Source organism: Delphinapterus leucas, chromosome 3 (genome assembly GCF_059928025.1).
Source record: "Delphinapterus leucas isolate spDelLeu-1000000601 "Yukka" chromosome 3, BTC_Dleu_Yukka2, whole genome shotgun sequence".
NCBI lineage: Eukaryota > Metazoa > Chordata > Mammalia > Artiodactyla > Monodontidae > Delphinapterus > Delphinapterus leucas.
The window spans coordinates 99,385,937-99,914,701 of NC_143131.1; the positions used below are offsets into that span (position 1 = coordinate 99,385,937).

The window sequence follows — 528,765 nt, forward strand, 5'->3', positions numbered from 1 at the left end:
CCCATGCTCCTAGAGCCCATGCTCTGCAACGGGAGAAGCCACCGCAACGAGAAGCCCATGCACTGCAACGAAGAGTAGCCCCCGCTCACTGCAACTAGAGAAAGCCCATGTGCAGCAATGAAGACCCAACACAGCCATAAATAAATAAATAATACATACATATATATATATATATATACTTTTATTTATATATACTTATTTATATATATGTTATATATATATAAGTTATATATATATGTATAATTTATAGAGAGAGTGTTACTTAATTAGATATTGGTGGACAGAGTGTTTGACTCAACTTCACTCCCCCATCTTCATGCAGAATTAGCCTCAGCTTATATTGCATAATTAAAGGAGCCACTCAAGTGACTCTCACCTAGACATAGATTGCTTCAAGTGTACTTGCTATGTTGTCCTAGGCAGAAAAGAGGCTGGCAGTTTCTTTTATTGGAAAATTTTGTGTCCTGCCTCATCAGTTATTCTATAATACATACATGAGTGAGTGCAAGCATAGCTCTGATAAGCTTTTTTTATAATCTAATTGGGTAAAAAACCTTTTCCCCCCGTGCACACATCTTCTGTTTTCTTTGCTTTCAGAATATATGTCTTTTGTAATTATTCCTTCCCATGTTTGAGAAACATTCCCCAAATTTCTGTTCATTCATTTACCTCCCTATCTTGTCTTACTGTTTCAGCTAGGAGGAAGTGGAAGGCTCTGATCATTTACCGAATCATAGTCCCCCTTCTTTTTTTTTTTTAAGACAATTTTTTAAGAGAAGTTTTAGGTTCGCAACAAAATTAAGAGGCAGAAGCAGAGATTTCCCAAATACCCCTGCCCTCACACATGCATAGCCTCCTCATTATCAACATCCCTAACCAGAGCGGTACATTTGTTACAACTGATGAACCAACACTGACACAGCATAATCACCAAAATTCTTGGTTTGGACAAACGTAGAATGACATGTACCCATTTTGACAGCACAGAGTATTTTCAACACGGTTTTAAAAAGACTCCGTGTTCTATCTAGTCATCCCTTACCGCCAACCCCTGGCAATGACTGATCTCTTCACTGTCTCCATAGTTTTGCTTCTTTCAGAACGTCGTATAGTTGGAAATCATACAGTATGTAGTCTTTTCAGGTTGCCTTCTTTCACTTAATAATATGCATTTAAGGTTCCTCCATGACTCATCATGGTTTAACAGCTCATTTCTTTTCAGCACTGAATGATATTCCATAGTCTTGATGTACCACAGTTTATTTACCTGTTAACCTACTGAAAGACAGAGTGTTTACTTCTAAGTTTTGGCAAGTGTAAATAAAGCTGTTATAAACATCAGTGTGCAGGTTTTTGTATGGAAATAGTTTTTAACTACTTTGGGTAAATTCTGAGGGGCATGATTGCTGGATTGTATGGTAAGAGTACATTTAGTTTTGTAAGAAACTGCCAAACTATCTTCCAATGTGACCGTACAATTTTGTGTTCTCAGCAGCAATGCATGAGAGTTCCTGTTGCTCCACATCCTCTACAGCATTTGGTGTTGCCAGTGTTCCAGATTTTGGCCATTCTAATACATATGTAGTAGTATCTCATTGCTGTTTTATTCTGCATTCCCTCATGACATATGATGTGGAGCATTTTTCATATGCTTATTTGACATCTATATATCTTCTTTGGTGAGGTGTCTTTTAAGGTCTTTGGCCCATTTTTCAATCAGGCTGTTTGTTTTCTTATTGTTGAGTTTTAAGAGTTCTTTGTGTATTTGTGATAACAATTGTTTATTAGAAGTATCTTTTGCAAATATTTTTTTCCCAGTGTGTGATTTGTCTTCTCATTCTTCTGACATTGTCTTTCACAGACCAGAAGTTTTTTATTTTACTGAAATTTCGCTTATCCATCGTTTCTTTCATGGATCATGCCTTTGGTATTGTATCTAAGAAGTCGTCATCAATCCAAAGGTCATCTAGGTTTCTCCTATGTCATCTGCTAGGAGTTTTATAGTTTTGTGTTTCAATTTTGGGTCTGTGATCCACTTTGAGTTAGATTTTGTGAAGGGTGTAAGGTCTGTGTCTAGACTAATTTTTTTGCACATAATTGTCCAGTTTTTCCAGAATCACCTTTTTTTTTTTTTTCGGTAAGTGGGCCTCTCACTGTTGTGGCCTCTCCTGTTGCAGAGCACAGGCTCCGGACGCGCAGGCTCAGCGGCCATGGCTCACGGACACAGCTGCTCCGCGGCATGTGGGATCTTCCCGGATCGGGGCACGAACCCTGCATCGGCAGGCGGACTCTCAACCACTGCGCCACCAAGGAAGCCCTCCAGCACCATCTTTGCTCCATTGTATTGCCTTTGCTCCTTTGTCAAAGATCAGTTGACTATAGATCACAGTCTATTTCTGCATTCTCTGTTCTGTCCCAGTGATCTATTTGTCTATTCTTTCCCCAAAATCACACTGTCTTGATTACTGTAGCTGTACAGTAAGTCTTGAAATCAGATAGCATCAGTCCTTCAGATTTGTTTTTCTCCTTCAATATTGTTTTGGCTATTCTGGGTATTTGCCTCCCATAAAAATTTAGAGTCAATTTGTCAACATCCACAGAATAACTTGCCGGGATTTTGATTAGAATAATCCCTCCACTTCATTACTCTCCCAAAGCCCAATGCTCTCAAGTTGCTACCGGCTAAACAAAACTGCCTGCTGCTGTCTTCCACATGGCCTCTCCTTTGCCTTTCAAAATTACATCTCTTGACTTCTGCTTCCCCCTTAATGAAAACTCCAGTAGGTGTTAGAAGACCCACAATCTGATGCATGTGACTTATTGGTAATTCCAAAACATTCCAAGAAGTACTTGCCTTTAACCAAGTGAATACCTGTAATTGTCTGTGTATCAGGGAGTTTTCTGGTTGGAGATGTTTATTTTACCATTTAATAAAAGCTGCCCTTTATAGTCTGGGTGTGGGTCAAGGTAAGGAGGTGAGCTTTCCCTCCATCTTGTGGAAGGAGGAGAAAACTGTTTTGGGAAGATGGTTCTTTTTACCAGCTGATCACTGAAGACTCAACTTAAAGAAGTCCTGTCTCTTCTCATCTTGCCAGCTAGGGAGTAAATAGTAGGCCCTGACTGAATCCACTTTGGGATTCAAGGGGCTTTGGAGAGCACTTAAAGGGCCTTTGCAGCCCAAGAGATCTGAGTTCAAATCTTTGGGTGGCAATATGACCTTGGCCAAGTTATTTAATTTCTTTGAGTTTAGGTTTCTTCATTTGTAAAACAGAGATATTACCCTTAGAGTGTTGTTGAGATTTAAATGAGATAAATAAAATACCTATTACAGTGCAGATCGGGTGTTTAATAAACACTAGCTTTTATAAATAATTGCCCTTTAATTGTTTATGGGTGGAAAACCCTCCAGTTGAGCAAGTGAGGGTGAGCCAATAGTATTTAATGGCCAATAGTATTTAATCTTCAAATATTAGAGGTATTGGAATTAATTTTTCTATAGTAACGGTATTATAAATAATGGCTAGGGTCCTATACCATTGCTCAAATATCTATTTAACCTATAATATTGCTGATGGAGTTTTCTATAGTAAGGTTGCTGTTGGCAATACAGGCAGGTTTCTGGGGCAGTCAATATCTTAGATGCTCAGAGATCCTCATTATTTTTGTGAGATAATGAGTTCAGAATGCTTACATGCAATTTCAGCAACATAGTCCTCCTGATTCAGCCTTTGTTATAGGATTAGGAACTCTTTTCTTCTGACCTCCCTCATCTGTTGGGTGTTGGCTGTGGGGATGGAAGCCCCTCTTGGTGGGTCCCTTGGCACAGGCCCTAGGAGGAAAGGGATTTATATTAATGAGTTTAGGATGGCAGGGAGGAGGGTAATGACAGGGATGTCAGTAAATAAGCTAGTGAGAAAGAGGCTTGATTACTTCTCCATCTGAGCTGACTTCCTATATGCTCCTCCCCCCACCAAAAAAAAAAAAAATCTCAGAGTTTAGCCTGTTTGCTTTTCCTTACACTGTAACCACCCCTCAAGTCTGATAAAAGTCCCCTTTCCCTTTAAGACCAGCACTGAAGAGAGCATATCTTTGTCCTACCAGTCCCCAAAACCACAGTACTTTGGTTTTCTAAGAGATTTTGCTGCTAGCAATAAGGCAAAATAAGGCAAAATTTTATTTTAAAAAAATTATTTAAAAAAAGACTTCCTTTTTCAGACCCATCCTTCCTCTTTTATTTCTTAGAAATAAAGCTGAAGAATAAAACTAAAGAAACTACAGGGAAAAAAAGAATGAAAGAAACTAAAGGGAAAAACCACAAAGGCACATAGCCTTTGAGCATTCAAAGGACAGAATAACAAAATTCAATTACAGATCAGGTAATAGTTAGATTCAAGAATTCCCCTGGACTTTTTGTGTTAGGAGGTGGACTTGTGGCCTTTGGGCAGAGGGGACAGGGAAGGGAGGATGAAAGGCATAATTTACCTCCATCTCTTCCATTTCCTTATCTTACTAATTTTGCTACAAGGTCAGAGTTATGCTCAAGTTGCATAAGAAGTCAGGACTGGATTTAGGATTGAATAGAACCTTGTTAAGGGGGAGGTGAGTGACATTACAGGGTGATCTATGAAGAGCAGCAGTTTGAAAGTAAAGGGATTGTCTATGGCCACTTCTCCAAGGTAGTTCTTCAGGGACTCTTTTTATATATATGTAAGTCAGGTCCTGTCTATATTCAGGGTTCAACTATTAGTGAGGATCTACTCTGTGCTATGATAAATATTGGGGAATCAGGGATACAATAGATGTATTTAAAGATGCTTGTGTAATCATCAACATGAAATGTTTTACTAATTAAGCTGAGTGGTCATGCAGTACAACAACCAGTCTGCACAGCAAAAGCTATTTCATAGATCATAGAGCAGTAGAGGATTCTTCCTATAAATTAGGGGTCGGCAAACTTTTTCTCTAATGGGTCAAACAGTAAATATTTTGCTTTGCAGGATATATAGTCTTTGTTGAAACTACTCAGCTCTGCAGTTGTAGTGTGAAAGTAGCCATAGACAATATCTAAATGTCTATGCATTGCTGTGTTCCAATAAACTTTACTAATGGACATGGGAATTTCATATAATTTTCATATATCATGAGATATTTTTCTTCTATTGATTTTTTCCAACCATTTAAAAATGTAAAAAACATTCTCAGCTCAAGGACTATATAAAACCAGACAGCAGGCCGTAGTTGTAGTGGAATAAATAGATATAGTAAAAGGATTTAGTTGTTTCATTGAAACAGTTCATCTGCTAAACTTCAAAGATAGGTTGTTGAATGGGCATTTTTTTCTGAATAAGAGTAAAAGGAATGTCCTCACTTTTCATTAGTTGTTGTACTGTAGTCCCATAGTTTTGGATACAGACTGGGATGGCCTCAGAACATTTGTGGCGTCTCAAACATCACTGGAAAATTTGATTTGGACTGAGGTTTGACACTATATGGAAAACTTTAGAAAGAATAAGTATATGTCAAAAGGTTAGATTTAATTTAATAATAATAATGAGTAGCTAACATCTATTGAATTCTGACTATGTGCTAAACACTGTGCTCATTTAATCTTCATGATAATTGTATGAAGAAAGTCTATTACTATCCCCACTTTACAGATAAGGAAAGTAAAGCACGGAGAGATTAAGCAACTTGTCTAAATGGCTGATTAGGCCAGGAGTCAAACTCTTGTTTATTTCAAGGATGAAGGAATTTAATAAAAACTAACAGATGTTTGTATGGAAATATGTTAATATAAATGTTTCAGACATTACATGAAATTTCTAAAAATCTTATATGTTCTGGTATAAGTCATAATTCTAGTTGTTACTTTAAAATATATATCTCAGAAATAACTAAATTTCCTTGCCAGTTGCATTATTATGAACTTTCATCCAATCTTTAACCGTGGTCATTTTTAAGTCTTTTGTCATTTACAGACAGTCTGGGTGTACTCTGATGCTTTTGCAAAAATGTTCCCATAAAAGGGTTTCATCTTCAAGGAATTCATGGAAAAGACTCTGACAAGTACAGGTTTCTGGTAATTGACTATACTGCTGAACTGAATGAATAAGCATTTTCAGAACTCTAATGGAAAACTGATGAATTCATAAAAGTGCTAACAAAAGATCAAGATGAAAAAAAAACTTAATTACATGGGACTGAGTGAACTGATAAGGATGATTATAAGTTTTGTGACTTTCTGTTTGAATAATAAAAAAAAAAAACTAACAGATGTTTATCAGGAATAAAAATGCCAAGTAAAATGTGTTGATAATCAGGTTAAACTTGTTAATTTTACAGATGACGAAAACAAAGTTTACAAGACATTTTCCATGGTCACACAGCAAATGACAGATCAGGAGTAGATCTCAGATTTTCTAACTACTAGGTCCCTTAGTTTCTTTTATTCTGCTAAACAGTATGCCCTTCAAAACCAAAAGATAGGCAGAACAGAATGAGTAAACATGTTAAACTTTGGGCTATACACAGAATTTATGTGGAATATAGAAAAACCTTGATTTAAGATGTAAAATATAAAACTAACTTAAAGTCATTTAAAATAAAATCTGAATTAATAATTAAAACACAAACTAAACTGTATGTTAGACCTCAATAAAATAGGTTTTTTTTTTTTAAGACAAGTTATGTTTTAAATCCCTTATTTTTATGAGGAGACTGGGATAAATAATGGAATTCATTTACATCTTTCAAATTAAAAAAAGGGAGATGGCTCTTAAATTTATTTTTTTTTAAGTTTTTATTATAGTTGATTTACAATGTTGCATTAGTTTCTGCTGTACAGCAAGGTATATCTGTTATACATATATCCACTAATTTTGAGATTCTTTTCTTAACCTTATTTTTTAAGTAACTTTTTTTTATTGCTAAACGAAGTATATGTACAGTGCAAAAAACTTAGGGAAAGCAAAAGGAAATAAAATTACCAGTACTCCTCCTACCCAAGTAATAGTGTGAACTTTTTGGGGGGTTGTTTGTTTTGCTTTCTGTTTTTTGTTTTTTTACCACAAGAAAAGGATATAAAATCAAAATCAGTTCACCAATTTTTTAAAAAAAACTACTTTTTCTTTTTTTTTGGTGGGGAGTTCCTATTTACATTCACTCATTTAACATTTTCTGAACACCTAGGTTGGAAAGCGCACTGCGCTAGACACTTGGGATACAGGACAGTTTGTCCCTAAGAGGTTACCTGGGAGGAGACATAAAGAGATGTTGATCAATAATAATACAAAACTTGTCTTAAAATACAATTAGAGTTGAATCTCACAGTTGAGACTGTGACACTAAACATTCTGGAATTCTTAGGTTTTTCCAAAACAGCTCAACGCAGGGCTGGTGCAGTACTGTTATCAGCACTACTTCAAAACGAATGTTAAGTTAAACATTGGCGAAAACCCTTCATTTTAGTACTTGTCAAATGTTTAAACCTTTCAAAATTTTCCTTTTTAGCGAACTGGAAACGCGCGTCCTGCCGAGGTAACCATTGCGCGGGGACAGAGACACTGCAGGGTTCACATTCACTTGGAGTATTCGCGGGACGCCTAGGGGAGCGGTGCTTCTTGGGACTTGTAGTCTCTACCGGGACCGAAGACTCCGCAACTGCATTTATAATGCACTTCTCCCTTTTAAGCTTTCTGGCCCAACAGTCAGATTAAGCCCCAAACTAAAGCATAATTTGACAACCCTTACCTCTTCCAAGGCTCTTTATATTTTTACTAGGTTCCTTACGTTCAACATTCAAACGCTTATCGTCCCTCACAAGCCTCAAAGAGATTGGTCTGTCCTCAGCAGTGGGCGGAGCCTTAGGTGGACTGGATCTCTGGATTGGCCAACATCTCACTCGAAGAGGCGTTTTCCACTTGCCGTTCTGCACACTGTGGTAAAAAAGTAAATCGTTTACCGCAGTGTTCCTTTTCGCCGCGAGAATCTCGCGATATTTCCGCCAAAGGGACCTAGCGACGCGTAGAGAGCCGCCGAGGCCAGTGGGGGTGGCCGGCACCGGAGCAGGGAAAAGCCAGGCTAGGGGGCCGAGGACTAGCGGGTGCTGCTTGCGCCATTCGGGTTCGGTCCGGGCCAGCCACCCAGAACCCAGAGGAGGTGTTGTGGACGGCGTGTCCTTCCTGGCCGGTGAGTCGGCCCGGGGTCGCGGCCGCTGGGTCAACCCCGAGTTTCACCTGGGCCCGCGCGGGTTGTGACAGGTGCGCGGAAGAGCGCGGCGCTCCGCCCGCTCGCCGGTCCGCCCCCTCCGGGCCTCGCCCGCGCGGGCTCGGGATGAGCTGCGGGCCGCAGCTGAGCGGCCCCCGCTCCTGGCGCCTGGCGCTGCCGCCGTCTCCTCTCAAGAGCAGCCGCCGCCCGTGAGGGAAAGAGGGAGGGAAGCGGCCGCTGACCCCGGGCATGAGCCGGACGCGACATCCGTTGCTGGATTAAGGCGCCGACATGAACCTGCACCAGGTGCTGACCGGGGCTGTGAACCCCGGCGACCACTGCTTCTCCGTGGGCAGCGTCGGCGACCAGCGCTTCACGGTGAGTGAGGGAGGCTCCCGCGTCGCCCGTGGCGAGTCCGCGCCCCTGAGTCAGCCGGGCTTGGCCCAGAGTGACGGGCAGAGGCCGAGAAAGCCTCGTTGCCCTCGCGGGGCGTCCCCTACGGAGGTCCCAGCTCCTTAGGGCCGGCGTACCTGGCCTTTGAGAACGAAGGAGGCAGTAACGCTTCGGTCATTGAGTTACTTAATGTCCAGAGGCTAAACTCGGAAGTTAGAATGTGTTGTAGGATTTTTAAAGTTTTTAATCTGACGTCCTTGGGCTGGGGAGGTTTACTAAAATCGTTTATCCGAGAATCGTTGGTGTGTAATGTGTATGTGGGCTTTTTATTGCCCCACTCCATAGGCTCTAATTGTCAAGTTGAGGAATAGTTGGGATTGGTTTCATTTCTTCCTCTAAGTTTAGGTCAAGTGTCTTTGTAGTTGAAAAGAATGGGTGTCTTAAAAACAGGTAGCTGTCAACAACTAGCGCTGAGTGAAAACAGTGCTTTTCACTTATTTTTCTTTAAATTCACTGGGAATAACTTTGGAAAGAAAAAACTATTTTTCGTAAATGGTTCACTCCTGCTATCCTTTGAATTCCATATGTAACAGTTTAGTAGTCCTGGGAGGCTTATATTTATTTTAGATTGTTCACATTAATTACTAAAAGTTGCATTACTGTTTCTCAGTAAAATTCCTCTTTGGTGTGTAGTGGTAATTCCAGGTTAAAGTTTAAATGAAAGTGTCTTGTTTTTCATTTGTTTTCCCCAGATAGTGAAAGGAAGAGGGCCCCAAACTTTTGCTGTTTATCAGTATATTGACATTTTCTGCCTTAACTATAGCGGTTTTTTTTTAAAGAATTAAGTATGGTTTTTATAATAATTTCAAGCTATAAGTCAGTATTGCACATGATAGCCTATATCTGAATATATGTATAGTGCTCATGATTTTTGCTACAACTTGAATAGCTATCTCTTAGTTGTGATTAAAACTTAATTTTGCATAAAAAAGTGAAACAAAATAAACATCTTAGTAGATGCCCTAGGTTTTCTTCTCAAACGATTTTGACTTTTGTTTATCAGTCGGAATAAATAATAGGAAAAAAAAGTAGTCATTATTTAACATGGTGTGGGCATTTAATACCTGAATTGTGCTTTTAGATCTGTGCCAACCAAGTACTTTGCTTTCGAATAGAGTCTGTACCTCCCCTGTAGAGTGACTCATACACACCTTAACTTGCACTTGACCCTAGCAGTTTTAGAGATTCTAATTCTAAATGTTGACCTCGCTTCAATGCCCAAGAGGAGGGTGAACTCTGAGGGTCTCAGTGGGCAACCATAGTCTCCCTGCAGTTGAACATTGCTCACTGCTCTTGCTATTTAGAAAATAAAGATCATCCTAAGAAGATTTTGCTAGTGGGAGATTATAGGATGGTAACATTACATTCTCTGTCATCTCCTAAAATTATATGAGTGCTTCCTCCAATGTAAATTCTAACAACTTTTTCTAAGAAGGCATTCAGAATCTATGTAAGCAGTGATATGAACTTCAAAGCATATACAATATGATGGCCTATTTATACACCTAGATGATCCTTCTAAGTGTATATAAAATCTTGGTGAATGCTTCTGTTATGTTAAAGGAGAAATGAGTTAATGTACCAAAGATGAGACTATCCTACGCCATCATGTAGCTTGTTGCACAGTTCTACTGAATTTTAAAGTCTGTTTCCATAGACCAGGCTTTAATCATCTCCCACCAAGCCTACTGCAGATTTCTTCCAGATCTCAGGAATCAGTCCAGTAAATAAGGTAAAAATAAACATTTTGTTGTTATTTAGTATAAAGAGATCCCAGGTCTCTATAATTTTGGTGATAGTTTATTAACAATCATCTTTTTTCCTTTGCAGCTAATCCATCCCTGACTCTCTAACATTAAATTGATATTCCGTTATAAACCAAGTTTCTTGCCCTCAGTCTACTGGACACTATATACATCTTAAATTTATCTCTCTTGAAATTACTGTCTTTGCTAAAATGTAGAATCTGTTGTTTACTCCTTGAATTTTGTTTTTAACCTCTTTTGATTTTGGCTTCTTTTTCTTTTCACAGAAAGAGAGCAAACATTATTGGTAGATGGTATGTGCAGACTAAAAAACTCTCTCCAAATTCCAGTTTTACTTGAGCTAGGGCCATGAAATCTTCCTCTTGCAGGCCCACTTGAAGAATTACTTTGTTTGTCCTGTTACATTATGCCTTCTCTAAAGACAGACTTTACATTCGTAGTTCATCTCTTTGCATGTTTGCAGATAACTTATTTGTTCTTGTTTTGAAAGATTACAAGAGATGAGATCTCGTTTTTTGAATACAGTCTGACAGGTTTTAAATTGAAATGAAATTGAGTGCCATTTCTCATGGATTCTTGATTTTAAAATATGAAATTACTAATATAGTTAGTATATGTAAGTATTAGATACTTTTTTACTACTAAAACTGGCATCAAACAATTTTGACTTTTCTCTTAATAAGAAAGCTTCTAGTAGGCAGTGACCTTTTCTCTTATACTTTCAAAGCACTTTATTTGCACTTTCATTATATTAGTGACCTGTCTTGCCTTGTGTATGTCTTCCACAGTTTCATTGTGGGTGCCTGGAACAGTGATTGAAGTACTGGTGTTACCTAATAGTAGAGTCATCATCTGAATTTGATTTCCAACCTAGTCCTTATAGTTAGTTATGTATCCGTGGGCAAGTTCTTTTACATTCTTTGAATTTCTTTTTTTCTTATCTGTAAAGTGGGGCTAAAGAAGAACTTATTCATAGGGCTGTTACATGAAAAAGTGCTAAGTTCATTGCTTAGTACCTGTAAAACCCTTAAAAATGTCAGTTATTATAAAGGCTAAACTCATTATAATGCATAGCACATAAAAAGTGCTTAATAAATATTGGTTGAATTGATGACTAATAGATAAAGAAGCCTTATCTATGTAATTAAAAATTGTTTTTTTAAAAAAATATTTTTAATAATTTAGATTTGAGTCCAAATAAAATACTTCAATTAAAGTTTCAAAATTTTTTTCCAAAGTCATTTATTACGCATTTTGCCATAAATATCAGGTGAGTAACCAGGAGAGATTTCAGATATCCGAAGCAAAAATTCTTTAATTTTTCTTTATTTACATGAATTTTTCTCTCACTCCTTTTCCCTTGTTAATTTCATACTGTCTTTAGAGTGAAAGTATATGAGCAACCTGGTCCTAATCTGTTGACAACTTTTGTTTTTAGAATAAAAATTTTATTTGTAAAAGACAAATAATAAGTTAAAAACAGGCATAGTTAGTTAGAATCTGGATTTTCTAATGTTTCTGTGCATGCAATAGATTATCCATACTTAGTGTTGAAATTGTGTTTTTACTGAAATGGAAAGGGAGATAATTTCCAAGAGAGAGATTGTGTTAATATTTAGGACTTGCAGTCTCTAGTTTGGAATTTAAATGCCTTTGTTATACGAGGGATAACAAACATGTAATAACTCCAGACTCCCTTTTGTATTAGAAAACTCTGTGTTCCCAGCCAAGGGGACCCAGATTAGAAGTCAAAAGACTGACTGCAGCTATCTGGGTGTTGGGAGAGAAATGGAGGCTGAATTAGCATTCTCCTTCTTTCTGTAATAGTAGTTTAACTTTTTGTTTTGTTCACTGTAGGGAAACCTTTATAGGAGGTTCTTATTTTGGAGAAGCATGTTAATGTTTGTGGATAGAGAGATACAGGAGGGGAAAGTTTGATACTGTTTGTATCTGGAGAAAGAATGATTTTTGTGGTACTCATATGCTATTACGAGTACAAATTGGACTTCTTTTTACATATTTAGCCTATTTAAAAATTTTATGTTTTAAATAGTATTAAGGTTCCTTTAAAATTATTGAAGTAATACGAATTCTTAATGTTGTGTTTAAAAAAATGAGAATAATGTTAATTACAACATGCCAAACATAACTCATTTAACCAGGAAGTATACCAGGAAGAAATTCTTTGGGATATTTACCTGGTGTGGTTGGTTAAAACAAAACAGAGAAAACAGGAAATCTAAGTACAGAAATCACAGGATTTCCAAATTAGAATGCTGACTGTTGCAGCCTTGGGTAATTTTTGAATATTGGAGAAGGTTGTCTGCCAAATTTAAAGTTAAAAATCATGTTTCAATTGTATGCTTGAAAGCACACATATGAACTCAGTTCTTTCTTTGCACCTTGTTTAGTCTCAAAGTTAGTAAACCCAATATTATGTATGCCTAATAAAAGGATTTTCGTTTCTCAATTTAATTTTCATTGCTTAGTAATAAGTTATTCTGATTACAGATCTTTTGACAGAAGCAGCTAGTGTACCAATTACAATATATACATATTAATTTTGAAGCTTAGGTAGTGTGGCAATTTATTTGATGAACCAGTGCTGTTCTTTTTGTTTTGATAGTAATAGGGCACCTTGAAATGAATTTTTCAGAACAATTTATTTTGGAAAAAATCTATAAAACTAGTTTTAGATTTTGGTTTAGAATGTTATGTGTAGTATTACATCTTAGGTTTTTATTTAAAACCAGGGAGATGGGTTATTTTTATTTAAGAATTTAGTAAAAATGGATTATTTTAAAATCACACACAGCCCATTTTATTTATTTTTTCTTCTTTATTTTGTTTATGTGTGAATTACATTGATTGACTTTTAAAATTGAAGTACAGTTGATTCATAAATACTGTGTTGGTTTCAGGTGTCCAGAAAAGTGATTTGGAGATTGTGTGTGTGTGTGTGTGTGTGTGTGTGTGTGTGTATATACACACACATATATATGATTATGTTCTATTATAGGTTATTACAAGAATATTGTCCCCTGTATTATACAGTAAATCCTGTTGCTTATCTGTTTTATGTATAGTAGTTTGTATCTGTTAATTCCATACTCCTAATTTATCACTTGCCCCCCTCCCTTTTCCCTTTGGTAACCATAAGCTTGTTTTCTATGTCTGTGAGTCTGTTTCTGTTTTATATATGGATTCATTTGTATTATTTTTTAGATTACACATATAAGTAATATCATACAATATTTGTCTTTCTCTCTATGACTTCACTTAGTATGATATTCTCTAGGTCCATTCATGTCACTGCAAATGGCAATATTTCATTCTTTTTTATGTCTGAGTAATAGTCCTTTGTATATATGCACCACATCATTATCCATTCATCTGTTGATGGACACTTAGGTTGCTTCCATGTCTTGGCTGTTGTAAATAGTGCTGCTATGAACTTTGGGTGCAGAGACCATTTTGAATTAAAGTTTGTTTTCGTGTATTTCCATGCTTATTAACTCATCATGTTGTATAAACTCTAGAGATTGAATTAACTTTAATAATATATTAAAAATATCCATAAGAAGATATGTTTATTTCAAGTGATTTTTGCATGATATCCAGTTTGGATTTTCTGTACAGATTCGTCTCTCTATTTTTCCCCCCAAGCTCTATTGACATACAGTTTACATGAAAATTGTGTAAGTTTAAGGTGTGCAGTGTGATGATTTGATACACATATATAGTGTGAAATCTTTACCACAGTAAGGTTAGTTAACATATCTTTTAACTCACATAATTACCATTTTGTTGTTGTTATGATGAGAACATTAAAGCTTTATTCTAATAGCAACTTGCACCTGTACAATACAATATTGTTAACTGTAGTCACCATGCAGTACATTAGATCCCTGGAACTTATTCATCTTATAACTGGAAGTTTGTATCCTTTGACCAACATCTCCCATTTCCCCCATCCATAGCCCCTGACAACCACCGTTCTATTCTGTTAGTACAATGTTCCTATTAGTACAATGTTTTTAGATTCCACATATAAGTGGAATACATTATTTGTCTTTCTCTGTCTGACTTAGCATAATGCCTGCAAGGTTGTCACAAGTGGCAGAATTTTCTTCTTTTTTATGACTGAATAATATTCTTTTGTGTTTGTGTGTAAAACATATTTTCTTTATCCATTCATTCACTGATGGACACTTAGGTTGTTTCCATATCTTGGCTATTGTGAACAATGCTGAAATGAATATGGGAGTGCAGATATCTCTTACAGAGATTTCATCATCTTTGGATATAATCCTAGAAGTTGGATTGGTGGAATATATGGTAGTTCTGCTTTTAATTTTTTCAGGACTCTTCCATACTGTTTTTTACAGTGGCTGTGCCAATCTACATTCACCAAGAGTGCACAAAGATTCCCTTTCTTCACATCTTCACCAACACTTTTATCTTTTTGTTGATAGCATCCTAATGGATATGAAGTGATATCTCATCCAGTTTTGATTGGCATTTCCCTGATGAGTAGTGATGTTGAACATCTCTTCATGTACCTGTTGGCCATTTGTACATCTTCTTTGGAAAAATGTCTGAGCCTTCTACCCATTTTTAATTGGATTGTTCATTTCTGGTAATGAGTTATATGAGTTCCTTATGTATTTTAGGTATTAACTTTTTTTTTTTTTTTTTTGCGGTATGCAGGCCTCTCACTGTTGTGGCCTCTCCCGTTGCAGAGCACAGGCTCCGAATGCGCAGGCTCAGTAGCCATGGCTCACGGGCCTAGCGGCTCCACGGCATGTGGGATCTTCCCGGACCGGGGCACGAACCCGTGTCCCCTGCATCGGCAGGCAGACTCTCAACCACTGCACCACCAGGGAAGCCCTAGATATTAACTTTTTATCAGATAAGGTTTGCAAATATTTTCTCCCATTTTTAGGTGGCCTTTTCATTTTGTTGGTGGTTTCTTTTGCTGTGCAGAAGCTTTTCAGTTTAATGTAGTCTTATTTATTACTGCTTTTGTTGCTTGTGCTTTTGGTGTCCAAAAAATCATCACTAATTGTCAAGGGCCTTTTCGCCTATGTTTTGTTCTAGGAGTTTTGTGGTTTCAGGTTTTAGGTTTAAGTTTTTAATCCATTTTTGAGTTGATTTCTGCGTGTAATATAAGACAAGGGTCCGATTTTATTCTTTTGTATGTGGATGTACAGTTTTCCCAGCATCAATTTATGGAAGAAACTGTCTTTTCTCTGTTGTATATTCTTGGCACCTTTGTCAAAGATTAGTTGACCATATATGTGTGGGTTATGTCTGGGCTCATGATTCTGTTCCTTTGGCCTATGTGTCTGTTTTTATGCCAATACCATACTGTTTTGATTTTTATAGCTTTGCAACATAGTTTGAAATAAGGAAATGTGATGGTTCCAGCTTAGTTTTTCTTTAAGATTGCTTTGGCTATTTGGGGTCTTCTGTGGTTCCATGTGAATTTTAGGATTTTTTTTTTTTCCCTATGTGAAAAATGCCACTGGAATTTTGATAGTGAGATTACATTGAATCTATAGATGGTTTTGTGTCGTATGGACATTTCAACAATATTAATTCTTCCAGTCCAAGAACAGAAGATGTCTTTTCATTTATTTGTGTTGTCAGCTTCTTTAATCAATGTCTTACAGTTTTCTGTGTACAAGACTTTTCACCTTGGTTACATTTACTCTTAAGTATTTTATTCTTTTTGATACTATTGTAAATTGGATTTTCTTAATTTCTTTTTTGAATAGTTTATTGTTAGCATATAGAAATGCAGTTGATTTTTGTATGTTGATTTTGTATTCTGCAGTTTTGCTGAGTTCATTTCTTAGTTCTAACAGTTTTTTGGTGGAATCTTTAGGGTTTCTATATGTAATATCTTGTCTTCTGCAAACAGACAATTTTACATCTTCCTTTCTGATTCGAATGCCTTTTATTTCTTTTTCTTGCCTAATTGCTCTGGCTAGGACTTCCAATATTATGTTGAATAGAATTGGTGGGAGTGTGTGCATCCTTGTCTTTTTCCTGATCTTAGAGGAAAGCTTTTAGCTTTTTATCACTGAGTATATTAGCTATAAGCTTGTCATATATGGCCTTTATGGAACCTTCCTTGCATCCCAGGGGTAAATCCCACTTGATTATGGTATAAGATCTTTTTAATGTGCTCTTGAAATCAGTTTGCTAGTATTTTGTTCAAGATTTTTGCATCTATATTCATCAGGGAAATTGGCCTGTAATTTTCTTTTCTTATAGTGCCTTGTGTAGCTTTGGTATAACGGTAATGTTGACCTTGTTAAATGGCCTCTTCAGTTTTTTGGAAGGGTTTGAGAAGGATTGGTGTTAATTGTTCTTTAAATGTTTGGTAGAATTCACTGGTAAAGCCAACTGGTCCTGGGCTTTTATTTGTTGGGACGTTTTGATTACCTTATCAATTAGTGTATTATATTTTCTCAGTTTTCTAAAAGAATAAATATTGATAGTGATAACCCACACAAACTAAAGCTCTTGGGGAGGGAGAAGCTAGGGTGGTTATCCTCAGTATTTTCTTAAGTGTACAAAGGATTACTGAAACCAGAGAGTTTGAGAACCATTGCTTTATGGTATTCCATTGTATGATTATACTGCAGTTTTTTTTTTAATTTTTTTTTTTACATTGGGGTACAGTTGATTAACAATGTTGTGTTAGTTTCAGGTGTACAACAAAGTGATTCAGTTATAAGTATCTATTCTTTTTCAAATTGTTCTCCCAATTAGGTTGTTACAGAATATTGAGCAGAGTTCCCTGTGTTATACAGTAGGTCCTTGGTGGCTATCCATTTAAAATATATATACTACAGTTTATTTATGCATTCTATTATATGTTTGAGTTGGTTCTACTTTGGAGCTTTTATGAATAGCTATGAATGTTCTTGTACATGTCTCTTAGTGTACATATAGACACATTTCTGTTGGGTATAAACTTAGAGGTAGAATTGCTGGATCATTGAGTGTGCCTGTGTTTAGCTTTCCAAAGTAGTGGGACCATTTTATTTTACATTCGTATCAGCAGTTATGGGAATTCTGGTTGCTTTACATCCAAAGAAGTCATTTTTAATTATAGGAAGAAATTAGGGGACATCATGTTTATTTATAAGGCATTTTATGGCAGCATAGCAGAAGGAGTAAGAGCATGTTCTTTCCCATTAGCTATAACTTGCTTTCAGTCTCATTTGTGTCTGATACTAGCTCTGAGACTTGAGCCAATTACTCAATCTAAGTTCGAGCTTCCTTATCAGTAAAATGGATTGATTATAGTAAATATCTCACAGGATTTGTTGTGAGGATTAAATGGGATACCAGTGAAAAGCACTTAGCATTTGGCCCTGTCAAGAAGAAAAAATAGGCTCAGATGACTACAGTGAATGAAAGATAGAGGAAAGCACAAAAAAGTGCCCCCCTCCCCGCCCCCATCTCTTTTTCTGGCTGTTTATTTGTATCCTTTATCACACTGGTAAGCATAAGTGTTTCCCGAGTTCTTCGCACTGTTTTAGCAAATAAATCCAAGGGGGAAGAGGTCATGGGAACCTTTGTCTGGGACAGAAGTTGTGGGTAATCTGAGGACCTCCTACTTGTGATTAGCATCTGAAGTGGAGGGCAGTCTCAGTTAAGGCTGAGCCCTTAACTTGTGGGATCTGATGCTATCTCCAGGCAGATAGTGTCAGGACTGAGTTAAATTGTAGGATACTCAGTTGGTGTCACATAATTGCTTGCTTGGTGTGGTTAAAACCCCCCCCACATCTGTTGTCAGAAGTGTTGTGAATGTGGTAATAATGTGAGAGCAAAGGAGAAACACGGGAGGAAGACTAGTTTTTTCCTTCTCACTCTCCAAGGCTGCAGACATATAGTCAAATTCTGTGTTCATAAGTTACTTAGTTCCTTCCTGCCTTCTTTCTTTCAGTGTAGATATAGTATTTGTTTGAAATGTACTTAGTTCCTTTGTTTCACCTCCCCCCCATTCTGACTGATTTAAATCAATTTTTTGAATATGTATGATGTTAACGTGTTTCAAAAGTCATAACTAGTGTCCACTGGTAGATGAATGGATAAAGGTGTGTGTGTGTGTGTGTATACATGTGTACACACACAGTAGAATATTACTCAGCCATAAAAAAAGAATGGAATCTTGCCATTTGTGACAATATGTGTGGACCTGGAGGGTATTATGCTAAGTGAAGTAAGTCAGACAAAGACAAATACCGTATGATTTCACTTATATGTGGAATCTAAAAAACAAAACAAATGAACAAACAGCAGAACAGTAACAGACTCATAGATACAGAGGACAAATGTGGTTGCCAGAGCAGAGGGAAGGGGGAGGTGGGAGTGATAAGTGAAATAGGTAAGGGAGATTAAGAAATAGAAACTTCCAGTTACAAAATAAATGAGTCATGGGCATTAAATGTACAGCATGGGGAATATAGTCAACACTGTAATACCTTTGTATGGTGACACATAATAACTAGACTTAATGATGATCACTTTATAATGTATGGAAATGTAGAATCACGGTGTTGTGCACCTGGAACTAACAGAGTGCTGTAGGTCAGTTATACTTCAATTTTAAAAAGAAGTTGTAAGTATATAAAAAGTTATACTCAGAAGTGTTATTCTTTGCTTCCACTTCATCTTCTCCCCTTTTGTAGGTATCCAACTTCATTTTTCCCTAGTTTTGTTCTCCCTTTGTTCCTTTTTGTAGCAAGCCAGGTACATGTGTTTTATTTTCCTTGTTCCTTACACACAAAAAATTGCCATATATGCTCTTTTCTACTTTTTTTTTTCACTTTGTAAAATCCCCTAGAAATCACTCTAAGTCAGTTCATAGATTTGTTCCTCATTCTTTTTATAGCTGTTTAATACTCCATCGTGGCTATGTACCACACTTTATTCAACCAGTATTCTGTGCACAGCAGGATTTTTAAGGAGATGTTTACACATTCTTGAAAATGATTAAGAAATAGAACAAAGCACAAATAGAGTTTGAGTCTTTAATGCATTTTATATTTAATTAATTATACAGTCAAATAAACTATAAAAATTAAAATTCTGTAGTCAAGAAAACCAGGAGGTTTTTTTATTATAAGCCCCAAGGATAATAGTCAACTGATGAAGTGTGAACTGCAGTTCGTTATATTTGTTTTTTGTTTTTTCCCCATTTACCAGTTTATTGCCATCCATTAGTTATAACTCTGAAAGAAGAAAGTGAGGACTAAATGACAGAGATATTCCAGATGAAGATCAATAATTTTTATTCAATTTAAAGTTTACCAAAACTAGGGATAGATAGCTTTGCACCTTCTAGTGCCGTCACTAAGGAAAAATTAACTGACAGGCAGTGATAGTATAATAGCAGCAGCAAAAGAACAAGGGTAATCCAGAACTGGATAAGTCTTTGAATGATCAAGGTTCATTTGTATTATAAGTTGGCATCTTTCTATAGGGATAGATGTTTATTTCTGAGGTAACTTTGCATTTATCAAGTTTATAAATGTTTAATACTTGTTGAATTAAACAGTAATTTTGTGAGGTACTTCAGGATTCATGTAGACTTAATTCAGGAAAACTTAGAGTCCTGATTGACAAAAATAGGTGCAACACAATATCTGTAAGTAGATATATAATTGCAGGTAAACAAAAAGAAGGCAAAGTTATGAACACATTTTAAAATATATATATATATATTCTAGTTAATGGAAACTGAAAAAATTTTGTTTAGTGAGGAGGAAATCTACATTGTAAACATTCCAAATTTAATACAGTATTTTGGTAAACAGTGACAATCAGTATTTTATCAAAATTTAATATTCAGGAGAAAATCAGTTTCTAAAATATTAAGGTATTTTAGAGTATTGTTAATGACATTTTTCATAAATTAGTTTTTGGAATTTATTCTGGCTGTTAGTCTTGTGACAAGCCTTATGATCCTATTGTGGATATTTACACCTAGGTGAGCAGACCATCATGAGGTTTTTTGTTTGTTTACTGAGCCAGTTTTTTCCACTGTGTGGCACTAGTAGAAACAGACTTGATTTCCCCTAATTCCTTTTAGGAAAATTCCAGACAAGCATGCTTAACTAGGGAAGTTCCTGTTCTGACATCAAAATAGCACTAGATCAAAAATCAAGAGATCAGAGTTCTCAAGCCCACTCTGCCACTAAGAAGTTGTCGGCCAATTTAGGCCTCATTTTCTTGTTGGTAATGTGAGCAAATTTATTTGTATGTTCTTTCAAGTCCCTTTTCTAATATTTTTTGGTAGCTTGTACAGAACCATTTTGGCTTTGGTAGGAATTACGGTCATGAAGTATATATTAAGTATAATATTTTTTACATTAAGTAAGGTGTATGTATATGTGCAAAAGTGATGAGAAAGTAAAGAATTACTAAAATTTTAAGAACTTAGGATGGAAAGCAGTTTGTGGTAGATATTTTATTTTCAGAATTATGCTGCATGTAAATTCTAGGACGACAGCCACGTACTCTTAAATGGAAGAAACTCCTGTGATCTAAGAGCAGAGAACAAGATAAACTTGAACCCTACCTTTTCGTCTTGGACCTTAACTTGTAGTAATGGAAATGGATAACAAGCAAGATATTTACAAATCGTGGTATATGCTATGAAGAAGAAAAAGAGTAGTGTGATGGAAAGTAATTAGGGGAGGGGGGAAGAATATTGATCAATATGAGTATATTCAGGAACTGAGACATGAATGTTGGAAAGAAGCTAGTTAGACAAAGACCAGGCAGTTAGAAGGAAGGTAAACCACCTTGAGGTGAAAAAAGATTGTTACGCCCAAGAAACAGAAAGAAGGGCAATGTAAGGGCAGGAGCCAATTGAGGGAATGAAAGAGTAGCTTGAGATGGATTTGGGGAATTAGGACAATCATTTAGGGCATTGACATTGGTAAGAAGTTGAGATTTTATTCCAAGTGCAATGAGGAAACTATTGAAGGGAAAATTACTTGGTGTAATAAACATTTTTAAAAGATCACTCTTGTCTGTGTGTGGAAAGGAATTAGAGGGAAGCAAGAATGGAAGCAGTCAGTATAAACAATAATGTAGGAGAGAGATTATGGTAGTTTAGATAAGGGCAGTAGCATTCAGTGGAGATGGAAAAAGTGAAAGGAATTGGTATATATTTTGCAGAAAGGACTGACTGATGGGACTATGTATGGGAGGTAAGGGGAATATTCTCAAATAATAAAGATTTTTAAAAATATTTAAAATTAGTCTGTTAAAACAATATTTAACGCCAGTGTTCTACATGATAAATATTTTCTTGACAAGTTTATCATTTTTATTTTACTTTGTTCATTTTTTTGTTTGTTTTTAGGCTTATGCCTCTGGATGTGACATTGTTATACTGGGAAGTGATTTTGAAAGACTGCAAATAATCCCAGGAGCTAAACATGGAAATATTCAAGTAGGATGTGTAGATTGTTCAATGCAACAAGGCAAGGTTTGTAATCTTGTGGTGATATGAGATTTGTTTTGAATATGATTTTTGTAAGTATAGTCTCTGAAGTATCTATTTCCTATTGAATTAGAGACTTGCTGTGTTTCCAAGACAATGTAGCTACAGATTTCTTTGGCTCTCTAAGATGCACTCTAGAGAACAAAATTCCTGACTCAGATGTATCTTAGAGATTGTCAGGAATTCTGTTCTCATATAATCTTGAAATATAGCATAGTTTTCTCCATGAATTGACAAACAAATGTAATATTACCTGTAGAATAGGTGTAAAGCTTACTTATTTAAAAATTGATTGGATTGAGGGAAAGGAATGACAATAAACTTCAGGCTATTTAGAAATAAACCCTGAAAAGAAATTGTTGTTAGAGTCCTTTTTTGTCTGTAAACAGGTAGTTATCTCCTTGTAACTTCTAGATAAACTTTGTACAAAAATGAACATAAATTGATAATTTTTTAAATAATTTATTCCAAGTCTATAAGAAAAATGAAAAATTTAATTTGAACTTCTGTTTACACATGGAAAGTATAAAGTTACCTTGAAAGTAAAAAAGCAACAAAAACAAAAGAAACAGGGCATGAGCTTCCCTGGTGGCGCAGTGGTTGAGAGTCCGCCTGCCAATGCAGGGGACGCTGGTTCGTGCCCCAGTCCGGGAAGATCCCACATGCAGCGCGGAGCGGCTGAGCCTGTGAGCCATGGCCGCTGAGCCTGCGCATCTGGAGCCTGTGCTCCGCAACGGGAGAGGCCACAACAGTGAAAGGCCCGCGTACCGCAAAAAAAAAAAAAAAAAGAAACAGGGCATATGATTTAACATCAGGTTAAATACAGTTCTGTATAGTATCAGAGTTGGGAGAGTTATAACTTATAGGCAGTATAGTGTATAGCTTAATATAGCACCATATAGGCATAGATGACCAGGCCTAGGTACAGTTGCAGCTAGACTAGGCTGAACTTTGCAAATTTAATTTTTTTGGTAGATACTTAATTCATGTATATTGTTTGTGATTCTACCAGAACATTTTGTGTGAGAAATCAAAATGGGCCCAACCTTATTTTTTTTAATGTAATCATTCCTAATAAGGCTGCCATTCTGAAAAGTTACTTCTTGGGACCTAGTTTAAAGATACTCGTAAGAAAGGAGTTTCAACTCTTGTAGTCTTTGCCTACTTTTTGGACTACTGTTCTTTTTGTTATTCCTGTTTTCCTTCCTTTTAGTAGAGTTACAGGTATCTCATCTGTCTTTCTTTTGTTCATGCCTTTCATTCTCACTATACTACGAAAGTGATTTTTATTATGGAATGCTAAAAATCCTTGAGACTTTTTTCCCTTTCTCTTCATGTTTGTTTGATCTCGTAGCTCTGTAGTTCTGTAATCTTGATTGTATATAAAAACTTACTTAAACCATTTAGATTCACATAGGGCTTGTTAATGTTGGAAATCTAATTTTAGAAATTTTCAATATGAGTTATCTTTTAATCTATATTACATGAAATCCAGGTTAGAATGAAGAGGTCATTTGGTTTTATAATTATTCTAATAAAGGGTAAATTTCCTTTGTTTCACAGATAACAGTATACTCAAACGATTCCTTAAGGTATCAAGATGAAAATTTGTAGATTTTGGTACTTGGGATTTCTGTTTACCTTTTAGAAGGAAATGCTTCTTGATACCATAGGCATCAATATTTTATCATTACTGTTTTTTTATTTGTAGTACTACCAGATTAATTTTCCTAAGAAAATTCATCTGCATTTGACTTGTTATTCATTTGCTTAAAACCATTCTTAGTTTCCCATGAACTTAGAAAAGTTCAAATTGTTCACCTTGGTTTGAGACCTTATTTAACCCACTCACACTTGCCTTTTTGGCCTCATGTCCATTATTTCTCTCTTCTACCTGGGCTGGTGCTCAGTCACCTCCCAACATACTTTACCTCTTTTAATATTTACACTCGTGGGGACTTCCTTGGTAGTCCAGTGGTTAAGACTCCACACACCCAATGCAGGGGCCCCAGGTGCAATCCCTGGTCAGGGAACTAGATCCTGCATGCGGCAACGAAGATTTCACGTGCCGCAACTGCGACCCGGAGCAGCCAAATAAATAAATATTTAAAAAAAAGATGTACACTTGTGTTCATACTATGCCCTATTTCTAAAATTGAACACTCACTGCAGTTTGAAATTCTATCCACATTTAAAGGCGCAAACTAAATACTCCCAGGTGAAGTCAGTGCAGATGATTTCTACCTTCTAAGATCTCCTCAGAACACTTTAAAATATCCATTGAAAGTTTTTTTTCCATATGTATGTTACATCCTCATTTCTTACTGTCTTCACTAGATTATATGTTCTTATTTTTATCCCTGATCATTCATTCTATCTATATATCTGTCTGATTTTTGATGTTTTAATATTCTTCATTTGTGACTCACTCAAGCTATAGTAGTAGCTACCTTATAAAACAGAGCCAGCAAGGGTTATGCTTCATTGATCTAAGAGTAAATATTTGAAAGGTACTCAAATAAAATAGAATATTGAAAAAATATACTCCTTAGAGAGTTTACAAAGGAATAGATCTAAGTTTTACTTCTAAAAAGTTAAATATACACTGACAGAATTCTGAACTTTGAAGACAGATAACCTAAAAACTTGATTTTTAAGTCACGTCAAATTCCATACTTGACAAGGAATACATCAATACATTTTCTTCTGTGAGGAAGGGAATTAACATTTACTATGCATCTTATATAGATAATTCTTTACCAGATGCTTTACAAATGTTATTTCAACCCTCAAAATAATCCTATTAGGAAGATAGTATTATATATACTGTAAATATAGATAGAAACTAAGGTTCAGAGAGCTTAACTTGCCGGTACACAGTGACAGCACTGGAATTCTGATCCAGATATGGTAGTCCCCAAAATTGACATTCTCAGGTATTGGTGAAAGAAATTTTGTGTTGGGTATTTTTTAAGTTATACTGTAAATTTCTTTTGTCCTTTTGATTCATAAGTAAGTTAACATATCCATAAGTTTTCTTTCTTTTTTCTTTTTAAAAGATTGCAGCATCCTATGGAAATGTTGTATCTGTTTTTGAACCAGTTAACCTACCGAAGCAAAAGAAAAATTTGGTCAGTAATTCATCTTTTTCTCTTAGAAATGAAAATGTGTTGTGTATTAAAAGATACCATTTTTAAGAGTACAAAATTAGAGTGATCGCATAAATCAGTATAAATTATACACTGTAATTAAAGACAACATGTTAAATGCCACTTCCTTATTAAAGATGTATGTTTCATTGAAGTAGAATTAAACTAAATTGTGCATATGAATTATCTTGAAATGCTTTTCGTTTTTTCCATCTATCATTTTTTTCTTTTATTAAGTATTTGAAGAGTCAACAACTTGAAACTTGTCAGTTACTTTATTGCTAGTGGCAAACATCATTGTCCAGTCATATGTGGCACTTGTTCTTTGTTTCTGTGATCTACTTTTAGGTAGTTTTTCTGCTTTATATATTTTGTTCTTAAAGTGACATGTTTTAATTGCAAAGTCTTAACCTACCCCTTGAACTTACTTTCTTGCACTTATTATATCATGTAATAATTGTTAGCAGGTCAGTGAATTTTTTTTTAATAAATAAACTATATTCAGAAATAGTTCCTGAGAGTTGGTTAAAACTTTATAATTTATAAATATTGAGGTTATGTAGTAGATTTCTTGGGTGTTTAGATGCTCTTAAAGATAACAGTCAGAACAGGCTGTTTTATCCATTTCTACTGAAGGTTAAGCTAGTGATTTGAACCATGTGGAAGAAGATCAGCATGGTGTGGTCTAAAGAGCATTGTAGTAGGAGTCATAGGACTGGTTTATTTCTCTGCTGCTCTGTAGCTATTGAAACTAAGCAGGTCAACCTTAAGAGGCTCTTTGCTCAATTCCGAAATTGGTTAATGTTTGTTTATTTTTGATGTCAAAGACTGTGGAAATGTGTTAAATGTAAAGAATTAAACAGTGTGTCAACAATAGATTTATCTTATATATCTTTTAATAGCTTTCATTTCATTTTCACTTAGCTCATTAGTATTTTACAAATTCCTTCTGACTTAGTTGGGCAGCTGTTATTTCTTTTTTATAAATAAGGCAACAGAGACCCCAAAATAAGTGACTTGAGCAATGAAACAGCTATTGAGCCCCAGAATTAAGAGAGAAACTAGTTGTCTTGATTCCTGGGTGTGAGCATTCTTTTTCCTTACCTTGTGTTAATGAAAAATATTTTCTCTGGGTTAATTGATATCCATTTTAAAATTTCATGGAAGGAGAGTCCACAATTCTCTCCTCATTTCTATTTGTGTTTATATATTACCTAATGAATCCAGTGTTAGAGGCTCTCACACCCTTATGAGTTAGTAACTGATAGCACTAAAAACAAATTTTAAAGGTGGTTGCTCCATCCAAAACACTGTATTTCAAATAATACTCAATAAGTATTTGTTGAATGAAATAGCTGACTTTAAAAAAAAAATCAGTTTGTTATGTTAAAATGCCTTTATTGATAAGGGTAGAATTGAGAATTTCAGGTTTTGCCCATTTTCTCTTGTACTAATTATAATTGTTTAATATAATAGTGTAAAAAATTCAATAAGAAGAGGCTTGTTTATTGGTAGGCAGCACTGACTTTGCAGAGAGGGTGAAAAAAAAGCCTGATGAATAAAGGGAAAACTGGATCAAATGGAAAAATCATAAACTTGGAAGATGCACAAAATCTTGAATTCCAGGATATAGTCTCAGAGAATCCTTAGAGCCTCATAAAAAATATTATATTCTTTTATTTGTACATTCTGGAATATTCTTTTAAGATGGTGGTTCTTCACAAGAGGTACACTTCAGAATCACTAGTTGATATGTGTGTCCATATCCTGCCCTGAGGAATTCTAAATGTGTAGGTGTGGGATTGTGCCTGTGTGCTTGTACATCTAGATCTAGAGGGAGTTCTGATGTGTGCTGTGATTGAGAGCCATTCCTGCAGGATAGTGTTTCATAAAAGCATATTCTGCAGGCCACCTGTATCAGAATCACCTAGAGATGTTGGTTTAAAGTACAGATTTCCTGTGCCCAGTTCTGGACCTTTTGAATCTGAACCTTTGGGCATGGGTCTTGAGCATTTGAATTTTTAATAAACATCTTAGGGTGTTTTCATACTAAAGTATGGGAACGACTACATTAAGATAGTGTTTATGGATCTCAATGTATTAGAGGTTAGAGAAGTCAACTTAGTAGGCCACAACCTGAATTTAAAAGAAAATGGAATATAATACAAAATGTTAAGAGTGCATCACATGTATTAAGGGTGAACTTAGATTGCATTTATGTGTGTGTATGTGTGTTTGTTCTGGGTTATAGTGCAACATGTATTTCTTACTGGTTTGCAGGTTAAAAAAGTTTGAAAAATATTGCTTTAAGGAATGAAAAGCCCTTAAATTATGTAATGTAAGGGAAGTGTTAACATCTCTTATTCTGAATTTTCACACATAACCGTACGCCCTCAGGTGAAGATGAAACTTTATAGAGGAGGAATCCTCAAATAGCAGACACAGACATATTTAAAATTAAACCTTTGTAACTGTAATAATAATAAAGTAATAATTATAACTTTAAAAGGCTGAGGTTAATATATATGTTGTCCTAGTTGGCAGATACTTATTGGTTGTTTAAATATACTAAAGACAGGCTTTTGGACTTCTAGGAATGGATGTTCTCTCACTGATCTCCTCCATCACATATTCCTTATTTTTCTTGACAAGCTGAACATTTTATTCTCTTTAAGTATGACTACATGGTCAATTATACCTAAAAAAAATGAGTACATGTATTGTTAAAAATAATTAGTGTCAGTATATACATTTGACAGAAAAGATGCCAATAATTATTGACTAAATGACTTTTTAATTTTAGGAATTATATAGTCAGTGGCAGAAAAGTGGCCAATTTTTTCTGGACTCAATAGCACACAATATAACTTGGGATCCTGCAGGTAAGAATACAAGAAGAATTAACTGAAGTGAAATAACACTTGTCTAGGCTATTGCTTTTTTTTCTTACTTTCATGTATTTCAGTTCTGCTTTGTGTGAAATGGTGGGGAACACAAAAGTAAGTAAAACAGGCTGTGCTATTTTAGAGCTTATACTGAAATGAGGAAAATATGCACCATAATAGTGTCCAGCTATTGTAGGAATACCTGTTGTTTTGGGAAGGAGACACTGATTCTTTGTGGGGAATCAAAGTTCCATTGCAGAGGAGCCTTTTGCCATGAGAGTAGATAGATTTTGACAATGAAGGTGGGGATAGGTTGAGGAAGGAAAAAAGAAGTGAATTCTAAGAAGAGATAATGTGTATATGTATCAGTTATCTATTTCTGCATTAAAAAATCATCCTAAAGTCATTTTTGCCAATTTACCAGAGTGAGTGAGCAAAGAGGAACAAAGAAAGAAAGCATAAGATATATTCTAGTAATGGTTAGTACTTCATTGAGGCTGGAGTGAGTCTGGTGATAAGATAAGAATACAGCATATATGGAAAGCCTTTACAGTCATGTGAAGAATTAAAGAATTTTAATTTAATTCCTTTTAATTGTATAAAATGTATAGGTTTTTGAAAATGGCTAGTGACAGGCTAAGATTTATGGTTTTGCCAGATTTTTCTAGTAGCAGTAACTTAGAATGATCAGACACAAGAGGAACAGGAAGATAAATACTGTATTATCTATAATTACCTTTGGAAGGTATGCATTCACAGTAGTCTGAAAGAGAAATAAGAACTTGTTTCAGTGCCTTTATCATAGTAGGTGCTCAATTAATATGGCGTGACTAATGAAAGGAATACATGGATATGAAATGCATTTAGGTAGTCGAATTGACATTACTTGACAACTGGATTTCACATTATTCTGAGGGTATCTTTGATTACAAGAAGAGTGATATGTAGGAGTTAGAGATAGTGGAACATAAGTTTTATTTGGATGTATGGAATTTGAGATGCTTGCATATCCTATAGCAGTATTCATTAGATCGTTAGAAATTTGAATCTAAATTTATGAAAGAAGTTATCTTTGGAGCATAGAACTAGAAGTCATCAGTTAAGATAAGATAAATTTTAATATAGTAGATAAAATGGCTGAGAAAAAATGTTAATTTAGAATATGAAGTTCAGAACCTTGGGAAATTATTTTAGAAGGTAAAAGAGATTATCTTAGATTAAATAAAAATCACATAATGCTTTAAGATGTTTTTTCTCATGAGATTGATGCTTAATAGCTGGTAGCCTACAGGTATATTTTATGCATACAGTGAAAAGAGTAAAAATTTGTCCTGGGTTCAAATTTGGCATTTAATACAGCACTTTGAATATAACTCTACTCTGGATAGGGTCGCTGATGTCCAGTTTATGCCTGTTTCCTCATAAGATTATTAGCAGTGTCACCTTTACTTTCACAAGTGTTCCTATTTGGATGATAAATTATATGGTTACTCTATGATAGCACTACAATTTATTGTAATTATTTGTTTACCTTTTTTTTATTATGCAAGGGCTTAAATTCTATTTTATTCAGTATTTTATTTATCTTTAGGGGTCCATCATATATTAAGCTCTCAATAAATGTTTACATATATGACTACAAGTTTTGTGATCATGAGCAGATTACTTAACATATCAAGAATGGTTAACTCACTTTAAATTAAGGTAATATCTATTTCACAAGATAGTTTTTTAATGATTAGATATGGTAGTATATATGAAAGTACTTGGTACTTTCTGTAAAAAGGTATTTATGTAGGTACTTACCTATAAAAATATTGTTAGCAAGTGAACTGGCTACTTGAAGTCTCATGAATAACTGTAATAAAAACATTTATTATTTGAATTGAGTGATATTTCTTTAGTAATGACATAGTAGTTGCCTGGAATTTTTGTACCTGCAGTCTGTAAGTACTAATTCTTTAGAAGGTAGTATTGATATTGTTATTGATATTGACAGTATTTTAGTTCTTCTAAAATCATCATTACAGAGTAGTATTAGAAGATAACTACTTATTTTCTTAACATATCTAGCAGTGACTTGCCAGCATTTCATGACCATTATCTTTTAAATCATGATTTATTTAAAATTCACATAAAAGTTTATCATTTTTCTTTTTATAATCAAAAAGTTTAAAATTTAAGTGGTTTGGTTGAGAAATGGGTTATTACTGTAATATATATTGGGGAGCTATTATTACTTTTGTAAATGAACTTTGTAATTATTTATATAAACAGATTTAGAATATATTAAGTGAAATACTAGTATTTTGGTTTTGATGAATATTTACTTATTAGTATATGCCAGGTATTGGGATATAAAGAATATTTTTCAGATGGTGCTAGTAAACTGACTATAGTGCCTTTGTGTTGTCTCCAAACGCACTATTGCATCTTGCTTAAATCATAAGACTTACTATTTTAGACTTAATGCTTTTTTTTCCTACTTTGATATCTATACTTCTGCCTTTCTGTTCAAATCAATGTATTATGCCATACCTTACCTACTTTTGTTTCATTCCATAACTGGGATGAATTATTTTGTATTCTATATTAATTTCTTAATCCTTCATGGGTTACCTTAGTTTCACCTTTAGTTTATGTTAAAGAAAACTTGTCAAAACTGAATTTATAGATACAGAGAACAGATTGGTAGTTGTCAGAGGCAGTGGGCTGGAGTAGGGTGGGGTGGGATTGGGGAGAGTAGATGAAATAGGTGAAGGTACAAACTTTCAGTTCTGAAATAAATAAATCCTGGGATGTGATGTATGACATAGTGACTATGCTTAATAATTCTGTATTGTGTATTTGAAAGTTGCTAAGAGAAAGTAGATCTTAAAGTTCTCATCATGAAAAACATTGTAACCATGTGTGGTGATGAATGTTAAGGACTTATTGTGGTGGTCATTTCACACTGTATACAAATATTGAATCATTATGTTGTAACCTGAAACTAATACAATGATACATGTCAGTTACATCTCAGTAAAAAAAAAGAAAACGTATGTATGTTGCTAAGCTAAACAGTGGAATGATAACCATATTTAAATGGAATGTCTCATTAGTATCAATACTTTTTGGGCTGTTTTTATCTGTCTATAGGACTTTCCACCTAGTTGCTATTATTTATTGAGCTTCTGCTAAGTGCCTAGCCTGTGCTAGATATGTAGTACATATTATAGCTAATTCTTACAACAGCTCTACACAAACTTCTAATTTTATAGGTGAGAAAATTGAGACTCAGAGGTTGCCCAACTCGATCAAATTCACATAGCTAATTGAGTAACTTATTTGGGATTTAGACACAAGGATTTCTGATCTAAAGTCAGTGTTTTGCCACAGACTCACTTTTTAAATAAAGTGATCTTTCCAGAGAGATAGAATGCCTTATTTATTGTCAGCTTTTTGGCCAAAATTGTACTGCCTTTATTTTCTTTGATAGCACAATCTTCCACTCAGTTCCCCAAGTCATAAAGTTGGAATCTGTCCTTGAAACCTCTTGTATCTCTCTGTTTTTTACTTGGTGTCATGCCATGAAAATTCTGTTCTTTTTTTTGAAATGGCTTTTAAATCCATGCTTATTACTTTAATATTTGATTCAGATCCTCATGATTTCCCATCTGTATTTATTATAGTCATTTAACCAGATTTCCCGGCATCTTAAATTTTTCCTAATCTTGCCTATCTCTAGAGTTATAAAGAATCATAATTTACCCTTCTTTGTTTACTGGAGTTTTTGAAAGTACGGTGAAAATTATGGAATATCTCTCTAGAAAAATGCGCAAAGTATACCTATAACTTTTGCATGTATGTCATTGGAAGGAGGTTTATGGGCATCTTACGTCCATCTGTTGACAGCCCCTCCCAGTTGAGACCCCTTGTTCTAAAATACAGATACACTTATGTAAACTACACACCCCCTAAATAAAACTTTTAACTTCCAGCTACCTATAACAAACTCTGAACTCTTTATGAACCTCAAAAATGCTTCACAATATGATCCCTTTTTTCCAAACTTATTTCTTTTTCTAGGTCTACTACGTACCTTATCCCTTAACTATAATGAGATTATGAGGCATTCTCTGGAATATATTTGAACTTGCATGTTTTCATGCTTCTGTTCATAATATTTCTCTACTGGAATGTGAACCCATCATGAAAAAGGACAGTCTTTCATTTCTTATTGTATTGCCAGTGCCTAGCACAGTGCCTGTTACAAAGAAGATGCTCATTAAATGTTTGTTGGATGAGAGATAAGATCTGTTCCCTTTTTTGCCTTAAGTTTCTTCAACAAAGTTAAAATATAGCCTTACTCCCCCATACCCCAAATCTTTTTGTTATTTGACTTTTTAAAAAAGTTGTATTATCTTTATAGTATTATATAAAACTCTTGAGCATGTACTTAACTCACTAATTAAATACCTAAATAGTAATTGGTGAATGATATATATATATATATATATATGTTATTATTTTTTTTGATATATATATATTTTAGGCAATCGTCTTTTAACTGGTTCTAGCTGTTTGCAACTGTGGTCCAGTGCTAACTTGGAGAAATCAGCTGAAGATGAAAATCCAGATAAAACAGATCTTAACTTTGGGGATTGGAGATGCATTTGGCATTGCAAGTAAGCAATTAATTAGGGGATTAAACCAATAAACCTGTTCCATGTGGTCTTATATTATAAATGCATTTTAGTTGGTGTAAAACCATACTAACATAAAAAGTATTGATTTTGACATGCCTTTTATATACAGAGGATTCACCATTTCCCATGTTCTGCAGACCCTTTTTTACTTTTTTTAAATTGTTGAATAAAACAACTAGGAAGAAACGTAGAAATGTGTTAGGCCTATATGAAGATAGTTAAATAAGAACTTGCTAAATTATACAAAAGGAGACAGAGACACCTGTCATGATTTTGAATGGAAGTTTTCCTATTGTGAAGTATATTTTTCCCAGACTAATCTGTATGTTGAACATTATCCTTATCAAAATCTCATTGGAATTTCTACTTTTGAGCATAGTTCAAATTTTATTTAAAAGGACAAATATGGGAAAATCAGGAAAATCCTGAAAGAAGAAAAGAATGAAGATAAACAGTATAGTAAAATGAATTCTAAAGCTACAACTGGTCAAGCAGTTTGTTGTTGATACAGGAACAGATAGATTAGGGTCCAGGGTTAGACCCAATTATACTTGGAGATTCAGTATATAAGGTGGCATTTTACATCAGTGGGGCAACTTGCTAGCTCTGTGGAGGAGAAAATGACGTTAGAATCTCTTTCATACTTGGCACCAAAATAAATTTCAAAGGAAGAAGAAGCAATATCTATACAATGAAAAAATTTTAGAAGAAAATATCGGTGAATTGTCATAGTTTAATACTACCATGTCCAGTATGATAGCCTCATTTCACTTGAGCCCTTGAAATATGGCTAGACTTAACTGAGATGTCCTAAAAGTATAAAATGAACACTAGATTTCAAAAACTTTGCACAAAGAAAAAAATGTAAAACTCTTATTAAATTTTAATTGATTACACATTAAAATGATAATATTTTTGATATATTGGATTAAATAAAATATACTTAATTTCACCTGTTTCCTTTTACTTTTTTAAATGTCACTACTAGGAAATTAAAAATTACATATTGGGCTAACATTTATCATTTGTGTTCTATCACTGTTGGATGAGAAGTGCTATTTTAGAGTTATGGAAAAAATTTCTAAGTATGACACCAAAATTAGAAACTGAAAGGAAAGAAAAGGAAAAAATTAATAGTTTTGTGTATCAATAAAAAATTTCTGTAAAGCAAAAAGACCATAAGGAAAAGAACCAAAAACTTGTTGGGAAATATGTGCAATTTTGGGTTAATGCCTTTTTTAAAAGGAGGTCTTAAAAATTAACTAGAAAATAACATATCTCAAAAGTAAACAAAAATGGACAATGAAGAGAAAATTTTTTTTGAGAAAAATTTTAAACAGTAGTACATATGAATAATGAGCATATTAAGAGTTGATTGACTTCACTCAAAACCATAAAGAAGAGAATGAATAATACCTATTACGAGTGAGTGGAGAAAAGGTATTCTTATATACTCTTAATAAGGGCATACAATTGGTATCATCTTTCTAGAGATCAATTTGGAAATATGAATCAACAGGCTTAATTTTTCTTATGCCCTTTAGATAGCAAGTCCAAGTTTCTTTCATTCATTCAACAAATATTTGTTGAGTGCTTATCATGTTCCAGACAGTGGTAAAAGCGCTTAGAATATAGCTGTGAACACATAGGGGGAGATAGACAATACACCAGTAAATCAGTATGACAGGACGTTAGGAATGGCATTCTTCCTGAGTCAATTTTACATATTTTTAAAAAATTTATTTTATTTTTTAAAATTTTGGCTGTGTTGGGTCTTCGTTGCTGCGTGCGGGCTTTCTCTAATTACGGCGAGCGGGGGCTACTCTTCATTGCGGTGCGCTGGCTTCTCATTGTGGTGGCTTCTCTTGTTGCGGAGCACGGGCTCTAGGCGTGGCTTGCAGGCTCAGCAGTTGTGGTGCACGGGCTTAGTTGCATGTGGGATCCTCCCAGACCAGGGCTCGAACCCGTGTCCCCTGCACTGGCAGGCGGATTCTTAACTACTGCGCCACCCAGGAAGTCCCCTGAGTCAGTTTCATATGAAGCAGTAATAGGGTATAAATCAGATACCAAAGTCAGAGTAAGGCAGACCTCCTATATGTATAGAATATACAAAGGAGATTTCAAAGGAGCTGGTTCTGTGTTTTTTTGCACCCCCTCAGCCAGATCATGGGTGTTAAAAAGGGTTTACATGTAGAGAGGAAATAAGATTTTGCAAAGAGTTCTTTAGAAAGAGCTAATGGGGGAGAGAAGAACAAAGAAGTGCTATAGTGCCTTCACTGCAGATCTAGTAAGGGGATTCCTTGGGTTGAACTGAGAATTTGAAATGTATTTCTTGCATTTGGGAGAGGGGAAGGATATTAAGTTAAATCATAATCAGAGTTATACAGTGGGAACTTGGACTAGACATACTAATTGTTTATTTGAGGTGGTTTGTTATTTAAGTAAGCAATAAAGCCTTGGACTAGAAACTATGCCAGTTTTATTTTAGAATCAACTGAAGATTACACTAACTGGAATACATTTCAAAGTTGGGTTTGATCATACATTTGTGGTGCATTTAGAACACTGCTTATACCTGTTAGATGAGGACCAGTAGGTACGATAGAGAATAATTAAGTAGGGTAGGGGGAAGAAGAGTAGAGGTGACATTTGAGTATAGACCTGAAGGAAGTGAGTGAGTAAGCTATGTGTGTGTATCTTCTGGTGAAGAACGTTGTAGGAGGAGGGAACTAGTGCAAGGCTCTGAGGTAAGTGTATGTTACCTTGTGGCTGGAGTAAAGTGAACAAAGTAAGGAGTAATAGGGGAGTCAGGAGTCAGCTTATAGGTTATTGTGAGGCTTTTGCCTTTTATTTTGAGTGAGTTGGGAAGGCCTTGGGGGTTTTAAGCAGAGGGTATGTTGAGATCTAGTGGATTGGCCAAAAAGTTCGTTCGGTTAGTGAATACGTTCAATAAAGTTCTTCGTGAAAATGAAAAATGTCTCTTATTTTTACTTAAAACCAAACAAACTTTCTGGCCAACCCAGTAATTCTCTTTTAAAAGAACTGCTTTAGCTACTGTTTTAAGAAAAGACTGTAGGGGCAAAAGGTCACAATCATGGAGACCAGACTTTTAATTATTTGTTTTAAAGATGTCCTTAGGATTAACCAGATGCATAAAAATGTTCATTGTACTACTTAATGTTCATGACATATTTTAAAATAAATATTACAAAGCAGATTGTAAATATGGCATCAGTTTCCATCTCCTTCCCCACACCCTTCCACAGAAAGTAGATGGAGAGGGAATATGGAAGAGGTCTGGAAGTCAGTGTATTAAAATGTTAACAGTGATTTTGCATGGGAATGAGTGTTGTGGTATTGGTGAAGCTATGGATGATTTTATTTTCTTCCTTTCACCCATTTGTATCAATATTTTCTGTTATGTATTTGTAACATTTAAAATCAGGGAAGGGACTTCCCTGGTGGTCCAGTTGTTAAGACTCTGCGCTCCCAATGCAGGGCAGCTGGGTTCGATCCCTGGTCGGGGAACTAGATCCCGCATGCCGCTATTAGGAGCCCGCATGCCGCAACTAAAAGATTCCGAGTGCCACAACTAAAGATCCTGCACGCAGCAACGAAGATCCTGCGTGCCGCAGTAAGACCCGGCACAGCCAAACAAACAAATAAGCAAACAAATATTTTTTAGAAATCAGGGGGAAAAAGTTACTTTTATTTGGAATGAAATGTGACAAAATATCTCTTTGGCCTGCTTTACAAATAAATTTAGGATGAATCTATCTAAGCATGAACTTGGGTAAAGAAAAGGAAAGCAATCATAGTGAGAAGTGTCTTGAGATTAGTATATACAGGTAGCCAGAAGGGAAGGTGATGAAGGGAAATGAGCCGAAGCTCCTTGGAGAAGAAAAGACAACTATGTACCAAGTATGTTGGTGAACTTGGAAGGCCGAATCCATGATAGTTGCAAGTCTCCCATTAACCCATACATAATCTTTAATTATGCAAATGCTGCCTTAAGGCAGAATTCGTTTTAAAATACTGATTTACTGTCCTTGTAAATGTATGTTGGAATATAAGTATCTATGGCTCCGGAAATTAGGTTTCCAGATTAAAAAATGAAACCTTTCTTTCTCACATCCTAAGGGAATGAGACCTATGGCTCTTTTGTCTTAAGCTTTGAAGACTGACAAGTCAGGGCTTCCCTGGTGGCGCAGTGGTTGAGAGTCTGCCTGCCGATGCAGGGGACACGGGTTCGTGCCCCGGTCCGGGAAGATCCCACGTGCCGTGGAGCGGCTGGGCCCGTGAGCTATGGTCGCTGAGCCTGCTCGTCCAGAGCCTGTGCTCCGCAACGGGAGAGGCCACAACAGTGAGAGGCCCGCGTACCGCAAAAAAAAAAAAGACTGACAAGTCATTCCTTACATGATTCTTATGCATGGATATTTTTACATAAAAAATAATTTTTATATTTAATATTAAGTTTTCTATTTTTTAATTTATTTTATATTAGATATACTTAAAAGTGAGTGTAAAACTTGTTTTATCACAAAATTTTCTATTTGAAGCAAATTGCTGAATATAGTTTAGAGAAGTAATGTTGCATTCTCTTATTTAATTTTCCTTGAAAATTATTTCTTGTCTGTTTAATTTACAGAACTGCTTCCCAAGTTCATTTAATGAAGTTTTCACCAGATGGAGAATTTTTTGCCACTGCTGGGAAGGTAATTTGTAAAAATACTATTGTCAAGTTGTGTTTATGGTATAGTTTGAAATGTCAAAAAAAATTAGCTGGCTTCATTAAGTTGAAAACATTTTCTGTTAAAAATGTTAAGTAGCAAAAATTGGCTAAATATTGTGTTAAAGGCAGTATGGTATAATTGAAACAACATAGATCAAAGGTAGATCTGGGTATAAATTTGCCATTTACCAACTGTTTGATCTTGGGCAAGTAGTTACTCTCTTTGAGCCTTGGTTTTCTCATGTATAAACTGAGAATGATAGTACCCACCTCATAGGTCGTTGATCATCAGATTAGTTTAGACAGTGTATGTAAAGTGACTGGCACAGAGTCATGGATGAAGTATACTGTCAATAATCAACTATAACTACTATTTATGTTATCTTTTAGCTGACAGCTATATTAGGCTGTATTTACAGTAAAAGAATTTACAGACTTTCTAGAAGGACATTTGTAACTTTTCTTTGTTCTTACCTGTTTATTTCAGAATAATGCATTCCCTTGAAATTATTTTATTTTTAATCATTGGTTCACAGAGCACTTTACATACAACTAATAGTCTGAAGTTATTGTTCCCATGGCTCAAAACCTGCAGACTAAGAATATGAGATATACCTTAAACCCTCAGTGAGGTTTTTTTAGGATAAAAGTAGAGCTGTTTAATCTAATTGACTTTACAGTCAGCTTTGGGAATGCAATTAATAGCTTAAGAACAGAACCTGGTACATGCTAGTCTCTCTTGTTCTTGCTTTCCTTCTCAAATTAGGAGATGCAATTTTGATTGTGCTTAGAATATTTTACATAGTAGTAGTTGCTAACTAGTTATCATCAACATTTTCTTTGAACATTCACATGGTAATTTATAAAAACTGTGTTTTCAAAAATCACCAGTCTTTTGAAGTCTGCTAATGGTAATGCTTTTCTTATTTGGTATTTGGCTAAGTGGGCACGTGAAGCCCTAACTTCATCTTTAGGTCTTTCCTAAATGACTTTATTTTCCGTACCAAATGGTAACTAGCATTTTCCTTGAACCAACCCTTGCAAAATACACACATCCACACACATTAATTCTTAAAGAACAGTTAAGGAATGCTAGTAGAAAAGTATCAGAATCAGAGATTTTCTTCCTAATTTCTCCATGCCCAACTCCTCTTCACATCCCTAAGTTCCTTTAATTGGGGAGAAAAATCTTACTTTTGGTATTTGACTTAACCTTTAATTTAATTCTGATCTGGATGTTTTTTGTTTTTTTTTTTCCCCTTAGGATGACTGCCTTTTAAAGGTATGGTATAATGTAGAAAACTGGCGGACATCTGTTACCTCTCCAGATAAAAGTTCAGAAAAACAATCCCAAGGAGAAATTGAGTTTTCTTTTGTATATCTGGCCCATCCTCGAGCTGTAAATGGATTTTCCTGGCGTAAAACAAGCAAATATATGCCTAGGTCAGTGGATTAGTCATTTTTCCCATGTATTAAGAGAACATCATCTTTGTGACTTTGACTGCTTTTCTCACTTTGAGAATCATTCCTTTAGGATTTTTGCCTATGAAGATTCAAGTAATACTAGATTGTTATTGGACTGCAAACCTCTGGCCACCGGTCAACTATGGTTGACGCTTAAGAGGAGAGCCATATGAAAGGATAATTTACCTCTAGATCAGATATCTTTAAGTGACAGAGTTGTGCATCGTTTTCTTCTCTATGTTATGTATCCAATTCTTTCATCTCTTAATCATTCTTCAAATTGCCATTTGCATCAACTTTTTCACATTTCACTCCCTTATCTTGTCCCTTCTATATCTCCTCTGGTTTCCCTTTTTTTTTTTTTAATTAAAAAAAAAAAGGCTTTATTGAGAACATATACCATAAGGCCTCAAATATTTCTTTAACTGCACCCAGCATCTTTGAGGAGAAGTGCATGGGTTAATACATTATGATGCCGTAAACTAGGTATTAGTTTAACCTACACATGCATGCACAAACACACCTGTTAGTACTTTTTTTCTTTCCTGTAGTCCTTGCAAGACTTGATAATCCTGTTGAATTTTTGCCTATATTTAGTAAGTTACAGAGCTATTGTATTACTTAAGTATAGATATCCTTTTTGTTCCACATGGCCATTCTCAATTTGGCCACACTATGGATCAGTACAGGTTTTCCCTTATCTTTTTGTCATCTGAGATGTCTTAAGCTGATCCATGGTAGCATACCTAGATCATTTGTTGACTTTAGTTTTGCTCTTCTGAGCCAGCAGCGTATACCTAGATATTTAAAAAATTATTTTAGACATTTTTTAGAGCAGTTTCAGATTCACAGCAAAGCTGAAGGGAAGGTACAGAGATTTCTCACATAATCCTGTCCCCCACATATGCACAGCCTCCCCCATTATCAACATCCTCCACCAGAGTGGTACATTTGTTACAGTTGATGCTTATTTCAACACATTATTTTCACTTAAAGTTCATAGTTTACTTTGTGGTTCACTCTTGGTGTTGTACATTCGATGGGTTTGGATAAGTATATAATGGCATATATCCATCATTGTTATACCTAGACTTTTTTGAGCTATTTTGGAGTGCAGTAGTTACCATTCTTCCTACCTCAGTCCTACAGTGTAACAAAGCATAGGAGTAGGACACTGTAGGTACAGTGATGGTTCTTTTGTTAGAAGTATGTTTCACAGTTTTGGGGCTAAGGGAGAGTGGTGTGGGCAATCTGTATTGTTAGCGAAAGCACCTTTACTCCAGCTTCACTTTAAGAACTGTTGCTCTAGTACCCCTGAGATCATTGCCCACACGTATAAAAACGTGTTTAGAATAGAATGAGCTATGACAAATGTAAAGTAAAAATAGCTGTCATCACAAACTGTTAACCTTTTAGAACTATCAGAAGATTACATTATTTCGGAGGCTGATTTCTTCTTCTATTCCAGGTATTTTCATATGCAGCCAGTTAGACCACCAGAATACTAAAAACGAGGCTTGTGAAATATTTTATCTTTTGAGAGAGGACAGTCACATCTACTCCTGACCTAGTTCACTTAGTGTTGGCAAAAGTGATCACAGTGGATACAGAGGCAGTACCTTAAACTGGGGCATTATGAATGCCCAATGACAGCAAAAAGGCATATTAAGGGTTTTTTTTTGCCCTGCTTATTTTATCTCTTATCAACTAAATTCTGCAACATAGGGAGCTGATACAGAGCTAGACTTTTCTGTTAGTTACGGCATCTTTTCAAGGTTTCCAGAATTTCATTTTTGGATCCATTTCATTAAAGAACCAGCTAATCTCCCTTAGTTCTTTTAGTTTTCATTTTTGTTTCACCAGCTGCCTGCAGATATATAGTGGGAAGGCTGACCCTTTCTCATGAGGATGAAAGAGATCCCATCAAAGACCATTATCCTTTCTGATATGGAATCTTAAAATTAAGATGCTTAACCAGATGGTAATACTTTATACAAAGGGCCTGCTGGCTTGAGAGAGAAGAATGGGGAAGTGTTTGTAATGAGCATGTACTTCTTTACAAGTTAAAAATTGGTGTATGTAGGACAGGTTAGGAGGTCTGGTTATATCCCCCTAAAACGTCCAAAAGTTGGTTCTACATAACTAGTTTCAAAAGCATCTTAGCCTTTTGTTGTATTAACATAGGGCAGCTAAATAAAATAAAATTAAAAAAAAAAAAGATAGGACAGCTGTTGCAGACACTTACCCATCACATGGTTGCCCATATAAGGTCATTCATTTATATATCTGTATCTCTATCTATCTCTATATATATATATATATTTTTTTTTTTTTGGTTGGGAGGGAGAGTGCTATACCTGAATATGATACGCTTATTGGAGAGAGAATAAGATAACTTGATGAAGTGAGGAAGGGGGAGGTATTGCCTGAGCAATGTCTCAAATACATCTGGATATTTCTTCTATGCCATGCTTATATTACCTGCCAGCTGTTTGTAAGGCGTGGCATTATTTGTAAGGCGTGGTATCCTGAAGAGAGTCATCTGGGATCGAAGCCCTGTCCATGCTTCTGAGTTTTGCAACTTTTTAGCTTGCTTTGTTGATCTTGCCTAAGTTCTGTACCTCTCCTGATTGCTGTCTGTTCAGGCCTTTAGTCTCCTATCTTCTGCTCTTTCATTATAAGCCTTCCCATTCTGCCATTTACTGATTGGCACTATGAACCTTGAACTTCCATATTGCCTTTTTGTATTTTCTTCTGTTTCTGTTTATTTTTAATCTCATTGCTACTGCTTGTGTGTATTTAAATGTACTAGAGAGAAACTAAGGGAAGGAGGGGAGGAAAAGGTCAGAGGGAGAGGGAAAAAGAGGGAGAAAAATGAAGGAGGAAGAGGAGGGAGAGGCATAAGGCTGGGGAAAGGAAGGAGAAACAGAGGGTTTGGAAAGGTAAGAAGAAGGAGGGGCCTTAGGAAGGGGGTAGCGGTGAGAGGTAGGAGAGGTGGAAAGGGAGGGTGGGTTGGAGAACGTGAGAAGCAGAGAATTATAGGAGAAAGCAGAGGGAGAGAAGCCCAGAGAGTAGATGGAAAGGGGAGAAAAGTACGGGAGTATACACAGAGGGGGGGAGGGGAAGGGAGGGAGGTGTTAAAACAGAGGAGGGAATCTGAAGGAGAGAGCTACCAAGACAAAGCAAGCTGTTCTCCCTTTTCTTCGCCTTTGCTATTGTTCTTAAATCAAGTAGATACGTTTGTTTTAAAAAGTGACTACTACGGAATATTTTAATTTTTTTCTTTAACTTATTGGGTTACTTGATAGAAACCTTCTACTGATTGTTCTCTTTTAATCAGATATGTTTGAATAAGTGTCTGTTATAGGATATTGCAACTTTTTTTTTTTTTAATTTCCTGGGTTATCCAGTAGAAAGGTAGTCTTTGTTAATAGGGTTTCAGCCTTTGAGCTCTTGATGCTTGTGGGATTTATTAACATATATGTAATTGTTTTGTTATTTTGTGGGGTGGCAAGACAGTAAATTCACTGAAAGTCAAAAATGACTAATGAAGGAGGTGGCTAAAAAATCATGAATTTTTCTATTGCACTTGACTGCTTTTGTCATATGTTAGGCAAGGAAAGAGTAAGTGTACTGGTTACTTTAGCTTATTAGTGACAAGCGCATGTACCTTTACAGGAAGTAAAAATGAAGCATTGTGAAATAATTCAAATAAACATCCACTGAATAAATCAGAAAATTTTAATAGAAGAAGTCAGGTTTTTTCCTTGTTTATTAACTGAGCAAGTATGGTATGATTTCAGTTTTTGTTATTTAGATGTAAGAAGAACCTTAGACTACTGAAACAGGAACTACTGAGTTCCAGGCAGAAAAGAATAGGTTAGCAAGCATTTGATGTGATGAAATCAAATACCCAACTCAGTTGTAATGGCTTTGACTAAATACACTACATAAATGTATATTGACATTTTCTTCATTGATACCTTAGTTGTGTGCATTTAAATAATTATAGAAACATTGTAGAATGTGATACTGTGGGAAATTTATACTTTTGCCTCTAAAATCTTTTTATTCCTTAGGGCTTCTGTATGTAATGTACTGTTGACTTGCTGCAAAGATAACATATGTCGTCTTTGGGTAGAGACATTTTTACCAAATGATTGTTTGCTCTATGGAGGTGACTGCAGCCATTGGACTGAACCAATTAATTTAACAAATAACTTCAAGAGAAATGCTTCCAGTAAAGAACGAGTTCAAAATGCTTTAGATGTGAGTGTTTTTGTTAGATGTTATTTCCTACAAGTTTTAAAATCTTTCGTACATGGCCTTTTTTGTAACATTCATCTTAATTAATATTCAAAGTCATGGATAGTTATGAAAAAACATATATGTCTTAGGAAAACAGTTCTGAGAAGATTTTCGGGTGTTTTTGGGTTCAACAAGTTTTCTTAAGGATTTTGTCTAGCATAAAACTGCCTATAATTACAAAATTAACCTTAGGCTAACTGATGATAACAAAAGGATGATTATACTTGACTTAGCTAAAATAACGTAAATTAAGTTCTGAGAATGCAAAGATTTGACTGTAAAAATAATTTTTTTTCTTTCTTTAGAGCTTGGGGTGTTCGTCCTGTTATAATTACAGGAATGATTAGAGTAGTTTATCAGATTCTGTTCTACATTTGTTATCTTCCAAATCTCCAAGAACTTGAATTATTTACCTTACTAATTACTATAGTATGGAAAGTAAAAGCCAGTTTTTGGTGTTGGGGGTAATTCAACATAGACTAGTTAACACAGATTCTTATTATTATTTTCTTAATATTGAAAACAAGAAAGTGACCTAAAAATGATTTATCTTTGAATGTTTTGTATGAATATGGAACCACTATTTCTCAAATTTAGATAGTATTCTAGTGACACAGAATATAATTAAGTATATATTGTGTAGAGACTCAACCACTGATAGAATGGTTATGTGTAATAATAGTTGAAAGAAGTCCTTGACTAGGAATCTGAAGACCTTTGTTTCACTTTTAGATGACCTTGTGTTCTCTATAAACTATTTTATCATATGAAAGATGAGAATAACAATATTTGCATTGTCTGCTTTATGGGTCAAATGAGATGATCTCTGTGAAAGTGCTTTGCAAACTATGAAATATCATCCTAATGTATCATGGTAGTTTTATTCAGTGCTTTGTGGTCATAGGAAGTAAACTGAGGATACAAAGAGAACAGTATACATAGGGACATCATTTTCCACACACACATTGTAAACTTTTTTAAGTTTAGGTAGTTAATTCTCAGAAAATATTAAATAAAAATTTAAAGTATTGTGTGATGGTTAAAAGAAGAGTCAAGCAGTTTAAGTTCCAGGCTTATTCCAGGTTTCAATTTTGCTGTACAAAAATACTGCAAGATATTTGTACATATAAACTTATCTGAAATAGGATATATGTACTATCTAACAGTCATTATGTAACCTATACATATATGCTTATGACAATACAGGCATTAGTTTTACTTTGTTTTGCATTGTTTGACTTTGTTTTTATTCTCACAGGTAAATCTGAAACATTTTCGTAGAGGTCGGAGGAGATCACTTGCACTTGTAGCACATACTGGATACCTGCCACATCAGCAAGATCCTCATCACGTTCACAGGAACACTCCACTGCATGCCAATGCACTTTGCCACTTTCATATTGCAGCCAGCATCAACCCAGCCACGGGTAATAAAGCACTGTTCAGAAAATGTTTTTCAAATTGAGTAGATTGATTTTTATAACCAATAAGTTATACTTTTCCTTTTTTATAAGTAAAAAATTGTAGGTGACTTTCTTAGCTAACTTTTCATTATAGCCAGCTCACTGATTATAGAAAAAGAAGTTTTTATTTACTTGTTTGCTTCTTAAGTCTGTGATTTGGTCTGTAATTTTAGATCTTGATAAGTCATTGAGATTCTGTACTAGTTTATTCAAACGTTGAGATTTGAGCTAATACATAACAAAGAGGTTAACACCTCAGAGTAGTATTTTATAATTATTGTATAGTTGTTCAAACGAAACCAGTGGGTTTTGTACTTGATCTTTGGAAGCCATTTCAGAAATAGGGCAGAAATATGTAGAAATTATAACTGGAAGAATTAAGAAACTTATCACTGTAGTCAAATAGGTACTATGAAACAGACTGAAAGATCTAGAATACCTGGGTTTATCTATGAATTTGAAGACTGAAGTGTTTATCATTTTAGTAAATATTTTCTGTGAGTTTAAAAACCAAGTGGTCACAGTTGGGGGCATTTAAAGTGGAACCTTAGGGCTTCCCTGGTGGCGCAGTGGTTGAGAGTCCGCCTGCCGATGCAGGGGACACGGGTTCGTGCCCCGGTCCGGGAAGATCCCACATGCCGCGGAGCGGCTGGGCCCGTGAGCCATGGCTGCTGAGCCTGCGCGTCCGGAGCCTGTGCTCCGCAACGGGAGAGGCCACAACAGTGAGAGGCCCGCGTACCGCAAAAAAAAAAAAAAAAAGTGGAACCTTAGAATATTACTGGGAAAAAAGTTAAAAATAATATTTTCACATGATAAACGCCATCTGTACAGGAAGTGTAAAGTAAAATCCTCCTTTTACCTCTATTCCACCCTAGTCTTCCTTCCCAGAAGATAACCACTGTTGATGAGTTTTTATGTATTTTGAGATATTCTTAAACATAAATTAAGCATAACCTATTTCCATATAACACACTAGATTGCATTCTTCAAGAAACATAGCAATAAATACAGTCCATTAGTTACTTGAATCAAAGTGAGAAGTACTTTGATAAGTTAAAAAGTGCTGAGATACCTGTGGTAGGAATAAAGAGTATTTGCTAATTTTTAAAATTTTATATGGTTAACAACAGTCCCAGCTCTAAAAGAATCCAAAATCCATGAGCCATGAAAATGTAAATGGGAGAATATTGAATTATTTTTATTAAAAAATTGTTTTATTACCTTATCAAAAAATGTACATTGTCAGCACTTATAGTATCCAGAGGCAACTCTAGGTCAGTGGAATAATTTTGAAAGTCTTTGCTGAGTAAAGGACAATATTTTGAGAATAAAGAAAGCTTGAATTCTCACTTTAATGGAAAAGGCTGAGGTATTATGAAAAAAATAAACCCTAAGTTCCTGTGTAACATCTCCCTGACTACCTTCCAATAAGGAAAACTCTAAAACCTTTCTTTAGATTGTAGGTCCCTAAGAAAAATTCATACATGTAGGGCAAATCAAAGCAAAATAATAATATTAGGAGCTATATTAGATCTTGTGAAAACTCCTTTCCCTAAATTAGGTCTGTTAGAATGACTTTCCTGCAAGGCCCAACTCAGATATTGCTTCACTTATTTGTCCATCAATGGAAAATGATACAGGAGAGGAGTTCATAATAGCGTGTTCTCTTAGTTCTAGTTCTTACACGCTTTCCATGAAGATTTCTCATAAAAAATGACTTCATCAGATTCTTTGGGTGAGGTCAGGAGGCAAAGGAAATGTGAGTATCTTTTCAGCCGGAATGCTTCTGCTAAAAGTCAGCATAAGCCCCTAATTTTGTGTACTTTACAGCTAGGCCTGTGATCTACTTTAGGCATTGCTTATCTCTTCTGAGTTGATTGTAAGTTGAAAATCAGAAAATCCTACCCATTTAGTTTTCTTGGGGACACTCTTTCAAACCCTAACACTATTGTGTATCTACCTAGGAACAGTGGGATTGGCAGTTCAGCCCCTCAAGGGTTTTATTGGGTGTTTAGTCTGTGCCAGTATAGGAACTGGAGATAGTGGTAGGAACTGGAGATACAGTAGTGATCAAAACAGTGTGGTCCTTGCTCTTAGGAAGCATATAACTAGGTAGGAGATAGATAAATATTAATCAAATAATTATACTAATGAATATATAATAATAAACAGAGCGCTTGGATTAGATAATATCCATCAACTCTTAGAACCCAACGCCAATAAGAAGGGACAGAAAAAAGATTCTTTTTTTTAACATCTTTATTGGAGTATAATTGCTTTACAATGGTATGTTAGTTTCTGCTTTATAACAAAGTGAATCAGCTATACATATACATATGTCCCCGTATCTCCTCTCTCTTGCGTCTCCCTCCCTCCCACCAGGAAAAAGATTCTTCTATCCTTCTTTTACCATTCATCCCCTATAATACTGTTCCTATGGGTGTCCATCAATAGACGGTATTTGAACAAATACTTAAAATTGTTTATATTTCCTTTTAAAAAAAATCAGTAGATTTGCTCTGGAGAAAATTATTTACCTTCCCTGAATCCATTCCAGCCTATAATGTTCAGCAGACACCAGCATGATCTAGATTTGGATTTTATTTAATAATGATAGACAAATTTTTCTTTACCTCTATTAAGTTAGGATTGTCATTTTTCACAATTTACTCTGAATTTGTACTTCAGTATACTTAGCAATGATTTCAAAAGTAGTACCAAGGAACAATTTTTTGTAGCTGAGTTGGCTTGTCTTGAATGCTTTTCTTGAATATAAGGGAACCTCAGTTTCATACTTTCTAACTTCAATCTTGATGCTAATAAATAAGCAGTATCTATCTTAGAATTAGATAGGTATGTCATGAAAAAAGTTAATATGAGGGTCTGTTAAGTAAAAGAAAGTTGTTGCTGTTGAGATAAACATATCACTGGTTCCTTTGACAACTTAATGATGGCATTTTTAATGGTAGATCAGGTTAAAATATATTTCTAACCAAAGTTTCTATACAAATTAAGAAGACTACCCTATTAACATGTCTGCAAATTATAGACATATTTCTTAATGAGAATATTTTTTAAAATTATAGAAAAAAATGTATATGTATGTATATATAAATAAGTTACAGTATATAATGTAGAATTTTATTTCCTTTACAGTAAGTGTATTAAATTTACCATGTAAGTCTGTTTTCATTAATAATAATTGTGTGAACCATTATACTGTGAGTCTTATTTATAGGTTAAATAAAATGTATGGCAGAGGTTTAAAGATAAATGTAACAGTAAATAATAAAAATAAGAGACATGGATGTTTTATATGCTAGCATAATAGAAATTTTAATTTTTTTTGTTGTTGTTCTTTATAGACATTCCACTTCTTCCTTCTATTACGTCTCTGAGTCTAAGTGAAAATGAAGAGAAGAGTGGACCTTTTGTGGTACACTGGCTAAACAATAAAGAATTGCATTTTTCTTTGTCCATGGAAGTCTTTTTACAACAACTTAGAAAAAGTTTTGAGCAACCATCTTCTGAGATGAGTGTAGAAGACTCTAATCAGGCAGATGTAAAATCTGATGAAGGTAAAGCTTTAAGAAGGATAAAAATTATAAAGTTTTATTTAAAATAGCAAAGATTTTTATATTATGGTAACACCAGCTACTGTTAGAAATAACCTTCAAATTGCAGTGGCTTAATACAAATTTGGACTAGCTCATTTAATAATCCAATATAGATGTTCCTGTTCCAGGTGGCTTCTTTCCTGATGATGATATAGGGACTTAGACTTCTCCATACTTATGCTTCTGTCAGCCACTAGGGTCTTGCTACTTAGAGGACTATCTGCAGACTAGCAGCATTGTCATTATTAGGAATGTACAATCTCAGGCTCCACCTGGAGCTACAAGAATCTGTAATTTAATGAAATTCCCAGATGAGTTATATGTGTATTAAAGTTTGAGAAGCAGTACACTAGGGCCTTAAGGTTTGCATTCAGCCTCAGTCAAGTAGAGAGAGAAATCAAAAATGTTTTTGTTCTTTGTTTTAATTACAAGATTGCACGTTCCCCTTTAAAAAAAATTTAAATTAAACAATACAGGCGTGTATAAAGTTTCCATATTGTTAAGTTTGATGAGTGTCCTTCCAGATTTATTCTTTTCTATGCTCACACAAATATATGCATAAAGGTAGTTTTTTTAAAGAGTTGTACTTTGGGAGTTCATTTTTCAATGAAAATAGTGTGCTGCAGCTTGCTTTTTAAATTCAGTAACGGGCACTTTTCTTTCTCATTTTTAACAGCTCCTGAGTCAAGAGACTCAAGAGAAAACTTAAGCATTTTTTCTGATGATAGCCATTTAAATTGATTTAAATTGTTTTTCACTATATACTGATAATGGTAGAGTAACACATCTCTTCATCTTTGTGTCAATTTTTCTGTAAGGTAGATTCCTAGATGGGGAATTAGCATAGTGTATAAGCATTTTTAAATTTCAATAAGTTCTGTCAGAGTACCCTCTAGTAATGTTTTACCAGTATATGTTCCCTCTAAGTATATGCAGATATCCTTTTTTCACATCCTTGCCAACACTGGATCTTTTTATTATTTTTTGGCCGTTGATATGGACAAAATGGTGTCTTGTTTTACTTTGAATTTTCTTGAGTTAAATTGAGCAGAATTATGTTAACCCTTCTGTGGTTTGCCTCTTCGTGCCTTTTGCCTAATTTTCTGTTGAGTTACTTTTCTTTTTCTTAATGATTTTATGTCTTGACTAATTTTTAAAAACTGGTAAACAAGCTAACATTTTTTGATAGTCTCTTAAGAAAGGCTTTGTATTCCTAACCAGGAATAGGGGCTTGGATGTAGAGGTCAGAATATACATATTTATTTGTATTAATAAGTTGGCATGTGTTGAAGGAAATCTGGAAATTAGGCACTATAAAATGTATTTCTTTAAAATAGTTTCTTTAAGGTGTCATATCAGTTATAAATGCTTACACCTAGAGGATGGCTAGTGTGGTTGACTTAGGTTTTATGAATCTGACATTATGAAGAAAGTACAAATTACATTCCAATAATATATTTAAAAAATTCAGCCTAATTTCAACTCCCTCATGTTAACATGAGCAAAACTAGGGTCCAGAGAAGTAGTGTGTCTTACTTCTAAGTAGTTACTTGTGGTACATCTGGGTTTGGAAACCAGTTTACCTACTTTCCAGTCTAGTATTAGTCCTTCTACTAATAATCCACTGAATCAGCCTTATAGGCCTTCTGAGTACTGAGTTAACTCCGTGGCCTTATATTCCTGGAGCAAAGTTATTTTTTAAAGGGAACCCCATTTCTTGTTTATATGAAAACTTACGTTTTTCATTTTGAATGCATTTGTAAAGATATTTCTTAATTTTTAGTAGTAGCTTGATTGTATTTACTTGGTTCATGAACCCTTTTGCTTATAGAGATCGATGATGGTATTGATGATCTGAAAATAAATCTTGAAAAGAAGGAATTGGGCAGTGATAAATTGGTACCAAATTCAAGTTCTGTACCATTACCATCAGCTGCCATTGATCATCAGATTGAAGTACTTCTGTCTGAATGGAGTAAAAATGCAGACATGCTATTCAGTATTCATCCCATGGATGGTTCTTTGCTGGTTTGGCATGTGGATTGGCTGGATGAATACCAGCCTGGTATGTTTCGTCAAGTACAGGTATTATTTTTATGATCTCTGGAGAGCTACTTGTTAAATGTGGGTACTGTTTTGTAAAACCTCTTTATATAATTTCATGAATTCTAATGCTACTTTCTTACTTCTAGGTGTCCTTTGTTTCCAGAATTCCTGTAGCTTTCCCCACAGGTGATGCAAACTCTCTCTGTAAAAGCATAGTGATGTATGCCTGTACCAAGAATGTTGACTTGGCTATTCAGCAAGGGAAACAAAAAACTTCCAGCCTGACACGTTCCACATCAATGCTTATATCTTCTGGTCACAGTAAATCAACTAATAGTTTAAAATTAAGCATTTTTACCCCTAATGTTATGATGATTTCAAAGCATGCTGATGGCTCCCTGAATCAATGGCTTGTCAGTTTTGCCGAGGAATCTGCCTTTTCTACAGTTCTCAGTATTTCCCACAAATCCAGATATTGTGGTCATCGCTTTCATCTTAATGATTTAGCTTGTCACTCAGTATTACCATTATTGCTGACAACGTCACACCATAACGCATTAAGGACACCAGATGTTGATAACCAAAAGGAACCTTATGGTGCTGTGAATATTGAAGAATGTTCTTTGGCACAACAGAATAAAAGCACTATTGACATGGCCTTTCAGGATCCCAATGCAGTTTACAGTGAGCTTATTCTTTGGAGAGTTGATCCAGTTGGGCCATTGTCTTTTTCTGGAGGTGTTTCTGAGCTTGCCCGGATTAATTCTCTTCATGTTTCTGCATTTTCCAATGTGGCATGGCTGCCCACTCTTATACCCAGTTATTGTCTAGGTAAGGATTCTGATTTTTATTTAAGAACTTGAGATTTTCTGACATTATTGCTTAAGGGTTAAATTTCAAATGTTTTTAAAATACATCTAGGTGCATACTGCAACTCTCCTAGTGCATGCTTTGTAGCAAGTGATGGACAATATCTGAGATTATATGAAGCAGTTATTGATGCCAAGAAACTTCTATATGAGCTTTCCAATCCTGACATTTCTGTAAGTAAATGGCTTTTGAAGCTAAGAATATAATGTTTTTAGATACTTTATACTTATTGGGCATGTTCTAGAATTGTGACATATAATTTGTAATAAAATGTATATTTTTTAGTAATTTGTTTCACATTTTACTCTTACAGTGATTCTAACCTCCTTTAAAAAGAAACCATATCTTTCATTCATTCCAAAAGTAGAGTCTAGTGTCCTACAATACGTGTTTCTGTTGTACTTTTTTTTTTTTTTTTTTTTTTTGCGGTATGCGAACCTCTCACTGCTGTGGCCTCCCCCGCTGCGGAGCACAGGCTCCAGACACGCAGGACCAGCGGCCATGGCTCACGGGTCCAGCCGCTCCGCAGCATGCGGGATCCTCCCAGACCGGGGCATGAACCCGCGTCCCCTGCATCGGCAGGTGGACTCCCAACCACGCGCCACCAGGGAAGCCCACTGTTGTACTTCTTTGCTCAGCGATAAATGGGGACTACTGACAGTATATGGAATTATGTTGGTTCATCTGCAGGTTTTTTTCTAGGCAAGGGAAGCTGAAATACCAGGAGTGGAATTTTAATCTTAACCAAGAGGAAGGAGCTTTCAGCTTGGTTGCACTACAGGCAGGAGTTTTTTCAACACCATTGCAAAGCTTTTGTCTTATGACAGAGGGCACTTGTTCCTGTGCCCAACTAATAGCAACCCACCATCTGCATTGTCTCAGCACCTCCAAAAGCCAGTATTTCCATTCTTTTGGTTTTTGTGTTTTTAAATATGCCCTGAGGTAACTTTCAGCCATACGGAGCTTCCTGTTTAAGAGAGCCAAACTGTCCTCTCAACCATCAATTAATGTCTTTGTTAATGCTCTGGTTACAGAATTGCATAGGTCAGTGGTCTGCTCCCATCTTGATTTTTCCCTGTTATTTTTATTGCATGGTTTTACAGATCACAAAGTTTTTCAAAACATATATAGTGTCAAATTAGAAACGTATATTTCTCGAGGGCCTTCTATTTTTCAGGAATTGTTTTAAGTGCTGGAAATTTAGATGTGAGCAAAACAGACAAAAATCTAAGCTTACATTCTAGTGAAAGAATATAGAAAAAAGGTAAAAATATATTAATAAATACTTTGGAGAGAAACAATGTTGCAAAAGTAGTATGGAGTGCCAAGTAAAGTGCTGGTCAGGGAAAACCTCAGAGAAGTGGTGCCATTTGAGTAAAGACCTGAAGGAGATAAAAGCTACCTATATCGATATGTAGAGGGAAGAGTATTTCAGGAAGAGCCAGTGTAAAGATCCTGAGGCCAGAGCATGTTTGGTATGTAAGGAACATCAAGGAGACCATTGTGGCTGGTGCAGAATAAGTGAGGTGGAGAGTAGTCAAAAATAAAATCAGAAAGTGAGCCTGGCCAGATTGTATTGAGAGTAACTTTGACTTTTACTCTGAATGACATAAAAACTAGTGAAGAGAATGACAGTGATATGATCTGACTTAGGCTTTAAAAGGATCACTCTGGTTGTTATATAGATTAGACATGGGAAGCAGAAGTGTTATCAGAGAGAACAATTCAGGAAGCTATTACAGTAGTCTAGGAAAGAATCAAAGGGGTTTAGAGTGGTAGGAAATGGTGGTGATAAAGATGCTAAGAATTGGTCAAATCTGGATGTGTTTTGAACATTGAATAGTAAGGATTGGACTGGATGTGGGGTTTGTGTGACAAAAAGAAGGTGACTCCCAAGGTTTGCCTTGAGATGAGAAGTATAAATAGCAGTTTTTGGGGTTTTTTTTTTTTTTGGCCACGCTGCCTGCCATGTGAGATCTTAGTTCCCTGACCAGGGATTGAAGCTGTGTTCCCTGCATTGGAAGTGTGGAGTCTTAACCAGTGGACTGCCAGGGAAGTCCCTAAACAGCAGATTTTGAGGAGCAGGGAGATTCAAGAGCCGGGCTTTAGACATGTTAATTTTGAAATGCCTGTTTGATATCCAAGAGATCTAGTAAGCTAGTCTCTGGAGTTTTGAGGGAGGCCTGGTCTGAAGATAGAAAATAAGTAGTTGTCAGAATATAAAGTTGTGGAGCTGAGTGAGATCACTGAGGGAGAGACTATAGCTGGAAAGTAGAAATGATAGGAGGATTGAACCCTGGGGCATTCCATTGCTAAAAGTGAGGTGAGCGTGGTGTATAATGGAAGCCAAAACGAAGAAAATTATTTCCAGGAGGAAGGAGTAATCAACAGAATCAAATGCTGCTGATGGATCCAGTATGATGAACATTGAATTTAACAATGTGTGCTTGACTAGAGCAGTCAGGAGATAAGTGGCTCAATAAATCAGCATATGTAAATAGTATGTTAACTTGTTTCTTTAGCTTTCTTTGTCAAAATTAATGCTTAAAAAACCTTGATTCTTAGAACATTTCCATGAGATTGAAGTCAGTCTTTCACACTTATAAATATAAAATACTTTTTTTCCCCTTAACAATTACCAAGCATTGCTTTTGGTTTTCTCTGCACCAGCTGAGCTGTAACTCTCTTCATTCCTGTGTAATTGCTTTGTAAAATCGTAAAATGTTTATAATGAAAAGGACTTGTGAATTTATTTAGTCTCACCTGAACTTATTTATTATTTGTCTGTTATGCCTGAAATTTTATGTCATTTGTTAGTATTTTTTTTAATTGTTTAATAAAGGAGATATCCATTTTTTCAAAAACAGAAATATGTTGGTGAAGTGTTTAACATCGTAAGTCAACAGTCAACAGCCAGGCCAGGATGCATTATTGCATTAGATCCCATTACCAAACTTGTAAGTATTATTTTTCTGGCCACTTAGCATTAGGTAAATAATATGTATGTCAACTTACATTGGTATTTATTTACATTCAGCAAGGCAGAAAAACCCAGCTGCTTCATGTTTTTCAAGAAGACTTCATTTTGAATAACCTTGAGAAGAAAAGACTAGGAAAAGACAGAATATTATCTGATGCAGGTAAAGAAGAATTTTTCATGAAATGAGAAATAAAATGTAGAGTATGTTAGGCAAAGATAAATTGATATATTTATATAATATATAAAGTTATCTCAGCTTTCCATGTTAGTAGTGAAATACACCATTTATACCAACAGGCAGCTCACCTAATGAATTTTCAGAAAAATTCTACCTAATTGTAATAGAGTGCACCCAAGACAACCGTTCATTGTTACACATGTGGAATTTGCATTTGAAGTCCATTCCTGTCTCATTGGGTGAGTTTTTTTTTTTTTTAAACTTTAAGTAGGCTTAGGTTAACATTATATATGGTTAGATAGTTCAGTGGATATTTTTTAAAGCTGTTTTTATTGAGAGAGGATCATTATAGTTTATTCTGTTAATTAAGAAAAAACAATTTTCTGATTTTCTTGCCGTAAAGAATCATATTAATATGTTAACTTTTTTGTCTTTTATAAGGTAGTTTTGGATTATAAAATGTAGCAATTGTAATGTTTACAGGGTTTCTCTCCCAGTTTTTGGTTCTTTTTTTATGTTTTATAGATGAAAAAGTAGATACAAAAATATCTGAAGCAGTTTGGCAGCCAGAAGAACATTATTCTTCTTCTCCAGAGAAGATCTTATCCCCTTTTTCACAGAAGTATCAGGCTTGCAGAGCAAATCTCCAGAGTACCAGCAAGTTGACTCTGTCTTCAGAAATGGTTTATAGCCAAGAGTTGCATTTGCCAGAAGGAGTTGAGATAATAAGTGTTAAGCCATCAGCAGGTTTGTAAATTTTGTAAAAGGAGACTAATCAAACTTCATAATGCATGAGTACTTACTGTGTATTTAAAAATAGGTGCAACTCCCACTTTTAAAATCTACACAGAAACAGAAATAGAAAGAATATCTTTAAGTACCCTAAATTAAAAATTTAAATTTCTCATTACGTTTTCAGATGACTCTGGCATTTGTCAGCCAGTTGTGGTCTTAAATATTGATTTCCAAAACAAATTTTTATTATCCTTTTGTGAAGACAAAGCGAAAGTTTCCAGGGCAGAGATAATAATGGGGTGGCACCTTATTTGCCAACTTTGATAATGCTGGTATTGGCTGCCTGGAGCTCTGTGCTGTGAAGGATTCTAAGTGTGTAGTTCCTGATATATATATTTGTCATCCTTATCCTTAGGGCAGTGGTTCTCAAAATGTGGTCCCCAGACCAAAAGCATCAGCATTGTTTGGGAAGTTGTTAGAAATAATAATTCTTGGGCCACACCCTAGACTTACTAAATCACCAGCTGTGAGGTGGGACCCAGCAGTCTTGTTTTGACAAGCCTTCCAGGTGATTCCAGTGTACAAAAAAGATCAAAGTATCAACGGTATCATGAAAACCAAGACAAAAATCCATCTTTTTATCACCTAGTTCTTTCATTTTCATAGTCACAGTGTGGGTTTTTGGTCTTCTTTACTTGTCTATCACTTTCGACTAATTGCTTTGAATGCTTTTCAGTTTGCCACATTATCAGGTACTTAATCTTTTCTAATTGGTGAAGTTAGCAGGAGTATTAACAGTGTCCTGATAACTTTTACATTCTGGGTTTTTTTTGTATATTTTAATAAAAGAGGCATCAATGCAAGGCAAGTTAAAGTTTGAAATAGAATGACTTTTGTATTGACACAGTTTTAAGAGCTGTTATCCTTAGCCAGAACAGTATAATCTTCACTACTGAATTCTATTAAAAAAACTATATGGCAGATCTAAGAGAAACTGAAGATGTTTCTAAAAATAATCCTTGGCGCAAGTTGAGTTTGAAAGAAAAGAGAAGTCCTAGGGCAAAGGAAAAAATTTGTTTTGTTTGGCAAAAACAGTAGCATGTGATAACAGCTTTTTTTCCTAGTCTTGAGAATTTTTATTTTAACCGAGACTTTTGGGAAGGGTAAGCTCTTTATTCTCTGTTCAGTTCAGAGAAACTAATAGACAGTGTTAATTGTGTCCTTATGCAGTACTGCTAAGTCCTTGAGGACTTAAAGAAAAACTTATGTTGAAATATGCTTTTAAAATATAATAAATGTTCTGTATAACATTTCTGTATTACGATTAGCAGTTTATGTTTAATAGTCTAGGATAGGGATTGGCAAACTATGGGTCACCTACCTTTTTGTAAGTAAGTTTGATTGGAACGTAGCCACACCTATTTGTTTACTTTTGTGTATGGCTGCTTTGTTCTACACTGGTGGAGTTGAGTAGCTGCAACCGGGACTCTGTGGCTAGCAAAGCCTAGTTGTTACTCTTTGGCCCTTTAAGAAAAAGTTTGTCAACCCCTGATTTAGGAAATTAAGAGTATGTAATTACATTAAGCCCAAGCAAACATATGTCCCACTTAGGAATCTTCTCAGCGTCATTTATATGAAATACACTTCAATCATGGAGGACTCTTTTAGTACTTAGGTAAGCATGAGCCATTCACAAAATTGTATTAAAAAATATTATAGAGAAGTAGCCAGTGAATATTGACAAATTTTTAAAAATGTATTGATATCTTTAAAGTAAGATTTATAATAATATATAATGCTAACAAAGAGTTGTGAAAAGAATGCTGGATTGAAAACCAGGACTAGAATTTAGGTTTTCTAATTCTGCCTTAGTCTAGCTATTTGATTTAGGCATAAGATACTTACACATTTAGTCAAGAGTCCTTACTTATAAATTATTACGGAGTTCTCTTTCAGCTCTAGGTTTTGGTAATAATGTCCTTCTTATGTACCTTTTTGACGTCATTAAAAGCATCTTACTGATCCTTAAGCTAAATATTGATTGTCATGTTGTTAACACTAGTTCATGCAAAAGACTAAAACCTTTAGTACAAGAAAACAGATTTATTTAACCAAATTTCACATTTTGTTACTGGATTATTTTTGTTTTAGGACATCTGAGTTCTTCTTCCATATATCCCATATGCAGTGCTCCTTATTTATTGGCAACTTCATGCTCAGATGAGAAAGTAAGATTCTGGAGATGTAGAGTAACAGCTGAAGAATCTGCCACTTCAAAGAATGGAGAAATGGATCTTATATACATTTGGGAAGAATGGCCGTTACTTATTGAAGATGGACTGCAGAGCAATAGTAGTATAACTGTACCTGGTAGGCCTATAGAAGTCAGCTGTGCACACACAAATCGTTTAGCAGTAGCATATAAGCAGCCTACGTCTAATAGTAGATGTTCTCAGGACTTTGTGATGCATGTAAGTATTTTTGAATGTGAGTCTACAGGAGGTTCATGCTGGGTCCTTGAACAGACAGTTCATTTAGATGAGTTAAATACAGTGTTGGATTCTGGCATTAGTATTGATAGCAATTTAGTGGCCTATAATAAACAAGAGGTATATTTATCCAGTAAAGAGAGTGTCACATCAAACACAAAGCATTTAGTTCACTTAGATTGGATGTCTAGAGAAGATGGTTCTCATATTCTTACTGTAGGAATTGGATCAAAACTTTTTATGTATGGACCCCTGGCTGGCAAGGTACAAGAACAGACGGGTAAGGAAAGCCTGGCATTTCCTCTCTGGGAAGGTACTAAAGTTGTGCCTCTTTCTAAATTTGTACTGTTACGAAGTATGGACTTGGTTTCTTCTGTAGAAGGCTCTCCACCTTTTCCTGTTTCTTTATCATGGGTCCGGGATGGCATCCTGGTGGTAGGAATGGATTGTGAAATGCATGTATATTCCCAATGGCAGCCATCTTCTAAACAAGAACCTGTTACAACAGATTCATACAATGGGAGCACTCCATCTATAATAAGTTTAATAAAACAGAGTAACTCATCAAGTTCTGGATTACATCCTCCAAAGAAAACCCTGACTCGATCCATGACCAGTCTTGCACAGAAAATCTGTGGAAAGAAAACTGCGCTTGATCCTTCTGTGGGTATGGAAGATTCAGGTCTTTTTGAAGCAGCTCATGTTCTTTCCCCAACTTTACCTCAGTACCATCCTTTGCAGCTTTTGGAACTCATGGATCTTGGCAAAGTTCGGAGAGCAAAGGCCATCTTGTCACATCTTGTCAAGTGCATTGCTGGGGAAGTTGTGGCTCTGAATGAAGCTGAATCTAATCATGAGCGCCGCTTTAGGTCTCTCACCATCAGTGCTAGTGGAAGTACTACTCGAGACCCCCAGGCATTCAACAAGAGTGAAAATACAGATTACACAGAAATCGATTCTGTCCCTCCACTTCCTTTATATGCCTTACTCGCCGCAGATGATGATAGCTGTTACTCATCCTTGGAGAAATCTAGTAATCAGAGTACCTTAAGTAACTCAAACCAGTTGTCAAAAGAAAGTTATGATGAGCTTTTTCAGATGTCAGCTTTAATGACTGATAGTCATGTGTTAAAGACAGATGAAGAAAATACAAAGCCCAGGGTTATTGACCTTTCACAATACAGTCCAACTTACTTTGGTCCTGAGCACGCTCAGGTTCTTTCTGGCCACTTACTTCATTCTAGTTTACCAGGACTCAGCCGGATGGAGCAGATGTCTTTGATGGCTTTAGCAGATACAATTGCAACTACCAGCACTGATATTGGAGAAAGCAGAGACAGAAGCCAAGGTAAAATTAAATTGGGTATAGGATTAGAGGAAAAACTGATGGTAATATTTTTACTTATTTTTTTCACAGAAAATAATCTTAAATAATTTCTGTAAAAATGACAGCCATGAAGGTTTTTAAAATCATCATTGTTGCCTTCACAGTAGTTTTAACTTGAATATATATTATTTATCCCATAAATCATAGTACTCTGAGAAAGTACACAAAGATTCATTATGCCAAGTCATTTTTACCTGTCTACTTAATAAAGAATCCAACTAATTGCTTTTGAGTTTAGCAAAAGTTAACATTCTTAATAAATAATTACTTTAGAAACCCCAAAATAAAAGGTGCTTTCTCCTTTATTTGTTTTTCACATTGTAATAATTCACTGTTAATTTGGGTTTTTTAATATTGAGGTTTTAAAAAAATTAACATTAAGGTATACTCCTTCCTAGAATAGCAGCAAGCAAGCCTAATAAAATTAGGTCTTTTCCTCACCCAAAGAGCATTTTTTGTTTTTAATCTCCTGAGTTATGAATAGATTTGTAGAATTCCCATCAGATTTCAAATAAGATCTGATTAACAGTCTAGCCTTGTGCACCAGATATGTCAGTAGGATGCGCCCCTTGAAAGGAAAATGTGGGGTAAATTTAAGAAAAAAGAATAACAATAATAAAAATTAAAACTTTAAGAAAAAATAAGTTGGTCATGAATTGCGACATGAAATATTATTAGTAGATATTATGTTTTGATGTGACTATATTACAAGTGTTTTATGTTTTTATTCATTTAAAGTAAAAATCAGGCCCCCATACCATATAGCCATTTCTTCCAGTGTTAGCAGTTATTGGAATGGGTATGTGACTTGAATCAGTATGGATAATATTACAGGGAAGGTTAAACTATTTTAAAATTGAGTCACATTTAAATTAAAATATTCGTGTCAGAGGAGATTATTATTAAAAATATGTCAGAGACTCTGAGTCAATTCATTCTCCTTTATTATTTTTTCAATTATTTAACTGTACAACTTTTTTCTGTAATGTATAATTATATAGGAAAAAGAAATATTAGATAATATTTAGACTGATAACTTTTGTCAGTTTCACACAATGTTTTGTCCCTGTATTTGGTGCTGTGACATACCCTGCTTGCCAGAATTATTAGCATTTACTTGTCTTTTGCTAATGAAATGGGTTTTTACAAGTAAAAATACCTTTTTTTTTTCTTTTTTATAGGTGGAGAAACTCTTGATGAATGTGGCTTAAAATTTCTTTTGGCTGTTCGACTTCATACTTTTCTTACAACTTCTCTTCCAGCTTATCGAGCTCAACTCCTTCACCAAGGTGATTTTGGCAATAATCTAGTAAAAGGAAGTAAGACGAGTAGAAGAGAGGCTTAAGAACATTTAAGTTTGTTTTTGCCCAGATATGATAATGCCAACAAGTTTGACACATTCTGAATTTCCTTAATTTATGTTAAAAATGTTTGTTTTCATCTCATCCTCTTTGCATAAAAATACTGGAGTGGGCTTCCCTGGTGGCGCAGTGGTTGAGAGTCTGCCTGCTGATGCAGGGGACACAGGTTCATGCCCCGGTCCGGGAAGATCCCACATGCCGTGGAGCGGCTGGGCCCGTGAGCCATGGCTGCTGAGCCTGCGCGTCCAGAGCCTGTGCTCCGCAACGGGAGAGGCCACAGCAGTGAGAAGCCTGCATACCACAAAAAAAAAAAAAAAAAAAGCTGAACGATAAACCCCACATGTGTGGGCCAGTAGGTTGAGAGACTTGCTAATGTAAATGATGCTTTATAAATATAAAAGTATCTTATTAATATAGTGATTATGGGGTAATAAAAGTTATTATGTGCTAGGTACTATCCCAGATGCTTTAACTATATTATTTCTTTTAATCCTCACAACAATGTAATGAGGTAGGTGCCATGATTATTCACATTTTGTAAATAAGAAAATTGAGGAATCAAGAGGTTAAGTAGCTTGCCCAAAGTTATATAGTTAGTTAGGGTGGAGCTAGAATTTAATTTATGCATTCTGATTCCAGAGTTTTTGCAGTCTTAAGTTCTGTTCACCAGCTGTACTGTCTCCTTGGTGCTTTTTTGATTCCATGGAATTAAATCCACACAACAAATGTTGACCAAAGGATGTCAGACATACTATAGAATAGAAAGACTCAGCACAGTGGCATTTGCCCATAAGCGTTTTTCCTTATCTTTTTAAAAAAATATATTTTAATTATAGAAAATATATGCTCATTGTAGAAAATATTGATGTGATGATTGGGTTACTTGGAGAAGCAAGAAAAAACCCCATATTCCCTCCAACCCCAAACAGTTATAACTCTGTGAGTCTTATATAAACTTTTAGGCATTTTTATTGCAACTATGGAACACACATTTCTGATCATCATTATATAATCATTTATTTTCTTATAAACATTATTTTTGATATTTCTTCAGGCCTGTCTAGTAGTCATTTTGCCTGGGCCTTTCATTCAGTAGCAGAAGAAGAACTGCTGAACATGTTGCCAGCAATGCAGAAAGATGATCCCACATGGTCTGAACTTAGAGCTATGGGTGTGGGGTGGTGGGTCCGGAATACCCGCATCTTACGCAAATGCATAGAAAAGGTGAGTGTTTTATTTTGGTGTAAAAATGAATTAATATATATTGCATGTTTATTTACATGATGTTGCGTATTTCCTCTCCTGTTACTCTTTTTTTTTTTAGCAGTAAAATGCTTTTAAATAGTCTTTATATTTCAAAATAGCATAATTTTTAACAATTTATATTCTAATTCTTAAATTGCTAGTTGATATATTAGCATTTTTTATTGATATATACAAAATAATATATATACACATTTAGGAAAATAAAACAGTACAGAAGAGCTTGCAATGAAAAGTGTAGTCCTGTTTCCATCTCTGTAATCTTGGAGGCCACCACCATGATTACTTTTGTAATTATAAAATAAATTAATAAATTAATAAATTTACATATACATGTGTGTGTTCATACACATTTTTTAGTTTATTGAACATTTAAGTAGAGAATGTATGACAGTCTCGTATATGAAGGAAAGTATTTGTTTATTTAATTAAAAACTGTTACCGTGAAATTTTGACCAATATTTTCTAATTATAGGTAGCCAAAGCAGCCTTTTATAAAAAGAATGATCCTTTAGATGCTGCCATTTTTTACCTTGCAATGAAAAAGAAAGCTGTGATTTGGGGATTATATAGGTAGGTGAAAAAACTGCTTCAAAATGAAAAACTTTCCACAGAGTATGAAGTAAAGATTTGTTGTTCTTGTTAGTGTGATTCATGTGGATTCTTAGTTATTTTTGTATTTAAGAGATTTCATGTGAAAGAAGCCCAGGTTACAGAGCAGAAGAATCTTGATGAGGTCACATTAGCATTTTTTAGGTTTATCAGTCCAGAAAAACATTTTTTTTTGCTTATTTTAATAACTTCTTATGATGCTCTTGTAGAACAAAAACTAAACCAGAAACTTTATCTGGAGTGGGGAAGAAGATGAATTGGTGGAGCTTTGAAGATACATCTACCCTCTGCCCTATCAAGGAGCTCTTGGACCAGGCTATTCTTCCAAACCACCCTCTTCCCAAGGGCCCTGACCCCATTCTTGCTAGAGTCATTTAGAATTTTTCTCTTTCACTTGTTCTCAGCTAGACTTGGTGAGCGTGATCACCATAAATAGTTCACTATTCGTTTGGGGTTCAGTTCTAGATATATCCATATGATCAGCAACCTTTGGGGGAAAATCATGGTATCAGTTGTAAGAGACTAGATCTTTTAGGATTGTTTTGCTTCGGGACAAATTCCTTGGATTTTTATCATCAAAGTCATCTTCAGGTGGGCAGTTGGGCTAAAGGCAGTTGATTAAGTTTAAATGGTAAAATAGCACAGAAGTTAATGTAAATTATATATTTTGTATAGATTTAAAAATAATTTTTCACAGTGCTGTTAATGTAGTTTCTTCATAGTTTGAAAGAATGTTTTCAATAATCTCTGAAATTTATATGGAAAAGTAAATGTTTACCATAAATGTTATTTTTGCTCAGAAAAGCAGCAGATGTATAGTAATTTATGAACTGGTAAATGTTTCTTCTGAGTCTTAACTTTTAAGTGGCTAACTTCATAACAATTGGTTTTGATGTAGAAGCATTATGTTCCAAAATTTTCAAACTTTTTTCTTTATAGATCCCAAAAAGATTCCAAGATGACACAGTTTTTTGGGCACAATTTTGAGGATGAGAGATGGCGTAAAGCAGCTTTAAAGAATGCTTTTTCTTTGTTAGGAAAACAAAGATTTGAACATTCAGCAGCATTTTTTCTTTTAGCTGGTTGCCTCAGAGATGCAATTGAGGTAATGAATGAATTTTTTTAAAAATAGCATTGTCATCCTTTTAAGCTCTTCATGGTTTCAATTTTGTTTTTTAATTTCAACTCAAGTATAGTGGAACTAACACAAGGCTTAATGCCTGAAGTACCTGGTAATAGTTAATGGTGACTTTAAAATTTTGTCATTTAGCTTGAATGATATTTATACAGAATTAAAATTAACCAGGTTGTGTTGGTTGGTAGAGATAGGTAGTTGATCTGACTCTTAAGAATATTTATGAACAGGTTAAAAAAATAAAATATTTGTCCTGTCACTTTAAACACATTCGGACGTATATTTGGCTCTGTGTTAGTTGACAAACCTTAGGAAATTTTTAGCTAATTATTTCTAAGTAAACCTTACAAAAAGTTATAAATATTTAAAATATAACATTTCTGTTTCAAATTGCCCTTTTGCTCAGAGTTTCATACAAGTGATTCAAAACATCTTTTTGATTTGGAAACATTATAGTCTGCTGAGGTGGATGGGGAAGGGTAAAAGCTCAAGAATAAAACAAAGTGTGTCATTTTAGCAATTATTCAGTGGTTTTTCATTAGGCTAATTCTTTTTGCAAATATGTATTTAGTACTACCAGATAAATTAACATAAATGTTGTCAAGTAGATTTGCTGAAGCAAGCAGCATATGTTTTGTTTATTGTCCTTGTTCACTATTTTCAGATATTAATAAAGCTTTGTGTTCATCTAGTTATTAGTGAGTTGAGTTTACCTTAAAATGAAAGATACCCTTATTTATAAACAATATTTCTTGTTTTTGAAGGTATGTCTTGAGAAACTGAATGACATTCAGTTAGCTCTTGTAATAGCAAGACTCTGTGAGTCTGAATTTGATACATCTGCAACATACAAATCTATTTTACGTAAAAAAGTTTTGGGAATTGATTCTCCTGTCAATGAACTCAATTTGTTGAATATAAATATGCATTATGATCCTTTTCTTCGGAGTATGGCATATTGGATTTTAGAAGATTATAGTAGTGCTCTGGAAACATTAATAAAGCAACCTATCAGAGAGGATGATGGTAAGCTATACTTCTAAGATGTTAATGCTTAAAAGTTTTATTAGTGTTTGTCAGGTTCAGAGCACACTGTTGGGTGCTAAGGATAATGCAGAGCAAATTGAAGACGTACATGGTCTAAGACTTTATGGTTTAGTTGGGGAGACAGAGTTATGTATACAGTTTTTTATTTTTTATTTCCCCCCCCCACCAGGAAGCTAAATCCTTTGAAAACCAAGGACTTTGGATTTTCTTATTGAACATAGATGTTTTCAACGTTTGAATATAAATGTTTTGAAGAAAATAGTGATAAACAGGGAAATAGAAGTGGTTGGATTTCAACTATAATTTTAAGGTTGACTAGATAGGACTGAATTGGATATGGAATATGAAGGGAATGAGAGTCAAGTTTAACTCCTGGGTTTTTAGTTTGAGCAATAGATAAGTGATAGGGGGAAGGCTAGGAGCAGAGTTTGGAGAGTGTTGCTTTAGATAGAAAAGACTTCTCAGATAAGGTGACCTTTGAGATGAGACCTAATTGAAATGAGTGAGTAATCAGTCAGTGCAGATATCTGGTTTTTAGGCCAAGGGCACAGTAAATAAAAAGGCCTTGAGGCAAGAATATGTACATGTAAATGGAAACGTAATGTAGGCCTTTGGATATAGCATTCTAGATTTACAGGGTGAAATTGCTATTAGAAATAGAGATGTGCACGTTATCACATATAGATGGTATTTAAAGCTGTGGGACTGTAGGATTTAACTCAAGGAGTGTAGATAGAAAGGAGGTCAAGCACTGAACTCTAGGACACTCAGCATTTAAAAGTAGAGAAGATGAGGAGGATCTAGCAAAGCAGACTGACTGAGATGAAGTGTCCAGGAAAGTAGGAGAAAAAGAACTAAGAGTGTGTAACTGGATGTTTTAAAATGTCTTAGATTGTTACCTGAAGAGATGTGAAATCAGCATAATCTTTGTTTTCCTACTATGTTAGAACGCTTTCATTACAACTGTGTTCTTGTCTATTCAGTGCTATGTATTAGTTTGGTCTCTTAAATTTTTCTTAGAAGACCAGGTAGATAAAGGTGCCATGGTAGAGAAAAAGGGCTACAGTACAACCCTTGAAGAATTTTTCTTGGCTCATAAAATGAATTTACTTTCAGATCAAGTCATGATGTCAGCCTGCAATCCTGCTGTTTTTAATTTCTACAATTATCTAAGAACACATCCTCTTTTGCTGAGACGTCATTTTGGATCATCTGATGCGTTTTCCACACACATGAGTTTAACAGGAAAAAGTGGACTGGCAGGAACAATTAATTTAAGTGAAAGAAGATTATTTTTTACTACTGCCAGTGCTCATTTAAAAGCTGGCTGCCCTATGTTGGCTTTGGAAGTATTATCAAAGATGCCAAAAGTCATCAAAAAAACGAAACCTTTTTGTAGAACATCTAGTTTTCTGGATACTAGTAAAGTCTGTTCTCCTTCTTCTCCATTCAAATTGGATGCAAGGGAAGATAAGTCTTCTGCTATTGATTGGTCACAGTCACTGATGAATGGTTTTGGATCTTCTTCAGAGGGTTCCTCAGAGAAGCAGTCAAATTCCACTCTTTCTTTTGACTGGAGCCAACCAAGTATTGTATTTCAGGATGACTCTTTAGAATTAAAATGGGACAGTGATAACGATGAAGAAAATGAGGATCTCCCTGTTTCAATGAAAGAACTAAAACCTTTACAGAGAAAAGTAGGGAAAAAAATAGATGAAACAAGTTCTAAGTACACAGACTCTCTCAGCACACTAGATGAACATGACATTTTAAATCCATCAGAAGATATCATTGCAGTTCAGTTAAAATTTAGAGCATGTTTAAAGATTCTCACGGTAGAACTTCGTACTTTATCTACCGGATATGAAATAGATGGTGGAAAATTGCGATACCAGCTGTACCACTGGCTTGAAAAAGAGGTGATAGCCCTTCAGAGAACTTGTGACTATTGTTCAGATCCTGAAGAATTACAGTCTGCATTTGGTGAAAATGGAGATGCATTTGGATTAAATGAAGATGCTGAAGATTTGCTTCATCAAACAAAAGTGAAACAACTGAGAGAAAATTTTGAGGAAAAAAGACAGTGGCTTTTGAAATATCAGTCACTCTTGAGGATGTTTCTTAGTTACTGCATACTGCATGGATCCCATGGTGGGGGTCTTGCATCTGTGAGAATGGAATTGATTTTGCTTTTACAAGAATCTCAGCAGGTATGTAACTTACATGATAACCAGTCAAAATACTACTTGTATGAAAAACAGTTTTTGAGATTGCTTTTTTAGTTTTAAAATGTTAAAATTGTTGATTTTCTTAATTATGGTTGCTTTAAGGAATTCTGCTTTTTGTGTGGTGCTTCATATTATGGATTTCTAGAGTTGTGAATGCATTGTGGTTTAAGGACAGTTTGATATCAGACCCTGTGATCTGCTTAATTCATATTAAACATTCTTATACGAATGCCTTGTGAGATGATGATACGAGCGTATTGTCCCATCAGTTTTCATTATAATTGGTGGAAGGTTGATCGTCCCTTCTAACTCTGTAAAAGTTTGTTATGCTTTTAATTTTTAATTGTTCTGAAGTTTTTCAAAGAGACCCTGAATTACTTAATGGATTATAACTATAAATAGTTGATTAACCTTTTTCCCCTTTGTTTTTTAAGGAAACAGCAGAACCAATATTTCCTAGCCCTCTTTCAGAACAAACCTCAGTACCTCTCCTCTTTGCTTGTACAGCCAGTGCCAAAACAGTAGTTGCCAATCCGTTATTGCACCTTAGTAATCTAACACATGATATTCTGCATGCCATAATAAACTTTGATTCACCACCCCATCCTGATATCCAAAGCAATAAAGTAAGTATGCTTGGTTTCAGACATTTAATTTACCTATATACTATGATAAAACTAAAAGATAAGTGTTAAGGCTTTTTATAAACAATTTTAAACATCATCCTATGCATAGTGATTGTTTCATTGCCAAGTTTATATTGGTTTTGATCAAAGAAAACTTTTGGTTGTAGGCCAAGTTCATCTTACTTGTATTACTTATACCCAATAGGGTACTTCAGTTTTTAAGTTTTACTTCGTCTTATTTAACTGCATCATTTTGGTAAGCGTAATAGTGTGTATGCACACTTATGAGTAAATCTTCAGCAGTACACTTAGCCAAAAAGCTGGGGTTTTTTTAGAGACAGAAACTTAATATTATGTAAAAGTACTAGTATCTCTTTGTTTTTCCTCATAGTCTGCATTTGATTCTCTCCCCCACCTCACAGGCTGTGATATCATGCCATCCATTTTCTTTTTGTCTAGTGGTAGCCTCTCCTACAGTTCTACCTTCCTGGATAACCTTAACCCTTATAAATTAATTTTGTCACTTTGTTTCCTATACTGCTCAGTAGAATAAATACCCACATTGCATATTATACAATTAGGAATTTAATTTTGTTTAGATTGTGCTGATTTTAACCAAACTTTATTCCATATTCAACTTTAATAATAAGCAAATAATAAGCATAACCCTGGTGTATCAGCTTTTGCTGCTTAAGAGCCACCCTGAAACATTAATAGCTTAAAATAGCCATGATTTATTTTGCTCATGATTCTGTGGGCCAACTGGACTGATAGCTAGATACCTTCATTTGTCTTTGGTCAGCAGGCAGGTTGACTGGATTCTGGATGACCTAGGATGGCCTTGTTTACATTTCTGGTGGTTGGCAGACTGTTTGCAAGGCTGACAGGAAACTTTGGGATGACCAAAGACTTTGGGATGTGTCTCATTCTCCAGTAGGCAAGCCTAGAGTATTAGCCTGGTTTCTCTAAAGAAATAGAACCAGTAGGGTGTGCGTGTGTTTTTATAGAAGGAGCCTTGTTGTAAGCAGTTGGCTAACTTAATTATGGAGGCCGAGAAGTCTCAGGATCTTCAGTTGGCAAGTTGGAGACCCAGGAAAACAGATTGTGTAGGTCCAGTCTAAGTACAAAGGCCTGAGAACCAGGATAGGTAATAGTGTAAGTTCCAGTCCAGATTCCAGCAGGCCTGAGACCCAAGAAGAGCCAGTGTTTCAGTTCTAGTCCCAAGGTAGGAAAAGACCAGTGTCCCAGCTCAGTGCAGCCAGGCAGAAGTTCCCTCATACTCAGCTTTTTTGTTCTATTCAGGTCTTCGATTGATTGGATAAGGCCCGCTCACAATCGGGAGGGCAATTGTCTTTACTCAGTCTACCAATTCAAATATTAACCTCATCCAAATTTACCCTAACAGACACATCCATAATAACGTTTGACCAAACGTCTGGGCACCCCTTGGCCCAGTTAAATGTACACATAAAATTAACCATTTCACCTGGATTATTTCATATAGTGGTTCCAGGGGTTTAAAGAGCAAAAGTAGAATTTGCAAGGCCTTTAGAGAACTCGGTTCAGAAATAACACATCACTTCTGCCGTGTCCTCTTGCACAAAGCAAGTCTCAGCCCAAATTCAGTAAGTGGCGAAATAGACTCCACCTTTTGATTGGAGAAGCTAGAAAATATTATCGTTTTTGTAGTCTGTTGTATGTGGTCTTCGCTGTCTTCATTCATATGATGTTGTCCTTGATTTTAATTCATATCACATGTCTATTGATCATTGAAGGAAAAATAGCAATTAGATTTTAATATGCACAAAGAGTATCATACCTTATAATTAGATCAAGAACCTGGTCTTTTAATAGTCTAGCCTCCTTTCTTACCTAGATAAAGCTTCTCCCTCATCCTCAGATCTACTTCTGTTACTTCTCTTGTCATGCCATGTTTGGAGCCCTGTCTTCCTCAGTACACGTATTTGCCTTTCAGTTGCTGTCTTTCATACCTTCTTTCTCTAAAATTTCACTCTCTTCAAATTGTTTTCTGTAGTTACTCGACTGTGTGATAGCATATTCTTCAGTGATCTGTTCATAAGTGAACTGTCATTTACCAGGCTGGACTTCATATTTTGGTTGAAGAAGGAGCAGTTTAAGTCTTGGAGGGCTTGCTTTTAATGCATGGCTCATTGCACTACTGAATAAGCTAACATCTGTTCTCGTTTGCCCTTAAAACAAATTAGGTAGTAGGTGTCTGTTTTATAATTTCTGCCAAAGTCCTCAGGTTTTGTGTGTTTGTTTGTGTGTGTGTTTTTAATTTGTTTGTCACAAGACCTTTCAGACAGAAATGAGTATTAGGGAGAAAAAGGAAATAGTTTATAAGGGCAAAATCGTTTTTTCATCTTTTTTAAAATGTTGATTATATTAGGTCTTGAAAAAAAGCTACATTTTTCAAAGTTATAACTCTGTTGTTTTTTTTTTTTCCAGGTATATGTAATGCATACTTTAGCAGCTTCACTTTCTGCTTGTATTTATCAGTGCCTTTGTGGTAGTCATAACTACAGGTAAATATCTTGTGAAATTTAAGAATGTTTGCAGTAACTGATGAGGTTTGAGAATTTGTATGCTCTTGCTCTAGAAATCCTGTGTACTGCAGCCCACCTTAAATAATGCAAAAAGCATATGGCTGAAGTGTTGAGTCCTTTTTTTTCATCTTTGAAATTTTAGCATATGTCTTTATGGCAAATGCATCTCAAGTAAACTCTTCACAATATAACTTATTTAGCAGCCTTTTATTGATCACTGTCTAATGCTGGACATTGTGATATACGCTGGAATAAGATCTCCTTCCTTAAGGTCAATCTAGTTAGAGACAAACATGTGAAATGATAAATGATATGTAACATCATACTTAAATGATATGTCCTATAAGATGATAGGTAGTAAAATCTCAGGGAGCACAGAGGAGGGAGTGACTGACTTGGAACTGAGAAAAATTTTACAGAGTAGTTGATGTTTATGATTTTTCTCTTTATGTCCTAACGGTTTCACTTAGGACATAAAGATAATAAAGCCTAAATAATTTAAAGCCTAGATAATTTATCTAGGCTTTGAAAACATGTTGTTTGACAGTGTGGGGGTCTATATCTTTCTTTAGTTCTTTGAAATTCCCTTACTCTATTTCTTCAAATATTTTATCTTCTCTCTTCTCTTTCCTTATATGAGACAGATATTGGAACTTGTGGGTCCCTCTTATTTTTCTTTTAGCTTTCCTCTGAAATGATCCCTTTCATTATTTCTTTATTTATTTTTTGCTTCATTTCAGGAGAAATCCTAGCTTCATTGTCCAGACAGTAATTCATTCTTCAGCAATGTCCTGTCTTTTATTTAGCCTATTTGAGTTTGTTTTAGAAATTCTATTTTCAATTTTAATATCTCTTTATTTATTTTAATAGCCACTTAAAAAAAATAACTTACTGTCTTTTTTTTTAGTTTTATTTTTTTTTAACATCTCTGAGTATAAACCACTTTCCTTAATGTTCTGGTAGGTCTTTGCTTCCTCAGGTGTAGGTATGTCGCTGAGTTTGTTTTCTCTTACATGATGTCAACATTCCTTTGTGTTGATTTTTGATTATCTGTTTATCTTATGTGTTTGAATTCTCCCAGGGGTCACCTCAACTTACTACTCTGGTTATGTATTCCCATAGTAGCTTCAACTTGATTTCTTTGACCTTGGTCCTCCAAAAGTTCACTTTCTTATTACTGAGTATGGCTTTGTTTTCATCAACATATTTTTATCTTTCTTATCATTTCCATAGGCTTACTTTAGCAGGGGAGATTTTTGGTTTTTGTTACTCTTCCATCTTGAAAATGGAAAGTAAAGCAAGAGAAGCTATTTCCATATGTATCAAACTGTTAGAACTAAGACAACTTGCCAGTTAGAACAGATCTAAACAAATAAGTGTGCTATTTTTAAATATTATATTCATTTACTTAACATATGATATAGGAACTACTGACAGGGTTTAACAAATTTTTCGTACCATTTTTCTATCGTATTTATTTCATAGTTTGTGTCAAGCTGTAATTTATTTTGTCCATTGATCAGTTTATTTAGTTTTAGCTTAAAGTGCCATTTAATTAGAGAAGCTTACCCTGAATTCCCAAACTGTGTGAAAACATTCCTCCCTTTTGCTTTCATATCACTGTATGCATAGGTTTTGTCTTTAAAAACAGTATGATAAAATTATTTGTGTCTGATTCCCCCACCAGACTATAAATCGCATGAGGACGGAAACCATGTGTTTCATTAAACACCTGTTATCTGGTGCATATACCTGATATAACCTACCCTAGTGTAGGGTAGAATAGCCATTAAATATCAAATTGAACCTAAACTGACTTTTTCAACTCAGTAACCTTGTTTTAAATTTTGATATATAAGCTTGCTACTTGTGGTCAATAATGATATAGTTTTTTCATTTGTACATATTTTATGTCTTACAGTAAATATATTTAAAAGCTATCATATCTGTTTTAATTTAGAAAATATAAAGGGCACTTTGTTTTATTATAATACTAGACTATAAAGCACAGTACTTAGGTGTAAAGCAGTATAACTAATACACAAAATTTTGTATTTAAGGTACCCTAGATGATAGATCTAAAACATGGAAGTATTACGTGTGAAATTCATTTTAGATCATTGTATGTTATTATTGTTTTATTATATCGTTGTTATTGTAGGTCATTATAGATTGTTATTATTTAAATTTTTTTTTTCTTAGTTCATTTCAAACAAATCAGTTTACTGGAATGGTGTATCAGACAGTACTGCTTCCCCATCGACATTCTTTGAAAACAGGAAGCTTAGATGAAGCCATAACTCCCAATACATCACCAGCTCAGTGGCCAGGTATAAATAATTTATATATGTGTGAGTGTTTTTCTTAGCCTTATTGAATTTAATCAGATGAGGAAAAAGTAGGTTTGGCTTGGGTTTGCTGTATGATAATCATTGTTGTTAACTATTGTTAGAATTGATACCAGTTTATTATTCACCACTTATTACAAATTATCCAGTTATGTAATGTTAGTTTTTCCTTTATCATCATACTAAAATAACTCAAATATTTTGTTATATCACTTTTTATAATTTTGCTTTTGTCGTAATAGAAAAACATTTGTTATGGCAATGAAATTTTATCTATCAGATTTGAATCAGATAACAGATTTCCAGCGTTTGTCTAAATTGAACAAGTAGCTCAACATTTATGCATTAACTGCAATAACCTCTCCTAGTCTATGAATCTGTGGCAGAAAATATTTTAATCCTGATGCTGTAACTTTTTTCAAAAATTAGGAAATGTTGATTATTTATTAATTTATTGTCAATGATAGCTAATGGTAGCTATGTTTGTTGTTTCTCCTAGGAATAACTTCTCTAATTCGACTTTTGAATTCTTCTGGGGAGGAAGCCCAGTCAGGGCTTACAGTCTTGCTCTGTGAGATTCTCACAGCAGTGTATCTTAGTCTCTTCATCCATGGCTTGGCAACACATTCTAGTAACGAACTATTTCGGATTGTGGCCCACCCTCTAAATGAAAAAATGTGGTCTGCTGTATTTGGTGGAGGTGCACATGTTCCCAGCAAAGAACAGACACGCTCAAAAGCTTTACCTGGTTAGTTTTTAAACTATTTTATTTTATTTTTTAAGGCTACAGCTTTATTTTTTCATCTGAATGATAACTTTGTTAAATGTAATTACATTTTAATTCATTCACAGAAATTTCTGTTACAGACCATTTTCTTAAAGCATGAACAAATAGTTTTGTGGTAAATATGCAGTATAAAGTTTCTGGTGTAATTATCAAACTTTAAGATACTCATGCACCAGTGATTAGAACTATCTAATGTAATTTAAAATCTTTTACTATTGAAATTTTCATTTGTTTTGAAATATACTGTAACATTGGTTTTTGTTCTATCCCAAATCAGATCTCTCTTCTTTCTTTGGCAGGAAGGTACTTTGCTATGCCTAGCCCCCACCAGGTAGTGGTATTCTCCATGGAATGTGTGGGCTTTTCCAAAGCTCTTTCAACCATCAGTTCTCATAGCCCTCCCAGTCTTGCAGGCAAGATATTAGCTTTAGAAATAGGCTTTTACAGTTCAGCTTGCTTTGTGTTGTTTTGGAGGGGTTGGGGTACAGTGGGCCAGTTTTATTTTGTTTGGCACTTAGCAAACTGAAAATTTTCCATTAATCAAGTCATATTTTTGATTTAAAACAATGATTAGCATTTTAGAAAACCATCCCTGCTTTTTTATTATGCTTTAAGTTCTTCATTTTGATGTTTTCTATTCCTTAGACTTTAACATATTTTTAAATGTGTAGAAATAAAGAAACGTCAGTGCTAATCATGATAAATCAGACTATGGCTTGAAATGACTGGAAAAACATTTCAAATAAGGCTGCTTTATGTTCTGCATATTATGATTCCAGCCATTAGGGTTTTGGATTTCTAAGTGTTCATAATATCATGCAAAGTAAGTATTTTAAACAATTGTATTACCTTTTCTTAACTTTCTAATGTTGTAACTATAGGTACTGTATTTATTTAAAGATTGAAACAAGCTTTTGACCTGAAAAGAATCTTCATGATGCTTTCTGCCTTTAAGTTTTTTTTATTAGCCCATATGTGATAATCTTGGCTTTAAAATTTTTAACAATATTTTAAATTTTGTAACATCTCCTTTCTAATTTTTAAAGAGTAATTTCCTGTGCTTTATTTTTTATATGGATAAAAATAGAAAAGACTAACTTACGAAACTCATGTTGGAATATATACTTAACTTCAGGTATTTGAATTCATTTTAGGAAAAATTTCAAAGTCTGAGAGGGAGTACGATTTATAGGTCTACTGAGATTAAAGACTGTGATCTTGTTATTACAACATGTTATAAAGGGATAAATTCTTGAAATAGAATGTCCACATACTTGTAAAAAATTAAAAATATATTTTTACTAACCAGTCAGCAAGCCTCAACTTCAACAATTCCTGGAGCATTTCTGAGCACAGATACATAAACAACCTTACTCAAAGTCCAGGTTGTTCTTTGTTTAACCACTCAGATATAGCTGTTTGTAGTTACAAATATCATATAATCAACTCTATCTCACCACTTACTGAATCCGAAATAATCAAAGTGAAAAAAATTGTCTGCATCTGTATGTTTAACCTCTTGCGTTGGGACATGGTAGCCAAATAATACAGGATACTTAAAAAATGAGGTTTTCTTAGTGATGGGGCTGGATATAGCCACATATAGATTATGTGATGCTCATCTGTCTATAAGAACCCAGAAACAATTCTGAATGCAGTCAATCATGGATGTAACTGAAGGAGCATGTACAGAAAACATAAATGATATGATTCATCAATTTGCTAACCAGAAAAAAGAGTACACTCATTTAATGATGAAACCAAAGGTCTGCTATTTCTAAAGCTGATTTAGTTTGTGAAGGAACAAGTAGAAAAAGAAAAAAATAGAAAAACAGAATAAAGGGAAGAAGTGAAGATACTAGGTAGTAAAGGCAGTAATAGCAATTAGAAGTAGCAGTCCTGTGAGGCAGATAAACTGACAGTTGGAGAGACAAAATCTGAGAACAGAAAATCAACCAAGACAAAGGGACAAGCAGGGGTGGCTTTCAGTATAAGGCAGAGTTCTGAAATTTCAGGTTTTGAAGGCATTATTATGTTGTCCTGAAAGCACACCAACTAAAGCAGCACAGCAGCTTGATAAATTTTAGGTTGTAAGTAAGCAGCCCTGTATGTTCAAATTACTGTTGAATGTAATCATGATGTCTTAAGAGTGTAATTAAATTAGATAATATTCAGTATACATTGTTGACCAAGAGAATAAAATGATGTGTTTTAGAAAAGTTGATCTGAATTCAGCCAAAATTGTTATATATATTGATATATTTTTAGTTTCTAGTGTTTAAATATGGCCAAATGAAAACTGACAGGTCTAGAATATTTCATTTTCCTGACAACCTATTCATCTATTCAGTGTCAATGTATTGTATATTGAAGATGAAATACATGCTTAGAACCCTTAAAAATCTGTTTTTAAAAAGTGTTTTCATAAACTTAGTACTATGAGAAGATTTTAAAAGTTACCATTTGTTTTCCTTGTTCTGGTATAAATTCTGATTTTAATTTTCTTTGCAATAATGGTCTTACGAACTAAATTATTTTTCTTTCTACATGTCTATTATATACTTAATGTACTTTTAGTGACATAAAATTTAAATATGACTTAAGCTTTGTAATATAAGAAAATGGTAGATGATTTTTATTCGACTTTAACTCAGCAGGTCAGAGTTCTTAACAAAAATGTTAAGGTACATAAATCAGTATTTTATTTTTTAATCAAATTTACTTTGTGATTCCTACATATGTTAATGAGGGATTTATTTTTTCTAATTAATTAAAACTATAGCGTGGGTGAATGTTCATGGAGTTCTGAATTATTCTATTATGGTTAAGTTTTAAAGTAGACAATCATATAAGCAATAGCAGTTTTTGAAAAACTACTTTTTTTTCTGCTAACAGTGAGAAATCCATACTTTTGCTTTTTATTGCATATTGTAAAGCAAAACAAAATATTTTAAGAATTTTTGTTGTGTTTCATAATAATGTTTGCAGGTATAAGAATTGTCGTTATTCCTGTGCATACCTTAGTTTTTCTTTACCTACATTCTAACTTCTTAATGCCCCTTATAATTCATAAGCTCTATCTATATCCAAGTTCCTTTTCATTTCTCCCTAATGCTGATTTTTTTCTTTTATTACTAGTAAAGTAGCCATTTACTACCTTAATAATGGAACAGTAGAATCAGTTTGTATCCAAGGAGTGACACAGTTCTTGATATTTTATTATTAGCTTTTTTCAGAAACAAATGGTTAAGCACCCAGCAGCTACACAGTTTCTCTTGGTGCCCCTCAGCTTCATGACCACTCGAACCCAACGTGATATAAGCATAAAGTTGTCTTAGGCCTTGCTGCAATTTGAGGGAAAAGAGGAGGGAGCATCTACCCTAATGATAAGCTTCAAATCATTTCTTGTTTGCTAGGAGGTATCACTAAGGTCTTTTAATTTGTAGCATTTCAGGTAATATAACATTCGGTACTGTGAACCTGTTTGCCGTTTTTCCCCTGTTGTCCTTGTGCATCAGAAATGTTTCAATAAGAAGTTTTATACTTCTGGAATTGAGTCTGTAATTTTAAATGTTTCCCCTCAGTGTGGTTAATTTCTTGTTTTCATGTCAATTATCTGGGTTCACACACTGTACTTGCAAATGTTTTTCTCTCTTAAAAAATTTTTTTTATGTTTTGCTTTAAAAACTGTGCTTTTTTATGACATAGCAAGCTTGGTAAAATCTGTGAATTTAGCATTGTAAGTTTTATTTTTCCCTAAACGTCTGTGTTCACATCACATGCCTTCTAATAATCTAAAAACAAAACAAGGAGAATAGTAATATTTGTCAAGTGATAAATTTATTTTAAAGCATAGCATTAATTTTTTTGACAGATTAAAAAAATACCCTTATATTCTAAACTTTTTACTCAAATGAGAATTTGGTAAAACCACTGTTTAAGTTTTAGAATGTATATAAATGTATGCAATATATTAGAAACATGATTGTTGATTATCAATTGCTTATAAGATCAGAGAGAAAAAATTACACATTGAATATGATGGTTCTTTTTAAAGTCATTTGAATGATTACATACCATTTTTAGCAATCCCTTTGTATACTGATTTTATTCATCTTTATTTCATTTTTTCTGAAGTAACTAAATTATTCTGTTAGACTCAGCTTGGCTGTAGCTTGATATAATGCATGAGCATGCTGTTTATGCAAGCTAAGTAGCTTCAAGCAATAAAACAAAATTGTATTAAAACACAAATACTTGTATTCCTTTGGAAGGTAAGTGACTTCTTGCTGTAACCATTAAAGAAGAATATTGGTGTGCCTTAGTATGGGGTTGTTTACCTATCTATTAGACCATGACTATGTCCAGGAGATCCTTGATTTTCTATTGGTGATTTGCATCTAGTGACTTAGTATTGATTAAAGATTTGTATAACTTGTTTTTCTTTGCTAATGCCCTTAATACTCTAAGGTAAAATACTTAGAGAATATTGACTGTTAAATGTTTAGAAGTTAAAACAATAAAGATTGCATTTTCTCCCTCTTCTTTGTTGTTCCACTGAGTAGAAAATTCTACCTCCAAGCCATTTCTAAAAGTCTGAATCAGTTTAGTAGGTAGTTTTGGTGTTTGAATTTTTTAATATTTTCAGTGAAAAATTAGTAGTAGTTTTTTAGTAGATAAAAGGCCATGTGATTACTGAAGAATCTCATAACTGAGTTGTTGCCTTTAATTACCACTGACATCCCATGGTATTCTTCCCCCCCGCCCCATGATATTCTTAAGAAACAAAATAGAAAGATGTAGATAATTTAGATAACTCAACATTCAGAGAGTAAGGGACAAGATGAGATAAAAACAAAGATCACTATACAAGATGATTTTTGTCTCACTTCCTCCACTATTTTCTTACCTTACTATCATAATAATCTCAGTTTTGTGTATGTACTTACTTGTAGTTAACCTTAGGTCTTACGTAAAAATAGGTGAAATCAGAACAATGAAAATTGTACTTATTTTATAATACTTTATTTTGTTCTTGTTAGTTTCTTCACTAGTGGAAGAAGGAGAGAAACAGAACAAACGTTTTAGGCCATCAAAAATGTCTTACAGAGAATCTGCTTCAGTGACCTCTTCCTCACCACCAGTAAGCCAGGAATCACTGATAGTTAAAGAGAAGTTCATTCCACCTGAGCTCAGTATCTGGGACTATTTCATTGCCAAGGTAATACAAGTGTTATCCAGATGATTATTTGTGTAGTTAAACAGAAATGAAACTGTTTAAAATAAGTGTAATTGTTGGTGTTTCCAAATATTTTTCCACACTGGTTTAGAAAATTTTCATTTTATCAGGGTACATTATCACAAAATATACCCTAAAATATTTTGGACATATTTCAACCAGGTTTTAAGGCAGTTCTTGTATAAATTATGATCTTTGCATTTTAAACAAAGCAACGTTCTTAGTAAGATGAAAAGATAAATTGGTTATTAGCACCTTAATGCTTGATAGTAATTAAGGAATCAAGACTGCCAGAAGTCAAAGTGCCATCCATATTCTAATTCCTTTTCTATACTCCAGGCAGTCCTGCATTGTCCTGATATACACAGATTTCAGTTTTTAGTTAAATAACATCAGTCCCTCAACAACACTGTTCAATTTTAAAGTTACCACAATTTATTAAATATGAGTAATCACATAAAGTACAAACTTTCCTGCTAGCTATTCAGTCCACAAATCATGATCAGTGACCAATCACAACAGTTCTTTCAAAGTCTGTCAGTGATTGGTCATTTAGTACCTGTTATTCAGTATTCAGTTCATACACAGACAGAAAGGCATGTGGTTGTCTTGCCTCCTTATCTCCCATAATAAACTCAAGTGACATTTTACAAAACTGGCTAATCAGAAGAGGGAATTGGCTAACACAGATAAAAGTGCAACTGAAAAATGAAAAGTGATAGTACTGGAAGTGAAATTCAAATCAAATATAAGTAAAGTTATAGAAGAAATAGCTAACTTTGGGAATACTGACATTGCTGTCATTTGATACATTTTATATGTACAGCCAGAGGCAATTAGTAAAGGCCAGCTTATCAACATAAATGAGGAAAGTGTGGCAAAAGGATGAAGATGTCCCAGAGATAGTGAAATTGGCAAAAAACTTCACATTAAAAGAACTGGGTAATATTTCACAACATTGAAAGTGCAAAGAGTAAAAAGTTGGACGCTGATACAAACTTAGAAAGGAGTATGGCGATTTGCTAACGATTAGAAAAGAAGCTTGCTTTGATTCCTGAGTTAGAAGAAGGCCAGCACTGTTCAAAGTACTCTTGATAACTTCCTTACAAAGAAATAAAACACTTTAATTCTCACTGTTTCTAATTACAGTATACTAAATAAGTATTGTTTTTACTATTTTTTTTCATTTTCCTATACATTTATAGCTGACTGTAAAAGTTTTTAATGTTCTGACAAATTTTTAAATGGTCACAGAACATTTGTAATTTTTGCATGCTTCAGGGTAAAGAAGGGCATTTATATCACCTTGTTTCACATTGCCTTTTGCAGTCATTGATTCATTCAACAGATGTTTATTATGTACTCTGTTTATATTGGAATATCTTTATTTCATCTTCATTTTTAAAGCATACTTTTACTTTTGCTGGGTATATGATTCTTGATTAGCAAGGCCTTCTTTAGTTGTCTTGTTCCTGGATCTGGTTAAATTTCTGGCTGGTCTGCCCTTGTTCCAATCTGTATCTCAGCCTCAGGCTAGTTGAAATGTTAACCTTCCTTAATTGTTTGCTGCTGAGAACTCTTGTTTTTGACAATGCTGCTGGGCATGGAATTCGTTGTTGTTGTTGTTGTTTTTTTAATTGAAGTATAGTTGATTTACAATGTTGTGTTAATTTCTACTGTACAGCAAAGTGATTCAAGTATTCATTTATATACATTATTTTTCATATTTTTCATATGGTTTATCACATGATATTGAATATAGATTGAGGACCTTGTTGTTTATCCATTCTCTGTATAATAGTTTGCATCCCCTAATCCCAAAGTCCCAATCCCTACCTCACCTCCCTCTTGGCAACCACAAGTCTGTTCTCTACGTCTGTGAGTCTGTTTCTGTTTCGTAGATAAGTTCATTTATGCCATATTTTAGATTCCACATTTAAGTGATATTATATGGTATTTATCTTTCTGTTTCTGACTTACTTCACTTCTTTTTTTTTTTTTTTTTTTTTTTTTTTTTTGCGGTATGCGGGCCTCTCACTGCTGTGGCCTCTCCCGTGGCGGAGCACAGGCTCCGGACGCGCAGGCTCAGCGGCCATGGCTCACGGGCCCAGCCGCTCCGCGGCATATGGGATCTTCCCGGACCGGGGCACGAACCCGTGTCCCCTGCATTGGCAGGTGGACTCTCAACCACTGCGCCACCAGGGAAGCCCCAGTTCACTTCTTATAATCTCTAGGTCCATCCATGTTGCTGCAAATGTCATTATTTCATTCTTTTTAATGGCTGAGTAGTATTCCATTATATATATGTGCCACATCTTCTTTATCCATTCATCTGTCAATGGATATTTAGGTTGTTTCCATGTCTTGGCTGTTGTAAATGGTGCTGCAGTGAACAGTGGGGTGCATGTATCTTTTCGAATTATAGTTTTCTCTGGATTTATGGGCATGGAGTTCTTATTAAAGTCAGCCCCCTCTGGCCAGGCCACAGAGTTCTTTGTCCTCACAGACTGCTGTCCCTGATAGAACAAATGGGCCACAGAGGGCAGAGGTTGGGTTAGGAGTACCGCCTGGCCAAAATGCCAGATGCTCACTTTTTACCAGAGATTCAGTAGTTTTTCTTGAATAAATACTTCTCTATGTGTTGTATGTATTTGATCAGTTTCCAGTATCTTTAAATGGTTGTTTTTGACAACTTTTTCCAGTTTCATTACTGCTTTTTGGGAAGAGGACTTACCAAACTCCTCGCTCAGCTTTTCCAGAATTTCTGCCCTCCCTGCTATGTTTCTTTATTGGGCTTCTTTGGACCCAAGATTTTATAAGTTTTCTTTTCAAATTTCCCACATCTCTTCTTTCATCCTCACTCTTAATTGATGACATCATCTTATGTCATTAAAAAAAAAATAGAACCAGACAAAAGTCTTTCATCATTCTCTTGTTCTCTCTTGTTATTATCAAGGAAGCATCCTTCCTATCAAAGATTCATTGCTATTCTGAATCCTATCCTTGCTTTTCTTCTCTACCCTTCTCTCTTCACTACTGGCTCTTCCCTTCAGAGCAGAAATGTGCTCTGCTGTCTCCCATTCCAAATCCTGCTTTGATCCCAAAACTTTTTCGAACTATTATCCCATTTCTCTGCTTCCCATTCTCCTTCAACTTTTCAAAACTATAAACACATTATCTTTCTATTACCATAGGTCCCGTTCATATTTACCCATTGTATGACTTGTGACACTACCACCCCACTAAACCTGCTGTTGTTGAGATTCAGGTGGTATCCATGTTTTCAAGTATAGGAAACTTCTTTGTCATCATCTTATTTGACTTCTTAGCAGTATTCAACCCATGTGACTATTTCCTCCTTTTTGAATTACTTTTCTCTCTTGTTGTATTGATACCAGTCTCTTCTAGTTTATTTCCTAACCTTACTATTTATTCCTTCATAGTCTTCTTTCTTCTTCCTTTTCTGTCTGACCTGTGAATCTTGATCTTCTTCAAGATTTAGGTTTCTGATATTTATTTTCTTTAGTACTTCCCATGTCACAACCAAAGTCCTCCCATTTTAGTAAACGGCATCTTCATCCTTATAGTTGCTCAAGCCAGAAACCCAGAAATCGTCTTTTCCTTCTCTTTCCCTTGCTCTCCAAATTGATCAGTAAATCTGTGTTTTCCCCCAAATATACCATGAATGTGTTATTTATCTCCATCTCCATCACACACCTGTATCCAGACTGCCAACTCTTGCCTTAGTTACTGATGTCTCCATTTCTTCTCTTGACATTTGACTTTTCTCTCATAAGGCTATGGTCATAGTAACATTCCTAAAGTATAAATCTCAATACCTATCCTCTACTTAAAACTCATCAGTGGCATTCCATTACACTCTTTACTGTGTTGTACAAAAACCCTACCTGATCTGTCATCTGCTGTTCTCTTCAACTTTTCTCCCAACACAACCCTCTTGCTTTAGTAGGCTTCAGCCAAACTTCTTTTCTTTTTTTCCATACCAAACTCTTTTACCTTATTAAAGCCTTTTTACATACTATATCTACTACCTAAAATGCTTTTCTTCCCTCTTGTTAAATGGCTTATTCCTTCTTGTCTCACTTAAATGACACTTTTCAAAGAGGCCTTTCATGATCAGTTTATCTCAACTCTTGTTAATATTCTTGATCCCAATGCTATTTTCTTCTTTATAACACAGCTAAATACAATTTATATTTAGTTTTCTATTATTTGCCTGTTTTTTTCCCCCACTAAAATATAAGAGCTGTGAGGACAGTGACTATATATATGTCTTAAAATTTCTTACATTGAGTATACGTTTCACACATAGTGGATACTTAATAAATTTTTGTTGATTGGATGAATAAATAAGGGAATTGTGTAAAGTGATGTTGAAGGCATAGAATGTCAAAAAAGAAGCAACCAAGTACTGGTTACTTTGCTTTCTTACAACAAAGTACCCCAAAATGGGATAAATTGCTAATATTAGACTGTATAATTGAATGTGTTAAATCAGATAGTTGGATGATAAATTCTGTAACTTTTTTATTTTAGCCTTTTCTACCTGCTTCTCAAAGTAGAGCAGAATATGATTCAGAGGAGAGTCTGGAAAGTGATGACGAAGATGAAGATGTTTTAGCTTCAGATTTCCATCTCCAAGAGCATTCTAATTCAAATTCATATAGGTATGGAATATTTAATTTTAAGCTTCTTTAAAAAAATTCATTATGTAATTTTGAAAATAATACATGAAATTAATAGCTTGGTGAATTATATTATAACCCAGATCTCTTTAGCTGAAATTGTTAAATTCCCTTCCTTAACAATAATTCCACAGTTAATTTTTGATTACCCTTGAATGGACAATCTGTACTTTTTTTCAGCTCTCATAAATCTTGCTGTCATATCATTCCTTGCCCTTTGCTCCCTACAATAAACAAACTGCACTGTTTTAGCCTAAAAGATCTAATGTCTTTTCAGTACACTAGTACTCAAAGATGTCAGTGATTTCTGTCTTAAAAATGGCATATGTGGAACACATATAAAAATCATAAATATTCAAATACCCTCAAAGCTCCAATGCTACATTATTATCCTTACATGTATAAGTGATAGTATGATATGTTGTTTATATCTGAAAGGTGTATATATTTTATTATGACATGGTATGTTAATTGTGTGATAGAAAAATATAACTTTTCCAAAAGAAACAAGTAAGTATATTAGGGAAAATGAAGTACTTCTTTATCGAAAAGAAAAGTTTTTATGAGATTTTTAAAAAATTAATTTTTATTGGAGTATAGTGGATTTACAGTGTTATGTTAGTTCCTGCTGTACAGCAAAGGGAATCAGTTATACATATACATATATCCACTCTTTTAGATTCTTTCCCATATAGGTCATTACAGAGTATTGAGTAGAGTTCCCTGTGCTATACAGTAGGTTCTTATTAGTTATCTGTTTTATATATAGTAGTGTATATATGTCAATCTCAGTCTCCCAATTTATCCCTCCCCCGCTTTATCCTTTTTCACCTTGGTAACCAGTTTGTTTTCTACATCTGTGACTTTATTTCTGTTTTGTAAATAAGTCCATTTGTACTATTGTTTTAGATTCCACATATAAGCGATATCATATAATATTTGTCTTTCTCTGTCTGACTTACTTCACTCAGTATGACAATCTCTAGGTCCATCCATGTCGGTGCAAATGGCATTATTTCATTCTTTTTTGTGGCTGAGTAATATTCCATTGTATATATGTACCACATCTTCTTTATCCATTCCTCTGTCAGTGAACATTTAGGTTGCTTCCATGTCCTGGCTATTGTAAATAGTGCTGCAATGAACGTTGGGGTGCATGTATCTTTTCAAATGATAGTTTTCTCCATATATATGCCCAGGAGTGGGATTGCTGGATCATGGTATAGTAGCTCTATTTTTAGTTTTTTAAAGAACCTTCATACTGTTCGCCATAGTGACTGTACCAATTTACCAATCTACATTCCCACCAACAGTGTACGAGGGTTCCCTTTTCTCCCCAGCCTCTCCAGCATTTATTGTTTGTAGATTTTTTGATGATGGCTCTTCTGACCAGTGTGAAGTGATTCCTCCTTGTAGTTTTGATTTGCATTTCTCTAATAATTAGCAGTGTCGAGCATCTTTTCATGTGCTTTTTCGCCATCTGTATGTCTTCTTTGGAGAAATGTCAATTTAGATTTTCCACCCAGTTTTTGATTGGGTTGTTTGTTTTTTTGATATTGAGCTGCATGAGCTGTTTGATATTTTAGAGATTAATCCCTTGTTGGCCACTTAGTTTGCAAGTATTTTCTTCCATTCTGAGGGTTGTCTTTTTGTTTTGTTTATGGTTTCCTTTGCTGTGCAAAAGCTTTTAAGTTTAATGAGGTCCCATTTGTTTATTTTTGGTTTTATTTTCACTACTCTTGGCAATCAGTCAAAAAAGATCTTGCTGCAATTTATATCAGAGAGTGTTCTGCCTTTGTTTTCCTCTAAGAGTTTTATAGTATCCTGTCTTACATTTAGGTCTTTAATCCATTTTGAGTTTATTTTTGTGTATGATGTTTGAGAATGTTCTAATTTCATTCTTTTACATATAGCTGTCCAGTTTTCTTAGCACCATTTATTGAAGAGACTGTCTTTTCTCCATTGTATATTCTTGCCTCCTTGATTGTAGATTAGGTGACCATAGATGGGTGGGTTTATCTCTGGGCTTTCTATCCTGTTCCATTGATCTGTATGTCTGTCTTTGTGCCAGTACCATACTGTTTTGATTACGGTAGCTTTGTAGTATAGTCTGAACTCAGGGAGTGTGATTCCTCCAGCTCCATCTTTCTCTCTCAGGATTGCTTTGGCTATTCGAGGTCTTTTGTGTTTCCATACAAATTGTAAAATTTCTGTTCTAATTCTGTGAAAAGTGCTATTGGTAATTTGATAGGGATTGCACTGATTCTGTAGATTACTTTGGGTAGTATAGTCATTTTGACAATATTGATTCTTCCAATCCAAAAACATGGTATATCTCTCCATCTGTTTGTGTCATCTTTGATTTCTTTCATCAGTATCTTATAGTTTTCTGAGTACAGGCCTTTTGCCTCCTTAGGTAGGTTTATTCCTAGGTATTCTATTCTTTTGATGAGATGGTAAATGAGATTGTTTCCTTAATTTCTCTTTCTGATCTCTCATTGTTAGTGTATAGGAATGCAAGAGCTTTCTGTGTATTAATTTTGTATCCTGCAACTTTACCAAATTCATTGACAAGCTCTAGTAGTTTTCTGTTAGCATCTTTAGGATTCTCTGTGTGTAGTATCATGTCATGTGCAAATAGTGACAGTTTTACTTCTTCTTTTCCAATTTGGATTCCTTTTATTTCTTTTTCTTCTCTGATTGCTGTAGCTAGGACTTCCAAAACTATGTTGAATAAAAGTGACAAGAGTGGACATCCTTGTCTTATTCCTGATGTTAGAGGAAATGCTTTCAGCATTTCACCTTTGAGTATGGTGTTAGCTGTAGGTTTGTCATATATGGCCTTTATTATGTTGAGGTATGTTATCTATGCCCACTTTTCTGGAGAGTTTTTATCATAAGTGGGTGTTGAATTTTGTCAAAAGCTTTTTCTGCGTCTATTGAGATGATCATATGGTTTTTATTTTTTAGTTTGTTAATGTGGTGTATTACATTGATTGATTTGCGTATATTGAAGTATCCTTGCGTATACTGAAGTATCCTTGCATCCCTGGGATAAATCCCACTTGTTCATGGTGTATGATCCTTTTAATGTGTTGTTGGATTTGATTTGCTAGTATTTTGTTGAGGATTTTTGTGTCTATGTTCATCACTGATATTGGCCTGTAATTTTCCTTTTTTGTGATGTCTTTGTCTGGTGTTGGTATCAATATGAGATTTTTATTTGCTGGTTTCCTGTGTTAACCTGATTTTGTTTTTTTGAATATATGGAACATTTACATGGCTCAAAAGTCAATCTGTGTAACTCAACAACAAAATAACTCAATTAAAAAATGGGCAAATAAGTTGAACAGACATTTTTCAAAATAAGCACATGAAAAGATTCTCACTATCACAGATTATTGAGGAAATGCAAATAAGAACCACAATGAGAGATCCCCTCACACCCATTAGATTGGCTATTATCAAAAAAAACCCAGAAAATTACAATGTTGGCAAGGGTGTGGAGAGATTGAAACCCTTGTGCACTGTTGGTAGGAATGTGAACTGGTGCAACCACTGTGGAAAACAGTATGACAGTTCCTCAAAAATTAAAAGTAGAATTACCATATGACCCAGCAGTTTCCCTTCTGGATATATACCACAAGGAATTGAAAGCAGGTGTTGAACTGGTAGTAGTACACTCATGCTCATAATAGTACTATTCATAATAGCCAAGGGATAATTGCAACTCAGGTGTCTGTCAGCAAATTGAATGCAATAAAGAATGTGGTAGATACATAGAGTAGAATAATATTCAGCCTTTAAAAGGATGGAAATTCTGACACATGCTACAATATGGATGAATCTTGAGGACATTTTGCTAGGTAAGATAAACCAGGCACAAAAAGACAAATGCTTGTATAATTCCACTTATGTAAGATACCTAGAATAGTCAAATTCATAGAGACAGAAAGTAGAATGCTGGTTGCCAGGGCCTAGGAGACAGGGAAAATGGGGAGTTATTGTTAAATGGTTATAGAGTTTCAGTTTTTCAAGATGAAAAGAATTCTGGAAATGGATGGTGGTAGTGGCTGCACAATATGAATGTACTTAATGTCACTGAACTGTACACTTAAAGGTAGTTAAGATGTCATATGTATTTTACCACAATTTAGAGTAGTAAAAAATCAGTACTCTAAGAAATAAATTTTTTGCTTGAAAAAAAAATGCCAAAGTATCTTTTTTTAATTAAAAAAAGGAAATCTGTATAAAAATATAAAATCTGAAGTCTCGTATCCCTTCCACTTGAGTCCTCCTCTATACCCTCTACAGATACTTATTTTTATTAGTTTCTGGTTTATCCTTCTGTTTTCAAAAATACGGGTGTGTGTGTGTCTCTGTGTGTGTGTAAAATTTATTTCCGCTGCTTTCTTACACAGAAGGTAGCAGGTAGCATACTATAGATAATGTTTATAACTTGCTTTTTATTTATTAATACATGCTGGGGTTCACTCCATATTAACATTTAAACATCCTTTTGGCTACCCTAAAACATTCGATGATTCAGAGCTAGTTATTCAACCATTACAATTACTCTGATGGGTAATTTCTACTCTTTTGCTGTTGTAGATAATGCTGACGTGAGTAACTACATGCATGTATTGTTTTGTTTTTGTGGAGGTATATCTTCAGGGTAGATTCCTGGTAGTGAATTGTTGGATAAAGAGTGTGTAGTCTTCTCAATCCCTAAGTAAATTTTTAACAGATCTACTGTTGCTTTATTTTTAGTTGGTCATTGATGCGTTTGGCAATGGTGCAGTTGGTGCTCAGCAATTTGAAGACTTTCTATCCCTTTGCAGGTCATGATCTTGCAGGTAATAAATAGCTTAACATAAACTTATATTGCCATTGCTTTTGATGCACTTATTTTGTATTTTTTTCAAGTAGTGGAGAAAACGTTTAGTAAGTTCCTATGGGTCTATCATATTGTTAGGTGCTTTTAGGAGGACAGGGTCCAAGAAAGCAGGGAATCTGAAGCTGATGTGATTGACTGTATTGAGACTGTGTTTATAGCTCTAGCCAAGGTGTTGAAGATTTAATAGTTGTAGACATGTAGGAAACTAAACAAAAGCAAAAATTTAGTAATTATTAACTCTTGAGGGAGAAAAAGGTTGTACAGGAAAGAAAGGGGCATGATAGTATACCAAGTAGTTCAGCTGTGATCTCTATTAACATATATATAAAACAAAGTAGACACTAAATTATCAATCTAACCAAAAATTATTATGGACTGTATTGGAATGATGGAGAGAGGGGAAGTTTATTCTCATATTTCATAGTAGTAAATCAGTAGATCATTTCTAAAATAGAAAAAAATCATAAGCATATTATTTAGATTTTTGAAGGTAAACAGCAGAAATAGCTAAAAGTTGAAAGGGGGATCAGGATTCAGCAGTTATGGAAGTGTAGAACTGGAAAGTGCTGACTTTTGTAATAAGTATTATTTCACTTTTTTTACCTTGTATATTATTTTACTTTTCAAAAGAAGTCTAGCTATGTGCTGTACATAAATTGGGCTGATACAAAGGCTTAAAGCAATTAATTTTCCTCCCAAACATATTTTTATAATATTCAGGTACATTTTTTGTGCGAAGTTAAAGTCAAAAGCAGTGATTGCTGTAGCAGTTATTTATTTATTTAATTTATTTTTGGCTGTGTTGGGTCCTTGCTGCTGTGCCCGCCTTTCTCTAGTTGCGGTAAGCGGGGGCTACTCTTCGTTGCAGTGAGCGGGCCTCTCACTGTGGTGGCTTCTCCTGTTGCAGAGCATGGGCTCCAGGCGCACGGGCCTCAGCAGTTGGGGCTCACAGGCTCTAGAGCGCAGGCTCAGTAGTTGTGGCACACGGGCTTAGTTGCTCCACAGCATGTGGGATCTTCCTGGACCGAGGCTCAAACCCATGTCCCCTGCATTGGTAGGCGGATTCTTAACCACTATGGCAGTTACTTAAATCACGAGTCACAAATGTTATTCCAAGTTCTAGTAGTAAAGGTATGATGTAATTTTGACCTAGATTGCCCTTTTATTCTGTTGTCCTAGGCCACTAATTATGTTGAAATGCTATACAGATTTATGACATTCTTTTCAATCCTCTGGATTTCTGTGCCCACCTCTCTTTCACATCGCCTCTGCCAAAATGTGTGTTTATATCTTATTCTCTACATTGAGTGTAGCATTTTACTGCAGAAGATAAATGTGGGTCAATTTTATTTTCTCTTTATAGAGCTTCCAGTTAGTTCACCACTTTGTCATGCCGTTCTAAAAACTCTTCAATGTTGGGAACAAGTTCTTCTCCGACGACTTGAAATCCATGGGGGGCCACCTCAAAACTATATTGCAAGTCATACCTCTGAAGAGAGTGTGTCTGCAGGTCCTGCAATTCTCCGCCACAAAGCTTTGCTGGAACCTACAAACACTCCTTTCAAGTAGGGTTTCATATGAATACTGTTCTAATATGAGTTTTATTAAATCAGAATGTCATCAGGTGGTATTTAAAGAAAAAATATTTTAGTACTTCAATATTTAATTTGCTGTTCTAGGCTCATATCTGTGTCTTTGTGTGATGCATATTGTAGTCCGGATGTTAGCAAACATTTCTTGCAAAGGTTCATATAGTAAATATTTTAGCCTTTACTGGCCCTACAATCCTTTTTGCAGCTATTCAACTCTGCTATTGTAGAGTAAAAGCAACCATAGACAGTAAATGAATGGGCATGGCTATGATCCAATAAACTTTTTTTTAAATATTTATTTTATATTGGAGTGTAGTTGATTAACAGTGATGTGTTAGTTACAGGTGTACAGGAAAGTGATTCAGTTATACCCATGTAAGTATCCATTCTTTTTTGAATTCTTTTCCCATTTAGGCTATTACATTGTATTGAGACAAGTTCCCTGTGCTATACAGTAGGTCCTTGTTGCTTATCTATTCTAAATATAGTAATGTCAATAAACTTTATTTTTGAATATGAAAGGTAGGCTGGATTTGAGCCATGGGCCAGTGTTTTCTGACACCTACGTTGGAGCAGAGCTATTTGGAATAGCTAGTTAGCAAACTGTTTTACTGTACATGAGGAGATAAAGCACTTGCACCAAGAGGTAAATCAATTCATTGCTTGCTTCGTTAAGAAAGTCTTACTACAAAAAATGTTAACTGAACTAAACAGTGTACTTAGTGGCTTAGTGACATAGTTGATTTACATTCTTTCATGGGCTCTTACCTCACTGCACATCAGTAACAGAGTTCATGGTCCAGTATGTGTTCACAAACAACACTTTGAGTAGTTTTGCTTCTAGATCTTTTGTAGGAAGCATACCTCTTTTGTTAGATCTTATGTTCTTAGGTTAAAGGTCATCAAACTGCAGCCTGTGGGGCCAAATCCACTCTCCTTCTGCATTGTAAATAAAGTTTTGTGGATTACAGCCACACCCTTTCATTTTAGTATTACCTATGGTTGCTTTCCCACTTCAGCGGTGAAGTTAAGTAGTTGGGGGAGAGACCATATAGCCCACAAAGCCTGAAATATTTACTATCTCTTAAGAAAAAGTTTGCTGATTGCTACCCTAGACGATGTGGTCTGATTCTAGTTAATTTATTATTATAAACATTCATATAGCACCAAGGAAATATAGTCAGATTAACCAGAAATCTCTGAAGTGTATGATGAAACATATTGTCTCTCTGTAGATCTAAACACCATCTGTCACTGTCTGTGAAGAGGCTTTGGCAGTACTTGGTGAAGCAGGAAGAAATTCAAGAAACCTTTATCAGAAATATATTCACAAAGAAAAGGTGTCTAAATGAGGTCTGTATAAATTAAAACTTGTTTGCTATTTTATTATTAAAGTCTTTTGTATTTTTAACTATAAAGAATAAGTTGCATTTTACAGACTTTTAAAAAACTCATTGTTTATGTCATAAACATGTATTATGTAGTTAATACATAGAAAAAGAGAGGGTCAGTATTTTCCTAACCAATTTAATTTAAAGTAACTAATTCAGATGTATTTGGGACTTTTATTTCCCAAAAAGATACTGTTTGACTTAAGAATTTTTGTCTTGTTTCCTGGTTTTGAGTTGTCATGATTACCATTTTAAGAGGCAAAGTGGAAATTTCCCATCATTTTCATGTGATAAAGTTTATCTTATAAGTTTCATTGAAACTAGGTTTGTATACTGCAAACATTTCAAATATGTACATTTTCCTTTTTTTGTATTGATTATACTTCTTAGTAAAATTTTGCAGACTGAAATTAATTTATAATTGTACTGTAATTGGTTGATTATACCTTGATGTTATTATCATAAAGATTATTTTTCTCATTTAGTTCAGTGCTACTAGTAAGTCCAGTTTGATGATATGGGGAACCTGTACTGGAATATAAATTAACATATTGCCTCTTTCTTTGAAATAGTTTTGCTATTAAAAAGTTTTGGATAAATTAAACAGTGGACTTAGTGATGCAGTTAATTCCTTATCTTCTCATGGATCAGTAACAAAGAGTTCAAGACTGGAGGCTGGTTTGTGGATCACACTTTGAGAAGCACTGAACTAATCTAAAAGCAAGCTTTGCAGTTGTTGAAGTGGGAGGAGAAAAGGAAGATATTTCAGTTGGAAAAATAAGGAAATAGAACGGCTTCTTAATAGACAAGTTAGCAAAAAGCAAGATGGCATCTAACCTTATTGAAAAAGGAAAATTACATATATCTCATTGTCTCTCAGTTTAAGAACTAATTTGTAAAAGGCAACTGCATGTGTTGTTATTTACTATTTGCCTGATTGTGTAAATATATTTGAATAGCCAAGTCAGGAAACAAAATATATAGTGTTCTTGCTAATAACTGAGAAGACTTCTGACATGTGTACCTTAGTATATCACATTGAAATCTAGGCAAACAATAGATACAATTAGATATAATACAAATTAATGTATTTCTTTTTAACCTTATGTCAGATATATCTTAAATATTTAGTATATGAATTCCCTTTAAAACAGTTTAAGAAATTTTTTTGATAAATAAAATTAAAAATGAACGTGCTAAAAAAAATGAATATGCTAGATAAGAGTGTCAGAGTAACTATAATATGTTTACTGCTGAGGTAATGTTTCTTATTTTAAATATACCCTTGCCTAAAATAATTTATTACAAGTTAAAGCATCCTGATAATGGTATATGAAGCACTGCTGCATTCTGTGTAAATAGCATGTTTACTCTGCTTGTTATTACTTCTTTGATTTCTTTGATGTACCGTGTAATATGAACATGCAAATATGGCATAGTAATTTCAAGTACAAAATCATTTTTTAAAAACCGTTGCCATATTTGATTAATATAGTTGTGAAGATAAAAACATTTCTCCACTGCTGATATATTTAGTGCATTTGGGAAATGAAATCATTCTCAAAACAAACAAAACAGAAAACTAGTTTACCACTGGATTGTCTAGTTGAATCAGGAAATAGAGTCATTAAGGAAATAGAGGAGCATAACCAAGCCAGAATGCATATGGAGGGATAATGGATAAATGAGTACAACTATTCCTGTTAAATTCCTCTGCTGTTTTATTCTTAGTTTTCTTAGGAGTTTCATGATATCTTAAGAAAATTTTAGTTATTTTTGTATTCTAATTATTTTAATCAGAAGCATGAATATGAATGTTGCACTGAATGTTTTATAGCTATCATTAAGCTAAATATTTTCTCCGATTTTAGTTTTTTTTAATCTCCAAAATGAATATGATATACCTTACAGTACTTTGATTAGCAGAATTTAACTTATTTAAAACCTGGCGTGATTAATGGTAGTTATTAGAAATTGATTGTTACTACTTTGTTGTTTTATTCTTGATGATGATAGTGACATTTTGATAAAGGAAATATGAAAAGAAAAATTTTATGTAGTAAAACATAGATTAGATGGAATTAAATAAAATATTAACTTTATAGAGTTGGTACAAAGTTATTTAATCTTTACTGGAAAGTTGACTAGCCTTTTTGTGGTATTAACAAAATTACCTTCCATCTCTCTGCTTTATAAAATGATGATTATACTTAAATAGTCGAGCCCAAGTCACTGACTTTTCAGATGGTTAGGAAATATTAATAGATGTGTGACAGGCCTTGAATTTTCAGTGGGAGATGTTGGAGAGTATTTTGAGAGTGCTGTTTCATTTATTCCTTTACATGTTTGGAAATGAAATTTTCTTCATCTGACATTAAAATCCTGGTGTATCCTCAGTTCTTTTCTTTTCGTATATAATGTAGTTTGCTGGTACATGCATTTTTAAAATAGAAGTTCTTTCCTGTTTGTGCTTATTTGGAAGTAAAGTATAGATAGCTGCAGATAGACTATATCTGAATCATAACCAACAACAAAAAAAATGCTTGGCAGCTGTCATTTTTATCCCCAATTCCTTTTTCTGTTTTTTTTTTTCCATTTTCTGAGAACTAAAGATCTTGAACCATCTCTTTCTTTAACAAGTGCTAATATCCCCTTTTAAAAATGATATGTGTCTCCAAGCATTTTATTGACTGTTTCTGGCTAAATCAAGAGAAGGAGAGAATTAGAAACCTAGGAATCAAAAATTTTCTAATCAGGAGGTCTTCCTTGAGGAATGAGGTATCATAATGGAGACAAGACTTAATAGTGTGTAAGAGAACAATCTGACTTTAATTTTCAGTTGATAGTACTCTGGCACTAGTAGCTCTGAAATTTGTAGTATAAAGTACTTTGGGCTCAATCTTGCTTTAATATCAACGTTACAAATGAGTTAAGTGGGTAAAAATTTCTTAAGAAATAGAATAAAATTTATAGTGATAGTTAAGGAGTTCCGACAGATTAAGTTTTCCCCAAACCCCAATCATGCATCCCCACACATGCTTCTTTTAAAATATATGAAATTAAAAAAATAATAACTCAGTCCAGTGTTGTTTTTTAGTAAATTTAGTTAAAAATAAAATTTAAAAAAATATCCCCAGTATTTTGCATGTTACATCTCATCCTTAATCTTTGTCATGTGGTTATTCTTTCTTGATGAAGTCATTAGAGGACAGCTGTGAAACCATCAAAAATTCTATGATGGAGGAGCCAAACATCAATAAGGTACAAAATATCATTCAACTGAAATTAGAAGTTGCATTCTTTAACAAGAAAAACAAAGTGTTTGCATTTTAGTTTTGGACTGGACTTTGTTTCTAATGGAATTAAATTACCATTCCCTCAAATTATTCTTTTTTTAACAAGTTAAATATTGCAATCATAAAAATCGTTTCTGTTTTGTTATTAAGACAATGCAGTTTTAAAGGGAGTTGAATGTATCCTGTTTTGGCTGCAGATTTTTCTGAGTAAATAAAACTAAGGTTCTTAATAAAATGTAATTACAGTAGGTATTATAGAAGTATAGTAGTATTGTTCTGTTTCTGCAAGTATCACTTTTGAAGATAAAATTCTCTCCTATGATGTAAATTACTTGAAATATATCAAATACTATTATGTAGCCTTTGTTTTACTGGTATCAGTAGCATATAGCACATTGCCTTATGCGTAGTAAGTACTCAGTACTTGAGAATAAGAGCAGAAAGGATGAGAATTTGTACAATCATAAAATAACTCCCAGATGTTCTGTGATCAAACATTCAAATACAACTTTTAGTAGGTTGGTATTTATATGTTTCATATTCTTATTTTAAGACAATCTCAACAGAGTAATTTTTAGGGGAATGATTTCTCAAAATATTTTTTTTAAGGCTACTAATTTCCACTTCTTTTTCTTTTCCAAAGGATTCTATGCAATTAATTTTAAAAGACTGATTTGATATAAAGTGTATATTGTAACTAAAACTTTGGCAAAGTAAATATATGCCATCCATACTTAACTTTGGAAATTTCTAATGGCCTTCAGAAGTTTTGAGGAAATGTAATTCAGACTTTTAATCAGTTAACAATATTCTTTGCCTGGGTACTCATTAATTATTTTAGTGTATACATTAGCATGAATTCTTATCCTAAGACTTTTCTTGTGACAGATTTTATAAAATGTTAATAATCAGAATGTTGTATTTCTGTAGTCATCACACTACATCAAAAGGCAGTCATTCTGTTTGGTTAACATCATAACAGTTTTTGGCCAGAATTTTCCAAGCCATCTGCTACAGTTTTATTTTAAACAGGTTTGTTAGGTATACCTGACTTAAAGTAACTGCACATATTTATTAAAGTGTAGAGTTTGGTCAACTTTGACATATGTATACATTGGTGAAGCCATCATCACAATCAAGATAATGAATATATCCATCAACCTCAGAACTTTAATTCCTTCCTTGCTTCTCCCTTCCTAACTTTGCCCTCTTTCTCTCAGACAACTACCAATTTGCTTCCTGACATTACTGATTAGTTTGCATTTTCTTGAATTTTATGTAAATAGAATCATACAATGTCTTTTTTTCTCTGTCCTTTCTCTTAGCATAATTATTTTGAGATTCTTCCATATTGTATGTTTCAGTAGTTCATTCATTTTTATCACTGAATTATATTCATTTTATGGCTATACCACAGTTTGTTTGTCCATTTACCTGTTGATGAACACTAGAGCTGTTACCATTTTGGGGCTATTTCAAATAAGACTACTTATCATATTCATGCACAAGTTTCTTTGTATGGGCATATGCTTTCATTTCTCTTGTGTAGATGCCTGGGAATGGAACGACTGAATCATAGGGTAGGTGTATGGTTAACTTTTTAAGGAACTGCTTAAGTATTTTCTATTGTACCATTTTACATTCTCAGCGACAGTATATGAAATCAGTTGCTTAACATTCTCACCAACACTTAGTATGGTCAGCCTTTTTATTTTAGCCATTCTAGTAGATGTGTACTGGTAGTTTGTTATGGATTTAATTTGCATTAAGCATCTTAATCATGTGCTTATTTGCCATTTGTGTAACTTTTTGGTTGAAGTGTCTTTTCAGATGTTGTGTCTGTTTTTATAGGGTTGTATGTTTTCTTAGTTGAGTTTCAACAGTTCCTTATGTATTTTAAATACAAATCAGATATGTGATTTTAAAATATTTCCTCTTAGATGATTTCTTGTCTTTTCATTCTCTTTACAAGTTCTTTTAAACTGCAGAAGTTCTTTTTCTTTTTTTTTTTTTTTGCGGTACGCGGGCCTCTCGCTGTTGTGGCCTCTCCCGTTGCGGAGCTCAGGCTCCGGACGCGCAGGCTCAGCGTCCATGGCTCACGGGCCCAGCCGCTCCGCGGCATGTGGGAATCCTCCCAGACTAGGACACGAATCCGTGTCCCCTGCATCGGCAGGCGGACTCTCAACCACTGTGCCACCAGGGAAGCCCCAGAAGTTCTTAATTGATACATTGGAGCTCATCAAAATTTGTTCTGTGTATGGATTTTCTTTCTATAAGAATTTTGCCTAACCTAACGTCACAAAGATTTTCTCCTGCTTTGTTGATGTTTTATAGTCATAGTTAGACCTATGACCCAGTTTCAGTTAATTTTTTAACATGGTGTGAAGTATGTATTGTAGTTACTTTTTTTTTTAAATCTGTGTATCAGTTGTCCCACCACTTTGATTATCCTTTCCTCCACTGCATTGCTTTTCTCTCTTAAAAAGTCAATTGACATATATCTGGAAGTTTATTTCTGGACTCTATTTTGGACCATTGATCTATTTGTTTATCTTTATGCTAATACCCTACTATCTTACTGCACTAACTAGAACTTCCAGTCTAGTATTGAATAGAAATGGTGAAAACAGACATTTTTATCTTTTTCCTGATCTTGGCAGGGGAGCATGCAGTCTTTTGTCATCAAGTATGATGTTATCTGTAAGGTTTTTTTAGAGGCCCTTCATAAGACTGAAGAAGTTTCTTTCTTTCTTCAGGTTGTTGGGAGTTTTTAATCAGGCATGGATGTTGGAATTTGTCAAATGCTTTTTTTTTTTCTCCTGTTGAGATGATCATATGGTTTTTCTGCTTTGAGTCTGTTAATATGGCTAAGTAGATTGATGGCTTTGTTTGATGTTAAATCAAGTTTGCATTCCCAGGGTAAGAACCATATGGTCATGATGTGGTATATTTTTTATATATTATTAGATTTGATCTGTTAAAATTTTTGTTAAGAATTTTTGTACCTATGTTTATGAAAGATACTGGTTTTTAGTTTCTTTTAATGTTTTTGGGTTTTTTGTTTTATCTTTGTTTTTTTTCGTGTGTGTGTGTGTGTGTGTGTGTGTTTTAACAAATGCTGGCCTCACAGAGTGAGTTGGAAAATGTTCTCTCCTTTTTAATTGTTTGGAAGAATTTGTGTAGAATCAGTATTATTTCTTCTTTAAGTGTTTGGTAGAATTCACCAGAGAAATTATCTGGGCCTGGAGTTTTTAAATCTACAACTTCAGTTTCTTTCTTTAACAGATATAGAGCAGTTCAGGTTTTCAGTTTCTTCTTGAGTGAGCTTTTGGTAGTCCATACCTTTCAAGAAATTTGTCTGCTTCATTTCCGTTGTCATATTTATTGATGTGAAGTTATGCATAATATTCCCTTATCCTTTTAATACACAGTAGAATCTGTGGTGTTATTACCTCTCATTTCTCTGCTATAATCTTGAAAACAAAATTATTTCTTAATATTTATATTCCCTAATATTTTGGGTATTGGTGTCATTATTCATCTGACTGCTTCCCATTTCTTTCTAGTATGCCTTTGATAGTCTTTAGATCTCATCTTCATGTTTGTTTTATTATATCATTAGAGTAGTGCTGAAGTACTCCAGGCATACAGCTTTATATTGTAGAAAGTCTTAGTAACTGAAAACAACTAATGAGACCTGGAGTACAGCTTTTCTATAGACCTGTTCTGTGACACTGAGCTCATTCCACCCTTGAAGTCTTATTTACTAAATGAGAGTTGATAGTTTTAAACATGCTGTTGCTTTAATTGAAATAGTAGTAGAATCCTGGAGTTAGTCTGTTAGTACTATTCCCTTCTTCACTCCTAAGGGAAGCTTTGTGGAACCCAGACACTATTCAGATCAGTTTCCACATAAGATTTCCTTTTTTAAAAATTTTGGTAAAATATATGTATAAAATTTATCAGTTTAATCATTTTGAGTATACAGTTCAGTGACATTAAGTACATTCACATGGCTTTGCAACCATCACTACCATCTGTCCCCAGAACTTCTTCATCTCCCTAAACTGAAACTCTTTACCCATTAAACAGTAGTTCTCCATTTCTGCCACTCCTCCCCCCAGCCCCTGCCAATTACCATTTTACGTTCTGTCTATGAATTTTACTTCCCTAGATACCTATATAAGGGGAATCGTACAATATTTGTACTTTTGTGACTGGCTTATTTCATTTAGTGTAACACCTTCAAGGTTCATCCATTTTGTGGCATGTTTCAGAATTTCCTTTCTTTTCAAGGTTAAATAATATTCCATTATGTATATATAGCATTTCGTTTATCCATTCAGCTATTAATGGACATTTGGGTTGTATCAATCTTTTGACTATTGTGGGTAGTACTGCTGTGAACATTGGTATACAAATATCTGTTCCAGTCTCTGCTTTCAGTTCTTTGTGTATTTACCTTGAAGTGGAATTGCTGGATCGTATGGTAATTCTTTACTTTTTTTTTTTTCTGAATTTTATTTTATTTTTTTTTACAGCAGGTTCTTATTAGTCATCAGTTTTATACACATCAGTGTATACGTGTCAACCACAATTGTCCTGTTTACTTTTTTTATCTGTTTAATCTCATAAAAACTCTTATAGCATTCATATTTGGATTTTTTCCCTCATTTATCCAGCCCAATCACATTTTATAAGCATGACTTGAAACCTTATATTAAGATGACCTTTAAGACCATATTCATTGTGATTTTTTTTTAACATCTTTATTGAAGTATAATTGCTCTACAATGGTGTGTTAGTTTCTGCCTTACAACAAAGTGAATCAGCTATACACACACACATATCCCGACATCTCCCCCCTCCTGTGTCTCCCTCCATCCCACCCTCCCCATCACACCCCCCAGGCGGCCACAGAGCACTGAGCTGATCTCCCTGTGCTATGCGGCTGCTTCCCACTAGCTATCTCTTTTACATTTGGTAGTGTATAGATGTCCATGCCACTCTCTCACTTTGTGCCAGCTTACCCTTACTCCCCCCACCCCCCCGTATCCTCAAGGTCATTCTCTAGTAGGTCTGTGTCTTTATTCCCATCTTGCCCCTAGGTTCTTCATGACGATTTTCTGTTTGTTTGTTTTAGATTCCATATATATGTGTTAGCATACGGTATTTGTTTTTCTCTTTCTGACTTCACTCTGTAGGACAGACTCGAGGTCCATCCACCTCACTACAAATAACTCAATTTCGTTTCCTTTTATGGCTGAGTAATATTCCATTGTATATATGTGCCACACCTTTATCCATTCATCTGTTGATGAACACTTAGCTTGCTTCCATGTCCTGGCTATTGTAAATAGAGCTGCAGTGAACATGGTGGTACAAGAATCTTTTTGAATTATAGTTTTCTCAGGGTATATGCCCAGTAGTGGGATTGCTGGGTCATATGGTAGTTCTATTTGTAGTTTTTTAAGGAACCTCCATACTGTTCTCCATAGTGGCTGCGTCAGTTTACATTCCCACCAAGAGTGCAAGAGGGTTCCCTTTTCTCCACACCCTCTCCAACATTTATTGTTTCTAGATTTCTTGATGATGGCCATTCTGACCGGTGTGAGATGATATCTCATTGTAGTTTTGATTTGCATTTCTCTAATGATTAATGATGTTGAGCGTCCTTTCATGTGTTTGTTGGCAATCTGTATGTTCTTTGGAGAAATGTCTATTTAGGTCTTCTGCCCATTTTTGGATTGGGTTGTTTGTTTTTTTAATATTGAGCTGCATGAGCTGCTTGTAAATTTTGGAGATTAATCCTTTATCAGCTGCTTCATTTGCAAATATTTTCTCCCATTCAGATGGTTGTCTTTTCATCATGTTTATGGTTTCCTTTGCTGTGCAAAAGCTTTGAAGTTTCATTAGGTCCCATTTATTTATTTTTGTTTTTATTTTCATTTCTCTAGGAGGTGGGTCTAAAAGGATCTTGCTGTGATTTATGTCATAGAGTGTTCTGCCTATGTTTTCCTCTAAGAGTTTGATAGTGTCTGGCCTTACGTTTTGGTCTTTAATCCATTTGGAGTTGATTTTTGTGTATGGTTTTAGGGAGTGTTCTAATTTCATTCTTTTACATGTAGCTGTCCAGTTTTCCCAGCACCACTTATTGAAGAGGCTGTCTTTTCCCCACTGTATATTCTTGCCTCCTTTATCAAAGATAAGGTGAACATATGTGTGTGGGTTTATCTCTGGGCTTTCTATCCTGTTCCATTGATCTATATTTCTGCTTTTGTGCCAGTACCATAGTGTCTTGATTACTGTAGCTTTGTAGTATAGTCTGAAGTCCAGGAGCCTGATTCCTTCAGCTCTGTTGTTCTTTCTCAATATTGCTTTGCCTATTTGGGGTCTTTTGTGTTTCCATACAAATTGTGAAATTTTTTGTTCTAGTTATGTGAAAAATGCTAGTGGCAGTTTGATAGGGATTGCACTGAATCTTCAGATTGCTTTGCGTAGTATAGTCATTTTCACAATGTTGATTCTTCCAATCTGAGAACATGGTATATCTCTCCACCTGTTTCTCTCATCTTTAATTTCTTTCATCAGTGTCTTATAATTTTCTGCATACAGGTCTTTTGTCTCCTTAGGTAGGTTTATTCCTAGATATTTTATTCTTTCTGTTGCAATGGTAAATGGAGTGTTTTCTTAGTTTAACTTTCAGAGTTTTCATCATTAGTGTATAGGAATGCAAGAGATTTCTGTGCATAAAGTTTGTGTCCTGCTACTTTACCAAATTCATGAATTAGCTCTAGTAGTTTTCTGGTAGCATCTTTAGGATTCTCTATAGTATCATGTCAACTGCAAACAGTGACAGCTTTACTTCTCCATTTCTGATTTGGATTCCTTTTATTTCTTTTTCTTCTGTGATTGCTGTGGCTAACACTTCCAAAACTATGTTGAATAAGAGTGGTGAGATTGGGCAACCTTGTCTTCTTCCTGATCTTAGTGGAAGTGGTTTCAGTTTTTCACCATTGAGGATGATATTGGCTGTGGGTTTGTCATATATGGCCTTCATTATGTTGAGGTAAGTTCCCTCTATGCCTACTTTCTGAAGCGTTCTTATCATAAATGGGTGTTGAATTTTGTCAGAAGCTTTCTCTGCATCTATTGAGATGATCATATGGTTTTTCTCCTTCAGTTTGTTAATATGGTGTATCACATTGATTGATTTGCGTATATTGAAGAATCCTTGCATTACTGGGATAAACCCCACTTGATCATGGTGTATGATCCTTTTAATGTGCTGTTGGATTCTGTTTGGTAGTATTTTGTTGAGGATTTTTGCATCTATGTTCATCAGTGATACTGGCCTGTAGTTTTGTTTCTTTGTGACATCTTTGTCTGGTTTTGGTATCAGGGTGATGGTGGCCTCGTAGAATCAGTTTGGCAGTGTTCCTCCCTCTGCTATATTTTGGAAGAGTTTGAGAAGGATAGGTGTTAGCTCTTTTCTAAATGTTTGATAGAATTCGCCTGTGAAGCCATGTGTTCCTGGGCTTCTGTTTGTTGGAAGATTTTTAATCACATTTTCACTTTCAGTGCTTGTGATTGGTCTGTTCATATTTTGTATTTCTTCCTGTTTCAGTCCCGGAGCGTTGAGCATTTCTAAGAACTTGTCCATTTCTTCTGAGTTGTATATTTTCTTGGCATATAGTTGCTTGTATTAGTCTCTTATGATCCTTTGTATTTCTGCAGTGTCAGTTGTTACTTCTGCTTTTTCATTTCTAATTCTATTGATTTGAGTCTTCTCCCTTTTTTTCTTGATGAGTCTGGCTAACTGGTTATCAATTTTGTTTATGTTCTCAAAGAACCAGATTTTAGTTTTATTGATCTTTGCTATCGTTTCCTTCATTTCTTTTTCATTTATTTCTGATCTGATCTTTATGATTTCTTTCCTTCTGCTAACTTTGGGGTTTTTCTGTTCTTCTTTCTCTAATTCCTTTAGGTGTAAGGTTAGGTTGTTTATTTGAGATGTTTCTTGTTTCTTAATGTAGGATTGTATTGCTATAAACTTCCCTCTTAGAACTGCTTTTGCTGCATCCCATAGGTTTTGGGTCATCGTGTTTTCATTGTCCTTTGTTTCTAGGTATTTTTTCATTTTCTCTTTGATTTCTTCAGTGATCTCTTGGTTATTAAGTAGTATACTGTTTAGCCTCCATATGTTTGTATTTTTTACAGATTTTTTCCTGTAATTGATATCTAGTCTCATAGCGTTGTGGTCGGAAAAGATACTTGATACGATTTCAGTTTTCTTAAATTTACCAAGGCTTGATTTGTGACCCAAGATATGATCTAGCCTCTAGAATGTTCCATGAGCACTTGAGAAGAAAGTGTATTCTGTTGTTTTTGGATGGAATGTCCTATAAATATCAATTAAGTCCATCTTGTTTAATGTAGCATTTAAAGCTTGTGTTTCGTTATTTATTTTCATTTTGGATGATCTGTCCATCGGTGAAAGTGGGGTGTTAAAGTCCCCTACTATGATTGTGTTACTGTCGATTTCTCCTTTTATGGCTGTTAGTATTTGCCTTATGTATTGAGGTGCTCCTTTGTTGGGTGCATAAATATTTACAGTTGTTATATCTTCTTCTTGGATTGATCCCTTGATCATTATGTAGTGTCCTTCTTTGTCTCTTGTGATAAGTCTTTGTTTTAAAGTCTATTTTGTCTGGTATGAGAATTGCTACTCCAGCTTTCTTTTGATTTCCATTTGCATGGAATATATTTTTCTGTCCCCTCACTTTCAGTCTGTATGTGTCCCTAGGTCTGAAGTGGGTCTCTTGTTGACAGCATATATACGGGCCTTGTCTTTGTATCCATTCAGCCAGTCTATGTCTTTTGGTTGGAGCATTTAATCCATTTACATTTAAGGTAATTATCGATATGTATGTTCCTATTCCCATTTTCTTAATTGTTTTGGGTTTGTTATTGTAGGTCTTTTCCTTCTCTTTTGTTTCCTGCCTAGAGAAGTTCCTTTAGCATTTGTTGTACAGCTGGTTTGGTAGTGCTGAATTCTCTCAGCTTTTGCTTGTCTGTAAAGGTTTTAATTTCTCTATCAAATCTGAATGAGATCCTTGCTGGGTAGAGTAATCATGGTTGTAGGTTTTTCCCCTTCATCACTTTAAATATGTCCTGCCACTCCCTTCTGGCTTGCAGAGTTTCTTCTTAAAGATCAGCTGTTAACATTATGGGGATTCCCTTGTGTGTTATTTGTTGTTTTTCCCTTGCTGCTTTTAATATTTTTCCTTTGTATTTAATTTTTTATAGGTTGATTAATATGTGTCTTGTGTTTCTCCTTGGACTTTTCCTGTATGGGATTCTCTGTGCTTCCTGGACTTGATTAACTATTGCCTTTCCCATATTAGGGAAGTTTTCAATTATAATCTCTTCAAATATTTTCTCAGTCCCTTTCTTTTTCTCTTCTTCTTCTGGGACCCCTATAATTTGAATGTTGGTGCGTTTAATGTTGTCCCAGAGGTCTCTGAGACTCTCCTCAATTCTTTTCATTCTTTTTTCTTTATTCTGCTCTGCAGTAAGTAGTTATTTCCACTCTTTTATCTTCCAGGTCATTTATCCATTCTTCTGTCTCAGTTATTCTGCTATTGATCCCTTCCTGAGAATTTTTAATATCATTTATTGTGTTGTTCATCACTGTTTGTTTGCTCTTTAGTTCTTCTAGGTCATTGTTAAACGTTTCTTGTATTTTCTCCATTCTATTTCCAAGATTTTGTATCATCTTTACTATCATTCTGAATTCTTTTTGTGGTATAATGTCTATTTCCTCTTCATTTGTTAGGTCTGGTGGGTTTTTACCTTCCTCCTTCATCTGCTGTGTGTTTCTCTGTCTTCTCATTTTGCTTAGCTTACTGTGTTTGGCGTCTCCTTTTCGCAGGCTGCAGGTTCGTAGTTCCCATTGTTTTTGGTGTCTGCCCCCAGTGGCTAAGGTTGGTTCAGTGGGTTGTGTAGGCTTCCTGGTGGAGGGGGGTAATGCCTGTGTTCTGGTGGATGAGGCTGGATCTTGTCTTTCTAGTGAGGCAGGTCCACATCTGTTGGTGTGTTTTGGGGTGTCTGTCACCACATTATGATTTTAAGCAGCCTCTCTGGTAATGGGTTGTGTTGTGTTCCTGTCTTGCTAGTTGTTTGGCATAGCGTGTCCAGCACTGTAGCTTACTGGTCGTTGAGTGGAGCTGGGTCTTGGCGTTGAGATGGAGATCTCTGGGAGATTTTTGCCGTTTGATAATACATGGAGCTGGGAGGTCTCTTGAGGACCAGTGTCCTGAACTTGGCTCTCCCACCTCAGAGGCACAGCCCTGACGCCTGGCTGGAGCACCTAGAGCCTGTCATCCACACGGCTCAGAATTAAAGTGAGAAAAAAAAAGAAAAAAAGAAAGAAGAAGCTAAAATAATGTGTGTAAAATACAAAATAATTATTAAAAATATTTTTTAAGGAATTAAAAAGAGGGAAAGAGAGCAACGAAACCAAAAAAACAAATCCACTAATGATAAAAAGCGCTAAGAACTATACTAAAAAAAAAAAAAACCAATCGAACCCGAGGACAAATGGTAAAAGCAAAGCTATACAGACAAAATCACATACAGAAGCATGCACATACACTCTCACCAAAAGAGAAAAAGGGGAAAAAAAAAAAAATCCTTGCTTCCAAAGTCCATCTCCTCAATTTGGGATGATTCGTTGTCTTTTCAGGTGTTCCACAGATGCAGGGCACATCACGTTGATTGTGGAGATTTAATGCACTGCTCCTGAGGCTGCTGGGAGAAATTTCCCTTTCTCTTCTTTGTTCACACAGCTCCTGGGGTTCAGCTTTGGATTTGGCCCCACCTCTGTGTGTAGGTCGCCTAAGGGCGTCTGTTCTTCGCTCAGACAGGACGGTGTTAAAAGAGCAGCTGAGGGCTTCCCTGGTGGCTCAGTGGTTGAGAGTCCGCCTGCCGATGCAGGGGACACGGGTTCGTGCCCCGGTCCGGGAGGATCCCACATGCCGCAGAGTGGCTGGGCCTGTGAGCCATGGCCGCTGAGCCTGCACATCCGGAGCCTGTGCTCCGCGACGGGAGAGGCCACAACAGTGAGAGGCGCACGTACCACAAAAAAACAACAACAACAAAAAAAGAAGAGCAGCTTATTCGGGGGCTCTGCTTCACTCAGGCCGGGGCAGGGGGTGGAAATGGTACGGAGTGCGGGGAGAGCCTCCAGCGGCAGAGGCCGGCATGACGTTGCAGCAGCCTGAGGCACACCGTGTGTTCTCCTGGGGAAGTTGTCCTTGGATCACGGGACCCTGGCAGTGGCAGGCTGCACAGGCTCCCAGGAGGGGAGGTGTGGATAGTGAACTGTGCTTGCACACCGGCTTCTTGATGGCTGCAGCATCAGCCTTAGTGTCCCATGCCCGTCTCTGGGGTCCGCGCTGATAGCCACGGCTCGCGCCCATCTCTGCAGCTTCTTTAAGCGGAGCTCTTAATCCCGTCTCCTCGCACACCAGGCAACAAAGAAGCAAGAAAAAGCCTCTTGTCTCTTCGGCATCTCCAGACTTTTTCCCGGACTCCCTCTCTGCTAGCTGTGGCACACTAGCCCCTCCAGGCTGTGTTCACGCAGTCAACCCCAGTCCTCTCCCTGGAATCTGACCTCCGAAGCCCGAGCCTCAGGTCCCATCCCCCATTGGTTCTGGCGGGTGAGCAGACAAGCCTGTCGGGCTGGTGAGTGCTGATCGGCACCGATCCTCTGTGCGGGAAACCCTCCGCACCCATGTTGCTGCGCGCTCCTCCATGGCTCTGAAGCTTATCCCCTCCGCAGCCCGCAGTCTCTGCCCACGAAGGGGCTTCCTAGTGTGTGGAAATCTTTGCTCCTTCACAGCTCCCTCCCACTGGTGCAGGTCCCGTCCCTATCCTTTTGTCTCTGTTTATTCTTTTTTCTTTTGCCCTACCCAGGTACGTGGGGGGGTTTCTTCCCTTTTGGGAGGTCTGAGGTCTTCTGCCAGCGTTCAGTAGGTGTTCTGTAGGAGTTGTTCCACGTGTAGATGTATTTCTGGTGTATCTGTGGGGAGGAAGGTGATCTCCGCATCTTACTCCTCTGCCATCTTGAAGTTCCTCTCCCCATTGTGATGTTTTTTACTCTTAATTTTATGTCATATGACTTCCAATGTTTGTAGCACATGTGAGTTATGTATTTTTATTTGCCTGTATCATGTCCCCAGTTCCTTTCTTTCCCAGCTTAGATTCCATGATCCATCATTGTGATCAGTCCCTTGCAAACCTCAACCTTTTTGCCCTGTTCTCTCTACACTGTACTTGCCTTGAAAATTCCCAAACCTGTTTAAAGCTAGCTCTCTGTCCACTCTGTGTCTGCACCCAAATAGCTGAACATGGATGAAGAAAAAGCACAAACCATGGGGGCTTGCCTTATTTAAAATTTATAGCCACAATCCCAAATTAAAGTATTCCACCATCATAATTCTTTCTTCATTCTCTTTTCCATTCTCCCCACTTTTTCCCTCTTACCTCAAACTTCCAATATTTCTTTACTACTTTCTATGAATGACCTTGTTTTGCTGTCAAAATAAGTACAGTTATCAGTGATTTAGCCCACCATATTGTCCCACCACCAAATCTAACTTCTGCTCTATGTACAGATGTTTTGTTTTGCCTTCTCTCACAGTAGATGTCACTGTCACTCTTTTATCCAAAGCCAGATCTTCCACCTGTGCACTGATCCTGTCTGCTCTTACCTCCCCAAGGACTTTACTTCAGTATTTATTCCTCATCTCACCTCCATGATAAATTTTTACCTCTCTTAAATTCTCCTCAACATAAGCAAATATATTTTATTCTCTTACTTTAAAATGAAAACCAAAAGATCTACCTTTGAGAATCTATTGCCTGATTTCTCTAAACCTTTACCTAGTAAAATTCAATTACAGAGTTTCCTGTAAAGTCATTCAAGAAGACTTAAAGAGTAGTATTGCAAATACCAAGTAGGAACTACCCAGCTTCAGAAATAAAACATTATCAACTCAGTTGAATGCCCCTGTGAACCTTCCCCAGTGGACTTCCTTTCCTGTTCACAAGATGTCACATGTTTCTCTAACCAGTTAAGTATTATCTCCAGCCCTCTCCACTGAGATTGTCCTAGTGTATGACTACACTAGTTTCAGTAGTCAATTCTCTGTGTTTTTAAATTCAACTTTTCAGTATTCTTTGGTAGTGTTGATCCCTGCTACTTTTATGAAACTCTTATTTCACTTGGTTCCTATAACATCATCTTTGATTATTAAGTTCATAGTTGGAGAATGTTTCTTGTTCTTTCAGTTTATTCAGTGTCAGTATTTATCTTTCCCAGTGCTGTTTCCCACTCCTGAAATGACCAGTCTTTTTTTTCCTATCTTTGGAATGTTGGATGTTGCAGAACTTAGTTCTCTAACCTTTTCTCTTTCCATCTTTACTTTCTCTTTGGGTTATCTGATGACTTAAATATCATCCATTGGCTGATAATTTTTTTCTTTTTTTACATCTTTATTGGAGTACAATTGCCCTACCATGGTGTGCTAGTTTCTGCGTTATAACAAAGTGAATCAGTTATACATACACACATGTTCCCATATCTCTTCCCTCTTGCGTCTCCCTCCCTCCCACCTTCCCTATCCCACCCCTCTAGGTGGTCACCAAGCACTGAGCTGATCTCCCTGTGCTATGCGGCTGCTTCCCACTAGCTATCTATTTTATGTTTCGTAGTGTATATATGTCCATGCCACTCTCTCGCTTTATCACAGCTTACCCTTCCCCCTCCCCATATCCTCAAGTCCATTCTCTAGTAGGTCTGTGTCTTTATTCCTGTCTTACCCCTAGGTTCCTCATGACATTTTTTTTTCTTAAATTCCATATATATGTGTTAGCATACGGTATTTGTCTTTCTCTTTCTGACTTACTTCACTCTGTATGACAGACTCTAGGTCCATCCACCTCATTACAAATAGCTCAATTTCATTTCTTTTAATGGCTGAGTAATATTCCATTGCATATATGTGCCACATCTTCTTTATCCATTCATCTGTTGATGGACACTTAGGTTGTTTCCATCTCCTGGCTATTGTAAGTAGAGCTGCAATGAACATTTTGGTACATGACTCTTTTTGAATTATGGTTTTCTCAGGGTATATGCCCAGTAGTGGGATTGCTGGGTCATATGGTAATTCTATTTGTAGTTTTTTAAGGAACCTCCATACTGTTCTCCATAATGGCTACACCAATTTACATTCCCACCAGCAGTGCAAGAGTGTTCCCTTTTCTCCACACCCTCTCCAGCATTTATTGTTTCGAGATTTTTTGATGATGGCCATTCTGACTGGTGTGAGATGATATCTCATTGTAGTTTTGATTTGTATTTCTCTAATGATTAATGATGTTGAGCATCCTTTCATGTGTTTGTTGGCAGTCTGTATATCTTCTTTGGAGAAATGTCTATTTAGGCCTTCTGCCCATTTTTGGATTGGGTTGTTTGTTTTTTTGGTATTGAGCTGCATGAGCTGCTTGTAAATTTTGGAGATTAATCCTTTATCAGTTGCTTCATTTGCAAATATTTTCTCCCATTCTGAGGGTTGTCTTTTGGTCTTGTTTGTGGTTTCCTTTGCTGTGCAAAAGCTTTGAAGTTTCATTAGGTCCCATTTGTTTATTTTTTTTTTATTTCCATTTCTCTGGGAGGTGGGTCGAAAAGGATCTTGCTGTGATTTATGTCATAGAGTTTTCTGCCTATGTTTTCTCTGCCTATGTTTTCCTCTAAGAGTTTGATAGATTCTGGCCTTACATTTAGGTCTTTAATCCATTTTGAGCTTATTTTTGTGTTTGGTGTTAGGGAGTGATCTAATCTCATACTTTTACAGGTACCTGTCCAGTTTTCCCAGCACCACTTATTGAAGAGGCTGTCCTTTCTCCACTGTACATTCCTGCCTCCTTTATCAAAGATAAGGTGACCATATGTGTGTGGGTTTATCTCTGGGCTTTCTATCCTGTTCCATTGATCTATATTTCTGTTTTTGTGCCAGTACCATAGTGTCTTGATTACTGTAGCTTTGTAGTATAGTCTGAAGTCAGGGAGCCTGATTCCTCCAGCTCCGTTTTTCGTTCTCAAGATTGCTTTGGCTATTCAGTGTCTTTTGTGTTTCCATACAAATTATAATTCTTAATTCTCTCCAGCCCCGCTCATTTCATGAAGTCCAGACTTGCATATATAATCTATTAGTTACCTCCCCCTCAATGTCAAAACATAGAATTTTCTATCTTCCCCTAATCCCAACCTAAACCTATTCTTTCCTTCACTTTTGTCTCAGTATCATTTTTTGAGAACGGTCTGAAAACTGGGAGTCACCCTTACTTCCTCTCTTTTACTCACTACTGTAGTCTCAGCCCACTGGCAAAATTTATCCTAATGCTAACCACTTAATCATTCCTTCTCCTCTAATCAAATACACCGCTGCCTCTTACTTCAGCTACTGTAGTTGCCTCTTAACTAGTTTCCTGGCAGCCAGTCTCACACCCCTTATGTTTTGTCCCACAACATCCAGAATTATCAAAACCCTCCAATGGTTTTCTAACCTTAAAATAAAATCTGAATTCTTTATTATGGCTTTTAAGGCCCCGTGCAAGCTAAACTCTGCCTACTTCTCCAAATTCATCTCCTACAACTTATGACTGTTCTCAGAATTGAATATGCATAAACTCTTGATGCCAAACACCATTCCTTCTACCCCACCCCACCCCGTTTAATTGATTCTCATGCAGGTCTTCTTGGAGAAACAATTGAGAAACAATGTTTTAGTAAATCTAGATAATGAAAGGACAGGAATGTATTCCCACAGTGAAGAAGCGTTTATGAAGTTCATGCTTTCCTCTCTGTGAGTGTAAAGTTTGAAGAAGTGCTGCCGGTGAAACTGAAATTTTCCACCCACCTATTCATTACCAGCAAATAACATATCCCTCTATTCCATGGAAATATCATTTGTCTTTATTTCCAATTTCTTCAAAACCCAGTAGTGGACACTTAGTGTACTTTAGATACCAGGCAGATAGGTGGTTAAGTTGGGATTTTGGTCATGAAATTACAGAATTTGACTTAGACATTCTTACTGGATGATGGACCTCAACCAGAACTAAGACTATTTAGAAAAGAAGTTGACTCTCAAATCAACCAAAATGCTGGTACGAGCAGTGAAATTCTTTCATGTTTGTTATCCAGTTGCATTTAAGATTAGAGTATATTTGACATCTTTACATCCAGTGACTATGAGTTTTGATTGCATATGGTTATTTTGGTTTGATTATGTCTCTTTCAACTTTGCAAATGAACTGTCATCTTAGTTGCCATTTTAAAAATATTGCTCACCCTACTCAGTTCTGTGGTCAAACAATGGATGGGGATTGGTGATATTTTATCTAAATTTTCCAGGAAGTAAATTTGTTTTCTGATTTCAAATTAATAACTTCTGCACTGCACAATGAGTTGTGAAACAATTTATAATAATTCATTTTAAAGGTTGAAGGTTAGAGAGGATAAAATGAAACAAAATAGTACATTAAGTAACATCTCCAACTCTTAGCAATTGCCTCTTCATTTTACTTCTGTTTATTTTAGTAAATGTTGATTTTATATGATACTCTCTTCTGAGTTGAAAGGTGTATATGCCTTCTGTGGGGTAAGCAAAAGGTCAAATAATATTTCCCTTATCCAAAGTATATTGAATTATGGTTTATTCAGCTATTAAAATGATTACTGACTTGGGCAAATTACTATGCCTTTCCGGATTTCAGGGTCCTTTAATAAATTAAAAGTTATTTTAGACAAAGAGTAAAATATATTCAGCTGGCTGTGTCCTACTTGTTCTTCTGTAGGCCATGAGCTAAGAATGGTTTTTATATTTTTGAAAGGTTGTTTTAAAAAAGAATATGCAACATAATTCTTTACTGGTCTGCAAAACCTGAGATATTTACCTTCTGGCCTTTTAATATTAAAATATTTAAAATATCAAAGGATTATAATACTACGAAACGCGGTAAACTTATCTTAACGTTAATAATTAGAATGTCTTAAAGTTAACTTATTGCAGCTTAAGAACATAAGCAGTTAATGAAGTTGTATATCAATGATCTTTTTATATGTGAAAAAGCAAATTTGAAAAGATGTAAATTCCTCTTGCCAAATTTTGTTTTAGAAATAAGTAACATGTAAAATAGTACCTTTGGATTTGAAATATCTGAAAAGTTTCTTAATTTATGCAAGTATTAAATGAAAGACTGACATATATTATGTTTTTTTCATTTACTAAAATCACTGTAGTTTTGTATTTTCTTTCCCTCCATTTAGGTAGAAGCAGATTCGGGATATCCTGGAGGTAAAGCAAGAATTATTCATAAGGAATCTGATATAATTACTGCCTTTGCTGTTAATAAAGTAAGTACATAGACATTTTTCTTTTCTTTGATTAAGTATTCATAGTTGGAGAATGTCTCCTGTTCTGTCAGTTTATTCAGTAGCAGTGTTTCCCTTTCCCAGAGCTACTTTCTACTCCTTAAATTGCAATGTGAGTACATTTTTTATTTTATAAAATGATTATATTGTTTGATAATTTATTTGATCTTGGATATATAGCAGATAAAATGTTTTATTACTACACAGAGAGAGGTCTCAAGTATTTATATATGCAGTTGCCTTTAGAATTTATTTATTTTATTTTATTTTTATTTTTTGGCATGCGGGATCTTAGTTCCCCGAGCAGGGATCGAACCCATGCCCCTTGCAGTGGAAGCACAGAATATTAACCACTCGACCGTCAGGGAAGTCCCCTGCCTTTAGAATTTATACAACACATGCAGCTAATCCAAAGAAAATGTTTCCTGTTTTCTTTATATGAATATGTTGAATGTGATTCTTCGTATAGATCAAAATTAAGCTTATATGTGACTCACAGAAATTCTCCCTGTTTGACTTTCAGCTATAATAGCTGCCCAACTAGTGTTTTCTTTGTATTCCTTAGCTTTCTTACTCAATATCCTCCTTAGAGGTGTCTATAAGCTACTTACAGAAGAGGTAGCCTTCGGTACAGTGGTCCAAGGTTGAAATTTATCTTAGTCATTTTCCCCTCCTATCTTCCCTAATTGCCTTACTGCAAAATGTATAGGGACTTCTAGTTGATTCTTCATCTTCCTATGCTATGTCTGTCTTATTTTTGCCCTCACCGTGCGGCTTGTGGGATCTTAGTTCCCTGACCAGGGATTGAACCCACACCCTCAGCAGTGAAAGCGCAGAGTCTTACCCACTGGACCACTGGGGAATTCCCTATGCCTGTCTTTTCTTTGATTTCACCTAGATAGATCCTTTGTCATTCTGTCCTCATCTTTCCCTGTGTTCTTCGTCTCATATTCCTCATAGACTTTCCATAACAGTGACTAGTTCTGTTCATAGCAGGCAAGTTAGGGATTAGCCCCTTAGCCAGGCAGTTCTCATGATGTTATATCTATATAATATGATATATACATATTACACAATACAAATATAAAATTATTATCTACACTCAACAAGTCACTTCCTTCCCCTGAAGAAAATAAGATTTTAATATTTTGTGCTATAAAACAGACTAGCTTTTTTCTCTTACTTGGATATATTATATAAGTAAATAGTAATGAACAGTCATATACAAAGTCTCCTGTTGACTCTGTAAGAGTGTACTTGTTTAATTTTTATTTCTTCAAATATATTGTTTTTACATCTTTGCTAAATTTGTAGCTAAGAAATATCCTTTGCTTTAAATTGCAGTAATTTAAAATGCTGATGAGATTGAACTTTTCCCCATTTGTTTAGTTGTGAATTATCTGTGTCAAGAAGGATCTGAGATTTTCCCCTGCATTCAATGGAACAAGTTAACTTTCACAGTTTAATGGATACTGTTAGAAGACAAAAGACCAGAGACAAAGGACAATTTATTACTAATAGCAAAAACTAGAATGTTAGCATTTTTGCTCTGGTTCCCTGAGGTACAGTTCCCACAAAGTGACAGCAAGAAGGCCAATGATACCCAAATCTTTTCTAATGTACATTAAGCTTATCTGCCTTTTGATCTGGAGGGAGAGACTATAGCTATATAGACATCCTGGCAATAATACTGTGAAACAAAGGCAGTCATTGACTAACTCACAAGACATGCAAAAGTGGAGAGTCCCATGGAGAATTACCTTCCAACAGTCTAGTTAATATCCTTTTCCCACATATCTCTGGGGTCTCAGTTTTTTCTTATTAGTTTGTATTTAGCATTTTACATAATGGAAATACTAATCCTGTTTTCTTTTTGCTGTTAATATCTTTTCATTTTCTGTTTTAGAGATACATGTTTTAAATTTGTAGATGTTTAAAATTTTCTATCATTTAGTCTGACCAACTTTTCATTTATGATTTTTTCTGACATACTTCCCTCACTCTTCTTCACCTCTTCTTTGTGACCCTTTCCCAAATTCTGTTTGTCTTGCCTAAGATTGAAAGGCTTTAGGTGAAAGTGATACCATCTTATTTGAATAATTCACCATTATTTCTTTAGTTTGGAGTTCCTTATCTCCCTTACCTTTCCTTACCTCCCAGGGCCCCTATATTGTTCAACATCTCACTCCACATTTCTGAACTGTGCAAACCTTAAGGAGATTGTACCATTCTAGTAGACTAGAGAGACAGTGCTGGGAGAAGAAATGAAGTGGCATGTGCATTTCCATTTATAGCTGACTTTCTGTTGAATGCTCTGGAATTCTTAGAATATAAACATATCTCCAAGCTCAAGCTGATGATATTTCACTCAAAGTTATTTATTAAAATTAATTTAAAATATTTATTTGTGAAAATACTATTTATTCTATACCTTAAAGTTATCATTTCTAGAGGCTGTTTTGTAGTCTCCATTTTCAAAAGTAGCGCATATACATGTTACGCATTTTTATTTAAAAAGTACTGTATGATTTATTTTTCAGGCGAATAGAAACTGCATAGCAATTGCTTCAAGCCATGATGTTCAAGAACTAGATGTTTCTGGAATTCTGGCTACACAGATCTATACTTGGGTAGATGATGATATAGAAATGGAAACCAAAGGGTACCCTTATACTTTGTTTTTATTCGGTGACATTGCAGTACGAATAATGAAATCCACAGAACTATACCTTTCAAATGATTTTTTAAAGGAATAGTCCTAGATTGTAAGCAAAGTGGAAATTGATATGCTAAAGAGTAAAGAAGGGGTGGCTGGAGCTTTAAAGAAGGGAATCGAGGGATAGAAGAGAATAGGTGAAGGGATCTGAAATTGTTCACATACGAAATTATTATCTGTAAGTTGAGAGTTAAGAGCTGAAGAAAATTAATTTTAAAGGGAAATACAAAGTCATATGTTAGAGCTTTCAGGTATAACAGAAGAAATGAAGAACTGATGGGTTGCTTTCATTCTGGCTGATATTCCTTTGTAGGTCAGAAGATTTCTTGGTTATACATGCTCGTGATGATTTAACAGCTGTGCAGGGTACAACCCCATACACGCATAGCAATCCTGGTACTCCAATTAACATGCCATGGCTTGGTAGTACACAGACTGGCAGAGGAGCATCAGTGGTATGTAAAGTTAAAAATATTTGTGTATAAATGTCCTGTTTTTCTCTCTAACTTAATAGATAAAAGATGATGTAAATTTTTTTTTTTTTTTTTTTTTTGTGGTATGGGGGCCTCTCACTGTTGTGGCCTCTCCCATTGCGGAGCACAGGCTCCGGATGCACAGGCTCAGTGGCCATGGCTCACGGGCCTAGCCACTCCGCAGCATGTGGGATCTTCCCGGACCGGGGCACGAACCTGTGTCCCCTGCATCGGCAGGTGGACTCAACCACTGCGCCACCAGGGAAGCCCTAAATATTTTTTTTTAATTCTTAATTTTTTTAATAAGTCATACTTGTTGGAAATTATAAATTTTGATTCGAAGAATAATATGTTTTCATTTGAAAAGGATAACAAAAATTATTTTAAATAAATAATTGAAAATACAAAGAGCTATATTTTAAGTAATAATTATTTGGAACCAAATTAGGCCTCAGCAAACTACGGCCTATGGGTCAAATCCTGCCTACTACCTGTTGTATCGACAACATGCTAAGAATGGTGTTTGCATTTTTCAGCTGTTGAAAAAAAATCAAAAGAAGAATGGTATTCTGTGACACATGAAAATTATATGAAATTCAGATTTTATTGTCTATAAATAAAGTTTTATTGGAACATAGCCACACTCATTTTTTAAATATTTTGTTTATGGATGCTTTCACATTACAGTGGTAGGATTGAGTATCTGAGCAGAGACTATATGCCCATAGAGTCCAAAACACTTATTATCTAATTCTTTACGAAAAAGGTTTGCCAACCCCTAGTCTAGATAATATTTTTAAATGGTTATCAACTAATAACTGTTAGTTGATGCTGAGACAAATAAATTTTTCTTTTTTTGAACAAATAAAAATGATATAAATTTTTTTTAATTTAAGCAAAATATAATATGCAGATGAACTGAAACAGAATTTTTCTGTAGTAATGGAGGATCTTCTTGAGCCCTGATTACCTAAGATGTGATCCATGTTTATACCCACATGAGATTCCTTTGTTGACACTTAGGGTATAGGAATTGATACACAGAACCAAAGAAACCCAGCACCAGCAGTTCTTTCCATGGCTTTCTAGGTGGTAGGTGGTTTTTGTAAGGGTAATTATTTAAATAAAGGCTCAGTCATCTTTAATAATACCTGATAATATTTTATACTTAATGCAGTTCTTTTATCACTCATATAATCTTATTATCGTTTGAGATATCTGTTGTAGCTGTTGTAATTACTCCTACTTACCATTCTTTAGATTAAGCTTGAGATCCAGAAAGGTCAAGGAATTTAACTCAGGTCACTATCTCAAATTTGTGGTAGAGCTTGTGTTAAAGCCCTCCATTCCCCTTCACTCATTGATTTCAGGTAGGACTGTTTTAAGTATTAAGAATTTGAAAAGCAATCCAGTGATTATTCAAAAGAAAAGAGTTGGTCATTAATAGTTAAATTTTTTCCAATGGACAGATACATTAAAATTCATTTGTAAAACCTACTGATATTATTATCTTTTAAAGAACTTAAAGAGAATATACAAAATATACAAAAAGAAATAATAAGCACTTTTTCCAACTCCATTTTCAGAGAATATGATACAATTCTTCCTGTAACAGCTTTCTTTCTGGCCTCTCTGCTTCTATACTGCTCCCTCTGTTTTATACACAGCAGGCAGAGTTGCTTTTTTCTAAAAGATCATTCAGGTTATCACTCCCATGCTTAAGACTTTAAGATTACCCAGTACAGCTTTAAATCAAGTCCTTAACATGGCCTCTAAGGCCCTATGTGATTTAAACTCTGCCAGCCTCTGCAGCAGCATCTCCCTTGTTTCCACACCTGATTCTCTTTGCTCTGGTCACACTGGCCTTCTTTCTGTCACTTGAGCACATCAAGCTCAGAGCCTTTACCTTGTTTTCTGCTTGAAATACTCTTCTTTTGTTTACCATTCAGATCTCAACTCAAATTCCCAGAGATTTCCCTTGCTTCCTTAGCAAAGGTATCTGCTCCTTCCTACACTACTGCCAGTCACACTGTTATCTCATTTGATCATCATATTATCCCATTTTATCATCTCATCATCAGTTTGGAAATTATCTATTCATTATTTGGTTGTCTTTTTTTATACCCTCTGTAATGCAAGCTCTTTGAGAGATTATGTTATGCCTGCCTTATATATTGATGATCTCTAAGTAGAATAGATCTCTAAGTAGACCATTTAGTAGGTGCTCAGAAAATATTTGTTTATTCTCCAGAGTATTATAATATGGAAATTTACCTTTGTTATTCCTCTTAGGACTGAATTTTCTTCCTATTTAAATGTTAGAAGGACATCTTTTTTAGTTGGGGTCATTGTGGTTTGTAAACATAAGTATTGGGATTATCCCACTCCATCCTCAGGAAAAAGACACCAATATAATAAGGTGGTTCCTTTTTATATGGATCTTCTAAAATAATTAATGATTTCTTTCCCTTATAATATTCTACATATGCTTTCAGAAACTTATTTAACTTTCTTTTATTTTTTTACTCATGATTTTCCTTTGATGCTCTTACCAGAAAAAAAATAATTAAAAGAAAGAACAGGAATCTTTAGACTTTTTCTAAATTAAGAGGGGCAAGGGATTTAAACATGAAGTTTACTAAACAGAAGTAACATTCAGAAGGTTGTTTTTTGTGTGTAGAGAATTTGATCAAATATTTTATTAATCCTATTATTTTATTAAATTATGAATGCTAATGAAAATGAATACTAGTTATGACCAATTTCTGCTGTTTTGGAGTATAACTGCAGCCATATATATCTTTCAGTGTTTCTATCCCTCACTGATTCTGCTGGCCTAGTTCCTTCCCTCCCTCCCAAATCCCCACTTTACTTACAGCTTTAGGCTAATTGAACAATTTAAAATCCAAAAGAACAGTAACAACAAAATATACATGAACTGGTGCTACAAACTTAGGATAACCTATAACTATAGTTACAGTTATAAGTAGGAAATAGTCTATAAATTAAAATTATCCCTTTAATTTCACATATTTAGTTTACTCTTATTTGACAGGCTATGTAAATCATTCAAAGCATAATTTTAAAATGGGTAAATAAATAGTTCCAAACTATCAGTTAAAAATTTATACAGTTTTCTGTTTACCTCTTTTTTTTTTTTCACATGCTTCTGCCTGTCTTTTTAACCTTATACTATTCAGGATTGTTCCAATAAATTTAATGGGATAAGAAAAGAATTGGCAAGAAAGGAGGTAAGACTAAATTCTTGAGGTGAATTTGTTCTTAGATACTAGGTAATGATGCAGAAAATGTATGTACACTTAAATGTTAGAGAGCTGAGCTATTAAATTTCATTTCTGTTACCATGTTTAGTATTTTTAGCACCCATTACGATAGTTATGGAATCATGTAAAAATAAATAAATGTTATTTGAATCTCCTGTCACAATTTAAATTTTTAATACTACTTTTTATTGTAACTGTAAAAGAATGATTTTTCTTTGTTAACAGATGATTAAGAAAGCCATTAATAATGTCAGAAGAATGACTTCTCATCCATCTCTTCCTTACTGTAAGTTGATAATAATTAGCCATTATTTTAAGGAATTTAAAGGAAACTTTTAGTTTCAGTTGAAAGATAGTCAGCACTTTATTTTTTTTGTAGGGAATGTTTGCTAGCAAGTAAAATCACTTCAAAATTGGGTACAAATAGAAAAAGTGATTTTCCTGAATTAATAGAGAAGGCTAACTTAACATGTAAATTTTTAGCATTTTGACTGAATATTTCTGTTATCACATTTTATTTTTGAACATTTCTGGACTCTGCACAATGTTAAATTGTAGTTGATAATTATTGTTTTAATAATTGGATCACTCCCTTTTTTATTACATAGAACAGAACCATATCTGGGTCACTTGTAGCCTCCTCATAATCAGTTTGTATTTTATTAATATTTTGTCAGTTTGTCTTTTATCAGATACACTAATAGTAAGTATAGGAAATGGTTATTACTACATTCTTACATTCTAAGGCAGGATATATTTATTTTTAGTTAATCTTCCTAGGAATCTCAAAAGTTTTTCTTCCTTTAACAAAGATTTAATGGGGAATTTATTGGAAGTATTGAAGCAGAGAAAAAATAATAGAGACAACTTTAACTGGTGGGTTGGAATCAGTATTCATATTGGCATGTGTGTATTCCAGGTTTTTTTAAATATAATTTTTAAGTAGTGCCCTTCATCAAATTGTCCTACTACACAGTAACAAAAATAGTGAAAATAGTGCATGTTAATTAAAAGGTACTCATGTCCTTCCAATTTAATAACCTATAAAAAAATTGTACCACCTTTTTTATGAGAGATGTTTTGATAAAATAGGAGTGGCAAAACCAGTGTTCTTTTCTACCTAATTATAATAAGTGCTGTAAGCATCTGTTATCAAAGTTATATACCAATGTTTAATAAAAGGGTTGAAGAGAACCATATATTTAAGATGAAGAGGGTAACTTCTGTTACTTATGCTAGAGGTATAAAATAATATTGAAAATTAGCCTGTTTCCACTACATCAAATTTATTCAACACTAGAAGTATATGTTTTCTATCCACAAGTCTAATGTAAAGTAAGAACTAAAAACAATCATGAAGCATATAGAGGAAGGAGTCAAAGGTGTTTTATTTACAAAGCTTAAATAATATTAATCCTGCAGCAAGAAAATTTGGCATTGTTTAAAATCTATTCTTACTCTATACAATAGGGTTTAGAAGTTTCCTGAAATATTGAAGGGATTTCATTATTTCTGTCCCAAAGCATGTATCATGACAGGTGACTAGTTTATAAATAGGCTCTACCTCAAGCCCATAAATTTAAATAAAATAATCCCTAGCTTCAAAGGCAATTAATGGACTTATTTTCAGAGTTATTAGGTAACATCATGTAACTTCTGTCTTGCAGTAAGTACTTTCTCTGTTCAGAGAAGAACTACTGTAACTGGCAGATAAGAGACTTGAAAAATTAAATGCTAATTAAATTAATCACTGAAATTTTTTTACAGTATATTTTTTCATGTCATGAACAAGTCTCACAGATAGTAATTTAGTTCAACAATAGGCTCCTTTCATGTACTGGAAATGTTTTGAAACAAGTTTTTTAAAAATTTTACTCTGAATTACAGATACCTCAAAATAGTTCCTTCCTTCCTTTGGAATAGATTTTTAAAAAATCTTAGTCATTGTAAACCAAAACTTTTGGACTTCTACTCCAGGGAAGTTTTTTAGAAGTTAATCTAATAGGTTGAACTGAAATAGAAATGTAAGTCTTAAAAGGAAAACCTTATTTCAAAAACAAAAAATGAATATATTAAGATTTTTAAGGTTGCATTTAACTCTTTCCTTACATGTATATGATGTAACAAACTTTACTTACTAATAAGGAATATTTGCTTAGACAACCTGGTTATAGGAACGTTTGTGGGTTTTTTTGTTTGTTTGTTTTTGTTTTTTAAAGAATTAATTTTTGGCCACATTGGGTCTTCGTTGCTGCGCACGGGCTTTCTCTAGTTGTGACGAGCAGGGGCTACTCTTCGTTGCGGTGCACAGGTTTCTCATTGCAGTGGCTTCTCTTGTTGCAGAGCACAGGCTCTAGGCACACGGGCTTCAGTAGTGTTGCACGGGCTCAGTAGTTGTGGCACGCGGTCTCTAGGGTGCAGGCTCAGTAGCTGTGGTGCATGGGCTTAGTTGCTCTGCGGCATGTGGGATCTTCCCAGACCAGGGATCAAACCTGTGTCCCCTGCATTGGCAGGCAGATTCTTATCCACTGTGCCACCAGTGAAGTCATGGAACCTTCGTTTTTTTAAGTTTTAGTTTATAAGGTTTTAAGAGTGTTTCATTTTACATGTGAGCTACTAATAATTAGGGATTTTTTTCAAATAAATTAAATAAAACCATAAATAATAGAAAAATTTGAGTGGTTTTTAAATGCATCTAGTCCAATTTATTTTTTTTGATTAAGCTAGGCAAGACTATAGAGGAGAGGGAGGATAGAATTAACATCCCTAGTCTCAAGAAATTCTACCCACCCTTCCATCCCAGCCCAGTGTTAAAACATGTCAAAACAGTTGAAGCTCCTTTTTTTTAAATACTTGGATATGAATGAGGGAAAATTGACTAATGTATGACCAGCAATGTGCTAGGTACTTTACTTTTACATACATTAATATAATTTCTCACTACCTCTGTACCACATTAATACTGATAACTATTCTTAATGTAGATTTGGCCCTATATGTTAGGCATATTTCTGAATGATTTATATGAATTATCTCATTTACTTCTCAGAACTGTCCAGTGACTTATATATCATTAATGATATATATCACTATTATAGTGACTTATATACCTTTTACTAGAAGGAAGTAGGCTCAGGGAGATTAAGTAAGTTTCCTAGTAACACACAATTAGTAAATGGTAAAGTAAAGAATTTAATAATTACTTAGTTTGTTCATCTTCCTTAATGAAACAGATAACATATACTTGAGATATCAGATCAGTCACAATAACTATTAGAAATGATTTTTTTTAGCATGACTTTCAAGACCTTGTACAATCTTTTTTTCAGAGAAAAATGCATAAATTTAAACATCAGTAGTATGACTGATAAGAATTGGCTGTTAAAAATCCCAAGATTTTATACTGCTGAACTGAATGAATAAGCATTTTCGGAACTCTAATGGAAAACTGACGAATTCATAAAAGTGCTAACAAAAGATCAAGATGAAAAAAAAATTAATTACATGGGACTGAGTGAACTGATGAGGATGATTATAATTTTTGTGACTTTCTGTTTGAATAAAAAAAAAACCCACAAGGACTCAGAAGCAAAAAATATACAAATCAATTTTCAGAATCAAAAAATATACAAATCAATATACAAAGTAAAGGAGCTGTTACCGTGGAGGATTACTGGACTGAATGTCAATATTATATGACATAGTATGAGTGTGTTTCGTGTTTGGTAATTGCAGTCGTTGTTGCTTTTGTTGTGGTCATCCATTTACAATGCTTGGTGTCAGTTTATTTATCTTTTGTAAAAATAAAATACAGTGTGTGTGTGTGTGTGAAAAAAAAAACCCAAGTTTTTTTTTTTTTTAAATACAGTTGACTTATTAAAGTGTTGTGTTCGTCTCAGGTGTACAACATACTGATTCAGTATTTTTATACATTACAAAATGATCACCATGATAAGTCTAGTTACCATCTGTCACCATACAAAGTTAAGTAACTCCAAGAATTTGATTCTTTATCATAAACGTTATCTACTAAAGGCTGTTAAAACGTAACTGAGATAATTTCAAAAGGAAATAAAGTTTATAGAGGTCTGATTTAATTGCTTCTGTTGTTTTGTGTGAGGATATGTTCTGTCAGATGAAAGAACACCATGTAATCATCTGTTTTTAAGATTGAGAGTATTCAAGTGAAATTTCATACAAAGGTAAATTCATGTGAATTGACTATTATTCATTTCTTAGGTATTTCTTCCGTAAAGATTTTCACATTGGATTAAAAGATAAATTTGCCAAAGATTCCTGAAATAAATTTGCAATTTTTTCCCTCTTATAATGCAGATCTGACAGGAGCTCAAGATGGAAGTGTGAGAATGTTCGAATGGGGCCATTCTCAACAAATAACCTGTTTCCGATCTGGTGGCAATTCAAGAGTTACAAGAATGAGATTTAACTATCAAGGAAATAAGGTAGTATATAAAAATGTAAATAGGGAAAATGGTTTGATTTCATTAAAGGTTTATGAATATTACTCATTTGGGTTTCTGAAGAGAACAGCTCAATGAGCTAATGGTGAAGTATTAATCCATCTTATATGAATTCTTTTTAAAGAAATTCCTCTCAAAACTTAAATTCACTTGGTTCTTCCTGGAAAGACATTATATACATTTCCATTAAAATTCTCTTATATGATGCTTAAGGACCAAATGATTATAGGACCATCTTATATTACACATTTTTTTATTAAATACATCTGCTTACTTTACCCTCTGGGACCTACTCAAAGTATGGTCAAGTACCAAGTAGTAAGTAACATCTGGGAGTTGATTAGAAATGCAGGTTATTGACTCTAGTCCAGACCTATCAAATCACCATCTGCATTTTAGCCAGATACTCTTGTGATTTGTACACAACATTAAAGTTTTGAGAAGCACTGCTCTAGAACAGGGTGTTAACAGACTACGGCCTAGCCACCTGTTTTGTAAATAAAGTTATATTGGAAAACAGCTAACCCATTCATCATTTGTTTTCTATGATTGTTTTCCCAGTACTGCAACAGAGTTCAGGAGAACAAAGACTGTAGCTGGCAAGCCTAAAATATTTACTATATGGGCCTTTTAATAAAAGTTTGCCAACCTGGCTCTTACCAGCTTCACCTCCCGTAATCCTCCTTTCCTCAAACTGCCTCTCTCTGCTCCTCCTATCTTACTAGCACTTTAAACAACTACTGAAGGGGAAATTGGCCTGCTCTTTGTCTTCAGGGCCATGCTTCACTAAAAACATTCACACAGGCCCTAGCTGATGGTTCATCTTGCCTTTCGTTTTCCCTCAACCCCCAAACCTTCCACCCTCCTTACGTGTTACTTGTGTCATGGTGTGCTGCAACCTTTTTGCCTACCACATTTATCAGATGGCTCTTATCATTTCACAGAAGTCAGTGATAATTTTTCATGTAGTTATGAAACAAAATTGAGAGCTTATAATTTCTTAATACCAATTAGCAACATTCTTTGCTCCTTAATGGGAAATTAAGGGGATTTAATCTAAAAGCCTTTAGAATTCTACTGTACTTTCAGCTGTATAACCTATCCATACCACTTACGTGCTCACATTTTTCCGCTTTGGTTTGTCAATGTTACATTGTTCCTAACTAATCTCTGTACTTCGACCCTGTCTCTCTAATGCATTCTTCATGTTGTCAACAAAGTTATATAACAAATAGCATAGGGAATTCCCTGGTGGTTCAGTGGTTAGGATTCACGTGCTTTCAGTGCCGAGGGCGCGGGTTTGATCCCTGGTTCGGGAACTAAGATTCCACAAGCTGTGCGGTGTAGCCATAAAAGAAAAAAGAACAAATAACATAATTATATAACTACACTATAGGTGAGATCATATTGTCCTTTTCAAGAACCTGCAGCCTCCTCATTTTATCCAAAAGCCCATATTCTTTAGTGTGGCATTCAAGTCCTTCTACACTCGGAGTTATTTTATAGATTTTACACTCACTACAACCTTCTATATAGGCTATTTTAAGTCACAACAAACTTCCTTATTGTCTTCCCAAGTCTCTTTGACAGGCAGTCAGCTTACTGTTGATTCACCTTAGCCATGATGGTGCCCAAGAGCACGACACCTAAGCGTGCTATCTCCCTTAGTAGGGAAGCCTACTGGAGTAATTGGAACAGATAACTCATACTACAGTATATCACAGTAATGCTGATCATTTTGTTAAAAGTCATTGGACATTGCAGAAAAACCAAGAGGCTAAAAGGGAGCATTTAGCAGAAAAAAATGACCTGTGAGGAATAATTCCTTGGATTTAGGAAGATCCTACATTGTAAAACAAGAACGGGATTTTATGAACCAAAGGCAGTAGAACAGTAAAGAATTTTTAGAAGTTAAAAACATATGATTCCCCAAAATTAGGAGTAGAGGAACTACTGATTACAAGGGCTGAATAGCAGAATGGAAGTATTTGAAAATCAAGTTTGTGACTGGGAGGTACAAATTTGGAATTTATTCCATGGTGAAAATAATCCAAGAAGTACATTGAGACTAGACCCAGGAAAATTTATAAAAGAAATTTAAAAGATATATCAGAAGAAGAAAAAAGGTGATGGAAGAGAAACATTATATTAAAAGGAATAATAAAATAAAAATTTCCCCAAAGCAAAACATGGAATTTTAGAAAAAGAAGCGCCTACCAAGTACTAAGCAGAAGTATTGAGAAACAGCACATGCCTAGACACAGCCTGATTATTTGACTTTTGTTTTTTTTAACTGAAGGATAAAGAGAGCTTCTAGAAAGGAGTAGGGGTAAAAATGATTGCTTACAACCTCTCCACCCCCCTATCTAAAATTAATGGCATTGGCCTCCTCAAAAATAGAGGTTACAAATAGACAATAGAACAGTATTCACAGAATTCTGATGGATAAGGAATGGGGTTGATGTCTATCCAAACTGTCATTTATATTTGGTGGCAAAATAAACACATTTTTAAGTATGCAGAGAATTAGCACATTCCATATACCCTTTCTGAAGAACGTACCTAAACCTACTCTAGAAAACATAGGATAAACCACAGAAAGGATAAACATCAGACAAATATCTGTAACAAAAATAGTAAACAATGGATTAATATTCCTACTATTAGTCCTATCAGTCAGTTTTGTAAGAAGACAATGAAAAAGAAGACAAAGAATGAACAATTTACCAAAAAAACAAAACAAACAAAACCCTATGCATGGCCAATAACCCTCACTAATAACTGAAGAAATGCACATTAAAATGAGACTTTATTTCTGATAATCAACAAATATTATAATTTTGTAGTACGCAGTGTTGACTAATGTGTAAGAAAAATGGGTGTGTAAATTGATATTACCACTTAGGATTTAATTTTGGCTTCACCTACCAATTTTAAATGATGCCCTTTGACAGAGCTTTTTCTTTTCTAGATGTCTGTCCTATATAAATACTCAGAGGTGTATATGCAAGAATGTTCAAAACAGTACTTTTTATTATAGGAAAAATTGGAAATTCTATAAGGAAAAGCTTTAAAAAGTTACAATGCAACTATATAGTGTAACTGCACAGCACAAGAATGAGGTAGATTTATAGATACCAATGTGAAAAAAATGGCTATAATAAGTAAAAAATGTAACTGTAGAACTGTATATTATCATCATAATTTTAAAAAAACCTTGTATCCTTGTATGTATGAATGTTTGAATATTCATAGAACAAGTCTGAAAGGGAACGCTATCAAATTGTTAATAGTTGTTATATCTGTAGATGGGAGAGGGCAGGAGTCCGAATTAGACATTTATTTTAAGATCTGTATCATATACTCCCTTACTGGATTATTTTGTCATCTTTCCAGTCAAAATGCTCTGAGTTTCCATAGTGGAATTATTTTACTGTGATAAACTTTGTTTCATTTTCTGCTGTTGTTTACATGTTTTTCTTGTTGTATATCTCTGGAAGTCCTTACTTTGTCTTTTTTAAGATGAACAGTTTTTTTATCTTATATATGCTAAAACTTTGTCACATGGCTTAATGTGTAAATCCAGTATTCTATTTTTGGAGTATTTACAGAGAATATACAGACTGTGCTGTTGGTTAGTATAATAAATTGAGTGTCTGATGTTAGTTTCCTTTATATCCACCCTGGAATTTTTTAAAGCAATAGCTAAATGTTTTTCTGGACTAGATCCATGCATAGGTGAAGTGAAAAGTCAAGCAACTTATCAGTCAAATGTTTAAGAGTTAAAATATGAGATTCACAGTGAGGGTAAGGGTAAATAACGTGCTTTTTTATTTGTATTAAATACTTTTAAATATTTTTTTTCTCTAAGTTTGGAATAGTTGATGCTGATGGATATTTAAGTTTGTATCAAACAAACTGGAAATGTTGTCCAGTTACTGGAAGTATGCCTAAGCCATACCTGGTAAGCCAAGAATTCCTACCTTTAAAATTTTTTGAATTTTTATTTTAAAGAAACCAAGAATATATACTTGCAAGAAATATCAAAGCCAAAATATAAAATCTGTCTAGTCCTGTGTATTCAATCACTTTACTATAAGTTTCTGTCCTTGTATTGTGTTGAAAATTACACTGTGAGTTATAAAAATCCTTAGTCTCTGGTAACTTGGAGAATAAACCTGTATGAAAGTACCTGTTTCTGATGGCAAGGGGAGATCAGATATGTGGTTACTCAGAGGCAGGGGTGGAGAGGGGAAATTGGATGGAGGCAGTCAGAAGGTACAAACTTCCAGGTAAAAGGTAAGTAAGTACTGGGTATGTAATGTACAACATGATTAACATAATTAACACGGCTACATGTTATATATGAAAGTTGTTAAGAGAGTAAATTCTAAGCATTTTCAGAATAAGGAAAAATATTTTTTCTTTCATTTTATATCTGTGCGAGGTGATGGATGTTACTAAACTTATTTCATGATGTATGTAAGCCAGAACATTATGCTGTACTCCTTATTTAAACGTATGCAGTGCTGCATGTTAATCATTTCTCAAAACTGAAAGGAAAAAAATAAAAAGAAAACATAAGAAAAGTAAAAAAATCTTTTTAATTAGTAAAATTAATTAAAAATGCAATGATTAGTCAAGGGATAAATAAAATAAAAAGATGTTAAAAAAAAAAGAAACCTGTATAGAACCAACATGGTAACTCTGGAGACCCATGAGTTACTCAAGCCCTTTTCTAGCCTCACTAAATGGCAGTGGCTATGATACCTAAAAAGAATGATCAACAGACCAGTGCATTTGGTTGTTTTTCTGCAGTTATTATCCCTTATGAACAAAGTAGAAAGGGTATCCTATAGCTGGTGCTATTTTCTTGCCCATCTCTTAAAAAAAAAAAAAAAAGATGCATCTCTATTCAGGACCACACAGGTTCAGTGAACCTTCCGCAGCTTCATAGAACACTGAATTTATATTTGATGGATTCTTTAGTGAAGCCCTTTATAAGACTAAGTAATATCTATCAAGAAAAAAATTAAGAATATGGGTTAAAATTCCAGTAATTCATCCAAGGTTAAATGCTAGAATAAAGTACTGGTCTAAGTGAAAGCAAGCAAGGGAGTGTTGGTGAGGGTACCTTGAAAGAATATTTATTTTTCCTCATATTTTCATTCAGGCAACAGATTAAATGTACAGGTGGGCCTTGAACAACACAGGGGTTAGGGACACTGGACACCTCACCCCCCCAAGTTGAAAATCTGCATATAACTTTGCAGTCACTCCTCCATATCCATGGTCCTGCATCCACAGATTCAACTAACCTTGGATCATGTAGTACTGTAGTATGTATTTATTGAAAAAAATCTGTGTATCAGTGGACCCATGCAGTTCAAACCTGTGTCGTTCAAGGGTCAACTGTACAGGTTTATGTTTCTTAGGGGACTGCCTTTGTTTTAAAACTTCTAAAAAGACAAATTGGATTAAAAATGAACATTATTTGCTCTTGGGGATTAAAGTAGATTTTGTTTTAAAGACATATCATCTAGCCCAGCTGCAGTGGTGGTTGGGGGCAATGGGGAAGTGACTCACAGGAAAACTTTTTCATATGATGATTTTGACATATTTTAAAATTTTATTTTTTATTGAAGAGAAACATCTGAACAGACATAACTTGGAAGCCTTTATAACTGACTAAACCTCTTATAGTAGTTTGTTATTGTTTGATGGAATATTGAGAAACATTGTAAAATTTCTAATTTGTTGACTATTAGTAATATGTTTTTATTCACATATTTGAAAAAGTATTTGAAAGCTTAAATATTTCTGAAAATAAATAATTCAGTCTGAGATCATCTAAAATGCTAGTTTTTGTTTTCTAAGACAAAAATTTTCACAAGTATTCTAAGAAAAATGTTTGAACTTAACTTTCTTTTGTTTCCCTTTGAACTTTTGGTTGAACAAAAGCGGAGGCCATAAAAGGTCATAACGTATGCATCTTATTTAAATGGTTCAGGGAAAGTTGTGTGTGTGTGTGTGTGTGTGTGAAAGAGAAGAAGAGGCAAAACAAATGTGCCAAAATGGTAAACATTGGTGAATCAGGGTAAAGGGTATATGAGAGTTCTCTATTACTCTTGCAACTTTTCTAAAATCTGTGGGGGAAAGAACACAAGGATTTAAGTAAGCCACAAATTACATGATCGTTTTTTGATTAATACATCTACCTGCTTATAAAATTGTTTGTGACAGCAATAAACATGTGTTGTTTATAACCATTCCAGACTTGGCAGTGTCATAACAAAACAGCCAATGATTTTGTCTTCGTTAGTTCCTCCTCTCTGATAGCTACAGCTGGTCTTTCAACTGACAATAGGTAAGAGATTATAACTGAAATTGAAGTCTGTGTATGTATAGCTAAGCTTTATTTTTTAATTGCTTAATGTCCTTATATCTCAATAATGTCATAATTACACCTTTAAATATTTTTATTTAAAGAGACTTGTTTCTTAGAGCTTTTTTAGTGTTTTAATTGTAAAGCTAAGGAAATTCTGGTGACATTAAAGACAATCCATTCCTTCTGGATTTTTAGTATTCTAACGTTAAGACTTCAGTGTACGATAAAAGAATTTGATTGTTGGTAGAGTTTTTCTCCATATTATTTGCTATGTGTTAAGAAAGCTTGAGGCCAAAAAAAAAAAAGAGTATTATTTATTGGCCATGCTACTTAGTTAAACCCTTGCCACAGCTTTATTATATCGCATTATCAATGTTTCACAGTAAGAACACAAGAAGCTGAGTTGTATAATAACTAGTAAGTGACAGCCCATCCCCATCTCCCCAAATAGCTTAAATATGCAAAAAAAAGTCTCCTCCCTCCATGTCCAGGCACACTTTTTACTTCCCTCCTACAGCTGAGTTCTGTGATTAAGGCCTTCTGAGGTTGCTGAGCTTTTGTGTTTGTCCTGAGGCCTCACTTTACACTCAAAGTGGGAATTTTAGGAATATGGAGTTTTCAGCCCATTTTTCATACAAATTCTTATACACATTTGTGCCTCCTTTGTAACTCACAGAATGGAGTAGAAGCTGCTCCCTTTTGTAGTAGGAATAAGTTTTCTTTGTACTCAAGAAAATTCGGTGTGTCCTGCTACTTATGTATGTGAGTCGAACTATTAGATTAGAAAATCAGTGAATACAGGAAGTGGTTTCCATATTCAGACTTCATATAGTACTCCTTGTAATTATATGTTAATCTAAAGTTATTCAGTTTGGGAAGCTATTAGTTTTTTAAATTTTTGTCTAAAAATTAATCATACATAAATATATTGGTTACTTGTATTCGATGCTTTATAAATTAAGAACTTTCTGTGTGAGCAAGGTTCAAGTGAGCTATAATGAGACATATTGCTTTTTTTCATTGAAGTATACTTGATTTACAACATTATATTAGTTACAGGTATACAGCATGGTGATTCAGTATTTTTGCAGATTATACTTCATTATAGGTTATTACAAGATAATTGTTACAATTCCCTATGCTATACAGTATATCCTTGTTGCTTATCTATTTTATATATAGTAGTTTTTATCTATTAATTCCATATTCCTAATATGTCACTCACCCGTCTTCCCCTCTTTGGTAACCACAAGTTTGTTTCTATATCTGTGAGTCTATTTCTGTTTTGTATATACAGTCATTTGTCTTTGTTTTTAGATTCCACATGTAAGTTATATCATATAGTATTTGTCTTTTTCTGTCTGATTTATTTCACTTAGCATGATATTCTCTAGGTCCATCTACATTGCTGCAAATGGCAGTATTTCATTCTTTTTTATGGCTGAGTAGTATTTTATTGTGTGTGTGTGTGTGTGTGTGTGTGTGTCACATCTTAATCCAGTCATCTGTTGATGGGCACTTGGGTTGCTTCCATGTCTTGGCTATTGTAAATAGTGCTGCTGTGAACATTTGGATGCATGTATCTTTTTAAATTAGTATTTTCATTTTTTCCAGATATGTACCCAAGGAGTAGAATTGCTGGATCATATGGTAGTTCTATTTTTAGTTTTTTGAGGAACCTCCATACTGTTTTCCACAGTGGTTGCACCAATCTACATTTCCACCAACAGTGTACAAGGGTTCCATTTTCTCTACACTGTCTCCAGCATTTATTGTTTGTAGATTTTTTTGATGATGGCCATTCTGACTGGTGTGAGGTGATAACTCATTGTTGTTTTGATTTGCATTTCCCTAATAATGAGTGATGTTGAGAATCTTTTCATGTGCCTGTTGGGCATCTGTATGTCTTCCTTGGGAAATTGTCTATTCAGATCTTCTGCCCATTTTTTAACTTTTTTTTTTATATTGAGTTGTGTGAACTGTATGTATATTTTAGGTTTTAACCGCTTGTCAATCATCATTTGCAAATATTTTCTCCCATTCAGTAGGTTGTCTTTTCGTTTTGTTGATGATTTCCTTTGCTGTGCAAAAGCTTTATGTTTAATTAGGTCCCATTTGTTTATTTCTGCTTTTATTTCTTTTGCCTTAGGAGACTGATCTAAGAAAATATTGCTACAATTTTTGTCAAAGAGTGTATTGCCTATGTTCTCTTCTAGGAGGTTTATGGTTTTCCATTCTTACATTTAGGTCTTTAAACCATTTTGAGTTTATTTTTGTATATGATGAACAGAAATGTTCTAATCTCATTATTTTATATGTGGCTGTCCAGTTTTTCCACCACCACTTGTTGAAGAGTCTGTCTTTTCTCCATTGTATATTCTTGCCATCTTTGTCATAGATTAACTGACCATAAATGCTTGGGTTTATTTCTGGGGTCTCTGTTCTCTTCCATTGATCTATGTGTCTGTTCTTGTGGCAGTACCACACTGTTTTGATTACTGTAGCTATGTAGTATAGTCTGAAGTCAGGGAGTGTGATTCTTCCAGCTCTATTATTTTTTCTCAACATTGCTTTGGCAATTCAGGGTCTTTTGTGATTCCGTGCGAGTTTTAGGATTATTTTGTTCTAGTTCTGTGAAAAATGCCATGGGTATTTTGATGGCGATTGCATTAAATCTGTAGATTGCTTTGAGTAGTGTGGCCAATTTAACAATATTAATCTTCCAGTCTGAGAGCACAAGATACCTTTCCATTTCTTTGTATTATCTTCAGTTTCCTTCATCAGTGTTTTATATTTCAGAGTATAGGTCTTTCACCTCCTTGGTTAAGTTTATTCCTAGGTATTTATTCTTGTTGATGTGATCTTAAACAGGTTGTGTTTTACTTTCTTTTTCTCATATTTCATTATTAGTGTATAAAAATGCAGATTTTTAAAATATTGATCTTGTATCCCGCACCCTTGCTGAATTCGTTTATTAGTTCTAAATTTGGGGGGTGAAGACTTCAGGGTTTTCTATCTAAAGTATCATGTCATCTGCAAATAGTGACAGTTTTACTTCTTCCCTTCCAATTTGTTTTTTTTTTAATTAAAAAAAAAATTATTTACTTTGGCTTCACTGAGTCTTAGCTGCAGCATGGGGGATCTTTAGTTGCGGCATGTGGACTTCTTAGTTGCGTCATGCAGACTTCTCAGTTGTGGCATGCGGGATCTTTATTTGCGGCACGTGGACTTCTTAGTTGCGGCATGTGGACTCTTAGTTGCGGCATGTGTGCACTATCTAGTTCCCTGACCAGAGATCAAACCCAGGCCCCCTGCATTGAGAACATGGAGTGTTACCCACTGGACCAACAGGGAAGTCCCCTTCTCTTCCAATTTGGATACCTTTTATTTCTTTTTCTTGTCTGATTGCTGTGGCTAGGACTTCCAGTACCATGTTGAATAAAGTGGAGAGAGTGGACATCCTTGTCTTGTTTCTGAATTTAGTGGGCAGGCTTTCAGCTTTTCACTGTTGAGTATGATGTTGGCTCTGGATTTGTCTTAAATGGCCTTTATTATGTTGAGGAATGTTCTCTCTATACACACTTTGATGAAAGTTTTTATCATGAATGGACATCTCAGTAGACAGTTTTTTTGTGTATTTTGAGATGATCATGTGATTTTTATCTTTCCTTTTGTTAATGTGATGTATTACATTTATTGATTTGCAAATGTTGAACTATCCTTGTGACCCCAGAATAAATCCAACTTGATCATGGTGTATGATGCTTTTTATGTATTGTTGGATTCAGTTTGCTAATATATTTTGTTGAGGATTTTTGTATTTGTAGTTATCAAAGATATTGGCCTGTAATTTTCTTTTTTTGTAGTGTCTTTGTTTGGTTTTAGTATCAGGGTAATGGTGGCCTTGTAGAATGAATTTGGGAGTGTTCCCTCCTCTTCAGTTTTTTTGGAATGGTTTAAGAAGGATAAGTGTTTGTTCTTCATATGTTTCGTAGAATTCCCCTGTCTGGTCCTGGACTTTTGTTTCCTGACAGTTGGGTTTTGGTGGGGTTTTTTTCCCCTTACAGATTCATTTTCGTTTCTAGTGATCACTCTGTTCAAACTTTCTGTTTCTTCTTGACTCATTCTTGGCAGGCTGTATGTTTCTAGAAAATTGTCCATTTCTTCTAGGTTGTCCAATTTGTTGGCATATAACTGTTAATAGTATTATAGTTCTTTGTATCTCTTTCGTATCGGTTGTTATTTCTCCTCTTTCATTTTTTATTTTGTTTATTTGGGTCTTCTCTCTTCTTCTTGATGCGCTGGATAAAGGTTTGTCAATTTTGTTTTCTTTTCAAAAAATCAGCTCTTGCTTTCATTGATTGTTTTTGTTGTTTTTTTTTAATCTCTATTTTGTTTATTTCCTCTCTGATCTTAATTATTTTCTTCCTTCTGCTGACTTTGGGCTTTGTTCTTTTTCTAATTCTTTTAGGTGGTAAGTGGTAGGCTGTGTTGTTTATTTGAGAAGACCTGTATTGCTATGAACTTCTCTCTTAGAATTGCTTTTGCTTCATCCCATAGATTTTGGGTTGTTGTGTTTCCATTTACAATTGTCTCAAGATCTTTTTTGACTTCCTCTTTGATTTTGTCATTGACCCATTGGTTTTTTAGTAGCATGTTGTTTAGTCTCCATGTGTTTGGGGTTTTTTTCCATTTTTCTTTCTGGAGTTAATTTTTAGCTTCATACTATTGTGGTCAGAAAAAAATGCTTGATACAATTTCTACGCTCTTAAATTTGTTGAGGCTTGTTTTGTGACCTAGTATGTAATATGTTCTGGAGAACATTCCATGTGTGCTTGAAAAGAATGTGCATTCTGCTGTTTTGGGGTGTAATATTCTGTACATATCATTTAAGTTCAGCTGGTCTATTGTGTCACTTAACACCACTATTACCTTACTTTCTCTCTGGATGATCTGTTCATTGATGTTGGGGGGGTGTTAAAATCCCCTGCTATTACTGTATTATTGTCTATTTCTCCCTTTATGTCTATTAGTATTTGCTTTATATATTTAGGTGCTCCTGTATTGGGTGCATATATGTTAACAAGTATAATATTCTTTCTGTGTTGATACCTTTATCATTGTATAATGTGAGACATATTTATTTTTATTCTGTTGTTAACTTCTTGTGTCATTCAATAATCTTTTTTTTTTTTCCAGAAACATATGTTTGTGGGACACTCTTGTAGCACCTGCCAATAGTTTAGTCCATGGTAAGTTTTGAAAGCATTTTATGAATCACAAACTCATAAAGTAAAAGTGATTTTTAAATGGATTTTTTTTTTAATCACACTTAGTAGCCTGTGAGGTTTATTTTTGACCATGGTGGCAAAGTTTCAAAGAAGAAAAAATGCTGTATGTGTAATTAACTCTTCACTGTACTTTAATGAACATAGATAATATAAAAATCATTTGTTTTTGCTTTGAATCTGATAGCACAGGTCCAAACATCAGTTACAGTATTATATCCCCTCACACCACTCTTACTCAACTTTGTACTTGAAGTTCTAAATAAAGCAATAAGACAAGAAAAGGAAGTAAAAGTTATCCATATTGGAAGGGAAGAAATAAAACTGTTTATGCACAGATTACATGATGGTGTAGAAAATCCCAAAGAATACAGAAAAAAAACTGCTGGAACTGATGTGCAAGCACAGCAATGTCACAGGATACCAGGTCATTATACTAAAATTAGTTGCATTCCTTTATCAACAATGAACAATTGGAATTTGAAATTTAAAAAAAAATTACTATTTAAAATAGCACCCAAAATAATGAAATACTGAAGCATAAATCGAAATATTTATAGCATCTGTTGGGAAAAGCTACAAAAAAAGTAAAAGAAAAAAATATCTAAATAAATGTTCATCATGTTACAGATTGTAAAACTTGATATTGTTAGGATGTTACTTCCTCACAACTTTATAGATTCAGTGGAATTCTAATTAAACCCCCAGCAATCTGTTTTGTATATATCAACAAACTGGTTCTAAAGTTTATGTAGAGAGGCAAGAGACCTAGAATAATGCATACTGAATAAAAACAAACTTGGAAAACTCACATTACCTGATTTCAGGACTCACTATAAAGCTACAGTAATCAAGCCGTTGTGGTACTGGCTGAAGAATAGACACAGATTAGAGAGCCCAGAAATAGACCCACACATAAATAGTAGACTCATTGCTAATAATGGCACAAAGATAATTCAGTGGAAACAGATAGTCTTTCAACAAAAAGTGCTAATAACAATTGGGTGCTTATATGTGGAATAATGAACATAGGTACAAACCTTACCCCTTTCACAAAAATTTACTCAAAATGACTCATGTAAAACATGTAAAAAGAAAACTGTAATACTTCTAGAAGGAAATATAGGAGAAAATCTTGGTGACCTCGGGTTTGGTAATGAGATTTAGATACAACACCAAAAGCACAATCTATTAAAGAAATGATATATTCAAGATTTTTTTAAATTACCATTTTTCTCAATACCTGAATAGGAAATAAGCATATAAAAGATGCTCAACATCAGTAGTCATCAGGGAAATGCAAACTAAATTCACCATAATTTATCATACTACTCTGTATACTGAAATGGCAAAAATTAAAGGTTCTAGACTACCAAGTGTTGGTGAGGATATGGAGAAACTGGAACCCTCATGATTTGCTGATAAAAGTATAAAACAGTACAACTGCTTTGGAAAACTGTTTAGCAATTTCTTAGTGAAGTTAAACATGCATGTAGCGTGACCCAGCAGTATATAGTTTTACATATGTACCCAAGAAAAATGAAAACACATGTCCACAAATAGACTGGTATTAGGAACGTTCTTAGCAGCTTTATTTATAGTAGCCAAAAACTGGAAACAACACAAATGTCCAACAGGATAACGTGGTATATTTATGTAATAGAATACTCTTCAGAATTAAAAAGCATGACCTACTGATACGTGAGACACATCTAAAATGTTATGTTAAAGAAAAAGAAGCAGGCACAAAAGAATATATACTATAAAATTCCATTTATGTGAAGTTCAAGAATTGGCGAAACCAATTGGATAGAAATCAGGATAGCGATTGCCTTTGAGGGAGAGGCATGAGGGAACTTTCTGGGATGATGAAAACGGCTGTGTTAAAAGCCGTATTTGGTACAGGGCTAATTTTGCCCCTCTATTGAGGCAGTACCCTTCTCAGTACTCTATACGATGCCTTGTGAATTATGAGGGTTTTTTCCCAGTATGGCTGGTGGAAATAGGAACCCAGATCAACTTGGGTTCCCCTTTCTTATGCCACGGCCAGAAAATACTCTATAGGCAATAAGCTGGGGCAGTTATGTTGATCACCCAGTTTGTTTCCCATTTTGCAAAGACCATTCTTCATTACTTAGAGACCGGTGTCTCAAACCATTGTTTCCTGTATATCATTTGATATTTTAATTGTTTTAGGCAGGATGGCAAATCTAATCTTTCTACCTTGGCCAAAAGCCAGAAGTCTGTTTCTTATACTATTAAATAGTTTTTACTTTTTTTTTTTCCAGCTTTTACTTGTCATGATAGCGGAGCCACTGTTTTAGCATATGCTCCAAAACATCAGCTACTAATATCAGGTGGCAGAAAAGGCTATACATGTGTTTTTGACCTTCGGCAACGACAGCAGAGGCAGCTTTTCCAGAGCCATGATTCTCCTGTTAAAGCCATTGCTATTGATCCAACTGAAGAGTACTTTGTTACAGGATCTGCTGAGGGCAACATAAAGGTAAATACAGTAATGCCACAATATCTATTACAATATGAAAAGAAATCTTTAGAAACCTTAGATCTTTAATCATATTGATGACACCAGTCTCTTTAAATAATAGAAATATTAATTCCTTTGTAGTCAACAAGGTTAATTGCTATTTAATAAATCTTTTAATGAATGAAATAAAATAATATTTAACTTGAAAAATGCCTGTTTTTCAGTTGTTTTCAAATATGCTTAACTAATGCACGCGAAAGAACTGGAGTTTCCATGGATATGAACATATTTCAGACATTAGAATTAGCCTTGACTCCATATTCAGAGTTACTGAATTCAGTTTCAGGGGCTGTGAGATATACTGACATTTTCCCTTATCCCAAATTTCTCCCCATTTTGTCATTCATAGTATCAGCATCCAACAACTCAGTGCCTGATTCAAGAATTCTGATGTACCTGGATAAGCTCTGCCTGTAACAGTCCTTCTCAAACTCCACTGTGTTTCAAACTTAGAAGTTTGAATGTTAAGCAGCTTGTTAAAAATGTTAAGCACCTTGTTAAAAATGCATCCCACTCCAGAAATACTGTTATTAGGTCCTATCCCAAAAATACCCATTTGGTAAGTCCAAGGCTCAGGAATGTGCATTTTTGGAACACAGAAATAGTGGTTTTGATGGCAGGTTCTCTGGCTACACTCAGAAGGGTCTGCAGGGATAAGACTAGTCCCTAAGTTACTCTAGTGGTCAGCAACCCACTGGAGGAGTCTAGTTTCTTAGAATCCATTAATTTAAGTGCTACTGAGTACTTAGTACAGGTAAGTTGAACTGCTTTGTTAGAACTTCCATATTGTTTTCATAATTCTCAGCCAGAAGAAATTGAAGAATTTCAAAAAGGTTTTTCTTAAATACATACACCAGCTTCCATACAGAATTCTTTTTTTTTTTCCAGTTTGAAGCTAGTTTCTTATTTGAACTGCCCTCAGTTTAGAATAAGTCATACTATGTTTTAGATTAGTTATTTAGATTAGCTTGTACTTTCATTCTGAGGTTTATTATTTAATTAAGTTATAAGATTTCATAGTATACCAGGTAGTGTTCAGGACTTACAATTTAACAATCATGTCTAGAGTAATATGAATTAATGAATTTCTTAGGGAAAAGAAAGAAATATTTTTTTTAAATGTGATGTCAAAACATCAGAAAGTTGTAATAATTCATCTTGCAGCTGGAATATAGTTTTGACTGGTCTGAAGGCCTCTAGGTGTTTGGTATTTTTCTCTTTCCAGCGGTTCTGATCCCCTGGTGGGTACTGTATATTATGGGGAAAGAATTACCCCACTATACAACTACACAACAGAAACTTCGCTGAGAGATAGGAAATCTTGATTGTAGTTCCTATAACATTACAAGTTTCTGTTGCATTGTACACCTAACCTCCTTGTACTACCTAAGTTTTCTCGTCTCCAACGAAAGGTTTAAAGTACCTCCTCTCTTACTGGATTGATTTTTGAAGAATGTGATAATATCACAGAGCTTTGGAAAATTGTAACACCATATACAGAATCAAAATGTTATGACTGTAAGCCTACACAGATTTTTCTCCATTTTTGTTTTAGAAATTCCTTATTTGTGCAGGAAAACAGACGTGAATCTTTTGTTTGGATTTTTAAGGTAATCGTCAACCCCAATTTTTATTTTGTTCTTATATATTTCAGATTTGGAGTCTCTCTACCTTTAGTCTTCTCCACACTTTTATCAATGAACATGCTCGGCAATCCATTTTCAGAAATATTGGAACTGGAGTGATGCAAATTGAGACAGGGCCTGCAAATCACATTTTTTCATGTGGAGCTGATGGAACAATGAAAATGAGAATACTGCCAGATCAGTTTAGCCCATTAAATGAAGTGTTGAAAAATGATGTGAAATTTATGCTGTAACATTTTAACAATAAGATGTATAGTTTATTACCTATTCCATGAAGTGGCCAACACATATGATGTACAGTGATCAGTCTCTATGCCACAGATAAGCTAATGCTTTCTTGTTTTCATATTTATTTTATGGAGCTTTGCCCTTGATGCACTGATGCCTTAAAAATTAATAAGGTCATTCAAAATTAGACTACATTGCCTAAAGTAGAATGTATAAGTAATGCTGTAATAATACATATTTATAGTATAGTGAGTATATCATAGTGTTAAAGGAGTTTTGTTTTCTTGATAAATTCTTCTGCAGATATCTCTGCATGAATTTGTTTCACAGTAAAAATACCCTTTATGTAAAGGCAGTTGCACATCAGTCATCACTTAATTCACCACACTCTCACTGCCTTTTTCAAACTTACATATCTCACACTCCTCTCTTAATTAATGATAGATTGATATTTGGGTAAGAATCAAAAAATAGTGAACATCTCCATTAACACTGTCTTTGGGACTTTAGTGACAGGTGAGCCAAATGCCTCGTTATGTAAAGTTTTCATCAGTTTCCCCTCTGGACCCCAAGTTGTGTGTGTGTGTGGTCATGTATATATATGTAATGTATCTTATACATCTTATTTGAACTTTGGGTGTGTGTGTGTATATGTATATATATATATATGTGTGTGTGTGTGTATATATATATATATATATATATATATATGAAAACTACAAGTCTTTTCATTTGTTTTTGTGCCATAACAACTACTGCCACCAGAATAACAACTTTTTCTGCAACTGTTTTTTTCACCTTTTTTTTTTTTTAAATTTTTGAATTCCCATCCTAATTTTCAAATAAATTTCAGGAAAACTTCCAAGATTATTATTTTAAAGATTACATTGAGTCAGATAAGACTTAGCAGGCAATAATGATTCTGTGTTGGCATATATGAGATACTTAAGCTTATAAATTTGTCAAAGGATTTCTAGGCACCATACATTTTACTTAAATTTTATTTTATTTCTTATTTTTTAGGTGCTTTTAGTCTCAACGTTCTGAAAACCTTATAGCAGTGTTTTTAGAAACAAATGTGAAAACAGTCAAATTAAATAGATAGTATTTACAAATGTAAAATACCTGCCAGATCTACCATTAAAAGATAATAAACTAAGCCTTATATTTTATTATTTTTTGCCAAAATATATTATTTTATTATAAAATATGACCAAAATATTAAAAATGCACAATGCTTTTAACTTAAATGTGCTAACCCTATTTCTGTCTGTTTTGTGCTATACCTTTTCTGATTCAGAATTATAGAAAACTTGATAATACTTGATTTTAACCAAGAAGACTGGAGGCAGATGGGACTAAGAGTTTAAGGGACAATTATATACTATTTAGCTTAAATATATTTTAATAGGAATATTAAGAGAACATTTTTATGTAACAAAATATGGAAAGCTATTATCTTGGAAACTAAAGAGTCAAATGAAGCAAAGAAATGAAGGGCTGGTAAAATGAATTTTGTAATATCCTCAGGATACTTTTAAAAGTATATTGTTAAAAGATTTTGTAAATTGTATTCATAATTTTAAATGTGTTGAGCAAGTTGCAGTGAAGACACTGTTATTATGTAGAGAGTTGATGTGCACATCATAACCTGTACCCATAAATTGTGCAATAACGATATGTGACTATTTTGCCATGGAGAAATCTGTGACAACATTGCAAACAATACTGTTGTTTGATGTAGTTAATATTAAGTTAATCCTCAGTCATTTCTTCATGAATCAAGATTCAAAAGGCTTTAAACACTTTCAGTGAGATAGAAAATGTATTATTATGCTTACTAGGAAAAAGTCATTGTGGATGAAGAATTAAGCATTTTAATTGAGGGTTTATATGAATAATAAATTATGTAAGCCCATATGTATTTACATCCAGAGTCATAATATTTTAAATAAACAATCATGCAGTAACTATTTTTAGCATGCTATTGTTTTAAGTAGTATTTATGCCACTTTAGTTGACTTGAGTGTATGTGACATTTTAAATTGGAGAACTTCTGTATTGTATTTGGTTAATGTAGGAAGAATTGCATAATTTTCCCAGATACCCTGTTCTTCCTTCTCTATAGTCTTTAACTTAATGAATAAGCATTATTCAAAAAAGGTGAGAATAAAAGTAGTTGGAATGTATGTTTAAGTATAAAATGATATACATATATGTAAAATTTCATCCATACTAATGAAGTGGATACATCAAAATACATTTTTTAAATTGTGTGCTTTCTGAGAATGAGGCTTTGTAATGATGGAAGAATTCACAACATTGTGAGTCTCATTTTCTAAAATGTAGGATTTTTCTTATGTAGAATCATGGGACAGTCAATTCCATCCTCCTTTCTTGCTCTCTCTGTCTTGCCCCAATTCATTTCTTCTCTTTAAAAAATTTTTCCAAAACCGTGGAGGAATTTCTCAAAATGGTCTCAACAATTGGAACAAAATACAGAGATATACCTACTTAAAGAAAATCCTTATACAACCTTAGAGTGGTGATGATCTTTTTATAACAGTGTTGGAAACCCAGAGAGACATATTTACTAAACAAAGAGTTTAAATGTCATATTGCAAAAGACCACAGTCCAAAGAACAGGTAGACGAGAAGAAATATGTGTATAGGAATAGGAAAAATGTTAACGACCCTAATACAAAGAGAATTTTAAAATGATAAGTAATGGAGAAATCACACAATTCACAGAACAGGACATGGAAAAGTCAGCAAGCACAAAGTATGTTCATCCTCACTAATAGTTAAAGGAATGCTTTAAAAAAAAGAAATGTGTTACCACTGTTCATCCATCAAGTTAGTATAAAGTCAAAACACAGTGACATCAGTTTGGTGAAGATGCAAGGAAGTGGGCACAGTGAAACATTGCTGGCAGGACTAAACTGCTACAAAGTTACCTAGATACATATTAAAATTGAAAAACATACTTTCACTGAGCAATCTTTTGAGAGATTATCCTTTAAGATAAAAACACCTATGCATAAAAATATATGTATACGGATGTTTATTGAGACATCTGGTGGAGCAAGAAAACTGGAAATCTAAATGTTAATTAGTGGGTAAATTTTGGCATAAATTTTGGTACATCCATACAATGGAGTATTCTCAATGGTAAAAGAATGTTAGATTTGTATCTGTTCATCTGAAAAGAGGTTGGTGAGATAAAATTTCGAACTAAAAGGTGTTATATCCCTTATTGTTTCAGGTTTTTTCAATCTTTAGTTTTAGTATATATGTAGGAACATAGAAATATGTATGGAGGAATACATACAAAGCAAAATTTTAACATGGGAGAAGGGAAGAAGGAGGTAATACTTTTCTAAACTCCTTTAAACCCCACTTGGTAACATGATACCCGAGATGGTTGTGTATGTGTTGGTGAAGAAAAGCTGTATTTTCATACCAAGAAGGACAACGACTTTGGCAACTGCTCTGTTGAGTGAAGTGGTCTTGTGTCAGGAATATTCCTCTTTGAATTGTTGAGATATTTTTGATGCTTGATATTACTTAAGTAGAAAGGTTAAGATGTTACCCTTCAGGGTACTTGGAAAAAGTTGAACATAGATTAGTTAAATGTACCTATCAGCGTTAGATATGTGTATGGCTTTTGCTACAGTTATTTTCAAAGCTAAATCTGTTTTGAGTTTTTTAGGACTTTTCTTCCCCTTCTGCTTACTTGGTTGTCTCCTGTATGTCTGTGGCCTATAAGTCAGGGAGCTAACACAGAGTTGCAGTGTGACATTATTTCACAAGTCTCCTTGGAACAAGAAAAATTTCTTAATGTTCTCCCACTGCAAATACAGATAGGTAATAGAAACAATTTGGTGGTACAACCCATTTCTTTCCACAGTGAAAATGCCTTACTCCTGTATGCCCTTTGTAACAGAATCTAAGCAGTGCAGTGTATCAGCCCAGGATATGTGTTTTAAAAGTTTTAAAATCTATTCCTCCCACATGTAAAACACTCCCCCAGAAAAACTCCAATGTTTTCATCCTATTACTGCATCAGGGTTAGGCTTTTGAACCCCAGGGTCCTGATGTCTAAATCAGGTTCAGGTGTATATGTGGCTCCTTAAATGAGGTTCCTTAAGTACAGTACTCAGTTTAAAGATCCATGAACTAATGAGGCAAGTTATGTGCCTCCCACATGTGAAATGTAACAGTGGTGAGACAGAGAGGCGATAGCTATCTCCCATTCTAAAAGAGGAAAAGTAAGTCACGTGGTAGGTCCTGGTCCAGAGGGATTCTGGAATTTAGCTGGGTACATGTCACCAGTTCCTTGAGTACTCCTGTTCCCTGCAAGTAATTCTCTACAGCTCTTGGCTCCACCTTCTGGGCTGCTTTTTTCTATCCTTAAGATACTCTTTTTCCATAAAAGTGGCCCAGTGTTTTTAACGGAAGTTTTCTCAGCCTGTTTTCCTGGATAGAGAAGTTTGAGCATTCAAAGACCTCTTTACATTTTATACTGTCCTGTCCCCTATGCTTCAGTCTAGTAAAATTGCTTTTTAAAACGTTGTGGGGGGCTTCCCTGGTGGCGCAGTGGTTGAGAGTCTGCCTGCCGATGCAGGGGACATGAGTTCATGCCCCGGTCCGGGAAGATCCCACATGCCGCGGAGCAGCTAGGCCTGTGAGCCATGGCTGCTGAGCCTGCGCGTCCAGAGCCTGTGCTCCGCAACGGGAGAGACCACAACAGTGAGAGGCCCACGTACCGCAAAAAAACACAAAAAAAAACCGTTGTGGGTTTCTTGTATATTAAATTATAATCCACTCATTAGACAAAAGCCACACCCGTATTTTATTTCTCTACCTTGGGCCCCCTGTGAGGTTGCTGTGGTATATACCACCTTAAGATTCTTAGAAATCTTAGTGTCTCACAAAAACGGTATATACATGGTGCACCCAAAAATCTTTCTGAGATCTTAACAAAAGGACTTAACCATAACCTTGGCTGTGTCTTTATCCTGAGACCATTTGCAATCCGCCACAATATTGAATACACTTTTTTAAAATCCATGTGGCCATTTTTATGTAGAGAGAGAGAGATGAACAGACCCATGTACACACACAGAGAGAGGAAGCACAGGTACATGGAAATAACTAGCACACCAACTCTTTACTCTGAAGACTGATAATGAGAGGGAAAGAAGTGAGGCTATTGAAAGAGGACAGTGTGGAAGTCAGAACCCACTAGGGGAGGGTGCTGTGCTTCGAGTATTCCAGGACTAAGGTGGGAGCCTTTTTTGTTTAAAATCATGTAATGCCTTGCCAACGTGGGCTAGCATTTCATGGCTGTAAGCACAGAAGAGAACTCTTGATAGAGCCAGGAATTTAGACCCATATGTATAGAAAAAGCCTTTCAGAGTAGAATTATGCAGCTAAGGACAAAAAAATAGACTGTAGTATTGGGGATAGGCTCAAGTAAGATTTGAGATGGTCAAAAAGGAGAAAACAGTTCAGGTGAGGAAGAACCCACATAGATGAAGAATCCAGTGGTGCAATCACAGAAAAATAAGGGTTCTGGGTAGGGGCATCACTATATTTTCTATAGAGGAATGGCTTAAGGGGTGAAAACCTGGAAATATGCAGAGAGCTTGGTTTCATGTAGAGGGTGGCTGCTCGAATTGGCTAAGAATGTGGATGAAGTTACCTTTAATGCAGGCAACAGTTCTAGCAAACTTTCTTAGGAAGAGGTGTATTTTAGTAACATCATAGGTAAGTAATTCTGAATAAAAAAGTGAAAAATGCTCTATGATGAAGGTATAATCACTAGTGGTGTATAATAGTTAGGAGTAGGGGTTGAGGTATATGGAAGTAATAGGAAAAGATCACTGACCCCCAAATCTTGATTTTTGTTCTATCCCCAAGTTTCTAGTTTGCATGTGACATTGAACAATTCTCCTACCCTACCCAGTATGCACCTTGACTTCTGTTAGGAAAAATGTACTCTTTACCATACCCATATTGTTACTCTAAGAACAAGATTACATGTAAAGCTCTGAAAAGAAATGGGACTGGGAATAGAGTTGAAGCAGTAGACAATCAGATAGTGACCTTAGAGAATGGTGAAGTTATAGCCATGTTTTGAATCAGGCATGTTCATTGATATAGTCCCATTAAAATGTAGTTAAAGCACAAAGGCCACATAGATATTTCTGTGGGCTGTGTTCAAGGTGCACATCCTTGTTTCAGTGATTTTAGTGCCAGAAAATGTTAGACTATCTTTCTTCTCTCTCCATGATGCCTGGAGTGCCCTTCTGCTGGGCAAGCTTGAGTTCATCCTTTTCGACTTGGTTGGATGGAACCTCCTTTATGAAATCCTCTCCATTCCCCCAAGGAGTGTGAGTCACTTCCATTCTCCTCCCAGAGTATTTATGCATAGATTTTTATTGTACGTTTCACAGTGCCATGTAGTTATTTCCTTACACTCAAAAAGAGGAGGCTGACACTGAGTAAGCAGAGAAGAGGCTTGAAGCAAAAGAAGAGTACAAGAGGAAGCTGGGTCAGAAGATTTTTTCAACTTTAAGCTGTCTGATGTTAGTTCCTATACCTTCGACTGGGCAGAAGTAAAAATAGAAGGTATGCACAGAGGTATTTTTGGCATGCAGCTCTCATTACAGCTCTCTCCACTTCATGTGATTTATAGGGTTTGGGGTTTTTTTGGGGGTGAGGTTTGGTCTGAAAGGATTCAATTAATCCAGAGACAGCTGCAATTATTTTAAAATATAATTAGCCGTTGAATAATGGATTAGTTATTAGGAGCTTCCTAGATTCTATGTATTTTACAACTCCGAACTGGAAGTATGCAAGTGCTAGTTTGAAAATGAAATGATCCAAGTATCTTTTGGCCCAAGTAAGATAGGAAAGGTAATTATCTTACTAATTTCTAAATATTATCACTCTGTGTAGTAAGGTGGAATCCAATATCTTTATTAGAAGAAAGACTGGTTGTTCTTTGATGACAATGATGCAAGTTGCCTGGGATTGTAGAGGCCCCTTACCAGGCCTCCTAAAATAAGCGCTGAGGCAATGCCCACTCTGAATCATTTCAGCTATCAGCTCCTATAGTCACTCAGGTCTAGATGGCCCTAGTAAAGAGGGTTGCAGTGAGAGAAGGTGGTAGGATTCATGGAGATTTTTTATCATTTTAACATTTTAGCATTTTAAAATATTTTATGGAGGAAGCATAGAAATTGAGAGGTCCAAGATAGAAAAGAAGGGATATTCAACAGAATGTGGCCCCTGTAGATAGAAGGGAGGGCTCCTTGGGGACCCAGAGAACTGGTGGATGGGTTTGCTCTGATCCACTGGGGTGAGAGAAAGGAAGTCAATGTGACTGTTGATATAGATGGCATTTTTGGTAGCTGGGGTAGGAAGTAGAGAAAATTCTCTATTGATGATCTATATATTTCCTTTGGGGCTTCCCTGGTGGCACAGTGGTTAAGAATCCGCCTGCCAATGCAAGGGACGTGGGTTCGAGTGCTGGTCCCGGAAGATCCCACATGCCGCGGAGCAAGTAAGCCAGTGTGCCACAACTACTGAAGCCCACGTGCCACAACTACTGAAGCCTGTGCGCCTAGAGTCCGTGCTCCGCAACAAGAGAAGCCACCGCAATAAGAAGCCCACGCACCACAACAAAGAGTAGCCCCCGCGCACCGTAACTAGAGAAAGCCTGTGCACAGCAATGAAGACCCAACACAGCCATAAATAAATTAATAAAATTTTTTAAAAAGTTCACTCTATATTTTATTTGCAATAGGAGGTGAGATTATATATCAAGAGCAGGAGGGGTTAGGGGTGCAAAAGATGTCTTGAGGAAAGGGATAAAGATGGAACACACTTCTCCTTTCCATCCATGATGCAGGAGAAAATCCTCATGAATCTGCAGAGCATCAGGTTTTACACTTTTTGGTGCTTCTTAAGTAGAGCTTATGAATAATGTGGAGGGCTAAAAATATTTGCCAGGTAGTAGAAGGAAAGGACAATGTAGTAAAGCAATAGGAGGCACTAGCAGTGAGTGACTGAGGTATTGGCTCTTAGGGTTAGGCTGTGTAGGAAAGGAAGCCAACTGGGAGAAATGCAAGTCTGCATGAGGTAAAAAAGGAGTGTGAGGACCAAGGATGAAAGGCTGCAGTAGGGGTGTAGAATGATGGAGATAAAGATGAAAGAATCTTTTTCTATAAAGGTAGAAATATCTCTGGAGATTGCTGCTCCAGGGTGCAGCTTGAGACAAGGGAGACTGAAATGAAGCAATGGTGAAAGTTACTGGGGTTGAGGTTACAGACACCATGACATCCTGGCTGACTCTCCCAGCAGTCACACAGATGGGGCTCCTATCTCACACAGTAGAAGAAGCCATGTTTCATTAAGGCTTTGTGCTTTGTCCAAAGTATCCAGCTTACACAGAGCAGACCCATTATTAGGACTCTCAGTTCGTGGTGACAAATATCACTGCCCATGGGCTTTCAGGGATCGTTTCTAATGATTTTGAGGAGTAGGGGAGGCCTGGGAGTGTACAAACCTTTTTAATCCTAAAAGGACCTGCCTTTATTACTCCCTGCACTGCGTGGCACTACCAAAGGCTGAGCCTGGCAATCCAGAAACCCCATAAAGTGACCTAGATTATTCTCTTTCCCTTAACCCTCACATCCCATTAGTCTCCAGGACCTGTGTTAAGCCTTGAATCCATCTTCTTTCCATCCACTTAGTTTAAGCATTCAGCGTCTGTAATTATTTCCTATTACTGCCACAACAAATTAACAGCAATTTAGGGGGTTAAAACAACATACATTTATTATTTTACAGTTCTACAGGTCAGAAGTCCAGTATGGGTCTCACCAGGATAAACTCAAAGTGTCAGTAGAGCTGAGTTCCTTTCTGGAGGCTCCAAGGGAGGATCCATTTCCTTATGGTGGTAGAACTGAGATTCCCATTTTGTTGTTGTTGTTGTTGACTGAGGTCCATTCCCAGCTTCTAGAGACCACCCACCCTCCTTGGCTCCTGACCCAGGTCAAGCCCTTCTCATGCTTTGAATCTCTGACTCATTCTTCCACTTTAGGGGAACCATATGATTACATTAGATCCACCCAAATAATCCAGGATAATCTCCCCATCTCATTATCTTTAACCTTAATCACACCTGCCAAGTCCCTTTTGCCATGTAAGGTAACATATTCACAGGTTCTGGGGATTCTGGTGTGAACATCTTTCCCTGGAGTTCTTATTCTGCCTACCACTGTATCGCAACCTGACTTATTTCAATAACTCCATAAGTCAAGTTTCCTGGCTCTGGTATTCTCTATGCTGTTTTCAGATTAACCTTTCTAGAACATTTGACATGTCTCCCATGCTTAAAATCCTTCTGACTTTCTCCAAAACAAGGGTCAAATTAATGTTCTTCAGCTCCTATTGGAAGAACGCGCTTAGATTTGGTCCTTTTCTATTGTTTTAGCTTCATTCCAATCTCCACTTCTTCCCTAACCCTTCTGAATGCTTGAAAAATGTTTACTGTGTCCTTTCTCCACCTATAGGTGCTGTGAAGCTCCCATTTCTTCTTCCAAATTGAGCTTAGACATCACCTCCTTCAGAAAAATCTTCCTGACACTCCCCTCCCCATAGCTATAACCACAGGACAGTGTCTTAAACATCTCTGTTTAAGAGATGTTTACGTCTTCTGTATACATCTTCTGTATATTCCTATTTTGGGCATTAAACCCAAATGTGTTGTGATTTTAGTCTATTTCACCTAACAAGTGTTTACTTTCCTGTGTCCCAACCATGCTCTGCCACTTCCTAAATGTGTAACTTTGGGTAGGGTATTTTACTTCACTATGCCTCCCTTTCCCTTTGTAAAACTTAAAGTAGCTACAGGATCTACATTTATAAGTTGTTGTGAGGATTATAAGTGACCTGCATATATTAAGTTTTGCTAGTATTATTCATATTCCCAGCCCTCTGCACAGAACTACCATATAGTAGGTGCTTAATGGAGGACGGATTCATCACACTCCTACGAAGGTCCAGCACCTTCGCCCTTGAGAATGGCTACCCCGGGTCAGGGCTCTTCACCAGAAGGAAGGCCCAGATTCGGTCCCATTCCAATGAATAGCCAGCCTTCGGCTCCGTGGGCAGGGGCAGTCACTGAAGTCCACGGGGGTGCCTCAGACCAGTCTGGCTTCCCAGGAGCCAATGAGCCTTTTAACTTTGAGAGGGAGCCCTGCACCCCCCGCGAATGGAAACTAGGAATCGCTAGCGCGTCAGGTATCGCCAGGTAGACTTGAGGCCAGTAGAGGCTGAAACACACACACACACAACGTTAAGAGCAGGCGGGATTTAGGGGCTTATACGGAAAATGATGATGAGGATGATAATGGCAACAGATAACAGATGATAAAATTCATGCGTACTTGTTAGGTGCCAGGCATGAGCTCACTTAACCGACTCAACTCACTACGAGGTTGGTGTCTCATTTTCACAGTTGAAGAAACTGAGAGACCCGAAAGGTAACGTCTTCCTTGCATATCTCCCAAGCCTGTCCTGGCTCCTCGCGCCCAAAAATCTTGCCTTGCAGCTCAAGTCCAGCTCCCAGGTAGCTGTCCAGCTCTCCTCCGCGGTCTCCGGAGTTCTGGCCACTCCTGACCCCCAACGCCAGGCCCAGTCTGCCCAGTCACGGCCGCTGGGGTTCTCCTCCCCTCCCCTCCCTGGACCGCTAGATCCTCCTCTACCTTGCCTCCCCGGCTGCTCCGCTCCTCCTCCTCCGCACGCTCCGCCCCCGACCTCCCGGCTCCTCCTCCTTGGCCGGCTCCTCCTCCTTGGCCGGCTCCGCCCACAGCCTCCTAACTCCACCTTTCGCCCCGCCCCCGTCTCCTTAGTTCCTCCTCCTATCCCCGCCCCTCGTTTCTTTTGCCTTGGCCCTGGCTCCCTTTCTCCCGCCGACTCTGGCCCGCGCTCTGCTCGTGCGTCCGCGGGGCCCCGCGAGCGTTCAAGAGTCTAGGCAGCTCCGCGCCGTCAGATCGCCCAGCTCGCCTCTTGGCGTCCCGGCGCCACCGGGTCCCGTCTTCCGAGTAAGTGCCTCCTGGGCGCGCCGGTTCCGCACACACCCTCGCAGAGCTTCCCCGGCTGCTGGGCTGTGGGCTGCTCCTGAGGGCGCGCTTTCAGCTCGCCGAGAGTCTCTGGAGTGGGTGGGAGTGCGTGTGAGCGAGTGTGTGTGTTTGTGCGTGTGTGTGCAGACGCGCACAGCTCCGAAAACTCCGCAGAGTTTTACTCAGTTCCTGCAGCGCAGAGACAACCTGAGACCTCCAGCTCGGGGCCCTTACCGATTTGGGCTGACCCCTTAACTTCCACCTCCTGCACTGAGCCCCATCCCTATTCCTTGCTTCCTTCTGCAGACGCGGCCCCCACTAAGTGTCACGCCCTCCTGGTAACAGCTCCTGCTGTCGAAAGGACTGGCCCGGTTATCAGGATGCCCCAGATTGCAGACCGAGATGCTAGCCTGAGATTGTAATCCAACCCTGCATTGTAAAATGGGCAGGGACTAGAGTTTTGCCTTGAGATCGTTCGGTGGAGACTTCCTTTGAGGAAGAAAGTTTGTGTGTGTGTTTGTGTGTCCGTCCGTGTCTTTGCGCGCCCTCTCGACTCCCAGCCTTCAAAACCTGATGCAAGAACACTTGATGAGCGCCCTCGGACCCAGGGCGGCTGATAGGCATGTTCAAGACCACTCTGACCAACCGGGCTTGGGCGCCTAATAGATGTTTATTGATTCAGTGACACCCTATTGCTAAAGCCAACTGATAAAACACAGCCCTAGGTAGGAAGAGCAGTACCCTGAGAGAATCATGGGAGGAGGGAGACAGTAGTTGAGTGCTCAGTGTTGAAACAAAGAAATCCTGGAGTTACTTAAGACTGATAATTCCATCCTTGCATAAATTAGTTTTATTGGTGGTCAATACTATCTCAATGTAGGGTGTATTTCTGCCCTAAAAAGCAGATTTAATTGATAGCAGTACAGTACTTTAATCCATCAATAAAATGATTCCCTGGTTGCTGAGGTCCCTGAATTCTTCTGTATCTCAGTTTATTCTTGCTATCTTCTTGCTGTGAAAGTAGAGATACCCATAAAATTTCCCCACCTTCTTGATAAGAATTCATTTAGGAGATGCTGGTAGGGAAATGACCTGTTGAGTAGAAATTATTCATTGAGGCATAAGGGAAACAAAACTATGTGGTTAAAGGAAATAACCAGAATAGAGCAAGCTTTAAGTTGCCATTGTGAAAGTTAGAGCTGATATGAAAGTTAGAGCTGATAAATCACTTTAAGTGCCACTTATCACAGCAGATATTTTTATCCTGGTTTGAATCTTGTGTTACACAAAATTGTTTCCACAGTGTTTTAACTAAGGAAACATTATGCTTTGAAATGTAAACATATGACTCCATCTGTCTTTAAGGAAAGAAATAATTATCACACTTAATTAAACACCTGGAAACATTTATTGCCACCTTCTAATTAGATCTGTCATGGGGAGTTGTCAGCAAGTTATTGTTAATATTCTAGCTGGTAACACAATTGGCTTTTTCGTAGATTTTTGGGGCGGGGGATGCCAGTTCCCCTTCATATACATTACTTGTCTCTGCCACTTCTTGCTCAGCTTTTGAGTTTTTAACCTGTAATTTGAGTAAATAAAGTTTAGGGAAGTGGACTACCATTTACCTCCCTGTAAAATAAGAATACCTTAGGTATTGAATGTTTGGTATTAAGGTCTTTGCATTAACAGATATAGGTCTTCTAAGCCATTATATCCATCTAGATTATCTGCTAATTTAAGAATCATTAATAAATTATTGAATATAAGAAAGTTCCTGCCAAATTGTAGTGATCCTGCACAGATGCTCCTTTAAATTTTTCTTCTTTAAGAGAGACTTGAATCTGTAGTGCCTTTTGTTCTAATGTGTTTAAATTCAATGAGGAAAGGGGTGGCATGAGCTGGAAAATCTGCTTATCTTTGTTGCCTCTTAATTTTCTGTTTCTGACTATAGTGCTGGATATAGTCTTCATCTGTGTTGTGAGTGTTGCAGACAGGCTGTTCTGGGAGTCCAACAGAATGGCAGAAACTGAGGGTGAGCATGCACACTGCAAGTGCCAGGAACAGAGTATTTTATGAGGACTGTTCTCTGCAATTTTTTATTCTGTTGAAATTGGAGGAAAGGGTGTGTGGAGAGAAATGATTGCATCCAAACAGTACTCATTAGGAAATGCAGTTTGGGGGAGGAGGGGATTTCTAGGTGGTTTACGACTTGGGGAACTTCAGGTAGCTGATCCTTGAAGCTGAGGCTGCCACAGTGCCGGGCACTCGCGAGACCTCATAGTTAATTGATTCAATTAATCCTTGTCTGCTTGGATCAGCCCCTTGGAATGAACACATTTCCTTCTTGGAGATTTCTTTCATCCTCAATCAGAACTGAGCTTTGCTTCCACACCATGCAGAAGAGTCCATTCTCCACCCCCTCCATTCTTGCCTGGTACAAATTGAGGGCTTGACCATGGGATGACCTCCAGGAGACAGAGGAGGGTGGGTGATAACAAATAAAGGCCACCTGTTTTCTCACGGAGGGAGAAGGGAGCGTTAGCGCAACCCCAGTACCATGGGCACTGACTCGGGCACTGGGGACATGCACAGGGGCCCACCTGGACAAAAATGGGACAGTTTTCCTCAGTTTGGCATTCACAGAGATAATCAGCTCTGCTGCAGAGTTTAAGAGAAGGCACCGTGTGGTGCCAGATAAACTTTTATCACCTCAACTCTCCTCACGCTGCCCACATCCTGCATTTAATATCAAATGCACAGAGTAAGCATTCAACAAACACCGAAAAGGAGCTTTTAACACCCCAACCTTCATGTTTCCCTGTGAGAAGCAGTTTACTTCCTGCTCCCCCATCTCTGGTTTTGATGACTTTGGCCCTGGGGTCTGAGCCAACTGCAGTTTCTAGACTTTTGTACCTCAGTGGGGCTTCCCAGTAGCTAAAAACAGATGGTTCATTGAGGGTAAAAAAAAAAAAAAAAAAAAAAAAAAAATCAGTGAACCTTGTTGCAAAATGTAAACGAGGTCAAGTAGTAACCAGTGAACGTCAGTTCGCATTCTATATTTTGGCCTTAAGAAAAGGAAGTGAGCTACAGTAGGAGGTAGATAATTCTAGAATGTGAGAGGCACCATTTGGCCCATGAGTCTTAGACTACAACGGTGGCCGTTATACAAGTTGGGAGGCGCATCCCCTCTGTCCAGCTTGCAGGGGCACCATTCATTCACGCAGTGGGCATTTATTGAGCTCCTACCTTGTACGTGGTACTGTGCAGCCCTCTCATGTTCGCACCAAGGCCTGGGATCCAAGAGGACCGGTGACTTGCACGAAAATGTTTGCTGGTAAGAACGAGTCCCTGAAGATAAATTGATAATGGCAAAGATGGGTTCAGAATTCTTCTGAGTTTCACAAAGGAAAGTAAAGGCAATGCCTTAGAACAGTAGATGAATCATTTTCAAAATATTTATTTCTCAATAATAAGAAGTTGGAATAAGCGTCTTTCATCTGATGTCTGTTTCAAATCACCAGTGGTATAACTGCAATAAACGTGATTCCATAAGATTTGGTTTTCTTGGCCTTGCATGTCAAGCATGGAAGTTACCTGAGAAATTTGTTTTAAAATGTCACATGCTCCAAAATAATCAAATAACATCCACCCATCCTTTTAGGGATAGGTTGCTTTTTCTCTAGAAGAAAGTGTTTATGGTTCAGAACCAAGGTAGCAAAGATGCAGAGCCAGCTGCAAAGCTGGATGGACGTCAGCAAGTTTGTTTTCCCAGGATTGTGGAGGTTTTTTTGGCCGCCCATGCGGCTTGTGGGATCTTAGTTCCCCAACCAGGGATGGAACCCGGGCCCTCCGCCGTGAAAGCTCAGAGTCCTAACCACTGGACTGCCAGGGAATTCCCGGATTGTGCTTTTTCATATAGAACAAGAGGGGTGATTGACCAACATGATGATATTTCACTCAGGGTGACCAGGGGCTAGGCATGCAGCCACCTTCCCCACCAAAAAGAAACAAAAAATGCCTGGGAGGTCACAGGAATGGGCCTCCCCTGGAACAACCCAAGCTGACTTATAAGCACATTGGGGTTTGTTTCTTTAATAACAGAGAATGGAATTAAGTCCAAAATTCCACTTGTCGTCATTTCCTTAAACATTGGGAATGAAGATGACTTTTAGTTTAGTCAAAAAGTGGTTGGGTCACGTGACACTGTTGGAATCAGCTGTTCATATCTCAGCCACCACTAGCTGTGTGACTTGGGATAAGCTACTTCAGCTCTCTGAGCCTATTGCTTTACCTAAAAAGTGGGGATGGTATTTCTATCATAGGATTGTTGTGTGGATTAAGGCAGGATGTTCCTCTCCTGGTGTCCAATGTGCAGAAGCAAGTGGTCTACTTTGTTGGATTGGCCAAATTGCTCTCATTTCAAGACGATGGTGTTTGTACTGGGCCACAGTGGAGCAGAGAGGGAGAGTGGTGACTGTTACCACATGTGCTTTTAGCATGAACTTTCCTTTTTTTGCCTCTGACGATGCCAGAGAAGCCCAGAGAAGGGGGTGCATGTAGCGCAATTTCAGTTATTCCCAGCTGCAGGGTCACGTGATTATATAGGGAAATCTTGCTGCTGCCGCCGCTGCTGCAGCTGCTAAAGAGAATGAGCCAGAGCAGGGCATCCGGGTTTTATGTGTCTGAGCAGAAGAGCCATGGCATCCAGTAAACCCTCCCTATGCATGAGAGACACTTTTAAAAGGCCCGTTACAGTTCATTTGTGAGCAGTGGGTTGGCCTTTAGCCTATGGAGGCCCTTATTTAAAACAGGTAATGGATATGAAACCAGGTTTTCCAAGCCAGACAGGAAGCTATGTCTCAGCTGCCCTTGGTGTTGCAAAGGGACTCGGGCTGGCATGTCTTCAAGAGAAGTTGTGAGAGTTCCGAGGGGCAGAGGGCAGGGGCATTATCTTCAAGGTTGTCCACTGGGGCAAGCTCTTCTGGGAACACAGCACTCTGCAGGGCACACAGGACACTCATGAATATTTGAAAGGAGCCAAAAAGGAAGAACCAGCCCACCTGGCCAATACCCTCTCTAAGCCTGGCTCTTATTCCTTCAAGCCAAATTCATTTAGTTCAAGCCTTCTCCACTCACAGCTGTTATTTTATTTATTTCAAAAAATGAGTTCCTTATGACTGTCAACCAAAGTGAGGGAGACAGAGGTTGTGGTGTGTCCTGGTGGAGTCCCACTGTCCTCATCCTTTCCCATCTCGGCCTCTTGAGTTGTGCTCAGGCTCTCACATACATGTAGATGCAACATGTTCTACGGAACATGTTGGAGTAGGGAGTTCTACGGAAATGCCACCGTCTTCTGAGAAAAACTGCAGGTACAATGTTGGCCAGAGGTTGCAAAGTTCAAAACAATCTTTGATGACTCAGACCTTTAAGAAAGAAGTCCAATACCTGATTCCACCCCTCTGTGATTGGGAAACAACTCCCTTTTTCTCCCTTTCTTCTCTCTTTAAAAAGATGAGGTAGTTTTCTGGGAAGTGGCTGGTGTTTGATTCAATACTATCACCGCCCTGGAAGGGCAGAGCAGTCTAGACTTAATGATGGAATTCTTTCTGCCTTGGTGCAGAGATAGGCCCCCCGGTGACTCACAGAGTGTACCTGGGAGAGGTGATGAGCTCAGCCCTCCCTCCCCGAGCATCCGGTGATGGCCTCTGTGTTGCACATACTTAGCCATTTTGCTCCTTTGCTTTTATGGCCTGGAACACCTGAAGGTTCTTGAAAGAACGGCCGCTCTTTTTGCCAAGGAGAGAGACTCTGTGTCGATAAGGAGGCTCCCGGGTTCCTGCCCTGTGGTTTGAGAATGCAATTATCTGGGCAGCCACAGAGGTGATCTCCCAAATGAAATTTTGAACTTGTCCAGCGTGCTATATTTTAGGGCTCATCTGGGGCCATAGTTCACCTACTGTGGCATCACCAAGGCCGGGCCAGGGAATCTGCCTTTCTAACAATTCTCTCCCCGCCCCCCCATGCCCACCCCTGGTGACTGATGCACAGCGAACTGAAAACCCCTAGCCTGGGAGATCGGTTGTAATGTCTCGTTCTGTAAAGATTATTCAGGCAGTATCTGTAGGTGTCTCCCCACCTCCTTTTTTTTTTTGGCAGTGGAAAAGTGCAAATCTCTTGAAAGTACAGAGTGACTTTAAAGTTTAAAGAAGATTAACATGAACGTGCACAAAATGAACACCTGTGTACCCATCCTAGGAAATAACAAAGTGGTTTTTCAAGTAGGTCCTCACTGGGTTAAAAAATGTTGACCAACAACCAGGTCAAGAACAAAAAATAACAACCAAAACCAGTAGTGACATCCCACAAATAGATCAGGAATTGAAAGCCACGAAGCAGAGACACCAGGGAGTCTGCTCAGTGTTCATTTGTTCACAATCTAGATTTCGAATCACTGGCAATGCTGACCTCATCCTTTAGTGTGCTGCTGACTTGAGGACACCTCACGTCGCTTTGTAGATCACTGACATGGGATGGGCGCCCTTTTTCTAGGAGTGGCACCTGTTGGGAGGAGCCCCAGGCCCAAGACTCTTGAGTTGCCAAGTAGCCTGTTTTCCCTTCCCTGGGTCTACTCCCCTGTCCTGAGGTCCTGGCACCTCCAGGAAGCTATCCTGTTCTGAGAGTGCCGTGCCCCTCTCATGTTGAAATGGTGGGTGATGGGAAAATGGACAATAGACTGCTTTCTTTGAAGCTGTCTTGCTGTAACTTCCTCCCCCTCCCCCTCCTCCCCCTTTGTCCTCTACTTCCTCTTCCTTCTCTTCTTCCTCCTCCTTCTTTTGCTATTTTTTTTTTTTTTTGCATTTTGAGTTGTGTAAGTACTTGAGACTTTCTTCCCTACTTCTGAATTCTGGTCAGTTTTCAATTTCTCATTCTAATAGGGGCCTTGAAAATTATTGAATAATAATGGTCTGCTACTGATGATACATAGTCCTAATTTTAGTAGAACCACTATTTTTTCCCTCTAGGTTGAAATATTTGACTAGGGACCCACAAGTATAAAAATGGACTGATTTGAGTCTTGCCTCAGCCTTCCTCTCTAGCCAGCAATCCTCCAGGTTTGCTACTCCTGAGTCCAGCGCACGAGGGGCCTTGTAGCCTCACAATTTGGGAAAAGGGGCAGGTGGAGGAGGTTGCGAAGTGACTTGCAGAGACAAACCACAGGCCAGAGAATGAATCAACACAGTCTTCCTGGTGCATACCTGGTCTCTGAGTTCCCTACAAGCATGTCCACCCCAAATTTTACCCTTCAGTCAGTCTTTTCTGTTTCCTTTCATGGTTGCCCTAGTATTTGTATATTCGTGATAACAGATAGTATACCAGATCACTGTAACAGTTTGCTAGGGCTGCCATAACAACATTCTACAGACTGGGTGGCTTAAACAATAGAAATTTATTTCTCACAGTTCTGGAGGCTGGAAGGCCAAGATCAAGGTGTTGACAGGTGTGGTTTCTCCTGAGGCTTCTCTCCTAGGTTTGCAGATGTTCACCTTCTCATTGTTTCCTCACATAGTCTTTTCTCTGTGTGCATGCATCTGTGGTATCTCTCTCTCTTTCTTTTTATGAGGACAGCAGTCATATTAGATTAGGGCCCCACCCTTTTGACCTCATTTAACTTTAATTATCTTTCAAAAGGCCCTATCTCTAGTCACACTGGGGATTAGGGCTTCAGCCTAAGAATTTGAGGGGGAGGGGGCAGAATTCTATCTATAACAATCTCTTTTGTAAAGGTATTACGGGGAATTCCCTGACAGTCCAGTAGTAGGACTGGGCACTTTCACTGTGGTGGCCTGATTCAGGAACTAAGATTCCAAAAGCCGAGCAGCGCAGCCATAAAGAAGGGCAGGAGTATTACAAATAATACCCTTTGTGTTATTATCATATGGTTTACGTCTACATATATAATCTTCAGAAATCATGATTATTATTTTTTACTTTAAACAATGATCTTTTGAAGAAATTAGAACATGAGAAAAAGTTTTTTATATTTATCCACTTACTTGAGGCTCTTCATTCTTTAGTGTAGATCCGTTTCCATCAGGCATTTTTTAATCCTTCAGCCTGAAGAACTTCCTTTAATATTACTTGTAGCCCAGAGCTGCTGGCAACAAATTCTCTCAGCCTCCTTTGTACATGTGCCCCTCATGTCTGTGTGTCCAAATCTCTTCTTATAAGGGTACCAGTCAGATTGCATTAGGGCACACCAGAAGAACCTCACTGTAGTTGAATCACCTTTTTAAAGACCCTATCTCCAAATACAGTCCCATTTTGAGTTACTGGAGGTGAGGACTCCAACATATGAATTCTCTTAGTGGGGGGGACACAATTCAGCCCATAACAGTTAGGATGCTTTAGGCTGCAGGTAAGAGAATGCCCAGCTACCAGTGGTTTGAACAGTAAAGACATTAAATTATCTTACGTGAAGGGAGTCTGGGGTTGATCCAATCCAGAGTTGAATCAGTGCCTCAAACAGTATCATCAGGGACCAGGTTCTTTCCATCCTTCTCTTCTCCCATCCTTAATATGTTACCTTATTTTTTCTGCAGACTTGCCACCTCATAGACAGAAAATAGTTTCTTCTGCGGTGGGTATCACAGGCTTCTCCAAACTCATTCAAAGACAGGAGGAGCTTGTGGATGTGGGGAGAGGGGTGGGCAGAGAGAGCAGCAATAAATCTGTTCTCTTTTAATGTCCATCTCTTTTCTTTTCTTTTTTTTTTAACATCTTTATTGGAGTATAAATGCTTTACAATGATGTGTTAGTTTCTGCTTTATAACAAAGTGAATCAGCTATACATATACATATATCCCCATATCTCCTCCCTCTTGCATCTCCCTCCCACCCTCCCTATCCCACCCCTCTAGGTGGTCACAAAGCACCAAGCTGATCTCCCTGTGCTATGCAGCTGCTTCCCACTAGCTATCTGTTTTACATTAGGTAGTGTATATATTTCCATGCCACTCTCTCACTTTGTCACAGCTTACCCTTCCCCCTCCCTGTCCGTCTCTTTTCATCAGAGGATAAATCTTTCCTGAAGCCTCCTCAGGCCTCACTGACCACAACTGAGTCACAGCTGCAAGGGAAGCTGTGAAAATAAGTAATGGACATTAAGGGAAAACTTCTACTTTGGGATGTTGGCTGTACCAATGGGAACAAGGGAAAGAGGCATGATTATTGGACAGATAAATAATATCTGCACCAGCCCCAGGCTCCCATGCTCTAGAAGCTGTCTAGCTGAGCCATCACTATTACTGATAATAATAATCTCAGGTTTTATTGGAATTAAAATTATCTACCCATGATGAGTAGCTGGGAGAAAAACAAAGATGTGGAAGGTGTTAATCACATATATGAACTTAATTACTACTAGTAGTGACTTTTTAATGTTGTGGGTTTCTAAAAATAGCAGTATTTACTTTGGAGACAGCATGCTGCATTGAAACCCAGAAGATGTTCATCAAATAGAGAGTTCTTTATCTTTATGGAAATGTTTACACCCCCAATAACAGTAATCATGACAAACACTTTTTGAGTACTTATGATGGGCCGGGCACTGTGCTAAGTGCTTTATACACATTATTAAATTCATCTTCCTAACAGATCTGTGAGAAAGGTATTGTTGTTAATCTGCATTTGCAGGTGAGGAGCTGAGGCTTGGGGAGGTTAAATAACCTGCCATAGATGCCTGGCTGAGCTGGGAGTGACACCCTGGCAGCTCAGCTTCATCCCATACCTGTGCTTTGAACTGCTACAGGATATTACCCCTCAACAAAACTGCTAAAAACTCCCTCATTTTCTGTAAGCTCTCAAAAGCTGTTATCTTTCCAACCAGTCAGAGTCTACCTCATAGTTTATGTCTCATTTTATTGTTCATATTTTAAGATTGAGATATAATTGACATTCTGGTGTTTTTAGTAGTAGAAAGAAGAACCTTGAGAGTGTGCCCAGCTGACACTGACTCACCTGGTGACCTTCAACAAGCCACCACAGTCTCCTCTGAGAGGTTCAGATTAAGACTGAGTCTGCGGGGCCACATCCAGGCACTTAGGGTCTGTTGTTCACAGACCGTTGCCCTCTGCAGATTGTACTAAAAGTCCTGTTTATTTCAGATGTGATTCACAAATGTATTTCAAAGTAAGGATGTAGAAGTTCAAGATGAATGGAGCTGTACTTCCCAAATTGAGAAGATAACATTTATATCCTTTTTCATGCTGGGAAGAAGTTGGACAATTTTAATGACCCAGAGGAATGTGTCTTTCATTATTGGCTTGTACAGAAGAGTGCCAATCTGAGTGATGGCAAATTTGTCCTCAGGTTATAGAATCTTGTGTGAGGCAAATTTAGTAAAAGCTGGGAAAACTTCCTGATGGTCATTGTGCAGAGACTGCACCCTGCAGAATGCTTGGGCAGCTGGGAATTGGCTTTAGCAGAAGCAGGGCTAGGTGTGCTTCTCATCTGGTGACTCTAATAACAGGGACGCAGTGGAGATGCTGTTCCAAAATGCAGTGCAGACATTGGGAGCCTGTGTTTCTTCTCTTAGTCCTGAATTCATGTTGCTAAAGCTGTAATAACATCTTGCGTGTGGTAGTTTTTTGCGGTACGCAGGCCTTTCACTGCTGTGGCCTGTCCCGTTGCGGAGCACAGGCTCCGGATGTGCAGGCTCAGTGGCCATGGCTCACAGGCCCAGCCACTCCGTGGCATGTGGGATCCTCCCGGACCGGGGCACGAACCCGTGTCCCCTGCATCGGCAGGCGGACTCTCAACCACTGGGCCACCAGGGAAGCTCCTGTTCATTTGTTTTTTAATCGACTATTGCTAATAACGAGTCTGGAGCTGAGTATGGGAGTAAGGGGTATAAGTTTCTTGTCTAATTCTGGGAACTCAAAGCTGCCCTAGGTTGGTATGCTGAATGCTACAACTCTGAGTCAAGTGATTAATCTTATGTCTGTGAGAAATCAACACCCAACAGCTCTTTGCAATTCCAGTTAGGCATCCTAGAGGTCATTTTGAATTAAGAACACCTTTGAGATATTTTGGAGTACATGATTTGCTATAAGCTTTAAAAAATGATTTGAAGTGTTATAAGGCAAATTTTCATTAAAACAGTATAGATGAAATCATTTCCTGTCACCATGAGCAGTTCATTGAAACAGAAGTCCTTCATAAGATACTGGCTCCCAGCTGATTGGCTGCTTGGCCCCTTCCCCTCCTCTGTTGCCTTGCTGGGTTTTCCATCAGTTGGCTCTTATTGTGCTGACTTGCCTAGATTCCTTTTTTTTTTTAACTTAGTGACATTTTTAAAATTTAATAATTGAAAATCCATTCAATGTTTCTGGTCAGAAAAGTCCACATTGTAAAGACTGCAATTAAAATTGTGGTTCCATGCAATTTAGATGAAGACTCCAATTGGATTTTTAATTTGAAAACTAGCAGATACTATTTTAAAGCACATCTGGAAACACATATTCTTTTTTTTTTTTTAACATCTTTATTGGAGTATAATTGCTTTACAATGGTGTGTTAGTTTCTGCTTTATAACAAAGTGAATCAGTTATACATACACATATGTTCCCATATCTCTTCCCTCTTGCGTCTCCCTCCCTCCCACCCTCCCTATCCCACCCCTCTAGGTGGTCACAAAGCACCAAGCTGATCTCCCTGTGCTATGCGGCTGCTTCCCACTAGCTATCTATTTTACATTGGGTAGTGTATATATGTCCATGCCACTCTCTCACTTTGTCCCAGCTTACCCTTCCCCCTCCCCATATCCTCAAGTCAATTCTCTAGTAGGTCTGTGTCTTTATTCCCGATTCTTTTTTTTATAACTTAAAAAAAAAAAGAAAATGTTACTTTATTGCTTTTTCTTAATTGAAGTATAGTTGATTTATAATATTATATTAGTTTCAGATGTACAACATAGTGATTCAATATTTTTATAGATATTTCATTTAAAGTTATTATAAAATATTAGCTATATTCCCTGTGCTGTATGATATATCCTTGTAGCTTATTTATTTTGTACATAGTAGTTTGTACCTCTTAACACCCTCCCTTTGTCTTGCCCCTCCCCCTTCCCTCTCCCCAGTGGTAACCACTAGTTTGTTCTCTATATCTGTGAGTCTATGTTTTGTTATATTCATTTGTGTTATTAGATTTCACATGTAAGTGATAACGTACAATATTTGTCTTTCTCTGTCTGACTTATTTCACTAAGCATAATACCCTCCAGTTCATCCATGTTGTTGCAAATGGTAAAATTTCTTTTTTTATGGCTAATATACCACTTCTTTATCAATTGGTCTGTCCATGAGCCCTTAGGTTGCTTCCATGTCTTGGCTACTGTAAATGATGCTGCTATTAACATTGGGGCGCTTGTATCTTTTTGAATTAATGTTTTCAATTTCTCTGGATATATGCCCAGGAGTGGAATTGCTGCATCATATGGTAGTTCTATTTTTAGTTTTTTGAGGAACCTCCATAACTGTTTTCCATAGTGGCTGCACCAACTTACATTCCCATAACAGTGCACGAGGGTTTCCTTTTCGCTGCATTCTTGCCAACATTTGGTATTTGTGGTCTCTTTGAGGATGGCCATTCTGACAGGTGTGAGGTGATATCTCATTGTGGTTTTGATTTGCATTTCTCTGATGATTAGCGATATCGAGCATCTTTTCATGTGCCTATTGGCCATCCATGTGTCTCCTTTGGACAAATGTCTATTCAGGTCTTCTGCCCATTTTTTTATTGGGTTGTTTGGTTTTTTGATATTGAGTTATATGAGCAGTTTGCATATTTGGATATTAACCCTTTATAGGTCACAACATTTGCAAATATTTTCTCCCATTCAGTAGGTTGTCTTTTCGTTTTGCAGATGGTTTCCTTTGCTGTGTAAAAGCTTTTAAGTTTAATTAGACCCCATTTGTTTATTTTTTTGCTTTTGTTTCATTTGCCTTAGGAGACAGATCCAAAAAAATATTGCTTCGATTTATGTCAAAGAGTACCTATGTTTTCTTCTAGGAGTTTTATGGTTTCCACTCTTACGTCCTTTACAAATTTGAGTTTATTTTTTTATATGATGTGAGAAAATGTTAGATTTTCTTGACACTTTTCTTCAAACTTTTTTATTGTAAAATAAAACACAAATAACAACAACAAAAAAACACACATATAACAAATGCACACCTTAGTGAATTATTATAAGGCAAACACTCTTATAACCATCACTCAGGTCAAGAAATAGAACTTTGCTAGCTACCCCAAAAGTGCCTTCACATACCCTCCCTAATCACATTACCCTTCCTTCCTCCAAAAGTAAATGCCATCCTGACCTTTATAGTAATCACTTCCTTGCATCCCTTTATGGTTTTATCACACAGGTGAGCAGCCTGATACACTGTAGTTTAGTCTTACCCATTTTTTAAAAAACTTGTATCTTTTAAGTCTCTTTTAATCTATGGATTTCCTTAACATCCTCCCTCATTTTAATTATTTAAAAGAATAGTTTTTTTGGGGGGGGGCTGTTTGATCTGTAGAGTTTCCACAGTCTTATTAACAAGAAAGATGCACGCCCCCCCCCCGCCCCAGGTACATTTCAAGTTGTTCCTTTGCCCCCTATTTCCTGCATCTGGGTCCAGAGGATTGATCAGACTCAGGTTTGATCCCTTTGGCCAGATTACAGGTGCTGTTGTATCCTTTCACTGGAAGGCACACAACGTCTGTTTTTTCTACTCTTTTTTTTGCCTTTAGAAGCTGTTGATCCTCAATGTCTAGACCTATTAATTCATTGGAGATTGCAGAATAGTGATATTCTAATTCTACCATTTTGCTTTACTTTATTAGCTGGAATAATTTTATAAAGGTAGACTTCCCTTCAATCTGTTATTTGATTACACAGTGGTACAGGTCACATAGAAAAAACAAGGTAAACGCTCAGTTCTTTCCTTTGATTTACCCAGTTTTCGAGAATTGGTTTCCTGTCATTCTCAGAAGGTGACCAATGGTTTTTTTAAATTGGTATGATCATGGAATTAAATATACTTAATAAGACTCAGATCGTCCCATCTTTGACCAGTGGGAGCTTCTTCATGTTGGCTCCTAGGTCCTTCTGACATGACCTTAGCTTCTGTGTTATCTGGTGTGTTAAGGTGATCCAGGCCTGTCTTGTACATTTTCTGCCTAGACCTGGATTCAACCATTTCTTCAAGAATCCCTGGTTTATTTTAATGAGAATGGTGTCTCAGGACCATAACCCAGGCACTAGAGATGTGCATTCACTGCAGTAGTCGTTGTTTCTAGGCTGTTTCATTGGTCAGAGCTGAGAAAATACACACTCACTCACACACACACACACACACACACATTTACATACAAACATATGTACACATATAAAGATAAAATACTTTGTGAGTTCATGTTGATATTTCCAAGTCAAATTCGAGACTACGGGGTTTTGTTTAACTTCTTCTATGTTACGTTTATGTTTCCTTTCTTTCGTACTTAGAATCTTTGCTTTTTAGTCCCAAGGGAGATAGAATATCTTTTAATTACCCATTGATTACCCTGTATTACACATACACCAGTCTCCAAGTAATCAGCTATGATTAATGAAAACAATAAAAATAATTTATTTGGCATATGCCCTACTCATTCTTCCCCAATTTTTTTTATGGTTGTACTATATCTGCATTGTCAGATCATATAGCCATTATATACTAAAATATCTCCCATTCAATGCACATTTAGTCTTATTTCTACAGGTAACTATATATGTCATGCTTATCATCAGTCCTCATATCACTGTCTCTACAAATTTTGATTGAAGCCGTTTCTCTAGTGGATTACTTAGGTAGGGCTTATGGGAATAGTATTCCCTAATTCCTTTTTTCCCCCTTATTTATTTATTTATTTTTGGCTGCTTTGGGTCTTCGTTGCTGCGCGCGGGCTTTCTCTAGTTGTGGCGAGCAGGGGCTACACTTCGTTGCGGTGCATGGGCTTCTCATTACCGTGACTTCTCTTGTTGCGGAGCACAGGCTCTAGGCGCGCAGGCTCAGTAGTTGTGGCACAAGGGCTTCAGTAGTTGTGGCTCGTGGGCTCTAGAGTGCAGGCTCTAGTAGTTGTGGTGCACGGGCTTAGTTGCTCCGCGGCATGTGGGATCTTCCTGGACCAGGGCTCGAACCTGTGTCCCATGCATTGGCAGGTGGATTCTTAACCACTGCGCCACCAGGGAAGCCCTCCCCCTAATTTCTTGATAAAACTTTGTGACCTTTATACTAAAGGTCAGTTTTGCTGGATAGAACATACTTGGCTCACATTTTCTTTCCTTGAGAATCTTAAATATGTTACTTCATTTTCTTCAAAGTATTGTTGTCAAAAGTCTGATAATGATGATAATCTAATTTTCTTAGCCTCTATAGTTCGCTTTTGAGAGCATCCACTATACATCTTTTTCCTTCAATCTACTATCTATCTAGCATTTCTGCACAGTGAGTAGTGAGCTTGTATGTAACCAAATCCAAGTTTATGACTTGGTCAACCCTGGTGCCAAATAATTTCTCTCTCCTGTTAACCTAGAATGAGCCACTTGCTCTTAGTAACTGTAGTTTTTTATCTTTGTAACCTCAGCTGTACCTTGTAAGGTGTACAGAGCACTAAATATATACTTGTTTATGACATAAATGAAGTGGAAGGATGTGGGTTTTTTTCCTTTCCTTTAGCCTGTTAGGAACTGCCCCGCCCCTTTGACTCTTTTCCTCCAATCAGGCGCGGCCTTGCCTCAGACACAGCTGTGCTCACAGAGGCAGGCTCTTCCCTGAGCAGGTGTGTGGGCGCTGCACCCGTGGGACCTTGTCTCCATATTCACCGTGTCAAGTTGTTAGACCATGTTCTCGTGATACTGCTTTTTCAAGACGAGCAAACTAGGAAGCCCTGTCTCAGAGTGTTGGCTCCACACTAGATGCCAACCTGGTCTCCACACCTGCTTGCCCTCTGCGTGGTCAGTACTTTGACTTCTCCTTGTGGGTGTTACGGCCCAGGCCCCTGGCATATGGGGCCCAGACCCCCTCCTCTCTGAGGATGCTGGGGCTGCTGCCTGCCCTTTTCTTTCTTGGCTGACCTTTTTCCCCTTCACTTCTTGGTCACCAGAACCCATGGCAGGACATCATATTGGGAACCCTCACCCAGACGTGATCCCTGATACACTTTCTTCAACATACACACTGTTTAGGTTTTGAAATGTAAATTCCAGTTGACTGGCACGCATGCCACTTTGGCCAAAGCCTCTTCTGCTTGTTGCTTTACTACCTGGATCAGTCACGCACTTGGTTTATCTGTTGCATTTGTGACCTTTGACCTCTGGTATCCCACACTTCTCGGAGCACTATCATATGGGCATGACCTCGCCCAATTTTAGGCCTGGCCTGCACTACAATCCTGTGTTTTCCCTGCCGTGGCTGTCCTTTTTAGGTCTTGGCCTGTGGCCGTGCTTTTTTTTTTTTTTTCCTTTTTTTCTTGAGTACCTCAGGGCCAAGAACATTGTGATAGATGGCTTTTTCTTCTTTTTCTACTTCCAGCTGCCTGTGTTTTTGCCTTTTGCCTCTCGTTGGCTCCTGGTGAGCCAGCTGTGGTGGTAGACGCTCAGTATTCATTGAGCACTTACTATGTGCCAGGCATTATACTAAGCTCAATAAATGTTCAGCCTCTACCAAATCCTAGGTTCTATCATTATTATTCCCATCTTAAAGATGAGGAAACTGAGACCATGAGAGTTTAAGTCCTTACCCAAGGCCAAAAGCAAAACTGATAGTCATATCCTTTGGTTCTTAACCACATTACTGTACTTCCTCATGAAGAAACATAGGCTCAACAAGGACCTACTGTATAGCACAGGGAAATATATTATTCGATATCTTGTAATAGCCTATAATGGAAAAGAATCTGAAAAAGAATAGATAAATATGTATGTATAGCTGAATCACTTTGCTGTACACCTGAAACATTGTAAATTACCTATACTTCAATAAAAAGATAAAAATTATATATATAAAAAAAAACCCACAGGGTTTACCGAGGAAGCTTGTGGGTCTTGCCCAAGCTCAGTAACCTTGCTGGCCTCTGGAGGTTGGATGGTGGCGCTGACAACTCTATAATGTTTAGATCTTGAACAGAGTTTTCTCAGAGCTATTCAAGATTGCTGATGTAGACTGTGCAGCATGAATGGGAGGGGGAGTGGGGAGTGATAGAAATATGGCTCCAGAGTCTCACAGCCTGGAATAGTCCCAGATCTGAAAATCTATTGTCAGGACTGCAGACAACTTGAGAGCTGCATGTCTTGCTGATAATAAGTCAGCAGTGTTAGCAGCACTTGCTTGTTAATGCCTCCACAAGGGGCAGGAGAAGGCAGGTGAAGCTTAAATATGTCAATATTGACACTTGTTAGACATTCTAGTCGTGAATTTGGTGGACGAAGGAGTTAAAACTATCTAAAATAAGGTTTTTAAGAATTTCTTCCTATCCGTGCTATCTCTACATATGTTCTCAGAATTTTTTTTTAAGCATTATTATTTCTACCCAGGGAAATATTATAGACCCATTTTGCTTACATGATGTTTTTGAAATAACTGAGCAGGAGATGCAGATGTTATTTGGTACCACGTAATGGAAAAAGCTCTGGATAGGTGAGTGGGTGCTTTGCGGCAACTGGCTGGGTGATTTTGCTGAGGCAGTCACCCCTCTGGGTCTTAATTGCCACATCTAAGGAATGTAAGGTGTAGACTACATAATCTCTAATCCCTTACAGCTCTAAAATTCTGCACTTCTTTTCGTTGCCATTTTAAGCGTGGAAACCAAGCCACTGGTAGAGCAGGAGGGGTAGAGCTCTGGATTCGTCTGGAAGGAGGAATGCCACCCTGCCCCGGTGTGGAATGAGGAATTCTATACCAGGGGCTCAGGGTGGGGAGCTAGAGCTCTGACCCTGAGTCTTTCCAGGAGGCTTTAGGACTACAAAGTGAGATACTCCTGTGAGTAGATTTATTTTTAGGTTATCTTTGTGTTCCCCTTCATAAGACAAGTGACTGCTAACTATACTAACATCCTAGGAAATTTGCTAAATGATGTCTTACACCAGAGATCCCACCTGTGACTATCCAAGAAGCTGATACGTGTAATCATGAGTGAATTCGGTCTGAGACAAAGAGTTCATTGCAGTGTTGTTTTTAGGAATAAACAAAATGAAAACTTTAAACAACTTAAATATGCATCGACAGCTTATATACGTTACGGTACTTCCGTGAGATGAAACATTATGCAGCTTTAGAATAAGGTTGGTCTTTGTGCATGGATATGGAAAGATCTCCAGGACAGATTAAATCAAAAAGCAAAATAATGATCTCATTATGTTTTAAAAAAATGTATATTCTATGTTTATGAGTGCATAAGCTTTTTTTTTTTTTTAAAGAATGGACAATACACTATTAATAGTGGAACTTTGGATTTGAAGAAGGGAAAGGAGGTTAACTTTTCATTTTATACCTTCTATCATTCTTAAATTTCATAATAAAGATACATTTGGAAAAGGAGAGAATTTAGATTTCAGTTGAGTTTTTGAGGCAGTCTAATACTTCCTTAGAAAAATCCATATAAACAAAGCATACTGAGCAAAGCAAGGTGTTGTCTATAAACACTAGTCTCCCAGCTTTAGGTAACCCCCCCCCACCTCCTCTTCTTAACACACAGTCTCAGATTACGTGTCCTCTAACCTCAAATTGTCAATGGTACCCAAGGTCTATCAGAAACAAGTCTGGAAGAGCAATATGGCAGAGCAGCAGCGCATGGGCCTGCTGACTTGTCATCCATGCATTCGGCAGTATTTGTCGAGGACCCGCTGGGCACCGGGCATAATGCTAGCTCTGGGATATGTAGGGGATGGGCGTGCTTTTCGGAAACTGTACGTGACTTCTTGGAGCCTCAGTCTTCTTACTTGTAAAACAAGTTGTTGGGACTAAATAGAACAGCAAATGCAAGACTCCTTGCCCAGGCCCCAAAGAACAATATTTGCTCATTTGCCTCACCCTTCTCTCCATGTTCAAGGCTAGGTCTGATCCCCACTGCTCTTCTGCACGTTTCATTTGGTTCCCGTTCCTAAATTGTGCATTGTTCTAGAACACACACCAATCTTCCCTGCTTTTGTCTTTGCTGGTTATATCCCCCTTTCCTGCATGCCCATTGCTTCTCTTTCCTGGACAAACTTAAATTTTCCTTCAGGATCCAGTTCAAATGTTGCCTCCTCGATGCAACTTTTCCTGGTTCTGTTCTTTACCAGGAAAAAAAGTCCAAAACTAATCTCTTCCTCTTAAGAATGTGAATAGCTCATTCTGGTCTTCCTATCTTTATGTTGATTATAAGTTATGACATTGCAGCTTAATTTGCAGCTGTCTTCGCCCTACTAGATATCTTTCCTGAGAGCAGTAACTAAGTTTTGTTCATCACTAGAAGTTATCTCTGTCCCCATGTTCTCAGGAAATATGAATGACTTCATTTTTATGATTACCCAAATATCATTTTTACATTCATTTAAAAGATTATTTTAGTTTCATGTTCTTGAAATCCACTACTAACAGCAGGTTAGACAGAGTTTCTTTCCCCCTGCAGGGATTAAACTTGGAAATTGTGGAGCTGCTATCCCTGAAGAATGTTCAAGAAGAGACAGGCAGGCATCTTTCTAGGGTGGTTCAGGCAGTTACCACCCTTCACATGAGTAACTGGCTCATAAGATCTTGTCTGATGAGGTGAGATCTTATCCTGATAATTTAAAAAAGCAAACAAACTATACCCACTATTAAGACAACTCCAAGCAGAAGTAAAGGAAATGAGAAAGAAAAAAAAATAGTAAGATTTTTAGATATGTGTGAGCCAACAACTTGTTTCATTTCTATTTCTTTCCATCCTTATCCATAGTTAAATATTATAGCTGTGACCATAGCATAGACACAGTTTAATATTCTACTTTTAACATTATTTCCTACACAATTTCCTATGTTTTTATGGACATTTTGATTCTGTTTTTCTCAGTGAAATGATTGGAATTCAGTTGATGCCTTTCTTGAGCAAGAAATGGAGATTATAGAGCAAAGATGTAGCCTGAGGGAATGTCAGCATTGTGTATTTTTAAAAGGCATGATCTTATTCTGATATTGCTGAGATATACTGGAGCAAAAATATTAACAAATGATTTGATTGAAGTTTACAGCACAATAAATGAGATTAAGATCGTGAGCCACTTTAAAATGTTTTCTTAAATGAAATACACATCTTTAAGAGATTAGACAGAGTTTTGCCCAAGCAATGGCTCTTTATTTACAAAAGCCTGTTGGGAACAGCTGGAAGACAGCCTTTCTTTATCAGTAGGTTTGTGTAACTAGCCTCAAGTTGTTTGCTAATGAAGTTCAGGTCTCCTACACTAATAGAATGGAATAATTTTACATGGAAGAATCAGACCCTAGCCTCCTTTTTCAGAAGAAACTAATCTGACTGGTGCCTATAAGCAATGAGGTGTGTTTAACATGTGGAAATCATTAGGCTAAATACCAGAATCTCTTTGAGGTCTGTGGATATAGTCTCTAAAGAGAGAGAGAGGCATTTAAAATTAAGCTGCGCAGAATTCTAACAAGCACTGTATACTCATTCTTGGAACCAATCTTCTTTCTCTGGCCCTAGGCTAAATTGACTAGATTTGTACTCCCTTTGTTGATTTAAAGCCAAATTCACTCTTTTTTTTTTTTTTTTTTTTTTTGCGGTACGCGGGCCTCTCACTGTTGTGGCCTCTCCCATTGCAGAGCGCAGGCTCAGCGGCCATGGCTCACGGGCCCAGCCGCTCCGCAGCATGTGGAATCCTCCCGGACCGGGGCACGAACCCGTGTCCCCTGAATCGGCAGGCGGACTCTCAACCACTGCGCCACCAGGGAAGCCCCATTCACTCATTTTTAAAAAGAGAACCAACTGTCTTCTAATGTGATTTGTAGCTTTCCTATCTGGAGGTTCTTAATTATTTTGCTATTTCTATCATCTGTCAGAATCATTCATACACATGTCAATTCAAGGTAAGTTTACCTTCTGGGCCAGCTTGCCTGTTAGGACCTAATATATTTTATAATTACAGACGGTCCCTGATTTACGATGGCTCGACTTACAATTTTTTTGACTACAATGGTGGGAAAGCCTTGTGCATTCTGTAGAAACTGTAGTTCGCATTTTGAATTGTGATCTTTTTCTGGGTTAGTGATAGATGGTGCGTACTCTCTTGTGATGCTGGGCAGTGAGCCTCAGCCACGTGATCACGAGGGTAAACTACCCATACACTTACAACCACACGACCATTCTGTTTTTCACTTTAAGTACAGTATTCCATAAATTACATGAGATATTCAACACTTAATTATATGAAAGCCTTTATGTTCGATGATTTTGCCCAGCTATAGGCTAATGTAAGAGTTCTGAGCACATTTAAGGCAGGCTAGGCTAAGCTATGATATTCCATACATTGGTGTATTAAATGCAATTACAACTTATGTTATTTTCAACTTATGATGGGCTTATCCATCATATGGTTTATTTCAACATACAATGGGACCCCCATTGTAAATTAAGGAAAATCTGTATCCTTGCTTTACTCTAGTTATTGTGTATAACCGCCTATAATTTAGCATAGGAATGATCATTGGATTTCTTTGTGTTTTCTAGAGGGGTGACTGCATCCTTGTGTGATTATTTATGGTTTGGTCTATAAAAGGACCCCCAAAAATTGGTCCTGTTTTTTTTTTTCTTCTGCTTTCATTTATGTCTTAAAGAGAGGTATTCAGTCTTACTAGTCACCCAGACCAGCTACAGTAAGTCCCAAGAAGACCTACGAGGACTCTGTTAGACCCTAACTTAGTCTGAATTCCAAAGAGGACCTGCACTGTGCTGGAGCCTCTCTAAAATATGAGAGGATTCACAAAAAATCTTCTCAATGAGAAGCCTATGAAATATCTTCGGCTCTGGGGATTCTACCAGATTTAGGCTGTTTAGACACGGCTGACCAACAGCAAATCCTTTAAGTGGTTACTATTTGTTGTTGCCAGTCTCCTCCCCCCATCCCATGCCTGACTCCTGCCCTGCCCCACCGCCTATGTATCGCCTGTGACACTGTGAAGCTGCTCTTGCCTCTGGATAATGTCAGGGTGGGAGGCAAGACGTGAGGTAGAGATGACACAAGGTTTCTCTGTATTCCTGGCAGTGTTTCCTAAAAGCCAGGGCTGAGATCAGAATCCAGACTACCAGCTGTTACAACTTTCATGATGCCAAGTCTATAAAGTTAAAAAAAAAAAATTACAGAATCATCCAAACTGATATGAAGTCAGCCCAAGGCACAATTTCATCAATGGTTTCATTTGTTTTTCTGTTCTTTTATCATTTAGTCAACTAATGATTACTAAGTGTCCTACTAAAGCATGGAGAGAATTGAAAAATGACAAAGAAGGTCCCTCCCCTCTGGGAAATGTTAATCTAGTTCTAGGGAAAAGGTTAGGATTCAAATAATTGGAATACTGACTGCTACTGAGAGGTGTATTAGTTATCTATTGCTGTGTAACAAATTGCCCTAAAACTTAGCCGCTAAAAATAACAATAAGCACCTAATATAACATACAGTTTCAGTGTGTCAGGAATTTGGGAGCAGCTTAGCTGGGTGATTCTGACTTGGATTCTCTCATGAGGTTAGAGTCAAGAAGTTGCAAACATCTGAAGGTTTTTCTGGGGCTTCTTCTGGATTTTTTTTCTGAGGATCCTATTCCAAGATGATTCACTTACATATCTGGCAAGTGGGTGCTGGGTCTGAGCAGGAGGCCTCAGATCTTCACTATGTAGCCCTCTCCATAGGTCTACAGGAGTGTCCTCATGACATGGGGTGGATGGCTTTCCCCAGAGTGAATGATACGAGAGAGCACAAAGTGGAAGCCTCACATGTCTTTTATGATCAAGCCTTGGAAGTAACACACCATCACTTCCACAGTATTCTATTGGTTACACAGGTCATTGTGTTCAGTGTGGGAGGAGACTGTATCAGGGAGTGAATATCAGGAAGTGAGAATCATTGGGCGGTCAAGAGGAGACTGGCTATCTTAAGAGGTCAAGATCTTGTGCACTAATGAAAAAAAACAGTGTTGGGAGTGCCCCCGGGAAGGAGATAGAATGTAAAACTGATGGATTTTCAGTAGCTGAGGTGGTGGGAAAGGGTGTTGAAGGACAGGGCGTCAGGAGATAAGAGGGGATTGAACAGCATTAGGTATTGGTGTGCTCAAGGAACATTCGGCTGGAGCAAAACCTGGCAAGGCGAAAGACGCAGGGCCTGTGAGGTCTTGAAGGCCAAGCTGGGGAGTTTGGACTTTCTTTGATTCTTAGTGATGAGCCCATTGAGGGTTTTTGAGCAGGCGAGTGACATAATCATTGACATTGTTCAGCTTTAATCTATGTATGAGCTTTAGGGTTTTGGTGCCCTTACTTCCTTTTTCTTCCTTGGTATTATCCAAGTTGTCAACTCTGTAATTTCTAAAATTCTGTAACACTTCTAACCATGCCCCCTAATCACATACTTCCTTGCACTGTTTAACTTTTCATGTTTTTCTCTTATCGCAAGTAGATTACAAGGGTCATAAGGGCCATATCTTTATCCATTTCTATTTCCCCTGCTGTGCCTAGTGCACTGGGTACCCAATAAATATTTGCTAACTGATTGGATAATAGCAGCCAATTACTATATTTAAGTATAGCCACCGCTTCCTTCCTGTGGTGCATAATTTGGAGCTAAACATTTTTCAAAAGAGAGAGCAATTGTAGTAGATTTGATTTATATAGGTTAAAAAAAAAAAGTGTTCAGAATCACTACTGTGTCCTTGGTATTGCCCAACATATTTATAGGAAACTTGGGATAATAATTTTATTTTTAAAATCCCATGGATTATTTTAATCAGCCTCAAACAGAGTTCTAATATTGCCTAAATTAGGCAAATGGAGTAATAACCAGCCACAGAGTGAAGTTAGGGCTGCTTGCCTCTTTGAATAGTAAAGAGCAGCCGTTTTTCGTGCACATGCAAAGACACTGATGAAATAAAACTCTTGTTTAGAATTTGGGGCAGGGTTTTATCTCCTTCCCCTTAGCTTGAATGAAATTTTCATCATCCCTGTAATTTCATTTACCAAGTATTTCACCACAGTCTCATGATTGTTGGAGACTCCTGGTTTCAAGCTAACAAAGACAATTTTGCTTTCTTCTCTTGCAAATCCCTCCAAACAACTAAAAAAGGCAAAAGATTAGGAATATTCTCTACACACTATATTCTTATAAACTTAGGAGATGTCTATAACCCTAAACCACACAGGACTTGAAGAAGGAAAGCAGATGAACTGATGACAAATGAGTTTGCAGAGAGAAATGGTCAAGAATAAAATACCTGCAGGAGGGTCAGGGGAGAGGACCAGAAGCAACTGATGTGCTCATGGAATCCCAGGAGGGCTCAGAAATGAGTTTCCAGATTCCCCAGAGGTGAGCAGTGGGCCTTAAGATGGGAGGGAGGCTGTGAGAGTCGACAAGAGGTGAAAGGGAGTCCGACATTGACTAAGGAGAGAAATTCTTCAGTAGCAGCTCTGGAACAGAGAGAACAGCCAGTCTGGAATGGAGCAGAGTGAAGAGGGTCTCCAGGAGAGATGTTTCTGGGGAGGGAGGAGAACAATGAAACTGACTAAAAAAGAAAAAATGGGAAGTTCTGGGTCTAAATCCTGTCTCTGTTACCAGTGAACTGTGAATCTAAGCAAATCAGTTAATGCCTCTGGACTTCAGTTTCCTCTTTTGTTAAATAAAAGGTTGCAACATGTGATGTTTAAGGTCCATTCAAACTCTGATGTTTTGCGATGCTATTGGGTAGAAGGCAATAAAACCCCAGCAATTCCACTTCTAGGTATCTGCAAAGAGAAATAAAGACATATGTTCACACAAATACTTCTATGAAAATATTCATAGAAGCATTATACATAAGAGCCAAAAACTGGAAACAGCCTAAATATCCATCAATTGGTGAATGGATAACAAAATGTGAAATATTTATATTTAGCAGTAAAAAAGAAGGTACTATATCTGCTACGACATGGATGAATCTTAAAAATATTATGCTAAGTGCAAGAAACCAGATGCAAAAGACTACATATTATATGATTCCCTTTATATGCAATGTCCAGAAAAGGCAAGTGTGTAAAGACAGAAAGTACATTAGTGGTTGTCTGAAGCTGAAGTGAGAATGGGGATTAAGGGCAAACAGGCCCTTGTGGGATGATGAAATGTTCTAAAACTGGCTTGTGATGATGCTTGTAGAACTTTCTAAATTTACCCAAAACCATTGCATTGTACCTGGGTTGTAAATTATATCCCAATAAAGGTGTAAAAAAGAAAAGGTAACCAACAAGGGGTAAGGGATGGAAAGGTGTAAGTGAAACAACATTGGCAATTTGTTGATTTTTTTTTTAATTTGTTGATTATTGTTGAAGGTGGGTGATTGATAGTAAGGGCTCATTATACTCTTCTTTCTACTTTTGTGTATGTTTGAAATTTTACGTAATGAAAAAAGTTTAAAAATATAAGGATAAAGAGAAAAAGGCAATCACAAGCCTATTACTGTGTGGATGTCAGATAACACTTGCAATATGTATTTTACATGTTATAGTGGGGAATGTTCTAGACATTCTTGGGATATAATTTAACCCCCATTGACAGCAAATCCATAGTATATCAGGTCACCTTTTTTTTCTTTTTTAACTTTAAAAGAAAATTGAGATATAGTTGTAGAATATTATATAAGTTACCGGTGTACAACATAGTGAGTCACAATTTTTAAAGGTTATAGTTCATTTATAGTTATTATAAAATATTGGGGCTATATTCCTATCAAGTCACTTTTATTATTTATTTATTTTTAATAAATTTATTTATTTATTTTTAGCTGTGTTGGATCTTCATTGCTGTGTGCGGGCTTCTCATTGTCGTGGCTTCTCCTGTTGCGGAGCACGGGCTCTAGGTGCACACGCTTCAGTAGTTGTGGCATGTGGGCTCAGTACTTGTGGCTTGTGGGCTCTAGAGCTCAGGCTCAGTAGTTGTGGCACACGGGCTTAGCGGCTCCGCGGCATGCGGGACCTTCCCGGGCCAGGGCTCGAACCCATGTCCCTTGCATTGGCAGGCAGATTCTTAACCACTGCGCCACCAGGGAAACCCCAAGTCACTTTTAATGTATTAGCCCTTCCCTATACCTCATAAGGCACTTGAGAAAATCATGGTGATCACATCGTCAGAAAAAAGGTTCAATTTTGATCAGCATATTCCATTTAAGTAAGTGTCACATATTTTAGAGAGGATAAAGTTAAAATAAGCTTGACGGCTTTACAGGGAACCCTCAATCTTAGAAAAGTAGACCATCCAAAACCACGTCATTTGTAATAGTTGTCAGTAGCTGGATTTTTTTTTAATGCTTGAAACTTAGAATCAGTATCCCATTGTAGTTGCTTTTTATTGTCAAAAGTGGGTAAAAGGGGCTTCTCTGGTGGCGCAGTGGTTGAGAGTCCGCCTGCCGATGCAGGGGACGCAGGTTCGTGCCCCGGTCTGGGAAGATCCCACATGCCGCTGAGCGGCTGGGCCTGTGAGCCATGGCCGCTGAGCCTGCGCGTCCGGAGCCTGTGTCGGAGCCTGTGCTCTGCAATGGGAGAGGCCACAACAGTGAGAGGCCTGTGTACCGCAAAAAAAAAAAAAAAGTGGGTAAAAGAATGAGTATTATTTTCCATGCTTACTGTATACTTGTACAAAGATCTGTTTTTAAACCTCATATCAACATTCTGAAAAAGATCATTTTTTTGTTCCTATTTTATGATGAGGAAAGTTAAGGCCAGAGAGGCTGGATAAAGTACCTGAGATCAGGCAGCTGGTACATGTTAGTGCTGGGACTGCCTGTGACCTGACAGGCTGTGCTCTTATCAATTTTACTCTCCTGGTTGTATTGGAACATATTTTCTGTCAGAGGCCTTTCTTCCACAAACCTCAGGCTAACTGATGTGAGGTACTCCCTTTGTGGAATGCACTTGAGGTAGATGAGAAAGAGGAAGAGGCATTCTTCTGGGGTGAGGGACCGTAGGTGTGGATGTTAATTACAGCAGTGACCATCTTTGAGGCAGGTTTTAGGCTGCCTCACGCTAAAAATGTTACACATGAGCCCCAAGCTTTGATTTGAAAGTGATGGAGACAATTGTCTGGAAGTCAGATCGCTAATTATAAGCATGATTATTATGTCTTCTCACCTGTCTCTTGGCTTCCAGTCCATTCTTGCACTTGTCACCCAGTTGTGTTACTTCCATGTGTAAAAACCATCAATTAATCAACCACATTGCCTGCAGATTAAAGTCTGAACTCCTTAGTGTTCAGAGCTCCTCATATCTTGCTTCACCCTGTCTTCCTTTTTTTGTTTGTTTTTTTTTGCGGTACGCGGGCCCCTCACTGTTGTGGCCTCTCCCGTTGCGGAGCACAGGCTCCGGACGCGCAGGCTCAGCGGCCATGGCTCACGGGCCCAGCCGCTCCGCGGCATACGGGATCTTCCCGGACCGGGGCACGAACCCGTGTCCCCTGCATCGGCAGGCGGACTCTCAACCACTGCGCCACCAGGGAAGCCCTTCACAGTGTCTTTCTATCCTTCCTCCCACCATTCCCCATTGGGCACCCTATTCCCGGACCATCTGGAACACTCCACAGTTTGTATCCTGTGAATTGTTTTGTTCCTACTGATTATCTTTCCCTGGTCCCCCTTCTCTACTGGGCCAGCTCCTAATCAGCCTCCAAAGGCCCAGTGAAACATCATCTCCTACGGGAAGCCTTCTCTGATCCTCCCTCAGCAGCCCTAGGCACTTCCTTCTCTGGATCTTCATGTTACTTTCTACATAACTCAGTTATATGTGATTTTTGTCTGTTATTTATGTGCCCCAGCTCCTTCAGGCTGAAGACCTGGTAGCCCCATCTTTGTGTCTTATCACCCACTTCTATGTCTGACATTTACTAGGCCTTCAGGGAATATTGGTGGAACTAATTTTTCCATAGAACTCTGATTTACAACTTTTAAAGACTTTTAACAAATTGTCTTTATGTGGAAAAGAAATGGGAACTGGCCTGGAAGTATCAAGACAGAAAGGCAGGGTTGGTTAATCATTCATTAGATATTTTGAATCATAGGACCAAATGTGGTGACCTATTTGGGGTCAGACTGGCCAGTGCATTGAACTTGACCTTCAAACCAAGTCAAGTATGTTCAGGTCATTTTGTTCTAAGCTCTAGTTTCCTGTAACTGCTTACTGGTATTTTATGGACAGGAAGATCCCTGTGCTTTCCTGGTGATAACCTCAAAAGGCTTATATTCCAAGGGAGATAATCCAGAAATATGGGCATCTGTTTATGAGAGAAAATAATTTCTAGAACCTTGAATGGTTATTTTTTTTCCTCTGCTTCTAGTATGTTTCCTGCTAGTCACTGGGTAAGTGTTAAAAATAAAAATTCACCTTTCTTTGGGAAGGATGGGCTGAAAATGACTTCTGTTTCTCTTGAGAATTGGTTCTGCAGAACTGTCAAATTATTCACCCATATTGAGCAGGGGGGCATCTGATTTTCCACTGTGTGCCCCCTCCTCTTTAATGGATGTTTTATGAGCTCATATGGAGGGTGTTTCTCATCTGACCATCATCTTTTCATCAGGGTTAGCTGGCTCAGTGCATTAATTTCCATTCTTTTTTTTTTTTTTTTTTGCGGTACGCGGGCCTCTCACTGCTGTGGCCTCTCCCGTTGCGGAGCACAGGCTCCGGACGCACAGGCTCAGCGACCATGGCTCACGGGCCCAGCCGCTCCGTGGCATGTGGGATCTTCCCGGAACGGGACACGAACCCGTGTCCCCTGCATCGGCAGGCGGACTCTCAACCACTGCGCCACCAGGGAAGCCCTAATTTCCATTCTTAATTAACACTTGAAGCATATGAGTTAAGACGGTTCACCTACAAAAACAAACGGAAACCCCAAACTGCAAAACAAAGCAAGTTTCCTGTCACTTGCCGAGGAGAAAAGGAGAAAACTGAAAATAACCCTGGACTTTCTCCCTGTCCTCATTTTGCATCACCATTGAAGGAGAGATACTTCCTAACTTGGATTTTCCACTTCTCGTTAGATATTTGATATCGTAAATTGTTATACTTTGAGCCATTAAAACTATAATTTCTGCCTTCATTCATTTGATTTTATTATGTTTTAGAACTTTGTTTGGGAAGACCCACCTGTCATGCCTGCCATATCCTACTCTGCTTCTCTTCCCTGAGAAAGACTCTCCCTATGCCCTAGAGCCCTATAGAGCAGAAACCACAAAAATTGGAGTAACTGGGGAACTGGGGCCTGGTTTCCGGGTGGATTCCTTTAGACGAACAGCCCTGCAGCCAGAATAAACATTCCAATTTGGTTAGAGATAACTACTTGGTTTTCCATTACTCACACCAGCGAGGTCATAAAGAGTATGCTTACTGTAATGAGCATTGTGTTTTGCTTAAAGTATTTGTTCCTTGGTGGAAAATGCTCAGAGTTCGGAAGCCAGAGGATTTGGTCCCAGTTAATGTTTTGCTACTGACAACATGTTATGCAACTTTGCCTCCTTCCTTTTCCCTCTGCTGTCTCCTGCTGTGTACAGTGTGAGGAAGGCTGTGTGCTCCGGGATGGGCTCAGGTAGATGGACATGAGCCTCTGGAGGGTCAGCACCACTATGCATCTTGACTTGAATCTCAGAGCCTTCAAAGATAGGAGACAGGGCTTTCTCTCCCACCATCCTGTGGGTACAAGTGGGTGAAGTGAACCCAAGGAGATATATAGTGGCATAGAAACAAGAAGTGTTGAATGCTTGCTTCAGACAAATAAAACTGAAAGGAAAAACAAGTTGAATTCAGCAGACGTTCCACGCAGGACCGAGAATAACCAAGGGTAGAACAGGAAGCGATGGGAGGAAAGGGCGAGCCTCTCCCTAGCACTGGCATATGCATTCATGAGATGGTCACCCTTCCTGTAAGTTCTCGCCTGTCGCATTGTGTAAGTGAACCCAATAACAAGAAGTAAATATAAAACAATAGTTAGTTTCTATCACCTTGTGCAATAGTTTCCCACCATTGTTCGGGGGTGACATATTTCACCTAAGTAAATTTACCAGGTAAGTGGTTTCCAACTGTCAACATTTCAACCAGTTTGAATAGAAATATTCTCAACCTTTCTGCCCTCTGTCTTCTGAGTATAAATGGAGAGACTGCCCTCCACGGGTCTTCCTGCTGAGGGCTCTTTTCTAGGACAAGAATCCCATCCTGCCCCGCCCAAGCTTCAAATTCTCAAAATTGCTCCCCCTGCTTTCAGGATCAGTTCCAGTCCAACTTTCCAGCCTCACTTCTCCTTTTCCAGAGGCATTCTGTACTTCAGCCCTTCTGAAGTATTTCTTACAGTTAGTTGACTCTATAAACTTTCACACATATTGTCCCTTCTGCACTGATTGCCCACCTGCCACATTGCTCTGGACTCCTGATTTGAGGTGCTCCCAAGTGTGCCCTCCTTCTCTAAACCCCCGATACCCCCATATACATTAGATGCTCCCCTTCTGGATTCCCCCAGGGCCTTGGCTCTACTGTAGTTGTGGGTCTACTGGCCTACCTCCCCCACACCAATAATTAGAATAGCATTTATTGAGCAGTTACTAAACACTACGCACTTTTCTAAGGCTTTAATTTGTATTAACTCATTTAATCCTCATAGCGACATTTTGCAATAGATGCTATTATTTTCTCTATTTTAAGGATGACTACACTGAGTCACAGGACATTGTACAACTCACCCAAGGTCTTGCTGCTACTGTTGATAGAAGTAGGATTTGATACCAGACACACTGGCTCCACAGCCTGGATCACTACACCCTCTGCCTGTCTGAAGGGGCTGGATCCCTCATTAAGGAACCCAGCGGGCACGCTGTGTTTAAGGGAATGAATGAGTGAGTGAATGCAATGATGCACTGTGAGCTTACAGAGACCAGTTGGTCTGAAACAAGGGCTATACCAGCGTGGCATTTAAACGTCTTCTGTATAACTTAACTTCTTCCTCATCGTTGGTTGTCGGTTTTTGATGTGCTCCATACGAATCTTACCTTGACTAGTCAGAAAAATCCTTAAGGTCTTCTTGTTTAAACACAGATGGAGTTGCCCAGGGAGGGGGTAGAATGGCGACTGCTGCAGAAGATACTGTTGGCCTTTTGGGAGCTTGTGGCCCTCCATGGTCCACAGGGAAACCCGAACCCTTTCCCTACTTCGATGATTCATGGTGCAGCCAAAGTCCTCAAAGCCTGCACTTTGGAATCCTTATCTGAATATAATGCATAGTCATCACCATTACGGGCTTATTGGCGATGTTGTGAAATCAAAGGCCGTTATTACATGAACTCACTTCTCTCAGATGAAAGTAGCATAACTACCCCTGTCTTCTTTTCAGGGAATAATTTCCTTTCAATAAACTGATAGTATCCTGTTAGAAATTATTTTAAGTGATCTTCTATATAAATCTTGTAGCACAGGTTCTGTTTTGGATGCATCAGGAAGCAAGTCAGTACATCTCTGTTTAATACCAACTGATTTAAATGATATATTTCCCTAAATTCTAACCCTGTGTTTGAAGCTGCACTGCACCAGAACAGAAAAATCCTGAAGGAATGGTAAGGTGAAAATTATTGTTGAAAGAGGACATATAATTAAATCATCTACAAGTAAGTCAATGTAATATGCCTTCTATCATGATATAAAGAGGAAAAAAATACCACATTGCTTAGAGGGAGGAAGGAGGCAAACTTAAATCTTTAAACTCCAAACTGAAACAACAGAAGAAGAGGCATTTGAAATGTAAGTTTTGGTGCTGTGAGTGCTCGGGTACAGGCTCACCCTATGAGCAGAACTTAAGTAAGCTGATTTGCAAAAGAAAATGGAAGGTCTGAGAAAATATTGGGTATTTAAAACATCCTGATAGTCATTTTAGGAGTTGTTCCCCTCAGAAATGAACTTATTTTTCAAGCGGCCATTTTCTTATTTTAATAAATGGGGGAGGGGTATACTTTCTCATCAAGGAGGAGATGAAATTTCCAAGTGTTTGCTTCAGTTTATAACAACAGTTAGAATATAAAGGTCTTAATCCCAGAAGATTTAGGTCCTCCCTCTTTGAATGGTAGTATCAATTCTAATTTTTATTTTTTTGCTTTTATTTGTTTTTTTTTCCATTTTCTTTTCTTTTTTCAATTCTAGTTTTGAAAATCATTTAGAACAAAATTTGTTAAACTCTGTTACCTCTAATCTCTTTTCTTTATGTATTATAAAAGTTACCCACCTTATGTGACAGAGGCAAATATTCAGATCATGGTAACTCAGGCCTCTGGTGGAATGCTACTGGAAATTTCTTCGCCTTAGACCTGGGTAGGCCAAAGGATTACCATCCCTGCCTCCTCCGCCCCCTCACTAGTAATTCCAAGGATGGAGGACCACAAGGTGAGAAACACTGCCCTAAAGTTTCACCTTCTGAGGGTTCTCCAGGGCCTGAGCTTACCTGTGCTCAGGACCTGGCCCTTGTCCTTCTGGCTGTCATCCTCTGCTGGTGTGGTGGACCTTGGCCAGACTCTGTCTCTGCCCCTGCCCCCCTTCTCCCTCAGAGAAGGACACTTGCTTGCTTTGCTTCTCCATCTTCCCAGAGGGCAAGACTTACTCTGAATTCCCAATCCTCTCCACCCCCAGCATGAAAACCGAGCTATAGCTTTTGGCAAGACTTGCCTCAATGATCAGAAAGGTGCTGCGAGGTGCTCAGGATTCCTAGTGAACTTCCCCCTTCTTGGTCCTTGCTTTTCATTTTTTGTAAAATAAAAAATATCATGGGGGTGGTTTTCCCAAAAGGGATAGTCTGCTCCAATGGCTGTCCAAGACACTTCTTTTTAGGAACCTAAGAAGTTCCTAAACTACTTACATGTGGTTTGTTTTGTTTTTATTTGGAAGTGATATGTGTTCAAGGAAACACTTCAAACGTTAAGAAAGAATATAGGAAAAGTAAAATAAAACAAATAAGCATCTTTTTCTTCTCCTCTGTTATGATTAGAAGTAATTTTCCAGAAAATTTTTATGCATGTATATTCAAGCATGTATATTATATATGTACACAAATAGGATCATACCACTGTATTTCATGAGCTCTAAGATGCCATTGCTTGGACACTAATTTCCCAGATGTTAACATATGAAGAAATGTGCATTTTACAGTCAAGAGGATATGGAATGTTACTTTTAAAACTTAGACCTTTCTTTTTTCACACATATTCAGTATCTCGAGCATCAGTCCATATTAGCAGAGATCTACTTCATTCTTTTTACTTCATGGTATTTTCCGCATTCCAAATCTATGTTCAAATACATATGCCATATTCCAAATCCATGACTGTGTCATGATTTGTTTAAGAATTCTCTTATTGTTGAGCATTCATGGTTTTTTTCTTTTCTTTCTTTTCTTTTTTTTTTTTGCGGTACGTGGGCCTCTCACTGTTGTGGCCTCTCCCGTTGCGGAGCACAGGCTCCGGACGCGCAGGCTCAGTGGCCATGGCTCACGGGCCCAGCCGCTCCGCGGCATGTGGGATCTTCCCAGACCGGGGCACGAACCCTTGTCCCCTGCATCAGCAGGCGGACTCTCAACCACTGCACCACCAGGGAAGCTCCCAACATTCATGGCTTTATAGGAATATAGATTCTTTATCTTTTTAAAATTGAATGAAACATTCTTTAAATTCTATAGCACTTTATAATTTTCAAAAGTTTCACACACATGATTTCATATAATCCCATAATAACCCTTTTCCCCTGCTACCTTTATATTGCCCCTCCCCCCTTCCCTCTCCCCACTGGTAACCACTACTTTATTCTCTGTATCTGTGGGTTTGCTTCTTTTTTGTTTTGTTCACTAGTTTGTTGTATTTTTTTTAGTTTCCACATATAAATGGTATCATACAGTGGAATATAGGTTTTTATATTCCAAGTAATGCTACAGTAAACATCCTTGTTTATATGTCACTGTATTCAAGCAGTTATATTTATGTTTCTAAGAGGTAGCATTGTTGGGTCAAAAGGTGTGCACATTCATTGTACTTTTTTTTAGTGCAACTTTTTGGGGTTTTTTTGCAGTACGCGGGCCTCTCACTGCTGTGGTCTCTCCCGTTGAGGAGCACAGGCTCCAGACGCGCAGGCTCAGCGGCCATGGCTCACGGGCCCAGCCGCTCCGCGGCATACGGGATCTTCCCGGACCGGGGCACGAACCCGTGTCCCCTGCATCGGCAGGCGGACTCTCAACCACTGCGCCACCAGGGAAGCCCTATTTTTCATTTTTTTAAACGATTCTAATTGGAGATGCATTGTAATGTTGTAGTCCTTCCCCTAAAACTCCTGCTATTAAATTGTGTATCCTGCAATCAACTGAATCAAAATACGATGTATTTTAGTAAGTGTGTGTGTATATGTATGTAGCTGCCCTTCAAGACTTACTTGGAAATGATTCTTATTTTAATTTAATGATGAAAATATAGTTGTTATTTTCGCATTGAAGCAGTCTTGAAACAAGCCAGAGTTTTACAGCTACACTGTGTTTATCATCATCTACTACTCTCCTTTAGAGTCTGCACATGTAATTTAAAAACACACATTCATTTACTGAAGAGCCCCTTTTCAAGGAGAAATCAAATCACAAACAGCACCTTGAGAAATACTAATGCCAGTTCACTTAGAATTACAGAATTTAGAAGCTGATTCCAACCTCCTTAACTTACAGAGGAGGACTGTAACTCATGACTCAACATGTGGTATTTTGTGCATCATGCCCAACTGATAATTGATAGTAAAAGAATATTATTAAGTGAATATTGCAGGGCACACTTGAGTCATGAAATAACACTGTCAGTGCAAACGACAGCTTTCCCTCCTGTCCTGCTGATGTTCTCACAACCTTCTACCTGCAAATTCTTTTACGGTAACCTGCGTCATTTCCCAGGGGTTTGGCATTGGCAAGTCTAGCCCCTCACACCTGTTTCTCGCTTTCTGTTTAATTCATACAAATCTCCTGTATTTTTCTCTCCACCACTCTTCCGCCACCTTTAATTTTTAGTTTCTCAGCTGGTGTGCAGTACATCATGCGGGCTGCCCTCTCCTGCCTCTTGCCACCAAAAGGCTTCCATTACATCAGGGGTGGCCTTGTGAGTAGATCTTAAACAGTTGGCACTTAATAAATGTTCTTGGCTGTCTTAGCTTTTTTGTTTTCTCTTAAGACTGTTCCAATAGTGCACTGGCAGGCGTTCTGAGCCAGTGTGCCCCTCTGTGCCCCATAGAAGCTGACTTATTTTCTTTCCAGCTATCATTTACCTAGCTGAAAAACAAAAGTAGTTGTGCATGTGTGTAATAAAATGGTTAAAACTGCTTCTTGTTAGCTGTCAACCAGTATTGAAGGAGACAGTTATTTACATTTTCAGTTGCTTTTTGTGAAATGCAAAGATCAAAGACCTCTGCTGCAGTTTCCTCCTCAACTAAAACCACAGCTTCCTTCCTCTGGATTAAAAGCCTCTGTAACATGCCTAAGTATTCGGTTTTTCTCACCCTGAGTGGCAAATAATAGTTTTATTGGACCAGGATGACATGTGGGCACTTCATCTGTGGGTGCCCCTGTATCTCTGAACGGAAGCCCTTGCAACACACTTAGAGGTCTATTTAGAAGCATATTTTGTCTTTCTTTCTTACAGGAAAAAAAGACTTTGTGGGCGTGCTCCTCACTAGTTTTTAACTTTTTTTGGTTATGGACCCTTCTGAGCATCTGATGAAAGTTTGAGGGGGGTGAGGCGTGGTGACCCAGGATAGCCGTGGTTCATTCCAGCACATTCTCCGAAAGTGATACCCTTTCAAGAGTTGTTTAAATAATATGTTAACAAGATGGCTCCTCAGACTAATGAAAAGATAACAGTAGAGGAATTAGGGTAAGAGCAAGGGTGGGCAGTTCTACACCTGATTGAAGCATCAGTGCTCAGACTGTGGGAGGGGCAAAGGAGACCAAGTGGGGTCATTTGGTGACAACCCCTCAACAAAAGGCACAGCACCCCAGTCTCAGGACATTCTGATGCCCCCAGAGCCCACTTGGGGGCTGCTAGGGATCTGCAGGCCTCAGGTTGGAAAGTTCTGCTCTCGGGCTTGATGGGAGTTATGTGTGGACCCAAGAAACCTAGGGTGGGCCATTACCTGAATTTCAGCTCTAATGCTTCACAGGTGTGAGGCCTTGCCTGTCAAGTTACTTCACTTCTTTTAAGTCATTGTTTTCCCACAGAAAGTGGAAAGACAGAAAACCAGGCACACAGGATGGTGGGAGGCCTGACTAGGATGACATGAATAAAACACCTGGCATGTTCAGCAAATGGCTCTTCTTTTCCCTTTCTTTGTCCATCTTTGGCTTCTTTTGTGGGGAGACATTTTCTTCCCCAAGGAGATGGATTTCACAGAGTAACAGAAATCCCTAGCTGCGCTGGGGCTAATTGTATCTCAGAACTCAGATGCCTTTGTAGAGGTTGGGAAATAGATGTCACTCCTCCACACTCCTCTCCCCCAAGATGTCCCCGGGGGCACTGGAGCTGGCTCTGTCTCTGGTAGGCACTGCATGAAGACTGGAAAGGCAGGGGGCCCATCCTTGGAGGGCCCCGAGGGGAGGGAGCCTGGTGCTCACTCATGGAAATGGAACCTCTCCCTAGGACAGTAACCCCAGCAGAAGACACTCCACTGGGGAAGGCAAAGCAGGGCAGCGCCCCCTAGAGGATTCCAGCTCTCCACAGTACAGAGAAGGAAGGTCTCAAAGCTTGGAGAACACAGAGAACCAAACCTGGCTGGGCTAAAGCCTAGTCTCAGAGCTGATGAAAATGCTCTGAGAGCAGGGGTTCACCCTTTCTTTCCTTCTCCTTTTCCTTCCCCTTCTCTTTTCTCCAAGATCCAAAAACACTATACTCCAAAGGCTTAAATATAACCAGCTTTGGTTGGTGTTTGTTTTAAAGGAAACAAAAGGAGAAAATGGCAACATGAATTTTGAAAGGTAAAATGAGTATGAACCTAATGCACGAACCCTTTTATATCAATAGAAGGGGAAAATAAGGTGATTAGCGAAAGTGGAGTAAAATTAGTAAGAAGTGCTGATGCAGGGACCTTGTGGGTGTTGATTCAGGAAGGAGGAACAAAGCTCAGGTTTGTGGAGTTTGGGTATTAAGCAGAAGAATACAAGTATGTACAGACCTGTGGTCCTTTTGAGGTTTGGCAGAACGTTACAACTGTTGCTTCTCCAGGATGATTGCAAAGTACAGAACTGGCTTCCTCCTTGCAAAGTATTTCTTCATCCAGTTTCCATCATATCCTTGAAGTACCTCTCCTTCCCTCCAAAAGAATTCTCCTTCTTTTGCATCCTTTGTATTTCTTTCTTTTTTTTTTTTCCCCTGAGCTCTTTTTGTTGTGCTGTTACAAAATAGATGTAGCATCATAATATGGACTATTGAAAATAGCACTAGCTGATAACCCTGTAATTATAACTCAGAATCAGTGTAAATGAAATTCTTATCTAGAACATTTTCAGTGGGAACCCAGGCATTACGTTTATCAAGGGCAAAATGTTGGCTAATGCAGAGCTGTACTAGATCTTTGTGCTTTGGGGTGTTACTTCCACTTTTCTGATAGAGTTTGATAAGGCCCAGGGTTGGGGGGAAAGTGGACAAACAGGGGCATTCTCAATCTCGAACACTATTGATAAGATTGCAAATTGGTGACTTTCTGGGGAGCAGTCTGGCAATATGTATCAAAATTTGAAACACATATATCTTTTGACCCTGCCATTCCACTTCTAGGAATTCATCCTCAGGTAATAATTGGACACATGCACGAATGTGTTATGCTCAAATGTATTCTTAGTATATCCACTGCAATGTTACATGTAACAGAAAAGGATTGGAAACAGCCTAAATGATCATCAAGTTTAACCAAACCTAGATTAACTAAATTTAAATTAGTTATGACACTGCCCCATGGTGGACTAGTGTTGAGCCATGACAGGAAGAGAAAGACCTGTATATTCACTTTGAAAGTTGCTCATAATATATTATTGAATTCCAGACTAATGTGTATAATATGATATTTTTTAGGTAAGAGTGAAGGCATTGAGACAAGGAGTAAGCATGCTTGTTTGACATTTAAAATTTTGGAAGAGGGAGGTGGGGGAAACTAGTGAAGGTGGTCAAAGGATACAAACTTCCAGTTATAAGATGAATAAATTCTGGGGATGTAAAGTACAGCATGCTTACTGTAGTCCTCAATACGATATAGTATATCTGAAAGTTGCTAAGAGAGTAGATTTAAGAAGTTCCCACCATAAAAAAGAAAAAATTTGTAACTGTGAGGTGATGGAAGTGTTAAGTAACCTTATTGTGGTAATCATCTCGCAATCTACACATTTATAAAATCACTGTGTTGTACATCTTAACCTAATACAATGTATATATCAATTATATATCAATAAATCTGGGGAAAAACTTTGGAAGGAAAAAACCAATGTTATCAGTGATTCTAACTGGGGAAAGATTGGGAAGGATACTATAGTTTGACACAGCAGCTTGAGCTAGAGTTTGTATTTGTTGTTTGTTTTGTTTTGTTTTTTAAATTATTTTTTGTTTGAGCCAGGGTTTGGAAACAGAGATCTGGATTCAAATCCTGGCTCTGCTCCTTCCTAGTGTCATGACCTTGACATTTTGCTTAACCTCTCTTTCTCTGTGCAGTGGAACTCATCATGGCACTGACCTCATATTGTGAGGATTAAAATCAGAGTAAAAAAAATAAGGTACTGGGCTTCCCTGGTGGCGCAGTGGTTGAGAGTCTGCCTGCCGATGCAGGGGACACGGGTTCGTGCCCCGGTCCGGGAAGATCCCGTATGCCGCGGAGCGGCTGGGCCCGTGAGCCATGGCCGCTGAGCCTGCGCGTCCGGAGCCTGTGCTCCGCAACGGGAGAGGCCGCAACAGTGAGAGCCCGCGTACCACACACACACACACACAAAATATATATATACATATATATATATAGTACTTAGTTCACTTGGCACACAGTAACTAGTAAGTGTTCAGCATACTGTAAGTTTATAAAGAAAATGTCTTACTTTTATCATTACAGAAAAAGGAAAGCTATGTCAGTGGGAAGTGGTGGTTTGGGTTAAGAAGCTTAAGTAACATTCTCAAGAGCTAAAATGTAATCGCCATAGGGGACAGATTTGTTAACAGGGAAGAGTAAGAACTTGTCAAGTTTGGGAAATAAGAATGTGAAAGAATATCAAAGGGCAGAGGGAAACTAAAGGCAAATGGGGTAAGTTAAAGTTCTGTAGACACTAAGCAGGATACAAATCTTTAAAGAGAAAATAAAGTTAATTGGGACAATCTGTACTTGGAAAAAAGGCTATTCAATAAAAACCAGGACAAATACTTGTTTTGATTGTAATTATAATCTTTATTTTGGCTTCAATATTAAAAGGGGTTAAATATATTGAAAGGATATTATATAAAGTAAAAATGGTTGACAATACTCCAGGAACTTTCCAGAACAATTGGATAAGAGTGGAGAGCTTTGTATTTGTCATTTTTTGTCATAGTTAGTTCAAGGTCAATAATTTATGTTTGATTTCAAAGCTACTTAAAATTTCCAAAGAAAATTATTTTCTACTTATTTTAAAAGTCCACTTTTTGAAATCAGCCAGTCTCAAAGGATTTTTCCGGAAACCTTAAAGACAATTGGAAGTCTGGCTGGGAGCGCTCAGTTTATAAAAGGCACAAGGCTTGGAGCAGCTTCTGTCGGGGCCAGGGTGCGGGTGGAAAGAGAGAGGAGAGTGGGGAGACCACTATTGCCAGACCTGCCAGGGTGCTGAGGCTTCCTGAAGGATCCCATAGTAGGCACAGGTTTTACCATTTTGTTTTATTCTACAGGTGCCCTACAACAGGGGAGGGTGCAGCATTTGCTGAAGTTTAATACACTCTAGAATATGGGAGCTGCCTTATTAACCTGTGATTGATTTAATAGAATTCTCAGCACCTTTAATAACTTCATTAAAATTCAGACAATGTATGCTTCTTTTCTTTTTTTCCTAGTTTTATTGAGGTATATATGGTATCTAACATTGTGTGAGCTTAAGGTATTCAGTGTAGTGATTTTATATATGTATATATTGCAAAACGTTTGCCACAATAAGCTTGGTTAATGCATCTATCACTTCATATAGTTATAATTTTTTTCCTGTGGTGAGAACTTTTAAGATCCGCTGTCTCGAATATACAATACAGTATTGTTAAATTTAGTCACCATGCTGTATATCTCCATGATTTATTCATCTTATAATTGGAGGTTTATACCCTTTGATTACCTTCACCTATTCCGTCCTCCACCCCCTCCCCTCTGGCAACCACTCTCTGTTTCTGAGTTTGGGGTTTTTTGGATTCTATGCATAAGTGACATCATACAGTATTTGTCTTTCCCTGCCTGACTTATTTCATTAGCTTAAGGCCCTTGAGTTCCATTCCAATTGTTGCAAATGGCAGGATTTTCTTTTTTATGGCTGAATCATTTTCTTTACCATCATGCATTGATGGACGCTTAGATTGTTTCCATGTCTTGACTATTGTAGATAATGCTGCAGTGAACATGGGGGTGCAGATATCTCTCTGAGATAATTTCATTTCTTTTGATATAACCCAGAAGTGGAATTGCTTGATCATATAGTAGTTCTGATTTTCATTTTTTGAGGAACCTTCATACCGTTTTCTACAGTGGCTGCACCAATTTACATTCCCACCAGCAGTGCACAAGCCTTCCCTTTTCTCCATATCCTGTCAGCAGTATCTTGTCTTTCTGATGATTGCCATTCTGACAGGTGCGAGGTGATCTCTCATTGTGGTTTTGATTTGCAATTTCCTGATGATTAGTGATATTGAGTACTTTTTTCATGTACCTGTTGGCTATTTAAATATCTTCTTTGGAAAAATGTTTATTCAATTCCTTTTCCCATTTAAAAATCAGATTATTGGGACTTCCCTTGTGGTCCAGTGGTTAAGACTCTGCGCTTCCACTTCAGGGGGTATGGGTTCAATCCCTGGTCGGGGAACTAAAATCCCATGTGCCATGCAGTATGCCCCCCACTAAAAAAGTCAGATTATTGTTTTTATTAAGTTATATGAGTTCCATATATATATATATGGATATCAACAAAACTTATCAGATATGTGGTTTGCAAATATTTTCTTCCATTCCATAGATTGCCTTTTCATTTTTGTTGATCGTTTCTGTTGCCTTGCAGAAGCTTTTTAGTTTGATGTAGTCCCACTTGTTTATCTTTGCTTTCCTTGCTTGCGCTTTTGGTGTCATACTCATGAGATCATTGCTACGGCCAATGTTAAGGAGTTTTACTCTGTGTTTAGTTTTAAATCTTACATTTAATCCATTCTGTGAGTGGTGCCAGATAGGGGTCCAGTTTCATTCTTTTGCATGTGACTATCCAGTTTCCAGCACCATTTATTGAAGAGACTGTCTTTTCCCCGTTGAATATTCTTGGCTGTCTTGTCAAATATTAGTTGACTATATATGCATGGGTTTATTTCTGGGCTGTCTATTCTGTTCCATTGATCTATGTGTCTGTTTTTATGCCACTATCATACTGTTTTGATTACTACAGCTTTGTAATATATTTTGAAACCAGGAAGTGTGATGCCTCCAGCTTTGTCTTCTTTCTCAGGACTGCTTTGGCAATTTGGGTTTTTTTGTGGTTGCATATGAATTTTAGGACTGTTTTTTTCCTATTTCTGTAAAAAATGCCCCTGCAATCTTTATAGGGATTGCATTGACTCTATAGATGGCTTTGGGTAATATGGAAATTTTAACAGTTTTAATTCTTCCATTCTATGAGTGCAGGATATCTTGCCATTTATTTGCATCTTCTTCAGTTTCTTTCATCAGTGACTTATAGTTTTTAGTGTAAAGTTCTCTCACCTCTTTTGTTAAGTTTATTCCTAAGTATTTTAATTTTTGATGATACTATAAACATTTTCTTAATTTCTATTTTGTATGGTTCACGGTTAGTGTTTAGAAATGCAACTGATTTTTGCGTATTGACTATGTATCCTGCAACCTTACTGAGTTTATTAGTTCTAACAGTCTTTAGGTGGAATCTTTAGGATCTTCTGTATATAAGATCATGTCATCTACAGAGACATGTATGCTTCTTTTAAATTCTGAGATTGTATATTACGAAGCAGCCCTACGATGGGGTGGTTTTAGTTGGTACAAATAAACAGAACGTGATCCTTGTGCTTAAGAAGTTCATACTCTGGGGAGACAAAGCTAAAGCACATGAAACATTTTCATGCATCTAGCTTGGCTGATTCATTTATTCAACAAATACTTGAGTGCTTACTATGTGCCAGGTATTTGTGTATTAGGTTGGAGTTAAGGGCAAAATCAAGTTAAATTTTCTACACTGTAGAATAATAATTACTCCACACTGTTGAATAATTTGTTCAAATGCAATTAGCCTACAATACAGTAGTGGCAATTGTAGCATAGTGGTTATGAATGGCCTGTGTTTGTTTTGTTCACCCATGGATCTCCAGCAAGTGGGACAGGATCTGTCTCATAGTAACCATTTAGTAACAGCTGTGGACTGAATTAATACTCATAGCAATAGTCCATGCCCTTTGGGAACTTACAAACTAGTGGTAAAGCAGTTTTTCTCAGGAGATATGTCCTCTACAATTTTTTTTTCCTTTTTCTCTCTCATGAACACAAACAGGTTTCTTTGACAAATAAGTGGTGCTCTATTATGTGGGACTTCTCATTTTCATTCCTCAAGAGGGGTGCTAGATACAGCACATAGCATTTACTAAACTCATTTGAACATTAATGTGTATGGTCCTGGCATCTTTGGGAGAGGTGGATTTGGCCATAAAAGTCCCAGGAAATCTGGAGAAGGAACATGCCAGGAGCACAGGGAACTTTATCTCTTAGACTCACTGATCTATCTCTAGCGCCAAAAACAATGCTTGGCACTGCTTAATAAATTTGGGGGGAGGAAGGGGAGCACCCCAGATTCAAAGATGAGAGGTCTCAGTAGGGTAGTTTTGCCTTAGACAATTTTTAACATCTATCTATCTATCTATCTAGCTATCTATCTATCTAACTATCTATGAATAAATAAATGCAATAAAGGACTCAAAGTGAGCGACATGGGTCTTGATTCAGACATGGAGAATGGGACTCTCAGATCCAGGTCACAGAGGTTAGTGTGAGCAGAGAGTGTTTGGGGCAGGTAGTGGAAGTTGGTCTGACTAGAGTTTTGAGGTTGTGTAGTGGGAAATAGTGAGGAGAATTCTGGATGGCAGGAGCCTTCAGAGGTGTGCAGAAGAGTTGGGAGCGTCACAAAGAGGGAACTCTTGCAGATTTTTTAGCAGAAGAGGGACAACTTGAAAGCAGAACTGAAAGAAGATTTGACATCTGTGTGCAAGATGGGTTGCAGTTATGTGAGCTGTTTTGAGCCAGAGGCACTTGCAAATCCAAGAGTGAGAAATGAGAGAATCTGAGCAAGGACAATAGAGCATTAGGGAGAGACTTCAAAGAAGAATCAGTAAAGCATGGTGATTGTGAGGAGTCAAAGCTGAACTCCAGGATTGATTTTGGGCAAGTTCAAAGACATACACAGTGTCCTGTGGTCCTGTTGATGGAGTCTGGGATGAAACTAGATATCACACCTCCTCTCTATATCTGGGAAACTTTCTCCTAACCTAGCATTTCCAACCCAAATCATTGAGAACTTCAAACACTTTTAATGGGTGGTGTTCAAGTCATTGATTTTGGTTCTTTTTGGAGAACCAGGGGAGGCAGCATTTTGTGGTGGTTAAGACCATGGGCTTTGGTGCCAGAGAGAAATGGGTCCAAGTCCTGGCTTTACCTTGGATAAGTTTCTTAAAGTGCATAAGCCTCAATAACCTTATGTACCAAATGGGGATAGTACTGACATCTCCTTTACGACTGTACACATTGTTAACACTCAGTATACAAATTGCTGGTTAGTGTCCTTCCTGAACTGGGAGAAGAATCACTATAATGTTTGTATGCATATGTCTACTTGCGTTTTTCCAAATTAAAGAACAGCAGTCAATCTGTTAGCACAGCCAGTAGGTTGGCACATGGTTGATGGGAAAGCCACAGCCAGAGACCAGGCAGTTAGGGGAATAGTGCCCTCCGGGGCAGTGCCATGCCATTCTCTGCAAAAATTGGAACTAAGCCCAGTGTTGTGGAACATACTGAGGCTGGCAGAGGACACAGAGGTGTAAGGGGAGGAGGGAAGAATTTGGGCTGTTCATGGCCTTGGAGTTTCTGCACAGGACTCAAACTTTGCTGTCAGCTCCAGGTAGGTCCCTGGTAATGTCATCTACTGCAAAGATGAGCCCCCCCGAGGAAGGGCTTGATTTCAGTTCCCCTGTGGGTTCTCTGAGTGTCTTTCCAGCCCACAGATGGTTTGTTTGCTTGTTTATTATTTTTAATGAACTCAGCATTTCTCCAAAGCTGGTTTACTGGTGCTCATTAAAGAGATGGCAGCTCCAAAGTTTCTTCATTGTACAGCTGGCGTTGTTATCCTGTGAGGACATAGTCCTGTTTTTCCTATCTGTGAAGCTTTGTTTCTAAATCACCCCAACTGCGGAGTATTGGCAGATACAGTGTTAAGATTCAAGTAAATGTTTATGCTCTAGTTCCTGTCCAATCAAAAGGAAAAAGAAGTTCGCAGATCAGAGTTACAGTTAACCTTTTTCCATTTCCTCTACCTTTTTTTGGTTTACTGTAATTATGTAGATTCTAATACCAAGATAAGAATACTCTAATTTGGAGGAACATAATGCATTTTTCTGTTGCCTTAAATTGATTCAGGGACTTCCTTGATATCATTGATACACTCTAGGGCAGAGATTCTCACACTAGGCTGCATATTTTAGAATCTCCTGGCTTTCAAAAATTCAGATACCCAGCACCTAGCCCAAATGAATTAAATCAAAATCTTGGGAGGTAGGGGAGGGTAGGATAGGGTGAGACTTGGAATCAGTATTTTTCAAAAGTCCTCAAGTCCTTCCAGTGTGTAGCCAAGAACCAGTGCTTTAGAACAGTGGTTCTCAACCAGGAGCAATTTTGCCCTCAACCTCCAGGGGACATTTAGCAATGTCTGGAGACTCTTTTGGTTGTCACAACTAGGGGAGGGGTGTCCTACTGGCATCTACTGGGTAGAAATCGGAGATGCAGCTAAACAACCTGTGGTGGAGCAATTCACAGGACAGCTCCACCATAACAAATAATCCCTGGGCTCTAAATGTCAATAGTACCGAGGTTGGGAGACAGTGCTCTAGAATAAACAGGCCTAAGAAATGAGATGTGCCAGAGCAATGTATATACCCATTGTGAGGAAAGCATAGCACGTAGAAATTTACATTTTTGGCCTCCCAGCAAGATGAGGGGAGGGAAGTGCCTTAGTAAATGCCTCTACCTCTTCAGTCTTCTGTGTCTGCCATCACAGGGGTCTGATAATGTGGTCCTGGCCTGTCCTTGTAGCTGGTGCATCTCCTGGTTCTGATTTTTTAGACAGACTGTCTTCCTGTGGTTCCATAAGTTTATTGCACTGGAATGACCTGGAATTTAACCTATGTAAATTACCCAAAATAAATAATTTTTAAATAAGCTTTTTTTTAAAAAAATAAATTTATTTATTTATTTTTGGCTGCTTTGGGCCTTCGTTGATGAGCGCGGGCTTTCTCTAGTTGCGATGAGTAGGGGCTACTCTTCGTTGCGGTGCGTGGGCTTCTCACTGCGGTGGCTTCTCTTGTTGTGGAGCACAGGCTCTAGGCACGCGGGCTTTAGTAGTTGTGGCATCTGGGCTCAGTGGTTGTGGCTCGCAGACTCTACAGCGCAGGTTCTGTAGCTGTGGCACACGGGCTTAGTTGCTCCGCAGCATGTGGGATCTTCTTGGACCAGGGCTCAAACCCGTGTCCCCTGCATTGGCAGGTGGATTCTTAACCACTGTGTCACCAGGGGAGTCCCTAAATAAGCTTTTGAGTTGCTTGTTTTTTTAAACAAAGTTTTCTAAAATTAAGGAGTGAACCATTTGAAAGTGATTATATATGGGCTATAAGAAATATGATTTTATGTGCTGTAGAGCGTTCTTTCTCTTCTTTTGATTGGGCAAGAGGAGGCTAGGAAAGCCATTTTTAATTTAACTGCAGTATAGTTTTCTTTAATTTTGAGACATTCAGGAGTACTTTTATAGCAGGTTCTTTAACCTACATTTATTATATTGTGTAATTAATTTAATGAACTTTATCTCCCTCTGCACACACCCAGTTTTCCAGAGTGTAACACACATAAAAGATATTTGCCATAAACAAGTTGTCTTTTCCTGGGTACACTTGTCAAATTTCATTGATGTGGTGAAATTTAATGTTAGCTATAAACATAACCTATTGAATATACTCAAAACTGTTTGTGTTTCCAAAAACCTATGAAAGTAGATAGCTAAAGCTCTTGAAGTTGCTCTGAATTCATTGATCGTTATGCAAGTGGTTGATTACCAATTTTTCAAAAAAAGTTTTTCCTTTAAAGAGATTTTAAGCAGTACTTTTAATCCTCTACATCAACCTTTTGTACTAGAATTAAATTCATGTATATGAACCTGGGGTTATATCTATAATAGTTTTTCAGTTTTTTCCTTTTTGGGTGGGGTGTACCCTTTGACTCCAATGTAATGCAGTTTATTCATTCAGTAAATATTTCAGGGCCTACTATGAGCATTTTGCATTAATTAAAATAATGGCTTTAAAATTGTTTTACTCTAGTTTAGTGTGATTTGAGGCACTTTACCAATACTCTTTTGTGCTGGGTCCCTTTTACACCTAGGGGTTGGAATGTTTTAAATTAAGACTAGAAGAATAACAGCTCATGTAATATTTGTCATGAATACTCCAAACTTCTCTGTTGGGATAACGTATCCAGTTTTCACTGAGTTTTAGCAATGACTCCATAATCCAAGGGTTACTTTAATTTTAATCTAAGCCTGTTGTTTTGTAGCTGTGCTTTTAAATTAATTTATAATTGCATTTTAAAAATTTCTCTTTGGGTATATAAACATTTGGTTTTCTCTTTTGACTTTGGAGTTTTGTTGAATGAAGTTTGCAGAAAATTAATCCAAATTTATGATGTAGAACTTACTGAAAACTTGACTGCCATGAGAACCATCACAAGGTGTGCTTAATAACAGGTGTGCTTAATAGTAAATGGTCAGTATTCTGCTGAGACTCTCAGTGTGCATATGTAGGGTGTGTGTATGTGTGTTGGGGGAGGGTGGGAGCTCTTCTCTACTGGGATTGGGGGACAGGATGGAGAGGAGAAGAATTAAATTAATGCTTAAGAATTAAATGGATCAAGCCCAAACCTAGAAGTAGAAATCACCCAGAGACATTCTGGTTTCTTGGAAATGAGGGTTATTGTGGGTAATCTGTATATCTATGGGTGTAACTTTTACTGCAGTATGCTTGTCTATACCTTTATCATATTAAAGAACAGCTGGGTTGATTGGTAGCCCCTGTCTAGATAGTTTCTAGAATGGGGACCTATTTTTCAGCACATGTAAAAAGAACAGATTTGGTTTGGGGCATATGGGATTACTAAGAGTGGAGAAAGAGTTAATTGTTTCCCAATGTTTGAAAGACATAGAAGAGGGATTAGACATGTTCTTTGTATCCGGAAGGTATGGAACCAGAGCCAGTGGATTGAAATACAGGAAAATAGATTCTGTCTCAGCTCAAGGAGTATCCAAAGAGATCATAAACTGTAGAGTTGTGAGGAGTTGTGAGGAGTAGGGTGGATGGAGTGAAGAGGTGTAGAAATTACCTTTCAGTGGAGGTTGTCTGGAAGACCATGAATGGGAAAGGACACAGGGGATTTGGCAGTGGACTAATAGTGGACACTGGACAAGATGATCTTTATGTTCCATTCCTGTCTAGCCATTCTGTGATTTTTAGGGCATATTACCTCCCCTGAGCAATGAAAAATGAAGACACCTGGCATTTGAAAGAGAATTACAGTTTCATTAGTTTAGAGTCCTTAATGGCTTTTCCTCTCCAACTTCTGCAAGTCCTCCTGCAACTATACCCCCTCTTCTATAACATCCTTTTCTTTCTCCATGTGGGAACATCCTCATCAACATCAGAATATGTCTTTTTGTCACTCATCTTAAAAAGCAAATGATGCAGAGAAGAATGCACTTGTGCAAAAAATGTCAGCACATTGAGACTCAGAGAGAAAAAATAAAACAAAAACAAATGAAAAAGAAACTTCCTAAATCCAAAGTAGCCTTCCAGCTCTCACCTTGCTTCTCTGCTCTTAGGTCCGGTGGAACTTTCCCAAGGACATATCTCTGCATGTGATCTCCCCTTCTCACTGCCCTCCTCACCCCTCCCCTCCTCCAAAGCCATTCCTGTCAAGGTCACCAGAGACCTCTATTTTAATGAACCCCGTGGCCACTTCTCCATCCTCATTGCCCTGAGCCTCAGCAAGATTCAGCATCGTTCATCCCTCCCTCCTCTTGAAACACTTTCTTGACTTGGCTTCCAGGGCGTCACACCCACCTTTTCTTCTATCTCCTTAATTCCTCTTTCCGAGGGCCTCTGCCATCTCCGTACACTCTGGACAGTGTTTCTTTACCTGACTTGGGTAAAAAATTGAGAGAGAGGCCAGGTCTCACTCAAGTCTAATTAATTCAGAATCTCTGGGGAAGACTCGTGGGCATCAGTTTTTAAATTTTTAAATTTTTTTTTTATTGAAATGTAGTTGATTTACAGTGCTGTGTTGGTTTCTGGTGTACAGCAAAGTGATTATAGGTTATTACAATATATTGAATATAGCTCCCTGTGCTATACAATAGGCCCTTGTTGGTTATCTATTTTATAGATGATAGTAGTATGTATATTTTAATCCAAAACTCCTAATTTATCCCTCTCCCCTTTCCCCTTTGGTAACCATGCATTTATTTTCTATATCTGTGTGTCTATTTCTGCTTTGTAAATAAGTTCTTTACATCTTTTTTTTTAGATTCCACACATAAGCAATATCATATGATATCTGTCTTTGACTGACTTCACTTAGTATGATAATCTCTAGGTCCATCCGTGTTGCTACAAATGGAATTATTTCATTCTTTCATTATTTTTCATGGCCGAGTAATATTCTATTGTGTATCTGTACCATATTTTCTTTATCCATTCATCTGTCGATGGACCCTTAAGTTGCTTCCATGTCTTGGCTGTTGTAAATAGAGCTGCTGTGAACATTGGGGTGCATGCATCTTTTCGAATTACAATTTTCTCCAGATATATGCTCAGGAGTGGGATTGCTGGATCATATGGTAGCTCTCTTTTTAGTTTTTTAAGAAAACTCCATACTGTTCTCCATAGTGGCTGTACCAATTTACATTCCCACCAAGAGTGTAGGAGGGTTCCTTTTTCTCCACATTTTGTTTTGCTTGTTTGTTTTGGTTTCTGTTACCTGGCTATACTAACGTGCAGCCAGGATTGAGAATCCAGGTGATTTCATCTAGTACCACGGAATAAATACCAAATTCTAGCTAATGACTCCCTAGTTAACGTATGTCACACATCTTCTCCGAACTCCAGACGTGGTGATTCTGTTGTCTCTTTTAAATTTCCTCTAGGAATAGACTTCTTGATTCCACCGCCACCCTTCTCCCCTCACCCAAACCTGCTCCTCTCCTGGGTTTGTCCTTCTCTGTCAACACATTTGTATACAGAGCTCTCAGGCGAAAACCTTTGGCGGCATCTTGATCCCTCATCATTTCACAGCTAGTCCAACAGCCAGTCCTGTTCGTTTCTCTTCCAAAGAATATCCCACATCTCACCACTTCTCCTGCTACCACCTTTTCTCATCTCAATGGCCTCAGTAGCCTCCTAACGCCCCCTGTGCTCTTGCCTCCCCCTTCAGCCACTTTTCATGTAGTCAGAGTGCTCTTAGCCATCAGACCGTGTCACTCCTTTGCTCTAACCCCCCCGTGCCTTCCCATCACAATCAATAAAGTCCACCCTCCTTACCCTGAGCTAGAGGGCTCCCTTGACCTGGCCTTGGCCTAACTCTCCAACCTCATCTCTTACCACCCCTGCTTCCTTCACTCCTCTTGGACCACATTGCCTTGCTGGCTCCTCAAGCTCTTCCAAGCTTGTTCCTACCTCAGAACCTTTGCACCTACCCTTCCCTCTGCCTGGAAGGCCCTTCCTCTTAGCTCGTTCCTTGGCTCTCTCCCTCACTCTTCAGATACCACGCCATACAAAATGCTCCTCTCTCCCCATCACCCTCTCCCTTTCTTCTAGTTTATTTTTTCCTTCCACGGCATTTATCTCTGCTTGACATCCTGTTTTTCTGGCTGTTTCACTAGAACTTTTGTCACTGCTCTGTCCCCAGCACTGTAAGCAGTGCCCATACACAGTAGATGACCAGGAAATACTTTTGACTGAACAACAGAATGCCACTTGTGTAACCTTGTGTTTTGTCACTTCTGTGGCCCTTGGCCCCTCTTCCAGCCGCTGAGCAGACCGCGCTGGCTTATGGCCAGGATCTCCTGCCAGGTTTATCTCAGAACCTTCTCTCTTCTGCTGCCTCCCATTTGGGCCCTGCCTGCTCACAGACAACTCCAGAAATATCAAGGGGTGGGGAAGAAGTCAAGCAGCATCTGGCATTTAAATGGTGGGTGCATGGCCACCGTTCAGTTCCTTCTTGATGGCTCAGCACAAATCCCTACTGCTCCTGGTTTCTATATGCAGTCTTTTCCTTGACAATCCACCTTCCTGATTTCTTTCTTTTCTCTCTCTGTCCCTTCTCAGTCTCCTCTGTAGGCTCCTTCCTCTTCTTTGTCCATCCCTTAAATGTCAGTATTTCTTAGGGCTTTGTCTGGGTTCTCTGCCCTTCTTATTCCACTCTGTCCCTTCATGATCCCTTCCATTCCTAGGTCTTCAGAGTCTCTACATGGTAATGACTTCCAAAGTTATATTTCAAGCCTAAGCTAGCCTTGTCTGTCCAGTTGTAAAGTGTTTATCAATACTTGGCTATCTCATAGGCAACTCAAATTTGATGGGAAGTAAGCTGAACTTACTTTCTCTTTGAGTTTTCCCCTCAGTAGATGATCCAATTGACTATCCAGAAGCCTGGAAGGCATCTTCCTGTGTATCAATCAATTGCCAATATTATAAGTTCTCCCATTAAATAGCGGTAGAATCTGTACACTTCGTGTCACAGCCTACTGCCACTAACTAAGACCAGATCACCACCATCATCTCTTACCTAGATTCCCTTAAGGACAGTTGACATGCCACATGCCCCCCTACTCCCACCTCCATGCCAGTCTGGCTCCCTGTGCTGCTCTTGGTCTTTATAAAATATCCATTTGATTGTGTCATCCCCCGCTTAAGATACCTTATTAGAGTTTTGATAAAGTCTAACATTTTAAATAGGGCTTATAAGATCCTTAATAACCTGTTCTCAAACTGACTGTAGCTGTTAGAGTATCTTGGAAGTATCTGGTTCCTTCCCTTCCCCCTTCATACCCCATCCTACCTCCCCAGGGGCTACCATTGAGTAAGGCCTCAATAAATAGTGTTGAATGAATGTGGGAAGGCAGAGGCCCTGGACTGTAATTGTGAGTGTCCTCAAATTCTGATTTAATTTGTCTTAAAATTTCTAAGGTTTCCAGAATAAAAAAATTCGGTTTTTGTGTACAGTCCCCTGTATACGTTTCCCTCAGCTCCGTGGCTTCCAGGGTTGTTAAAAACAGAACTAAAAGCAGTATGTGGGATTCTGCTGGCAAATCATTTCCAATCTGTGCTCTTTGAGTGGCCGTTAAGTGCTGAGCTTAGGAGGCTGCCAAACAGGACATGGGAACCAAACCGCATTTGTGAGCCAGTGGCCAGCAGGGAGGCACACTGGCTGAATGGGCCTCTGCGGTGAACGTTTTCAACTTGGGCCTGCATAAGCCGGCATCAGAATACCTGAGACTTGTTGTGACTTGTCTGAATAGTTTATTACATTTTCAAACCTGTTTGGGAAGAAGGCTTACGCACAACAGATTGTTTGGGGCTTGCAGAGTAAATCTTATTTAAAAGAAATAGACAAAAATGTAATCATGTTTAACCTGTAATAATATAAGTGAGACTGTTGATCTCAGTTGTAATGAATCTAAAGAAGAACGGTAAAAGGCTTTTTCCTTAGAAGATCCAGTTTGGCATTTCAGACTTCAGCCCCAGGGCTGGGAGCTCCTGGGTGAGGTTTCCAAGTCTTCATCCTCTTCTATCTTCTAACTTCTTTAAAACGAGGATCCGAGGGGCCTAACAGTCAGTGCTGAGTCAGAGGGATCAGCGAGCAGCAAGAAAGGAATGACACACTTCCTGCCTCAAGTTCTAGGGAGGTTTTTTTTTGTTTGTTTTTCTGTTTTGCTCTGAAGATTCCCTAAAAAGACAGAAGATTGCCCTGGCCATCTCTTGATCAGCAGCCTTTATTATTTGGAGGAAATCTACCCTGCTATACCTTCTTGTTACTAACAGGTTTTTGAAAACCTTTTTCCCTTATTGCAAAAGCATCACATGGTAGTGTAGTGTATTTTATCTACTATAATTTGACAAGAAAGTGAAAAATGAAAAAAAAAGGTTACTCCTTAATTCAGCACTGGGAAACAAACATTTCGTGAATATTACTCCAGGCTGTTTTGTGTATGCCTGTAGTTTTTCTCTACAAAAATTGTATAGTACTTAATATGATTTCTTTTATATATTGCTTTGTAGCCTTTGTGTAGAGTTCTCATGTTATTAATTACTCTACAAAATCATTTTTCAACGCTCTATTACATGCCATTGTATAGATATGCCATAATTCACTTAACCAGTCCCCTATTTGGACAGGTGAGCTGTTTTTAACCTTCACCATTGTCATAACACCACACAACACCCTTGCTCCTAGCGGCTGTCCGTACCTGTCTCTGTTTCATTGGATGTGTTCTTGGAAGTAGCTCAAAGGACACGTGGAGTTTGAAGGTTTTGATCTTTATTGCCACTTTGCCTTCCAGACATTTGTCCTGTTTTACATTCCCACCATATAATATAAACTTCTTACCATGCCCTGTGTGGCCCTACCTATTCTGGCCTTTGCCCGACTCCCAGCTGCTTCTTCCCTGTGCTTTTCCAACACTACAGCCACACTGGCCCCCTTTCCACTCCTCTCCCTGGAGTGGGCCAAGCTTGTCTTGTCTCAGGCTGGAGCACCTGTTCCTCTTGCTGCTTTTCCTGCTCTTCTTCTAGCTCTTGACATATACCCCCGGTGCCACCTCTGCCAGAGTGGTCTCCATCGGAACCCCCTGTTCATGTCCATCCTCGCCCCTCTTGAAATCTGTCCTTTAGTTATTTATGTGTTTACTTGGCTGCCAGATCTCGCTCCCATTGAATGTCAGTTCATGTGTTTTATTTCCCACCATGTGCCCAGCGCCTAAGTCAGTGCCTGGCATGCAGGAAGTACCAGGTAAATGCAGGTTAATTTTGTTGAATGAATGAAGAAATCTCCCTGTTGCCTAGGGAAGTACAGTGTAATGGGATGATGAGATGTATATAGCAATGGCTCTCCCTTGGGGCCAAACGGGCTAAATGTGGTAAAGGAGCTTTGAAGTTGCCTAGGAGACAGAGGAGTAGGAGGTAGCTGAAGGCATCATGACAGGCCTGCTGTGAGCGGAACCTTGGGAGGCTGGCAGTGTTTTGTAGCTCATGATGGTGGGAAGGACCCCAGAGGCCAAGGAAAGCGGGTGAGCAGGGGCCCGGAAGTAGAACAGTGCTGAGCCTGATGGGGGCAGGACTGGGGACCGCCTTAAATCCTGTACTGCCAGAGTGGACTGTGGTCCATGAGCAGCTGGGAAGCTGCACATTCCTCATCGGAGAGTGATGTCTTAAAGTGAGGATGGGGAAGCCCTTTTTCAACTCAGTTCTAGGCATAGATAGTGACGTCTTGGTGCTAGAGCTGTGCTTTGAGAAGATGTGCCATGAGGGCAAGTGAGTGAAAGGAAGCAGGAAGTTGAGGCCAACGGATGAGGCCTGAGGTAGGATAGGGCACTGGGGCTGGAGCAAGGGGGAGGCAGAGGGGCACTGCAAGGGTGGGGAAATGTGAGAACTTGGTGGCTGGCAGGGGGAGAGTGAGGTCCACGATGACACTGAGGTTTCAGGTCTGAGCGGCTGATGGGAAGATGGGATACGGAGCCCAGAAGAGAAGCTCTTTTGGGGTAAGGAGGCATACGAATTGAGTTTCAGCCCATCCTTTTGCTGTATTTTTTCTTACATATAAATTTATTTATTTATTTATTGGCTGCGTTGGGTCTTTGTTGATGCGTGCGGGCTTTCTCTAGTTGCGGTGAGCGGGGGCTACTCTTGGTTGTGGTACACGGGCTTCTCGTTGTGGTGGCTTCTCTTGTTGTGGAACACAGGCTCTAGGTGCGCGGGCTTCAGTAGTTGGGACATGCGGGCTCAGTAGGTGTGGCTCGCGAGCTCTAGAGCTCAGGCTCAGCAGTTGTGGCGCACGGGCTTAGTTGCTCCACGGCATGTGGGATCTCCCCAGACCAGGGCTTGAACCCGTGTCCCCTGCATTGGCAGGCGGATTCTTAACCCCTGCGCCATCAGGGAAACCCTCCCTTTGCTGTATTAGTGAGCATTTTCCAGATTAAACTAGCCCATGTGCTCTCCATTGTCCTGAAGGACTTTGGGTGACGAGAGGATAGAGGAGGGGAGACAGAAATGTATGACAGGATAGGAAACTCTGGGCTCCAGGGGCCCCCCCTCATCTGTAAGAGAGGACTGCTTAGTGGGAAGGGAAAATGGGGCTCCGACATCTCTCCAGGAGGTGAGAGGGGTTTGCTGGCAGTGTCTGCTCCTCAGTCACCACATGGAAGAAGCTTGTTTGATGTCAGCTAGTCGTTGGGTAAATTTGTTCAGTTGTAAATGGAGGAGGATGGGGTGGAAGACAAGTGCTGATGGTGGGCGCCTGAGCAGGGCGGCTCTGAGTACAAATGGGATGAGGCCCAGAACTGGGTGACACAATCATCCTTCCCCTGCAAATGGTCAAAACTGGTGTGTGTGGGCTTCCCTGGTGGCGCAGTGGTTGAGAATCCACCTGCCGATGCAGGGGACACGGGTTCGTGCCCAGGTCTGGGAGGATCCCACATGCCGCGGAGCGGCTGGGCCCGTGAGCCATGGCCGCTGAGCCTGCGCGTCCGGAGCCTGCGCTCCGCAATGGGAGAGGCCACAGCAGTGAGAGGCCCGCGTACCGCAAAACAAACAAACAAACAAATCTGGTGTGTGTGTTTCCTGGGGCAAAAATCACGGAGAAACTTTACTCAAGACATGCTGTAATTTCTAATGGCTCTCTAAATTGAAACATTTCTCAAAGTTGTTGTTGTTGTTTTAAATTTAGCTTTCCATATAGCCACATGGGTAAAACTACAACATGAAAAAGCTCTCTGTCCTCTAAAGGAGCATGGAGAGTAGAACTGCTTTGATGGCCTTCTCTGGAAAGTTGTCTTTTCAAGAAAGTAACCTTCTGCCACCTTGAAAGCAAAGGGTTTAACAGAATGCAAATGAGAACGGTGGAAGCACAGATGGAAAGACAGCAGAACTTGGTGAATGAGAGACCATCCAAACCAAGAGAGGAATCAGTGATGACTGGCTGACAGGGTGATGATGGGATCCACAGAGGTTAAAAGAGGGAGGGAAATGATCAGGTTTGGCCATGGAAGGAGGATGAGGAGTTCAGCTTGGGAAGTATACGTTGTGTATTAACTAGAAATTCTAGAAATTTATAGAGAAATTAACTCTACCATTGGAGAGTTTTTCTTGGTAAATTTAGAGTTTAATTAGTTTAGTATTTTATTACAAGGGATCGTGTTCAGTTTCACATGAAGGTTTGCAATGGAAGAATGCTATAAAATGTCAGGACTCTGTTTATATTCAGCTCAGCAGAAGATAAACCACATTCAAGTGCAACAGGTGCTCGGTGTTTCTGTGCTCTGTAAAGGCTGATTTAGTGTTTTCATTGGTGGTGCGAGCGTGAAGAGAGATTGGAGCCTGCATCATAGGAAGACAGACATAAATGCTCCTTCTAGAGTCCTAAGATCTGGCTCTGGCCACCACTGCACTGCTAACCAGCCAAGCGGTTATTTATTTATTTATTTATTTACTCATTTGTCTGTTTGCTTGCTTCTAAGTAACATTTTATAAAATTTATCCTTAAAACCTACAAACACGTGATAGAAAAGCCTGCCATCCCACACTTACATTTTATGCAGCCCATCTAGGAGGAGGCTGCAAAATGCAGTCAATGTGAGGATGGACTTGAGAAATCTCCACCCCCGCCCTGTCTCTGAAGCCAGGGCTGGCCCCCAGCAGCTCCCGTTCCCACTGTTGAACTCACTGCTCTGCCCAACCTTGAAAGGTGGGTGGCCAGCTGTTCTCTTTATTTTCCAGACAGTCCCCTATTTGTGTTTTCTGTCTGGTGAACCAAGGACAATTTCGTGATATGATATGAAGAGAAAAAAGCCAACAGATTTGGAATGAGATCCTTATGTCCCTATCTTGGCATTGCACTGAGCGGGTATGTTAAATTTATGGAGCTTAGTTTCCTCGCCTGTAACCCGGGGATAATGGTGCCCACCTCCCAGGGTTTCGGTGAGGGCTGAGCGAATGTAGGGAAATCATGCACGCTGCTTGGCATCTAGTGGGATTTCCCGACCCTGGTCCAGGCAGGAACTGTGTGCTTCTATGCTGGCACAAGCCCTTTTGGATGAGAGAGGGTGAGTCTGACCATCCGCTGCCTCTGTGATAACATCCAGAAAACACTTCTGGAGCACCTTACCAGTCTCAGGCACTGAGTCCCCTGGAGTAATTCCCCTTTAGAGTGCCTTCCTCCCTTGCCAATGACTCCTTCCTCCTTGAAGAAGAGCAGATGGGCAAAGGAAGCAAGTTGAATCAAGGAGGAGACCCTGCTCAGTTCTCTGGTTTTAGGGGGGCCATTGAGAGGGTTGAAGTGGCTGGGAGAAGGCCAGAAAGGAGGGTCCATATAGGACTGATGGGGAAAGGGTAGGGTCGAAAGGAAAGAAAACAGCACTGCTCTTGGCAGTCACTAGATCATGCACTAGGGGCTGGAGAGCACATGGGAATGCCAAAGCATAAAGATCAAGGTGTTTTGCAGACATTTCCAGTTCTGACCCAGAGACTATAGAATCTGTTGAAATAAGTGAAATGCAAATGTTCATGCAGCCATGAGGATGTGGGTGGCCATAGAGGAAATGTTTTTCCTGGGGTGTGTAATAAGCAGTCAGAGAAAATAAGCCAGAGAGAGCGCATGTGTTCTGGAGGTCACCCTGGGTCTCATGGCTTAGATCTCATGGCTTCTCTTCTCAGCCCTGCCCCAACTTGCAGGGCCCTGTTGAATATGCTGCTTCACCTCTTTGAAATTGCGCTTGCCACCGGGGTGTGGAGACAGTGGATTGAAGTGATAGTGCCTTGCTCTGAGATGCCTAGATAATGTGGAGGGCACGCACACTCAGAAGCAGAATCTGGTTTTCTAAAAGCCACCGTCAACGTGCTTGCTTGCAGATAGCTGGAGAAGAAATACCACGTAAGACGCACTCAGACTTCCCTAACGATGGCTTATTTAGTGTCGCTGCCAAGCTCTGGAGTGCCTCTATCACCAGCAATGCCAGTTGCACTCCCGGGGGTGTTGGGGTGCTGAGCGGTACCTTGCTTCAGCTGCAGAGCTGAGCTCACCGGAAAGAGAGAGAGCCATGCGTTCTCCTGAGCACCAATCACCTTTGTAAGGCTGGATCCGGACAGAGACCTCGGCCACTAGGCCATCACGCAGGGTTTCTAGGGATGGAAGTTCCAGTTGCCTCCCGTCTCCCTGTCTCAGGGCACGGATGATGCTTCTGCACTGGGCAACTGTCACAACTGTTGATCCTTAGATCTGTCAGGAACGTCCTAATTGCAAGTCCTAGGGAAGCATAGGAGAGCTGTGTTTGTATCTCCAAAGGCAACTGAAGCGAGTTAGATACCTTGTTAGAGAAGGCTATTCTGTGAGTTTTGGGTGCTCCACAATCTCCCTGATCTTTAGCCTCTGTCTATGATTCTTCTTTCTTTCCAAATGGAGGATGAGCAGAATTTAAAATTACAACTGCTGGGACCGCTTTAAACGGCAAGCTTTGAATAGCTCTGAATACGTAAGACCTCGGCATTCTGATCTCAAGTAAGAGAGGAAGGAGGGATGTCTTAAGGACATGACCTCCTGCCTGATCTGTAGCCCAACCAGATGTGTTGCTTTTCTTTGGCCGCACCGCGTGGCTTGCAGAATCTTAGTTCCCCGGCCAGGGATCGAACCCGGGCCCCAGCAGTGAAAGTGCCAAGTCCTAACCACTGAACTGCCAGGGGATTCCCTAGATTTGTTGCTTTTTATTCTCCCGTTGTTGGAGTGCTCTCTCCAAAATCAAGAATTGGTTCTCCTGGGTACGGAGGTGCCCAACTGATACATGAGACTCTAATGCTTGCAGCCTTCTCTGCCCTTGTCTCTCCCAGGCAGGACTTCCATGACTGTGTCTGGAGCATGTGTGAGGGCTGTGCTGCCATGCTGGCAGTTGTTTTCTGTGATGCTGTGCACCTCTCCCTCCTGCCTTCCCTTCCTGCAGCTTCACTGTGCTGCTCTATTCACAGCAGTGGACGGAGTGGCTCCTGGTAGCCACCTAGCCATGCAGCTACCCCCGAGACCACATTTTAAGGAAATGTGAGACCCTGCTTCCTCTGTTTAGAGAAAGCATTTCTGCTCTTTACATTTTGTAACTTACCCTTGGAATTGCCAGTGTACCGGGGTTTGAGAGGTCTTTCTGATTTGGAGTCCTTCGCTTCCAGGTGGAGTTTTCTCTTGGAATCTTCTTTGACCCTTAGTCCCTGATGAAGTTGTCATAGCATCAAGGGGCCAGTCAGAATTTGGGGAGGTAACACAAAGGAACACAAAAGGGAGGTTTCTAAGGTATAAACTTCAAACCTCTGTGAGTTAGTCACATGATAAAGCTGGCTGAAGGAAATGAGAAAAGCGTAATATGTTTGTCAGTTGGTGTTGATTTGGTCTTTCTTTCAGCCTCCTCCCTGATTTAGTGGTAGGCATTTGATTTTTATTTATTTGTTTATTTTTTTGCTGGGCAGCTTGCGGGATCTTAGTTCCCTGACCAGGGGCCATGACAGTGAAAGTGCTCAGTCCTAACCACTAGACCGCCAGGGAATTCCCTATAGGCATTTCATTTTATTTCAGGTCAACAATAATGCTTATTGCTATTTGAACATTTGCTGTGAATCGGGCAATATGTTATTTGCTTCACATGGTTCTCTTCACATCTTGATAGCAGTTCTACGAGGTAGATGATGTTATTCTCATTTGACAGAGAACAAAATTGTTCAGAGAAGTGAAGTAACTTGCAAGTCTACAAAACCAGGAAGTGGCGCGGCAGGTATTTGAACCTGACCTAGCAGACTCCAGAGCATTTGTCCATTGCATTCCACTTGGGATCTTTTTTGCTGAGTACCTAGCAGACTCAAGGCAGAGTGTTACTGCTGCAGAAGATAAAAGTAAAATCAACACACTTGGGCTTCCCTGGTGGCACAGTGGTTAAGAACCCGCCTGCCAATGCAGGGGACACAGGTTCAAGCCCTGGTCTGGGAAGATCTCACATGTCGCGGAGAAACTAAGCCCGTGTGCCACAACTACTGAGCCCGCGCTCTAGAGCCCGTGAGCCACAACTACTGAAGCCCGTGTGCCACAACTACTGAAGCCCACGCACCTAGAGCCCGTAGCAATGTCGTCCAAACTCTATTCTCTAGTTTTCCTGAGAACCAGAACACCTTTAAGCAATACGTACTATTAATAGACATTCATGTTTATGCTGGCCAGGTAGGAATGAGGGTTTTTTTTAAATTTTCTTTTTTCTAGGCGTCTATGACTAGGGCTACTCCCTTTTTTTTTTTTTTTTTAAAGTATCTGCTCCTCTTTCCTAACATGTTGAAACGTTAGACTTCCTGTTTCTGCTTGATTTTGAAACTATCCCCCGTTCACCTATCACAGGTAATCCCTGTGTCTCTGTGTAGTCGTAGTTTACGGGTAGCAAGTGCAGGCAGCAACCAGTCCGTCCCACTGTGGATGCGGAGACCTCTCTGGAGTCACAACTAAAGGCTGCATAATGTATTCCACTAGGTGACGAAACCCAGGTCCCAGAATAACAAGCAAAACAACTTTTAAAGTGACTGTTGTTGACCACTGTCTTCTGTGCATTGGTTTGATAAACTTACGGTTGATTTTTCAAAAGGACGGTATAAATTCTGTTGAATTATTCTCGGGGAGGACTGACTTTCCCTGAAGGCGATACGGATGCCAGAGAATACACATCAACAGTGTGGCTGTGTATGTTCCTCTGGTCTGTGTGACTCTACCAAGACTCTGTGAAGCTCTCCTTCTGATTGATACGGGGGAATATGCTGAAACTACGTGAGTTAACCGTACCCTCAGACTAACTTCGATGTAACATCTTTGTCAGAATCTGGCAGAATATTCAGATGACTAAATACCGTGGTGTTGCTGTCTACAGGGAAATAATCTTTGGTCACGGCTTTAAAGTGGTTGTGTTCACTGTTTTGTTTTGGTTTTTTTTTGCTATGACTCTGGGTGTGGAGAACCGGTATTAAGCTGAGGGACGTTTGAGTACTGTGGGTGGAAAAAATGGCATCTGAAGTTTGCATGTAGACAGTTTCATTTGTACACAAATGAAGGATTGAAATGTTTCAGAAATGGGGCTCTGAACCCATCGAGAACTTTTTCACATAAAGTTTCTCCTTTTGACAATTTATATGTGTTTACTAGCTCTCAGACATCTCCGGATCCCAGTGGTCTGGTAGTGGCGGTAACACCTTGAGGAGAACTGCAAACACAAGGGTGTTTATTTCTGTTCTCGCATTATGTAGGAGTTTGTCAGAATATCGCTGCTACCATTTCCTCTAACAGCCAATAAGGGATTTAACCCCACACATGAGGCCTTTTGTACTTTAAAAATAGACCTTAGGCTTGTTTTCAGCCTTACTTAATGCTTCTGTAAGTAAACTTAATTTTAAGATAAATTGGAAACGTTTTCAAGGATTGAAATAAAGAGAGCCTTTTAAAATAGCCCTTAAGTTATATTGGTATTTACACACTCTTGTTCAAGTCTATACATAATATTTGTTGAAGTTTATCTAAAATTTTTCTGCTCAAAAGTCTTTCTGGACCTTAAATTGAATACTAGGAAGGAACTAGAAATTGGAAGACATAGATGAGTGTTAATATATCTAGTTTCTTGGCCCATGAACTTTTTTTTTTTACATCTTTATTGGAGTATAATTGCTTTACAATGGTGTGTTAGTTTCTGCTTTACAACAAAGAGAATCAGTCATACATACACATATGTTCCCATATCTCTTCCCTCTTGCGTCTGCCTCCCTCCCACCCTCCCTATCCCACCCCTCTAGGTGGTCACAAAGCACCGAGCTGATCTCCCCGTGCCATGTGGCTGCTTCCCACTAGCTATCGATTTTACTTTTGGTAGTATATATATGTCCATGCCAATTGAACCTCTCGCAGCCAATGCTATTTCGTAGAGCCGGGACTACTTCTGTTATGTGGAATGTGGTCACCTGCACATTATTTATATGAAATGTACATTTGCCTACCAGATGCCCAGAGCTGTGTGTGTGATTGTCTGTCAGCTTTCTTTATATATGTATATAGGCACATTCTATCCAATATATAAAATTGGTTATGTGTCTGTGACTGTATATCATGGCATATATACAGTTGGAATCAGAGCCAGGTTTGCTTGGGCAGGTTTTGTGGGAGAAGTGAATTTTGGGTAGAGTTCTACAGCGGGTGTTAGGGTAAGTAATGTACTTTGGCAGAAAGAAGCGGACATAAAACTTCCAAGGCTGGAGCGATTATATTAAATGCATTCATGAGTAAGCACGAACCATTTAGGAGCAAACGTAAATTATTGGTTGAAAATAGCCAGGCTAAAAGTGAAGAGAAGGCAAGGAGATAAGTGTATCAGAGAACAGGAGGGGTGTGTGGGAGCTTCTCTCTTCTGTGTGGCTGGTAAATGTCAGCGGTGGATACCAGCACACCCAGACCATGTTGCCATCTAGTGGAACTGGCTGAACTGCACGGGGAGCATCACCACCTCTTCTCATTGCAGGTTAAATTAATAGCGTGGTCATCTTGGCAATAGAGAAGCTTACTTCTCTTTCCCCTGGGGATTTTAGATGCAGTGTTTGAGAAAGGAGTTGGATGTAACTGTGCTCCCCCCAAAAGTATTAATTTTGACTCTAGAAAATGGAGCTGAGCACCAATATAAAGAATCTCCTGTAGACAACGTTTGGAAGCCGTGGTCTTGCTGAGACTGTAGGGTGTATGTGGCCCTTCAGCAGCTCAGAGCATGGAACGTGCCGGAAGCAGCACTTGAGAGGGTCTGCAGCAGAGTGAAAGCCCACCGCGTACGTCTCTGGGTTGGCTTGTTTTTTCATGTGGTTATGGAGACCAACCTGTACAGTGGTGGCAGAGGACAGCCCTTCCTTCGGCCATGGACACCGCAGCCCACAGACCTCAGAGCTGGAAGTCATGGTAGAGAGCTGTACTCTTCCTGCCCTCCCTTCCACCCACCCGTGCATGCATCCATTCAGCAAAACTTAATGAGTTCCTTTTCTGTATCAGGGACTCTTCCAGGTACCAGGGATACACCAGTGAACAAAACAGAGAGAAATCCCTGCCCTTAGAGAGTAGCCATTCTACTAGGGGATATAGACAATAAAATAAATAAGTAAAATATATAGTAGGTGGGATACTATTAAGTGCTAAGGAGGAAAAAAAATTTTTCTAAGCTGAATAGGAGGATAAAGATGGGTGTGTGTGGGGGGGGGATTTGTAATTGTGTGTCATCACAGAGAATGTGATATTAGACTCACCTGAAATATGTGAGGAAGCCACACCTGTGAATAGCCTGGGGAAGAACATTACAGGCAGAAGGAAAGCAGATGCAAAGGTCCTGAGGTGGGAGTGGACATGGTATTCCAGAAACAGCCCTAGTACTGATAAGAAAGAGGACAGGGAATGAACCAGAGAGGTGGTGAGGGGCCAGATAAGGTGGCACGTTGTGGACAATTATGATGAATTTAACTTTCACTAGGCATGAGATGAGAAGCTGTTTGATTTAGTCTAATATTCTCATTTTACAGATGAAATTTAGGACAGAGAAATCAAATCAGGCGTCCATGGTTATTCAGCATGATAGTGCCAGAGCCGGGATGGGAACCTGCCTCCTAACGGCCCACTGTCTGCCCAGGTGGGGTGCACAACCACACACAGGCCCAGACTTCCACGTGCAGTGGTTTAAGAGGAAGCCAAGTGCTGGGGGCTCCTCCAGCAGCTGTTTGGTTGTTCCCCCAGCGTGAACTACCTACCTATAGAGGCCCCACAGCAAACACAAGAAAGGATCAGACCTCTGAACTCAGAGGAGTCCTCTGCCCAAAATGCCTTCCTTTGTTTGAGTATAGAGATAAATCCTTGGATTTTCCCAGCAGTTACACGCAAGAATCTACAATCTTGTAAAGCCTCCCTACGTTCATTTCTAAGTTAATTGGGTATAGTTAACATCCAATTCCTATAGTCCCAAATGTTTGATCACAGTTTTCAGTATCACACATCTCCATAAAATTTAATAAGATGGCTTATTACATGTTACTTAAAATGAACTTGAAACAGAATTACCAGCTGAGGAGAGAGCAAATGGTTACCATAAAATACAGTTTGACTTGGACAAATTTTGCCCAACATTCTTGCTTTACTGTGAGCCAATTCAAGCTTTTTTTTTTTTTTCTGTCTATCTCCTTTAGATCTCATGACAGATGTCCTCTGGACACAGGCCAAACCCTCTAATCTCACTTTCTGATGAAGGTCAGACTAGTGCTAATTCTAGAGGAGAATGGCTTTGTGCTGTGGGGTCCGCATCACCTCATGTCCTTTAATCACCTCACGGTGGCCTGTATCTTGTGCACAAAGCAACATGAGGTCTTTGCATAAGGTTGTCCCATCTTGTGGAGAGAACTAACTCATCCCTACCTCTTGCCCCTTCTTTTCTTTCCTTTCCCCCCTAAAGCAAAGCTCCCACTATAGGTAATGTGAGATTTATATCATCATCTTATTTTGCATTTATATTTGTTTGCATAGTACTTTCTCTCTCACTTTCTCTCCCCCTCTGTCTCTCTCTCTCTGGGTTTTTTTGTTTGTTTGTGTGTTTTTTGCCAAACAAGGTAATTTCATGTGTTCATTTGTGTACATTGTCTTTAAATGGGCTCTGAAACCCCACTGCCATTAGCGTTGCATTCTTTGGAATCCTTTCGGTGGTTAAAGTCTTTGTCTCCCCCTGGAGCCAGAGGGCACGGACCCCTGTGGTCCTTTGATTCCTGGTCTTGAGGAGAGTAATGCTCCTGGTGGAGCTGGTTTTGGTGAGAACCTGAGAAGGAGTGCTTGCTGGAGGAGATTCCATTATCAGAACTCAGGACAACAAAGCAAATGCAGAAATGCAGGTGTTTTTGTGGAGGTTGCTAGGAGCAGTAAGGGGGCCTTAAGAAAACTTGACAAGAACCATTTCTACATTTCTGGCTTATGAACAAGTATTTGCTGCACGTGGGTGACAGAGAATGAGAGCGCTGCGTCAAAGGTGCCTCGAAAGACAACCTAATTAAAAACTTAGCTGATTTCTCCAGCTTCCAGAAAGTCCTCCTGTTGGAATTTAGTGTTTCAGCTGTAAGGCTGCAGTGGAAAGCTAAGTGTTTTAGCTGTGTGCTGTGTGTGTTTGTAACAAGCAGCCCCAAATGGACTTTGAGCACATCCGAAGGCAAAAATCTGGCCTGACCTTATTAGGCCAGTGTTTTCCATTGTTGATCTGCCCCTTCTCTGCTATTTAACAACTTCTTAGCCTTCAAGGAATGTGTCCCTGAGCTTCTCACCATACCCTTAGCTCCTGGGAGAAATTCCAAAGTAGGCCTGACCTGACTCTAGATTGGGATCTGGAGCTTTTATACACACACCTTCCCAGTTCCTTGTCCTGCCTGCCTTCCAAGTCTCGCTCTTTCAGCCCCTGTGAGGAAGGCAGCCACCCCACCGGGGCAGGGATGTCCTCACACAAGGCCCATCAAGATGTCCCATCAGGGATGGTGGGGCAGGGCCATGCTGGGAGTGGAGGAGGATGCCCAGGGACCCAGGTCCTACCTCTCATGCTCCCCTCCCTCTGTGTGCCACTAAGGTATCTCAGCATCTCCTCCCCGCCGCCCCCCACCCCCCAGGTTTCTGCTCTCAGCTACCACTGCCATCAGGTAGACTGGACTTAGCCCTGCAGGAGGCGGGGGCATCCAGGCTGCACTCTGGCCTTTGTTAGGCAGCAAGCTTGAGGAAATGGGAGAGAACGGTTTGGTCAGCTGTGCATCCCCAGCCTCCATTACCCACTGTCCTTTAGGGACCGGGCACACGGTAAGACTGGCAGCAAGGTTCGAAGTCCTCAAGCACGCTCCTCATTTGCGGCCCACGATGTTGTATCAGTTATGGCTCTTCTTGTGCAAGAAAGGAACCCAAGTTTAGACTGGCTTATACAAAAGTGGATTTTTTATTAGTTGCATAAGCAGAATGAGATTTGATTTAGCAGTGCAGTGATGTCAAGGGCCCACTTTTTTTCCAGTCTGCCTTCTGTGGTTAACTTTCTTCCTCAGTTGGCTTCTTTCGTGCTGGTTAAATGTCTGCAGCAATTCTAACTTCACACCCACAATACAGTGTCCAGAGGAGAGAGAACTGGCTTTTGGTAATTCTATCAGAGGAGTGAGTGACCTTTTCCAGAAGCCCCCAGCACATTTCTGATGTCTCACTGACCCAGATTGGGCCACGTGCCCAATCTTAAGCCAGTTTGTTGAGTAAAGAATGTGCTGTGTTGATTGGCTTAGGCTTGGGTTGCCTAAACCAGTCACTCTAGGGCGAGGGGGACGGGATTACTATGACTGTGCGGAAATGGTCAGGGCTGAACCTGAGAGCTGGGGGCTGGGGTCAGTTTCTCCCTCAAACAGCAGGCTGCTCCACAAGGAGCAGGCAGGCGGGCGGAAGGAAGTGATGGGAAGTCGGCCACGGTGTCTCCTACACAGGCTTCCTTTCACCGTGTTTTTTCTCTTTCCCTGTTGCTTCTTATTTGGTATCTGGCTATGGTCTAATACAGCAAATGGAGCCCGGCATATTGGATTACCAATCCCTCTCCCCGCCCAGTGACAAATGACACAGATGCTATCAGGGAGAACAAGGATACAGAGTCCATGAACCACAACAGTACTGCAGATCAGAGAGGGAAATTCTCAAACACAGACCTGGTCTGGTAAGCATTGAGCGATGAGAATAAGAACTAGAGAAGATTAATTACAGGCAGGCACTTCAACCTATGGTAATTATACACCCCCATAGAACACTGGAGTCCAATATAAAATTGTTTTAAAAATCTGTGTAAGAAGTCCATACGTCCCTGTAAAGAATACCCTTACACTTTCTATATATGCGCTTAATTGCCATGTTTGATTATTTTATCTATTTTAATGGATATTACTGAACTCTGGATAATGTAAAGACCTTGAAGCTGCACACAAATAAACAAAACAGGGCAATTAGTCATAAGGAGTTTCAGGTAGTTGATGCTAGATGAGACCTCCAGGAGGATGGCTGTCTAGGACAGGGGATGGGGCTGGAGCAACATTCAGAGAGCTCTTGAGGGAGTGAAAGGCACAGTGATATAAAGAAAACACTGCTTTTGTGATGAGTAAATTGGGATAGAAGAGGTGCCCGTTTATCTTTGTAGATGAAATCCATGGCTAGGGTATAGGATTCCAAACTCCCAAACCTTGTCCCCAGCCAGCCGGTATTCCCTGCCACATCCCCAAGGGAATACATGCACAGAAGGCCAACCAAAGCAGAGGAACCCCTTTATTATCAGTGGGCTTTGACCCAAACCCCAGTGACGACCTCGAACCTGGATGCCCATGTGGGTCACAGAAATCAAGTCCAGGAGCACTGGGCCAGGCTGCAGAAGGACACGGAGGCTGGGGCTGGTCACAGAGAGGACAACCTCCACTGTGGAGGTCTCAGAGATCTATGTTCTAGTCCGCCTCAAGACGCTTGTGTGATGAGCCTTTGGACTGGTCATATCAGCTTACTGGACCTAATTTCTCATCTGTGAACAAGTCTGAGGAATGAGGAGATTGAGAGGACCTCAAAGGCTTCTTTAAGCACTAGCTTTCTGTTTCTTGGATTCTATGCATAGTGTGATAGGAAGTGTCACTTGGAACTGAGATGAGTTTCGGTGTGAGGACCTAAATCCTCTTTGCCAGCACTTAACGGACAGACACGTGATGGCCCAGTTTCTGTATTACGTGCCATAAATGTCTCAAATAGCCATCAAGTGGCTTGACTGTCTGAGCGCCGGGTGTGAATTGCTCCAAATTGAGTGCTGTTAGTTGGATCCTACAGATGCTGTGGTATAGCCACAGCTCACTGAATAGAGGGATTGTTTCCTTTGCCAAGACAGGCTTGGAGTTTGGCTGCCCGCCTTCTGTTCTGGGACATCCAGATGTCAGGGATCCTGTGGGAGCAGTGAGATCAGTCGGTGACTCGTGGCAGATGCTTCTGTTCAAAAGTGGTTTCAAAGCCATGGTCACGTGGCTTATCCTGGGACAAGTGAGTCCCACTGATGTTTTCAGTCTCCTGTTTTGTTAAGAGTCTGATTGCAAGTGGTGCTGCACACTGTTGTGGTTTATTGGTTTTTTGTTTTTTTTTTTTTTTGCGGAGCACAGGCTCCAGACGCGCAGGCCCAGCGGCCATGGCCCACGGGCCCAGCTGCTCCGCGGCATGTGGGATCCTCCCAGACCGGGGCACGAACCCGCGTCCCCCACATCGGCAGGTGGACTCTCAACCACTGCGCCACCAGGGAAGCCCGGTTTATTGTTTTTTAGTGATCCTATTACTCAACAACCCACACATGCTCCGCTCCAAAACGTTAGCCCTACCTTAGTAGGAGAGGTTGTTTGTTTTTAACATCAGTCTGTTAAAACGGTGGTCCCAAACTCAAATGTCTACAAGAACCAGGCAAGAAATATCAGTGCATAAGTAGTGCTTTATATGAACAGTTGCAAGTCTTGAGACCTGTGGCAAACTTGCAGAGAGCAGTTCTCATCTAAAGGCATTGAAGTTCAGATGAAAAATAAAACTTATGTGGCCCAAGAAAACTCTGAGCTGGATTCAGTCCTAAGGCTATCAGTTTGTGATTCTTGGGCTATAAGCCTGCTAACTTCAGCTATCATTGATATGTTTGCTCAGCGTCAGAGATGCCAGATTTTATCGATGTGAGCTCTTTGTATTTTTGTTTTTATAGTAGATTTTAGCTTTTTACCTTCGGTTAGAAAACTGGCTATCACTGGGGTAAGTGGGCCACCATAATTTTTACCCACAAATTGCAAATACTTGAAAAGAAATCATGTCCTCAATGAAAATCATTTCTTTGGTTCAGTGGCCTTTGGAGGCAGAATCAATTTAGAGAAGCAGAGATGGAAATCTCGTCAAAACAACTCTGAGTATTTTACATCATTAGAAAAATTTACATCACTAAAGATAAGGAACCCCAAGCATTTGAAACTCACCCACCTGCCTGGCAAGTCGTCCTCTGGGTTTGTTTACTCCTCTTTGCCTTTTCTTGGTGTGAGGCAGGCAGGAGATTAGTGAGCAGGGTGGAGTTGGGGATGGAATAAACTTGCATTTACTCTTTTCCCAGCCCTCCCCTCCCCCACCCTCCCCTCCCCCTCCCCTCCCCCCACCCCTTCCCCCGCTCCCCACACTCTTAATTTCTGCATTCCTGCTACCACCTGGGATGCCCAGTGAAGGAACAAAGAAACCAGTGAGTTCATTTACTCTTAGATGTTAGTCATTCACAGGCCTCTCCTCCAAGATACGCTTGTATTTTTAAAAGAACCTGATGGTAGTACAGAAAATAGGGCAAAGTTTAGCCCAGAGTACCGCCTCTCTAATGAGAGTATTTCCTGTAGTGCTAAGAGGGTAATTTGGAGCTTGGGAACCTCCCAGGTGCCTTAGAGATAACACCTTGTGTTGCCCTGTTTCAGGTAAGACCTGCTGGCCTAGCACCAGCCACTGAGCTTGGAGAAGGGGGTTCGACTTCATTTTTTTTTTTTAATATAATTTAAACTTGTGTGAGAGTCCATGCAAATTATTGCACATGTGTTTTTGTAAGAGATTGATGGCACCAGCTTCCCTGTGTCTGGTATTGGCCAGTGGGAGAGCTTTGTGAATTTAAATATTCCTTCGGCAAAGTCACTCAATTCAAGCTGTGCTAAAGTTGTGCTCTCTTGACACTGCTTTCTCCTCAGAGTACTCTTCCAACTTACTCTTCTCAGCGAGATTCCATAAGTGAATAGTCCACCGGTCCTTTTTCTACTACCTTAATACCAGTTTATTCCGCAACCCCTTGCAATTTGGCTTTTATCTCTAGTTCTGTTACTCTATCGTCTTTCTCAAAGATCCCCAGTGGCCAGTTGATTTTCCTATCCATTGGCTTTTTCTTTAATCTTCCTTTCAGTTATTCTTTCACCTGTGGACTGTTAAACATGCTGTTAACTCTACCTGAAACCATTCTTCCTTCTTTTCTCTCCTATCTCCCCTTCCTTGGCTAATTCCTTGACTCTCAAGTTTTAGCTTAGGCATCACTTTTTTCAGGAAGCCTTCCTTGATGACTCCCTCCCCCAGGTCCGATTTAGGTACTTGTCCTTTGAGTCTTCATAACACCCCCTACTTTTGTGCTATTGCACTTATCATACTGTATTTTAATTAGTGTTCTTCACCCTCCCCCACTGTACTGCGGGCTTTGTGAGAGCAGGTACCATGGTTGTTTTATCTACACCATTTGCCTTATACCTGTACACGGTGGATGCTCAATAAATATTTGTAGAATGAAGAACTACATAAATGAAGATGACATCTTCAGCTTTGTCTAGAACAGATGGTGAACCCCTGACTTCTTCCATCAACCTTTGGTTCTCCCTAAGTCCCTTGGACCTCCAATTAGAAGATGTAGAGCAGTTGTTAGATACTGTGAATAAGAAGTGACATCTGACTCTGAAGAAGAAGACAGGTGTCAGGAAATCCTGACCGTTCCCATTCAGCCACTCATGACCAAGCAGAAGCCCTCTGCATTGCTTATGTTGAACAAGTCAGGGTCACCTATGGATGAAACCAATGGAACATATGAACAATGAAAAATTGAAAAAGGACACATTTGGGCTTCCCTGACGGCGCAGTGGTTGAGAGTCCACCTGCCGATGCAGGGGACACGGGTTCGTGCCCCGGTCCGGGAAGATCCCACATGCCGCGGAGCGGCTGGGCCCTGTGAGCCATGGCCGCTGAGCCTGCATGTCGGGAGCCTGTGCTCCGCAAGGCTTAGTGAAAAATGTAGGTCCATATATATATTAGAGAATAGTGTAATTAACAACAGTAGTCTATTTTGTAGGAAAAAAATAAAGTATGTTCCACAGCCTTTGTTTAGTGAAGAGGAGATATCCTATGCAATGTGTTGTAGAAATATTTTCATCAAAGGCTGTGAGGCCTGTAGAAACAGCAGCACTCCCTGAAGGGCCCTGGCTGTCTGGGAAATTGGTCTGGTAGAAGAACACATCCCCACACTGGTTGTCCTGCTCTGACCCAGGCTCAGATATGTGAGTGGAACCACATTCCCCTTGCCACATCTGTTCCTCCTCTGGACTTGCCCTTTTCTATTCATGTCTGGCTCCCTCTTCCTCCAAGTCAGCCAGGCTCAGAGCCTCTGGGTTGGCTTTGCTGTCTGACCTCTCTTACTGCACTATATTCCTCTTCTTTTGGAGCGTATGGCGCATTTGCCTTGAATTAAAATGATCTGTGCTCTGCTTATTCAGACACATCCTAAGGTATAGGAAAGTAGCATGGAATGAGGTCAGAGGGACCCGCATTCCAGTCTCAGTTCACATTCAGTCCTAGCTAAGTGACCTTGGGCCAGCCACTTATTTCTCTGAGGATCCGTATCCTCTTCAGAAGCAGATGGAGCCAGTAATACCCAAGATTCCTTCCTTACAGGATTATCGTGAGGATCAGTGGTGATGTATACAGAAGCACTGCAAGAGCTAGAAAATACCACCTTGCTGAGATATCGTAAGAGTGGAGATACGTTCTGTAATGTGTGTGGCATAATACCTAGCACATAGTAGGTGTTTGATAAATTATACTTATTATTGCTGATGATATTAAGACATAGCTTAATTGAAACACATAAGTTGTTTGGTACTAAACTGGGTTGCTGGTTCAGAATTTGGGGCTATGGCCAAGTGGGATACTTTTTCCTTCCTCTGGTCCAGATAACAGGATGTTTGGGACAACCAAAGTGCTGCCTTTCTACATTCACAGGTTAATTCCATCCGTTAAGAAAACAGATGGCAAAATTAATTACATGTTGTGCAACAGTGGATCCCAAATTGGCCTCAGAAAACAGAGCATGTTGTAAGTGCAAACAGCCTCTGAGGGAAAACTTGCTCCTAAGAGACTTGCTTAATAGAATGTTTATCACCTCAGAGGAGGTCATGCCTTGAGTAAAAGAGGTGTCTGGAATTCTCCTTTGGGATTTATTAGTATATATTATTCAGGTGGCCCAGTGCTGGATGTTAGTTCTTAATTGAAAGGAAACAGCATTCCCACTCTGAGGAAGGTGAGGCCGCTGCTCTTTTAAAGTGGGCAGCTTCTGTTGGTACCTTGCTGGCCCTGGAAATTCCATCAACTGAAGTGAAATTTTGTTCAATCCATCTTATTCATGGCTCCTAGGACAACTGTGGTGGGTTTGCTAGGGGGCTGGCGAGGTTGCCTCTATAAAGATAAGCACAATCCATTAGTTGAAGCCTAGACTCCAGTGTCTTCTACTGGGGCTGTTTGCATTTGCTCAGCACTCTGTTTATGAGGATGTTAAGAGGAAGTGCCTCCATTCTGTGCATGTTGTAAAACAGAAGGTTTGCAGCTGTCAGAATTATTTTCTTCTTGGCTTTTTATCCGATAGAGTTTTGGATTGTTGTAGATTACCAGCCTCAGTTCTCCAGATGCAATGCAAATTTTCTTGTTTTCTGTCTTTGAAGATAACAGATATTTATGTACACAGTTCCTTGTAACGTACTTTTGGGGTAAGGAGAAATTAGGCTTATTCTTACATGTTGTCATAATTCAATATTATGAAATGATTGAATGATTATTTTATTAGTTATATAGTACCTTCACAGTATCCAGTATGTTCTACTCTCTAGAAAGGAGAAAAAAAAACCCACAAGATATAATCTTATGTTCCAAATAGCTTACAAATCTGCCTCAGAAGACAACTAACATCCAGAGTATCAGCTTTAAGTGTGTTAGAATTTCACAGTGGAAGTTAAGTTCACTGTGGGCTTCAGTAGGCTTTATGGAGGAGTTGAGACCTGAGCTAGGCTTTGGGGTTAAAAAAAAAAAAAAAAAAAGAGCATAACAGCAGAAAAAATAGACTGCAGCCTGTTCCAACAGTGTGGCTGCACAAGATGTGTCATAAGGTTTGTTTCCAGTAATTTCCAGTTAATGGAAACAATTGTCAAAGTTTCTGAATGATTACTTGCTTTTCAAATCATTCATGTGTACTTGTGTATGGAGTGGGGAGCAGTCATGATTTTGCCACTAGTAGCGTCATTTACACTCACTTGCATTGCCAGCGCTTTCTTTGGGAGAGAGAGGTTGTTGTTCCAGCTGGCATCCTGGGCACCTGGCCCATAGCCTGCTTAGCTCAGCGGCTTTCGTGTGTGCAGGGACTGTGGCAGGTACGAATCATTGTATTTCTAGCCTCAGTGGGCGTTTGAATTTTCAACCCGTGGTCTCATTTAAGGGAAATCAGTTTGAATCTGTTAGATAATACCAGCTAGCGATGATAGACTAATAGCTGTGGGAACGGAGGGGGAAAAGGCCTATTCGGGAAACATTTTGACTGTGGGACTTAGATTAGAAATAAGGGGACACAAAGCAGCCTAAGTCAATGATAATCATAAGTATCTAGCCATCATTGCCCGAGTAAGAACGAATTTAATATTATGAAGAAAACCAAGATGCTGGGGGTGGGGAAGGGATCTATCTGTGCCTTCAAGTATAAGGATACTCCCTAGGTGAGTGTCCCTCCAAGGTGAGCCTAATGAACCTTCCAAGCAGACTTGTCCTAAGGGCAGCTGGAAACATATAGGCCGGAGCAAAGGTTCCCAACATCTTTACTCATGGAACCCTTAGTGTCTCAGTAATTTTTTCATATTATTTCTAGGATACAAGAAGTATCTAGCAGTTTCACTTATGAAGTGCTTAGGTCGCAATAACTTAATAAGTAGTTATGTACTATTAACTTTGTAGCCATGTGAAAAAATAATACACATAAATTGAAAGGTTAAAAAATAATGTTTTTATTTCATTCTTCACCAGTTACTTACTAATGGAATGGGTGCATCTGTTGGGCCTTGCATGTTTCAGTCAGGATCCAATCAGGAGATAAAGCACATGATAATTTGAACAGGAAAGTTTAATATAAAGAAATATTCACTAGCAAACAGTATGGCGGCTCCTAAAAACTTAAAAGTAGAATTGCCATATGCAATTCCACTTCTGGGTATATACCCAAAAGAGTTGAAAACAGGGACTTGAACATGTATTTGTATACCTATGTTTATAGCAGCATTATTCATGATAGCCAAAACGTAGAGGCAACCCAAATGTCCATTGATGGAGGAAGGGAAGAAACAAAATGTAGTATATACACACAGTGGAATATCATTCAGCTTTAAAAAGGAAGGAAATTCTGATACATGCTCCAACATGGATGAACCTTGAGGTCGTTAACTAAGTGAAATAAACCAGTCACAAAAAAGACAAATACTGAGTAATTCCACGTACATGAAGTACTTAGAGTAGTCAAATTCAGAGAGAGAGTGTAGGATGGTGGTTGCCAGGGGCTGAGGGGAGGGAAGAATGGAGAGTTAGTGTTAATGAGTATAGAGTTTCAGTTTTGCGAGATGAAAAGAGTTCTGGAGATGGATGGTGGTGAGGCTTACACAACAATGTATGTGTGCTTAATACTACTGAGCTGTACACTTAAAAACGTCTAAGATGGTGCATTTTATGTGATGTGCATCTCACCACAATTGAAAACAGTAATAAGAAAGAAAAAAATTTTTTAAAGAAATATTCATTTTGATGAGGGTTGGCTGTTAGGAAGTAAAGAGAATTCTGAAGAACAGAGGAATAACAAATATAAAGAGCAGCCTCTTCCCCTGGGTTTGAAACAAGGCACCAAACCCAAACTTGCTCTCTCTTCTACTGTGGACCTTGTTGGGGAGAGGATGGCTAGCCTTGGCACCTTGGATGGCAGAGAAGTCACAGTAGCGCTGTGCTGGTAGAACTTGCTGGAAATCCATCCTCTAGGATGCCGAGGAAATCTGTTCATGGGGAGGTTTCCCACTGGAGGGGCTCTGCTACAAAACCACCTAAGGGGGACGCCAGCAGAAGCTGCTGGAGGCTGGTTGGTGCTGACCACCATGTACAGCAGGGGCCAGTCGCTGAAGAAGGTGCCTGCATTGCAGGAACTGGGGGCTGGAGAAGCCATGTATGCTTGAGGCAGCTTGCAGCAAGAGCACACCAGAACCAGGAAACAAAAGTTCCTCTTCCTGTAATGTCTCTCCATGGCACTCCACTGACAAAGCTTAGGGTAGAACCAGCTGGCAAGACAAAAAATATGTAAAGTTCCATCTTTATTTTTGCAGAGGGTGAATTGGAGCTGTGAGGCAATAAATTGATCACTGGCCACCTCACAACTTCTTAAACCTTGAAATCAGATTGTATTCCACTATCCTAATTTCCTGTTTCACGTTACTTTTCACATAATATTTGCTTTTTAGTACAGCAACTGCCTACAACCCAGCTTTGCAAAGTAATGCTCTCATCCAAAGAAATATAACAGTCTAATGTTACACTGTGAACTGGCTTGAACTACTAGTTCACGCAGTGTCTGAGAGATGTTGAATAACGCTATGTCTTCCTCAAAAATTTAAACACCCCCTCGAGTTTGCTGTAGTGCTCTCAGGCACCATGGCACACAATTTGAGGATATCAGAGCTCAAATTGTAAGTCTCTTTCACCAACTCTGACCACATCATTCTAACATACGAGAATCTAAGGTACCGATTTGGTTAAGAGTACAGAAGAGTCAGGTGTAATGTAAAAATTGTATAGGGTCAATATTGTTTCTGAAAATCTTTTAGGAAGTTACCAGATTGGAGGATAACATACCATCTTCCAGTAAGTATAGGACTTATTGTAAGTGTTTCCTCCAGCATTGGAACAAGTTCCTGTTTCTTTTGGACTAGATTGGATAGTTGCCTTGTCTTTAGAGGTACTTTGACATTAAAAAAAAACATGCATAGCCTTAACCACGACATTCAACATCAGTGTATGAGATGCCCCCAGTGTGAGAGGCAATGCAGAAACAAGGGTCAGAGAGGGACCAGCAAAGCCCCAGCTCCATCTCATGCTTACTCTTCAGCATAAAATCATTTCATGGTGGCTAATGCACCATTTAGGTTATTATTTCTCTCTCTCTTTCTGTCTGTTTTGGGCTGATGGTACATAACTGAATTTGAGAAAGTTGAATGGCATGCGATGGGACTTTGCTGAATTCAGTAGTAAAAATTCTATTGAAATAGTTTTCAAATTTAAAAAGTTAGTGATTTGTAGCTTTCTTGTTTCTACGAGGAAACGAATGGACTTAATAAGACCTTTTTTAGGTAGGTAGGCAGGTATACTGTTCATGTCACCACTTTCCCAGAAAATACATTCATTTTGGTAATGTTTACAATTTTGTGAATCGTAACTGTTACATATTTCTATAGCTCTTTAAGGAGAAACTGAATAACTTAAGTTTTGTAACCTGACCTATTCAAAAGGAAAAACTTCTGATCCATGCCTTTCAGTGCTACCTGCAAAACAGCCTCCCTTTTCCTCCTGAAACCCTGTTTGGATAAGTTCTGCTTTGGTTCACATTTTCATCACCTGCTGAGTTTGTCTGCTGAGTTTCAGCCTTGGCTACTTTCACCTGGCAAGCCTGTCTAGCCCTGTAGCTTCACCTCCCAGCGTTTTCTGTCTCTTAAACAGTGACGAGTTGGCACGAATATTAACTTAATAGAGAATCTACCCATGTCAGAAACTCAATGTTAAAATCCAAATATGACAACTTGGAATGGATTAGACTTTCAAACGGATCTCAGACCAGGAGTCTATGGTCCAAATTCCACATATGAGCACTACTTCCGTTTTCTTATGGATTTCAAAAGTTTGGTCAGAAACCCCGATAAAGATCTTAACTGCTCAGATGTGATCAGGTAGGGACACTACCCAACCTGTCTTGGCATCCTTTTCTACCCCCTTAGAATGAACACACGGAAGAGAAAGAGATTGTCACTGCTGCCGCCTCAAGCAAAGCTGCTTGCTTCTGAATACTTCATGATAATCAATAGCAGATGTGTGGCCAGCCCTGGAAAGTTGCATAACTGTCTCACATTGCATTCTACTGCAATTACTAGCCAATACGAGGGGGTCTCCAGTAGGCTGTTGAAAAAGAAAATTCAGTTAAAAAAATCTTTGTTTATCTCCTCATAAAATTATTTCCTTGCAGTAAGCAGTATAGGTAGTGGTTAGAGTGGAAGTAGTTTGAATATTACTGCCCTTAAACTTGAATTTCAGTTCATTATAAGGAGGAACTTTCTAATGATTAGAGAGGAAGTGGGACCCTGTTAAAGGAGTGAGCCTCTGTTAATAGAAGTAATCAAGGAGATTCTGGATGAATGCTTGCTGCCTGTGACGTGTCTAGGAGAGTGCTTCATAGCCAGGTAGAGGATTAGAGTAAATGACCTCTAAGGTCAATTCCAAGCCTGAGTTTCTGTGACTATGATCACTGATCATGTTTTCCTCCTGCTCCTTTTCTGAAGATACGCCAGGGATGCATAGGTCAGGTGTGGCACGGCCTTCTGGGTCCAGTCTCAGCCCTGCCTCTTTTCTTCCTGGCGAATCCCTTCTGTAGCCCCTCTCAGGTTATCCCGTGTTGACCCCATTAACCTGGGCACAGTGAGGTTCAGCCCTTTTATTTTCACTTTCCATCGCTGGACCACACACATTAAATTGCCACACCTATCTGGAACTTCTGTAGGGCCAGCATCTAGGGCTTCCAAATAGATGCTCCACAACCTAAAATAATCTGGCCTTATTCATGAAAGTATTTGCAACAGTGATGAGGGGAACTTCATAATTTTCAGTGCTTCGTCACATTCTTGACTCATATTTTTATTGTTGCTACCTTGTGAAATAAGTGGCATTATCCCCATTTTACAGATGTGCAAACAGACGCTCAGAGAGCTTAAATGGCTTGCTGATTTTTAGAAGAAAAGTGATAGAAGAATGAATAGAAAAATAAAGTCCTAATGTAAATGAGGCAGTGCTTACTGAGTTTGTGGTAATTAGGCCCAGTTCTCCCACATTGAGTCTGGTGTTCTCTTCTCTGCTCCTGGCAGCCTCACATCCAAGGAGGTTTAGTCAGGGTCCTGAGCGAACTTTTACTTTAAAAAAGAAAAAAAAGAGCTTCCCTGGTGGCGCAGTGGTTGAGAGTCCGCCCGCCGATGCAGGGGACACGTGTTCATGCCCCGGTCCGGGAGGATCCCACATGCCGCGGAGCGGCTGGGCCCTGTGAGCCATGGCCGCTGAGCCTGTGCGTCCGGAGCCTGTGCTCCGCAACGGGAGAGGCCACAACAGTGAGAGGCCCGCGTACCACAAAAACAAAACAAAACAAAAAGACCTGTAGTTTCATGTGGCTGAATAAATAGGCGCTATGAAACTTATGGTTTATTTAAAGCATTGAATATCAGGAATGGAATAGCTTTGATTTGAGGCTGTGATCTAAGCATTTGAACAGAGTGATTTGAGCATTCCATCCTAGAATCATGACCAGCTCAAACTTTCTGAGAATCTTCCAGTATAGCAATCTTTGAATTATTCTTCTGCAAAATAAAGGACTTGAATTTTACGTGAGTAGTTTAATAGAGTGAGAAAGTCTGGATATAGGAAACAGGAGGTCTGGTTTGCATTTACTGTAGTCTCAAAAACATTATTACTTAGTTTTGTGACCTTGAGCAAATTTTATAACCTCCCTTTCTTTATTTACATATCTGTAAAATGAGTATAGTGACCCAAGGGAACTAACTGAGAAGTCTGAATAAAACATATATAAATGCAAGGCATCATAAGCTAAGTATTACAAAAGAAAGACCCAAAGACATAAATTCTTCAGATAGTATTTTCGGACCTGATTTTGAGTGTGTGTGTGTGCATGTGTGTGTGTGTGTGTGTGTGTGTGTGTGTGTTTCATCATCTGCTAAAAGTTTTTAGCAAAAGGAAGATTTCTTAGGAGAGAAATAAAAGCGAACACTGATATAGTCTAGGAAACAAGTGTCTCCCAGATGTATTGTTGTCTCCCTGTGTGCGCTCACTTCAGATGTCAGCACTTCTTCCCATTCCCTCAGAATTAACCACTCACACCCAGAGCATTAGTGAGCCTGGAGGATACACTGAAAATGCCATAGGGAAGAATGAGGAGAGGGTTTACCCAGAACAAACTTCAGACTCCCAGGCAGGGCCCTGGGAGGCAGCTTTCCCCATCCTCCGTCTCCACACTTATCCTCAGCCTTCTTCCTTGATTCACAGCAGTTCTGTCCCTGCCTCCCAATCTCCTCCACCTCATCCCAGTACCAGCAGTGCATAAGCAGGAGACCACTTGAGGCTCAGGGCTTGGCCTCCTGAGAAGGTGTGTAAGGAACCTCCACTGTCATTTGCAGGGCCCTTTCTCCACTATTGGTAAATAAAACTTTCTTAAGGAAGAAGAGTGAGATCACCTGGGCCAGGCAGGGGCTCTGGTGAGACACCCGTTTAGCCCCACCCCTCTTTTGGAAGGTTAAATACAAGAGAATGTCTGAGGAGGAGAAGAAGGATGCAAAGCCTGCAGCCCTAACCAGGTGAGACCAAGAACACAGATCCTTCTGTGAGGAGAGGGATTGAAAGCCAACTTCATACATAGATCATGAAAGCCTTTAAAGACTCTCAAGGGTGTAGACATAAATAACAGAAGAAAAGGCGAGGAAAGCCTCAAAGTCAAATAGAAGAAAAACACTTTTTTTTTTTTTTTTTGCGGTACGCGGGCCTCTCACCGCTGTGGCCCCTCCCATCGCGGAGCACAGGCTCCAGAAGCGCAGGCCCAGCGGTCATGGCCTACGGGCCCAGCCGCTCCGCAGCATGCGGGATCCTCCCGGACCAGGGCACGAACCCGCATCCCCTGCATGGGCAGGCGGACTCTCAACCACTGCGCCACCAGGGAAGCCCAGAAAGCCACTTTTTATACCAAGTAAACAACTCTTTTTTTTCCCCCGACCTAAAATGTTGTTTATACAGATTCAACCTCTTGTCAGCAGGGTAGAAATAAAAATATTGATGGAATGACCATTTCTGTAGCATGGTATTCTTATGACCTAGAAGCCGTTAAGTCTATAACAAATTGACAGAGATGCTTAGTCTTTTTCACTGCAGAGAACTTACAACATTCTTGAATGGGAGCAGAGTATGTGGTACCTCCTGAATGAACTGTACCTTCTCTTCCCAATTCTGCTGGCTTCTCTTCTGTGTAAATCTGAACACTTGCTGCCCTCCCCTGTTCTTAGCAGACATCTGGGCCACTGTAAGCAAAAGGTCCAAAGCCCAGGCATTTTCCCAACAGCTTTATTGAGGTATAATTTAAGAGGAGATGTTTCTGCTGTTCTGTATAAAGTTCAGTTGAGAGGTGGTGCTAATAAACCTTCCTTAGAGCCAAGATCACTTGGAAGGTTGAACTCTTTAAGTCTCTGGTCAAAATTACCAAAATTATGCCAGTAAGCTCCATGTGAGCAGAGCCCTTTTACATGTGACACATGTAAATATTCGATAATGACTGACTGAATGAAAAAAAAACCAAACAAACAAAAAACAGAATCTTAGCCAGCACTGTAACTCTCCCGTCTTGATACAGAAGGTGGGAGAGCCACTGTTGGACATGGGTAGAAGTTCAACATAGTATTTCAAAGCAGTTTGGTATTAAATGAGAAGTGCTGCTAACTAAGTTGCTATTTTGTATCAGGTGGTCTGTAAGAGATTGTTGTTGTGACTTCAGAGCATATTCCAAGCCACACTAAGAGGTGGTGGAGTGTTTCTTAAACATACAGAAGTGAACAGGTTGTACTTACACCAGACAACAAATCATTATGATGTACTGGAGCATATTTACTAGGGCTAAAAAGTAATCTCCTTTTGAAAACAGAGCAAAATCAAGACGAAGTGACTGACTTAGTATCTGTCTGTTACCGTAGACAACCAGGGAAACCCCAGAGAATCAGCTGCCCTTTGTCACCATTCTTTGGTGGGAGGGAGGCAGTGTAGCTTCAAGTTGTACAGGTGACTGAGGCGCATCCTTATCCACACAATATCTCTTTTTTCTTATTCAGTGAATATTTATTGAATAGATACTATTTTTAGGCTAGTATACAGAGAGTGTTGTGGAAAAAATAAACATAGAAACCCTTGGGTAGTTTTTTTGATGATTTCATAGAACACATACAAAATATATACACCATTTAAACCGACGTCCTCGTGTCATATATTATACAGTTGTAGTTCAGAGGAGTGAAATAAGAAGTTGGAAAGAGCTAATTAGAGGCAGACACTGAACTAATACCTTATTTTACTAACACAGTCAGCTGGTTTCTTCTTTTAGGCGGTTAAGGAGATTTAGATAAATTTACAGTTAACCACAAAACAGAGAAAAATGCTTACAAACAGTGAAACACACTTCTGTAGAACTTCTGAGAAGGACATGGACACTTTCATATGGAGAGGTCCTAGAATATCTGGAATTTTGGATCCTAAAGAAAAGTGGTTTTTTGGGGAGTGGGGTCGGGGGGGAGGGTAGGACAAGATGGAGAGAGGCTGTGATACAATCTTTTAAAATAGACTGAGCATGCCTTGCACTTGAGCTATATCAGGACATTGTTCCCCAAGGTGACTTCTGGACTGCATTTAAATACAAAAGTTTTTTGCCAGGTTTCCTGAGGATCCCAGCGAAAGTTCAAAGATCAACCTAGCTGCTAAAACGGCTCTAAATTGAATTAGGAGGCTGACACAGCAGCGCGTGAACTGCTCATTCAGCAGTTGTTCTCGGCTAAACTGAGTGGAGCTGAAGGCCTTTTTGTGAACCCAGTGTAAAACAAGTCTGACATTAGGATGTGTACTTTAACACACCTTATGTGGTTTGTACATAATTGGACTTGCAGGAGGACATTTCGTAAATCATTCTTATGGGGGCACTTTCTGAAGGAAGAAGGTAAAAGTGAGTCCTTCCTGTGGCTGATGGGGCCTGGACTTTGGGTTGCGTGAATCTGCGTCATCATCACCTTGAAAAGGTGTTGCATCTTACTCCAATTATAGATGAATGGGAACTATCTTTATGTAGTTCACAGCCCTGGTGAGATCCTGCAGGGCTCCTGGCTGACATCTGTGGAAGTCTGGGCTGCCATGGGGGAGGGCAAGGACAGATGGCTCGTGTGGGGTGAGGTGGGGAGGCTTACAGAATGATTCCTTGGATGAGACAGGAAAGGTCGCTTCTGACCGGTAAGGGAGCTTTTCTTTGGGTTCAGAATGACCTTCATATCTCCTCCGTAAGTCTGAAGTTACAGAGTGAAGGTATGCATCCTAGCAGCTCAGGATGTGTGGCAGGGGGGACCTCGCACTTAACCGCGATTTTTGGAAGGGTGCAGCCTGTTACCCTTTTGGTGGTGAGGTCAGTTTCCGGGAGGCTCCACAATACTGATATTTTCCAGATGTTTCTCCTCTTTTCTCCTTTCTGACTGGCTATGTCTTCCTCTCATCATCCTGCCCTTTTAGTAGAATTGAGATAAAATTCTTCTTGGTGTCTTAAGCATGTTAGAATCACTCAGCAGTAGGAACTGATTTAATATCTAGGTCTTATATTAATATTTATAATAGCCTTCGCTGCTTGTGAACAGCATAAACACTTCTTTTCTGTTCAAACCCAATACTGAAATAAAACCCAAGAATATCTTTTACAAAAATTTACTTTTAATAGTGGTGGTAGTTTTTAATAATCTGTGTAGGATTTTATGGTTTTCATATCACTTTTTGCTTATATTACCTTCTTCAATACCAAACATAAATTTGTGAAGTAAATAAAATTGATTAATCCTCATTTTCCAGATGAGGAAGGGGAAGCCCAGAGAAGTTAAATAATTTGCTCAAGGTCATACAAATAATAAATGGCAGAACTAAATCTTAATTCAGATTCTTTATATCTGTTGTATATTCTTTTCATTAAATTTACTATAGGGCCTCTCTTCTTGTTTTTTGCCCATATTAAAAAAAAAAGGGAAATGAAGAAAAAGAAAGCAGCTGGAAAATATATTTATTAAAAGAATGTAACTTTTCTCACAGTTTCCTATTGGATCTTTCAGGTATGTTATTTGAGGACCTGTTGCCTTAGATTGGTAATAAAACTAATGCTCTGCAAAATACCTCATTAAGACAGGTATGTCGGTGGCAGCTCTGGTCTCCCATTCTCCGAAGGAAAAATTAAGGTTTCACAAAGCTAAGACGTCTTCCTCTCAGCCGGTTGTAGGAGCTTGTGGACCCGACCAGGGGGCAGAATTGAGATCTGTCCTCCAGGCTCTCCAGCCTCTTTATTCTATCAGCATTTCAAAAGCCTGACTACCTCCCCACCCACGCCTCCTCTTTCGGCTTTTTGGAAGGAATTTATCCCTGGTAGTTGCTATTAGCGCGGGGAGGGAATCGCCCCCTCTGTCTGGAGGATGGCCCTTGCGTAACTGCAGAGGAGTTAGTTCTCCCGGGTTGGGGGTTTGAGTAGGAGTGCTCGCCCGGGTTATACGGAATGAGAAAGCCGCCCTGTCTACTTTTCCTGCGCAAAGGTAAGGGGTGGAGGCTACACCCCACTTTCTGATAAAGGCCCCCCTCTTGGGCTTGTGAAGCAGGTACCTTCCAGGCACAAGGATCAATATCCACGTTACTTTCCTACAAAAATAACGTGTAAAACCGAGCAGCTTTAAAATCCTTCATTTTGGGCATATAAACCCCAAGACACAGAAAGTTAAATGGGCGTCGAAAAATGTAACCTAAAGATGGAGAAGCATTCTTTGGACTGCGTATGCGTTTATGCCTTATGTAAAACAGCAGCGCGCGCCGAGATGGGTCTTTTTTCTTCCCTTCACATTGATTTACCAGGCATGGCCCGTCCGGGGTCCTGGCGGCCGGCATCCCTCTGCCCGGCCCCTCCACAAAGTCAGCCCCACCTGCGTGCGCCCGGCCACCAGCCGCCAGGTCGCCGGCGACGGGCTGGGGCGCGCGCCCCGGGGGCGGACTCCCGCCGCCCAGCTGAGACGCGATTCGTCACTCTTGCAGAACTTTCCCCCTGAAAATCCCTGCACCAGAACCAGCCCTCCCGCCCCGCGGAGGTTTTGATTTTAGTGGCTTTCCTTCCTTTTATTTTCCGTCGTGTGCGGGTTTGGGCTGCCAAGCAAATTTGCAGCTCGTCCATGTCAGCGGCAGTCGCTTCTGCCACCGCTTATCCTGACACCATGCACTCCGAAGCAGAAGAATCGAAGGAAGGTACGAGTTTGATTTTGCTGGGGGGCCCCGCCAGATTCTGCGGAGGAATGTGGAAGTAGGGCGGAGTAGGGGAGCAGATGGGAATTTAAAAGTGCGCGATGGGTACTTTGTCCGCTCTCCTTGCGCCTTCGCTGCTCAGTTAGAGCCGAATGTGCCGAATCCTGGACCCTTCTTACCCCGCGGCCGTTCAAAGGGGAGGGGAGGAAGAGTCGGACCTAGCTCAGCCAGCCCACTAAAAGCTGCTTTCTAGATTTCTCTGGAAACGGAACAGCCCCAGTATCGACTCCAAGAACGCAAAATGTACTTGGAAGAGCGCTGCTTGCCTGCATCAGGACAGCCGAAAGCCAGATCCCCTGGAAGAGCCTTAAGAGTCAAGGGTCTCTTGAAAAAGGGGTTCAGAAATTGGAAACGTGGTGTGTTTCCGGCTAAAAGGGGAAGCTGCGGGGGGAGGGGGAGAAGTGAAAGATCTTTATTTGGGGAATAGGTTGGTTTTTTGTTTTAATTTTCTTGTTGGCTGTTCAGCAGTGAATTTATTTTGTTGGAGGCTTTAAGGGGGCTGAGAGATGAGGGAGGCCTTGTGCAGCTTGAAACTGAGGAGAGTTTGTCTGTTTCCAACTTTGCCAAAGCAGAGGGTTTCATTTACTCCTAACAGAGAGCGGGTGACAGGGCTGGAAAAGCTCCAACCAAAACACAATTATACGCTGCTTTTAGTTCGGGGAGTTTATTTGTGTGTGAGTGTTTGTATGCTTTGTTTCCTGAAACTTTATGTATACAAAAGTCCTCTTGTAAGTTGAGGTAGGAGTAGGGATAGTTGGGGGACTGTTCAAGATTGTGAAATTTCTTTTCTTTTCAAGTAGCCTCTTGGGAAACTGGTAAATTTCAAGTCAATCACAGCAGCTCTGGGAGCGTGAGGAACAGAAAGGAGCCCCATCGTTTCCCCATTTGGTAGATACCAGTCAGGGAGAGCCTTTGAAACTTGTCCTCTTCTTTTACAGAGTCCCATCCCCAAAGTAAAGCCCTGAGTTTCAAGATGTAGTCTGTGTGGGCTGACGTCTACTTTATTATGCTGTGTGAAGGAAGCAGTCAATAAAAACAAGCTTGTTTAATAGAACTATGGGGCTGATGTGAATGAAAAATGACAGCCAGGAGCATTGTTTTTCAGCTTGATGTGGAGTTTGGGGGGTTAATGTTTCCTTGCTGCCGCGGAGTCTGTCCTGATGGAGCTTTGTGCTGATGGAGGCTTTTCTGTTCTTTTAGACAGCAATTTACATAAGTCACAAGTAGTCGGAGGCAAATAGGAAACTGGCTGAGCGAATCCAGTGGTGAACTTTTCTATGAATTACGAGTAGCACTTACATTGGTATGTTTCTCCCAGGCATGTTTTTTTCTTTTGAAAAAAAGGGAGTGGGGAGAAAGTGGAAAACAGTATCCCAAAGCATATGATACATTCTTCTAACAGCACCCACATTCTTCTCTCCTTCCCAGCTCACCCATTGCAAGCCTGAAAACTGGAGTGTGAAGAGGTCTTTTAATGTGCACCCCACCTTGTTCCTTACCTTATCCCTCCATTTGCCATCATTTACATTCTACAGATCTGTAGCAAATTATCCTGCCTCTGCTTTTTACAGAAAGCTCAGAATGTTTCTTTTAAAATAATATGAAGTGCTAGAGTTTTAAATTGATGGCAGTTAGGGTAGGATATGGAATAACTGTTGAGGGAGATTGAATAAATACTTCATTAACAAATGGAATCATGGTAGCTTCTGCCTGGAAATAAAGGATGAGTGTCTGTGTATATATGTGTGTTTTGTGTGTGTGTGTGTGTGTCCCTGGCAGTTCTGGCAAGACTGGTTGTTGGCTGTGATCTAGAACCCTCCATTTAGCTACCACCACTCAGAAAGGAACAATGCTGTTTAAATAGCTCCAGTTATCTTTATTCTCTATCCTTACTAATCCTGTCCCCTCTCTGTAGCTTTTTTTTTTCTCCTTGTGGACTTAATGTGTCCCGTTTGGTATGAGATCACCACAAACTCTTCACAATGTCTGCATTACAAGAAAACTGCCATTGGATGCTTCATGCCTGATTTGCTGTAATGAGAGATACTTTTAAGTCATTATTCTGAACCACAGTTTGAGACTAGTATACTTTGTTTGGAGTTGAATCTGAAAAAAATATCAAGTCGGATTCAGAAATCCTTGGAGGCCAACATATTTGTGTATGTGAGTGAATGTAGAAGCAAATGACTGGGGATATTGTTAAGCCATCATAGCTTAGGACGTACTTGACTCTGTGCCGGGAGTGCTGAACCTCCATCCTCGGTCAATAGCCACCTCCTAAAGAATTGATTTAATTTTGCCTTACAAATGAATAGGTGATTGTGCTTGAGTATTAAACAGAGAAAAAAAACCCAGACCTCACTTTATTGAAAGCTGAATGAGTTTAAGATATCCAGACATAATATGAATAGGAAAGCAAGAGAAAGGAAGGAAGAAGCCTACTTTATTAAATTAGGGAAGGCCATTGAAAGAAGGATATCAACAGTTTCCAGTGGACGGAGGCTTCCTGAGGAGATGGGTTGATGGCCATATTTTTGGCATTTAATTGATTCCTGTTGAGTAAATTACTTAATTATGAAGTAGGGAAAATGAATGGCAGTTAAGATCTCAGAAGCTCTTTCTAGTGTCAGGCATCAAGGAATCTGGGGCTCCTCTGTCCTGGTTATTGAAGCTTTGGTACCAGAAAGCAAGGAAGACCTTATTAAGGAGGGGTTGCTTTGGGAGGGTTGAGCTGTGAGTGAGCCCAGGTCCTCCTCTCTTGCCCATAATAGCACTTCCTGCCACCACCTCTCTCATGCCTCACCAGGCCTGCGATTTCACAAAGAAAACAGTAGCCATTAGACAACCCCCCCCCCCCCCGCCCTGCAACTTCCTGCTTCCAAACTGACAGACTCACCTTCACACACACCCACCCTCCCGGTGTCTGTGGAACAGGCGTGGTTCCTGCTGCGGAGGCCACTCCTTCCACCATGGGCTCCTAACTGCATCAGTTGGCCCCATGTCTTTCCTGGCTCCTTCCCTTCTGTGTATAGATGGGCTCAAGCTCCCTACTTTGGGGTGTTGGCACTTGATGGTCTTTCTTCCCGAAATCCTTCTCCCCACCTGACCCTCTTTTCCTGGTCAGGTCTTTGGAGAGGCTCTTTCTGAACCTCCATCTTAAATTAAGATCCCCAGACTTCCCTGGTGGCGCAGTGGTTGAGAGTCCGCCTGCTGATGCAGGGGACACGGGTTCGTGCCCCGGTCCGGGAAGACCCCACGTGCCGCGGAGCGGCTGGGCCCGTGAGCCATGGCCGCTGAGCCTGCGCGTCCGGAGCCTGTGCTCCGCAATGGGAGAGGCCACAACAGTGGGAGGCCCGCGTACCACAAAAAAAAAAAAAAAATTAAGATCCCCTTACTGCCGACTCTCAGGACACCTAATCTTTTCCTCACTGGTACTCACCACGTTGTTTAGCATCTTTCTGTAGGCCACAAGCTCTTGAGGGCAAGACCCTGTCTGTTTTATTCCCCCCACTATGTCTCCAAGACCTATACAGTGAGAGGTGATCATTCAGTATTTATAAAATGAATGAATGATCTTCATTTTTTAAAGGTAATCCTCAGTACTTTGTTAATTTTAGGCACTTATTTCTCCTTTAAAATGAACCTGCTTTTCTTTTTCTTTTTTTTTTTTAACCTTTTGCATGGTTCCTACTTTCTCACTCTTTGTCATCCCTCATCCACTGAAATCTGTCTTTTTCTCCACTACTCCACTGAAGTTGCCCAAATCACCAGTGATTTCCGAGGTGCTGGGTGACCAGTGACCCAGCATTCATATTTTCGTCCTGATCTTGACCTTTTTTTTGCAGCATTTGACACTAGAAGACCAGTGTCCCTGCAGTCCTAAACTCCTTCCTTAGTTCCTATGCCTCTACACTCTCCTGATTTCCCTTCCTTTTTCTAGCTGTTTCTTTCTAATCTCCTAGACCTCCAGCCTGGGCTTTTCTAAGAGCCATCTGTACAGCCAGCTGCCTGGTAAACACCATGCTTTTTTTTTTTTTAATTGAAGTATAGTTGGTTTACAATGTTGTGTTAGTCTCTGGTGTACAGCAAAGTGATTCAGTATGCATATATATTTCACATTCTTTCCCATTATAGTTTATTATAAGGTATTGAATATAGCTCCCTGTGCTATACAATAGGACCTTGTTGGTTATCAATTTTATATATAGTAGTTCATCCCAAGCTTCTAATTTATCCCTCCCACCCACTTTCCCCTTTGGTAACCATAAGTTTGTTTTCTATGTCTGTGAGTCCAGGTAAACACCATGCTTTAGTGAATGTCAAATAGGTATCCCATTCAACAGGTCTACACTGAGCCCATCATTTCCTACTCTTCACAAATCTGATCCTCCTTTTGTATCATCTCTGAATATCACTGCACTCTTTTTGGCTTCCAAACTACAAATCTGCACGTTGTCCTTGACCCTACGCTCTCCTTTATCTTCAGCTTCCACCTGGCACTTCATCCTCCTCATTATCTGTTGAACGCATCTCCTTCTCTTCATCTTCCTGGCCCCTGCCTTGGTTCAAGCCCTCAGCGTTTGTACCCTCCTGATTACAATAACTACTTCTGTCTTCAGGGTTCTTGGTTGAAAGGGATGGAAATTGATTCCTGCTATTATGAGCTGAGGAAGGTATTGAAAGTATATCGGATAGCTCACAGATCCACAAAAAGAATTAGCCTCTGAAAAATGCATCAGGAAATGCAACTAAGCATCTCCTGATTAGGACCTCACGGTGGCCTTGGCCTCCTGTATATTTTTCAGTTCTGTCACTGATGGGACTCCAGATGTGATTGAATATTTGGTCATCCTCGACATTTAAAAAAATCTCAGAAATAAGCCAGCTGATTTGTCAGTGCTAGATTGTGTCCTTGCCCCTTGCTGCCTGTGGGAGAGGGGAGTTCTGGTTCCAGCTTTGGGAGTGAGAGGTAGGGGTGTGACTCCTCCAACCACTTGCAAAATGAGCATTTCTTCAGAAATAGAAAGGGACTTCTGACATGGATCACCAAAACAGCAACAGACATCTACAACACCACTGGACTGGTTCATCCAACCCTGGTGTTGCCCTGTTTATTTACTTCCTTGTTCCCTCAACAAATGTCGTTTCTTTTTTGGGGATCATTCTCTTGCCCCTCCTCAAGTGGGTAATGTCTCACTTACCTAGTGGACCCAGTTTGGAGTAGGTGATCTTTCATGGCATTCCCATAATACCCTGTATTTCCCTCAGTAGTACCATGTTTTCATGTATTATGGCTATTAATTTTCTTTTCCTTTGCCTCCACTTCGTTATAAGTTTTTTCGGAAAGCAACATGTGTGCATGTTTTGTTTTGTTTTTGCTTGACCTAGGGCCTCTCTTATATAGTAGGGCCTAATAAAGCATTGTCAAATTAATCAATTTAAAATGAGATTACGTGATATGATGAAACTTTTTAGAGCAATGCTGAGAAGCTGTCTAGCCTCACTTTTACAGGAATAGTGCCTTCCAAAACTAGGGGACAAATCTATTTAGTATTTCTTAGATTCTCCACTAGAGTACTTTTTTTTTTTTTTTTTTTGCTGTACACGGGCCTCTCACTGTTGTGACCTCTCCCGTTGCGGAGCACAGGCTCCGGACGCGCAGGCTCAGCGGCCGTGGCTCACGGGCCCAGCCGCTCCGTGGCATGTGGGATCTTCCCGGACCGGGGCATGAACCCGTGTCCCCTGCATCGGCAGGCGGACTCTCAACCACTGCACCACCAGGGAAGCCCTCCACTGAAGCACTTTTAATGGCAGAGGCAAAACAAGCATGTGTCTTTGATCACTGGAGTTGGGACCTAAGGTGGCTTATGAACATCTCAAATTGCCTTGAAGACTGAAGAAACCATTTTGAAACTAAAATGTACTGAGTGCTTCCATGTGCCAGGCACAGTGCTAAGCATCTGTTTATGTATATTATCTCATTTAACACTTGTTTAATAACCCTTTGTTTGAGTTCCACATAGCAATTAAGAAAACTAAGGTTCAAAGAGGTTAAAAACCATGCCTGAAACCACAAAACTAGAAAAGGTAGAATCAAGATTTGAATGGAAGTCGACTATCCATAGACCCTGGGCTTTCAACTGTGATGTGGTACTTCTAGGAATGTCCAAAAGCTGCTCTCCCCCATCCTCAAGTAATCTTGGCACTCAGGAGGATGCTCTCTGTGGTCCTGTGTCCACTTGTACCCCATTTTTGAGAAGACAGGAGTGGAGAGACCAGATGTCTTAGAGGAGAAAGAGAAGAGCCCAGGCTTGAGTACATCCTTCTACCCCTGATGCAGGAGATCTAGGAACCCAGCAGGACTGGGTGGGAGGTACCTGGAGCCTACTGCAGCAAGAGGGACTAGAGTACCTGTGGGACAAGAGAGGGACCTCACTTTCTGAGCCAGTGGCCAGCTTGAGAACGGAGAGCTTGGATTCCCCAGGTCACTGATGTGAAGCAAGGTTCAATTACGTGTGTGTTAAGCTATTACAACGGGGTGACTTTGTAGCATCCACTGAGTTTCAAGTTTCTTTAAAATCTGCAAGGACTATATACACATGTGAGTGATTCTCAGCATAGTTGTGTTCTACTCACTTAACTCGTCATGCCTCCTAATAATATGTTAATTTGTTGGGCATGTGCACAGGCATTTGCACTCTCAACTGTAGCCCTCCTCAGCTTTAGTATCATTTAACAGGTGCCTAACCTATTCCTCAGTGCTTCTGCAGTGGTTTCTCTGAGCTCCAGGTTGCTTTGAGTCCATCTCGCTAGAGACTGCCAGAGCTGGGGTCCCAATTCCTGGTGGGATTTCAGGAATGGATCAATCAGAGCACCAGTCAAGTGACTGAGATCAGTCAAGTGCCAGGACAAGGTATGCCTGAGCTTCCCCCCCCCCGCCGCAGCCCATGTGCCTTGCAGAACCTTGCCGGGATCTCATGGTCAGCATTACCCCACCTCCCAGGAATTTTAAATCTTCAAGGAGACAAAAAGTAGAGACTTCCACTACAAAGAAGGGGACCAATACCTGTCAAAGTATTGATCACAGAAAAGTTCAGTTCCATGGTGGTGATTTATTAATATCCTCTTCTATAATCAGAAAGCTCAGTGGTATCGTTTAAGCTGCCCACACCAGGTGGTGTCCTCCCTGTTTCAGATAATCATGTTCATTGCTAAGCATTACCATACCGGTGTTCTCCCCTTTCCCCTCCCTTCCCTAGCCCTTGCTTTGCACAGGGAATGATGAGTTCAGAGGTGAAGCAGTAGTTTGGCTCTGACGAAATGCACAGCACTTGGTGCAGCTGACCTTGATGTCATTTATAATGTAGAAGGTGCAGCCTGTGCTCTAAAACACTGGACTTTGATGTGATTGTTTCCTTTTATATAGTCATTAGCCTTGGAGCGCAATGTGCTGACAAGGACTAAAAATGGAAAATCCATTTAGAGATCTGTGCCATACTGTCTCCTCTGTGGTGGACATCACTGATAACCTGGTATTGCCTGACACCCCCAGCTCTGTAAGCCGAATTATACCGGGGCCTTTTTCTTCCTCACTTCTGAAATTTTCATCAGACTGAATTTGCTTCACACCTTTCTTGTCCTCACATGAGGATGCCTTGGAACAACCAGGATAACATGGATGATTAAATTCCCTGCTCCTGGGACTTCCCTGGAGGTCCAGTGGTTACGACTCCATGCTAGGGTGGGATAGGGAGGGTGGGAGGGAGGGAGACGCAAGAGGGAAGAGATATGGGAACATATGTATATGTATAACTGATTCACTTTGTTATAAAGCAGAAACTAACACACCATTGTAAAGCAATTATACCCCAATAAAGATGTTAAAAAAAAAAGAAAAAAGAAAAAAAAAAAGACTCCATGCTTCCACTTCAGGGGGCGTGGGTTTGATCCCTGGTCCGGGAACTAAGATCCCGCATGGTGCTCGGTGCAGCCAAAGGAGAACAATAACAAAAACAAAAACCAAATTCCCTGCTCCTGGTTGTCGATAATCCAGGAAGTAACCAAAAAATGGGTGGGTAAAAGACAATGCAGTAGGGTGAGAGAAAGTCTCGGGGCCCACTGATTTCATTTCAGCATAATGCAGTGGCTAGATTTGCCACAAACTGTTTGTCAGCATTTCCATATGTATGAGAAAGATGCTAACAACTTGAGAAACATTGAGATGAACATGGTCGTATACTTCATTCAGTAGATTGTGCCTAAAAAGATAGTATAAGCTGAATTTTAAAAAAAGTCAAATCAGTATATATATCTGAAATATTTAAGGAAGATCTACAGTGAGAAGCCTTTTATAATTAAAATGATTCCCCCAACAAATACAAGTAGAATCACCATGAATTTTTTTTTTTTTTTTTCCGGCCACACTGCACAGCTTGTGGGATTTTAGTTCCCTGACCAGGGATTGAATCCAGACCGTCAGGAGTGAGAGGGTGGAGCCCTAACCACTGGACTGCCAGGGGATTCCCCAATCACCATGCTTTAGAGTTAAAAGCAACTTTGCAGGTCCTTTCATCTAACCTTTTCATTTAGAAATGAGGAACTGAGGCCCAGAGAGGTGATGTTTAGGCCCTTTCTACCCACCTTGTGCCTGTTTGGCAAACAAGAAATTTTGCAAGCCTAGGTTTCAGCATCCCGGATTTTTGCATGAGATCTCCTGGAAGCAGGACAATCTAATCTGTTTGTGTGGGTGTCATTCATTACCTTTTGGGGGAATTTATTTCACCTTCTCTTATGTGTACCTCAGGAAAGTAAAAGATGAGGAGGCATTGTGAAGTAAAATTTAGCTCTGCAATAGATCCTTTTAGATCCCTGGTTTTGAAGGTGATAGACTGAGTGAGAAGCAATTTAACAGTGAGCTCACTTGTTTTCATTCCTTTGAGAACATCACTTAGGAAAATTAGCTCAGTAGTTGGTTGGGCAGGGGTGCTCTTCCTTGGGGAGAAGGTGTGCATGTATGTGGGTGGGAAGGGAGTGGGCATTAGACACTGGACATGCAGTTGCAGGAGCAGATGGGCGGCCCACAGCCTGGTTTTCCCCGGAGCACTGTGGCCCGGTGCATGCTGGGAGTTAGAACATGTTCTTTTTTGAGAAGCAGCCCACTGCTCCCCCCGCCGCTGATCGAGATACCTGAAAGAGCAATTGCTTAGATCTTTTTTCTTCCAGTTTTGTTAAGATATAATTGACATGCAGCACTGTGTAAGTTTAAGGTGTACAGCATAATGATTTGACTTAACATCATGAAATGATTATCACAATAAGTTTAGTGAATATCTGTCATCTCATATAGATACAAATTTAAGGAAACAGGAAAAAAAATTTTTTTCCTTGTGATGAGAGCTCTTAGGATTTACTCTCTTAAAAATTTTCGTATATAAGATATGGCAATGTCAATTATATTTATCATGTGTCTTAAATCTTGTTCTAAACCTTGAAGGAGAGTTAGGCGTAGACCTGTAGTGTGTCCTGAGTGACTGACCGCAGAGTGGGCAGTAAATGGCTGAGGGAATGCTGCTCCGGGAATCTGTAAGACTGTAAATCCTGTGTTGTTAGGTTGGTACCTACAGTATTTACGGTTTTAAAGATGTATGGGGGTTTGTGTTTGTATACATAGCATCGTCTGTGGACTTACATTGGAATTCAGTCTTCAGCTTCATCGTGACAAACAACATTTAATTTTATAGATAATTGAGAGTAAAGTTTCTTCCAAGGAAATGCTGAAGCAAAGAGGCCACTAAGCAGAATGCCCTAAGTGACCATGATAGCTTGAGGCCTGAAGCCTTAAGTCCTCATGTCCCCAAGTCAGGGTTGACTGTCAGGAAGAAAGTAAGGAATTTATGAACTTTCCTACCAGTGTGACCTGCCATGTATCCTTGATGCCAGCTCACCTGGCTCAGGTATGTGTCTTCATGTGGCCCCCTCCGCTAGGCTGAGGAGCCGGGGACCAGAAATGTCCCCAGAAGTACAGGCTGTTCTGCTCACCATGGACAGTCCTGTTTCCCAGGTGCAGCCTCTCTCCCTCAATCACTGCTGGCTTCCCTGGGATACTCATAGCAGCAAATGTTGGCTGAGTTAGTACTTCCTCTGCGGGGCCTGGAGAAGCAGATTGTGTGTATAGAGGGCCCTGCCCTGACAGAACTCCTGGTTCAGGCCATCACACACAGGACGTGTGCATTCATAGGACAAAATACATGATGGGGAGCTTAGGTTGGGCACAGGTCAGAAGATGAGGCAGCAGACTCTTTGAGAATCTAGAGGAGAGAGTGTTCACCAGACATTGTCGTGGGCAGCAGTGCCTTCCCAGAGGGGTTAGCTGGGACTTCAGCAAGGCCCTTTAGGGAAGAGCAGAGGGGAGTGGAGGAAGGAGGTTTACAGCAGCATGGAGTGGAGGGTTCATGGGCAGCGTTGGTGGGCTGTTTTGCAGTGGTACATGGCGCCAGCCTAGAAGCCAAGCTGCCCAGAGGGACATTATGGGTAGCAGACAAGGCACTGGGAATCAGGAGACCAGTTGTACTCCTGACTTTGCCCTTGGGTGTCTGTGCAACCTTCAGTTGCTGATTAGCCTCTCAGAACTTCGGTTTCCTCGTTAGAAAAATGAAGGCATTGACATTAGACTAAAGCATGCCTGAGATACCATTTAGGAGGCAAACACAATTATTGTAAAGAACCGGGGGGGTTTGAGCTGGAATAGGGTAGGTGCAAAGTAGTGTTGTAGGGATACTAAGCTGACAAGAACCCTGGGTTGGTCTGGAGGATCAGCTGAGCCCTGGTAAAGGACCCTGGGCAGAAAAGTATGTGACTCTCCACTCAGAAGAGGAGAATTGATTTCCCTTACGTGATCTCTGAGGGTAAGATTGAAGAGAGAGGTGGGGTCTGGTCTGTGGAGTTAGTCTCTGAGAATACCCACTTTTACAAGGGAAAGAGCTAGATGCATCCAGTAAAGGAAACAGAAATGGAGACACTCAAGAGGTAGGAGGAAACCAAGGAGAGAACAGGGCTTTAGAAGCCAGGAGGACGAGAGCCCCATGGAGGCAGTGGTCAGCCATGTCTAAGGAGAGGTGCTGTAGAAAAGTGCTTTGCTGTCTTCTCCTTGGGCCTCAGCAAAAGCTTTGAGCCTGTGTTTGAAGAGCTCATCTGCTAAGAATACGTCATGAGTGTTCCATCAATATTTAGTGGACACCCTAGGAAATGAGGGAACGCGTGCGGGGCCCAGGGTATGACTGCCCCAGCTGTGAGCAAGCACCCAGGCTCCTGAGGAAGGGAGACTTTGATCACCCTAGGACCTTCCAAGTCCTAGTTGCCAGTAGCTTCCTTCCTGATCTCCACCGCCATCACCTCTGACCTCTCCCTGTGGCATTGCACAAAATCAGCACTGGTGCTTAAGGGTAAGAAGCGAATATAGGTAGGAAATTTAATCCAGCTCTTCATACTGGGAAAAAGTTTTGGCCAGTCTGAGAATTAGGGAATTTTTCTCTCTTCCCTTTCACCTTTACTTCCTCTCTGCCCCATTTTTTTTTTCCCCCATATGACAGGAATGCATGTTTTGGAAAACCACTGGTGGTTCTGCCAGGGGTACCCTAGATTTGACATATACTCTGAAGCTCTGAGGGTTTTAGTCTTTTACATGCTAAATAGGATTTGAGCCACACTAGTAAGTTGAGCCTTTCGGAGGAATTTTTAATCTCTCCTGAGGTGAGCACCAATGAGATAATGCTATATCAGTGATTAGACAGCTTCACCCAGGAGGTGCTGGATAAATAAGGAGACTTATAATCACAAAGACAGAACCCACCGTGGCCTACCTACAACATTTACCTGGTTAAGAAGTACTCATTTCCCATTCTGTAAAAAGCAAGCAAGGATGGGCTTGCTCCAAGGAATGTTTTTCTTCTGTAAAGTTATCTGATAACAGTAAAGTATTAGTGCACTGACTGTTCTCCTTATTGTAAAGCACTTACAAAACCATTTTCACCTTTGAGGGTTAAAATTAGAATTAAGTCAGTTATGAAACAGCTAGAATGAAAATGCACCCCTCTGCAATATCACAAGTCTAAATGCTGGACTCAGGTTCTTCAGACAAAGGAGATAATTAAAGGAGTCTCTCCAGAGTTTCCAAGGAGGTAGAATTCAGGGGCCAGCAGCACCAACAAAAGGGAAGGAGAAGAACTACTGGGAAACAAGAATAGTGAAGGAAGTCGAGGGAGTGGCCATTTGGCAGGTTTTGACATTTCAAGGGAACAATGAGGAAGAAATAGTGAGTGAGAGGGACGGGGAGTGGCAGGCAGTGGCAGGCACAGGGTGGGACCCAGACTTGATGTGGAGCCTCCTAGGAGAGAGAGGGGAAGGGAGGTGTAAGGAAATAACTTGGAAATGGAAAAAAAAAAAAAAAAAAGATAATTTATGCAACACTAGAGAGGCAAGAGACCACCGTGACTGAGGTGAGAAGTTTTGGCAGTTTATTTTGTTTGCTTGTGCAGTTAACAGGAGGTATGAAGGAGTGCTGGTCTCCAAAGTTAAGATGCAGCTTGGAGCCCGTGAACATAGTGGCGTTTGGAGGACACACAAGCACTCCAGTTCTTCTCAGGCAGGATTAATGCAGGGGCCCATAAACAAGGACGTGACACTGAGGAATGCTGCTGCTTTTCCAACGGCTAAATCGGGCTGGTCTGAAGCAAGGTCTGTGTTGTGTTGGCTTGGATTCCTAGTGACTTTCTACTGGGTTATAAAAATGATTTCCTCAAAAAGCTTGCCAATGGCAGATGGTGAATTAGAAAAGCAGTAATACCAGCCCGGCGGAGTCCTCTCAAATCAGTCAGCTGTACCGTACCATCCTTTGGATGGAAGGCCAGTGGGACTTTTAGTGCATGGCTGTTGGAGGAGGAGAGAACCAGCGTCACCCTCCCCCAATGAAGCTGCGCCTAATTTCTGTGGCTTCACTCACTAGCAAGTCTCACTTGCTAAGTGAGCAAGCTCCCTGAAGAATCTCAGGCGGAGGGTTTTTATGGGCAGAGCTGGTGTCCATTATTTGGCTCACACGATCATTTGCTCAGACTTGATCATCAAGGGGATAACCCTGGAAGTGCAGGAGCTGTTACTTGACGTTCTTGTTGTTGCCGTCCATCCCAGCATGCTTTGGGGCTGCTCCTCTGCCAGCGCTTGGGGCGAGGGCGGGGGGAGGGGAGGTGCTCCTTGTGCTTCTCAGCAGTGGAACTTCAGCTGGCTTGTCTCAGCATGTATAAGGGTTAATCAGGTAAATTATAACTGAAGCCTGACGTAGCCCTCAGGGCTGCTAGGGAAAGGGTCATTCTTACAATCCTTAATTGTATTCCTCTCTTTCTCAAAGATGGGTTTTTAATGTAACATTATGGTGTTTGACCAGTGGATAAAGACCTTCCTGATCTGTATTTCAGTCCTTCGTAGTCTTGTTTCTTTAAAATTCTCAGGTGACCCTTCCTTTGAAATATAATTAGATTAAAATTAAACACGAAAAGGAATAAATTGATTCTGTTGTTGTTGCTTAGTTCCTTGAGATCTTCTGCATCTTGGGGCATTTTTGTAAATGAAGATGTGGAATGTCAATTGGACTATTTAACCCAGAGGGGGAGTGAGAGAACTGTTATATTTGGTAGTAATACTGGAATATCACAGAAACTACCAGAAAATAGTCTCTTAGAGTAACATTGTGTGTTATTTTCTTTCTGTTTTGTTTTCCTGGCACCATCTATCCTCATTCTGTGAAATAGTCAAACCTGTTTTCCTTGTATATCTTTTAAAGCTTCAGTTAGCCAGATGTTTTTTAATGTTTGATGCTGTTTTTTATTCCATGAATGACTCAATTGACAGAAAGTAAGCAGCTACTAAACTTGGCAGTTTGTCGCCATCATCATGCCCCTGGACAGGAAGTGTTCAGTATAGATATGACTAACCAGTTTCCAGGCTTAAAAATAAAGTGGGGGATTTCTGGACAGAATAGATCTTTGTCACTCAGTTCAACATGGCTGATAAGTGTGAAGCTCTCAGCAGCCACTTGGCTTTCTCACTTTTACCAGGCCGTCACTTCACCTGACATTTTCTGTTATACAGATTGAAACTTTATGGTGTTGGTGGGTTTTGTGTTTTTTTTAATGAAATAAGAGGATATTTGAATAGACCTGAGAATCAGCTCGAGTCAGTATTCTCTCCTTGTTGCCTCCTTTATTTTTAGCTCCTTTTAAATCATCACCCCTCCTGAGGTAGGTAATGGGGAAATAAGCTTCACCTGCGTATGTAGCAGCTTAAACTGAAAGCATCAAGGACGTGCCCAGACAACTGTATACTCAAGACTTGTCTTCTTGAATCTAAGGTATACTTGAAGCAGGATTTTTTTCCCCCAAAGTTACTTCCAGTCATTCTAGTGATTCTTCGATTTCTTTTGTCAGATAGCAACTTAGGAAGAATCTATACTATTTTGACAGATACCAAAAGGTTTTTTAGCACCTCTCTGCATACAGCTATTGTTTCAGGGCTTCAAAGATAACTTCCTATTTTATTTTGTCTTGCTGTCTCCCTAAATAACATAACTTTCCCTCTCTTAATACAGTTTTTTCTCTCCTTTCTTTCTTATTCTAAACAGCATTGTTTTTTTCTTTTTGGTCTTAGGGATTTAAGAAGTCTTAATACCATGTTCTTTGGAAATGCTGAATTAGAGACCACATTTATTAGATGAGAGTCTCTAACAACAACAACAACAAAAAAGTGTTTCTCTTAACTCTGTGCAGGTGTTTGAGCTTCTATTTGTTTTTCAAATAAGAAACTTGCCAGGGAATGATGATTTAAAATACAAAATGCATGCAAAATATTTTTAGTTTGGGTTAGGGTGAGGTCAGTAATGGTTCTTTGGGACAACTCAGCTTTATTTGCCAAATTTAGAAATAAATCATAAATTTATAAAGAGCGGGGTTCTAGTTACCATACTTGAGCAGAATGTGGCTGTGACTCTGAAATGATGTTTCTTCTCCTGTGCTCCTCTTTACCGTCTTCTCTGTTTTCGAGCTCCAGGCGGGACAGAGTAGAATAGTCCCTGCTATGCCTTGGATTAGAACTTGATAAAAATCAAGTCTTTTAAAAATATAGGACTCCTGTGCTCCAAATAACCTACACCTGTTCTAGTCAGATGTTTTCAGGGGGAAAAGGGGAACTGTGTATACAAGCCAAACTTTCACTGAATAAAATGATTCCCTGATCTGAAATGTTAATCTTCTCTACCTCTGTCGTGAAGACTACTTCTCTATCTTTGTCGCCTTGTTGTGGCAAGACTCTTCTAGTTTTTATGATGTTGGGCACAGTGTAGGGAAACGGAAAATACTTGGTAACCAATGAAGTGTGAGGGTAGACATATGGTCCAGAGGGTAAAATATTTTGCAGAATTTAAACCTCTGCTATTTTCGTGAGATTGATGGATTATCCAAACAATGATGATGAGTCATCATCTGGCCTTGCTGTCTGGGTTTTAGGTACAGGAGGGGACTGTGCTCGGTAGGTGGTTATACCGTCCATGGTGCCAGCTGTCAGCTGAAACCAAGATGGCCATTCAGAATATACTGTGCATATGAGGGGCATTTAAGAGAAGGCCTGTTAGGACTTTCTTTGTGCTGGTTCCTTTGAAGCCTTCGGGGTGATAATCAGTCTCTTACCTAGTGTTTTGAATCACAGTGGTCATGCCTAGGCTCAGCACAGACCCATGGGTGGGCTTTAACCAGACCAGATCTGTCTAGGCTGCTGGAGTCTGTAACAGGCTAACTTATTACTCTGTTGAAAAGTTGATGGGAACTGGAGAGTTGTCTTTCAAATGTGGGTCAGGTGGGCTTCATTATCAGTGCGCTTCTGGCACATCTTGTGGGGCAATAGAAAAGGGAGTGTTTTAGGCAACTCTTGTGTTTGAAATGCCTCTTTTTTTTTCTCACTAGTTTTTTGTAGCTGTTGTTGCCACAGAAGCATCTCTCTGTTTCAGCTCATTGGAATTGTACATCTGTGGAGTTCTTGCGTTCCAGCCATTGTAGCTTATCACTAGTTAAATCTAGTTTAAAATAAAAAGCAATTTTAGGAGAAAGATTAGAGAAGAAAAAGATGTTAGTTGATTGAGGGACAGAGAAACAGTGGGCAGATCCAGATGTAAAACGCTTTGGGGCTGGGTAAAGCCTTCTAACAACTAAAATCTCAGCTTTCACTTATTAATATCTAGAAGATAAGAAATGGACTTAATCAGAATTTGACAGCAAATGGAAGGCCTCAGCCCTCTTTAACCATGCACATACATGCTCAGAAGTTCTATAAAATAATGGATGATAGAGGCACACTGCTGATCAAAATAATATGAATTGTGCCTGAAAAGAAAATCTTGCCTCTAAGACCAGGAGGGCTCCCAAAGTGGCCACCGCTTTGCCTTGAGCCCAAAGACAAAGGAATAACTGTTACTAAGACCTCTACTGACCCAACGCTAGCCTCCAACTAGTGTTCCGGTCATTTTTCAGCTATCCCTCATGATGAAAAAAAATACTGTATTAAAATATTTCAGATTCTTTTTCCTCCATCAGAATGAAGTGGGCTGTAAGTCAGCTCAAGAAAAGATGACCCAACCTCTGACCCCTTGATACTTTATTAGGAGCCATTAGAACTTTGGAGACCTGGGAGATTATTGAGGCCTACATTTGGAACCTAGAATCTTAATCCAAGAATTCTAAAACATTCTCTTTTTTTTTTTTTTTGGCCTGTATCTAAGGTTGCTCTATTTTGTGAAAATACCAATTTAATGGAAGAAAAATACTCATAGATGCTAGACACTTGCTATTCAAGAATTAAATTTCTTTTGAGGTTAGCTAGAGTCTCTAAACATTCATTTAAACATGGTTTCTAAGTTTCAGTGGGGGTAGTATGGCATATGGTTTTATTCTGTAGTATGTAGTGGAAAAAGATTTCATTTTGATTTGTCAACAGGGAAAATATGGCAGAATTCATTTTGGATATTTCCTATAGATCGTGCCCTGCATTGGAAAGTGGGTGGAGTTCTGGCATTTGTGTATTTGTATGTTTCAGGGAAATAAAGGTACAGAGAAGCACTTGTCCATTGCCTAAATAAAGACTAACTGTACAGCTGACAGCTTAAAAATACTGTATGAGATGACATTTCATGTCCAACAGTAGCATCTGTTTCCTTCATTCTAAGATCAACAAATGGCATTAAAAATGGATGCTGAAAGGGGCTCCCCTGGTGGCGCAGTGGTTAAGAATCCACCTGCCAATGCAGGGGACACGGGTTTGAACCCTGGTCTGGGAAGATCCCACATGCCGCGGAGCAACTAAGCTCGTGCACCACAACTACTGAGCCTGTGCTCTAGAGCCCGCAAGCCACAACTACTGAGCCCGCGTGCCATAACTACTGAAGCCCATGTGCCTAGGGCCCACACACTGCAACAAAGAGTAGTCCCCACTCACCGCAACACAGCGAAAAAAAGAAAAAAAAGGATGCTGAAAATGTAAGAGGAAAAGCCATTGTTTCTGGCAAATTTGTTAACTCCCCTCACCATCCTTTTCAAAGCAGGAGTAGACTGAATGACATGAATTGAAAATTAACAGGAGATTAGTTCAAGGGGGAAACTTTTCGGTTAGGATAGATTTAATTTTCAGATTTAGAAACTGACTCAAATCATACATTCTAAAGACTTGATTCATCTTTTTCCTAAGCATGTAATCTTTACAATTTACATTGTCTCACCTTAGAGATAAATTCAACATTATTCTTCTAAGATATCTTCTATTTTTGCAGGACTGAGGGTATTAGAAATCATATGAAAAAGAAAATTTCAAAAAAAGTAGATTGTCTTTCTCCATAGAAACAATGCTTTAATTGGAGGTTCTATTATTTATCAATATAAAATAACCACTAGATATGATCAGGAATATTTCCCAAGAACAAAGATATGCTCATAAAACTTGCTAATCATTTGACTCAGAAAATTTTATTTCTAGCCTTATAAATGAGCATCATGTGCACCATGTGTACTGATCTTATAAGGCCTCCAATCTTTTAGAAGATTAATCTGGATACCATAAAAGTACAAATTGAGCATCACAAATTGTCTCCTTATATATATATATATATATATATATATATATATTTATTTATTTATTTAATGTTAGGTTAGTTTACACTGCTTTTATTTGCCTGTGGAAATCTTTGTCCTGTGTCTCTTTATCAAGTTGAGCCAGGTAGTGTGAACCGATTCTTTCTGGGCATGTGTGACACCCGGAGTCATCACAGAAGGTGCTCAACCCCTCTGTCCACCCCAGAAACAAAGCCTAGACACCTACCCCCCTTCCCAGCCTGCTAGGCACACTTCCTTACCTTTAAAACAAAACCTGACCTAAATAGGATAGCTCTTACTTAGCACACCAATAGTAATTGTGTTCAGTGCTTTATAAAATCCTTAAATTTAAGAAAGCAAAGGTATGCAGTTATTTATCCCTGTGTCTTTCACCATATTGGGCACTTTATCTATTAGGACATGTTTTAGTTCATTTAGAAACTGGTTTGCAATTTTTTAAAGTCACTTCAAAACTCTCCTCACTGGGGATGTCAAGACAGGCATATGCCACGAATCTGACCAGGTGTAAGTTAATGCCAGTAGCTTTCACCAGAGAAGATTATGTAGTATGGAAGACCTGTCTCTGTCTTTGAGGGCCTTTCAGTCCGGAGAAGATGTCAGACATGTACACGAGGAAGTACATACAAGGGGGATGCCACATCCGGGTTAGAGACGTTCAGGAAGGGCTATCCGTGGCCGAGACATCTGAGGCACAGCTGTTGAGATGAATGCATTGGCAGGAAGCTTTGGACAGGATTTCTCAAAATGTGGTGCCTGTACCGTTGGTGGCGGTATGGTAAATGATTTTAGGAGGCCCCAGGCACAGAGTAAGATCATCTTCAGTAACTTTACAAGACGATTAGTCCCTTTCAGCTCCCTTGGAATCCTTTGCATCATTCCCAGGGAATGCCTTTTTGGGGCTGTGTGACCTTTGCCACCTTATTCACACTGACTCACCCCTTTTGTGCCACGCAGTTAGACATGGGGCTCATGGCCTTTGGCAGACAGCGATATCTGGCTAGAAATGAACAGTAATGGGTTTCTTTTTCCTCATTGAAATAATTTTTATGATTTAACAAATTTTTTTTAACAAATTTTTAATGATTTTTATGATTATGGTATATTTAGGGGAGGGGTAGCAGTTTCCATTCACATTGTGTATATGGTTCCTTTGATAAATAAATTTTTTTTCAATAACAAGTAACCAGAGGGAAATAAAATACAGATAGTAAGTAGAAAACAAAGGCAAGTATTTGCAGCAACACAGATGGACTTTATGCTAAGTGAAATAAGTCAGGCAGAGAAAGACAAATACTGTATGTTATCAGTTACATGTGGAATCTAAAAAATACAATAAACTGGGCTTCCCTGGTGGCGCAGTGGTTGAGAGTCTGCCTGCCGATGCAGGGGACACGGGTTCGTGTCCCGGTCCGGGAAGATCCCACATGCTGCGGAGCGTCTAGGCCCGTGAGCCATGGCCGCTGAGCCTGCGCGTCCGGAGCCTGTGCTCCGCAACGGGAGAGGCCACAACAGTGAGAGGCCCGCGTAACACAAAAAAAAAAAAAAAAAAAAAAAGCAAAGGCAAGTCGTGACAGTGGTGCTCAAAGGATGAGGGTTTAGAGTGCTGCTCAGGTACATACAGGATGGCTTTTTCAGTGAAGAGAGAGATTTCAGCAAATATGCTGGGGTGGAAAATGCAAGGCATTTGGAGGAGAAGGTGGTGGAAGCCTAGAGTTGTGTTGACAAGTCAGAACTAGGAAATCTTCTTGCTCAGCTTGATTGCCAGCTAGGGGAACAGAGGGCTGCGAGCGCTTTGGAATCACTGCCAGAGTCACACCCAGGTCTGAAAAGTGATTCAGAAGGATTTGAGTCCCTGAGCCTTTAAAGCAGGGGTGGCTAACTCACAGGTCTTGGCTCATTTCCTGGCCTCTGTGGGCGTGTGGCCAGGTGGTTAACTGGACAGGATCTGTTTCTTACTCCCTTGTACCCCCTGCCCCCAAATGTTACCAGAAGGTCAGATTTTTCTTGAGAAATGGGAAATGTGAATTTTTAGGTCAATGCTCCCAACTTTTACATGGTTTTTACTAATTAGAAAAACAAAATTAAAACATTATGAGGGCCCATTTTGGGGTTGATGAAGTGTTCTGGAATTAGATAGTGATGATTGTTGCCCATTGTGAATATAATAAAAATCACTGAGTTTTACCCTTTTCAGATGGTTACAATGGTGATTTTTTTTTTTTTTTTTTTGCGTTACGCGGACCTCTCACTGTTGTGGCCTCTCCCATTGCGGAGCACAGGCTCCGGACGCGCAGTCTCAGTGGCCATGGCTCACGGGCCCAGCCGCTCCATGGCATGTGGGATCTTCCCGGACCGGGGCACGAACCTGTGTCCCCTGCATCGGCAGGCGGACTCTGAACCACTGTGCCACCAGGGCCCTACAATGGTGATTTTCATGTGATATGAATTTTATCTCGGTTTTAAAAAGAAAAAAAAAATTATGGGGGCCCAACCAAAATGTGTTGCCAGCCCAAAGTTTGTAAGCTCTGTTTTAAATGGAGGAATTACTCTTTGCTACTTTTGATAATCCCAAACCACCTTTCCCCAGGGAAGCCAGCGACCAGGAGTTAATGGGGGTCATATTGTAACCCTGCATTAACCTCTGGGCCTCTGTTTTCCGCCTGTGGTCTCCATGGCTTCTTCCATCTGTAAAAGTAGGACTGGTGACAGAAATGGGGAGAGGTGGGATGGTGGCCTTAATTCTGGAGCACTGAGTGAGTGGGTGGAAAGACAAAACTACAGAAAGGTGGGCGCTGCCAAAGTGTTTCAGAGAAGTGATTTATTTTGTTGTTATTTGGCAGCTGGTGGTAAAATTGATTGGTTATGTTATTTGCCAAAGTTTATTTTACCCAAATATCTACCATTAGGGAAGTAATCCATCTGTAAGACAGCAGGTTAATGTACTTAGGGAAACGATTTTTAGTTCTTAAGAGATTGACTATAATGACCTTTTTTAGTTATTTTCTTTAATGGAAAAATGAGTTTAATATACCAAGTATGACTCAACATGAAAGAATTATGATTATTTTAACAAAACTGTTTGGCTTTATTATTTTTAATTCTAAATATAATTTGAAGTTAGCCAATTTCAATAAGGACAAAATAGAAAACTTAAGATTTTTATATTATAATCCTAACTTAATTTTCAACTTTTTATTTAACAAACTAGCAAAGAAAGGTAGAGTTTATGCCTTTTTAAATTTCCAGTTTCTTATGAATATATCCTTAAAAAATGACTTTTTTAATCTTAAAAAAGCAATGTCTCTCTGAAAAACAGAATTATCTTATCTCTGCAGAGTGTGGGTTATTCAGTAATTTTTACCAGTTTCAAGTGTTATCAAAAGGTGACTTTTTTTTTTTTTGGATGCCTATCTTAAGTTACGAATGGACTCATTTAGAATAAACTTTTTCCAAAGGATTATATTGCAATATTCGTTTCTTAGGTAAATTTGAGATACGATATTTGAGGTATGCTACCTAATTAAGTATTTGAGATATGCTACTTAATTAAAGTATTTGAGATATGATACCTAATTAAAATAATTCATTTATAGTTTCTTATGTCTTATAAAAAGCCAGTACTCTTTTCTCACTCCTCCCCTGGCTTCCTGTTCCCCCAGAACAACCTGGGAATTTTTTTGACCCAGCAGATACATTTTAAAGATTAATTGAGCATTTATTGTGGCAAGGAATAAATAATAAATTATAACCAATCACAAAGATTTTACTTTCAGGGAAAATGGAAGCAAATAATTATGATGTAAAGCAGTTTGCAAAAAGAGTGAGAGAGAGGATAGAACGTTTCTGACAGGGTTAGTCAATAAAGCCTTCAAGGAAGATATATTTGGGAAGGATCATTGAGGAATGGATAGGATTTCACCCAAGCTGGCTCCCCCTTGCTTCCTTCAAGTTTCTGCTCGAATGTCACCTTTCCAGAAAGGCCTTCCCTGACTAAAATAGCAGGGATAAAATAGCATAGTCTCCCCCTCACCCCCAGTCTCCTCACTACCCCGCCCCCCAGCAAAAACACACACACTCCCTTTACTTTTTTCTAGCCCCCTGCCACTATTTGACCTGTTTATACACATCTGTTTAATGTGTCTTAGGTTTTGTGTCTTAGGTTTCCCTCTGCTAGAATCTGTGCTTCTTGAGAGCAGGCATTTTGGTGCTGAGTAAAAAATGTGTTAAGTGAATGAATGAGTGACTGACTGGGAGAAGGCTTTTCTGCTAAAAGTCTGTTTACTGTGTAGCGCTCCAAACTGGTATGGAAAATCCAAGTTCAACTTCTCCCAGGATATTTAGAAATTTGGCAAATTCACCACCTCTCTGAGACTCAGCGAACACATTCTGTAGAAATTAGGGGGAGATTTTGATGCCTGTAACTAAATAACAAGTGTTATGAAAACAAATTATTATTACTCTTAACCTTCCTACCTTTTTACCCAGCAGACCTTCCGTAGACACTCACTGACCATACATAATTTAGGTTTAAATTATTTCTAAAATCCATGGGACTTGCACATGCCCTTCTGTTTCTGACATACAGGTACACTGCGGGGCAGAATTCTAATTCCAAAGAGCCCATAGGAGTTCCGTAGGTTGGCTCTGAAAATGTAGTCCCATTTATTTCTTTAAGGAGAAGTCATCCACACAAATGGTTGCCGAGCCCGGGAGCTGAATGTAACTGGGTGGTGATGGCCAGGGAGGACCTGTGGTAAACCAGGCAGGGTGTTCTCCTTCTAAAGGCGGCAGCCACAACTTACCTCAAGACCACGGTTGCCGTGTGGGAATGTGGGCCCGTTTTGGTCAGGTCTTATGATTATTTAAAAAAAAAAAAAAAAAAATCAAAAACACAGATTTTGAGGTTAAATTTTTCAATTTTTTAAAACGTGGACCACTAACTCTAAGATGAATACAACACTGTACAGGCCAAACAACGGGGTGTCCAGGTTACAACCTCTACAAGGATCCTGATCTAAATAAAACAATGGAGGATACCTGAGCATTAAGAGCAGGGAGAAAAGGTTAGAAAGAGGGGTAGAAACCACTTTACAGAGAACCTGAGTGCCACACTGGAGGTAGCCAGCGGTAAGCACACTGGGTTTTCTTTTTTCAAGGTTATCTCCTGGAGTTTTAGAGCTTCAGTGTATCTTGATACTTGGAATGAGATAGTTCACTTTAAGGCCCAGCAGATCGCATCTTACCATTTGCTTACCTTTAATGGGATCTGGCCTCTTAGGGCTTGACATGGCTGTAAAATGCTGGACCAGCTTAACCTTTTCATACAGTTATTGCGGAAAGGTTTTGTCAAGAATGTGGGGAGGCTATGCCAGGATGCATATTTGACAGATGCCCAAGCTGAGGCCAAGAAGTCACTACTCCTAAAATACTCAAACAGATGGCTTTGGGATATTTTCATGAAAGATTCCAGAACATTTGCTGTAGGGATTGAGTTAGCTAAATATGGTCACTTCGCCAAACAAAAGTGGCTGGTCATTCTGTATGTTCTGGCAAAGGACAGGGGAGAAAAGCAGTAGACAAAAAAAGGAAAGAAAATGCATACTGTCCATGGAGTGTAAGTAAATTTGTTTGTTAATCTCTAGATATATGAAATTGAATTGATTTCCTGACACATCTTCATGAATTGCCGGAGAAGACAGTGATAGGTTCCATGGAAGTAGATTAGAGCAGTGGGGTTTGTTTCACTCCATGATAGCTGGAGGGCAGGTGTTATGCACTTTGAAGAATAGAGAGATGAATAGAGTGGTACCTTAGTTGTCAAGGATTATAATCAAGTAAGATAAGATAGGAATTTAATTCTCCCACGAGGCAGAAAATACATTAGAAGAGGGAACACTTTATTCTTTTCTTTGGATTTGGGAGATTCCTTCCCCGCTGGATTTGGAAAACCTTCTTGGAAGTGGTGGTGTTTAAACTGAGCCTTAAAGGACGAGCAGGACTTTTTCAGGAGTGGAGCAGGATGGACCCATAATTTTTATTTTCTTTATTTTTTTTTCTCTTCTCTGATGTGTAAGACCCATCCTCCTTATTTTTTTGTTCAAGGAGTTGCTTTATCTTGGGGAGCAGGTAAGCTCTAAAAAGTGGGATTATGCAGCTGGCTCAGGAACATCACAGCATTTGATAGAAAATTCACTTTTCTTACAGAGCAGCCATGCACCATAGTTGGCTGCCATGTACCTCGGCTCTGCCCCTCATTCAGTGCCCTTGGACAAGTCCCTTGACCGCTAAGCGTCAGTTCTCTCATCTGCTTCCTCAGGGTTAAATAATAATAAGAGGATGAAACCAGAACAAACCCTTTCATAAACACATGGAAGTGTTATAGTGCAAATATTTTGCATACTGTGGAGTGCCATGCAAATGTCAGCTCTAATTTGACTGTCTGCTTGTCTTTGTTATAGGGCCAGGAGACCAGACAGGATGTGTTGACCATCGATGCCAGTTTTAGGGGCTGGTTCGATAATTAAACTGCACTCCAGTGTGTTGGCTTTTAAAGTCTGTTACTGGTTTTCGAAGCCCGGCGTGAATATAAATATTCATCCGGAGCCAGGGCCTCTGGCAGGATGCGAGAACTTAGGGAGTGGAAAAGTGTAGAAAATCGTGGAGCTTGTTTAGAGGATTTTCCTCCACAATCTGGTGGAAGCTTGAATTATATCAACAATGGAAAGGCTTCATGTCCTCAAGAAAATATGTAAATAAACCCAGCTTAATTGAAAAGTCTTCAAGAAAAATATATGGTATCCTAATCCAATGTAATAAATAAGGAAGGGTTCATTTAATTTAAAAAGAAAAAGAATAGTTCACTAAAGTCAGTTTGGTATAAACACATGTAGGATATTTTTATTTAATTTCAAACCCATATGAAGCTTAGTGATAGAATTATTAGGCCCTGTTCAAATTTTGGTTAAAGTATCATTTAAAGAGACTAACTTTTCTATTCTCTTTGAGGCTTTAATATAATAAGCTGTATTCTGAGAACATTTTCTCTGCATTCTGTGCACAAGCTCACGTCTAGTTTTGGGTGAAAAAAAAATTGAGTGGGGAGTTACATCTGTTCATAGGCTACTTAGAGCATGTCTTCATGGCCAAAGTATGTCTATTGGAAAATTGTAAAGTACAGCGTTGTAGGAGTATACCTCAGAGTAGGGGTCCTCCAACTTTACTCTCCCTCCGAACCATCCATCAGGGTGCTTCTTCCAAATGCAGCTTCTTAGACTGCAGTCCTGAGGATTCTGATTCAGTGGGTCTGACAATCTGCATTTCGAAGAAAGCTCCAGGCCCTTCTGATGCACGTGGGCCTTGCCACGGAGAATGCTGCCCAAGTACATGCTTCATCTGTCCTCTCCCTGCCAGTGCTTTCTCGCAAACTGAGTACCTTTGTAGTAAGTTTTCCTGGGCCTCAACAACAAGCTATACATAGTTTGTGTTTAAAGTTTCTCTAAAATCCATAGGACCCACATGCATCCTTGGGTTTCTAACATATAGATAGGTACGCTGCTGGGCAGAATTTTTAATCCCTAACTCACCTGTAGGAATTCTGTAGGTCAGCTCTGGAATGCAGTCACATTTATTTCTGTAAAGCAGAGTCTTCTTTTTCTTTTAAGGCAACCTCCTGGGTCAGTCTCCACTTGTGAAACCTTCTGCAAACCTAGTTTCCCTCCATCACCCCTTTGAGCAAAATTATCATTCCCTCTCTTTGCTACCGTCACTTTTAGGATTCTGCCAAGCTGTGTGCTCATCTGCCCCGCACCCCAATGCCACATTAAACTGAGTGTCCGGAGAGAACTGGAGAGAAAGGGTCGGTCATTTATCTCTGAAACCACAACATTATAAACACTCAGAAGTTTTGTTGAATGATTCGTGTCTTCAGGTTAATGTCCTCACTCCTGTTTCACAAGTCATGATCACAAGACTCGATCATCCCATACCAGCCGATCTTCTACAATATCTACCTTAAGAATCAGGATGACAACATTAACGACAACAGTAATAATAGTTCATGTTAACTGACGCAATTTTTAAATATCTGGCACTATCCTAAGCACTTTATATGGATTATTCTCATTTAATCTTCATAACAACCTCAGGTATCCTCATTTGCATATGGGGATACTGAGGCACAGAGAGGTTAGGTAATTAGCCCCCGGGACACGGGCACTCAGTGGCAGAACCAGGCTTCTGACCCAGACGGTGTGCCTCTGGAGCCCACGTTCACAGTCACCACATTACCTGGCTTTGCCTGACTCTCTCTGCACGAGACAATTGTGAATCCGTTCCAGAGGGTTAGCAAGAACTCAAGTCAGTTTGTTAGCCAATAATTTTCACTGACCTTATCCTACAAATTTGTTAATGGGTCGTCTGAGAAGTTAGGTTGGAAAACTTGGGTAGGTAAAGTTAAAATGTTACTTTGCTGCATTAATCCTCAAGACCTCTAATATTATTAGTACATTTTTTGCAACTCAAATGGGACCTTTGTATATACCGTTTCCCAAATGTATTTAGCTCGAGGGAATCACCCCTGCCACCCCCTACTTAAGACTCTTAACTTCTTGAAGAATTAGGTTTTTGTTGTTTTTAACATAATTCGGAATAAAAGCTGGCTAGTGCTCTTGTGGGGTTCCCAAGAAATTTCTCAGGTCCTAAATATTTGGGTGACCCTTACTTTTGACCCTTTCTTATTTAGTCTTGAGTGTCTTTAGTGCCTGAGTAGTTAAGTAGTCTTTAGTGACCACTTACATTTACCTGCTGGAACAATCACAGATTTGTTGTCATAGTGTAATTACTAATAGTGCCCTTTTCGAAGGGATCCCATTTGGATGATAAACTCTGCACAATTGCTCTAATCATAACTTCACCCTCCCCCAATTAAATAAAGACCTCTGTTTCATACTTACTACCTTCTCATCACTCGCTGAAGGACTCTTATTGCTACCACATGTATGGGAACAAAGGTAATAGCCATGTGCCTCTGGCATCTCACCATTTTATGTCAGAGTCATGCAAGGAATTATAGAATTCCATAAACTGGAATTACCCAGTTTATAGTCTCTCATCACTCAAAAGTAGCATTTCTTAAGAATTGCAAGCCTTTAAGACTTCTTCGCCTTGCTCAGAATCTATCTATTCATATATATGCTTATCTATGCGGAAGAGACAGCAAATCTGAAAGGATACCAAAAGTCTAAAAATAGTTGTTACCTCTGGGCAGCAGTGGTTGACATCAGTACTGTGTAGTGGTGGCAAAGCTGAGAGAGACTTCTCACTTTAAATATTTACACTCCGGCTTTTGACTAACATAAGCATATTATTCTTTTTAATTATATTTTTCAATGTTTTAAAACTGTTCTGAGTTTTCCCTGGAAATACAGGCTATTTCAAGCCCAGCTGTGTTGATCTACCTTATGGAATCCATGTCTTTCCTCCAAGGGAGACCTGCTCTCTTTTTTTTTCTTTTATTTCACTTCACTTAGTCAAATATTATTAGGTCTTCTCATACTTCAAGAGAGAGCTTTTTTTATGCTTGTGTGTTGTAACATAATGCTTAAGAGAATAGCTTGGAATTGGACATATCTGGGATCAAGTTCCTCTCTTCCACTTACTGACTGTATGGCCTTGAGAGAGCAACTTAATTTCTCTGGGCCTCCGTTACTGTATCTGTAAATGGGGATAATGACAACCTCCCTCTTGGGATTGTTGTGAAATTTCAATAAGATAATGCATATTCTAGGCAGTTCTGGGGATAATGTAGTATAAGTTCAAAATATGGTGGCTAGCCAGTGGGTTCTTATGACTGTAAACCTCTCACTCTGAGTAGCCACAAAGTTCATTTCTATTCCTGTAACCTCTTTTCTAATATTTACAAGACTGACATTCCGTGGGATCCAACCATACCACTTCATATAAATATCATCAAACTTTCTTCCAATCCTGGTATTAGTGCACCTAGAGGGAGCAGGGATATCTTGTCAGAGTTTATGCCTTTCAGAAAGCAGTCAAGGAGTCAACATGATTCCTGGAGCAAATTAACCAAAAAAAAAAAAAAGCAGAGATGGAGTCTAATATGACGTTAAAGGTGTTGAAACTTAGGAAATGACATTTTCAATTTCAGAATCATCACAAAAGTAAGCCACAGGAATGAAAGACACACAGTTGAACCCAAAATCATGATGAAAAGATTCTAGAATTCAAGCAACAAAAACAGCCCAAGGTCACACGGGGAAAAGCCTTCATAGTGTTTTCTTTAGGACATAATTCCTCTTGTCCACAAATTTGGAAAATAGAAGATATAAAGAGAGACGAGTAGAAAGAATACAGTGTGTGTAAATATTGGGCTTGAATTCCTGCTTCTCTATCTCAAGTGTATTCAATAAGGGAGCAAAACTCAGTGTGCATTTGTGGTCTGTCGTCATGAGCCCAGCATGCTGCTGGGGGTTTTCTGATTTGTAACTCAGTAACTCTCACTTAAGCCATACCACCTTGAAATGATGCCCTACTTAGCAGATGAGAAAACAGATTCAAAGAAATTAAATTGCACCCAAGTCTACAACCCAGGACTCTCGACCTTGATCTTTTGTTTCCATCCATGCTGTTCTTACTTGGCAGGAAGCCCTGCCTTTGGGTCTCTGGTTCTCTGGGAAGCTTTGGGAAGTCTGGGAGAGAAGCTAGGACTTTATGGAGTAATCTTGTTGGCCTCCGTGGACTTTCACTTTGGCTTTGTATGTGGCCCACTTCCTTTACATTGTTTCCTCTCTTGCACAGCTTTGTATGGATGCTGATACTGTTTGTCTTTTTGTGGGGTGCTTCAATTCTGTTCTCCTGGGGCCAGTTTTCTCTAGACAAAATACACTTGTGTTACCTATCACAGTCCTTGTGGTACTGAATCTATTGCTAACAACATATTCAACACCTAAGAAAAAGAGAAATTCTCCGATAAAGGAAATTTTAATATATTTTAGTTTTTTTAATGTCATCACAGAAAGGATCTATAACTCGTTATTCACTAAACCGTGTGAGGTCTTTGTTTTCACACAACCGTCTGACATTTTGCATTTCTAAGCTCCATGTTACTTCCGGAAGGAGTTGATTAATTTTCACCAAATGTCATTCAGTACCAGAGAACCTCAGAAGGTATTTGAAGTTTAATTTGTTGACTTCTTTAAACAAACCTGTGGAGAAAGCTGTTCAGTGACGGGTATTCTGTGAGATCCTCCTCTGTGCTCCATGTCCATTTATCTTTGCAACCACTCCAAGAGGTGGGGATTAGTCCCATCTTGTAGATGGGGAAACTGAGTCTCAGTAATATGCCTGAGCAGTATGGCAGTTCATGGAACCATCAGCTACGGAATATTGGACTTTTATAAGTACACTCTTCTTTTCCAGGACCCTGGGGAAATTAGTTGCGCAGGAAACGTGTACTAGTTCTCACTAAAGGGCTATATGGACTGCAGTTTTGGTTTGGTTTGTTTTGTTTTACTTTATATGGTTTTGACGAAAAAATCGTAATATGTGTTAAAGGGTATGTTTTTAAGAAGATCAAGTCATGACTCTCATAAAAATACAAAAGGGACATGCCGAAGATTTTACTTAACTCGTTAACTAATGAGGAACAGTAAGCTCTTATAATCGTTTCAAAGGAGAATGCCAAGTGTAACACAGGCAGACAAGAAAATGAGGGAGCAATTGCACCTTCACTAGTCAGAATTTATTTGTATCTCTGTGGAAAAGAGCCATTTGCACTACCAGATTTACTTACAGAGTTGTGAAATAGCTACGTAAAGAACAAGGAAAGGAGGCTGCAAGGGGGTGCTTTATAATTCCCAGTACTCCATTGAAAACCATCCAGTGATTTTTTTTTTTTCTTTTTCAGCCCTTTTTAAAGTCACCACCTTCCCTGACATTTGTCTTCTTTAATATGTTGACTTTTTAAATGAGCATGTACTTTTCTGAAGGTGGTAGGAGACACAGAGTGAATGACTTAGCTTGTCCCTGTGATGAGGCATACCATTGGTTTTCAACCACTTGGGGTCAGGAAAATGCATGCACACCCAAATTTGCATTCGCCATCAGGTTAAGGGCCTTAGATGTATTGATTTTTCTCAAGACTATGTTCTTTTGTGTTAGAGTCTCCGTCTGTGACCTGAGGGCGATTGGGGGTTAAGGGTCCCGGCACTTGTCTTTTTCTCTCTGGATAAGATTGCCTCCAGCTTGCTGCCATGGTCATTTCTTCTGGTCCTTCCAGGGTCAGCCCCTCTCATAGTTTGAATCTCTGCTGCTTCTGCTGATATGGCCCTCTCCCCACCCCTCACTCTCTTTTTCTTTCTTTTTTCTTTTTGGTTTTTTGTTTCTTCTCTATCCTGTTGAATTTCCCACTTTGGAATTTCTGAGTGTGGAGGCTAGTGTCACACATATATCAGCAGTGTCCCAACAACTCCTTGCTTTTCTCCTGGAGCACCACCAAATCCCAATGTAGGGGGGTCAACTCTTAGCTGTTTAACTTCTTGTGACAGTGTTTACTGTTGGTTATGGCTCCATTCTTATCCCCAAAGCTGTCTTTTTACTAAGCCCCATTTAGATTTGGAGTAATTCAAATGCAAGAGAGCTAAGGTTTTATATATTTGTTTAAAGAACTTTTACTAACAGACCAAAACAGCCAGTCGTGCTCTTCAAATTGTTTTCTTTTCCATCCTTCCTACTACTGGGCCCACTGGATCAAATTTTAACTAGGCAAGAATTAGCAGTGACATATATGTGCATCTGTAGTCACCGTTTAAAAGTTCCAAGTATAACAAATTTGATGGGTGAAAAATTATGTATTTGATGGTGAGGTTGTAAAGAAAGTAACTTGAGTACTTCACTATATTAGCATTTTCTTAACTGGGGTAATATTATGGGTAATTCTTGTTAATTTCAGAGAACTATAGTTTTTCATTAATTAATGTCATGAAAAGGTTTTGGGGTTTTTCCCCCTATTCTAAGCACTTTTTTTCTTTTATACAGGGTCATTATAACTTTGACATCAGTGTTTATCTCCAGATTTATAATTGTTGATGCTAAAAGCAGGATTCCCTAAATATCAGTTTGCCTCACAGCAAACGTTGCTGAAATGGACTGTTTGATTAAGCCAAGAAAGGCGATGTAAAGACGTAGAGGAGGGGCAGTGAGATAAGTAGATGTCAAATAACATTCACACATATTTCTGAAAACAGTCTTAAATGGTTTTGATGTAGTGGTAATCCTTTGTATGTTTTTGATATAAGGTATCATTTTTCATTAGTCAACAGCATACATGTATATTTTTAAACACAAGTGAATCAGTACTTCCAGCACTTTCTTCTTTGAGAACATCTCCTATTCATCTTAGTTGCTTCCTGGGCATACCTTTGGTTATGTGTTTTTCATCATAGATCCAGACAGAGGGAGAGGTGGGCCTGTGTTTAATCTTCCATTGTAGCTCAAGTCAGAACCACTGTACCCTGCTTTTATGCTAAATATTTGTATTACTGTCCTTTGATGTTTTCTCGTTGTACATAATAAATCTTTCCTCTTTATTTTTTTTACATTTGCATTTTTTAAATTATAGTTAATTTACAGTGTTGTGTTAGCTTCAAGTGTACAGTACAATGATTCAGTTATATATATATATATATATGTCAGATTATTTTCCATTATAGGTTGTTATAAGACATTGAATATAGTTCCCTGTGCTATACAGTAGGTCCTTGTTGTTTATCTCTTTTATACATAGTAGTGTGTATATGTTAATCCCAAACTCCTAATTTATCTCCCCACCCCATCCCCTCTGGTAACCATAAGTTTATTTTCTATGTCTGTGAGTCTATTTCTGTTTTATAAATAAATTCATTTATATCATTTTTTTTTAGATTCCACATATAAGTGATATCTTATGATATTCATCTTTCTATGTCTGACTTCACTTAGTATGATAATCTCTAGGTCCATCCATGTTGCTGCAAATGGCAGTGTTTCATTATTTTTATGGTTGAGTAATATTCCATTGTGTACATATACCACATCTTCTCTATCAATTCATCTGTCGATGGACACTTGGATTGCTAAATCTTTCCTCTTTAAAAGAACTGATTTATGACAGTAAGAGAAACCACACTCTGAGGTACACTTCAAAGGAAGAAAACCACATATTTAACCAGGTAAAGCAAATATCTGTTTCTCTAGCTTTTAAAACAAACAAACAAACACCCACATATGTATTTAGAACTCTCATTTTGCAGGTCAGCATGTTTTCACAGAGAAGTATTTAAGTATAGTGAAGAGAGGGGGGCAGTTGACTCCTGCTTCTGTCAGAAGTGCCGTGTACCAGGCACCCTTGTAGGTCCAGGGGACGACACAGTGAGTAAGATTTACAACTTCTGCTCTCAAAGTGCTTACATTCTATTAAAGGAAGGCAGACAATGAAAATGTAAGCAAATGATGAGAATTTCAGGAACAAGGAAGTGCAATGGTTAGCAAAGAATTTAAGTGAAGCATCATTTTCTAATTTCCATTTTTAAAAGCCCTGGCTACTACATTGGAAGCGATTGGAAAGGGGCTTGGACTGGGCTGTTGTCCATGGAGATGGAGGGAATTGGATAGAATTTAGAGAATTGGAGGAAGGTAGGATGGAAAGAACTTGGTAATGGACTGGGTAAGGGAGGGGATGGTATAGTGGACGACTCCCAGGTCTCTGACTTGAGCACAAGGATGGAAGGGATGCTATTAATTAAGATAGTAAAGAATGGAGGAGGAGCCCTTTGGGGGCAGGAGGGAATCGAGGATTCCGTTTTGGACATGGTATATTTGCGATGCCTGCAAAATAGCCAAGGAAAAGAAAAACCTTGAGTGCATTTGCAAAATGAGTCCGGAAAGGAGGTCAAGGCTGAGTTATAACTGTGGGAGTCATTGGCACATGGGTGATATCTGAAGCCATGGAAGTGGTTGAGATCACACAGGGGTGAGGACTGTGAAGGAGAAAAACTTGGTCCAGGACTAGCTGTGAGATACACCAGACATTTAATCGATCTAGTGGAGGATGTGGGACTGACAAACAAGCCTGAGCAGGAATGGCCAAAGGCAGTTAATTTGCAAGAAAAAAATAATCATATTTCATGATCACAGACCACACAGTCCTGGCCAGCAGCTCTCAGCCACAGCTCCCAGTTGGCTCTGAAAAAGCCTTCACTAATGCTAGGAAAGAAATCTACTGCATGCATGTCTTCCCTGAGGAGGGGGAGAAAGAGTTTCATCCTCATTTTCAAAGATGACTGTACTGGATATAATCCAAAGGATAAAATGAAAGTATGAAGCTGTTGCTGTGTTTCTAGAACAGGGTTTGAAGTTCCTTTGAAACAAATGTGAAAGCCTCAGAGGTCAACTTCTCTGTCCTGGTTTAGTTTGGGTTCCTAGTAAATGGAGAATGATCTTGCTTAGTTGGCAGCAGCCTTTCTTTTGCGAGAAGTTAAAGCGCTACACCATAGAGTTATTTTGTCTTTATGCTTGCAATTACATGGGAAATTTAGATTTAATAAGAAAACTAGTTTAAAAGACATACGAACTTGCAAGTCCAGCCTTGGAAAAAGGAGCACAGGGGAATCTTTCGAACCCATCTCCCTCTGATTTTGATTATTTCACAATGTACGGTATCGCCATTTATTAGGCATTGCAGTAAATCCCAGATGGGCTGTTTGTAGACTGTGTCACACTCTAATCAATTAAAAACAATAAACTTTCAACTTTATATAAAATAAATTCCTGAAATCCTAGTTACTGTGTATCTGAAAATTTGGGGGTATCCCTTCCTATATAAATAAGGTTTATTATTTGTAGAGGTCTGTGTCTTAAGCTGAGTCATGGAAGATGGTCCCTGGTCTTAATATGGTAATATTAATATTAAATAACTACACGTGTGCCGTTCATTTTGACATAAATTCTTTAGTGTAAAGCCATACACTCTTGCAAACTATTGAAGAGTAGGAATAGAAATGGATTGCTGCTTAAATGATGGAAGTATTAAAAAGCTTGGAAACTTTCTTTGTCAAGTTGGCTATTTCTCGTGCTCTTTCACTTTCCTTTTCTTTCTCAAAATCAATTTCAGTTCTTCTGCAGTTTCAGTTCATGTTTCACAAGTTTAAATATCAACGTTTGTGAGGGCACCATTTCTAGTTCGATCAATATTTTCTTGCAGGGTGTATGGCCGTGTACAGTTCTGAATGACATCCTGGTCATTAGGAATCACTTGGCGGCTACCTGTACTATATACCATGAGCTACTTTGGCCCAAATTTCAAATCTGACATGGCAGTTCCACATTGAGGGAGTTAATCTCTTATGTACCTTCCCAGCCTGGATTTGGGAGCAGCTACCTTTTTGTTTTCTAATGTTGCTAACCTGTCCAAACTAGAAATAATTTCATAATTATTTCTAATAATATCAATGATGCCCTGACTCATTCCTACATATCTGTATTTTTAAGCCTTTCATCTTTCATTACTGAATGACTGCTTTCCAACGCCCAGGCACCTAGGAGAAGAGGGAGAAAGCACAGTTGTAGCGAAGCAGTATACGCAGAGTGGGAGAGGATTTTGGAGAAAAACTAAACTTGGTTTAGGGAATGAACATTTATTGAGCATCTTCACTGACTGGCTGTAAGTTAAGAGCATCACGTAGGGTCTCATTAATATTTAATATATACGGCTCTTATTTTTTGTGTCTTAAATCTCTGTCTAATTAAATTATGATAATTTAATCAGTGGGTTCAAAAGTGAACTCTAAGCACCTGCTTTTCCCAAGTATGTTGTTCATGTGGCACGTTTCATTAGTTCATACAGTAGGGTTTTTTCCTCAAATCGTAGAAAAATTTAAAGGTCACAATGGCCATTCATTAGAAATAGCAAGTGACAATAAGCTCTCCAAGGAATATTTCTTTCCAACACTCAGCTTTGGGGAGTTGAAATTCAGGGTGGTTAGGTTGATCAAACTGGTAAGTGCTGACCAATGTCTTGGGAAATTTGACTTTTTGCAAATTTTGGACTATAAAGCAGGGCTTTCCTTTTGATTAGCTTCCATGAATTTGTCAATTTACTCAATATCACTCCTTTGTCATTTATTCCTCTTACATTTAAATGGGTTTCTATAAATCATTCTTGGTTACTGTTGCTCAGAGAACTATTGTAGAGTTGATTTTATATTCCTTATGTAATTCTTATAAAATTAAAACTAGGGAAAAATAACAAAAACTTACTGCCTCTTGAGACATACTATCTTTATAATCAGAGCCCTTTAACTCGTTTTTTGTTTTTGTTTTTTTTTAATTTTAGCATTTTATTGGAGTATAGTTAATTTACAGTGTTGTATTAGTTCCAGGTGTGCAGCAAAGTGACTCAGTTATACATAGACATATATTAATTCTTTTTCAGATTTTTTTCCCATATTATTATGGAATACTGAGTAGAGTTCCCTGTGCTATACAGTAGGTCCTTGTTGGTTATCTATTTTATATATAGTGGGGTGTATATGTTAATCCCAAGCTCCTGATTTATCCCTCCCCCACCCCCACCCCCACCCCCACCCCCACCCCCAGAGCCCTTAAACTTCTAAACAATGTATTGGCTGCAAAGCAGAAGGTGTAAAACACTTGAATTGCCAAAAAACCTTAAAGATTATGCACAACCACCCATAATTTCACCAATGAGAACCTAATTCCCCCAAATGTAGGAAAATTATTTTAGTTCTTTTCTGAACAGAAACTAATGTCAGTAGATGGGAGGCAAGCCGTAGAGTGGGAAAATGGGAAGGAAAATACTCCTTCCAATGAGATTTTTAATTTGCTTATCTTGCTGATATTTACTGAATTTTTATCCTCCTCCTCCCCTTTGTTTTTAGTGGCCACAGATGTCTTTAATTCCAAAAACCTGGCCGTTCAGGCACAAAAGAAGATCTTGGGTAAAATGGTGTCCAAATCCGTCGCTACCACCTTAATCGATGACACGAGCAGCGAAGTGCTGGATGAGCTCTACAGGGTGACCAAGGAGTACACCCAGAACAAGAAGGAGGCAGAGAAGATCATCAAAAACCTCATCAAAACAGTCATCAAGCTGGCCATTCTTTACAGGAATAATCAGTTTAACCAAGATGAGCTAGCGCTGATGGAGAAATTCAAGAAGAAAGTTCATCAACTTGCTATGACCGTGGTCAGTTTCCATCAGGTGGATTTCACCTTTGACCGGAATGTGTTATCCAGGCTGTTAAATGAGTGTAGAGAGATGCTCCACCAGATCATCCAGCGTCACCTCACCGCCAAGTCACATGGACGGGTTAATAATGTCTTTGATCATTTTTCAGATTGTGATTTCTTGGCTGCCTTGTATAATCCCTTCGGAAGTTTTAAACCCCACTTACAAAAACTGTGTGATGGCATCAACAAAATGTTAGATGAAGAGAACATATGAGCATGTGAGTTGAGATTGTGACTGCTCATGATTTATTTGAAGATGGAGCACTGCTGATTTATGAAGAAAAAAAAATAATGTTTTAAAGATTACACATATTTCAGAAAGACTTTGCCCAATTCAGTTGTCAGACATTAATGATAATGTTTTATGAGGCTTGTTTTATTTGAAGCAAAGCATATTGCCAAATATTCTGGTAAAAAGCTTCCCAGCGGTTAGCAGATCACGGGAAGATGTATGGTTGCGTGATGCAAATATAGAGTTATATAAAGAAAGATACGTGTGGCTCCAAACCTCAAGACATCTTTTTTAGGGCAGTTGTTATGTTGGTGGCACATGGGATATTTCTGTCATGTACAGAATTGTGTATTTTGATTCACCTTTATTCCTTACTATGTATGTGTACCTCTTTTAAAAAGCCAAGAGCTCTCTCTTACTGTCATTTCTCCTTTTGAAACAATTCCATTTTCACGTTTACCTTTTGTTAAAAAATCTTTCGTTAAAGACTTTGTCACTGACATTCAAGAATTCCGCCTTAATTAAGAATTAAGATTCAAGAATTAAGGCAGTCAAATTGAACCTTCAGAAAAATAGAAAACTGCTTCTCTGAAATCAATATTGTAGAAACCAATTGTATTTGACATTATGAATAATGTCTAACATAAGACTATGCTTCTGGAATCGAGTCCTCTTCTTCAGTACCAACAGTAATACTTCCCAAAACATGAAAATTCCCCAAAATGGCATACCATTGCCTTGAAATGCTTGCTGAGGGCTTAACTTACGTCATCTTGAAAATGTGCTGATGGAATCTCTATTTTTCATACCTGTTTTAAATGTAAGAGACAAAGAGGAAATCTAGATCATTCCTGATATTGGGACAATAAAAAGTAAGTGGTTTTAAGAATGATAAAACAATCTTTACCTTAGAGATGAGCCCATCAGAATAATTTAATTTAGGGGGATGAAAGGCAAAAGGGAAGACAGGATATTGCCAGAAGAACATGGGAATGAAAATGAATGCATTTCAATGTTTAGTAAGGTTTGATAGGTAAATAAAGAATGTCACTTTCTTATTTAACTGATAAGGTTTTTGCTATTTTGTTATTTGCTATTTTGATGAGTAAACCAAAGAATATTTGCATTCCAAGCAGTTTGTGTGTTGTTTCTATATAATTTTATGTGTGAATGATAAAGTAAGCATTTGCTTATTTTGTAAAAAAAAAAAAAAAAAAAGAAAAAAGAAACCTGCTGGCCAACTATATCACCTAGGAAGTAACAGACTCAGTCACCAGTGCTAAATATTTGCAATGTCACTCTGTCTGTGATTTAGTGTACTCTTTTGCCTTGAATTTGCCTGCCTCCCAGAATACTGATGTTAAAATAATAGCTCACCAGGAAAGGCCCTACAACTAAATATTCCAGAGGTTGAGATCTTCTTTAACCCACTACAGCCTAAAGGAGGTGGTAACTTTCTCTGGGACCCTCATGTGCTTATCTGAGTCAAGCAGCAGAGGCAAAGAGTATCTCCCTGTTTGATATTAAATCCTGACACCAGGACTTGAACTGAAATTACTATCCTCACTTCCCAGGCAGTGACCACTATAAGTTAGCAATAGCATAGTGATTGCAGAATTGATCTGTCTAGCTTCAGAGCCTGCTAAATAGCTTCTAAATTTAGTTTAGCAGCCTTTCTTGACCAGCTCTGCTTTCCTCACTTGGGAAAACCTAACCTGTGTTCTGTGGAAGCTACTGATCTGGTGCATTCTACTCTACCAGATTCCCTCAGCAGAGGGAGTGCGGAAAACAGCGCTCGGGCAGTTGGTGGGTGCTTCTTGCTCATCTCTAGCTATAGACAGGACCAACCAGAGAGAGAGGACCTAGGGATAAACTTAGATCAGTCTGGGCCCTTTTGGATCATAGAGTTGTGCCTTCAGACTAGCAGTCAGATATGCATGGGGGAGGGGAAGAGCAGTCCTTAATTTCACACAGAAGGAAGGCAGTGAGGAATATCCTGAAGGAGGAAAGCCTATTTGCTTCCCTCTCTCAGCATCATCTTCTGGAGGGAACCCATCTCCTCCCCAATCCTGTACCTGGAAGGCATGCCTCAGAAGGATCAGTGACAGTCTTGATCAGCAAGTTCATTTCTGATGCAACAGGACTCCCCTTGTGCATGAATTTATTTGGGGTGAAAGGCTGGAAAGAATGCACATGTGCTTAGGATAGATGATTTTGAGCCAAGTTCACAGTCATTTTAGGGTCTTATGAAAAAATGAGTCTTTTTACATTTTGGAAAAAAATCATGAATTGTATTATAATTGGTTTTTAAAATTTTTTGATGATGGCTTCTCTGCAAACATATGAGTTAATATAATAGGCGAGTGATAATACTAGTGTTAACAACTGACATTACAGAGTAGATGTTATGTGCCAGGCACAGTAACTCATTTAATCCCCGCCACAACCTTCACCGTTTTACAGATGAGGAAACTAAGGCAAGGGAAATTAGGGAATTTGCTTGAGGTCACATAGCACTTGTGTCAAAACAAGGATATTAAGAAAAGCTTATTTTCATTTAATGATGGTATATATAAAAGCAATTCTAGAAACATCGTTAGTTCAGAGAAGAGTGGGCAGTGTGCTTCTGAAATGGATTTTCACATAGTGGCATTTTAGAAGGTATTTAAATCACACAGGTCTGAGCTATTCTCTAAAGATCTGGGTATGGTTTTATACAAAGACATCTTATGAAGTTTTCAACATGGCTCCTAATTTGGGGGCATCTCATGGCTCAAATTTCTGTCCCTTCTGGAACTTCAATTCAAGGTGTTCCCAATTAACGATGACTTTGAACACTGACCCCTGCAGTACAGTGTGCCTCTCCCCCCGGGTGGTCTTTCTGTGGATGCACAAGGCGCTCTGTGTGCACGCAACCAAGACAAGCAGAAGTTCACCACTTCTCCAGTTCCCCAGAAAAGGTATGGCATCGATTTAAAACTTCAACATTATTTTCCAGGTTTAGAGGCTGGAAATATCTGAGTAAGTAAGTTTAAAAATAGTCTTGTGTTTTTCTGCTTATTAGACCTTTCATATAGAACTCAAAATTAGTTTAAAAGAAGAACAAGTGTTAGGAACTTTAATGGTACAGAAATAATGCATTTTTTTTTGGTGTTGTATATCAGTATCACTTATTCATAATTACCTGGAAAGTTCTTTTTCTCCCACGATCTTAATACTTAAAAAACAGAAAAATTAAACTTTCTGGGGCTCCTCCCCACTAAAGGATTAAAATAACACTTTTTGTGCTCTGTACATATCAATTGGATTTTTACTGAGAATTTTAATTTATCCTTGGGATACTTGATGAAAGCACCTAAGTTATAATTTAGCATACTGACCTTGACAAATAATAAATGAAAGATGAGTGTGCCTATCCATATGATGAAATATTTGTAATAAAAAGTTAAGTGCTATTTAATTGCTAGGAAATGAAAATATCCTCATAAAACAAAATTAGCATGTTAATAGTATGGATAATATTTTTACATTTTTAGCCAATCTTGCATTTCCAAACTGGCATTATCTAAATTAGTTGAACTCTGCAGTGTTTGAAAAATCACCATTTTACTTGGTCTATTGCATTCATGGATGTAAAGCTTCTATGTAATTTGTTAAACTCAAAGCAGGTTTTAGTACTCAGTGCTGTTTATGACAGATAAAATTTTATCCTAGCTCTGAAATAGTTTTCCTTACTGTGATTCAATTAAAGTCTTTGTAGAAACCCCCTAATGAAATTACTGAGGCACTAACCAGAAAAATGAGTTAACTTTTTCCTTCTAAAATAGGACAGTAGGGACTTCCCTAGTGGCACAGTAGTTAAGAATCTGCCTGCCAATGCAGGGAACACAGGTTTGAGCCGTGGTCCGGGAAGATCCCACATGCTGCGGAGCAGCTGAGCCAGGGTGCCACAACTACTGAGCCCGTGAACCACAGCTACTGAGCCCATATGCCACAACTACTGAAGCCCGTGCACCTAGAGCCCATGCTCTGTAACAAGAGAAGCCACGGCAATGAGGAGTGTGCCCACCGCAATGAAGAGTAGCCCCCCGCTTGCCGCAACTAGAGAAAGCCCATGTGGAGCAACGAAGACCTAATGTAGCCAAAAATAAATAAATAAATAAATTTATTTTAAAAATATAAAATAGGACAGTAGGAATATATGTAGGAGCTTATAATCACATATCACTCTCATGGCAAACTATTGAAAATCCATTTTCTCTTTTACTGAGGTGTCCTGATCGTTACTTGTGTGTGCCCAGAGCCAGAAAGACACTTTTATCTCAGTGAATTTCCCAAAATGGAAATATTTTTGTGTAATATTGATTCATGTCTGCCTAGCCAAAGACGTGTTTTCCATCTAGCAAGGAACATCAGCCCCGAGTTATAGAGGACAAACCTCTCCAAAGACATCCTGTCTGCTGAGCCCTGAAAAAGGATACAGACAGACAAGTCAGCCAGCGTTCACAGTTAAGAGAAAAACATCTGTGCCTTGGAAAATGTTCTCAAGTATAGCGCATTGTGCTCTGTGTCCACCAAATTTCCATGCAGTCTGTGTAAGAGTAGCCAGCCAATGGATAAGGCCCCTCATCTTCCTTCATGGGTGGTCAAGGAAATTCTCTGCCTTCCCCAGGAGCAGCTGCATAATTGTTATTTCTGCCTCGTGGAATAAGGTGGCTGATAAGGCACTTGGGGTTTGTTCTTAACAGAAGGAAAGAATATTTGATTTTTTAAAGTATGTGTTTTGATTCGCAGAATGATCCAAAACAATATACTTCTTTGTACTTTGGTTTTTCCATTTAAAAGCTTACAGATGGATGAAGTCATTTAAAACTGCCTGATGTGAGGTATAAACACAAGGCATGGAAGTGAAAACCCTTGAGTTTACTTACCTAGATGGTCACCATTATCTGGGATGATTGACGTTTTATAAGGAGCCCAGGTTCCATTTTCCTGGAAGTGGGCTTTTATCAGACGAGCAAGAGCCCGTCCTAAGTGACTTGTCAGCTCTCTTCTAAGACCACTTGTTTTGCTTGTTTTCAAGCAAATTACAAATATGTATAAGATATTTAATGTCCTAGAAGAGGACTTGCTGATGATTCGATAAAAGTGCCAGCATTATTACTGTTCCCTAATCATAAGGATTTTTGTGTTCTCATGACCAAGGAGGCACATTTTTAGCTTGCTGAAATAGTCACTGGAGAACGTGCAGTGAAATCCATGAGTGGAAATGTCCCATAGTATTTTCAAACACTGTGTGTCAGTAGCTTGGCATCTTTTCCTCTTGGGGACTCACTTGAGGGTGGCCAGGGGAGCCCAGCAGCCGTACATAGGGTGCACGCTGGAGCAGCTGAAACAGTGTTTCCAGTTCCTTGTCTGCCAGGGAGCTCTCGTGCCTTATCTCTAAAGTTTGGATAAAATCAACTACCTTACAGACTCATTTTAAGGATAAAATTAAACAAAACATGAAGGGCTTTGAAACCTCCTGAAGACTATTCCTGTGTGAGGTATTGTTTACCTAAGCTATGAAAATAAGCCTGAACCCAAAATAAAATGAACAGTAGACTTCTGCAGCCTGAGAGAATTTTATTAAATCCTAGTCCCCTTTAAAAATTGTTTCTTGCTTTAAATTTAGTAAATTGTTTTGGGTTGAGTAATAGTTTCTGACAGTTACTTATGTATGATCTCTTACCCAATTAAATTCTGAATCTCTTCAATTATTTTATCATTCCTGCTGGTTTTAGTTATCTAGTGCTACCTAACAAGCCACCCCAAAGTGTCGTGGTTTAAAACAATAACTATTTTATTATGGTTCTGTCAGTTGACCGGACTTGAGTGGGCAGTCTCCTTTGTTGGGGTGTTATGTGGCTGCAGTCAGATGGTGGCTGGGACTGATGTCTTCCAGAGATTTGACTGTGCCCCTGAAGGGTCTGGGCCTTTCCTCTTGCTGGGGTCTCTACTTACTGTTACTCAGGGCATCCCTAAGAGCAGGGGCAGAAGTTTCCAGGCCTTCTTCAGGCATATGCCCAGAAGAGGCATAGTGTCACTTCTGCCTCATTTTACTGGTTTAAGCAAGTTACAGGCTATGTGTAGGATCCTCAGGACTGCCTTCAGGTCTGAAGCTTCTCTGGAAGGAGAGAACTCCGAAAAGCAATTATGCTCACAGTTAAGAGTTACTACAGTGAAAGGTTACAGGCTAAAATCAGCAAAAGAAACAGGAGCATAGAGCAGAGTCCAAGAGAAACCAGGTGCAAGCTTCCAGCTGTCCTGTGCCAGTAGAGTTTTACAGATAACACTTAATTGTTTCAGCAATGATGTGTGATAACGCATACAGAGTGTGGCCAACCAGGGAAGCTGACCTGAGCCTTGTTGTTCAGGGTTTTTATTAAGGGTCCATCACATAAGCATGGAATGCCCATGTGACTGACCTTAGTTACTCAGTCTCCCTTTCCTCCAGAGGTCAAACTGATACAGGTTGGTCCAGAGTCCCAGGTGAATAAAAACATGTGTTTACCATAAATCACAGTTAATATAAACTATCTGGTTGTGGCTTAAGCCCCTAGATATACAAAGGCACTCTTATCAGATAGAATATACCAAGGTCTTAGAGATTATCTCCCAGGATCTAGTCAAAGGTCAGTCCTTTCTTTGGAAAGTTCAGTGTTTGACCATCCCAAGCCCCCTGAGTTATCCCTTTATTGCATGCAGGCCCAGTTCTGATTTAGTCTAGAAAGGACTACACAAGGGCACAAATTCTAGGATGAATGGTTTTGGGGGGCCATCTTTGGAGATTAGGTGCCATATCATTTTCCCCTCATGGCTCCAGAAGAGACACCAGTATACTTAAGGAGTCTGGAGTTCTTCATGGAATTGTTTGTTTTAACTACAGACTGAACATATATATGCATTTATATACATTTTTACTTATAAACATTATATAGTTTTATATGTATATATAATGAAATAATATTATGAAATGGGCTAACCTGTTAATAACAACATTCTTGTCCATGTGAAGACGTGAGTCCCATCTATGCCCAATAAATTAATCCTTTCCATTTAAGAACTACACAATAACACCTGGTTCCTGTACCTGAGGAGTTACTGAGTAGTGGGACACTGACAATGCACAGGTAAGTTACTAAATTGGTATTCCCAGGATGAGGGGGTGTCCAAAGCTTTGTTAGCTTCACATAGGCTTTCTGGCTTTAAAATGCATGCTTTAAAAGCAATAAGCTCAAAGTAGTGGCAGATTTCTCTTTCAAAATCAATGGTAAGTACGTGTGTGAGTGTGTGTGTGTGTGTGTGTGTGTGTGTACAGGTAAAAGAAAAATGTTTACAGGCCAAATTTTTTTCATGCAAAAGAAAAATGATTGTAAATGAGTCTGTGGCAAAATATTGAGTACAAACTATACTGAGGGGAAGAATCTAAGTGAAAACTAAGAAGTAATATTTTAATTTACATTTAATTAATATTTTAATTATTGGGAGTATCTGAGAAATAGCAACAGGAACGATTTTTTTTAAACTTTATTGAAGTATAGTTGATGTACAGTGTTGTGTTAATTTCTGCTGTACTGCAAAGTCATTCAGTTATACACATAAATATTCTTTTTCATATACTTTTCCATTATGGTTTATCCCACGATATTGAATAGAGTTCCCTGTGCTATACAGTAGGACCTTGTTTATCCATTCTATATATAATGGTTTGCATCTGCTAATCCCAAACTCCCACTCCTTCCCTCCTCCACTCCCCTCCCCCTTGGCAACCATGAGTCTGTTCTCAACGTCTGTGAGTCTGTTTCTGTTTCATTTGTGTCATATTTTAGATTCCACATATAAGTGGTATATGATATTTGTCTCTCTCTGACTTCATTTAGTATGATAATCTCTAGGTCCATCCACGTTGCTGCAAACGGCATTATTTCATTCTTTTTTATGGCTGAGTAGTATTCCATCGTATATATGTACCACATATTCTTTATCCATTCATCTGTCTGTAGACATTTAGGTTGTTTTCATGCCTTGGCTATTGTAAATAGTGCTGCTATGGAGAGGAAAGGAAATAGGAGAGGAAAGAATTTTTAAATCATTTTTCTTTCAGAAATAGATTGCAGGTCAGCTTGCAAAGCTAGATAAACTCTGGTTTCATATCTTTGTCCTCAGTCAGGTATATCTGTGTCCCCTGAGGCCTCAGGCCACGACACAGAAATACGTGATTGAACTGACCCAGGGAGAATGGCCCTTCCACGTTTCTTTCCAGCCACACCACTGAGCCAGGTCTCACTGGGTCCTGCCCAACATTTGGTTCTGTCTGCTCACTTGTCACTAATCATTAACAAAGTCTGAGGGCTTCCCTGGTGGCGCAATGGTTGAGAATCCGCCTGCCAGTGCAGGGGACACATGTTCGAGCCCTGGTCTGGGAAAATCCCACATGCCGTGGAGCAACTAAGCCCGTGTGCCACAACTACTGAGCCTGCGCTCTAGAGCTACTGAGCCCACGTGCCACAACTACTGAAGCCCGAGCGCCTAGAGCCCATGCTCCACAACAAGAGAAGCCACCGCAATGAGAAGCCTGTGCACCGCAACGAAGAGTAGCCCCCGCTCACTGCAACTAGTGAAAGCCAGCACACAGCAACGAAGACCCAATGCAGCCAAAAATAAATTAATAAAATAAATTAAAAAAACAAAGTCTGAGTCTTGGAGACAAAGCATTAACAAACAGCATGTCGTCTTACCAGCAAAGGAATGGAGCAGGCCCAGGAATACAGCCTGAGGATGAAGCCTACCTCGTATTGGGTTTAGACCGTGACTGTGTTTCATCTCCAGTGGCTTTTCCTGTGGCTCTAGACAAGATAGGGGTCTTTTTCTTTTCACTGGGTTACATTCAGAATATGATAGGATTTTTTAATTTCTCCTGATTACAAACAAATGGTCTTTTGAAGTTTTAGTTTGTTTCCTCTATCTCTTGACTAACCATGCAATTTCAACCAAGAATAAATAATATGTAAACATGACTGATGGCTTAAAAACCTATCCTTTGTTTTGAACTATGTTCTAAAAGTTTGGCTTTTATTAATTAGCAGGCCAAGAAGGAAGATGGCCTCTCTAATCTCCATTAAAGTTGTGTTTGCCACACTTTCTTCTCCCAGACTTTAAGAGCAGCAATCCCACTGATAGGACGTTGGTTCTTGTTCCTTTTAGCTTCAGGAAAAGGAAAGCTGCCATCTTGGTGAGAAGCTCTGACTTCCTGGTCGCTGTCAGTAGAAAATGAGTTCAGAATCTGAGACAGCCTAAGCTTTTCAATCGTTTTCCAATGGTGATTTCAATACAGGTGTTAACCCTAACAGCTTGCCTTTAATTCTTCTGGTTGGGTCTCATAATATTTAAGAAAATCTTTCTAAACATATATGAAGATTAAAGTTTTATGAGAAGAACCTGAAATTCTAAGTTGATGTGAAAACTGTTACGCAAATCAGACAAGAGAGATAAACCAGTGAGTCTAAGAAGCATAGTTTGGTTGCCTGTTTCCCTCGCCATCTGATAGTATTTTCTGTAGATGTACTTCCATGTGAGGAATATGTGTTTTCGTCTGACAGTGCTTGACGCTAAGGTAGGAATTCTGGGGTCACAACCCTGCCTGAGGGGAGCAGTATTTGCAAACATGTATGGGACTAATCTAAACTGGATAGGGTCAAAGATTCTTCCTCTGTTTTTTTTTCTCTTTTAAACGTTTCATTTAAAAATAATTATAGAGTCATTATGCATTGTAAAAACAGTGCAAAGGGTCCCTTGTACCCTTCATCCAGCTTGGTCCAAAGGTGACTTGTTGTATAGGTGTAGTACAATTCCAAAACCAGGAATCGACATTGGTATTAGATGATGATTTTATTTAGTTTTCACTAAATAAGGTTCATTTTTTTCTGACCTGCATTCGTGTCTGTGTGTGTGTCTGCAGAGTTCTATGTAATTTTTTTTTTTTATACAGCAGGTTCTCATTAGTTATCCATTTTATACATATTAGTGTATATATGTCAATCCCAATCTCCCAATTCATCACACCACCACCACCCCAGCCACTTTCCCCACTTGGTGTCCATACGTTTGTTCTCTACATCTGTGTCTCAATTTCTGCCCTGCAAACTGGTTCATCTGTACCATTTTTCTAGGTTCCACATATATGCGTTAATATATGATATTGTTTTTTCTCTTTCTGACTTACTTCACTCTGTATGACAGTCTCTAGATCCATCCACATCTCTACAAATGACCCAATTTCGTTCCTTTTTATGGCTGAGTAATATTCCATTGTATATATGTACCACATCTTCTTTATCCATTCGTCTGTCGATGGGCATTTAGGTTGCTTCCATGTCCTGGCTATTGTAAATAGTGCTGCAATGAACATTGGGGTGCATGTGTTTTGTTTTGTTTTTGTTTTTTTGTCTGTATTGGGTCTTCGTTGCTGTGCGCTGGCTTCCTTTAGTTGTGGTGAGCAAGGGCTACTCTTCGCTGCGGTGCATGGGCTTCTCATTGCAGTGACTTGTTGCAGAGCACAGGCTCTAGGCACACGGGCTTCAGTAGTTGTGGCACGTGTGCTCAATAGTTGTGGTACACAGGCTTAGTTGCTCTGCGGCATGTGGGAACTTTCCGGACCAGGGCTTGAACCCGTGTCCCCTGTACTGGCAGGCGGATTCTTAACCACTGCACCACCAGGGAAGCCCCTGCATGTGTATTTTTGAATTATGGTTTTCTCTGGGTATATGCCCAGTAGTGGGATTGCTTGGTCATATGGTAATTCTATTTTTAGTTTTTTAAGGAACCTCCATACTGTCCTCCATAGTGGCTGTATCAATTTACATTCCCACCAACAGTGCAAAAGGGTTCTCTTTTCTCCACACCCTATCCAGCATTTGTTGTTTGTAGATTTTCTGATGATGCCCATTCTAACTGGTGTGAGGTGATATCTCACTGTAGTTTTGATTTGCATTTCTTTAATAATTAGTGATGTTGAGCAGCTTTTCATGTGCTTGTTGGCCATCTGTATATCTTCTTTGGAGAAATGTCTATTTAGGTCTTCTGCCTATTTTTGGATTGGGTTTTTTGTTTTTTTAATATTGAGCTGCATGAGCTATTTATATATTTTGGAGATTAATCCATTGTCCGTTGATTCATTTGCAAATATTTTCTCCCAATCTAACGGTTGTATTTTCGTCTTGTTTGTAGTTTCCTTTCCTGTGCAAAATCTTTTAAGTTTCATTAGGTCCCATTTGTTTATTTTTATTTCCATTAATCTAGGAGGTGGATCAAAAAAGATCTTGCTGTGATTTATGTCATAGAGTGTTCTTCCTATGTTTTCCTCTAAGAGTTTTATAGTGTACGGTCTCACATTTAGGTCTGTAATCCATTTTGAGTTTATTTTTGTGTATGGTGTTAGGGAGTGTTCTAATTTCATTCTTTTACAAGTAACTGTGCAGTTTTTCCAGCATCACTTATTGAAGAGACTATCTTTTCTCCATTGTATACCCTTGCCTCCTTTGTCATAGATTAGTTGACCATAGGTGCGTGGGTTTATCTCTGGGCTTTCTATCCTGTTCCATTGATCTGTATTTCTGTTTTTGTGCCAGTACAATATCGTCTTGATTACTGTAGCTTTGTGTTATAGTCTGAAGTCAGGGAGTCTGATTCCTCCAGCTCCGTTTTTTTCCCTGTAGGCCACTTTGGGTATTCGGGGTCTTTTGTGTCTCCATACAAATTTTAAGAGTTTTTGTTCTGGTTCTGTAGAAAATGCCATTGGTAATTTGATAGGGATTGCATTGAATCTGTAGATTGCTTTGGGTCATATAGTCATTTTCACATTATTGATTCTTCCAATACAAGAACATGGTATATCTCTCCATCTGTTTGTATCATCCTTAATATCTTTCATCAGTGTCTTATAGTTTTCTGCATACAGCTCTTTTGTCTCCCTAGGTAGGTTTACTCCTAGATATTTTATTCTTTTTGTTGCAATGGTAAATGGGAGTGTTTCTTTAATTTCTCTTTCAGATTTTTCATCATTAGTGTATAGGAAAACAAGAGATTTCTGTGCATTAATTTTGTATCCTGCTACTTTACCAAATTCATTGATTAGCTCTAAAAGTTTTCTGGTGGCATCTTTAGGATTCTCTATGTATAGTATCATGTCATCTGAAAACAGTGATAGTTATACTTCTTCTTTTCCAATTCGTATTCCTTTTATTTCTTTTTCTTCTCTGATTGCTGTGGCTAAAACTTCCAAAACAATTTTGGATAATAGTGGTGAGAGTGTGCAACCTTGTCTTGTTCCTGATCTTAGCAGAAATGGTTTCAGTTTTTCACCATTGAGGATGATGTTGGCTGTGGGTTTGTCATATATGGCCTTTATTATGTTGAGGTCAGTTCCCTCTATGTCTACTTTCTGGAGGGTTTTTATCATACATGGGTGTTGAATTTTGTCAAAAGCTTCTTCTACATCTATTGAGATGATCATATGGTTTTTCTTCTTCAATTTGTTAATATGGTGTGTCACATTGATTGATTTGCATATATTGAAGACTCCTTGCATCCCTGGGATAAACCCACTCGATCATGGTGTATGAGCCTTTTAATGTGTTGTTGGATTCTGTTTGCTAGTATTTTGTTCAGGATTTTTGCATCTATATTCATAAGTGATATTGGTCTGTACTTTTCTTTTCTTGTAGTATTTGTCTGGTTTTGGTATCAGGGTGAAGGTGGCCTCATAGAATGAGTTTGGGAGTGTTCCTTCCTCTGCAATTTTTTTGAAGAGTTTGAGAAGGATGGGTGTTAGCTCTTCTCTAAATGTTTGATAGAATTCACCTGTGAAGCCATCTGGTCCTGGACTTCTGTTTGTTGGAAGCTTTTTAATCACAGTTTCAATTTCATTACTTGTGATTGGTCTGTTCATATTTTCTGTTTCTTCCTGGTTCTGTCTTGGAAGGTTATACCTTTCTGAGAATTTGTCCATTTCTTCCAGGTTGTACATTTTATTGGCGTAGAGTTGCTTGTAGTAGTCTTTTAGGATGCTTTGTATTTCTGTGGTGTTTGTTGTAACTTCTCCTTTTTCATTTCTAATTTTATTGATTTGAGTCCTCTCCCTCTTTTTCTTGATGAGTCTGGCTAATGGTTTATCAATTTTGTTTATCTTCTCCAGAAACCAGCTTTTAGTTTTATTGATCTTTGCTATTGTTTTCTTTGTTTCTATTTCATTTATTTCTGCTCTGATCTTTATGATTTCTTTCCTTCTACTAACTTTGGGTTTTGTTGGTTCTTCTTACTCTAGGTCCTTTAGGTGTAAGGTTAGATTGTTTATTTGAGATTTTTTTTGTTTCCTGAGGTAGGATTTTATTGCTGTAAACTTCCCTCTTAGAATTGCTTTTGCTTCATCCCATAGGTTTTGGATTGTCGTGTTTTCATTTTCATTTGTCTCTAGGTATTTTTTGATTTCCTCTTTGATTTCTTCAGTGATCTCTTGGTTATTTAGTAACGTACTGTTTAGCCTCCATGTGTTTGTGTTTTTTACGTTTTTTTCCCTGTAATTGATTTCTAATCTCATAATGTTGTGGTCAGAAAAGATGCTTGGTATGATTTCAATTTTCTTAAATTTACTGAGGCTTGATTTGTGACCCAAGATGTGATCTATCCTGAAGAATGTTCCATGCACACTTGAGAAGAAAGTGTAATCTGCTGTTTTTGGATGGAATGTCCTGTAAATATCAATTAAATCTGCCTGGTCTATTGTGTCATTTACAGCTTGTGTTTCCTTATTAATTTTCTGTTTGGATGATCTGTCCATTGGTGTTAGTGAGGTGTTAAAGTCCCCCACTATTGTGTTACTGTCGGTTTCCTCTTTTACAGCTGTTAGCAGTTGCCTTATGTATCGAGGTGCTCCTATGTTGGGTGCATATATATTTATAATTGTTACATTTTCTTCTTGGATTGATCACTTGATCATTAAGTAGTGTCCTTCCTTGTCTCTTGAAACATTCTTTATTTTAAAGTCCATTTTGTCTGATATGAGTATTGCTACTCCAGCTTTCTTTTGATTTCCATTTGCATGGAATATCTTTTTCCATCTCCTCACTTTCAGTCTGTATGTGTCCCTAGGTCTGAAGTAGGTCTCTTGTAGACAGCATATATATGGGTCTTGTTTTTGTATCCGTTCAGCAAGCCTGGTTGGAGCATTTAATCCATTCACGTTTAAGGTAATTATCAATATGTATGTTCGTATGACCATTTTCTTAATTTTTTGGGGTTTGTTTTTGTAGGTCCTTTTCTTCTCTTGTGTTCCCCTTTTAGAGAAGTTCCTTTAGCATTTGTTGTAGAGCTGGTTTGCTGGTGCTAAATTCTCTTAACTTTTGCTTGTCTGTAAAGCTTTTGATTTCTCCATCGAATCTGAATGAGATCCTTGCTGGGTAGAGTAATCTTGGTTGTAGGTCCTTCCCTTACATCACTTTAAATATGTCATGCCACTCCCTTCTGGACTGTAGAGTTTCTGCTGAGAAATCAGCTGTTAACCTTATGGGAGTTCCCTTGTATATTGTTTGTCATTTTTCCCTGTTGCTTTCAATAATTTTTCTTTGTTTTTAATTTTTGCCAATTTAATTACTATGTGTCTCAGCGTGTTTCTCCTTGGGTTTGTCCTGTATGGGACTCTGTGTTTCCTGGATTTGGGTGGCTGTTTCTTTTCCCATGTTAGGGAAGTTTTCGACTATAATCTCTTCAAATATTTTCTTGGGTCCTTCCTCCCTTCTTCTTCTGGGACCCCTACAATGCGAATTTTGTTGCATTTAATGTTTTCCCAGAGGTCTCTTAGGCTGTCTTCATTTCTTTTCATTCTTTTTCCTTTATTATGTTCTGCAGCAGTGAATTCCACCTTTCTGTCTTCCAGGTCACTTCTCCGTTCTTCTGCCTCAGTTATTCTGCTATTGATTCCTTCTAGTGTATTTTTCATTTCAGTTATTGTATTGTTCATCTCTTTTTGTTTTTTCATTAATTCTTCTAGGTCTTTGTTAAACATTTCTTGCATCTTCTCGATCTTTGCCTCCATTTTTTTCCCGAGGTCCTGGATCATCTTCACTATTATTCTGAATTCTTTTTCTAGAATGTTGCCTATCTCAACTTCATTTAGTTGCTTTTCTGGGGTTTTATCTTGTTCCTTTATCTGATACATAGCCCTCTGCCTTTTCATCTTGTCTATCTTTCTGTGAATGTGGTTTTAGTTACACAGGCTGCACGATTGTGAGTTCTGTGTAATTTTATCCCATGTATAGATTCGTGTAACTATCCCCATGATCAAGATACAAAACTGTCTTATCATTACAAAAGAACTCTCTCATGTTACCTGACTCTCTGTACTCACACCCATTCCCACTCCATTCCCCCCCTATCCCCACTCCATTCCCCTCCCACCCCTAGTAAGCTATCATCTGTTTTCCACCTCTACAGTTTTATATCTTTGAGAATGTTGTGTAAACAGAATCACACAGTATGTAACTATTTGAGATTGACTTCTTTTTCACTAAGCGTAACGCCCTTGAAATCCATGGGCATGCTGCATGTATCAGTAATTCATTCCTTTTTATTACTGAGTAGCATTCTAGTATATGGATGTATTAGAGTTTATTCAACCATTCACCCATTGATTGACATTTGAGTTGTTTCCAATATTTTCTTATAGAGTTTCTATGAATATTTGTACACATGTTTTTGTGTGCAAAGAGTTTTGTTTCTCTGAGATAAATGCCAAAGCTTGTGATTGTTGAACCATATCATAAATACTGCAAAAACCATTTTCCAGAGTGGTTATGCCGTTTTACGTTCACCCTGGCAATGTGTGAGAGATCAAGTTTCTCCACATCCTTGTCAGCATTAGGCATTATCACTATTTTTTTTTTTTTCTCTGCAGTATGCAGGCCTCTCACTGTTGTGGCCTCTCCCGTTGCGGAGCACAGTCTCCGGACATGCAGGCTCAGCGGCCATGGCTCATGGGCCCAGCCGCTCCGCGGCATGTGGGATCTTCCCGGAAAGGGGCATGAACACGTGTCCCCTGCATGGGCAGGCGGACTCTTAACCACTGCACCACCAGGGAAGCCCTATCACTATTTTTAATTGTAGTTGTTCTAATACGTATGTAGTGATAGCTCATTGTGATTTTAACTAATGACGTTGAACATCTTTTCAAGCTCTTAATATTGTTTACCTTTTTGTTTTAAATTTTCATTCATTTCCTTTTGTTCTTTATTTTATTCCATTCTCTCCTCCTCCTCCTCTACTCCCCTCTCCTCCTCCTCTTCTCAGTAAACTTATTGAAGAATAACATACATATAGAAAAATCATAAGGATACAGTGCTAGAATTTTCTCACAAAGGAAACACACCTGTTAACCAGCAGTCTGATTAAGAACATTTCTATTACTCAGAAATCCCCACCCAAGGCATCCAGTACTTTGACTTCTAGCACTAGATTAGTTTTGCCTGTTTTTGAACTTCATATAAATGGAATCATTCAGTATTTACTCCTTTGTGTGTGGCTTCTCTTACTCATAAGATTCATCAAGTATTCTCTTGAATCGTCTCTAAGAGTGACTGACTGCCAACTTTAGGCAGCAAATACCATGTGGATACTCTCCAAGGTATGTTGTGGAATTAAAAGAGCCAACCAACAGTAGTTCTGATGCCTGATAAACACCAATGACCAAATAATATTGTGGGATAATGATGATGGTGAGATGAATTCTGAAATATAAACTACTGAGCCAACCTTCTACCCTCTCCACCTTCTTGGTCCACTTTTCAAGGGAGTAAGAGCTGATTTTAGGAGGGATAGCTTTGGTAGTGGGGAAGCAGATATTATCAAAAGCAAGACTAATGAGTTGGAGCAGGCATCATACTTCCCTGAAAGGTGTTGAACCATCACCATCAGCTTCTTGGCATCTCAAGAAGGGGCACTCCTAAAGGTAGAGGCCAATTGCCTGACCTGTGCCTCCTACCCCCCTCCCCCACCTTTCCTCACACTTAGCAGCTCTGCTGCTATAGTTATAATTTGAAAACCCTACCTACAAGTGAGAGTGGATCAGGGAAACTTTGATGGAAGTTTTTACAGATGATAAAATTGTTCTTTGCTCCAGGAAAGACAAAGTGGCATGTTGAGGGTTATTTCAGTCAAGATCCCACATGCTGCAGAACAACTAAGCCCATGTGCCACAACTACTGAGCCTGCACTCTAGAGCCCACGAGCCACAACAACTACTGAAGCCAACGCACCTAGAGCCCGTGCTCCCAACAAGAGAAGCCACCACAATAAGAAGCCTGCACACCACAACGAAGAGTAGCCCCTGCTCATCGCAACCAGAGAAAAGCCTGCGTGCAGCAACGAACACCCAACACAGCCATAAATAAAATAAAATAAATAAATTTATATAAAAAAAGATTAGTTCTTGCAGAGATAGAACGGCTGTCTCTGAATTTAATCCTTGCCTGTGTTCTTCTGAACTTTCTGTCCCTTCTGCAGATATCTTATATTGATCATCTTGGGATTCAGACTTTCCCACCCTGAATATGATGCTATCGTGAAGCATTTACTGGGGCTAAAATAAAATAGCTGTCTTATATCGTACTTTTTCACTATGAGGTATGTGATGTTTATCCTCTACTTTATAGAAGAGAAACTAACACTGAAAAGATAAGAAAATTTCCCAGTGACTCAGCTGGTAAGTGGCAGAGCCAGGACTTGAACCCAGGACTGATACCGAGAGCCCTACACTGTACAGCACCCTACGGCTTCCAGAAAATGGGTAGGTGGTCGAGTTGAATCCTGAGGATTCTCCTTCTCTAGTTTCAGATATTCAATGACAGAATGTTCTGTGATGGGTCAAAGAAAGTTGCTGTCAAAAAATGACCTAAATCATCTTAGTCCTGTCCTTACCTATGTGAGGCTTGTTCATGCATATCCAAATTTGAATGCTGAAAATTATTACAAGTAACAACTAGCTTGTTACTGACAGCAATAAAATTGAGATCCATACTGTCATGTCCACAAATCAGACGATTGGGTTAAACATCTGGGTGAGGGAGTCACTTGCAGGCTGTGACCTTGTGCAGGTTACTATTTTCTCCATCTCTTGTTATTTTTATCCATTAAGTGAAGATAATTGCAATACTTAAATTATCTATGTAAAGCACTTAGGTAAAGAAGAGCGTTTAGCATATAATAAGGGCTCGATTCCTGTTAGCTGCCGCCATCACCACCACCATCACCATCATCATCACCACCACCTGGAGAATGTGGACAGGGATGCGGAGGTGATGGGAGTGGTTTTTAGTGTGAACTGAGGCCACATCGCTGGACTAAGATACCTCTGTAGTTAGTAGCTGCCTTTTCTAAGAAAATGCTTGCTGTTGAATTTTAGATTTGAAACTAAAACCATCATCCAGGCTGTTTTATGAAGAAGGAATCAGATGCACAGAGAATTTATCTAGGAGACTTAATACTTGAGGCCTTTTAAATTAGCAGTTTATATTTGAGGAAGATTCGTATTTGGAGATAAATGATAATCTTCATTTTGAAAATATTCACTAGCTATCGTGTTGCACCTTTCCCTTTACTTTTGAAATGTAATAACATATTCAACCAAGGGTACCAGGGCTGTGCTAACGGTTTCATCCAACCAGAGCCACATTCCGTCTTAGCAGTTCACTGGCTCCCTTCAACAATGACTCCTCTCATTCACCGGTGCCAGGCTGAGGTCATGTTCTCGGTGTATCCCAGCTCTAAGAAAGGTGATTGGTTTGTTCCTTCTGCATCACTCTTGTCCCTGGCTGTAGATTTGACACAAATTCCATGTACACTATATGTAAACCATATGGACACCATCTGAGAAGAACCTTTCTCCTGCGTTAGCTCTTCAGGATAAGCTGAAAGCTTCTGAGCCTGCTTGCCTCTGGCTCCTTTAGTCTCTGTTATGGCTCCTTTATTTTAAATCCTGGAATTTCCAAGGTCATGACAAAGTGAGTGTGGGGAAAGAGGGATGATTGATACTTGTTACATTGCTCTGGATTCACAGGTATTGACTCTGGCATAACTTAATTGTTGAGTGAGAGATGCTTTGTATTAACTCTTTATATTTTGCCCGAACTTAGGACCTCTGCCCATAGGTTGGCAATCGTTATCTGGCCATGATTTTAGGAATTGTTCTGATTTCTAATGTTATGTCATGTTGTCATTCATGGGCCCAGAGTTTAGTTAAGAGTATGTGTAGTTGAGTCCCTAGGCTCATAGGGTATTAGGACCTAACATCGTTTATGTTGTGGTCATTTACATTTTGTTGCTCAGCATCCATTCTCTTTCTATTGTTAAGAACATGCTGGTTTCTCTGTAGGACAGCAGTACCACCTCCCTCCAGCTCTCTATCCAGATGCTGATGGTAACTCTGATGACAGTTGAGCACATGACGTGGGTCTGGTCAATCAGAGCATGGCCTCCCCTTTGTGTCAGTGATTGATTCAAGAATGAACATGCAATGCAGCTGTGCAATCAGGCTCAACTGTAAGTCATCCTAGGACTTTTGCTAGAGATACAGGGAAAGAATCCTTCTGTCTTCCCCCCGGACTTGAAACTATGAGGCTGTGAGTCTGGAGCTTCTGGCAGCCAATGTGCTGCCTTGAGGAGAGAGGCAGGCTGAGAAAGAAAGGAACCTGGAAAGTGGAGGGATGGAGAGATGGAGAGAAAGTGAGTCCCGATGCTATCATCTGAGGCAGTACTTCCAGCCTCACCTGCAGTCGCCTTCCCCTGGACTTCTCCAGTTTCAGGAGCCAATACATTTAATTTTTTTGCTTAAGCCAGTTTGAGTCAAGTTTCTTTACTATAACTGAAAGAGTTCTGATTGATACAAGATGATTTCTAGGTTGATTTTATATTCCCTGTGGAAAGTGCTTGCTCTTTTAGAGAAGGGAGAGGGAACCTAAGAAAACTTAGTGCCGGGAAACTTTGCCTAGAAACAGACTAGTAGGCACCTGACCTGGTCAGTGGAGACAGACCAGTTAGAACTCAGAATTAAAGTCTGTCCTAAAGTATCATGAAAATATATTGATTCAAATTAAGTTTTATTATTTTTAAGCATTTGCAATCACTGAAAGTATTTTGGAAGACTGCAAAGTGGCCTAATGTTAAGGAAACAAGCTTCGTAGTTGGAGTTTGGGAATGTGATTTCATTTCTTTGAAACTTCTTTTCTTTCATTTCATTTCTCAGTTTCCTCATCTGTATAATGGGCATACCCAGTGCCTATCTCAAATAATCACTAAGGCACATAAAACATTCATAGCAGGATGTCTAGTATATCCTCAATAAGTAGAAGCTATCACTCTTAATAATGCTCTGACCTTTTCCTTTTAAGATTGTGTGATGCATCATATCTTTGAACCAGAACTGAGTCAAAATAATGTAAACTAGAAGGACAAACTCTCTAGAAAGAGGATATTAGGGTTTTTAAACATTCCTTAGGCTGACTAAAATTTGTTTGCTAGCTCTTCCAAGTTGGTAAGTAAAGGGAAATCTAAGTACTGGTTGTTTTCTTATATTTAGTGAAGGACCAAGTTATCTAACTGAGTTCCTCTTGTTTAAGGTTGCTCCAAGTTGTCAATGACAGTCCTCCTGATGGAAGTAAGAGTTCAGGCCAAGCTTTACCTCCTGGGCACTTAAAAACAAAGTGAGAAAAAAAAAAGATAACACAAATCAAAACCCTAATCAAAACCAATCTTTATTAAGTACCATGTGCCTGGCACTATGCTAAACTCTCTCTGTGGACCATCTTATCTCCATCACAACTCTAGAGGGTAGGAACTCTTATCACCATTTTACAGGTGAGAAAACTCAGGCTCAGAAAGAAAGACTGTTAAAGGGCACACAGGTGGTATGTGGTGGAGCTGGGATGGTAGCTGCCCTTTTAACCACACACACACTGCTCCTTGCCTGTGCGCTCTCCAGTCTAGCAGGATGGGAGTTCTCACCCTCCAGTTCCTGAGCCCACATTTGTTCACGGTAGGTCTGAGAGCATCAGGAGACCTAGTTCCTAGGAGTCAGTACCCCCAGGACCATCCAAAAGGCTGATAGTGGGATGTTCCAGTGGCAAATTACACACTGTGGGGGCAGAACTGGATCACTTTGAGGAAAAAGAATGTCTCTCCTGGAAGAATTGTTATATTCTCATTATATCTGCTTGCTGCTCTGAAAATTTGGAGATGTCTCACTGTGGAAGGATAATCACTCTTCCCTAGTGAACCACTCAATAATTGATTTGATTACATGTGGTTAATACAGGAACCAGATGTGGGTAAAAAGTATCTACTCTTTTAATTTATTTTGTTTAAATACAATGCTGAAAGGGGGGAATAGAGATGTTTATTTGAAACAAATGATTTATTTTACATGAATTTTGTACAGATGACATGCCTTGTTCTAAGATGAATTTAAAACAGTGGTAATGAACACCTTCCATCACCCTGACCATCCTTGAAGTTTCCCCTATCACCATGATGCCTATTATCTGAGGTCATTTTTGTTGCTGTCAGATGTTATCATTGGCTTGGCTTGTCTCCCTGTGATGTGTGTGTGTGTGTGTATGGTGGGGGGGTGACTTGGTGACAATAGAAATTAACAAAATATATGAGCAGATACTCAAACAGTATTGAGTAAATGGATACTAATGAGCCTCATCACACAGCAATGACCTGGTATGTGGTTGTGAATAGTCAGAGCCACCACACTGTACAACACCAAGGGCTCCATTTTCACTAGATTCAGACATCCAAGTTTCCCTGGAAGCTAAATGGGCCTGTGCAGGATATGATAGAGAGGGAAGGCCTGAAAAGTGGCGGAGGTAGACATGTGTTACTTCTTGGCTGCCCAGAATTCATTTATACTATTTCTTTTTTTTTAAAAAAAAATATTTATTTATTTATTTGGTTGCACCGGGTCTTAGTTGCAGCAGGCTGGCTCCTTAGTTGTAGCAGGTAGGCTTCTTAGTTGCAGCTTGCCAGCTCCTTAGTTGTGGCATGCAGCCTCCTTAATTGTGACATGCGAACTCTTAGTTGTGGCATGCATGTGAGATCTAGTTCCCTGCCCAGGGATCGAACCCAGGCCCCCTGCATTGGGAGCGTGGAGTCTTATCCACTGTGCCACCAGGGAAGTACCCATTTACTCTATTTCATAGCTTCTCACATTAACTGGGGATCTACTCTTCTCCTACGCTCAATGTAGATAGAGCTAATTTCACCCCCAGCTCTAAACGTGGCCTGTGACCCAGGTCTGACCAATCAAAGCTTCATATTCCGCTGACTGCAGAGATGGATCATGACAAGCCACCGGGACTTCACGTTCCTTTGCTGAGACTTCTTAGAGCTTGACTTAGAGACTTGGCCTGTGTACAAGGCTGGCCTGCTTCTCAGGCGTTTCTGAGCGTTTGGGGCGCAACTGTAAAATCACGTTGACTTGAGCAGATCTAAAGCTGGGAAGGAACACTGATACAATGGCAGGAATACAAGTATGTGGTGAGTTGGAGGCATATATTTCTTAGTAATAAATGAGCATTGTAGAAGAGGGACCAGTGTTCATAGCAGAAGAGTGTTAGGGAGAGGAGTTTTGGGAATTGTATCATGAAACGTTCTGGATCTGAAGTCTGTTGGAAGATTCCAAGATTCAAGATGTGACATGTCTCCCAAGTTGCAATTAGCTCCCCCAAGCTTTCAAGATTGCTGTTGTACAGGGCCATGGCTGTATTCTCATTCCTTTAGCTAGCTGAAAGTTTTCAGGCCAAAAGATTTCGCCATTGCTCTTTCTTCAGCCACCTGGAGTCATCTTCAGTCTTCAAGACATCTTGGTTATGGTTTTTCCCATCTCCCAACCTTCCTCCCAGCATCATGACTAGATTAAGCTTCGCCTCTGACAGTGTTTTTAAAAAATTCACACTTCTATTCAGTACAACACTTTGAACTCTTTGGAGAAGAGTTATCATAGAAATCTAGTAAAAGAGGGAACTCTTGCGGCAGTGATTTGATAATTTATTTTCAAGAAAAGTTTTAAATCGTAGTTTGGAAACCTGTTCTGTTGAATCCAAACAGGATTAGTAAGCATCAGTCAGGACTCAAGGAATCACATTTCTACGGTCACAGTCATAAGTTATCTCCCATTGTATTTACTCTTCCCTGTATTTTTTGCCTGACATTCTGCCTGCAGCGTCTGACTAACTCTGATGAGGGAAAACTATCTTATTCAGCTCTATTCATCACTTTTTTTTTTTCCCCAGGCTGTGCTAACAATGAAAAAATCCCCAAACACCCTGGACGGTTAATTCGGTATAATGCGCTACCATTTATGGGGCTCGGAGTTTTAGAACTTCCCCAGGCGCAAAGGACTCAGCAATGATTGTGGATTATAACTGAGGATTTCTATTTATGTCATTCCAAGAAAGGTGTGTTTTCTTAGACTCAAAGTCTGACCTTTCTCTGCTTATTGAGTGCTTACTGTTGGCCTTTGAAAGTTACTCATTGGCCACTGTATTACCTAGTTACTTTAGTGCTGTGGTAAGTTAATTCAAGAACTACTTGAATCACTGAACATTGCATGTGTTCTCATAAACCAGATATTTGGGCTTGGGTGGTGAATCAGAGAGCAGAGGCAGGCACTGAAGGGTGTCTTCAGCAATGAGACAGGAACCCACTTCTGTGTGAATCGGTATCTGGGAGCATTCCTCTGGAAAGTCAGCCTGGGACAGCACAGGAGAAGTAAGCTGCTCCCGGTTCTATTTTCTTCATTTCTACAGAGAGATCTGTAGGTACTGGGCCTGCCTTTGGCCAGAAGAAAGTCTCTGGATTGTTAGAAGAGGTAAGAGTGTGGGGGGAATAGAAACAGCAAAAGTTCTGTTTTCTCCAAAATGCTAGAGCCTAGCCGTATGAGATGTTTTTGTGGCTCTTTACTCCCTCTTGTGGTAATGTGGTGCCACTGTTTTCTAACTATCGTGGACCTTCATGTTTCCACCTGAGGCAGAAATCACCAAATTGTTTAACATACTCAGGTTGGATGTAACTATCCAATAAGGCAAAGAGCAGAGGTTCCATGCTACATTTGGACACACCTCTCAGAGAGTTAAGGGATTCATCTGTTAAAAGTTGTAAATAAGCATGTAGATCCACTGTTCCCACCGAGAGATGGTTTCACAAATACTTTTCCCCCAAATGTTGGACTAGTATGGGGATTTTAGGATCTGCGGGTGAAAAAAAGCACCAGATTTCACCTTTCCATTCCACTTGATGGTAAATAGTATAAAGTTTCCCTACCAAAAAAAGTAGAATCTGAATTCATATATACATTCCAGTGATATTTTATCAATCTCTATATAAAACGATATCACATATATACATATTTTACTGTGAGCAGTAATAAATATTCTTTATTTTAAATTTGGCACATTGCACTTTAACATTACATCCGAACATTTCTCAAGTGGGTGCCTACTTTGTAAAACCGTATATTCAGCTCATTGTCGTTTCTGTACAGAAGTATATGTAAATATATGTGATATAATATGTGAAATAATACTGGAATTATTTTATTTATCAGACATTTTGTCCTCTATTATATACTCCACTCTGCAGTACAGGGAGGAGCGGAATAAATGGCATAGTTCAGTTGGGAGGTCTTCTCAATTTTAAAAACTTGAATGGAATGGGCAGCTGTACAAGAAAATGTGCCAGAAGTAGATTCTATTTTTCTAGTAAAATGAACCGGCAGAAAATTTTATAGTGCTGCGCATTGCTTTAGGATCATTCTCAAAATGAGCAAAAAGAGCATCCATTTGTGTCGCTCAGTAGTTTTAGTACTCTGGTAAACTATTCTACAATAAAACAAGAGTAGACTCTTTTCAGGCACAGATTCTATAAAGGGCATCCTTTCACTGATGTGGCTGGTTGGGCGTGGTCAAGGTCGCTGTAAACACTTGTCTTCCCTGGTGTGGTAGGCAACCTTCGAGATAGCTTCTGTGATCCTCCCTCCCCCATCTTGATATTCACACCCTTGTGTAATCTCTCCCTTTTGAGTGCGGGCTGGATTTATTGATTTGCTTCCAATGAACTGAACTCCACAGAAGTAATGGGATGTTATTTCTAAGATTAGGTTACAAAAAGACTATGGCGTGCCAAAACTTGGAAGCAACGAAGGTGTCCTTCAGCAGATGGAATGGTAAATAAACTGTGGTACATCCAGACAATGGAATATTATTTAGTGCTAAAAAGAAGTGAGCTATCAAGCCATGAAAAGACATGGAGAAAACTTAAGTGCATGTTCTAAGTGAGAGAAACCAATCTGAAAAGACTCCCCACTGTATAATTCCTACTATATGACATTCTGGAAAAGACAAAAAATAAATAAATAAATAAAAATGAAGACAGTAAAAAGATCCGTGGTTGCCAGGGGTTAGGGAGAGAGAGGGATGAACAGGCAGAGCACAGAGGATTTTTAAGGCAGTGACACTATTCTGTATGGTACAATAATGGAGGATACATGTCATTATACATTTGTCAAAACCAATAAAATGTACAATACCTAAATGTGGACTTTCGGTGATAATGTTGTGTCAATATAGGCTCATCAGTTGTAACAAATTTACCACTCTGGCGGGGGATGTCCACGGTGTGCGTGTGCGTGGTCGTACATGTGTCGGGGAAGGGGTTATATAAGAACCCTCTGTACTTTTTGCCCAATTTTGCTGTGAATCTAAAACTGCTCTAAAAAATGAAGTCTATTAAAAAAAAAAAAAAAAAGAGGCTATGGCTTCTGTCTAGGTGCCTTCTCTTGCTCTCTCATTTGCTCGCTCTGAGGGAGGACAACTGCCAAGTTGTGAGGAGCTTTATGGAGAGGCCCACGTGGCAAGGAACTCATGTCTCCAGCCAATAGCCAGCAAAGACCGGAGGCCTACGCGTGGCCACAGGAGTGGGCTCAGAGTGGAGCCTCCCCCAAATGGGCCTTGAGATGACTGCAGCCAGTCGACACCTTGATTACAGCCTTGTGAGACACATTTTGAGAAACTCTGAGTTGGAGGTACCCCCTTAAACCAGGCCCAGATTTATGACTCATAGAAGCTGAAATAATAAATAAATGTTTGTGATTTTAAACTGTCTAGGTTTTGTAGTAATTTGTTGTGTAACAACAGATAACGAATAAACTTGTTAAGCCACCTCTCATATACAAATGTTGAAGAAATTCTTTAATACTGAGAATTATATGGAAAGTACTGAACCCATGGTTCATGCCAGGGACTCTACCCACAGGTAAGCATAAATATATCCAACCACCTGTGATTACAGGTGACTACAGTTATAGTCACTGGGTTGTTCTAGAGTAAACCTTCAGTTCCTCTGCATAAGAGGAAGAAAATTAAATTTTACTGAGCATTTACTACTTACTAGGCACTTAAATGATATCTTTTAGGAGGAGATTATGGGCAGTTAAAAAATTTATACAAGTCTATGAAGATAGAAAGAGAAGAAGATGGGGTTAAAATTGAGGTGTCGGACCTCCCTGGTGGCGCAGTGGTTAAGAATCCGCCTGCCAGTGCAGGGGACATGGGTTCGATTCCCTGGTCCGGGAAGATCCCACAGGCTGTGGAGCAACTGAGCCCATGCGCCTCAACTACTGAAGCCCGTGCACCTAGAGCCCCTGCTCTGCAACAAGAGAAGCCACCGCAATCAGAAGCCCACGCGCTGCAGCGAAGAGTAGCCCCTGCTCGCCACAACTAGAGAAAGCCTGCGCACAGCAACGAAGACCCAACACAGCCAAAAATAAATAAATAAAATAAATAAACAATAAATAAATAAATAAACTCATTAAAAAAAAAATCGAGGTGTCACTTCCAAGTAAAAATAACTTGTATCACTCTTTCCAGAACTTTTCCTTGCATTTTCTCATTCTATATTTTCTACTAATCTGTGTTAAATCATTAGACTTTCCTCACAGTCTACAGTCAGAGTGGGGTATTTTATACACATTTTTCTCAGTAACTGATAGAACAAGCAGGCAAAATATCAGTAAGGATATAAAAGGCTTGAAAAATATGATCTGCAAACTTAACCTAATAGCCATGTATAGAACCCTGAGCCCCAAACTGCAAATTACACATTCTTTTCAAATATACATGGAATCCTTACTAACATTGAATCAAAGTTTACTAAAATTGGGTCATAAAGCCAACCTTAATATGTTTAAAAGGATTGAAATCAGAATATGTTCTCTGATAATAAGGCATTCAGCTCAAAATCAACAACAAAAAGATTACTAGGAAATCCCCATATATTGGTTATGAAGAAATATATCTGTAAATAACTCATGCATCAAGAAAGAAATGATCATAGAAATTAGAAGACATTTTAAGCTGGAAAATCTCAAAGTTTTCTAGGAGTGAAAAGTTTTCTAGGAGGAAAAGAGAAGCAAGGTTGTGGATTATAATGATGAGTCATGGAGTCTAAGCAAGACAGAAAGGAAGACAGAAAGAGGCTCTGGGTGTCCAGAGAGACACGGAGGGATGCGTTGGAAGTTGCCATGAGAGGGAAGGATTCTGCAATGGGAGTACTTGAGCTGGAAAGGTTTGGATGTGAGATTGCCAAAGTGATAACTGGTAACGAACATGTCCAGGGTGTGACTATGGGAAAAAGTTGCCAAAGTTGACTGGATAAGAAGTCACTGGAAGTGAGGGCATTAAGCTACTAGGAAGCAGGGCATTGGCTGGATCATGCACAGGGCTTCTAAAGACTCCAAGCATAATGAAAGGAGCTGAGGTGAAGAGTCACGTAGCAGGAAATAAGCCATGTGATGAGTGAGAGGGTGTGGACAGGAAGGAGGAAGATTGAAAGCAATGAGATGTGAAAGTGTGTAGTAAATCCCAGGTGGCTCAACGGTCATGGGAGTAGGTGTCCAAGATAATCCAGGTTACTCTTAAAGCACATTTCATCAGGTACCTTCTACAAAGAAAGACAAAACTGGCAGTAGCTCACTATATACTAAAACTGGTTTTTATAGTTTAGACAATGCATAGAATTATCAATTGCTTCCAACTGGGAGAAACCAGCCAAGTTCTTATTTTTTTTTTTTTTAACCGTTTTTAAAAAATTCAAGTATAGTTAATTTACAATGTTGTTTCAGGTGTATAGCAAAGTGATTCAGTTATTCATATCTATCTATTTTTCAGCTTCTTTTCCATCATAGATTATTACGGGATATTGAATATACTTTCCTGTGCTATACAGTAGGTCCTTGTTACTTATGTATTTTATATACAGTAGCGTGTATCTGTTAATCTCAACTCCTAATTTATCCTCCCACCCCCTTTGGTAACCATAAGTTTTGTTTTCTATGTCTGTGAGTCTATTTCTATTTTGTAAACAAGTTCATTTATCAAGTTCTTACTCCCTATTTGGGTTTTCTCAACCTCACAATCAGCTTTACTTACTGTGCCTCTTTTCAGTCTTACCAACTTTTCCCTAAGAGGTTTTGCTCACTACGCAATACACAGGACTGCTTGCGGTTTCTCTAAGGGAGATATACATCCTGTAATTCAGGTTTGTGTCTGAAGCAGAGTTCACAAGCTCCACAGATACTGTGTTTAGTTCAGAGTGATGCAGCTGCTTGTAACTGAGAGGGTTTTAAGCTGCACAACACATGGGATTTTATGGAGCTTAAACTGTTTTTAGAAGTTATTCATTTGTATAATTACACAAGTAGTTTTTCAGGTAAAAAACAGAAAAAGCCAAAGTCCCCTTGATCATTGCCATGGTCCCAAATCATGCCCAGAACTAACCACTTAATCAGGTGGTATGTTCCCCTGGGCTTTTCTCTACACATTTACATTCTTGTAAGTGCACAGAGGGGAATATGTAGTTTTGCACAACGGATCATTTTACTCCTCCGCTTCCGAAGCGCTCCCCATTATAACTAGAATAAAATCCATACTTTCCACTGTGGCCTCCAAGATTCCACACTATCCGGTCCCTGCCTCCTTCTGTGACCTCCTCTTGTGCCAGGAGGTGAGACGGTATTCTCCCCACAGGTCCTTTGCATGTACTGTTCATGCTGCTTGGAGAGCTCCGTCACAATCCTTGCTTGACCGTTTCTTCTCAACTTTCAAGTCTCAGCTCAAAATTCATCTGCTCATAAGCCTTTCCTGGATGCCCTCTCTAAATTAGTACTTCCCTCCTCTGTCTCAACTTTCTATCTCTTTCGAATCCTGTTAGCTTGTTTCAGGCAACAGAGTTCTGCCACTGGGGTTTGAATCCTCTCTTTACTACATGCTAGCTAAATTACTTCACCTTTTTGCGCTTTAGGTTTCCCATCTAAAAATGAGGATAATTATGCACTTACTTTTTAGGGTGTTGAGTTAATATTTGTAAAACATTAACAAGTTGCCTAGAACGTAATGCGTTCTGTTTGATAAATTGATACAATTTTTCGTTAGCACTTGCAGTGAGATGAAATCATTTCTTCCTTTGCTGTTTATCCTCTCCCTTCTCTAGAACGTAAGATCTATAAGTGCAGGGACCTTGTCCGTTCTGTTCTTAGGCCAAGAACAGTGCCTGACTCATAGCACCCTTAAGAAGTAAAGGCTGAATGCATGAATATTCAGATCTTACCTCCTGCATAGGGTTCTGACTGCACAAGAGGTAAGCTTTTTTTTTTTTTTTTTAACTTTTGGTTGCATCTCACTGCATATGGGATCTTAGTTCCCCGACCAGGGATCGATCCCGTGCCCCCTGCAGTGAAAGTGTGGAGTCTCAACCACTGGACAGCCAGGCAAGTACCAAGAGATAAGTTTAAAATGGAAAACATGGTCCTGCTTTTATTAAAAACTTAACTTTTATACACTGTCCACCACTTAGTGCTATCACCATATCTTGCCCTGTTATACTAGAAATGGATGTAACTCCTCTAACCTCCAAAGTAGGCCTAACCGAGCTGCGATTCTCTCTGTGTCTTACTTTTCCGAAGAGCACAGCAGAACAAAGACTGCTAACATGTCCTGCCCACTGTCCGCAGCACATGGTGGGATGTAGCTCCAGGACCTTGCTTCAGATGTGCAAGATCACCCATCCATTAAACCATTGATGTTTCTATTGCTGAAAAAACAAACAAACAAAAAACAAAGAGCACAGCATACAGAAGGTCAGTGTAGTAGCAGCCTCACTGCTGGAAAAACACTAGCAGCAGTTATCATAAGCAAAAATGACACTCCCAGATTCCAGTGCAATCCAGACCCTTACTGCAGTTGCCAGCCAATTTATTTAGGATTATCTGTGGGATGGAGGAAAGAGAAAAGTTCTTGTTTAAGCCTGTCAGGTTACTAGTCATACTGTGCTGGTTGGCCAGGGTCTGTGAACCTAAACTCTATTGGGAAAAATCTTCTGTAGAGATGTTAGTTGTGCTTTCATGCACTCCTCTTGCAGAAACCCAAGCTTTCTCCAGCTGTGCTGTAGCTACTGTTACCACCAAGACGTTGGGTGCTTCAGAGGTCCAGTAAGGCCACATGGACATAAACTTTCCTACTCTGAAAGATGCATTTTAAAAAGATTTTTTTCCTGCGGATATTTTCTTGCTGCATTAGGTCCAAACTGGGTCATCTATCCAAGGCTAAGAAACAAGATAAAAGAGAAAAAAAATGAGCAAAAAATCCATTAGATTGCTACCTACTAAACTGAGCTTGAGGAAAAACCAGGTCTGAGGTGCTTCGTTCCTGGTGCTATCAATGGGTCTTTTTGTTTTTAATTGAAGTATAGTTGATTTACAATGTTGTGTTAGTTTCAGGTGTACAGCAAAGTGATTCAGTAATACAGACACATATATCTATTTTTTTTAGATTCTTTTCCCTTATAGGTTATTAGAAAATATTGAGTATAGTTCTCTGTGCTATACAGTAGGTCCTTGTTGGTTATCTATTTTATATTTAGTAGTGTGTATGGGATAAATTAATGAGTCTTAAGTTCATGTAAATTACAGCTGCCTTTACAGTATAGGGTCCCCTAGGGAACTTCTTGTGATTCCAGGGAAAAATTTCTATCTCCATCCAAGGCTTGATTCTGACTTATGCAGTATGAGCTCCTAGAAAGCCTGTGTTGGTTCCCAAATGAATCAATTTTCATATTAAACTTGGCTACTGTAGTCTATATGTGCTCAATCACCCTGCACAGCTGCAATCTCAAACCAGCTGCAGCTCAGTGACAGCTGACAGAATCACTTTCAGGGCCAGTGGGTGAGGTCAGGGGCTCTGCAGCCAGGAACCCTGCCCCAATCATGCTGCAGGTGGTCTAGTGAAGACACCGTTCTCCTTGCAGCTGGATACTAGACGCCACCACTCACCCTTCTGATGCCACTACCACCGAATTTTGCCCACCCCCGCTAGAGCTAAGACCATTGCTGCTTCTACCACCTATCACCAGAATGGATTCTGTATAGTTTGTCATTCTCTCCATCCCAATTCAAAGCCTTGGGAGGAAGCACCTGATTGGCAGAACTTAGGACATGTGCTGTGCCTGGTTGCAAGGAGGCTAAGAAGGTAAGTGTCTCTTATTTTCAGCCTCTGAGGTAGGAAATAGGTAGAGGTATTCTCCAACAATAGGAAGCAGGTTCAGAGACTCAGCAGCAAAAAAGAGAAAAATACTGTTTCCCTGTAACATCCCTTCATGCCCTCCCAGCTCTCCACACACCATGAGGGCTAAGTCACAAAGCTTAATGTCTCCCTTATAACAGTAACCCCTTAGAAAAGAGACATCCATAAGGTCGGAGCAAAGAAGACAAACTTAGGAGGAGTTCTGACTAGCAGAGATTAAGTAGAATTCTTACTGGGAAAGGGAGAAAGATTAGGAGGGTAGATAATAGGGGGTGTGGTTGGCCTGGGGTCTTCAGGGATCCAACACCCCTTTTCCCCTTCCGGGGCCAGGGCCTGAAGAGATGGGGGAGAGAAGAGGATAGAAAGACCAGATAGATATTGACTCTGAGAAGCCACTGCTATGCAAGTGACTTTGAATCATCATAAAGTGACTGTGGCAGAATGTTAACGGCCTTGTTTGTTTATGCAATAATGTGCTGAAGGTCCTATTCCTGTTTCCCTTGGCTCCTGGCTGGCATGGAAGAGATTTATTTTTGTTTGTTTGAAAATTTTATTTTAGACTCACATAGAAGTTGCTAAAATAATTCCGAGAGTGAGAGACAATGCACAGCAGATTCTAGGAATACCTGAGCCCACATGCTGATGCAAACACGTTTCAGAGGCTGGATAGACTTGAGTTGGGGCCAAGCGCAGGTAGGTTGAGGATCACTGAGACGTCTCAGTTATGTTGAGAGAATAAACCTCAAGTTCTATCTGCCACGTACTTTATCAGTAGCTTGGGGGAGAAACAGAGGCCAGCAGGGCTTTAAGGACCACTCCTACCCCTGCCAAATCTTTCCTCTATCTTAATTGTGACCTTTAGGGTAGAAAAGGGAGGAGGGAGAAATCCTGAAAGATTGCATTTATCCCAAATAGACCGAGTTACCTTTAACTGGTACCTTTAAGTCTCTTCTTCTGCCTCCCCCCACAAGAATGAGGACACGAGAACAAGCTAAGAGCATTAGAGAACAGTGTACACTAATAAAGCAACCCTCTTTTGTAGTGTATCATACACCTCACTCTGCGACTAGCCAGAGGCCAGCCGTGAGTCTGGGAAGTGGTGTATTAGCTTCCCAGCAATGGCTGAGAAAGCCTTCATTCTCGCTCTTGTGGGCCTGTGGCTGAGCACACCTCATGGAAGATCACAGTTGGGTTGATTTTGCGCTGACATTTCTGAAAGTAAGAATAACGCACACAACCTTTTTTTCTTTTCGCAGTTTTTTTTTTTTAAACAGAATAACAGGATTATTGGAAAGACTACAACGCAAGATTGAAGCAAATACCCCGCATGAAGATCTGGGTACTTGTGCCAGGTGGAGCTTGGCGACGGAACCGATACTCAGCTTGCTAGGCTCCCTCGTGAGATTTCGTTTGAAGAAGTTTGGCGCTGCTCAGTCGCCGTAGCTACACCCTTCTCGGCAGCGAGCGGGAGCGTGGAGACCACAGTTTACTGAGTTGTCCCACTGGCTTACCGTTGGTGGCCATGCCCAAGGCTCACTTTTACATCTTGATTCGAGTCTGCATTCCAAATGCCCGCGGACTTCCTTGTGCCCAGTAAGCAAAGAAGCTCGCCGTTGGCCTGATGCTAGGATAGCGTCACGGGTAGACGCGCCTTTGTAGGGAGCAGGGGGCGGGGTGACAGGGGCACCAACCCTCCGGGAGAAGAGGGCCCCGCCTCCAGGCCACGCACCCCCCTGGTTGGAGGCAGCGCGGGGGCGGGGCGAGGTCCTGGCTCAAAGCCCAGGAGTGACCTTTCTTATTACAAGGGCTTTTTTAACTTTCAGAGCCTTGGAGTCTAGCCTTTCCGGGTTTCGGTGAGCCCCAGAATTAAGGGGCACAACGTCAAAAGGCATATGTGGACAAAGGGCTAAGAGTGCAAGGGGCTGGTGTAGGGGCGAGCTTTCAGTGACAGGACTGCGTTGGAGATTTAGGCTTGAGTTACAGAGAGACTTTTCTTGCTCTGCCTGAGAGTTGAAACCAAACTTTCAGAGTTGTAGAACCATAGCTGTCTGTTTGGCATCTCCAGCCATAGCTTCACTTCGCTTACTGTAGGCAGTTTGCCCAAAATTGAAATCGTGTTCCCTCCAAAAGCTGATCTTCTCCCACTATTCCTTATTTTGATGAATGGCCCACCATAACCTAGATTCTCAAGCCAGAAATATGGGGGTTATTTCTGTCGTTCTTCTCGTACATCCTATTAATCAAAAAGACCTATTGACTCCATTTCCAAAAATAGGTAACTAATAAGAACCTACTGTATAGCATAGGGACCTCTACTCGATACTCTGTAATGCCCTATATGGGAAAAGACTCTAAAAAAGAGTGGATATATGTATATGTATAACTGATTCACTTTACTGTACAGCAGAAAGTACACAACATTGTAAATCAACTATACGCCAATAAAAGTTAATTAAAAAAAATCTCCAAATTACCCTCTCTTCAACATTTCCTCTGCATTACTTCTGGTCTCAATTTTTCCCAATAGGTTTCTATCTGTTACCCCTGCCCACCTACAATCAATTCTCAATTATGGGGCAGAGTGATCTTTCCATGATGTAAACATTTCTCTGGAGTAATCCTGCTTAAAATATTTTAAGCACAAAATTCAAACACCTAAAAGTGCTCTGACTCCTCTTGCTTTCGTGCCCATACCCCATCTCCAATCCAGCTAGTACTTCTGTTGCCTGAGCAGTATTCAGTATAGTTCCCTGTGCTATACAGTAGAACCTTGTTGTTTATCCATTTTATATATAATAGTTTACATCTACTAACCCCAAACTCCCAATCCATCCCTCCCCACCCTCCTCCCTCTTTGCAACCACAAGTCTGCTCTATGTCTGTGAGTCTGTTTCTGTTTTGTTGATAGGTTCATTTGTGTTATATTTTAGATTCCACATATAAGTAATATCATATGGTATTTGTCTTTCTCTTTCTGACTTACTTCACCTAGTATAATCTCTAAGTCCATCAATGTAGTAAGCAACAAAATTAAGAACCATTCAAAAATACTGCCTATGGGCAACTTGTGTGTCAACATACGTTAATGGGTGTTTTTTATGTGCATGTGCTTAGTTTTCTCTGCTGAACCTCTTTGTACTTACACTTTCTCTTATCAGTTCCACAGGAAAGAGAAAAGCTGGAATAGAAATTCAAAACAATAAGAAAATCATACATGGGTTGCTTTGTCTGTTAGTGCATAGACTCACTTTGGCTTGAGGAAACGTTTTGAAATTGATTTTAGAAAAGATTATCAAAGAGAACTTTAATAATGCACTTAATATTTGCAATGCCTACAGCACATAGCTCATTATGTTTACTTTTTCTGATTTTGATCATCCTGGTTTAATAAAAGAAAACTATTAGGATATGGTTCATTTATGTTAGTTCATTAGCTATAACTTAACATTTGCAAACATTTCTGTTAACCTCAGAAATTAGAATTTAAACTTGATGTGATGCAGTATTAATGTTTCTTAATTTTTGTTGAGAAGAGAAAAAGAACTGCTTATCTATAGACGATGTTGAAAGGTTTGTGATTTTCCTGTCATTTTATGTATTTTATCTTTGCTATTTCCTGATTATCTTTTTCAATGTTTCTAGTTTTATTTTGTTGTGAGACATATCATGGGAGAAGGCATAGGTTTTTACCAAAATTTGTTTCCAGGAACTTGATTTTTATCAATGAAACTTTTTTTTTTTTTGCGGTACGCGGGCCTCTCAATGTTGTGACCTCTTCCGCTGCGGAGCAGAGGCTCCGGACACGCAGGCTCAGCGGCCATGGCTCATGGGCCCATCCGCTCCGCGGCACGTGGGATCCTCCCGGACCGGGGCATGAACCCGTGTCCCCTGCATCAGCAGGCAGACTCTCAACCACTGCGCCACCAGGGAAGCCCTCGATGAAACATTTTTTAAAAACTTTTATTTCAGTTGTTTTTGCTTTTTGTTTGTTTGCTTTGTTTAGTTTTTCCTTTGTTGGACAAACACTAATTTTATATGCACTAAAAAGTAACTTCAACAATGACTCTCTGTATAGTTTGACAACTTTTCTGATTTAAGGAGAAGAGCTATGATGGTGTGACTCTGGAATGTCACATATAAATGTGGGTAAGTTCAGACACAAATATATAACAAATACCTCCTCTCAGTGATCATTACTTCTTCAACCTCCACTCCCCAGGAAGCTACTTAATGTGTTACAGGAGTGATGCTGGCCTCTTAAGTCCAATAGATTTTAGCTCACATAGTGGCTCTGATGCCCGTATTAGGGTAATTGCAGGAACATGTTTCTTTGTTATTGGAATATGGTATGTTAATAACTTATTCGGTTGGGGGGTGGGATATAAACAGAAAAACCCATATGGCTTCTATATACAATTTCTTTTCTTTTGGAAAAATGGTATAGAGTAAATATTAACACTTCAATTGAGACAGATCTGTTTTACTTTTTACTAATTCCATTATTCCCTCAAATTGTTTCACTTCCCTGAACTTAAGTTTCTCAGTTAAGATATGTGGGAAAGGTAAACACTGACTACTCTGGCTATAATATTGTTATTTTTGAGACATCAGCTTTCCTAGGCAAATATCAATTGCATTCAACAAATGGACGATAGTATTTGTTAGGCAGGTTTTACAGCAGTACTGAGAAGTAACAAATCTAACATTTGTTTTAATGTTTTTAATGTTTTTTTCCTGTGGTAAAGTCACGTAGTATAAATCACACTATTTCAACCCTATTCAACCACACAGTTCAGCGGCACTAAGTACATTCACATTGTTGTGCAGCTCTCACCATCATCCATCTCCCGAATTTTTCACCTTCCTAAACTGAAACTCTGTCCCCATTAAACACTAACTCCCCATTCCCCCTCCCCCACCCCACCCCCACCTCCAGGGCCCTGGCATCTACCAGTGTACTTTCTGACTCTATGAAGTTGACTATTCTAGGTACCTTGTATAAGTGGAATCAAACAGTATTTGTCTGCACCTAATGTATATTGGAATGCATTTTTAAGGTTAACTTAATATATGTCCTGCAAACAGATTGCACCTTCTTTTTTTCCCCCTGTGCTATACAGTAAGCCCTCACCAGCCATCTACTTCATACATAGTAGTGTACATATGTCAATCCCAATCTCCCAATCCATCCCACTCCCCTCTCCCCACTTGGTGTCCATACGTTTGTTCTCTACATCTGTGTCTCTATTTCTGCTTTGCAAATAGGTTCATCTGTCCCATTTTTCTATATTTCACATATATGTGTTGACATATGGTATTTGTTTTTTTCTTTCTGACTTACCCCACTCTGCATGACAGTCTCTAGGTCCACATCTCTGCAAACGGCACGGTTTTGTTCCTTTTTATGGCTGAGTAATATTCCATTGTATATATTTACCACATCTTCTTTATCCATTCCTCTGTTGATGGACATTTAGGTTGCTTCCATGTCCTGGCTATTGTAAATAGTGCTGCAATGAACATTGGGGTGCATGTATATTTTGGAATTATGGCTTTCTTTGGGTATATGCCCAGGAGACAGATTGCTGGTTCATATGGTAGTTCTATTTTTAGTCTTTTAAGGCACCTCCATACTGTTATCCATAGTGGCTGTATCAATTTACATTCCCACCAACAGTGTAGGAGGGTTCCCTTTTCTCCACACCCTCTCCAGCATTAATTGTTTGTAGAGTTTTTGATGATGGCCATTCTGACTGGTGTGAGGTGATACCTCATTTTGGTTTTGATTTGCATTTCTCTAATAATTAGTGATGTGGAGCATCTTTTCATGTGTTTGTTGGCCATCTGTATGTCTTCTTTGGAGAAATGTCTATTTAAGTCTTCTGCCCATTTTTTGATTGGGTTGTTTGTTGTTTTGATTTTGAGCTGCATGAGCTGTTTGTATATTTTAGAGATTAATCCCTTGTCAGTTGCTTTGTTTAGAAATATTTTCTGCCATTCTGAGGGTTGCCTTGTTTATGGTTTCCTTTGCTGTGCAAAAGCTTTTAAGTTGAATTAGGTCCCATTTCTTTATTTTTATTTTCATTACTCTAGGAGGTGGGTCAGAAAACATCTTCTGTGATTTATGTCATAGTGTTCTGCCTATGTTTTTCTGTAAATGTTTTATAGTGTCTGGCCTTACATTTAGGTCTTTAATCCATTTTGAGTTTTTTTGTGTGTATGGTGTTAGGGAGTGTTCTAATTTCATTCTTTTACATGTAGCTGTCCAGTTTTCCCAGCACCACTTGTTGAAGAGATTGTCTTTTCTCCATTGTATATTCTTGCCTCCTTTTTCATAGATAAGGTGACGATAGGTGCGTGGGTTTATCTCTGGGCTTTCTATCCTGTTGCACTGATATATATTTCTGTTTTTGTGCCAGTACCATACTGTCTTGATTACTGTAGCTTTATAGTATAGTCTGAAGTCAGGGAGCCTGATTCCTCCAGCTCCGTTTTTTCTTTTTCAAGATTGCTTTGGCTATTCGGGGTCTTTTGTGTTTCCATACAAATTGTAAAATTTTTTGTTCTAATTCTGTGAAAAATGCCACTGGTAATTTGATAGGGATCGCATTGAATCTGTAGATTGCTTTTGGTAGTATAGGTATTATCACAATATTGATTCTTCCAATCCAAGAACATGGTATATCTCTCCATCTGTTTGTGTCATTTTTGATTTCTTTCATCAGTATCTTATAGTTTTCTGAGTACAGTTCTTTTGCCTCCTTAGGTATTTATTCCTGGGTATTTTATTCTTTTTGTTGCAATGGTAAATGGGATTGTTTCCTTAATTTCTCTTTCTGATCTTTCATTGCTAGTGTATAGGAATTTTACATCAGGAAGTGTTTAATATAGCCACTATGAAAAACAGTATGGAGGTTCCTCAAGTAATTAAAAATAGAACTGCCATATGATCCAGCAATTCCACTTTTGGGTGTATACCCAAAGAGAACAATATCATTATGTTGAAGAGACATCTGCACTGTCATGGTCATTGCAGCATTATTTCATAGTCAAGACATGGAAACAACCTAAGTGTTGACAGCCAAATGGATAAACAAATTGTGATACACACACACACACATCAGAATATTATTCAGCCATGAATAATTGAACTTTGAATTCATGAGTATTTCATGAATAATTGAACTTCTTTCAATTGATATGTCTGTGAGTTTCATTTATATTGTTGTACGTGGATTTTGATTTTTATTCTCATTGTTACATACTACTATTATGGACGTATACCACAGTTTATTTATCCATTCTAGTGTTGATAGGCATTAATAGTGTAGTTGGCAGTTTTGACCTATTATAAACAGTGATGTTATAAACATTCTAGTTCCTATACTTTTGTAAATCCATGTATGTATTAGGTGTACACCTAAGACGGAAGGAAGAAAATAGAGAACAAAATTATATAGTTCTAAAATTAAATGTCTTTAAAATATAAATAATAGATGATAGACTCACACATGACCATCTACTTAAGCAAATAATCTGAAATATTTTCCATTAGATATCACACATGGCTCTACTGATGTTCAAAGAGAGAAAATTTAACCAAATAGACTTAAATGAAATTAAACACATCTTTGTCTGTCTTCGATGATTCAAATGTACCCTGGAAGGACCTTACATATATAAATAAAAGTTGTTAATTTTGGACGGTCACAGTGGTGAAAGACTGTTTAGAATAGATCAGTTTAAGCAGATTGCATTATATAAACTGAAAAAATCCAGCTCTGGGGAAATTTTTTAGAGTATTTAAAGTTTTGTCTTTTCATCTTTATTTTCACTTAAGAAAACTTTTTTTTTCTGAAAATAATTGGCTCTGAAAAGTATCTTTTAATAAAGATTTTTAAAAACTTTTTTCTAAACCTCTAACCCGTAAAATAACTCACTGAATTACAATATGCCTGCATTAATTTCCATCTACTGTTAATTTAAAACTCAGTGGATTTTCTTAAACTAAACATACTGTGTAACCAGCACTGAGATCCAGAAATAGATCATTACTGTACTACAGTACTATACGATCTGCAGTTGCTGAATCCATGGATGCAGAACTGTGTATAAGGAGGAACCACATAGAGGGATGGCCGATTATAAGTTATACTCAGATTTTCAACTGTGTGGAGGGTTGTTCAACAATTCTCTCATTGTTCGAAGGTCAACTGTACATTGTGATTCAGCTTCTCCTTCTGCCAGATTCTGCCTTTCTCACATTCTTCCAGGTGAACTTCCTAAGAGCATTGTCCATCAACTTTCCCATTAAAAATCCCCATTTTCAGGAAACCCGATCTAAGAAAGTACCAGCACAAATCCCAGAACATCCATATGGAGAACTATTAGGCTTGCTAAGGAATGAGGAAAACTATGTGCTCCCGTTGCTGCAGGATTTGGCTAATATGTACCAATATACCATGAGGAGACAAGAGTAGATGCACAGGATTGTATATGTTAAGGATGCTGAATGAAGGGGAACAGAACAAAAAAGAAAGTTGTGGATGGGGGAGTTTATCAATATGGGAGATAGTCCTGTGAAATAGAATTTAACACTCTGGCATCTACAGTGGGAGATCATGCTCTTCTCTCCTAGGATAGCTATTAGAAACGTAAAAAATACTGACACAGTAAATTAGGTAGGAATGTCGGAGTTACAGGGCTGATGATGGAAAAAGGATTCAAAGATTCAGAAAGAGAGGTAGGTAGGATATATTACATAAAGCTGGATAAACAGCTGACAGTATTTCATGCGAAGACCTAGAGGACATGCCAGATGACAGTACTAAGCAAGTAACTGGTGAAAGGGGAACAAAAATTGTTTAGGAGCTCAGGGATGGCTGTTATCTCTAGGCAAAGAATAACAGTAAGAGATGCTGTTTTAGGACTGGGAATCCTGATAGCAATTAATTTGATTGCATCTCAAAATAACAAAGAGGAGATGGTAGTGCTTAGCAATCAAAAGCAAGGTAAGTGCAATTATCACAACGGGCAACAATATCTGTGTGGCAGATGAGGAAGCTTGACTCACAGTGAGAGAAATGGTTAACAGGATATGTTAGTCCTTACAGAAATATGAATATGCAGCAAGCAAGCATTTTGCATAATATGTACAATCAAAATAAATAAAAATAAATGATAAGGAGGCAGAGGGAAGCTGCCCATTAAAAAGCCACAAGTTTTCCTTCCTAGGTTCCAGATGTGATCTGATTCTCAGACCATGAACCCACTGACTGGAAGAGAGGCCTATGATGAAAGATCATTTTTCACTGTGACAAATGTATAACAGTAATTCCCCTGTACTTTACCTAGGTGACCCCTGAACTTTAATTCAGGTGCCTCAGCACTGGGAAAAGGGAAATGTCCAGATCATTCAAGGGTTGATGTATACATGAACATAGTGAGGACAGAAATTCCATATATTAAAAGGAACAAAATAGAATGTCTAGAACCCAAAATACGTTATGTGCAGATTAAACACCACAGAAAAAATATAAGTGAGCTTAAAGACATAACAATAGAAATTATCCATACAGATATATTTAGCTTTGGTGAAATATGGGATGGTACTAAGAACTCTAACAATAGTGTTATTAGAGTTCCAGGAAGGAGGTGGACAGGAATTGAATAAATAATGGCTAATATTTTCCAAATTTGTTCAAAATTATAAGGCTGCATGTCCTAGAAGCTCAAAAAATTCTAATCAAGAAAAAGAAAAGCAAAGGCACATAATTCAAATTTTATAAAATCATTGTTAAAGAGAAAATTTTAAAAGCATCCAGAGAAAAGAGAGATTAAGTGCAGGAGAATAACCATAAGAAAGTTGTTGACTTTTTATCAGAAACAATGTAAACCAGAATATTTTGGAACAACATCTTTAAAATGTTGAAAAAAGGTCTGTCAACCTAAAATTCTATATCCAGAAAAAATATTCTTCAGAAATGAAGCTAAAATAAAAATATGTCCAGGAAAAGAAAAACGTGGAGAATTCATCACCCAAAGATCTGCACAAGAAGAAAATTTACAGTAAATTTCTTCAGGCTGAAGAAAGAGTAAACCAGAGTTTTACTAAGAAATAAAAAAATACTGTGAATAGTCACTATGTAGGTAAATTTTTTTTTTTTTTTTTGTGGTATGCGGACCTCTCACTGTTGTGGCCTCTTCCGTTGCAGAGCACAGACTCCGGACGCGCAGGCTCAGTGGCCATGGCTCATGGGCCCAGCTGCTCCGCGGCATGTGGGATGTTCCCGGACCGGGGCACAAACCCGTGTCCCCTGCATCGGCAGGCGGACTCTCAACCACTGCGCCACCAGGGAAGCCCTATGTAGGTAAATTTTTAAAAATTCCTTCATTTTAAAATTTCTTTAAAATGTATTTTATTGTTTAAATTATAAAATAATAATATATTTGTGGGGTTTATGTCAATGAAGATGTAGATTATTTGACAATAAAAGTATAAAGAAGAGGAGGGCATAATAGAAATATACTGTTATACATTTCTTACATTAAAACTCAAGAGGCATGATGTTACTTGAAGAAAGACTGTGATAAGATGCATATTGCAAACCCTAGAGCTCCTACTGCATAAACTTAAAAGTTATAGCTAGTAAGACCATGGTAAAGAAAAATTGAATATTGAAAATATTTAAATAGTCATAAAGAATGCAGGGATGGAGAACAAAACATATATGTGACACATCCTCCTCAGCATCATGGCCGCCCTCAGACCTCTCATGAAGCCAAAGATCAAAAAGAGAACCAAGAAATCCATCCAGCACCAGTCAGACTGATATGTCATAATAAAGCAGAACTGGCAGAAGCCCAGGGGCATGACAATAGCGTGCGCAGGAGATTCAGGGGCCAGATTTTGATGTTCAAATTTGGTTACTGGAACAGCAAGAAAACAAAGCACTTGTTGACCAGTGACTTCTGAAAGTTTCTGTCCACAGTGTCAAGGAGCTTGAAATGCTGCTGATGTGGAGCATATATTACTGGGCTGTGATTTCTCACATCGTCTCCTCTAAGAACCACAGAGCCATTGTGGAAAGAGCAGCCTAGCCAGCTGTCAGTTACCAATCCCAATGCCAGGCTGCACAGTGAAGAAAATGAAGAGACAGCTTGTGTGCACATTGTATTCGTGTTAATAAAACCATAAAACTCAAAAAAGTGTACATATAGGACAAATTGAAAACAAATAGCTGGATGGTACACTTAGAAACAACCATGTAAACCATTAGATTAATTATAAATGCTCTAAACTTTCTAAAAAAAAGCCAAAGAATATTACACTGGATTTAAGTGCTAAATCCAATTTTATATCATCTAGAGGAAGTGCATTTTAAATATGGAGTTACAGATAGTCCAACAGTAAGAGAATGGGAAAATATACAGAGAAGTCCTCACAACCAGGAATACTGACAAAGATGAGAAGGGGAATTTCATAAAAATGAAAGTGTCAATTCTGAATCCCTGTGAACCTAATACCAGAGATTCATAAATCTATGAAGCAAAAATCTGCAAGCAAAATTAGACAAATCCACATTACAGTTGAAATTTCTGCAGAAAATTACTAAGGATATAAAAGATGTGAATAAAATATCAACCAGCAGGACATACCTGAAATTTATAGAAGAATTCACCAAACAATGGAACATACAAAGTCTTTTTCAAAGAGCACATTCAACAGGTGGAACAAAAAATAAAATTAATTAATGAATAACTGAAAAAAAGAAACTGAACAGTTGTTTGGGACACCTTCCATCTGATTTCACATTAAATGGAGGCATATTGTGGAAATGAATCCTTAGTGGTTATCCAGACTTTAAAAGTACTCACATCAGTTATTAAAGCTAATAGGAGCAATTTCAGTTTAAAAGCAGGACTTCCTGTCCACTTAATATTACAGTAGTATTGACTACATTACTTGGAAATACCCTATGTCTAATTTTCCATTCCTTAACTGGAGGAGAATATTGTCTCGAATGCAGATGCCTCAGATACCTTGTAATTTTATGTAACCAATTTCAATGGACTTTATGCCATTTTTAGCTTGTCACCTATGTGTGATTATCCCAGAAAACAATCTTTTTTTCCCCCAAACTCACTATTTATGTACTTATTATGTTTAAACTAATTACTGAACCTTAGTACTTCCCCATTGAAGAATGGGCTTATAAGTATACTTCCTCATGATTATATGATTTTTAGACTAGATGGTTTATTTGGTAGACTTCCTAGCATCATCTCCCTGGGCTCTAAGTTATTTAATACATTAATTTTGGGCAGTTCATCATGATGGTGTTAATTTTTTATTATAGCCTATTTAGTAGTTTTATCTTCTAAGATCACAAAGATTTTCTTTGATATTTTCTTAAACAAATTGTGGTATATCCAAACAATAAAAAGAAACTACTAGACACACAACTTTGACGAATCTCAAAAAATGTGCTGAGCTACCTAGGACACAAAAGAACACATACCATATGAACCCATGTATATACTATTACAGAAGAGGTAAACCTAATCTATAGTAATCTCTGGCCTAGGCAACAACTGATAACATATCAGTTGTTGCCTAGGCCAGAGGTGAGGGTGGGTAAAATGCAAATGGATACAAGGAAAATTTGGGGGGTGATGGAAATATTCTGTATCCTGATAGGGTTGATGATCATATGGGTGTATACATTTGACAAGGTCACCAAACTGCAAACTTAAAATAGGTGCTTTTTTATTGCATGTAAGTCACACTTCAGTAAAGTTAATAAGGAAAAACAAACAAACAAAAAACTATTGTGTAGGGAGAATGGAAGCAGGGAGACTAGCTAAAGTGCTGTGAATAATCTGAGCAATGATGGTCTAAACAGTAGAAATGGAAAACAAGAAGATAGATTTAGGATATGTTTTGAAGGCAAATTGTACATGATATGTTGATAATTTATATATGTACGTTTGAGAATGTGGATTCTGATGGACAGTGAGAAATAAGGAAAAATCCCTGAAAGTTTGGCTTAGAAGACTCCCAAGTAGGGTCTCCATTGTCCATGAAGAGTGAGGTGCCCAGCCCATCTATAAGGGGCTGAGAAGCACCGTGTTGCATTCACCCAGAAGGGGAGGAGGACATACTTTTAGGGAACACTATTGTAATAGATCCAGAGATGTGCCTCCCAGGTCCCCCTTCAGGGAAGGGCTTGCTGCCCAATTTCAGAGAATTTGTCTCAGTGGCTGAGAGCTGCTTTGCCTGCGGTCACGCTTTTCCTGGGGTAGCCAGGCAGAGGGGTAAAGACATGGCCATTTTGGCCCATGCACATAACTCCAAGAGGCACTGGTCACTTGAGGACTCCCTGCTGGGGTGGCCAGGGCTTCCTTGTGCTTGCTTCACAGTTCGACTTCTTCCTCTTCTCTATCCTGTTTCACTGTTTCTTTCATATGTTTTGATCCTTTATGAACATCTTGTACCCCATACTCTACATGGTATCTGCTTCTGGAAATTACAACCTACAACAACTAGTAATTTCGAGCAGAAAGTCCTTTAACCCTCAACTCTCTTTTCTGCCTCAATGATCATTATCTAAGTTGAAAAATTTTCACTCCAGATTTATAGAAATACAGTTACCTGAATGCATCACCAAAATTTCGCAGATAAAATACAATTTATTAAGTAATTACATGCTGCCAAGTGCTTTTTTTAAAATAAATTTATTTATTTTTGGTTGTGTTGAGTCTTCGTTGCTGCGCGCAGGCTTTCTCTAGTTGCGGAGAGCGGGGGCTACTCTTCCTTGTGGTGCGCGGGCTTCTCATTGCGGTGGCTTCTCTTGTTGCAGAGCACGGGCTCTAGGCGCACAGGCTTCAGTAGTTGTGGTGCATGGGCTCGGCAGTTGTAGCTCGCGGGCTCTAGAGTGTAGGCTCAGTAGTTGTGGCACACAGGCTTAGTTGCTCTGCGGCATGTGGTATCTTCCCAGACCAGGTATCGAACCCATGTCCCCTGAACTGGCAGACGGATTCTTAACCATTGTGCCACAAGGGAAGTCCCCAAGTACTCTTTTTTGTTTTGTTTTTCTTTTTTACTCTCTCATTCTCTCTAAGGTTCCCTATGAATAGATAGATGCGTAGAAGAAAAGTCATCTGCCCAGACCCAACAGTTATTAAACCAGGGAGTTCAGACTCTGATCCTCCTTCGCCCTTTATAACTTTACAGCCTGTTTCCTTTATAACTAGTTTAAACCACCACTGCCTGGAGCACCCTTTCCCCCTTCTCTTTGAGGGGCTCACTGGTACTCACTTAGGTCAGCATCAGTACCTCCAAAAAACTTCCAAAGTTATCCCCTATCCTTGCATGGGCTGTCATGCTGTGTTCCGATAGCTAATACCCAAACATTTATCCTCATCTTGGTACTTATCAATACTGTATTATAGTCGTCGTTGCCTGTCGAGCATCTCTAATGGCTGACCGGCGCCTGGTGCATCCTTCTTTACCTACTTCTTGAAAGGATTTTTAGTGATTTAGTGTCAGCATGTAGTAGGTACTGAAAAGTGTTTACTGAGTGAATTTAATAATGCTCTTTTCTTTCTCTAGTTTTGCACTAACTCTATCATCCTAGGAGATTCAGTTAAAAGAGGAAAAAATACTGCCATTCTAGAATGTATGCAACAAACATCTGCGAGTCTAAAGGAATTTGGTTCATTAATGTTTCTTTTCCAGTTCTGATAGTTGGCTATACTCGTGGCTGACTACACAGTGTGACGTAGCACAGATAACTTGAGAAGGGCAGAGGTGTCTAGTGAATGGAGAACTCTTCCTAGACAGAACTATTTTCTGTTCATTTTTTTTTTCCCACAAATCCATGTTCAACATCTATGACATGCAAGATCCCTTCAGGGATTACTATCTCAGTCAGTTTAGATAATCACATTCAAGATGTATGTGTGTAACAGGAATTATGATATGAGTATTCACATTCTGGTTCTCTTCCCTGCCCCCAAATACTATCCCCATTAATTTTATTTGCAATTAAGCAAGATGAGGGGAGAAATATTCTGAGCAAAATGTTTTATTGTCTGATAACAAATGAAAATTATGCAAGTGGAAAAAAACTGAACCACTCTACAAAAGAACCATGTTGGGAGATTATAATATCCTGCATGGAACAGTACTTTATTAAAAGCCAGAAAAAATATTTTATCAATGGTAGCATCCAAAAATCTGCCATTAATCTATGACAGGGATGCCAATGAAAGTATCATCTTCCAGGTAGAAAGCTCATTTACTTAACTGAATAAAAAGAGAGTATTTTATAGCATTTTTGTTTCACTCCTCATTGCTATGTGCTTTAAATAAGACAATTGCCCTTATTTTTCATAGAAAAATAAAAAACACATGTACATTGTCTATGCAATTTAAAATAAAAATATGTACATATTTTATTGACTTCATTTTAATTATTATTAAATATGCAAATATAAAGACATGACATGAGAACCCACTTTGTCTTGCACAATATTTAATAACTATGTCCTATAAATGGGTGTGACCAAGAGAGTTGCACGTTGTGACAAGGTGGGCAAGGTGAAGATTACAAGTAACACTCACTCAATTGTTGGCCTGCAGAAATCAGTGCTCAGGTGAATGTCAAAGTCAGGCCACGTTTCCCAGCTGTGACGACAGCCTTTCTACTCCATTTTTGGACACTCTTCACATTTTAAAAAAGTACACCCACCAGGTCCCCCTTGCTCCCTCCTGAATTTTTTCCTTCCCTTTTGTCTTTGTGTCTTTCTACCTTTCCTTCCATCTGGCTTTCCCTCCAATTCTCTCTCCTTTCTTCAAACTAGTATCCAGCACCTGCTCTGAGTTCAGCCACATTCTGACCCGGAGGGATACAAAGATGAATAAGTCAGCCGATTATTGTTTCCAGGGGCCTTTATTTTTGCCTCTCTTCTCATTTTAGACTTAAGATTTGCTTTCCTATCTATCACAATAGGGCTTCAAACTATTGAAGTTTCTGTAACTGTCTCCTTCCAAATCAAAAAGTTACTCCTTTACTGTTACATTGGATCACGTCAGAATATGTTCCACTTATGTGCAAGGGATGCGAATGGAATAAAGATGTCCCTCACAGACAAATTTTCATATTTTCAGCATCCTGGGTTATGTTTATCCTTAAAGGATATATCTACCTGTAAGAATTGTGGGTTCTAGGTAAGACGTATTTTTGAGGATGTAGGTCTTGAGAAAAGGATTTGTGAATGTTGTTCAGAGTTGAGCTCATGGAGAGAGAGGGTTTGGGAAGCAGTTAGTCCTCTGGTCCATTCCCAGCTTGGCCATTTACTAGTTATGTGAAGCTGAGACCCTCCGTTTCCTCATCAGAATTCAGTAATGGGAATTAAATCAGCTGCAATTTGTAAGGTGTTATAAGTTAATGTCTGTGTTATAATTCTTAAGCTATTTCTACCCTAAACTTCTCTTCATGTGCTTGTCTAAAACCTCATTAATGAGGAGTTGGATCCTTAGCATATATTATTATTATTTCTAGATGCTTCTCGTTTTTTGCCAGTGTGCATGGCTAAAAAGCAGTGTGATGTGCTTAAGCTGGCTGATTCTACCTCTGAAAACCTGATTGTGAGCTTTTCTTCCTAAATTCACATTGCAGTGTCATTAAATTGATAGCTTGAAATAGGTCATATTGGGAAAATTTATAGCTTGGAAATTAACAAACACTACAAAAAAAGGCTCTGTTTTCTTCTGGAGGGAGAAAAAAAAATTGTTAACACTTTACTAGCACACCACTGCCAAGAGTCCAGGCAGAGACTGAGAGAAAATCCTCTTTTTTCTTTTCCCAAATAACAGAATAGGACACGACAAGTCCCGAGTTTCCATTTCCCTATGACTGCTTCTGCTAGGAGGGGAACGTATTTCCGAATTCTCCCCAAACCCAACTCTACCTTCTGATCAAGGTGGCCTTAATGTTCTCTGCTGCCTTTTGTTTCCAGAGTTGAGTTCAGTTTCTCTCTATGATTGCAGTAGTCTTGACCCCTAAGCAATAGTATTTTTTTTTTTTTTAATTTTTAGTGTTGGCTGCATTGGGTCTTCATTGCTGCACACGGGCTTTCTCTAGTTGTGGCGAGCGGGGGCTACTCTTCATTGCGGTGCTTGGGCTTCTCACTGTGGTGGCTTCTCTTGTTGCAAAGCACGGGCTCTAGGTGCTCGGGCTTCAGTAGTTGTGGCACGTGGGCTCACTAGTTGTGGCTCACGCGCTCTAGAGCACAGACTCAGTAGTTGTGGCGCACAGGCTTAGTTGCTCCGCGGCATGTGTGATCTTCCTGGACCAGGGATCGAACCTGTGTCCCTTGCATTAGCAGGCGGATTCTTAACCACTGCACCACCAGGGAAGTCCCTAAAATAGTCTTGAATGAAGTCTTCCTTGCCTATTTAACCCCATCAATGCAGTTTTTCTTTGACACTGTCCCAGTTTTTTGACACTGACAATTCCATTTTTTTTTGCAATATCAATCTCTATTCACACCCCTCTTAAAGCATGTACAATATTTCATGCTCCTAACATGTAGTGCCTCTGAGCTGTCAAATTCTTTGACCATTTATTAGAGAGTCTGGCTATTTTGTCTCTATGATTAAAAAAAAAGGACAGGTTGTCTGATATTTACAGAGAATCCCAGGTAAATTTTATTGGCATCATTTGAAAAGTACTTAGTGGATTCTTTTTTAAATATAAAAACTATTTTCAAAGAACAGATTGAAAAATAGAAAGTTGTTCCCTTTTAGTTCCCCAAATTTTATCAGGTTCTGCAGGTTATTTCCCACAGCTGTGCTTTATGAGAGGCAATGAATCGTATTTATTCAGCAGCTTCTCTGGGGCTGTGAACGCTGAGCTCTTGCTCAGAATTAGCATAAGTAAGCAGCACATTCCCGGTTGTCAGGCACTTTTGAGCCTCCAAGTCACCCTCAAGGGAGGCATAACACAGACCAGCCTACAGTGCTTCCACCTATTTCAGCTCTGTGCTTGCTACCCTACCGATCACTTTAAAATGCAAATATCTCCTTTACTATTTGAGGATTCATGCCTGCTTCTCCCTTTCTCATTAAATTATCCCTCCACCCACCCCACACCAAGGTGGGTCTCTGGATTGCAGACCAGTTGCCAAGAACCTTAAGAAGAACTGAAAACCTTTCACCTTCTACCCCACTTTCCTCTCCTTTTTTATTTGCTGTGGTCTCCGTGGCTGAGAACTATTTCTGGAGCAGTTCAGGCTGACAGTCGAGCCTTAGTGTGCTTCTTACTTCAGCGTTTCACCCAAGTAGATCTCAATCTCATGCTGGCCTCCGGAATAGAGGCTCCTTAGAATATTTTGCTCCCTTCGCACCTGCCTTTAATGGTAACTAGAAGTAGATATAATGATCTCCAGGTGCACCTATAACCATCCTCAAACAATCTGGATTTCAATTATTCAGTTTACTGTGGCCAGGGACCAGGACTCACCTTTCTTAGGGAACTGTAAGTTCTACTTACTCCCTATTTCCTCTCCACTTGGGCTCTTTACTGCCCTTCCTGTCCCCTGCCTCCCACCATCAAATCAGGAGAATCTTTGGCTGTCATGGTGTCATGGTAGGAAGTCTATCTCTAACTCTGTCTTCAAATCTATTCAGACTCAGGATTTTGCCTTTAGAATCCCAAATGCCTTCTTTTTGCTATAAAATTATTTTCTTTATGAATGTCTCACAGTTTAGGTGCGTGAATGGTGAAAAGGCCACGGTCTTATAAAAAAACCCAAAAGATTAAAAGAGGAGAACTTCTGCTGATATTTCAAAATATGATGCCACCACATAAATACCATGCCGACTGAAGAAGGCATTTTAGTATAGATTCTGTCTTTTAGTATCTTTAAGCAGAAATCCACTTAAAAGATATAAAAGCCCAAGCTCTACTTTTTATGTTCCTTAACCTCAAATAAAAGGGAAGTTGATTTGGGCAGAGATTAAACATAACAAATACAAAACTCACTTTCCTACCCATAGATGAGTTCCATTTAAAATAAATATTTTTTATCAAATCATCCCATTGTACACTTGAAATATCTTAGTTTTATTTCTCAATTATACCTCAATAATGCTAAAAAATAGAATAATATTTTTTCAGGAGCAATTTTGTATTGGTGACTGTAAATTATGATTTAAATCTGGCACAGTCACTGGTAAGTGTTGCTTGAAATGCAGGCAGGGGATAAGCAAGTACTTCATAGAGTTTACAAAATGAAAGTAGGATACTACCATAAAGTCACAATTATCTTTCACAATGTGTATTAATATTTTCCTGCTGAAAATTCCATGCATTTTACCTGTTAATGAAGACCGTTTAAGTTAAAATTCCCTTTCTGAACAGGAATACTGTCCATATATACTATATATATATATATATATATATATACACACAGAGACTAATATTACACTTCTATTATTATACTATTATATATAATTATATATACTATTATATTTATGTAGTTATATATACATAATATATTTACTATTAAACTAGTTATTTACTATTAAGCTATTTAGCTATCACAATTAAGCAAGTTTTCAAAGAGATTCTTTCCAAATGTGTGCTTCTTTTCCCAATACACATTATAAATATTTCAACAAGGAAAAGAATATGAAATGTTTGCAGAGTTCTTGTACACAACACATTTTTGTTCAGAAATAATGACTTCAAGGATTCTATTCAAAAATAAAGCTTTGCAGGAAGTTGAAGAGGAAGCCCTTACTCCTTGCCCCTTCATTTCTTTGTGTCCTGAAATTTGTGACTCAGTGCAATGAAAATAATCAGAATGAAACCTTGCCCAGAGGGAAGTCCTCTCAAATTCTGGTGGGGTTCCACTGTCCTCCTCCAGCATCATCCCTCATTTTCTTTGGAATACTGTAAATTTTAAGACCTGCTAGTAGAATCTATATCAAATATATTTTATTGGGAAAGAGATTTAGAGGTGGAATAAAAGCATATTTTCTTAATCCTTTCATATTCTGATCGATTTACTTTAATCTAGATTAACTAAAATTCCTGAAGACCCTAAGAAATTATATGAGATTTCACTTCAGAGAACATTCTTCTCATATGTAAAACTACAATGCAATTAGGAAGCCAGGAATGGTGTTTGAACTCAGTACTCTTGAAGCAGAGAAAAGAAGTTTATTTGCCTTTACACAATTTTCATTCTTTTTGTGGCTATTCTTAAGTCTCACTGAGGGCAAGTTTCTCTATTGCTAATAAGCATTCCCAGTAATTTAGGGCACCTCCTGTTTTCCCAAATATTTGTTGGTGCAAATAAAATCTGTTTTTCTCTTATGTTTTTTCCCACCATATTTGCAGGGGCCTATATTGATGTATTTAATTTTGAAAAGTGTTATCGGATACCTTAAAAGAGAGTCAGTCCTTCTCATGCTGAGAAGTTAAACCTAAGATACGTATTGTTGAGTTTTAAAGGTATGTTGGGTGTAGTTTGAATCAAAATATAGGCCATGTGGCACATTTGAAATGCACCTTATGCCCTTGGGAGTGCCCCAGAGAGAAGGGTAGTCATCTTCCAGAGCAGATGGAATGCTGTGATTAGAGACCCCAGTGACTGTTAATGGTAGGTGGCATGGCATATATATTATGACATTTGGATAGTAAAAACAGATGTTTCTAATAAAATTTTCAGATCAAAGCTCTAAAAGCAGACACTCTAATTTGAATAACTTTGTAGCATGTTTCTGGGTGACCAGTAGCAGAAAGTTATTTTGCAATAGTTAACAGTTTTCCTGAGCTACAATCATCAAGCTCCCTACTGATTAATAAAAACATGCCAAGTTCTTTGAGGTTAAGTTACTTGGGTAAGTTACTTCAGTTCCCTCAGCATGAATTTGTTTATTCGTTACATGTACATAGGACCTGGCTCTGTAAGCACACGGTAATCACCTGATTTTCAACAAATGAGTGCACACCTACCTTATTAATAGGTAGGTATTTAAAAGATTAAATGAGATAAAATAATATCATGTAAGCAAAAGTTTCATCATGCACTTGGCATCCATTAAACACTAACCGCTTGAGTGTCTTTATCCCTTTTTCACAAAGTGGCTTCACATCTAATACCTTATTTAGACCAGACAATTTCTAGTTTTTATTTAGGGTACATGTTACCTTCATTTTCAAACAAAACACTGAGATTCAGAGAAACTAATTGGCTTTCCAATGTCCATGTGGCCAGTGCATATCTGAGCCTGGAGTAAATATTCAGATATTCAAGGTTCTGTTTCAGGTCCTAACTTCCAGCCCTGCCACTACTATCCATCTGCTTCCACTTTTGGGGTCTGGTTTTCTCTTCTATAAATTGAAGGAGTTGAAGTTGTTGGGTATGGTATCAACTAATATATGGCACAATCAACCACATCATCTCAGTATCCCACAGCAATATGCATTTACCTAGATCACAAATCCATAGGTCACCTGAGGGTCTCCTGTTCTAGGCTGGGTACATCCCTGGCTGGCTCAGCCCTGTAGGTCTCTAATCCTTCTCCTCAGCTAGCCCAGGCTTACTCTCCTGCTCTGACAGATGTGAAAGAGAGCAGGCACAATAGCACAAACTGTTTTCTATTAACATTCCATTAACCCAAGCAGATCGTGTGGCAAACCTGAAAGCAAGGGGTAGGGAAGTATCTTCTGTCTCTTTCCTGGGAGAAGGTACTGCCAGGTCGTATGTGAAGGATGTGGATAAGGGCAGGGTAAAGAATTGAGGACATTAATGCCGTCTATTTCAACTGCTAAGATTGCTTTTAGCTCCAGCACGTTGTGATTTTCTTCCAATTTACATTTGGTTGGCAGAGTCTCTTTTCCTTATTTCTTAATGTTTTTCTTTTTTAAAAAAGTGTTATTTTTTAAAATTAATTTTTATTGGAGTATATTTGCTTTACAATGTTGTGTTAGTTTCTGCTGTACAGCAAAGTGAATCAGTTATGTGTATACATATATCCCCTCTTTTTAAGATTTCCTTCCCGTTTAGGTCACCACAGAGCACTGAGTAGAGTTCCCTGTGCCATACAGTAGGCTATCATTAGTTATCTATTTTGTACATAGTAGTGTATATATGTCAGTCCTAATCTCCCAGTTCATCCCACCCCCCCTTCCCCCCTTGGTATCCATAAGTTTGTTCTCTACATCTCTGTCTCTATTTCTGCTTTGCAAATAGGTTCATCTGTACCACTTTTCTAGATTCCACATATAAGATATATTATATGATATTTTTCTCTTTCTGACTTACCTCACTGTGTATGACAGACTCTAGGTCTATCCACGTCTCTGCAAATGGCACTATTTCGTTCCTTTTTACAGCTGAGTAATATTCCAGTGTATATATGTACCACATCTTCTTTAACCCATTCCTCTGTTGATGGACATTTAGGTTGCTTCCATGACCTGGCTATTGTAAATAGTGCTGCAGTGAACATTGGGGTGCATGTGTCTTTTTGAATTATGGTTTTCTTTGGGTATATGCCCAGTAGTGGGATTGCTGAGTTATATGGTAGTTCTATTTTTAGTTTTTTGAGGAACCTCCATACTGTTCTCCATAGTGGAGCTGTACCAATTTACATTCCCACCAACAGTGCAAGAGGGTTCCCTTTTCTCCACATCCTCTCCAGCATTCATTGTTTGTAGATTTTTTGATGATGGCCATTCTGACCAGTGTGAGGTGATACCCCATAACCTCTTCACACTCTTTTCAGATCAAAATCCCTATATTCTGCATCTAGGAAGGACAAATTATTTCCCTCTTTTCTGTTTAAACAAAAAAACCTGCATCTGTGTGAACCCTGAGAGCATATTCACGATGAAGAAAATATAGTGCTCCAACCTCCTATGAGATTGTCCTTTAATATTGCCTTCTGGAACAATATGTTCAGGGAACAGCAAGATCAACATATAAAAAAAACACACAATGGCAAACTGACATGAGTTTTCTGCCCTTCAGTGAATTCCTGTTTGCCCTAGGCAACTTGAAAAACATTGACACTAATTATTAGAGAAGTGCAAATCGTAATGTTTTTGTTTCTATGTCCATCATTGATATTGACCTATAATTTCCTTTTTTTGTGATATCTTTGTCTGGTTTTGGTATCAGGGTGATGGTGGCCTCGTAGAATGAGTTTGGGAGTGTTCCTCCCTCTGCAATTTTTTGGAAGAGTTTGAGAAGGATAGGTGTTAGCTCTTCTCTAAATGTTTGATAGAATTCGCCTGTGAAGCCATCTGGTCCTGGACTTTTCTTGGAAGATTTTTAATTACAGTTTCAATTTCATTACTTGTGATTTGTCTGTTTATATTTTCTAATTCTTCCTGGTTCAGTCTTGGAAAGTTGTACCTTTCCAAGAATTTGTCCATTTCTTCTAGGTTGTCAATTTTATTGGCATATAGTTGCTTGTAGTAGTCTCTTTTGATCCTTTGTATTTCTGTGGTGTCAGTAGTAATTTCTCCTTTTTCATTTCTAATTTTATTGATTTGAGTCCTCTCTCTTTTTTTCTTGATGAGTCTGGCTAAAGGTTTATCAATTTTGTTTATTTTCTCAAAGAACCAACTCTTAGTTTTACTGACCTTATTTATTTATTGCAATTGTTTTCTTAATTTCTATTTAGTTTATTTCTGCTCTGATCTTTTTGATTTCTTTCCTCCTACTAACTTTGGGGCTTTTTTGTTGTTGTTGTTCTTCTTTCTCTAGTTGCTTTAGGTGTAAGGTTAGATTGTTTATTTGAGATTTTTCTAGTTTCTTGAGGTGAGATTGAATTGCTATAAACTTCCCTTTTAGAACTGCTTTTGCTGAGTTCCATAGGTTTTTGGTCATCGTGTTTTCGTTGTCATTTGTTTCTAGGTATTTTTTGATTTCCTCTTTGATTTCTTCAGTGATCTCTTGGTTATTTAGTAGCATGCTGTTTAGCTATCATGTGTTTGTGTTTTTTACAGTTATTTTCCTGTAATTGATTTCCAATCTCATAGCGTTGTGGTCAGAAAAGATGCTTGATACGATTTCAATTTTCTTAAATTTACTGAGCCTTGATTTGTGACCCAAGATGTGATCTATCCTGGAGAATGTTCCCTGTGCACTTGAGAAGAAAGTGTATTCTGTCACTTCTGGGTGGAATGTCCTATAAATATCAATTAAATCTATCTGGTCTATTGTGTCATTTAAAGCTGTGTTTCCTTATTTATTTTCTGTCTGGATGATCTGTCCATTGGTGTAAGTGGCGTGTTAAAGTCCCCCACTATTATTATTATTTTTAAAAAAATATTTATTTATTTATTTTCGGCTGCATCGGGTCTTAGTTGTGGCATGCGGGATGTTTGTTGTGGTGCACGGGCTTCTCTCTAGTTGTGGTGCAGGGCTCCAGAGCGTGTGGGCTCAGTAGTTGCGGTGCACAGGCTCTCTAGTTGTGGCACATGGGCTCCAGAGTGCATGGGCTCTGTAGTTGCGGCACATGGGCTTAGTTGCCCCACAACATGTGGGATCATAATTCCCTGACCAGGGATCGAACCTGCGTCCCCTGCATTGGAAGGCAGATTCTTAACCACTGGACCACCAGGGAAGTTCCCCCCAACTATTATTGTGTTACTGTTGATTTCCGCTTTTATGGCTCTTAGCATTTGCCTTATGTATTGAGGTACTTCTATGTTGGCTGCATAAATATTTACGATTATTATATCTTCTTTTTGGATTGATCCCTTGATCATTATGTAGTAATGTCTCTTTATCTCTTATAACAGTCTTTATTTTAAAGTCTATTTTAACTGATATGAGCATTGCTACTCCAGCTTTCTTTTGATTTCCATTCTCATGGAATATCTTTTTCCATCCCCTCACTTTCAGTCTTTATGTGTCTCTGGGTCTAAAGTGGGTCTCTTGTAGACAGCATATATACAGGTCTTGCTTTTGTATCCATTCAGCCAGTCTGTGTCTTTTGTTTGGAGCATTTAATCCATTTGCATTCAAGGTAATTATTGATATATGTGTTCCTATTACCATTTTCTTAATTGTTTTGGGTTTGTTTTTGTGGGGTTTCTTCTTCTCTTGTGTTTCCCACCTAGAGAAGTTCCTTTAGCATTTGTTGTAAAGCTAGTTTGGTTGTGTTGAATTCTCTTAGCTTTTGCTTGTCTGTAAAGCTTTGGATTTCTCCATCGAATCTGAATGAGATCCTTGCTGGGTAGAGTAATCTTGGCTGTAGGCTTTTCCTTTTCATCACTTTAAATGTATCATGCCACTGCCTTCTGGCCTGCAGAGTTTCTGCTGAAAAATCAGCTGATAACCTTATGGGGATTCCCTTGTAGGTTATTTGTTGCTTTCCCTTGCTGCATTTAATATTTTTTCTTTGAATTTAATTCTTGTTAGTTTGATTAATATATGTCTTCGTGTGTTTCTCCTTGGGTTTCTCCTGTATGGGACTCTCTGTGCTTCCTGGACTTGGGTGGATATTTCCTTTCCCATGTTAGGGAAGTTTTCAACTATAATCTCTTCAAATATTTTCTCAGACCCTTTCTCTTTCTCTTCTTCTTCTGGGACCCCTATAATTTAAATGTTGGTTCATTTAATGTTGTCCCAGAGGTCTCTGAGACAGTCCTCATTTCTTTTCATTCTTTTTTCTTTATTTTGCTCCTCAGCCGTTATTTCCGCCATTCTATCTTCCAGCTCACTTATTCATTCTTCTGCTTCAGTTATTCTGCTATTGATTCCTTCTAGTGTATTTTTCATTTCAGTTATTGTGTTGTTCATCACTGTTTGTTCTTTAGTTCTTCTAGGTCCTTGTTAAACATTTCTTGTATTTTCTCAATCCATGCCTCCATTCTATTTCTGAGATTTTGGATCATCTTTACTACCATTACTCTGAATTCTTTTTCAGGTAGGTTGCCTATTTCCTCTTCATTTATTTGATCTTTTAGGTTTTTACCTTGCTCCTTCTTCTGTAACATATTTTTATGTCATATCATTTTTTTTGATGGCTGGGGCTGTGTTCCCGTCTTACTGGTTGTTTGGCCTGAGGCGTCCAACACTGGAGTTCGCAGTCCAACACTGACAGTTGTGTAGAGCCAGGTCTTGGTGCCAAAATGAGGACCTCTGGGAGTCCTCACACCAATTAATATTCCCTGGGGTCTGAAGTTCTTTGTTAGTCCAGCTGTTTGGACTCAGCACTCCCACCACAGGATCTCAGGCCTGACCCCTGTCCTGGGAACCAAGATCCTGCAAGCTGCAGGGTGCAGCAAAAAAAAAAAAAAAAAAAAAAAAAGGCAACAAACAAAAAGGAGGAGAACAATAACAAAGAATAAAAAATAAAAAAGTTAGAAAAATAAAAAATATATTAGAAAAAATAATAATATAAATGAAACAACAACAAAAAGGCAAAACAGAACCACAACAGCAAAAAAAAAAAAAAAAAAAAAATACCAGAAAAGGCCTTGGGGGGTTAGATGGGGGGGCAGGGCTTAGGCAGGGGCAGCTGGGCCTAGGCTCAGTGCGGCTGGAGGGGGCCCCGGAGGGCGGAGGTTCAGGCCCGGGACCCCAGCAGGCTTGCTGGGGCCCAAGCAGGTCAAGAAAATGCTGGCTGCATTCCCCTCCGATTCCCTGATCCCCCGAAGTTCTCTCCCTGTCTCCACTGATCCCTTCACCATGAGTGGGCCCCTCCGAGCATGGGAACCCCTCCCCTCCCCCAGCTGCCCCTTGGGGTACTGGTTCTCTCTCACCTCTACTTCTCCTCCCTCCCCCCTCCCTCCCATGCCCACAGGACATGTGTGACTGGAGGGGGCCCCAGAGGGTGGAGGTTCAGGCCTGGGACCCCAGCAGGCTTGCTGGGGCCCAAGCAAGTGAGGGAAATGCTGGCCACATTCCCCTCTGATCCCCTGAAGCTATCTCCCTGTCCCTGCTGATCCCCTAGTGGTGAGTGGGCCCCTCTGGGTGTTGGAACCCCTCCTCTCCCCCAGCCGCCCCTCAGGAGCACCAGTCCTATCCTGCCTCCACTTTTGCTTCCCTCTTCCCAACCCCCCAACGTCCTACCTGGTTGTGCAGAGGTTCCTCCTGTCCCCTTAGGTGTCCAAGGTTCCCCACCAGAGCCTGGTAGGTGCCCTAGTTGTGAGGAGATGTGAACTCTGCATCCCCCTATTCTGCCACCTTGACTTCACTGCCCCCCATCCTGGGAATAAAGCTCCTTGACATGGGTCTTGGTAGTAATTTCTTGAATGTGATACTTAAAGCACAAGCAACAAAATCAAAAATAAACAAGTGGGACTACATCAAACTAAAAAGCTTCTGTACAGCAAAAGAAACCATCAACAAAGTGAAAAAACAGCCTATGGAATGGGAAAAATATATGAAACCCTATAACTGATTAGAGATTAATATCCAAAATATATATAGAACTTACACAAATCAGCAGCAAAAAAAACCAAACAGTGAAAAAATGGGCAAAGAACCTGCATAGACATTTCTTCAAAGAAGATATAAGAAAGACCAACAGGCACATGGAAAAAATGCTCAACATTACTAGTAACTAAGGAAATGCATTAAAACTGCAATGAGACATCACCTCGCACTTGTTAGAATGGCCATTATAAACAAGACAAGAGATAACAAATGCTGGTATGGATGAGGAGAAAGGGTTTGGTGGGATTGTAAATTGGTACAGCCACTGCAAAACAATATGGAGGATCCTCAAAAAATTAAAAATAGATTACCATATTACCCAGCAATTCTAATACTTCTGGGAATATATACAAAGAACATGAAAACTCTAATTCAAAAGATATCTGCCCTCCCATATTCATAGCAGCATTATTTACAATAGCCAAGAGATGGAAACAACCTAAGTGTACATTGGTAGATAAAATGAGTAAAGAAGTTGTGGTATCTGTCACAAAATGGAATATTATTCAGTCAGAAAAATGAGGAAATTCTACTATTTCTGACAATGTATGGACCTTAAAGGCATTATGCTAAGTGAAATAAATCAGACAGAGAATGACAAATACTGTGTCATCTCACTTATATGTGGAATCTAAAAAAAAATGTCAAACTCATAGAAAAAGAGATCAGACTTGTAGTTACCAGAGGCTGAGAGTGGGGGGAAGGGCAATTGGAGGAAGGTGGTTAAAAGGTACAAACTTCTAGTTATTAGATAAATAAATATTAAGGATGTAATGTAAAACATGATGACTATAGCTAGCACTGCTGTGTGTTGTATAGGAAAGTTGTTAAGAGAGTAAACCCTGAAAGTTCTCGTAACAAGGAGAAACAGTTTTTTCCTTTTTGCTTATTTTCTCTTTTTATTGTATCTATATGTGAGCTGAGCCTATTGTGGTAGTTGCTTCACAGTATGCGCAAATCAAAAAATCAAACCATCCTGCTGTAGACCATAAAGTTATATTATGATGTATGTCAATTATTTCTCAATAATTGGAAAACTGGAAAAAATAAAGAAATAAAAAACCAAACTAAATTAAACTTTTGTTCATTTGAATATTTTCTTTCTGGCTACCTAGAAGATTTCATCTTTTCTTCAATATTCTGTAATTTTACCATTATGTAGTCAGGTTTAGTTTTGTTTGTATTTATCTTGCCTGAATATTCTAAAATTAGATGGTTTATATATTTTGCATCAGTTTTGGTTAATTGTCAGTCATTATTTACTCAAATATTGCTTTTTCTTCATGTTCTCTGTTCTCTACTTTGGAATTCTTACATATCTCTTTGACCTTTAAGTTTTTTCCAGTATTTCATGTTTTTATTTTTTCCATGTGCTTATTTCACATATTTTATTTGACCTATCTCAGATCACTAATTCTATCATGTGTAATTTGATAGTAAATACATTTTTGAAATTCTTAATTTAGTCATTATATTTTTATTATTTAAAAAATCCATTAGATGATTTAAAATTTTCCATTCATGGCTTAAATTTTCAATCATTTTTTATTACCTTGAACCAAATAAGAATAATTATTTTGAAATCTATGGTCAGTAACTCTTATCTGGAAGCCCTTGGTGTCTGTTTTATAACCTTTGATTTCTCATGGATTTTGTTCACATTGTCTTGTTTCTTCAAATGCCTGGCCATTTAAAGCTATATGCTGGAATGTATATGTGTACCTATATACACACGCACACACACACATGCACACATATGAATGTATATATATACATATTAATATGTATATATATAATATTTTATATATAATACATTCTAGAGTATATTTAAATATGTATATTCCAGCATATGTTAAATATATATGTATATGTGAAAGATAATTTAAAGTTTTTAATATAGTATAATATGCATAATATTCATATTATCTAGCATAATATATAATATGCTAGACTTTATATAACACCAGCTGACATTTTTAAACAATTTTTAAAAATTGAAGTATAGTTAATTTACAATGTCGTATTAGTTTCAGATGTACAGCAAAGTGATTCAGTTATACATATGTAGATATATCTATTCTTTTTCAGATTCTTTTCCATTATAGGTTGTTACAAGATATTGAATATAGTTCCCTGTGCTATACAGTAGGTCCTCATTGTGTATCTATTTATATATAGTATTGTGTATATGTTAATCCCAACCTCCTAATTTATTTTCCCCCCACGCCCCCTGCTATCCCATTTGGTAACTATAAGTTTGCTTTCTATGTCTGTGAGTCTATTTCTGTTTTGTAAATAAGTTCATTTGTATCATTTTTTTAGATTCCACATATAAGTCATATCATATGATAATTGTCTTTCTCTGACTGACTTACCTCACTTAATATGATATTCTCTAGGTCCATCCATGTTGCTACAAATGGCATTATTTCATTCCTTTTTTGGTTGAGTAATATTCCATTGTGTATATATATATATATATATACATATATATATATATATGTATATATATATACCATACCTTCTTTATCCAGTCATCCGTTGGTGGACATATGGGTTGTTTCCATGTCTTAGCTATTGTAAATAGTCCTGCTGTGAACATTGGGGTACATGTATATCTTTGAATTAGAGTTTTCTTCAGATATATGCCCAGAAGTAGGATTGCAGGATCATACGGTAACTTGACTTTTATTTTTTTAAGGAATCTCTATACTGTTTTCCACAGTGGCTGCACCAGTTTACATTCCCACCAATAGTGTAGGAGGGTTCCTTTTTCTCCACACCCACTCCAGTATTTATTATTTGTAGACTTTTTAATGATGGCCATTCTGACTGGTGTAAGGGGATACCTCATTGTAGTTTTGATTTGCATTTCCCTAATAATTATCAATATTGAGCATCTTTTCATGTGCCTGTTGGCCATCTGTATGTCATCTTTGGAGAAACATCTATTTGGGTCTTCTTCACATTTTTTGTTTGGGTTGTTTGTTTTTTTGATAATGAGCTGTATGAGCTGCTTATATGTTTTGGAAATGAATCCTGTGTCAGTAGCATCCTTTGCAAGTGTTTTCTCCCAGTCTGTAGGCTGTCTTTTCATTTTGTTTATGGTTTCCTTTGTTGTGCAAAAACTTTTAAGTTTAATTTGTTTAGTTCCATTACTCTAGGAGACAGATCCAAAAAAGTATTGCTGCAATTTATGTCAAAGAGTGTTCTGCCTATGTTTTCCTCTAGGAGTTTTATAGTATCCAGTCTTTCATTTAAGTCTTTGATCCATTTTGAGTTTACTTTTGTATATGGTGTCAGAGAATGTTCTAATTTCATTCTTTTACATGACCAGTTTTCCCAGTACCACTTACTGAAGAGACTGTCTTTTCTCCAATGTGTATTCTTGCCTCCTTTGTCATAGATTAATTGACCATAAATGCATGGGTTTATTTCTGGGCTTTCTATCCTATTCCACTGATCTGTTTGTCTGTTTTTGTGCCAGTACCTTATTGTTTTGATTACTGTAGCTTTGTAGTGTGGTCTGAGGTCAGGGAGGATGATTCCTTCAAGCTCCATTCTTTCTCAGGATTGTTTTGGCTATTCGGGGTCTTTTGTGTCTCTATACAAATTGTGAGATCTTTTGTTCCAGTTCTGTGAAAAAATGCCATTGGTAATTTGATAGGGATTGCATTGAACCTATAGATTGTCTTGGGTAGTATGGTCATTTTAACAATATTGATTCTTCCAATCCAAGAACAGGGTATATCTTTCCATCTGTTTGTGGGGTCTTTAATTTCTTTCATCAGCATCTTATAGTTTTCAGAGTACAGGTCTTTTGTCTCCTTAGGTTTATTCCTCTGTATTTCTTTTTGATGTGATGGTAAGTGGGATTGTTTCCTTAATTTCTTTTTCTGATATTTTGTTGTCAGTGTATAGAAATGCAACAGATTTCAGTGTATTTGTTTTGTGTCCAGCAACTTTACCAGATTCATTGATGAGCTCTAGTAGTTTTCTGGCAGTGTCTTTGGGATGTTCTACGTATAGCATCAATCCCATTTACAAACAGTGACAGTTTTACTTCTTTTCCAATTTGGATTCCTTTTATTTCTTTTTCTTCTCTGATTGCTGTGGCTAGGACTTCCAAAACTATGTTCAGTAAAAGTGGTGAGAATGATCATACTTGTCTTCTTCCTGATCTTAGAGGAAATGCTTTAAGCTTTTCACCATTGAGTATGATGTTAGCTGTGGGTTTGTCATATATGACCTTTATTATGTTGAGGTATGTTCCCTTTTTTCTCCCTTTCTGAAGTGTTTTTATCATGAATGGATGTTGAATTTTATCAAAAGATTTTTCTGCTTTTCTGAGATGATCATATCGTTTTTATTCTCCAATTTGTTAATGTGTTTTATCACATTATTGATTTGAGGATATTGAAAAATCCTTGCATCCCTGGAATAAATCCTACTTGATCATAGTTTATGATTGACAGTTTTATATCCAACTGAATTATCATTTAATACTGAGGGTGAAATGAAGATATTTTCAAGTAAAATAGTAAGAGTTTATCAACAGTAATCCCTGTTGGTGCTGCATTGTGTTCCCTCAAAATTCTTCTGTTGAAACCCTGACCCCTAGGACCAGAAAATGTGAGTGTATTTAGAGACAGGGCCTTTAAAATGAAGATTAATTTAAAATGAGGCTGTTAGAGTGGGCCCTAATCCAGTCTAACTGGTGTCATGTAAGAAGAGGAAATTTGGACATACAAAGGAACACCGGGGTATTTGCTGCAAGAAAAGACCATGTGAAGACACAGTGAAAGGCAGTCATCTGCAGCCATTAGGAGAGGCCTCAAAAGAAACCAAACAAATCGACACCTTGATCTTAGCTTCCAACCTCTCCAACTGTGAGAAAATAAATTTCGGTTTTTTAAGCCACTAGTCTGTGGTATTTGTTATGGCAGCCCTAGCAAGCTAATGAAGATTCTTATAAGAAGTACTAATACTTTAACTCCTAAATATTTTCAAATCGCAGCACACATATAAAATATTCCTGCAGTATTCTGACAGAAGTACACAGGGGTTGGGGCGCTGAACAACACAGCGTTTGAACAACCCCTTGAACAGCACAGGGGTTGGGGCGCTGACCCTCTGTGCAGTTGAAAGTCCTCGTATAATTTATAGTTAGTCCTTCATATCCATGGTGCCACACCATGGATTCAACTAACCTCAGATCTTGTAGTACTGTAGCATTTACTATTGAAAAAAAATTCACCCATAAGTGGTCCTGCACAGTTCAAACTCATGTTGTTCAAGGGTCAACTCTAGATAAGAATGGTCACAGGTCAGAGATCAGCCAGGGCGTTCTAGCCATTCTGTTCTCCACAGCCGCACTAAGGGTTGAGGATATCAAAATTTCATGCACATCTGTAACCCATTCATGACACCTCATCTGGCAAGCTCTTTTCTAAAGGATAAACTTCAGGAAGAAGTAAAATGATCTCATAAGGAATGTCTGACATTCACGGAGGAAATTTCTTTCTATGTATCAACTGAACCCCAGGCAGAGTTTCAGGATGGCTATTAAAAAAAATTTTTTTTTAAACAGAAGGACACTAGCTGATGACTTCTCAGAGAGCTGAGCCCCAATCTCCTTTATCACCTTTACCTTCCAGGTATATTTTCCTGCTTCTGCACTTGGATTCCAGTAAGTTGTGAGGATAGATCTGTGAGTGTAGCCCCATTCTCTGCTTTGGGTTTCTATCTGGAAATACAAAGATTTTTGTTTGATCCTAGCTTTATAATTCTCTTTTTGTATTTTATTTATCATCACTATGTCTTTTTTAAATTTTTTAAAATTTATTTTATTTTTGGCTGCGTTGGGTCTTCGTTGCTGCAAATGGGCTTTCTCTAGTTGCGGCGAGTGGGGGCTACTCTTTGTTGCAATGCATGGGCTTCTCATTGTGGTGGCTTCTCTTGTTGTGGAACACGGGCTCTAGGTGCCGGGGCTTCAGTAGTTGCAGCACGTGGGCTCAGTAGTTGTGGCTCGTGGGGTCTAAAGCACAGGATCAGTAGTTGTGGGGCACGGGCCTAGTTGCTCCACATCCTGTGGGATCTTCCCGGACCAGGGCTTGAACCCGTGTCCCCTGCATTGGCATGCAGATTCTTAACCACTGTGCCACTAGGGAAGTCCATATAATCACTATGTCTTTTGGACAGAGATAGTATATTGAGAGTGTGAACAAATGGAGACTTAATCAGAAACCAAACATAGCTATTATTCAAAAAGTTTCAGATTCCTCTTTGCCTAAGATATTGACTTATGAGACACCACATGAAGATTCATATGTTCAATTCAGTTGTGTTAAAATGCGTGACAATATCCAAAATGAAATTTCACGCTTGAAAATTGGACACCACTGAAGCTATTTAGTAACTATTTGGAAAGCATTATTTTCACCTTGGAAAATAAACATTAAAGTTTATATTTTCTAGTAAAATTATGTTTCCAAAAATGTTACTTCTGAGGCTTAGTTTATCTTATTATAAACTAGTTGTTCTCATTCAGGGGTTATCCCCACCCCACCCCAACTGAGGACATTTGGCAATGTCTGGAGGCAATTTAGATTTTTGTGACTTGGGGGGGTGCTACTGGCATCTAGTGGGTAGAGGTCAGGGATGTTTCTAGACATCTTACAGTGCACTGAACAACGCCGCATAACAAAAAAATTATTGACCCCAAATTTCAATAGTGTCAAAATTGAGAAAAGCTACATCATTTGACTGTACTCAGCATCCAAAAGCAAAAATCATTTAGGAGCACCTGTTGACATTTTCTTGTCCCCTGAGATTCTGTTACCAAGGCTGTTGCCCCAGAATCATATCCCTGCCCCTCCCTCGAATGGAAACCAGTTGTTCTTATCCAAGTTCAGGAGGAAGCTGCAAAGAGAAAAGCAAGGACTGGTTAGAACAACTAGACCCAAGATGACAGAAGATTTGACTTCCAGTAGACCTTGATCCTCATTATATGCGTTAGCATGCTAAAGGACCCATCCACCAGCACCATGACAGGTGACGATCGCCTTGACAACATCTGGAAAAGCCCATACGAGGACTGCAAAAGAGTGTTGCATCAGTTCTGTGTCCAAACCACAGCCCTGTTCTCAGATAAGACGTGAGTATGCCTCCCACTCTTTCCAAATCCCTCCCTTTTACCTCGGCCCTCCTAAACATGTGGTGTCTCTGTCCCAATTGGGTTGTGAAGTTGATTTGTGAACTAAATTTGCGCTTCTCCATTCTTTGGCCATTAATTAAAGCTTCTGCTGTTCCAGTCTCAGCATAGGTTTCATGATTGGCTGTGCGAATCTGAGCGGAAAAAGAACCTCCCTGGGTGTCGGCGCCTGGCTAGGACTTTAGTGAGGGTCCATTGGTAACAGTTCCATTTGGGAGGTCAGCCTGGGGGCCCAGGACTCTGCGTCTTTCCAGATGGTTTCCATCCAAGAGGTCCAAGGATTACATTCTAAGAAATCCTTTTTACCCCTTGCTGTATATATATATATATATATATATATATATATATATATATTTTCCTGCGGTATGCGGGTCTCTCACTGTTGCGGCCTCTCGCGTTGTGGAGCACAGGCTCCGGACGCGCAGGCTCAGCGGCCATGGCTCACGGGCCCAGCCTTTCCGCAGCATGTGGGGTCTTTCCGGACCGGGACACGAACCCGTGTCCCCTGAATCGGCAGGCGGACTCTCAACCACCGCGCCACCAGGGAAGCCCACCCCTTGCTATTTCTGAAAGCTACTTAAGAATAGGGGCTGCATCCTCGCCTAAATCCAGAAAACTCTTGTTGAGTGAATGACAAAACGATGGATGAAAGTATGAATGAAGTTAGGGTAGTCAATCATTTTACTACACAGGTCCCAGCAGCTCCCATTACTTCCGGCCGCAGAACTGGCCCTTTCAAGCCAAGCCTCTTGGGCAGGCTCTCGCCGCGACTGGAGGCATGCTGGACTACATTTCCCAGAGTTCCAAGGGATCGCTGCGCAGGCGCACTTGGAAAACTACGGCGTTTCTCTCCTCCGCAGAAACTGGCAGGTCATTGCCGTCCTGACCCAGCCTTTCCTCCTGTCCTCCTTGTCCCGCAGTCTGAACTCCAGTAGTTCTGCTAGTGTATGTGTGTCGCTGCAGGCTGGACTTATGGCCGTGCCGTTGAGGTTCGACGGGCGGGTGGTACTGGTCACCGGCGCGGGGGGAGGTGAGTACGCGAAGGCTAGAGGGCCGGCGTCCTCCAGCTCGCTCTCGTGCTGGGAGTCCCCCTTTTTTGGTCTGGAATCTGCACGCAGCCGTAGTTGCGATCTCAGCATCTGGGCTGCGGGCAGCGGTGGCGGGGCGGCTTGGGGAGCGAGCGACTGGACTCGGTGGGGTTGAGGGTGGGAGGACAGACAACGATTGTTCTCCGGGCGCCTAATCGGCTGAGGATGGAGAGAAGGGGCTGGCCAGCCTTGAGTGGGGAGCCAGAAACTCCTGGTGCAGCCCACTTCTCCACCCCCCCCAACCCTGTGGGAGCTTCTCAAGGCTTCAGGTCTTGAGAGGAGAGAGGCCGGGCTCGGCTGCGGGTTGCAAAACTAGGTAAAATTCATCCCGACGCCCGTCTGTGCGTATCGATTGCGACTCTTCCTGTTAATAGACTCCCTAGGCCTCTGTCAAGTGTTTTAAACGTGGCTGAAAAGCCGTCTGGGGGCTGGAATCACCCCCGCAGGAATAGAAATGTCAGCCCCTTGCCTTTGAAAAGTCAGTCATCTTTCCCTCTGTCGGATGATTTTAAGTTCTTGAGAGGGCCTTCTTTAAAAAAAGGCATCTGATAAGAGTCCTCCGTTTTGGACTTTGTGTGTTTATCAAGCGGATTGCAAACCCCAATGCCTGCAGGACTCAGGCAGGCGATAGAGGAATAAAATAAGAGTGGTGTGGGGGCAGTAGGAACTGGAGATCAGAGGCCTTTCTGAAGTGGACCAGATCTTCCTGTATTTCAGAAGCCAAGTGGAGATTGGTTATGTGAAATAACCCTATTTTTATTTCTATTTATTTATTTGTTTATGGCTGCATCAGGTCTTTGTTGCGGTGCGCGGACCTCTCTTTGCGGTGGCTTCTCTTGTCGCAGAGCCGGGCTCTAGGCGCTTAGGCTTAGTTGCTCCGCGGCATGTGGGATCTTCCTGGACCAGGACTTGAACCCGTGTCCCCTGCATTGGCAGGTGGATTCTTAACCACTGCACCACCAGGGAAGTCCCAAAGTAACCCTATTTTTAAAAGACAAAATTTAAGACAAACCACTCATACCCACACGGATGCTTTGCAGTGAGGTTTTACACTATTTCCCACCTGTCCATGATCTCTGTAATCTCCAAGTGCAGGGACCTTGACCTTATGGGCCTTTGATTACCCACTGGTAGTGCCTTATACCTAGAATGGACTTAATGCAGAATTAATTTGAATTATATATTAAAAGTCACAAACAGTGGAATTCTGACAGTTAATTCATACGTATTTTCATGTCTCCATTTATAAAATGGATTCGCATGCTTCCTTTCAGAAAATATCTTTAGTATTAATTGGTGGCCAAATGTTTTATATCCATAGCTATATTTATTCTAAAATGATTATGTTTTGGGGAAAACATTTTGTTTACACTTTGCTTTTGATGGAAATAAGTAATGCACTCATGTTTTAAACCTCTTTTGACAGTGAGTGATTCACAGTATGAAATACATTTTATACCAAGACCTGGTATACACACACACACTATATTTGAAACAAGCTCATGACACGGTACATAGTAAATGCAGTGCACTTTGAACTTTTCTATTCTTTTTCATTAAGTAAATGCAGATTACAACCCACTAAGTTGATTTTGTGAAGTATTAATGGGTTGTGACTAGACAGTTCTGAATTTAGCACCTCCTGTTCATGAACTGATTCATATTTTAAAGAGCCTGGATTATGATACAATTACTAGCCATTAGATTTGAATACTGATCTGGGGCAGATATAATTTTGTGGTAAAGTTGAGACTGTCATTAGGTCTACAGTGGGCCATCATTATGAAAGAGAGATTGAGATCTAATTCCAGTCCTATCATGAAGACTGTTGTCCTTGAGGTCTTGGGGTTCTCATTTAAGGATACATATCTGTAGAATTGAGGCACTGCTAAACATCCCAGGAGGGTGTCCGTGAATGCCTGCCAGGCCTTGTTTCTGGGAATTAGTCTGACTCCAACCCATGCATGTTCTAGAGATGAATAGAAATATCTTTGCACTATTCAGGTGCTGTTGTTTAGCTTGGAATATTGAATAGTTTAATGGGAGACCTGGAAGGAGAGGTTTAGAATTGTCTAGGATTAAGGTAAACAATTTTGCCATGATGGGTGGGATAATGGGAATTCGTATTTATTAGCTGATTGTAGTAGTTGCTGGGGATGTAGTTGTGAGAGTGGTGGAGGTGGGCCATGGAAGAAGGGAGTCTGGCCATTGTGAATTTGAGATGGTTATAAAATAGCAAGCTGTAGATCTGGAGATAGTGAAGTGAGAAGTGTGTGAGTAGTTGGAGATTCTGGAGTCAGGAGAGGTTTCGAAGTCATTTGACTTCCTTTGATTGGTAAAGCTAGAAGGTGAAATAGTCCAGGAAGCTAATCTCAGAGGCTCTGTCAACTTGAAGCAGAGAAAAGTCTAACCCACTGAAGAGAGCACTGAACAAGCACTGTGAGAAAAGAATCAACTGATACTTGACAATGCTAAAGAAGTTAAGGTCTGAAGAGAAATGGGGAAGAGAGGACAGTTGACAATGAACTTAGGTGTGGGAGAAAGTTAAGACAGGATTTAAAAGAGGATTAAGAGAAAATAGAGGCTCTTGGCTTTAACTTTTTGTGCATTTTGACTGTAAAGATGTGCTGGGCATTGTGGGAAATGTAAAAGAACGACATAATCTCAACCTACAAGGATCTTCTAGTTTAGTTGGGGAGACAGACTAAGACACATGAAGTATTTAAATAATGTTTATGTAAGCACAGATATGAAAACATGGGAGGACACTTAGCGAACCTGTTAATGGACGAGTGGTGTTACAGGGAAACAGGGAGGAGAATGTCACTTTTAACTTTATATACAGATTTGTGTACAGTTTGCATGGGCCTTTATGGTAAAAGTAGATTACTTACATATCTTTTCAGAGTATTGTATAGCTTGGTTTTGAGATAATTCTCTGATTAACTTAGATCAATCTGTACTAGAGACATACCCCATTTCTTTCATCTGATGATTTTCCACTTTACCATTTTTTTTTTTTTTTTTTTTGCGTTCTGGTTATGAGTATTTGATTTCTCTGAAAACCTCATGTTTAGAGCAAGTGCTTCAGCCTAGCTCTGATAAAATATGAGGAGACTTGAGTTATTATATTGGGTGGGTTCTCTCTCATCCATTCAGAGTGGATTAAATTTTAAAATAAATTATTTGGTGATCTTTTAGTTTTGGAAAACTTTATAGTTTGGGTTCTTTTTAGAAGAGCCTGATAATTTAGCCATCTCAATATTTGTTTACTTGTTTATCAATTCAAATTAAATTAACTACCAATTAAATTTATCAGTTACATTTTAAAAAACGTATGCATGTTAAAATGATTTAAACAATACAGAAGTAAGCTTTCCACCCTTGTTGCTAGTTACACAGTTCTGTTCCCCAGAGGTAACCACTAATTGCCAGTCTCTTATATAGTCTTCCTGAGATATTCTCTGCCTATAAAATTTATATAGGCACGTATCCATTTTTGGATGTATAAATTTACACCTCATACCTTTGAGTCTGAATTAAATATTTCCTGTGTTTGGTGATTATGTAGTCAAGGTTCAGAGCAGGATACAGAAACCACTAGATATTTGAAACAGGAAAGGACTTAATTTAGGCAGTTGGGTTTTAGGCAATTCCTCTTGGAATTCCTTGTGGAACAGTATAAAACTGGTCCATTAGTGGAGCCACTACCTCTGAGGCTACCATTGGAACTGCCACAGCCCAAATAGCCACTGGCCCCAGGGATCTAGAGAATGGAAGCTGCCATCCAGAAATTAGGGAGCTAGATCTAGAAGCTGCCACTATATCTGCTTAATACCTAGGAAGCCTCAAGAAATCAGCTTCTTAACCAACAGTAACATCCGAAAGTCACAGTAAGGTGGCTTCTGCCTCATTTCCTCCTTCCACATTTCATGCAAATGCGTTTAATGGTGGAACCCAATTCACATCTAGCATCCATCCTAGAAGCTAGGTAGAATGATAGGAAATGGTAGGTATAATAGGTGGAAAATACAGTTTTAAGCTTTCCAACCCCTCGAAGTAGAAGTAGGTGAAGTAGAGGCTGAGAGTACCAATGAAGGCTCTACCCTTGTAATGTAATTAATTGTTCACCAGTTACTTTGCAATAGTGATTGAGTTGAGTGGACCAGAAAAATTATGCTAACATTTGCTCAACCTTCTGATTTTTTTCTTTTTTTTTCAATAGGATTGGGCCAAGCCTATGCCCTGGCTTTTGCAGAAAGAGGTGCATCAGTTGTTGGTAAGTTGATATATTTTTCTTTTCATTCAGTAGCTAGGAACTAAAATACACAGGTCACAGGTTGAGCCCATGTCTTCACAAGCCAGAGGCCTTTGTATTCACATCAAATAATTTGTCAAGGTCAAATTTCATCACTATTTTTTTCTTCTGCCAACAAAATTTTTTTCTCCGTTGCGGCTAACTTTGTAACTTACTTTTTAAAGTAAACTAGTTTCATAGAATTTGCAACTTAATAGAACTGAGAAAGATGAGCCGACATTCATTATATAAAAGGAAATTCTTGAATTTGGTATATTGTGGGCTGTAATTTTTCGATGTAGAAGACTGGTGCAAGATGAATCTTTGTAAGTGTAAATATATTGATAAGGTAAGAAATAAGTGCATTTTCATAACTAAATGTTTGGAATCGGGGAATCCAAAGTATTTTTTTTTAAATCTCTTTCATAAAAATTTTTCAAATGGAAGCTTTTATAACAGTTAAAAATTTTTTTAATTAAAGGGGCACTTGCATGAGTTTTATTGTGGGGGGATCAGTTGGAAGATGGTGTATTGAGGAATACACCAAAAGTGGGAGGTTTTAGTAATCTCAGTGGTTTGCCTGATGTACTTGGCAGTTGGTACAGACATAGGAGTGGATTTGTGTACAGCCAAGTCTTTGTGGGGAATATCTAAATGAGTGCAGGGTAGGTACGTAGGGCAGATGTATGGCCCAATATTTATTAATATCTTTCCTGGGCTAAAATTGTTGGCCCACATTGACCTCCCAATCCCAGTTTTCCTACATCTTATCAGGGAATACAGAGAGACAAATTTCTCCCAATTTGTTTACAGAGATGTGTAATAAAATACTGAACAAGCAGCCAGGTTTTCTAAACAAAGAAGACCTAAGCAGGATATTGAATATACTTTTCTTCCTCAGCATATATCTTTTTTTTTTCATTCATGAGATATTTATTAAAATAACAAATTTAGGGAAAAATATCAATACAATTGTATACATCATTACTGAAAACTGTATATCATCATACAAAAAAGGGTTTTATTTTGGGAAATCAATTCTTAATTTATGGCAGATTTTACTTTCAGAAATAAAACCACAAAACAACACAATCTAATTCAGTCTTAAAGGCTGGCATGCTGAGCAAGGAATGTTCTTATTCTTTGTAGGAGCTCTTTCTTTACACCGTCAGGTACCAGGGCTCTGCCTTTTGGTGTGATTTCAGCCACCAAGTCATCAACAGCAACGTGTTCTAGTCCTTTTTCTTTAATTACCTTTACAGTGTGCCTTCAACTGATCCTTCCAGCCACGTTCAATTAATTTAGCTCTCAGCAACTCTTTGAGGCGTTCTCTTTCTCCAGTTTCTATCAACTTTTGGTTAGTTGCTGCTCTCTGCACATCTTTGTTCATCTTGCTAACCACACTCTTCGGCTGTCCAGACCTAGCATATATCTTTATGGAAGGGACACAGAGACTTTGGATATTCCTTGTTTAAGGTCATAGACATTCTCTGTTAATCCAATCTACTTCTTGGGGCAAGGACAAATTTTGATATTGTGGTATTTGGTCAGGGGGTGTATAGTTCAGGCCTTTTTTGCCAGATTTTCCCCAAAATATTTCATGTCAGGGCCTAAAGGCACATGTTGTAACTTTTTTTTTTCCTTTAAAAAAAATATATTGCTATTTATTTATTAATACTTACAACTTTTTATTTATTTACATCTTTTCCACTCAATTCCGTAAGTGCAAGTATCTCATTTTATCTTTTGTATCTCCTAAGGGACCTAGAATATTGCCTTTTGTAAAGAAGGGACTTGGTTCATTCGTTCCTTTATTGTTTGATGTAGCCCTTTTTGGGGGGTGGGGTGGGCTGGGGAGTGGTTGGTGTGTCTTTGAGATTGGTTGAATAAATTCCTGCTGTTTTTGTTGTGACTAACTTATAATCTTAGTTTATAAACTTGTTTTGTAAAACCTTTTGCAGCAATATGTGTTTATGTGGATCAGTTTTCCTGTATTTATTTATTACCTTTGAATTTGTTGAACTCAGATTGGAGTTTTTCAGTTCTAAGAAAAAGGTAAACAGGGACAGTGTATCTGTTTATTTTGTCATTGCCTCAGGGATGGTATTGCAGCAAGTGCTTGTGAAAGTCCCAAAAGGCAGAAAATTAGTGTTTTGGGAAAAATATTTGCCAAACTTGGCTGGAGAGCCAGATTTAGTTTAGTTTAGTTTATGTGAAAATGTAGAACTTTTCACTGATATTTTCTACCACTTTTTAGCCTGTGACCTAGCTGTGAACTTTCTAGGCTACCAATGGGTTTTGTTCTTCCCTAACCACCACTACCCTCTGCTTTAACTTTTTTAAAACACAGATGCCCTGAGTCCAGGTTTTATCATGTGCACTAACATTTCTCCTGCGTTAATTTTGTTCTGGTCAGCATATTTTTACCTGAGTAAGCAAAAAATAGTAAAGAGGAGTAAGCAAACCTAGGATTTATAACATCGGAGTATCTTGTTTGTGGAAAAATTACTGATCAGTTAATCCTATGACTAGCTCAGAGGCCAGTAAGAAGTAAGACCTTAAGAAATGGAGTACCTTGTTTCTCATATGAGTCAACTTTTACTAGGTTATGCTGAGTTAACGGACAAATCTCAATGGTTTATAATAATAAAGGATAATTTCAGGACTTCCCTGGTGGTGCAGAGGTTAAGAATCCACCTGCCAATGCAGGGGTCACAGGTTCGAGCCCTGGTCCGGGAAGATCCCACGTGCCGCGGAGCAACTGAGCCTGTGCGCCACAACTACTGAGCCTACGCTCTAGAGCCCATGAGCCACAACTACTGAGACCATGTGCCGCAACTACTGAAGCCCACATGCCTAGAGCCCATGCTCCGCAACAAGAGAAGCCACTGCAATGAGAAGCCCACGCACCGCAACGAAGAGTAGCCCCCGCTCGCCGCAACTAGAGAAAGCCCACTCACAGGAGGGAAGACCCAACACAGCCAAAAATAAAAATAAATAAATAAAATAAATCTACTTTTAAAAAAAAGGGTAATTTCATACCTACCTGACCTTTCAGCTTCTGGTCAGCTGTGTCTCTGCTTTATGTGTCTTACTAATTTCAGGATCCCAGCTGAAGGAGCAACTTTCATCATGGCTGTTCTTCCGGCAGAGGGAAAATAAAAATGGATCCCCTTGGTGTCTCATAAAGCTTCTGTTTAGTAGTGGCATGTCACTTCTACTCACCTTTCACTGGCCAAAGGAAATCGCCTGGCCAAGCGCAAAGTTAAGGGTATCACTTAAGATAGTCTCTTCATGTAAATATGATTGCTGTGTTTTATATTCCATAATATAAAGCATTATGGGAGATTTAAATCTGGATATAAGAACTGCTAAGCCTTTGGCTGATAATTACAACAAGGGACATTTGGTTTCGTATACATTACATCTTTCAAGAAATGTTCGCACATATCTGAAGGAAATGTTGGGAATGGAATAGGTTTGAGGTTTCCTCAGTAGGTGAGCTGTATCAAGTTCTCTGAATATTAAGTTTTGTCTTGAGGGCGTGAACACAAAGAATATCGAAGTGTTCCAGCAAGGAGAACCTCTTTTTTGGACAGTAAGAAAGGCAGAATGCTTTCTATTCTTGAACTGGAGGAGTAGCACTTTTGGGTAATTGAAACTGCAATCTTTTGAAGTAAGATTGACATGATTTCTTTTCTGTACTGCAGTTGCATAATAACTGGTAAGGATGAGTTACAAGTTCCTGTGGTCTGATGCCAGAGCCTGTGTTTTTAATGGCTGTGTGATCCTGACAGCCAGAAGGTGAACTGCAGTGGGGAAAGTGAATTGTCTTTGAAGTTAGGTCAGGCTATAAATCCTGTTTCTGCTGTCTAATTACATGACCTCTCTGAATATTAGTAGCCACCTTACCTAATAGCTTCCAGGATTATGATGGGGATTAAATGACATCAAGAATTAAAACCTTTTGTAAAGGGGGTAAAAAGCCAATAACAGTGACTGTGTGCTGGGCACTGTGCTCAAGATTATGTCAAAGTGAGCTTAGGGGGCATCCCAGGCTGGAGTGAAGTCATCTAGGGGAACAGAGTGAGAGATCACAGGAGGTCAGGTCATGTAGCACCATTTAGTTCAGAGTAAGGACTGGCTTTTGCCCTGATTGAGATGGGAAGCCATTGGAGAGTGTGGAGGAGCAACATGACCTCATTTAAGGTTTAAATGGCTCATTCTGAGTGCTGTGTGAGGAATAGGTTCTAGGGGAGCAAGAGTGGAAGTGGAGAAGTATGTTGGGCATATTGGAGTTTATTATCCTATTAACTCTTCTTGTCCACACTTGTAATTTTTCATTAAAAAAAAAGTGAAAGCAGAGAGATCTGTCAAGTTATCGCAGTAATCTGCATCAGAGATGGGGGTGATTCAGACAGGTGGTAGGGATGGAGGTGGTGCAAAGAAGTTAAATTCTGGAAATATTTTGAAGGTCGCTATGGCAGGATTTGCTTATTTGCTGATGTGGGTTGAAAGGGAGAGAGAAGGATAAGGTGGTGGTTTACCGAGATAGGAAAGACTGGAGGAGGGCCAGATTCACAGAGAGGGGACATTCCCAGTAGACTTTCAGATGGGGATAATAGGTAGGCAGTGGGACATAGGACTCTGTAGTTGGGGGGACAGGTTGAAGCTATATAGATCTATTTTCAGTTTCTAGGTGGTATTCAAAGCCAGGAGACTGGATTGGATTACCCGGGTGGTGAGTGCAGATAAACAGGAGATGGGGTCCCAGGACTGAACCCTGGAGGGGACTCAGTCTCTCATTTTCAGTTTCTTCTCCCTTTAAGGAGACCTTTGATGCCTTCTTGTTGTTGAGACAGATTAAGTCCCTTAAATTAAAGGGACCTAATTTAAGACGTTGCTTTCTAAACTATCACAACATTTTGGAGGCCTTCAAATATTTAGATACATTTATGGCCATTCTGGAAAAGACTCTGATGAACTAGGGTGATTGTGTCTTTCTACCAAACAGTGAAAATAGTACGGCAGCTCTGTGTTTTCTGCCTTTTCTTTGGCTGTCAAGAAGCTTAAGGGTAAACCTGACACTGTCCCCAAATAGAGTAACTACCATTAGCATATGCTTTGAGTAGGCTTCTCTTTCTCTGATGTAACGTTTTCTTAATTTTTCCATTTTTTAATAGTCCTTGCACATTTAAGGCACCTTAAATACTTTTTGGTAGCAGTCAGGATGTGAACAGAATACAGGAAGAAATCCCCATTGGGCCCACAGCTCTAAAATCAATGAAATGATTCTTAATGCTGTTGTTTGCTGTCGGAAACTTTATCAAAATAGGAGGAAAGGCATCAAGCATAGAAAACAGAAATGTCTGGAAGAACATCCAAGAGATGGTTAATAGCAGTTACCCCTGGGATAAGACAAGGATTAAAGACTTTTTGAATCTGCGGGGTTTGAATTTCTTGAAAGCATTAAAAAAAAGTAAATAACCTCTCCAAAAAATAAGTACACTTGTAGTACAATATTGCCCATGTCATATATATATATATTTTTTTGCAGTATGCGGGCCTCTCACTGTTGTGGCCTCTCCCGTTGTGGAGCACAGGCTCCGGATGCGCAGGCTCAGCGGCCATGGCTCACGGGCCCAGCCGCTCCGCCGCTTGTGAGATCTTCCCAGACCGGGGCACGAACCCATGTCCCCTGCATCGGCAGGCGGACTCTCACCACTGTGCCACCAGGGAAGTCCCTGTGTCATCTTTTTATATGCTTCTCAGATTACTCATTGTAAAGGATGTCACAGAATCAATACATATGAAAGTTATTTTGATTTTGTAGATTTGGAAGCACCATTTTACTTTGGAAATAAAAGTCGTTTATAGATATGTCATTGGTAGTGGATATGACTCAGCTGGTGTCAAACCCTTGGACTGAATAAATATATGAACAGGAATATGTGTAAGCACAGTTATAAAGCACTCTTCAAATACAAAGCATTATAACATTACTCTTGATAATTAAATGGCAAGTTAGAAACTGCTATATAAGCAATTTCCCTCACTGAGCTACAGCAAAAAGGGTGAACTACTTATAGTAAAGTGAAGCAGTAAAGTGAGGGCAGACTTTAAGGGATCTTGAAAGTTAGGCAGTGAATAATAGGGTTCCACTGCAGATTTTGAGCAAGGGGATGACTTAGTATAAAGGCTGCCTTTGGGCCATTACCCAGCAACAGTCTGCTGATTGCCTGGAAAGATTAAGATTGGAGGCAGAAGACCACCGGCAAGGCAACTGTAGTAATCTGGGCATGAAATTATAGAATAGGAAAGAAATGGCAGTAAACGATTCCTCGAAAGAACTGGAAACTCCTCAGTGCACAAACTGTCTACCTTGCGAGCTCAAAGCACCTAGTACAGTGCTGGATACAGAGTGGGAACAGAGTGAACATTTGAAGAATCATAGTGAAATTGATGTCAAGCCTTGATGGCTAGTGACATGTGCTGTTCAGAAACGGGAGAAAGGAAAGAGTACCTGGGAAATAACTCACCCAGCAAAGTGATGTTGAGAAGGTGGGACAGTTTGAGGAAGATGATAATCAGTTTGATTTGCATTTTTTTTTTCTTTCTGTCAAACTAAAAGTGACATATATTCCCTCAGCTGGTTTAGCAGCCCTGATATCAGGAGACCCAAAGCATGTTTCTTGCTCTAGTCTTTGGAGCCAATAGTCAGGGCTGAAGGATAGCAAGAAAGAACAAGAAAACCAACTTCTGAGAGCAAAGTCCTGTACACAAATAGGATTACTAAAGACAAATCCAGATTTCTCAATCTGGTTTATGTAACAAAACACTGAAAAACAATGTAAGTAATACTCATCAAATAATATTAATGCTCCAGTGTTACCTCTGTTTCTCTTTCAACATTTCAATAAAGGAACTTATGATTTGCAACACATATGATATAGAATTAAAATCTTTTATAAGTAAGGGACACGTACACATCTGTAAGAAAGAAAAGCACCCCAAATGAAATGTGATTTAAGCAGGCAAAACAATAAGAAGCATAAATGACCAATAAGCCCATGAAAATAATGTTACCTTACTAGTGCTCAAAGAAATGTAAATTAAAATAATGAGCTACAACTTGTAATCATTTAATTGTTATACTGAAAAGAATGATGATGTCCAGTGTTGGGAGGATATGGGGAAACAGGCATTGTCACAAACATGGTTCTGTTTTCAGGCTTCAATAGCTGGTAACCTGGTACTTTGTATTTAGGTATCCATTTACCTATTAGTAGAGTACTTTTACAGGCTCCAAGTGTGTTTTAGAATTCTCTGGATTCTTATATCCCTGCTCTAGTGGTTAGCATATTGCAGGTATTTAGTAAAATCTTGGGATGGATTTTTAGTAAAAAACCTTTTGTAGTCTTTAATAGACTATCCAAGTCATTGATTTATTTAAAATGACAGAAATAGGAAAAAGATTTTACATCTTAAAAAAACCCAAAACTCTTCAGAGCTATAAACTGGATTTTATATGGAGGATTTACAAATATATCACTTTTGGGGATATTTTGATGGTTTTAGCCGAGAAGACTCTGTCCTTAACTATCATAATCTTAACCATTTTTACTCCCTATTTTAAAGCTATTTGTTTGACTGGGGTGCCTGATTTACTGTTCCTTCTATATTCTCCCCGAGCACATGTGATTTTTTTTTTTTTTTTTTTAGTGGAAATAATTAGGATAAAAGAAACTTGTTTGCAGCATTAGAGGAGCAGAATGGTATTGTGGTAGGTCAAGGTTCTAGTCTGAATTTTGCCATTTCATACAGCCTTGGAGCCTAGACAAGCTTTGGAGCCTGGAACAAGTTACATAACCTTTCCTAAACTTTCCTCTTCTGTAAAAATAGGAACAACTGTTTCTGCCAAACTCCTAAAAAGCTGTATGGAGATCAAATGAAGCAGTGTACATAGATGGGTCTTTGAAAATGCAGAGTATATACATACCAGTATAAGGCGGTAATGGTATTTTAAAATATTATTGTGATTAGAATTTTAGTCATATATTTAAGCGGAACAGTGTCACATAGTGTGGATACATTTCTTTTCGTATACAGTCTGTTAACATTGTTGCTATCCAAGCCCTTCAGTGTGTAACCAGTGCTTTTCTAGTTAATTAAGCCTGTAATCCCTGTGGTTTAGCTCTGGTGATAGCGGGATAACTGAGTGGGGTCAGTGTTAAGTTTGTACTCTCTAAGGTAGAGACTTGTCTTGAATAAATCTATTCTGAAACTGTTTCACTACACATCATTGATCTCAATAATTATTTATCCAGTCTTCAGTTCTTAACCTTTGATTGCACTTGGTTGCACTTTGAACAGTTTCCACTTGGGGGTAGTGTTTCATTTCACAATTGAACAATTCTTTCTTAAGTATGGCCTTTGCCAGTTTGCTCTTGAACTTTCCCTTGCTTAGTTAAAAAGGGTCTTAAAAGACTGTTAGCAGCATGTTTTAAAATCTTGATTTTTTAAAATTGTTTCCTGTCATTTGAGTAATTGTACAGAAATAATTAAGAGGAATTTAGTCTTGATAATCTTAATACTTTTTTTTTTAATGTCAGAGGGATAACATAAGCCTTTTCCCCATTATTTTATGTCTTTGTGGCATTTTTTATTTACAGTAAGGCTGTTAAGACTATATTGTTAGAAAAAATATATCCCAGTCCACATTTTGAAAAACTCATTTCCTTTAAGCGTAAAAGCACATTAGGCTAGCTTTGCTCGGTATCATCCCTGTATCTCCCTTTACCACCCAACCCCACTTGCAGCCCTCACCCCAGCCCCCCCAAAAGAGAACCATTCTTGAAAAGAAAAAAAAATCTTGTGGGCTTTCTTTTTTCCCCAGTTATGGTAATTATCAATTTGGTAATATTAAGAGACTTTAAATTTTAGTATAAACCTCTATGTCATTTATTAATTAGTAATTTTTAAATTCCGCACAGTATGTGCAATAACCCTACAAAAATGATCACTTTGCAATGCAAATTAAGTCTTTGTCCCAGGTATTTGTTTTAAATTCTGTTTTTTCCAAGTTATTTGGCATTGATCTATATATCTTTTCATTTGTTTTTGCATGTTATTTTGTAAATAATTAACATTGTATAAATTACCTTTGTTATATTATTTAGTTATGTTGGTTTTTATAAACTTTATGATGCAATTAGTGCATTAGTGTAGTTACCACATACTTAACTTTCAGTAGATTATAAACTCTGAGGATAGGCACCATTCTTATACATCTGTAGATTTCTGTAGATTTCCTTGCAAGTAGTAAATGTGCAATTAATGTTTGTATCTATATAATTGGATATAGGGAGATGTTATGTGGTAAGTGTGGTCAGTTGTTAAACATATAAATTACATATATGGTATAAATTAGTGACTGAACACATATTAGTTGTGTATGTAAGTTTTGACCTCTTTCAATAAATAGTTTTTATTTCTTTTTTTGGTAGACCATGACACACTATGTTTTATAAAAATTCATGTGTGCTTCTCCAAGAGTTTAATACTGTGCTTGCTCTTTATCACCATTCCTGTAAAGAAAGTCTTTCTTGACATGGAGAAGGTATTTCACATTGTGTATTTAACCTTTCTTTGTTTCTTTTTTTTTTTAAATTATGGTAAGAACATTTAATATGAACATTTAACAAATTTTTAAGTGTGCAATACAGTATTATGAACTACAGGCACTATGTTGTATGGCACATAAGATCTCTAGAACTTAACCATCTTGCATTATTGAAACTTTATGCCCACCGATTAGCAACTCCCCATTTTCTCCTCCCCCTAACCTCTGCAACCACCATTCTACTCTCTGATTCTATGAGTTTGACTATTTTACGTACTTTGATGTAAGTGGAATCGTGCAGCATTTGGCCTTCTGTGACTGGGTTACCATATTATCTGCAAGGCTCATCCATGTCGTTACATATTGCAAAATTTCCTTCTTTTTTTAAAGGCTGAATAATAGTACATTGTATTTATGTACCACATTTTCTTTATCCATTTTTATCTGTCAGTTGATATTTAGATTATTTCTACATCTTGGCTGTTGTGAATAGTGCTGCATTGAACATTTGGAGTGCTGTTATCTCTTTGGTTCCTGATTTCAATTCTTTTGAATAAACACCTGGAAGTGGGATTGCTGGATCGTGTGGCAGTTCTATTTTTAATTTTTTGAAGAATGTCCATACTGTTTTCTTGTGTATTTAATCTTAAAAGTGATCTTTAGGTTTTTTTCTTTTCTTTCTTTTTGCTAAAAGTGGGTTGAATCATGGTCTTTTTCTTTCCAAAAAAGGAGAAGCATTGCACAGTTAAAAATTTCATGACATGAACCTGTGTTTAAATATTTTTGCTGCTTCATATCTGTATTTAAAAACAAAGAGGCATGTTTTGAAAGTACGTATCTCATGGTGTGTTCAGTAAGATGGGAATATGGTAATAGGGAATTAGGAAGATGACTGAAGAAATACACTAATAATATAATTTCATTTCCAACTCATATTTTTAAGGTCTAGAACTGAATTCTTATTTGTTTATTTTTGCATTGCAGTGAATGATCTAGGAGGGGACTTCATGGGAGTTGGTAAAGGCTCCTTAGCTGCTGATAAGGTTGTTGAAGAAATAAGAAGGAAAGGCGGAAAAGCAGTGGCCAACTATGGTACAGTATTTGAGAGAACTATACTACTTCTTTTATATTTCCTCAACTAATGCTGTTTCTCATGTTAATAATTATTGAGCAAATATCTTGGCATTCTAGTATAATTATGAAATTAGATTTTATCTAAGTCTGCCAAAGATGTTTAGTGACGTATTTTTTAAACTTTTGATGTAGATTATTTTATGAGTCTAACTTTTATTCAGCTGTTTATTTAATATTTTTAATAATGAGCACATGATATAATCAGTACATTACTGTAGATGTGGATATGAATATGCTCTTTTCTTGAAAGACCTGTCTTAGCTAAAAGGTCTTATGTGTTTCTTCAGAGTTCTTCTTTTTAAAATTGCTTTTAAAAAAAATTTCTTAAAGTAATATAGTGTAAGAAGTGAAGTGCCCCCCTTCTGTACCCAGCCTTCATATTCCATTCTGCACAGGTAATCATTGCTGTATGTAACTTTCTTATCTTTATGAAAATGTAAGAGTCAAAGTTAGGCATTAAAAATAAAGAAAAAATAACGACAGCAAATACAACCTTTATGTTTGATGTATTGATTCTAATAGTATTTGTAAGGAATCTTCTTGAATAGATTTACTTTAAAAAGATAGTGCTTACTGAGTTTTCTGAAAATTAGATTGTTTTTATGGGCCAGGGAGAAAATTAGATTGCCAATGACTTTATTCTGAAATTTTAGAGGAAAGGAAATAGGATATGATTTGTTTTGAGAGTTCAAGGGAATAATGAGACAGACATTTTAGTATCTTATTTCCACATTGAGAGTCTAGAAAAATGTTTTCAACTTAAAAAAAATTTCTGGGGTTTTAAAACCTATTTTGTAAAGATAAAGATTTCGGATTCTCTTCCCTGCCCCTCACTTTTGATATTCAGCCTGTATCAATCAGGATTCAGTCAAGAAAACAGAAGCCCCTCTTGGTTTTCCAAGTGTGAAGGGTTTTATACAACGAATTAGAGACTTACCATTGGAAGGTCTGGGCAGGTGCATGTCAGGGAAACTGTCGATGACCGTCTCAGCCTGTGGCAGGTGGTTTTCAAGAGCTCACCTAGATATGCTGTCAGTCTCACATCTGCAGCCTGCTCACAAGATTGCCTGCATTTACAGTCTCCTCCTACTTTTCCTCCCTTTAAGCGAGTATCTCTTTTTGGCAGATCTAACTCAGGACCTTATGGGTCCCAGGGAAGGGACCTGGCTCCCCCTGTGATTGCAGAGGAAGTAGAAAGAGGCAGTGGTGATGTTGAGTTGACAGCTGACCATTTGACACACAGCTCTGGGGATATGAGCCCTTCTCCTGGGCTGATTAGCAGAAAATAACAAATCCATAATATTTCATTGAGCTTTACTTTTTGTAGTTAGTATTACAAAAACAGTAGGTTTGTTTTCCAAATGTAGTGATACAGAATTGAACATGCTTTTTCAAATTAAACGCGCTCCTCCTTCCCTCTCTCTCAAAGTCTCATTTGCATCCTTAAGGGGAAGTGCTTATGTGGCTATTTAAAATTCAATAGAAATGAAATAAAATAGAATATTCCATTTGTCATACTAGCCACATTCCAGGCCACATTTCAGTAGCCACATGTGGTTCGTGGTTACCGTATTAGTGCAGAAATAGGGCATTTCCATCTTCACAGAAAGTTCTATTGGACCGTGGTATATTGTATATTATTTGTCAAATACTTCTCATTTACCCCCTCTCTTTTTTTTTTTTTGTAGGTTAAAGGATTGTCTTAGGGACTAAATTTCTTTTGTAACATGTATCATTTATATTTTAGTTTGTTATATGCCTGCAATATGAATGTATTTTCCTTGGAAACAGGTTCTGTTGAATGAATAGTATCTGTCATGTGCTCTGAGCCACAGAATTTAGAAGTCATTTGTAAGGGATATTACTGAAGTTTTGTCCTAATTTCCCTTTCCCTCAGATTCAGTGGAAGCAGGAGAGAAGGTTGTGAAGACAGCACTGGATGCTTTTGGAAGAATAGGTAATGTTTCTTTGCATTTATGGTACTAACAGAGCAGCTTCTACCTTTCTAATGAAATATTTTTTATTTCCCTTTTGTTTATTAAAAACTCATTTTTGGTAATCAAATTTTTAGATTTGTTTTAAATTTTAATTTTTTTTTTTTTTTTTTTTTTTGCGGTACGCGGGCCTCTCACTGTTGTGGCCTCTCCCATTGTGGAGCACAGGCTCCGGACGCGCAGGCTCAGTGGCCATGGCTCATGGGCCCAGCCACTCCGCGGCATGTGGGATCCTCCCGGGACTCTCAACCACTGCGCCACCAGGGAAGCCCCTAATTTTTTTTTTTTTACATACCCTAATCTTATGCCACAGAGGGCTTGAGGTGACAGTTTTTATGCATGTATGTGTTGAGTTTGTTTTATATTTTTTTGTACTTTAAGAACCTTTAAAAAAACTTGTAAGTATTTTCTAAGTTTCCTTTTTATAATAATTTAATCATACCCCAAATATATTTAGAAAATAAAAAATAAATCAGTATTTTGGCAATAGAAGACCCAGTGGAATATTTTAGATAATTATAATGATTCAGATTAAAATGATTCAGTATCTTGCAAATTAATTAAGATGAATTATATAAAATAAAAATCTTCATTTTTAAGAAGCATTTCAAATATATTGTTTAATTTTCCTGACTTAGTCCCATACATTGTTAGTAAAAGGTTATTGAATTACTAGAGGGAAACTACTGCAGATAAACCCAACATGTTTATAATCTGAAAAATGTTAATTTTTGCAGTTTGAATGTGTTCCCCTCCCTCCCCCTTTTTTTGGTCTAGCGTATATATGTTTCTAGCTATATTTGGTTGAGCTTATGAGAGACGTGTTCACATAGTGTCTGACACAGGGATAGAGACCACAAAGTTTTGAAGTCATAAGGTGAAAATAGCCACAAGATGGTGGTTGAACCTTAAGAAACAATCCCTTTTTTTTTATAGTGAGAATGCAATTATGTATTAAGATAGGCCATCAGCTTCTAACTCTAATGGTTTCCTTTCTGGGCTTTTGACCTTTGAGTGGCAAGGAAAAATCTTTTAACTTTCCCAGTGAATTTTGAAGTTAATTGAGGGATGCCTTACGATTACCACTGAGTTCTAAGAACCTAAGAGTTGTGTGACTGCTAATTCTGTAAATAAGCTCACAGAATTTTGGCAGAAGGTAGAGGTGGAAACATTTAGGTATGTAGACTTGAGAGGAAAGCACTGATATAATGGGGTATTTATTGTGCTTTTGTGAACCAGATTTTGTTTTGCTATAGGTATAAAATTTTGTTCTGCTAGCACTTCTTACCTATTATATCTACTTTTCCATGAGCGGGGGGCAGGCAGGGAACACTTTTGAAAGAAATGTGAGTTGTAAGCAAAGGCAAATTAATATGCTTGCTTTTATATTTGTGACTTGAATATTTTTATATTGTAGATGTTGTGATCAACAATGCTGGGTGAGTATTTCTTTTTAAATTTCCAATAGAGTAATGTACATGCAAACTTTTTTTTTTTTAAGTGTTGACTTTCTCTTCTCAACATACGTAATATCAATTTTTTAGAATTTTGAGGGACCGTTCCTTTGGTAGAATAAGTGATGAAGACTGGGGTAAGTTATTTTAAATATATGTTCTCTGGAACATACTTATCCATTTAGCCTTCTAATATTTGATATATTTATACACTTAAGGAAAAACTTGCTTCTACCTATTTTTGCTTCTGCTAATATAAGTGATGAATAAGCTTTAAAACTGAAAATGAACAGTTGGCCGAAAAGGCTTTTGTGACTTTCGTCTGTTTCCCTTTTTCTCTTTGAGAGATTGTCAGCATTTTCTTGCAGTATTAGCTGTTTCTAAAGCCTTTTGCATGCTTGTCTGGCTGTATGATTCTTATTTCAAGAGCAAGAGCAGGCTATGGAAGAGAGTCTGAGGCACTAAAAATGATGGAGATCGGAGAAGTGGGTGGGAAAAACCTAGATATAATTTTGAAACTTCTAATAAGTAGGAAAAATTTCCATTAGGAATGTCATGTTGGAAAGATTGAGTTTAGATGATGAACAATCACAGTTATAAATTTTTTTTATCCTGTTTGCTCTTTTTTGCCCTTACTTTCACTGGCTATCAGAACTAAAACAAGCATTGGTGGCTGAGATGGTGGCAGGCATGGTAACTGAGATGAATTACATCATTGTTTATAGAGTGTGTTTCTGGGAAATACTGCCAGAAGTTCTTTTGGAAGAAGCAAGATATCTTTCTGACTTAGAAGTAAGCAAAGACAGGCTTTTAGTTTCCAATTCCCTTATAATAACTGAAGAAAAAGAGGAGCTGAGAAAGATAGAATTTGTTGGCAGAGGAGACTTAAGCTGGTGCTTTGCTTTGAGCTCTCATGGGTCTGGAGTGTGTCCTCTTCTGGTTTCATCAGAGTAAGATTAAATCTAGAGTTGTTTGTTTATCTGAATCATCCTCCAAGTTGTCTGTTCATTAGATTGACATTTCAGAAAGCAGGCTTCTCTGTCTCTCTTTTTCCCTCTTCCCCTCCCCCTCTTTCCTACACCTCCATGCCCCGACCCCCAGCTCTCTCAAACTCATTTGCAAATCCTGTTAAAAATAGGGATTTAGGGATATACTGAACATTTTATAAACATTTCTTCATGAAGAACTGAGTGGTTTTTGATTATGCTTTAACTAATGTTTGTGTTGAGTCCCAATTATATATGTAAAATTCTTGGTTATTTGTATTAATGAATTTTTATATAAAATAGGCAAAAATTAAAGATGGCATTGTACTTAGATGTGCATAGGCATCGTATTTAGGTGGCATTGTATTTATGATAAAGTTAGCTATATTAGATAATAATCTAATCATAAATTATAGGCAAAATGCGTATGAATTATTGATTGGTTATGTAACTGGAACTAAAGCTAAAATGATTACTCGGAGTGCAACGTGACAATAGTTGATTTTGAATGCTAGGAATAAAATGAACATCTTTGTATAAGTAAGTCATTGCTTATGTTGATTCTGAGATAGCTCTGTCTAAATTTGACAATATTCATGATAAAAATTTCTTGTTTTAGATATCATCCAGAGAGTTCATTTGCGGGGCTCATTCCTGGTGACCCGGGCAGCGTGGGATCACATGAAGAAACAGAAATTTGGAAGGTAGAGTTGTATGTGGCTGTCAAGGGGGATTGGAGATGCCGTGTGTGGGTTCTTATGTACAGAGGAAAAGAGTTGCTTTGACGTTGAAAAATACACCTTCAGATATGCACAGACTTTTTAAATGTAGTTTTGGCAGATGCCTCCCCGTTATACTGGTGTCAGTCATAGATTAACGAGCTGGACAACTTAGTATTTCTTTTTACCTCCTACTTTTCATTATTAATGATTCTCCTGCTATTCTCTGATATTTTAGCAGTACAAACATTGAGGATTCAGCAGTACTTTATTCTCTAACCAAAATATCATTTTTTGTGTCCAGTGACCAACTGGGGAGAGATGAGTGGATGTTTTCTACTAGCTGGCACTGGTCAGACATGAGTTAGTCTTTGTAAACTAGGAACGGTAAGACTCTTATAGTTGCGTCTGTGTGACTCAGACGTGGCAGACCTAGTAAGTGGCCCCATGCGCTCTAATGTAAAAGTTATTCCTGTTAACTTAGGGTTCTCACACATCTACTAGATGTAAATTGCGTGTGATAGCTGTTCTTATTGGAGAGTTCTAGTATATCCTGATACTAGCAGTTTCTGAAAGTAAATGATAGGATTTACTTGTTCTACTAAGTAGAGTAAGTGAGATTAGGTCAGGTTATGAGATGGTATTGTTTTAATATGAGGCATTTAATATTATCCAGAAAGGGAAAGGAGCAAAGTGATGAGGACTAAAGAATTAGAACTTCATGATCTAATACTTCTTACTAAAATTTTAACTTGTAAATTGGCAGTTTATTTTATGTTTATAAATACTTATTGTTTTCAGTAGATAATGAATATACATTCTTACACTTGAATTCATTTGATACTGACCAGGGATTCTTTCTAAAACAATAAAACCTTGCCGTTGAATTTTGAGAGGTTACTTTTATTATTTATATTAATTTAGATACATGAATCATGACTTTAAGAACCTAATGGCAGTATACAGAGTTGCTTTTGACAGATGTAACAGTGATGAAAAAGAAAAAAAAATGCTTAGAGTTGCAACATTATCAAAATATAGAAAAGAGGATGGTGAGAAATTGATTTTCCTTTTAGGATCATCATGACTTCATCGGCTTCAGGAATATATGGTAACTTTGGCCAGGCAAATTATTGTGCTGCAAAGCTGGGTCTTCTGGGCCTTTCAAATTGTCTTGCAGTTGAAGGCGAGAAAAGCAACATTCATTGTAACACTATCGCCCCTACTGCTGGATCACGGTTGACCCAGAACATTTTGCCTGATGGTAAGTAGTTTAGATTTTTTTAATGCTGTTCCTCACATACCTGTGTGGTGTGAGCTCTGTAAAAGTATTTAATTTTTTGAGTAGCTAAAAAAATTTCCTTACAATTTAAAAAAGCATTATGTGTAGTTTATGTTCATTATAGAAAATTTAGGACAGCACAAACAAACAAAATATGACTCATAATTCTACCACACTGAGATAAACTTTCTCTTTGTGTAGGTAGACATACATACATTTTTTCTTTACAGAATGAGGTAATAGCATTCTTACTGTTTTATAATAATAATTATTTAAAACAATTAATAGATTATGTTTTTTAGGGCAGTTTTAGGTTTATAGAAGAATTGAGCAGGTAATAAAGAGAGTGCCCGTATACTCCTCCTCCCACCCAGTTTTACATCAGTGTGCTACGTTTATTATAATTGATGAACCAGTATTGATCAATTTTTATTTATTTATTTGGCTGCATCGAGTCGTTGAAGCATGTGGGATCTTACGTTGTGGTGCGCGGGCTTTTCTCAAGTTGTGGCATGTGGATTTTCTCTCTCTAGTTGCGGCACATGGGCTCCAGGGTGCGTGGGCTCTATATTTTGTGGCACACTGTCTCTCTCGTTGAGGCATGTGAGCTCGGTAGTTGTGGCACCCGGGCTTAGTTGACCCTCAGCATGTGGGATCGTAGTTCCCTGACCAGGGATCGAACCCGCATCCCTACATTGGAAGGCGGATTCTTTACCACTGGACCACCAGAGAAGTCCCTGATTGATTATTATTAACTATAGTTAATAGTTTACTTTAGGGCTCGCTCTTTAGGTTGTATGATTATATGCGTTTTCACAAATGCATGATGTTATGTACCCATGATTATAGATCATACAGAATGGTTTCATTCTAAAAATCCCCTGTGTTCCATCTCTTCATCCTCTCCTCTTTTTCGCAAATGTCTGGGAGGATTGAAGCTCATTTCTTTTTATCACTACATAATATTACATGGTATGTAGGTGTCACAATTTTTTTTTTCATTCACCTATTGTGGAACATTTTGATTGTTTCCAGTTTTTGACAATTGTGAGTGAAGCTGCTATAAACATTCATGTGCAGGTTTTTGTGTGGACGTAAGTTTTCAACTCATTTGGGTAAATTTTAAAGAGGATAATTGCTGGATTGTATGGTAAGACTATCTTTAGCTTTGTAAAAATTTCCAAACTGTCTTCCAAAATGGCTGTATCGATTTTCATTCCCACTAGCAGTGAGTGAGAGTTCTTGTTGCTCCACATCTTTGCCAGCATTTATTATTGTTAGTCTTTTGCATTTTAGTTCTTTTAATAGGTGTATAGGGTATTTCATTGTTTTAATTTGCAGCTCCCTATTGACTTATGATGTTGTGCATTTTTTTCCTGTACTTATTTGCCATTTATTTGTCTTCCTTGATGTTTCTGTTCTTATTTTTTGCTCATTTTTAAATTGGGTTCTTTGTTTTCTTTTTTTGGGGGTGGTTCTTTGTTTTTTTGTTGTTGAGTTTTAAGAGTTCCATGAATATTTTGGAAACAAGTTCTTTATCAGATATGTGTTTTGCAAATATTTTTTCCCAGTCTTTAGCTTGTTTTTTTATTCTCTTTAGTCTCTTTCACTTTTTTTTTCGCCCCCCCCCACCCAGGTTTATTGAGATATAATTTAGTCTCTTTCACTTTTGAAGGATAATTTCACTGGGTACAGAATTCTGGGTTGGTAATTTTTTTCTTTCAGCACCTGAAATCTTTCACTCCATTCTTCTTTAGCTTACATGGTTTCTGAAGGAGAGTCTGACATAATTCTTCCCTTGTTTCTTTATGCATAAGGTATTTTTTCCCTCTGTGTTCCTCCAAGATTTTCTCCTTGTTTTTTTCTGCAGTTTGAATATAGTATGCATAACAATAGGTGTAGATTTTTGGCAATATTCTACTTGATGTCTTCTGAGCTTCCTGGATCTGTGATTAACTTTGGAAAATTCTCAGCCATCACTACTTAAAATATTTCTTCTGTTGTTTTCTTTTTTTCTTCTACTTCTGGTATTACCATTATGTGCCTGTTCTTTTTATTTTAATTAATTAATCGATTAATTTATTTGGTTGGGCCAGGTCTTAGTTGCAGCAGGTGGGCTCCTTTAGTTGCAGCTCGCGGACTCCTTAGTTGTGGCTTGCAGGCTGCTTAGTTGCAGCACGTGGACTCCTTAGTTGTGGCATGCAAACTCTTAGTTGTGGCATGCAGACTCTTAGTTGCAAGATCTAGTTCCCTGGCCAGGGATTGAACCCGGGCCCCCTGCGTTGGGAGTGTGGAGTCTTAACTGCTGTGCCACCAGGGAAGTCCCAATATATCTTTTGTAATTATACCACAGTTCTTAGATATTCTATTCCCTTTTATTTTTTTGTCCTTTTTTCTCTTTGCATTTCATTTCAGTTTGGGAAGTTTCTATTGACATATATTCAAATCAAGCTTACTGATTTTTTTCATTTCAAAATGTTTTATATATATATATATATATATATATATATATTTTTTTTTTTTTTTTTCCTGCGGTACGTGGGCCTCTCACTGTTGCGGCCTCTCCTGCTGCGGAGCACAGGCTCTGGACACGCAGGCCCAGTGGCCATGGCTCACAGGCCCAGCCACTCCACGGCACGTGGGATCTTCCCGGACCGGGGCATGAACCTGTGTCCCCTGCATCGGCAGGCGGCCTCCCCACCACTGCGCCACCAGGGAAGCCCTGTTTTTGTTTTTGAGCATTTCCTTTTGATTTTTTTAGCATTTACTTCTGTCTGCTTACAGTAGTCATCTGTTCTTGTAAGTTGTCCACTTTTCTCCATTAGCGCCCTTAGCATGTTAATCACAGTTACTTTAAATTCCTAGTTTGATAATTCCAAAATCTCTGCTATATTTCAAGCTGGTTCTGAGGCTTGCTTTGTTTCTTCAGCCTGTACTTTTCTTGCCTTTTAGCATGCCTTGAAATTTTTGTTGAAAACAGAACATGATGTATTGGGGTAGTAGAAAGTGTGGTATTCAGAGCTTTATTGTGAGGTTTCATGTTTATCTAGCTAGGAGTTAGGTTGCATTTATTGGTTGCTGTAGCTGTTGGTGTCAGAGGCTACATTTTCCTCTTTGTCATTGTTTTTGTGTCCCCTGTTGTCTTTGGGTTTCCCTAGGTACTCTGTGTTTGCAGCTCTCTCAGTTGTAATCCACTGTTGTTATACTGGAGCCCTGTTGAAGTGGCTGTAAATTATGGTGAGGGGAAGTGTTCTATAATCTTATGATTAAATCCCCATGTTTTTTAGCAGGTCAAAGTCTCTGGACTCTCACCTTCAGTAGAGTTTTTTAACCTTTTTTTTTTTTTTCTCCCCTTATTTGAGACAGGAAGGCTAGATGGGTTCCACTAGTCTAATTGCTCTTCCCTGAAGTCAGATAAGGCTCTGGTAGCTTCCCTTGAGGATAGGCCTTTGTTAAGGAGAACAGAATGCTCTGGGCATATTTCAAAATGATTTTGTTTTATTGATTTATTTTGTTACCCTCTCCCTTTTTCTCTGTAACATTTCAAAGCAAATCTTAGATGTTGCATCTCACCTAATAAATACTTGGAAATGTGTCTCTAACAGATATGGACATTGTAACCACACTGCCAATATCACACCAAATAAAATAATTCATTAACATTGTCTAATACCAAATTTATATGAAAACTTCCTCATTATCTAAAAAATATCTTTTTAGAGTTAGTTTATTCCACAGTGATCTAAACAAGGTTCACAGTCGTTTTGTTACTGTATCTCTTAAGTTTTATTTAACATATAATAGCTCATTCTCCTTTTTAAAAAAGTGCCAATTATTTGTGGAAGAAACTGCGAGTTCATTTGTCCTAAAGACTATTCCTCATTCTTGATTTGGATTGCCTTTGCACTTTTGTGGAAAATCAATTGACCATGTATGTATGTGTGGGTCTATTTCTGGATTGTCTGTTCTGTTGTATTGATCTATGGGCCTGTCCTTTTACCAATACCATGATGTTTTAATTACTATAGTTTTACAGTAAGTCTTGAAATCAGGTAATGTGAGTCTTCCAACTTCGTTCTTTGAAAACATGAAATAAGAGTTTTAAATTTAAAAATTTAAATGTATGATTGAGAGCCAATGCTTATTTATTTAGTTATATAATAAATAGAATACTTGACTGGTGGAAAACTGTGTATGGTTTTTGATACTCCTGGTTTTAACATATTTCTAAAAAGAAAATATCTATAATACTTTACAAGTAGTTTCTGTGAAACAGTACAAAACAATTGATGAGTGAAATTACTTTAGAATTAGCTACTTCATGGCATACAAATGCTTTTTCACAGTACCATTTTACTTTCCACGTTTGAGCTAACGTTCATTTTAGAACTTGGAATTTGTAATACCAAACAAGTATGTACTTGCTAGCTTTTCCTAAGAGCTGTCTGTGCCTAACCAGTTTGCTTTAGTGTAGAATAGCTATTTGTACCTGAGATCTAATTTTTTTTTCCTTTTCTTTTGTCAACAGGGCCATTTAAAAAAGTCCCTTATTTTAAAAACTCTTATACTCTCATATCTTATTGAAGGAATTCTTGTTAAAGAACTGGATTATTTAAGTATAATACTACATACATATGCACAACAGTGTAGGTTACTGGCAAGAAGTAAAGCATCAAAATGTAATGCATAGGGGCTTCCCTGGTGGCGCAGTGGTTGAGAGTCCGCCTGCCGATGCAGGAAACGCGGGTTCGTGCCCTGGTCCGGGAGGATCCCACATGTCGCGGAGCGGCTGGGCCCGTGAGCCATGGCCGCTGAGCCTGTGCGTCTGGAGCCTGTGCTCCGCAACGGGAGAGGCCACAGCAGTGAGAGGCCCGTGTACCGCAAAAAAAAAAAAAAAAAAAAAAAAAAAAAGTAATGCATAGTCATGAACTCACTGCACAACCCAAGAATTGGAACATTACTTGCATCTAACTTTATACCTTCTATTCTATTCCTCTGCTTCATGCCAAGAGACAACCACTATTTAGAATTTTATGCTTATCATTTCTGTGCTAGACTCCTACCTAAGTCACTTTTTGCCATTGGCTGTAGACTTTCTTGGGGAAGCAGCAAGTTTTCAAGAAAATATTGAAAACTTCAGCTTTTAAATTTGCTTTCCTTTGAGAATGTAGCTTCCATTAATTTTGACCTCTAGAGATGTTAAGTCACTGTTTAATGTAGTATCTTTTATGCCCACCAAACCCTAGTCTAGTGAAAGATGTTTGGAGAATAAGATGTACTTTAGACAAATAATTTAATCTTTCTGGACCTGCTTTCTCTTCTGTAAAAGAAGAGAGTTGTTACAGATCATTTTTAAAAGCCCTTCAGATTCTGAATTTCTGTTATTTTAAATTTTGGTATTTATTACTTGTTTAGAAAAAGCTGAAAATTTATTTTGCCTCAGCATTTTTCCTCTTTTCCTCTGAAATATTAACTTACAGGCTGTTAAAGGAATTATTTGTTAAAGAACCAGGTGTTAAGAGTAATGTGTGGAGACATTTGCAATTTCTTTTCCCCCTTTGAAATATATTTGAAAAATGGAAAGTCATATATGTGACTTACATGTTTCTTACATGAAATGAAACATAATCTTAGGATGAATACTCATGAACTAACTTCCCAAGCTGTATTAGTTATTTACTGCTGTGTAATAAATTACTTCAAATTTTGTGGATTAAGACACCAAGTATATATTATGTCACAGTTTTTGGGGTCAGGAATAGTGTAAAGTGAAAGGTTTTTAGAGCTGCTTTTTAATTTACAGGGACTGTAAATGTCATCTTTGTCACTTTAAAATATAAAACTATATTTTGCCCCTTCACAGTTAAAATTTACATTTATTTGATTCTTTAAAGATTATAAGATGTATTTACAAATCGTGTCTCATTTGAGCCTTGCAACAACTTAGTAGAATAGGCAGGTAATGCATTTTAATTACCATCTTACAGATACAGACACACGTCCGAGAGAGTGCTGTGCTCAATGCCCTAAATTGCCTACATGGCAGGGCCAGCAGTAAAATCTAGGTGTTCATGCTCTTTGTGTAGTACATTTCTGCTCTGTTAAGTTGCTCACAGAAAGTATGCAACAGGAAAATAGTTCTTACACTTTGTGACTCATCAGTAATGGTTGCAAGGTCCATTTTACATCATCTTACTGTCATTACAGTTGTCAAGGCTGTTTTGTACTGTTCTAGCTTCTGGGAGAGCAAAATAGTTTTGGGAATGAATGGTACCTAAGTTCATTATGCTATGTATGCCTTTGCTCACCAGTCTTTGCCAAGGCAGCTTTAACATGTCTTCTAAACTGTACGTTACCCATCTTGGAAAGGTATATCTGATGCCTTCTATGTTAGAAGCCTGAATGTCTCCATTGGGATGAAAAGATTCTTCTAAAAGCCTTGGATGTTAATACTAATTAATTATGTATATCTAATTTTTTTCTTGTTTATTTAAAAAGTCTCTGAACCTATAATTTTATAAGTGAGGAATTTTCAGAAAGTAAAATGATTGATTGAATATGTATATATTCTTGTTGATAGATTTTTTTTTTTTTTGGCTGTTTATTTCAGATCTTCTGGAAGCTCTGAAGCCAGATTATGTGGCACCCCTGGTCCTTTGGCTTTGCCATGAGAGTTGTGAGGAAAATGGTGGCTTGTTTGAGGTATTCTGCACCTTTGCACTTTCTCCCAAAGCAATATTTGTGTAATTAAATATAAAAAAAATGATTCAAAAATTAGTGTTTTCCAATTGTTCACATTTGTAAAAATCTGCATCAGTTGGTATCACTTGTATATTTTTTAATATTATGTATATGTTATAATTAAGGAACAAGTATGACTAATGTCCTTTTTTGAGAAAGTAACAGCAACTTTGTAAATTGTTCTTCCCTAGTTCTTCATTTCTGATATTCTTGTCAAATGAAAATGTGACTGACTGGTTTGATGTGTTTAGTCAGATACAGAAAGTCTCATTTGGTTAGAGATGCTGAGCAGTAAAGTGGAAGGACAGAGGTGATGGTTTAAAGTCAGCCAGGCCAGGTTTTGATTTCTTGCTCTGGTAATTGCTGGCTCGCTGGAATATTGTACAAATTAACCTCCCTGAGTTTTAGTTTTCTTGGGGTTTTGTTGTGAGAGCTGGAGATCATATTTTTAAACTCTTAGCATACAGAGCAGTCACCCCTCAATTTTAACTATTATATCAGTATAGCAGGAATTCAGTCTGGGTATGATAGATCAGTAAACACAACTTATTATTTGTATTAACTTTAAAAATAAACTTTGCTATGTTTCCCTGTTGCAAAGCTTTACATGTTTGCTATAAAAATAAAAACCACACATAATCCTACCATCCAGTGAGGTTCAGTTTTCACTCTATAATCAAAGTCCCTTTAGATCTCCTTATGCTGATTTATACATTTTTTAGTCCTCATTTGAGTTTGATCTCTTTTTTCTTTTCTAGCATGAACTGTTATATTTTAGACCACCCCCCTTTATTTGATTCTCTGTGGTAATATAATAATAAACCTGTTGCATGTGGAATACATGACATCCAAAGATATTTCTTGGTAGCAAAATTACCTGGCTCAGTTTGAAGTGAATGATATATATTAGCCTGATTTATTTGAATAAAAAGCTGTTTAGTAAATGAAAAACAGTCTACATATGTCTATGCAGAGATAGGTGCCTCTGCTTTCTTAATCACAGTCGTTGATTGTGAATTGTGGAAAATTAGAGGTGGAAAGAACTTTACAACTCTAGATTTACAGAAGAGAAATTTAATAATATCAAGCCATGTGGAGCTCAAAATTTGGTCTGCCTGTCTTTTTATCTCATTAAGGAATTTTTAAAAAATTCTTTGTCTTTTACATTTATGTTTGTTATTAATTCTGTGAACAAAAATAATATATGCTTTTGTAGAAAACTTCAAATATATAGGGGAGTATATAGAGGAAAATAAAAATCACCCACATTACCACTATAGAGAGATAACTCCTATTAATATTTTTGTGGATATTCTTTTCCAGTCTTTTATTAGATGTGCATTTTACACGAATAGGCTTTTTTTTTTAGGTATACAGTTTACACACACACCCAAACATACACAGATAACTAGGATAATGCTGTAGATGAAGTTTTGTGTGTTGTTCTTTTATTTTACTATATTGTGAACATTTTTAGTAAGGGACATTTGCTGTGTGAGATTGAGTACAAAATACAGTAAGAGAGGTGTGTAATATCCTGACTTAAACCCTGAATGTAAATTAACACTTTGTTTGCCAAGTTTTGATAGATATCTAGAGTGGCAGATAGAGATTTTTTGGATCGACTGGAGCTGTTGTTTCTAGCACCTGTGAGGAGTTTGCAGCTTGTTGCTTCACTCCCCAAGTATAGTAAAAGATGATATTTTTCTTGCCTGTTATCAGTACCACTGCCACTTTAACTACTCTGACAGCATCAAGGCCGATTGTCCTGTTAATATACGTAAAAGAATGAGTGATTAAAAAGCCATACCCTTGAGCGTAGAGCCACTGAGAAGTGTGCTGTCTGCTGGTACAGTTTCTTCCGTTATATGCATGTGGAACACTGTAGTTGTGGTGTTTGAAGATATGACAAACAGATTTTCTTACATCAGACATTTTCTTCTGAGGATTTCCTTGAATGGCTTCTAGAAAAAATGTCATCTTTCTGTACGGTGATTAATGTATTTGGTCATTTTCCTTATTTCTATATAAAGGTGTTTCATTAAAATTAGTATATGTAGTTAATTAAGTCAAACCCTGGCTTTATTTTTCTTTGCTTTTTATTTATTTTTATTCATTAAGTCTTTCTAGAAGGCCATGTATTTCAAGTGATGTGCTGGGCAAATTTGATATTTATATTGTTTAACCTTCATGGTTACTTCATGAAGAGTGTATTATTATCCTGATTTTACATAAGGGGAATCTTGAGTTTAGGGAAGTCAAATTATTTAACCAGGATCAGACAGCTAGTCTGTAGAAGAACTGGTATCACACCTTGGTTTCTGTGCAAAGTCATGCTTTTCTACTACATGCATTTCTGCTATATTGTGTTGCTTTATTTTTCTACTCTGATAACATGAATAGTGCAAAGGCATGCGGGCCAACGGACTTTTGTAGAGCTGCATTATTTTCATCCATTGTTATCTAGCATTCTGATACTCGTAAAAAGATAGCTGCCTGTTTTGTTAATTTCATAAAAATTTTATTAGTAATTTCACATTAGATGGTATAACTTCTTCCTCCTCTTTTTGGTAGGTTGGAGCAGGATGGATTGGAAAATGTAAGTCTCTTTTGGTTTTTGGTTTGCCATACATTATTTCCATATCTTTAAAACTGCATATCCAAGTAGAGCTGGATAAAGACCTTGTCAAATGCTGAACCATTGGATTTAGTGCACGCATAATCAAACTCAAACATTGTTATAGCAACAGGTCTTCTAAAACATGGAAGTTGCCCTGCAGGCCTGTGGTATTTTCAAGGATCTTTTCAATTTTTTTCCTATTAGCAGTGCTTATTCAATATTTGTTGTGTCCTATTCAGAACTGGCTGTTTCTTCAGACAGCACAGTCTCTCTTTATATTGATGTTTGTCTTCCCATGTCTCCGACACCCCACATGCCTGTTCAGCAGAGTAGTGAGTGGGAGGGAGGGCATTTTTTGAAGATGGGAAGAGCTGTGTCCTAGGCAAGTTCTCCAGTTCTCTCAGTGATTATTTTCTTCCTTGGAGCATGAGACATCAGGAGGAGACAGTGGGAAATCACACTGGACAGCTTTCTAGAAGAGAACTTGCAGCTGATCTATAGAAATTATTCTCCTTCAGCCCAATAGTAAATTCATCTGGCTTAAATCCTCTCTTCCCCCAGTTCTTAAACCTTGTGAGCTCCAAATTGGATAATTACTGTATGGTGTTTAAAAAAAATTGTGAACATTCCAGTATCCCAATTCAAGTTCTCAATTGGATGCTGGTATCAAAATTAATTGAATTATTTAAAAGTCTGCCATTACTGGATGACATTGTTACAACATATTGTATAGTATTATTAATGACTGTTCTCTAAGTTATGAAGTAACTTATTCAAACATTTTTAAGTGTCTTATGACATCTTTTAAGAAAGGAAGATCAGTTGTTGCAATAAAAGCTGTATATATGGGACTTTATCAATAGGAAATCTCTAGAAGCTTCTGTCATTCCCCAGGACAAACCTTCAATTTAGTAATCATCAAAGTCTGACCATTCTGTTTAAATAAGGTTCTATTTATTCCTCAGGCTTTTTAAAAAAGAAACAGTGTTAAAAATTATCTTCATGGAACTTATGCAGCAATGATGATTTTTGTGAATCTGGGCAATCTAGTTGACTTCCCATGGAAAAGGAGGAAGAGCAAAGGGAGGAAAAGGGAGAATTATGTGGGGTTTTCTGATATATTAATTTGATTATCTGGAGTCTTTGACCTGTTACCACCACTGGTTTTCAGTTTGCTATTCAACAGAGCTCTATTCTGTTCTGTTACCTTGAAGTGTATTATCTAAGTGATCTGTGGTGATGAAGACAGTCTTTTGGTGTGATTATATATAATTTAACTTTCTGATTCAGCATTTCATCCTACCTTTAGTAGTATCTGGCATAGTCAGAGGAGGGAGAGGTTTTCCCTTCAGCTTCAAATATTAGAAAAAGAAATTTGACATCCTAATGGGTTTGTTATTTTTTTTTTAAATTTGTAGTAAAAATCTTTAGAAGTTAGAATCTTTTTTCCAAATTCCGTTTTTCTTGATGTTAAAAAAAAAAAAATTCAGGGGACTCATGAATTCTACTTTCTGTGTCCCTCTTAAACTATGTGTTCATTATCTTGGTTTTGTTTCTATAACCAGTACGATGGGAGCGGACCCTTGGAGCCATTGTAAGACAGAGGACTCAGCCAATGACTCCTGAGGCGGTGAAGGCTAACTGGACGAAGATCTGTGACTTTGATAATGCCACCAAGCCTCAGAGAATTCAAGGTAAAGAGTCCCAAGTCAGTTTAGTCCTGGTTGGGTAATCAGAGGCAACAAAGCATTCTCTTCTCTTATGGAATTGTCTTCTTAATTGTGATAACTTAGATGCTCAAATCATCAAAAGCACATTTTCTGCTCCAGTAGGTATTAGAACTCTCCAATTTAAGGTATGTATGTTACTCCCACTGTCAGTTTTTCAGTTTTCTTATGATCCTGATTTTTTGGTATATGTGTGATTGAGGGGACGGTAGGAGGTATTTACCCATTTGTGCTCAATGCATCTATTCCCCATCTGATGGTTGGTTTCAAAGACTTGCCTTATCTAATCACATACTCCTTATCTGACCTGATTTTTCTTTATTTCCCCAAAAGTTTATTTAAGTCTTATATTATTTAGGCTTAGGTCTTTTCTCTCTAGTGAATAGATTTTGCTTTGTTTTAGCACTTTGTCTTTGCTACCGTTTCTCTGCCTTTCTAAGATGTCTCTTATTCCTTTTATCACCTCTGCTAATCTCGGTGCTTCTTTAGAAAAACTCAAGCCCCAGATGTTCAACAAAACCTCCCCATATATTCTGGGCTTCATATTCTGGGCTTCAGCTCTTTCTTAGCTGAACTCTTACCACTTGAGCGTCTAATCATGACTGCTTTCCACTGCTTTTGTTTCATAAGTGTGTGGTTTCTTAACTGCATAATAAGTTCCTTTGGAGGCAGAGAATGTATCTTGTATGTCCTTTTGTATTTGGTGCTAGCATAGTGCTGAACTCATAGAAAGGATTTAGTAAATGCTTGTTACCTTGAATTATTGAATCATCTATGATATGCCACAGGAAGAGATGGCCAATAAAAGTCACATTATTTTTTCTAGTATAACTCACATATGTATATAGTATATGAAATTTAAAGGACCTTTCTGGGAAGGATCATGAATCAGGATTATTTTACAGAAAAATCTTTTTTTTTCCCTTCCTAGTATTATATTTAATGTTTGATAGAAGAATATATCTGAAAAATGACTGTTCTTTTTTTTTTTTTAATCCCAGTGTTACTTTCCTGTCTGCTGGTACGCTCACTGAAATTTTCATTATACTTTTCTCAATCAGAGGATAACATGATTGTTATGTCATTAGCGGTAGCATTTTCTGTATTCTTTTTTTTGTTATTTGAGGTAAATTTAGTCTACGAATAGCAGTCACCTATCAATGAAAATTAGGAAAAGGAAAAAGGAAGAAGTATCTTAAAAATTCTTCTCTGAGGTCAGAATTCCATTTTATTGCCTTAAAAGTATTAGACTAATATAAAGAAAAAGCTAATGATGAATTATATAGTTATAAATGAAAAGATACCCCTAGTATTTGAAGTACAGTTAGAAAAAAAAGCCTACACTTTCTGTAGAATCACGACTTTCCAAGCACTCATTTCATCATTCTCATTTTACAGATGATGGAACTAAATCCCAGAAAAGCTGAGTAAGTGGCCCAAGCTTTCTCAGTGTTTGAGCCAAGAGTTAACTCAGGTGGTCTGTCTTTGAGTGCAGTACCGCCAGCCTGTACCGAGGTTACTTTCAGTTAAATAGCCTCCCATCTAGGCAGCAGCCTAAATGGGGTGGTAAGAGGAGGATTGGTAGGCAAGAAACCCACCTAGTGTCACCAGGAATGGCAGAGAGCCCTGGTCATCTCACATTCTGTAGTTTAGTTATAGTTTTTGTCTGAGTTTAGAAGGAGGCCCATATATCTAAGGTTTGTTAGAAAGGTCTCAGAGCTTTTGGAACCTTATGGCATATGTGGATACTCTGTGAATCTCCTTTATTAACATTTTAGGCCTCAGAATAGCAGCTTCTGAATTCTGTCTGTAGTCACTGGTCATGACGGTGGTTTTCTCTGGAAGAATTTTTAGTAATGTTTTCTGAGCAGTTACCTGTACAGAGACCTGGGGGGTAATCTCGACATTGTTGCATCCTGGAGGAGGGGTGATGGTGGGGAGAGAAGGAAAATTAGTTGTCCCTACACCAGATGGAAATTGAACATCTGTGGACAAGGATCTGACTTTACAGAGTTGTAAAATCACTCAAAGACTTTGCAAAGCTCAGAGCCTCTTTGGAATCATAACGTGGGGAGAGCATGTTGGAAACACCCAGTTGTCTTTGGTCTATTCAGAGTCTTTCACGATTTTTTCCTGCAATAGCCTGACATCATGCAGTCAGTTCATGAATGCCAGTGAAGGTTCTGCAGCAGGCTTGCTGGATGAGATAGGAATGATTGTCTAAAGCATTGTAGCTTTTCTTAGTCACGTCTGTAACAAAAGCTTTTTTTTTTTGGAAATAGCTTACATTTATTTGGATTTCACCAGGGGAATATTAGCTCTTTAGGATATTTGAAAGATGATGCTTTTATGATCTTTATGTAATAGGTTTACCAAAGCACTCTGTCTTATTTAAATTCCAGTGATCCTAAAGAGAAAATTCAATTCGTTCATCCTTATTTATCCTGAAGTTGATTGACTTGAATCATTCATGATTTAAAATTTTTTTCAGTACAAATGAAATATAGTTCAACTATATAGGAAAAATCTGGAAGTTTGTCCTGTAGGTCACTTTAAATAGCACTGTAAAATAACTGGCTAGATATTTCACATATGCAAATTGCTCTTCCCACTCCATAGTGGGACTGATTTTTTTTTTAAATTAATTTTTATTGGAGTATAGTTGATTTACAATGTTGTGTTAGTTCCTGCTGTATAGCAAAGTGAATCAGTTATACGTATACATATATCCACTGATTTTTAGATTCTTTTCCCATATAGGTCATTATAGAGTATTGAGTAGAGTTCCCTGTGCTATACAGTAGGTTCTTATTAGTTATCTATTTTATATATAGTAGTATGTATATGTCAATCCCAGTCTCCCAATTTATCCCTCCCTGTCTCCCTCCCCACTTGGTAACCATAAGTTTGTTTTCTACATCTATAACTCTCTTTCTGTTATGTAAATAAGTTCATTTGTACCATTTTTTTAGATTCCACATATAAGTGATATCATAGATATTTGTCTTTCTCCTTCTGACTTAACTTCACTCAGTATAGCAATCTTTAGGTCCATCCATGTCACTGCAAATGGCATTATTTCATTCTTTTTTTATGGCTGAGTAATATTCTATTGTATATATGTACCACATCTTTATCCATTCATCTGTTGATGGAAAAAAGCATTATTATTGTTATTTATTCCTTTTTTTAGAATCAATTGGCGGTATAATTGAAGCTCTAAATAAAATAGATTCAGATGGAGGAATTTCGGCAAATCATACCAGTAGTGCGACATCAACAGCTACATCAGGATTTGTAAGTGGAAGAGAAAGCCTAGCGCTTTGCCTTCTCTGGAGACTTTTTTCTTTTCTTTCCTTTTCTTTTATGCAAAAAATACTTTTCCAAGCTATTAATTTATTGTTAAATAGGAAAGGTGAGTGACCATAAAACTTTATAGAACATGTACTGAATGTTTATAAAATTTGAATGAACATAAGGCTAAAATATTAAATGTAACTTTTACTTTCTCTTCTTCAGTGTAATAAACAAGTGTCTTTTTTGTTTTTTGGAGCATTTTTGAAAATCGTCCTTCAGTCACTTTCTAACTCTTTAGAAAAGGATATTTAACTTAGTGCCTCTTTTGAGTCATTTCTTTTAAGGAAAAGCATTGATAGATTGTATTTTGGAAATATTTCAACATGGCTGCAAAGTAAAAAGTCTCCCATTGTGTCAGAAATTCTAGTAGAGCTGTGGTTATAGCTCTTGTGAAGTTTGCTGATTACCTATCTCCAGTACTGCTTTTTTAAAAAAAAATTATAGTGCATAAATAATAAGAAATAAGTCATTTGACACATTCAGTTATGGTGTTTTGTGACTCAGGGGAGACATAGTGATGAAATAAACAATCTAATTGTAACCCTGAGAATATGATCAGTTTATAAATGTGATTTTACTTTAGAGTAGGGGTTGGCAAACTTTTTTGGTAAAGGGCCAGATGGTAAATATTTTAGGCTTTATGGACCATGTACTGTTTCTGACACATAATCTGCTTTTTCTTTTTTTAGACCACTCTTAAAAAAATGTAAAAACCATTTTTAATTCTCAGCTGTTGTTTGCTGACTCTTGCTTTAGAATGAAAGTGATCAAAAATTGGGCATGATTCGTTTATAACCTAACATATGCTTCACAAATTGGCTAGGCATGTCATCACTAAATAGAAAAATACAATATCCAGTTAGATAAAGGACAGTCCTAGGTAGGAGCTTACAGTAAAATCTAATTATAACCAAAACCATTATGAGGGAGTCTGATTTACAAGCATTAAGCAGTGTTTTGCTCATCTGTTTATACTGACTTTTATAAAATAGATCTTATAGAGCCATTCATTATCCCTGTTTATAATAATTTTTTTTTTTTTTGTAATTTTGAGTAGCTAACAGTCACTGTATTAATAGGCTTTTCCATCATCAGAGACAGGAAAGTTGAAAATGAGATACACTATCTGTTAACAAGAAGTGGGCAAGAAAAAAGTACTTATTTGTCAATGAAGTCTTTTTCCATACAATTGATTTTATTAAGAAAATATAGTGAAACAATTATGATACCCTATCAGATTCACTAAAATGACATTCTATTCACAAAGCTAAGTATGTAGCAGTTAATAGTTTTGAAAAGTCAGAAATTTAAAGATTTGACAAGAATATCAGTGAAAAAATAATTTTCTACAATTGTTCCATAGGCTGGAGCTATTGGCCATAAACTTCCTCCATTTTCTTCTTCTTATACGGAACTGGACACTATTATGTATGCCCTTGGAGTGGGAGCATCAATCAAGGAGCCGAAAGATTTGAAGTTTATTTATGAAGGGAGTTCTGATTTCTCCTGTTTGCCGACCTTTGGAGTTATTCTAGCTCAGAAATCTATAATGGGTGGAGGATTAGCAGAGATTCCTGGGCTTTCAGTCAACTTGGCAAAGGTATGCATAATAAGAAACCTTTATTTTGCTCTTCTTCTCTTCCTTTAAATATGATTGGTAAATGTCACATACTCTGTGTGTGTGTGTGTGTGTGTGTGTGTGTGTGTGTGTGTGTGGTGTCTTAATACAATAGTTTATAGTGGTTGATTCAAGAATAAAGATTTAGCATGTCTTTTAATTTTTCTTAAAAAGAAAAAAAGGGTAGAGAGTTCATTGAAAAGGCAAATAAAAAGAAGGCAACAGTAATTATGTACAGTCCGTAACCCTGGCATGTTATTAATTCTCTCTCTGCCATTACATGCAATTTGACCAAGAGTTAATAACTTCTCTAAGCTTCAGTTTCCTTATCTATAAAATGGGTATGATAATCCTTACCTGATAATAGTGATGAAGGAGCAAGAGCGAAGAATATTTGAAGCAGAGAGAACAGGTGTAAAGGGCCCCGAGGCAGGTGCATACTTACCTTGCTTTTGGTTGATACAGCTATAGAATGAGCAAGGGGGCAGCGGTAGGAGAAGAGGGCCTTGTAGTCATCATAAGAATTTCAACTCATACTCTGATTAACATGGGAGGCCATTTATAGTGCTTTGGACTGAGGAGTGGTATGATCTGGCTGTGTTCACTCACAGGCTCATTTTTGCTCCTCTGTGGGGAATAGGTTTATGGGAGCCAAGCATGGAAGCAGGGAAACCAGTTTGGAGTTTATTATGGTAATTCCAGCACTAGTCTGGATATGCGTGGAAAGAAAGAGGAGTCAAGGCTGAAGGTTTTTGGTCAGGTTAACTGGGATGATATATATGCATATATACCCGTATATTCATAATTAATTATGTACAATGTATTTAATATGTATAGTAGTTACATATGACATATTACTATGTATAATAAAATAGATATATACAATCACTTTAAGGTGGGGATGATCAGGAGTTGGTTTTGGACAGATCTGAGATGCCTATTGTACATTCAAGTGGAGATATAAAGTGGGCAGTTAAATGTGTGAGTTTAGAGTTTGCGGGGGAGGCCCTACTGGGATTTGTAGCATTTAAGTGAGATTTAAAGACATGAGACTGGGTGAAATCACCAATGTGTGAATGTAAGTAGAGAAAAAAAGCCTGAGTTTGGTGAGAGGTTGAAGAGATGAGAAGGAGTTAGCAAGAGAGACCGGGAAGGAGTGGCTGGTGAGGTATGAGGAGTATCAGGAGAATGTGGTATTTGAGAAGCAAAGTGAATAAATTGTTCCAAGAAGGAAGGAGCAAACAATTGTGAGAAGGCTTTGGGGTTATTTTATTTCTTGAAGTAAGGGTCAGGCCATGAGTCCAGTTGATAACTGTTGAATCGTAGACTTTTGAACTGGTTTCTGTGATTTTGACTGATTGGAGAACCCATTTACTGGAGGATCGATTAGCTCATTGCTGCTCTGAATCTATGAGAATCTCCAGTTATTTTATTAAAGTATTCGATGAAGTAGGGAGGGAGGCAAGAAATAGATGCCAGGCAGTTTGTTGTTTTAGTCACTCTCCCGTGGTATTTGTTGCATACAGTTCTTCTGTTTGGGTAATGTCAGTACAAACAGTTAAAGTAAATGTTTCAGAATTCTTCCTCAGAGTTGGAAGGAGTTGGAAATCATGAATAGTGTTCAAAATCTGTCCCTGGGAATGATAGCCGTCTTGGGATTTGAATCCCAGTCTTCCTAACCTTGAGCTTCCAGGTCGTATGATAGTGAGGCAGTCCTTCATTTGTCCTCCCATCACTGCCCTCACCCCTTTTCTTTTTCCCTTCTGGGTTCTGAGGAAGACTGGGAATTAAACTGTCCCATAGCAGTTGAGTGTGGTCAGGTTTTGTTTTTACTGTCCTATAGTATTCCTACATATATTTTTATATTCTTGCTTTGATACATTGAGGTTAAGTGGCTATGAAGTTGCACAGGGTCTTTAGTATTTACTCTTACACTAAGGAAATGTTGACATTGCTTTTACTTGAATGTGGTTGTAAGATTTATATTAATGTTTTGGTTGTGTCATTTGTATTTGGCAGGTGTGACCTGAAATTACTTTTCTAGTACTGACCTATTTGTTCATTTTTATTCAATAGATATTTACTGGATACCTGCTATGTTCCAGGCACAGTGATGAACACTGGAAATACGCCTAGTTTAGTGTCTCCATTGGCAAATAATCCACAGTTATCAGTCAACAAAAATTTATGAATGTCAAGAAAGAACACAAATATATATCTTCTATTCTAGAGAGCTGACAGTCTTTAGATTGGGGGACTGATTATTTCTGAATCATATAATTAAGAAGTGGGAGCCAAATTGAGACAGATAATTTGGGGGAAGTAGTCACGTGAACGTGTGGACAGTGAAATGCCACTTGTGATTAGCGGTATCCACAGAAGAAGCTGTGGAAGAAGAAAGTCTACTAATAAAATTTTGCTTACCCTAACGCAGGTTCTTCATGGGGAGCAGTACCTGGAGTTATATAAACCACTTCCCAGAGCAGGTGAGTTCTTGATCGTTTTATTTTCTGACTAACCTTCCAAACTCTGTCAATGTGTTAAACTGGCATAGAGCAACCTAAATAAACTATAAGTTATTTATGTGCGTGTCAGGCATTAGAGTAGATTGATGTTAACTAGTACCTATTTTGGTTCCCTTAAACTTTGTCCTGTTTGAATAGTCTTATTTAAGAAATTACTTCAAAATACTAAACACCTGGTCAGCAATTGAAAGGAGCATTTTCTGTGTGTGTCCTAAACTTAGTGATTGTGTATAATCAGTTATGATTCCCATGAATATGATTCTTCATTCTTTTCTCAGGTATTTGTGTTGGTACTGATTTTTATAAAGCAAACAATGTTAAAAGATACAATGTCTTGCATTAACTTTTTTCTATCTTCTTTTAGAGTAAGTAAAACCAAGGCTGTCTTAATAACCAATTTATTTCTCTCAATAATATCTTACTTGTTCAGTAAATCTTCTCATTATTTTTTCACGTTACTTCGATATATTTATGTTGCTACTCTGATGTCAGAATATTAATTATATACTGACCATGTAAGGTGGTAAAATAAAAAAAAAGTCTTTTTCATTTCACATTATATAATGGTAGAGGTCAGCAAATAGCTAGAATTGTACTTTAATTTTTTTTGAGATTTTAATTAAAAAAATTCGTATTGCTTAATGCTGAATAGTTCTGTTTCAGTGTTAGTGTTACTTGTTTCTGGTTGTTTTTGTAGTTCTTCCCTGTTTTTTTCTTCTTTTAGTTTTTTCCTTTGTGGTTTCATGCTTTTCTTTTGCTTGTGTTCCTTTCTCTTTTGTTTTTGGGTATCTGTTGTAGATTTTTGATTTGTGGTTACCATGGGGCTCATAGATGTTGATCTATGACTCTATTTATTTGTTTTAAACCAGGTAGTCCCTTAAGTTCAAACACATTTTAAAAGCTCTATATTTTTTTACTCACTTCCCCCATCTGTGTTTTTGATGTCATATTTACATCTTCATGTTTACCCCTTTACTGATTATTGTAGTTATACTTGATTTTACAATTTTTTGTTTTTTAATCTTTGTACTAGCTTATTTAAGTGGTTGAGCCTCAACCTTCCCTATATATTTGCCTTTACTAATGGGATTTTTCCTTTTCTATAGATACTTACTTCTTGTTATAGCTTTTTCTTTTCCAGTTAGAGAGGACCCTTTAACATTTCTTTTAGGGTTGGTTTAGTATTGATGCTTTTCCAAGAAGTTCTTTATCTCCCCTTCAATTCTGAAGGATAATCTTGCTGGGTAGAGTATCCTAAGTTGTAGGGTTTTCCCTTTCAGCACTTTAAATATACCATGCCACTCCCTTCTGGCCTGCAAAGTTTCTACAGAACAATCAGCTGATAGCCTTATGGGCATTCCCTTGTATATGCTCTTTGCTTTTCTTTTGCTGCCTCTAGAATTCTCTCTTTAAGTTTTGCCATTTTTATTATGCTATGTCTTGGTGCGGGTCTGTTTGGATTCATCTTGTTTGGGACCCTCTGTGTTTCCTGTACCTGGATATCTGTTTCCTTCTTCAGACTTGGGAAATTTTCAGCCATAATTTCATTAAATATATTTTTACCCCCTTCTCCCTTTCTTCTCCTTCTGGGACCCCTATAATGGAATGTTGGTATGCATGATGTTACCCCAAAGATCCCTTAAAATGTTCTCATCTTTTTTCTTTTTGCTGTTCTGATTGGGTGATTTCCATTTTCTGTATTCCAGATCACTTATGTGTTCTTCTGTATCACCTAGTGTGCTGTTAATTCCTTTTAGTGTGTTTTTCTTTTCAGCTGTTGTATTCTTCAGTTCTGATTGGTTCTTTTTAGAATTTTCTAGTTCCTTGTTAAAACTCTCACTGTATTCAGCTATTCTTTTCCCTAATTCAGTTAGCATTCTTATTACTAATGCTTTGAATTCTTTATCTGGTTAATTGTTTATTTCTATTTCATTAGTTGTTTTTTTCAGGAGTTTTCTCTTGCTCTTTCAGTGGAAACAGATTCCTCTGTCTTTTCATTTTGCTTATCTATTTCTTTATCTATTGAAATTTGGTGAAATAGTTACCTATGGTGGTCTTGAAGGGGTGTTCTTTTGTGGGCGTGTCCCTATACAGTCTGTGTGTGCCCAGTGGCATTGATGGGAGAGCTGGATTTGATGTGAGCACAATTTATGTCTTTTCTCAAGGTGTGCTGGCAGCTGTGATCTTGGTAGGGGGTGGGGCTGGAGATGGAGGAGTAGGGCCAAGCTAGATGTTAGGTAGAGCTTCCCCTCTGCTTAGTGGCTGTTACCCCACTATTTGGTGCGGGGGCAGGTCCCAAGTTGCTGGAGCAGAAGCCCTGAGGGTCGGGTCTGAGCTGGCTAAATTTCCTTTAAGTGTGTGCTTTCCCCCCCTCCCAGCACTGGCACCCTTACCCCAGAGGGGAGCAGTGGTGGAGCGAGAGGGGCTGGGGTGGGTAGTCAGTGAGGGTCGGAGCATGGATTTTGTTTGGCATGGCCACCATCAGAGATCTGGAGCCCCTGTGCAGTCACCAGTAATGGCTGCCCCCTCACCACTCAGTTGCCACTTAGGGTCTGAACCTCCTCAGTGTCTCATGGCTGAGCCTTTTCCTCAATCACGGCAGCCCAGAGTGTGAAGCTGCAACACGAGGCAAATGGTGCTGGTGTGTTCTCTCAGCTCAGGCTGGGGACCAGGGCAGTTGTAGGCAACCAGTCAGCTACCCAAGTGGTTTCAGTCTGCCCTCTCTGCCCTGCCTCGGGAGCACGTAAGTGTTCACATGCTCCCGGAGTCCAGGCTTCCCACAGCCCTCCTGTTAATCTCACTGGCCCTCCAGCCAGCCAAGGGGACTCGTGTTCCCTCTGTTGGACACCAGGGCTGGGGTGCCCAATATGTGGCTTGAAGTGCTCACTCCCCAGGGAAGGTATCTTCCTGTGTAATCTCCTTTTTCCTCTGAGTCCCCTCTCAGGGGCACAGGTACTGACCTCGCTTTTCTTCCTTTTCTACCCAGTTACCTGTGGGTCTTTCTTACAGTCTTGGTTGTACAGGTCTTTCTGGTAGTCTCCACTTAATTTTCAGGGAGAATTGTTCCACGTGTAGATGTATTTTTGATGTGTTTGTCGGGGGGGAGGTGAGTTCCGTGTTCTCCTGCTCCACCATCTCAGTTTGAGTCTTCCGTTTAGTGTTACAGCCTAAGTTTTCACGCAGCCCTTTTTTATCTGAGGCAGTGTGCAGTGTGTGGTCAGGTGAAGAAGTCTGGCTTTTATTTTAAAGACAATAGATAACCACTGAAGGACTGAAAGGAGAGAATTATATGATCAAACGTGGATTTTAGAAAGCATCAACTCTGGCTCATGTTTGTAATGCTTGGATTCTAAGGGAATGAGATAGAGAGAAGGAGATTTTGTAAGAGACTGTTGTAATAATCTAGGTTAGAGACCGTGGTTGATTGAATAGGATTGTGGGCATGAGGATGGATATAAGTGGAGAAATTATAGCGATATGTAGGGAGTGGGCTTGGTGTTTCATTGGATGTGGAGTTGATCACCTGAAGAGATCATCAGCAATTTGACAATTATTTATTGATTACTTCCTAACTTCTAGGCTTTCTGCTAGGGTTGTGAATAAATGGAGAATGGAAGCAAATCTGGACTCTGCCCTCATGGAGCATATAACCTAGTTGGTGGGGAGGGCAGCCAATAATCAAAAAGCCACACAAATAAATGTACACTTACAACTATATGTGCTAAACATTACAGATGAAACATACATGATACCATTAGAACTTAAAATAGAAGAATTTGGCATAATCAGGTTGGTAATCAGGTTGACTTTGGGAAAAAATAACTTCAGACATAATAGGAGAGCAGGTTTTAAAGTTGGTCAGAGTGGACATGCAGGTACCTCGTTAGAAGTCTGTTGTGGTAGTTCAAATGAAATGATGGTAGCTTAGGCTAAGGTGGTGGTGGAGAGATGGAGAGAAGTGGGAGAAGCAGAGAGAGATTTAGGAGGTGAAAGTGACAGCAATCTATTTATCCTTAGCGTTTCTTTTACCATCTTTCACACCTAGGCAGGTACCAAGTTCTTTGCTTCTCTCCCTTCAATACATTTAGAATCCTATTTCTGTCCACCTCACTTCGACCACCGTCATCTCTCACTTTCTAAGTGTTCTCTCTGCCTTCATTCTTGCTCCCTTCAGGTCTGCTCTTCTCACTGTAGCCAGAATATTATTTCCAAAATGCAAGTGTATTTGTCACTTCTCTATTAAAAACCCTAGATGGCTGTTCATAGACTTCAGGATGAAATCAGAAACTTTTCATATAATCTAGCTTCTCCCAGTCTCTGCATACTCAAGTCTTGCCACATACTTAGACACTATTTTATGAGGCAGGGGTCATGCTGAAGTTTCTGGCTTGGCAGTTGGGTGGATAGTACCATTCATTCGTATAGGGAACAAAAGAGAAAAACAGCTTGGAGAAAAAGATTATGAGTTCACTCCCAAACAATTGTTAATCCATCAACATTTAACATTACCAGTTAAATAATGGAACAGTCCCTAAAAGAACAGAGTAGTTAGAAAGAAACACTGTCTAATTGAAGCCCGTAGAGTAGAGATTTGAGAAGGAATGGGGTAGATGGTGTTGGCTGTATGCTTAACAAGTGTTCATTGAATGATTGAAAATTGTTACTTTTTACAACCTAATTTATCAGAATTATTGATGTTTCAAATTTGGTGATTCAGGTATTCTGATTGCTTTTAATGTTTATGATTCAACATTATATTGAAAATTATTCTAAATCATGATTTTTTAGTTTTGCTGAACTTACAGTGGAAGTTATGTTAATTTCTCTCATGTCTTCATATAACTTACGGTCTTTAAAACAGTCTCCTTATTTACTTATTTATTTATTATTTTACTTTCCATTTTAGGAAAATTAAAATGTGAAGCAGTTGTTGCTGATGTCCTGGATAAAGGATCCGGTTTAATAATTCTTATGGATGGTAACTCATTTCTAATTCTTATAATAATATTGTTAGATTCATAGACTTTGTATGTAATACAATACTTTATCACAGAAGTTGATGAATAAGTTTCTATTTATCTTCCAATTGTGAGAAAGCAAGATTAGTGTTCTAAAAATTCACAAGCTTTTTTAGAAAATAAGGGAGGAGGGGGTGGTCCAGAGAGTGGGACATTTCAGGGGATTTGTAACAACATAACCAAAGCACAGAGGTGAGAAATATGGCTGGTATAGCAAGCATAGAGGAGAATTATGCTTCCTAGATTATGTTTGTGGCAGGAATGAATACATAGACTGCCCTCAATTGATAATTAGGCTATGTTGTAGATACTCTTTTCTATGTTAGGTCTTTGGAACTTGGAACATATTTGACCCCTGAATCATTCTTATAAATTGTAGTTAGGTTCTTAACCTTGCACATTCAAGCCTATTGAACTTATAATGTGGTTTAAACACCATAGCCACATTTTATTTGCAGTGGAAAAAAAGATTATAGTAGTTTAATGAATGTTGAAATACTAGTATTTAAACATAAGCTAAAGATACATTGCTTAGAATTTATTTGTTTTAAAGTTTAAGAACAATAGAAATAGATAAGCATTATAAAAAATTTTGGAAATAGCAGTGGAAAGTTTAATATTGTCTGGTATTTGGAATGTAGGCTTTATCATTTTTGTTCTAAATATACAGGAGGTTATACTGAATATGTTGTTTTGGAACTTGCCTTGTTTTTACTTAATAATATATTGAGAACATTTTTAATGCTCTTAAATATTTTTCTACTACATTGTTTTTGTTAACTCATAGTTTACAAAGTAAACTATGTATTTCATCATAGACACGTAGAACATGTGTCTGTTCTCTCTCTTTCCCTCTTCCTCCTTATCCCTCTTCTTTCTTTTTTAAGATTTTTGTATTTTCTAACCATTTCAAATATTGGCTAACATTTGGCTGCAACTCACCCAGTTTTCTTTTAGTCTTCTCACCATTCTACCAAATGTCTACCACAAAAATGTTCTGCAGTAACCTTAGCTTTAATTTTTACTCTTCTTTCTTGATCTACTCCATTTATTTAGCTATAGCTTGGTAATGGATAATAATTTATTAGAATTTGTAGATAAAATATAGATGGAATTAGATATCCAATTTTCTGTGTAATAAGGGTAAAAGTCTTATTTTAAATACAAATCATGACTTCCGTTATTTTTTGTTATAATTATAGTTTTCCTTATTATACAATTCAAAATCATATTCCTAGTTTTATAGTGCTGGTGATTTAGGTGATGCTCAAACTGTCACCAGGAAAGTAGTCAGTAGAAAGAGGGACAGCTGTCTTTCATTCATTACTTGCTTACTTGTTCACTAACTTGCTCAATCACATCGTTTGTTCATTGATTTACTAATTAATTTAATACCTATTTATTAGGTGCCGTTTCTGTCCCAGTTACTGTTCTAATTGCTGGGAATATGATGGTGAGCAAAAAAGCCATGATCCTACCCTCCTGAAGCTTATACCTTCATTCTCACTTATTTCTTCTTTTACATTCCAGGCTCTATTGAGGACTTCAGCAGAATGTTTGAAAATTTGGGAGTGTGGTTATCTGTATTTTATTTTAATTTTTAAATTTTATTGAATTTTAGTGGATTTACAATGTTGTGTTAAATTCTGCTGTACAGCAAAGTGATTTAGTTATACATATATACATTCTTTTTCATATTCTTTTCCATTATGGCTTATCACAGGATATTGAATATAGTTCCATGTGCAATACAGTAGGACCTTGTTGTTTATCCATCCTATATATAATAGTTTCCATCTGCTAATCCCAAACTCCCAATCCATCCCTCCACCACCTTCCTTTCCCCTAGGCAACCACAAGTCTGTTCTCTATATCTCTGAGTCTATTCCTGTTTTGTAGATATGTTCATTTGTGTCATGTTTTAGATTCCACATATAAGTGATATATGGTATTTTTCTCTTTCTGACTTCTCTTGGTATGATAATCTCTAGGTGCATCCGTGTTGCTGCAAATGGCATTATTTCAGTCTTTTTTATGGCTGAGTAATATTCCTGTGTGTGTGTGTGTGTGTGTGTGTGTGTGTGTGTGTGCACGTGTGTGTGTGTGTATCACATCTTCTTTATCCATTCATCTGTTGATGGACTTTTAGGTTGTTTCCATGTCTTGGCTATTGTAAATAGCGTTGCTATGAACATAGGGGTGCATGCATCTTTTTGAATTATAGTTTTGTCTGGATATATGCCTAGGAGTGGGATTGCTGGATCATATGGCAATTCCATTTTTAGTTTTTTGAGGAACCTCCATAGTGGCTGTACCGATTTACATTCCTACCAACAGTGTAGGAGAGTTCCCTTTTCTCCACACCCTCTCCAGCATTTGTTATTTGTAGACTTTTTAATGATGGTCATTCTGACCAGTATGAGGTGGTACCTCATTGTAGTTTTGATTTGCATTTCTCTAATAATTAGCGATGATGAGCATCTTTTCATGTGCGTTAGTCTGCATTTTATAGTGGAATTGTTTGAAAGGTTTGAGAAGGAGAGAATTGAAATACGAAAGGCAGTTGGGGAACTTTAAGAAGAGGTGAGATGAACTGCTGTTTCATAGTCAAGAAAGGATTTGTCAAGATCCTCTTCTCTCTGCCTTCCAGAGACTGGTAGTGAGTGATTAAAATGAGTGCTCTGTATCCCAAACTTGGGTGTCTTTAAATTGCAAAGCCTTTTAGTAATTCGATTTTGTTTCTGAAACTTTTCAAAGGATTGTTGATCATATATTGGGTAACTAGTTATGTCTTTTGGTAATAAACCTCTTTTCTTTTTTTCTTTCATTTACTTTTCAGTCTACTCTTATTCTGGGGAGGAACTTATATGTTATAATCAGTTCTCCATCTTTGTTGTTGGCTCTGGAGGCTTTGGTGGAAAACGGACGTCAGACAAAGCTAAGGTAGGCTATGACTTCATAAGCGAGATACATGTGTCGTTAAGGATCCTTATCTGTATTTTGAACTTACGATATGTGTAATTTCATAGAGTAGGTCTTCGATAATCCACACTTCTTTGAATCAGAATGTGTTCCTTGGATTTGAAATGCTGTTTATATTTGTATATTTTAATATATAACATGTGTTATATATAGAAAAGTCTGGCTGACGTAAGTGTAATGTAGCTGAGGTAACTATGGGAATATCTTTGCTTTCTTATGCAAACTTTGCCTGCATCCAAAACTCTTTAGAAAAACCTAACACATACAAGTGATCCTTGTATAAATGCAAATCATCATTCATTAAATGACTTGAGCATTTCTCTTGTATAAAACAATTCTAGTTACTCTTTAGTTCTCAAATTCTATCCAAAAACATAGTTTTTTTTCCTAAAAATAAAAATATTTTGTAAATTGGATTTTACATCAATTTAACCTAGCTTTTACCTCTGCCCTCAGTTCCCAGAATAGGGCTGCACTGTCTTCCTAGGAGGACCAGCCCACTCATTTTTCCTATTACCTCCACACGGGCTCCCCAGCCCCAGCTTGTGTTGCAGAAGCTCAGTTCCAGGTAAAAGTGGCTGAGAGTTACGGGGCTGTCTTCCTCCACCCCGCCCCTACTTGTAGGGTGGAGACTGTGTTCCACCGTGGCAGGCTGAGAACACTAGGGCCCTGATAACTCTTGCCCAGCCTGCTCATAGGGTGGTGGTCCCCTGCTACTAGAGGCAAGCTGAGAAGACCAGAAGCTCCTCCCTTGCCTAGGACTCTTCTTGTAAAGTGAGGATGTCACTTGGAGAGAAGTGGGCCACGATGCTTGCCCTCATGTCCGTTGCAGTAGTGCAGAGGTTTGGCCTGGGGGGCAAGGCAGGCTATAATAATATAGAGAGCTCTGAAGCTCTTCCCATGGAAACTGACTCATTTTGGTACCAAGTATTTGGAAGCTCAGAAGTAAGGATGGTTTCAAAAACAGTGTTACTTTAGTGATAATCAAGAGGAGGCTGGTAGCTCCATGAAAGCAGTAAACTAAACTAGTCCAACTAGAAATTTTCCAGAGAGAACCATGGAAAGACAGCTAAGAAGAGTCATCATGGGATCATAACAAACCTCAAAGACTGGCCTCAAAGACTACACCTCCAAAAAGGCCTGACTTTAATTGGATCAGATTGTGGAACAATTTATGCCCCAGGGCACTGTTGAAAATAATAGAACAGTCATCTGTCAGTTTGTGAAGCTGAACAGCTGGACAGTTTAACAGAGAGATCAGGGAGAGACAGTCACACAGAGCCCTGCTAAAACCACTGTCATCCCAGGCTGACTGTGCTTGCCCAAGGCTGTACCCTCTGAGGAGCAACATCAGAGTCTGCACACTGTGGGGGAAATGTACTTAAATAGTCTAGCCAAGTCACTAAACAAATAAACAAGTTAACAATAACAACAAGCCCTGGAAGGGGAAAGGGGTCTCAGTATCCAGAGTTGCTGCAATATGTTATCTAAAGTATCCAGTTATCAACAAAAATTACAAGATCTGAAAGAAATAAAAGAGTATGACCCATATATACAAAAAAACAAAACAAAACAGGCAACAGAGATTGCTTTTGAGAAGACTTAATAGGAAAAGACTTCAAAGCATTTATTGTAAATATAGTCAAAGAACTAAAGGAAACCATGCTTAAAGAAGTAAAGTGTGTAAAGAAGTAAAGTATGATGACAATGTCTCATCAAATAGAGAAAAATTGGGGAATTCCCCAGTGGTCCAGTGGTTAGCACTCCGCACTTCCACTGCAGGGGGCATGGGTTCAGTCCCTGGTCGGGGAACTAAGATCCTGCAAGCTGCGTGTTGTGGCTCAGAAAAAAAAAAAGAGAGAAAGAAATCAATAAATAGAAATTATATAAAAAAAGAACCAAATAGAAGTAGTTCTGGAACTGAAAGTACAATAACTGAAATGAAGAATTTACTAGAGGGTCTCAACAGTAGATTTGAAGTGGCAGAATTAAAATCAAAAAGCTTGAAGATCGATCAATCTATCTCTGTCTGAAGAACAGAAAGAAAAAAGGTGAAGAAAAAGAATGAAGAGGCTCAGAGAAATGTGAAATACCATTAAGTACACCAGCTTTTATGTAATGGGCATACCAGAAAGAGAGGAGAGAGAAAGAAGCAGAAAAAATAATTGAAGGAACAATGGCATTGATGAAAAACATTGATCTACACATCCAAGAAGCTCAACTGCTCCAATTAGGATATAAATGCAAATAGGAAGATCTAAATAGACATTTCTCCAAAGAAGACATATAGATGGCCAAAATGCACATGAAAACATGCTCAACATCACTAATTATTAGAGAAATGCAAATCAAAACTATGAGTTATCACCTCACACTGGTTAGAATGGCCATCATCAAAAAATCTACAAACAATGAATGCTGGAGAGGGTGTGGAGAAAAGGGAACCCTTTTGCACTGTTGGTGGGAATGTAAATTGATACAGCCACTATGAAGAACAGTATGGAGGTTCCTTAAGAAACTAAAAATAGAGTTAGCATATGATCCAGCAATCCCACTACTGGGCATACATCTGGAGAAAACCATGCACCCCAATGTTCATAACAGCACTGGCCAGGACATGGAGGCAACCTAAATGTCCATCAGCAGAGGAAAGGGGGATTCCTTGGTGGTGCAGTGGTTAAGAATCCACCTGCCAATTCAGGGGACGCAGGTTCATGTCTTGGTCCGGGAAGATCCCACATGCCGTGAAGCAACTAAGCCCATGCGGCACAACTACTGAGTCTGCGCTCTAGCACCTGCGAGCCACAACTACTGAGCCCGTGTGCCACAACTACTGAAGCCTGCGTGCCTAGAGCCTGTGCTCCGCAACAAGAAAAGACACTGCAATGAGAAGCCTGTGCACTGCAAGGAAGAGTAGCCCCCGCTCACTGCAACTAGAGAAAGCCTGCACACAGCAACAAAGATCCAACAAAGCCAAAAAAAATAAATTAAATAAATAAATTTATTAAAAAAAAAGATTTATGCACTTAAAAAAAAAGAGGAATGGATAAAGAAGATGTGGTACATATATACAATGGAATATTACTAAGCCATAAAGAAGAATGAAATACTGCCATTTGCAGGAACATGGATGGACCTAGAGACTGCCATACTGAGTGAAGTAAGTCAGATAAAGACAAATATCATATGATATCACTTATATGCAGAATCTGAAAAAAAAATGATACAAATGAACTTCTTTATAAAACAGAAATAGAGCCACAGATGTAGAAAACAAACTTATAGCTACCAGGGGGGAAATGGTGGGGGAGTGATAATTTGGGAGATTGGGATTGACATATACATACTACTATATATAAAACAGATAACTAATAAGGACTTAACTATATAGCACAGGGAACTCTACTCAATACTCTGTAAGGACCTATGTGGGAAAAGAATCTAAAAAAGAGTGGAGATATATGTGTGTATATGTATATATATATATATATATATATATAAAACTGATTCACTTTGCTGTACACCTGAAATTAACACAACATTGTAAGTCAACTATACTGCAATAAAAATTAAAAAGAAAATAAATGCAAAGAGATCCACAACCTTGGTAAAGTGCATTTAAAGATTAAATCAATATAGATGTGAATTGTTTGTCTAATTCTTACAGTTACTGTCATCTTTTGCATTGGGAAAAGAGTCTTTACCTTTTTCTCCTCTGTGGCCTAGAGAATGGATCTGGTTATATAATTCCTTTCATTAAACAAGGTCATTTCAGGGAAATCTTAATGTAGATGAAGCTAGCAGTTATGAAATTTTAAATATCATTATGTGCTGAAAATAAAATATTAAACTTTTTTTCCAGCTTGCAGATTTTGTTACAGTCAGCCCCTCCATATCTGTGGGTTCTGTATCCACAGGTTTGGCATCTGCAGATTGAATCAACTGTGGATCAAAAATATTCAGAAAAAAAATTCCAGAAAGTTCCCAAACTATTTACACAGCATTTACATTGTATTAGGTATTATAAGTAATCTATGGACATCCTCCCAAGTATATGGGAGGATGTGCATAGATTATATGCAAATACTACACCGCTTTTATATAAGGGATTTGAGCATCTGCAGATCTTGGTATCCATGAAGGGGTCCTGGAACCAATCACCCTTGGAAACTGAGGGATGACTGTATATTGAAACATGGTTGTTTATCAAATATCAGTTTGGGTAAAGAGAATAACAATTATTTTGTTATTATTTAATGTGTAATGTTTTTTGATCTCAGGTAGCTGTAGCCATACCTAATAGACCTCCTGATGCTGTACTTACAGATACCACCTCACTTAATCAGGTAAGCATTTTTTTTTTAACATCTTTATTGGAGTATAATTGCTTTACAATGGTGTGTTAGTTTCTGCTTTACAACAAAATGAATCAGTTATATATATACATATGTTCCCATATCTCTTCCCTCTTGCGTCTCCCTCCCTCCCACCCTCCCTATCCCACCCCTCCAGGCGGTCACAAAGCACCGAGCTGATCTCCCTGTGGTATGCGGCTGCTTCCCACTAGCTGTCTACATTATGTTTGGTAGTGTACATATGTCCATGCCTCTCTCTCGCTTTGTCACAGCTTACCCTTCCCCCTCCCCATATCCTCAAGTCCATTCTCTAGTAGGTCTGTGTCTTTATTACTGTCTTACCCCTAGGTTCTTCATGACATTTTTTTTTCTTAAATTCCATATGTATGTGTTAGCATACGGTATTTGTCTCTCTCTTTCTCACTTACTTCACTCTATATGACAGACTCTAGGTCTATCCACCTCATTACAAATAGCTCAATTTCGTTTCTTTTTATGGCTGAGTAATATTCCATTGTATATATGTGCGACATCATCTTTATCCATTCATCCGATGATGGACACTTAGGTTGTTTCCATCTCCGGGCTATTGTAAATAGAGCTGCAGTGAACATTTTGGTACGTGACTCTTTTTGAATTATGGTTTTCTCAGGGTATATGCCCAGTAGTGGGATTGCTGGGTCATATGGTAGTTCTATTTGTAGTTTTTTAAGGAACCTCAGTACTGTTCTCCACAGTGGTTGTGTCAATTTACATTCCCACCAACAGTGCAAGAGGGTTCCCTTTTCTCCACACCCTCTCCAGCATTTATTGTTTCTAGATTTTTTGATGATGGCCATTCTGACTGGTGTGAGATGATATCTCATTGTAGTTTTAATTTGCATTTCTCTTTGGATTTGCATTTCTCCTTGGATTTATCCTGTATGGGACTCTCTGTGCTTCCTAGACTTGATTTACTATTTCCTTTCCCATATTAGGGACGTTTTCAACTATAATCTCTTCAAATATTTTCTCAGTCCCTTTCTTTTTCTCTTCTTCTTCTGGAACCCCTATAATTCGAATGTTGGTGCGTTTAATGTTGTCCCAGAGGTCTCTGAGACTGTCCTCAGTTCTTTTCATTCTTTTTTCTTTATTCTGTTCTGCAGTAGTTATTTCCACTGTTTTATCTTCCAGGTCACTTATCCGTTCTTCTGCCTCAGTTATTCTGCTATTGATCCCTTCTAGAGTATTTTTCATTTCATTTATTGTGTTGTTCATCGTTGTTTGTTTCATCTTTAGTTCTTCTAGGTCCTCGTTAAATGTTTCTTGCATTTTGTCTATTCTATTTCCAAGATTTTGGATCATGTTTACTATCATTATTCTGAATTCTTTTTCCGGTAGACTGCCTATTTCCTCTTCATTTGTTAGGTCTGGTGGGTTTTTATCTTGCTTCTTCATCTGCTGTGTGATTTTCTGTCTTCTCATTTTGCTTATCTTACTGTGTTTGGGGTCTCCTTTTTGCAGGCTGCATGTTCGTAGTTCCCGTTGTTTTTGGTGTCTGTCCCTAGTGGCTAAGATTGGTTCAGTGGGTTGTGTAGGCTTCCTGGTGTTCTGGTGGATGAGGCTGGATCTTGTCTTTCTGGTGGGCAGGTCCACGTCTGGTGGTGTGTTTTGGGGTGTCTGTGGACTTATGATTTTAGGCAGCCTCTCTGCTAATGGGTGGGGTTGTGTTCCTGTCTTGCTAGTTGTTTGGCATAGGATGCCCAGCACTGTAGCTTGCTGGTCATTGAGTGAAGCTGGGTGCTGGTGTTGAGATGGAGATCTCTGGCAGATTTTCGCCGTCTGATATCATGTGGAGCTGGGAGGTCTCTTGTGGACCAGTGTCCTGAAGTTGGCTTTCCCACCTCAGAGGCACAGCACTGACTCCTGGTTGCAGCACCAAGAGCTTTTCATCCACACGGCTCAGAATAAAAGGGAGAAAAAGTAGAAAGAAAGAATTAGTAGAGGTAGAAAGAAAGAAAGAAAGAAAGAACGAAAGAAAGAAAAAGAAAGAAAGAAAGAAGGGAGGGAGGGAGGGAGGAAGGAAGGAGGGAAGGAAGGAAAAAAAGAAGATAAAGTAAAATAAAATAAAGTAAGATAAAATATAATAAAGTTATTAAAATAAAAAAATAATTATTAAGAGAAAAAACAAAAAATAATGGACGGATAGAACCCTAGGACAAATGGTGGAAGCAAAGCTATACAGACAAAATCTCACACAGAAGCATACACATACACACTCACAAGAAGAGGAAGAGGTGAAGAAAATCATAAATCTTGCTCTCAAAGTCTACCTCCTCAATTTGGGATGATTCGTTGTCTAAAGGAGGTAAGGAAGGAAAGAAAGAACGAAGATAAAGTAAAAGAAAGTTATTAAAATAAAAAGTATTAAGAAAAAAACAAAAAACGGACGGATAGAACCCTCGGACAAATGGTGGAAGCAAAGCTATAAAGACAAAATCTCACACAGAAGCATACACATACACACTCACAAAAAGAGGAAAAGGGGAAAAAATCATAAATCTTGCTCTCAAAGTCCACCTCCTTAATTTGGGATGATTCGTTGTCTATTCGTGTATTCCACAGATGCAGGGTACATCAAGTTGATTGTGGAGCTTTAATCCGCTGCTTCTGAGGCTGCTGGGAGAGATTTCCCTTTCTCTTCTTTGTTCTCACAGCTCCCAGGGGCTCAGCTTTGGATTGGGCCCCGCCTCTGCGTGTAGGTCGCCGGAGGGCGTCTGTTCTTCGCTCAGACAGGACCGGGTTAAAGGAGCCGCTGATTCGGGGGCTCTGGCTCACTCAGGCCAGGGGGAGGGAGGGGCACAGAGTGCGTGGAGAGCCTGCGGCGGCAGAGGCCGGCGTGACATTGCACCAGCCTGAGGCGCGCCATGCGTTCTCCGGGGAAGTTGTCCCTGGATCACGGGACCCTGGCAATGGCGGGCTGCACAGGCTCCCCGGAAGGGGGGTGTGGATAGTGACCTGTGCTCGCATACAGGCTTCTTGGTGGCGGCAGCAGCAGCCTTAGCGTCTCATGCCTGTCTCTGGGGTCCGCGCTTTTAGCCGCGGCTCGCGCCCGTCTCTGGAGCTCCTTTAAGCAGTGCTCTTAATCCCCGCTCCTCGAGCACCTGGAAACGAGCACCTGGAAACAACCCACCTCTTCGGCAGGTCCAGACTTTTCCCCGGACTCCCTCCTGGCCAGCCGTGGCGCACTAACTCCCTGCAGGCTGTGTTCACGCCGCCAACCCCAGTCCTTTCCCGGCGCTCCGACCGAAGCCCGAGCCTCAGCTCCCAGCCCTGCCCGCCCCGGCGGGTGAGCAGACAAGCCTCTCGGGCTCGTGAGTGTGATCCTCTGTGCGGGAATCTCTCCTCTTTGATACCCGCACCCCTGTTGCTGTGCTCTCCTACGCGGCTCCGAAGCTTTCCCCGTCTGCCACCCACAGTCTCCGCCCGCGAAGCGGCTTCCTAGTGTGTGGAAACCTTTCCTCCTTCACAGCTTCTTCCCACTGGTGCAGGTCCCGTCCCTATCCTTTTGTCTCTGTTTACTTTTTTTTCTTTTGCCCTACCCAGGTACGTGGGGGGTTTCTTGCCTTTTGGGAGCTCTGAGGTCTTCTGTCAGCGTTCAGTAGGTGTTCTGTAGGAGTTGTTCCACGTGTAGACGTATTTCTGGTGTATCTGTGGGGAGGAAGGTGATTTCCGCGTCTTACTCTTCCGCCATCTTCCCGGAAGCCTCAAGAATGTATTTTTGAAAAGTGATAAAGCCACCTGACTCCTGACACTTTTTGATTTATAACTCTGATACCCTGTAAGTTTGTGAGTCCAAAAGTAGTGGCTGTGTTCTACGTAATAAAAATAACGGCATATTTCTGTAGCTGACATTCGTTCTTTCTGAATTTTTACTTAGCAGTTTTTTTCTCCACTAGGTATCAAAAAAAATGTAACATGGCTTTTCATTAGTCAATTGAAAAAGCATTATGCTTTGTTGGCAGTGGATTGCTTGCCTTAAGGAGACTGCCTAGCTTAGTAGTGAAGAATTTCATTAAAGCCTTAGAGAGCAGGGTAAAATAAAAAGCAAATTTCAGTTATCCTTTCTTCTATTGGAAAAGAAAACTGAGCTACATTGCTTCGAGAGAGATTATTTTATGCTAACTTTAGTGGACAGGTACAGTAAAGCATCGGAGAAGGAGTAGATGATTTAATCTCTTTTGTTTGGCATAAATAATATGTTTTCTGATGGAGGAGTTAAAATGCCCTGTCAGTTAACAAATTCTGTAAGCATGCAAAAATTTATCTAAGAAACAAAAGGTGACCATAAAGATGAGACAAGCAACTTTGTTTTTGAGAGACCTGAAGATTCTTCCCTATGATGGCCAGAATACTAACCATGCAGACATAGAAAAGAATATGTAAAGCTCTGAAGTTATGCTGTGAATAAGCAGGTAATGACAGCACATTATTTGTAAAATTCACTTATTTTTTGATACTAATTTTGATATACTTGATATGAGAACTTCTGCAGGATTTATGTGTGCTGGCAAATAGGAATATAATTTCATGAGCCAGAAAGAATTAAATTTGGAACATATTAATTGTATTTTTTTATACACTATATAATTGGGTGATAGAACAATACTTTCTACCTCAGATTAGTTTTTGCCTTTAAATGTTCTTCCTATCCCTATTTCTTATCAGTTTCTTAAGAGAGCACTCATATTTATGTTTAATTAAAGCTTCATAGTGAAATTAATTTTTTTAGCACACTAAAGAACAGAAGACTTCATGGTTTCATGGTTCAGAAAACCCAGAAATGCTCCATTATTATTCTTGTGTTACTGAAATAATAAAATGTATCTGCTGTAGGTAAGAAAAGCTGAATAGTTTCCATGGCTTGAATTTCTTTATACAGTAAGCAGAAAGATTTTTTTTTCTTTTTTCAGATGAATAGAACTTTTTGTTAGCTTTTAGCAGACTTGAGTATTTTGCTGTGTGACAAAGGACAGTTTATATGTTAACAAATATTTTTTGTATAAATAATGGACACCCATCATTTGACAGAGGTTCCTGACCATTTGTATCATATGGTCACTCGAGAATATGATAAAAACTACCGACTGTTTCTTCAGAAACATTTTGCATAAAACTTTGCTTAAATTTCAGGGGATTTGTGGGCTGTTTTAAATTGGATCTGTGCTATAGGAGATACAAATCAAGTAGAAGAAGTGTGATCTATTGACAAGGAACTGAAAGGATACTTAGATATAAGGTGTAGATGTCTTAATTTCTGGGGCACCTATTCTAAGCAACGAATGATTAAATACAAGGCTTTGAATTGTAGAGTAAGTGCTGTAGACATTCTGAGATGGGCTACTTATTAGAGAATGACATACAGAAGAGTTTGGTAGGAAGGATGGGACTTCTGAACTAAAATGGTGTATAGATAGTCTCTCTTACCAGGGATATAAGGCTTGCAGTATGGCCTGGAAGGGGATAAGAACTTAGTAATGATAGCAGAAAGGAGCATGATGTATGTACAAGGAGTAAGAATTAGAGCATTCACACCGGAGAGTGGTGGGAGATGATTGTGGACGAACAGACCTTTAAGGAGAAGTGGAAATGGAACAGATTATGTTGTTATAGCATAAACTTTGTGCCAGGTATTTAAATTAAATAAGTAACTTCTCAATCAGTAGGGAAACTAGCAACCATCGCTCTAGCAATATCACTCCTGGAATATTTTGTTTTTCATGTCTTTAGGAGAATTTCTTCATCTTCAAACTGGTATGATATTACAAGTATACTTCATGGTTTTTCATAATTAATAAAGAGAAAATTCATCCCCAATAATCTAGAAAGACCAAAGAATAAATAGGTAACAGGTGTTAGGCTTTGTATTTGAGGAGAATGAAAACAAGTATCTTTACTTTCCCCAGATACATATCTCGTACTACTTATTCTAACAATTAGGATTTTAGCTACCGTCATTGTTAAATAAAGTTAATCTTTGGAATATTGGTTATACTCCATTAAAATATAATTCTTTATTATATTGCCATGTGTATTATAAGTACTTTTAAAATTTTGTTTTGAAACAATGATTTATTATTTTGCATGACTCTGGGTTGCCTGGGCGGTCCTTGTGCTACAAATGGTGTTGGCTGTCACTCATGTAGCTGTTCTGAGATGGCGGCTGGGTGGGGCAGGAAAGTCCAGGATGGCTCTTTCACAAGTGCAGGGTCTTAGTGCTCCCTGTTGGCTGGCGTGCCTCTAATCTCCACCTGGCTTCTTCCTCACGTGGTGTCTCATCTTCCAGGGCCTTTCTCTGTGGCCCTCAAGGGGACTTCTATTTAAATTTCTGGAACTGTTTCCTGTGTAGCTTCCTCCTTTTCAGTACATCTACATTCTAACTGCCCATTCTCCCAGAACTCTGATCTTTATCTCTTTAACTCTTTGAGAGTGTTTTGCTATGTTTCTGTTTCCCTTTTCGCACTGCAGTCTAGAAAGTGCTGTCAAGCAGAGCGCTGTGGCCATTGTAGAGTCCATCTTGTTTGTTTCTTTTCTATCAAGAATCATAATCCTGTTCTGCCTCCTGTCCAGTGTCTAAGAACAGTATCTCCCTCGCCCACTGAAAAAAATTTTTTTTCCTAATTGTTTACAGTGGAAGAGTAAGTTCATTCCACTTATTCCATCTAGGCCGGAAGTGGAAGTCCTATACCTTTTTATATGCTCATAGTGCCCAATTTTCTCATTTATTACTATTTGTTTTTTCAGTTTTTATTGCTGTGCTTTGTTTCCTACTTGTTTCTAACAATTAAAGAGCCTATTTTATTTTCTTGTTTCTCTTTCCCTTATAGTTCACATTTTGGGGAATGCATTAATTTTACTTTTTCAGAACATTTTAACATTTATATATTATTCTTCCCTCTTCCCCACCTTTGTTTTAGTCTTAGATTTGCAATTGAATATATATCAATCCTTTTGCCAAAGGTTCTCCCATATCTCCTGGTTGGATAAAGCTCCTCCTGTGGTAGGTTCCCCAAGAAGGCCTCGTGTATAGTATTCCTTTGGTTCCTATGTATTTATTTATCTTATTATTATTTTTAAAATAAATTTATTTATTTATTTTTGGCTGCATTGGGTCTTCTTCATCGCTACGCGCGGGCTCTCTCTAGTTGCAGCGAGCAGGGGCTACTCTTCGTTGTGGTGCGCGGGCTACTCATTGTGGTGGTTTCTCTTTGTTTCGGAGCACAGGCTCTAGGCGTGTGGGCTTCAGTAGTTGTGGCACGTGGGCTAAGTAGTTGTAGCTTGCAGGCTTTAGAGTGCAAGCTTAGTAGTCGTGGCGCCTGGGCTTAGTTGCTCCATGGCATGTGGGATCTTCCTGGACCAGGGCTTGAACCCATGTCCCCTGCATTAGCAGGCGGATTCTTAACCACTGCGCCACCAGGGAAGTCTGGTTCCTATGTATTTAAAACTATTTTTCTATACCCTGGATACTTGAAGGACAGCTTGGCTGGATATGAAATCTTGAGTTTCTTAAAATGGTGTTCCATTGTTGCCTGGCTTTCTATATTGCTGTTTAGAAGTCTGATGCCAGTCATTATCTTCCTCTAAGTTACTTGATCTTTATCCTTGAGGGCTTTAGGATTTTTTTTCCCTTTATCTTTAAAAATCTAATAGTTTTACTAGGATAAGTCTCAGTGTTGCTCATTCCAGGTCAGTTTTCCCATGTACCTGGTGGGCCTTTTTAATATGTGTGTTCAGATCTTTTATTTTCAAAAAGTTTTCTAGGGTGATAATTTTAAATATTAGTTCTTATTCATTGTTTTTATTTCTTCAGGTACTCTTTATGTACATTGGATCTTTTTCTATCTTTCTTCCAACCATTTTCTCTCTGTCCTTTTTTAGTTCTTTATTAATCTCATTTCCATCCTCTTGGTTTTTTTCTTTTATTTCTTCTATGTGCCTTATTAAAATTTTGTTTGAATATGTTCTCCTTTGAGAACATTATAATTTAGTCTTCAATTTCTAATATGATTTTGATTTTTCTTTTATTTCTTTCCCAAGTTTAATCATCTCTTACTTCATTTCTTTATGTTTGTTGTCCATTTATATTCTTGGTTTTTGAATTTCAGATTCAAGATGTTTATTTCCTATCCCCAAATGCTTGAGTATTGTGTTATCGTTTTCTTCTGTTTGTTAGTTGTTCTTTTTGGGAAAATTTTATTTATAATAATGTTTTGGTTCTTATTTTCTTTTTTAGTCTTATTGTAGCTTTGCACAGATGGAGATTACTTACCTATATGCATTTTGTAGGTAAAGTTAGTAGTTTGGGACGGTTTACAAGATTCTTTCTTAAAGAAATTCAAGATTGTCATCTTCTGTCAGTATAGCAAAGTGCCTTTTCTTTAATGGATGGCCTTTTGGAGTAGGGCATAGTGGGGAAGTGTTTTATTAAATTTTTTTTTAGTTCTCTTTATCCTGCAGGATCATAAATTTCCCCTCTTGCTTCTTTTTCTTCACCATTCAGTCTTCAAAGGGGACATCTTTGTTTTATCCTCTTCTCCCTCAGAAGTATTGCCTTTCTGGGACTGCCATTTGGAGGCCCATGCACTTTTAATTCTTTTCTCAGTAGTCAGTATTCTAATCTTCCAGGATTCTTCTCAGTATTTTTGTCCTCGAGGTAGACTGTCTGTCTCGAAGTGATTTTTCTTTGTTTCCTTTTTTCTCTTCCATGAGCTTCTGCTATACTCCCCCTCCCCGCCTCTACCACTCTCTCTAGTAGTTTTGAGAGGGTGCTCAGAAGACAGTGCTGCTGGATATAGGTGTTTATTTTTCTACTTATAGGAATTTGAAGTTTGTGGTTTTTCTCTTCTAGTTACACTGTAGGCCTGGGATCTGTGTAGTTTTACTTGTTTTTCTTGTTGATCTGTTTGCTTTTTTAGGGGTGTGAGGATTTGGGAAGAACTAATTCCTGACCCTTTTAATTTAGCATTTAGTTTAACTTAATGGTACACTTAAAAAACATTACTTATTTATTTGGCTGCATTGGGTCTTAGTTGTGGCACGCAGGGTCTTCGTTGCGGCATGCGGAATCTTTCACTGCGACATGTGGGCTCTCTAGTTGTGGAGCATGGGCTCAGTAGTTGTGGCACGCAGCCTCTCTAGTTGTGGTGCGCAGGCTCCAGAGTGTGTGGGTTCAGTAGTTGTGGCATGTGGGCTTTCTAGTTGTGGTGTGCGGGCTCTAGAGGGCGTGCGCTCAGTAGTTGTGGCACAAGGGCCTAGTTGCCCCTTGGCATGTGGGGTGTTACTTCCCTGAGCAGGGATCAAACCCATGTCCCCTGCACTGGAAGGTGGATTCTTAACCACTGGACGACTAGGGAAGTCCCTACTGGTACACTTTAAATAAATAAAACTAAGAACTAATTTACTCATATATGGAAGATCCTCCCACTTACATTTAATACTCAAGTAAGACAATATAGAGCTATTTTTCTTAGTTTGTATGTGTGAATTTTAGTAATTTTTACATCTAGGCAGAAATGAAACAGAACAAAGCACAAAGCTTTTTGCTTTTCTTCTGAAATATGAAAGTCCTTCAAGATATTCAGAAAATAAACCTTGATAGTGTTCTTTGTTGTTTGGAGAACGGTTATTTTGCATTATGATTGAATTTAGTTAAACATCCAATCAGTTGACTTTAGTCATTTCTCATGATAGATTTTTTATGTCTTTGCTAATTCTGCCTTCTGTTGGAAGCAATGCTGTCATTGAAATAATATGAAAATTTTCATATTCCTTTAATATGATTTCTTTAGAAGAATTGTTTCTTTTCATTTATAGGAATAATATCTGTGGGGTAAGAACACTGGCACTAATCTTAAAAACTTGATTGTCTTATACTGTTGCTGAAATCTTTTAAAATAATCATAATAGTTCACATTTATTGAGGTATTAATATTTATCAAGGATAATGCTCTGTAAGAGTTTGATTCGCCTCTCAGTTTTTTAAATGAGAAGATTGAGGCTTAGGGTGATAAAGAAAATTGCCCACTAATGGCAGAGCTGGATTTGAACCTAGGTCTGTCTGGTGCCAAAGCCCATGATCTGTTATGTGTTTGACACCTTCCCCTTTGGACCCTGAAATTCGTCATTTTTTTTTCCATTTGTATGCAACGTGATGATGTATATTTGCCTAGTGTTTTATTTTTTTTAAAGTGCTTTCTAAAATTTATCATTTAATCCTCTACCATCTTATACAGAATCTTAAGTCACATCTATTTGATAATTGTTGATTTGATTTAATTATTTTTAGAAGCCATATAAAGGGAAAAAATACTGAGTCATTAAAAAAGTGAATAATTTAGAAAACTATCATATAGAGTGATGGGAAAGAGAAAGAGCTTATTAAAATTGTACAAAACATTAAAAAGTAAACAACATTTTCCTATGAATTAGAGGAGATGTTATTTTCTGTAAATAAAATTTGTTAAAAAAGAATAATCAATAATTAAAAACAACAAAAACTCATTAAGAAAGTCAGGTATGCTGACATGGCTAGTCTCTACACAACATTTTAATAGTCGTGGAAAGCTTGACCTAGCAGTTGATAAGAAAGAGAAGTCTGGAGGCAGCCCCAAAGTTAATACACAGATACATTAAATACTTACTGTTAGCTCTTTTGTGAATTTCTTCCCTTCAGTACTGAAAAGTACTCTCTCATTTGACCAATGCACAATTTAAATGCTGGGAAGTGTGGTGACTTTTTTCCTATTGTTATCTATATCTTTCTGCTAATTCTGCCTTGTCTAAGTACAGAAGTGATGTGAGGATCTGGAATAAGCAGGAATATAATCTTAATGGCAAGTTATTAGTCTGTTTTTTTGCAGGATGAGCTGATCTCAGGATTTAGTGTACCCAGTAGAATGAAAGTTTGTGAGGAGTGTGTGATGTTTATATGTCTAGTATTGGGTTACAGGCTTCAATTTAAAACACCCCATTAAGAAAGTTGGCATAAATTTTGCTTGGTTAGAAGAGGCTATAAACATTTACACCTTATCTTCACTGTGTTTTTTTTTTAATGTTTCTTTCTTTTCTTTTTTTAAAAATTAATTAATTAATTTTTGGCTGCATTGGGTCTTCGTTGCTGTGCGCGGGCTTTCTCTAGTTGCGGCGAGCGGGGGCTACTCTTCGTTGTGGTGCACGGGCTTCTCATTGTGGTGGCTTCCCTTTGTTGCGGAGCGCGGGCTCTAGGGCATGCGGGCTTCAGTAGTTGGGGTGCTTGGGCTTCAGTAGTTGTGGCTCGCAGGCTCTAGAGCGCAGGCTCAGTAGTTGTGGCACACGGGCTTAGTTGCTCTGTGGCATGTGGGATCTTCCCAGACCAGGGATCAAACCCGTGTCCCCTGCATTGGCAGGTGGATTCTTAACCAGTGCACCACTAGGGAAGCCCTTCATTGTGTTTTAATGAGAGTAGATTGATGGATTCCTTTTTGTGAATTTCTCCTTAGGCAGTGGTAACCAGTGTTGTTCCCAGATGCAGTTCTTGGTTCCCCTTCCTATTATTTGACGGTCCTCACCCCTTCTAATTTCAGTGGCAGGTGTTACAAAAAGCATTTGATTTACACTTAATCTTTTTTTGTTAGAAATAGTTATTTTTTAATCAGAGCTACTATTAGGTACATTATAATGCATTTCTTATGCAATAACCAGCCATATTTCCTGTTTTTAGTTTAATGTATTCTAAGAAGGCACTGGGTGCTAGTTTATTTTATAATTCTTTCTCCACAGGCTGCTTTGTACCGCCTCAGTGGAGACTGGAATCCCTTACACATTGATCCTGACTTTGCTAACTTAGCAGGTGAGTTGCTAATAATGTGAGCCAATGAAAATATTAGCTCAGTTATCTAAATAATACTTAAAGATGTCGCTACTTATGACTGGAAGTTTGAGTAACATTTAAAAAATAGCCCTCTCCTAATATGTTTATGCAAAGGACATGGAAAGGTGGGAAGTAGTGTTCAGAAATTGGTGTACGTGAAATTCAGATTATGGTGGAAGGTAGCTCCTGCTAGTGCAAGGTCTAGGATAGGACCATGGGGATGGGTGTCTGAGTTATCATGAAGGTCGAGGCCGTTTTAGGGGAGAGCAAAGAACTGAAAGAAGGTTGAAGAAGGATCATCTACATACATGGATATTGAAATCACTGTGGATGATTTCATGGTTACAACCAAAGCTAAACAAAATAATTATTTGTGTCCCCAGATCTCTGGCATTCCTTTCTCTTTTTTTTCTTTTTTTGCTTATTTCATAATTTTTCTCCCAGGAAGTATTATTTATAAAATATTTTCCATGTTTCTTAACACATTATTGACCGGAGACGTATTAACGCCATAGGCGTTAGTTTCTGCAAAAATCCCCCCAGTCAATAATGTGTTAAAATAGATGGTATGATTCAGGCTAATGCAGTTTAAAAATGTATTTTTCAAGTCCTGAATGAACTGTTCTTGGTTTTTAAACATGAAATGTGCCTTTATCTAACTAAATTCTCTCTCTTATTTTTAGGTTTTGACAAGCCCATATTACATGGATTATGTACATTTGGATTTTCTGCCAGGCATGTTTTACAGCAGTTTGCAGATAATGACGTGTCGAGATTCAAAGCAATTAAGGTGTGTGTAAATTATTAATAATTTAACTACTTGTTCCTTTTTAGTTTAGAGGAGTCTTAGTGACTTCACTTAAAAATAGGTACTATACAGAAGTTATTATTTTAATTATTTCATTGACTTGGCAATCAGCAAGTTTTCTTTTTGTAGCTATAAATGCCTCTATTACACATGCATCATGAAGGATATTATATACAGTTATACTTTTAACAGATTAATTTGATTGTTTTATAAATAGTTAGGGACATACATATAGCAGCATATATGCCTTAACAAAAACTCGAGATTTACCTTTAAAAATTTATTTATTCATTTTTTACTGTTTTATAATTTGCCTTAACTTAATTGAAAATGTTAAGTGGCTGCATTTGAACTCTAATAAACATGCACCTATATCAGTATGTTGGCTGCATATTGATTTTTGTTTTGCACTTTTTTTTTTGTGGTCACTTTAAGTTTATTTATTTTTGGCTGCATTGGGTCTTCCTTGCTGTGTGCGGGCTTTCTCTAGTTGCGGTGAACAGGGGCTACTGTTCGTTGCGGTGCATGGGCTTCTCATTGCGGTGGCTTCTCTTGCTGCGGAGCACAGGCTGTAGGTGTGCGGGCTTCAGTAGTTATAGCACGTGGGCTCAATAGTTGTGGCTCGCGGGTTCTAGAGCACAGGCTCAGTAGTTGTGGCGCACGGGCTTAGTTGCTCTGCGGCATGTGGGATCTTCCTGGACCAGGGCTTGAACCCGTGTCCCCTGCATTGGCAGGCGGATTATTAACCACTGTACCACCAGGGAAGCCCTAGTTTTGCACTTTTAAGTTGGCTTCAAGTTTTCATCCGTTATAAATTACAAAGAAAACTGACTCTGCACAATTTTGCATAAATCGAAAGACATATACTTAAAAAAAAAAAGAAACAAAACTTTAAGGCAGTGTCAAATAGCTCCAAAAGCTTTTATCAGTTTGTGATCCATGCAGCGGTGGAAATTTATTTTCTGATGTCTTGCCTTTGATAACACTGATTATTCTCATTATTATAACTATTTTATAGTTATTATTATAATTATTTTAAAAATCAGCCAATAATATGTATACAGAGCAAATAAAATAGTATAGAAAATTAGGAAATAAAAAGTGTAATTATTCTGTCCTATACAACAACCCCACGTCTTATTCCTCAGACTTAATTAGTGCCACTTTTAACTGCTTCTGTTAAGTTGTTCTGGTGGTTACCTATATAACTCTACTTAATATGATTATTCTTCTGTGTTTTGATTTGTCAAGATTAAACTATTTATTGGTTCTATACTTTGAAAGACAAAGAATTAACTTTTACTAACTATATCCTTTCTCTACTAATTGTATCATATTACTATTTTTATGAATTTAAGTACACCAGTCTCTGTTTCTTCCTTTTATGCTCTCCAACCTCCCCCTCAAATTCCACCCCCCCTGCAAAGTGGAAAAGTTTCATATTAAAACATTTTTAACCCTAAAACACATTTTTTTTAAAGGTTCGTTTTGCAAAACCAGTATATCCAGGACAAACTCTACAAACTGAGATGTGGAAGGAAGGAAGTAGAATCCATTTCCAAACCAAGGTATGAATAATGTAGTTAGAGGTACATTGTTTTGTTACCCTCTTCACTGTATCCTATAATTATGTTCCATCCTAGCATACTTTTGGTTATTACTATGGATATGATATAAAACTTAGAAAGTTTTTAAAAAAAAAATCAGTGGTAACTTTTAATTGAAAATAAGATGCCTCTGTACCTTGTTTTTTATTTTCTGTTTTTTGTTTTTACAGTCCAGGTTTTTTATTTTCTTTACCCCCATCATGTCATGAATTCATAGGGAATGGGCTCCAGCAGTTCAGGCTCTTTTCCATTGGTTCTCATGAAGTGTGCTTCCCTGGGTGGAGCAGGCTGGCGCTTCAGCTGAACCCAAGTACCTTTCTCTTTGACTTCCTTCTTTTTCTGATCATTTTCCTTCACTAGTTTCAGGAAGCTATCTTGGCTCTTAGAGTGCTTAACATGCTCGATACGCACATTTATTCTCTTGGCAAGAATCTTGCCCTTAACTTGTTTGTTTACAATGATGCCAACAGCATGCTGGGTAACATTGTAGACTCTCCCAGTTTTGCCATGGTAACATTTGTGGGGCATTCCGTTTTGAACAGTGCCTGTTCCCTTGATATCTACAATATCACCTTTCTTGTAGATTCGCATGTATGTGGCCAAAGGAGCAGCTCCATGTTTTCTAAATGTAGCGGGTGCCCCTCCTCTTTCCCTTTGTGTTGGTCATTTCGGTGAATTACTGGAAGATGGCTGTTCTGGCCGAAAAGAAGCTATTTTCTGTTTTTTATTCTCAGCTAAATTGGTGCCTGTCTACATAGCATTTCTGAAAACCCAACCAACCATATCTTTTTGGCTCAACCCATCATTCAAGTTGTTGTCAGAATATAATCTTCAGAAAATTAAAGGCATGACTCTCAGACAGATATAAAATGAAAATGTGATGGAAATTTATTTAATTCCTTAACGAGGGAGCTAGCAAGATGATAAAACTGGTTCAAAGGAGAACTAGAACAACAGGGTTTATGTGGTCCAACAGGGAAAGCATTCTAAAATAATTTTGCTGAGTTAGAGACAAAACTAGTCAATTGTCCTATAAAACAGTAAAACCATATCTGTTATGGTTATATTTCCTACTGGACAGAAATCGGGTGCATTTTGATCACACAAAAACCCACAAATTAACATCTTAGGTCACAGAGCCTGGGCTTAATTAATAGTAAGTAACAAGACAGTATATCTCCCTATAGAGTTAAGTAATTTTGGGGTGAGGCTGTTAGCAGTGCTCCAGTAAAACACTAAAAGGACGTGCAATCAGCCTTTTATAAGTTTTTTACAGATTATTTTTGTTAATACAATTGACCAGGGTGATACTTTTTGGCCTGATCATTTGTACTACATTGATGGTTTGTGTCGAGCAGTTTAAGTACCACCACCAACAATAATAACAGTTTATATTCCATTGTATATATGTGGCACATCTTCTTTATCCATTCATCTGTCGGTGGACACTTAGGTTGCTTCCATGTCCTGGCTATTCTAAATAGTGCTGCAGTGAACATTGTGGTACATGACTCTTTTCGAATTATGGTTTTCTCAGGGTATATGCTCAGTAGTGGGATTGCTGGGTTGTATGGTAGTTCTGCTTTTAGTTTGTTAAGGAACCTCAGTACTGTTCTCCATAGTGGCTGTACCAATTCACATTCCCACCAGCAGTGCAAGAGGGTTCCCTTTTCTCCACACCCTCTCCAGCATTTATTGTTTTTAGATTTTTTGGTGATAGCCATTCTGACCAGTGTGAGGGGATACCTCACTGTAGTTTTGATTTGCATCTCTCTAATAATTAGTGATGTTGAGCATCCTTTCATGTGTCTGTTGGAAATTTGTATATCTTCTTTGGAGAAATGTCTATTTAGGTCTTTTGCCCATTTTTGGATTGGGTTGTTTGTTTTTTTGGTATTGAGCTGCATGAGCTGCCTGTGTATTTTGGAGATTAATCCTTTGTCAGTTGCTTCGTTTGCAAATATTTTCTCCCATTCCGAGGGTTGTCTTTTCATCTTGTTTGTGGTTTACTTTGCTGTGCAAAAGCTTTTAAGTTTCATTAGGTCCCATTTGTTTATTTTTGTTTTTATTTCCATAACTCTAGGAGGTGGGTCAAAAAGGATCTTGCTGTGATTTATGTCGTAGACTGTTCTGCCTATGTTTTCCTCTTAAGAGTTTTATAGTGTCTGGCCTTACCTTTAGGTCTTTAATCCATTTTGAGTTTATTTTTGTGTATGATGTTAGGGAGTGTTCTAATTTCATTCTTTTACATGTAGCTGTCCAGTTTTCCCAGCACCACTTACTGAAGAGGCTATCACTTCAGTGATATCACTTCAGCTATCACTTCAGGCTATCACTTTATCAAAGATAAGGTGACCATATGTGTGTGGGCTTGTCTCTGGGCTTTCTATCCTGTTCCATTGATCTATATTTCTGTTTTTGTGTCAGTACCATACTGTCTTGATTACTGTAGCTTTGTAGTATAGTCTGAAGTCAGGGAGCCTGATTCCTCCAGCTCCATTTTTCTTTCTCAAGATTGCTTTGGCTATTCGGGGTCTTTTGTGTTTCCATATAAATTGTGAAATATTTTGTTCTAGTTATGTGAAAAATGCCACTGGCAGTTCGATAGTGATTGCATTGAATCTGTAGATTGCTTTGGGTAGTATAGTCATTTTCACAATATTGATTCTTCCAATCCAAGAACATGTTATATCTCTCCATCTGTTTATATTATCTTTAATTTCTTTCATCAGTCTCCTATAGTTTTCTGCATACGGGTCTTTTGTCTCCTTAGGTAGGTTTATTCCTAGGTATTTTATTCTTTTTGATGCAGTGGTAAATGGGAGTGTTTCCTTAATTTCTCTTTCAGATTTTTCATCATTCGTGTATAGGAATGCAAGAGATTTCTGTGCATTAATTTTGTATCCTGCTATTTTACGAAATCCATTGATTACCTCTAGTAGTTTTCTGGTAGCATCTTTTCTGTGTATAGTATCATGTCATCTGCAAACAGTGACAGTTTTACTTCTTTTTTTACGATTTGTATTCTTTTTATTTCTTTTTCTTCTCTGATTGCTGTGGCTAAAACTTCCAAAACTATGTTGAATAAGAGTGGTGAGAGTGGGCAGCCTTGTCTTGTTCCTGATCTTAGTGGAAATGGTTTCAGTTTTTCACCATTGAGGATGATGTTGGCTGTGGGTTTGTCATATATGGCCTTTATTATGTTGAGGTAAGTTCCCTCTATGCCTTGTTTCTGGAGAGCTTTTTTCATAAATGGGTGTTGAATTTTGTCGAAAGCTTTTTCTGCATCTATTTAGATGATCATATGGTTTTTCTCCTTCAATTTGTTAATATGGTTTATCACATTGATTGATTTGTGTATATTGAAAAATCCTTGCATTACTGGGATAAACCCCACTTGATCATGGTGTATTATCCTTTTACTGTGCTGTTGGGTTCTGTTTGCTAGTATTTTGTTGAGGATTTTTGCATCTGTGTTCATCAGTGATATTGGCCTGTAGTTTTCTTTCTTTGTGACATCTTTGTCTGGTTTTGGTATCAGGGTGATGGTGGCCTCATTGAATGAGTTTGGGAATGTCCCTACCTCTGCTATATTTTGGAAGAGTTTGTGAAGGATAGGTATTAGCTCTTCTCTAAATGTTTGATAGAATTCACCTGTGAATCCATCTGGTCCTGGACTTTTGTTTGTTGGAAGATTTTTAGTCACAGTTTCAATTTCAGTGCTTGTGAATGGTCTGTTTATATTTTCTATTCCTTCCTGGTTCAGTCTTAGGAGGTTGTGCTTTTCTAAGAATTTGTCCATTTCTTCCAGGTTGTCCATTTTATTGGCATATAGTTGCTTGTAGTAATCTCTCATGATCCTTTGTATTTCTGCAGTGTCAGTTGTTACTTCTCCTTTTTTATTTCTAATTCTATTGATTTGAGTCTTCTCCCTTTTTCTCTTGATGAGTCTGGCTAGTGGTTTATCAATTTTGTTTCTCTTGTCAAAGAACCGGCTTTTAGTTTTATTGATCTTTGCTATTGTTTCCTTCATTTCTTTTTCATTTATTTATGATCTGATCTTTATGATGTCTTTCCTTCTGCTAACTTGGGGGTCTTTTTGTTATTCTTTTTCTAAGTGCTTTAGGTATAATGTTAGGCTGTTTATATGAGATCTTTCTTGTTTCTTGAGGTAGGATTGTTTGAAAGATCTTTTTTTCTGAAGTATAATGGGGAGTAGTCAAGGGAGAATGATCTTCCTGATTGTTAAAAGTCAGTTTTAATAAATGCTGCCTGAAGTTTTAGACATTGTCCTATACATTTGTAGCAATACCATACTTTTATGAAAGAATACCACTGGAATAATTTTAGTTGATGTATTAGGAATTAGAATTCGAGTTCCTTTAATATTTTATAAAAAGGCTATTTAAGTATTACTTTATACTGTATACACTTCCTTTTTGAAATAAGAGCTAGAATTATTTCTTTGAAAAGAGTGTGGTCTGTTCCTACCCAATTTTATTCTATGTTAACCGAACAAATACACTTTACGTACCCCTACCTCATGTGGATTTTGTGCCATGCCTTTTACTATTTATAAGAATTAAGCAATTCTCACCCTGGCTCCCCATTAGACATACTTATATTGGAAAAAAAAAAAAAATCCCCCAAATACCAATGCTCAGGGTCCACCCCAGACCATTTAAATTGGAATATTTGGAGATGGGACCTGATCATAAATATTTTTTAAAAGGGCTCCAGTTGATTCTACAGTTAGGGTTAATTAACACTTGTATTAAATCAGTAAGCTTTCATGTTTATTTCTCTTGCTATTTAATTTATGAACTGTTTATTTAATTTGGATTATTTTCTTTTTCATATGAAGAAAAATGTAAATTTCTTTTAAAAGACTTTATACTGTTTCACAATGAAATTGTATTTTCTTTGGAATCATTGGAGTGAACTGGTTGTTTTTTTTTTCCTCTTGTACCTTTATAAGATCCAAGGAACTGGAGACATCGTCATTTCAAATGCATATGTGGATCTTGTGCCAACAGCTGATGTTTTAGCTAAGACACCATCTGAGGTGGGTTATAACCACTGACATCCAAGTCATACCCTGACTTATGAATTTCAATTAAGATCACTTTAAGAATATTCAGTCTACTTTAGTAAATTAAGAGCTATGAAAGATTCTTAACTCTTGAACTGGAGAACATTAGTTTAAAACTGCTTGGAGAAAAAGGAGTATTTTGACAACTTACGAATTTTATAAAAAACTTTTTTGTGGGGATACTAGGGTATCTTTCAAGAGAATATAAGTAATTTTCTAGTTTTAGAGTAAGTAAATCAGTTGTTTAATGAGAAATCTTAAACAGTATTTGGGAGAAAAATATATTAAAAATTTAAATATCCTGTACCTTTTTCTTGATTTAAAGATTTGTATAATGCTTTGAATGCAGATATAAAAACAGTAGCATGTATTATTTATTAAAACATTTGTGTTATTCTGTATTAACATGCTGAAACTTTTAATAAAAATATATTTTCTGTCTCCAAAATATTCTTTGTAATGTCGAGGTTTTCAAACCCATGATCTTTGTCTTTCAATCACCATATTATCATATAACTGAATGAAAATTAAAATCTCTTTAAAGAGAATCTAAGATCAAAAACTTAAGAAATTTTAGAGCTAGACAGAAATTCAGGCTTCGTGTAATTTAGTCCTATTTTACAAACAGAGAAATGAGACCACAGTAGTTGACTGATTTGTGCAGTATCTTCCTGCTGAAGTTAGTTAGGATATAAGTTATCCAGTTAGTTCCTAGTCTACTTGTAAAATATTATTTCTGAATTTTGATAAAAGTAAAATTCTTTTATTAAGAGGAGTGACGTTCTGGATGACATAAATTAATATAAGGAAAGGTGTGAAAGAAACCTAGTGAGAAAAAACTAGTTTCCCTTATTTATGTGCAGGTTTTTCAAAAAAAATCATGTTGTTGCACTTTTATTTTGTAATAGTTTTATCCCCTTGAGTCATTTTTACAGAACTTCTAAAATTAAATTAACTTTTCTCTTTTTGCTAGGGTAGGGAGCTTCAGAGTACCCTTGTGTTTGAGGAAATAGGTCGCCGCCTTCAGCATATGGGGGGAGAGGTGGTGAAGAAAGTAAATGCTGTGTTTGAGTGGCATATCACTAAAGGTGAAAATACTGCAGCTAAGTGGAGTAAGTCATGTCCCTGGCTCTATAATATTTTAAGATAACTCTTAGTCAATAAAGATAAAGTATCCTTGTTATAACTAAAGCCCGTCTCTTTGAAGGTAGGTAAATCTTAACCTTCTTTGGTAAGTTGTTTTTTTATGGGAAATAACGGGTTTCATGGCACCCAAAGCCATGCATGTTTTTTAGAGATGAAGGGAATCAATTAAAATGAAAATATCTGTTTTAAAGATTTCATTGTAACACCTGAAATTAGTACTTTAAACAGTCACCTTGGCCGTATGCTTCTTTAACTAATCTTCAAATTCCTCTTAAATGTGAAGAAAGTACATCAGGTTAAATGAAATATTTTACAGTTTTGAGTAATTCTCATTATATTTTAACAGCTTTAAAAATATTTTCTTCATTCCCCCCAAATTAACATTTTGGATTATCACCTTAACTATCAGTATATAATCATAATTATTTTCTTCGTCTATACAGATGGCAGTCAAAGGTACTAATTTTATCTAATCTAGGGAAGTTATCTACTAGAGTGCCATGTTAGCAACCTGGCAAGACATCCAATATAAGCCAAGTTGCTGCAGAGAGAAAGCAGTCACATTTCCATTCACTTCTGTGGAGCTCCAAAAGGACTCTGGTACCATTTTAAGAAGAAAGAGAAGATAAAAAGGGAAAGGGGTAAAAAAAATTCTACCATGTCTTTTGTATCTGTTGTGTAACTACATTCTTAATCATGGCACGAACTTTTCTGTGCTGTGGTCTCTTAAAAGATTGCAGTGTCCAGTTTTAATTTAATTCTTAAAGTGAAATTGGGGAAGGTAAGATGAAATTACTAAAGATGAGTAAAAAAAATTTTCTAGATCAGAGAATTTTCTTCTTTTTTTATCTGCATAATAAAAGCACTAGCACTTTTGTGGGCTCACTTTGCTAATCAGCCAGATCTGTTAGCAAGTTTTTAAGTATCCAGTGTCTATATGTCATGACAGAAAAATATATGGCTTTATCGATTTCACTGTGCTGTTTCTATATAGGTTAAGGGAAGTGAGCATACATCCATTCTCTTTCTTCAGCATCAGTCATTTATAGATTGAGAGGCCACTGCTTCTAACAATGAGAGTGTCTTTGTTCAGTTTGCTATAACAAATATACTATAGACTGGGTAGGTTCAACAACAGAAATTTATTTTCTCATAGTGCGGAGGCTGGAAGGTGCAGTGTGAGGGTGTCAGCATGTTTGGGCTCCAGTGAGAACCCTCTTTCTGGTTTGCAGATGGCCGCCTCCTTACTGTTTCCCCACAAGGCAGAGAGAAAGATCATCTCTCTCATGTCTGTCCTTCTAAGGACACTAACCCCGTTATGGAGGCTCTACTCTTATGATCTCACCTAAACCTAATTACCTCCCAAAGGCCCCATTTCCAAATACCATCATTATCTGGAGATTAGGGCTTCAACGTATGGATTTTGGAGAAACAAACATTTATTCCATAGCTGACCGCTATTCATATTTTGAATCATGAAGCATGCTATTAATGAACGCTGACCATCGTTTCTTTACCTTTATATTATAAAGTGTTCTAGCCTTACTTTGATTGGTAGAATATTCTTTCTTTATAGAGTATTCTAGCCTTAGGTTTATGTTATAGAGTATTCCGATCTCTAGAGTTGTTGGAGAAAAATGGTGTATCAGTGAATGTTCACTGAAACTTCTTGATTTCTCGTGTTTTTTGTCTTGAGGTCCCAAGGGACAAGATCCTTTCATTTGTAGTCAAGCAGCTGTGGTCCCTTGAATCTGTCTACTAATGTGGTACAAGGAGCATCCAGAATACTTTTTAGCTCAAGGATTTTCCCCATCCTTCATAACTGTGAAGTACAATGGGATCCTGTGTAGTTAAGGTTGGCCAAGAGCCCCTGGAATGCTGAGGGACTCCTGGAAGTGACCTGTGATTGGCTTACACTCCAGGACCATGTTAACTTTCAGGCCCATCTCAAACCTGGTTGTAATCCTTCTCTGGGGACTGTAGGCTAGTGTATGAGATGTAGTATATACTATGGTGGTACCTGAAAGCAAGGATTGTAGGCTGTGCTTCTGCAAGTCCCACAACTGATGGTATGAACCATCTTCACTCATTATTTGTATACCACATATCATGCAGATAATCTGTCTATACAGACTTTTTTTTAAAGGAAAGTATCTTTAGGTTTGGGATTTTACTTGCACAGTAGAAACTACTGTTTTGTAGATTTTCATTATTTTTATTCTGAGATGACTATTTTAGAGTGCCTAAGTACCTTGTAAATCAGACTGTTTTATTTCTCATTACAATTAAAGATCACTGTAAATGCTCACTGAGACCAAAAAAATTAAAATGTATCTCTAAATCAACTAAAACTTTTTGAGACCATCTTCTATTACATATTCCTAGGAAACATTTTGAAGTTTTGTTCAATTGATTTTGGTTTAATGTAAGTTTCTTTTTAACATAACAATTGCTATTCCTTTTAGGGAGTATATTTTCATTATATAAAATTTGGTATATAAAAGTATAGAGCAGAAAATAATGATGTATAATCCCACTACCTACAGTTAACATTTTGATGTTTGTCCTTCTGGAGGACATATTTGCTTATAGGAGGTTAATTCAGAAGGGGGTAAAGGAAGCCAAAACATGAAATATGTATTTAGTTACCCAAAGTTCAAAGTGTCTATTTTTTTTTTCTAAAAAACTTCATAGATTAACAGTGATATGTAGGTATCATCACTTTCTTTCTATTTTCTGTCCTTCCTTCTTTCTATCTATTCATGATGGAATTCAACCTTTTCCCCTATAGATGAAACTATATTAGAAGTTGAGTTATAAATATAAAACACAGGATTTTTGAGGATACTGGTGAAGGAAAGGAATGCAATCTACAAGAGAGAAAACGTGCTGGAATTATGTGTCTCACAGTTGGCAGAAAAGAACTCTGTAGAGATTTGTAAAGTATACAAGTGATTCACTCTGGCAAATAGCGTAATTTCCTTCAATATAGTGTCAATAACCAACTAAGATTTTCTCCTTATCTTAGTATCACTTTACTTGTAGAAAGTATTAGAAAATGTGCTTACATTTAATAATTACCTTTAATTAACCTAGGCAAAAGGTTTTTTCTTGTATTTTCACCAGAAAAATGGGAATATTAGAAACCTATTAATAACTACTTGTAATTGATGCTTGTGGCTTTTGTTTGTTTTATCATCTCTTCTTCAGGTCCAAATTTATCAAAGCTAACAATCAAATTGGATCTTGAAGCTTTCTCTGAAAGGGTTCATCATTATCTTTGGTTATCTGCCTGTTTTTTTATTTGATCTGATTCTCAGCTGTGTAACTTTTTTCAGTTCTGGTTGTTTTCTCACCATCTTTGTGTCACTGAGCTAAATCAGAGTAGCTGGCAGCAGTAGAAAGTATCTAGGTGTTTGGCTTATTTTAGAAGATGATTCCATGTTGGTATCTCTCTTTTGCATCTTGGTGCTTAATGACATTAAATAGATGATTGAATGCTCTGACTTAGGGAATACCTAATTTTTTTTTTTACAAGCAGTTGTAAAAATGTTTTGCTGAACAGTTAATCACCAAATTCTTGGTATTTTAAATTGCTGTTAGTTGTCCCAGTCATGTTTGCATTATGGCAGATCCAAACCTGTTTACAGAGAGCAGGCTCGGCTCCTTAGTTCACCTATGGAACTGGAGTTACACAAGTGACAGGCCTTGAACAAGTCTAGGAACCAAGGGGTTTGGGCTCAGTGGCCTGGAAGATGCATGTCAAACCCAAAGATCCTGGACCGTACCCATCTTCCCTGCTCCTTCCCCTATCTTGCCATCCAAACAACACCAGCAATGAATCTCTGGGCAGAATGTGTGTCTGTGTCGGGATTTTTAAAAACCAAATTAGTGTGAGTCTAGAGAGAATGGGGAGAGTTCTGGTGTCAGTGTTGGTTTTGGCTGTGGAGGAGGAGGAGTCTTAGCTGTGTCTTTTGAGGTTAGGCCTCTCTGAGGCCTGTCATGCTTGATCATCTAGGAGCAGGAGGGCTGCCTGGGCGAGGACCCTTCCTCTTTTCTGGGGAACAAGAATGTGTAATGGAGAGATGTAGCCCCTTGACATGCATAAGAAACCAGAGGGTGGGCCTCAGTGAGGTGCTTTTGGGAAGGAAGCCCAGATCTTGGAATGCTCACTTGCACCTTCTTATCCATACTGATGTGCAAAATATTAATGAAATAAAAAAGAATCAGAAAGAGAGACATTGTAGACTTCTTCAGCTGTTTTGGGAGCTGAAATCAGAACATTGTAGCAAGGTCGTCCTGTTGAGTAAAATCTATAACACTATTATTTATTATAAAATAAAAAATTTTTATTGAGGTATAGTTGATGTACAATATTGTATAAACTTCAGGTGTACCACATAGTGATTCACAATTTTTAAAGGTTATATTTCATTTATAGTTATTATAAAATATATTTCCTGTGTTGTACAATGTATACGATAGATATATAGCTTATCTGTTTATCTATTTATTTATTTAATACATGACATCCCTAGGTTAGTTTGTTTACTGGATCTATACTTTTTTTTTAATTGACATACAGTTAATTTACAATGTTGTGTTAGTTTCTGGTGTACAGAAAAGTGATTCAGTTATATACATATACACATATACATATGTATATACACATATATATATTCTTTTCATATTCTTTTTCATTATAGCTTATTACAAGATACAGAATACAGTTCCCTGTGCAAAAGAGTAGGACTTGTTGTTTACCTATTTTATATATATTAGTTTGTATCTAGTAATCCCAAGCTCCTAATTTATCCCCTCCCCTCTTCCTCCTTTGGTAACTGTAAGTTTGTTTTCTGTCTGTGAGTCTGTTTTTGTTTTGTAAATAAGTTCATATTTTGGATTCCACATATAAATGGTATCATATGATATTTGTCTTTCTCTGTTTGACTTACTTCAATTAGTATGATATTCTCTAAGTCTATCTTTGTTGCTGCAAATGGCATTATTTCATTCTTATGGCTGAGTAGTAGTCTGTTGTGTGTGTGTGTGTGTGTGTGTGTGTGTGTATGTGTATATACACACACCACATCTTCTTTATCCATTCATCTGTTGATGGACACTTAGGTTGCTTCCATGTCTTGGCTATTGTAAATAGTGCTGCTATGAATATTGGGGTGCATGTATCTTTTCCAGTTAGAATTTTCTCTGGAATTATGCCCAGGAGTGGGATTGCTAGATCATATGGTAACTCTATTTTTGTTTTTTTTTTAAGGAGCCTCCATACTGTTCTCCATAGTGGCTGCACCATTTTACATTCCCACCAACAATATAGAAGGGTTCCTTTTTCTCCACACCCTCTCCAGCATTTATTATTTGTAGACTTTTTGATGATTGCCATTCTGACTGGTGTGAGGTGATACCTCACTGTAGTTTTGATTTGCATTTCTCTAATAATTAGCAGTGTTGAGCAACTTTTCATGTGCTTATTGGCCATCTGTATGTCTTCTTTGGAGAAATGTCTATTTGGGTCTTACGCCGATTTTTTTGATTTTTTTTTTTTTTTTGATATTGAATTGTATGAGCTGTTTGTATATTTTGGAAATTAAGCCCTGTCTATTGCATTGTTTGCAAATATTTTCTCCCAGTGTGGAGGTTATCTTTTCATTTTGTTTATGGTTTTCTTTGCTGTACAAAAGCTTATAAGTTTGATTAGGTTCCATTTATTTATTTTTCCTTTTATTTCTTTTGCCTTGGGAAACTGACCTAAGAAAACATTGGTGCAATTTATGTCAGAGAATGTTTTGCCTATGCTCTCTTCTAAGAGTTTTCTGGTGTCATGTCTTATACTTAAGTCTTTAAGCCATTTTGAGTTGATTTTTGTGTATGGTGTGAGGGTGTGTTCTAACTTCATTAATTTACATGCAGCTGTCCAGCTTTCCCAACACCACTTGCTGAAGAGACTGTCTTTTCTCCATTGTATATTTTTGCCTCCTTTGTCAAAGATTAATTGACCATAGATGTGTGGGTTTATTTCTGGGCTCTCTTCTGTTCCACTGATCCGTATATCTGTTTTTGTACCAGCACCATGCCATTTTGATTACTGTAGCTTTATAGTATTGTCTGAAGTCTGGGAGGGTTATGCCTCCTGCTTTGTTCTTTTTCCTCAGGATTGCTTTGGCAATTCTGGGTCTTTTATGGTTCCATATAAATTTTAGAATTATTTGTTCTAGTTCTGTGAAAAATGTCATGGGTAATTTGATAGGGATTGTATTAAATCTGTAAATTGCTTTGGGTAGTATGGCCATTTTAACAATATTAATTCTTCCAATCCAAGAGCATGGGATATCTTTCCATTTCTTTAAATCATCTTCCATTTCCTTTATCAGTGTTTTACAGTTCTCAGCATATGAGCCTTTCACCTCCTTGGTCAGGTTTATTCCTAAGTTTTTTATTTTTTTGATACGATTTTAAAAAGGATTTTTTTTTTTTACTTTCCCTTTCTGATATTTCATTGTTAGTGTAAAGAAATACAACTGTATATTAATCTTGTATCCTGCTACCTTGCTGAATTTGTTTATCAGTTCTAGTAGTTTTTGTGTGGAATTTTTAGGGTTTTCTGTATTTAGTATCATGTCATCTGCATATAATGACAGTTTTACCTCTTTCCTTCAAATGTGGATACCTTTTATTTCTTTTTCTTGTCTGAATGCTGAATAGACTTCCAGTACTATGTTGAATAGGAGTGGTCATCCTTGTCTTGTTCCAGATTTTTAGCAGGAAGGCTTTCAGCTTTTCACCATTGAATATTATGTTGGTTGTGGGTTTGTCATAAATAGCTTTTATTAAGTTGAGGTATGTTCCTTGTACACCCACTTTGGTAAGAGTGTTGTAATTTGTAAGGTGTATATTCTAAAACCTTCAAAGGTCTCTAAGTCCAAATATATGTTCTCATCTAACACCTTTCCCTCCCCCATTAAATTCTGTAAAGTATAACTGAAATTTTTTGGACTTTTTCAGTGCATTAATGATTATATAAATACTGAGCTAAAATAATTCATAAAGCTTTTAAAATACATTCTGACACAAAAAGAAAATACATATAGCTTGTTTCTTCATTTCAATTAGATTACCCATGACCTGACAGGGATCTGTAAACCTAAGGTGATGGTGGTGGATGACGATCCTCCTGCAGGAGCCATTTGTAACCATGACTTGAGCCACTGTGGAATGGGGAGTTTCACTCCTTTACCCCAAATTTCTGTATTCTTGCTAAGAACTTCCCCCATTTTAGCCCCCTTTTCTTTTACCAGCACTAGTTATTAGCTTTCCACAGAAAAAATGTTTTATTGCTTCATAAGAGTCATGGCTGTGAAGCAGCACATAAAACCAAGTGAGTGAGAGGGCAGGTAGACAGCCCTTCATTAGAAGGGCCTTCATTAGCTAACAGACTTATTCCACACTGAAGTATTAAGATGCGTGAGTCCAGTTTTATTCCTGAGCAAGACTAGTACATACAGTGGTCCTTACACTTACTTGTGAAGGATTAAAATCATGTCTGTTGAATGCCAGAGGTTTGCTTTTCTTTAGTCTTTCCTTTCTGCCCTCTGACCCCTGCCCGTTATTCTCTCCCTGCTCCCTCCCTGCCTGCCTTCCTCCCTCTCTTTTTCTACCTTTCTTTTTAACTATACAAATAATACATAAAAACACATTTGTAATATGTGTGTACCAATAAGAACAGAGCCTTTGTTCTTCATGCCTTACTTTTAGTACCTTGTACATTGTCTGACACCCATTAGAAGAAACTTAACAATGAAGTGAGTGAATGAAGCATAAAAAGCAAAAAGGTCTCCTTCTCACTCTTACTCCTTCCCAGGTAACCGTCATAGTCATGTTATTATTTTTTAGTTTAGTTGGCAAGATTCTCTTCTGTGGACAATGGGAGTGACTTAATTTTCTCTTTGGAGTAGGGCTTGGCTAAGCAGAATGCATGGTTTTGCTTACATGTGTGTAGCTTTTCCTTGATCCTAAATTGGGAGTTTCCTGACACTTTTAGGGAGAGTGATGCAATCATAGCTTCTTCGCAGTAGCAGAGAAAGCACTTTCAAGAGGCTGAAGCTGGATGAGTGGAATTACCTTCCTGGATGACTGGCCTCAGTCATATATGAGACAATTAAAACTTTCTAAAATGTAACTTTAACATAAAGCTCTGTAAGTGTTGTATAGAGAGCAATGAAGGCAAATCTAATAGTTTTTCCAGTTACCCAGCCTGTTTCTGGGAGACTTAATCCTTCTGTCAAAAACATTTAAGGGAAAAGATTTTAATTTTAGCGTTTCTTCACAACAATTAGGGCAATAAACATTTTATAAATAAATTATAGCAAACTAATTAGAATACTTTTAAAAATTTAATTTGACTGTTGTTTAATTCATATGACAGAACCTTTGATGAATTCAGGTTTTTGAAAGGTAATTAGAGTGTGTGTTCCCTTCCCCCACCCCAACCAATATGCAGTTGTTTTAAAATTCAGTTTTCTTCCTTTGTTGACTACAGAGTCTTTATTTGAATCTAAAGGCCTTAACCATATAACTTCCAACCACTTAACTTCCTTATATTATTCTACATTGATTCACATTTCAAATATCTCTGTTGTATAAACTTCTTCAATGAAGAAAAACTATTATTGATTTGACTATTTTGAAGATCATATTCTTTATAAAGAGGACATCTCAAAAAATCAAGGATTTAAAATTTTTTTCTAAGTGATAGGTAATATATAAATGTATTGGGTTGGCCAAGAAGTTTGTTCGGTTCTTCCATATCTTACAGAAAAACCCGAACGAGTTTTTGGCCAACCCAATAGAATAAGTACCACAGTAACTTGGAAACTATAAAACTGTCTGCATTTATTTGGTTTATTTTATTCTCATATTGTGAAGAAAAAAATGACAGACATTTGTTTCTTCCTATTTTTCCCAGCTATTGACCTAAAAAATGGTTCTGGAAAAGTGTATCAAGGCCCTGCAAGAGATTCTGCTGATGTAACCATCACGCTTTCAGATGAAGATTTCATGGAAGTAGTCTTGGGCAAGCTTGATCCTCAGAAGGTAAAGTTCTTAAAATGTTCATTTATTTGTCGTTATTGCTTCCTATTTGAAAATTGCAGTTTTTTGGCTGACTCCAAAATTCTGATTTATAAGACAGATATCTTGCAACTCTGAGGAAAGGCAGAGTTGATAGCAGTATTCAAATTGACAGCTCATATATTTTTCTAATGGAGTTTTTCAACTGATACTTTTTAAAATTAAATTTTTGGATGGAATTCTTTAGCAGATAAACAATGTAAAACCCACATCTAGACCTTTTAATATATTGTTAGTTCAGAGTCGAAAAACCATATGATATTTCATAAAATTAGACATTCTTTCCTGATATATAAAATTAAGAACTTGTCTTAATCGTCATTGAAAACTGGAAATAGAAGGATGGAACATAGTAGCCAGTGTCTTACTGAAGGTAAAACATTTAGAGACGTTTCAGTGGAAAATCATGATTGAAACAAGAGTGCCTTTGCTGGCCATTATGAGGTAATATTGTTCTGAAACCTATGGCTAGTCCACAAACACACAAAATTAGATGTAGCAATTAGAATGGAGTAGAAAATATGAATGATTATGTAGCTAGAAATCCCACGAAAATCAACTGATTGATTCTTAGACCAGAAGAGTTCAAACAAGAGGTTGAATGCACAATAATTATTTAAAAATAGCTTTCACATAGCAGCAAAACCAACTAGAGGATATAATTTTAAAAATTTGTTTGTAATCACTACTCATACTACAAAGTACCAACGACTACCCTAACAAGAAAAAGCACAGGGCTTATTTGCAGAAAACTATGCAACTTTACAAGGAATGGAGCAATTTGAATAAGGGAGAAAATGTTCAATTTTCCTGGATAAAAAGACTAATTTTAAAAGAATTGTAAAGTAGTATAGTGGTTAAAAACACGTTCTTTGGCATCAGATAAATCTAAGTTTGAATCTTAGCTCTGCCACCTACTCTCTAAGCCTCAATTTTCTCATTGTAAAATGAATTGTGATAATCGCATAGGATTGTTATGATAACTAAATCCAATAATATACATGAAGAGCTTAGAATAATGCGTGGTACTGAGTGAGTCCTCAGTTAATTCCTTCCCAGGAATTTATTTAGTACCTCCTTTTATTCAGGTGCTCGATGTGGCTGAACAAGACAGTGCCCCTTCTGGGTAGAGCTTAGTTCTAGAGGGAAATGGAAAAGAAGTGTAATTTCAGGTATGAAGAAAAATAAGTCAGAGTAATGGGTTATAGCAGTGGTTGGCAAACTTTTTCTGTACAGGGTCCCCTAGTAAATATATTCTAAGCTTTGCAGGTCAGACGGTCTCTGTTGCATCTACTCAGTTCTGCCATTGTAGAGTTAAAGTAGCCATGGATAATATGTAAACAAATGGATGTGGCTGAGTTCCAGTAAAACTTTGTTTACAAAAACAGGCAGCAGACTGGTTTTGGCCCGTAGGCTGTAGTTTGCCAACCCCTGGATTAGAGTGTGACAGGATAGAGGAACTATTTTAGATCGGATGTCCAAAAAGGCTTGATAGAGACCTGAACAAAGTGAGGGAAGGAGCCATAAGGCTAAAGAAACAACTAGCACCAAGGCTGGAGGCACCGGTAGCTCAGCTTATTGGATACTATAACTGTGAGGAGGCCAGTGGGAAGAGAGGCAGGAGGCGAACAGGGAGAGGTAGGCATGGCGTAGATCACACAGGACCTTGTAGATGTTGGCAAGACAGTTTAGATCTTGTGTGATAGGAAGCTATTGAGCTGTGGAGTGACATCTGATTTTTAAAGGTCATTGTGGCTGCTGAGTGGCTAATTAAGAGTTCTTTTTTAAGATATATTTGAGGTGCTTATACATAAAGATTAAATGTAGTATTTACAGAAACATTTATATAATCGCTAGGAATATCAGACCTTTGCGGGAGAATGGATTATTCAGTGAATGGTACTGGGCAGTTGCATAGGAAATGGTAGTGCTTTATGTCATTCCATATACCTTAGTCAGTACCATACAGGATGGAATTAAATGTAAAAAAAATTAAAGCAGAAGCAAAACTTGATGAAAACCTAGGTGTTTATTATTCTTGGTGACAGTCCTTAGAGAAGTTCTAATTTAATATTAGGGGTGTTCTAAACTCATTCGGCTCAATTATGTTCTGCCTCACCTCAGTGCTATCTGTCATCACTATTCTTCAGTTATCAAAGACCTTATATCCCAGTGTACAGTCTCTCTCTCTCTCTCTCTCTCTCTCTCTCTGTCTCTCTCTGTCTCTCTCTCTGCATCAGCTCTTGTCAACTTTGATGGCTTCCTTCAGGATTTGTAAAAGTGACTTCTCTAACAGATGACTCTTAGTTTATTGATATTATTTCTAATTTTACTCCATTCTACATCAGCTTTTGTCTTTATTGGGAGCATAATATGTACAACTTCCAGTATCTGTTACAAAACATCACCATTTTCCAACGCCATCACCTACAGTTTCATTAACTTGTTTTGTTATTCCTGCTACTACTGTTGAGCTTCACATAGACCTCCGGTTTGTTGACAACACCACTTTCTACCCATCAGCTCCCTTCTGTCTTCTCTTCTTGTTCAGCTTAGATTCCATGGTCCATCGGAGTGTCTCCCTTGAAAATACCCTCATCTCCCTTGTACCTCTCTCATCTTATTTGCCTGGAAAACTCCACTCTATTTTAACCCTACTCTCTGCCATCTTTGCATCTGTACCTGAGTAGATGAAGACGCCAGGAGAAAAGCCATACAACTAGACAAATTGGCTTCCCTTTAAAATTTTGATTAGAAGTCTCAAATAGTCTCTACACACTGTCTAGCAATCTTACTGTGATTTTCCACTAAGCCTCCATTCCTGTTGTCTGAGATGAGTATTTCATACCTGTCTTCTCAAAACTCCCCCATGCCTACCTGTCTTTCATTTCCAGCTGATGATCTTTCTCATGTTCTTTGGGAGAAAAAAAAGACTTTCAAATGAAAATATTCACTTTCCCATCACCAGATCTATTTCGTGAGCATCTGCACCTGTCTTCTTTTCTTCCTATACATTACATTGAAGGAAGTCTCCCTCTTCCTGTCAAAGACTTCTTCACTTCTCATCCAGGTATCTACTCAAAGTCATTGCTTCTTCTCCTTTCCACTTTTTTCTGCATCATTCTCTCCCATTCTACTACATAATTGTCCCACAGCATAGAGGCAAGCTAACATCTTGATTTTAAAGCAAACACTCTCTTGATATCAGATCCCCATCCAGCATACCATATCATTTCTCTGTTCCTTTTCACAAAAAAATTGTCTAAACAGCACTGTTGAATAGACATAGAATGTGAGCCACATAAGTAATTAAAAATTTTCTAGCAGCCACATTAAAAAAAAGGTTAAGAATAAACTCAAAATGGCTTAAAGACTTGAACATAAGATGTGACACCATAAAACAACTAGAAGAGAGCATGGGCAAAACATTCTCGGACATAAATTGTTCCAATGTTTTCTTAGGTCAGTCTCCCAAGACAATAGAAATAAAAACAAAAATAAACAAATGGGACCTAATCAAACTTACAAGCTTTTGCACAACAAAGGAAACCATAAACAAAACGAAAAGACAACCTACAGAATGGGAGAAAATATTTGCAAATGGTGCAAACGACAAGGACTTAACTTCCAAAATATGCAAACAGCTCATACAACTCAACAACAAAAAAACAAACAACCCAATGGAAAAATGAGCAGAGACCTAAATAGACAGTTCTTCGAAGAAGAAATACAGATGTCCAACAGGCACATGAAAAGGTGCTCCACATTGCTAACTATTAGAGAAATGTAAATCAAAACTACAGTGAGGTATCACCTCACCCTGGTCAGAATGGTCATCATTAAAAAGTCTATAAATAACAAATGCTGGAGAGGGTGTGGAGAAAATGGAACCCTCCTACACCGTTGGTGGGAATGTAAGTTGGTGCAGCCACTGTGGAAAACAGTATGGAAGTTCCTTATAAAACTAAAAATAGAATTACCATATGATCCAGCAACCGTGCTCCTGGGCATATATCCTAACAAAACTATAATTCAAAAAGATTCATGCACCCTTATGTTCATAGCAGCACTATTTACAATAGCCAAGACATGGAAACAACCTAAATGTCCATTGACAAATGAATGGATAAAGAAGATGTGGTGTATACAATGCAATACTACTCAGCCATAAAAAAGAATGAAATAATGCATTTGCAGCAACATGGATGCAACTAGAGATTATCATACTAAGTGAAGTAAGTCAGAAAGAGAAAGAAAAATACCATATGATGTCACTTATATATGGAATCTAAAATATGACACAAATGAACCTACCTATGAAATAGGAACAGAATCATGGACATAGAGAACAGACTGGTGGTTGCCAAGGGGGAGGGGGTTGGGGGAGGGATGGAGTGGGAGGTTGGGGTGAGCAGATGTAAGCTATTATATATAGAATGTATAAACAACAAGGTCCTACTATGTAGCACAGAGAACTCTCTTCAATATCCTATGATAAACCATAATGGAAAAGAATATATAAAAAAAAGAATGTATATATATGTATAACTGAATCACTTTGCTGTACAGCAGAAATTAACACAACACAGTAAATCAACTGTACTTTAATAAAAAAATCAAAATAAATTAAAAAAGCTTAAAAAGAAACAGGTAAAATTAATTTTAATATATTTTATTTAACCCAATACATTCAAATATTTTAACATGTAATCAATGTTAAATATTAATGGGATATTTTATATCCTTCTTTAAAAAAAATCTTTAAAGTCCAGTGTGTATTTTATACTTATAATACATCTCAACCAGGGCTAATCACATTTCAAGTACTCAACAGCCGCATGGGCTAGTGGCTACTTTAGTGGGCAGCAAAGGTTTAAAAATTCTGTCTTGACTGCTCTTCTGCCTTCTCTTATCTGACTTCTACATCTGTTACTCCACTGATAATGTTTTTGTGAAGTTCTTGTGATGACCTATATTGCTAAATCCAGTAAATATTTCTCTATCTACATCTTTCTCAGCCTTTCAGTAGCATTCAACTCAGTTAACCACCAACTTCTTGAAATAATCTTATCCCTTGGCTTTCATGATACCTTATTCTCCTGTTTTGCTTTCTCCACCTTTGGCTCTTCCTAATCTCCTTTGGTGTCTTCCTCTTTTACCCCCAGCTGTTGAGTTTTGGTGTTTCTCAGGGCTCACTTCAGGGCTCTTCTCTAACTAACACTCTTCTTAAATGAGTTCATCCATCCTGTGGTATTTAGAGCCATCTACATGTTGACAACTTGCAGATTTAAATGTCTCACTCAGCATCTTCTCTGAGTTCCATAGTGGTGTAACCAGCTCTTCACTTATGTCTCTGATGGCACATCTTACTATGTCCAACTTAGAACTTGTGATTTAGTTTTTTCCCCCATTCTTTTTGTTTTCAGGAAATGGCACCACGATCTATCTACCCAAATTAGTATGCTCAGTAATATAAGAATTGTCTTGGCTTCCTTCTTCACCTCTGTATCCTTTCTATCCTTAATCCTGCTTGTTCTTTTTCCAGTACATATCCTGAGTTCATTTTCTTCTCTTCATCACTAGGGTTATCATCCTGATCCAAGCCTCCATCATCTCTCACCTGGCTTCCTGACTGGTCTTAGTGCTTTTAGCCTGGCTTTTCCACCAAACTGTTCTCCATACAGGAGGTGGAGTAATCTTTTAAAACTGTGAATCAGATTATAGGTCATTCCACCTGATAAAAAACTCCAAGATTTACTTTTGCACTTGGATAAAATCCAAGCTACATATTATTATATTGTATGTGAAGTTTCCCTTGCTTATCTTCCCAGCTTCATCCTGCACTGCTTGCCTCATCACTTACAATGCTAATTCAATTTACGTTGCCTCTCCTCTTAGTTCCTTTCCATCAATTTTTACCCCTTTAATGTCTATTTATTTGCCTTTTCTGGAATTTCTATTCCCATCTTTTTGCATGGCTGGCTTTGTTTCATCCAAAGTAGTTCCCTCCTATTATATTATCTAAGTAGCCTCCTTCATAGCATTTATAACAGGCTTTAATTACTTGTTTGCATTTTACTTTTTGACTCCCCTACTGTAATGATAGCTCCATGAGAACAGGGAGAGATGTCTCTTTCCTAGCATAGAATATTGCCTAGTGTAATGTAGATGCTCAATTAATACTTGAGTAGATTAAAGCAAGGATAGAAATAAGGAACATAAGCTCAATAGCAGTAGTTTAGGCTATGTAGAAACTTCTGCATGTCAGACTCCATAAGATATGCCATAAACCTGGGGAAAAATAAAATGATGATACATAGTATATTGGTGTTAATAACCTATAAAAATTCTGGACAACACAAATACCTCAATATAAAAAATGGGCAAACGACATGAACCAGTAATTAATGAAAGAAATAGGTATGACTAACATACATGAGAAAAACTATTAATTTTTCCCAGTATCTAAAACATGCAAATTAAAGCATGTCATTTTTGCCTCAGATTTTCAAAGATTAAGAAAGCGGTATTAAGGTTGGGATAAGGGGATTCACACGTAGCTAGAAGGAATATTAATTTAACAGTCTTTCTGGAAAGCACTATGGCAGAGTTTCACTGACTTTCTTCCTTTATGGCCACTTACTGTCTCAGCACTTTTTGTGTGGCACTCCTAGGCCAAAAGAAATACCTAATGGTTCAGTTTATTAAGTAGTTAGATCCAAACAAGGGTAGTTTTCATGTTGTGTTTCACCAATGTCACTGTGTTTCCTTCAAAAATTTAAAATATTCTGTAGTGTCTGTTGGAGTTTGGTGTGGTGCCCCAGTGCACTGAGGTGCACAGTTTGAAAACTGTGGTGATATGGAAGCATGGTCAAGAAACTTATTTAAGAAATGCCATGATTTAGTAATTCTTCTTCTAGGAATCTATCCTAAGAAAACAGATAGGAACAAAGATTTATGTACAAAATTCTTCCACTCAAATAACAACCATCAAATATTGGTATATTTACTTCAAGGAAGTTGGTGTTTTGTTTTGTTTTGTTTTGCTGTACGCGGGCCTCTCACTGTTGTGGCCTCTCCCGTTGCGGAGCACAGGCTCCGGACGCGCAGGCTTAGCGGCCATGGCTCACGGGCCCAGCCACTCCGCGGCACGTGGGATCCTCCCAGACCGGGGCACGAACCCGTGTCCCCTGCATCGGCAGGCGGACTCTCAACCACTGCACCACCAGGGAAGCCCGGAACTTGGTGTTTTTATTTTAGGTTGTAAGTCCCTCTCAGACTGTAGCACCTGGCAAGCCCGTCTAAGAACTGACTCTGCAGGAGTCGCAGACCATCATTTCTGTAACTGTACAGTGAAAGCTGTCTTAGTTTTAAAATTCCAGTCTCTAGTTTGAATGCTTAGCACTTGAACCTGATTGAATGAAATTCTCCTGCAGTATTTTTGGGATAAAAAGTTTAAGCAGGTTTTGCTTTTCCTCCAGTTGGTAAGGATTCGCTTCTGAAATTAAGTTGTTGCTAGTTAATGAGCAGGAGACATTATTAAGCAGAGAGCACCCGTGTTCAGTCTTGGCCCACTTTTTGTTGGCTCTGTGGCCTTGAGTAGGTTTTTAAGCTTTTGAATTTCTTTTTTGCTGATATGCCCACTTCAGGTTGATGGCTGTGCTTCTCAAGTGATATTTTATTTGTGAGGCTGCTTTGTCATGTTACATGTACATGGATATTACTGTCTTTTCAATCTAGCTAAAAATCTAGAGACTTCTTTTTCACTTCATATTCCGTATGTTATTTTCTCAGTAAGCTATATTGTGTTTTATCATTTTAATCTTACTGATAGGGAACTTGACACCGGGGGGAGAACTTGCACAAGTTTCTATTGTCAGGTCAGAAAAAAAGTGGTACAGGAGCTCTTAGTGTTTTGACATTATAGTCTTTTGCTTGGTAATAATGAGCTTAATAGCTCCTTCCACATGTCGAATGCTAAGCTAAGCACTTTTCACACTGTTTCATTTAACTCATACAGCAAAGCTGCTATTTAGGTGCTGTTGTCATGCCCTTTATAGATAAGGAGGCCAGAGCTCAGAGAGGTTAAGTAATTTGTCCAAGCTCACCTTGCATTTAGTGGCAGAGCCTAGATTTTAACCCAGGCATTCTGATGCTACAGCCCAGGATCTATTCACTACTTTGTTACACTATCTTATTTTGCCATTATATGGCCCTCTGTTTCATGAAGATATAATAAATATTTTAAATCTACTTTTGAAAGTTCTGAACTCAGTGTTTTTATTGTTAGTAATACAGTAAAGCCTTTTATTCATATGGTCTTAAATTCACATTTAAGAATATAGGCTAAAGCCAGAAGCATAGGTTGAAGCAGAATTCCCAGATCTGTCAATTCAGATAAATTATTCTATGGTTTTCTAAAATACACAAGGAGTCTTTATTTTTTCTTAGATATCTAAAAATATGGGTGTGATCTATAATCATTGAACTATCATTGCTAGATAAAAGTTGCCTTTGTTGTCCAGAGTTATTAACTCAATTGTATTCAGTCTAAGCAATGACCTTTTTAAAAAAGAAATACAATGTGACATGGTAAAGGCTGGTTCTGTCTTTCCCTCTCTCCTTTCCAGGCATTCTTTAGTGGCAGACTGAAGGCCAGAGGGAACATCATGTTGAGCCAGAAGCTTCAGATGATTCTTAAAGAATATGCCAAGCTCTGAAGGACATACTACGTTATTAATTACAATAGAAAAATTAAATACTCTCTTCAACTAAATATGCAAAAGTGAGTCAGCAAAAATGGTCAAAATTAAGATACAGGGGAAATTGCTTAACCTTTTCAGATTACAGATAACTTTTCAGATGTTCATTTTCTACTAATTTTTCATGTTATTACTTTTACAAGGAACTGTAAGCTGGTACATGATCATCCTTCTGTTCTTAGACCTATGTCTTCATAATAAAAAACTTTCACTCAAGTCCAGTCTCTTTAGAATTGTGATGGCATTTATAAGTTGTAAGGAAAACGAAATGAGTAGAGGCCACTTTGATGCCTTTTACAGTTTGTTTTGTTATTTTCTCTTCTCTTTATTGATATCCCAATTTTAACATGAATTTTCGTATATTTATTCATTTTCATACTTTGCTATGATAGTGTTCTGCTTTAAGGCAAGATAAAGGTCTTTGTGTTTTCAAATAGTTTTCTTTCTTCTCCCTTCCCGTTTGCTGGAAATTCTTTACTTTCATATAATGCTTGGAAATCTACCAAATATATAACTTTCTTTTTTTCAAAATTTAACTGTAGTTGAGTTACAATATTATGTTAGTTTCAGGCATACAGCTTCAGATTCTTTTCCCTTACAGGTTATTACAAGATATTGAATATGGTTCCCTGTGCTATACAGTAAATCCTTGTTGTTTATCTGTTTCATATATAGTGATATGTATATGTTAACCCTGTGCTCCTAATTTGTCCCTCTCTCTCTCCTTTCCCCTTTGGTAACCATAAGTTTATTTTCTATGTCTGTGAGTCTGTTGCTGTTTTATAAATAAGTTGATTTGTATTATTTTTTTTAGATTCTGCATATAAGTGATATTATATAATATTGTCTTTCTCTGTCTGACTTCTCTCGGTACGATAATCGCTAGGTCCATCCATGTTGCTGCAAATGGCAATATTTCATTCCTTTTTATGGCTGAGTAGTATTCCATTGTATATATATTCACATCTTCTTTGTCCATTGATCTGTCGATGGACATTTGGGTTGTTTCCATGTCTTGGTTATTGTGAATAGTGCTGCTATGAACATTGGGGTGCATGTATCTTTTCCAGTTTCAGTTTTTGTCCTTTCTAGATATATACCCAGGAATGGGATTGCTGGATCATATGGTAACTCTACTTTTAGTTTTATAAGGAACCTCCATACTGTTTTCCATAGTGGCTACACCAATTTACATTCCAACCAACAGTTTACAAGGGTTCCCTTTTCTCCACATCCTCTCCAGCATTTATTATTTGTAGACTTTTTGATGATGGCCGTTCTGACTGGTATGAAGTGATACCTCATTGTAGTTTTGATTTGCATTTCTCTAATAACTAGTGATGTTGAGCATCTTTTCATGTGCTTATTGCCCATCTGTATTTCTTCTTTGGAGAGCTGTCTCTTTAGGTCTTCTGCCCATTTTTCGATTGGGTTGTTTGTTTTTTTGTTGTTGAGTTGTATGAGCTGTTTGTATATTTTGGAAATTAAGCCCTTGTCGGTCACATCATTTGCAAATATTTTCTCACAGTCTGTAGGTTGTCTTTTCATTTTGTTTATGGTTTCCTTTGCTGTGCAAAAGCTTGTAAGTTTGATTAGGTCCCATTTGTTTATTTTTGCTTTTATCATAAATGGAGTTTTTATCATAAATGGATGTTGAATTTTGTCAACTGCTTTTCTGCATCTATTGAAATGATCATATGATTTTTATCCATACAGTTTGTTAGTGTATGGTGAGTCACGTTGACTGATTTGCAGGTGTTGAACCATCCTTGAATCCCTGGGATAAATGCCACTCAGTCATGGTTATAATCCTTTTATGTATTGTTGAATTTGGTTTGCTAATGTTTTGTTGAGGATTTTTGCATCTGTGTTCATCAGTGATATTGGCCTGTAATTTTCCTGTGCCACTCTTGTCTAGTTTTGGTATCAGGGTAATACTGGCCTTGTAAAATGAGTTTGGAAAAGTTTTCTCCTCTTCTAATTCTGGAAGAGTTTGAGAAGGATTAGTATTAATTCTTCTTTGAGTGTTTGGTAGAATTCACCTGTGAAGCTGTCTGGTCCTGGACTTTTGTTTGTTGGGATATTACTAATTCAGTCTCCTTACCAGTAATTGGTCTGTTCAGGTTTTCTATTTCTTCATTATTCAGTCTTGGGACATTGTGCATTTCTAGGAATTTATTCATTTCTTCTAGGTTATCCTATTTATTGGTGGTATTCATAGTAGTCTCTTGTGATCCTTTTAATTTCTGTGATATCAATTGTAACATTTCCTCTTTCATTTCAGATTTTATTTGTGTTTTCTCTCTTTTTTTTCTTGGTCAGTCTAGGTAAAGGTTTCTCAATTTAGTTTGTCTTTTTAAAGAACCAGCTCTTAGTTTCATTGATCTTTTCTGTAGATTTTTTTAGTCTCTGTTTCCTTTATCTCTGTGCTAACATTTGCTATTTTCTCTCTTCTACTAACTTTGGGCTTCATTCGTTCTTCTTTTTCTAGTTCCTCGAGGTGTGAAATTATGTTGTTTGAGACTTTTCTTGTTTCTTAAGATAGGCATTTATTTCTATGAATGCCCCTTTAAGAACTACTTTTACTGCCTCACATAAATTTAATTTAGGGTGATTCATTGTTATGCCAGTTGAATTTAAAAAAACCAAATGGCAGTCTTTTAATGTTTGTCTTTTATAGTTGCGCTTGGAACAGCTTAGTGTCCTTCCAAATAGAAATAGCATAGTAAAGTTAATCAAATGCCACTACATATTAATGAATGAAATTGTTGAATATATACCCTAGATGCTTAAAGCATATTAAGAAAGTGACCTTTTAATTACCTTACTAACCCATCTCTGTCAATCTTAATGGTCAGAGAGCTACTGGTATCCAGATTTAGTAGCTTCCTATTAGTCCTCATGCTCCTTAACCTTTTTGTAATATTTAATATTATACCATGTTGTGTACCATCATGTTGAGTGCACCATCTTTTTTTATTTTTTGCGGTACGCGGGCCTCTCACTGCTGTGGCCTCTCCCGTTGCGGAGCACAGGCTCCGGACGCGCAGGCTCAGCGGCCATGGCTCACGGGCCCAGCCGCCTCGCGGCATGTGGGATCTTCCCAGACCAGGGCATGAACCCGTGTCCCCTGCATCGGCAGGCGGACTCTCAACCACTGCGCCACCAGGGAAGCCCGCACCATCCTTTTTAATTCTTTATTTCCCTTTTATTCTCTGGTGAGAAATATTTTACCTTCTTAAATGAACCTATGGGTTAATCTCCCTGACTTCTGCTTGGCTCTTTGGTAATTTCCTCTGTCTACCTGTCTTTACAGAATTTTTGATTGAGGTTTCAGCCCTCTCTACTTTTTGGTAGGTGTTTTCTTCCTGGGTGATTTCATTTACTGCCTTATCTTCAACCATCACCTGAGTATTCATAACGCTGAGTCTATTATCTTCAACTCTGATCTTGCCATAATTCCATAGTTCCACCCACAGTGCCAAATGATTACTAGACTGTTGTCATATATAGTTGACCCTTGAACAATGTGGGTTTGAACTGCATGGCTCTACCTATACTCGGGTTTTTTTTCAATAAATGCATACTACAGTACTATTCCATTTGTATAGTTGGTTGAATCCACAGATATGGAACCACAGATATGGCGGGCTGAGGGCCCACTGTAAAGTTATATACGAATTTTCGAATGCATGGAGGGTTGGTGCCCTTAACCCCCTTATTCCCATTGTTCAAGGGTCAAGTGTAGTTACTGCAGATACATGTTCAAAATAAACATGTGATCTTCCTCTCCACTCCTAAATGTGCATCTTTTCTTATTTTGTCTTAGTTAAGAACATCACCTTTTGCTGAGTTAAACTAAGAAACCAGAGTTATCCTTGACTTTTCTCTTCCTCACACCCCATATCCAGTCCTTCACCAACTCTTATCACTTCTATTTCCTGAATATTTAAGGATTTTACTCTATGCCACTCCTACCCAAGTACTTGTACCCTAGTACCTCGTACTTGATAGCTCATTTTAATGGCTTTCCAACTGCTTTCCAGTCTTTCATTACCACCGTCTTGCCACCCACTTCCCTCCAGAGGTTAACACATCTGAACATGTGACTTCCCAACTTAGAAACCTGCGATGATTCCTACTTGGTCATCTTACTGTCAGACTGTTTAGCATGGTTCAAGTTTGCATCATTTGGGATTCTTTCAGTGGCAAGTAATAAAACCAATTCAAATTGGCATAAAACTTTTTCATATAACAGAAAAAAATCTAGATGGGTAGATTTTTGAAGGGGGATCATTGAATGAGTCAGTGTTATCCAGGCCATCTCTCTGCCCACTTTATCCACAGGCTCCATGTGGTAACAACCCTGGCAGCTCCAAGTTATTCTCATTGTGGTCACAAGGTGGCAGCCAAGAGGTACAGCCTCGTGGTCGCATCTCAAATCAACCAGCAGAAGAGAGACCACTGGGTTCTACCAAAAGCCCCAGTGAAGACCTTACCTGCTCTCACTAGCTGTCATTGATTATAAGCCAATCCCTGAACTGATCACTGTAGCTAGAGATTGTGGGTATGCTGATTGGCTTGCATCTATCAGGGTCCGTACATGTAGCAAAGGATAGTGTGTTGGGGAGCCCCAAGGCTTTCCCCAGATTTGGTGATTTGTCAGGAGGACCACAGAACTCACCATATAGTCATACTTATGACTTATGACTTTGATTTATTATATCAGAATATACAAAGCAAAATCAGAAAAGGGAAAAGCATTCATGAATAAGTCCAGAGGAAGTCAGGTAAAAGCTTCCAAGAGTTCTTTCCCTGTGGAGTCATCCAGGGCATGCTTAATTTTCCTAGCATCAAATCATGACGGCATGTGAAATGTCTACCAAGACTCAGTGTCTGAGGTTTTCATCAGGAGGCTGGTCACATAGGCGTCTTCTGCCAGAGGGCACACCAAAATTCCAGCCTTCTAAAAGGAATGCGGGTATTTAGCGTCAACCACATTGGGCAGTTTGTGCGCAGGGAACCACTCTTCTCAGTGAGGGAACATCGGAAACTTCTCAAAATTTTAAGTTCCCACATGTCAGCGAAGGGCCAACCTTGCAGGCGAACCTTTCTAAGGACAGCAGTCTCAGGCCTGACATGGTAACTCTTCTGCACTGATAGGATCAGCCCCAGCCAGACCACAAGGCCTGAGGGTGAATCAGGTATGATACCAGAGGAAATTTAGAGTATGGAGAGCCAAATCTCAGCAGTCTACCCTAAGGTTTCTTTGCCTTTTCACCGCATCACCTGGCAAAGTCCTCCGTATCCTTAAGCCTCCCCCGCGTGTTCCCTGTGCGAAGCTCTTTGTAACCCACACTGGTAGAACAGCCTCTGTTTGCTCCTCACAGGACTCTGTGTGTGTATTTTAAAGCAAACCATCTGAGAAAGCTGAATTCTGTGTTGGAGAGAAATAGATTTGAGTAATAATCTATTTAATAAGAATACTACCCCAACATTAACTTTATCCTTTAAGTCAACAACTATTGCAGCAAAACTGAACGATAATCCAATGCCATGGAGAAATTCTGAAGTTGAGAAACCTCAAAAGCTGAAAGTTAAGGAAACTGATTTTCTGAAGAGCAGAAGGTTTTAGGTCAGTGTGAACTAAGCTGTTTTAAGTGGGGAGAGGAAAGACAATAACCCACTTAAAAACCCATAGATAGGCAAAATAGAAAAACTGCAAGTGTCGACTGAAAATCTAGATTTATATTACATGTGTCTGCAGTATATTGGCTGAAGTTGCCTAGTAAGTGACATCCAGCTATCAGGGTTATCGTAGCTTAAAAAATAAAAAGATATCTGAGGAGGTAAAATATTGAGGCACTAAAATTCAAAATTTGCTCACGGGAGAGCTGTTGATGGCCTCATCCAGAACCCGTCTTGTAGACAGTTTGGTTGCATAACTTTTGAGTCCGAAGCTGATAAGAGTCAGAAAACAGAGAAGTAGAAAGCGCCGCGAGTTGGGGTGGTGTTGGCCAGGGGAAGTTTTTGAAGGCAGCGTGGAAGAAGACATACAATGATGTCTAAAAAGTATCACTTCAAGTGAGTTTTATGTGAAGGGAGATTGAACAGCTCTGTCTTCCTTAGTCTCTTTTGAAGTTACAAGCATGTCAGTAAAGAACAATGATGGGTTAAATCAGCCGTCAGCAAACATTTTCTGTAAAGGGCTAGAGAGTAGCATTCTAGGCTTTGTAGGCCACATATGGTCTCTGTAGCATCTTCTTTTGCTTAAAACAGCTTTGTAAAAAAAATGTAAAAACCTGTCCAAAACAGGCCAGGGTTGCGGGGGGCGGTGGTGGTGGATATGGCCTTCAGGCATAGGTGCTGAGAATGCCAGTTTAGAAAACAAAATATTGAACTGTCACCTTTATTTGCTTTGAACAGTTATGAAAATATGAATTCATATGAATTATGAAAGTGTGAAAGGCCCTCTCCCACTCCCACACCCAGGCAGGTGAAACCACACGGCACACACACTGGCTGTGCCCCTACCAGCCACATGATGTCAGCCACACTCCCTGTGTCGGCGAGTGGCACCAACATCCGGTTTTCCAAACCAGCAACTCCAGTATCCCCTTGATCTTCCCTTTTCATCTCCATCAACATTCACGAATAACTACCCTCTACTTAAACACTACTGTTTTAGACATTTCAATTCTTCTGAACTGTTTTCTTAGACAAAGTTTTAGGGGTAGGATTATTGGGTCAAAGGGTGAGAGCAGCTTGTGACAGTCCTATACAGCCAAGAAGTTTCATTTGTGCTTATCCCACTTTGGGAGGTGAGGAAAGGAGAGCAAACATGTCAGCACGTTTATGAATGGCGAGTTCTGTCATAAAAAACAAAAGTCTTATACAAAAAGCCTTATACAAGTCAATGCCTACGGACTGCAACAGTCCCTTAGTTCCCAATGTGACTAAATCTTGTATCGCCAAGCAAGAGATAGCAATTGAAGCAATATGACTTAGACCTCTGATTCAAATGATGTGTCTGTGGAAGTAAAGTAGGCAGGAAGTGCGTACTGCTGTGTGCAGGTGCTGGACCAGGAGAAGCAGGCCCCCGCGTCTGATTGGGAACCCGTCATCATCCGAAGATACAGTCCTGTTCGCAGACTGTATCACAAGAAGGTGGGTAGTACTGTGTGTTTCAACGATCTGACTCTCTTGCCTTTCTGAATAATCAACTGAAGTTGGGGTTCTGTGGCAACCAAACCTCAGTCCAGAGTGAGCCATCACTTTGGCCCATGTCCCGAGGGAGGACACCTGGGCAGTAAGAGTATTTCACCTTAGATTTCAGATTGGGAGATTAGAGAGAGGGGCTTTTGGTACCACTACCTTCTGGCCCACTGTCCCCTGTAAAAATAGACGTGTCTTCTTTTTCCTCTGCCTGGTAAAGAATACTCAAGTTTATTGGCCTGTGGAGGTGAGTTAGGACAGATTGGAATAAACCATTTCCCCTCACTCTTCACCTTTCAGCCTAATGGGTGAGCTATTCCAGATACATGGTTTTTGCTACATGTAACCGTACTGATTCCCAAATAACAATTTTCAAGCCCACCAATGGATAGTCAGTTAATGACTGTTTATTGGACTCCTAATGTGCACCAGGCATTAAAGATTTAGATGGGAATAAGGAAGAGAGAATATCTGATCTTAGGCAGCTCATTGCATGAGTGAATCCAATTTTATCGTTACTTCTTAAGGATTATTATCATTAAAAGGAATTCTTACTCTTTAGCAGATGTTCAGTGATTTCTCTGGTTTGATTTAAATTGCGTTTTAAAATTAGAGAATGAACGTTTTCCCATCAGTTGTTTAAGGAGTGTGTATTTCTCCACGTGTGAATTGTCAGTTTCTATTATATAGAGTTGACAATCGGAAAAAAAAAAATACATTTGACAGATGGCAGTGAAACTCCGAGAAGTTGATGAGTTGTCCCAGGTCATACTGGGAGAGGTGTAAGAGTCAGACCAAGAAACATACTCACCATCTCCTAGTTTGTGTTTGTTCTACTATGCATTCCAAGCAGTATCTCTAAACATATCTTTCCATCCCTATCTTTTAAGGTAATATGATTTGTCTTAAAATAGACTCCTTAATTAAGGAGATTGGGGCTCTGAGAAGTGCTGTGTCTATAAAGCTAGCAGTACTTTGCTCTGTAACTTTGGAATTATAGAAAATTCTCTAACTAAAGGTGAAATAAGAGAAGTCTGGGTATTGTATAATTAATTGGACCAGAGAGGCCAATCTTTGGCATTTTTTATTTCTAATTCTTACAGAGTTGAAAATATGCTTCTCACTTATACCTTATACCTCCTTTCTTTATGTATTAAAGTTTCATTCCCTAAGTGCCTTTTTACAAAACCTTAGGGACTCATCTCTTTGGGACCTCCACCCCTCCTCCAATATCCAAACCAATATTCTTTGTATTTTTCTGATAAAATCTTGTAGTTGACAAAATCAAGTTCTTTCTTGAATTAATTAGGCTTATAACTATAACTATTATAAAAGAATAATACTTAGAGGCCTAAGACATGGTCTGTTAACTCCAATTTCCATACAGTAGCTCATCTTTATCTTCTTTGTATATCTTAAAAGTAAAATCATTACTATTGTAAACATATTGAATTGCTGTAGAACTATGACTTTATCACACAGCCATTTAAAAACTAATCCCGTTACAAATCTCCAAAATTAGGTTAAAGTGTTTAGTTGATTTTCATTTCATAAATTCAGTGAAAATTAGCTTAATTGCTTATTCAATAATTAGACTGCAAGAGAAACTATTGAAATTTCATATTCTTTGTAAAGGCATTGAATTTTGTAAATTGTGTTCACTTTAACTCACCTGAAAATCAGTTCGAGACATAGGAAAGCGAATGAAAGCTTCAGAAGTTTTTTAAAATTTACTTTATTGAAGTATAGTTGATTTACAATGTTGTGTTAATTTCTGCTGTAGCGCAAAGTGATTCAGTTATTCATATATATACGTTCTTTTTCATATTCTTTCCCATTATGGTTTATCACAGGGTACTGAATATCGTTCCCCGTGCTACACAATAGGACTTTGTTGTTTATCCATCCCATATATACTAGCTTGCATCTACTAATCCCCAACTCCCAATCCATCCCTCCCCGCCCCACCTTCCCCTTGGCTACCACAAGTCTGTTCTCTATGAAAAACGTCAGAAATTATGATAATCAAATGGGTCTGCTTTCATACTCAATTTCACTTTTATAAGTCAAAGATTGAGTTTCATCATGATATTTTATTCTAAGGAGAACGTTAGAAAGTTATCTGATGTAATAATACATTGATTGGTGTAGTTGAAATAAAGAGATTATCTGTTGCTAAAATGGGTTAACTAACATCACAACTCAGGAATATATGCAGGCAACTAGTAATAGCTCCCTAGTTTTATGAGCCCCCTTACATACCTAGGCTTAATTTTATTCCCTTTCTGACTTGAAACAGCCAATGATAAGGAAGGGAATAGTTGCCCTTGGCTGAAAACTCAAGTCCATTTGCTGCTGGTAACTTGCATGAAAACTGGGCAAGCATTCTCTAGGCTGGTCTCCTAGTTGTTAAGAGCTTGAACTAGGTAGGTCATCACCAGAAGGTCTTCTGGTTTCAAGATTTTAGGAGTCTATAAACATTAAAGTTCCAATATTCGTTTGAAACCAATTATTTCACTTTATCAAGTAGGAATAATACTGTATATAGATGTCTAATGAAAACCAGTGATGAAAAAAGAGAATTGGCATAGTCAAGATGTCAGCAGTCTTGGTGGAAAGAAGGTGGGGGGGGCCCAGGCTTTTCAGTCTCTTTGGTCACCTTTCATTTAATATTTAATTCAAAGAGTCTCCGTCCTGCTTACAATACGAACTCCCATGTCCCTACCAACATGTCCACGTATTCTTGGGGAGGGGAGCAGTGGTTAATAGTTTTTCTAGTCATCTTTTGATATAATTTTCTGACTCCATTGAATTAGCAGTCTCTCATCTCTCCTTATTCAGTTATTCCCTTCTTTTATCATTGCATTGAATCTAAATGTGGAACAGCATTCATTTTTGCTCATATTTTATCCCAAACCATTTACACAAGGTAGTTATGTGTACTAGACCAGGACTGAAGCATTAGGATTAACACAGAGGGTTTACCTCACAGCTTAGCCCAGTAGGCTACTTGTGGAATATACTAGATGCTCTGGTTCTTAGTAGTGCCTTTGCCACTCCCACTGTTGAAAAGCCCCAAATAGGCTGACTCATCTCACATCTGCCTTCCTTACCTCCCACGTCTCCATGCTTAATAAAGCAAATATACCTAACAGTTTAGCTCTGTTTCTCAACCAGGCCGTTGGAGCTCTTTTCACAGCTAGGGAATATTTCAGTGTATATGCCTAAACAAAGATAATTCTTTCTCTAAAAGGAATTCTGCCTCTCCCTTACAAGTATTTTTTCCTTTGGGGCAAAGTAGGATGGCAAGTTAGGGAGAGGTGAGTAGGGAAACTTGGAGGCAGCTTGGGAAGAGGATGCTGGGAAAGGGAACTAGCATCCCTGAGTTGCCCACCAGCTGCAGGACCCAGTGCCAAGGGTTTTACAAGTATTATCCCAGCTAATCATCACGACAAGCCTACGAAGTAGATAATACCATCATCCCTATTATAAAGACAAGGAGACAGGTTTGGGGAGGTTCAGTAACTTGCTCAACAGTGTATAGCTAAGTGGCAGGTCTGGGATTGGGATACAGGCAATCTTTGTAAATCACTATGAAACGCTGCTGCCTTATCCATTTTGCCGGTGCCCCACGTACATGATTGCATTCTATTCCTGTGAGTTATGTGCAATTTTCATCATTTTTTCCAGAGAGTAAACTTTCCCAAAGTCACAGAGTTAGGATGTAGTGGCGCCAGGAATCAAGCCCAGCTCACGTCACTAATCTCCGAAGTCTGTGTGGCATGTTGCCTTGATGGGCTTTCCATTTAAAATATTGATATACCTATACTTTTCCTTGGGTTTAACAAGCAGAATTTGTAATGATACCATTAAAAATTTGCCAGGTTTTTTAGTAAACATCACAGAGTTGATGCCTAAGGACATTTATTTTCAAAGTTTACAGTGTGAGCAATAGAAAGAATAGGAGAAAGTGCATCAAAGAAGATTAAAGAAAACACTTTCAGATAGTAAAAATACCATTGGGCAAGAAATACACACACTTAGGATTGTGAGGTATGGGTATTGTTCTAATTTTGGAATTCCAAACCCATGGATTCTGGTAAGAAACATTTTACCGGGTAGTTCAACTTGTCAAAAATAAACGGACTGGCAAGTATGAAAATATGCATTGTCATTTATGTTAAACATTGCACTGAAAGTACTGAATTTTCATTGTCTAAATAAAGTTACTGTGCCCACAGAAACATTTTACACATAAAAATTATGGAAATGGTCTATTTTTAAAAATGAGCTTAATAGAGAAATTAAGAGAATTTAAAATCAATAAAATGAAACATCAGTCAATATCCATCCCACTGGATGCTTGAATTCCTTTTTTGATGTACCTGGTGGGTATTTGTGCAGCCTTTTCTTGGTTACCTCTAGTGATAGAGAACTCTGTTTTTCCTAAGGCAGGGAGGGACTTCCTTAGGAAAACAGGCTGTGCTAAGTGTTACATAATTGAGTGTAATGATGTAATATGTTTTCTGGTATAATCTGTTGATTTTTGTTTTTGCTTAATGAAGCAGGAGAGATTAAATTTCTCCTGTAGAGTTGGTTCAAATTGTTTTCAACAAACTTATGGTTACTGAATGGGAAAGGGGGGTGGGGGAGAGAGATAAATTAGGAGGTTGGGATGAACATATACACACCACTATATATATAAAATAGATAACCAACAAGAACCTACTGTATAGCACAGGGAACTATACTCAATATTTTGTAATAACCAATAAGGGAAAAAGAATCTGAAAAAAAAATATATATGTATAACTGAATCACTGTGCTGTACACCTGAAACCAATACAACATTGTAAATTAACTATATTTCAATTGAAAAATAGATACATTGTACAACGCAGAGAATATAGCCAGTATTTTGTAGTAACTGTAAATAGAAAGTAACCTTTAAAAAGTGTATAAAAATTAAAAAATTAAATTTTTCACAAGAACTAATAAAAATAAATACATACATAAAATCAAGCCACTCCCCCCTCCAAAAAAAAACCCCACAAACAGATCCTTTTCTAAAGGGAGGGAATATGAACTAAGGGGAACAATGTTAGCCTTGGAGTCAGGAGGCCAATCCCAGCTTCACACAATGGTGGGTCTGAGAGCCAGTCTTGTGATTCCTGAGCATCCCTCCTCTTGGCTGTTTTCGTGGTGCATCTCTTGGGGTTGTTTTAAGAGTTAGATGAAAATGAATATGAAATATGTTTTTTAAAATAGATCTTTATTGGAGTATAATTGCTTCACAATAATGTGTTAGTTCCTGTTGTACAACAAAGTGAATCAGCCATATGTATACATATGTCCCCATATCCCCTCCCTCTTGAGCCTCCCTCCCACCCTCCCTATCCCACCCATCTAGGTCATCGCAAAGCATCGAGCTGATCTCCCTATGCTATGCTGCTGCTTCCCACTAGCTGTTTTAATAACACTACTTTATAGTTCTGTGCTTTATGAGTCATTAAATTGGGAGAGACAATGCTCTAAATGTAGTCAGATGAGTGTAGAGTTCAGTGATGCAGGCGCTTTGCTTACTTATACAGAGGTTGTCAGGGCCTGGAGCACTTGCAGGCAAGAGTTTGTCTGTGTGGGGTGTAGGGTGGGTCCTGGTTGTCAAAGATCTGATGCCAGGAGAGGGAGCTTGTGTTCCAGTCTACCTGCAGACGGGTCAGATCTTTCTTTCGGGTAGGAGATGCTCCCAGCTTCCCTTCCCTGAAGCTCTCTGTCCCAGATTCATTCCATCAGCCCCTGGGGACCTCCTACAACGTATTGGCTGGTTCCCTTGAGGGCTGAGGTCCTGATCTGATTTCAGCAGGTTGATCATGGCTATGGGACCCCACCCAGCTCTGTTCACTTTTCCTGGGGTGAGACTTTACTCCTCATCTGATGGTGAAGGGCCTGCCCTTATGGGGCAGATTTCTGGGACTCACCCATTACCCATCTGCTTTCTGTCATTGCTAGCTAGTTGTCTCAACCATATCTTCTGTGTCTCGGATTGGATTCACCTAATACCAAACCATTTCCCAAACATGCCTCTGTTTTCTAAACTTCTGAGACAGTATGTCTTAGACCTGTGGTTTTCAAAATATGGTCTCTGCAGGCTCTTCAATAAGTGGTGCTGGGAAAACTGGACAGCTACATGTAAAAGAATGAAATTAGAACACTCCCTAACACCGTACACAAAAATAAACTCAAAATGGATTAAAGACCTAAATGTAAAACCGGATACTATAAAACTCTTAGAGGAAAACAGGAAGAACACTCTTTGACATAAATCACAGCAAGATGTTTTTGACCCACCTCCTAGAGTAATGGAAATAAAAACAAAAATAAACAAATGCGACTTGATGAAACTTAAAAGCTTTTGCACAGCAAAGGAAACCATAAACAAGACAAAAAGACAGCCCTCAGAATGGGAGAAAATATTTGCTAACTAAGTGACCGACAAGGGATTAATCTCCAAAATATACAAACAGCTCATGCAGCTCAATATCAAAAAAACAAACAACCCAATCCAAAAATTGGCAAAAGACCTAAATAGACATTTCTCCAGTGAAGACACACAGATGGCCAACAAATGCATGAAAAGATGCTCAACATCACTAATCATTAGAGAAATGCAAATCAAAACTACAATGAGGTATCACCTCACACCAGTTAGAATGGGCATCATCAGAAAATCTACAAACAATAAATGCTGCAGAGGGTGTGGAGAAAAGGGAACACTCTTGCACTGTTGGTGGGAATGTAAATTCATATAGCCACTATGGAGAACAGTATGGAGCTTCCTCAAAAAACTAAAAATAGAATTACCATGTGACCCAGCAGCCCCACTACTGGGCATATACCCTGAGAAAACCATAATTCAAAAAGAGTCATGTACCACAGTGTTCATTGCAGCTCTGTTTACAATAGCCAGGTCATGGAAGCAACCTAAATGCCCATTGACAGACGAATGGATAAAGATGTGGTACATATATACAATGGAATATTACTCAGCCATAAAAAGGAACAAAATTGGGTCATTTGTAGAGATGTGGATGGACCTAGAGATTGTCATACAAAGTGAAGTAAGTCAGAAAGAGAAAAACAAATATCGTATATTAACGCATATATGTGGAATCTAGAAAAATGGTACAGATGAACTGGTTTGCAAGGCAGAAATAAAGACACAGATGTAGAGAACAAATGTATGGACACCAAGGGGGGAAAGGTGGGTGGTGGGATGAATTGGGAGATTGGGATTGATATATATATACACAAATATGTATAAAATAGGTAACTAATGAGAACTTGCTGTATAGCACAGGGAACTCCACTTCGCTGTACAGTGGAAACTAACACAACATTGTAAAACAACTATACCCCAATTAAAAAAAAACAAAAAAACTAAAAGTAAAAAAATAAAAACAAAATATGGTCTCTGGACCAGCAGTATTAGTGTCTCCTGGGAATTTGTTAGAGAAGCAAGTTTTGGGGCCCAACTTCAGACCTACTGTATCAGAAACTCTTAGGATAGGGTCTCCCAGTCTCCCTCCAGGGGATTCTGATGCACATTACTGTTTGCGCACCCCGTCCTGGACTGTCTGGTTGGCCTCCATGAAGGCAGATTAGGCCACTTCATCTCCCCCTCCTCCCTGTACTAGTCCGAGAGTAGAATTTCTGCCTGGGGTCAGGTTTCACTCTATCTCTACCATCCTGTTGCTCAAATCCATCAAAAGGATCATGATTATTTCTACATATAAATAGTCCAGGTTAAGATTACCATGGGAGCATAACGAGCCACATATTCTGGTGCTGTGATTTACAGACATCCATCCTGACCTGAACTAACTGGGTACTAATTCTGCAATGGCAGACAACATACAATTTTTTAAAAAACAAAAGAAATGCCACAGGAGGGAGTGGTGGGGATGGTGGAGGAGCTCAAGGGTTTGAAGTCGGCTAGAATATTACCCTATATCACACTCAGGATAACTTCCCTGTACTTCCTTTTTCTCACCTCTTTTTTTTTTTTTTTTAAACATTTCCTTTAATGAACTTGGAAGGGCTTGCTTTTTGCTTGTTACTTTAAATTTTATTTATTTATTTATTTATTTATTTATTTATTTATTTATTTATGGCTGTGTTGTGTCTTCGTTTCTGTGCGTGGGCTTTCTCTAGTTGCGGCAAGTGGGGGCCACTTTTCATCGCGGTGCGCGGGCCTCTCACTATCGCGGCCTCTCTTGTTGCGGAGCACAGGCTCCAGATGCGCAGGCTCAGTAGTTGTGGCTAACGGTCCTAGTTGCTCCGCGGCATGTGGGATCTTCCCAGACCAGGGCTCGAACCCGTGTCCTCTGCATTGGCAGGCAGATTCTCAACCACTGCGCCACCAGGGAAGCCCTCTCCTCTTATTTTTTCCTTCTGTTCTAGTTCTGATTTTCTTTCTTACAGGAACAGATGAGTAGTTTGACAATGGTAGTAGCTAATGAAAAGAAGAGAGCATTACCTTATTTATAGACTTTGGGCATTACTACCTAGCAGCTTAAATGTGAAAGCTGAGGTATGTCTTCATGATTGCTACTTAATTTTCTCAGGAATAACTAAGTGGGAGCTACAACATCTTTGTTTAGCAGCTATGGTTTTCATTAAATTTAATTAAGTCTCCCAGAAGCTTTAAATTTAGGGTAACTTCAAAATTCTGGTGGCTTCTGCTAAGTATAATTATATTCCCTTTACAGCTGCCATGGTTTGGGAAAGCTGGCCTGTCAGACTTAAAAATCTTTAACAAGTTCACCAGCACTTTGGTTTCAGAGAGTCCATTTCCAAGCTCAGCCCTCCCTTCCCTCTCTCCTTTCCTCCCTCCCTCACTGCCTCTTTCTTTCTTCCCCTTTTTGCAGAAGGCTGTGGCTAATGTGAACTTAACAAAAGCTGCCCAGTTATGCTTACAACCTCAGTAATGAGTTAAGGTCAACATTTCTGAGGTTACTTTTTCCAGAAGGATTCTAAGACAGTCTTGGTTGACCACTGGGGTAAGCTGGGGTCCCTGAGTTCACTAGATTCTGTGTCCAAAGAACCAAGTGCACACAAGGCCTGGAGAGGATGAGAACAAGGGTCTGAGTCTGCCTTAATGGCAAACGCTCACTGCCAGAGTGGAAGGAGACTTAAGTGCCTGGAGCTTCCCCCTCACCTTCTGTTTAATCCTTTTTCCTTTGAAATAAGTACATCCTTTTTAAATCTAGATTTAGAAAGGACTGTGCAAATTTGCTGTGAAGGTAGTGCAGTAACATTGCAGAAAGCCTTTTGATGTAACCATCAGTGTTTTCCAAATGACAAACTGTGTCATGAGAAGGAATTTGTTCCAGGTCAGTCTTCTGAGCCCTCACCTGTGCAGTCCTGCAAACTGAGGTGGGCATAGGGAGGAGGAGAAGGAAGAGGAGTTATTAAACAGCTACAGTGTGCAAAACTGGTCCTCCAGGCTCCAAGATTTTCATATGAAAAGAGTTCTTCCTCAGAGGTCCCAGAACAATTGCATTTTTGTACTGGTGCTGTAGTTTCATATCAGCATTTTTCTCACCTAGCTAAGAGTATAATGTATCATTGCAAAGGTAATGAGAGAAGGTTGTCAGGAGTTTGATGAAGTTCAAAATTTTTTTTGTACCCTTGGTATCAACTACACTTCCCTGGGTCTGAACGCAGATTATCCAGGTCAATTCTATTTCTTTCGAAGTAAACAATTTTCAAGTTGCAAGCAGATTCCTGTACTACTTGTGTGCATTCTATTTGTTTCTAGCTGTAATTCCGGGCACATTTAATGACATGCATAATTGTTATGATGATCTGTTGTCACTGGGGATAAATATCAAGCAGTTGAATAAATTGCCTTAATTAGTATTGTTTTAATACAGCTAAACAAACCAAATGTTTTTAAGTTTCGTTTCCCTTTGATAGTTGTTCAGTATCTATAATCATATTACTATAATCATTTTTTCTATATTATTTGTTTTCCTGCTATCCATACAAAATAAAAATATTTCTCTCCAGTTCAGGATTGAATATGGACTGGATGTTAGATGATATCAAGGAATTTTATTAAGGGTAGCAGTGGTGTTGTGCTTATGTAAGAAAATGTTCTTATGTTATAGAAATGCACAGTGAATCATGTGTAGGATTGAAGTGATATGCTAGTTGATTATACTATTCTTTTGTGCATATTTGAACATTTTCATGATAAAAAGCTCATGGATTGGAAGAATTAATATTGTTAAAATGACGATACCATCCAAGGTAATCTACAGATTTGATGAAATCCCTATTAAAACACCACTGGCATTTTTCACGGGACTGGAATAAATAATTCTAAATTTTTTATAGAAACACAAAAGACCCTGAATAGCCAAAACAATCTTAAGAAAAAAAGAACAAAACAAGAGGTATCGTGCTCCCTGAGTTCAAGCTAAACTACAAAGCTTTAGTCATCAAAACAGTATTGCGCTGGCACAAACGCAGGCACATAGATGAATGAAACAGAATGGAGAGCCCAGAAATGAACTCACACTTATACGGGCAATTAATCTATGACAAAGGAGGCAAGAAGATAGAATGGGGAAAAAGACAGCCTCTTCAATAAATGGCGTTGGGAAAACTGGACTACTTTCTCACATCTTATACAAAAATAAACTCAAAATGGATTAAAAACTTAAATGTAAGACCTAAAACCATAAAACTCCTAGAAGAAAACATAGGTAGTATGTTCTTTGACATTGGTCTTAGCGATATTTCTTTGGCTATGTCTCCTCAGGCCAGGGAAACAAAAGCAGAAATAAACAAATGGGACTACATCAAGCTAAAAAGCTTTTGTACAGTGAAGGAAACTATCAACAAAATGAAAAGACTGCCTATTGAATGGGAGAAGATATTTGCAAACAATATATCCAATAAGGGGTTAATATCCAAAATATACAAAGAATTCATACAATTCAATATCAAAAAAAAAACCACCCAATTAAAAAAGGGGCAAGGACCTGAATAGAAATTTTTCCAAAGAAGACAAATAGATGGCCAACAGACACATGAAAAGATGCTCAACATCACTAATCACCAAGGAAATGTAAATCAAAGCCACAATGAGATACCACCACCTCACACCTGCCAGAATGGCTATCAAAAAAACAACAAATAAAAACTGTTGGCGAGGATGTGGAGAAAAGTGAATCCTTGTGCACTGTTGGTGGGGATGGAAATTGGTGCAGCCACTATGGAAAAGAGTATGGAGTTTCCTCAGAAAAATAAAAATAAAAATACTGTATGATCCAGCATTTCCACTTCTGGGTAGTTATTCAAAGAAAATGAAAAATTAGTTCAAAAAGATGTATGTACTTCACTGTTCATTGTAGCATTATATACAATAGCCAAGTTATGGAAGCAACCTAAGTGCCCGTGAATAGATGAATGGATAAAGAATACGTGGTATATATATATATATATATATATATATATACAATGGAATATTACTCAACCATAAAAAAGAATGAAATCTTGCTATTTGTGACAACATGGATGGACCTAGAGGGTATTATGCTAAGTGAAAAAAGTCAGACAGAGAAAGACAAATACTGTATGATTTCCCTTTATGTGAAACCTAAAAAACAAAACAAATGAACAAACATAGCAAAACAGGAACAGAATCATAGATACAGAGAACAAATGGGTGGTTGCCAGAGGGGAGGGAAGAAGGGGGATGAGAGAAATAGGTGAAGGAGATTAAGAAGTATGAACTTTCAGTTACAAAATAAATGAGTCACAAGTATGAAATGTTCAATGTGGGGAATATAGTCAATAATAATGTAATATCTTTGTATAGTGACAGATGGCAACTAGACTTATTGTGGTGATCATTTTGAATGTATAGAACTATTGAATCACTATGTTGTGTAATGGGAACTAACATAGTGTTGTAGGTCAATAATACTGCAAACCCAAACAAACTCATAGAACAAGAGATCAGATTTGTGGTTACCAGAGGTGGGGGGTTGGGGAGAGGGGGCATCTGAAGGTGGTAACAAGGTACAAACTTCCAGTTATAAAGTAAATAAGTACTAGGGATGTAATGTTCAACGTGATACATATGATTAACACTGCTGTATGTTATATATGAAAGTTGTTAAAGTAAACCCTAAGAGTTCTCATCACAAGGAAAAAAATTTTTCTTTTATTTTGTATCTATATGAGGTGATGGTTGTCACTACACTTATTGTGGTAATAATTTCATGATGTAGAAGAGGCAAATCTTTACGCTGTACACCTTAAACTTAGATAGTGCTGTATGTCAATTATATCTCAATAACATTGGAAGGAAAATAAAATTAGCCCCCTCATACGCGTGCACGCCATAATGCAAAGCTACCGCCTTTGATCCACACACATAGAGTGAACCCGACCCCCTCCGCCCAGTTTGAAAAGATGAGCAAGGAAATCTAGAAAATGCTAGGGTTACTCCGCAGTCCTTGTGACAAGCAGAAACACCCCCACATGTCCAAGTGAGCCTAGGAGGCTGGCATCTGAGTACTTGGTGCAGGGCTGGGTGGGGTCAAAGGGTGGGAAAGGAAAGGAAAGCCTCTGCATTCAGGCTGAGACTGCACGAGATATTCGTGCTGGGGAAAGAAGGGCTCCAGTCCCTGAGGCTGTGTTTCTGGGGCACTGCTGTCCTGTGGCTCTTGCCTCCTACCCATCACATTCCCCTCCATTTCCAGAAAGTGGTTCTTAGGTGCTCCCTACAAACTCCATCTACTTGCTGATGGCTAAAATCCCCGTAAGGGGAGAAAGCATTTCGATCTCTAATCCATGATAAGATATATAAAAGTAAACACCTGGTTGAGATGAAGCATTGGCATTCATTTACCCTGAGGCCTCATCAGTCAACAAGTGTTAAGTGTTGAAATGAGAGCTTTTCCTAACGAGAGGGGAAGAAGGTGGTGAGGACGGTGCCTGGAAAGCGAAAGAGGCCGCTCCTGACTCATTCTGGTCTGTGTGTGGACTGACAAAGGCCTTTCTTGCTTCTGTGGCCTCTGGTGCCTGAGGTAGGGAAGACCCTGAGGGAAACCCCGAGGTGTGCTTTTGAAGCAAGAAGCCTTCCTGTTATATTTGGCCAATGGAAATCAATTTCTTTGCTCTACAGTACGAGGTTTTCTTTTTTCCAAATGTGACAGGGGAAGAGGCCTTAGAGGTTCAGAGATGGCAAGTGTAAATTAGGGAGCTAAAACCAGACAATGGCAAGCATGGCTGACACGTGTTCTCTGTCTACTTAGGTGCTAGGATGGCCACATCATTTTGGATATTGTAACAACTGAGTTTTCCTCTCTGACTCCGTTACATGGAGACTGGGCTGCACAAGTGAAACAGGTGATCTCTGATATCTAATACAGTGTGTTTTTACCTTGTATTAACAAGGTACTTTTAAATCCTTGCTTTTTACCATAAATTAATTGTAGTTGTTAATATGCTTTGGCATTGTCTTAAATCATTGTGTTAGCTGTGAGAAGATCATTCAGAAAGGGTTTTTTGTGTTTTTTTTTTGTTTTGATAAAGATTACTCATGACTGCTCCCTGAACTATCTCACATACAGTATTAGACATAAGCTAATCAGTACTTGATTTTGCTCCATGACCAAAAAACAGTGCTTTGTGGAAACCTGCTTTGTGCCAGGGACTCTAATAGAGCCTAAGCTATGTTTTAAGTGTATTGTAAATGGCTTGGAGTGCAGAGGAATAAATTAAGATGACTGTAAGGGGATGTGAGTCCCGCCACATTCCCACCTTTCCTGCCCTTACGCTGTCTCTATTGCAGTCGTTAGTCTATGGAGGACGTGTTTTTACCTCTCAGAATTGTTCACAAGCTATTAAAGTGTTTGCAATAAGAGAGGCTAATACCAGATTGCCCCCTCCCTCTGAGTATGGAGAGGTTTTAAAATGAAGAGGGACTTACTGACTTGCTAATAAATGTTGAACTCTTAAAAGTGCTTTAGAGAAGTCATGACCTGGTGAGCAGTTTGCATCTGCCTTCAGAAAAGGAGCTAAGTTTTTCCTTCATTGGGCTTTTATCCGAATCAGAAGATCAGTAACAGTAATGTGATCCTGAGACAAGGGCAACAGTGGTCTAGTAATGAAGCAGAGGGAATGTGGAAAATTCTGAAAATCTTGGCAAGGGAAAAGGATCCAGAATCCAGAAGGCCATAGAATCAGTAGCAGTGACTTTAGCAAGTGATTATGGAATCCAGGATCTCTAGAGTAGGTGAGGGCTGCAAACGAATTCTTGAGGGTTTTAGCTGTTTTTCTAATCTTTTTAACCTTAAAGTTGGTGTGTGTTGAGAAAAGTCAGTATCTTTCCAGACTGGAGGTTAATGCACAGGGATTTATGCAGCGGTTTTCAGATCATGGTCATGGAATCAGCAGCATCAGCGTCATCCAGGAAATTGCTAGAAATGCAAATTCTTGGGCCCATATCAGACCTACTGAATCAGCAGTTTGTTTTAACAAGGTACCAGGTGATTCTGATGCCTGCTCAAGTAGGAGAGCCACCTGTCTACATCCTTTCAGTGGATCCCACCCATAGGTATGTGGGATTTCCAGAACTCTTTGTGAATTGGTGAGATTAGAGCTTGGTTTGTAAGCTCTCCTGTAGTGAATGAGTAAATAGGAGGTTGAGTTTTGGCAGCTAAAGTTGGCCACAGATTTAAGAACAAAATTTCTTTTCCTAAAAATCTTGGAGATATTTTGCCTCCTCAGAATAAAATATTCCTGAAGCTAAGAAGGAAAGTACTGACTTAAAGAGGAAAAGGAATAAAGGGTGATTCTGGGAAACACCAATACACACACCAGACTGGTTATTAGTTGACAATATGAAAATCACTGTGCCCCAAAGAAAACTTATTTGATGATATTAAATGAAATTTTATCCAAATGAAAGCGTATAAAAAGGAAATATGGATGGATAGTTACCATGAAATTGTTGAATTTCAGTAATGGCAATTTTTCATTTGTAGAAATTACATTTTTAACTCTGTACCAGTTCAGAGAAACCATCAGCAGGAAGAGTCATGGGAGTTTTAGTCATTTTTAGCCTTGGATCAGTTATATAGCATGTTTGTGATGAGAATCAAATGGTATAAAGATTAAATATGAAGGCCCTCTTGCAAATCATTGTATGTGTAATTGTGTTCTTCACGTTAAGGTCAGTTCATTCGGTAATATAAGGAATTCCAATTGGAATATGGAATTTTATGAATATTTTCTTTCATCAGTGTGACCAGAATTTAGGTGGCTACCATGTGGACAGAATAGTAATAGTGTTCTCACCCTTCCTCCAAATAATGTTAGGAAGAGTCAGCCACATTCAGGGGGTGGTGGGATGAATTGGGAGATTGGGATTGGTATATATACACTATGTATAAAATAGATAACTAATAAGAAAAAGTTGTATAAAAAATAAAATAAAATTCAAAAATTCAAAAAAAAAAAAAAAAAGAAAGAAAGAAAGAAAAGAGAAAGAGTCAGCCACATTCATATGAAGGGTGAATAAGAATTTTTGACCACAGAGTTACACTGCTATGGAAAAGATACAAAATTAAAAGTAACCAAATTTTACCTCAAGCCAAACCAAGGTTTTTGAAAATGAGAACCCTTATATGCATAAAGGAGAAACCATATACAAAAGTAAAAATATCACCTTAGGAATGCCTTACCTTTGAGATACGGGGCTCCTAATTTTCTAAAATTACCCCTTCCCTTGTGTGGATATTATATGCTGAGCTAACGATTCCCTATTGAGCATCCTTTTTGGCTGAATAGCTTCCCTATCAAACTATCCCAGAATGGTCAAGACTGAAATTGATTTTTAGAAGATTGGGTATATCAGACACCGACTAAAAAAGGATTCCCCAGTTCCTCATATGTCCACTCTATGACTTATTCTTCCCATTATATGTTTTAGAAATCAATTGTGAATCAGGTTTCTATGAGTCATTTTTGTAAACAATAGTCTTTTGAATCTTTTTAATAAAATATGTGCTTTCTGCTACTAGATGTCTAGAAAAAAATGGAGTAATATATCTTCCTCGGAGCTCTAGTGATGATTCTTTTATGTTAATATTCTTTTAAACGAAGCTTCAGGATAAAAGTTCATTCAGCAGTGTCTATGGGAAATAAATGATAAGCCACAGGCCATATTCAGAAATGCAATCAGAGGGCTTCCCTGGTGGCGCAGTGGTTGAGAGTCCACCTGCCGATGCAGGGGACACGGGTTCGTGCCCCTGTCCGGGAAGATCCCACATGCCGCGGAGCGGCTGCGCCTGTGAGCCATGGCCGCTGAGCCTGCGCGTCCGGAGCCTGTGCTCCGCAACGGGAGAGGCCACAACAGTGAGAGAGGCCTGTGTACCGCAAAAAAAAAAAAAAAAAGAAATGCAACCAGAAAACAAGGCTAGCTTTTAACTTAGGGCTGGTTTTTAACTTTGTGGGACATAAAGTCATGCTAGAAGGCTGGCGGTAGATAACTACATACATACATATTTACATATCTAACTAGGCAAAAGTACTTCTTCCCATGGCAGACCAAACAAAGTCAGTATGGGAAGAAAACCTTCATTATATTTAAACAGTGAGAATATGTGAGATTAAGACTTTGGAAGGCAGAATATGGGAATAAACATTAAAATGAGAGGAGGAGGATCTATTATTTCAACTATAAGCCGAGTGTTTGTATACATTATATCATATAGTCCTCAAAAGAAGCTTCAGGGATAATATCTCCATTTTACAGATGAAGTACGGATGGATCAGGAATATCCTCAAGATCATGGACTAAAAATAGGGGTTTATTGCAGAAATCTTATCGAAGACCCAAATCTTCGGTGCTGGGATGGTAAAGTCCAGGCAATGCCAGAGCCCTGATGGGATAAACAGCTGATAAAAACATACATAAGCTGACTGGCACTATTCCTCATTTACTGCCTCCTCTCAATGCTGCTGTTCCCTGAGTTTACTCATAAAATCTTGGCCAAAGAAATTGTTCAAAGGAGGTGGATAAAAGTCCAGTATCCAGAATATATAAGTAACTCTTACAAATCAACAATAAAGAGACAAATAACCCAAATAAAAACGGGCAAAGAATTTGAATAGACCATTATGCAAAGAAGATATACAAATGCCAATAAGTATGTGAAAAGATGCTCAACATCATTTGTCATTAGGAAAATTCAAATCAAAACCATAATGAGATACCTCTTCATAGCCACTAGGATGTGGAGAAATTGAAACCCTTATTCATTTTGCTGATGGGGATGTAAAATGGTGTTGCCACTGTGGAAAAGTTAGGCAGTTCCTCAAATAGTTAAACATAGATTTATCACATGACCCAACCATTTGACTCCTAGTTATATACTCAGAAGAACTGAGAACATATGTCCACACAAAAACTTGTACATGAATGTTTGTAGCAGTATAATTCATAACCCAAAAGTAGAAACTCAAATGTCCATCAACTAATGAATGGATGAACAAAATATGCTATATGCATGCAATGGAATAATATTCCACCATAAAAAGGAAGAGGCACTGATATCTGCTACAACGTGGGTGAACCTTTAAAACATTACGCTGAGTGAAAGAAGCCAGCCATAAAAGGCTACATATTGCATGATTCCATTTATGTGATTGATCCAGGATAGGAAATTTATGGAGACATAAAGCAGATCAGTGAGCAAAAGAAGGAAATGGAAAATGATGACTAATGTATATGAGTGCTCTCTTGGGGTAACAAAAATGTTCTGAAATTAAATAGTGATAATAGTTGCACATTCTTGTAAATATACTAAAAGACCAGTGAATTGTACACTTTAAAAAGGATGAGTTTGATGGTATATGAATTATATACTAATAAAAAAACCCTTTATAGCTCAATAAAGCAATAGAAAAATTAACAAAATCAAAGGCTGTTTCTTTGACTAGATAAATGAGATTGACAAACTCTAACAAGTGTCGAGGAAAAAGAAGGTTGATAAAATTAAATATGATACAGAAAGAGAATGGTCAAATAAATACAGATACAACAGGAATATTTAAAAAAATAATAAAAGATTACAGAAACATCTCACAATAGTATGAGCTTGATATATCAGGATTGATGACGTATCCTGCCCGTGTTCTCAAATGGCTGTGGGCTTAAGGTTTTATCTTTTCTGGGAGGGCCATGTTGGGGGTGTGAGGGTAGGGTTGGGGGGCAACAGCAATCTTTGAAGGGGCCTCAAAGGAAGAAGGAGTCCCTTTAGGCCAAATCTGCAGCAATGGGCAACCAGCGAACTGGGAAATTCCTAGCATTTCTGCCAGTGACCTGAAAGTTTTGGCTAACCTGAGTCCTAGCATTGTTACCATCTATAATGAAGCCCGAGTGGACAGTTACCACTAGATGGCATCATAATGCAGCTAGCCAGGATGAATTTGAACTGTGCAACTCTGCAACTCTCGGTCCATGGTTATAGAAGCTTGTGCTGGACATTTCATTTAGTCTCACAATTAAACACCTCTTCATTTACATGGCTAATTTCTAATGTTTGCATTCTACTTATCCAATTATGGCTTTTTCTCTACTGTGAATGACTGTATGTGAGTGAACTCAAAATGTAGATGAAGTGGATACATTCCTTGAAAAATATAAAATGTCACAACTAGCACAAATATAGAAAACTGAAATAGAATCATACACGTGAAATAAATTGAAATGGCGTTTAACAACTTCCCCTCCCTGGAACCCCAAGCTTAGATTGTTTTACAGGTAAATTCTAAGAAACTTTCAAGAAACAGTTGTTTTCTAACCGACACTGGATATTCCAGACAATGGAAGAGAATAAAAACTGCCTGACTCATTTCATGGATCCAGAGTAAGAACTAAGCTTCACAGTGTGTCTATGAGCACACCCTCTGCCAGGAGGGGCGGCTCCCTCAGCACCGGGCAGACATTGGAGCCTGGCCTTTGCCCACTGAGTCCAAAGATGTGCCACCAAGGTGCCAGGTTCTTCCCGCTCCCTTCTTCCTCAACCTTCCCAGCAGACAAGAGCTCTGTGTACTCAGGATTGGAGACCTCGGCTGGTATGTGGAGACTCAATGTCACACCAGGACCTCCTGATTAGAGGAAACTGAGGCAGAGAGAAGGGACTGCACCGCTCCCTCCTAGGGCAGCTGGGTGAGAAAGCCCTTCCTTGGTCTGAGTTGAAATCTGCTTCCCTGGGGCACTCCCTGAGAACAGGACCTGCTTGAACCACTCAACTGGGAAGGTAAACAACTGGCTGGGAAGAAACAGGGTCTTCTGATCTATCTGTGGTGCTAGGGTTAAAGACTGAGGTCTAGGGAGGTACTGGCTACCACATACTGGGGACCTGAAGCAGATGAAGGACAGACCAAGATAGTGAAGGGTCTTGACTGGAGGAGCCAAAGGCAGCTGGGTTAGCTGTTTAGCATACAGCTGCTGTGGCTGGATAGCACAGGATATGAAGGTGTTGGGAAGATCCCATATTAGCCAGAGGCTTCTCTGTTATACTGATATGATTTGTCTGTCAGTCAATATGTAGGAATTTCTGCAAGACAGACTGTATCTAGGAGTTAATTTATCCAAGACTATGCACATGCTCTATGGGGAAAAAATTAAAATGTAAAGAAAAGGCATAGAAGATGATCTGAATAAATGGAGAAACATTTCATGCTCTTGGATGAAATGACTAATATAATGAGGATGGCAATTTTCCCTAAATTATCTATAATTTCAATTCAATCCTGATAAAAATTCTATTTGGATTTTTTAATGAATTTGATAGCCTTTACTTGAACATTTATACAGAATAATGAAAGTCCACAAATAGTAAACCAATATCTTTTTAAAAATTGTAAACACATGAGATCTATGCTCCTAACAAATGTACGGTACAGTATTGCTAACTATAAACAGAAGGTTGTACAGCCGATCTCCCGAACTTTTTCATAGTAAGCCAATTTTGCAAAAGAAAAGTAAACGGAATAACATTCCCTGGCAGATGTTAAGACATGCTACAAAGCCATAGTAATGAAAACAGTGTGATATTGATACAAGGACAGACAGATCGATCAATGGAACAGAATAGAGAGCTCAATGTGATTGGTATATTGATTGGAAATTAATGTATCGTCAAGGTGGCACCACAAGTCAATGGGGAAAGGAAGGATTGTGTAGTATACTACTGGATGAACAGGCACATTATACAGAGCAGAATAAGATTGACCTTGTTATAACACCGTATACAAAGGCAGATTCCAGAAGAATGAAAGACCTAAATGTGAAAGTTCAAACTATACAGTTATTAGAAGAAAATGTACAATTTCTTTGTGATCTTAAGGTGGGGAAGGATTTATTAACTAAATCCTCAAATGTGAAATCTTTAAAAAAAAAGTTGATTTCGATTACACCTGGGCAATGTTATTGTTGATGCAAAGATTAGAATGTTAACGGACATTATAAATAAAGTGCTAATGCCAACAAGGGACTGATATCTGAAAACTATTGCAAATTAACAAGAAAGAGGTACAAACTGTAGTGGAAAATGGTGAAGTATGGGAAAAGAAAATTTACAGGATACACACAAAATTTTACAAGAACATATGCAACTAAAAGAATATACATTGTTTACGAAGAGGCAGAGAAATGCTGGTGGGCCATGGGGATTTACAAATATACATGTGAAGAGACAAAGAAGTTAATAAATAAGAGAGGAGTCTGTGTGGACCAATAAACTGAGTCCCACCAACTGAGGCGTGTAATCATCTCAGTCTTTGAAGGAGACCCAAAAAGAAAAGGAAAGCAAAAAAATTGAAGATACCTGTCTTTTTTAAAGCTCCAAACCCACCCCTTCTTTCTAGTTTTATCCCTTGAGGCTCTGTAAATATCTTCTCATTAATTAGGTAACTTCAGAGGCTGTCTTTTTTTTTTTTAACATCTTTATTGGAGTTTAATTGCTTTACAATGTTGTGTTAGTTTCTGCTGTATAACAGTGCATCAGTTATATGTATCAGAGGCTGTCTTGATGATTATCTGAAGTGATGTATGTAGGGCAGCTGGCACAGAGTACATACTCAAATGCTAGTTTCCTCTTCCTCACTTTAATGCTTTCTTTTTCATCGGCCTTCCCCCTACCAGTTCTTTATCTGAACCTTCAAAAATCTTTCACTGTTGGGTTCATTTCTCTCTGTTTTTCTCTATCGCTTTTGAAGCGTGGTCACCTATTCTCTCCTACGGGTGTGTCTCCTGATTAACCCTCTTCTGGAGATCTCATGTCTATGGATGCAGCCTGGGAGAGCACGAGGGGTTTCAGCAGCCACATCACCCTGATGACTCAGGTGGAGTTACTGCCCCCCAGCCCTCCCTCCCTACCCCAGAAATCTATCACGGAACTCCTGCTGCTAACGCCCTTTCTCTCCCATCCTCTCCTTGTGCTATACTTTCTTAGCCCCAAGGAAAAAAGGTTGTGGATACCTGTTGGATTTCATTTTGTTCAATTTGCCCTCAGCCTGTCAATTGTGCTATCAAAGCAGCTCTTCAGGTTTGTATCATTACAGAATTTGATATACGTATTGGGTAGATTTCCATGGTGCTTCTGGGCAGAACAAGGACAAATTGAGGGATGGTACAAAACGCAGCTTTAACTTCAACGTAGGGAAAACTTTGAAAAATCAGAATGGTCTCAACAGGGAACAGGTTTCCATGGAAGGTAGTGAATTCCTTGTCAGTGGAGATGTTCCAATAAAGCTCCCTGTGCTTGTCCCTTTCCCTCATTTAGTCTTCTTTAATTGGTTCGACATGGGAGCCGACATCAGATTTAAAGCTTAAAACTCCCCAGGTGATTCCAATGTGCCCCCAGAGCTGAGAGAGTCTACTGTAGAAAAAAATTAAAGTTATGAAAGTTGGGTCTGACAACCTAAAACTCTTCCTTTCATCTTGGGAATGATATTATTTTAACTTCCTATTTGGTATCGAGTCGGTGCTTAGGTGCTTTTTGATGCTGAACTCCTTTTCCTCCCCATGTTTTCTTTAAACTAAGCTCTCCCCTGTGTCCACCCAGAACAGCTTTGTGGAAGGCAGGTGGCTGCCTCTCCTGTGGCCGCTCTTCCTCTTGGGTGCTGGTGTGTTTTGCTCCCTTTGAGATCAATTGCCTTAAAGTGCTCTGTTGCCCTCTCACACTGGAAATCACAGCACTTTCTCCAGAGGGAAAGTTTTCTGTAGAACGGGCTATTTTAAATAGTAGCACAAGATTGAAGAAAACACATTAAACTGTGAAAAAGCCATTGACAGTAGCAGTAAGTGTAAATTTTGTTTTTTGGGCCCATATGTTGAACTGGTTTAGAAAGCCCCAGATTCTTGTTAACTTAGTTGGAAAACACATTAAGGAATGATAACAGGGGCCTCCATTTAGGGGCGCTTGTTAATTACCTGCTTCCTGCAGAGAAAAGATGAGGATGGGTGGAGGAAGGGCATAAGGGGAGAGAGAGAGAGAGAGAGAGAGAGAGAGAGAGAGAGAGAGAGAGAGAGAGAGAAAAATCAACTGCAGGATCCCAGCCTGTAATAGAGGTAATGACCTGAAGTCCCCTCATCACAGAGTCTATATCCTGTTTTTCTGTCAAGGGAACTTATCTTGAAATCTGGGATGCCCCTTCCCCTCTGTCCTTTTCAGACTTGCTGTCTGCTCTTTCCTTCTTTTTAGCTGCCCTGAAAGCACTGTGACACAGTGCCATTCTATAGAGTTAATTCTTATGTCTCTTGCCTCCTTTCAAGAAAAAGATCAGGACTTGACATTATGACAGGTCTCCTCAAAGACCTGTGAGAGGGTAAAGTTCTTTAAAATATAATCCTTTGCTTCTAGGAGAATAGCAGCAATTCTTGTTCCCAAACTTTAACCTTCCAACCATTAAATGTTAAATGTAAACAAGATAAACCTTTATATTGCCTTAAATACCTTCCTTTAAAAAATTTCCTCTCAGATAAATTTTCCCACCTAGTTTCATGGATTTCTTTCCTTAACCTGACAGTTGGCCATATTTACTCCTTCCTAAATTCTTTTTTTTTAAATTGAAGTATAGTTGATTTACAATGTTGTGTTAGTTTCAGGTGTACAGCACAGTGATTCAGCTCTCTATTTTTTCAGATTCTTTTCCCTTATAGGTTATTACAAAATATTGAGTATAGCTCCCTGTGCTGTACAGTAGGTCCTTGTTGGTTATCTATTTTTAAACATTTTTTTAAATAAATTTATTTATTTTTGGCTGCATTGGGTCTTTGTTGCTACGCCCAGGCTTTCTCTAGTTGCAGCGAGCGGGGGCTACTCTTCATTGCGGTGCATGGGCTTCTCATTGCAGTGGCTTCTCTTGTTGCAGAGCACGGGCTGTAGGCATGCGGGCTTCAGTAGTTGTGGCATGTGGGGTCAGTAGTTGTGGCTCGCAGGCTCTAGAGTGCAGGCTCAGTCGTTGTGGCATACGGGTTTTGTTGCTCTGCAGCATGTGGGATCTTCCCATACCAAGGCTCGAACCTGTGTCCCCTGCATTGGCAGGCGGATTCCTAACCACTGTGCCACCAGGGAAGCTGCTATCTATTTTATATATAGTAGTGTGTACGTGTTAATCCCAGACTCCTAATTTATCCCCCCATCCCCTTTGGTAACCATAAGTTTGCTTTCTATGTCTGTGGGTCTATTTCTATTTTATAAATAAGTTGATTTGTATCTCTTTTTTTTAGATGGCACATATAAGTGATATCATATGATATTGTTCTTTCCCTCTCTGGCTTGCTTCACTTAGTATGATAATCTCTAGGTCCACTCATGTGGCTGCAAATGGCATTATTTCATTCTTCTTTATGGCTGAGTAATATTCCATTGTATATATGTACCACATTTCTTTATCCATTCACCTGTCTATGGACATTTAGGTTGCTTCACTCTTTCCTAAATTCTTAAAATGGGGTGCATGGGAGTATAGTTTTTAAGCCACAAAGAAAATTTTGTTTGTCTGTTACCTCACTGATAAGCGCTTCTGTTTTTGCTGGGTTGGCTTTATTGAGCTAAGGCTGAAACGCGATGCTCTCCACTCAGCCATTTCATTGCCCTCCTGGAACCGAAGTTACTACGTCACCCTTGGCTGGAACTCTGGATTCAGAGGAGGAGAATCTGAAGGATGGTAACAGGGGCTTTGTAGCTATGGAATTATACCCTTTCCTTAAGCGAATAGAGAAAAACACAAGCTCGTGTTTATGTTGGTCATTTTTAACTCATATCCTTTTTGGGGGGACGTTAAAATGCTGCTCATGAAACACAGAAGTGCTAGGCTTCAACTGTGTGCCTTCAGCACAGTTGGCTGACATGCAGTGCCCAGCAGGCTTCTAGAGCAGCTGTCCCAACCGTTTTGGCACAAGGGACCGGTTTCGTGGAAGACAATTTTTCTACGGACCGGTGGTGGGGGGGGTGGGCAGGAATGGTTCAGGCAGTAACGCGAGCCATGGGGAGCAGCAGATGAAGCTTTGCTTGCTGGCCCAGCACTCACCTCCTGCTGTGAGGCTCGGTTCCTAACAGGCCACGGACCAGTTGGGGAGCCCTATTCTAGAGAACAAACCAGGATGATGGGGTTGAGGAGTTTCACTTTTGGCTTAGCTTTATTTGACATCCAAAGATTTCATTTTAGAAGTTTGATGCCCTAAAGGTCTAGAGATGGATAAATGTTTATGGCTCCAGGAAGTTCTCACCGGTTCTGAGCTCCCTTATGAATCATTTGTGTGACTGTAAGAAGTAGGCTTAAAGAACTTCCTAGGCAAAAGTCAGTACCCCTTGGCCTGGTGGAGGCTGACAATGTTGGCATGACCATGTGACAGATGCACCACCTCCTTAAAGCTTTTGGGAGCCTTTCCTCAGTAGAAGGTGCTCTTACCCTGGAGACATAGGGGCTATTAAATTAGGAGGAATTGTGGTGTCTTGGCCCAGCATCCAGTAAGAGGTCCTCAGAGCAGCGCAGCTACCCCCGCTCTGGGTCCTGGCTGCCTGGAGCTTTTGGTTCACTTAAAAAAAATGACCAAACAAAATCACACACACAAATTAGCTCATGCTGAATGGGTGGCAGCTGACAGGAACCGTGTTGGCAGATATGATGGAGATGAGTTTTATTAATTACATAGTTTTGAACTATCTGAATTGAGCTAGTTACACCAGACCCATCTGATGAATCAAGAGATCATGAGTATGAATAATGCCTTGGTATACATTTGCTGTATTTCTGAGTAAAGTCCATGTTTACATGATAATCATTGATCTTCTCTAGCTACCATTATCAACAGTCTTCCCAATTATGTTTTTATTTTCTTGTGACCTACTTCTGAAAAAATGTAGATGCCTTTGATCTAGACTATGATGGTCTTGGACCTGCTCTGCCTGAGTTCCTTTTCTTTTGTCCTTCTGCTGCTGTGTTCTCTGTCACGGAGGGGCTGACCCACAAAGGCTGTGGTTTACCAAAGTCTTGTGTTTGCTAGCTTCTCACTGACTTTAGCCAGCGGAGGCACTGGTGAGAGCCCCAAGGGAGGCTGGGAGAAGCCAGGGTATCTTCCCTCCTCCCTCTGCCTTGGGCTGATGCTCTGGCAGCAGGTGAATTTATCACGCGGCTCCAGCTCCCACTGTACAGGCTCTGCGTGCTTCAGGCTTTGTTGGCTGATGGACTGTCCTGAGTTCCAGCAGTACCACCTCTTCTCTTTGTTCTCCACCCTAAAGGTGGTATTGGCTTCCTGTTGTTGCTAATATCTGGGTTATGACACATCATCACCTGTTCAACTCTCAGCTTCTCCATCACCTGTGTTACCCATTCTGTGCCTTCAATCCCCTCTGTTTTAAATACTTGCAGTGGTACCTAATCAACCTCCTCATTTTGTAAAGAGGAATTTGAAGTCCAGAGAGATAAAAGTGTGCTTCCTAAGGCTATCTGGAAGTCAAACTTCTAGCATTTCAAGCACTGACAATGCGGTTAAGAATCCAGCAGTAAGAAAACAGTAATTTCTTTGATGTGAGTAGCTATCTGAAAATTCTTACACTAAGGCCCAAACATCAGGCCCCCAAGCAGACACTCATTAAGCCTATTATTTCTGTTTTTTGGCAAACAATTATTCAAGTTGTTGTCACTAAAATTCTCCTGGGAAACTGGTGCTTATATTTGCCTGGTGACAGCATTGCGCCCGGGCTGTTGTTTCATTGACTTAGAGCTCTCATAGCCTGGAATGGTGGTGAATGTGTCTCCCCAGGCACCTAATTTACTGTTAACTAGAGACTTGCCCAGTGGAATCTGAGTTGATAATTTATAGAAACACAGAGAACTGAAACCCCCAAACACAAGACTAAATAAATTAGTGGTTTCATTTTCCTGACACAATGAGAAGCCAGAAATGGGGAGTTGCCGGCAGTAATCCCTGCTTAACGATGTCAGGGCTGAGACCTTCACTGTGGTGCTGGCCATGCAGGTCTACTGCTTAGATCTTCCTTCAAGGAAGAATTTGCCATCTTGAGAGACTCCAAATGCAACGCTTTCAGGATCTGCCTCAGCTTTTGATGCAGGGCCACACTTTTTCCAGGCAGCCCCCAAGTAATGACTGAGCATAGCAGAAGACACTTGGGCGTGGCCATTCTCTCTGATATAGGATTCATCAAATGGACAGTCTCTGCTCTGGAGGTTCCTGTTGGCTTTGCTGAAATTTTGCGAGATTTGCATCTTAATTCAAGGCTCCTCTTGTTCAATACTGCCTTCTTCCCCCTTTCCTCTCATAAGCGTGGTCAGATTTTCAAGTCAGAAAATCTGAAGGCCTTTGTGGCCCAATCCCCTACCCCGCTCCAATACCACTTTTGATCTTTACCCTCCCAATAATGCCAGAGTTGCACTCCTAACTCTGATTCAGTGTCTGCTTCCTGGAGGTCCTGATAGCGCTTCTCTTGGCTCTTCCCTACTATTTTTTTAAAATTAAATATAGCTGATGTATAATATTATATAAGTTACAGCTGTACAATATAGTGATTCACAATTTTTAGGGGTTATACTCCATTTATAGTTATCATGATATATTGGCTATATTCCCTATGTTGTATCCTTGTAACTTATTTTATTTTTCCATTAAAAAATTTTTAAAAATAAATTTATTTAATTTTTGGCTGCATTGGGTCTTTGTTGCTGCGCACAGGCTTTCTCTAGTTGCGGTGAGCGGGGGCTACTCCTTGCTGCGGTACACGGACTTCTCATTGCGGTGGCTTCTCTTGTTGCAGAGCACGGGCTCTAGGCACGCAGGCTTCAGTAGTTGTGGCACGCGGGCTCAGTAGTTGTGGCTCGCAGGCTCTAGAGTGCAGGCTCAGTAGTCGTGGTGCACGGGTTTTGTTGCTCCGCAGCATGTGAGATCTTCCCGTACCAGGGCTCGAACCCATGTCCCCTGCATTGGCAGGCGGATTCTTAACCACTGCACCACCAGGGAAGTCCCAAAATTTTTAAAAATTTTATATTGGAGTATAGTTGATTTACGATTTCGTGTTAGTTTCAGGTGTACAGCAAAGTGATTCAGTTATATGTCTACATGTATCTATTCTTTTTTAGATTCTTTTCCCATTTAGGTTATTGCAGAATATTGAGTAGAGCTCCAGATACAGTAGGTCCTTGTTGATTATTTTATATACAGTAGTGTGTATATGTTAACCTCAACCTCCTAATTTATCCCTCCCCTTCCTTTCCCCTTTGGTAGCCATAAGTTTATTTTCAAAGTCTATGAGTCTGTTTCTGTTTTGTAAATAAGTTCATTTGTATCATTTTTTTAGATTCCACATATAAGTGATATCATATGATATTTGTCTTCCTCTGTCTGACTTACTTCACCTAGTATGATTATCTCTAGGTCCTTGTAGCTTATTTTATACGTAACAGTTTGTACCTCTTTGTCCCCTACCCCTATATTGCCCCTCCCCCTTCCCTTTCCCCAGTGGTAACCAATAGTTTGTTCTCTGTATTTGTGAATCTGTTGCTTTTTTGTTATATTCACTAGTTCATCGTATCTTTTAGGTTCCACATATAAGTGATATCATACAGTATTATCTTTCTCTGTCTGACTTATTTCACTTAGCATAACATGGACCCAAATCCATCCATGTTGTTGCAAATGGCCCTTCCCTTCTATTTACTTGAGGTTGGAGAATGGTGCTCCCACCTCCAGCATCTCAGCACTGTGCCCATGCTTCAGCAGAATGCAGCACTACCAACTGATTCTGTTCTTCTTTTAGGAAATTTTACTGCTTTCATTTCTTAGGCCAGAACTGTGTCGTATAACTATAGCAACCACAAGGGAGGTGGGGAAATGTTTTTTGTTTTAGCTGAACATATCACAGTCCCAACAAAATTGAATTCTGCTACTGAGAAAGAAGAAAAGAATAGGTATTTTGTAGGCAACAAGTAGTTTTTGCCCCACTTTCTTTTCATTTCTGGAAAACATTTTTTTTTAATTGAAACATAGTTGATGTATGCTATTATGTTAGCTTTAGGTTACTACATAATAATTTGACATTTGCATACATTATAAAATGATCACCATAACTCTAGTAACCATCTGTCCATGTACAAACTTTTTACAGTATTACTAACCATATTCCTTATGCTGTATATTATATTCCTGTGGCTTGTATATTATATTCCTGTGGCTTATATATTATATAACTGGAGGTTTGTTACCTCTTATCTTCTACAGCTGCTTCATCTCTCTACCCCTCCTTCTGGCAACCACCTGTTTGTTCTCTGTGTGCATGATTCTGTTTTCATTTTGTTTTGTTTGTTTTTGTTTTTTAGATTCCACATGTAAGTGAGATCAGGTGGTATTTGTCTTTCTTTTTCTAACTTATTTCACTTAATATAATACCTTCTGGGTCCATCCATACTGTTTCAAATGACAAGATTTAATTTTTTTATGGCTGAGGAATATTCCGTTATAATTTTGTAATATTCCACGTCTTCTTTATACATTTGTCTATGTCTATCTTAGGTTGTTTCCATACCTTGGCTATTTTAAATAATGCTGCAATAGACATTGGAGTGCATATATCTTTTCAAATCAGTGTTTTTGTTTTCTTTGGATAAATACCCAGAAGTGGAATTGCTGGATTGTATGGTAGTTCTATTTTTAATTTCTTTAGGAACCTCCATACTGTTTTCCATAGTGGCTGCACCAATTTACAGTCCCACCAATGAGGCGTGAGGATTCCCTTTCCATATCCTTGCCGTTACATGTTATTTGTTGTCTTTTTGATGATAGCCATGCTGACAGGTATGAGGTGGTATTGCATTGTGGTTTTGATTTGCATTTCCCTGATGATAAGTGGTGTTGAGCATCTTTTCATGTGTCTGTTGGCCATCTGTTTCTCTCCTTTGGGAAAATGTCTATTCAGGTGCTCTGCCCATTTTTTAAATTGGGTTATTTGTTTTTTTGATGTTGAGTTGCATGAGTTCTCTGTATATTTTGGATATTAACCCCTTGTCAGATATATTGTTTGAAAATATATTTTCCTATTCAGTAGGCTGCCTTTTTGTTTTGTTGATAGTTTTCTTTGCTGTGCAAAAGCTTTTTAGTTTGATGTAGTCCCATTTGTTTTTTATTTATTTTTGTCTTTGTTTCTCTTGCCTTTGGAGACATAACCAAAAAATTATTGATAAGATCAGTGTCAAAGAGCATATTGTCTATATTTTCTTCTGGAAGTTTTATGGTTTCAGGTCTTACATTTAAGGCATTAATCCATTTTGAGGTTATTTTTGTATATGGTGTGAGAAAGTAGTCCAGTTTAATTCTTGTTGCATGCAGTTGTCCAGCTTTCCCAACACCATTTATTTAAGAGGCTATCTTTTCCCATCATATTTTCTTGACTCCTTTATTGTAGAATAATTGTTCATATACGTGTAGGTTCATTTCTGGACTGTCCATTCAGTTCCACTGATGTATGTTTCTGTTTTTGTGGCAGTACTATACTGTTTTCATTACTATAGTTTTGTAGTATGGCTTGGAATAAGGGAGCATGATACCTCCGGTTTTGTTCTTCTTTCTCAAGATTGTTTTGGCTATTTAGGGTCTTTTGTGCTTTCATACAAATTTTAGAATTATTTGTACTAGTTCTGTGAAAAATGCCACTGATTTTGATAGATACTGCATTGAGTCTGTAGATTGCCTTGGGGAGTATGGTCAATTTGACAATATTCATTCTTCCAATCTATAAGCATGGTATATTTTTCCATTTGTTCGTGTTGTCTTCAGTTTCTTTCATCAATGTCTTACAGTTTTCCCAGTACAAATCTTTTACCTCTTTGGTTAGATTTATTCCTAGGTATTTATTCTTTTGATGCAATTGTAAATGGGATTGTTTTCTTAATTTCTCTTTTTGATAGTTCATTGTTAGTGTATAGAAGCACAACAGATTTCTGTATATTAATTTTGTATCCTGCAACTTTTCTGAGTTTATTTATTAGTTCTGATTTTTTTTGGTGGCATCTTTATGATCTTCTATATATAGTATTATGTCATCTGCAAACAGTGATAGTTTTACTTCTTTCTTTCCAATTTGGATTCCTTTTATTTCTTTTTCTTGTCTGATTTCTGTAGCTAGTGCTTCCAATACTATGTTGAATAAAAGTGGTGAGAGTGGGCATCCTTGTCTTGTTCCTGATCTTAGAGGAAATGGTTTTAGCTTTTCACTGTTGAGTATGATGTTGGCCGTAGGTTTGTGATATTTGGCTTTTATTATATTGAGGATATTCCCTCGCTACCTACTCTCTGGAGAGTTTTTACCCTAAGTGGATGTTGAATTTTATCAAAAGCCTTTTCTACATCTATTGAGATAATTATATAGTTTTTGTTCTTCAGTTTGTTAATGTGGTGTTCACCTTATTGATTTGTGGATATGGATCCATCCTTGAATCCCTGGAATAAATCCCACTTGATCATGGTGAATGATCCTTTTAATGTATTGTTGTATTTGGTTTGCTAATATTTTGTTGAGGATTTTTGCTTCTATATTCATCAGTGATATTGGCTTGCAATTTTGTTTTTTTGTGGTGTCTTTGGTACCTGGTTTTGGTATCAGGGTAATACTGGCCTCACAATGAGTACCTTCCTCTGCAGTTTTGGGGAATAGTTTGAGAAGGATATGCGTTAACTCTTCTCTAAATGTTTGGTAGAATTCTCCTGTGAAGCCATCTGTTCCTGGACTGTTCTTTGTTTGGAGTTTTGTTTGTTTGTTTGTTTATTACTGATTCAATTTTATTCCTGGTAATTGGTCTGTTCATATTTTTTATTTCTTCCTGATTCAGTCTTGGAGGATTGTGTGTTTCTAGGAATTTATCCATTTCTTCTAGGTTGTCCGTATTTTTAGCATATAATTGTTTGTAGTAATCTCTTATGATACTTTTTATTTTGGTGATGTTTGTTGTAACTTTTCTTTCCTTTCTGATTTTAGTCACTTGGGCCCTATATTTTTTTCTTGGTTAATCTAGCTAAAGGTTTATCAATTTTGTTCATCTTGTCAAAGACCAGCTCTTAGTTTCATTGATCTTTTGGTTTTTCAGTCTCTGTATTTCATTTATTTCTGCTCTGAGCTTTATGATTTTTTTCCTTCTATTAATTTTGGGTTTTGTTTTTTCTTTTTTTAGTTCCTTTAGGTAAAATTAGGTTGTTTATTTGAGATTTTTCTTGTTTACTGAGGTAGGCTTGTATTGCTATAAACTTCCCTCTTTGAACTGCTTTTGCTGTGTCCCATAGATTTTGGATCATTGTTTCCATTTTCATTTGCCTCCAGGTATTTTTTGATTGCCTCTTTGATTTATTCAGTGACCCATTGGTTGTTCAGTAGCCTATTGCTTAGCCTCCACATGTTTGTGTTTTTTTGTAGTTTTTTTCTTGTAGTTGATTTCTAGTCTCATAGCATTGTGGTCAGAAAAAATGCTTCGTATGATTTCAATGTTCTTAAACTTGTTGAGACTTGTTTTATGCCTAGCATGTGATCTATCCTGGAGAATGTTCCACGTGAACTTGAAAAGATTGTGTATTCTCCTGCTTTTGCATGAAGTGTTCTATAGATATCTATTAAGTCCATGAGGTCTAATGTGTCATTTAAGGTGAGTGTTTCTTTATTGATTTTTCTGTCTGGATGATCTGTCCATTGATGTATGTGGGGTGTTAAAGTCCCCTACTATTATTGTGTTATTGTTTATTTCTCCCTTTATGTCTGTTAATATTTGCCTTATATATCGAGGCACTCCTATTTTGGGTGCATATATATTTACAATTGTTATATCTCCTTCTTGGATTGATCGATGATCATTTTGTAGTGTCCTCCTTTGTCTCTTGTAACAGTCTTTATTTTATTTATTTTATTTTATTTTTTATCTTTTTATTTTATATTGGAGTATAGTTGATTAATAATGTTGTGTTAGTTTCAGGTGTACAGCAAAGTGATTCAGTTATACATATACATGTATCTATTCTTTTTCAAATTCTTTTCCCAGTTAGATTGTTATAGAATATTAAGCAGAGTTCCCTGTGCTATACAGTAGGTCCTTGTTGGTTATCCATTTTAAATATAGCAGTATGTACATGTCAATCCCAAACTCCCTAACTATCCCTCCTGCCACCCTTCCCCCCGGTAACCATAAGTTCATTCTCTAAGTACGTGAATCTGTTTCTGTTTTGTAAATAAGTTCATTTGTATCATTTTTTAAGATTTCGCATATAAGCAATATCACATGATATTTCTCTTTCTCTGTCTGACTTAGCTCACTCAGTATGACAATCTCTAGGTCTGTCCATGTTGCTGCAAGTGGCATTATTTTATTCTTTTTAATGGCTGAGTAATATTCCATTGTATATATGTACCACATCTTTTTTATCCATTCTTCTGTTGATGGACATTTAGGTTGCTTCCATGTCTTGACTATTGTAAACAGCACTGCAGTGAACATTGTATCCTTTTGAACCATGTTTTTCTCCAGGTATATGCCCAGGAGTGGGATTGCAGGATCACATGGTAGCTCTCTTTTTAGTTTCTTAAGGAACCTCCAAATTGTTCTCCATAGTGGCTGCACCAATTTACATTCCCACCAACAGGTTCCCTTCTCTCCACACCCTGTTCAGCATTTATTGTTTGTGGATTTTTAACAGTCTTTATTTTAAAGTCTATTTTGTCAGATTTAAGTATTGTATTTTGGCTTTCTTTTAATTTCCATTTACGTGTAATACCTTTTTCCATCCCCACACATTTATTCTGTGTGTCATTAGATCTGAAGTGAGTCCCTTGTAGGCAGCATATATATGGGTCTTGTTTTGTTTGATCCATTCAGGTACCTTATGTCTTTTGACTAGAACATCTAGTCCATTTATATTTTAAGTAAGTATTGATAGGTATGTACTTTTTGCCATTTTCTTAATTGTTTTGGAGTTGTTTTTGTAGTTCTTTTTTTTCCTTTCTTCTTTTGCTGCCTTCCCTTGTGATTTCATGGCTACCTTTATATTGTGTTTGGACTCCTTTTTCTCTATTTTTGTATCTGTTATGGGTTTTTGTTTGTGGTGACCATATATATATATATATATGTTTATTTTAAGTTGATGATCTCTTAAGGTTGAATGTATTCTTACAACCCTGCATTTTTACTCACCCGCTGTTGCCCTGTGCATGCTTAATGTTTTTTACATCATATTTTACATCTTTTTATGTATCCCTTAATTACTTATTGTGGATAAAGATGATTTTTACTACTTTTGTCTTCAACCTTCCTACTAGCTTTATAAGTAATTGATCTCCTACCTTTACTGTATGTTTGCCTTTACCAATGGAATTTTTCCTTTTATAATTTTTATATTTCTAATTCTGGTCTTTTCTGCTTAGATAAGTCCCTTTGACATTTCTTGTAAGGTGGGTTTAGTGGTGCTGAGCTCTTTTAGCTTCTGTTTGTCTGTAAAACTCTTTATCTTTCTTTTATATCCGAATGACAGCTTTGACAGTTAGAGTATTCTTGGTTGTGTTTTTTCCTTCATCACTTTTTTTTTTTTTTTGGCTGTGACGTGTGGCTTGTGGGATCTTAGTTCCCCGACCAGGGATTGAACCCAGGTTCTCAGCAGTGAAAGCATGGAGTCCTAGCCACTGGACTGCCAAGGAACTCCCTCCTCTCATCACTTTGAATATATCATGCCACTCCCTTCTGGCCTGCAAAGTTTCTGCTGAAAAGTCAGCTGACTCTGCTGAAAAGTCAGTCTTATGGGAGTTCCCTTGTGTGTAACTAGCTGCTTTCCTCTTGCTGCTTTTAAGACTCTTTATCTTTAATTTTTGCCATTTAAATTACAGTGTATCTTGGTGTGGACCTCTTTGGGTTAATCCTATTTGGGACTCTCTGTGCTTCTTGGAACTGGATGTTTGTTTCCTTCCCTCAGGTTAGGAAAGTTTTCAGCTATTATTTCTTCAGATAAAGTCTCTGTTCCTTTCTCTCTCCTACTTCTAGGACCCTTATAATGTGAATGTTTATACTCCTGATGTTGTTCCAGAGATGTCTTAAACTATCCTCATTAAAAAAAATTCTTTTTTCTGTTCACCTTCAGTGATTTCCACTACTCTGTCCTCCAATTCACTGAGCTGTTCCTCTGTATCATCTGATCTACTGTTGATTCCTTCTAGTGTATTTTTATTTCAGTTATTGTATTCTTTAGCTCTGTTTGCTTCTTCTTCATATTTTCTAGCTTTTTGTTAAATTTATCACTATGTTTTTCTATTCTTGACCTGAGTTCGTTAAGCATCTTTATGATCATTACCTTGAACTTTTTATTGGGTAGACTGCTTATCTCCACCTCATTTAGTTCTTTTTCTGATGTTTGTCTTGTTTATTCATTTGGAATATATTTCTCTGTCTCCTCATTTTGCCTACTTCTCTGTTTATTTCTATGTATTCAGTAGATTGGTTATGCTTCCCAATCTTGGAGAAGTGGCCATATTAGAGACATACTATGGGGCCTAGCAGCACGTTCCCCTGTGGTCTTCAGAGATATATGCTTTAGGGGTACCCTTTTGTGGGCTGTGTGGGCCCTTCTTTATGGTGGGGCTGACTGTTGTGGGTGTGCTAGTAGACAGGGTTTGACCTCCACACCCCCCAGCCAGGTTGGCTGCCAGGCTTACCTTGTGCTGACCTGCTTGTGGGTGGGGATAAGTCTCAGCATGGCTGGCTGTGTGGCCTTGTGGGTCCTGGGGCCAGTGTTGGCTCTCTGATTGTCAGGGCTGGGTCCCTACTAGGCTGGCTGTGGGGCCAGGGAGGCTCGGGGCTGGCACTGGGTGGGCTGGTAAGTCCCTGGCACTAATAATCTAGCAGATGGACTCCAAAGTGGTGCTTACCAGTTCCAGTGTCCTCATGGTAGAACAAGCTCCCCCAAATGGCTGCCACCAGTGTTTATGTCCCCAGGGGGAGTCCCATTAGCCTCTTGCCTCTTTGGGAGGCTCTCCAAGATCAGCAAGTGGGTCTGACCCAAATTCCTTTCAAATTACTGCTTCTGCACAGGGATTTGGAGTATGTGAAATTTTGCATGTGCCCTTTAAGCTATTTCCCAGAGCCCTCTGGCTCTCCCATATACAAGTTCTGCTGACCTGCAAAGCCAGTTGTTCTGGGGGCTCATCTTCCCAGTGCAGGACCCCCTGGCTGGGGAGCCCAATGTGGTGTTTGGAACTCTTGCTCCTTGGAGGGAACCTCTGTAGTTGTGGTTATCCTTCCAGTTGTGGGTCACCTACCCCAGGGGTATGGCTCCTGAGTTTACTACATCTCCACTCCTCCTACCCATCTCATTGTGATTCTTCTTTTTTTTTTTTTAACTTATTTATTTTTGGCTGTGTTGGGTCTTCATTGCTGCGTGCGGGCTTTCTCTAGCTGCGGTGAGTGGAGGCTACTCTTCGTTGTGGTGCGTGGGCTTCTCATTGCGGTGGCTTCTCTTGTTGCAGAGCACAGGCTCTAGGCACGCGGGCATCAGTAGTTGTGGCACGTGGGCCTCAGTAGTGGTGGCTCACAGGCTCTAGAGCGCAGCCTCAGTAGCTGTGGCTCATGGGCTTAGTTGCTCTGCTGCATCGGGGATCTGCCCAGACCAGGGATCGAACCCGTGTCCCCTACATTGGCAGGTGGATTCTTAACCACTGTGCCGCCAGGGAAGTCCTCATTGTGATTCTTTATATATTTAGTTGGGAAATCTTTTCTGCTAGTCTTCAGGTCATTCTCATCAATAGTGGCTCTGTAAATAGTTGTAGTATTGGTGTGCCCATGGGAGGAAGTGAGCTCAGGGTGAGCTCACCTCTTCCTACTCCATCATCTTAGCTACACCTCCTCATTTCTGGAAAATCTTGAGTTTATGAAAGCAAAATGTCTGTTGATAATATAGATGGTAGTCAGGCGTGAGGAAGAGACAGCTGACCATTGGCTCTTTGGTATAGTTTGGGGAAAGGTTTTTGCCACTGGAAAGCAGAGGAAAGAAAAAATGATGAGTCTCCATTAGTAAGTTCATGATTATGATAGGAATCTCTTGGTCTAAGGTAATATCCTTCTTTAACACATAAGGAAATTGAGGCCTAGTGAGAGTAAGCCTTCTTACTTGAAGTGTTTATTGAGCACCTATGAGTATATGTTGTAAATGCTTGGGATTCATTAATGAACAAAACAGAGTTCTCTATCTCAGGTGCTAAGGCCCCACCAGCAGGGGCAGGATGGGTGTTGGAAGCCAGGTGCCTTAAATGCCCATTGCTGTATTGCTCAGGGCCAAAAGGACCGTAGCTTTAAGGTTATTTAAAATTCATGTAATGTAACTATTATGACTGGAAACCATCAGAGGTTTGCCTGGTTGATTTGAGAGGTATTGGGAGATTATGAAACAATCCTTTTGCCTTGTGAATCTGATTGACCTCCAGGCCATTGATAATATCTGCTGACTACCTCCCATATCCCAACCCCCAATCTTGTCTTGTCTTTTTCTTCTCTCAGGTTTTTTTCTACCCTGTAAAGGGGAGGGAGCCAGAGCTGACAGAGTAAGTCTCATTTCTCCTTTCAAACAATACTTGAAAGGGAAATAACCCATTTGGTAGGTAGGTATGTATCTTTAGGAATTTGCCTTAAGTTGACAAGTTACTTTTGAACAAAATGTGAAAAAAGGGATTGAGAACTATTTTGAACAGCCATATCTAAATGTTCATAATAAAAAGTTTAATTTGTCACATTCTTTTTGGAGAAAGATATCTTTTCTAATGATGCTACCATTATTTAAAACACTTTGGAATTCTTCCTATCTTACTGGTTTTGGAACCACTTCATAAGTTACACAAGAAAGTTGGTGTCATTACTTCACAGGAAGATTCCAGGTGATCAAAAGGCCATTTACCTTATTTTCCAGATCTGGCTCTGAATGTCTTTGTCTATTCTCCAAATCAAATCTACCCATAAATGATGAAAAGTTGTCACCACTGAGTCTATGTCTTAAACTAAAGTCTATGTCATAAACTAAAGAGGTGTTCAGAAATATTTTGAATAAAGGTGATATTGTTGGAGTAAAGTTATAGACTTCCGAGGTGTCTAGTTGGAAAAGGTGTACCCTTTATTTTGTCAGGTATTGAATCACCTACTCTATGAGCAGTCCAAATATATATTCAGGTAATCTTCCCTATTCAAATCTAAGTGAATATTTTTTAAAATTAAAAAAATTTTAACTATTTTATTGAATGAAAGATTCTTTAAATTCTACAATGCTTTACAATTTTCAAAAGTTTCATACACGTGATTTCATATAATCCGATAATAACCCCATATTTAATCCCCTACCCCTATAATGCCCCTCCCCCCTCCCTCTCCTCACTGGCAACCGCCAGTCCATTCTCTGTATCTGCTAGTCTGACTTCTTTTTGTTTTATTCACTAGTTTGTTGAATGTTTTAGATTCCACACATAAGTGTGGAAATCTTTACTTAACTTTGTTCCATTAACATTTCTCATTTTTTAATGAAACACCTGTTAATATCCTTCAGAACATTAGTTTGAGAGACATACCATTAAACTGATTCTTTATTTCTATCACAGATTGAAGGGGCTGTTCTAGAATTTGATGAAGTTAAGAAATGTTATACAGTTAAACATGTCCATTCCCAGTTCGTAAAAATATTCCAGAGAAGCTAATTCTAATGCTAGAATCAGAATCTGGCAAGGATTAAATGATGTAGAAGTTGGCAAGATGTTATGCTATAGTAATTAAAAGGTTTTTCCATGTTAAGCACAGATCATTTTCAGAAAACGCTGAGAAGTATTTGTTTTGAATTCCATGGAAAATTAAAGAAAATGTAATTATAATATACTCAAAATGTGCTTCAATTTTGAATAATTTCTCTAGGGATATTATATAAATGTAGTATTCGATCTATTGCTTCAAGATAATATTTATTGCTGCTGTGAAAAGAGAGATTTATAGTAATGATATCAGTGTTATTTTACATTAAATACACTAATGTCAAATTGGTTATTACCTGAGTCAAATTAGCATACCAGGAGCACATGGAATGGAAACTTCTGGAAATGAAGACTAAAAACAGCCATGGGAGCTGGCCCTCCCTTGTGTAATTTCTGTATAGCATCATTCCTCCTTGGAATCCCCACTCTTCCCCAGTCCCACCACGCTGTTCTCCCTGTCTATGTGGATTGACGTATTGTCCAAAGCCTAATTTATCACAGTTACCACCTCCTCCATGGAGTCTTTTCTGATCTTCTCCGGGGGCCTGTTACTGCACTGGGGAGTTTTGTATTTCTGTTTGTCTTATGGCATTTCATTCTGCCTTGGTTATGGGATATGTAATCTTGTCAAGAACCTTTCATGCAACCCACACGCCACCTTGAAATCCTTGTTTGCATCTCTTATATTTAGCCAACACACAGCTAGTGTCCAATATTTATGAAGTGAATAATGAAAAAAAAAAAAAAACCAAACACCCAGCTACTTCCTGTAAGTACTCTCATATTGAGAGCAACTGGTAAAAACAAAATGGGCATCTGAGGACAGTCCCCTCATTGTTCTGTGTTGGCGTTAGCATTAATGGTCTCCCCAGGACACCAGTTTGTACTCGAGAAAGAACTTAAAGTCTGTGATTTCATCATTGTGTCTCTAAGAGTCGGTTCTAATTTAGCCAGCAGAATATTTCTCAGTATTTCTGTGGCAGGGACTGTTTTTTTTTTTAGTGTGTTATTATCTTAAGATGTGTAAATTCTTGGCAGCTGTCTGGATTAAATAAATAAACAAAAACAAAGGATGATATGAAATAAGAACATTTAAAAGATCCATTACCTCTTGACTTTGAGCAATTGCCTAATTACCTCAAGTTCAAAGCTAATTTATGGAATTCCACATAATAATGACTTACATTTGTCTAGCGATAGGAGGTTTCTAAGGTGCTTTCATCTGTGGCATTCATTCAATCAATCAACTAGTCAGTCAATTAACAAATTAATCCTTCAACAGACATTTCTTTAGAGCCTATTACATAACAAACATTGGCAAGCATGGTTTGGGGATTTCTAAAATAAATAAGACAAAGGTACTGCCCTGTAAAAGTCTTCAGTCTGGTGAGGGTAGATAGAAATATAGACAAGTAAATGAGGGAATTCCCTGCTGGTCCAGTGGTTAGGACTCTGTGCTTCCACTGCAGGGGGCCCAGGTTCCATTCCTGGTCCGGGAACTAAGATCCCCCCACAAGGCGCACGGCCAAAAAAAAAAGCAAGTAAATGACGGAAACATTGTGATCAAAGCTTGTATACACCTCAGTGGTGGAGGCAAAGGTGGCGAGTGGGCCATTCTCATTCAGGGAGGGGGAAAGTGGACAGGATAGCATTCATAGAGGAGCAGTCATTGAGTGAAGTCTCATCTGATTCTTACTAGTGTCACTATTATACATGGTTTACAGTTGAGAACCTGACTTGGGTGTGAAGCATCTTCTCTGAGGTGACTCTGCTCTTAAGATTTCAGAAGCAACTTGCATCACACTGCACAGCATCTCTCCTGCACCCCCTGAGATTCCTGGAGTGTGACTCTCATGTTCTAGTAGTGATGAGAAAGGGAAGGTAAAGCCAGAGAGCCTGAAAATCTCTGGCTTTATGCCAGAGAGGATTATGTTTATGCAAAATGAGCTTGGTTCCCAGAGTAAGAAGAAAAACAACTTGATTGAAAATGTCATTCATCCATAAAGAAAGGGAGAAAGCCAAACCCAAAGGCAGGGTTTAGAGCTGGAAACAATGGCTTTGTTAAGGTTTACAGGCCTGTGGGATTTCTCAGTTGCATAGGGTATTAAGGAAAGTTATTTGAAAAATATTCAAATTACTTTGACATCGTTTTCCCTAGGCAATATGGAAACTCACTTTTTGGTGGTTGGGCCTCTTTAACATAAAACTTCGGAGGAAATGAGGTTTAAAAGGATGACCCACTTCTTCTGCTGTCACCACCCACAGACTCCAATTTAATTTCTTCCTTATTCTGTTCACTAAAAGTCACTAGTTTTTTTCATGGGATGGATGCTTCTCTCTAGTCGTACTTTTGGTGTGGGTGGCCACATATCACTAGGTTGGTGGCATATTGATTTGTATAAAGTGCCTTAAGAAGACACCCACATTCATTTAAGACAACAATGGCCAGAATAACTTAATATTGGCACATATTTTCTTTATTCTCTGAAAGAAAGCTTAATATCATATGTTAGAATGTAACATCATACAGAGATTTCTAATATGAGCCAGAACTGCCCAGATACTGTGATTGAAGGGGATTTGGTCTTTTTCTTTTCTTTGCCTTTGTACTTCATGTCATCACATAAGAATTAGGAGCTGGAGTGATACATTTTATAAATTATTAAATTGTAAATTTAATAATTAAGGAAGCAGGTATTTTAACTTACCTGAAAACAAAGTTCCATTACTCCAATGGACTAGGTGGCCTCTTATTTTTATAGTAGAAAATGTTAGAAGATGTTTCAAATACTCTTTTGGCCCTCACAAGAACTCCAAGGGGTGGCATATGAAATCTTTTTAACTGCAAATTTTTTTTTAACTCATGAGGAAACTGAGACCCAGACAGGTTAAGGCTAGGCTCTAGCTAATAATAATGCTTTTTGGTGTATCTTCTGGACTAGTGTTGCTTAGTTCTGTTAAAAGATAAACTGAGGCATATTCAAATTTTAAGAGTTTATTTCAGCAAAAATTGATTTGAATCAGGCAGCACTGAATGGGAAATGGTTAGGATGCTCCCCATACGGGAGCTGGGAGAAAGACTTCTGTAGAGAAGATGCAGGGAGAGCAAAGCGAGGGAATTATCTGATTGGCTGAAGCAGTTGCATTATTTGGAAAAGCTGAATTGGCTGTCTGCGATTGGTTGTCCTTAGGTTTCACTTTCTTAACCTTGAGGCATTACAGGCTTAGGTTTTGGTTTGCTTATGTAGGCTGCTAATGTATTAGAGCCGCCTCAGTCTAATGGTGTCCTTGTTTCATTGATTTAACCGTTCTTTATATTATATTGCTTCTTTGCAGAGAAATTGTCTCATGGACACACACGGTGCCTCTAGTCCTGACCTGCTATTTCTCAAACGTGTGTGATTAGTTGCGAGGGAACCTTCGTGAGAAAATGCATGATTCTTTACCAGCCCATCCCACTTATAGGAAAAGTAATACAAATCATATACCCCAGTGGTACAGTAGTTTGAACTACTTTAATATACAAAGAGCAGCACATAATTAAATTCTAAGAATCAAGAATCGTATTTCTTTTACTGGGAACACCTGCATCAGAAGAGATTTAGTCTGGATGAATACAGCCCACTAGGGATCCTCGTTACAACACTGTGTGCAGATTAAATTGTAGAGAAATAACAGAAGGAGGTGATATTACCAATGTCAACCCATTTTCTCAGGCCACGATAGCCTGGAGTTTTAAAAGGGGTCACAGCAATGGTAATAACCCGTATTTTTAGCTTTTTATCTCTTTGGCTATTACAAATCTCCATGTCCTCCCCACCCAGCCCCAGCGGAGTCCCAGGGGTTGTCTCCTACACGTGCTCCAGTTCTGTCCGCCTCCTGTGGGTTCCATGATGCATTCCCTTCCTCCCCCGCTTCAGCCCCCGTGGTGGTAGGCTGGTTGCCCTCATAGGGGACACAGATTTTGCTCTCAGTTGGGCAGCCTTCCCTGGTACTGTTCTTGCCTCTGTCTCTGATTTCTCTCTTGGAGTTCCTGATGTGAGCCAGGCAGAAGCAGGACATGCAGTCTTCCCCCTTTTGGGATATGCATGGATCTCATAGCAGGGCAGGATTGTTAGTATGCCTTCTCTTTATTTTTAGATGGGCAGCCTTCTCTTTTTAGCACTGAGTCCATGAGGGTAGGTAGGCCATGGACAGAGCTGGGGAACATTAAAACTGTATTAAGACCATCACCTTGTCCTCCCCTTGGTTCCTCATGAAAATACTTATTAGCGTTTTTTGGCAGACATTTGTACCTATTAGCTGCCAGAGGAGCCCAGAATTTCAGCACAAAATAGAGCCTAGACTCAAGCTTAGGGGACCCTAAATATCAATATTTGTGTTCACCCTGGGGCTGATGTTTTTTCCCTTCTATTTTTCTGTGCTCTCTTTCTTGTACTCTTGGCTTCTGTTTCTTTGGTTACTTGAAAAAAATTTAAAAATCTTAGTTATTGAAGTGAAAACTGCTTTGAAAGGCAGAACACCCTAGGTGAGATCTATCTCCCTGATTGAAGGGAAAGAAATGAAGGAGACCCACTGAAATAAAGTATTTCCAATCGGAAGAGGAATATTCTACCTCCCTCAGTGGTGAGTGACACCAAATCAGCTGGAAAGGGCTCTCATTCCTAGAGCTAAGGAATAAGGAATCTGGAGCTCACTGATACTGTACATACAAAACAAAACAAATCTAAACTGCGATATAAAAGCAGCGTTTAAAATTAACCAAGGGAGGCAGAGCTTCCTGGATTTGGATTTGTGGGTGGCAAGTATCTGGGTGCACTGCCCTTATTTTACTGTCCAGAGTGAGGTAAATAGTCCCTGCTCTGAATTGGGATTTTTGGGGGGAGCCATTCTCTCCCTTTACATTCCCAGCATCTTCCTAAACCATCCTGAGTCCATGTCTTTTCTTTATTCTCATTTTATTAGAACCTCAAAGAAGATCAGAGATCACCTGACAATTTGAACTCTGTTTGTAGGAAGGTGTTTCTCAATCAAGACAACACTTAAAAGGCAGCATGACCTGGGGAAAAGAATGTAGTCATCTGGGTATTAGGAGACCTGGAATTTTCTTTTCTGATAACTGTGCCACCTTACCAGGGAAGCTCCCTTCTCTACCTCTCATCCCTGCTCTCCCCGTCTACGTCCGTCGGTCTGTTTCTTTGTAAACAGGTTTTAGCTATGTGATCCCTCTTTCTCTAAAGTTCTGAGTATATAATTTTTTTGGGGGTGGGTACGCGGGCCTCTCACTGTTGTGGCCTCTCCTGTTATGGAGCACAGGCTCCAGACGCGCAGGCTCAGCGGCCATGGCTCACGGGCCCAGCCGCTCGGCGGCATGTGGGATCTTCCCGGACAGGGGCACGAACCTGTGTCCCCTGCATCGGCAGGCGGACTCTCAACCACTGCGCCACCAGGGAAGCCCTGAGTATATAATTTTGAAAAGCTCCTCTCACCCAAGGAGTTTCTTCAGACCCCAAGGAAAAGTCTCTAGTTGGGAGGGGAGATGTTTTCCCATACATTTATTGAGCACCTCATATGTAACAGGTGCAAGTCCCTATTCAAAGCGTCCTTTATGTGTGTCATTTAATCCTTAATGATGATGATAGCACACACTTACACAGAACTTCCTCTGTGCCAGACTCTGTTCTAATTAGTTTACATACATTCACCCATTTAAATCCTCATCACGAAGTGTATGAAGTTGGTAATATTATGATCTTCCTTTTGCAGGTGACCATTGAACCTTAAAGGAGAAACAAACATAGTGCCCTAGGGCCTAGGGCTGATCTCAATATTCATAAACCAGGACAGGACAATCATCTTCTCTTGACAGATGAGGAAGATGGGGTTCTAACAGGCTAAGGAAAACTGCCCACAGTCACAGAACAAGTAAGTAGCACACTTGGAAATCAAACTCACGTCTAATTTGTTCCAGAGCCCACATTCTTTCCATTTTGCTGCTTTGCCTCCCAGAGACAGTTTTGCTTTGTCATAAACTGCAGAGCAGAGCATGGCACTTTTAATGAAGGAAGAGTTTGCCAAATGAAAAGCAGATTAATGAGATATTTGGGATGCTTTGCAGTAAATAAATCTCTTTCAGAATTCTCATCTTCTCCCACTCACATCGTTAAAGCCATAACAGTAACAATTACCTCAGCCTGGTTGAGGCCGTGTAGGAGTGTCTGTCGCCCTGGGAAGACACTGGGGATCCACAAAACTTTCCTTGAGCTGACTGAGCCATAGGTCAGAAATTGGATATATCAGAGGTTGGCTTTCCCCATCAGAGCCTCGTCCTGCCCCTCCTGTTTTCTGGCTGTGTCTTGAAACACGGTTACTTGAGGAGAGAAATAGAGCTTAAAATTGGGTCAACATTAAGAATATTAGAAATGTCAATGTCAACCTGTTCTCCGAGACTTAGAGCACCATTTGAACACGATTGCCCGAGACTTGAGTAGAGTCTATCTTTTTTCTTTTTTTTATAATAGGTAATCTTTTATAATCTTTATAATAGGTAATTCCCTGGGAATTAAAAAATATCCCTTTGAAACTGAGAGGCCAGAGCAGAAATGTAATGATTTCTATATGATATACAACTGAATTTAAAGCCAAATGCTCACATTTATATTCAAGAGGAATGTGTGTCTGCTTAAACTGGTGTTGAGGGTCTGGGGGATGTGAAGACAAGCAAGTCCCAGGCCCTTTCTCTAAGAGCTAGGAACCTACTAAGGGAAATGGGGTGTAAGCTGTAATAATCTGTGCTGCGAGGGGAAGCATATCATTTACTGCCCATCCGCCACAGACCAGGCATTGTGTCAAGTACTTTATACAAGGACATGGCAAGATGGATGTATTAGCCCCATTTCTCGGGGAGGAAAGCAAGACTCAGAATAAGTTGTCCTGGGCCAACAGCACTTTATGAATATGGCTGAGATTCAGACTCAGGTGGCTCTAATGACAGACCTGCACTCTTTCCTCTAGGATTTACTGTTAATTAGGCAGGATCCATTTAATGGTTTAACGTATTAGGTATCCTTCATGGGATTTAAAGATTCACGAAATTAGCTCACCGAGCTGCATAACGTTTTGAGATGACAATTTTTGACCTGGGGTATTTTGAGGAGACATGGGCAAATCAAATAATTTTCAGCTTTTTCAAAGGAATGTACAAAACAGAAAACTTTACCTATTTCTTGTGCTTTTATGTTGGTGGGGTGAGGCTTATGGATGGTCTTTGGGTGAGGGATAGAAGAGGTCTGGATAACCCAGATAGCTACATTACTTGGTAAGAAATAATGGTTTTGAAGTATGACTTGGCTACTTTAAAGTGGCTGTATCAGCTCAGTAGGAGTTAGCAGTTTGATGTGGCTACCAAAAAGCCAGTCTTAAGAGAAGTATCTCTGGTGGGGGAGGTAAGAACCCCACTCTAATTTGCCTTGGTCAGACCTTAGTTGGAATACTGTGTTAAGTTCTGGGGAATGTAGACTAAGATAAATATAAAGCAACTAGGACACATTCAGGAGAAAGTTTGGATCAAAATGTGGAAATGAAATCTGGACGTTTAGGAAATAGGGCTGTGTAGCTGAAGAAAAGACCTGAAGGGCTGAGATAACAGTCTTCAAATATTAGAGGATTGTCTTATGGAAGAGGAATGTTGATTTTTTTTTTTTCTCTGTGGCCCTAAAAGATGCAACCAGAAGCAACAGGCTCTGGGGAAGTGGATTTGTCCTTACAAGGAAGAATTTTTTGTTATATCTGCCTAAATATGTTTTATCTGCCTAAATATGTTGAGGTTTTTTTTTTGTTTGTCTTACAAAGCGGTGGATTCCCAGTCCCTGAAGGTCCTAGGACATGTGCCAAGTAATTACTTGGTGGAGCCATGGCAGAGGAAATTCAAAGGTACCATGGATTGGGTTTCACATGCATCAAAGTCCTTCCCAACCCTGAGCATCTCAGTACCTGTGGACTGTCCTTCCAGGCTTTGCCTCCACCTTTGTCACTAGGGTTGGGGTATGTTTTGGGGGGATGGATAGATGGATGGGTGACAGGGGATAGGAAGAATGTACAATGGCAAAGCAGTTACTTGGTCCATTCAAATTTGCTCTGCCATTTTTAAATTTTGCCTTTCCTATATGCTCATTTGCTTGCCCTAAACTCTGGGCACCTGGAGGCCTTTGCTGTAACTGTTTGTGATCCTCAACATAGTACCCCATCTCATGCAACTGGGTTCTTATAAATGTTATTTGACAGTGATTTTTATCAGGTATCAAGTATTGTCAGGCTCCAAAAGTAAGCGAATCTAACTTTGCCGTATGTACAAACTCTGGGTTTGTAAAGCTTGTGGCTGCCTCCCCTCTCTGGGGAAAGATAGAACCTGAATTCTTTTCCAAATTTCAGTGAGATGGAAATTTCGGGACACCCACGAGACAGAGAACCAGTCAAAGGGCTTCACACTTAAAAGTAGCCTTAAAAATTACCCATATGCTAGTTGCACTTCTCCCAGCTCCCTGTCAGTTAGCAATCTTCAACTGTTTTGAAAGATCTCTAGCTCTTTTTGTCCCATTAAGGACTGAAAGGGATTGACAGAAGGTTTTTGCTCATAGTCTACAGCTGAACTCTTGTGTCAACAGTAAATATTCCAGCAGAAGGAGTGGGGGTTTGATCATTTCACTGCTTTCTGCAGGGCAGACTCTGTGGGCTCCTGGCAACATCTAATCTTCAGTGACCCCAGTTGTCACACCCAGGAGTAGGTTTCTCTCTAATCCTTTTCAGAGCTATGAACAGCAGGGAAACACGATTTATAGACCAAGAGGCATTTTAATCATGGGATTTGTGAGCATTTCATATTCCTTTCCTCATTATGGATACACTGCCCAGCCTTTGGAAGATACACTAAGATGTTGGTCAGATCCTGTTAACCTCATTTACTTCCATGAATTCATGTCAAGTGTATTATGTTCATGGAGGAGATTTTCAAAACCCTACCAAGTGGGTTTAGAGGAAGATGGGGCTAACTTCAGATTACTTCTTTAGGCCGGAGGTTTTCCTAGGCACCAGTAATCATCCGATTCTGCTTTCTAAGGCTGCTTCCCTTGCTTACAATTCATACATAGAAGCTAAGTCCTTGATGGAAAGGTGTTCTTTACAGTTGTGGGTTTTACCTCAGTCTCTGGGCTCCTTTAAAAATAAACTTCGAATATTCTTCTCAACCCTAGTTATTTGAACTCTCTGAGTCTCAGCTCAGTTTATTAACATTATTAATTTGCAGTGGATCTGTATGTCTCATGTCCTTAATACATTGCCTCACACAGGGGCACCAGCTCAGGAAGACTTCGTCTGTTGCAAATTTATGAGGAAGTTGAATATTTATTTTTGGTACTTTTTCACCACCTCCCCAACATCTACCTCCTGACCAGATACCATTTCTTCTCTTTCCTGTCTCTACATTTCCAATCCCATTAAAAAATGGCCCAATTCTCAGCCTGTTTTCCCCTAGTCCTTGCTAAAACAATGGCTGATGATGGTTTAAGTTAAGGCGCCACTTCTCATGAGGTTACTTGTATTTTAATAAAAATCTTTGAAGGGTAAATATTCAAAGTACTGCTTCTCTATGGTTAAATTTTAGGCAGTGTAAAAAATAGTTTTAGATGGAGATGAAAGGAGTTGGGTGGATTACACAGGACATGGGATGAACAGGGCTGTCACTTTTGTTCAGTTACATGAACATGGTGACAGGCAAGCATAAATGCAGAGATGGCATTCCTGTGCTGGTATGGGGAAAAAGAAGAGAGGCCACTGGTCAGGACATTGTTTGGCCTAGGGAGGAAGAAGATCCAGTACTTTGGCAATTTATTTAAGCTTTTGCTTTTTTGCGGGATAGGGGAGCAAGTAGGGGAGCTCATACTTGAAGCCGAATCCGGCCTCTGTACCCTAACACTGAATTAAATCTCAAGACAGAGTTTTGGGTGAAGTAGAAAAGAATAGCTTTATTGCTTTGCCAGGCAAAGGGGGCTAGAGCAGGCGATTGCCCTCAAAACTGTGGCCCTGACCTGGAGAGGGTAGTGAGGAGTTTTATAGTAATCGGTCAAAGAGGAGGGTGTGATCAGTTCATGGACATTCCTCTGATTGGTTGGTGGTGAGGTAAGTGGGAGTCAGCATCATCAACCTTACGGTTCCAACTGGTTCTGGGGTCTGCGTGTTTGTGGGTAGCACACCATTAACTTCTCCCAACTAGTGGGGGTTTCAGTATCTGCAAAACAGCTCAAAGGTATTGTTATGTGTATCCCTTGAGGGGGAACCGAGACCCTGCCCCAAGGCTGCACTATTGCTTCTTTTGACTATTCCTCCCTTGTCTCACATCCCCTCCCTTCTCTAATTAGCAACTGCTTGAACCTGCTCATTGGAACTCAGGGAAGGTCATGTAGGCTGAATGAAGCCTATTTCCTGTAATCAAGAAATGGGGGACACCGATACAGGCTTTGTGCCCAGGAGCCCACAGGGTCCTGCTAGGGATCATACTCAGTGCAAGGAGATGTGGAAAATCCAGAGATAAGGAATCTTGGCCTCTACTTTCCAAGGGATCCTACTCTATGTTGTGGGGGAAATCAGACACATTCGTTAAGAGTCTGCCCGAGTGAAGAATGTGAAAAGAGTTATCACAGAGGTACAACTTACATGCTGGGAAAATGTGTGGTCCATTCTCACTGGGATATCTGGAAGGGCTTCTTGTAGAAAGTGGGATTTTAATTGGACTTAAAAACAAATTGTACTTTGAAAAATTATACTTTTGAAAGAATTGACTTGAGCAAGCGCCTGTCCTCTGATGGAGGGAGGGAAGTCTGGCCTAGTTGAGTGGAGGCGGGAAGGTGAGTGTTATGCTTAGTCTGGAAAACTCAGCAGGGTCTTCAACCCTACGGGGCTTTGAATGTTCGGTTGAATATTTTAGGTTTTATTCTTCTTGCATTGGGAAGCCATTTAAGATTTAAGCAGGGGAATAATATTCTTAAAGAAAATAACTATGACCAGGCTGAATTGAAGGGAGGGAGAAACGACATATTTATCTACAGTTTGGGGAAGAGAGGAAGATTATCTCTAATTCATTAGATGTGCATTGTATCAGCAGGAGCGAAATAAGCAGCATATCTTGATACATAAATCCTCCTCCCATATATGCATTCTTTTTCACCAGGGAGCAAGTATTTGGCAGCCAAGTTATCTTTAAAGTAATAATAAGAAAGCTATTTGGAATAAATGTTTCAGAACCATTTGTTACTTTGCACAGACCTATGAGCAAATAGGATTGAGCTAAAGCATTTACAGTGGTATGTGGTTCTGCAGGGGCCGCCACACTATTATATATACTTTTATCTTGGCTAAACTCTAGCTGTTGCCACTGCTATTACTCAAAGAACTGAAGTGGCAACAAGCTAATCAAAATAGCAAAGTGGGAGTCAAGTTTTTCCCCCTGTTTCTTAAAGACTTAGGAAGATTGTTTCCTTTTTATTCCCTATATTCAGAACATAAAAGCCTCCCAGACATCTAATCTTTACTAGGTCAACCATTTCAAAAGGCAGTGGGATTATTTTCCAGTTGCTTTTCAGTTTAAGGCAAGTGTTTTAGGGGCTTCCAAAGCCTCCCTCCTGAATCAATTCATGAAAAAAAACAAAAACAAAAAGTGAAGTAAAGGCATTATTAACCCAACTACGTTGTCTTGGTATAAAAATCCTAACAGAGCATGGTGGAAAAAGGTTCTGAATCATGACCTAAGAGATCTGAGTTCTAGACCCAGTTTTGTGAATGAATAGCTTGATGGTTTTGTCAAGTCTTATATTTAACAGGGAGGGATTAGAATTGTTCTGTATGGTTTCTGTACTCTTCAGTAGTATTGTTCACAATTACTTTTCCCTAAGGAGTTTCGAAAATGGAGAGACATATGATAATGTTGCAGGAAGAGGGACCTCTTCCGGGGCCCAAGAGTGGGCTCTTGTCTACCACTCAGAAAAGAATTTTCTGAGGAGACACATGTGCTGACAAAGCAAGAGACTTTATTGGGAAGGCGTGTCCGGGCAGAGAGCAGCAGGGTAAGGGAACCCAGGAGAACTGCTCTGCCATGTGGCTCGCAGTCTCAGGTTTTATGGTAATGGGGTTAGTTTCTGGGTTGTCTCTGGCCAATCATTCTGACTCAGGATCCTTTCTGGTGGTGCACACATTGCTCAGCTAGGATAGGTTCCAGCGAGAAGGATTCTGGGAGGTTGGTAGGACATATGGACTGGAGTCTCCTCTCTCCTTTTGACCTATCCCGAATTCTTCCGGTTGGTGGTAGTTTGTTAGTTCTGCGTTCCTTACCAGGACCTCCTGTTGTAAGATAACTCGTGCAAGTGGTTACTATCGGGCCTGGTCAGGGCAGGCGGTTTTGGGCAGTGGTTTCCCTAAAAATAAGATTGTGGTCAACAGTTTTGGGTGGAAGTGATGTGTGTTACTTTGGGACCAGAACTCACACTGCCAGTGTGAGGCTCCAGAATTCTTTCTCTCTACAAAGATGACTGAGAGAGGTGGCTTTGTCAAGCTGGGGGCAGGAATAAGGAAAATGAAGAGCAGAACTCCTAGGCAGCCCATGATGGGCATGTACAAGGAGTGGGAAATGAACCTTTGTTGTTTTAAACCACTGAGATTTGGAGGAATTATTTGTTACAATAAAATTTCAAGCTTATTCTTTTTTTTTTTACATCTTTATTGGAGTATAATTGCTTTACAATGGTGTGTTAGTTTCTGCTTTATAGCAAAGTGAATCAGTTATACATATGTTCCCACATCTCTTCCCTCTTGCGTCTCCCTCCCTGCCACCATCCCTATCCCACCCCTCTAGGTGGTCACAAAGCACCGAGCTGATCTCCCTGTGCTATGCGGCTGCTTCCCACTAGCTATCTATTTTACGTTTGATAGTGTATATATGTCCATGCCACTCTCTCGCTTTGTCACAGCTTACCCTTTCCCCTCCCCATATCCTCAAGTCCATTCTCTAGTAGGTCTGTGTCTTTATTGCCATCTTACCCCTAGGTTCTTCATGACATTTTTTTCCCTTAAATTCCATATATATGTGTTAGCATACGGTATTTATCTTTCTCTTTCTGACTTACTTCACTCTGCATGACAAACTCTAGGTCCATCCACCTCATTACAAATAGCTCAATTTCGTTTCTTTTTATGGCTGAGTAATATTCCATTGTATATATGTGCCACATCTTCTTTATCCATTCGTCCGATGATGGACACTTAGGTTGTTTCCATCTCTGGGCTATTGTAAAAAGAGCTGCAATGAACATTTTGGTACATGACTCTTTTTGAATTATGGTTTTCTCAGGGTATATGGCCCGTAGTGGGATTGCTGGGTCATATGGTAGTTCTATTTGTAGCTTTTTAAGGAACCTCCATACTGTTCTCCATAGTGGCTGTACCAATTCACATTGCCACCAGCAGTGCAAGAGTGTTCCCTTTTCTCCACACCCTCTCCAGCATTTATTGTTTCTAGATTTTTTGATGATGGCCATTCTGACTGGTGTGAGATGATATCTCATTGTAGTTTTGATTTGCATTTCTCTAATGATTAATGATGTTGAGCATTTTTTCATGTGTTTGTTGGCAGTCTGTATATCTTCTTTGGAGAAATGTCTGTTTAGGTCTTCTGCCCATTTTTGGATTGGGTTGTTTGTTTTTTTCTTATTGAGCTGCATGAGCTGCTTATAAATTTTGGAGATTAATCCTTTGTCAGTTGCTTCAATTGCAAATATTTTCTCCCATCCTGAGGGTTGTCTTTTGGTCTTGTTTATGGTTTCCTTTGCTGTGCAAAAGTTTTGAAGTTTCATTAGGTCCCATTTGTTTATTTTTGTTTTTATTTCCATTTCTCTAGGAGGTGGGTCAGAAAGGATCTTGCTGTGATTTATGTCATAGAGTGTTCTGCCTATGTTTTCCTCTTAAGAGTTTGATAGTTTCTGGCCTTACATTTAGGTCTTTAATCCATTTTGAGCTTATTTTTGTGTATGGTGTTAGGGAGTGATCTAATCTCATACTTTTACAGGTACCTGTCCAGTTTTCCCAGCACCACTTATTGAAGAGGCTGTCCTTTCTCCACTGTACATTCCTGCCTCCTTTATCAAAGATAAAGTGATCATATGTGAGTGGGTTTATCTCTGAGCTTTCTATCCTGTTCCATTGATCTATCTTTCTGATTTTGTGCCAGTACCATACTGTCTTGATTACTGTAGCTTTGTAGTATAGTCTGAAGTCAGGGAGGGAGCCTGATTCCTCCAGCTCTGTTTTTCGTTCTCAGGATTGCTTTGGCTATTCGGGGTCTTTTGTGTTTCCATACAAATTGTGAAATTTTTTGGTCTAGTTCTGTGAAAAATGCCAGTGGTAGTTCAAGCTTATTCTTGATTGATATGGTCTTCAAAGAGTATAACTGGAGCTTCCCTAGTGGTGCAGTGGTTGAGAGTCTGCCTGCTAATGCAGGGGACACAGGTTTGAGCCCTGGTCTGGGAGGATCCCACATGCCGCCGAGCAACTAGGCCTGTGAGCCAAAACTACTGAGCCTGTGCGTCTGGAGCCCGTGCTCCACAGCAAGAGAGGCCACGACAGTGAGTGGCCCACGCACCGCGATGAAGAGTGGCCCCCGCTTGCCGCAACTAGAGAAAGACCTTGCACAGAAACGAAGACCCAACACAGCAAAAATTAATTAATTAATTAATAAACACCTACCCCCAACATATTCTTAAAAAAAAAAAAAAGAGTATAACTGGGATACATAGGGAAAGCCCTATGGATATAGAAGATCCTTCTTTTTACTGAATTGAAGTTTAAGTTTTCTATACATAAATGTCAAAGCTGCTTTGAGGGGAATTGTTTCCTATCATTGGAAATACTGAAATATGGACTGGGCAACCTCTTGAAGGCAGTGCTGTAGAAATTGAAGGTGGTTGTGTGATATAATAAGAAATAGATATTTGGTCTTCAATTGTTCTGGCGCAGAGCTCCTAAAACCCTTGGAATTTCCTAAGTGCTGAGGGCAATAAAGGTGTCTAAGGATGGAGGCTCATTGCTAGTAGAGCCAACCAAGTGATTAGAGGGTTGGAACTTTCATTCCCACCCCTCTGAAGTGGTCAGAGGGGCTGGAGGTTGAATCATTCACCGAAGGCAAATGATTTAATCATCATGCTTATGTAATAAGCCTCCATAAAAACCCAAAAGGAGGGGGTTTGGATTGCTTCTGAGTCAGTGAACATGTGGAGATACGAGGAGAGTGGCATGCTCAGAGACCATGAAAGATTTAGACACTTTCCCTATGCCTTACCTTATGCACCTCTTCCATCTGGCTGTTCCTGAGTCTATATATATATAAAACTTGTAATATGTAGTAAGTAAAATGGTCATCTAGTAAGTAAAATGTTTCTCTGAGTTCTGTGAGCCTGCTTTGTGTGAATGGATTAATCAAGCTGAAAGCAACATCTGGTTGGTCAGAAGCAAGGATGGAAACCTGCATTATTTGCTACTGGTGTCTGAATGTGTGTGTGTGTGTGTGTGTGTGTGTGTGTGTGTGTGGTAGGAGCAGTCTTGTAGGACTGAGCCCTAATCTGTGGAATCTGACGCTATCTTTGTGTAAATAGTGTCAGAATTGAGCTGCATTTGTACAACACTCAGGTGGTGCCTGATAATTGCTTGGTGATACGGGGAACCCCCTGTCCCTCCACACTGGACTTGGTACTACAGCTGACTCTTGAACAACGTGGGTTTGAACTGTGTGGGTCCACTTATAGGTGGATTTATTTCAGTAAATACACATCCTTAGGTTCAACCAAATGTGAATCAAAATTTCTATCCATGGTTGGTTAAATCTGCATATGCGAAACTTGTAGGTAAGGAGGGCTGACTATATTATGCCATTTTACATAGGGGACTTGAGCATCCGTGGATTTTTGTGTCTGCAGGGGCTCCTGGAACCAATCCCCTGAGGATACTGCGAAACGACTATAGAATCTTAGGTTGGAACAGAGAAGTTCATGGTCCATTTGAGGTTAAAAGTATTCAGAATTACAGCTCCTGAGGGTAACTGTTGCGCCTCACCTTTGTGCAGCTTGTATGGTTTATGAAGTGTTTTCTCCAGTGTTAACTTACTTGCTCTTCCGTGGATAGCAAAATGTTTATTCACTGTACCTTTCATAGTGACTTCACAGGTGCTAAGAAAAATTTGTTTGGAGAAACAAGCTAATTTTTTACCTGGATCCCATAGCTATTCTGATAGATGAGTAGTGGTATCTCATTATGGTTTTCATTTTCATTTTCCTAATGGCTAGTGCTATTAAACATCATTTCATGTGCTTATTTGCAATTTGTATATCCTTTTCAATGAAGAATCTCTTCATATCTCTTGTCCATTTTCTAATCAAATTGTTTATTTTCTTACTGTTGAGCTTGAGCGTTCTTTATATGTTATAGACTTACTTCTTTGTTGGCTATGTAGTTTGTAAATATTTTCTCCCAGTCTCTAGCTTGACTTCTTATACTCTTAAAAGAATCTTTCACATAGCAAATGATGTTAGTTTTGATGACGTCTAGTTTACCTAGTTTTCCTTTTATCATTCATCTCTTTCCTGGTTTATTGCAATAGGCCCACGTTCTCTCTGATTCTGACCTTGCCTTCCAAATGTCTGTTCTTAACAAAGCAATTAGAGTGATCTTTTAAAATGTAATTTCTCATTTGAAACTCTCCAAGCTTCCCATGTCACTCAGAGTAAAAGCCAAAGTTTTAGCAGTAGCCTATAAACCCTATATAATTTGGTTCCTCATTATCCCTCTGACTTCCCCTCTTACCACTCTCTCCCTCCCTCAGCCACACTGGCTTTCTTCCTGGTATTCAAACACGCCAAGCAATCCCTGACCCAGACTCCAGTCTCTTTTTGCCTAAAAAATGTAACCTTGGCTCTAAGCTCCCTTATTGCCCTCAGGTACTACTGAGATGAGGCCCTTTTAGTGAAGCCTTCCATGATCTCCCATTCAGCATAGAAATTCCCCTATTTCCTATAGTCCCATATCCAGTTTCTTGTTTTATTTTTCATCATGGTACTTGCAAATATCTAACCTACTAGGTATTTTTAAAAAATTGTCTATCTTCTCCTCTAGAATTAAGCTCCTTGAGAGAAAATCTTTGTATCTCTTTTGTTCTTAAATGTTCAAGTACAGAATCTAGAGAGCCTGGCACATAGGAGGGGCTAAATAACTGTTTATATAATGAAGAATGGACAGAGAAATGAAGGAATGACCAAAGTATGTCCCAGCCTAGCTGGGGCTTGTTGTGATGAATCCATTGCTTCTAGGTTGGACAACCTGAGCTGGTACGTTTGGAATTGTCTTTCTTTTTCTGCGGGGAGGTTCATTTCTTTCAGAAATTCAGGGTCTAAGAAAGATGCCTAAAGAATCGTCCTCCTTGGAATGATGGAATTAGAACTTCTAATGAAAGTTCAACTCCTAAGGAAGTGGTGATCATCAACGGTTGTTATGCTCTTTGTTGAAAGGTTGGTGAGGAGCATTGTGGTTCCTCATCATTATGGATGGAGGGACCAAGCTGACAGTACCTGACCTCACCGATCAACCTTAACTTCATTAAAAATCGGACAGGGCTTCCCTGGTGGCGCAGTGGTTGAGAGTCCGCCTGCTGATGCAGGGAACGCGGGTTCGTGCCCCGGTGTGGGAGGATCCCACGTGCTGTGGAGCGGCTGGGCCCGTGAGCCATGGCCGCTGGGCCTGCGAGTCCGGAGCCTGTGCTCCGCAACGGGAGAGGCCACAACAGTGAGAGGCCTGCGTACCACAAAACAAACAAACAAACAAAAAACCAGACAACTTTTTGTACTTCCTGTTGCAATGCAATAGGAAGGTACACAGCATCACTTATAAAATAATCTTATAGTAACATGAAATCGAATCTAAATCTAATTAATTCTCTAGCTGTAACTACCTGTTTATAAGAAAATAGAGGTAATAGGGAACATCTTAAATGACATCACAGGAATACAATCAACAGATTCCTGTGGAAAATTCTACAGGATAAATTACTTAGTTTCTTCAACAAATCAGTGCCAAAAAAAAGGGAGGGAGAACTGTTGTAGACTAAAAGACACATTGACATTGCAAGGTGTGGACCTTCTTTAGATCTTGATTTCAATAGATCATGTATAAAAAAGACATTTAAACACATTTGGAGGAAATTGAGTATGGCTTAGTTATTGTGGTAAGAAAAAATGATAAGTAAATTTGTTGGGTGAGATAATGATGTTATGTTAGAAACAAGTTTATCTGTTGGAGATAAATACTATGGCATGTAAGGAGAAATGACATAATGTCTGAGATTTGCAATAAAAAACAGCACTTCCCCCACCCTCCCCAAACTCCTAAACCAAAATAAATACACAAAAAGCTAAAAGTGTGCGAGTGAGTGAGTCTGTTTGTGTGTGTGTGTGTAGCAGAACAAGAATGGCAGACTTTTGATAATTGTTGAAACTGGGTGATGGGTAAATGGTGCTGCATTCCTTTTATATCATTCTCTTTACTTTGTGTATGTTTGGAAATTTCTACCCCCAAAAAACTAAGAAGAAAAATCCTCCTTGCCCCATCTTTTCTAGGGATTCTCCAAGAAGCAGAAAGATTTAATCTCGTCAGCAAACCCTCACAAGGCTGAAGTTGTCCTCTCTTCACTCTCCTGTTGCCTGAAACCTTAAGTCATTCTGCAGTGCCCTTTCAAATTGGGACCCGCCTCAGTCCATGTGGTATTTCTAATGAAAGCAGTGACTTCTGGGAGTCTACCTCGTCCCGTGCACCAATACTCCCACTGGATCCTGGCCACTACCTCAAAATGAGGTGTCTCTAATTCTAGAGTGGAATCAGGAGGATCCAGATGCATTGCCACTTATAACTGGTATAAATTACAGCCCACAAGCAGAGGTGTGCAAGAAACAGTACAAATTTTTTTTTTATAATTCCATGTAATTTGTATTTTAAGCCTTGATCCTGCTGGTGTCCTGTTTGGATTTCCGCCATCCCTATTTGGAAGTCATACAGGGCCAAGCTTTTGAGGGAGTGGGTGGAAGCATGATCATTGTTGACTGGAGCCCACAGTTGTAAGTGTAGATGTCCATCAGCTCGGGGGCCATGCCTCCTTCAGGTTTGGTGGCTGCTGTGCCATGCATGGGACAGGTTGCCATGATTCTGGTTGCCATGATTCTGCTTGTATGCATACTATAGCCATCTCCTTTTAGAGTTTTTGCCCCATTTACCCCTCCAGCCACACTTGAGAGGCCTTTTCTCCTCCAGGATTTGCAGGCATCTCTCTCTGACTTAATTAGCACATTTCAACACTCCAGTAGGGAAACAAGACAGTACCTAATTTCAAAAACCTGCTTCTGTTATGTTTCTGCTCAAGTATCCTCTCTTTTCCATGGAGTTTGCGATTTTAGAAATAAAAGCCAAGATCATCCGCATGCTATTTCTGCTATGCCCTGCCAGGCTCTTCCACTGGCCAGAGAACATAGGGTCTGCTACCCACCTGAATGCAGAAGGGAAAGGGTGAAATGAAGAAAAGAAAATAAACAGGAACAGATTAACATCTCAAAATATCCTGCCACATTTGAAAGATGTGAGAGTTGAATTCACGGGAAAGGTTCTACTGGGAAAAAGGAATTGTTCTTGAAAATGGGGTCTGTGCTGTTGCAGAGACTGTTGAACCTAGGTCCACAGAATGCTCTGAGGTCATCCTTGAGGTTAGAGAACTCTGCTGTGGCCGTGGCAACCTTTGAAACTTAGCAGCCCTGGTGAGCGCTAGGCAGTACTGCCGGTTCACTAAGTGGTCTAAGTTCTTCAGCCATTTCGGAGACTTGACTATTTTTATTTGTATTGAATCATTTCAACGGATTTCCCGAGAGCCAAGAAGGGCCAACCTGTAGGGAAGAGGAGGAGTTGGAGGTGAGGCATCTTCTAAGGGAGACTTCTAGTTGGTACGATGAAACAGCGACAAAAGAGGAAACATCTGGAAAATGAAGAGTCCCAGGAAACTGCCGAGAAGGGAGGAGGTATGTGGGGGGCAACTTGTCTGGGGCACATGGGTTTCTGCCAAACTGAACCTTCTCTAGGAAGGGGGGGTTACTGAGAACGTGTCACCTGTGAAGCAGGGAGCGAGAGACCTTGTCTCACTGATGCTGCCGTATCCATCCGGAGGGTCCCTGTGGTGTGAGACGGCACAGGACGGCCAGATGCCCCTGGGAGATGGGAGGTCAGCTCCACCGGTCTGAGGACTCTCTCCTGGGGCTGCCGGGCCTGGAGCTTTGTCGGACTCACAGCAGGCTGCATCCTGCTTGCACAGACCTAGAGGTGCAGCTTTTCTCAGTCCCCGAGTTGTCTCTTATTCTCTTTTATCTTTCCCTGGGGTCATGAGGTGTGGGATGTGAAGGATGCAAGGATGCTGAGAGAGACCCATGAGTTGCTTGGCCCCTTTTACCAAAGTGGAAAGAGAAGCCCCATGAGTTGAAGGCCTTGTTGAAAAATACCTTGAGAAGTGGAATGCAGTTCAAAAGAAGATTGTTTGTCTAGGGATGGTGTCATATTGAAAGCAAGGAGGTTTTATTCCTTCAACAGGAAGAATTTCCCAAAGGAAATCAAGGGAAGGGAAGGGCTTTCCAGAGACTGAGACCACGTGGGCAGGGCTGAGAAATGTCCTCAGGGTCCTGCGGGGAGCTCTGAGAGCCACGGGCCACGTGGTGCCTGCGTGCGTTAAATGTAGGCGAGTAGCTTGCCCTGGGAGGGGGGTGGTCATGTGAGGAAGTGGGGCAGAGTGGAGCCCACCCCAGAGTTCCAGCTAGAGGCCTCTGCCCCAGATTAGAGCCCAGTAGCTCCTACCGGGCCCAGGGCCCTGGAGACTGTAGGATGGGCCCTGGGAATGGAGGTCTAGACAGCAGGCAGATTTTCAGACAGTGGCTGGGACAGGCTGGGGAAGGCAATGACTGCCCCTGCCCCCACCATTCAGAATATTTTTCTCTATGTTCCTGTGTGTGTGTGAGAGAGAGTGTGTGTGTGTGTGTGTGTGTGTGTGTGTGTGTGTGTGGTAGTGGAGAGAAGAGCGGGATGAATGGGGGTAGAGTGCTTATCAGATATAAAGTCTGCGTGGTAAAGTTCTTGTCACCCTGCCTGGACCTGGGTGACACTCGGTGTATGTAAGAGTGTATACAGAATTATTGTTAGGGGTGTTTTATGAGACAGTAACTCATACACCCATGTACACTCTGATACAGCAAAAATATCACACACCCCACATATAACTTCCTTATTAAACCAGACACAGCACATGTAGGTATATACACACATCACTCCTGTACTACATTCTCATACAACCCACCTGTATCACAATCCTCTCCTCCAATACCAAACGCTGGAGATGAGATATGTATATAGACACACACACTATATATATATGACACACACACTATATATATATATGTATCTCCTCAACTCTCGCACAAACACAGCTAACTTCAGCTATCTCTAAATACCTCTATAAGAACCAGTCACATGTCATACACACCACACTTATAACACATTCTTGAGTAATGCCAGACCTGCTTTGTACAAACCACAGTAAACCACAGTCTCACTAACCCATGTCAGGGTTGCCAGATAAAATATGGGCTATCCAGTTAAATTTGAATTCCAGATAAACAACAAGTAATTTTTCAGTATGAGTATGTCCCAAATATCGTATGGGCCATACTTACACTAAAAATAAGTAAGACCAAATAGTGCATGGGAATACTTACACTAAAAAATTATTCTGGGTTTATCTGAAATTGAAATTTAACTGGGTGCCCTGTATTTTTGTTTGCTAAGTCTGGCAACCCTTATATACTTACCACCAGCTGATGTATTATATATTTATTGTATTTTTGTTTAGTGTTTGTCTTCCCCTACTAGAATGTGCAGCATTACCAGAGACTAGAACAATGGAGGAGTGCCGGATACATAGGAGTAGCTGCTTACTGAATCTTGGTGAATGAAAGAATGAACACACACCATAAATACAAGCCACACCATGTAATGAGGAAAAGTTACATGTCCCAGAATTCCTGACTCGTGAACAGAAACCATGCACACAAAGGCCACAGACACAGATAGACACATCTGCACTGTGCTCCCCACGCCAACCCCACACTTACCACAGACTTAACTGATACACATCACTCACTCTTCCCTCATACTCACAGCCACCACCGAGGCCTACATTACCAACAAGACACTGACAGAATAAGTATTGATTTGAATTAAATACTGGAGTATCCACTGGGAACCACACTCTCAACTGTGTGTATTTGCTGCACCTGACACGTGTCAGACACTCAGTAAATATCTGTGGACAGAGGACTGATGGACCCACCCTGAGCCTTTCATTCCTCCCTCAGGAATCTCGAAGTCACAAGAGGATCCCCCTCAGCTTGGATCCACTGTGGTGGCCCAAGGCTGCAGCCCAGGGTCAGGGGAGGTCTCCTCTGCCTCTGAATTCTTCTCCTATGCTTCTTCTCCGTGCAAGCTCATCTGCAGTGGTAAGGGCGCGGGGCTCCTCAGGTGAGGGGGTGCTTGGCTGTGAGGCAGGAGGCACACAGATCCCAGGGAGGCTGAGAGGAAACCCAGGGTCATCAGAGGTGATGAGGGCTCTGTGGAGGAGCCTGGGCAGGATGGCTGAGCTGTTACGAGGGCAGGGATCCCAGCTGAGTCTGGGGGGCGTGTGAATCCTGGTACCACCATGGTGGGGAAGTCAAGGAGCAGGGGCCGGAAAGGTCTGGGCTTGAGGTGGAGGGCAGAGGGACAGGATTAAGCATCTTCAGGGGGAAATGTAGGGTTTGTCTTTGCCCTTGCTTCCAGAGAAGGACAGAGTTCTTCATCATAGACCTCCAGCCTGAGAGCAGGACCATCCAGCTGAGGTCCACACAGCTCACACATACATCCGCCCTCCAGGCACAGCCCTTCTCAGTGCACACATAAACCCCAGGCACGTGATCCACAGTGCTCTTCTCCTGCACCACAGCCCCATTCCACAAGTAATGCACCACCGATATTTCCAAACTCGCACTCCTTGTCGTACACGCATCCTTCTGCATCCCTCACATACCACAGCCCTCACCGCCATACTCCACACTCCTGTATACAGAAACCGCTCCAGTATCCCCCCACGCGCAGATGAAAAGCCCACAGATGACACCAGATACACCACTCCATCCTACGGCCAACAGACACCAAGCTCATGACACAGCTATGTCATGCAAATGTCCCTCCCTCGTCTACCACACCTGCTCCCTCAGCTTCCGGCATGGCCCATGCATGTTATTATGTTTTTAATTTCCTTTTTCAGAAATCCAGAGATTACATCGAGACACTGCCCAGCCTAGAGCACCCCTAGCCCAAGTTCAGGAACAAGGGGAGACCACTCCCCCATCACAGTATGTCTCCTTCTCATCCTCTTCATCCTGTGAGGCCTCTCTGTATACAGACGAAGAGGAAAGGGACATGAAAATATTCTACATGCGGGTACAAGTGAACAAGGGTGTAGCTGTCTCCTGGACGATAGAGAAACCCTTGGAGTTGCTAGAAAAGCAGCTGAGGAGAGAAGAAGTGACCCTTCCTGAGCATGTGTGGGTAGGCAATGCCGCCTCTCATGTGTCCACCAGAAACCTCTCTGACGGTGAGCCCACCGGGGAGGAGAATGAGCGTGAGGAAAGGGCAGAGCCAGACAGCCCATCAGGGTCACCTGCAGTCAAGGAGACACCCAGGGCCAAGACACCGGACTGGATGGTGACCATGGAGAAGGGCTTCAGGTGCATGGCCTGCTGCCGGGTCTTCCCCACCTTGGAGATCCTCCAGCAGCACGTGCAGTACAGCGTCCAGGACGGCTTCAGCTGCCATGTCTTTCATCTCGCCATGTCCCAGCTGACGGGCAATGTGGAATCCGAGAGCACCTCTGAGGAGGAGGAAGAGAAGCAAGAAGAAAAGGAGAATGAGGGGCAGCAGCCCACGGGGGAAGACCTCTGCCCGAGGAGCCAGTGTCCAGTCTATGTGTTTCATTCTCCGAAGGACAGGAAGTGAGCAGGGGCTGGGGCTGCGGAGGGAGCTGTACCTTCCCCGAGCCAGTCCCGTCTCACCACCCCAGGCTCATGCTTCCATAAGGGAGAGTTGGGGGCTTTAGCACCTCAGGGGACAACTGAATGGGAGATAACTGGCTCCCGTGCTTCTGGCCCAGTCATTTAATAATAAAGTCATGACTGTAAGTGGGAATTTATCCTGAGCTTTTCAGCTCCCACAAGAAATTCTCTTTAGCTAAGAAGTGTTTTTCTCTCTTTCGATTTCCACACAGCAACTGAGATTCATGGGACAGAAGATCCTGGAAGACGGTGTGGCCTTCTCTTGGAAGAGGTAAGGCTGGAGGCTGGCACAGTCTTCTGAGCCTATGTCACGAGGGCCCAGAGGAGTCTAAGGGAAGGGGCCGCAGAGATGTGCTGGTTTACCTAATGGCTGTGCAGTTGAGTTGACTTGGGGACACACCCAGCACTTCCAAAGGAATTGACCTCTGTTGACTTAAACAAGAATGTGGAGCGTTTTGACTAGGAGTTTTCTCAGGGCCTGCACGGTGGACCTCAGCTCTAAGAGGACGTACTGCCAGCAGCTCCTTCTCGGCAGAGAGAGCCAGGAGTGGTCTGAAGAGAGGACAGGGGCCCTTGTAGGACCAAAACTTTGAGGTCTGAGAGCCTTTGGCCTGAGCTGAGATCTCACTCTGACCACTGTACCTAGCCTTCTGGGACAAAGGGGAATGTGAAAGAGAGTCACGTGGAAATGAGGTCCCCCGAGATATGGAAATGTTCCAGAACCTTCGTTGTGCGGTGGTTGATCTGGAGCCAAGCTCACTGTGCTGTGTGTGGCTCTGAGCTTTAAGGCAACGCTGGAGGGTAACCCTGACCAGCAGAGCTTATAGTGCTTCTTGTCTCTTCCTGTTCTACCTCATTTGTTTTCTCCCTTCCAGGGAGAAGAAAGGACCCTCAGGATAGTAGCAGACAGAATGCCGTGGTCTGAAGGAGGATGAAGGGACCAGCACTCAGTCTAACATTAATATAATGTTATAAACATCATATGCAATAAAGGGCATTTCCCAAACCTTTCCTGGATGTTTTATTTAATTACATTTTTCTATCTATGCATCTATCTGTCAGTCGTCTACATCTGTATCTTTCAAGGTTTGTGAACAAGCTTTCACATAAGCACTAGAGACATCCACCAGCATTTTCCAGAAGGAGGCCTGGAAATTGCTGGAGACTTCTCACACATAGGGAATGGCCACAACCCTTGCCACACAGACTGTGTGCGTGGCCCTCCTGACTTACTCCCACTCTCTCTCTGAATTTCCTGAGGTCTGAGATGGGGATGCTGGCTGGAGGCGATGATCACATGCAGGCTGAATCTTCTCCAGATTCTGATTCTTTTCCTGGGCATATCGTCCTCAAGCACAGTTTCTATGTCCCTGGCCACACTGATCTCTCTCCTTCAGTCCTTCCCTCCCTCCCTCTCCTGCCTCCCAGTGCAGAGAATACTTTTTACATTTGAGACGAGACTTATTTTTTGTTCACAGAATTCTCACCTGTTCTACTGTGGCCTCCGTTTTTAACATTCCAAAGCTGAGAATTTTCTTTTTTTCTCCCTCATTTCTGCTGTCTTTACCTTCCTAATGCAGTGAACTCAGAGTGCCTAGCTGACTGGATGGGGAAAAAAATCCAGGGAGCAAAGAGAAATAATAAAAAATATATCAGTTAATTTTTCATAGTGTTATCCAACTATATATTTTTAAAATTTAGGAATAATATTAGGAATATTCTCTTTATAAAAAACTGAATTATTGGGCTTCCCTGGTGGCGCAGTGGTTAAGAATCTGCCTGCAAATGCAGGGGACATGGCTTCGAGCCCTGGTGCGGGAAGATCCCACATGCCACGGAGAAACTAAGCCCGCACGCCACAACTACTGAGCCTGCGCTGCAGAGCCTGTGTGCCACAACTACTGAGCCCACGTGCCACAACTACTGAAGCCTGTGCGCCTAGAGCCCGTGCTCCGCAACAAGAGAAGCCACTGCAATGAGAAGCCCGTGCACCACAGCTAAGAGTAGACCCCGCTCACCGCAACTAGAGAATGCCCGCTGGCAGCAACAAAGACCCAATGCAGCCCCAAATAAATAAATTAATTTAAAAAAACTGAATTATTTTAAAGGGTACAATGTATAAAAGTACAATAAAAGTCCCCCTTCATAACCCCCCAACCCCACTCTCAAGACTACTTCCTTTTGTAGAGATTATTGATCACTAGCTGTCTGATTTCAAGACTTTTGGTCCATGAATTTACATATGTAAGTGCTTTATATGTGATGCTTTATAGAGATTTTTTATTTATAAATTATATCATACCATATCTATTCTAAAATTAACATTTTGATTGGAGATATTTTAATGTCTTTAATATAGAGATTTAGTATAAATCTTTGCTGTAGGTCTATCCCATTTTTTAGGCAAATGTTATTTATTTACTTCTAGTGACAAATCATAATATAATTATTCCCTTATTGATGGACATTTCGAGAAAGATACTCTTTTTCTCCTGCAATTGTCTTGTGACTTTACTTGTTAACCAGATTGTGTTTCTTCTAAGTATTTTTGATTTATAAATTGTACCATACCATATCTATTCTAAAATTAACATTTTGATTGGAGATCTTTTAATGTCTTTTATATAGAGATTTAATATTAATATTTTAAATAGTCTCCAGTTTCCTTGTGGATTATTGACATTTTAAACTCTGTACTTCAGTTCTCCCTCAATACCTGTAATTTTGTCATGGCTATTTCTGTACTTAAAGATGAGTAACTATATGATTGATTTCTTCATTTTTTTCCATGTCTTTCCAAGGTACTGAATTTGATTGTGTCTTATGAATTAGTGAAAAATGCTAGTCCTTGAGTCAGGACATTGGGCCCTTTACCAAGTAACTCAACCTTCCTGGGCTTCAGCTTCTGTATGTGTGATCAAGAGGCTTGGACTAGCTGACTTTTCAAATGCTGTGTTTCTTGGATTCACTCTCACTTACTGATCTGCTACTTAAGAAGAGGGTCTGTTCTCATAAAGTAAGAACGGTCTTTTTTTAATCCTTGGGTTGGGCAGAGTTTAATTGGGCATACTCAGTTTGTTAGTTCTATTTACTTTTACATATGCTTAGCTCTAAATAATTTATATAGCTCTTGTAACTATTTTTAGATCTTATTTTTTTCTTATTTTCTTTTACAGTTTCTAATTTGTTATCACCAGTGTAGAGGAGCCTGATTGGTTTTTAAAATTTATTGATCTTGTATCTGTCTGCCTTGTTGAACCGTCTTATTAGTTCCTACTAGTTTATCTGTGGGTTCTTTTGGGTTTCCTAGATAAATGAGCAAATTAAATGTAAATAATGTGTTCTTTGGATAAAGTTTATTTTCTTGCATCTATATATATATATATATATACAAACAATATGTTGAATTGATTTAAATATTTAAATACTTACATACCTGTTATCATAATCTAACATTCTTTATCTTATTTTCTTTCAATCAATATTATGTTTTGAAGATTTATCCACATCAATCCATATAGATCTAGGTCTTTTATTTTTGACTGTTTGATATTATTTCGTCACATGCGTATAGCATCATTTATTTTCAATTCAAGCATTATTGGACAATTGGATTGTTTCCCTCCCTTCTCTAGAACAAACAATGTTTCCTAGAATCTCCCTGAAGATGTTTGACAGTCGAGAAGGGCCAGGCTGCCCGAAGGATTCCTACTTGCTTTTAGCCACCTTCCAACAGGCCATCTCCAGCCAGCAATTTGAAGCACAGATGAAATGAAAACTCCCCCAAATGTGGAGATCTTAGGAGCTTCCTAGAAGGTGGGAGGTTAATGATAGGCATCCTGCTGGGATCCCAGGGGAGTCTGAGCTGGCCTGAACCTCTTCCTCCTCTTCCATCTCTCAAGAGAAATGTGGAGGAAAGAAGACTTCAAAAACTGTGAGTAGGCAGAGGGAGAGATATTGGGAGCTGAAGCTTTAACTGAGGTCTTCGAGTGGGCTGTGAGGACGCAGAGCCTCTAGAGAGCCAGGCTCTGCCTTCTGAGAACTTCTCCCCTAAGGATGCTCATGATGAAGGTGATACCAGGCATATACAGCCGACTTGGTCCACACTGTCACAGAAAGCCTTATCAGAATCTCTTCTTGTTCATACACTCTTGTGTCTGTTACTTGGTTATTGCCTTTGGTACTCCACTGATGTGAACCACAGTCGCTAGGGGATGGAGGACACTAGTGACCCATCTTGCTCTGTGGCATTAGTCCACAGCTTGAGGGTAAGGGAGGAGGCCAAATGAAGCTCAAGAAGGAAAGATGGAGTTTGAAGAGAAGACCTGAGTTAAGGGTGTCTTCTCAAGTCTTGATGAATGAAATGTAGCTCCAGTACCTGAAGTCCTGCTTGTTCTCAAGTCTGACCACGGGGCTGGGTGCACTCAGTGAAGGAACCATATACACTTAGTATTTCATTGCTTGCTCACACTTGCCCTCCTCTGATACACACTGCAAGACTGATCTTCCCCTGAAACAACGTTCCACCTGCTACTATCATCTCATGAACATTTGCTTCCCCTTCCTAGTGTCCCCCTAGAATGTCATTGCAGGAAATTCATAATTTGATAATCATGCTTCTTACCATATTCTCAGCAACTTCTGATAAATTTTATTCACTTTATTCCATAGTCCTCACACATCAATAATCTTCCTTAACTTCCTAGCTGCAGGTTAACCCATTTGGAATCATTTCTTTTTCTTTCTCTTCTTTGGCAAATCCTTTCTATCTTTTAAGGTCCTTTTCTTGTCTCTCTACCATCCTGCCTTCCTGAACTTGTTTTTCTGTTTAAGTAACCTTTCAATCTCCTTCCCCAATTTCCTCGTAAACATTTAGAGTTTATTCCTCACAAGTCAGACAGCGGTTTATGAATGGCCAGGCATAATGGACTCAGAATGAGTTGGTACCCCCGAGGTACCTGTCTTGCCGGGGAACCACAGGTGAAGGGCTGGCTGCTGGACATATGTTTGCATGGAGTCAGGCTGAGTGGCCTCAGGGTGTTTGCTCTGCACTTGTGTGTGTTTCTCCCTAGTTGGTTTCCTTGTCCAACCACCTCTGACCTCCTTCCATCCAGCCCAAGGAATCCTTCTCATCACAGGGGTAGGATGTTTGTCTCATTTTCCATCACATCCTTTCCAAAAGTATCGTTGTGAGTTGTTCCCATTCCAAAGACCTTTCCTCTTTTAAGAGAAAAGAGAAAATCTTTTCTCTCCGTTTCTCTCACTTCACTTCTGATCTATTATCTCCTCCGTCCAGAATGGCCCACTGACTCAAATGGGTGTAGATCCGAAGATGACAAGAAATGCTAGCAATTCTGAAATAATAATACAGATGTATCAGGAAAACTTGAAAACCTTTATCCCGCCACATTAAAAAAAATTGCACTTCCAGCGTATTAAAAGTCTCAGTGTAGAAACACAAATGATATAGAAATTGAATTACACTCAATCTTTTCTTCTTTCCTGATTTATTCTAATCCTCAAAGTTAAGATGATTAACTATTTGTTATGCAAACTTTCAGACATTTTCTACACATACACACTTTTCTTTTTTTCACGTAAGAGTGTGAACTAGGTCACTTTCAACATGCTGTGATTCTGTGATTCACTCTCTCCCACCGAGTCATCCACTGATAAAGTAATCTTTTTCATGGAGGAATATTTCCAGTAGCTAATAGCCAATGTCTGTGGAGTGCTTACTCTGTGTCGGTTTCTTCTAACTATTTTACAGATAATTTGTACAATATACCCATGGACTAGGTACAATTATAACCCCCAAGTGACAGATAAGTGCAGATAAGTACAAATAAATACAGAGGCCAAGTGACTTGGCCAAGACACTGGAGCAAATCAAAATCCATGCCTCTGTAATCATTTTGCTCTATTGCCTCTGTCTGGGAGGCTTGATGATTTTGCAACTAAAACCTTAAATATCATGTTACATTTTTATATCTCTGACACAAGCATGGGGTTGTGATATGGGGTAACTAACCTGACTACTTTTGAAAACCCTTATGCACCTGGATGAAAGTAAGCCAGGGACTGCAAGCTATAGATTTAAGATTTCCTACCAACTTTTAAAAATACCTTCTTGAATGCAATTTATGTAATGTCAAGTCTAGGATGTAGTCCAAATAGTAACAGAAAAATGGAGATATGTAGAAAAATACTTAAAGTTGACAAGTATTGGGAGTGTAGTATTTTTGCGGCCAACGTGTAGACCACAGGAAAACTTGCTGCTTCCATCCCAAAGGGAAGAGCTCTATGTTGCAACTGCCAAGGTCCCTGGGGCAGCAAGTCTGCTCACTGCTTAGTAAAGAAGCCTCCTCAATTTGATAGAATCATATGGGAGCCTTACATTTGGTTAGCAGTTTTACATTCTTGATGTAATAATATTTTCAGGGTGTGGCAGGGTATCAAGCTATGAAAATACCCTTGGAGAGATTTGCTTATTAAGTTTGGCTTTTTCAATCTCCCTAATACTTCTTTACTAAACACCAGGCGGTTTCCTTCACTTTTCAGAATTGTGTTGTTTTTCCCTTGTCTAATGAACTTTCAGATACTTTTTGATGAGCTATTAAGTTTGGAGAAAAATAAACATCTCTTTAAAATAAGGAAGATAATAACAATGACAAGTAGAAAAAGCTCTAAAATTGGGAATATACTCCATTATAGCCAATTAATGGGAGTGGAAAGTTCGTGCTCACTGTCCAGGACATATAAATAAAAGTTGAGGATGCTCTGAGGCATCTCTTGGATCTCTATAAGCCTCCATCATTTCTGATGAGTAGGGTTGACAGATAAAATATAGGCTGTTTGGTTCAATATGAATGTCAGAAAAACAATGAGTACATTTTTAAGATAAGTATGCCCCAAATAGTACATAGGATATACTTATACTAAAACTAATGATTTATTATTCATCTGAAGTTCAAGTTTAACTGGGTATCCTGTATTTTTATTTACTAAATCTGACAGCCCTACTGATGATCCACAATGCAGGCAGTTCAGGAACGGTACATGCTGGCTCTCAGACAGTCAGAAATTGCTTCAGCAGATCCAGGTACAGTATGAAATTCTTTTCGGACGTAGCTCAGAAGCCACGGGCAGCCCTTGACTGCAAGTACTTCCTCGGGTTTCCCTGAGGTGGGGTAAACCTTCCTCTTAATGGCCTTTTGGTAAGTCTGGAAGACCATATCCAAGGGGAGCCCCAAAGTCAGTTTCATCCTCACAACCATGTTTCCAATTCCTGGAATTGGCTGCATGTGACTCACAAGAGATGAGGAGGTTTGTGAAAATTGGGAGTGTCATAGCTTAAACACTTTGTAGGTAAAGTTTTGCTGTTCTGAGAGTTTTAACAGGAGCAATGTGAAAGACTCCAGGTCCCCAGGTAGATAGAAATAATCCTGTTATACTTCTGTGTATGTGACAAATCTCTAATAGTTCACAGAGCAAATATATGGTCTTAGAAAGACTGATCCAAGCTTGGATGTTTCTGGTGACAAGGCAAGGTCCTGAGTTTCAAGTTCACCTTTTATGGTTGAGGAGACAATAAGGTTGTCAGAAGGGAAATCATGGAGGAGACCTTGGCTTCATCCATTGTTCAGGCTTTTATATTTGGTTCTATCTAGATTGTGTTTCAAAGGTGGAGCTTGTTTACAACTATGAACATTCTCTGATGTGCTTTTTGGACCTTCATTCCCAGAGTGAGAGAAGTGCTGAGGCTATAGAAATGCCATGGATATTCTGAAATGCCATGGATATTCTGAAATGCCATGGATATTCAATGGCATTTCCCAGGTACTGTTCCCTTGGTGCTGCTCCTTGAAATGTGCAAAGGGATTATCATCTGTTTTGTGGCCTGTCCTAGCATCGTGAAAGGAAGCCGCTGCACCTGGCTCAGAGGATTTAGGATGTGGTGGGAGAAGACGGGCCACATTTAGGTAACTGGTGTTACTATAGCCAAGGAGAACAAATTATTGGAAGTGGAGGTTTCTGGGATGGGAATGATGTTGTTGTAATTTCACAAATGCTCCAGGACCAGGGAAGACATCCAGAAGTACTGGGCTTTGTTTTAGGTTGCAGGTAAGAGAGGGAGGGATGGACTAGAGATTGACCTCATACAGCTGGTCAGTGTGTTGTTCTTTCGTTCATTCATTCATTCATTCATTCATCCAACACGTATTTACTGAGTTACTGTCATGTGTCAGTTACTCTGTTAGGTTTTGAGATATGATAGTGAAGAAAACAAATTCTCAGTCTTTAAGGAGTGTATAGTTCAGTCAGAGAGACTGATAAAGAAATAGGTAATTACAACATAGGAAATAAGTCATTTGATAGAGGAAGTGGGTCTTTGTGGGTGTACACAGGAGGCTAAATTTAACTAAGCCCAGTGGTGGAGGTAGGGAATGGGAGACCCAGAGGGACTTCTTGAACGAAGTGATAGTGGAGATCAGCAGGGTGAGTAGAAATTTTCCAGGACCTTCCCAGGCAAAGATGGAAGGAAGAAAGAAAGTTTCAGGCAGAGGGACCACTCTGTACAAAATCCTTAAGATAAAGAGAATATTGTATGTTCTTCAGTATGGCTGGGGCATGAACTCTGAGAAAGGGGGTTGATAGGAGATATGGCTGGAAAGAGAGCCATGGCTCTGTCATTTAGAGTTTGTTCTGTAGGCGATGGAGATTCATTGAAGGTGAAGGCAGAGGAGTGACTCCATCAGATTGTGTTCTAGAAAAGTCACTTAGGTGACTGTGTATAGGGTGGGTTTAACTGAGCCTCAGCGTGGACAGTAAGCTCAAATTTTTCTGTGTGGGACCAGTGTCACACATGGGACTATGTAGGTCAGCAGATTCAATGGGGCAATGAATGTTTTTTGGTTTTTTCCTCCTTTTTTATATGAGGCTAGGCAGATGATGCCATGCCTTCGTTCCATTAAGAGCAATGTGAAATCGGTGAAGCCTCCTAAGATTCTGCAAGGCAGATTTTTCTTTGTATTATTTAAAATTACCTCAAGACCTGAAAGGGCCATTGCTGTAGAAAAGGGGCCTGGTACATGTAACACCTGGATGGAAATAACAGCTTATGGGAAAAAATGGAATTTGAGGAATTCTGGGGCAGGATGCTGGAAGTAGATGACCGCTAAAGGCCTTTCCAACTCACAGCCCTCAACCTCATGAGGATGAAAGTGTACTCTAGAGACCTTTGATCAAATTCTGCCCACAACACTCTGTGGTTTGAAAGTTACAAAATTCCCTGAGAAGTGGTAAGCTGTTTATCTTCCTTATTAGTCATTTAGTACCATTTATAATTTCCAAACAGCTACTGTTTATAGAGCCCTCTTGCTTTCCATTTCTGAGTGTGTTTTATCATTATTCTTTTTGATCTTGGAAATGTAATCTTTAACAAACCACCAATTAACCATGAAATGTCACTACAGCAAAACATATCAGTATTCTCCATGGGATTTGTTGTACTTGGATTTGACCTTCATTGTTAATTCTTGGACTGTCTTCCTAGTTTGTGGCATATTTGGATTCACATTTCTTCTTTTTGTTGATTACTTCAAAGCTTTTGTGTAGAAATTAAGCTGGTAAAATAACATAGAAGGCTTTTCCCCTATGATAGTCCCTTTCTTTTGATACCAATAATTAAAAATGTGCTGTGATAGCATTAGAGGACGTAAAGTTTGAAGGTTTTAAGAATGACTTGGAGACTCAGGAGTAAAAAGGGACCAATACAAGTGAGTATGAATTATTATTTTGCTCAAAATGCTATTTAAAATAGATTAGAATTTAGGTTTATTGAAGAAAATGGTTATATTTGAGCTATTTGAAGTTCTAACAGTCAGATATTCTTTGAAAATCTATTTTAAAGATCTAACTGGTGATCTTAGAATAAAATTGCCACTTGATGGAATGTGGAATGTGAAGAGGTGAAAGAAAAGTCAGACTGGAATGATGCTACAAAAAAAGAAACTTCCCATCCATGACCAGGCAGAGCAAATGGAAATCAGACGGGAAAGGAAATAGAAGCAGAGATGATTTTGTAATTCATGGAGCCTGCAGCTCTTTGAAAGTGCTAACCACCAAGGGGCAGGTGCAGAGCACTAAATGAGAGCTTCTCGTAAAAGTCCATGCGGCAAAAACGGCAGGGGCACCAGGTGAGAAGTCTCTCCATTTTTGGTACACAGGCTGGAATTTCAAAGATATGAAGACACAGGTCTTTCTCTGAAAGGCGGGGGACTGTGATGTTTTGTAGATAGAATTTCCAGAGCTAATGACATACTCAAGCTAAAGGAAATATATCTGTCCATCTAGGGACATTGAAAACAGTGGGAGGCAGAAAGAAAAAATATTTTGGCAACTGAGAGACCTGGGCTGGTGTCTGTTACTTCAGTAAATTACTTAATCCCTCTGAGTCTAGCTTCCTCATCTATAAACTGGTGATGTAATAATAGGATTGTTGTGGGCATTAAATGAGATCATGGACGTTGGGCCATTGGTACAGTACCTGGCACAAAAGAACTGTTTAATAAATGGAAACCAGGCCTTCCCTGGTGCTGCAGTGGTTGAGAGTCCACCTGCCGATGCAGGGGACACGGGTTCGTGCCCTGGTCCAGGAAGATCCCACATGCCGTGGAGTGGCTGGGCCCGTGAGCCATGGCCGCTGGGCCTGCGCGTCCGGAGCCTGTGCTCCGCAACGGGAGAGGCCACAACAGTGAGAGGCCTGCGTACCACACACTCACAAAAAAAATGGAAACCAGCACTCATTATTCAATTGATAAGAATAGTGCATCTCAGGGCTTCCCTGGTGGCGCAGTGGTTGAGGGTCTGCCTGCCGATGCAGGGGGCGCGGGTTCGTGCCCCGGTCCGGGAAGATCCCACATGCCGCGGAGTGGCTGGGCCTGTGAGCCATGGCCGCTGGGCCTGCGCGTCCGGAGCCTGTGCTCCGCAATGGGAGAGGCTGCAGCGGTGAGAGGCCCGCGTACCGCAAAATAAAAGAAAAAAAAAAAATGGAAAGCAGCACTCAGTATTCAAATGATAAGAATAGTGCATCTCAGGCTCTTGTTGAGAGAGGTTTCTTATTATCCATTCTAATTGCTAAGATCACTTGTGAAGCCCTCTGAATTTGCATTTGACACTTGCCTGCTATTGGAAATTTGTTCAATGTCCCTCCTATATTTCTTAGACCCTACCATTTTGTGCATGTGGCAAACTTTCAACTGCCATTATTTGGCATTTTTCAGCCCAGGAACTTCTGAAGCTGTTGAAGTCTGTTCTGCCTGTGTAGATGGCAGGGAGGAAGTGAGGGGAATTAATAGCTTCCCAGCAGCAGTCCTCAACCAAGGACTGATGGGAGTGGGTATCTAAATGCCCCAGCTCCCTGGCCCTTCAAGTGGGAAGCTTGTGTTTCCCAGAGTTTCTCTGTGGATTACCTCCACTTTTCCACACTACTACATGGCTATAACACAGTATTTAATGCTTGCCTTCTCTTCCCTATCTCACTTTCCTATTGGAGTTTCTTCCATTTCTCATATTAACTATTTGAACTGGAATGCTTATGATTGGGTTTGATTTTGGGAGAACCCATAGGAAGTCATTTTCTTGAGGAAAAAAAAGTTGTCAAGTTGCCTTCTATGAAAAGATAGTAAATAATAGAAAAACTTAAGTTTTCTTTACGGTTGATTCATTTTTCCCTATGCACATTAATTGGCTACAGTATTGTTTAAATAATTATATAATATAGAAGTGATACAAAAATCAAAAGGACACTGCTGATTTTAGAATATTTGCTTTCATGTTAAGCATCTAAGACACATCAGTTATGTGAATGAAAACATGATGACCCAAAACCTATGGGATGCAGCAAAAGCAGTTCTAAGAGGGAATTTTATAGCAATACAATCCTACCTCAAGAAACAGGAAAAATCTCAAATAAACAACCTAACCTTACACCTAAAGCAATTAGAGAAAGAAGATCAAAAAAAGACCCAAAGTTAGCAAAAGGAAAGAAATCATTAAGATCAGATCAGAAATAAATAAAAAAGAAATGAAGGAAACAATAGCAAAGATCAATAAAACTAAAATCTGGTTCTTTGAGAAGAGAAGCAAAATTGATAAACCATTATCCAGACTCATCAAGAAAAAAAGGGAGAAGACTCAAATCAACAGAATTAGAAATGAAAAAGGAAAAGTAACAACTGACACTGCAGAAATACAAAGGATCATGAGAGATTACTACAAGCAGCTACTTGCCAATAAAATGGACAACCTGGAAGAAATGGACAAATTATTAGAAAAGCACAACCTTCCGAGACTGAACCAGGAAGAAATAGAAAATATAAACAGACCGATCACAAGTGCTGAAATTGAGACTGTGATTAAAAATCTTCCAGCAAACAAAAGCCCAGGACCAGATGGCTTCACAGGCAAATTCTATCAAACATTTAGAGAAGAGCTAACACTTCTCCTTCTCAAACTCTTCCAAAATATAGCAGAAGGAGCAACACTCCCAAACTCATTCTACAAGGCCACCATAACCCTGATACCAAAACCAGACAAATATGTCACATTGATAGAAAACTGCAGGTCAATATCATTGATGAACATAGATGAAAAAATCCTCACCAAAATACTAGCAAACAGAATCCAACAGCACATTAAAAGAATCATACACCATGATCAAGTGGGGTTTATCCCAGGATGCAAGGATTCTTCAATATATGCAAATCAATCAATGTGGTAAAGCATATTTAAAAATTGAAGGAGTAAAACCATATGATCATCCCAATATGCAGAAAAAGCTTTCGACAAAATTCAACACCCATTTATGATAACAACCCTGCAGAAAGTAGGCATAGAGGGAACTTACCTCAACATAATAAAGGCCATATATGACAAACCCATAGGCAACATCGTTCTCAATGGTGAAAAACTGAAACCATTTCCTCTAAGGTCAGGAACAAGACAAGGTTGTCCACTCTCACCACTATTATTCAACATAGTTTTGGAAGTTTTAGTGACAACAATCAGAGAAGAAAAAGAAGTAAAAGGAATCCAAATTGGAAAAGAAGAAATAAAGCTGTCACTGTTTGCAGATGACATGATACTTTACATAGAGAATCCTAAAGATGCTACCAGAAAACTACTAGAGCTAATCAATGAATTTGGTAAAGTAGCAGGATACAAAATTAATGCACAGAAATATCTTGCATTCCTATACACTAGTGATGAAAAATCTGAAAGAGAAATTAAGGAAACACTCCCATTTACCATTGCAACAAAAAAAATAAAATACCTAGGAATAAACCTACCTAAGGAGACAAAAGACCTGTATGCAGAAAACTGTAAGACACTGATGAAAGAAATTAAAGATGATTCAAACAGATGGAGAGGTATACCATGTTCTTGGATTGGAAGAATCAACATTGTGAAAATGACTATACTACCCAAAACAATCTACAGATTCAATGCAATTCCCATCAAACTACCAATGGCATTTTTCACAGAACTAGAACAAAAAATTTCACAATTTGTATGGAAACAAAAAAAGACCCTGAATAGCCAAAGCAATGTTAAGAAAGAAAAAAAGAGCTGGAGGAATCAGGCTCCCAGACTTCAGACTATACTACAAAGCTACAGTAATCAAGACAGTATGGTACTGGCACAAAAACAGAAATATAGATCAATGGAACAGGACAGGAAGCCCGGAGATAAAGCCATGCACATATGGTCACCTTATTTTTGATAAAGGAGGCAAGAATATACAAGGGAAAAAAGACAGCCTCTTCAATAAGTGGTGCTGAGACAGCTGGACAGCTACATGTTAAAGAATGAAATTAGAACACTTCCTAACACCATACAAAAAATAAACTCAAAATGGATTAAAGACCTAAATGTATGGCCAGACACTATAAAACTCTTCAAGGAAAACATAGGCAGAACACTCTATGACATACATCACAGCAAGATCCTTTTTGACCCACCTCCTAGAGAAATGGAAATAAAAACAAAAATAAACAAATGGGACCTAGTGAAACTTAAAACCTTTTGCACATCAAAGGAAAACCTAAATAAGATGAAAAGACAACCCTTAGAATGGGATAAAATATTTGCAAATGAAGCAACTGACAAAGGATCAATCTCCAAAATTCACAAATAGCTCATGCAACTCAATATCAAAAAAACAAAGAACCCAATCCATAAATGGGCAGAAGACCTAAATAGACATTTCTCCAAAGAAGATATAGAGATTACCAACAAACACATGAAAGAATGCTCAACATCACTAATCTTTAGAGAAATGCAAATCAGAGCTACAATGAGGTATCCCCTCACACCAGTCAGAATGGCCATCATCAAAAAATCTACAAACCATAAATGCTGCAGAGGGTGTGGAGAAAAGGGAAGCCTCTTGCACTGTTGGTGGGAATGTAAATTGATACAGCCACTATGGAGAACAGTATGGAGGTTCCTTAAAAAACTAAAAATAGAGCTACCATATGACCGAGCAATCCCACTACTGGGCATATACCCTGAGAAAACCATAATTCACAAAGAGTCATGTATCACAATGTTCATTGCAGCTCTATTTACAACAGCCAGGACATGGAAGCAACCTAAGTGTCCATCAACAGATGAATGGGTAAAGAAGATGTGGCACATATATAAAATGGAATATTACTCAGCCATAAAAAAAACAAAATTGAGTTATTTGTAGTGAGGTGGATGGAGCTAGAGACTGTCATACAGAGTGAAGTAAGTCCGAAAGAGAAAAATAAATACCATATGCTAACACATATATATGGTATCTAAAAAAAACAAAAAAAGGTTCTGAAGAACCTAGGGGCAGGATAGGAATAAAGACGCAGATGTAGAGAATGTACTTGAGGACACGGGGAGTGGTAAGTGTAAGCTGGGATGAAGTGAGAGAGTGACATGGACATATATACACTACCAAATGTAAAATAGATAGCTAGTGGGAAGCAGCCGCATAGCACAGGGAGATCAGCTCTGTGCTTTGTGACCACCTAGAGGGGTGGGATAGGGAGGGTGGGAGGGAGACACAAGAGGGAGGAGATATGGTGATATATGTATATGTATAGCTGATTCACTTTTTTATAAAGCATGAACTAACACACCATTTTAAAGTAATTATCCAAAAAATATCCAATAAATAACCCAATAAAGATGTTAAAAAAAAAAAGAAAAAAAAAGATTGAATCAGACCAGAAGGCTAAGAGCGTAGCTGGAACCCATGTGTAATCACAGCTCAGCATTTAACAACTGCTTTAATTCCTTATCATAAATATAAAACCAGGCCAGAGGCCTCCAATATTTATAATAAATATCAGTGACATGATAGTATCATCATGAGACCTCTGTGTATTCTTTCTGTTTCAGATGAAAACCAAATTTTGTGTCTCCCCACAAAACTTACTTTTTCTATTTTCATGCATTGACCGCATATTTGATTTTGGAGAGCTGTTCCATCTGTGTTTTGAGTTGGGCTGAAGTAAGCAGTCTCCCTCTCAGTGGGGATGCCTACTCATAACTCGGACAAAATACAGCATGGAATACACTTTGGATGTTTTGGTTCTACTTATCAGGTTGATTTACAAATGATGCCAGTGGTTGTATCTTCAAAATAGCAGTTTTCAAACTTTTTTTCCCCAGTGATTGATTCCTTTTACAAATATAATTTTCTCTAGAACTCCAAAGTATAAACTATATTATAAAAATACTGATTTGACAGGCAGGTAGTTGAAAATGGTAATGGACTTCTGTGTGCTCTCAGGACACTCTGCAGTTTTTACCCAGAAATCCATGGGAGGTATAGTAAGAAATTCCGTTTCAAAATTGCATCACCAACAATACCTAACTACTGCTTGTATTTATTTTTATTTTTATTTTTTTGCGGTACGCGGGCCTCTCACTGTTGTGGCCTTTCCCGTTGCGGAGCGCAGGCTCAGCGGCCATGGCTCACGGGCCTAGCCGCTACGCGGCATGTGGGATCTTCCCCGACCGGGGCACGAACCTGTGTCCCCTGCATCGGCAGGTGGAATCTCAACCGCTTTGCCACCAGGGAAGCCCTTGTATTTCTTATCATAAGCATCAAAGTCAGAGAAGAAGCACACAAAACTTCTAATAAGTACTAAAAGATTTATAATTAAATAATATTAAAACATTATCTGTTGGAAATTAGTTATTGAGTAATTGACTATTATGTGATAAGACTGTGTTCCAGGTAGATGAATCTGAATTTTACATGGTATAGAAATTGGAGGGGCATGTTATTGTAGAACTGTGTTACTGATATGGGAAAACTGAGTTCTCTTATTATATAAATCTTAGAGAAGGGACAGTTTACTGTGATAAACTTAAATGATATGTACTTAGCAAATTGTACCTATAGGCAAGTCTGTGAGATGTTCAAGTAACATGGATTTTCCATTCTCTGAGGTCCTATCCAGTTGCATGAAACCCAGAATGGTGTCTCATCTAACACTTTATGAACCCGAAAACTGTTTTTCACCCTGAAAATCCAGCATGATTCCCCAACATGATTGCAAAATCTGCCATTAATCAAACAGCCCTTGTAACCTGGCTCTAGTAGTTTCTCAGTATTCCACTAGCACCGTCTTGCCTCATTGCCCAAAGGTTGCATGATAAGACTAGGTACTGCACATGCCCAATATGGACTGGTTTAGCATGTAGGCTTTGGCAAAGGCTTTCACATACATGAGGACTTGATTACACATCTTTAGAAATGAGAGCAAACCAGGTACTGCCGTTTCAAAAAAATGACCAGGGCTAATCTACACACTTACTAATAAATAACATATTTAAAGTAAGGTCATTTATATACACAAATTTGGTAGGAGTTTTACACTGAGATTTGAAGACAAGAATGAGTTAACCAGACATATCTTGCAAGGGGGTTCACCAAAATGTGTTAAAATCTAATATATATCACTTGTGAGTTAGTGACTCCTAGAATATTCCCACAGTGTTAAAATATACATTAAAAATAAAAAATTTGGACAAAATTATTTATATGTAACACCTGAAACAACTATGCAGAATTTTAAGGCTTCTAGAAACATAGCTTAAAAATAAATCCTAAAATGAGGTCCCTGACTTGGAGAATTTGGATTATTGCCATTTTACAAATGGAGAAAGAGCAAACAAATCAAAAAATGACTCAGGCATGATTACATAGTAACTCAATGGCAGGCCTGAAGAGTGGAACTCAGGGTTTCTGTGCTGAAATCCAGGAATCCAATGAGCTAAACTTCCAGTAAATAGAGTATAGCACTGAAGTTCCAGACGACAGCTATATCATTGAGTTTGGTATAAAATAAAATTCATTTCATTCAAGTGAGAACTGTTAGTTGCTCAAAAATAATATTGGGATATAACTTCCTATTACTTTGACTTTTCTCCTAATCCATGTCTGATGGCTTGGTAATGATAAAAAATCGAAGTGTAAAGTTATGTGCAGGAGTAATCATTAGGCTTGGAGGACAGAACCAGTAATGGGAAGGAATTGTAGGCTACTGTCTTAGGCTGTGAAGGCATTCATAATAAGTTTCTTATTAGCTTTTGGGCCATCATGTTGTACTGAAATATCAAGTGCTAATCAACTCAGTTTGTAGACTGTAAAGTGTCTATAGGAAACAAAGTGTCATTTGTTTTTCCCTAAAGTGATGCTGAAGCACATTGCCAATAGATTAACATTTTAAAGGACCGTCATTTAAAGAAATCCTTTTCCTCAAAGAGTGAAATTCAGAACAACCTCTTCTAGCCTTAAAGTTCGGATGGCTCTTTGCATCCAAATTCATTCTGATGGGAAATTCTGGACAGTCTCCTTCCCTCATTGTGGAGAGTCAGGGGGAGCTCAGTTAAGGTGCTTGCCTTGAAAATGCATGATGAAGTTTGTGTAGTGAAGGAGGAGGTAGGGGTGAGTATTCACTAAAGGCATTTAGTTTTCTCATTCAGAAGATAAGTTCAGATTTTCCCAAAAGATAGGAAACGATCTAGAAATGGAAGACAAAGCTGAGAGTAGAAGTAGGACAATGTGAGATCAGGTGGGCATGGAGCATGGAAGGATCTCTTTTTCTCTTTGTTGATTTTCAATTGGTTTATTGGCTTTATTGGTGTATTAGTTTTGGAGAGAAGGTGTGAACATAGGCTTTGTGTATGTACAATCTTCTCGTTTCCTTTTACTGAGAATCTCTGGTATAGGGTGGGATTAGGATCAGTGATAGTGGGTACGAGTCAGCAAAGGAACAGATCTCAAGAAATAGTTCAATTGAAGAATTTTAGTAACGAACTAATAATTTCATAAGAAGATAGGGCATGTTTCAACCAATGCATACACACAAAGGGAATATTTTATTGAAAAATACACTCTTTCCATAGTATATGCTTGTACCCACTGGGGTAATTCTGGGAGTAAGATAATACTTTGAAGTTAGTTGGGTGGTTTGAAGGTTCCTGAAAAGGTTTTTTTCATCTTTCTTTTTGATAATAATGCTTACAGGCTTTGTAGAGTAGATACAATGATGCAGAATACACTCAATAGATAGAACAAATAGGTAGCTAAAACACCTCTCAATGGAAGGGGACCAAATGCATTGTGAATAACCAAGTGTTCATTTTATTCCAAAGAGGGGGTTGGGTAAATGACTCCGGTTCTGTGCCAGATGTTGTTTAACAACTGGAGCTAGTGGCGATGGAGTCGTGCTGTGTCACTTCAGAAAGGATGTGTTGACTACCATTGTCAGTCATCTGGTGGCAGTCTTTGTCATCATTCAACACAGCTGAGAAGGCAGGCATCTCACACAAAGTTGTTTAGTTGACAGATGTTTCTTGCGTGGAAGCTCCAAGTTAGCTACCTTTGTAGAGTTTCCTATCCAGCTCAAGCTGGGATTACAGGAACCATTCAGCAAATGAACACTGACTCTACCAGCTGTTCCATCTACAGCACACGGAGGCTCTTCAGCTTGTCTGAAGCCTGGTACAATTTGTCTGCACAGGTGCTGCAGGTGGAAAGGTATTAGACTTTCATTAGTGCTGGCATTTCACTAGAGGCATTCAAGCCTCCCAGAGCTGGAAAGGGTTGCACTCTTAAATGTTAGGATTCAAAGGACATTCAGATCTTAAGGAGAGAAGCAGGAACATGTAGGCAGTGACCCTCTTTGTTTATAATGTCTCTGAACTCATTCAGTGTTTTGTCCTCCCCTGCCTCTCTGGATGCTACCGTGCCAGTTTCATTAACTGATTAACCCTCCTTTTCATTTTCATGTGAAATGATTCTAACGTTTAAGTAATGGACCCTGGTCTCACTGGTGTGCTGCTGACCTTGGGCTTGTTTTGAATTTGCTGGTTGGCTGCAGTTTACTCTTCAAGCCTTGCCTAAAGTTATCATTCTGTGATGAGATATGAAGAAAATCGATTAGAAATGGTCCAAGAGACTGAACCAATACAGGAATGGATGATTTTTTTCACCCAAACAGAGATGGAAGAGAGGGAAGTAGGGTAAATGCATCTTAGTGGGACATGGCATGTCTGAAGTGAGTGGGAAAGGGAGACGAATATGGAAATTCTTTAGCCCTTGCAGTAGAGACTGGGGGTAGAGGGATAGCTTTAAATTCCCTTTAGTTTATTTAAGAAATGATTTTATCCTCATATCTGAATGGTCTTAGTACAAATCCAAGTTAATTACAGTGGAACCCGTTGGACTCCTGATGTTATGGTGGGAGTCCTATACCTGCTTTCTGAGTTGGCTGCATAAGATGGGTCTTTGATTCTATTCTGTGTTTCTGTTAGAAAGGATGTTAGGATAGTGACATATCTTAGGGATATCAGTGCATTGTGCTGTGATACTCCTTCTTTTCTTTCCTTCTCTCCCCATCCTCTTCCTTCTCCTCAGAACATATAGAAGCCAGAAATTTCCTAACCTCTTTTTACCTTCAATTTTTAAAACATTGACCATGTCCCTGGCTCTGTGCCAGGTAATGTTGATTTCATTACCCCATTTAATATCCTCAGCAAGCAGCAGAAGTAAGCATTATCAGCACCCTGTTACAGACAGAAAGTTGAGGCTCAGAGAGGTAAAGACACTAATGTCAGGTCATGTAACTAATAAGTGATAAGGCTGAGATTCAGATCCGTATTTCACTACAAAAGCCACCTTTCCCCCACATGACTGATGGGCATTCACTTTGAATCTGTGTTTTCTTTAAAAAACTTTGGAGAGAGACCAAGTCCTTGACTTGGGTTAGAAAGGAGTTTCATAGACCTGAATCTCAAAACGCTTAAATTACTGAAATAACAAACAGTAAGAAGTCCAGACCTTCTCCACATTTGGAATCGTTGTTCTTCCCATAGTCTTGTGTCTGTTTCATCAAATATGAGTTGATTATGTTTCAATAAAAAAGGCCACTGAAACATAAAGCTGGGCGATTTAAAGTCATCTTTTGAGGCTTGACAGTCAGTGAATGTTTTATTCTCCTCTGTTCCTATGTCACAAGGACAAACGTAGATCTGGTTATAAAATGCAATTGTATTCCTCTCCATATTCTACACAGAAAGGGTTATTAAGCCGTGGTGACCTTTACTCACAAGAAACGTGGTTGGCGAGTCACAGAAAGTGTGAGCAATTGCTCCCCCATGAAACCCTGCTCCTGTGAATGGAGAGATGTCTTTTGGGTAAAATGTAGCCATCTAGGAAGATTTAGGAAGGCTGAATACTGAGAAGTAAAGTGATGTGGGTCTTATGGATAGTTGTGAAGTAGTTCATTTGTCTAAATCCCAAACCCTGAAATGGCTATCTCTATGAAATGAAACATAGCTTTTAAGATATGAATATTCAGTGACCTGACATCAATAACAAGAGGAATAAAAAGAAGAAAAGCACATAGGTCAATTACATTTTGCCCACCTGGACAGGCCTTTGCCTCCGAAGCTTGGCATGTCTTTGGACACAGAACATCCTTCTGGTGTGTGCTTCAGGCATTGTGTGCAGGTGTCTGGCTCCCACTGTGCTGCCAGTGGTCTGGGGGACCACTTGGCTGATGGAGCTCATTGGCAGCTCTTTGTGTATCTTCCAGCTGTTCTTACCTCCCATGAAACATCATGTCTTTATCTTCTTCCTTCACTGCCTACCTCAGGCACAGCAGGGGCTTGGATCCTCTAGCACCACCCTGAACTTGAGAGCTTTGCCTCTGCTCTTAAATCTTGCCAAAAGCTTAATTGACACATTTTCTTGAAAATTCTTTTTTACATTATAACTAAATCTTTTGGAGCTTTTTCCAGGTTACTTTGTTGGAGTTTTCTCTTATTTGCTGTGAATTTGCTATTATTTCTCAATTCGTGGAAGTATCAAATTTGGTATGTCTTTTATTCATTGTTAATTTTACGTTATTCATTATCCATTGATATTTAAACTCCTTTAAGCATATTTAATGGTGGTACACGTCATGCCAAACAAGTCTGAGTTTCTCAGATCCATCTGAAGCAGAGGGGATGGAAAAAAATCAGAATCTTCACTTTTCCAGTGGAAGGGGGGCCAGACCTTCTAATATTGTAAAATGTGTGAAATCATTGCTGTCTCCAAGCGCAAGATTGTTTCAGCATCCATGAGGCAATTTTATGTGTTTTTGGAATGAGATCCTTTAGTTTCTCTCTGTATTACATTTAGTGTCTGATAAACAATCCCTACTGTCTACACTTTTGTCCTGTTTGTTGTCTAAAGACTTCATTCTCACAAACTGTACCAGTTGACTTTTATCTCCCCTGTTACAATAAGTAGTTTGATGTCTGTTATAAGTAGCTTTGCCAATAATACTCAAGAATCATCAGGTTCACTAAAATCCCTTTGGCCTGAAATGTTTTCAGTATTCCTGCTCACCTAATTGTGTTCAACCAGCCCTTCTAAGCTTTCCTTCTTGTTTCCATTGATCTCCTTCTCTAAGTCACAGTCCCTATGACCAGTCCTGCCATTGCAGGTGCACTCAGAGTTCACCCTGGTGGATCACAGATTCTCATGTCTATCAAATGAAGTGGGATGATATTGTAAAGAAGAAATATGTTAAGTCAGTATGGCTGGCATCTCATGAAACTCACTTGGTATGCGGACTAATACGCTTTCATGATTGTTACAGTCTTTGTTTTTAAAAAATGTTTGAAAACATTGTGGTAAAATATACATAACATGTAATTTACCATTTTAACCATTTTATAAAAAGGTATACACTTCAGTGGCATTCACACTGTTGTGCAACCATCACTACTGTCCACTTCGAGGACTTTTTTCACCTCGTAAAATGGGAACCCGGTACTCATTAAGCAACAACTCCTCTTTCCTCCCTTCCCCCAACCCCTGGCAACTATCATTCTACTTTCTGTCTCTATGAATTTGACTTTTCTAGGTATTGTATATAAGTGGGGTAATACAGTATTTGTCCTTTTGTGACTGCCTTATTTCACTTCACATAATATCTTCAAGGTTCATCCATGTTGTAGCATGTGTCAGAATTCCTTTCCTTTTTAAGGTTGCATAATATTTCATTGTAGGTGTATACCACATTTTCTTTATCCATTCATCTGTTGATGCACAATTGGGTTGTTTCCTCCTTTTGGCTATTGTGAATACTACTGCTATGAATGTGGGTGGGCAAATATCTTGTCACATCCTTGCTTTCGATTCTTTTGGGTATATATCCAAAAGTGGAATTCTTGGATCAGATAGTAATCCTATTTTTAATTTTTTGAGGAACTGCCATACTACTTTCCACAGTGTTGCACTGTTTTATATTCCCACCAGCAGTGCACAAGAGTTCCAATTTCTCCACATCTTCACCAATAGTTATTTTCTGTTTTTTTGATAATAACCATTCTGATGAATGGGAAGTAGTATCTCACTGTGGTTTTGATTTGTATTTCCCTAATATTAGAGATGTAAAGCCATCTCTTCATGCGCTTATTAGATATTTGTATATTTTCTTTGAAGAAATTCCTATTCAAGTCTTTGCCCATTTTTAAATTGAGATATTTGTTTTGTTGTTGAGTTGCAGGAGTTCTGTTTATATTCTTGATATTAACCCTTTGTCAGACATATAATTTGCAAATATTTTGTTTCATTCCAAGAGCTGCCTTTTCACTTTGTTGATAGTACAAAAGTTTGATGCATAAACGTTTTAAATTTTGATATAGTCCAATTTACCTATTTTTTTCTTTTGCTGCTTCTGCAGCCTTTGTCTTTTTATATTCAATCTTTTATAGTGTTTTTATCTTGAAAGAATAATCTTGGTTATTTTACTCTTTCCTCAAGATTCATGTTATAGACCTTTACTTAACCTCACTGCTAAGCATGCTTTTCACTCTCACAGACACTAAAATCTAGCCTGGAGTGTTGCTCCACGCGGAAGGTCAGTGAGCAGGCTGCAAGGGACCTTACATCCCCATGCTTTTACTTAGGCTTTCTCTAGGTTGAAGTTGTGTTATAAACACTCACATATGATTTGGTTTGTTGGATAGCCTCAGAATTCCACTTTCTTTTCCATCTATTTATTCGCTGTTCATTGGTGCTTGTATTTTCTATTTGTGCAGTTACTTTTCTATTAGTATTATCTGAAAAATTAATGAGTATTCTAGATACCCTCATCTAGGTCAGGGTTTTTTTTTTTTGCGGTACGCGGGCCTCTCAGTGTTGTGGCCTCTCCTGTTGTGGAGCACAGGCTCCGGACGCGCAGGCTCAGCGGCCATGGCTCACGGGCCCAGTGGCTCCGCGGCACGTGGGATCCTCCCGGACCGGGGCACGAACCCGTGTCCCCTGCATCGGCAGGCGGACTCTCAACCACTTCACCACCACGGAAGCCCCTAGGTCAGGGTTTTTTAACTTCTTTCTTTAAAGCACTTGAACCCCTTTTCTAACAAAAGCTTAAGTAGAAGCTCAGTACAGTGGGTAAGAGCAGTGGTTACTCAGGAGCAGGGGATGAAGATGTTCAGCTCACTGCTTTCCCTCCTTCAGCCCTTGAACCTTTCCCTTTGAACCTGGATGGAGGCTCTGTGGAGCCGAGTTTACTCAGGACAGAAAAGCCTGTTGATAAGGCAGGAAATGAATTACAGTCATTCACTTCCCACTTCTCCAGTCCTACTCACATCAAAGCAATTCAGCTTTTGTATGGTAAATGTATTTAGGAATCCATGTACTATTCAGCTTAAACTACAGGGTTCTCTCAAACTGGAAATCAAATAAACAAACATCCCCCCCACCCCCTCAAAAAAAACAGGTTTCTCTGCCTGAAATTGTTGTTCAAAAACCTCCAGTCTAGTTTATTGACCAAAACGATAACCCACACATGCTAAGGACTTGTAACCATGATACACTTCTTGGGACACCCCATTGTGCATAGTGACCCATTTTATTGATGAGTACTTCACATAGGAAGATTCAGAAGCCAGAGTAGAGTCCCCTGGTAAGGAGGCCACCTACTGAGACACAGGAAACTTAATTTTGATCCACAGACATTTTAAACTAGAAAGGAACTTGGAGATCGGTAGCCCAAGAGGCAGCAAGTGGTGTGTTTGGTTTGCACAGAATTTAAAAAATTAGTTGCCAGCATTAAAAAAAAATCAGCAGTGTTTATATAAACACTAAAAATAAAGATAAAAATCTTGATTTTAGCCTCTCTTGGAAAAATCATAACATCTGATACTAGGCCTATGGTCCTGTATGGCACTGATGAATTACAGGGGGCCCTTAAAAAATCCCAGTGTCCAGTCTGCATCCCAGACAAATTAAATGATATTCTCTGTGGTTAGCACTCAGACGTCAGTATATATTTAAAAAATTGTAATAAAAACACAGTGATTATCATCTAAGTCATTTTAAACGTACAGTTTAGCGTTTTAAGTGTATTCACATTGTTGTGCAACAGACTTCTAGAACTTTTTCATCTTGCAGAACTGAAACTCGATACCCATTAAACACTAATTCCCCCACCGTCCTTCTTCCAGCCCTTCCTTGGCAACCACTTTCCTACTTTGTGTTTCTATGATTTTGACTACTCTACATACTTCATAAGAGGGGAATCATACAGTATTTGTCCTTTGTGACTGGCTCATTTTGCTTAGCATCATGTCCTCAGGATTCATCCATGTTGTAGCATTTGACAGGATTCCCTTCTTTTTTTTTTAAGGCTGTATAATATTTCATTGTTTGTCCATTCATCTGTGAAGGAATATTTTGTTTGCTTCCACCTCCTGACTGTTGTGAATAATGTTGCAGAGTGTGCAGATTTATTTCTGAGATCCTGCTTTGAATTATTTTGCAGAGAAACCCAGAAGTGGGATTGCTGGATCATATGGTAATTTTATTTTTAATTTTTTGTGGAACTTCTGTACTATTTTCTATAGTGGCTGCACCATTTCTCATTCCCAGCAAGAGGGCACAGGGTTCTAACCTCTCCATGTCCTCTCCAACACTTGTTATTTCTGTTCTTTTGACAGTGGCCATCCTAATGGGTGTGAGATAATGTCTCATTGTGGTCTTGGTTTGCATTTCTCTTAAGTTTAGTGATGTTGAGCATCTTTTCATATGCTTGCTGGCCATTTGTATATCTTCACTGGAGAATTGTCTATTCAAGTTCTTTGCACCTAAAAAATCAGTTTTTTGTGGGGTTTTTTGTTGAGTTGTGGAAGTTCCTCAGATATTTTGGATATTAATTCCATATTAGATATAAGATTTTCAAATATTTTTCCCATTCCAATAGGTTGCCTTGTCATTCTGTTGATTGTTTCCTTACCTGCATGGAAGTTTTAAAATTTGATGTAGTCCTATTTGTCTACTTTTGCATTGTTGTATGTGCTTTTAGTGTCATATCCCAGAAATTATTGCCAAATGTAATGTCCTGAAATTTTTACCCTATGTTTGCTTCTAGGAGTTTTATAGTTTTGGTCCTGTACTTAGTTCTTTAATTCATTCTTTTGCAAGTAGATATCCAGTTTTCCAATATCATTTGTTTAAGAGATTGTATTTTCCCCATTGTGCATTTTTGGCACCTTTGTCAAAAATCATTTGGCCATATAAGCAAGGGTTAATTTCTAAGCTCTCTATTCTGTTAAATTGGTCTAAATGTTTTTCTACCAGTACCATACCACTTTGATTACTGTTGCTTTGTACTGTGTTTTGAAATCAGGAAGTGTGAGGCTTCTAACTTTGTTCTTTTTCAAGGTTGTTATGGCCACTTGAGGCTCCATAAGAATCATAAGATATTTTTCTGCTACTGGGATTTTGATAGGCATTGCATTCAATTTGTAGATTTCTTTGGGTAGCATGGCCATTTTAACAATATTCCAATCCTTGAGCATGGGATGTCTTTCCATTTATATACAAATACAATCTTCCTTGATATCTTTAAGCAGTGTTTTGTAGTTTTCAATGTACAAGTCTTTCACTTTCTTGGCTAAGTTTATTCCTAAGCATTTTCTCCTTCTTGATGCTGTTGTAAATGAGATTATTTTCTTAATTCTCTTTCAGATTGGTCATTGTTAATGTATAAAAATGCAACTGAATTTTGTATGTTAATTTTATATTCTGCAACTTTGCTAAAATTATTTCTTGGGTTTAACAGGTTTGTGTTTGTGTGTGTGTATGTAATCTTTAGGAATTTTTGTGCCTAATATGTCATCTGTGAGCAGAGATCATTTTACTTCTTCCTTTCAAATTTGGATGGCTTTTATTTTATTTTTTTGTGTGTCTAATTTCTCTGGCTAGGACATTTAGTACTATGTTGAATAGTAGTGATGAGAGTGGGTATCTTTTCCATCTTCCTGGTCTTAGAGGAAAAGCTTTAAGTCTTTCACTGCAGCGTATGATGTTAGCTGTGGGTTTTTCATATATGGCTTTTATTATGTTGAAGTACTTCCCTTCTATTAATAGTTCGCTGTGTTTTTATCATGAAAGGGTATTAAACTTTGTCAAATGTTTTTTCTACATCAGTTGACATAATCACGTGGTTTTGTCTTCCTTCTGTTAATTTGCTGTATTACAATGGCTGATTTTCATATGTTAAATCATCACTGCATTTCACTTGGGCATGGTGTATAGTACTTTTAATGTGCTGTTAAATTCAGTTCTCAAACTTTTGGGGGTTGTGAATCCCATTGAGAGTCTATGAAAGACATAGACTCTCTCTCGGGTAAATGAATTTCAGCACATAGAATATTTTAGAAATAACTTTGAAGGCTTCATAGAGCGCCCTGAAGTTCTTCTTGGGGTCCTCTAAGGACAACTAACCTTTGTTGTTTGATTACCATGCTAAGAACTATGTGATGCATGTTACCTGAGTCATCTCAATTAATTCCAGCAATGACCTGATGAGACAGGTTCTATGTTATACTCATTCTATAAGATGAGGAAATGGAGGCAGTAAGCAGAGGAACTGAGATTAAAACCTAGGCAGTCTGGTGCCAGAGCTGGAGACCCATGGAGTTCAGTTTGAGAACCCTTGATTTGGAGAATTTGATTTGATTCTAGGCTGAATTCCAATCTGAAGGAGCATCAAGAGTATTGGACAATTATGGGGGTTCTGAGTCACCAAGGGACTCAATGGTGTGATCCATAGATCAGCAGCTTTTGACATCACCTGAGTGCTTGTTACAAAAGTTCAGTTAACACCCCAGAACTATAGAATTTTAACAAGATCCTTCAGGAGATTTGTGTGCACATTAAAGTTTGAGAAGCATTGGCTTAGGCCCTGTAGCATTAACAATTTTGACACCCTCTGAAACCATTTCGAACTTAAAACTAAATTTTTGGTAGCTTTGGGTAATATTGCTTATTGGTTCCTGGTGAACTGACTGATAGTGATGGTTGTGGGGGAGGTGATATTGGGAGAGGTGGAGTCAGCACTAAATGAGTGTGCATGACAGCAACATATTTGCACCCAGTATGTCCCTCTTCTCCGAGGTCACTGTAAGATCTCTTTCGAATATTCTTTTAAAATGATAGCATTCTAGAATTGAGAAACAAATGGACGAAAGTGCCATTCTCACTTGTTAGCTGCATGCCTTCCAGCAGCACAGGGTGATTCTGGGTAGTACTAGGCTGTGGAGAGCCATCAAAGCTTCAAAAGGAAAAGCTTTCATCTCTCGTGAATATTTCCTGCCAGGCACCATTGCTGTGGTAGGTCTTTAAGGACCAGTGGGGGTGTGTCACTCCTGGGGAGCAGGTGTCCTCTGAGCTGATTGCCTGCTGCCCCCTCCTGATACCCTTACTCTATGACCCGATTTCTGACCTCCAATGTTGGCTATTCTCTTAGAGCCCTGCTTAGCTTTGGCATCAGTGCCTCCCTTGGAATCAGTTGCCTCTTGGATTGTTACCATCTTCAATTGGATTCTGCAAGTAATCCCTTTCTTGTTTTTGAACTATAGTAACTTGAACTTCCTATGGCTAAATGATGGCATATCCCTAAGCCAGAGCTTTTACCAAGCAGTAGTTCTTACACTCAGATCTCTCCTCATGTGGGACCTTCTTTGTCATCGAGAGCAGTCATTATGATTAATTCACAGGATCACAGGAAAGGACTTTTTTTTAACCCTTTCAGGTACATTATGGAATGTAGGAACATCCTGTAGAATAGTGAGGTTAAATGACTACAATGTCCTCACAGACAGGCTTTTTTGGTGAGAACTCGAGTCCAGCAAAGATTTTGTAGTTAATTTAATAGGTTCTGGGATAGAGATTGGACTTTTGTGATGATCAGTGAAGAGATTATTATTTGGATGTTAGGAGAGCTGTGTGTGCTTTTCTTTCTCTGAGCATGGAGCATGAAATCTAGTTAGAGGTGTAACCATCAGCCAGAAATGAGAAGTCTCTTAAAACAAGAAAAAAAAAGGCACTGCTAATAATTTTGATTCCTGTACCAAGAGTGCTCTGTAAAAGTGGTGCTAAGAATTCCCCTTTAAAAACATCTTATTTCATTATATTTTGAAGTTCAGTACAACTTCTTCAACTGATAAAGCTGGAGGACACAATGTTTCAGAATGTTTAATATGGGGTTCTATATTTGAGTTAACTAGACTGGGAACACACAGAGAAAATTGAAATTATAGACATTCATATGATTACCACTGAAGTATATTGATATTTGGCATGAAAATATTATCTCCTAAGATGCAAGGATATGCACATCCTTGACATTAGACAAACACAGATACCACTGAATATGTGGGTCCTGAGAATTTTGCTTTTCCTTTAATTACTCATTTGAAACAAGTGATGACTGAAAGAGTAAGCAACATGTAAACTCTTCAGCTGGGGGAATACTTCAGTGTGAGATGTGGATCCATTAAGGTCTTTTGATGTGTAGATTAATTTTTTTATTAATTAACCATTGTGCAGAAGTCAGAGCAAATGGCTGTTTTCCACAGGAATAGAGGAACCATGCAAACCTTGGAAATGTCAATGTGCCAACCACCTTGAAAAGGTTGTTCGATGGAAGGTTTTTCTTTTTTTTAATTTTGGTATAGTTGATGTACAATATTATATAAGTTACGATGTAGTGTTTCACGATTTTTAAAGGTTACACTCCATTTACAGTTATCATAAAATATTGGCTATATCAAAA

The 528,765-nt window shown here is 38.6% G+C and overlaps 4 protein-coding genes, 1 long non-coding RNA gene and 3 pseudogenes across 30 annotated transcripts; 5 read left to right on the forward strand and 3 right to left on the reverse strand.

The window, feature by feature from the left end:
• Positions 1 to 8,049: 8,049 nt before the first annotated feature.
• Positions 8,050 to 140,580, forward strand: DMXL1 (Dmx like 1). Of its 18 annotated transcripts, none has more exons than XM_089909205.1 (46): positions 8,505 to 8,583; positions 10,316 to 15,063; positions 21,820 to 21,945; positions 25,020 to 25,091; positions 27,913 to 27,991; positions 32,532 to 32,664; positions 37,334 to 37,400; positions 38,682 to 38,860; positions 42,961 to 43,150; positions 44,448 to 44,616; positions 48,018 to 48,230; positions 50,101 to 50,354; positions 50,462 to 51,146; positions 51,237 to 51,358; positions 54,053 to 54,142; positions 54,223 to 54,325; positions 54,463 to 54,582; positions 54,869 to 55,090; positions 57,230 to 58,915; positions 60,136 to 60,243; positions 61,370 to 61,539; positions 62,054 to 62,151; positions 63,130 to 63,295; positions 64,090 to 64,351; positions 65,489 to 66,582; positions 67,035 to 67,226; positions 69,696 to 69,772; positions 71,996 to 72,123; positions 72,641 to 72,889; positions 77,971 to 78,149; positions 82,725 to 82,855; positions 87,644 to 87,729; positions 89,134 to 89,335; positions 90,598 to 90,715; positions 93,952 to 94,014; positions 111,451 to 111,537; positions 114,096 to 114,217; positions 114,585 to 114,726; positions 118,254 to 118,314; positions 122,364 to 122,491; positions 126,381 to 126,473; positions 128,785 to 128,876; positions 134,097 to 134,149; positions 134,373 to 134,612; positions 136,474 to 136,691; positions 138,388 to 140,580. In XM_089909205.1, exons 3-46 carry the CDS (start codon positions 21,931 to 21,933, stop codon positions 138,610 to 138,612), a joined length of 9,183 nt encoding a protein of 3,060 aa, XP_089765331.1. In that variant the 5' UTR covers positions 8,505 to 8,583; positions 10,316 to 15,063; positions 21,820 to 21,930; the 3' UTR covers positions 138,613 to 140,580. The 18 variants fall into 18 exon arrangements, with proteins under 18 accessions (XP_089765329.1, XP_089765341.1, XP_089765327.1 ...); XM_089909209.1 differs by having other exon boundaries at positions 10,316 to 10,390; XM_089909210.1 differs by having other exon boundaries at positions 14,900 to 15,063.
• Positions 135,751 to 150,239, reverse strand: LOC149749619 (uncharacterized). The gene is made up of 2 exons (XR_016392749.1): positions 149,071 to 150,239; positions 135,751 to 148,956 (listed from the first exon to the last, which is right to left on the reverse strand). It is a non-coding gene; the product is annotated as an uncharacterized LOC149749619 (long non-coding RNA).
• Positions 149,560 to 272,026, forward strand: TNFAIP8 (TNF alpha induced protein 8). 4 transcript variants are annotated; one of them, XM_022590611.2, is made up of 2 exons: positions 149,560 to 149,727; positions 270,311 to 272,026. In XM_022590611.2, coding segments are annotated over exons 1-2 (567 nt in total). In that variant the 5' UTR covers positions 149,560 to 149,726; the 3' UTR covers positions 270,877 to 272,026. The 4 variants fall into 4 exon arrangements, with proteins under 4 accessions (XP_022446319.1, XP_089765342.1, XP_022446308.1 ...); XM_089909216.1 differs by lacking the exon at positions 149,560 to 149,727 and adding an exon at positions 206,250 to 206,568; XM_022590600.2 differs by lacking the exon at positions 149,560 to 149,727 and adding an exon at positions 206,681 to 210,660.
• A 101-nt stretch (positions 272,027 to 272,127) lies between these two features.
• Positions 272,128 to 315,141, forward strand: LOC149749620 (large ribosomal subunit protein eL32 pseudogene; annotated as a pseudogene).
• A 22,984-nt stretch (positions 315,142 to 338,125) lies between these two features.
• On the forward strand, positions 338,126 to 482,812 carry HSD17B4 (hydroxysteroid 17-beta dehydrogenase 4). 6 transcript variants are annotated; one of them, XR_016392750.1, is made up of 26 exons: positions 338,127 to 338,335; positions 342,619 to 342,672; positions 353,297 to 353,404; positions 355,344 to 355,403; positions 356,858 to 356,879; positions 356,985 to 357,031; positions 358,500 to 358,584; positions 359,676 to 359,863; positions 366,492 to 366,583; positions 369,197 to 369,221; positions 370,808 to 370,936; positions 374,163 to 374,266; positions 375,690 to 375,926; positions 378,379 to 378,430; positions 383,376 to 383,447; positions 386,327 to 386,430; positions 390,750 to 390,815; positions 402,621 to 402,690; positions 403,395 to 403,501; positions 405,001 to 405,087; positions 410,105 to 410,191; positions 411,192 to 411,330; positions 420,345 to 420,472; positions 429,139 to 429,293; positions 449,820 to 480,761; positions 482,688 to 482,812. XR_016392750.1 is itself a non-coding variant. In XM_089909218.1 (24 exons), exons 1-24 carry the CDS (start codon positions 338,278 to 338,280, stop codon positions 449,859 to 449,861), a joined length of 2,163 nt encoding a protein of 720 aa, XP_089765344.1. In that variant the 5' UTR covers positions 338,126 to 338,277; the 3' UTR covers positions 449,862 to 449,946. The 6 variants fall into 6 exon arrangements, 3 of the variants coding, with proteins under 3 accessions (XP_089765344.1, XP_089765345.1, XP_022446257.3); XR_016392751.1 differs by lacking the exons at positions 429,139 to 429,293; positions 482,688 to 482,812 and having other exon boundaries at positions 338,126 to 338,335; positions 449,820 to 449,913; positions 480,603 to 480,689; XR_016392752.1 differs by lacking the exons at positions 429,139 to 429,293; positions 449,820 to 480,761; positions 482,688 to 482,812 and adding an exon at positions 411,808 to 412,005 and having other exon boundaries at positions 338,126 to 338,335; positions 420,345 to 420,454.
• Positions 343,485 to 344,186, reverse strand: LOC115801617 (transcription and mRNA export factor ENY2 pseudogene; annotated as a pseudogene).
• Positions 404,045 to 405,732, reverse strand: LOC149749621 (large ribosomal subunit protein eL21 pseudogene; annotated as a pseudogene).
• A 9,301-nt stretch (positions 482,813 to 492,113) lies between the features above and the next one.
• On the forward strand, positions 492,114 to 509,866 carry LOC111183316 (protein FAM170A). Its single transcript, XM_022590535.3, has 6 exons — positions 492,114 to 494,977; positions 497,354 to 497,494; positions 498,301 to 499,027; positions 499,300 to 499,358; positions 499,963 to 502,103; positions 502,723 to 509,866. The coding sequence occupies exons 1-4, from the start codon at positions 494,908 to 494,910 to the stop codon at positions 499,304 to 499,306; spliced, it is 945 nt and encodes a 314-aa protein (XP_022446243.1). The 5' UTR covers positions 492,114 to 494,907; the 3' UTR covers positions 499,307 to 499,358; positions 499,963 to 502,103; positions 502,723 to 509,866.
• The last annotated feature ends 18,899 nt before the right edge of the window (positions 509,867 to 528,765 follow it).

Coding starts and splice junctions, on each gene's coding strand:
- DMXL1 (XM_089909201.1), top strand. CDS start 8,497: ATGAACCTGCACCAGGTGCTGACCGGGGCTGTGAACCCCGGCGACCAC. Junction 51,147..51,236: donor TATACCCAGTTATTGTCTAG/GTAAGGATTCTG, acceptor AAATACATCTAG/GTGCATACTGCAACTCTCCT. Junction 51,359..54,052: donor TTTCCAATCCTGACATTTCT/GTAAGTAAATGG, acceptor TTTCAAAAACAG/AAATATGTTGGTGAAGTGTT.
- TNFAIP8 (XM_089909216.1), top strand. CDS start 206,463: ATGGACTTGAGAAATCTCCACCCCCGCCCTGTCTCTGAAGCCAGGGCT. Junction 206,569..270,310: donor GCTCTGCCCAACCTTGAAAG/GTGGGTGGCCAG, acceptor CTTTGTTTTTAG/TGGCCACAGATGTCTTTAAT.
- HSD17B4 (XM_022590549.3), top strand. CDS start 338,278: ATGGCCGTGCCGTTGAGGTTCGACGGGCGGGTGGTACTGGTCACCGGC. Junction 342,673..353,296: donor AAGAGGTGCATCAGTTGTTG/GTAAGTTGATAT, acceptor TTTGCATTGCAG/TGAATGATCTAGGAGGGGAC. Junction 405,088..410,104: donor GAATCCATTTCCAAACCAAG/GTATGAATAATG, acceptor TACCTTTATAAG/ATCCAAGGAACTGGAGACAT.
- LOC111183316 (XM_022590535.3), top strand. CDS start 494,908: ATGAAACAGCGACAAAAGAGGAAACATCTGGAAAATGAAGAGTCCCAG. Junction 494,978..497,353: donor AACTGCCGAGAAGGGAGGAG/GTATGTGGGGGG, acceptor TTCCTCCCTCAG/GAATCTCGAAGTCACAAGAG. Junction 497,495..498,300: donor GTGCAAGCTCATCTGCAGTG/GTAAGGGCGCGG, acceptor TTCCTTTTTCAG/AAATCCAGAGATTACATCGA.